This window comes from Schistocerca gregaria, unplaced genomic scaffold, assembly GCF_023897955.1.
Source record: "Schistocerca gregaria isolate iqSchGreg1 unplaced genomic scaffold, iqSchGreg1.2 ptg000556l, whole genome shotgun sequence".
In the NCBI taxonomy this organism is placed as follows: Eukaryota; Metazoa; Arthropoda; class Insecta; order Orthoptera; family Acrididae; genus Schistocerca; species Schistocerca gregaria.
In genome coordinates this window covers 90,356-667,071 of record NW_026061949.1, presented here as the reverse complement: position 1 = coordinate 667,071, position 576,716 = coordinate 90,356, and positions in this window count along the sequence as shown.

The window sequence follows — 576,716 nt, the reverse complement described above, 5'->3', positions numbered from 1 at the left end:
CCAACAGTCTACGCTTTGATCGTTCCCAGGAAGACCAGGTGTAGTTTCCGATGCACATCTGGAGGCATTCGGTAATCTGTGGAGTTTCAGAGTGTTGATGAAACACAGAAAATGCATCAGGAATGAATACAACAGTCACCATGCGCACTTTCCTCCATGGGAGTAGTGTCTCAAGCAGTCTACGCTTTGATCGTTCCCTGGAAGACCAGTAGTAGTTTCCGATGCACATCTGGAAGCATTCTGCAATCTGTGGACTATCAGAGTGTTGATGAAACACCGAAATTGCATCGGGATTGAATACAACAGTCACAATGCGCACTTTCCTCCATGGGAGTAATGTCTCAAACTGTCTACGCATTGATCGTTCCCTGGAAGACAAGTAGTAGTTTCCGATGCACAATTGGAGGCATTCTGAAATATGTGGACTAACTGAGTGTTGATGAAACACAGAAATTGCAATGGGATTGAATACAACAGCCACCATGCGCACTTTCCTCCACGGGAGTAATGTCTCAAACAGTCTACGCTTTGATCGTTCCCTGGAAGACAAGTTGTAGTTTCCGATGCACATCTGGTGGCATTCCGTAATACGTGGACTATCAGAGTGTTATTGAAACACACAAATTGCATCGGGATTGAATACAACAGTCAGCATGCGCAGATTCCTCCACAGGGTAATGTCTCAAACAGTCTACGCTTTGATCGTTCCCTGGAAGACCAGTAGTAGTTTCCGATACACATCTGGAAGCATTCTGCAATCTGTGGACTATCAGAGTGTTGATGAAACACAGAAATTGCATCGGTATTGAATACAACAGTCACCATGCGCACTTTCCTCCATGGGAGTAATGTCTCAAACAGTCTACGCTTTGATCATCCCTGGAAGATCTGTAGTAGTTTCCGATGCACATCTGGAGGCATTCTGATATCTATGGACTAACTGAGTGTTGATGAAACACAGAAATTGCAATGGGATTGAATACAACAGTCACCATGCTCACTTTACTCCATGGGAGTAATGTCTCAAACAGTCTACGCTTTGAGTTCCCTGAAAACAAGTAGTATTTTTCGATGCACATCTGGAGGCATTCTGTAATCTGTGGACTATCGGAGTGTTGATGAAACACAGAAATTGCATTGGGATTGAATACAACAGTCCCCATGCGCACTTTCCTATACGGGAGTAATGTCTCAAACAGTCTACGCTTTGATCGTTCCCTGGAAGACCAGTAGTAGTTTCAGATGCACATCTGGTGGCATTCTGTAATCTGTGGACTATCAGAGTGTTGATGAAACACAGAAATTGCATCGGGATTGAATTTAACAGTCACCATGCGCACTTTCCTCCATGGGAGTAATGTCTCAAATAGTCTACTATTTGATCATTCCCTGGAATACCAGTAGCAGTTTCCGATGCACTTTTCGATGCATTCTGTAATCTGTGGACCTTCAAAGTATTAATGAAACAAAGAAATTGCATTGGGATTGAATACAACAGTCACCAAGCGCACATGCCAACATGTTAGTAATGTCTCAAACAGTCTACGCTTTTATCGTTCCCTGGAAGACCAGTGGTAGCTTCCGATGCACATCTGGAGGCATTCTGTAAACTGTGGGCTATCAGAGTGTTGATGAAAAACAGAAATTGCATTGGGATTGAATACAACAGTCACCATGCGCACTTTCCTCCACAGGAGTAATGTCTCCAACAGTCTATTCTTTGACCGTTCCCTGGAAGACCAGAAGTAGTTTCCGACTCACATTTGGTGGCATTCTCTAATCTGTGGACTATCAGAGTGTTGATGGAACACAGAAATTGCATCGGGATTGAATACAACAGTCACCATGCGCACTTTCCTCCACGGGAGTAATGTCTCAAACAGTATACGCTTTGATCGTTCCCTGAAAGACCAGTAGTAGTTTCCGATGCACATCTGGTGGCATTCTGTAATCCGTAAACTATCAGAGTGTTAAAGAAAAACACAGAAATTGCATCGGGATTGAATACAACAGTCACCATCGCACATTCCTCCACAGGAGTAATGTCTCAAACAGTCTAAGCTTTGATCGTTCCCTGGAAGACCAGTAGTAGTTTCCGATGCACATCTGGAAGCATTCTGCAATCTGTGGAGTATCAGAGTGTTGATGAAACACAGAAATTGCATCGGGATTGAATACAACAGTAAGCATGCGCACTTTCGTCCATGGGAGTAATGTCTCAAACAGTCTATGCTTTGATCTTCCCTGGATGATCAGTAGTAGTTTCCGATGCACATCTGGAGGCACTCTGAAATCTATGGAGTAACTGAGTGTTGATGAAACACAGAAATTGCAATGGGGTTGAATACAACAGTCACCATGCTCACTTTCCTCCATGGGAGTAATGTCTCAAACAGTCTACGCTTTGAGTTCCCTGAAAACAAGTAGTAGTTTCCGATGCACATCTGGAGGCATTGTGTAATCTGTCTACTATCAGAGTGTTGATGAAACACAGAAATTGCATTACGATTGAATACAACAGTCACCATGCGCACTTTCCCCCACGGGTGGAATGTCTCAAACAGTCAACGCTTTGAGTTCCCCGGAAGACCAGTAGTAGTTTCCGATGCACATCTGGTGGCATTCTGTAATCTGTGGACTATCAGAGTGTTGATCAAACACAGAAATTGCATCGGGATAGAATACAACAGTCACCATGCGCACTTTCCTCCATGGGAGTAATGTCTCATACAGTCTACGCTTTGATCTTCCCTGGAAGATCAGTAGTAGTTTCCGATGCACATCTGGAGGCATTCTGAAATCTATGGACTAACTGAGTGTTGATGAAACACAGAAATTGCAATGGGATTGAATACAACAGTCACCATGCTCACTTTCCTCCATGGGAGTAATGTCTCAAACAGTCTACGCTTTGAGTTCCCTGAAAACAAGTAGTAGTTTCCGATGCACATCTGGAGGCATTCTGTAATCTGTGGACTATCAGAGTGTTGATGAAACACAGAAATTGCATCGGGATTGAATACAACAGTCACCATGCGCACTTTCCTCCATGGGAGTCATGTCACAAACAGTCTACGCTTTGATCGTTCCCTGGAAGATCATTTGTAGTTTCCGATGCACGTCTGGTGGCATTCTGTAATCTGTGGACTACCAGAGTGTTGATGAAACACAGAAATTGCATCGGGATTGAATACAACAGTCACCATGCGCACTTTCCTCCATGAGAGTAATGTCTCTAACAGTCTACGCTTTGATCGTTCCCAGGAAGACCAGGTGTAGTTTCCGATGCACATCTGGAGGCATTCGGTAATCTGTGGAGTATCAGAGTGTTGATGAAACACAGAAAATGCATCAGGAATGAATACAACAGTCACCATGCGCACTTTTCTCCATGGGAGTAGTGTCTCAAGCAGTCTACGCTTTGATCGTTCCCTGGAAGACCAGTAGTAGTTTCCGATGCACATCTGGAAGCATTCTGCAATCTGTGGACTATCAGAGTGCTCATGAAACACAGAAATTGCATCGGTATTTAATACAACAGTCACCATGCGCACTTTCCTCCATGGGAGTAATGTCTCAAATAGTCGACGCTTTGATCGTTCCCTGAAAGACCGGTAGTAGTTTCCGATGCACATTTGCATGCATTCTGTAATCTGTGGACCTTCAAAGTGTTGATGAAACACGGAAATTGCATCAGGATTGAATACAACAGTCACAATGAGCAATTGCCTCCATGGGAGTAATGTCTCAAACAGTCTACGCTTTGATCGTTAACTGGAAGACCAGTGGTAGTTTCCGATTCACATCTGGAGGCATTCTGTAATCTGTTGACTGTCAGAGTGTTGATGAAACACAGAAATTGCATCGGGATTGAATACAACAGTCACCATGCCCACTTTCCTCCACGGGAGTAATGTCTCAAACAGTCTACCCTTTGATCGTTCCCTGGAAGACCAGTAGTAGTTTCCGATGCACATCTGGTGGCATTCTGCAATCTTTGGACTATCAGAGTGTTGATGAAACACAGAAATTGCATCGGGATTGAATACAACAGTGACCATGCGCTCTTTCCTCCATGGGAGTAATGTCTCAAACAGTCTACGCTTTGATCTTCCCTGGAAGATCAGTAGTAGTTTGCGATGCACATCTGGAGGCATTCTGAAATCTATGGACTAACTGAGTGTTGATGCAACACAGAAATTGCAATGGGATTGAATACAACAGTCACCATGCTCACTTTCCTCCATGGGAGTAATGTCTCTAACAGTCTCCGCTTTGAGTTCCCTGAAAACAAGTAGTAGTTTCCGATGCACATCTGGAGGCATTCTGTAATCTGTGGACTATCAGAGTGTTGATGAAACACAGAAATTGCATCGGGATTGAATACAACAGTCACCATGCGCACTTTAGTCCACGGGAGTAATGTCTCAAACAGTCTACGCTTTGATCGTTCCCTGGAAGACCAGTAGTAGTTTCCGATGCACGTCTGGTGGAATTCTGTAATCTGTGGACTATCGGAGTGTTGATGAAACACAGAAATTGCATCGGGATTGAATACAACAGTCACCATGCGCACTTTCCTCCACGGGAGTAATGTCTCAAACAGTCTACGCTTTGATCGTTCCCTGGAAGACCAGTAGTAGTTTCCGATGCACGTCTGGTGGCATTCTGTAATCTGTGGACTATCAGAGTGTTGATGAAACACAGAAATTGCATCGGGATTGAATTTAACAGTCACCATGCGCACTTTCCTCCATGGGAGTTATGTCTCAAATAGTCTACTATTTGATCGTTCCCTGGAAGACCAGTAGTAGTTTCCGATGCACATTTCGATGCATTCTGTAATCTGTGGACCTTCAATGTATTAATGAAACAGAGAAATTGCATTGGGATTGAATACAACAGTCACCAACGCACTTGCCAACATGTTAGTAATGTCTCAAACAGTCTACGCTTTTATCGTTCCCTGGAAGACCAGTGGTAGCTTCCGATGCACATCTGGAGGCATTCTGTAATCTGTGGGCTATCAGGGTGTTGATGAAAAACAGAAATTGCATTGGGATTGAATACAACAGTCACCATGCGAACTTTCCTCCACGGGAGTAATGTCACAAAGAGTCTACGCTTTGATCGTTTCCTGGAAGACCAGTAGTAGTTTCCGATGCACATCTGGTGGCATTCTGTAATCTGTGGACTATCAGAGTGTTTATGAAACACAGAAATTGCATCGGGATTGAATACAACAGTCACCATGCGCACTTTCCTCCAAAGGTGTAATGTCTTAAACAGTCTACGTTTTGATCGTTCCCTGGAAGACCAGTAGTAGTTTTCGATGCACATCTGGTGGCATTCCTTAATCTGTGGACTATCCGAGTGCTCATGAAACACAGAAATTGCATCGGGATTGAATACAACAGTCACCATGCGCACTTTCCTCCATGGGAGTAATGTCTCAAATAGTATACGATTTGATCGTTCCCTGGAAGACCAGTATTAGTTTCCGATGCACATCTGGTGGCATTCTGTAATCTTTGGACTATCGGAGTATTGATGAAACACAGAAATTGCATCGGGATTGAATACAACAGTCACCATGCGCGGTTTCCTCCACGGGAATAATGTCTCAAACAGTCTACGTTTTAATCGTTCCCTGGAAGGCCAGTAGTAGTTTCTGATGCACATCTGGTGGCATTTCTTAATCTGTGGACTATCAGAGTGTTAATGAAAAACAGAAATTGCATCGGGATTGAATACAACAGTCACCATGTGCACTTTAATACATGGGAGTAATGTCTCAAATATTCGACGCATTGATCGTTCCACGGAAGACCAGTAGTAGTTTCCGATGCACATTTGCATGCATTCTGTAATCTGTGGACCTTCAAAGTGTTGATGAAACACAGAAATTGCATCGGGATTGAATACAACAGTCACCATGAGCACTTGCCTCCATGGGAGTAATGTCTCAAACAGTCTACGCTTTGATCGTTAAATGGAAGACCAGTGGTAGTTTCCGATTCACATCTGGAGGCATTCTGTAATCTGTTGACTATCAGAGTGTTCATGAAACACAGAAATTGCATCGGGATTGAATACAACAGTCACCATGCGCACTTTCCTCCACGGGAGTAATGTCTCAAACAGTCTACGCTTTGATCGTTCTCTGGAAGACCAGTAGTAGTTTCCGATGCACATTGGTGGCATTCTGTAATCTGTGGACTATCAGGGTGTTGATGTAACATAGAAATTGCATCGGGATTGAATACAACAGTCACCATGCGCACTTTCCTCCATGGGAGTCATGTCACAAACAGTCTACGCTTTGAGTTCCCTGGAAGACCGGTAGTAGTTTCCTATGCACATCTGGAGGCATTCTGTAATCTGTCTACTATCAGAATATTGATGGAACACAGAAATTGCATCGGGATTGAATACAACAGCACTATGCTCACTTTCCTCCGGGGGTGCAATGTCTCAAACAGTCTACGCTTTGATCGTTCCCTGGAAGATCAGTAGTAGTTTCCGATGCACGTCTGGTGGCATTCTGTAATCTGTGCACTACCAGAGTGTTGATGAAACACAGAAATTCCATCGGGATTGAATACAACAGAGACCATGCGCACTTTCGCCATGGGAGTAATGTCTCAAACAGTCTACGCTTTGATCTTCCCTGGAAGATCAGTAGTAGTTTCCGATGCACATCTGGAGGCATTCTGAAATCTATGGACTAACTGAGTGTTGATGAAACACAGAAATTGCAATGGGATTGAATACAACTGTCACCATGCTCACTTTCCTCCATGGGAGTAATGTCTCTAACAGTCTACGCTTAGAGTTCCCTGAAAACAAGTAGTAGTTTCCGATGCACATATGGGGGCATTCTGTAATCTGTGGACTATCAGAGTGTTGATGAAACACAGAAATTGCATCGGGATTGAATACAACAGACACCATGCGCACTTTCCTCCACGTGAGTAATGTCTCAAACAGTCTACGCTTTGATCGTTCCCTGGAAGACCAGTAGTAGTTTCCGATGCACGTCTGGTGGCATTCTGTAATCTGTGGACTATCAGAGTGTTGATGAAACACAGAAATTGCATCGGGATTGAATACAACAGTCACCATGCGCACTTTCCTCCACGGGAGTAATGTCTCAAACAGTCTACGCTTTGATCGTTCCCTGGAAGACCAGTAGTAGTTTACGATGCACATCTGGTGGCATTCTGCAATCTGTGGACTATCAGAGTGTTGATGAAACACAGAAATTGCATCGGGATTGAATACAACAGTCACCATGCTCACTTTCCTCCATGGGAGTAATGTTTCAAACAGTCTACGCTTTGAGTTCCCTGAAAACAAGTAGTAGTTTCCGATGCACATCTGGAGGCATTCTGTAATCTGTGGACTATCAGAGTGTTGATGAAACACAGAAATTGCATCGGGATTGAATACAACAGTCACCATGCGCTCTTCCCTCCACGGGAGTAATGTCTCAAACAGTCTACGCTTTGATCGTTCCCTGGAACACCAGTACTAGTTTCCGATGCACGTCTGGTGGCATTCTGTAATCTGTGGATTATCGGAGTGTTGATGAAACAAAGAAATTGCATTGGGATTGAATACAACAGTCCCCATGCTCACTTTCCTCCATGGGTGTCATGTCACAAACAGTCTACGCATTGACTTCCCTGGAAGACCGGTAGTAGTTTCCGATGCACATCTGGAGGCATTCTGTAATCTGTCTACTATCAGAGTATTGATGGAACACAGAAATTGCATCGGGATTGAATACAACAGCACTATGCGCACTTTCCTCCACGGGTGCAATGTCTCAAACAGTCTACGCTTTGATCGTTCCCTGGAAGATCAGTAGTAGCTTTGGATGCACGTCTGGAGGCATTCTGTAATCTGTGGACTATCGGAGTGTTGATGCAACACAGAAATTGCATTGGGATTGAATACAACAGTCCCCATGCGCACTTTCCTCCACGGGAGTAATGTCTCAAACAGTCTACGCTTTGATCGTTCCTGGAAGACGAGTAGTAGTTTCAGATGCACATCTGGTGGCATTCTGTAATCTGTGGACTATCAGAGTGTTGATGAAACACAGAAATTGCATCGGGATTGAATTTAACAGTCACCATGCGCACTTTCCTCCATGGGAGTAATGTCTCAAATAGTCTACTATTTGATCGTTCCCTGGAAGACCAGTAGTAGTTTCCGATGCACATTTCGATGCATTCTGTAACCTGTGGACCTTCAATGTATTAATGAAACAGAGAAATTGCATTGGGATTGAATACAACAGTCACCATGCGCACTTTCTTCCACAGGAGTAATGTCTTAAACTGTCTACGTTTTGATCGTTCCCTGGAAGACCAGTAGTAGTTTTCGATGCACATCTGGTGGCATTCCTTAATCTGTGGACTATCAGAGTGCTCATTAAACACAGAAATTGCATCGGGATTGACTACAACAGTCACCATGCGCACTTTCCTGCATGGGAGTAATGTCTCAAATAGTCTACGATTTGATCGTTCCCTGAATGACCAGTGGTAGCTTCCGATGCACATCTGGAGGCATTCTGTAATCTGTGGGCTATCAGAGTGTTGATGAAAAACAGAAATAGCATTGGGATTGAATACAACAGTCACCATGCGCACTTTCCTCCACAGGAGTAATGTCTCAAACAGTCTACTCTTTGATCGTTCCCTGGAAGACCAGAAGTAGTTTCCGATGCACATCTGGTGGCATTCTGTAATCTGTGGACTATCAGAGTGTTGATGGAACACAGAAATTGCATCGGGATTGAATACAACAGTCACCATGCGCACTTTCCTCCACGGGAGTAATGTCTCAACCAGTCTACGCTTTGATCGTTCCCTGGAAGACCAGTAGTAGTTTCCGATGCACATCTGGTGGCATTCTGTAATCTGTGGAATGTCAGAGTGTTGATGAAACACAGAAATTGCATCGGGATTGAATACAACAGTCACCATGCGCACTTTCCTCCACAGGAGTAATGTCTTAAAAAGTCTACGTTTTGATCGTTCCCTCGAAGACCAGTAGTAGTTTTCGATGCACATCTGGTGGCATTCCTTAATCTGTGGACTATCAGAGTGCTCATGAAACTCAGAAATTGCATCGGGATTGACTACAACAGTCACCATGCGCACTTTCCTCCATGGGAGTAATGTCTCAAATAGTCTACGATTTGATCGTTCCCTGCAAGACCAGTATTAGCTTCCGATGCACATCTGGTGGCATTCTGTAATCTTTGGACTATCGGAGTGTTGATGAAACACAGAAATTGCATCGTGATTGAATACAACAGTCACCATGCGCAGTTTCCTCCACGGGAATAATGTCTCAAACAGTCTACGTTTTAATCGTTCCCTGGAAGAACATTAGTAGTTTCCGATGCACGTCTGGTGGCATTCTGTAATCTGTGGACTACCAGAGTGTTGATGAAACACAGAAAGTGCATCGGGATTGAATACAACAGTCACCATGCGATCTTTCCTCCATGGGAGTAATGTCTCAAAGAGTCTACGCTTTGATCTTCCCTGGAAGATCAGTAGTAGTTTCCGATGCACATCTGGAGGCATTCTGAAATCTATGGACTAACTGAGTGTTGATGAAACACAGAAATTGCAATGGGATTGAACACAACAGTCACCATGCTCACTTTCCTCCATGGGAGTAATGTCTCTAACAATCTACGCTTTGAGTTCCCTGAAAACAAGTAGTAGTTTCCGATGCACATCTGGAGGCATTCTGTAATCTGTGGACTATCAGAGTGTTGATGAAACACAGAAATTGCATTGGGATTGAATACAACAGTCAACATGCGCACTTTAGTCCACGGCAGTAATGTCTCAAACAGTGTACGCTTTGATCGTTCCCTGGAAGACCAGTAGTAGTTTCCGATGCACATCTGGTGGCATTCTGTAATCTGTGGACTATCAGAGTGTTGATGAAACACAGAAATTGCATCGGGATTGACTTTAACAGTCACCATGCGCCCTTTCCTCCATGGGAGTAATGTCTCAAATAGTCTACTATTTGATCGTTCCCTGGAAGACCAGTAGTAGTTTCCGATGCACATTTCGATGCATTCTGTTATCTGTGGACCTTCAAGGTATTAATTACACAGAGAAATTGCATTGGGATTGAATACAACAGTCACCAAGCGCACTTGCCAACATGTTAGTAATGTCTCAAACAGTCTACGCTTTGAGTTCCCTGAAAACAAGTAGTAGTTTCCGATGCACATCTGGAGGCATTCTGTAATCTGCGGACTATCAGAGTGTTGATGAAACACAGAAATTGCATCGGGATTGAATACAACAGTCACCATGCGCACTTTCCTCCACGGGAGTAATGTCTCAAACAGTCTACGCTTTAATCGTTCCCTGGAAGACCAGTAGTAGTATCAGATGCACATCTGGTGGCATTCTGTAATCTGTGGACTATCAGAGTGTTGATGAAACACAGAAATTGCATCGGGATTGAATACAACAGTCACCATGCGCACTTTCCTCCTCGGGAGTAATGTCTCAAAGAGTCTACGCTTTGATCGTTCCCCGGAAGACCAGTAGTAGTTTCCGATGCACGTCTTGTGGCATTCTGTAATCTGTGGACTATCAGAGTATTGATGGAAACCAGAAATTGCATCGGGATTGAATACAACAGCACTATGCGCACTTTCCTCCACAGGTGCAATGTCTCAAACAGTCTATGCTTTGATCGTTCCTTGCAAGATCAGTAGTAGTTTCCGATGCACGTCTGTAGGCATTGTGTAAACTGTCTACTATCAGAGTGTTGATGGAACATAGAAATTGCATCGGGATTGAATACAACAGTCACCATGCGCACTTTCCTCCATGGGAGTAGTGTCTCAAGCAGTCTACGCTTTGATCGTTCCCTGGAAGACCAGTAGTAGTTTCCGTTGCACGTATGGTGGCATTCTGTAATCTGTGGACTATCAGAGTGTTGATGAAACACAGAAATTGCATTGGGATTGAATACAACAGTCACCATGCTCACTTTCCTCCATGGGAATAATGTCTCAAACAGTCTACGCTTTGAGTTCCCTGAAAACAAGTAGTAGTTTCTGATAAACATCTGGAGGCATTCTGTAATCTGTGGACTATCAGAGTGTTGATGAAACACAGAAATTGCATCGGGATTGAATACAACAGTCACCATGTGCACTTTCCTCCACAGGAGTAATGTCTTAAAAAGTCTACGTTTTGATCGTTCCCTGGAAGACCAGTAGTAGTTTTCGATGCACATCTGGTGGCATTCCTTAATCTGTGGACCATCAGAGTGCTCATGAAACACAGAAATTGCATCGGGATTGACTACAACAGTCACCATGCGCACTTTCCTCCATGGGAGTAATGTCTCAAATAGTCTACGATTTGATCGTTCCTGGAAGACCAGTATTAGTTTACGATGCACATCTGGTGGCATTCTGTAATCTTTGGACTATCGGAGTGTTGATGAAACACAGAAATTGCATCGTGATTGAATACAACAGTCACCAAGCGCAGTTTCCTCCACGGGAATAATGTCTCAAACAGTCTACGTTTTAATCGTTCCCTGGAAGAACATTAGTAGCTTCCGATGCACGTCTGGTGGCATTCTGTAATCTGTGGACTACCAGAGTGTTGATGAAACACAGAAAGTGCATCGGGATTGAATACAACAGCCACCATGCGCTCTTTCCTCAATGGGAGTAATGTCTCAGAGAGTCTACGCTTTGATCTTCCCTGGAAGATCAGTAGTAGTTTCCGATGCACATCTGGAGGCATTCTGAAATCTATGGACTAACTGAGTGTTGATGAAACACAGAAATTGCAATGGGATTGAATACAACAGTCACCATGCTCACTTTCCTCCATGGGAGTAATGTCTCTAACAGTCTACGCTTTGAGTTCCCTGAAAGCAAGTAGTAGTTTCCGATGCACATCTGGAGGCATTCTGTAATCTGTGGACTATCAGAGTGTTGATGAAACACAGAAATTGCATCGGGATTGAATACAACAGTCAACATGCGCACTTTAGTCCACGGGAGTAATGTCTCAAATAGTCGAGCTTTGATCGTTCCCTGGAAGACCAGTAGTATTTTCCGATGCACATCTGGTGGCATTCTGTAATCTGTGGACTATCAGAGTGTTGATGAAACACAGAAATTGCATCGGGATTAAATTTAACAGTCACCATGTGCACTTTCCTCCATCGGAGTAATGTCTCAAATAGTCTACTATTTGATCGTTCCCTGGAAGACCAGTAGTAGTTTCCGATGAACATTTCGATGCATTCTGTAATCTGTGGACCTTCAAAGTATTAATGAAACAGAGAAATTGCATTGGGATTGAATACAACAGTCACCAAGCGCACTTGCCAACATGTTAGTAATGTCTCAAACAGTCTACGCTTTGATCGTTCCCTGGAAGACCAGTAGTAGATTCCGATGCACGTCTGGAGGCATTCTGTAATCTGTGGACTATCGGAGTGTTGATGAAACACACAAATTGCATCGGGATTGAATACAACAGTCACCATGCGCACTTTCCTCCACGGGAGTAATGTCTCAAACAGTCTACGCTTTGATCGTTCCCTGCAAGACCAGTAGTAGTATCAGATGCACATCTGGTAGCATTCTGTTATCTGTGGACTATCAGAGTGTTGATGAAACACAGAAATTGCATCGGGATTGAATACAACAGTCACAATGCGCACTTTCCTACACGGGAGTAATGTCTCAAACAGTCTACGCTTTAATCGTTCCCTGGAAGACCAGTAGTAGTATCAGATGCACATCTGGTAGCATTCTGTTATCTGTGGACTATCAGAGTGTTGATGAAACACAGAAATTGCATCGGGATTGAATACAACACTCACCTTGCGCACTTTCCTCCCCAAGAGTAATGTCTCAAAGAGTCTACGCTTTGATCGTTCCCTGGAAGACCAGTAGTAGTTTCCGATGTACGTCTTGTGGCATTCTGTAATCTGTAGACTATCGGAGTGTTGATGAAACACAGAAATTGCATTGGGATTGAATACAACAGTCCCCATGCTCACTTTCCTCCATGGGTGTCATGTCACAAACAGTCTACGCTTTGAGTTCCCTGGAAGACCGGTAGTAGTTTCCGATGCACATCTGGAGGCATTCTGTAATCTGTGGACTATCAGAGTGTTGATGAAACACAGAAATTGCATTGGGATTGAATACAACAGTCACCATGCTCACTTTCCTCCATGGGAGTAATGTCTCAAACAGTCTACGCTTTGAGTTCCCTGAAAACAAGTAGTAGCTTCCGATGCACATCTGGAGGCATTCTGTAATCTGTGGACTATCAGAGTGTTGATGAAACACAGAAATTGCATCGGGATTGAATACAACAGTCACCATGCGCACTTTCCTCCACGGGAGTAATGTCTCAAACAGTCTACGCTTTAACCGTTCCCTGGAAGACCAGTAGTAGTATCAGATGCACATCTGGAGGCATTCTGTAATCTGTCTACTATCAGAGTATTGATGGAAACCAGAAATTGCATCGGGATTGAATACAACAGCACTATGCGCACTTTCCTCCACAGGTGCAATGTCTCAAACAGTCTACGCTTTGATCGTTCCTTGGAAGATCAGTAGTAGTTTCCGATGCACGTCTGGCGGCATTAAGTAATCTGTGGACTACCAGAGTGTTGATGAAACACAGAAATTGCATCGGGATTGAATACAACAGTCACCATACGCACTTTCCTCCATGGGAGTAATGTCTCTAACAGTCTACGATTTGATCGTTCAGTGTAAGACCAGTAGGAGTTTCCGATGCACACCTGGTGGCATTCTGTAATCTGTGGACTATCAGAGTGTTGATGAAACACAGAAATTGCATCGGGATTGAATACAACAGTCACCATGCGCACTTTCCTCCATGGGAGTAATGTCTCAAATAGTCGAGCTTTGATCGTTCCCTGGAAGACCAGTAGTAGTTTCCGATGCACATCTGGAAGCATTCTGCAATCTGTGGACTATCAGAGTGTTGATGAAACACCGAAATTGCATCGGGATTGAATACAAAAGTCACCATGCGCACTTTCCTCCATGGGAGCAAAGTCTCAAACAGTCTACGCTTTGATCTACCCTGGAAGATCAGTAGTAGTTTCCGATGCACATCTGGAGGCATTCTGAAATCTATGGACTAACAATGTGTTGATGAAACACAGAAATTGCTATGAAATTGAATACAACAGTCACCATGCTCACTTTCCTCCGTGGGAGTAATGTCTCAAACAGTCAACGCTTTGAGTTCCATGGAAGACCAGTAGTAGTTTCCGATGCACATCTGTAGGCATTGTGTAAACTGTCTACTATCAGAGTGTTGATGGAACATAGAAATTGCATCGGGATTGAATACATCAGTCACCATGCGCACTTTCCTCCATGGGAGTAGTGTCTCAAGCAGTCTATGCTTTGATCGTTCCCAGGAAGACCAGTAGTAGTTTCCGATGCACGTATGGTGGCATTCTGTAATCTGTGGACTATCAGAGTGTTGATGAAACACAGAAATTGCATTGGGATTGAATACAACAGTCACCATGCTCACTTTCCTCCATGGGAATAATGTCTCAAACAGTCTACGCTTTGAGTTCCCTGAAAAAAAGTAGTAGTTTCCGATAAACATCTGGAGGCATTCTGTAATCTGTGGACTATCAGAGTGTTGATGAAACACAGAAATTGCATCGGGATTGAATACAACAGTCACCATGCGCACTTTCCTTCACGGGAGTAATGTCTCAAACAGTCTACGCTTTGATCGTTCTCTGGAAGACCAGTAAGAGTTTCCGATGCACATCTGGTGGCATTCTGTAATCCGTTTACTATCAGAGTGTTAATAAAACACAGAAATTGCATTGGGATTGAATACAACAGTCCCCATGCGCACTTTCCTCCACGGGAGTAATGTCTCAGACAGTCTACGCTTTGATCGTTCCCTGGAAGACCAGTAGTAGTTTCCGTTGCACGTATGGTGGCATTCTGTAATCTGTGGACTATCAGAGTGTTGATGAAACACAGATATTGCATTGGGATTGAATACAACAGTCACCATGCTCACTTTCCTCCATGGGAATAATGTCTCAAACACTCTACGCTTTGATTTCCCTGAAAACAAGTAGTAGTTTCCGATGCACGTCTGGTGGCATTCTGTAATCTGTGGACTATCAGAATGTTGATGAAACACATAAATTGCATTGGGATTGAATACAACAGTCCCCATGCGCACTTTCCTCCACGGGACTAATGTCTCAAACAGTCTACGCGTTGATCGTTCCCTGGAAGACCAGTAGTAGTTTCCGATGCACATCTGGTGGCATTCTGTAATCCGTGGACTATCAGAGTGTTAATGAAACACAGAAATTGCATCGGGATTGAATACAACAGTCACCATGCGCACATTCCTCCACAGGAGTAATGTCTCAAACAGTCTACAATTTGATCGTTCCCTGGAAGACCAGTAGTAGTTTCCGATGCACATCTGGAAGCATTCTGCAATCTGTGGACTATCAGAGTGTTGATGAAACACAGAAATTGCATCGGGATTGAATACAACAATCACCATGCGCACTTTCCTCCATGGGAGTGTTGTCTCAAACAGTCTACGCTTTGATCTTCCCTGGAAGATCAGTAGTAGTTTCCGATGCACATCTGGAGGCATTCTGAAATCTATGGACTAACTGAGTGTTGATGAAACACAGAAATTGCAATGGGATTGAATACAACAGTCACCATGATCACTTTCCTCAATGGGAGTAATGTCTCAAACAGTCAACGCTTTGAGTTCCCTGGAAGACCAGTAGTAGTTTCCGATGCACATCTGGAGGCATTGTGTAATATGTCTACTATCAGATTGTTGATGGAACACAGATATTGCATCGGGATTGATTACAACAGCACTATGCGCACTTTCCTCCACGGGTGCAATGTCTCAAACAGTCAACGCTTTGAGTTCCATGGAAGACCAGTAGTAGTTTCCGATGCACATCTGTAGGCATTGTGTAAACTGTCTACTATCAGAGTGTTGATGGAACATAGAAATTGCATCGGGATTGAATACAACAGTCAGCATGCGCACTTTCCTCCAAGGGTGCAATGTCTCAAACAGTCTACGTTTTGATCGTTCCCTGGAAGACCAGTAGTAGTTTCCGAAGGACATCTGGTGGCATTCTGTAATATGTGGACTATCAGAGGGTTGATGAAACAGAGAAATTGCATCGGGATTGAATACAACAGTCACCATTTGCACTTTCCTCCACAGGAGTAATGTCTCAAACAGTATACTATTTGATCGTTCCCTGGAAGACCAGTAGTAGTTTCCGATGCACATCTGGTGGCATTCTGTAATCTGTGGACTATCAGTTTATGATGAAACACAGAAATTGCATTATGATAGAATACAACAGTCACCATGCGCACTTTCCTGCACAGGAGTAAAGTCTCCAACAGTCTACGCTTTGATCGTTCCCTGGAAGACCAGTAATAGTTTCCGATGCACATCTTGTGGCATTCCTTAATCTGTGGACTATCAGAGTGTTGATGAAACACAGAAATTGCATCGGGATTGAATACAACAGTCACCAAGCGCACTTTCCTCCACGGCACTAATGTCTCAAACAGTCTACGCTTTGATCGTTCACTGGAAGACCAGTAGTAGTTTCCGATGCACACCTGGTGGCATTCTGTAATCTGTGGCCTATCAAAGTGTTGATGAAACACAGAAATTGCATCGGGATTGAATACAACAGTCACCATGCGCACTTTCCGCCATGGGAGTAATGTCTCAAATAGTCGAGCTTTGATCGTTCCCTGTAAGTCCAGTAGTTGTTTCCGATGCACACCTGGAAGCATTCTGCAATCTGTGGACTATCAGAGTGTTGATGAAACACAGAAATTGCATCGGAATTGAATACAACAGTTACCATGCGCACTTTCCTCCATGGCAGTAATGTCTCAAACGGTCTACGCTTTGATCTTCCCTGGAAGATCAGTAGTAGTTTCCGATGCTCATCTGGAGGCATTCTGAAATCTATGGACTAATAAGTGTTGATGAAACACAGAAATTGCAATGGGAATGAATACAACAGTCACCATGCTCACTTTCCTCCATGGGAGTAATGTCTCAAACAGTCCACGCTTTGAACGTTCCCTGGAAGACCAGTGGTAGTTTCCGATTCACATCTGGAGGCATTCTGTAATCTGTTGACTATCAGAGTGTTGATGAAACACAGAAATAGCATTGGGATTGAATACAACAGTCACCATGCGCACTTTCCTCCACGGGAGTAATGTCTCACACAGTCTACTATTTGATCGTTCCCTGGAACACCAGTAGTAGTTTCCAACTCACATCTGGTAGCATTCTGTAATCTGTGGACTATCAGAGTGTTGATGAAACACAGAAATTGCATCGGGGTTGAATACAACAGTCACCATGCGCACTTTCCTCCACAGGAGTAACGTCTCAAACAGTCTACGCTTTGATCGTTCCCTGGAAGACTAGTAATAGTTTCCGATGCACATCTTGTGGCATTCCTTAATCTGTGGACTATCAGAGTGTTGATGAAACACAGAAATTGCATCGGGATTGAATACAACAGTCACCATGCGCACTTTCCTCCACGGGAGTAATGTCTCAAACAGTCTACGCTTTGATCGTTCCCTGGAAGACCAGTAGTAGTTCCCGATGCACGTCTGGTGGCATTCTGTAATCTATGGACCACCAGAGTGTTGATGAAACACAGAAATTGCATCGGGATTGTATACAACAGTCACCATGCGCACTTTCCTCCACGGGAGTAATGTTTCAAACATTCTACGCTTTGATCGTTCCCAGGAAGACCAGTAGTAGTTTCCGATGCACGCCTGGTGGCATTCTGTAATCTGTGGACTATCAGAGTGTTGATGAAACACAGAAGTTGCACCGGGATTGAATACAACAGTCACCATGCGCACTTTAATCCATGGGAGTAATGTCTCAAATAGTCGACGCCTTGATCGTTCCCTGGATGACCAGTAGTAGTTTCCGATGCACATTTGCATGCATTCTGTGGACCTTCAAATTGTTGATGAAACACAGAAATTGCATTGGGATTGAATACAACAGTCACCATGAGTACTTGCCTCCATGATAGTAATGTCTCAAACAGTCTACGCTTTGATCGTTCCCTGGAAGACCAGTGGTAGTTTCCGATTCACATCTGGAGGCATTCTGTAATCTGTTCACTATCAGAGTGTTGATGAAACACAGAAATTGCATCGGGGTTGAATACAACAGTCACCATGCGCACTTTCCTCCACGGGAGTAATGTCTCAAACAGTCTACGCTTTGATCGTTCCCTGGAAGACCAGTAGTGGTTCCCGATGCACGTCTGGTGGCATTCTGTAAACTATGGACTATCAGAATGTTGATGAAACACAGAAATTGCATTGGGATTGAATACAACAGTCACCATGAGTACATGCCTCCATGATAGTAATGTCTCAAACAGTCTACGCTTTGATCGTTCCCTGGAAGACCAGTGGTAGTTTTCGATTCACATCTGGAGGCATTCTGTAATCTGTTCACTATCAGAGTGTTGATGAAACACAGATATTGCATCGGGATTGAATACAACAGTCACCATGCGCACTTTCCTCCACAGGAGTAAAGTCTCAAACAGTCAACGCTTTGATCGTTCCCTGGAAGACCAGTAATAGTTTCCGATGCACATCTTGTGGCATTCCTTAATCTGTGGACTATCAGAGTGTTGATGAAACACAGAAATTGCATCGGGATTGAATACAACAGTCCCCATGCGCACTTTCCTCCACGGGAGTAATGTCTCAGACAGTCTACGCTTTGATCGTTCCCTGGAAGACCAGTAGAAGTTTCCGTTGCACGTATGGTGGCATTCTGTAATCTGTGGACTATCAGAGTGTTGATGAAACACAGATATTGCATTGGGATTGAATACAACAGTCACCATGCTCACTTTCCTCCATGGGAATAATGTCTCAAACACTCTACGCTTTGAGTTCCCTGAAAACAAGTAGTAGTTTCCGATGCACGTCTGGTGGCATTCTGTAATCTGTGGACTATCAGAATGTTGATGAAACACATAAATTGCATTGGGATTGAATACAACAGTCCCCATGCGCACTTTCCTCCACGGGACTAATGTCTCAAACAGTCTACGCGTTGATCGTTCCCTGGAAGACCAGTAGTAGTTTCCGATGCACATCTGGTGGCATTCTGTAATCCGTGGACTATCAGAGTGTTAATGAAACACAGAAATTGCATCGGGATTGAATACAACAGTCACCATGCGCACATTCCTCCACAGGAGTAATGTCTCAAACAGTCTACGATTTGATCGTTCCCTGGAAGACCAGTAGTAGTTTCCGATGCACATCTGGAAGCATTCTGCAATCTGTGGACTATCAGAGTGTTGATGAAACACAGAAATTGCATCGGGATTGAATACAACAATCACCATGCGCACTTTCCTCCATGGGAGTGTTGTCTCAAACAGTCTACGCTTTGATCTTCCCTGGAAGATCAGTAGTAGTTTCCGATGCACATCTGGAGGCATTCTGAAATCTATGGACTAACTGAGTGTTGATGAAACACAGAAATTGCAATGGGATTGAATACAACAGTCACCATGATCACTTTCCTCAATGGGAATAATGTCTCAAACAGTCAACGCTTTGAGTTCCCTGGAAGACCAGTAGTAGTTTCCGATGCACATCTGGAGGCATTGTGTAATATGTCTACTATCAGATTGTTGATGGAACACAGAAATTGCATCGGGATTGATTACAACAGCACTATGCGCACTTTCCTCCACGGGTGCAATGTCTCAAACAGTCAACGCTTTGAGTTCCATGGAAGACCAGTAGTAGTTTCCGATGCACATCTGTAGGCATTGTGTAAACTGTCTACTATCAGAGTGTTGATGGAACATAGAAATTGCATCGGGATTGAATACAACAGTCACCATGCGCACTTTCCTCCAAGGGTGCAATGTCTCAAACAGTCTACGTTTTGATCGTTCCCTGGAAGACCAGTAGTAGTTTCCGAAGGACATCTGGTGGCATTCTGTAATATGTGGACTATCAGAGGGTTGATGAAACAGAGAAATTGCATCGGGATTGAATACAACAGTCACCATGCGCACGTTAATCCATGGGAGTAATGTCTCAAATAGTCGACGCTTTGATCGTTCCCTGGAATACCAGTAGTAGTTTCCGATTCACATTTGGAGGCATTCTGTAATCTGTGGACTATCAGAGTGTTGATGAAACACAGAAATTGCATTGGGATTGAATACAACAGTCACCATTGGCACTTTCCTCCACAGGAGTAATGTCTCAAACAGTATACTATTTGATCGTTCCCTGGAAGACCAGTAGTAGTTTCCGATGCATATCTGGTGGCATTCTGTAATCTGTGGACTATCAGTTTATGATGAAACACAGATATTGCATTATGATAGAATACAACAGTCACCATGCGCACTTTCCTGCACAGGAGTAAAGTCTCCAACAGTCTACGCTTTGATCGTTCCCTGGAAGACCAGTAATAGTTTCCGATGCACATCTTGTGGCATTCCTTAATCTGTGGACTATCAGAGTGTTGATGAAACACAGAAATTGCATCGGGATTGAATACAACAGTCACCATGCACACTTTCCTCCACGGGAGTAATGTCTCAAACAGTCTACGCTTTGATCGTTCCCTGGAAGACCAGTAGTAGTTTCCGATGCACGTCTGGTGGCATTCTGTAATCTGTGGACTATCAGAGTGTTGATGAAACACAGAAATTGCATCGGGATTGAATACAACAGTCACCAAGCGCACTTTCCTCCACGGCACTAATGTCTCAAACAGTCTACGCTTTGATCGTTCACTGGAAGACCAGTAGTAGTTTCCGATGCACACCTGGTGGCATTCTGTAATCTGTGGCCTATCAAAGTGTTGATGAAACACAGAAATTGCATCGGGATTGAATACAACAGTCACCATGCGCACTTTCCGCCATGGGAGTAATGTCTCAAATAGTCGAGCTTTGATCGTTCCGTGTAAGTCCAGTAGTTGTTTCCGATGCACACCTGGAAGCATTCTGCAATCTGTGGACTATCAGAGTGTTGATGAAACACAGAAATTGCATCGGGATTGAATACAACAGTTACCATGCGCACTTTCCTCCATGGCAGTAATGTCTCAAACGGTCTATGCTTTGATCTTCCCTGGAAGATCAGTAGTAGTTTCCGATGCACATCTGGAGGCATTCTGAAATCTATGGACTAATAAGTGTTGATGAAACACAGAAATTGCAATGGGAATGAATACAACTGTCACTATGCTCACTTTCCTCCATGGGAGTAATGTCTCAAACAGTCAACGCATTGAGTTCCCTGGAAGACCAGTAGTAGTTTCCGATGCACATCTGGAGGCATTGTGTAATCTGTCTACTATCAGAGTGTTGATGGAACATAGAAATTGCATCGGGACTGAATACAACAGTCACCATGCGCAGTTTCCTTCACGGGAGTAATGTCTCAAACATGCTACGATTTAATCGTTCCCTGGAAGACCAGTAGTAGTTTCCGATGCACATCTGGTGGCATTCCTTAATCTGTGGACTATCAGAGTGTTGATGAAGCACAGAAATTGCATCGGGATTGAATACAACAGTCACCATGCGCACTTTAATCCATGGGAGTAATGTCTCAAATAGTCGACGCTTTGATCGTTCCCTGGATGACCAGTAGTAGTTTCCGATGCACATTTCCATGCATTCTGAAATCTGTGGACCTTCAGGTTGTTGATGAAACAAAGACATTGCATCGGAATTGAATACAACAGTCACCATGAGCACTTGCCTCCGTGGGAGTAATGTCTCAAACAGTCCACGCTTTGAACGTTCCCTGGAAGACCAGTGGTAGTTTCCGATTCACATCTGGAGGCATTCTGTAATCTGTTGACTATCAGAGTGTTGATGAAACACAGAAATTGCATTGGGATTGAATACAACAGTCACCATGCGCACTTTCCTCCATGGGAGTAATGTCTCACACAGTCTACTATTTGATCGTTCCCTGGAACACCAGTAGTAGTTTCCAACTCACATCTGGTAGCATTCTGTAATCTGTGGACTATCAGAGTGTTGATGAAACACAGAAATTGCATCGGGGTTGAATACAACAGTCACCATGCGCACTTTCCTCCACAGGAGTAACGTCTCAAACAGTCTACGCTTTGAACGTTCCCTGGAAGACCAGTAATAGTTTCCGATGCACATCTTGTGGCATTCCTTAATCTGTGGACTATCAGAGTGTTGATGAAACACAGAAATTGCATCGGGATTGAATACAACAGCCACCATGCGCACTTTCCTCCACGGGAGTAATGTCTCAAACAGTCTACGCTTTGATCGTTCCCTGGAAGACCAGTAGTAGTTTCCGATGCACGCCTGGTGGCATTCTGTAATCTGTGGACTATCAGAGTGTTGATGAAACACAGAAATTGCATCGGGATTGAATACAACAGTCACCATGCGCACTTTAATCCATGGGAGTAATGTCTCAAATAGTCGACGCCTTGATCGTTCCCTGGATGACCAGTAGTAGTTTCCGATGCACATTTGCATGCATTCTGTAATCTGTGGACCTTCAAATTGTTGATGAAACACAGAAATTGCATTGGGATTGAATACAACAGTCACCATGAGTACTTGCCTCCATGATAGTAATGTCTCAAACAGTCTACGCTTTGATCGTTCCCTGGAAGACCAGTGGTAGTTTCCGATTCACATCTGGAGGCATTCTGTAATCTGTTCACTATCAGAGTGTTGATGAAACACAGAAATTGCATCGGGATTGAATACAACAGTCACCATGCGCACTTTCCTCCACGGGAGTAATGTCTCAAACAGTCTACACTTTGATCGTTCCCTGGAAGACCAGTAGTGGTTCCCGATGCACGTCTGGTGGCATTCTGTAATCTATGGACTATCAGAATGTTGATGAAACACAGAAATTGCATTGGGATTGAATACAACAGTCACCATGAGTACTTGCCTCCATGATAGTAATGTCTCAAACAGTCTACGCTTTGATCGTTCCCTGGAAGACCAGTGGTAGTTTCCGATTCACATCTGGAGGCATTCTGTAATCTGTTCACTATCAGAGTGTTGATGAAACACAGATATTGCATCGGGATTGAATACAACAGTCACCATGCGCACTTTCCTCCACAGGAGTAAAGTCTCAAACAGTCAACGCTTTGATCGTTCCCTGGAAGACCAGTAATAGTTTCCGATGCACATCTTGTGGCATTCCTTAATCTGTGGACTATCAGAGTGTTGATGAAACACAGAAATTGCATCGGGATTGAATACAACAGTCACCATGCCCACTTTCCTCCATGGGAGTAATGTCTCAAACAGTCTACGCTTTGATCGTTCCCTGGAAGACCAGTAGTAGTTTCCGATGCACGTCTGGTGGCATTCTGTAATCTGTGGGTTTCAGAGTGTTGATGAAACACAGAAATTGCATCGGGATTGAATACAACAGTCACCATGCGCACTTTCCTCCACGGGAGTAATGTCTCAAACAGTCTACGGTTTGATCGTTCCCTGGAAGACCACTAGTAGTTTCCGATGCACATCTGGTGGCATTCTGCAATCTGTGGACTATCAGAGTGTTGATGAAACACAGAAATTGCATCGGGATTGAATACAACAGTCACCATGCGCACTTTCCTCAATGGGAGTTATGTCACAAACAGTCTACACTTTGAGTTTCCTGGGAGACCGGTAGTAGTTTCCGATGCACATCTGGAGGCATTCTGTAATCTGTCTACTATCAGAGTATTGATGGAACACAGAAATTGCATCGGGATTGATTACAGCAGCACTATGCGCACTTTCCTCCACGGGTGCAATGTCTCAAACAGTCTACGCTTTGATCGTTCCCTGGAAGACCAGTAGTAGTTTATGATGCACGTCTGGTGGCATTCTGTAATCTGTGGACTACCAGAGTGTTGATGAAACACAGAAATTGCATCGGGATTGAATACAACAGTCACCATGCGCACTTGCCTACATGTTAGTAATGTCTAAATCAGTCTACGCTTTGATCGTTCCCTGGAAAACCAGTAGTAGTTTCCGATGCACGTCTGGTGTCATTCTGTAATCTGTGGACTATCAGAGTGTGGATGAAACACAGAAATTGCAACGGGATTCAATACAACAGTCACCGTGCGCACTTTCCTCCATGGGAGTAATGTCTCTAACAGTCTACGCTTTGATCGTTCCCTGGAAGACCAGTAGTAGTTTCCCATGCACATCTGGTGGCATTCTGTAATCTGTGGAGTATCAGAGTGTTGATGAAACACAGAAATTGCATCGGGATTGAATACAACAGTCTCCATGCGCACTTTCCCCCATGGGAGTAGTGTCACAAACAGACTACGCTTTGATCATTCCCTGGAAGACCAGTAGTAGTTTTCGATGCACATCTATAAGCATTCTGTAATCTGTGGACTATCAGACTGTTGATGAAACACAGAAATTGCATCGGCATTGAATACAACAGTCACCATGCGCACTTTCCTCCATGGGAGTTATGTCTCAAATAGTCTACGCTTTGATCGTTCCCTGGAAGACCAGTAGTAGTTTCCGATGCACATCTGGTGGCATTCTGTAATCTGTGGACTATCAAAGTGTGGATGAAACACAGAAATTGCATCGGGATTTAATACAACAGTCACCATGCGCACTTTCCTCCTTGGGAGTAATGTCTCAAACAGTCTACCCTTTGATAGTTCCCTGGAAGACCAGTAGTAATTTCCGATGCACATCTGCTGGCATTCTATAATCTGTGGACTATCAGAGTGTTGATGAAACACAGAAATTTCATCGGGATTGAATACAACAGTTACCATGCGCACTTTCCTACAGGGGTGAAATGTCTAAAACAGTTTCCGCTTTGAATTCCCTGGAAGACCAGTAGTAGTTTCCGATGCACATCTGGAGGCATTCTGTAATCTGTGGACTATCAGAGTGTTGATGAAAGAAAGAAATGGCGTCGGGATTGAATAGAACAGTCACCATGCGCAATTGCCTACATGTAAGTAATGTCTAAAACAGCCTACGCTTTGATCGTTCCATGGAAGACCAGTGGTAGTGTCCGATGCACATCTGGAGGCATTCTGTAATCTGTGGACTATCAGAGTGTTGATGAAACACAGAAATTGCATTGGGGTTGAATAGAACAGTCACCATGCGCACTTTCCTCCATGGGAGTAATGTCTCTAAGAGTCTACGCTTTGATCGTTCCCAGGAAGACCAGCAGTAGTTTCCGACACACATCTGGAAGCATTCTGTAATCTGTGGAGTATCAGTGTGCTGATGAAACACAGAAATTGCATCGGGATTGAATACAACAGTCACCAAGGGCAGTTCCCTCCATGGGAGTATTGTCTCAAACAGTCTTCGTTTTGATCATTCCCTGGAAGACCAGTAATAGTTTCCGATGCACATCTGGAAGCATTCTGTAATCTGTGGACAATCAGAGTGTTGATGAAACACAGATATTCCTTCGGGATTGAATACAATTGTCACCATGCGCACTTTCCTCCATGTGAGTAATGTCTTAAACAGTCTACGCTTTGAGTTCCCTGGAAGACCAGTAGTAGTTTCCGATGCACATCTGGAGGCATTCTGAAATCTGTGGACTAACTGAGTGTTGATGAAACACAGAAATTGCAATGGGATTGAATACAACAGTCACCATGCGCAGTTTCCTCCTCGGGAGTAACGTCTCAAACAGTCTACGCTTTGATCGTTCCCTGGAAGACCAGTAGTAGTTAACGTTGCACGTCTGGTGGCATTCTGTAACCTGTTGACGATCAGAGTGTTGATGAAACACAGAAATTGCCTTGGGATTGAATACAACAGACACCAAGCGCACTTTCCTCCATGATAGTAATGTCTCTAACAGTCTACGCTTTGATCGTTCCCAGGAAGACCAGTAGTAGTTTCCGATGCACATCAGGAGGCATTCTGTAATCTGTGGAGTATCAGAGTGTTGATGAAACACAGAAATTGCATCGGGATTGAATACAACAGTTACCATGCGCACTTTCCTCCATGGGAGTAATGTCTCAAACAGTCTACGCTTTGAGTTCACTGGAAGACCAGTAGTAGTTTCCGATGCACATCTGGAGGCATTCTGTAATCTGTGGACTATCAGACTATTGATGAAACACAGAAATTGCATCGGAATTGAATACAACAGTCACCATGCGCACTTTCCTCCATGGGAGTAATGTCTCAAATAGTCTACGCTTTGATCGTTCCCTGGAAGAAAAGTAGTAGTTTCGATGCACATCTGGATGCATTGTGTAATCTGTGGACCTTCAAAGTGTTGATGAAACAAAGAAATTGCATCGGGATTGAATAAAACAGCAACATGCGCACTTTCCTCCACGGGTGCAATGTCTCAAACAGTCTACGCTTTGATCGTTCCCTGGAAGACCAGTAGTAATTTCCGATGCACATCTGCTCTCATTCTGTAATCTGTGAACTATCAGAGTGTTGATGAAACACAGAAATTGCATCGGGATTGAATACAACAGTCACCATGCGCACTTTCCTCCACAGGAGTAATATCTCAAATAGTCTACTATTTGAACGTTTCTTGGAAGACCAGTAGTAGTTTCCGATGCACATCGGGTGGCATTCCTTAATCTGTGGACTCTCAGAGTGTTGATGAAACACAGATATTGCATCGTGATTGAATACAACAGTCACCCTGCTCACTTTCCTCCATGGGAGTAATGTCTCTAACAGTCTACGCTTTGATCGTTCCCTGGAAGACCAGTAGTAATTTCCGATGCACATCTGGTGGCATTCTGTAATCTGTGGAGTATCAGAGTGTTGATGAAACACAGAAATTGCATCGGGATTGAATACAACAGTCTCAATGCGCACTTTCAACCATGGGAGTAGTGTCACAAACAGACTACGCTTTAATCGTTCCCTGGAAGAAAAGGTAGTAGTTTCCGATGCACATCTATAAGCATTCTGTAACCTGTGGACTATCAGAGTGTTGATGAAACACAGAAATTGCATCGGGATTGAATACAACAGTTACCATGCGCACTTTCCTCCATGGGAGTTATGTCTCAAACAGACTACGCTTTGAATTCACTGGAGACCGGTAGTAGTTTCCGATGCACATCTGGAGGCATTCTGTAATCTGTGGACTATGAGAGTGTCAATGAAACAAAGAAATTGCATCGGGATTGAATACATCAGTCACCAGGCGCACTTGTCTACATGTTAGTAATGTTTAAAACAGTCTACGCTTTGATCGTTCCCTGGAAGACCAGTGGTAGTGTCCGATGCACATCTGGAGGCATTCTGTAATCTGTGGACTATCAGAGTGTGGATGAAACACAGAAATTGCATCGGGATTGAATACAACAGTCACCATGCGCACTTTCCCCCATGGGAGTAGTGTCACAAACAGTCTACGCTTTGATCGTTCTCTGGAAGACCAGTAGTAGTTTCTGATGCACATCTGGAAGCATTCTGTAATCTGTGGACTATCAGAGTGTTGATGAAACACAGAAATTGCATCGGGATTGAATACAACAGTTACCATGCTCACTTTCCTCCATGGGAGTAATGTCTCAAACTGTCTACGCTTTGAGTCCCTGGAAGACCAGTAGTAGTTTCCGATGCACATCTGGAGGCATTCTGTAATCTGTGGACTATCAGAGTGTTGATGAAACACAGAAATTGCATCGGGATTCAATACAACAGTCACCATGCGCACTTTCCTCCATGGGAGTAATGTCTCAAACAGTCTAGTCTTTGATCGTTCCCTGGAAGACCAGAAGTAGTTTCCGATGCACATCTCGTGGCATTCTTTAATCTGTGGACTATCATACTGTTGATGAAACACAGATATTGCTTCGGAATTGACTACAACAGTCACCATGCGCACTTTCCTACATGGGAGTAATGTCTCAAATAGTCTACGCTTTGGTCGTTCCCTGGAAGACCAGTAGTACTTTCGATGCACATCTGGATGCATTCTGTAATCTGTGGACCTTCAAAGTGTTGATGAAACAAAGAAATTGCATCGGGATTGAATACAACAGCACCATGCGCACTTTCCTCCACGGGTGCAATGTCTCAAGCAGTCTACGCTTTTGATCGTTCCCTGAAAGACCAGTAGTAGTTTCCGATGCACGTCTGGTAGCATTATGTAATCTGTGGACTATCAGAGTGTGGATGAAACAGAGAAATTGCATCGGGATTGAATACAACAGTCACCATGCGCACTTTCCTCCATGGGAGTAATGTCTCAAACAGTCTACGCTTTGATCGTTCCCTGGAAGACCAGTAGTAATTTCCGATGCACATCTGCTGGCATTCTGTAATCTGTGGACTATCAGAGTGTTGATGAAACACAGAACTTGCATCGGGATTGAATACAACATTCACCATGCGCACTTTCCTCCACTGGAGTAATGTCTGAAATAGTCTACTATTTGATCGTTCTCTGGAAGACCAGTAGTAGTTTCCGATGCACATCGGGTGGCTTTCCTTAATCTGTGGACTATCAGAGTGTTGATGAAACACAGAAATTCATCGGGATTGAATACTACAGTCACCCTAAGCACTTTCCTCCATGGGAGTAATGTCTCTAACAGTCTACGCTTTGATCGTTCCCTGGAGGACCAGTAATAGTTTCCGATGCACATCTGGTGGCATTCTGTAACCTGTGGAATATCAGTGTGTCGATGAAACAAAGAAATTGCATCGGGATTGAATACAACAGTCTCCATGCGCACTTTCCCCCATGGGAGTAGTGTCACAAATAGACTACGCTTTAATCGTTCCCTGGAAGACCAGTAGTAGTTTCCGATGCACATAAATAAGCATTCTGTAATCTGTGGACTATCAGAGTGTTGATGAAACACAGAAATTGCATCGGGATTGAATACAACAGTTACCATGCGCACTTTCCTCCATGGGAGTTATGTCTCAAACAGACTAAGCTTTGAATTCCCTGGAAGACCAGTAGTAGTTTCCGATGCACATCTGGAGGCATTCTGTAATCTGTGGACTATCAGTGTGTCGATGAAACAAAGAAATTGCATCGGGATTGAATACAACAGTCACCAGGCGCACTTGTCTACATGTTAGTAATGTCTAAAACACTCTACGCTTTGATCGTTCCCTGGAAGACCAGTGGTAGTGACCGATGCACATCTGGAGGCATTCTGTAATCTGTGGACTATCAGAGTGTGGATGAAACACAGAAATTGCATCGGGATTTAATACTGCAGTCACCATGCGCACTTTCCTCCATGGGAGTAATGTCTGTAAGAGACTACGCTTTGAGTTCCCTGGAAGACCAGTAGTAGTTTCCGATGCACATCTGAAGGCATTCTGTAATCTGTGGACTATCAGAGTGTGGATGAAACACAGATATTGCATCGGGATTTAATACAACAGTCCCCATGCGCACTTTCCTCCATGGGAGTAATGTCTCAAACAGTCTACGCTTTGATAGTTCCCTCTAAGACCAGTAGTAATTTCCGATGCACATCTGCTGGCATTCTGTAATCTGTGGACTATCAGAGTGTTGATGAAACACAGAAATTGCAAAGGGATTGAATACAACAGTCACCAAAGGCAGTTTCCTCCATGGGAGTATTGTCTCAAACAGTCTACGTTTTGATCGTTCCCTGGGAGACCAGTAGTAGTTTCCGATGCACATCTGGAAGCATTCTGTAATCTGTGGACTATCAGAGTCTTGATGAAACACAGAAATTGCATCGGGATTGAATACAATTGTCACCATGCGCACTTTCCTCCATGGGAGTAATGTCTCAAACAGTCTACGCTTTGAGTTCCCTGGAAGACCAGTAGTAGTTTCCGATGAACATCTGGAGGCATTCTGAAATCTGTGGACTAACTGAGTGTTGATGAAACACAGAAATTGCAATGGGATTGAATACAACAGTCACCATGCACACTTTCGTCCACGGGAGTAACGTCTCAAACAGTCTACGCTTTGATCGTTCCCTGGGAGACCAGTAGTAGTTAACGTTGCACGTCTTGTGGCATTCTGTAATCTGTGGACTATCAGACTGTTGATGAAGCACAGAAATTGCATCGGAATTGAATACAACAGTCACCATGCGCACTTTCCTCCATGGGAGTAATGTCTCAAATAGTCTACGCTTTGATCGTTCCCTGGAAGACCAGTAGTAGTTTCGATGCACATCTGGATGCATTCTGTAATCTGTGGACCTTCAAAGTGTTGATGAAACAAAGAAATTGCATCGGGATTGAATAAAACAGCACCATGCGCACTTTCCTCCACGGGTGCAATGTCTCAAACAGTCTACGCTTTTGAGCGTTCCCTGGAAGACCAGTAGTAGTTTCCGATGCACATCGGGTGGCATTCCTTAATCTGTGGACTATCAGGGTGTTGATGAAACACAGAAATTGCATCGGGATTGAAAACTACAGTCACCCTGCGCACTTTCCTCCATGGGAGTAATGTCTCTAACAGTCTACGCTTTGATCGTTCCCTGGAAGACCAGTAGTAATTTCCGATCCACATCTGCTGACATTCTGTAATCTGTGGACTATCAGAGTGTTGATGGAACACAGAAATTGCATCGGGATTGAATACAACAGTCACCTTGCGCACTTTCTTCCATGGGAGTAATGTCTAAAATAGTCTACGCTTTGATCGTTCCCTGGAAGACCAGTAGTAGTTTCCGATGCACGTCTGGTGGCATTCCTTAATCTGTGGACTATCAGAGTGTTGATGAAACACAGAAATTGCATCGGGATTGAATACAACAGTCACCATGCGCACTTTCCTCCATGGGAGTAATGTCTCAAACAGTCTACGCTTTGATCGTTCCCTGGAAGACCAGTAGTAGTTTCCGATGCACGTCTGGTGGCATTCTGTAATCTGTGGGTTTCAGAGTGTTGATGAAACACAGAAATTGCATCGGGATTGAATACAACAGTCACCATGCGCACTTTCCTCCACGGGAGTAATGTCTCAATCAGTCTACGCTTTGATCGTTCCCTGGAAGACCACTAGTAGTTTCCGATGCACATCTGGTGGCATTCTGCAATCTGTGGTCTATCAGAGTGTTGATGAAACACAGAAATTGCATCGGGATTGAATACAACAGTCACCATGCGCACTTTCCTCAATGGGAGTTATGTCACAAACAGTCTACACTTTGAGTTTCCTGGGAGACCGGTAGTAGTTTCCGATGCACATCTGGAGGCATTCTGTAATCTGTCTACTATCAGAGTATTGATGGAACACAGAAATTGCATCGGGATTGATTACAGCAGCACTATGCGCACTTTCCTCCACGGGTGCAATGTCTCAAACAGTCTACGCTTTGATCGTTCCCTGGAAGACCAGTAGTAGTTTATGATGCACGTCTGGTGGCATTCTGTAATCTGTGGACTACCAGAGTGTTGATGAAACACAGAAATTGCATCGGGATTGAATACAACAGTCACCATGCGCACTTGCCTACATGTTAGTAATGTCTAAATCAGTCTACGCTTTGATCGTTCCCTGGAAAACCAGTAGTGGTTTCCGATGCACGTCTGGTGTCATTCTGTAATCTGTGGACTATCAGAGTGTGGATGAAACACAGAAATTGCAACGGGATTCAATACAACAGTCACCGTGCGCACTTTCCTCCATGGGAGTAATGTCTCTAACAGTCTACGCTTTGATCGTTCCCTGGAAGACCAGTAGTAGTTTCCCATGCACATCTGGTGGCATTCTGTAATCTGTGGAGTATCAGAGTGTTGATGAAACACAGAAATTGCATCGGGATTGAATACAACAGTTTCCATGCGCACTTTCCCCCATGGGAGTAGTGTCACAAACAGACTACGCTTTGATCGTTCCCTGGAAGACCAGTAGTAGTTTTCGATGCACATCTATAAGCATTCTGTAATCTGTGGACTATCAGACTGTTGATGAAACACAGAAATTGCATCGGAATTGAATACAACAGTCACGATGCGCACTTTCCTCCATGGGAGTTATGTCTTAAATAGTCTACGCTTTGATCGTTCCCTGGAAGACCAGTAGTAGTTTCCGATGCACATCTGGTGGCATTCTGTAATCTGTGGACTATCAGAGTGTGGATGAAACACAGAAATTGCATCGGGATTTAATACAACAGTCACCATGCGCACTTTCCTCCTTGGGAGTAATGTCTCAAACAGTCTACCCTTTGATAGTTCCCTGGAAGACCAGTAGTAATTTCCGATGCACATCTGCTGGCATTCTATAATCTGTGGACTATCAGAGTGTTGATGAAACACAGAAATTGCATCGGGATTGAATACAACAGTTACCATGCGCACTTTCCTACAGGGGTGAAATGTCTAAAACAGTTTCCGCTTTGAATTCCCTGGAAGACCAGTAGTAGTTTCCGATGCACATCTGGAGGCATTCTGTAATCTGTGGACTATCAGAGTGTTGATGAAAGAAAGAAATGGCGTCGGGATTGAATAGAACAGTCACCATGCGCAATTGCCTACATGTAAGTAATGTCTAAAACAGCCTACGCTTTGATCGTTCCATGGAAGACCAGTGGTAGTGTCCGATGCACATCTGGAGGCATTCTGTAATCTGTGGACTATCAGAGTGTTGATGAAACACAGAAATTGCATTGGGGTTGAATAGAACAGTCACCATGCGCACTTTCCACCATGGGAGTAATGTCTCTAAGAGTCTACGCTTTGATCGTTCCCAGGAAGACCAGCAGTAGTTTCCGACACACATCTGGAAGCATTCTGTAATCTGTGGAGTATCAGTGTGTTGATGAAACACAGAAATTGCATCGGGATTGAATACAACAGTCACCAAGGGCAGTTCCCTCCATGGGAGTATTGTCTCAAACAGTCTTCGTTTTGATCGTTCCCTGGAAGACCAGTGGTAGTTTCCGATTCACATCTGGAGGCATTCTGTAATCTGTTCACTATCAGAGTGTTGATGAAACACAGAAATTGCATCGGGATTGAATACAACAGTCACCATGCGCACTTTCCTCCACGGGAGTAATGTCTCAAACAGTCTACGCTTTGATCGTTCCCTGGAAGACCAGTAGTGGTTCCCGATGCACGTCTGGTGGCATTCTGTAATCTATAGACTATCAGAATGTTGATGAAACACAGAAATTGCATTGGGATTGAATACAACAGTCACCATGAGTACTTGCCTCCATGATAGTAATGTCTCAAACGGTCTACGCTTTGATCGTTCCCTGGAAGACCAGTGGTAGTTTCCGATTCACATCTGGAGGCATTCTGTAATCTGTTCACTATCAGAGTGTTGATGAAACACAGATATTGCATCGGGATTGAATACAACAGTCACCATGCGCACTTTCCACCACAGGAGTAAAGTCTCAAACAGTCAACGCTTTGATCGTTCCCTGGAAGACCAGTAATAGTTTCCGATGCACATCTTGTGGCATTCCTTAATCTGTGGACTATCAGAGTGTTGATGAAACACAGAAATTGCATCGGGATTGAATACAACAGTCACCATGCGCACTTTCCTCCATGGGAGTAATGTCTCAAACAGTCTACGCTTTGATCGTTCCCTGGAAGACCAGTAGTAGTTTCCGATGCACGTCTGGTGGCATTCTGTAATCTGTGGGTTTCAGAGTGTTGATGAAACACAGAAATTGCATCGGGATTGAATACAACAGTCACCATGCGCACTTTCCTCCACGGGAGTAATGTCTCAAACAGTCTACGCTTTGATCGTCCCCTGGAAGACCACTAGTAGTTTCCGATGCACATCTGGTGGCATTCTGCAATCTGTGGACTATCAGAGTGTTGATGAAACACAGAAATTGCATCGGGATTGAATACAACAGTCACCATGCGCACTTTCCTCAATGGGAGTTATGTCACAAACAGTCTACACTTTGAGTTTCCTGGGAGACCGGTAGTAGTTTCCGATGCACATCTGGAGGCATTCTGTAATCTGTCTACTATCAGAGTATTGATGGAACACAGAAATTGCATCGGGATTGATTACAGCAGCACTATGCGCACTTTCCTCCACGGGTGCAATGTCTCAAACAGTCTACGCTTTGATCGTTCCCTGGAAGACCAGTAGTAGTTTATGATGCACGTCTGGTGGCATTCTGTAATCTGTGGACTACCAGAGTGTTAATGAAACACAGAAATTGCATCGGGATTGAATACAACAGTCACCATGCGCACTTGCCTACATGTTAGTAATGTCTAAATCAGTCTACGCTTTGATCGTTCCCTGGAAAACCAGTAGTAGTTTCCGATGCACGTCTGGTGTCATTCTGTAATCTGTGGATTATCAGAGTGTGGATGAAACACAGAAATTGCAACGGGATTCAATACAACAGTCACCGTGCGCACTTTCCTCCATGGGAGTAATGTCTCTAACAGTCTACGCTTTGATCGTTCCCTGGAAGACCAGTAGTAGTTTCCCATGCACATCTGGTGGCATTCTGTAATCTGTGGAGTATCAGAGTGTTGATGAAACACAGAAATTGCATCGGGATTGAATACAACAGTCTCGATGCGCACTTTCCCCCATGGGAGTAGTGTCACAAACAGACTACGCTTTGATCGTTCCCTGGAAGACCAGTAGTAGTTTTCGATGCACATCTATAAGCATTCTGTAATCTGTGGACTATCAGACTGTTGATGAAACACAGAAATTGCATCGGCATTGAATACAACAGTCACCATGCGCACTTTCCTCCAGGGGAGTTATGTCTCAAATAGTCTACGCTTTGATCGTTCCCTGGAAGACCAGTAGTAGTTTCCGATGCACATCTGGTGGCATTCTGTAATCTGTGGACTATCAAAGTGTGGATGAAACACAGAAATTGCATCGGGATTTAATACAACAGTCACCATGCGCACTTTCCTCCTTGGGAGTAATGTCTCAAACAGTCTACCCTTTGATAGTTCCCTGGAAGACCAGTAGTAATTTCCGATGCACATCTGCTGGCATTCTATAATCTGTGGACTATCAGAGTGTTGATGAAACACAGAAATTTCATCGGGATTGAATACAACAGTTACCATGCGCACTTTCCTACAGGGGTGAAATGTCTAAAACAGTTTCCGCTTTGAATTCCCTGGAAGACCAGTAGTAGTTTCCGATGCACATCTGGAGGCATTCTGTAATCTGTGGACTATCAGAGTGTTGATGAAAGAAAGAAATGGCGTCGGGATTGAATAGAACAGTCACCATGCGCAATTGCCTACATGTAAGTAATGTCTAAAACAGCCTACGCTTTGATCGTTCCATGGAAGACCAGTGGTAGTGTCCGATGCACATCTGGAGGCATTCTGTAATCTGTGGACTATCAGAGTGTTGATGAAACACAGAAATTGCATTGGGGTTGAATAGAACAGTCACCATGCGCACTTTCCTCCATGGGAGTAATGTCTCTAAGAGTCTACGCTTTGATCGTTCCCAGGAAGACCAGCAGTAGTTTCCGACACACATCTGGAAGCATTCTGTAATCTGTGGAGTATCAGTGTGCTGATGAAACACAGAAATTGCATCGGGATTGAATACAACAGTCACCAAGGGCAGTTCCCTCCATGGGAGTATTGTCTCAAACAGTCTTCGTTTTGATCATTCCCTGGAAGACCAGTAATAGTTTCCGATGCACATCTGGAAGCATTCTGTAATCTGTGGACAATCAGAGTGTTGATGAAACACAGATATTCCTTCCGGATTGAATACAATTGTCACCATGCGCACTTTCCTCCATGTGAGTAATGTCTCAAACAGTCTACGCTTTGAGTTCCCTGGAAGACCAGTAGTAGTTTCCGATGCACATCTGGAGGCATTCTGAAATCTGTGGACTAACTGAGTGTTGATGAAACACAGAAATTGCAATGGGATTGAATACAACAGTAACCATGCGCAGTTTCCTCCTCGGGAGTAACGTCTCAAACAGTCTACGCTTTGATCGTTCCCTGGAAGACCAGTAGTAGTTAACGTTGCACGTCTGGTGGCATTCTGTAACCTGTTGACGATCAGAGTGTTGATGAAACACAGAAATTGCCTTGGGATTGAATACAACAGACACCAAGCGCACTTTCCTCCATGATAGTAATGTCTCTAACAGTCTACGCTTTGATCGTTCCCAGGAAGACCAGTAGTAGTTTCCGATCCACATCTGCTGACATTCTGTAATCTGTGGAGTATCAGAGTGTTGATGAAACACAGAAATTGCATCGGGATTGAATACAACAGTTACCATGCGCACTTTCCTCCATGGGAGTAATGTCTCAAACAGTCTACGCTTTGAGTTCACTGGAAGACCAGTAGTAGTTTCCGATGCACATCAGGAGGCATTCTGTAATCTGTGGACTATCAGACTATTGATGAAACACAGAAATTGCATCGGAATTGAATACAACAGTCACCATGCGCACTTTCCTCCATGGGAGTAATGTCTCAAATAGTCTACGCTTTGATCGTTCCCTGGAAGAAAAGTAGTAGTTTCGATGCACATCTGGATGCATTGTGTAATCTGTGGACCTTCAAAGTGTTGATGAAACAAAGAAATTGCATCGGGATTGAATACAACAGCAACATGCGCACTTTCCTCCACGGGTGCAATGTCTCAAACAGTCTACGCTTTGATCGTTCCCTGGAAGACCAGTAGTAATTTCCGATGCACATCTGCTCTCATTCTGTAATCTGTGAACTATCAGAGTGTTGATGAAACACAGAAATTGCATCGGGATTGAATACAACAGTCACCATGCGCACTTTCCTCCACAGGAGTAATATCTCAAATAGTCTACTATTTGAACGTTCCTTGGAAGACCAGTAGTAGTTTCCGATGCACATCGGGTGGCATTCCTTAATCTGTGGACTCTCAGAGTGTTGATGAAACACAGATATTGCATCGTGATTGAATACAACAGTCACCCTGCTCACTTTCCTCCATGGGAGTAATGTCTCTAACAGTCTACGCTTTGATCGTTCCCTGGAAGACCAGTAGTAATTTCCGATGCACATCTGGTGGCATTCTGTAATCTGTGGAGTATCAGAGTGTTGATGAAACACAGAAATTGCATCGGGATTGAATACAACAGTCTCAATGCCCACTTTCAACCATGGGAGTAGTGTCACAAACAGACTACGCTTTAATCGTTCCCTGGAAGAAAAGGTAGTAGTTTCCGATGCACATCTATAAGCATTCTGTAACCTGTGGACTATCAGAGTGTTGATGAAACACAGAAATTGCATCGGGATTGAATACAACAGTTACCATGCGCACTTTCCTCCATGGGAGTTATGTCTCAAACAGACTACGCTTTGAATTCACTGGAAGACCGGTAGTAGTTTCCGATGCACATCTGGAGGCATTCTGTAATCTGTGGACTATGAGAGTGTCAATGAAACAAAGAAATTGCATCGGGATTGAATACATCAGTCACCAGGCGCACTTGTCTACATGTTAGTAATGTTCAAAACAGTCTACGCTTTGATCGTTCCCTGGAAGACCAGTGGTAGTGTCCGATGCACATCTGGAGGCATTCTGTAATCTGTGGACTATCAGAGTGTGGATGAAACACAGAAATTGCATCGGGATTGAATACAACAGTCACCATGCGCACTTTCCCCCATGGGAGTAGTGTCACAAACAGTCTACGCTTTGATCGTTCTCTAGAAGACCAGTAGTAGTTTCTGATGCACATCTGGAAGCATTCTGTAATCTGTGGACTATCAGAGTGTTGATGAAACACAGAAATTGCATCGGGATTGAATACAACAGTTACCATGCTCACTTTCCTCCATGGGAGTAATGTCTCAAACTGTCTACGCTTTGAGTTCCCTGGAAGACCAGTAGTAGTTTCCGATGCACATCTGGAGGCATTCTGTAATCTGTGGACTATCAGAGTGTTGATGAAACACAGAAATTGCATCGGGATTCAATACAACAGTCACCATGCGCACTTTCCTCCATGGGAGTAATATCTCAAACAGTCTAGTCTTTGATCGTTCCCTGGAAGACCAGAAGTAGTTTCCGATGCACATCTCGTGGCATTCTTTAATCTGTGGACTATCAGACTGTTGATGAAACACAGAAATTGCTTCGGAATTGACTACAACAGTCACCATGCGCACTTTCCTACATGGGAGTAATGTCTCAAATAGTCTACGCTTTGGTCGTTCCCTGGAAGACCAGTAGTACTTTCGATGCACATCTGGATGCATTCTGTAATCTGTGGACCTTCAAAGTGTTGATGAAACAAAGAAATTGCATCGGGATTGAATACAACAGCACCATGCGCACTTTCCTCCACGGGTGCAATGTCTCAAGCAGTCTACGCTTTTGATCGTTCCCTGAAAGACCAGTAGTAGTTTCCGATGCACGTCTGGTAGCATTATGTAATCTGTGGACTATCAGAGTGTGGATGAAACAGAGAAATTGCATCGGGATTGAATACAACAGTCACCATGCGCACTTTCCTCCATGGGAGTAATGTCTCAAACAGTCTACGCTTTGATCGTTCCCTGGAAGACCAGTAGTAATTTCCGATGCACATCTGCTGGCATTCTGTAATCTGTGGACTATCAGAGTGTTGATGAAACACAGAACTTGCATCGGGATTGAATACAACATTCACCATGCGCACTTTCCTCCACTGGAGTAATGTCTGAAATAGTCTACTATTTGACCGTTCTCTGGAAGACCAGTAGTAGTTTCCGATGCACATCGGGTGGCTTTCCTTAATCTGTGGACTATCAGAGTGTTGATGAAACACAGAAATTCATCGGGATTGAATACTACAGTCACCCTGCGCACTTTCCTCCATGGGAGTAATGTCTCTAACAGTCTACGCCTTGATCGTTCCCTGGAAGACCAGTAATAGTTTCCGATGCACATCTGGTGGCATTCTGTAATCTGTGGAATATCAGAGTGTTGATGAAACACAGAAATTGCAACGGGATTGAATACAACAGTCTCCATGCGCACTTTCCCCCATGGGAGTAGTGTCACAAACAGACTACGCTTTAATCGTTCCCTGGAAGACCAGTAGTAGTTTCCGATGCACATATATAAGCATTCTGTAATCTGTGGACTATCAGAGTGTTGATGAAACACAGAAATTGCATCGGGATTGAATACAACAGTTACCATGCGCACTTTCCTACATGGGAGTTATGTCTCAAACAGACTAAGCTTTGAATTCCTTGGAAGACCAGTAGCAGTTTCCGATGCACATCTGGAGGCATTCTGTAATCTGTGGACTATCAGTGTGTCGATGAAACAAAGAAATTGCATCGGGATTGAATACAACAGTCACCAGGCGCACTTGTCTACATGTTAGTAATGTCTAAAACACTCTACGCTTTGATCGTTCCCTGGAAGACCAGTGGTAGTGACCGATGCACATCTGGAGGCATTCTGTAATCTGTGGACTATCAGAGTGTGGATGAAACACAGAAATTGCATCGGGATTTAATACTGCAGTCACCATGCGCACTTTCCTCCATGGGAGTAATGTCTGTAAGAGTCTACGCTTTGAGTTCCCTGGAAGACCAGTAGTAGTTTCCGATGCACATCTGAAGGCATTCTGTAATCTGTGGACTATCAGAGTGTGGATGAAACACAGATATTGCATCGGGATTTAATACAACAGTCCCCATGCGCACTTTCCTCCATGGGAGTAATGTCTCAAACAGTCTACGCTTTGATAGTTCCCTCTAAGACCAGTAGTAATTTCCGATGCACATCTGCTGGCATTCTGTAATCTGTGGACTATCAGAGTGTTGATGAAACACAGAAATTGCATCGGGATTGAATACAACAGCACCATGCGCACTTTCCTCCACGGGTGCAATGTCTCAAGCAGTCTACGCTTTTGATCGTTCCCTGGGAGACCAGTAGTAGTTTCCGATGCACATCTGGAAGCATTCTGTAATCTGTGGACTATCAGAGTCTTGATGAAACACAGAAATTGCATCGGGATTGAATACAATTGTCACCATGCGCACTTTCCTCCATGGGAGTAATGTCTCAAACAGTCTACGCTTTGAGTTCCCTGGAAGACCAGTAGTAGTTTCCGATGAACATCTGGAGGCATTCTGAAATCTGTGGACTAACTGAGTGTTGATGAAACACAGAAAATGCAATGGGATTGAATACAACAGTCACCATGCACACTTTCGTCCACGGGAGTAACGTCTCAAACAGTCTACGCTTTGATCGTTCCCTGGGAGACCAGTAGTAGTTAACGTTGCACGTCTTGTGGCATTCTGTAATCTGTGGACTATCAGACTGTTGATGAAGCACAGAAATTGCATCGGAATTGAATACAACAGTCACCATGCGCACTTTCCTCCATGGGAGTAATGTCTCAAATAGGCTACGCTTTGATCGTTCCCTGGAAGACCAGTAGTAGTTTCGATGCACATCTGGATGCATTCTGTAATCTGTGGACCTTCAAAGTGTTGATGAAACAAAGAAATTGCATCGGGATTGAATAAAACAGCACCATGCGCACTTTCCTCCACGGGTGCAATGTCTCAAACAGTCTACGCTTTTGAGCGTTCCCTGGAAGACCAGTAGTAGTTTCCGATGCACATCGGGTGGCATTCCTTAATCTGTGGACTATCAGAGTGTTGATGAAACACAGAAATTGCATCGGGATTGAAAACTACAGTCACCCTGCGCACTTTCCTCCATGGGAGTAATGTCTCTAACAGTCTACGCTTTGATCGTTCCCTGGAAGACCAGTAGTAATTTCCGATCCACATCTGCTGACATTCTGTAATCTGTGGACTATCAGAGTGTTGATGGAACACAGAAATTGCATCGGGATTGAATACAACAGTCACCTTGCGCACTTTCTTCCATGGGAGTAATGTCTAAAATAGTCTACGCTTTGATCGTTCCCTGGAAGACCAGTAGTAGTTTCCGATGCACGTCTGGTGGCATTCCTTAATCTGTGGACTATCAGAGTGTTGATGAAACACAGAAATTGCATCGGGATTGAATACAACAGTCACCATGCGCACTTTCCTCCATGGGAGTAATGTCTCAAACAGTCTACGCTTTGATCGTTCCCTGGAAGACCAGTAGAAGTTTCCGATGCACGTCTGGTGGCATTCTGTAATCTGTGGGTTTCAGAGTGTTGATGAAACACAGAAATTGCATCGGGATTGAATACAACAGTCACCATGCGCACTTTCCTCCACGGGAGTAATGTCTCAAACAGTCTACGCTTTGATCGTTCCCTGGAAGACCACTAGTAGTTTCCGATGCACATCTGGTGGCATTCTGCAATCTGTGGACTATCAGAGTGTTGATGAAACACAGAAATTGCATCGGGATTGAATACAACAGTCACCATGCGCACTTTCCTCAATGGGAGTTATGTCACAAACAGTCTACACTTTGAGTTTCCTGGGAGACCGGTAGTAGTTTCCGATGCACATCTGGAGGCATTCTGTAATCTGTCTACTATCAGAGTATTGATGGAACACAGAAATTGCATCGGGATTGATTACAGCAGCACTATGCGCACTTTCCTCCACGGGTGCAATGTCTCAAACAGTCTACGCTTTGATCGTTCCCTGGAAGACCAGTAGTAGTTTATGATGCACGTCTGGTGGCATTCTGTAATCTGTGGACTACCAGAGTGTTGATGAAACACAGAAATTGCATCGGGATTGAATACAACAGTCACCATGCGCACTTGCCTACATGTTAGTAATGTCTAAATCAGTCTACGCTTTGATCGTTCCCTGGAAAACCAGTAGTAGTTTCCGATGCACGTCTGGTGTCATTCTGTAATCTGTGGACTATCAGAGTGTGGATGAAACACAGAAATTGCAACGGGATTCAATACAACAGTCACCGTGCGCACTTTCCTCCATGGGAGTAATGTCTCTAACAGTCTACGCTTTGATCGTTCCCTGGAAGACCAGTAGTAGTTTCCCATGCACATCTGGTGGCATTCTGTAATCTGTGGAGTATCAGAGTGTTGATGAAACACAGAAATTGCATCGGGATTGAATACAACAGTTTCCATGCGCACTTTCCCCCATGGGAGTAGTGTCACAAACAGACTACGCTTTGATCGTTCCCTGGAAGACCAGTAGTAGTTTTCGATGCACATCTATAAGCATTCTGTAATCTGTGGACTATCAGACTGTTGATGAAACACAGAAATTGCATCGGAATTGAATACAACAGTCACCATGCGCACTTTCCTCCATGGGAGTTATGTCTCAAATAGTCTACGCTTTGATCGTTCCCTGGAAGACCAGTAGTAGTTTCCGATGCACATCTGGTGGCATTCTGTAATCTGTGGACTATCAGAGTGTGGATGAAACACAGAAATTGCATCGGGATTTAATACAACAGTCACCATGCGCACTTTCCTCCTTGGGAGTAATGTCTCAAACAGTCTACCCTTTGATAGTTCCCTGGAAGACCAGTAGTAATTTCCGATGCACATCTGCTGGCATTCTATAATCTGTGGACTATCAGAGTGTTGATGAAACACAGAAATTGCATCGGGATTGAATACAACAGTTACTATGCGCACTTTCCTACAGGGGTGAAATGTCTAAAACAGTTTCCGCTTTGAATTCCCTGGAAGACCAGTAGTAGTTTCCGATGCACATCTGGAGGCATTCTGTAATCTGTGGACTATCAGAGTGTTGATGAAAGAAAGAAATGGCGTCGGGATTGAATAGAACAGTCACCATGCGCAATTGCCTACATGTAAGTAATGTCTAAAACAGCCTACGCTTTGATCGTTCCATGGAAGACCAGTGGTAGTGTCCGATGCACATCTCGAGGCATTCTGTAATCTGTGGACTATCAGAGTGTTGATGAAACACAGAAATTGCATTGGGGTTGAATAGAACAGTCACCATGCGCACTTTCCTCCATGGGAGTAATGTCTCTAAGAGTCTACGCTTTGATCGTTCCCAGGAAGACCAGCAGTAGTTTCCGACACACATCTGGAAGCATTCTGTAATCTGTGGAGTATCAGTGTGCTGATGAAACACAGAAATTGCATCGGGATTGAATACAACAGTCACCAAGGGCAGTTCCCTCCATGGGAGTATTGTCTCAAACAGTCTTCGTTTTGATCATTCCCTGGAAGACCAGTAATAGTTTCCGATGCACATCTGGAAGCATTCTGTAATCTGTGGACAATCAGAGTGTTGATGAAACACAGATATTCCTTCGGGATTGAATACAATTGTCACCATGCGCACTTTCCTCCATGTGAGTAATGTCTCAAACAGTCTACGCTTTGAGTTCCCTGGAAGACCAGTAGTAGTTTCCGATGCACATCTGGAGGCATTCTGAAATCTGTGGACTAACTGAGTGTTGATGAAACACAGAAATTGCAATGGGATTGAATACAACAGTCACCATGCGCAGTTTCCTCCTCGGGAGTAACGTCTCAAACAGTCTACGCTTTGATCGTTCCCTGGAAGACCAGTAGTAGTTAACGTTGCACGTCTGGTGGCATTCTGTAACCTGTTGACGATCAGAGTGTTGATGAAACACAGAAATTGCCTTGGGATTGAATACAACAGACACCAAGCGCACTTTCCTCCATGATAGTAATGTCTCTAACAGTCTACGCTTTGATCGTTCCCAGGAAGACCAGTAGTAGTTTCCGATGCACATCAGGAGGCATTCTGTAATCTGTGGAGTATCAGAGTGTTGATGAAACACAGAAATTGCATCGGGATTGAATACAACAGTTACCATGCGCACTTTCCTCCATGGGAGTAATGTCTCAAACAGTCTACGCTTTGAGTTCACTGGAAGACCAGTAGTAGTTTCCGATGCACATCTGGAGGCATTCTGTAATCTGTGGACTATCAGACTATTGATGAAACACAGAAATTGCATCGGAATTGAATACAACAGTCACCATGCGCACTTTCCTCCATGGGAGTAATGTCTCAAATAGTCTACGCTTTGATCGTTCCCTGGAAGAAAAGTAGTAGTTTCGATGCACATCTGGATGCATTGTGTAATCTGTGGACCTTCAAAGTGTTGATGAAACAAAGAAATTGCATCGGGATTGAATACAACAGCAACATGCGCACTTTCCTCCACGGGTGCAATGTCTCAAACAGTCTACGCTTTGATCGTTCCCTGGAAGACCAGTAGTAATTTCCGATGCACATCTGCTCTCATTCTGTAATCTGTGAACTATCAGAGTGTTGATGAAACACAGAAATTGCATCGGGATTGAATACAACAGTCACCATGCGCACTTTTCTCCACAGGAGTAATATCTCAAATAGTCTACTATTTGAACGTTCCTTGGAAGACCAGTAGTAGTTTCCGATGCACATCGGGTGGCATTCCTTAATCTGTGGACTCTCAGAGTGTTGATGAAACACAGATATTGCATCGTGATTGAATACAACAGTCACCCTGCTCACTTTCCTCCATGGGAGTAATGTCTCTAACGTCTACGCTTTGATCGTTCCCTGGAAGACCAGTAGTAATTTCCGATGCACATCTGGTGGCATTCTGTAATCTGTGGACTATCAGAGTGTGGATGAAACACAGAAATTGCAACGGGATTCAATACAACAGTCACCGTGCGCACTTTCCTCCATGGGAGTAATGTCTCTAACAGTCTACGCTTTGATCGTTCCCTGGAAGACCAGTAGTAGTTTCCCATGCACATCTGGTGGCATTCTGTAATCTGTGGAGTATCAGAGTGTTGATGAAACACAGAAATTGCATCGGGATTGAATACAACAGTTTCCATGCGCACTTTCCCCCATGGGAGTAGTGTCACAAACAGACTACGCTTTGATCGTTCCCTGGAAGACCAGTAGTAGTTTTCGATGCACATCTATAAGCATTCTGTAATCTGTGGACTATCAGACTGTTGATGAAACACAGAAATTGCATCGGAATTGAATACAACAGTCACCATGCGCACTTTCCTCCATGGGAGTTATGTCTCAAATAGTCTACGCTTTGATCGTTCCCTGGAAGACCAGTAGTAGTTTCCGATGCACATCTGGTGGCATTCTGTAATCTGTGGACTATCAGAGTGTGGATGAAACACAGAAATTGCATCGGGATTTAATACAACAGTCACCATGCGCACTTTCCTCCTTGGGAGTAATGTCTCAAACAGTCTACCCTTTGATAGTTCCCTGGAAGACCAGTAGTAATTTCCGATGCACATCTGCTGGCATTCTATAATCTGTGGACTATCAGAGTGTTGATGAAACACAGAAATTGCATCGGGATTGAATACAACAGTTACTATGCGCACTTTCCTACAGGGGTGAAATGTCTAAAACAGTTTCCGCTTTGAATTCCCTGGAAGACCAGTAGTAGTTTCCGATGCACATCTGGAGGCATTCTGTAATCTGTGGACTATCAGAGTGTTGATGAAAGAAAGAAATGGCGTCGGGATTGAATAGAACAGTCACCATGCGCAATTGCCTACATGTAAGTAATGTCTAAAACAGCCTACGCTTTGATCGTTCCATGGAAGACCAGTGGTAGTGTCCGATGCACATCTCGAGGCATTCTGTAATCTGTGGACTATCAGAGTGTTGATGAAACACAGAAATTGCATTGGGGTTGAATAGAACAGTCACCATGCGCACTTTCCTCCATGGGAGTAATGTCTCTAAGAGTCTACGCTTTGATCGTTCCCAGGAAGACCAGCAGTAGTTTCCGACACACATCTGGAAGCATTCTGTAATCTGTGGAGTATCAGTGTGCTGATGAAACACAGAAATTGCATCGGGATTGAATACAACAGTCACCAAGGGCAGTTCCCTCCATGGGAGTATTGTCTCAAACAGTCTTCGTTTTGATCATTCCCTGGAAGACCAGTAATAGTTTCCGATGCACATCTGGAAGCATTCTGTAATCTGTGGACAATCAGAGTGTTGATGAAACACAGATATTCCTTCGGGATTGAATACAATTGTCACCATGCGCACTTTCCTCCATGTGAGTAATGTCTCAAACAGTCTACGCTTTGAGTTCCCTGGAAGACCAGTAGTAGTTTCCGATGCACATCTGGAGGCATTCTGAAATCTGTGGACTAACTGAGTGTTGATGAAACACAGAAATTGCAATGGGATTGAATACAACAGTCACCATGCGCAGTTTCCTCCTCGGGAGTAACGTCTCAAACAGTCTACGCTTTGATCGTTCCCTGGAAGACCAGTAGTAGTTAACGTTGCACGTCTGGTGGCATTCTGTAACCTGTTGACGATCAGAGTGTTGATGAAACACAGAAATTGCCTTGGGATTGAATACAACAGACACCAAGCGCACTTTCCTCCATGATAGTAATGTCTCTAACAGTCTACGCTTTGATCGTTCCCAGGAAGACCAGTAGTAGTTTCCGATGCACATCAGGAGGCATTCTGTAATCTGTGGAGTATCAGAGTGTTGATGAAACACAGAAATTGCATCGGGATTGAATACAACAGTTACCATGCGCACTTTCCTCCATGGGAGTAATGTCTCAAACAGTCTACGCTTTGAGTTCACTGGAAGACCAGTAGTAGTTTCCGATGCACATCTGGAGGCATTCTGTAATCTGTGGACTATCAGACTATTGATGAAACACAGAAATTGCATCGGAATTGAATACAACAGTCACCATGCGCACTTTCCTCCATGGGAGTAATGTCTCAAATAGTCTACGCTTTGATCGTTCCCTGGAAGAAAAGTAGTAGTTTCGATGCACATCTGGATGCATTGTGTAATCTGTGGACCTTCAAAGTGTTGATGAAACAAAGAAATTGCATCGGGATTGAATACAACAGCAACATGCGCACTTTCCTCCACGGGTGCAATGTCTCAAACAGTCTACGCTTTGATCGTTCCCTGGAAGACCAGTAGTAATTTCCGATGCACATCTGCTCTCATTCTGTAATCTGTGAACTATCAGAGTGTTGATGAAACACAGAAATTGCATCGGGATTGAATACAACAGTCACCATGCGCACTTTTCTCCACAGGAGTAATATCTCAAATAGTCTACTATTTGAACGTTCCTTGGAAGACCAGTAGTAGTTTCCGATGCACATCGGGTGGCATTCCTTAATCTGTGGACTCTCAGAGTGTTGATGAAACACAGATATTGCATCGTGATTGAATACAACAGTCACCCTGCTCACTTTCCTCCATGGGAGTAATGTCTCTAACGTCTACGCTTTGATCGTTCCCTGGAAGACCAGTAGTAATTTCCGATGCACATCTGGTGGCATTCTGTAATCTGTGGACTATCAGAGTGTGGATGAAACACAGAAATTGCAACGGGATTCAATACAACAGTCACCGTGCGCACTTTCCTCCATGGGAGTAATGTCTCTAACAGTCTACGCTTTGATCGTTCCCTGGAAGACCAGTAGTAGTTTCCCATGCACATCTGGTGGCATTCTGTAATCTGTGGAGTATCAGAGTGTTGATGAAACACAGAAATTGCATCGGGATTGAATACAACAGTTTCCATGCGCACTTTCCCCCATGGGAGTAGTGTCACAAACAGACTACGCTTTGATCGTTCCCTGGAAGACCAGTAGTAGTTTTCGATGCACATCTATAAGCATTCTGTAATCTGTGGACTATCAGACTGTTGATGAAACACAGAAATTGCATCGGAATTGAATACAACAGTCACCATGCGCACTTTCCTCCATGGGAGTTATGTCTCAAATAGTCTACGCTTTGATCGTTCCCTGGAAGACCAGTAGTAGTTTCCGATGCACATCTGGTGGCATTCTGTAATCTGTGGACTATCAGAGTGTGGATGAAACACAGAAATTGCATCGGGATTTAATACAACAGTCACCATGCGCACTTTCCTCCTTGGGAGTAATGTCTCAAACAGTCTACCCTTTGATAGTTCCCTGGAAGACCAGTAGTAATTTCCGATGCACATCTGCTGGCATTCTATAATCTGTGGACTATCAGAGTGTTGATGAAACACAGAAATTGCATCGGGATTGAATACAACAGTTACTATGCGCACTTTCCTACAGGGGTGAAATGTCTAAAACAGTTTCCGCTTTGAATTCCCTGGAAGACCAGTAGTAGTTTCCGATGCACATCTGGAGGCATTCTGTAATCTGTGGACTATCAGAGTGTTGATGAAAGAAAGAAATGGCGTCGGGATTGAATAGAACAGTCACCATGCGCAATTGCCTACATGTAAGTAATGTCTAAAACAGCCTACGCTTTGATCGTTCCATGGAAGACCAGTGGTAGTGTCCGATGCACATCTCGAGGCATTCTGTAATCTGTGGACTATCAGAGTGTTGATGAAACACAGAAATTGCATTGGGGTTGAATAGAACAGTCACCATGCGCACTTTCCTCCATGGGAGTAATGTCTCTAAGAGTCTACGCTTTGATCGTTCCCAGGAAGACCAGCAGTAGTTTCCGACACACATCTGGAAGCATTCTGTAATCTGTGGAGTATCAGTGTGCTGATGAAACACAGAAATTGCATCGGGATTGAATACAACAGTCACCAAGGGCAGTTCCCTCCATGGGAGTATTGTCTCAAACAGTCTTCGTTTTGATCATTCCCTGGAAGACCAGTAATAGTTTCCGATGCACATCTGGAAGCATTCTGTAATCTGTGGACAATCAGAGTGTTGATGAAACACAGATATTCCTTCGGGATTGAATACAATTGTCACCATGCGCACTTTCCTCCATGTGAGTAATGTCTCAAACAGTCTACGCTTTGAGTTCCCTGGAAGACCAGTAGTAGTTTCCGATGCACATCTGGAGGCATTCTGAAATCTGTGGACTAACTGAGTGTTGATGAAACACAGAAATTGCAATGGGATTGAATACAACAGTCACCATGCGCAGTTTCCTCCTCGGGAGTAACGTCTCAAACAGTCTACGCTTTGATCGTTCCCTGGAAGACCAGTAGTAGTTAACGTTGCACGTCTGGTGGCATTCTGTAACCTGTTGACGATCAGAGTGTTGATGAAACACAGAAATTGCCTTGGGATTGAATACAACAGACACCAAGCGCACTTTCCTCCATGATAGTAATGTCTCTAACAGTCTACGCTTTGATCGTTCCCAGGAAGACCAGTAGTAGTTTCCGATGCACATCAGGAGGCATTCTGTAATCTGTGGAGTATCAGAGTGTTGATGAAACACAGAAATTGCATCGGGATTGAATACAACAGTTACCATGCGCACTTTCCTCCATGGGAGTAATGTCTCAAACAGTCTACGCTTTGAGTTCACTGGAAGACCAGTAGTAGTTTCCGATGCACATCTGGAGGCATTCTGTAATCTGTGGACTATCAGACTATTGATGAAACACAGAAATTGCATCGGAATTGAATACAACAGTCACCATGCGCACTTTCCTCCATGGGAGTAATGTCTCAAATAGTCTACGCTTTGATCGTTCCCTGGAAGAAAAGTAGTAGTTTCGATGCACATCTGGATGCATTGTGTAATCTGTGGACCTTCAAAGTGTTGATGAAACAAAGAAATTGCATCGGGATTGAATACAACAGCAACATGCGCACTTTCCTCCACGGGTGCAATGTCTCAAACAGTCTACGCTTTGATCGTTCCCTGGAAGACCAGTAGTAATTTCCGATGCACATCTGCTCTCATTCTGTAATCTGTGAACTATCAGAGTGTTGATGAAACACAGAAATTGCATCGGGATTGAATACAACAGTCACCATGCGCACTTTTCTCCACAGGAGTAATATCTCAAATAGTCTACTATTTGAACGTTCCTTGGAAGACCAGTAGTAGTTTCCGATGCACATCGGGTGGCATTCCTTAATCTGTGGACTCTCAGAGTGTTGATGAAACACAGATATTGCATCGTGATTGAATACAACAGTCACCCTGCTCACTTTCCTCCATGGGAGTAATGTCTCTAACGTCTACGCTTTGATCGTTCCCTGGAAGACCAGTAGTAATTTCCGATGCACATCTGGTGGCATTCTGTAATCTGTGGAGTATCAGAGTGTAGATGAAACACAGAAATTGCATCGGGATTGAATACAACAGTCTCAATGCGCACTTTCAACCATGGGAGTAGTGTCACAAACAGACTACGCTTTAATCGTTCCCTGGAAGAAAAGGTAGTAGTTTCCGATGCACATCTATAAGCATTCTGTAACCTGTGGACTATCAGAGTGTTGATGAAACACAGAAATTGCATCGGGATTGAATACAACAGTTACCATGCGCACTTTCCTCCATGGGAGTTATGTCTCAAACAGACTATGCTTTGAATTCACTGGAAGACCGGTAGTAGTTTCCGATGCACATCTGGAGGCATTCTGTAATCTGTGGACTATGAGAGTGTCGATGAAACAAAGAAATTGCATCGGGATTGAATACATCAGTCACCAGGCGCACTTGTCTACATGTTAGTAATGTCTAAAACAGTCTACGCTTTGATCGTTCCCTGGAAGACCAGTGGTAGTGTCCGATGCACATCTGGAGGCATTCTGTAATCTGTGGACTATCAGAGTGTGGATGAAACACAGAAATTGCATCGGGATTGAATACAACAGTCACCATGCGCACTTTCCCCCATGGGAGTAGTGTCACAAACAGTCTACGCTTTGATCGTTCTCTGGAAGACCAGTAGTAGTTTCTGATGCACATCTGGAAGCATTCTGTAATCTGTGGACTATCAGAGTGTTGATGAAACACAGAAATTGCATCGGGATTGAATACAACAGTTACCATGCTCACTTTCCTCCATGGGAGTAATGTCTCAAACTGTCTACGCTTTGAGTTCCCTGGAAGACCAGTAGTAGTTTCCGATGCACATCTGGAGGCATTCTGTAATCTGTGGACTATCAGAGTGTTGATGAAACACAGAAATTGCATCGGGATTCAATACAACAGTCACCATGCGCACTTTCCTCCATGGGAGTAATGTCTCAAACAGTCTAGTCTTTGATCGTTCCCTGGAAGACCAGAAGTAGTTTCCGATGCACATCTCGTGGCATTCTTTAATCTGTGGACTATCAGACTGTTGATGAAACACAGAAATTGCTTCGGAATTGACTACAACAGTCACCATGCGCACTTTCCTACATGGGAGTAATGTCTCAAATAGTCTACGCTTTGGTCGTTCCCTGGAAGACCAGTAGTACTTTCGATGCACATCTGGATGCATTCTGTAATCTGTGGACCTTCAAAGTGTTGATGAAACAAAGAAATTGCATCGGGATTGAATACAACAGCACCATGCGCACTTTCCTCCACGGGTGCAATGTCTCAAGCAGTCTACGCTTTTGATCGTTCCCTGAAAGACCAGTAGTAGTTTCCGATGCACGTCTGGTGGCATTATGTAATCTGTGGACTATCAGAGTGTGGATGAAACAGAGAAATTGCATCGGGATTGAATACAACAGTCACCATGCGCACTTTCCTCCATGGGAGTAATGTCTCAAACAGTCTACGCTTTGATCGTTCCCTGGAAGACCAGTAGTAATTTCCGATGCACATCTGCTGGCATTCGGTAATCTGTGGACTATCAGAGTGTTGATGAAACACAGAACTTGCATCGGGATTGAATACAACATTCACCATGCGCACTTTCCTCCACTGGAGTAATGTCTGAAATAGTCTACTATTTGATCGTTCTCTGGAAGACCAGTAGTAGTTTCCGATGCACATCGGGTGGCTTTCCTTAATCTGTGGACTATCAGAGTGTTGATGAAACACAGAAATTCATCGGGATTGAATACTACAGTCACCCTGCGCACTTTCCTCCATGGGAGTAATGTCTCTAACAGTCTACGCTTTGATCGTTCCCTGGAAGACCAGTAATAGTTTCCGATGCACATCTGGTGGCATTCTGTAATCTGTGGAATATCAGAGTGTTGATGAAACACAGAAATTGCATCGGGATTGAATACAACAGTCTCCATGCGCACTTTCCCCCATGGGAGTAGTGTCACAAACAGACTACGCTTTAATCGTTCCCTGGAAGACCAGTAGTAGTTTCCGATGCACATATATAAGCATTCTGTAATCTGTGGACTATCAGAGTGTTGATGAAACACAGAAATTGCATCGGGATTGAATACAACAGTTACCATGCGCACTTTCCTCCATGGGAGTTATGTCTCTAAGAGTCTACGCTTTGATCGTTCCCAGGAAGACCAGCAGTAGTTTCCGACACACATCTGGAAGCATTCTGTAATCTGTGGAGTATCAGTGTGCTGATGAAACACAGAAATTGCATCGGGATTGAATACAACAGTCACCAAGGGTAGTTCCCTCCATGGGAGTATTGTCTCAAACAGTCTTCGTTTTGATCATTCCCTGGAAGACCAGTAATAGTTTCCGATGCACATCTGGAAGCATTCTGTAATCTGTGGACAATCAGAGTGTTGATGAAACACAGATATTCCTTCGGGATTGAATACAATTGTCACCATGCGCACTTTCCTCCATGTGAGTAATGTCTCAAACAGTCTACGCTTTGAGTTCCCTGGAAGACCAGTAGTAGTTTCCGATGCACATCTGGAGGCATTCTGAAATCTGTGGACTAACTGAGTGTTGATGAAACACAGAAATTGCAATGGGATTGAATACAACAGTCACCATGCGCAGTTTCCTCCTCGGGAGTAACGTCTCAAACAGTCTACGCTTTGATCGTTCCCTGGAAGACCAGTAGTAGTTAACGTTGCACGTCTGGTGGCATTCTGTAACCTGTTGACGATCAGAGTGTTGATGAAACACAGAAATTGCCTTGGGATTGAATACAACAGACACCAAGCGCACTTTCCTCCATGATAGTAATGTCTCTAACAGTCTACGCTTTGATCGTTCCCAGGAAGACCAGTAGTAGTTTCCGATGCACATCAGGAGGCATTCTGTAATCTGTGGAGTATCAGAGTGTTGATGAAACACAGAAATTGCATCGGGATTGAATACAACAGTTACCATGCGCACTTTCCTCCATGGGAGTAATGTCTCAAACAGTCTACGCTTTGAGTTCACTGGAAGACCAGTAGTAGTTTCCGATGCACATCTGGAGGCATTCTGTAATCTGTGGACTATCAGACTATTGATGAAACACAGAAATTGCATCGGAATTGAATACAACAGTCACCATGCGCACTTTCCTCCATGGGAGTAATGTCTCAAATAGTCTACGCTTTGATCGTTCCCTGGAAGAAAAGTAGTAGTTTCGATGCACATCTGGATGCATTGTGTAATCTGTGGACCTTCAAAGTGTTGATGAAACAAAGAAATTGCATCGGGATTGAATACAACAGCAACATGCGCACTTTCCTCCACGGGTGCAATGTCTCAAACAGTCTACGCTTTGATCGTTCCCTGGAAGACCAGTAGTAATTTCCGATGCTCATCTGCTCTCATTCTGTAATCTGTGAACTATCAGAGTGTTGATGAAACACAGAAATTGCATCGGGATTGAATACAACAGTCACCATGCGCACTTTCCTCCACAGGAGTAATATCTCAAATAGTCTACTATTTGAACGTTCCTTGGAAGACCAGTAGTAGTTTCCGATGCACATCGGGTGGCATTCCTTAATCTGTGGACTCTCAGAGTGTTGATGAAACACAGATATTGCATCGTGATTGAATACAACAGTCACCCTGCTCACTTTCCTCCATGGGAGTAATGTCTCTAACAGTCTACGCTTTGATCGTTCCCTGGAAGACCAGTAGTAATTTCCGATGCACATCTGGTGGCATTCTGTAATCTGTGGAGTATCAGAGTGTTGATGAAACACAGAAATTGCATCGGGATTGAATACAACAGTCTCAATGCGCACTTTCAACCATGGGAGTAGTGTCACAAACAGACTACGCTTTAATCGTTCCCTGGAAGAAAAGGTAGTAGTTTCCGATGCACATCTATAAGCATTCTGTAACCTGTGGACTATCAGAGTGTTGATGAAACACAGAAATTGCATCGGGATTGAATACAACAGTTACCATGCGCACTTTCCTCCATGGGAGTTATGTCTCAAACAGACTACGCTTTGAATTCACTGGAAGACCGGTAGTAGTTTCCGATGCACATCTGGAGGCATTCTGTAATCTGTGGACTATGAGAGTGTCGATGAAACAAAGAAATTGCATCGGGATTGAATACATCAGTCACCAGGCGCACTTGTCTACATGTTAGTAATGTCTAAAACAGTCTACGCTTTGATCGTTCCCTGGAAGACCAGTGGTAGTGTCCGATGCACATCTGGAGGCATTCTGTAATCTGTGGACTATCAGAGAGTGGATGAAACACAGAAATTGCATCGGGATTGAATACAACAGTCACCATGCGCACTTTCCCCCATGGGAGTAGTGTCACATACAGTCTACGCTTTGATCGTTCTCTGGAAGACCAGTAGTAGTTTCTGATGCACATCTGGAAGCATTCTGTAATCTGTGGACTATCAAGGTGTTGATGAAACACAGAAATTGCATCGGGATTGAATACAACAGTTACCATGCTCACTTTCCTCCATGGGAGTAATGTCTCAAACTGTCTACGCTTTGAGTTCCCTGGAAGACCAGTAGTAGTTTCCGATGCACATCTGGAGGCATTCTGTAATCTGTGGACTATCAGAGTGTTGATGAAACACAGAAATTGCATCGGGATTCAATACAACAGTCACCATGCGCACTTTCCTCCATGGGAGTAATGTCTCTAACAGTCTACGCTTTGATCGTTCCCTGGAAGACCAGTAATAGTTTCCGATGCACATCTGGTGGCATTCTGTAATCTGTGGAATATCAGAGTGTTGATGAAACACAGAAATTGCATCGGGATTGAATACAACAGTCTCCATGCGCACTTTCCCCCATGGGAGTAGTGCCACAAACAGACTACGCTTTAATCGTTCCCTGGAAGACCAGTAGTAGTTTCCGATGCACATATATAAGCATTCTGTAATCTGTGGACTATCAGAGTGTTGATGAAACACAGATATTGCATCGGGATTGAATACAACAGTTACCATGCGCACTTTCCTCCATGGGAGTTATGTCTCTAAGAGTCTACGCTTTGATCGTTCCCAGGAAGACCAGCAGTAGTTTCCGACACACATCTGGAAGCATTCTGTAATCTGTGGAGTATCAGTGTGCTGATGAAACACAGAAATTGCATCGGGATTGAATACAACAGTCACCAAGGGCAGTTCCCTCCATGGGAGTATTGTCTCAAACAGTCTTCGTTTTGATCATTCCCTGGAAGACCAGTAATAGTTTCCGATGCACATCTGGAAGCATTCTGTAATCTGTGGACAATCAGAGTGTTGATGAAACACAGATATTCCTTCGGGATTGAATACAATTGTCAACATGCGCACTTTCCTCCATGTGAGTAATGTCTCAAACAGTCTACGCTTTGAGTTCCCTGGAAGACCAGTAGTAGTTTCCGATGCACATCTGGAGGCATTCTGAAATCTGTGGACTAACTGAGTGTTGATGAAACACAGAAATTGCAATGGGATTGAATACAACAGTCACCATGCGCAGTTTCCTCCTCGGGAGTAACGTCTCAAACAGTCTACGCTTTGATCGTTCCCTGGAAGACCAGTAGTAGTTAACGTTGCACGTCTGGTGGCATTCTGTAACCTGTTGACGATCAGAGTGTTGATGAAACACAGAAATTGCCTTGGGAGTGAATACAACAGACACCAAGCGCACTTTCCTCCATGATAGTAATGTCTCTAACAGTCTACGCTTTGATCGTTCCCAGGAAGACCAGTAGTAGTTTCCGATGCACATCAGGCGGCATTCTGTAATCTGTGGAGTATCAGAGTGTTGATGAAACACAGAAATTGCATCGGGATTGAATACAACAGTTACCATGCGCACTTTCCTCCATGGGAGTAATGTCTCAAACAGACTACGCTTTGAGTTCACTGGAAGACCAGTAGTAGTTTCCGATGCACATCTGGAGGCATTCTGTAATCTGTGGACTATCAGACTATTGATGAAACACAGAAATTGCATCGGAATTGAATACAACAGTCACCATGCGCACTTTCCTCCATGGGAGTAATGTCTCAAATAGTCTACGCTTTGATCGTTCCCTGGAAGAAAAGTAGTAGTTTCGATGCACATCTGGATGCATTGTGTAATCTGTGGACCTTCAAAGTGTTGATGAAACAAAGAAATTGCATCGGGATTGAATACAACAGCAACATGCGCACTTTCCTCCACGGGTGCAATGTCTCAAACAGTCTACGCTTTGATCGTTCCCTGGAAGACCAGTAGTAATTTCCGATGCACATCTGCTCTCATTCTGTAATCTGTGAACTATCAGAGTGTTGATGAAACACAGAAATTGCATCGGGATTGAATACAACAGTCACCATGCGCACTTTCCTCCACAGGAGTAATATCTCAAATAGTCTACTATTTGAACGTTCCTTGGAAGACCAGTAGTAGTTTCCGATGCACATCGGGTGGCATTCCTTAATCTGTGGACTCTCAGAGTGTTGATGAAACACAGATATTGCATCGTGATTGAATACAACAGTCACCCTGCTCACTTTCCTCCATGGGAGTAATGTCTCTAACAGTCTACGCTTTGATCGTTCCCTGGAAGACCAGTAGTAATTTCCGATGCACATCTGGTGGCATTCTGTAATCTGTGGAGTATCAGAGTGTTGATGAAACACAGAAATTGCATCGGGATTGAATACAACAGTCTCAATGCGCACTTTCAACCATGGGAGTAGTGTCACAAACAGACTACGCTTTAATCGTTCCCTGGAAGAAAAGGTAGTAGTTTCCGATGCACATCTATAAGCATTCTGTAACCTGTGGACTATCAGAGTGTTGATGAAACACAGAAATTGCATCGGGATTGAATACAACAGTTACCATGCGCACTTTCCTCCATGGGAGTTATGTCTCAAACAGACTACGCTTTGAATTCACTGGAAGACCGGTAGTAGTTTCCGATGCACATCTGGAGGCATTCTGTAATCTGTGGACTATGAGAGTGTCGATGAAACAAAGAAATTGCATCGGGATTGAATACATCAGTCACCAGGCGCACTTGTCTACATGTTAGTAATGTCTAAAACAGTCTACGCTTTGATCGTTCCCTGGAAGACCAGTGGTAGTGTCCGATGCACATCTGGAGGCATTCTGTAATCTGTGGACTATCAGAGTGTGGATGAAACACAGAAATTGCATCGGGATTGAATACAACAGTCACCATGCGCACTTTCCCCCATGGGAGTAGTGTCACATACAGTCTACGTTTTGATCGTTCTCTGGAAGACCAGTAGTAGTTTCTGATGCACATCTGGAAGCATTCTGTAATCTGTGGACTATCAGAGTGTTGATGAAACACAGAAATTGCATCGGGATTGAATACAACAGTTACCATGCTCACTTTCCTCCATGGGAGTAATGTCTCAAACTGTCTACGCTTTGAGTTCCCTGGAAGACCAGTAGTAGTTTCCGATGCACATCTCGAGGCATTCTGTAATCTGTGGACTATCAGAGTGTTGATGAAACACAGAAATTGCATCGGGATTCAATACAACAGTCACCATGCGCACTTTCCTCCATGGGAGTAATGTCTCAAACAGTCTAGTCTTTGATCGTTCCCTGGAAGACCAGAAGTAGTTTCCGATGCACATCTCGTGGCATTCTTTAATCTGTGGACTATCAGACTGTTGATGAAACACAGAAATTGCTTCGGAATTGACTACAACAGTCACCATGCGCACTTTCCTACATGGGAGTAATGTCTCAAATAGTCTACGCTTTGGTCGTTCCCTGGAAGACCAGTAGTACTCTCGATGCACATCTGGATGCATTCTGTAATCTGTGGACCTTCAAAGTGTTGATGAAACAAAGAAATTGCATCGGGATTGAATACAACAGCACCATGCGCACTTTCCTCCACGGGTGCAATGTCTCAAGCAGTCTACGCTTTTGATCGTTCCCTGAAAGACCAGTAGTAGTTTCCGATGCACGTCTGGTGGCATTATGTAATCTGTGGACTATCAGAGTGTGGATGAAACAGAGAAATTGCATCGGGATTGAATACAACAGTCACCATGCGCACTTTCCTCCATGGGAGTAATGTCTCAAACAGTCTACGCTTTGATCGTTCCCTGGAAGACCAGTAGTAATTTCCGATGCACATCTGCTGGCATTCTGTAATCTGTGGACTATCAGAGTGTTGATGAAACACAGAACTTGCATCGGGATTGAATACAACATTCACCATGCGCACTTTCCTCCACTGGAGTAATGTCTGAAATAGTCTACTATTTGATCGTTCTCTGGAAGACCAGTAGTAGTTTCCGATGCACATCGGGTGGCTTTCCTTAATCTGTGGACTATCAGAGTGTTGATGAAACACAGAAATTCATCGGGATTGAATACTACAGTCACCCTGCGCACTTTCCTCCATGGGAGTAATGTCTCTAACAGTCTACGCTTTGATCGTTCCCTGGAAGACCAGTAGTAATTTCCGATGCACATCTGGTGGCATTCTGTAATCTGTGGAGTATCAGAGTGTTGATGAAACACAGAAATTGCATCGGGATTGAATACAACAGTCTCAATGCGCACTTTCAACCATGGGAGTAGTGTCACAAACAGACTACGCTTTAATCGTTCCCTGGAAGAAAAGGTAGTAGTTTCCGATGCACATCTATAAGCATTCTGTAACCTGTGGACTATCAGAGTGTTGATGAAACACAGAAATTGCATCGGGATTGAATACAACAGTTACCATGCGCACTTTCCTCCATGGGAGTTATGTCTCAAACAGACTACGCTTTGAATTCACTGGAAGACCGGTAGTAGTTTCCGATGCACATCTGGAGGCATTCTGTAATCTGTGGACTATGAGAGTGTCGATGAAACAAAGAAATTGCATCGGGATTGAATACATCAGTCACCAGGCGCACTTGTCTACATGTTAGTAATGTCTAAAACAGTCTACGCTTTGATCGTTCCCTGGAAGACCAGTGGTAGTGTCCGATGCACATCTGGAGGCATTCTGTAATCTGTGGACTATCAGAGTGTGGATGAAACACAGAAATTGCATCGGGATTGAATACAACAGTCACCATGCGCACTTTCCCCCATGGGAGTAGTGTCACAAACAGTCTACGCTTTGATCGATCTCTGGAAGACCAGTAGTAGTTTCTGATGCACATCTGGAAGCATTCTGTAATCTGTGGACTATCAGAGTGTTGATGAAACACAGAAATTGCATCGGGATTGAATACAACAGTTACCATGCTCACTTTCCTCCATGGGAGTAATGTCTCAAACTGTCTACGCTTTGAGTTCCCTGGAAGACCAGTAGTAGTTTCCGATGCACATCTGGAGGCATTCTGTAATCTGTGGACTATCAGAGTGTTGATGAAACACAGAAATTGCATCGGGATTCAATACAACAGTCACCATGCGCACTTTCCTCCATGGGAGTAATGTCTCAAACAGTCTAGTCTTTGATCGTTCCCTGGAAGACCAGAAGTAGTTTCCGATGCACATCTCGTGGCATTCTTTAATCTGTGGACTATCAGACTGTTGATGAAACACAGAAATTGCTTCGGAATTGACTACAACAGTCACCATGCGCACTTTCCTACATGGGAGTAATGTCTCAAATAGTCTACGCTTTGGTCGTTCCCTGGAAGACCAGTAGTACTTTCGATGCACATCTGGATGCATTCTGTAATCTGTGGACCTTCAAAGTGTTGATGAAACAAAGAAATTGCATCGGGATTGAATACAACGGCACCATGCGCACTTTCCTCCACGGGTGCAATGTCTCAAGCAGTCTACGCTTTTGATCGTTCCCTGAAAGACCAGTAGTAGTTTCCGATGCACGTCTGGTGGCATTATGTAATCTGTGGACTATCAGAGTGTGGATGAAACAGAGAAATTGCATCGGGATTGAATACAACAGTCACCATGCGCACTTTCCTCCATGGGAGTAATGTCTCAAACAGTCTACGCTTTGATCGTTCCCTGGAAGACCAGTAGTAATTTCCGATGCACATCTGCTGGCATTCTGTAATCTGTGGACTATCAGAGTGTTGATGAAACACAGAACTTGCATCGGGATTGAATACAACATTCACCATGCGCACTTTCCTCCACTGGAGTAATGTCTGAAATAGTCTACTATTTGATCGTTCTCTGGAAGACCAGTAGTAGTTTCCGATGCACATCGGGTGGCTTTCCTTAATCTGTGGACTATCAGAGTGTTGATGAAACACAGAAATTCATCGGGATTGAATACTACAGTCACCCTGCGCACTTTCCTCCATGGGAGCAATGTCTCTAACAGTCTACGCTTTGATCGTTCCCTGGAAGACCAGTAATAGTTTCCGATGCACATCTGGTGGCATTCTGTAATCTGTGGAATATCAGAGTGTTGATGAAACACAGAAATTGCATCGGGATTGAATACAACAGTCTCCATGCGCACTTTCCCCCATGGGAGTAGTGTCACAAACAGACTACGCTTTAATCGTTCCCTGGAAGACCAGTAGTAGTTTCCGATGCACATATATAAGCATTCTGTAATCTGTGGACTATCAGAGTGTTGATGAAACACAGAAATTGCATCGGGATTGAATACAACAGTTACCATGCGCACTTTCCTCCATGGGAGTTATGTCTCAAACAGACTAAGCTTTGAATTCCCTGGAAGACCAGTAGTAGTTTCCGATGCACATCTGGAGGCATTCTGTAATCTGTGGACTATCAGTGTGTCGATGAAACAAAGAAATTGCATCGGGATTGAATACAACAGTCACCAGGCGCACTTGTCTACATGTTAGTAATGTCTAAAACACTCTACGCTTTGATCGTTCCCTGGAAGACCAGTGGTAGTGACCGATGCACATCTGGAGGCATTCTGTAATCTGTGGACTATCAGAGTGTGGATGAAACACAGAAATTGCATCGGGATTTAATACTGCAGTCACCATGCGCACTTTCCTCCATGGGAGTAATGTCTGTAAGAGTCTACGCTTTGAGTTCCCTGGAAGACCAGTAGTAGTTTCCGATGCACATCTGAAGGCATTCTGTAATCTGTGGACTATCAGAGTGTGGATGAAACACAGATATTGCATCGGGATTTAATACAACAGTCCCCATGCGCACTTTCCTCCATGGGAGTAATGTCTCAAACAGTCTACGCTTTGATAGTTCCCTCTAAGACCAGTAGTAATTTCCGATGCACATCTGCTGGCATTCTGTAATCTGTGGACTATCAGAGTGTTGATGAAACACAGAAATTGCAAAGGGATTGAATACAACAGTCACCAAAGGCAGTTTCCTCCATGGGAGTAGTGTCTCAAACAGTCTACGTTTTGATCGTTCCCTGGAAGACCAGTAGTAGTTTCCGATGCACATCTCGTGGCATTCTTTAATCTGTGGACTATCAGACTGTTGATGAAACACAGAAATTGCTTCGGAATTGACTACAACAGTCACCATGCGCACTTTCCTACATGGGAGTAATGTCTCAAATAGTCTACGCTTTGGTCGTTCCCTGGAAGACCAGTAGTACTTTCGATGCACATCTGGATGCATTCTGTAATCTGTGGACCTTCAAAGTGTTGATGAAACAAAGAAATTGCATCGGGATTGAATACAACAGCACCATGCGCACTTTCCTCCACGGGTGCAATGTCTCAAGCAGTCTACGCTTTTGATCGTTCCCTGAAAGACCAGTAGTAGTTTCCGATGCACGTCTGGTGGCATTATGTAATCTGTGGACTATCAGAGTGTGGATGAAACAGAGAAATTGCATCGGGATTGAATACAACAGTCACCATGCGCACTTTCCTCCATGGGAGTAATGTCTCAAACAGTCTACGCTTTGATCGTTCCCTGGAAGACCAGTAGTAATTTCCGATGCACATCTGCTGGCATTCTGTAATCTGTGGACTATCAGAGTGTTGATGAAACACAGAACTTGCATCGGGATTGAATACAACATTCACCATGCGCACTTTCCTCCACTGGAGTAATGTCTGAAATAGTCTACTATTTGATCGTTCTCTGGAAGACCAGTAGTAGTTTCCGATGCACATCGGGTGGCTTTCCTTAATCTGTGGACTATCAGAGTGTTGATGAAACACAGAAATTCATCGGCATTGAATACTACAGTCACCCTGCGCACTTTCCTCCATGGGAGCAATGTCTCTAACAGGCTACGCTTTGATCGTTCCCTGGAAGACCAGTAATAGTTTCCGATGCACATCTGGTGGCATTCTGTAATCTGTGGAATATCAGAGTGTTGATGAAACACAGAAATTGCATCGGGATTGAATACAACAGTCTCCATGCGCACTTTCCCCCATGGGAGTAGTGTCACAAACAGACTACGCTTTAATCGTTCCCTGGAAGACCAGTAGTAGTTTCCGATGCACATATATAAGCATTCTGTAATCTGTGGACTATCAGAGTGTTGATGAAACACAGAAATTGCATCGGGATTGAATACAACAGTTACCATGCGCACTTTCCTCCATGGGAGTTATGTCTCAAACAGACTAAGCTTTGAATTCCCTGGAAGACCAGTAGTAGTTTCCGATGCACATCTGGAGGCATTCTGTAATCTGTGGACTATCAGTGTGTCGATGAAACAAAGAAATTGCATCGGGATTGAATACAACAGTCACCAGGCGCACTTGTCTACATGTTAGTAATGTCTAAAACACTCTACGCTTTGATCGTTCCCTGGAAGACCAGTGGTAGTGACCGATGCACATCTGGAGGCATTCTGTAATCTGTGGACTATCAGAGTGTGGATGAAACACAGAAATTGCATCGGGATTTAATACTGCAGTCACCATGCGCACTTTCCTCCATGGGAGTAATGTCTGTAAGAGTCTACGCTTTGAGTTCCCTGGAAGACCAGTAGTAGTTTCCGATGCACATCTGAAGGCATTCTGTAATCTGTGGACTATCAGAGTGTGGATGAAACACAGATATTGCATCGGGATTTAATACAACAGTCCCCATGCGCACTTTCCTCCATGGGAGTAATGTCTCAAACAGTCTACGCTTTGATAGTTCCCTCTAAGACCAGTAGTAATTTCCGATGCACATCTGCTGGCATTCTGTAATCTGTGGACTATCAGAGTGTTGATGAAACACAGAAATTGCAAAGGGATTGAATACAACAGTCACCAAAGGCAGTTTCCTCCATGGGAGTAGTGTCTCAAACAGTCTAAGTTTTGATCGTTCCCTGGAAGACCAGTAGTAGTTTCCGATGCACATCTGGAAGCATTCTGTAATCTGTGGACTATCAGAGTCTTGATGAAACACAGAAATTGCATCGGGATTGAATACAATTGTCATTATGCGCACTTTCCTCCATGGGAGTAATGTCTCAAACAGTCTACGCTTTGAGTTCCCTGGAAGACCAGTAGTAGTTTCCGATGAACATCTGGAGGCATTCTGAAATCTGTGGACTAACTGAGTGTTGATGAAACACAGAAATTGCAATGGGATTGAATACAACAGTCACCATGCACACTTTCGTCCACGGGAGTAACGTCTCAAACAGTCTACGCTTTGGTCGTTCCCTGGGAGACCAGTAGTAGTTAACGTTGCACGTCTTGTGGCATTCTGTAATCTGTGGACTATCAGACTGTTGATGAAGCACAGAAATTGCATCGGAATTGAATACAACAGTCACCATGCGCACTTTCCTCCATGGGAGTAATGTCTCAAATAGTCTACGCTTTGATCGTTCCCTGGAAGACCAGAAGTAGTTTCCGATGCACATCTCGTGGCATTCTTTAATCTGTGGACTATCAGACTGTTGATGAAACACAGAAATTGCTTCGGAATTGACTACAACAGTCACCATGCGCACTTTCCTACATGGGAGTAATGTCTCAAATAGTCTACGCTTTGGTCGTTCCCTGGAAGACCAGTAGTACTTTCGATGCACATCTGGATTCATTCTGTAATCTGTGGACCTTCAAAGTGTTGATGAAACAAAGAAATTGCATCGGGATTGAATACAACAGCACCATGCGCACTTTCCTCCACGGGTGCAATGTCTCAAGCAGTCTACGCTTTTGATCGTTCCCTGAAAGACCAGTAGTAGTTTCCGATGCACGTCTGGTGGCATTATGTAATCTGTGGACTATCAGAGTGTGGATGAAACAGAGAAATTGCATCGGGATTGAATACAACAGTCACCATGCGCACTTTCCTCCATGGGAGTAATGTCTCAAACAGTCTACGCTTTGATCGTTCCCTGGAAGACCAGTAGTAATTTCCGATGCACATCTGCTGGCATTCTGTAATCTGTGGACTATCAGAGTGTTGATGAAACACAGAACTTGCATCGGGATTGAATACAACATTCACCATGCGCACTTTCCTCCACTGGAGTAATGTCTGAAATAGTCTACTATTTGATCGTTCTCTGGAAGACCAGTAGTAGTTTCCGATGCACATCGGGTGGCTTTCCTTAATCTGTGGACTATCAGAGTGTTGATGAAACACAGAAATTCATCGGGATTGAATACTACAGTCACCCTGCGCACTTTCCTCCATGGGAGCAATGTCTCTAACAGTCTACGCTTTGATCGTTCCCTGGAAGACCAGTAATAGTTTCCGATGCACATCTGGTGGCATTCTGTAATCTGTGGAATATCAGAGTGTTGATGAAACACAGAAATTGCATCGGGATTGAATACAACAGTCTCCATGCGCACTTTCCCCCATGGGAGTAGTGTCACAAACAGACTACGCTTTAATCGTTCCCTGGAAGACCAGTAGTAGTTTCCGATGCACATATATAAGCATTCTGTAATCTGTGGACTATCTGAGTGTTGATGAAACACAGAAATTGCATCGGGATTGAATACAACAGTTACCATGCGCACTTTCCTCCATGGGAGTTATGTCTCAAACAGACTAAGCTTTGAATTCCCTGGAAGACCAGTAGTAGTTTCCGATGCACATCTGGAGGCATTCTGTAATCTGTGGACTATCAGTGTGTCGATGAAACAAAGAAATTGCATCGGGATTGAATACAACAGTCACCAGGCGCACTTGTCTACATGTTAGTAATGTCTAAAACACTCTACGCTTTGATCGTTCCCTGGAAGACCAGTGGTAGTGACCGATGCACATCTGGAGGCATTCTGTAATCTGTGGACTATCAGAGTGTGGATGAAACACAGAAATTGCATCGGGATTTAATACTGCAGTCACCATGCGCACTTTCCTCCATGGGAGTAATGTCTGTAAGAGTCTACGCTTTGAGTTCCCTGGAAGACCAGTAGTAGTTTCCGATGCACATCTGAAGGCATTCTGTAATCTGTGGACTATCAGAGTGTGGATGAAACACAGATATTGCATCGGGATTTAATACAACAGTCCCCATGCGCACTTTCCTCCATGGGAGTAATGTCTCAAACAGTCTACGCTTTGATAGTTCCCTCTAAGACCAGTAGTAATTTCCGATGCACATCTGCTGGCATTCTGTAATCTGTGGACTATCAGAGTGTTGATGAAACACAGAAATTGCAAAGGGATTGAATACAACAGTCACCAAAGGCAGTTTCCTCCATGGGAGTAGTGTCTCAAACAGTCTACGTTTTGATCGTTCCCTGGAAGACCAGTAGTAGTTTCCGATGCACATCTGGAAGCATTCTGTAATCTGTGGACTATCAGAGTCTTGATGAAACACAGAAATTGCATCGGGATTGAATACAATTGTCACCATGCGCACTTTCCTCCATGGGAGTAATGTCTCAAACAGTCTACGCTTTGAGTTCCCTGGAAGACCAGTAGTAGTTTCCGATGAATATCTGGAGGCATTCTGAAATCTGTGGACTAACTGAGTGTTGATGAAACACAGAAATTGCAATGGGATTGAATACAACAGTCACCATGCACACTTTCGTCCACGGGAGTAACGTCTCAAACAGTCTACGCTTTGGTCGTTCCCTGGGAGACCAGTAGTAGTTAACGTTGCACGTCTTGTGGCATTCTGTAATCTGTGGACTATCAGACTGTTGATGAAGCACAGAAATTGCATCGGAATTGAATACAACAGTCACCATGCGCACTTTCCTCCATGGGAGTAATGTCTCAAATAGTCTACGCTTTGATCGTTCCCTGGAAGACCAGTAGTAGTTTCGATGCTCATCTGGATGCATTCTGTAATCTGTGGACCTTCAAAGTGTTGATGAAACAAAGAAATTGCATCGGGATTGAATAAAACAGCACCATGCGCACTTTCCTCCACGGGTGCAATGTCTCAAACAGTCTACGCTTTTGAGCGTTCCCTGGAAGACCAGTAGTAGTTTCCGATGCACATCGGGTGGCATTCCTTAATCTGTGGACTATCAGAGTGTTGATGAAACACAGAAATTGCATCGGGATTGAAAACTACAGTCACCCTGCGCACTTTCCTCCATGGGAGTAATGTCACTAACAGTCTACGCTTTGATCGTTCCCTGGAAGACCAGTAGTAATTTCCGATCCACATCTGCTGACATTCTGTAATCTGTGGACTATCAGAGTGTTGATGGAACACAGAAATTGCATCGGGATAGAATACAACAGTCACCTTGCGCACTTTCTTCCATGGGAGTAATGTCTAAAACAGTCTACGCTTTGATCGTTCCCTGGAAGACCAGTAGTAGTTTCCGATGCACATCTCGTGGCAGTCTGTAATCTGTGGAGTATCAGAGTGTTGATGAAACACAGAAATTGCATCGGGATTGAATACAACAGCACCATGCGCACTTTACTCCACGGGTGCAATGTCTCAAACAGTCTACGCCTATGATCGTTCCCTGGAAGTCCAGTAGTAGTTTCCGATGCACGTTTGGTGGCATTCTGTAATCTGTGGACTATCAGAGTGTGGATGAAACACAGAAATTGCATCAGGATTGAATACAACAGTCACCATGCGCACTTTCCTCCATGGGAGTAATGTCTCAAACAGTCTACGCTTTGATCGTTCCCTGGAAGACCAGTAGTAGTTTCCGATGCACATCTGGTGGCATTCTGTAATCTGTGGAGTATCAGAGTGTTGATGAAACACAGAAATTTGCATCGGGATTGAATACAACAGTCTCCATGCGCACTTTCCCGCATGGGAGTAGTGTCACAAACAGACTACGCTTTAATCGTTCCCTGGAAGACCAGTAGAAGTTTCCGATGCACATCTATAAGCATTCTGTAATCTGTGGACTATCAGAGTGTTGATGAAACACAGAAATTGCATCGGGATTGAATACAACAGTCACCTTGCGCACTTTCCTCCACAGGAGTAATGTCTCAAATAGTCTACTATTTGATCGTTCCCTGGAAGACCAGTAGTAGTTTCCGATGCACATCGAGTGGCATTCCTTAATCTGTGGACTATCAGAGTGTCGATGAAACACAGAAATTGGATCGGGATTGAACACAACAGTCACCCTGCGCACTTTCCTCCATGGGAGTAATGTCTCTAACAGTCTACGCTTTGATCGTTCCCTGGAAGATCAGTAGTAGTTTCCGATGCACATCTGGTGACATTCTGTAATCTGTGGAGAATCAGAGTGTTGATGAAACACTGAAATTGCATCGGGATTGAATACAACAGTCACCATGCGCACTTTCCTCCATGGGAGTAATGTCTCAAACAGTCTACGCTTTGATCGTTCCCTGGAAGGCCGGTAGTAGTTTCCGATGCACATCTGGTGGCTCTCTGTAATCTGAGGGATATCAGAGTGTTGATGAAACACAGAAATTGCATCGGGATTGAATACAACAGTCACCATGCGCACTTTCCTCCATGGGAGTAATGTCTCAAACAGTCTACGCTTTGATCGTTCCCTGGAAGACCAGTAGTAGTTTCCGATGCACATCTGTAAGCATTCTGTAATCTGTGGACTATCAGAGTGTTGATGAAACACAGAAATTACATCGGGATTGAATTCAACAGACACCATGCGCACTTTCCTCCATGGGAGTAATGTCTCTAAGAGTCTATAAGTTGATCCTTCGCAGGGAGAAGAGTAGTACTTTCCGATGCACATCTGGTGGCATTCTGTAATCTGTGAACTATCAGAGTGTTGATGAAACACAGAACTTGCATCGGGATTCAATACAACAGTCACCATGCGCACTTTCCTCCACGGGAGTAATGTCTCTAACAGTCTACGCTTTGATCGTTCCCTGGAAGACCAGTAGTAGTTTCCGATGCACATCTGGTGGCTTTCTGTAATCTGTGGACTATCAGAGTGTTGATTAAACACAGAAATATCATCGGGATTGAATACAACAGTCATCATGCGCACTTTCCTCCTTCTAAGTAATGTCTAAAAGAGTCTACGCTTTGATCGTTCTCTGGAAGACCAGAAGTAGTTTCCGTTGCACATCTGGATGCATTCTGTAATCTGTGGACTATCAGAGTGTTGATGGATCACAGAAATTGCATCGGGATTGAATACAATAGTCACCATGCGTACTTTCCTCCACGGGAGTAATGTCTCAAACAGTCTACGATTTGATCGTTCCCTGGAAGATCAATAGTAGTTTCCGATGCACATCTGGTGGCATTCTGTAATCTGTGGACTATCAGAGTGTTGATGGAACACAGATATTGCATCGGGATTGAATACAACAGACACCTTGCGCACTTTCCCATATGGGAGTAAGGTCCCAAACGGTCTACGCTTTGTTCGTTCCCTGGAAGACCAGTAGTAGATTCCGATGCACGTCTGGTGGCATTCTGTAATCTGTGGACTATCAGAGTGTTAATGAAACACAGAAATTGCATCGGGATTGAATACAACAGTCACCATGCGCACTTCCCTCCACGGGACTAATGTCTCAAACAGTCTACAGTTTTATCGTTCCCTGGAAGACCATTAGTAGTTTCCGATGCACATCTGGTGGCATTCCGTAATCTGTGGACTATCAGAGTGTTGATGAAACACAGAGATTGCATCGGGATTGAATACAACATTCACCGTGCGCACTTTTCTCCACGGGAGTAATGTCTCAAACAGTCTACGCGTTGATCGTTCCCTGGAAGACCAGTAGTAGTTTCCGATGCACATCTGGATGCATTCTGTAATCTGTGGTCCTCTAAAGTGTTGATGAAACACAGAAATTGCATCGGGATTGAATACAACAGTCACGATGCGCACTTGCCACCATGTTAGTAATGTCTCAAACAATCTACGCTTTGATCGTTCCCTGGAAGACCATTGGTAGTTTCCGATGCACATCTGGAGGCATTCTGTAATCTGTGTACAATCAGAGTGATGATGAAACACAAAAATTGCATCGGGATTGAATACAACAGTCACCATGCGCACTTCCCTCCATGGGAGTAATGTCTGAAACCGTCCATCCTTCGATCGTTCCCTGGAAGACCAGTAGTAGTTTCCGATGCACATCTGGTGGCATTCTGTAATCTGTGGACTATCAGAGTGTTGATGAAACACAGATATTTCATCGGGATTGAATACAACAGTCACCATGCGCACTTTCCTCCACGGGAGTTATGTCTCGAAGAGTCTACGCTTTGATCGTTCCCTGGAAGACCAGTAGTGGTTTCCGATGCCCATCTGGAGGCATTCGGTAATCTGTGGGCTGTCAGAGAGTTGATGAAACACAGAAATTGCATCGGGATTGAATACAACAGTAACTATGCGAACTTTCCACCATGGGAGTAATGTCTCAAACAGTCTATGCTTTGATCTTTCCGTTGAAGGCCACTAGTAGTTTCCGATGCACATCTGGAGGTATTCTGTAATCTGTCGACTATCAGAGTGTTGATGAAACACAGAAATTGCATCGGGATTGAATACAACAGTCACTATGCGCACTTTCCTCCATGGGAGTAATGTCTCAAACAGTCTACGCTTTGATCGTTCAGTGGAAGACCGGTAGTAGTTTCCGATGCACATATGGTGGCTTTCTGTAATCTGTGGACTATCAGAGTGTTAATGAAACACAGAAATTGCATCGGGATTGAATACAACAGTCACCATGCGCACTTTCCTCCACGGGAATATTGTCTCAAACAGTCTACGCTTTGATCGTTTCCTGGAAGACCAGTAGTAGTTTCCGATGCACATCTGGAGGTATTCTGTAATCTGTCGGCTATCAGAGTGTTGATGAAACACAGAAATTGCATCGGGATTGAATACAACAGTCACCATGCGCACTTTCCTCCACGTTAGTAATGTCTCAAACAGTCTACGCTTTGATCGTTCCCTGGAAGACCAGTAGTAGTTTCCGATGCACATCTGTAAGCATTCTGTAATCTGTGGACTATCAGAGTGTTGACGAAACACAGAAATTACATCGGGATTGAATTCAACAGTCATCATGCGCACCTTCCTCCATGGGAGTAATGTCTCTAAGAGTCTATAATTTGATCCTTTGCAGGAAGACCAGTAGTACTTTCCGATGCACATCTGGTGGCTTTCTGTAATCTGTGAACTATCAGAGTGTCGATGGAACACAGAAATTGCATCGGGATTGAATACAACAGTCACCATGTGCACTTTCCTCCACGGGAGTAATGTCTCAAACAGTCTAGGCTTTGATCGTTCCCTGGATGACCAGTAGTAGTTCCTGATGTACATCTGGTGGCATTTTGTATTTTGTGGACAATCAGAGTGTTGATGAAACACAGAAATATCATCGGGATTGAATACAACAGTCATCATGCGCACTTTCCTCCTTCTAAGTAATGTCTCAAAGAGTCTACGCTTTGATCGTTCCCTGGAAGACCAGAAGTAGTTTCCGTTGCACATCTGCATGCATTCTGTAATCTGTGGCCTATCAGAGTGTCGATGGAACACAGAAATTGCATCGGGATTGAATACAACAGTCACCATGCGCACTTTCCTCCACGGGAGTAATGTCTCAAACAGTCTAGGCTTTGATCGTTCCGTGGAAGACCAGTAGTAGTTCCTGATGTACATCTGGTGGCATTGTGTAATTTGTGGACAATCAGAGTGTTGATGAAACACAGAAATATCATCGGGATTGAATACAACAGTCATCATGCGCACTTTCCTCCTTCTAAGTAACGTCTCAAAGAGTCTACGCTTTGATCGTTCCCTGGAAGACCAGAAGTAGTTTCCGTTGCAAATCTGCATGCATTCTGTAATCTGTGGACTATCAGAGTGTTAATGGATCACAGAAATTGCATCGGGATTGAATACAACTGTCACCATGCGCACTTTCCTCCACGGGAGTAATGTCTCAAACAGTCTACGATTTGATCGTTCCCTGGAAGATCAATAGTAGTTTCCGATGCATATCTGGTGGCATTCTGTAATCTGTGGACTATCAGAGTGTTGATGGAACACAGAAATTGCATCGGTATTGAATAGAACAGTCACCTTGCGCACTTTCCTATATGGGAGTAAGGTCCCAAACGGTCTACGCTTTGTTCGTTCCCTGGAAGACCAGTAGTAGTTTCCGATGCACGTCTGGTGGCATTCTGTAATCTGTGGACTATCAGAGTGTTAATGAAACACAGAAATTGCATCGGGATTGAATACAACAGTCACCATGCGCACTTCCCTCCACGGGACTAATGTCTCAAACAGTCTACAGTTTTATCGTTCCCTGGAAGACCATTAGTAGTTTCCGATGCACATCTGGTGGCATTCTGTAATCTGTGGACTATCAGAGTGTTGATGAAACACAGAGATTGCATCGGGATTGAATACAACAGTCACCATGCGCACTTTCCTCCACGGGAGTAATGTCTCAAACAGTCTACGCTTTGATCGTTCCCTGGAAGACCAGTAGTAGTTTCCGATGCACATATGGTTGCAATCTGTAATCTGTGGACCTCTAAAGTGTTGATGAAACACAGAAATTGCATCGGGAATGAATACAACAGTCACGATGCGCACTTGCCACCATGTTAGTAATGTCTCAAACGGTCTACGCTTTGATCGTTCCCTGGAAGACCATTGGTAGTTTCCGATGCACATCTAGAGGCATTCAGTAATCTGTGTACTATCAGAGTGATGATGAAACACAAAAATTGCATCGGGATTGAATACAACAGTCACCATCGCACTTCCCTCCATGGGAGTAATGTCTGAAACCGTCCACCCTTCGATCGTTCCCTGGAAGACCAGTAGTAGTTTCCGATGCACATCTGGTGGCATTCTGTAATCTGTGGACTATCAGAGTGTTGATGAAACACAGAAATTTCATCGGGATTGAATACAACAGTCACCATGCGCACTTTCCTCCACGGGAGTTATCTCTCGAAGAGTCTACGCTTTGATCGTTCCCTGGATGACCAGTAGTGGTTTCCGATGCCCATCTGGAAGCATTCTGTAATCTGTGGGCTGTCAGAGAGTTGATGAAACACAGAAATTGCATCGGGATTGAATACAACAGTAACTATGCGAACTTTCCACCATGGGAGTAATGTCTCAAACAGTCTACGCTTTGATCTTTCCGTTGAAGGCCACTAGTAGTTTCCGATGCACATCTGGAGGTATTCTGTAATCTGTCGACTATCAGAGTGTTGATGAAACACAGAAATTGCATCGGGATTGAATACAACAGTCACTATGCGCACTTTCCTCCATGGGAGTAATGTCTCAAACAGTCTACGCTTTGATCGTTCCCTGGAAGACCGGTAGTAGTTTCCGATGCACATCTGGTGGCTTTCTGTAATCTGTGGACTATCAGAGTGTTAATGAAACACAGAAATTGCATCGGGATTGAATACAACAGTCACCATGCGCACTTACCTCCACGGGAGTATTGTCTCAAACAGTCTACGCTTTGATCGTTTCCTGGAAGACCAGTAGTAGTTTCCGATGCACATCTGGAGGTATTCTGTAATCTGTCGGCTATCAGAGTGTTGATGAAACACAGAAATTACATCGGGATTGAATTCAACAGTCATCATGCGCACCTTCCTCCATGGGAGTAATGTCTCTAAGAGTCTATAATTTGATCCTTCGCAGGAAGACCAGTAGTACTTTCCGATGCACATCTGGTGGCATTCTGTAATCTGTGAACTATCAGAGTGTCGATGGAACACAGAAATTGCATCGGGATTGAATACAACAGTCACCATGCGCACTTTCCTCCACGGGAGTAATGTCTCAAACAGTCTACGATTTGATTGTTCCCTGGAAGATCAATAGTAGTTTCCGATGCACATCTGGTGGCATTCTGTAATCTGTGGACTATCAGAGTGTTGATGGAACACAGAAATTGCATCGGTATTGAATAGAACAGTCACCTTGCGCACTTTCCTATATGGGAGTAAGGTCCCAAACGGTCTACGCTTTGTTCGTTCCCTGGAAGACCAGTAGTAGTTTCCGATGCACGTCTGGTGGCATTCTGTAATCTGTGGACTATCAGAGTGTTAATGAAACACAGAAATTGCATCGGGATTGAATACAACAGTCACCATGCGCACTTCCCTCCACGGGACTAATGTCTCAAACAGTCTACAGTTTTATCGTTCCCTGGAAGACCATTAGTAGTTTCCGATGCACATCTGGTGGCATTCTGTAATCTGTGGACTATCAGAGTGTTGATGAAACACAGAGATTGCATCGGGATTGAATACAACAGTCACCATGCGCACTTTCCTCCACGGGAGTAATGTCTCAAACAGTCTACGCTTTGATCGTTCCCTGGAAGACCAGTAGTAGTTCCGATGCACATCTGGTTGCAATCTGTAATCTGTGGACCTCTAAAGTGTTGATGAAACACAGAAATTGCATCGGGAATGAATACAACAGTCACGATGCGCACTTGCCACCATGTTAGTAATGTCTCAAACGGTCTACGCTTTGATCGTTCCCTGGAAGACCATTGGTAGTTTCCGATGCACATCTGGAGGCATTCAGTAATCTGTGTACTATCAGAGTGATGATGAAACACAAAAATTGCATCGGGATTGAATACAACAGTCACCATCGCACTTCCCTCCATGGGAGTAATGTCTGAAACCGTCCACCATTCGATCGTTCCCTGGAAGACCAGTAGTAGTTTCCGATGCACATCTGGTGGCATTCTGTAATCTGTGGACTATCAGAGTGTTGATGAAACACAGAAATTTCATCGGGATTGAATACAACAGTCACCATGCGCACTTTCCTCCACGGGAGTTATCGCTCGAAGAGTCTACGCTTTGATCGTTCCCTGGATGACCATTAGTGGTTTCCGATGCCCATGTGGAAGCATTCTGTAATCTGTGGGCTGTCAGAAAGTTGATGAAACACAGAAATTGCATCGGGATTGAATACAACAGTAACTATGCGAACTTTCCACCATGGGAGTAATGTCTCAAACAGTCTACGCTTTGATCTTTCCGTTGAAGGCCACTAGTAGTTTCCGATGCACATCTGGAGGTATTCTGTAATCTGTCGACTATCAGAGTGTTGATGATACATAGAAATTGCATCGGGATTGAATACAACAGTCACTATGCGCACTTTCCTCCATGGGAGTAATGTCTCAAACAGTCTACGCTTTGATCGTTCCCTGGAAGACCGGTAGTAGTTTCCGATGCACATCTGGAGGTATTCTGTAATCTGTCGGCTATCAGAGTGTTGATGAAACACAGAAATTGCATCGGGATTGAATACAACAGTCACCATGCGCACTTTCCTCCACGTTAGTAATGTCTCAAACAGTCTACGCTTTGATCGTTCCCTGGAAGACCAGTAGTAGTTTCCGATGCACATCTGTAAGCATTCTGTAATCTGTGGACTCTCAGAGTGTTGACGAAACACAGAAATTACATTGGGATTGAATTCAACAGTCATCATGCGCACCTTCCTCCATGGGAGTAATGTCTCTAAGAGTCTATAATTTGATCCTTCGCAGGAAGACCAGTAGTACCTTCCGATGCACATCTGGTGGCATTCTGTAATCTGTGAACTATCAGAGTGTCGATGGAACACAGAAATTGCATCGGGATTGAATACAACAGTCACCCTGCGCACTTTCCTCCACGGGAGTAATGTCTCAAACAGTCTAGGCTTTGATCGTTCCCTGGAAGACCAGTAGTAGTTCCTGATGTACATCTGGTGGCATTTTGTAATTTGTGGACAATCAGAGTGTTGATGAAACACAGAAATATCATCGGGATTGAATACAACAGTCATCATGCGTACTTTCCTCCTTCTAAGTAATGTCTCAAAGAGCCTACGCTTTGATCGATCCCTGGAAGACCAGAAGTAGTTTCCGTTGCACATCTGCATGCATTCTGTAATCTGTGGACTATCAGAGTGTCGATGGAACACAGAAATTGCATCGGGATTGAATACAACAGTCACCATGCGCACTTTCCTCCACGGGAATAATGTCTCAAACAGTCTAGGCTTTGATCGTTCCCTGGAAGACCAGTAGTAGTTCCTGATGTACATCTGGTGGCATTTTGTAATTTGTGGACAATCAGAGTGTTGATGAAACACAGAAATATCATCGGGATTGAATACAACAGTCATCATGCGCACTTTCCTCCTTCTAAGTATTGTCTCAAAGAGTCTACGCTTTGATCGTTCCCTGGAAGACCAGAAGTAGTTTCCGTTGCACATCTGCATGCATTCTGTAATCTGTGGACTATCAGAGTGTTGATGGATCACAGAAATTGCATCGGGATTGAATACAACAGTCACCATGCGCACTTTCCTCCACGGGAATAATGTCTCAAACAGTCTACGATTTGATCGTTCCCTGGAAGATCAATAGTAGTTTCCGATGCACATCTGGTGGCATTCTGTAATCTGTGGACTATCAGAGTGTTGATGGAACACAGAAATTGCATCGGGATTGAATACAACAGACAGCTTGCGCACTTTCCTATATGGGAGTAAGGTCCCAAACGGTCTACGCTTTGTTCGTTCCCTGGAAGACCAGTAGTAGATTCCGATGCACGTCTGGTGGCATTCTGTAATCTGTGGACTATCAGAGTGTTAATGAAACACAGAAATTGCATCGGGATTGAATACAACAGTCACAATGCGCACTTCCCTCCTTGGGACTAATGTCTCAAACAGTCTACAGTTTTATCGTTCCCTGGAAGACCATTAGTAGTTTCCGATGCACATCTGGTGGCATTCCGTAATCTGTGGACTATCAGAGTGTTGATGAAACACAGAGATTGCATCGGGATTGAATACAACATTCACCGTGCGCACTTTCCTCCACGGGAGTAATGTCTAAAAACAGTCTACGCGTTGATCGTTCCCTGGAAGACCAGTAGTAGTTTCCGATGCACATCTGGATGCATTCTGTAATCTGTGGTCCTCTAAAGTGTTGATGAAACACAGAAATTGCATCGGGATTGAATACAACAGTCACGATGCGCACTTGCCACCATGTTAGTAATGTCTCAAACGGTCTACGCTTTGATCGTTCCCTGGAAGACCATTGGTAGTTTCCGATGCACATCTGGAGGCATTCTGTAATCTGTGTACTATCAGAGTGATGATGAATCACAAAAATTGCATCGGGATTGAATACAACAGTCACCATGCGCACTTCCCTCCATGGGAGTAGTGTCTGAAACCGTCCATCCTTCGATTGTTCCCTGGAAGACCAGTAGTAGTTTCCGATGCACATCTGGTGGCATTCTGTAATCTGTGGACTATCAGAGTGTTGATGAAACACAGAAATTTCATCGGGATTGAATACAACAGTCACCATGCGCACTTTCCTCCACGGGAGTTATGTCTCGAAGAGTCTACGCTTTGATCGTTCCCTGGAAGACCAGTAGTGGTTTCCGATGCCCATCTGGAGGCATTCGGTAATCTGTGGGCTGTCAGAGAGTTGATGAAACACAGAAATTGCATCGGGATTGAATACAACAGTAACTATGCGAACTTTCCACCATGGGAGTAATGTCTCAAACAGTCTATGCTTTGATCTTTCCGTTGAAGGCCACTAGTAGTTTCCGATGCACATCTGGAAGTATTCTGTAATCTGTCGACTATCAGAGTGTTGATGAAACACAGAAATTGCATCGGGATTGAATACAACAGTCGCTATGCGCACTTTCCTCCATGGGAGTAATGTCTCAAACAGTCTACGCTTTGATCGTTCAGTGGAAGACCGGTAGTAGTTTCCGATGCACATATGGTGGCTTTCTGTAATCTGTGGACTATCAGAGTGTTAATGAAACACAGAAATTGCATCGGGATTGAATACAACAGTCACCATGCGCACTTTCCTCCACGGCAGTATTGTCTCAAACAGTCTACGCTTTGATCGTTTCCTGGAAGACCAGTAGTAGTTTCCGATGCACATCTGGAGGTATTCTGTAATCTGTCGGCTATCAGAGTGTTGACGAAACACAGAAATTACATCGGGATTGAATTCAACAGTCATCATGCGCACCTTCCTCCATGGGAGTAATGTCTCTAACAGTCTATAATTTGATCCTTCGCAGGAAGACCAGTAGTACTTTCCGATGCACATCTGGTGGCATTCTGTAATCTGTGAACTATCAGAGTGTCGATGGAACACAGAAATTGCATCGGGATTGAATACAACAGTCACCATGTGCACTTTCCTCCACGGGAGTATTGTCTCAAACAGTCTAGGCTTTGATCGTTCCCTGGATGACCAGTAGTAGTTCCTGATGTACATCTGGTTGCATTTTGTATTTTGTGGACAATCAGAGTGTTGATGAAACACAGAAATATCATCGGGATTGAATACAACAGTCATCATGCGCACTTTCCTCCTTCTAAGTAATGTCTCAAAGAGTCTACCCTTTGATCGTTCCCTGGAAGACCAGAAGTAGTTTCCGTTGCACATCTGCATGCATTCTGTAATCTGTGGCCTATCAGAGTGTCGATGGAACACAGAAATTGCATCGGGATTGAATACAACAGTCACCATGCGCACTTTCCTCCACGGGAGTAATGTCTCAAACAGTCTAGGCTTTGATCGTTCCCTGGAAGACCAGTAGTAGTTCCTGATGTACATCTGGTGGCACTGTGTAATTTGTGGACAATCAGAGTGTTGATGAAACACAGAAATATCATCGGGATTGAATACAACAGTCATCATGCGCACTTTCCTCCTTCTAAGTAATGTCTCAAAGAGTCTACGCTTTGATCGTTCCCTGGAAGACCTGAAGTAGTTTCCGTTGCACATCTGCATGCATTCTGTAATCTGTGGACTATCAGAGTGTTGATGGATCACAGAAATTGCATCGGGATTGAATTCAACAGTCACCATGCGCACTTTCCTCCACGGGAGTAATGTCTCAAACAGTCTACGATTTGATCGTTCCCTGGAAGATCAATAGTAGTTTCCGATGCACATCTGGTGGCATTCTGTAATCTGTGGACTATCAGAGTGTTGATGGAACACAGAAATTGCATCGGTATTGAATAGAACAGTCACCTTGCGCACTTTCCTATATGGGAGTAAGGTCCCAAACGGTCTACGCTTTGTTCGTTCCCTGGAAGACCAGTAGTAGTTTCCGATGCACGTCTGGTGGCATTCTGTAATCTGTGGACTATCAGAGTGTTAATGATACACAGAAATTGCATCGGGATTGAATACAACAGTCACCATGCGCACTTCCCTCCACGGGACTAATGTCTCAAACAGTCTATAGTTTTATCGTTCCCTATAAGACCATTAGTAGTTTCCGATGCACATCTGGTGGCATTCTGTAATCTGTGGACTATCAGAGTGTTGATGAAACACAGAGATTGCATCGGGATTGAATACAACAGTCACCATGCGCACTTTCCTCCACGGGAGTAATGTCTCAAACAGTCTACGCTTTGATCGTTCCCTGGAAGACCAGTAGTAGTTTCCGATGCACATCTGGTTGCAATCTGTAATCTGTGGACCTCTAAAGTGTTGATGAAACACAGAAATTGCATCGATAATGAATACAACAGTCACGATGCGCACTTGCCACCATGTTAGTAATGTCTCAAACGGTCTACGCTTTGATCGTTCCCTGGAAGACCATTGGTAGTTTCCGATGCACATCTGGAGGCATTCAGTAATCTGTGTACTATCAGAGTGATGATGAAACACAAAAATTGCATCGGGATTGAATACAACAGTCACCATCGCACTTCCCTCCATGGGAGTAATGTCTGAAACCGTCCACCCTTCGATCGTTCCCTGGAAGACCAGTAGTAGTTTCCGATGCACATCTGGTGGCATTCTGTAATCTGTGGTCTATCAGAGTGTTGATGAAACACAGAAATTTCATCGGGATTGAATACAACAGTCACCATGCGCACTTTCCTCCACGGGGGTTATCTCTCGAAGAGTCTACGCTTTGATCGTTCCCTGGATGACCAGTAGTGGTTTCCGATGACCATCTGGAGGCATTCTGTAATCTGTGGGCTGTCAGAGAGTTGATGAAACACAGAAATTGCATCGGGATTGAATACAACAGTAACTATATGAACTTTCCACCATCTGAGTAATGTCTCAAACAGTCTACGCTTTGATCTTTCCGTTGAAGGCCACTAGTAGTTTCCGATGCACAACTGGAGGTATTCTGTAATCTGTCGACTATCAGAGTGTTGATGAAACACAGAAATTGCATCGGGATTGAATACAACAGTCACTATGCGCACTTTCCTCCATGGGAGTAATGTCTCAAACAGTCTACGCTTTGATCGTTCCCTGGAAGACCGGTAGTAGTTTCCGATGCACATCTGGTGGCTTTCTGTAATCTGTGGACTATCAGAGTGTTAATGAAACACAGAAATTGCATCGGGATTGAATACAACAGTCACCATGCGCACTTTCCTCCACGTTAGTAATGTCTCAAACAGTCTACGCTTTGATCGTTCCCTGGAAGGCCAGTAGTAGTTTCCGATGCACATCTGGAGGTATTCTGTTATCTGTCGGCTATCAGAGTGTTGATGAAACACAGAAATTGCATCGGGATTGAATACAACAGTCACCATGCGCACTTTCCTCCACGTTAGTAATGTCTCAAAGAGTCTACGCTTTGATCGTTCCCTGGAAGACCAGTAGTTGTTTCCGATGCCCATCTGGAGGCCTTCTGTAATCTGTGGGTTGTCAGAGTGTTGATGAAACACAGAAATTGCATCGGGATTGAATACAACAGTAACTATGCGAATTTTCCACCATGGTGGTAATGTCTCAAACTGTCTACGCATTGATCGTTTCGTTGAAGACCGCTAGTAGTTACCGATGCACATCTGGAGGCATTCTGTAATCTGTCGACTATCAGAGTGTTGATGAAACACAGAAATTGCATCGGGATTGAATACAACAGACACCATGCGCACTTACCTCCATGGGAGTAATGTCTCAAACAGTTTACGCTTTGATCGTTCCCTGGAAGACCAGTAGTTGTTTCCGATGCCCATCTGGAGGCCTTCTGTAATCTGTGGGTTGTCAGAGTGTTGATGAAACACAGAAATTGCATCGGGATTGAATACAACAGTAACTATGCGAATTTTCCACCATGGTGGTAATGTCTCAAACTGTCTACGCATTGATCGTTTCGTTGAAGACCGCTAGTAGTTACCGATGCACATCTGGAGGCATTCTGTAATCTGTCGACTATCAGAGTGTTGATGAAACACAGAAATTGCATCGGGATTGAATACAACAGTAACCATGCGCACTTTCCTCCATGGGTGTAATGTCTCAAACATACTACGCTTTGATCGTTCCCTGGAAGACCAGTAGTAGTTTCCGATGCACATCTGTAAACATTCTCTAATCTGTGGACTATCAGAGTCTTGATGGAATACAGAAATTGCATCGGGATTGAATACAACAATCACCATTCGCACTTTCCTCCACGGGACTAATGTCTCAAACAGTCTACGGTTTGATCGTTCCCTGGAAGACCCGATAGTAGTTTCCGATGCACATCTGGTGGTATTCTGTAATCTGTGGACTACCAGAATGTTGATGAAACACAGAGATTGCATCGGGATTGATTACAAGAGTCACCATGCGCACTTTCCACCACGGGAGTAATGTCTCAAACAGTCTACGCTTTGATCGTTCCCTGGAAGACCAGTAGTAGTTTCCGATGCACATCTGATAGCATCCTGTAATCTGAGGACTATCAGAGTTTTGATGAAACACAGAAATTGCATCGGGATTAAATACAACAGTCACCATGCGCACTTTGCTCCACAGGAGTAATGTCTCGAACAGTCTACGCTTTGATCGTTCCCTGGAGGACCAGTAGTAGTTTCCGATGCACATCTGGAGGCATTCTGTAATCTGTGGAGTATCAGAGTGTTGATGAAACACAGAAATTGCATCGGGATGAATACAACAGTCACCATGCGCACTTTCCTCCACGGGAGTAATGTCTCGAACAGTCTACGCTTTGATCGTTCCCTGGAAGACCAGCAGTAGTTTCCAATGCACATCTGGAGGCATTCCGTAGTCTGTGGAGTATCAGAGTGTTGATGAAACACAGAAATTGCATCGGGATTGAATACAACAGTCACCATGCGCACTTTCCCCCATGGTAGTAGTGTCACAAACAGTCTACGCTTTTGACCTTCTCTAGAAGACCAGTAGTAGTTTCCGATGCACATCTCGTGGCATTGTGTAATCTGTGGACTATCAGACTGTTGATGAAACACAGAAATTACATCGGAATTGAATACAACAGTCACCATGAGCACTTTCCTCCATGGGAGTAATGTCTCAAATAGTCTACGCTTTGATCGTTCCCTGGAAGACCAGTAGTAGTTTCCGATGCACATCTGGAGGCATTCTGTAAACTTTGGACTATCAGAGTGTTGATGAAACACAGAGATTGCATCGGGATTAAATACAACAGACACCATGCGCACTTTCCTCCATGGGAGTAATGTCTCAAACAGTTTACGCTTTGATCGTTCCCTGGAAGACCAGTAGTAGTTTCCGATGCCCATCTGGAGGCATTCTGTAATCTGTGGGCTGTCAGAGTGTTGATGAAACACAGAAATTGCATCGGGATTGAATACAACAGTAACTATGCGAACTTTCCACCATGGGAGTAATGTCTCAAACAGTCTACGCTTTGATCGTTCCGTTGACGACCACTAGTAGTTTCCGATGCACATCTGGAGGTATTCTGTAATCTGTCGACTATCAGAGTGTTGATGAAACACAGACATTGCATCGGGATTGAATACAACAGTCACCATGCGCACTTTCCTCCACGGGAGTAATGTCTCAAACAGTCTACGCTTTGATCGTTCCCTGGAAGACCAGTAGTAGTTTCCGATGCACGTCTGGATGCATTCTGTAATCTGTGGACCTCTAAAGTGTTGACGAAACACAGAAATTGCATCGGGATTGAATACAACAGTCACCATGCGCACTTGCCTCCATGTTAGTAATGTCTCAAACAGTCTACGCTTTGATCGTTCCCTCGAAGACCATTGGTAGTTTCCGATGCACATCTGGAGTCATTCTGTAATCTGTGTACTATCAGGGTGTCGATGAAACACAGAAATTGCATCGGAATTGAATACAACAGTCACCATGCGCACTTCCCTCCATGGGAGTAATGTCTGAAACCGTCCACCTTTTGATCGTTCCCTGGAAGACCAGTAGTAGTTTCCGATGCACATCTGGTGGCATCCTGTAATCTGAGGACTATCAGAGTGTTGATGAAACACAGAAATTGCATCGGGATTGAATAAAACATTCACCATGCGCACTTACCTCCACGGGAGATATGTCTCAAACATTCTACGCTTTGATCGTTACCTGGAAGACCAGTAGTAGTTTCCAATGCACATCTGGTGGCATTCTGTAATCTGTGGACTATCAGAGTGTTGATGAAACACAGATATTGCATCGGGATTAAATACAACAGTCACCATGCGCACTTTCCTCCACGGGAGTAATGTCTCGAACAGTCTACGCTTTGATCGTTCCCTGGAAGACCAGTAGTAGTTTCCAATGCACATCTGGAGGCATTCTGTAGTCTGTGGAGTATCAGAGTGTTGATGAAACACAGAAATTGCATCGGGATTGAATACAACAGTCACCATGCGCACTTTCCCCCATGGGAGTAGTGTCACAAACAGTCTACGCTTTTGACCTTCTCTAGAAGACCAGTAGTAGTTTCCGATGCACATCTCGTGGCATTGTGTAATCTGTGGACTATCACACTGTTGATGAAACACAGAAATTACATCGGAATTGAATACAACAGTCACCATGAGCACTTTCCTCCATGGGAGTAATGTCTCAAATAGTCTACGCTTTGATCGTTCCCTGGAAGACCAGTAGTAGTTTCGATGCACATCTGGATGCATTCTGTAATCTGTGGACCTTCAAAGTGTTGATGAAACAAAGATATTACATCGGGATTGAATACAAAAGTCACCATGCGTACTTTCACCATGGGAGTTATGTCTCAAATAGTCTACGCTTTGATCGTTCCCCGGAAGACCACTGGTAGTTTCCGATGCACATCTGGAGGCATTCTGTAATCTGTGGGCTGTCAGAGTGTTGATGAAACACAGAAATTGCATCGGGATTGAATACAACAGTCACCATGCGAACTTTCCACCATGGGAGTAATGTCTCAAACAGTCTACGCTTTGATCGTTCCGTTGACGACCACTAGTAGTTTCCGATGCACATCTGGAGGTATTCTGTAATCTGTCGACTATCAGAGTGTTGATGAAACACAGAAATTGCATCGGGATTGAATACAACAGTCACCATGCGCACTTTCCTCCATGGGTGTAATGTCTCTAACAAACTACGCTTTGATCATTCCCTGGAAGACCAGTTGTAGTTTCCGATGCACATCTGGTGGCTTTCTGTAATCTGTGGACTATCAGAGCGTTAATGAAACACAGAAATTGCATCGGGATTGAATACAACAGTCACCATGCAAACTTTCCTCCACGGGAGTAATGTCTCAAACAGTCTACGCTTTGATCGTTCCCTGGAAGACCAGTAGTAGTTTCCGATGCACATCTGTAAGCATTCTCTAATCTGTGGACTATCAGAGTGTTGATGGAACACAGAAATTGCATCGGGATTGAATACAACAGTCACCATCGCACTTTCCTCCACGGGAGTAATGTCTCAAACAGTCTACGATTTGATCGATTCCTGGAAGACCAATAGTAGTTTCCGATGCATATCTGGTGGCATTCTGTAACCTGTGGACTATCAGAGTGGTGATGGAACACAGAAATTGCATCGGGATTGAATACAACAGTCACCATGCGCACTTTCCTATATGGGAGTAAGGTCCCAAACGGTCTACGATTTGTTCGTTCCCTGGAAGACCAGTAGTAGTTTCCGATGCACGTCTGGTGGCATTCTGTAATCTGTGGACTATCAGAGTGTTGATGATACACAGAAATTGCATCGGGATTTAATACAACAGTCACCATGCGCACTTTCCTCCACGGGACTAATGTCTCAAACAGTCTACGGTTTGATCGTTCCTTGGAAGACCATTAGTAGTTTCCGATGCACATCTGGTGGCATTCTGTAATCTGTGGACTATCAGAGTGTTGATGAAACACAGAGAGTGCATCGGGATTGAATACAACAGTCACCCTGCGCACTTTCCTCCACGGGAGTAATGTCTCAAACAGTCTACGCTTTGATCGTTCCCAGGAAGACCAGTAGTAGTTTCCGATGCACATCTGGATGCATTCTGTAATCTGTGGACCTCTAAAGTGTTGATGAAACACAGAAATTGCATCGGGAATGAATACAACAATCACCATGCGCACTTGCCTCCATGTTAGTAATGTCTCAAACAGTCTACGCTTTGATCGTTCCCTGGAAGACCAGTAGTAGTTTCCGATGCACATCTGGAGGCATTCTTTAATCTGTGTACTATCAGAGTGATGATGAAACACAAAAATTGCATCGGGATTGAATACAATAGTCATTATGCTCCCTCCCTCCATGGGAGTAATGTCTGAAACCGTCCACCCTTTGATCGTTCCCTGGAAGACCAGTAGTAGTTTCCGATGCATATCTTTAAGCATTCTGTAATCTGTGGACTATCAGAGTGTTGATGAAACACAGAAATTTCATCGGGATTGAATACTACAGTCACCATACGCACTTTCCTCAATTGGAGTAATGTCTCAAACAGACTACGCTTTGATCGTTCCGTTGACGACCACTAGTAGTTTCCGATGCACATCTGGAGGTATTCTGTAATCTGTCGACTATCAGAGTGTTGATGAAACACAGATATTGCATCGGGATTGAATACAACAGTCACCATGCGCACTTGCCTCCATGTTAGTAATGTCTCAAACAGCCTACGCTTTGGTCGTTCCCTGGAAGACCATTGGTACTTTCCGATGCACATCTGGAGTCATTCTGTAATCTGTGTACTATCAGAGTGTTGATGAAACACAGAAATTGCATCGGAATTGAATACAACAGTCACCATGCGCACTTCCCTCCATGGGAGTAATGTCTGAAACCGTCCACCTTTTGATCGTTCCCTGGAAGACCAGTAGTAGTTTCCGATGCACATCTGTAAACATTCTCTAATCTGTGGACTATCAGAGTGTTGATGGAATACAGAAATTGCATCGGGATTGAATACAACAATCACCATGCGCACTTTCCTCCACGGGACTAATGTCTCAAACAGTCTACGGTTTGATCGTTCCCTGGAAGACCATTAGTAGTTTCCGATGCACATCTGGTGGTATTCTGTAATCTGTGGACTATCAGAGTGTTGATGAAACACAGAGATTGCATCGGGATTGAATACAACAGTCACCATGCGCACTTTCCTCCACGGGAGTAATGTCTCAAACAGTCTACGCTTTGATCGTTCCCTGGAAGACCAGTAGTAGTTTCCGATGCACGTCTGGATGCATTCTGTAATCTGTGGACCTCTAAAGTGTTGATGAAACATAGAAATTGCATCGGGATTGAATACAACAGTCACCATGCGCACTTGCCTCCATGTTAGTAATGTCTCAAACAGTCTACGCTTTGATCGTTCCCTGGAAGACCATTGGTAGTTTCCGATGCACATCTGGAGTCATTCTGTAATCTGTGTACTATCAGGGTGTTGATGAAACACAAAAATTGCATCGGAATTGAATACAACAGTCACCATGCGCACTTCCCTCCATGGGAGTAATGTCTGAAACCGTCCACCTTTTGATCGTTCCCTGGAAGACCAGTAGTAGTTTCCGATGCACATCTGGTGGCATCCTGTAATCTGAGGACTATCAGAGTGTTGATGAAACACAGAAATTGCATCGGGATTGAATAAAACATTCACCATGCGCACTTACCTCCACGGGAGGTATGTCTCAAACATTCTACGCTTTGATCGTTACCTGGAAGACCAGTAGTAGTTTCCGATGCACATCTGGTGGCATTCTGTAATCTGTTGACTATCAGAGTGTTGATGAAACACAGAAATTGCATCGGGATTAAATACAACAGTCACCATGCGCACTTTCCTCCACGGGAGTAATGTCTCGAACAGTCTACGCTTTGATCGTTCCCTGGAAGACCAGCAGTAGTTTCCAATGCACATCTGGAGGCATTCCGTAGTCTGTGGAGTATCAGAGTGTTGATGAAACACAGAAATTGCATCGGGATTGAATACAACAGTCACCATGCGCACTTTCCCCCATGGTAGTAGTGTCACAAACAGTCTACGCTTTTGACCTTCTCTAGAAGACCAGTAGTAGTTTCCGATGCACATCTCGTGGCATTGTGTAATCTGTGGACTATCAGACTGTTGATGAAACACAGAAATTACATCGGAATTGAATACAACAGTCACCATGAGCACTTTCCTCCATGGGAGTAATGTCTCAAATAGTCTACGCTTTGATCGTTCCCTGGAAGACCAGCAGTAGTTTCGATGCACATCTGGATGCATTCTGTAATCTGCGGACCTTCAAAGTGCTGATGAAACGAAGATATTACATCGGGATTGAATACAAAAGTCACCATGCGCACTTTCCTCCATGGGAGTTATGTCTCAAATAGTCTACGTTTTGATCGTTCCCTGGAAGACCACTGGTAGTTTCCGATGCACATCTGGAGGCATTCTGTAAACTTTGGACTATCAGAGTGTTGATGAAACACAGAGATTGCATCGGGATTAAATACAACAGACACCATGCGCACTTTCCTCCATGGGAGTAATGTCTCAAACAGTTTACGCTTTGATCGTTCCCTGGAAGACCAGTAGTAGTTTCCGATGCCCATCTGGAGGCATTCTGTAATCTGTGGGCTGTCAGAGTGTTGATGAAACACAGAAATTGCATCGGGATTGAATACAACAGTAACTATGCGAACTTTCCACCATGGGAGTAATGTCTCAAACAGTCTACGCTTTGATCGTTCCGTTGACGACCACTAGTAGTTTCCGATGCACATCTGGAGGTATTCTGTAATCTGTCGACTATCAGAGTGTTGATGAAACACAGACATTGCATCGGGATTGAATACAACAGTCACCATGCGCACTTTCCTCCACGGGAGTAATGTCTCAAACAGTCTACGCTTTGATCGTTCCCTGGAAGACCAGTAGTAGTTTCCGATGCACGTCTGGATGCATTCTGTAATCTGTGGACCTCTAAAGTGTTGATGAAACACAGAATTTGTATCGGGATTGAATACAACAGTCACCATGCGCACTTGCCTCCATGTTAGTAATGTCTCAAACAGTCTACGCTTTGATCGTTCCCTCGAAGACCATTGGTAGTTTCCGATGCACATCTGGAGTCATTCTGTAATCTGTGTACTATCAGGGTGTCGATGAAACACAGAAATTGCATCGGAATTGAATACAACAGTCACCATGCGCACTTCCCTCCATGGGAGTAATGTCTGAAACCGTCCACCTTTTGATCGTTCCCTGGAAGACCAGTAGTAGTTTCCGATGCACATCTGGTGGCATCCTGTAATCTGAGGACTATCAGAGTGTTGATGAAACACAGAAATTGCATCGGGATTGAATAAAACATTCACCATGCGCACTTACCTCCACGGGAGATATGTCTCAAACATTCTACGCTTTGATCGTTACCTGGAAGACCAGTAGTAGTTTCCGATGCACATCTGGTGGCATTCTGTAATCTGTGGACTATCAGAGTGTTGATGAAACACAGAAATTGCATCGGGATTAAATACAACAGTCACCATGCGCACTTTCCTCCACGGGAGTAATGTCTCGAACAGTCTACGCTTTGATCGTTCCCTGGAAGACCAGTAGTAGTTTCCAATGCACATCTGGAGGCATTGTGTAGTCTGTGGAGTATCAGAGTGTTGATGAAACACAGAAATTGCATCGGGATTGAATACAACAGTCACCATGCGCACTTTCCCCCATGGGAGTAGTGTCACAAACAGTCTACGCTTTTGACCTTCTCTAGAAGACCAGTAGTAGTTTCCGATGCACATCTCGTGGCATTGTGTAATCTGTGGACTATCACACTGTTGATGAAACACAGAAATTACATCGGAATTGAATACAACAGTCACCATGAGCACTTTCCTCCATGGGAGTAATGTCTCAAATAGTCTACGCTTTGATCGTTCCCTGGAAGACCAGTAGTAGTTTCGATGCACATCTGGATGCATTCTGTAATCTGTGGACCTTCAAAGTGTTGATGAAACAAAGATATTACATCGGGATTGAATACAAAAGTCACCATGCGTACTTTCACCATGGGAGTTATGTCTCAAATAGTCTACGCTTTGATCGTTCCCCGGAAGACCACTGGTAGTTTCCGATGCACATCTGGAGGCATTTTGTAATCTGTGGGCTGTCAGAGTGTTGATGAAACACAGAAATTGCATCGGGATTGAATACAACAGTCACCATGCGAACTTTCCACCATGGGAGTAATGTCTCAAACAGTCTACGCTTTGATCGTTCCGTTGACGACCACTAGTAGTTTCCGATGCACATCTGGAGGTATTCTGTAATCTGTCGACTATCAGAGTGTTGATGAAACACAGAAATTGCATCGGGATTGAATACAAAAGTCACCATGCGCACTTTCCTCCATGGGAGTTATGTCTCAAATAGTCTACGTTTTGATCGTTCCCTGGAAGACCACTGGTAGTTTCCGATGCACATCTGGAGGCATTCTGTAAACTTTGGACTATCAGAGTGTTGATGAAACACAGAGATTGCATCGGGATTAAATACAACAGACACCATGCGCACTTTCCTCCATGGGAGTAATGTCTCAAACAGTTTACGCTTTGATCGTTCCCTGGAAGACCAGTAGTAGTTTCCGATGCCCATCTGGAGGCATTCTGTAATCTGTGGGCTGTCAGAGTGTTGATGAAACACAGAAATTGCATCGGGATTGAATACAACAGTAACTATGCGAACTTTCCACCATGGGAGTAATGTCTCAAACAGTCTACGCTTTGATCGTTCCGTTGACGACCACTAGTAGTTTCCGATGCACATCTGGAGGTATTCTGTAATCTGTCGACTATCAGAGTGTTGATGAAACACAGACATTGCATCGGGATTGAATACAACAGTCACCATGCGCACTTTCCTCCACGGGAGTAATGTCTCAAACAGTCTACGCTTTGATCGTTCCCTGGAAGACCAGTAGTAGTTTCCGATGCACGTCTGGATGCATTCTGTAATCTGTGGACCTCTAAAGTGTTGATGAAACACAGAATTTGTATCGGGATTGAATACAACAGTCACCATGCGCACTTGCCTCCATGTTAGTAATGTCTCAAACAGTCTACGCTTTGATCGTTCCCTCGAAGACCATTGGTAGTTTCCGATGCACATCTGGAGTCATTCTGTAATCTGTGTACTATCAGGGTGTCGATGAAACACAGAAATTGCATCGGAATTGAATACAACAGTCACCATGCGCACTTCCCTCCATGGGAGTAATGTCTGAAACCGTCCACCTTTTGATCGTTCCCTGGAAGACCAGTAGTAGTTTCCGATGCACATCTGGTGGCATCCTGTAATCTGAGGACTATCAGAGTGTTGATGAAACACAGAAATTGCATCGGGATTGAATAAAACATTCACCATGCGCACTTACCTCCACGGGAGATATGTCTCAAACATTCTACGCTTTGATCGTTACCTGGAAGACCAGTAGTAGTTTCCGATGCACATCTGGTGGCATTCTGTAATCTGTGGACTATCAGAGTGTTGATGAAACACAGAAATTGCATCGGGATTAAATACAACAGTCACCATGCGCACTTTCCTCCACGGGAGTAATGTCTCGAACAGTCTACGCTTTGATCGTTCCCTGGAAGACCAGTAGTAGTTTCCAATGCACATCTGGAGGCATTGTGTAGTCTGTGGAGTATCAGAGTGTTGATGAAACACAGAAATTGCATCGGGATTGAATACAACAGTCACCATGCGCACTTTCCCCCATGGGAGTAGTGTCACAAACAGTCTACGCTTTTGACCTTCTCTAGAAGACCAGTAGTAGTTTCCGATGCACATCTCGTGGCATTGTGTAATCTGTGGACTATCACACTGTTGATGAAACACAGTAATTACATCGGAATTGAATACAACAGTCACCATGAGCACTTTCCTCCATGGGAGTAATGTCTCAAATAGTCTACGCTTTGATCGTTCCCTGGAAGACCAGTAGTAGTTTCGATGCACATCTGGATGCATTCTGTAATCTGTGGACCTTCAAAGTGTTGATGAAACAAAGATATTACATCGGGATTGAATACAAAAGTCACCATGCGTACTTTCACCATGGGAGTTATGTCTCAAATAGTCTACGCTTTGATCGTTCCCCGGAAGACCACTGGTAGTTTCCGATGCACATCTGGAGGCATTTTGTAATCTGTGGGCTGTCAGAGTGTTGATGAAACACAGAAATTGCATCGGGATTGAATACAACAGTCACCATGCGAACTTTCCACCATGGGAGTAATGTCTCAAACAGTCTACGCTTTGATCGTTCCGTTGACGACCACTAGTAGTTTCCGATGCACATCTGGAGGTATTCTGTAATCTGTCGACTATCAGAGTGTTGATGAAACACAGAAATTGCATCGGGATTGAATACAACAGTCACCATGCGCACTTTCCTCCATGGGAGTAATGTCTCAAACAAACTACGCTTTGATCATTCCCTGGAAGACCAGTAGTAGTTTCCGATGCACATCTGGTGGCTTTCTGTAATCTGTGGACTATCAGAGCGTTAATGAAACACAGAAATTGCATCGGGATTGAATACAACAGTCACCATGCAAACTTTCCTCCACGGGAGTAATGTCTCAAACAGTCTACGCTTTGATCGTTCCCTGGAAGACCAGTAGTACTTTCCGATGCACATCTGTAAGCATTCTCTAATCTGTGGACTATCAGAGTGTTGATGGAACACAGAAATTGCATCGGGATTGAATACAACAGTCACCATCGCACTTTCCACCACGGGAGTAATGTCTCAAACAGTCTACGATTTGATCGATTCCTGGAAGACCAATAGTAGTTTCCGATGCATATCTGGTGGCATTCTGTAACCTGTGGACTATCAGAGTGGTGATGGAACACAGAAATTGCATCGGGATTGAATACAACAGTCACCATGCGCACTTTCCTATATGGGAGTAAGGTCCCAAACGGTCTACGATTTGTTCTTTCCCTGGAAGACCAGTAGTAGTTTCCGATGCACGTCTGGTGGCATTCTGTAATCTGTGGACTATCAGAGTGTTGATGATACACAGAAATTGCATCGGGATTTAATACAACAGTCACCATGCGCACTTTACTCCACGGGACTAATGTCTCAAACAGTCTACGGTTTGATCGTTCCTTGGAAGACCATTAGTAGTTTCCGATGCACATCTGGTGGCATTCTGTAATCTGTGGACTATCAGAGTGTTGATGAAACACAGAGAGTGCATCGGGATTGAATACAACAGTCACCATGCGCACTTTCCTCCACGGGAGTAATGTCTCAAACAGTCTACGCTTTGATCGTTCCCAGGAAGACCAGTAGTAGTTTCCGATGCACATCTGGATGCATTCTGTAATCTGTGGACCTCTAAAGTGTTGATGAAACACAGAAATTGCATCGGGAATGAATACAACAATCACCATGCGCACTTGCCTCCATGTTAGTAATGTCTCAAACAGTCTACGCTTTGATCGTTCCCTGGGAGACCAGTAGTAGTTTCCGATGCACATCTGGAGGCATTCTTTAATCTGTGTACTATCAGAGTGATGATGAAACACAAAAATTGCATCGGGATTGAATACAATAGTCATTATGCTCCCTCCCTCCATGGGAGTAATGTCTGAAACCGTCCACCCTTTGATCGTTCCCTGGAAGACCAGTAGTAGTTTCCGATGCATATCTTTAAGCATTCTGTAATCTGTGGACTATCAGAGTGTTGATGAAACACAGAAATTTCATCGGGATTGAATACTACAGTCACCATACGCACTTTCCTCAATGGGAGTAATGTCTCAAACAGACTACGCTTCGATCGTTCCGTTGACGACCACTAGTAGTTTCCGATGCACATCTGGAGGTATTCTGTAATCTGTCGACTATCAGAGTGTTGATGAAACACAGATATTGCATCGGGATTGAATACAACAGTCACCATGCGCACTTGCCTCCATGTTAGTAATGTCTCAAACAGCCTACGCTTTGGTCGTTCCCTGGAAGACCATTGGTAGTTTCCGATGCACATCTGGAGTCATTCTGTAATCTGTGTACTATCAGAGTGTTGATGAAACACAGAAATTGCATCGGAATTGAATACAACAGTCACCATGCGCACTTCCCTCCATGGGAGTAATGTCTGAAACCGTCCACCTTTTGATCGTTCCCTGGAAGACCAGTAGTAGTTTCCGATGCACATCTGGTGGCATCCTGTAATCTGAGGACTATCAGAGTGTTGATGAAAAACAGAAATTGCATCCGGATTGAATACAACAGTCACCATGCGCACTTTCCCCCATGGGAGTAGTGTCACAAACAGTCTACGCTTTTGACCTTCTCTAGAAGACCAGTAGTAGTTTCCGATGCACATCTCGTGGCATTGTGTAATCTGTGGACTATCAGAGTGTTAATGAAACACAGAAATTGCATCGGGATTAAATACAACAGTCACCATGCGCACATTCCTCCACGGGAGTAATGTCTCGAACAGTCTACGCTTTGATCGTTCCCTGGAAGACCACTGGTAGTTTCCGATGCACATCTGGAGGCATTCTGTAATCTTTGGACTATCAGAGTGTTGATGAAACACAGAGATTGCATCGGGATTAAATACAACAGTCACCATGCGCACTTTCCTCCATGGGAGTAATGTCTCAAACAGTTTACGCTTTGATCGTTCCCTGGAAGACCAGTAGTAGTTTCCGATGCCCATCTGGAGGCATTCTGTAATCTGTGGGCTGTCAGAGTGTTGACGAAACACAAAAATTGCATCGGGATTGAATACAACAATAACTATGCGAACTTTCCACCATGGGAGTAATGTCTCGAACAGTCTACGCTTTGATCGTTCCCTGGAAGACCACTAGTAGTTTCCGATGCACATATGGAGGTATTCTGTAATCTGTCGACTATCAGAGTGTTGATGAAACACAGAAATTGCATCGGGATTGAATACAACAGTCACCATGCGCACTTTCCTCCATGGGAGTAATGTCTCAAACAAACTACGCTTTGATCGTTCGCTGGATAACCAGTAGTAGTGTCCGATGCACATCTGGTGGCTTTCTGTAATCTGTGGACTATCAGAGCGTTAATGAACCACAGAAAGTGCATCGGGATTGAATACAACAGTCACCATGCGCACTTTCCTATATGGGAGTAAGGTCCCAAACGGTCTACGATTTGTTCGTTCCCTGGAAGACCAGTAGTAGTTTCCGATGCACGTCTGGTGGCATTCTGTAATCTGTGGACTATCAGAGTGTTGATGATACACAGAAATTGCATCGGGATTTAATACAACAGTCACCATGCGCACTTTCCTCCACGGGACTAATGTTTCAAACAGTCTACGGTTTGATCGTTCCGTTGACGACCACTAGTAGTTTCCGATGCACATCTTGAGGTATTCTGTAATCTGTCGACTATCAGAGTGTTGATGAACCAGAGATATTGCATCGGGATTGAATACAACAGTAACCATGCGCACTTCCCTCCATGGGAGTAATGTCTCAAACAGACTACGCTTTGATCGTTCCCTGGATGACCAGTAGTAGTTTCCGATGCACATCTGGAGGCATTCTGTAATTTGTGGACCTTCAAAGTGTTGATGAAACACAGGAATTGCATCGGGAGTGAATACAACAGTCACAATCCGCACTTTCCTAAATGGGAGTAATGTCTGATACAGTCTACGATTTGATCCTTCCCAGGATGACCAGTAGTAGTTTCCGATGCACATCTGGAGTCATTCTGTAATCTGTGGACTATCAGAGTGTTGATGAAACACAGAAATTGCATTGGGATTGAATACAACAGTCACCATGCGCATTTTCCTCCGTAGGAGTAATGTCACAAACAGTCTACGCTTTGATCGTTCCCAGGAAGACCAGTAGTACTTTCCGATGCACATCTGGTGGCATTCTGTAATCTGTGAACTATCAGAGTGTTGATGAAAAACAGAAATTTCATCGGGATTGAATACTACAGTCACCATACGCACTTTCCTCAATGGGAGTAATGTCTCAAACAGACTACGCTTTGATCGTTCCGTTGACGACCACTAGTAGTTTCCGATGCACATCTGGAGGTATTCTGTAATCTGTCGACTATCAGAGTGTTGATGAAACACAGATATTGCATCGGGATTGAATACAACAGTCACCATGCGCACTTGCCTCCATGTTAGTAATGTCTCAAACAGCCTACGCTTTGGTCGTTCCCTGGAAGACCATTGGTAGTTTCCGATGCACATCTGGAGTCATTCTGTAATCTGTGTACTATCAGAGTGTTGATGAAACACAGAAATTGCATCGGAATTGAATACAACAGTCACCATGCGCACTTCCCTCCATGGGAGTAATGTCTGAAACCGTCCACCTTTTGATCGTTCCCTGGAAGACCAGTAGTAGTTTCCGATGCACATCTGGTGGCATCCTGTAATCTGAGGACTATCAGAGTGTTGATGAAAAACAGAAATTGCATCCGGATTGAATACAACAGTCACCATGCGCACTTTCCCCCATGGGAGTAGTGTCACAAACAGTCTACGCTTTTGACCTTCTCTAGAAGACCAGTAGTAGTTTCCGATGCACATCTCGTGGCATTGTGTAATCTGTGGACTATCAGAGTGTTAATGAAACACAGAAATTGCATCCGGATTAAATACAACAGTCACCATGCGCACATTCCTCCACGGGAGTAATGTCTCGAACAGTCTACGCTTTGATCGTTCCCTGGAAGACCACTGGTAGTTTCCGATGCACATCTGGAGGCATTCTGTAATCTTTGGACTATCAGAGTGTTGATGAAACACAGAGATTGCATCGGGATTAAATACAACAGTCACCATGCGCACTTTCCTCCATGGGAGTAATGTCTCAAACAGTTTACGCTTTGATCGTTCCCTGGAAGACCAGTAGTAGTTTCCGATGCCCATCTGGAGGCATTCTGTAATCTGTGGGCTGTCAGAGTGTTGATGAAACACAAAAATTGCATCGGGATTGAATACAACAATAACTATGCGAACTTTCCACCATGGGAGTAATGTCTCGAACAGTCTACGCTTTGATCGTTCCCTGGAAGACCACTAGTAGTTTCCGATGCACATCTGGAGGTATTCTGTAATCTGTCGACTATCAGAGTGTTGATGAAACACAGAAATTGCATCGGGATTGAATACAACAGTCACCATGCGCACTTTCCTCCATGGGAGTAATGTCTCAAACAAACTACGCTTTGATCGTTCGCTGGATAACCAGTAGTAGTGTCCGATGCACATCTGGTGGCTTTCTGTAATCTGTGGACTATCAGAGCGTTAATGAACCACAGAAAGTGCATCGGGATTGAATACAACAGTCACCATGCACACTTTCCTATATGGGAGTAAGGTCCCAAACGGTCTACGATTTGTTCGTTCCCTGGAAGACCAGTAGTAGTTTCCGATGCACGTCTGGTGGCATTCTGTAATCTGTGGACTATCAGAGTGTTGATGATACACAGAAATTGCATCGGGATTTAATACAACAGTCACCATGCGCACTTTCCTCCACGGGACTAATGTTTCAAACAGTCTACGGTTTGATCGTTCCGTTGACGACCACTAGTAGTTTCCGATGCACATCTTGAGGTATTCTGTAATCTGTCGACTATCAGAGTGTTGATGAAACAGAGATATTGCATCGGGATTGAATACAACAGTAACCATGCGCACTTCCCTCCATGGGAGTAATGTCTCAAACAGACTACGCTTTGATCGTTCCCTGGATGACCAGTAGTAGTTTCCGATGCACATCTGGAGGCATTCTGTAATTTGTGGACCTTCAAAGTGTTGATGAAACACAGGAATTGCATCGGGAGTGAATACAACAGTCACAATCCGCACTTTCCTAAATGGGAGTAATGTCTGATACAGTCTACGATTTGATCCTTCCCAGGATGACCAGTAGTAGTTTCCGATGCACATCTGGAGTCATTCTGTAATCTGTGGACTATCAGAGTGTTGATGAAACACAGAAATTGCATTGGGATTGAATACAACAGTCACCATGCGCATTTTCCTCCGTAGGAGTAATGTCACAAACAGTCTACGCTTTGATCGTTCCCAGGAAGACCAGTAGTACTTTCCGATGCACATCTGGTGGCATTCTGTAATCTGTGAACTATCAGAGTGTTGATGAAAAACAGAAATTTCATCGGGATTGAATACTACAGTCACCATACGCACTTTCCTCAATGGGAGTAATGTCTCAAACAGACTACGCTTTGATCGTTCCGTTGACGACCACTAGTAGTTTCCGATGCACATCTGGAGGTATTCTGTAATCTGTCGACTATCAGAGTGTTGATGAAACACAGATATTGCATCGGGATTGAATACAACAGTCACCATGCGCACTTGCCTCCATGTTAGTAATGTCTCAAACAGTCTACGCTTTGGTCGTTCCCTGGAAGACCATTGGTAGTTTCCGATGCACATCTGGAGTCATTCTGTAATCTGTGTACTATCAGAGTGTTGATGAAACACAGAAATTGCATCGGAATTGAATACAACAGTCACCATGCGCACTTCCCTCCATGGGAGTAATGTCTGAAACCGTCCACCTTTTGATCGTTCCCTGGAAGACCAGTAGTAGTTTCCGATGCACATCTGGTGGCATCCTGTATTCTGAGGACTATCAGAGTGTTGATGAAACACAGAAATTGCATCGGGATTGAATAAAACATTCACCATGCGCACTTACCTCCACGGGAGGTATGTCTCAAACAGTCTACGCTTTGATCGTTACCTGGAAGACCAGTAGTAGTTTCCGATGCACATCTGGTGGCATTCTGTAATCTGTGGACTATCAGAGTGTTGATGAAACACAGAAATTGCATCGGGATTAAATACAACAGTCACCATGCGCACTTTCGTCCACGGGAGTAATGTCTCGAACAGTCTACGCTTTGATCGTTCCCTGGAAGACCAGTAGTAGTTTCCGATGCACATCTGGAGGCATTCTGTAATCTGTGGAGTATCAGAGTGTTGATGAAACACAGAAATTGCATCCGGATTGAATAGAACAGTCACCATGCGCACTTTCCCCCATGGGAGTAGTGTCACAAACAGTCTACGCTTTTGACCTTCTCTAGAAGACCAGTAGTAGTTTCCGATGCACATCTCGTGGCATTGTGTAATCTGTGTACTATCAGAGTGTTGATGAAACACAGAAATTGCATCGGAATTGAATACAACAGTCACCATGCGCACTTCCCTCCATGGGAGTAATGTCTGAAACCGTCCACCTTTTGATCGTTCCCTGGAAGACCAGTAGTAGTTTCCGATGCCCATCTGGAGGCATTCTGTAATCTGTGGGCTGTCAGAGTGTTGATGAAACACAAAAATTGCATCGGGATTGAATACAACAATAAGTATGCGAACTTTCCACCATGGGAGTAATGTCTCAAACAGTCTACGCTTTGATCGTTCCGTTGAAGACCACTAGTAGTTTCCGATGCACATCTGGAGGTATTCTGTAATTTGTCGACTATCAGAGTGTTGATGAAACACAGAAATTGCATCGGGATTGAATACAACAGTCACCATGCGCACTTTCCTCCATGGGAGTAATGTCTCAAACAAACTACGCTTTGATCGTTCCCTGGATGACCAGTAGTAGTTTCCGATGCACATCTGGTGGCTTTCTGTAATCTGTGGACTATCAGAGCGTTAATGAAACACAGAAATTGCATCGGGATTGAATACAACAGTCACCATGCGCACTTTCCTATATGGGAGTAAGGTCCCAAACGGTCTACGATTTGTTCGTTCCCTGGAAGACCAGTAGTAGTTTCCGATGCACGTCTGGTGGCATTCTGTAATCTGTGGACTATCAGAGTGCTGATGATACACAGAAATTGCATCGGGATTTAATACAACAGTCACCATGCACACTTTCCTCCACGGGACTAATGTTTCAAACAGTCTACGGTTTGATCGTTCCCTGGAAGACCATTAGTAGTTTCCGATGCACATCTGGTGGCATTCTGTAATCTGTGGACTATCAGAGTGTTGATGAAACACAGAGAGTGCATCGGGATTGAATACAACAGTCACCATGCGCACTTTCCTCCACGGGAGTAGTGTCTCAAACAGTCTACGCTTTGATCGTTCCCTGGAAGACCAGTAGTAGTTTCCGATGCACATTTGGATGCATTCTGTAATCTGTGGACCTCTAAAGTGTTGATGAAACACAGAAATTGCATCCGGAATGAATACAACAATCACCATGCGCACTTGCCTCCATGTTAGTAATGTCTCAAACAGTCTACGCTTTGATCGTTCCCTGGAACACCAGTAGTAGTTTCCGATGCACATCTGGAGGCATTCTGTAATCTGTGTACTATCAGAGTGTTGATGAAACACAAAAATTGCATCGGGATTGAATACAATAGTCATTATGCGCCCTTCCCTCCATGGGAGTAATGTCTGAAACCGTCCACCCTTTGATCGTTCCCTGGAAGACCAGTAGTAGTTTCCGATGCATATCTTTAAGCATTCTGTAATCTGTGGACTATCAGAGTGTTGATGAAACACAGAAATTGCATCGGGATTGAATACAACAGTCACCATGCGCACTTTCCTCCATGGGAGTATTGTCTCAAACAGTTTACGTTTTGATCGTTACCTGGAAGACCAGTAGTTGTTTGCGATGCCCATCTGGAGGCATTCTGATATCTGTGGGCTGTCAGAGTGTTGATGAAACACAGAAATTGCATCGGGATTGAATACAACAGTAACTATGCGAACTTTCCACCATGGGAGTAATGACTCAAACAGTCTACGACTTGATCGTTCCGTTGACGACCACTAGTAGTTTCCGATGCACATCTTGAGGTATTCTGTAATCTGTCGACTATCAGAGAGTTGATGAAACACAGATATTGCATCGGGATTGAATACAACAGTCACCATGCGCACTTTCCTCCATAGGAGTAATGTCTCAAACAGACTACGCTTTGATCGTTCCCTGGATGACCAGTAGTAGTTTCCGATGCACATCTGGAGGCTTTCTGTAATTTGTGGACCTTCAAAGTGTTGATGAAACACAGGAAATTGCATCGGGATTGAATACAACACTCAACATGCGCACTTTCCTCCACGGGAGTAATGTCTCAAAGAGTCTACGCTTTGATCGTTCCTTGGAAGACCAGTAGTAGTTTCCGATGCACATCTGGAGGCATTCTGTAATCTGTTGACCTTCAAAGTGTTGATGAAACACAGAAATTGCATCGGGATTGAATACAACAGTCACCATGCGCAAATTCCTCCATGTTAGTATTGTTTCAAACAGTCTACGCTTTGATCGTTCACTGTAAGACCCGTGATAGTTTCCATTGCACATCTGGATGCATTCTGTAATCTGTGGACTATCAGAGTGTTGATGAAACACAGAAATTGCATCGGGATTGAATACAACAGTCACCATGCGCACTTCCCTCCATGGGAGTAATGTCTCTAACTGTCTACGATTGGATCGTTCCCTGGAAGACCAGTAGTAGATTCCGATGCACATCTGGAGCCATTCTGTAAACTGTGGAGTATCAGAATGTTGATGAAACACAGAAATTGCATCGGGATTGAATACAACAGTCACCATGCACACTTTCCTCCATGGGAGTAATGTGTCAAACAGCCTACGCGTTGATCGTTCCCTGGAAGACCAGTAGTAGTTTCCGATGCACATCGGGAGGCATTCTGAAATCTGTGGACTAACTGAGTGTTGATGAAACAAGAAATTGCATCTAGATTGAATACAACAGTCACCATGCGCACTTTCGTCCATGGGAGTAATGCCTCAAACAGTCTACGCTTTGATCGTTCCCTGGAAGACCAGTGGTAGTTTCCGATGCACATCTGGAGGCATTCTGTAACGTGTGGACTATCAGAGTGTTGATGAAACACAGAAATTGCATAGCGATTGAATACAACAATCACCATGCGCACTTTCCTCCACTGGAGTAATGTCTCAAACAGTCTGCGCTTGGATCGTTCCCAGGAAGACAAGTAGTAGTTTCTGAAACACATCTGGATGCATTCTGTAATCTGTGGACCTTCAAAATGTTGATGAAACACAGAAATTCCATCGGGAGTGAATACAACAGTCACCATGCGCACTTTCCTCCACGGGAGGTATGTCTCAATCAGTCTACGCTTTGATCGTTACCTGGAAGACAAGTAGTAGTTTCCGATGCACTTCTAGTGGCATTCGGTAATCTGTGGACTAACAGAGTGTTGATGAAACACAGAAATTGCATAGCGATTGAATACAACAATCACCATGCGCACTTTCCGCCATGGGAGTAATGTCTCAAACAGTCTACGCTTTGATCGTTCATTGGAAGACCAGTAGTAGTTTCCGATGCACATCTGGATGCATTATGTAATCTGTGGACCTTCAAAGTGTTGATGAAACACAGAAATTGCATCGGGATTGAATACTACAGTCACCATGCGCACTTTCCTCCATGTTAGTAATGTCTCAAACAGTCTACGATTTGATCGTTCCCTGGAAGACCAGTGGTAGTTTCCAATGCACATCTGGAGGCTTTCTGTAATCTGTGGACAATCAGAGTGTTGATGAAACACAGAGATTGCGTCGGGATTGAATACAACAGTCACCATGCACACTTTCCTCCATGGAAGTAATGTGTCAAACAGCCTACACGTTGATCGTTGCCTGGAAGACCAGTAGTAGTTTCCGATGCACATCGGGAGGCATTCTGAAATCTGTGGACTAACTGAGTGTTGATGAAACAAGAAATTGCATCTAGATTGAATACAACAGTCACCATGCGCACTTTCCTCCATGGGTGTAATGTCTCAAACAGTCTACGCTTTGATCGTTCCCTGGAAGACCAGTGGTAGTTTCCGATGCACATCTGGAGGCATTCTGTAACGTGTGGACTATCAGAGTGTTGATGAAACACAGAAATTGCATCGGGATTGAACACAACAGTCACCATGCGCACTTTCCTCCATGTTAGTAATGTCTCAAACAGTCTAGGTCTTGATCGATCCCAGGAAGACCAGTGGTAGTTTCCAATGCACATCTGGAGGCATTCTGTAAACTGTGGACTATCAGAGTGTTGATGAAACACAGATATTGCATAGGGATTGAATACAACAGTCACCATTCGCACTTTCCTCCACTGGAGTAATGTCTCTAACAGTCTGCGCTTGGATCGTTCCCAGGAAGACAAGTAGTAGTTTCTGAAACACATCTGGATGCATTCTGTAATCTGTGGACCTTCAAAATGTTGATGAAACACAGAAATTCCATCGGGAGTGAATACAACAGTCACCTTGCGCACTTTCCTCCACGGGAGGTATGTCTCAATCAGTCTACGCTTTGATCTTTACCTGGAAGACAAGTAGTAGTTTCCGATGCACTTCTGGTGGCATTCTGTAATCTGTGGACTATCAGAGTGTTGATGAAAGACAGAAATTGCATAGCGATTGAATACAACAATCACCATGCGCACTTTCCTCCATGGGAGTAATGTCTCAAACATTCTACGCTTTGATCGTTCCCTGGAAGACCAGTAGTAGTTTCCGATGCACATCTGGAGGCATTCTAAAATCTGTGGACTAACTGAGTGTTGATGGAACACAGAAATTTCATCGGAATTGAATACTACAGTCACCATACGCACTTTCCTCCATGGGAGTAATGTCTCAATCAGACTACGCTTTGATCGTTCCGTTGACGACCACTAGTAGTTTCCGATGCACATCTGGAGGTATTCTGTAATCTGTCGACTATCAGAGTGTTGATGGAACACAGAAATTGCATCGGGATTGAATACAACAGTCACAATTCGCACTTTCCTATATGGGAGTAAGGTCCCAAACGGTCTACGCTTTTTTCTTTCCCTGGAAGACCAGTAGTAGTTTCCGATGCACGTCTTGTGGCATTCTGTAATCTGTGGACTATCAGAGTGTTGATGAAACACAGAAATTGCAACGGGATTGAATACAACACTCACCATGCGCACTTTCCTCCACTGGACTAATGTCGCAAACAGACTACGGTTTGATCGTTCCCTGGAAGACCAGTAGTAGTTTCTGATGCACATCTGCTGGCATTCTGTAATCTGTGGACAATCAGAGTGTTGATGAAACACAGAGATTGCATCGGGATTGAATTCAAGAGTCACCATGCGCACTTGCCTCCATGTTAGTAATGTCTCAAACAGTCTACGCTTTGATCGTTCCCTGGAAGACCATTGGTAGTTTCCGATGCACATCTGGAGGCATTCTGTAATCTGTGGACTATCAGAGTGTTGATGAAACACAGAAATTGCATCGGGATTGAATACAACAGTCACCATGCGCACTTCCCTCCATGGGAGTAATGTCTGAAACCGTCCACGCTTTGATCGTTCCCTGGAAGACCAGTAGTAGTTTCCGATGCGCAGCTGGTGGCATTCTGTAATCTGAGGACTATCAGAGTGTTGATGAAGCACAGAAATTGCATCGGGATTGAATAAAAAATTCACCATGCGCACTTTCCTCCACGGGAGGTATGTCTCAAACAGTCTACGCTTTGATCGTTACCTGGAAGACCAGTAGTAGTTTCCGATGCACATCTGGTGGCATTCTGTAATCTGTGGACTATCAGAGTGTTGATGAAACACAGAAATTGCATCGGGATTGAATACAACAGTCACCATGCGCACTTTCCTCCACGGAAGTAATGTCTCGAACAGTCTACGCTTTGATCGTTCCCTGGAAGACCAGTAGTAGTTTCCGATGCACATCTGGTGGCATTCTGTAATCTGTGGACTATCAGAGTGTTGATGGAACACAGAAATTGCATCGGGATTGAATACAACAGTCACCATGCGCACTTTCCTCCATGGGAGTATTGTCTCAAACAGTTTACGTTTTGATCGTTACCTGGAAGACCAGTAGTTGTTTGCGATGCCCATCTGGAGGCATTCTGAAATCTGTGGGCTGTCAGAGTGTTGATGAAACACAGAAATTGCATCGGGATTGAATACAACAGTAACTATGCGAACTTTCCACCATGGGAGTAATGACTCAAACAGTCTACGACTTGATCGTTCCGTTGACGACCACTAGTAGTTTCCGATGCACATCTTGAGGTATTCTGTAATCTGTCGACTATCAGAGAGTTGATGAAACACAGATATTGCATCGGGATTGAATACAACAGTCACCATGCGCACTTGCCTCCATGGGAGTAATGTCTCAAACAGACTACGCTTTGATCGTTCCCTGGATGATCAGTAGTAGTTTCCGATGCACATCTGGAGGCATTCTGTAATTTGTGGACCTTCAAAGTGTTGATGAAACACAGGAATTGCATCGGGAGTGAATACAACAGTCACAATGCGCACTTTCCTCCATGGGAGTGATGTCTGATACAGTCTACGATTTGATCCTTCCCAGGAAGTCCAGTAGTAGTTTCCGATGCACATCTGGAGTCATTCTGTAATCTGTGGGGTATCAGAGTGTTGATGAAACACAGAAATTGCATCGGGATTGAATACAACAGTCACCAAGCGCACTTTCTTCCATGGGAGTAGTGTCTCAAACAGTCTACGTTTTGATCGTTCCCTGGAAGACCAGTAGTAGTTTCTGATGCACATCTGGAGGCATTCTAAAATCTGTGGACTAACTGAGTGTTGATGGAACACAGAAATTTCATCGGAATTGAATACTAGAGTCACCATACGCACTTTCCTCCATGGGAGTAATGTCTCAATCAGACTACGCTTTGATCGTTCCGTTGACGACCACTAGTAGTTTCCGATGCACATCTGGAGGTATTCTGTAATCTGTCGACTATCAGAGTGTTGATGGAACACAGAAATTGCATCGGGATTGAATACAACAGTCACCATGCGCACTTTCCTCCATGGGAGTATTGTCTCAAACAGTTTACGTTTTGATCGTTCCCTGGATGACCAGTAGTAGTTTCCGATGCACATCTGGAGGCTTTCTGTAATTTGTGGACCTTCAAAGTGTTGATGAAACACAGGAATTGCATCGGGAGTGAATACAACAGTCACAATCAGCACTTTCCTCCATGGGAGTAATGTCTGATACCGTCTACGATTTGATCCTTCCCAGGAAGACCAGTAGTAGTTTCCGATGCACATCTGGAGGCATTCTGTAATCTGTGAACTATCAGAGTGTTGATGAAACACAGAAAGTGCATCGGGATTGAATGCAACAGTCATCATGCGCACTTTCCTCCATCTAAGTAATGTCTCAAACAGTCTACGCTCTGATCGTTCCCTGGAAGACCAGAGGTAGTTTCCGTTGCACATCTGGAGGCATTCTGTAATCTGTGGACTATCAGAGTGTTGATGGAACACAGAAATTGCATAGGGATTGAATACAACAGTCACCATTCGCACTTTCCTATATGGGAGTAAGGTCCCAAACGGTCTACGCTTTGTTCTTTCCCTGGAAGACCAGTAGTAGTTTCCGATGCACGTCTTGTGGCATTCTGTAATCTGTGGACTATCAGAGTGTTGATGAAACACAGAAATTGCAACGGGATTGAATACAACACTCACCATGCGCACTTTCCTCCACTGGACTAATGTCGCAAACAGTCTACGGTTTGATCGTTCCCTGGAAGACCAGTAGTAGTTTCTGATGCACATCTGCTGGCATTCTGTAATCTGTGGACAATCAGAGTGTTGATGAAACACAGAGATTGCATCGGGATTGAATTCAAGAGTCACCATGCGCACTTGCCTCCATGTTAGTAATGTCTCAAACAGTCTACGCTTTGATCGTTCCCTGGAAGACCATTGGTAGTTTCCGATGCACATCTGGAGGCATTCTGTAATCTGTGGACTATCAGAGTGTTGATGAAACACAGAAATTGCATCGGGATTGAATACAACAGTCACCATGCGCACTTCCCTCCATGGGAGTAATGTCTGAAACCGTCCACGCTTTGATCGTTCCCTGGAAGACCAGTAGTAGTTTCCGATGCGCAGCTGGTGGCATTCTGTAATCTGAGGACTATCAGAGTGTTGATGAAGCACAGAAATTGCATCGGGATTGAATAAAAAATTCACCATGCGCACTTTCCTCCACGGGAGGTATGTCTCAAACAGTCTACGCTTTGATCGTTACCTGGAAGACCAGTAGTAGTTTCCGATGCACATCTGGTGGCATTCTGTAATCTGTGGACTATCAGAGTGTTGATGAAACACAGAAATTGCATCGGGATTGAATACAACAGTCACCATGCGCACTTTCCTCCACGGAAGTAATGTCTCGAACAGTCTACGCTTTGATCGTTCCCTGGAAGACCAGTAGTAGTTTCCGATGCACATCTGGTGGCATTCTGTAATCTGTGGACTATCAGAGTGTTGATGGAACACAGAAATTGCATCAGGATTGAATACAACAGTCACCATGCGCACTTTCCTCCATGGGAGTATTGTCTCAAACAGTTTACGTTTTGATCGTTACCTGGAAGACCAGTAGTTGTTTGCGATGCCCATCTGGAGGCATTCTGAAATCTGTGGGCTGTCAGAGTGTTGATGAAACACAGAAATTGCATCGGGATTGAATACAACAGTAACTATGCGAACTTTCCACCATGGGAGTAATGACTCAAACAGTCTACGACTTGATCGTTCCGTTGACGACCACTAGTAGTTTCCGATGCACATCTTGAGGTATTCTGTAATTTGTGGACCTTCAAAGTGTTGATGAAACACAGGAATTGCATCGGGAGTGAATACAACAGTCACAATGCGCACTTTCCTCCATGGGAGTGATGTCTGATACAGTCTACGATTTGATCCTTCCCAGGAAGACCAGTAGTAGTTTCCGATGCACATCTGGAGTCATTCTGTAATCTGTGGGGTATCAGAGTGTTGATGAAACACAGAAATTGCATCGGGATTGAATACAACAGTCACCAAGCGCACTTTCTTCCATGGGAGTAGTGTCTCAAACAGTCTACGTTTTGATCGTTCCCTGGAAGACCAGTAGTAGTTTCTGATGCACATCTGGAGGCATTCTAAAATCTGTGGACTAACTGAGTGTTGATGGAACACAGAAATTTCATCGGAATTGAATACTACAGTCACCATACGCACTTTCCTCCATGGGAGTAATGTCTCAATCAGACTACGCTTTGATCGTTCCGTTGACGACCACTAGTAGTTTCCGATGCACATCTGGAGGTATTCTGTAATCTGTCGACTATCAGAGTGTTGATGGAACACAGAAATTGCATCGGGATTGAATACAACAGTCACCATGCGCACTTTCCTCCATGGGAGTATTGTCTCAAACAGTTTACGTTTTGATCGTTCCCTGGATGACCAGTAGTAGTTTCCGATGCACATCTGGAGGCTTTCTGTAATTTGTGGACCTTCAAAGTGTTGATGAAACACAGGAATTGCATCGGGAGTGAATACAACAGTCACAATCAGCACTTTCCTCCATGGGAGTAATGTCTGATACCGTCTACGATTTGATCCTTCCCAGGAAGACCAGTAGTAGTTTCCGATGCACATCTGGAGGCATTCTGTAATCTGTGAACTATCAGAGTGTTGATGAAACACAGAAAGTGCATCGGGATTGAATGCAACAGTCATCATGCGCACTTTCCTCCATCTAAGTAATGTCTCAAACAGTCTACGCTCTGATCGTTCCCTGGAAGACCAGAGGTAGTTTCCGTTGCACATCTGGAGGCATTCTGTAATCTGTGGACTATCAGAGTGTTGATGGAACACAGAAATTGCATAGGGATTGAATACAACAGTCACCATTCGCACTTTCCTATATGGGAGTAAGGTCCCAAACGGTCTACGCTTTGTTCTTTCCCTGGAAGACCAGTAGTAGTTTCCGATGCACGTCTTGTGGCATTCTGTAATCTGTGGACTATCAGAGTGTTGATGAAACACAGAAATTGCAACGGGATTGAATACAACACTCACCATGCGCACTTTCCTCCACTGGACTAATGTCGCAAACAGTCTACGGTTTGATCGTTCCCTGGAAGACCAGTAGTAGTTTCTGATGCACATCTGCTGGCATTCTGTAATCTGTGGACAATCAGAGTGTTGATGAAACACAGAGATTGCATCGGGATTGAATTCAAGAGTCACCATGCGCACTTGCCTCCATGTTAGTAATGTCTCAAACAGTCTACGCTTTGATCGTTCCCTGGAAGACCATTGGTAGTTTCCGATGCACATCTGGAGGCATTCTGTAATCTGTGGACTATCAGAGTGTTGATGAAACACAGAAATTGCATCGGGATTGAATAAAAAATTCACCATGCGCACTTTCCTCCACGGGAGGTATGTCTCAAACAGTCTACGCTTTGATCGTTACCTGGAAGACCAGTAGTAGTTTCCGATGCACATCTGGTGGCATTCTGTAATCTGTGGACTATCAGAGTGTTGATGGAACACAGAAATTGCATCGGGATTGAATACAACAGTCACCATGCGCACTTTCCACCACGGGAGTAATGTCTCAAACAGTCTACGATTTGATCGTTCCCTGGAAGACCAACAGTAGTTTCCGATGCACATCTGGTGGCATTCTGTAATCTGTGGACAATCAGAGTGTTGATGGAACACAGAAATTGCATCGGCATTGAATAAAACAGTCACCATGCGCACTTTCCTATATGGGAGTAAGGTCCCAAACGGTCTACGCTTTGTTCTTTCCGTGGAAGACCAGTAGTAGTTTCCGATGCACGTCTGGTGGCATTCTGTTATCTGTGGACTATCAGAGTGTTGATGAAACACAGAAATTGCAACGGGATTGAATACAACAGTCACCATGCGCACTTTCCGCCACTGGACTAATGTCTCAAACAGTCTACGGTTTGATCGTTTCCTGGAAGACCAGTAGCAGTTTCTGATGCACATCTGGTGGCATTCTGTAATCTGTGGACTATCAGAGTGTTGATGAAACACAGAGATTGCATCGTGATTGAATTCAAGAGTCACCATGCGCACTTGCCTCCATGTTAGTAATGTCTCAAACAGTCTACGTTTTGATCGTTCCCTGGAAGACCATTGGTAGTTTCCGATGCACATCTGGTGGCATTCTGTACTCTGTGGACTATCAGAGTGTTGATGGAACACAGAAATTGCATCGGGATTGAACACAACAGTCACCATGAGCACTTTCCTATATGGGAGTAAGGTCCCAAAACGGTCTACGCTTTGTTCGTTCCCTGGACGACCAGTAGTAGTTTCCAATGCACGTCTGGTGGCATTCTGTAATCTGTGAACTATCAGAGTGTTGATGAAACACAGAAATTGCAACGGGATTGAATACAACACTCACCATGCGCACTTTCCGCCACTGGACTAATGTCTCAAACAGTCTACGGTTTGATCGTTTCCTGGAAGACCAGTAGTAGTTTCTGATGCACATCTGGTGGCATTCTGTAATCTGTGGACAATCAGAGTGTTGATGAAACACAGAAATTGCATCGGGATTGAATACAACAGTCATGATGCGCACTTTCCTCCATCTAAGTAACATCTCAAACAGTCTACACTTTGATCGGTCCCTGGAAGACCAATAGCAGTTTCCAATGCACATCTGGTGGCATTCTGTAATCTGTGGACTATCAGAGTGTTGATGGAACACAGAAATTGCATCGGGATTGAATACAACAGTCACCATGCGCACTTTCCTATATGGGAGTAAGGTCCCAAAACGGTCTACGCTTTGTTCGTTCCCTGGAAGACCAGTAGTAGTTTCCAATGCACGTCTGGTGGCATTCTGTAATCTGTGGACTATCAGAGTGTTGATGAAACACAGAAATTTCATCGGGATTGAATACAACAGTCACCATGCGCACTTTCCTCCATGTTAGTAAAGTCTCAAACAGTCTACGCTTTGATCGTTCCCTGGAAGACCAGTGGTAGTTTCTGATGCACATCTGGAGGTATTCTGTAATCTGTGGACTATCAGAGTGTTGATGAAACACAGAAATTGCATCGGGATTGAATACAACAGTCACCATGCGCACTTTACTCCAAGGGAGTAATGTCTCAAACAGTCTACGCTTTGATCGTTCCCTGGAAGGCCAGTAGTAGTTTCCGATGCACATCTGGAGGCATTCTGAAATCTGTGGACTAACTGAGTGTTGATGGAACACAGAAATTGCATCGGGATTGAATACAACAGTCACCATGCGCACTTTCCTATATGGCAGTAATGTCTCAAACAGTCTACGCTTTGATCGTTCCCTGGAAGACCAGTAGTAGTTTCCGATGCACATCTGGTGGCATTCTGTAATCTGTGGACTATCAGAGTGTTGTTGAAACACAGAAATTGCATTGGGATTGAATACAACAGTCACCATGCGCATTTTCCTCCGTAGGAGTAACTTCACAAACAGTCTACGCTTTGATCGTTCCCAGGAAGACCAGTAGTACTTTCCGATGCACATCTGGTGGCATTCTGTAATCTGTGAACTATCAGAGTGTTGATGAAACACAGAAATTACATCGGGATTGAATACTACAGTCACCATGCGCACTTTCCCCCATGGGAGTAATGTCTCAAGCAGACTGCGCTTTGATCGTTCCGTTGACGACCACTAGTAGTTTCTGATGCACATCTGGAGGTATTCTGTAATCTGTCGACTATCAGAGTGTTGATGAAACACAGATATTGCATCGGGATTGAATACAACAGTCACCATGCGCACTTTCCTCCATGGGAGTAATGTCTCAAACAGACTACGCTTTGATCGTTCCCTGGATGACCAGTAGTAGTTTCCGATGCGCATCTGGAGGCATTCTGTAATTTGTGGACCTTCAAAGTGTTGATGAAACACAGGAATTGCATCGGGAGTGATTACAACAGTCACAATCCGCAGTTTCCTCCATGGGAGTAATGTCTGATACAGTCTACGATTTGATCCTTCCCAGGAAGACAAGTAGTAGTTTCCGATGCACATCTGGAGGCATTCTGTAATCTGTGGAGTATCAGAGTGTTGATGAAAAACATAAATTGGAATGGGATTGAATACAACAGTCACCAAGCGCACTTTCCTCCATGGGAGTAGTGTCTCAAACAGTCTACGTTTTGATCGTTCCCTGGAAGACCTGTAGTAGTATCTGATGCACATCAGGAGGTATTCTGTAATCTGTCGACCATCAGAGTGTTGATGAAACACAGATATTGCATCGGGATTGAATACAACAGTCACCATGCGCACTTTCCTCCATGGGAGTAATGTCTCAAACAGACTACGCTTTGATCGTTCCCTGGATGACCAGTAGTAGTTTCCGATGCACATCTGGAGGCTTTCTGTAATTTGTGGACCTTCAAAGTGTTGATGAAACACAGGAATTGCATCGGGAGTGAATAAAACAGTCACAATCAGCACTTTCCTCCATGGGAGTAATGTCTGATACCGTCTACGATTTGATCCTTCCCAGGAAGACCATTAGTAGTTTCCGATGCACATCTGGAGGCATTCTGTAATCTTTGAACTATCAGAGTGTTGATGAAACACAGAAAGTGCATCGGGATTGAATGCAACAGTCATCATGCGCACTTTCCTCTATCTAAGTAATGTCTCAAACAGTCTACGCTCTGATCGTTCCCTGGAAGACCATTGGTAGTTTCCGATGCACATCTGGAGGCATTCTGTAATCTGTGGACTATCAGAGTGTTGATGAAACACAGAAATTGCATCGGGATTGAATACAACAGTCACCATGCGCACTTCCCTCCATGGGAGTAATGTCTGAAACCGTCCTCGCTTTGATCGTTCCCTGGAAGACCAGTAGTAGTTTCCGATGCGCAGCTGGTGGCATTCTGTAATCTGAGGACTATCAGAGTGTTGATGAAGCACAGAAATTGCATCGGGATTGAATAAAAAATTTCACCATGCGCACTTTCCTCCACGGGAGGTATGTCTCAAACAGTCTACGCTTTGATCGTTACCTGGAAGACCAGTAGTAGTTTCCGATGCACATCTGGTGGCATTCTGTAATCTGTGGACTATCAGAGTGTTGATGAAACACAGAAATTGCATCGGGATTGAATACAACAGTCACCATGCGCACTTTCCTCCACGGGAGTAATGTCTCGAACAGTCTACGCTTTGATCGTTCCCTGGAAGACCAGTAGTAGTTTCCGATGCACATCTGGTGGCATTCTGTAATCTGTGGACTATCAGAGTGTTGATGGAACACAGAAATTGCATCGGGATTGAATACAACAGTCACCATGCGCACTTTCCACCACGGGAGTAATGTCTCAAACAGTCTACGATTTGATCGTTCCCTGGAAGACCAATAGTAGCTTCCGATGCACATCTGGTGGCATTCTGTAATCTGTGGACTATCAGAGTGTTGATGGAACACAGAAATTGCATCGGGATTGAATACAACAGTCACCATGCGCACTTTCCTATATGGGAGTAAGGTCCCAAACGGTCTACGCTTTGTTCTTTCCCTGGAAGACCAGTAGTAGTTTCCGATGCACGTCTGGTGGCATTCTGTAATCTGTGGACTATCAGAGTGTTGATGAAACACAGAAATTGCAACGGGATTGAATACAACACTTACCATGCGCACTTTCCTCCACTGGACTAATGTCTCAACCAGTCTACGGTTTGATCGTTCCCTGGAAGACCAGTAGTAGTTTCTGATGCACATCTGGTGGCATTCTGTAATCTGTGGACTATCAGAGTGTTGATGAAACACAGAGATTGCATCGGGAATGAATTCAAGAGTCACCATGCGCACTTGCCTCCATGTTAGTAATGTCTCAAACAGTCTACGTTTTGATCGTTCCCTGGAAGACCATTGGTAGTTTCCGATGCACATCTGGAGGAATTCTGTAATCTGTGGACTATCAGAGTGTTGATGAAACACAGAAATTGCATCGTTATTGAATACAACACTCACCATGCGCACTTTCCTCCACGGGAGTAATGTCTCAAACAGTCTACGATTTGATCGTTCCCTGGAAGGCCAATAGTAGTTTCCGATGCACATCTGGTGGCATTCTGTAATCTGTGGACTATCAGAGTGTTGATGGAACACAGAAATTGCATCGGGATTGAATACAACAGTCACCATGCGCACTTTCCTATATGGGAGTAAGGTCCCAAACGGTCTACGCTTTGTTCTTTCCCTGGAAGACTAGTAGTAGTTTCCGATGCACGTCTGGTGGCATTCTGTAATCTGTGGACTATCAGAGTGTTGATGAAACACAGAAATGGCAACGGGATTGAATACAACACTCACCATGCGCACTTTCCTCCAATGGACTAATGTCTCAAACAGTCTACGGTTTGATCGTTCCCTGGAAGACCAGTAGTAGTTTCCGATGCATGTCTGGTGGCATTCTATAATCAGTGGACTATCAGAGTGTTGATGAAACACAGAAATTGCAACGGGATTGAATACAACACTCACCGTGCGCACTTTCCTCCAATGGACTAATGTCTCAAACAGTCTACGGTTTGATCGTTCCCTGGAAGACCAGTAGTAGTTTCCGATGCACATCTGGTGGCATTCTGTAATCTGTGGACTATCAGAGTGTTGATGAAACACAGAGATATCATCGGGATTGAATACAAGAGTCACCATGCGCACTTGCCTCCATGTTAGTAATGTCTCAAAGAGTCTACGCTTTGATCGTTCCCTGGAAGACCATTTGTAGTTTCCGATGCACATCTGGATGCATTCTGTAATCTGTGGACTATCAGAGTGTTGAAGAAACACAGAAATTGCATCGGGATTGAATACAACAATCACCATGCGCACTTCCCTCCATGGGAGTAATGTCTGAAACCGTCCACGCTTTGATCGTTCTCTGGAAGACCAGTAGTAGTTTCCGATGCACAGCTGGTGGCATTCTGTAATCTGAGGACTATCAGAGTGTTGAAGAAACACAGAAATTGCATCGGGATTGAATAAAAAATTCACCATGCGCACTTTCCTCCACGGCAGGTATGTCTCAAACAGTCTACGCTTTGATCGTTACCTGGAAGACCAGTAGTAGTTTGCGATGCACATCTGGTGGCATTCTGTAATCTGTGGACTATCAGAGTGTTGATGAAACTCAGAAATTGCATCGGGATTGAATACAACTGTCACCATGCGCACTTTCCTCCACGGGAGTAATGTCTCGAACAGTCTACGCTTTGATCGTTCCCTGGAAGACCAGTAGTAGTTTCCGATGCACATCTGGTGGCATTCTGTAATCTGTGGACTATCAGAGTGTTGATGGAACACAGAAACTGCATCGGGATTGAATACAACAGTCACCATGCGCACATTCCTCCACTGGAGTAATGTCTCAAACAATCTACGATTTGATCGTTCCCTGGAAGACCAATAGTAGTTTCCGATGCACATCTTGTGGCATTCTGTAATATGTGTACTATCAGAGTGTTGATGAAACACAGAAATTGCATCGGGATTGAATATAACAGTCACCATGCGCTCTTTCCTCCATGGGAGTAATGTCTCAAACAGTCTAGGCTTTGATCGTTCCCTGGAAGACCAGTAGTAGTTCCCGATGTACATCTGGTGGCATTCTGTAATTTGTGGACAATCAGAGTGTTGATGAAACACAGAAATTGCATCGGGATTGAATACGACGGTCATGATGCGCACTTTCCTCCATCTAAGTAACATCTCAAACTGTCTACACTTTGATCGTTCCCTGCAAGACCAGAAGTAGTTTCCGATGCACATCTTGTGGCATTCTGTAATCTGTGTACTATCAGAGTGTTGATGAAACACAGAAATTGCATCGGGATTGAATACAACAGTCACCATGCGCACTTTCCTACACGGGAGTAATGTCAGGAACAGTCTACGTTTTGATCGTTCCCTGGAAGACCAGTAGTAGTTTCCGATGCACATCTGATGGCATTCTGTAATCTGTGGACTATCAGCGTGTTGATGGAACACAGAAACTGCATCGGGATTGAATACAACAGTCACCATGCGCACTTTCCTCCACTGGAGTAATGTCTCAAACAGTCTACGATTTGATCGTTCCCCGCAAGACCAATAGTAGTTTCCGATGCACATCTGGTGGCATTTTGTAATCTGTGGACTATCAGAGTGTTGATGAAACACAGAAATTGCATTGGGATTGAATACAACAGTCACCATGCGCTTTTTCCTCCGTAGGAGTAATGTCACAAACAGTCTACGCTTTGATCGTTCCCAGGAAGACCAGTAGTACTTTCCGATGCACATCTGGTGGCATTCTGTAATCTGTGAACTATCAGAGTGTTGATGAAACACAGAAATTACATCGGGATTGAATACTACAGTCACCATGCGCACTTTCCTCCACGGGAGTAATGTCTCAAACAGTCTAGGCTTTGATCGTTCCTTGGAAGACCAGTAGTAGTTCCCGATGTACATCTGCTGGCATTCTGTAGTTTGTGGACAATCAGAGTGTTGATGAAACACAGAAAGTGCATCGGGATTGAATACAACAGTCATCATGCGCACTTTCCTCCATCTAAGTAATGTCTCAAGCAGTCTACGCTTTGATCGTTCCCTGGAAGACCAGAAGTAGTTTCCGTTGCACATCTGGAGGCATTCTGTAATCTGTGGACTATCAGAGTGTTGATGGAACACAGAAATTGCATCGGGATTGAATACAACAGTCACCATGCGCACTTTCCTCCACGGGAGTAATGTCACAAACAGTCTACGATTTGATCGTTCCCTGGAAGGCCAATAGTAGTTTCCGATGCACATCTGGTGGCATTCTGTAATCTGTGGACAATCAGAGTGTTGATGAAACACAGAAATTGCATCGGGATTGAATACAACAGTCATGATGCGCACTTTCCTCCATCTAAGTAACATCTCAAACAGTCTACACTTTGATCGGTCCCTGGAAGACCAATAGCAGTTTCCAATGCACATCTGGTGGCATTCTGTAATCTGTGGACTATCAGAGTGTTGATGGAACACAGAAATTGCATCGGGATTGAATACAACAGTCACCATGCGCACTTTCCTATATGGGAGTAAGGTCCCAAAACGGTCTACGCTTTGTTCGTTCCCTGGAAGACCAGTAGTAGTTTCCAATGCACGTCTGGTGGCATTCTGTAATCTGTGGACTATCAGAGTGTTGATGAAACACAGAAATTTCATCGGGATTGAATACAACAGTCACCATGCGCACTTTCCTCCATGTTAGTAATGTCCCAAACAGTCTACGCTTTGATCGTTCCCTGGAAGACCAGTGGTAGTTTCTGATGCACATCTGGAGGTATTCTGTAATCTGTGGACCATCAGAGTGTTGATGAAACACAGAAATTGCATCGGGATTGAATACAACAGTCACCATGCGCACTTTACTCCAAGGGAGTAATGTCTCAAACAGTCTACGCTTTGATCGTTCCCTGGAAGGCCAGTAGTAGTTTCCGATGCACATCTGGAGGCATTCTGAAATCTGTGGACTAACTGAGTGTTGATGGAACACAGAAATTGCATCGGGATTGAATACAACAGTCACCATGCGCACTTTCCTATATGGCAGTAATGTCTCAAACAGTCTACGCTTTGATCGTTCCCTGGAAGACCAGTAGTAGTTTCCGATGCACATCTGGTGGCATTCTGTAATCTGTGGACTATCAGAGTGTTGTTGAAACACAGAAATTGCATTGGGATTGAATACAACAGTCACCATGCGCATTTTCCTCCATGGGAGTAATGTCTCAAATAGACTACGCTTTGATCGTTCCCTGGATGACCAGTAGTAGTTTCCGATGCGCATCTGGAGGCATTCTGTAATTTGTGGACCTTCAAAGTGTTGATGAAACACAGGAATTGCATCGGGAGTGATTACAACAGTCACAATCCGCAGTTTCCTCCATGGGAGTAATGTCTGATACAGTCTACGATTTGATCCTTCCCAGGAAGACAAGTAGTAGTTTCCGATGCACATCTGGAGGCATTCTGTAATCTGTGGAGTATCAGAGTGTTGATGAAAAACAGAAATTGGATCGGGATTGAATACAACAGTCACCAAGCGCACTTTCCTCCATGGGAGTAGTGTCTCAAACAGTCTACGTTTTGATCGTTCCCTGGAAGACCTGTAGTAGTATCTGATGCACATCAGGAGGTATTCTGTAATCTGTCGACCATCAGAGGGTTGATGAAACACAGATATTGCATCGGGATTGAATACAACAGTCACCATGCGCACTTTCCTCCATGGGAGTAATGTCTCAAACAGACTACGCTTTGATCGTTCCCTGGATGACCAGTAGTAGTTTCCGATGCACATCTGGAGGCTTTCTGTAATTTGTGGACCTTCAAAGTGTTGATGAAACACAGGAATTGCATCGGGAGTGAATAAAACAGTCACAATCAGCACTTTCCTCCATGGGAGTAATGTCTGATACCGTCTACGATTTGATCCTTCCCAGGAAGACCATTAGTAGTTTCCGATGCACATCTGGAGGCATTCTGTAATCTGTGAACTATCAGAGTGTTGATGAAACACAGAAAGTGCATCGGGATTGAATGCAACAGTCATCATGCGCACTTTCCTCCATCTAAGTAATGTCTCAAACAGTCTACGCTCTGATCGTTCCCTGGAAGACCAGAAGTAGTTTCCGTTGCACATCTGGAGGCATTCTGTAATCTGTTGACTATCAGAGTGTTGATGGAACACAGAAATTGCATCGGGATTGAATACAACAGTCACCATGCGCACTTTCCTATATGGGAGTAAGGTCCCAAACGGTCTACGCTTTGTTCTTTCCCTGAAAGACCAGTAGTAGTTTCTGATGCACATCTGCTGGCATTCTGTAATCTGTGGACAATCAGAGTGTTGATGAAACACAGAGCTTGCATCGGGATTGAATTCAAGAGTCACCATGCGCACTTGCCTCCATGTTAGTAATGTCTCAAACAGTCTACGCTTTGATCGTTCCCTGGAAGACCATTGGTAGTTTCCGATGCACATCTGGAGGCATTCTGTAATCTGTGGACTATCAGAGTGTTGATGAAACACAGAAATTGCATCGGGATTGAATACAACAGTCACCATGCGCACTTCCCTCCATGGGAGTAATGTCTGAAACCGTCCACGCTTTGATCGTTCCCTGGAAGACCAGTAGTAGTTTCCGATGCGCAGCTGGTGGAATTCTGTAATCTGAGGACTATCAGAGTGTTGATGAAGCACAGAAATTGCATCGGGATTGAATAAAAAATTCACCATGCGCACTTTCCTCCACGGGAGGTATGTCTCAAACAGTCTACGATTTGATCGTTCCCTGGAAGACCAATAGTAGCTTCCGATGCACATCTGGTGGCATTCTGTAATCTGTGGACTATCAGAGTGTTAATGGAACACAGAAATTGCATCGGGATTGAATACAACAGTCACCATGCGCACTTTCCTATATGGGAGTGAGGTCCCAAACGGTCTACGCTTTGTTCTTTCCCTGGAAGACCAGTAGTAGTTTCCGATGCACGTCTGGTGGCATTCTGTAATCTGTGGACTATCAGAGTGTTGATGAAACACAGAAATTGCAACGGGATTGAATACAACACTTACCATGCGCACTTTCCTCCACTGGACTAATGTCTCAACCAGTCTACGGTTTGATCGTTCCCTGGAAGACCAGTAGTAGTTTCTGATGCACATGTGGTGGCATTCTGTAATCTGTGGACTATCAGAGTGTTGATGAAACACAGAGATTGCATCGGGATTGAATTCAAGAGTCACCATGCGCACTTGCCTCCATGTTAGTAATGTCTCAAACAGTCTACGTTTTCATCGTTCCCTGGAAGACCATTGGTAGTTTCCGATGCACATCTGGAGGAATTCTGTAATCTGTGGACTATCAGAGTGTTGATGAAACACAGAAATTGCATCGTTATTGAATACAACACTCACCATGCGCACTTTCCTCCACGGGAGTAATGTCTCAAACAGTCTACGATTTGATCGTTCCCTGGAAGGCCAATAGTAGTTTCCGATGCACATCTGGTGGCATTCTGTAATCTGTGGACTATCAGAGTGTTGATGGAACACAGAAATTGCATCGGGATTGAATACAACAGTCACCATGCGCACTTTCCTATATGGGAGTAAGGTCCCAAACGGTCTACACTTTGTTCTTTCCCTGGAAGACCAGTAGTAGTTTCCGATGCACGTCTGGTGGCATTCTGTAATCTGTGGACTATCAGAGTGTTGATGAAACACAGAAATTGCAACGGGATTGAATACAACACTCACCATGCGCACTTTCCTCCAATGGACTAATGTCTCAAACAGTCTACGGTTTGATCGTTCCCTGGAAGACCAGTAGTAGTTTCCGATGCATGTCTGGTGGCATTCTGTAATCTGTGGACTATCAGAGTGTTGATGAAACACAGAAATTGCAACGGGATTGAATACAACACTCACCGTGCGCACTTTCCTCCAATGGACTAATGTCTCAAACAGTCTACGGTTTGATCGTTCCCTGGAAGACCAGTAGTAGTTTCCGATGCACATCTGGTGGCATTCTGTAATCTGTGGACTATCAGAGTGTTGATGAAACACAGAGATATCATCGGGATTGAATACAAGAGTCACCATGCGCACTTGCCTCCATGTTAGTAATGTCTCAAACAGTCTACGCTTTGATCGTTCCCTGGAAGACCATTTGTAGTTTCCGATGCACATCTGGATGCATTCTGTAATCTGTGGACTATCAGAGTGTTGAAGAAACACAGAAATTGCATCGGGATTGAATACAACAATCACCATGCGCACTTCCCTCCATGGGAGTAATGTCTGAAACTGTCCACGCTTTGATCGTTCTCTGGAAGAGCAGTAGTAGTTTCCGATGCACTGCTGGTGGCATTCTGTAATCTGAGGACTATCAGAGTGTTGAAGAAACACAGAAATTGCATCGGGATTGAATAAAAAATTCACCATGCGCACTTTCCTCCACGGGAGGTATGTCTCAAACAGTCTACGCTTTGATCGTTACCTGGAAGACCAGTAGTAGTTTCCGATGCACATCTGGTGGCATTCTGTAATCTGTGGACTATCAGAGTGTTGATGAAACTCAGATATTGCATCGGGATTGAATACAACTGTCACCATGCCCACTTTCCTCCACGGGAGTAATGTCTCGAACAGTCTACGATTTGATCGTTCCCTGGAAGACCAGTAGTAGTTTCCGATGCACATCTGGTGGCATTCTGTAATCTGTGGACTATCAGAGTGTTGATGGAACACAGAAACTGCATCGGGATTGAATACAACAGTCACCATGCGCACATTCCTCCACTGGAGTAATGTCTCAAACAATCTACGATTTGATCGTTCCCTGGAAGACCAATAGTAGTTTCCGATGCACATCTTGTGGCATTCTGTAATATGTGTACTATCAGAGTGTTGATGAAACACAGAAATTGCATCGGGATTGAATACAACAGTCACCATGCGCTCTTTCCTCCATGGGAGTAATGTCTCAAACAGTCTAGGCTTTGATCGTTCCCTGGAAGACCAGTAGTAGTTCCCGATGTACATCTGGTGGCATTCTGTAATTTGTGGACAATCAGAGTGTTGATGAAACACAGAAATTGCATCGGGATTGAATACGACGGTCATGATGCGCACTTTCCTCCATCTAAGTAACATCTCAAACTGTCTACACTTTGATCGTTCCCTGCAGGACCAGAAGTAGTTTCCGATGCACATCTTGTGGCATTCTGTAATCTGTGTGCTATCAGAGTGTTGATGAAACACAGAAATTGTATCGGGATTGAATACAACAGTCACCATGCGCACTTTCCTACACCGGAGTAATGTCAGGAACAGTCTACGTTTTGATCGTTCCCTGGAAGACCAGTAGTAGTTTCCGATGCACATCTGATGGCATTCTGTAATCTGTGGACTATCAGAGTGTTGATGGAACACAGAAACTGCATCGGGATTGAATACAACAGTCACCATGCGCACTTTCCTCCACTGGAGTAATGTCTCAAACAGTCTACGATTTGATCGTTCCCCGGAAGACCAATAGTAGTTTCCGATGCACATCTGGTGGCATTCTGTAATCTGTGGACTATCAGAGTGTTGATGAAACACAGAAATTGCATTGGGATTGAATACAACAGTCACCATGCGCTTTTTCCTCCGTAGGAGTAATGTCACAAACAGTCTACGCTTTGATCGTTCCCAGGAAGACCAGTAGTACTTTCCGATGCACATCTGGTGGCATTCTGTAATCTGTGAACTATCAGAGTGTTGATGAAACACAGAAATTACATCGGGATTGAATACTACAGTCACCATGCGCACTTTCCTCCACGGGAGTAATGTCTCAAACAGTCTAGGCTTTGATCGTTCCTTGGAAGACCAGTAGTAGTTCCCGATGTACATCTGCTGGCATTCTGTAGTTTGTGGACAATCAGAGTGTTGATGAAACACAGAAAGTGCATCGGGATTGAATACAACAGTCATCATGCGCACTTTCCTCCATCTAAGTAATGTCTCAAGCAGTCTACGCTTTGATCGTTCCCTGGAAGACCAGAAGTAGTTTCCGTTGCACATCTGGAGGCATTCTGTAATCTGTGGACTATCAGAGTGTTGATGGAACACAGAAATTGCATCGGGATTGAATACAACAGTCACCATGCGCACTTCCATCCACGGGAGTAATGTCACAAACAGTCTACGATTTGATCGTTCCCTGGAAGGCCAATAGTAGTTTCCGATGCACATCTGGTGGCATTCTGTAATCTGTGGACTATCAGAGTGTTGATGGAACACAGAAATTGCATCGGGATTGAATACAACAGTCACCATGCGCACTTTCCTATATGGGAGTAAGGTCCCAAACGGTCTACGCTTTGTACTTTCCCTGGAAGACCAGTAGTAGTTTCCGATGCACGTCTGGTGGCATTCTGTAATCTGTGGACTATCAGAGTGTTGATGAAACACAGAAACTGCAACGGGATTGAATTCAACACTCACCATGCGCACTTTCCTCCAATGGACTAATGTCTCAAACAGTCTACGGTTTGATCGTTCCCTGGAAGACCAGTAGTAGTTTCCGATGCACGTCTGGTGGAATTCTGTAATCTTTGGACTATCAGAGTGTTGATGAAACACAGAAATTGCAACGGGATTGAATACAACACTCACCATGCGCACTTTCCTCCAATGGACTAATGTCTCAAACAGTCTACGATTTGATCGTTCCCTGGAAGACCAGTAGTAGTTTCGATGCACATCTGGTGGCATTCTGTAATCTGTGGACTATCAGAGTGTTGATGAAACACAGAGATATCATCGGGATTGAATACAAGAGTCACCATGCGCACTTGCCTCCTTGTTAGTAATGTCTCAAACAGTCTACGCTTTGATCGTTCCCTGGAAGACCATTGGTAGTTTCCGATGCACATCTGGAGGCATTCTGTAATCTGTGGACTATCAGAGTGTTGATGAAACACAGAAATTGCATCGGGATTGAATACAACAATCACCATGCGCACTTCCCTCCTTGGGAGTAATGTCTGAAACCGTCCACGCTTTGATCGTTCTCTGGAAGACCAGTAGTAGTTTCCGAAGCACAGCTGGTGGCATTCTGTAATCTGAGGACTATCAGAGTGTTGAAGAAACACAGAAAATGCATCGGGATTGAATAAAAAATTCACCATGCGCACTTTCCTCCACGGGAGGTATGTCTCAAACAGTCTACGCTTTGATCGTTACCTGGAAGACCAGTAGTAGTTTCCGATGCACATCTGGTGGCATTCTGTAATCTGTGGACTATCAGAGTGTTTATGAAACACAGAAATTGCATCGGGATTGAATACAACAGTCACCATGCGCACTTTCCTCCACGGGAGTAATGTCTCGAACAGTCTACGCTTTGATCGTTCCCTGGAAGACCAGTAGTAGTTTCCGATGCACATCTGGTGGCATTCTGTAATCTGTGGACTATCAGAGTGTTGATGGAACACAGAAACTGCATCGGGATTGAATACAACAGTCACCATGCGCACTTTCCTCCACTGGAGTAATGTCTCAAACAGTCTACGATTTGATCGTTCCCTGGAAGACCAATAGTAGTTTCCGATGCACATCTTGTGGCATTCTGTAATCTGTGTACTATCAGAGTGTTGATGAAACACAGAAATTGCATCGGGTTTGAATACAACAGTCACCATGCGCTCTTTCCTCCATGGGAGTAATGTCTCAAACAGTCTAGGCTTTGATCGATCCCTGGAAGACCAGTAGTAGTTCCCGATGTAAATCTGGTGGCATTCTGTAATTTCTGGACAATCAGAGTGTTGATGAAACACAGAAATTGCATCGGGATTGAATACAACAGTCATGATGCGCACTTTCCTCCATCTAAGTAACATCTCACACTGTCTACACTTTGATCGTTCCCTGCAAGACCAGAAGTAGTTTCCGTTGCACATCTGGAGGCATTCTGTAATCTGTGGACTATCAGAGTGTTGATGGAACACAGAAATTGCATCGGTATTGAATACAACAGTCACCATGCGTACTTTCCCCCACGGGAGTAATGTCTCAAACAGTCTACGATTTGATCGTTCCCTGGAAGACCAATAGTAGTTTCCGATGCACATCTGGTGGCATTCTATAATCTGTGGACTATCAGAGTGTTGATGGAACACAGAAATTGCATCGGGATTGAATACAACAGTCACCATGCGCACTTTCCTATATGGGAGTAAGGTCCCAAAACGGTCTACGCTTTGTTCGTTTCCTGGAAGACCAGTAGTAGTTTCCAATGCACGTCTGGTGGCATTCTGTAATCTGTGGACTATCAGAGTGTTGATGAAACACAGAAATTGCATCGGGATTGAATACAACAGTCACCATGCGCACTTTCCTCCACGGGACTAATGTCTAAAACAGTCTACGGTTTGATCATTCCCTGGAAGACCAGTAGTAGTTTCCGATGCACATGTGGTGGCTTTCTGTAATCTGTGGACTATCAGAGTGTTGATGAAACACAGAGATTGCATCGGAATTGAATACAACAGTCACCATGCGCACTTTCCTCCACGGGAGAAATATCTCAAACAGTCTACGCTTTGATCGTTCCCTGGAAGACCAGTAATAGTTTCCGATGCACATCTGGTGGCATTCTGTAATCTGTGGACTATCAGAGTGTTGATGAAACACAGAGATATCATCGGGATTGAATACAAGAGTCACCATGCGCACTTGCATCCATGTTAGTAATGTCTCAAACAGTCTACGCTTTGATCGTTCCCTGGAAGACCATTGGTAGTTTCCGATGCACATCTGGAGGCATTCTGTAATCTGTGGACTATCAGAGTTTTGATGAAACACAGAAATTGCATCGGGATTGAATACAACAATCACCATGCGCACTTCCCTCCATGGGAGTAATGTCTGAAACCGTCCTGCCTTTGATCGTTCTCTTTAAGAACAGTAGTAGTTTCCGATGCACAGCTGGTGGCATTCTGTAATCTGAGGACTATCAGAGTGTTGATGAAACACAGAAATTGCATCGGGATTGAATAAAAAATTCACCATGCGCACTTTCCTCCACGGGAGGTATGTCTCAAACAGTCTACGCTTTGATCGTTACCTGGAAGACCAGTAGTGGTTTCCGATGCACATCTGGTGGCATTCTGTAATCTGTGGACTATCAGAGTGTTGATGAAACACAGAGATATCATCGGGATTGAATACAAGAGTCACCATGCGCACTTGCCTCCATGTTAGTAATGTCTCAAACAGTCTACGCTTTGATCGTTCCCTGGAAGACCATTTGTAGTTTCCGATGCACATCTGGATGCATTCTGTAATCTGTGGACTATCAGAGTGTTGAAGAAACACAGAAATTGCATCGGGATTGAATACAACAATCACCATGCGCACTTCCCTCCATGGGAGTAATGTCTGAAACCGTCCACGCTTTGATCGTTCTCTGGAAGACCAGTAGTAGTTTCCGATGCACTGCTGGTGGCATTCTGTAATCTGAGGACTATCAGAGTGTTGAAGAAACACAGAAATTGCATCGGGATTGAATAAAAAATTCACCATGCGCACTTTCCTCCACGGGAGGTATGTCTCAAACAGTCTACGCTTTGATCGTTACCTGGAAGACCAGTAGTAGTTTCCGATGCACATCTGGTGGCATTCTGTAATCTGTGGACTATCAGAGTGTTGATGAAACTCAGAAATTGCATCGGGATTGAATACAACTGTCACCATGCCCACTTTCCTCCACGGGAGTAATGTCTCGAACAGTCTACGATTTGATCGTTCCCTGGAAGACCAGTAGTAGTTTCCGATGCACATCTGGTGGCATTCTGTAATCTGTGGACTATCAGAGTGTTGATGGAACACAGAAACTGCATCGGGATTGAATACAACAGTCACCATGCGCACATTCCTCCACTGGAGTAATGTCTCAAACAATCTACGATTTGATCGTTCCCTGGAAGACCAATACTAGTTTCCGATGCACATCTTGTGGCATTCTGTAATATGTGTACTATCAGAGTGTTGATGAAACACAGAAATTGCATCGGGATTGAATACAACAGTCACCATGCGCTCTTTCCTCCATGGGAGTAATGTCTCAAACAGTCTAGGCTTTGATCGTTCCCTGGAAGACCAGTAGTAGTTCCCGATGTACATCTGGTGGCATTCTGTAATTTGTGGACAATCAGAGTGTTGATGAAACACAGAAATTGCATCGGGATTGAATACGACGGTCATGATGCGCACTTTCCTCCATCTAAGTAACATCTCAAACTGTCTACACTTTGATCGTTCCCTGCAAGACCAGAAGTAGTTTCCGATGCACATCTTGTGGCATTCTGTAATCTGTGTGCTATCAGAGTGTTGATGAAACACAGAAATTGCATCGGGATTGAATACAACAGTCACCATGCGCACTTTCCTACACGGGAGTAATGTCAGGAACAGTCTACGTTTTGATCGTTCCCTGGAAGACCAGTAGTAGTTTCCGATGCACATCTGATGGCATTCTGTAATCTGTGGACTATCAGAGTGTTGATGGAACACAGAAACTGCATCGGGATTGAATACAACAGTCACCATGCGCACTTTCCTCCACTGGAGTAATGTCTCAAACAGTCTACGATTTGATCGTTCCCCGGAAGACCAATAGTAGTTTCCGATGCACATCTGGTGGCATTCTGTAATCTGTGGACTATCAGAGTGTTGATGAAACACAGAAATTGCATTGGGATTGAATACAACAGTCACCATGCGCTTTTTCCTCCGTAGGAGTAATGTCACAAACAGTCTACGCTTTGATCGTTCCCAGGAAGACCAGTAGTACTTTCCGATGCACATCTGGTGGCATTCTGTAATCTGTGAACTATCAGAGTGTTGATGAAACACAGAAATTACATCGGGATTGAATACTACAGTCACCATGCGCACTTTCCTCCACGGGAGTAATGTCTCAAACAGTCTAGGCTTTGATCGTTCCTTGGAAGACCAGTAGTAGTTCCCGATGTACATCTGCTGACATTCTGTAGTTTGTGGACAATCAGAGTGTTGATGAAACACAGAAAGTGCATCGGGATTGAATACAACAGTCATCATGCGCACTTTCCTCCATCTAAGTAATGTCTCAAGCAGTCTACGCTTTGATCGTTCCCTGGAAGACCAGAAGTAGTTTCCGTTGCACATCTGGAGGCATTCTGTAATCTGTGGACTATCAGAGTGTTGATGGAACACAGAAATTGCATCGGGATTGAATACAACAGTCACCATGCGCACTTCCATCCACGGGAGTAATGTCACAAACAGTCTACGATTTGATCGTTCCCTGGAAGGCCAATAGTAGTTTCCGATGCACATCTGGTGGCATTCTGTAATCTGTGGACTATCAGAGTGTTGATGGAACACAGAAATTGCATCGGGATTGAATACAACAGTCACCATGCGCACTTTCCTATATGGGAGTAAGGTCCCAAACGGTCTACGCTTTGTACTTTCCCTGGAAGACCAGTAGTAGTTTCCGATGCACGTCTGGTGGCATTCTGTAATCTGTGGACTATCAGAGTGTTGATGAAACACAGAAATTGCAACGGGATTGAATTCAACACTCACCATGCGCACTTTCCTCCAACGGACTAATGTCTCAAACAGTCTACGGTTTGATCGTTCCCTGGAAGACCAGTAGTAGTTTCCGATGCACGTCTGGTGGCATTCTGTAATCTTTGGACTATCAGAGTGTTGATGAAACACAGAAATTGCAACGGGATTGAATACAACACTCACCATGCGCACTTTCCTCCAATGGACTAATGTCTCAAACAGTCTACGGTTTGATCGTTCCCTGGAAGACCAGTAGTAGTTTCCGATGCACATCTGGTGGCATTCTGTAATCTGTGGACTATCAGAGTGTTGATGAAACACAGAGATATCATCGGGATTGAATACAAGAGTCACCATGCGCACTTGCCTCCATGTTAGTAATGTCTCAAACAGTCTACGCTTTGATCGTTCCCTGGAAGACCATTGGTAGTTTCCGATGCACATCTGGAGGCATTCTGTAATCTGTGGACTATCAGAGTGTTGATGAAACACAGAAATTGCATCGGGATTGAATACAACAATCACCATGCGCACTTCCCTCCTTGGGAGTAATGTCTGAAACCGTCCACGCTTTGATCGTTCTCTGGAAGACCAGTAGTAGTTTCCGAAGCACAGCTGGTGGCATTCTGTAATCTGAGGACTATCAGAGTGTTGAAGAAACACAGAAAATGCATCGGGATTGAATAAAAAATTCACCATGCGCACTTTCCTCCACGGGAGGTATGTCTCAAACAGTCTACGCTTTGATCGTTACCTGGAAGACCAGTAGTAGTTTCCGATGCACATCTGGTGGCATTCTGTAATCTGTGGACTATCAGAGTGTTTATGAAACACAGAAATTGCATCGGGATTGAATACAACAGTCACCATGCGCACTTTCCTCCACGGGAGTAATGTCTCGAACAGTCTACGCTTTGATCGTTCCCTGGAAGACCAGTAGTAGTTTCCGATGCACATGTGGTGGCATTCTGTAATCTGTGGACTATCAGAGTGTTGATGGAACACAGAAACTGCATCGGGATTGAATACAACAGTCACCATGCGCACTTTCCTCCACTGGAGTAATGTCTCAAACAGTCTACGATTTGATCGTTCCCTGGAAGACCAATAGTAGTTTCCGATGCACATCTTGTGGCATTCTGTAATCTGTGTACTATCAGAGTGTTGATGAAACACAGAAATTGCATCGGGTTTGAATACAACAGTCACCATGCGCTCTTTCCTCCATGGGAGTAATGTCTCAAACAGTCTAGGCTTTGATCGATCCCTGGAAGACCAGTAGTAGTTCCCGATGTAAATCTGGTGGCATTCTGTAATTTCTGGACAATCAGAGTGTTGATGAAACACAGAAATTGCATCGGGACTGAATACAACGGTCATGATGCGCACTTTCCTCCATCTAAGTAACATCTCAAACTGTCTACACTTTGATCGTTCCCTGCAAGACCAGAAGTAGTTTCCGTTGCACATCTGGAGGCATTCTGTAATCTGTGGACTATCAGAGTGTTGATGGAACACAGAAATTGCATCGGTATTGAATACAACAGTCACCATGCGCACTTTCCCCCATGGGAGTAATGTCTCAAACAGTCTACGATTTGATCGTTCCCTGGAAGACCATTAGTAGTTTCCGATGCACATCTGGTGGCATTCTATAATCTGTGGACTATCAGAGTGTTGATGGAACACAGAAATTGCATCGGGATTGAATACAACAGTCACCATGCGCACTTTCCTATATGGGAGTAAGGTTCCAAAACGGTCTACGCTTTGTTCGTTTCCTGGAAGACCAGTAGTAGTTTCCAATGCACGTCTGGTGGCATTCTGTAATCTGTGGACTATCAGAGTGTTGATGAAACACAGAAATTGCATCGGGATTGAATACAACAGTCACCATGCGCACTTTCCTCCACGGGACTAATGTCTAAAACAGTCTACGGTTTGATCATTCCCTGGAACACCAGTAGTAGTTTCCGATGCACATGTGGTGGCTTTCTGTAATCTGTGGACTATCAGAGTGTTGATGAAACACAGAGATTGCATCGGAATTGAATACAACAGTCACCATGCGCACTTTCCTCCACGGGAGAAATGTCTCAAACAGTCTACGCTTTGATCGTTCCCTGGAAGACCAGTAATAGTTTCCGATGCACATCTGGTGGCATTCTGTAATCTGTGGACTATCAGAGTGTTGATGAAACACAGAGATTGCATCGGGATTGAATAAAAAATTCACCATGCGCACTTTCCTCCACGGGAGGTATGTCTCAAACAGTCTACGCTTTGATCGTTACCTGGAAGACCAGTAGTAGTTTCCGATGCACATCTGGTGGCATTCTGTAATCTGTGGACTATCAGAGTGTTGATGAAACACAGAAATTGCATCGGGATTGAATACAACAGTCACCATGCGCACTTTCCTCCACGGGAGTAATGTCTCGAACAGTCTACGCTTTGATCGTTCCCTGGAAGACCAGTATTAGTTTCCGATGCACATCTGGTGGCATTCTGTAATCTGTGGACTATCAGAGTGTTGATGGAACACAGAAACTGCATCGGGATTGAATACAACAGTCACCATGGTCACTTTCCTCCACTGGAGTAATGTCTCAAACAGTCTACGATTTGATCGTTCCCTGGAAGACCAATAGTAGTTTCCGATGCACATCTTGTAGCATTCTGTAATCTGTGTACTATCAGTGTGTTGATGAAACACAGAAATTGCATCGGGATTGAATACAACAGTCACCATGCGCTCTTTCCTCCATGGGAGTAATGTCTCAAACAGTCTAGGTTTTGATCGTTCCCTGGAAGACCAGTAGTAGTTCCCGATGTACATCTGGTGGCATTCTGTAATTCGTGGACAATCAGAGTGTTGATGAAACGCAGAAATTGCATCGGAATTGAATACAACGGTCATGATGCGCACTTTCCTCCATCTAAGTAACATCTCAAACTGTCTACACTTTGATCGTTCCCTGCAAGACCAGAAGTAGATTCCGTTGCACATCTGGAGGCATTCTGTAATCTGTGGACTATCAGAGTGTTGATGGAACACAGAAATTGCATCGGGATTGAATACAACAGTCACCATGCGCACTTTCCCCCACGGGAGTAATGTCTCAAACAGTCTACGATTTGATCGTTCCCTGGAAGACCAATAGTAGTTTCCGATGCACATCTGGTGGCATTCTGTAATCTGTGGACTATCAGAGTGTTGATGGAACACAGAAATTGCATCGGGATTGAATACAACAGTCACCATGTGCACAGTTTCCAATGCACGTCTGGTGGCATTCTGTAATCTGTGGACTATCAGAGTGTTGATGAAACACAGAAATTGCATCGGGATTGAATACAACAGTCACCATGCGCACTTTCCTCCACGGGACTAATGTCTAAAACAGTCTACGGTTTGATCATTCCCTGGAAGACCAGTAGTAGTTTCCGATGCACATGTGGTGGCTTTCTGTAATCTGTGGACTATCAGGGTGTTGATGAAACACAGAGATTGCATCGGAATTGAATACAACAGTCACCATTCGCACTTTCCTCCACGGGAGAAATGTCTCAAACCGTCTACGCTTTGATCGTTCCCTGGAAGACCAGTAGTAGTTTCCTATGCACATCTGGTGACATTCCTTAATCTGTGGACTATCTGAATGTTGATGAAACACAGAAATTGCATCGGGATGGAATACAACAGTCACCATGCGCACTTTCCTCCATGGGAGTAATGTCTCAAATAGTCTACGATTTGATCGTTCCCTGGAAGACCAGTAGCAGTTTCCGATGCACATCTGGATGCATTCTGTAATCTGTAGACCTCTAAAGTGTTGATGAAACACAGAAATTGCATCGGGATTGAATAAAACAGTCACCATGCGCACTTGCGTCCATGTTAGTAATGTCTCAAACAGTCTACGCTTTGATCGTTCCCTGGAAGACCATTGGTAGTTTCCGATGCACATCTGGAGGCGTTCTGGAATCTGGGATTGAATAGAACAGTCACCATGCGCACTTTCTTCCATGGGAGTAATGTCTCTAAGAGTCTACGCTTTGATCGTTCCCAGGAAAACCAGTAGTGTTTTCCGATGCACATCTGGTGGCATTCTGAAATCTGTGTAATTTCAGAGTGTAGATGAAACAAAAAATTGCTTCGGGATTGAATACAACAGTCACCATACGCACTTTCCTCCATGGGAGTAATGTCTGAAACAGTCTACGCTTTGATCGTTCCCTGGAAGACCAGTAGTAGTTTCCAATGCACAATTGGAGGCATTCTGTAATCTGTGGACCTTCAAAATGTTGATTAAACACAGAAATTGCATCGGGATTGAATACAACAGTAACCATGCGCACTTTCCTCCATGGAGGTAATGTCTGAAACAGTCCACGCTTTGATCGTTCCCTGGAAGACCAGTAGTAGTTCCCGATGTACATCTGGTGGCATTCTGTAATTTGTGGACAATCAGAGTGTAGATGAAACACAGAAATTAGATCGGGATTGAATACAACAGTCACCATGCGCACTTTCCCAAACGGGAGTAATGTCTCAAACAGTCTACGATTTGATCGTTCCCTGGAAGACCAATAGTAGTTTCCGATGCACATCTGGTGGCATTCTGTAATCTGTGGACTATCAGAGTGTTGATGGAACACAGAAATTGCATCGGGATTGAATACAACAGTCACCATGCGCACTTTCCTATATGGGAGTAAGGTGCCAAAATGGTCTACGCTTTGTTCGTTTCCTGGAAGACCAGTAGTAGTTTCCAATGCACGTCTGGTGGCATTCTGTAATCTGTGGACTATCAGAGTGTTGATGAAACACAGAAATTGCATCGGGATTGAATACAACAGTCACCATGCGCACTTTCCTCCACGGGACTAATGTCTCAAACAGTCTACGGTTTGATCATTCCCTGGAAGACCAGTAGTAGTTTCCGATGCACATGTGGTGGCTTTCTGTAATCTGTGGACTATCAGAGTGTTGATGAAACACTGAGATTGCATCGGAATTGAATACAACAGTCACCATGCGCACTTTCCTCCACGGGAGAAATGTCTCAAACCGTCTACGCTTTGATCGTTCCCTGGAAGACCAGTGGTAGTTTCCTATGCACATCTGGTGACATTCCTTAATCTGTGGACTATCTGAATGTTGATGAAACACAGAAATTGCATCGGGATGGAATACAACAGTCACCATGCGCACTTTCCTCCATGGGAGTAATGTCTCAAATAGTCTACGATTTGATCGTTCCCTGGAAGACCAGTAGTAGTTTCCGTTGCACATCTGGATGCATTCTGTAATCTGTAGACCTCTAAAGTGTTGATGAAACACAGAAATTGCATCGGGATTGAATAAAACAGTCACCATGCGCACTTGCCTCCATGTTAGTAATGTCTCAAACAGTCTACGCTTTGATCGTTCCCTGGAAGACCATTGGTAGTTTCCGATGCACATCTGGAGGCATTCTGCAATCTGGGATTGAATAGAACAGTCACCATGCGCACTTTCTTCCATGGGAGTAATGTCTCTAAGAGTCTACGCTTTGATCGTTCCCAGGAAGACCAGTAGTGTTTTCCGATGCACATCTGGTGGCATTCTGAAATCTGTGCAATATCAGAGTGTAGATGAAACAAAAAATTGCTTCGGGATTGAATACAACAGTCACCATACGCACTTTCCTCCATGGGAGTAATGTCTGAAACAGTCCACGCTTTGATCGTTCCCTGGAAGACCAGTAGTAGTTTCCGATGCACAATTGGAGGCATTCTGTAATCTGTGGACCTTCAAAATATTGATGAACACAGAAATTGCCTCGGGATTGAATACAACATTTACCATGCGCACTTTCCTCCATGGAGGTAATGTCTGAAACTGTCCACGCTTTGATCGTTCCCTGGAAGACCAGTAGTAGTTACCGATGCACATCTTGAGGCTTTCTGTAATCTGTTGGCTATCAGAGTGTTGATGAAACACAGAAATTGCATCGGGATTGAATACAACAGTCACCATGCGCACTTCCCTCCACCGGAGTAAGGTCTCAAACAGTCTACGCTTTGACCGTTCCCAGGAAGACCAGTAGTACTTTCCGATGCACATCTGGTGGCATTCTGTATTCTGTGGACTATCAGAGTGTTGATGAAACACTGAAATTGCATCGGGATTGAATACAACAGTCACCAAGCGCACTTTCTTTCACGGGAGTAATGTCTCAAACAGTCTACGCTTTGACCGTTCCCTTGAATACCAGTAGTAGTTTCCGGTGCACGTCTGGAGGCATTCTGTAATCTGTGGACCTTCAAAGTGTTGATGAAACACAGATATTGCATTGGGATTGAATACAACAGTCACCATGCGCAATTTCCTCCATGTTAGTAATGTTGAAAACAGTCTACGCTTTGATCATTCCCTGGAGAACCAGTGGTAGTTTCCGATGTACATCTGGTAGCATTCTGTAATCTGTGGACTATCAGAGTGTTGATGAAACACATAAATCGCATCGGGATTGAATACAAAAGTCATCATGTCCACTTTCCTCCATGGGAGGTATGTCTCAAAGAGTTTACGCTTTGATCGTTCCCTGGAAGGCCAGTATTAGTTTCCGATGCTCATCTGGTGGCATTCTGTAATCTGTGGAGTATCATAGTGTTGATGAAACTCAGTAATTGCGTCGGGATTGAATACAACAATCACCATGCGCACTTTCCTCCACAGGAGTAATGTCTCAAACAGTCTACGTTTGATCGTTCCCTGGAAGACCAGTAGTAGTTTCCGATGCACATCTGGTGGCATTCTGTAATCTGTGGACTATCAGAGTGTTGATGAAACACAGAAATTGCATCGGGATTGAATACAACAGTCACCATGCGCACTCTCCTCCATGGGAGTAATGTCTCAAAGAGTCTACGCTTTGATCGTTACCTGGAAGACCAGTAGTAGTTTCCGATGCACATCTGGAGCCATTCTGAAATCTGTGGACAAACTGAGTGTTGATGAAACACAGAAATTGAAGCGGGGTTGAATACAACAGTCACCATGCGCACTTTCCTCCATGGGAGTATGTCTCAAACAGTCTAGGATTTGATCGTCCCTGGAAGACCAGTAGTAGTTTCCGATGCACATCTGGAGGCATTCTGTAATCTGTGGACCTTCAAAATGTTGATGAAACACAGAAATTGCATCGGGAGTGAATACAACAGTCACCATCCGCACTTTCCTCCATGGGAGTAATGTCTGAAACAGTCTACGCTTTGATCGTTCCCTGGAAGAGCAGTAGTAGTTTCCGATGCAGATCTGGATTCAATCTGTAATCTGTGGACTACCAGAGTGTTGATGAAAAACGGAAATTGAATCGGGATTGAATACAACGGTCACCATCCGCACTTTCCTCCATGGGAGTAATGTCTGAAACAGTCTACGCTTTGATCGTTCCCTGGAAGACCAGTAGTAGTTTCCGATGCACAATTGGAGGCATTCTGTAATCTGTGGACCTTCAAAATGTTGATGAAACACAGAAATTGCATCGGGAGTGAATACAACAGTCACCATCCGCACTTTACTCCATGGGAGAATTGTCTCAAACAGTCTACGCTTTGGTCGTTCCCAGGAAGACCAGTACTAGTTTCCGATGCAGATCTGGATTCAATCTGTAATCTGTGGACTATCAGAGTGTTGATGAAAAACAGAAATTGAATCGGGATTAAATACAGCAGTCACCATCCGCACTTTCCTACATGGGAGTATGTCTCAAACAGTCTACGCTTTGATCGTTCCCTGGAAGACCAGTGGTAGTTTCCGATGCACATCTGGTGGCATTCTGTAATCTGAGGACTATCAGAGTGTTGATGAAACACAGAAATTGCATCGGGATTGAATAAAACATTCACCATGCACACTTTCCTCCACGGGAGGTATATGTCAAACAGTCTACGCTTTGATCGTTACCTGGAAGACCAGTAGTAGTTTCCGATGCACATCTGGTGGCATTCTGTAATCTGTGGACTATCAGAGTGTTGATGAATCACAGAAATTGCATCACGATTGAAAACATCAGTCACCATGCGCACTTTCCTCAACAGGAGTAATGTCTCAAACAGTCTACGCTTTGATCGTTCCCTGGAAGACCACTAGTAGTTTCCGATGCACATCTGTTGGCATTCTGTAATCTCTGAACTATCAGAATGTTGATGAAACACAGTAATTGCTTCGGGATTAAATACAACAGTCACCATCCGCACTTTCCTCCATGGGAGTAATGTCACATTCAAACAGTCTACGTTTGATCGTTCCATGTAAACCAGTAGCAGTTTCCGATGCACATCTGGAGGCATTCCGTAACCTGTCGACCTTCAAAGTGTTGATGAAACACAGATATTGCATCGGGATCGAATACAACAGTCACCATGCGCACTCTCCTCCATGGGAGTAATGTCTCAAAGAGTCTACGCTTTGATCGTTCCCTGGAAGACCAGTAGTAGTTTCCGATGCACATCTGGAGCCATTCTGAAATCTGTGGAAAAACTGAGTGTTGATGAAACACAGAAATTGAAGCGGGGTTGAATACAACAGTCACCATGCGCACTTTCCTCCATGGGAGTATGTCTCAAACAGTCTACGCTTTGATCGTCCCTGGAAGACCAGTACTAGTTTCCGATGCACATCTGGTATCATTCTCTAATCTGTGGACTATCAGAGTGTTGATGAAACACAGAAATTGCATCGGGATTGAATACAACAGTCACCATGCGCACTTCCCTCCACCGGAGTAAGGTCTCAAACAGTCTACGTTTTGACCGTTCCCAGGAAGACCAGTAGTACTTTCCGATGCACATCTGGTGGCATTCTGTATTCTGTGGACTATCAGAGTGTTGATGAAACACTGAAATTGCATCGGGATTGAATACAACAGTCACCAAGCGCACTTTCTTTCACGGGAGTAATGTCTCAAACAGTCTACGCTTTGACCGTTCCCTTGAATACCAGTAGTAGTTTCCGGTGCACATCTGGATTCATTCTGTAATCTGTGGACTATCAGAGTGTTGATGAAACACAGAAATAGCTTCGGGATTGAATACAAGAGTCACCATGCGCACTTTCCTCCATGGGAGTAATGTCTCAAACAGTCTACGTTTTGATCGTCCCCTGGAAGCCCAGTAGTAGTTTCCGATGCACATCTGGTGGCATTCTGTAATCTGTGGACTATCAGAGAGTTGATGAATTACAGAAATTGCATCGGATTGAATACAACAGTCACCATCCGCACTTTCCTCCATGGGAGTAATGTCTCACTCAAGCAGTCTATGTTTGATCGTTCCATGGAAGAGCAGTAGCAGTTTCCGATGCACATCTGGAGGCATTCAGTAATCTGTGTACCTTTAAAGTGTTGATGAAACACAGAAATTTCATCGGGAGTGAATACAACAATCACAATGCACTTTCCGCCATGGGAGTAATGTCTGAAACAGTCTACGCTTTGATCGTTCCCTGGAAGACCAGTAGCAGTTTCCAATTCAAATCTGGAGGAATTCTGTAATCTGTGGACCTTTAAAGTGTTGATGAAACACAGAAATTTCATCGGTAGTGAATACAACTATCACAATGCACTTTCCGCCATGGGAGTAATGTCTGAAACAGTCTACGCTTTGATCGTTCCCTGGAAGACCAGTAGTAGTTTCCGATGCACATCTGGAGGCATTCTGTAATCTGTGGACTATCAGAGTGTTGATGGAACACAGAAATTGCATCGGGATTGAATACAACAGTCACCATGCGCACTTTCCTATATGGGAGTAAGGTCCCAAACGGTCTACGATTTGTTCTTTCCCTGGAAGACCAGTAGCAGTTTCCAATTCACATCTGGAGGAATTCTGTAATCTGTGGACCTTTAAAGTGTTGATGAAACACAGAAATTTCATCGGGAGTGAATACAACAATCACAATGCACTTTCCGCCATGGGAGTAATGTCTGAAACAGTCTACGCTTTGATCGTTCCCTGGAAGACCAGTAGTAGTTTCCGATGCACATCTGGAGGCATTCTGTAATCTGTGGACTATCAGAGTGTTGATGGAACACAGATATTGCATCGGGATTGAATACAACAGTCACCATGCGCACATCCCTATATGGGAGTAAGGTCCCAAACGGTCTACGATTTGTTCTTTGCCTGGAAGACCAGTAGTAGTTTCCGATGTACGTCTGGTAGCATTCTGTAATCTGTGGACTATCAGAGTGTTGATGGAACACAGATATTGCATCGGGATTGAATACAACAGTCACCATGCGCACTTTCCTCCACGGGACTAATGTCTCAAACAGTCTACGGTTAGATCCTTCCCTGGAAGACCAGTAATAGTTTCCGATGCACATCTGGTGGCATTCTGTAATCTGTGGACTATCAGAGTGTTGATGAAACACAGAGATTGCATCGGGATTGAATACAACAGTCACCATGCGCACTTTCCTCCACGGGAGTAATGTCTCAAACAGTCTTCGCTTTGATCGTTCCCTGGATGACCAGTAGTAGTTTCCTATGCACATCTGGTGGCATTCCTTAATCTGTGGACTATCAGAGTGTTGATGAAACTCAGAAATTGCATCGGGATTGAATACAACAGACACCATGCGCACTTTCCTCCATGGGAGTAATGTCTCAAATAGTCTACGATTTGATCGTTCCCTGGAAGACCAGTAGTAGTTTCCGATGCACATCCTGATGCATTCTGTAATCTGTGGACCACTAAAGTGTTGATGAAACACATATATTGCATCGGGATAGAATATAACAGTCACCATGCGCACTTGCCTCCATGTTAGTAATGTCTCAAACAGTCTACGCTTTGATCGTTCCCTGGAAGACCATTGGTATTTTCCGATGCACATCTGGAGGCATTCTGTAATCTGTGGTCTATCAGAGTGTTGATGAAACACAGAAATTGCATCGGGATTGAATACAACAGTCACCATGCGCACTTCCCTCCATGGGAGTAATGGCTGAAACCGTCCACCCTTTGATCGTTCGCTGGAAGACCAGTAGTAGTTTCGGATGCACATCTGGTGGCATTCTGTAATCTGAGGACTATCAGGGTGTTGATGAAACACAGAAATTGCATCGGGAATGAATAAAACATTCACCATGCGCACTTCCTCCACGGGACGTATATGTCAAACAGTCTACGCTTTGATCGTTACCTGGAAGACCAGTAGTAGTTTCCGATGCACATCTGGTGGCATTCTGTAATCTGTGGACTATCAGAGTGTTGATGAAACACAGAAATTGCTTCGGGATTAAATACAACAGCCACCATCCGCACTTTCCTCCATGGGAGTAATGTCTCATTTAAACAGTCTACGTTTGATCGTTCCATGTAAACCAGTAGCAGATTCCGATGCACGTCTGGAGGCATTCTGTAATCTGTGGACCTTCAAAGTGTTGATGAAACACAGATATTGCATTGGGATTGAATACAACAGTCACCATGCGCAATTTCCTCCATGTTAGTAATGTTGAAAACAGTCTACGCTTTGATCATTCCGTGGAGAACCAGTGGTAGTTTCCGATGTACATCTGGTAGCATTCTGTAATCTGTGGACTATCAGAGTGTTGATGAAACACATAAATCGCATCGGGATTGAATACAAAAGTCATCATGTCCACTTTCCTCCATGGGAGGTATGTCTCAAAGAGTTTACGCTTTGATCGTTCCCTGGAAGGCCAGTATTAGTTTCCGATGCTCATCTGGTGGCATTCTGTAATCTGTGGAGTATCATAGTGTTGATGAAACTCAGTAATTGCGTCGGGATTGAATACAACAATCACCATGCGCACTTTCCTCCACAGGAGTAATGTCTCAAACAGTCTACGTTTGATCGTTCCCTGGAAGACCAGTAGTAGTTTCCGATGCACATCTGGTGGCATTCTGTAATCTGTGGACTATCAGAGTGTTGATGAAACACAGAAACTGCATCGGGATTGAATACAACAGTCACCATGCGCACTCTCCTCCATGGGAGTAATGTCTCAAAGAGTCTACGCTTTGATCGTTACCGGGAAGACCAGTAGTAGTTTCCGATGCACATCTGGAGCCATTCTGAAATCTGTGGACAAACTGAGTGTTGATGAAACACAGAAATTGGAGCGGGGTTGAATACAAAAGTCACCATGCGCACTTTCCTCCATGGGAGTATGTCTCAAACAGTCTACGATTTGATCGTCCCTGGAAGACCAGTAGTAGTTTCCGATGCACATCTGGAGGCATTCTGTAATCTGTGGACCTTCAAAATGTTGATGAAACACAGAAATTGCATCGGGAGTGAATACAACAGTCACCATCCGCACTTTCCTCCATGGGAGTAATGTCTGAAACAGTCTACGCTTTGATCGTTCCCTGGAAGAGCAGTAGTAGTTTCCGATGCAGATCTGGATTCAATCTGTAATCTGTGGACTACCAGAGTGTTGATGAAAAACGGAAATTGAATCGGGATTGAATACAACGGTCACCATCCGCACTTTCCTCCATGGGAGTAATGTCTGAAACAGTCTACGCTTTGATCGTTCCCTGGAAGACCAGTAGTAGTTTCCGATGCACAATTGGAGGCATTCTGTAATCTGTGGACCTTCAAAATGTTGATGAAACACAGAAATTGCATCGGGAGTGAATACAACAGTCACCATCCGCACTTTACTCCATGGGAGAATTGTCTCAAACAGTCTACGCTTTGGTCGTTCCCAGGAAGACCAGTACTAGTTTCCGATGCAGATCTGGATTCAATCTGTAATCTGTGGACTATCAGAGTGTTGATGAAAAACAGAAATTGAATCGGGATTAAATACAGCAGTCACCATCCGCACTTTCCTACATGGGAGTATGTCTCAAACAGTCTACGCTTTGATCGTTCCCTGGAAGACCAGTGGTAGTTTCCGATGCACATCTGGTGGCATTCTGTAATCTGAGGACTATCAGAGTGTTGATGAAACACAGAAATTGCATCGGGATTGAATAAAACATTCACCATGCACACTTTCCTCCACGGGAGGTATATGTCAAACAGTCTACGCTTTGATCGTTACCTGGAAGACCAGTAGTAGTTTCCGATGCACATCTGGTGGCATTCTGTAATCTGTGGACTATCAGAGTGTTGATGAATCACAGAAATTGCATCACGATTGAAAACATCAGTCACCATGCGCACTTTCCTCAACAGGAGTAATGACTCAAACAGTCTACGCTTTGATCGTTCCCTGGAAGACCACTAGTAGTTTCCGATGCACATCTGTTGGCATTCTGTAATCTCTGAACTATCAGAGTGTTGATGAAACACAGTAATTGCTTCGGGATTAAATACAACAGTCACCATCCGCACTTTCCTCCATGGGAGTAATGTCACATTCAAACAGTCTACGTTTGATCGTTCCATGTAAACCAGTAGCAGTTTCCGATGCACATCTGGAGGCATTCCGTAACCTGTCGACCTTCAAAGTGTTGATGAAACACAGATATTGCATCGGGATCGAATACAACAGTCACCATGCGCACTCTCCTCCATGGGAGTAATGTCTCAAAGAGTCTACGCTTTGATCGTTCCCTGGAAGACCAGTAGTAGTTTCCGATGCACATCTGGAGCCATTCTGAAATCTGTGGAAAAACTGAGTGTTGATGAAACACAGAAATTGAAGCGGGGTTGAATACAACAGTCACCATGCGCACTTTCCTCCATGGGAGTATGTCTCAAACAGTCTACGCTTTGATCGTCCCTGGAAGACCAGTACTAGTTTCCGATGCACATCTGGAGGCATTGTGTAATCTGTGGACTATCAGAGTGTTGATGAAACACAGAAATTGCATCGGGATTGGATACAGCAGTTACCATACGCACTTTCCTCCATGGGAGTAATTCTCAAACAGTCTACGCTTTGATCGTTCCCTGGAAGGCCAGTAGTAGTTTCCGATGCACATCTGGAGGCATTCTGAAATCTGTGGACTAACTGAGTGTTGATGGAACACAGAAATTGCATCGGGATTGAATACAACAGTCACCATGCGCACTTTCCTATATGGCAGTAATGTCTCAAACAGTCTACGCTTTGATCGTTCCCTGGAAGACCAGTGGTAGTTTCTGATGCACATCTGGAGGTATTCTGTAATCTGTGGACTATCAGAGTGTTGATGAAACACAGAAATTGCACCGGGATTGAATACAACAGTCACCATGTGCACTATCCTCCACGGGAGTAATGTCTCAAACAGTCTACGCCTTGATCGTTCCCTGGAAGACCAGTGGTAGTTTCCGATGCGCATCTGGAGGCATTCTGTAATCTGTGGACCTTCAAAGTGTTGATGAAACACAGGAATTGCATCGGGAGTGAATACAACAGTCACCATCCGCACTTTCCTCCATGGGAGTAATGTCTGAAACAGTCTACGCTTTGATCGTTCCCTGGAAGAGCAGTAGTAGTTTCCGATGCGCATCTGGAGGCATTCTGTAATCTGTGGACCTTCAAAGTGTTGATGAAACACAGGAATTGCATCGGGATTGAATACAACAGTCACCATGCGTACTTACCTTTATGGGAGTAATGTCTCAAACAGTCTACGATTTGATCGTTCCCAGGAAGACCAGTAGTAGTTTCCGATGCAGATCTGGATTCAATCTGTAATCTGTGGACTACCAGAGTGTTGATGAAAAACGGAAATTGAATCGGGATTGAATACAACGGTCACCATCCGCACTTTCCTCCATGGGAGTAATGTCTCACACAAACAGTCTACGTTTGATCGTTCCATGTAAGCCAGTAGCAGTTTCCGATGCACATCTGGAGGCATTCCGTAACCTGTGGACCTTCAAAGTGTTGATGAAACACAGATATTGCATCGGAATTGAATACAACAGTCACCATGCGCACTCTCCTCCATGGGAGTAATGTCTCAAAGGGTCTACGCTTTGATCGTTCCCTGGAAGACCAGTAGTAGTTTCCGATGCACATCTGGAGCCATTCTGAAATCTGTGGACAATCTGAGTGTTGATGAAACACAGAAATTGAAGCGGGGTTGAATACAACAGTCACCATGCGCACTTTCCTCCATGGGAGTATGTCTCAAAAAGTCTACGCTTTGATCGTCCCTGGAAGACCTGTAGTAGTTTCCGATGCACATCTGGAGGCATTGTGTAATCTGTGGACTATCAGAGTGTTGATGAAACACAGAAATTGCATCGGGATTGGAATACAGCAGTTACCATACGCACTTTCCTCCATGGGAGTAATTCTCAAACAGTCTACGCTTTGATCGTTTTTTGGATGACCAGAAGTAGTTTCCGACGCACATCTGGTATCATTCTCTAATCTGTGGACTATCAGAGTGCTGATGAAACACAGAAATTGCACCGGGATTGAATACAACAGTCACCATGTGCACTATCCTCCACGGGAGTAATGTCTCAAACAGTCTACGCTTTGATCGGTCCCTGGAAGACCAGTAGTAGTTTCCGATGCGCATCTGGAGGTATTCTGTAATCTGTGGACCTTCAAGGTGTTGATGAAACACATGAATTGCATCGGGAGTGTATACAACAGTCACCATCCGTACTTTCCTCCATGGGAGTAATGTCTGAAACAGTCTACGCTTTGATCGTTCCCTGGAAGAGCAGTAGTAGTTTCCGATGCGCATCTGGAGGCATTCTGTAATCTGTGGACCTTCAAGGTGTTGATGAAACACAGGAATTGCATCGGGATTGAATACAACAGTCACCATGCGCACTTACCTTTATGGTGAGTAATGTCTCAAACAGTCTACGATTTGATCGTTCCCAGGAAGACCAGTAGTAGTTTCGGATGCAGATCTGGATTCAATCTGTAATCTGTGGACTACCAGAGTGTTGATGAAAAACGGAAATTGAATCGGGATTGAATACAACGGTCACCATCCGCACTTTCCTCCATGGGAGTAATGTCTGATACAGTCTACGCTTTGATCGTTCCCTGGAAGACCAGTAGTAGTTTCCGATGCACAATTGGAGGCATTCTGTAATCTGTGGACCTTCAAAATGTTGATGAAACACAGAAATTGCATCGGGAGTGAATACAACAGTCACCATCCGCACTTTACCCCATGGAAGAATTGTCTCAAACAGTCTACGCTTTGGTCGTTCCCAGGAAGACCAGTACTAGTTTCCGATGCAGATCTGGATTCAATCTGTAATCTGTGGACTATCAGAGTGTTGATGAAAAACGGAAATTGAATCGGGATTGAATACAGCAGTCACCATCCGCACTTTCCTTCATGGGAGTAATGTCTCAAACAGTCTACGCTTTGATCGTTCCCTGGAAGACCAGTGGTAGTTTCCGATGCACATCTGGTGGCATTCTGTAATCTGAGGACTATCAGAGTGTTGATGAAACACAGAAATTGCATCGGGATTGAATAAAACATTCACCATGCACACTTTCCTCCACGGGAGGTATATGTCAAACAGTCTACGCTTTGATCGTTACCTGGAAGACCAGTAGTAGTTTCCGATGCAGATCTGGATTCAATCTGTAATCTGTGGACTATCAGAGTGTTGATGAAAAACGGAAATTGAATCGGGATTGAATACAGCAGTCACCATCCGCACTTTCCTTCATGGGAGTAATGTCTCAAACAGTCTACGCTTTGATCGTTCCCTGGAAGACCACAAGTAGTTTCCGATGCACATCTGTTGGCATTCTGTAATCTCTGAACTATCAGAGTGTTGATGAAACACAGTAATTGCTTCGGGATTAAATACAACAGTCACCATCCGCACTTTCCTCCATGGGAGTAATGTCTCACTCAAACAGTCTAAGTTTGATCGTTCCATGTAAACCAGTAGCAGTTTCCGATGCACATCTGGAGGCATTCCGTAACCTGTCGACCTTCAAAGTGTTGATGAAACACAGATATTGCATCGGGATTGAATACAACAGTCACCATGCGCACTCTCCTCCATGGGAGTAATGTCTCAAAGAGTCTACGCTTTGATCGTTCCCTGGAAGACCAGTAGTAGTTTCCGATGCTCATCTGGAGCCATTCTGAAATCTGTGGACAAACTGAGTGTTGATGAAACACAGAAGCTGAAGCGGGGTTGAATACAACAGTCACCATGCGCACTTTCCTCCATGGGAGTATGTCTCAAACAGTCTACGCTTTGATCGTCCCTGGAAGACCAGTACTAGTTTCCGATGCACATCTGGAGGCATTGTGTAATCTGTGGACTATCAGAGTGTTGATGAAACACAGAAATTGCATCGGGATTGGATACAGCAGTTACCATACGCACTTTCCTCCATGGGAGTAATTCTCAAACAGTCTACGCTTTGATCGTTTTTTGGATGACCAGAAGTAGTTTCCGACGCACATCTGGTATCATTCTCTAATCTGTAGACTATCAGAGTGTTGATGAAACACAGAAATTGCACCGGGATTGAATACAACAGTCACCATGTGCACTATCCTCCACGGGAGTAATGTCTCAAACAGTCTACGCTTTGATCGGTACCTGGAAGACCAGTAGTAGTTTCCGATGCGCATCTGGAGGCATTCTGTAATCTGTGGACCTTCAAAGTGTTGAAGAAACACAGGAATTGCATCGGGAGTGAATACAACAGTCACCATCCGCACTTTCCTCCATGGGAGTAATGTCTGAAACAGTCTACGCTTTGATCGTTCCCTGGAAGAGCAGCAGTAGTTTCCGATGCGCATCTGGAGGCATTCTGTAATCTGTGGACCTTCAAAGTGTTGATGAAACACAGGAATTGCATCGGGATTGAATACAACAGTCACCATGCGCACTTACCTTTATGGGAGTAATGTCTCAAACAGTCTACGATTTGATCGTTCCCAGGAAGACCAGTAGTAGTTTCCGATGCAGATCTGGATTCAATCTGTAATCTGTGGACTACCAGAGTGTTGATGAAAAACGGAAATTGAATCGGGATTGAATACAACGGTCACCATCCGCACTTTCCTCCATGGGAGTAATGTCTCACACAAACAGTCTACGTTTGATCGTTCCATGTAAACCAGTAGCAGTTTCCGATGCACATCTGGAGGCATTCCGTAACCTGTGGACCTTCAAAGTGTTGATGAAACACAGATATTGCATCGGGATTGAATACAACAGTCACCATGCGCACTCTCCTCCATGGGAGTAATGTCTCAAAGAGTCTACGCTTTGATCGATCCCTGGATGACCAGTAGTAGTTTCCGATGCACATCTGGAGCCATTCTGAAATCTGTGGACAAACTGAGTGTTGATGAAACACAGAAATTGAAGCGGGGTTGAATACAACAGTCACCATGCGCACTTTCCTCCATGGGAGTATGTCTCAAACAGTCTACGCTTTGATCGTCCCTGGAAGACCTGTAGTAGTTTCCGATGCACATCTGGAGGCATTGTGTAATCTGTGGACTATCAGAGTGTTGATGAAACACAGAAATTGCATCGGGATTGGATACAGCAGTTACCATACGCACTTTCCTCCATGGGAGTAATTCTCAAACAGTCTACGCTTTGATCGTTTTTTGGATGACCAGAAGTAGTTTCCGACGCACATCTGGTATCATTCTCTAATCTGTGGACTATCAGAGTGTTGATGAAACACAGAAATTGCACCGGGATTGAATACAACAGTCACCATGTGCACTATCCTCCACGGGAGTAATGTCTCAAACAGTCTACGCTTTGATCGGTCCCTGGAAGACCAGTAGTAGTTTCCGATGCGCATCTGGAGGCATTCTGTAATCTGTGGACTATCAGAGTGTTGATGGAACACAGATATTGCATCGGGAGTGAATACAACAGTCACCATCCGCACTTTCCTCCATGGGAGTAATGTCTGAAACAGTCTACGCTTTGATCGTTCCCTGGAAGAGCAGTAGTAGTTTCCGATGCGCATCTGGAGGCATTCTGTAATCTGTGGACCTTCAAGGTGTTGATGAAACACAGGAATTGCATCGGGATTGAATACAACAGTCACCATGCGCACTTACCTTTATGGGAGTAATGTCTCAAACAGTCTACGATTTGATCGTTCCCAGGAAGACCAGTAGTAGTTTCGGATGCAGATCTGGATTCAATCTGTAATCTGTGGACTACCAGAGTGTTGATGAAAAATGGAAATTGAATCGGGACTGAATACAACGGTCACCATCCGCACTTTCCTCCATGGGAGTAATGTCTGAAACAGTCTACGCTTTGATCGTTCCCTGGAAGACCATTAGTAGTTTCCGATGCACAATTGGAGGCATTCTGTAATCTGTGGACCTTCAAAATGTTGATGAAACACAGAAATTGCATCGGGAGTGAATACAACAGTCACCATCCGCACTTTACCCCATGGAAGAATTGTCTCAAACAGTCTACGCTTTGGTCGTCCCCAGGAAGACCAGTACTAGTTTCCGATGCAGATCTGGATTCAATCTGTAATCTGTGGACTATCAGAGTGTTGATGAAAAACGGAAATTGAATCGGGATTGAATACAGCAGTCACCATCCGCACTTTCCTTCATGGGAGTAATGTCTCAAACAGTCTACGCTTTGATCGTTCCCTGGAAGACCAGTGGTAGTTTCCGATGCACATCTGGTGGCATTCAGTAATCTGAGGACTATCAGAGTGTTGATGAAACACAGAAATTGCATCTTGATTGAATAAAACATTCACCATGCGCACTTTCCTCCACGGGAGGTATATGTCAAACAGTCTACGCTTTGATCGTTACCTGGAAGACCAGTAGTAGTTTCCGATGCACATCTGGTGGCATTCTGTAATGTGTGGACTATCAGAGTGTTGATGAATCACAGAAATTGCATCACGATTGAACACATCAGTCACCATGCGCACTTTCCTCAACAGGAGTAATGTCTCAAACAGTCTACGCTTTGATCGTTCCCTGGAAGACCACTAGTAGTTTCCGAAGCACATCTGTTGGCATTCTGTAATCTCTGAACTATCAGAGTGTTGATGAAACACAGAAATTGCTTCGGGATTAAATACAACAGCCACCATGCGCACTCTCCTCCATGGGAGTAATGTCTCACTCAAACAGTCTACGTTTGATCGTTCCATGTAAACCAGTAGCAGTTTCCGATGCACATCTGGAGGCATTCCGTAACCTGTGGACCTTCAAAGTGTTGATGAAACACAGATATTGCATCGGGATTGAATACAACAGTCACCATGCGCACTCTCCTCCATGGGAGTAATGTCTCAAAGAGTCTACGCTTTGATCGTTCCCTGGAAGACCAGTAGTAGTTTCCGATGCACATCTGGAGCCATTCTGAAATCTGTGGACAAACTGAGTGTTGATGAAACACAGAAATTGAAGCGGGGTTGAATACAACAGTCACCATGCGCACTTTCCTCCATGGGAGTATGTCTCAAACAGTCTACGCTTTGATCGTCCCTGGAAGACCTGTAGTAGTTTCCGATGCACATCTGGAGGCATTGTGTAATCTGTGGACTATCAGAGTGTTGATGAAACACAGAAATTGCATCGGGATTGGATACAGCAGTTACCATACGCACTTTCCTCCATGGGAGTAATTCTCAAACAGTCTACGCTTTGATCGTTTTTTGGATGACCAGAAGTAGTTTCCGACGCACATCTGGTATCATTCTCTAATCTGTGGACTATCAGAGTGTTGATGAAACACAGAAATTGCACCGAAATTGAATACAACAGTCACCATGTGCACTATCCTCCACGGGAGTAATGTCTCAAACAGTCTACGCTTTGATCGGACCCTGGAAGACCAGTAGTAGTTTCCGATGCGCATCTGGAGGCATTCTGTAATCTGTGGACCTTCAAAGTGTTGATGAAACACAGGAATTGCATCGGGAGTGAATACAACAGTCACCATCCGCACTTTCCTCCATGGGAGTAATGTCTCACTCAAACAGTCTACGTTTGATCGTTCCATGTAAACCAGTAGCAGTTTCCGATGCACATCTGGAGGCATTCCGTAACCTGTGGACCTTCAAAGTGTTGATGAAACACAGATATTGCATCGGGAGTGAATACAACAGTCACCATCCGCACTTTCCTCCATGGGAGTAATGTCTGAAACAGTCTACGCTTTGATCGTTCCCTGGAAGAGCAGTAGTAGTTTCCGATGCGCATCTGTAGGCATTCTGTAATCTGTGGACCTTCAAAGTGTTGATGAAACACAGGAATTGCATCGGGATTGAATACAACAATCACCATGCGCACTTACCTTTATGGGAGTAATGTCTCAAACAGTCTACGATTTGATCGTTCCCAGGAAGACCAGTAGTAGTTTCCGATGCAGATCTGGATTCAATCTGTAATCTGTGGACTACCAGAGTGTTGATGAAAAACGGAAATTGAATCGGGATTGAATACAACGGTCACCATCCGCACTTTCCTCCATGGGAGTAATGTCTGAAACAGTCTACGCTTTGATCGTTCCCTGGAAGACCAGTAGTAGTTTCCGATGCACAATTGGAGGCATTCTGTAATCTGTGGACCTTCAAAACGTTGATGAAACACAGAAATTGCATCGGGAGTGAATACAACAGTCACGATCCGCACTTTACCCCATGGAAGAATTGTCTCAAACAGTCTACGCTTTGGTCGTTCCCAGGAAGACCAGTACTAGTTTCCGATGCAGATCTGGATTCAATCTGTAATCTGTGGACTATCAGAGTGTTGATGAAAAACGGAAATTGAATCGGGATTGAATACAGCAGTCACCATCCGCACTTTCCTTCATGGGAGTAATGTCTCAAACAGTCTACGCTTTGATCGTTCCCTGGAAGACCAGTGGTAGTTTCCGATGCACATCTGGTGGCATTCTGCAATCTGAGGACTATCAGAGTGTTGATGAAACACAGAAATTGCATCGGGATTGAATAAAACATTCACCATGCGCACTTTCCTCCACGGAAGGAATATGTCAAACAGTCTACGCTTTGATCGTTACCTGGAAGACCAGTAGTAGTTTCCGATGCACATCTGGTGGCATTCTGTAATCTGTGGACTATCAGAGTGTTGATGAATCACAGAAATTGCATGACGATTGAACACATCAGTCACCATGCGCACTTTCCTCAACAGGAGTAATGTCTCAAACAGTCTACGCTTTGATCGTCCCTGGAAGACCAGTAGTAGTCTCCGATGCACATCTGGAGGCATTGTGTAATCTGTGGACTATCAGAGTGTTGATGAAACACAGAAATTGCTTCGGGATTGAAAACAACAGTCACCATCCGCACTTTCCTCCACAGGAGTAATGTCTCAAACAGTCTACGCTTTGATCGGTCCCTGGAAGACCAGTAGTAGTTTCCGATGCACAATTGGAGGCATTCTGTAATCTGTGGACCTTCAAAATGTTGATGAAACACAGAAATTGCATCGGGAGTGAATTCAACAGTCACCATCCGCACTTTACTCCATGGGAGAATTGTCTCAAACAGTCTACGCTTTGGTCGTTCCCAGGTAGACCAGTACTAGTTTCCGATGCAGATCTGGATTCAATCTGTAATCTGTGGACTATCAGAGTGTTGATGAAAAACGGAAATTGAATCGGGATTGAATACAGCAGTCACCATCCGCACTTTCCTCCATGGGAGTAATGTCTCAAACAGTCTACGCTTTGATCGTTCCCTGGAGGACCACTAGTAGTTTCCGATGCACATCTGTTGGCATTCTGTAATCTCTGAACTATCAGAGTGTTGATGAAACACAGTAATTGCTTCGGGATTAAATACAACAGTCACCATCGCACTTTCCTCCATGGGAGTAATGTCTCACTCAAACAGTCTACGTTTGATCGTTCTATGTAAACCAGTAGCAGTTTCCGGAGCACATCTGGAGCCATTCTGAAATCTGTGGGCTATCAGAGTGTTGATGAAACACAGAAATTGCATCGGGATTGGGTACAGCAGTTACCATACGCACTTTCCTCCATGGGAGTAATTCTCAAACAGTCTACGCTTTGATCGTTTTTTGGATGACCAGAAGTAGTTTCCGACGCACATCTGGCATCATTCTCTAATCTGTGGACAATCAGAGTGTTGATGAAACACAGAAATTGCACCGGGGTTAAATACAACAGTCACCATGTGCACTATCCTCCACGGGAGTAATGTCTAAAACAGTCTACGCTTTGATCGTTCCCTGGAAGACCACTAGTAGTTTCCGAAGCACATCTGTTGGCATTCTGTAATCTCTGAACTATCAGAGTGATGATGAAACACAGAAATTGCTTCGGGATTAAATACAACAGTCACCATCCGCACTTTCCTCCATGGGAGTAATGTCTCACTCAAACAGTCTACGTTTGATCGTTCCATGTAAACCAGTAGCAGTTTCCGATGCACATCTGGAGGCATTCCGTAACCTGTGGATCTTCAAAGTGTTGATGAAACACAGATATTGCATCGGGATTGAATACAACAGTCACCATGCGCACTCTCCTCCATGGGAGTAATGTCTCAAAGAGTCTACGCTTTGATCGTTCCCTGGAAGACCAGTAGTAGTTTCCGATGCACATCTGGAGCCATTCTGAAATCTGTGGACAAATTGAGTGTTGATGAAACACAGAAATTGAAGTGGGGTTGAATACAACAGTCACCATGCGCACTTTCCTCCATGGGAGTATGTCTTAAACAGTCTACGCTTTGATCGTCCCTGGAAGACCTGTAGTAGTTTCCGATGCACATCTGGAGGCATTGTGTAATCTGTGGACTATCAGAGTGTTGATGACACACAGAAATTGCATCGGGATTGGATAGAGCAGTTACCATACGCACTTTCCTCCATGGGAGTAATTCTCAAACAGTCTACGCTTTGATCGTTTTTTGGATGACCAGAAGTAGTTTCCGACGCACATCTGGTATCATTCTCTAATCTGTGGACTATCAGAGTGTTGATGAAACACAGAAATTGCACCGAAATTGAATACAACAGTCACCATGTGCACTATCCTCCACAGGAGTAATGTCTCAAACAGTCTACGCTTTGATCGGACCCTGGAAGACCAGTAGTAGTTTCCGATGCGCATCTGGAGGCATTCTGTAATCTGTGGACCTTCAAAGTGTTGATGAAACACAGGAATTGCATCGGGAGTGAATACAACAGTCACCATCCGCACTTTCCTCCATGGGAGTAATGTCTCACTCAAACAGTCTACGTTTGATCGTTCCATGTAAACCAGTAGCAGTTTCCGATGCACATCTGGAGGCATTCCGTAACCTGTGGACCTTCAAAGTGTTGATGAAACACAGATATTGCATCGGGAGTGAATACAACAGTCACCATCCGCACTTTCCTCCATGGGAGTAATGTCTGAAACAGTCTACGCTTTGATCGTTCCCTGGAAGAGCAGTAGTAGTTTCCGATGCGCATCTGGAGGCATTCTGTAATCTGTGGACGTTCAAAGTGTTGATGAAACACAGGAATTGCATCGGGATTGAATACAACAGTCATCATGCGCACTTACCTTTATGGGAGTAATGTCTCAAACAGTCTACGATTTGATCGTTCCCAGGAAGACCAGTAGTAGTTTCCGATGCAGATCTGGATTCAATCTGTAATCTGTGGACTACCAGAGTGTTGATGAAAAACGGAAATTGAATCGGGATTGAATACAACGGTCACCATCCGCACTTTCCTCCATGGGAGTAATGTCTGAAACAGTCTACGCTTTGATCGTTCCCTGGAAGACCAGTAGTAGTTTCCGATGCACAATTGGAGGCATTCTGTAATCTGTGGACCTTCAAAACGTTGATGAAACACAGAAATTGCATCGGGAGTGAATACAACAGTCACCATCCGCACTTTACTCCATGGGAGAATTGTCTCAAACAGTCTACGCTTTGGTCGTTCCCAGGAAGACCAGTAGTAGTTTCCGATGCAGATCTGGATTCAATCTGTAATCTGTGGACTATCGGAGTGTTGATGAAAAACGGAAATTGAATCGGGATTGAATACAGCAGTCACCATCCGCACTTTCCTCCATGGGAGTAATGTCTCAAACAGTCTACGCTTTGATCGTTCCCTGGAAGACCACTAGTAGTTTCCGATGCACATCTGGTGGCATTCTGTAATCTGAGGACTATCAGAGTGTTGATGAAACACTGAAATTGCATCGGGATTGAATAAAACATTCACCATGCGCACTTTCCTCCACGGGAGGTATATGTCAAACAGTCTACGCTATGATCGTTACCTGGAAGACCAGTAGTAGTTTCCGATGCACATCTGGTGGCATTCTGTAATCTGTGGACTATCAGAGTGTTGATGAATGACAGAAATTGCATGACGATTGAACACATCAGTCACCATGCGCACTTTCCTCAACAGGAGTAATGTCTCAAACAGTCTACGCTTTGATCGACCCTGGAAGACCAGTAGTAGTTTCCGATGCACATCTGGAGGCATTGTGTAATCTGTGGACTATCAGAGTGTTGATGAAACACAGAAATTGCTTCGGGATTGAAAACAACAGTCACCATCCGCACTTTCCTCCACAGGAGTAATGTCTCAAACAGTCTACGCTTTGATCGGTCCCTGGAAGACCAGTAGTAGTTTCCGATGCGCATCTGGAGGCATTCTGTAATCTGTGGACCTTCAAAGTGTTGATGAAACACAGGAATTGCATCGGGATTGAATACAACAGTCACCATGCGCATTTACCTTTATGGGAGTAATGTCTCAAACAGTCTACGATTTGAACGTTCCCAGGAAGACCAGTAGTAGTTTCCGATGCAGATCTGGATTCAATCTGTAGTCTGTGGACTACCAGAGTGTTGATGGAAAACGGAAATTGAATCGGGATTGAATACAACGGTCACCATCCGCACTTTCCTCCATGGGAGTAATGTCTGAAACAGTCTACGCTTTGATCGTTCCCTGGAAGACCAGTAGTAGTTTCCGATGCACAATTGGAGGCATTCTGTAATCTATGGACCTTCAAAATGTTGATGAAACACAGAAATTGCATCGGGAGTGAATTCAACAGTCACCATCCGCACTTTACTCCATGGGAGAATTGTCTCAAACAGTCTACGCTTTGGTCGTTCCCAGGTTGACCAGTACTAGTTTCCGATGCAGATCTGGATTCAATCTGTAATCTGTGGACTATCAGAGTGTTGATGAAAAACGGAAATTGAATCGGGATTGAATACAGCAGTCACCATCCGCACTTTCCTACATGGGAGTAATGTCTCAAACAGTCTACGCTTTGATCGTTCCCTGGAAGACCACTAGTAGTTTCCGATGCACATCTGTTGGCATTCTGTAATCTCTGAACTATCAGAGTGTTGATGAAACACAGTAATTGCTTCGGGATTAAATACAACAGTCACCATCGCACTTTCCTCCATGGGAGTAATGTCTCACTCAAACAGTCTACGTTTGATCGTTCCATGTAAACCAGTAGCAGTTTCCGGTGCACATCTGGAGCCATTCTGAAATCTGTGGACTATCAGAGTGTTGATGAAACACAGAAATTGCATCGGGATTGGATACAGCAGTTACCATACGCACTTTCCTCCATGGGAGTATTTCTCAAACAGTCTACGCTTTGATCGTTTTTTGGATGACCAGAAGTAGTTTCCGACGCACATCTGGTATCATTCTCTAATCTGTGGACAATCAGAGTGTTGATGAAACACAGAAATTGCACCGGGGTTAAATACAACAGTCACCATGTGCACTATCCTCCACGGGAGTAATGTCTCAAACAGTCTACGCTTTGATCGTTCCCTGGAGGAGCAGTAGTAGTTTCCGATGCGCATCTGGAGGCATTCTGTAATCTGTGGACCTTCAAAGTGTTGATGAAACACAGGAATTGCATCGGGATTGAATACAACAGTCACCATGCGCACTTACCTTTATGGGAGTAATGTCTCAAGCAGTCTACGATTTGATCGTTCCCAGGAAGACCAGTAGTAGTTTCCGAAGCAGATCTGGATTCAATCTGTAATCTGTGGACTACCAGAGTGTTGATGAAAAACGGAAATTGAATCGGGATTGAATACAACGGTCACCATCCGCACTTTCCTCCATGGGAGTTGTGTCTGAAACAGTCTACGCTTTGATCGTCCCCTGGAAGACCAGTAGTAGTTTCCGATGCACAATTGGAGGCATTCTGTAATCTGTGGACCTTCAAAATGTTGATGAAACACAGAAATTGCATCGGGAGTGAATACAACAGTCACCATCCGCACTTTACTCCATGGGAGAATTGTCTCAAACAGTCTACGCTTTGGTCGTTCCCACGAAGACCAGTACTAGTTTCCGATGCAGATCTGGATTTAATCTGTAATCTGTGGACTATCAGAGTGTTGATGAAAAACGGGAATTGAATCGGGATTGAATACAACAGTCACCATGCGCACTTCCTCCCGCCGGTGTAATGTCTCAAACAGTCTACGCTTTGACCGTTCCCAGGAAAACCAGCAGTACTTTCCGATGCACATCAGGTGGCATTCTGTTTTCTGTGGACTATCAGAGTGTTGATGAAACACAGAAATTGCATCGGGATTGAATACAACAGTCACCATGCGCACTTTCCTCCAAGGGATTAATGTCTCAAACAGTCTACGTTTTGATCGTTCCCTGGAAGACCTGTAGCAGTTTTCGATGCACATCTGGTGGCATTCTGTAATGTGTGTACTATCAGAGTGTTGATGAATTACAGAAATTGCATCGGGATTTAATACAACAGCCACCATCCGCACTTTCCTCCATGCGAGTAATGTCTCACTCAAACAGTCTACGTTTGATCGTTCCATGGAAGACCAGTAGCAGTTTCCGATGCACATCCTTAGGGATTCTGTAATCTGTGGACCTTCAAAGTGTTGATGAAACATAGAAATTGCATCGGGTTTGAATACAACAGTCACCATGCGCACTTTCCTCAACGGAAGTAATGTCACAAACAATCTAGGTTTTGATTGTTCCCTGGTAGACCTGCAGTAGTTCCCGATGTACATCTGGTGGCATTCTGTAATTTGTGGATTATCAGAGTGTTGATGAAGCACAGAAATTGCATCGGGATTGAATACAACAGTCACCATGCGCACTTTCCTCCATGGGAGTAATGTCTCAAACAGTCTACGATTTGATCTTTCCCTGGAAGACCAGTAGTGGTTTCTGATGCACAACTGGTGGAAATCTGTAATCTGTGGAGTACCAGAGTGTTCATGAAACACAAAAAATGCATCGGGATTGAATACAACAGTCACCATGCGCACTTTCCTCCATGGGAGAACTGTCTCAAACAGTCTACGCTTTGATCGTTCCCTGGAATAACAGCAGTAGTTTCCGATGCACATCTGGTGGCATTCTGAAATCTGTGGACTATCAGAGTGTTTATGAAACACAGAAATTGCATCGGGATTGAATACAACAGTCACCATCCGCACTTTCCTCCATGGGATTAATGTCTCAAACAGTCTACGTTTTGATGGTTCCCTGGAAGACCTGTAGCAGTTTCCGATGCACATCTGGTGGCATTCTGTAATCTGTGGGCTATCAGAGTGCAGATGAAACACAGAAATTGCCACGGGATTTAATACAACAGTCACCATGCGCACTTTCTTCTTTGGGTGTAATGTCTCAAACAGTCTACGCTTTGATCGTTCCTGAAAGACCAGTAGAAGTTCCCGATGCACATCTGGAAGCATTCTGTAAACTGTGGACTCCCTGAGTGTTGATGAAACACAGAAATTGCATCGGGATTGAATACAACAGTTATCATGCGCACTTTCCTCCATGGGAGTAATGTCTCACACAGTCTACGCTTTGGTCGTTCCCTGGAAGACCAGTAGTAGTGTCCGTGGCACATCTGGAGGCATTCTGTATTCTGTGGACTTTCAAAGTGTTGATGAAACACAGAAATTGCATCGGGATTGAATACAACAGTCATCATGCGCACTTTCCTCCATGGGATTAATGTCTCAAACAGTCTACGCTTTGATCGTTTCCTGGAAGACCAGTAGTAGTTTCCGATGAACATCTGGAGGCATTCTGCAATCTGTGGACTATCAGAGTGTTGTAGAAACACAGAAATTGCATCGGGATTGAATACAACAGTCATCTTGCGCACTTTCCTCAATGGGAGTAATGTCTCAAACAGTTTACGCTTTGATCGTTCTCTGGAAGACCAGTAGTAGTTTCCGATGCACATCTGGAGGCATTCTGTAACCTGTGGACTATCAGAGTGTTGATGAAACACAGAAATTGCATCGGGATTGGATACAACAGTCACTATGTGCAATTTCCTCCATGGGAGTAATGTCTCAAACTGTCTACGCTTTGATCGTTTCATGGAAAACCAGTAGTAGTTTCCGTTTCACATCTGGAGGCATTCTGTAATCTGTTTACCTTCAAAGTGTTGATCAAAAACAGAAATTGCATCGGGATTAATACAACGGCCACCATGCGAACTTTCCTCCATGGGAGTAATTCTCAAACTGTCTACGATCTGATCGTTCCCTGGAAGACCAGTAGTAGTTTCCGATGCACATCCGGAGTCATTCAGTAATCTGTGGACTATCAGAGTGTTGATTAAACACAGAAATTGCGTCGGGATTGAATACAACAGTCACCATGCGCACTTTCCTCCATGGGATTAACGTCTCAAACAGTCTACGCATTGATCGTTCCCTGGAAGACCACTATATTTCCGATGCACATCTGGAGGCATTCTGTAATCTGTGGACAATCAGAGTGTTCATGAAACACAGAAATTGCATCGGGATTGAATACAAAAGTCACTATGCGCACGTTCCTCCATGGGAGTAATGTCTCAAACAGTCTACGCTTTGATCGTTCACTGAAAGACCTGTTACAGTTTCCGATGCACATCTGGAGGCGTTCTGTAATCTGTGGACCTTCAAAGTGTTGATGAAACACAGAAATTGCATCGGGATTGAATACAACAGTCACCATGCGCACTTTCCTCCATGGGAGTAATGTCTCAAGCAGTCAACGCATTGATCGTTCCACGGACGACCAGTAGTAGTTTCCGATGCACATCTGGAGGCATTCTGTAACCTTTGGGCGTTCAAAGTGTTGATGAAACACAGAAATTGCATCGGGATTGAATACAACAGTCACCATGCTCACTTCCCTCCATGGGAATAACGTCTCAAACTGTCTACGCTTTTATCGTTCCCTGGAAGACCAGTAGTAGTTTCCGATGCACATCTGGAGGCATTCTGTAATCTGTGGACTATCAGAGTGTTGGTGAAACACAGAAACTGCATCGGGATTGAATACAACAGTCACCATGCGCACCTTCCTCCATGGGAGTAACGTCTCAAACAGTCTACGCTTTGATCGTTCCCAGGAAGACCAGTAGAGGTTTCCGATGCAGATCTGGATTCAATCTGTAATCTGTGGACTTTCAGAGTGTTGATGAAAAACGGAAATTGAATCGGGATTGAATACAACAGTCACCATGCGTACTTTCCTCCATGGGAGTAATGTCTCAAACAGTCTACGCTTTGATCGTTCCCTGGAAGACCAGTAGTAGTATCCGATGCACAGCTGGATGCATTATGTAATCTGTGGACTATCAGAGTGTTGTTGAAACACAGAAATTGCATCGGGATTGAAACAACGGTCACCATGCGCACTTTCCTCCTTGGAAGTAATGTCTCAAACAGTCTACGCTTTGATCGTTGACTGGAGGACCAGTAGTAGTTCCCGTTCACATCTTGAGGCATTCTGTAATCCGTGGACGTTCAAAGTGTTGACGAAACACACAAATTTCATCGGGATTGAGTACAACAGTCACCATGCGCACTTCCCTCCATGGGAGTAATGTCTCAAACAGTCTACGATTACATCGTTCCCTGGAAGACCAGTAGTAGTTTCCGATGTACATCTGGAGGCTCTCTGTAATCTGTGGAACTTCAAAATGTTGATGAAACACAGAAATTGCATCGGGATTGAATACAACAGTCACCATGCGCTATTTTCCTCCATAAGAGTAATATCTCAAACAGCCTACGATTTGATCGTCCCCTGGAAGACCAGTAGTAGTTTTCGATGCACATCTGGAGGCATTCTGTGATCTGTGGACTATCAGAGTGTTGATGAAACACAGAAATTGCATCGGGATTGAATACAACAGTCACCATGCGCACTTATCTTTATGGGAGTAACGTCTCAAACAGTCTACGATTTGATCGTTCCCAGGAAGACCAGTAGTAGTTTCCCATTCAAATCTGGATTCAATCTGTAATCTGTGGACTATCAGAGTGTTGATGAAAAACGGAAATTGAATCGGGATTGAATACAACAGTCACCATGCGAACTTTCCTCCATGGGAGTAATGTCTCAAACAGTCTACGCTTTGATCGTTCCCTGGAAGACCAGTAGTAGTTTCAGATGCACTGCTGGATGCAATATGTAATCTGTGGACTATCAGAGTGTTGTTGAAACACAGAAATTGCATCGGGATTGAAACAACAGTCACCATGCGCACTTTCCTCCATGGGAGTAATGTTTTATACAGTCTACGCTTTGATCGTTCCCTGGAAGACAAGTAGTAGTTTCTGATACACATCTGGAGGCATTCTGTAATTTGTGGACTATCAGAGTGTTGATGAAACACAGAAATTGCATCGGGATTGAATACAACGGTCACCATGAGCACTTTCCCCCATGGGAGGAATGTCTTAAACAGTCTACGCTTTGATCGATCCTGGAAGGCCAGTAGTAGTTTCCGATGCACATCTGGAGGCATTCTGTAATCTGTGGAGTATCAGAGTGTTGATGATACACAGAAATTGCATCGGGATTGAATACAACAGTCACCATGAGCACTTTCTCCCATGGGAGTATTGTCTCAAAGAGTCTACGCTTTGATCGTTCCCTGCAAGGCCAGTAGTTGATTCCGATGCACATCTGGGGGCATTCTATAATCTGTGGACTATCAGAGTGTTGATGAAACACAGAAATTGCATCGGGATTGAATACAACAGTCACCATGCGCACTTTCCTCCACGGGGGTAATGTCTCAAACAGTCTACGCTTTGATCGTTCCCTGGAAAACCAGTAGTGTTTTCCGATGCACATCTGGTGGCATTCTGTAATCTGTGCAATATCAGAGTGTAGATGAAACAAAGAAATTGATTCCGGATTGAATACAACAGTCTGCATGCCCACTTTCCTAAAAGGTAGTAATGTCCCAAACAGTCTACGCTTCGATCGTTCCCTGGAGGTCCAGTAGTTGTTTCCGATGCACATCTGATGGCATTCTGTAATCTGTGGACTATCAGAGTGTTGATGAAACACAGAAATTGCATCGGGATTGAATACAACAGTCACCATGCGCACTTCCTCCCACCGGTGTAATGTCTCAAACAGTCTACGCTTTGACCGTTCCCAGGAAGACCAGCAGTACTTTCCGATGCACATCTCGTGGCATTCTGTTTTCTGTGGACTATCAGAGTGTTGATTAAACACAGAAATTGCATCGGGATTGAATACAACAGTCACCATGCGCACTTTCCTCCAGGGGAGTAATGTCTCAAAGAGGCTAGGCTTTGATCGTTCTCTGGAAGAAGTGTAGTAGTTCCCGATGTACATCTGATGGCATTCTGTCATTTGTAGACTGTGTGAGTGTTGATGAAACACAGAAATTGCATCGGGATTGAATACAACAGTCACCATCCGCAGTTTCCTCCATGGGAGTAATGTCTCAAACAGTCTTCGCTTTGATCGTTCCCTGGAAGACCAGTAGTGGATTCCGGTGCACATCTGGATTCATTCTGTAATCTGTGGACTATCAGAGTGTTGATGAAACACAGAAATAGCATCGGGATTGAATACAACAGTCACCATGCGCACCTTCCTGAAATGGGAGTAATGTCTCAAACAGTCTACGTTTTGATTGTTCCCTGGAAGACCTGTAGCAGTTTCCGATGCACATCTGGTGGCATTCTGTATTGTGTGTACTATCAGAGTGTTGATGAATTACGGAAATTGCATCGGGATTTAATACAACAGCCACCATCCGCACTTTCCTCCATGCGAGTAATGTCTCACTCAAACAGTCTACGTTTGATCGTTCCGTGGAAGACCAGTAGCAGTTTCCGATGCACATCCTTAGGTATTCTGTAATCTGTGGACCTTCAAAGTGTTGATGAAACATAGAAATTGCATCGGGTTTGAATACAACAGTCACCATGCGCACTTTCCTCAACGGAAGTAATGTCACAAACAGTCTAGGTTTTTGATCGTTCCCTGGTAGACCAGTAGTAGTTCCCGATGTACATCTGGTGGCATTCTGTAATTTGTGGACTATCAGAGTGTTGATGAAACACAGAAATCTCATCGGCATTGAATACAACAGTCACCATTCGCACTTTCCTCCATGGGAGTAATGTCTCAAACAGTCTACGATTTGATCTTTCCCTGGAAGACCAGTAGTGGTTTCTGATGCACAACTGGTGGAATTCTGTAATCTGTGGAGTACCAGAGTGTTGATGAAACACAAAAAATGCATCGGGATTGAATACAACAGTCACCATGCGCACTTTCCTCCATGGGAAAAGTGTCTCAAACAGTCTACGCTTTGATTGTTCCCTGGAATAACAGCAGTAGTTTCCGATGCACATCTGGTGGCATTCTGTAATCTGAGGACTATCAGAGTGTTGATGAAACATAGAAATAGCATCGGGATTGAATACAACAGTCACCATGCGCTTTTTGCTCCATGGGAGTAATGTCTCAAACAGTCTACGCTTTGATCGTTCCCTGAAAGACCAGTAGTGTTTTCCGATGCACATCTGGTGGCATTCTGAAATCTGTGCAATATCAGAGTGTAGATGAAACAAAGAAATTGCTTCGGAATTGAATACAACAGTCACCATGCCCACTTCCTAAACGGGGGTAATGTCTCAAACAGTCTACGCTTTGATCGTTCCCTGGAAGACCAGTAGTAGTTTCCGATGCACATCTGATGGCATTCTGTAATCTGTGGACTATCAGAGTGTTTATGAAACACAGAAATTGCATCGGGATTGAATACAACAGTCACCATGCGGACATTCCTCCATGGGAGAAATGTCTCAAACAGTCTTCCTTTTTGATCGTTCCCTGGAAGACCAGCAGTAGTTTCCGATGCACATCTGGTGGCATTCTGTAATCTGTGGACAATGAGAGTGTTGATGAAACACAGAAATTGCATCGGGATTGAATACAACAGTCACCATGCGCACTTTCCTCCATGGCAGTAATGTCTCAAACAGTCTACGCTTTGATCGTTGCCTGGAAGACCAGTAGTAGTTTCCGATGCACATCAGGAGGCATTCTGTAATCTGTGGACCTTCAATGTGTTCATGAAACACAGATATTGCATCGTGATTGAATACAACAGTCACCATGCGCAATTTTCCTCCATGGGAGAAATGTCTCAAACAGTCTACGATTTGATCGTCCCCAGGAAAACCAGTAGTAGTTTCCGATGCACATCTGGAGGCATTCTGTAATCTGTGGACTATCTGAATGTTATGAAACGCAGAAATTGCATCGGGATTGAATACAACAGTCACCATGCGCACTTTCCTCCTTTGGAGTATTGTCTCAAACAGTCTACACTTTGATCGTTCCCTGGAAGACGAGTTGTAGTTTCCGATGCACATCTGGAGGCATTCTGTAATCGGTGGACGTTCAAAGAGATGAAGAAACACATAAAATGCATCGGGATTAAATACAACAGTCACCATGCGCACTTTCCTGCTTGGGTGTAATGTCTCAAACAGTCTACGCTTTGATCGTTCCTAGAAGACCAGTAGAAGTTCCCGATGCACATCTGGAAGCATTCTGTAAACTGTGGACTATCAGAGTGTTGTTGAAATACAGAAATTGCTTCGGGATTGAATACAACAGTCACCATGCGCACTTTCCGCTATGGGAGTAATGTCTCAAACAGTCTACGCTTTGAGCGTTCCCTGGAAGACCATTAGTAGTTTCCGATGCACATCTGGAGGTATTCTGTAATCTGTGGACTATCAGAGTGTTGTTGAAACACAGAAATTGCATCGGGATTGACTACAACAGTCACCATGCGCACTTTCTCCCATGGGAGTAATGTCTCAAACAGTCTACGCTTTGATCGTTCCCTAGAAGACCAGTAGTAGTTTCCGATGCACATCTGGAGGCATTCTGTAATCTGTGGACTATCAGAGTGCAGATGAAACACAGAAATTGCCTCGGGATTTAATACAACAGTCACCATGCGCACTTTCTTCTTTGGGTGTAATGTCTCAAACAGTCTACGCTTTGATCGTTCCTGGAAGACCAGTAGAAGTTCCCGATGCACATCTGGAAGCATTCCGTAAACTGTGGACTCTCTGAGTGTTGATGAAACACAGAAATTGCATCGGGATTGAATACAACAGTTATCATGCGCACTTTCCTCCATTTGAGTAATGTCTCACACAGTCTACGCTTTGGTCGTTCCCTGGAAGACCAGTAGTAGTTTCCGTTGCACATCTGGAGGCATTCTGTATTCTGTGGACTTTCAAAGTGTTGATGAAACACAGAAATTGCATCGGGATTGAATACAACACTCATCATGCGCACTTTCCTCCATGGGATTAATGTCTCAAACAGTCTACGCTTTGATCGTTCCCTGGAAGACCAGTAGTAGTTTCCGATGAACATCTGGAGGCATTCTGCAATCTGTGGACTATCAGAGTGTTGTAGAAACACAGAAATTGCATCGGGATTGAATAAAACAGTCATCATGCGCACTTTCCTCAATGGGAGTAATGTCTCAAACAGTTTACGCTTTGATCGTTCTCTGGAAGGCCAGTAGTAGTTTCCGATGCACATCTGGAGGCATTCTGTAACCTGTGGACTATCAGAGTGTTGATGAAACACAGAAATTGCATCGGGATTGGATACAACAGTCACTATGTGCAATTTCCTCCATGGGAGTAATGTCTCAAACTGTCTACGCTTTGATCGTTTCCTGGAAAACCAGTAGTAGTTTCCGTTTCACATCTGGAGGCATTCTGTAATCTGTTTACCTTCAAAGTGTTGATCAAAAACAGAAATTGCATAGGGATTAATACAACGGCCACCATGCGAACTTTCCTCCATGGGAGTAATTCTCGAACTGTCTACGATCTGATCGTTCCCTGGAAGACCAGTAGTAGTTTGCGATGCACATCTTGAGGCATTCTGTAATCTGTGGACTATCAGAGTGTTGGTGAAACACAGAAACTGCCTCGGGATTGAATACAACAGTCACCATGCGCACCTTCCTCCATGGGAGTAACGTCTCAAACAGTCTACGCTTTGATCGTTCCCAGGAAGACCAGTAGTTGTTTCCGATGCAGATCTGGATTCAATCTGTAATCTGTTGACTATCAGAGTGTTGATGAAAAACGGAAATTGAATCGGGATTGAATACAACAGTCACCATGCGAACTTTCCTCCATGGGAGTAATGTCTCAAACAGTCTACGCTTTGATCGTTCCCTGGAAGACCAGTAGTAGTTTCCGATGCACAGCTGGATGCATTATGTAATCTGTGGACTATCAGAGTGTTGTTGAAACACAGAAATTGCATCGGGATTGAAACAACGGTCACCATGCGCACTTTTCTCCATGGAAGTAATGTCTCAAACAGTCTACGCTTTGATCGTTGACTGGAGGACCAGTAGTAGTTCCCGTTCACATCTGGAGGCATTCTGTAATCCGTGGACGTTCAAAGTGTTGACGAAACACACAAATTTCATCGGGATTGAGTACAACAGTCACCATGCGCATTTCCCTCCATGGGAGTAATGTCTCAAACAGTCTACGATTACATCGTTCCCTGGAAGACCAGTAGTAGTTTCCGATGTACATCTGGAGGCTCTCTGTAATCTGTGGAACTTCAAAGTGTTGATGAAACACAGAAATTGCATCGGGATTGAATACAACAGTCACCATGCGCTATTTTCCTCCATAAGAGTAATATCTCAAACAGCCTACGATTTGATCGTCCCCTGGAAGACCAGTAGTAGTTTTCGATGCACATCTGGAGGCATTCTGTGATCTGTGGACTATCAGAGTGTTGATGAAACACAGAAATTGCATCTGGATTGAATACAACAGTCACCATGCGCACTTACCTTTATAGGAGTAACGTCTCAAACAGTCTACGATTTGATCGTTCCCAGGAAGACCAGTAGTAGTTTCCCATTCAAATCTGGATTCAATCTGTAATCTGTGGACTATCAGAGTGTTGATGAAAAACGGAAATTGAATCGGGATTGAATACAACAGTCACCATGCGAACTTTCCTCCATCTGAGTAATGTCTCAAACAGTCTACGCTTTGATCGTTCCCTGGAAGACCAGTAGTAGTTTCCGATGCACTGCTGGATGCAATATGTAATCTGTGGACTATCAGAGTGTTGTTGAAACACAGAAATTGCATCGGGATTGAAACAACAGTCACCATGCGCACTTTCCTCCATGGGAGTAATGTTTTATACAGTCTACGCTTTGATCGTTCCCTGGAAGACAAGTAGTAGTTTCAGATACACATCTGGAGGCATTCTGTAATTTGTGGACTATCAGAGTGTTGATGAAACACAGAAATTGCATCGGGATTGAATACAACGGTCACCATGAGCACTTTCCCCCATGGGAGGAATGTCTTAAACAGTCTACGCTTTGATCGATCCCTGGAAGGCCAGTAGTAGTTTCCGATGCACATCTGGAGGCATTCTGTAATCTGTGGAGTATCAGAGTGTTGATGAAACACAGAAATTGCATCGGGATTGAATACAACAGTCACCATGAGCACTTTCTCCCATGGGAGTATTGTCTCAAAGAGTCTACGCTTTGATCGTTCCCTGCAAGGCCAGTAGTTGATTCCGATGCACATCTGGGGGCATTCTATAATCTGTGGACAATCAGAGTGTTGATGAAACGCAGATATTGCTACGGGATTGAATACAACAGTCACCATAAGCACTTTCCTCCATGGGAGTAATGTCATAAACAGTCTACGCTTTAATCGTTCCCTGGAGGACCAGTAGTAGTTTCCGATGCACATCTGGAGGCATACTGTAATCTGTGGAACATTAGAGTTGTGTGAAACACAGAAATTGCATCGGGATTGAATACAACAGTCACCATGCGCACTTTCCTCCATGGGATTTATATCTCAAACTGTTTACGATTTGATCGTTCCCTGGAAGACCAGTAGTAGTTTCCGAAGCACATCCGGAGATATTCTGTAATCTGTGGAGCTTCAAAGTGTTGATGAAACACAGAAATTGCATCGGGATTGAATACAACAGTCACCATGCGCACTTTCCTCCATGGAAGTAATGTCTCAAACAGTCTACGCTTTGATCGTTCCCAGGAAGACCAGTAGTAGTTTACGATGCACATCTGGAGGCATTCTGTAATCTGTGGACTATCAGAGTGTTGTTGAAACACAGAAATTGCATCGGGATTGAATACAACAGTCACCATGCGCACTTTCCTCCTTGGGTGTAATGTCTCAAACAGTCTACGCTTTGATCGTTCCTGGAAGACCAGTAGAAGTTCCCGATGCACATCTGGAAGCATTCAGTAAACTGTGGACTCTCTGAGTGTTGATGAAACACAGAAATTGCATCGGGATTGAATACAACAGTTATCATGCGCACTTTCCTCCATGGGAGTGATGTCTCACACTGTGTACGCTTTGGTCGTTCCCTGGAAGACCAGTAGTAGTTTCCGTTGCACATCTGGAGGCATTCTGTATTCTGTGGACTTTCAAAGTGTTGATGAAACACAGAAATTGCATCGGGATTGAATACAACAGTCATCATGCGCACTTTCCTCCATGGGATTAATGTCTCAAACAGTCTACGATTTGATCGTTCCCTGGAAGACCAGTAGTAGTTTCCGATGAACATCTGGAGGCATTCTGCAATCTGTGGACTATCAGAGTGTTGTAGAAACACAGAAATTGCGTCGGGATTGAATACAACAATCATCATGCGCACTTTCCTCAATGGGAGTAAAGTCTCTAACAGTTTACGCTTTGATCGTTCTCTGGAAGACCAGTAGTAGTTTCCGATGCACATCTTGAGGCATTCTGTAACCTGTGGACTATCAGAGTGTTGATGAAACACAGAAATTGCATCGGGATTGGATACAACAGTCACTATGTGCATTTTCCTCCATGGGAGTAATGTCTCAAACTGTCTACGCTTTGATCGTTTCCTGGAAAACCAGTAGTAGTTTCCGTTTCACATCTGGAGGCATTCTGTAATCTGTTTACCTTCAAAGTGTTGATCAAAAACAGAAATTGCATCGGGATTAATACAACGGCCACCATGCGAACTTTCCTCCATGGGAGTAATTCTCAAACTGTCTACGATCTGATCGTTCCCTGGAAGACCAGTAGTAGTTTCCGATGCACATCTGGAGGCATTCTGTAATCTGTGGACTATCAGAGTGTTGATTAAACACAGAAATTGCGTCGGGATTGAATACAACAGTCACCATGCGCACTTTCCTCCATGGGATTAATGTCTCAAACAGTCTACGCTTTGATCGTTCATTGGAAGACCACTTGTATTTCCGATGCACATCTGGAGGCATTCTGTAATCTGTGGACTATCAGAGTGTTCATGAAACACAGAAATTGCATCGGGATTGAATACAAAAGTCACTATGCGCACGTTCCTCCATGGGAGTAATGTCTAAAGCAGTCTACGCTTTGATCGTTCACTGAAAGACCTGTTTCAGTTTCCGATGCACATCTGGAGGCGTTCTGTAATCTGTGGACCTTCAAAGTGTTGATGAAACACAGAAATTGCATCGGGATTGAATACAACAGTCACCATGCGCACTTTCCTCCATGGGAGTAATGTCTCAAACAGTCTACGCTTTGATCGTTCCCAGGAAGACCAGTAGTAGTTTACGATGCACATCTGGAGGCATTCTGTAATCTGTGGACTATCAGAGTGTTGTTGAAACACAGAAATTGCATCGGGATTGAATACAACAGTCACCATGCGCACTTACCTTTGTGGGAGTAATGTCTCAAACAGTCTACGATTTGATAGTTCCCAGGAAGACCAGTAGTAGTTTCCGATGCAGATCTGGATTCAATCTGTAATCTGTGGACTATCAGAGTGTTGATGAAAAACGGAAATTGATTCGGGATTGAATACAACAGTCACCATGCGAACTTTCCTCCATGGGAGTAATGTCTCAAACAGCCTACGCTTTGATCGTTCCCTGGAAGACCAGTAGTAGTTTCCGATGCACAGCTGGATGCATTATGTAATCTGTGGACTATCTGAGTGTTGTTGAAACACAGAAATTGCATCGGGATTGAAACAACAGTCACCATGCGCACTTTCCTCCATGGGAGTAATGTCTTATACAGTCTACGCTTTGATCGTTCCCTGGAAGACAAGTAGTAGTTTCCGATACACATCTGGAGGCATTCTGTAATTTGTGGACTATCAGAGTGTTGATGAAACACAGAAATTGCATCGGGATTGAATACAACGGTCACCATGAGCACTTTAACCCATGGGAGGAATGTCTTAAACAGTCTACGCTTTGATCATTCCCTGGAAGGCCAGTAGTAGTTTCCGATGCACATCTGGAGGCATTCTGTAATCTGTGGAGTATCAGAGTGTTGATGATACACAGAAATTGCATCGGGATTGAATACAACAGTCACCATGAGCACTTTCTCCCATGGGAGTATTGTCTCAAAGAGTCTACGCTTTGATCGTTCCCTGCAAGGCCAGTAGTTGATTCCGATGCACATCTGGGGGAATTCTATAGTCTGTGGACAATCAGAGTGTTGATGAAACGCAGATATTGCTACGGGATTGAATACAACAGTCACCATCCGCACTTTCCTCCATGGGAGTAATGTCTGAAACAGTCTACACTTTGATCGTTCCCTGGAAGACCAGTAGTAGTTTCCGATGCACAATTGGAGGCATTCTGTTATCTGTGGACCTTCAAAATGTTGATGAAACACAGACATTGCATCGGGAGTGAATACAACAGTCACCATCCGCACTTTACTCCATGGGAGCATTGTCTCAAACAGTCTACGCTTTGGTCGTTCCCAGGAAGACCAGTACTAGTTTCCGATGCACATCTGGAGGCATTATGTAATCTGTGGACTATCTGAGTGTTGTTGAAACACAGAAATTGCATCGGGATTGAATACAACAGTCACCATGCGCACTTTCCTCCATGGGAGTAATGTCTCAAACAGTCTACGCTTTGATCGTTCCCTGGAAGTCAGTGGTAGTTTCAGATGCACATCTGGAGGCATTCTGAGGTCTGTGGACTATCAGAGTGTTGATGAAATACAGAAATAGCATCGGGATTGAATACAACAGTCACCATCCGCACTTTCCTCCATGGGAGTAATGTCTCAAACAGTCTACGATTTGATCTTTCCCTGGAAGTCCAGTAGTGGTTTCCGATGCACAACTGGTGGAATTCTGTAATCTGTGGAGTACCAGAGTGTTGATGAAACACAGAAAATGCATCGGGATTGAATACAAAAGTCACCATGCGCACTTTCCTCCATGGGAGTAATGTCTCAAACAGTCTACGCTTTGATCGTTCCCTGGAATAACAGGAGTAGTTTCCGATGCACATCTGGTGGCATTCTGTAATCTGTGGACTATCAGAGTGATGATGAAACATAGAAATAGCATCGGGATTGAATACAACAGTCACCATGCGCTTTTTCCTCCATGGGAGTAATGTCTCAAACAGTCTACGCTATGATCGTTCCCTGAAAGACCAATAGTGTTTTCCGATGCACATCTGGTGGCATTCTGAAATCTGTGCAATATCAGAGTGTAGATGAAACAAAGAAAATGCTTCGGAATTGAATACAACAGTCACAATGGCCACTTCCTAAACGGGAGTAGTGTCTCAAACAGTCTACGCTTTGATCGTCCAATGTGAGACCAGCAGTAGTTTCCGATGCACATCTGGTGGCATTCTGTAATCTGTGGACTATGAGAGTGTTGATGAAACACAGAAACTGCATCGGGATTGAATACAACAGTCACCATGCGCACTTCCCTCCATGGCTGTAATGTCTCAAACAGTCTACGCTTTGAGCGTTGCCTGGAAGACCAGTAGTAGTTTCCGATGCACATCTGGAGGCATTCTGTAATCTGTGGACCTTCAAAGTGTTCATGAAACACAGATGTTGCATCGTGATTGAATACAACAGTCACCATGCGCAATTTTCCTCCATGGGAGTAATGTCTCAAACAGTCTACGATTTGATAGTCCCCAGGAAAACCAGTAGTAGTTTCCGATGCACATCTGGAGGCATTCTGTAATCTGTGGACTATCAGAATGTTATGAAACGCAGAAATTGCATCGGGATTGAATACAACAGTCACCATGCGCACGTTCCTCCGTTGGAGTATTGTCTCAAACAGTCTACACTTTGATCGTTCCCTGGAAGACCAGTTATTTTCCGATGCACATCAGGAGGCATTCTGTAATCTGTGCACTATCAGAGTGTTGATGAAACACAGAAATTGCATCACAATTGAATACAAGAGTCACCATGCCTCAAACAGTCTACGCTTTGATCGTTCCCTGGAAGACCATTAGTAGTTTACGATGCACATCTGGAGGCATTTTGTAATATGTGGACTATCAGAGTGTTGTTGAAATACATAAATTGCTTACGGATTGAATACAACAGTCACCATGCGCACTTTCCGCTATGGGAGTAATGTCTCAAACAGTCTACGCTTTGAGCGTTCCCTGGAAGACCATTAGTAGTTTCCGATTCACATCTGGAGGTATTCTGTAATCTGTGGACTATCAGAGTGTTGTTGAAACACAGAAATTGCTTTGGGATTGAATACAACAGTCACCATGCGGACTTTCTCCCATGGGAGTAATGTCTCAAACAGTCTACGCTTTGATCGTTCCCTGGAAGACAAGTAGTAGTTTCCGATGCACATCTGGATTCATTCTGTAATCTGTAAACTGTCAGAGTGTTGTTCAAACACAGATATTGCATCTGGATTGAATACAACAGTCACCAAGCGCACTTTGCTCCTTGGGTGTAATGTCTCAAACAGTCTACGCTTTGATCGTTCCTGGAAGACCAGTAGAAGTTCCCGATGCACATCTGGAGGCATTCTGTATTCTGTGGACTTTCAAAGTGTTGATGAAACACAGAAATTGCATCGAGATTGAATACAACAGTCATCATTCGCACTTTCCTCCATGGGATTAATGTCTCAAACAGTCTACGCTTTGATCGTTCCCAGGAAGACCAGTAGTAGTTTCCGATGCACATCTGGAGGCATTCTGTAATCTGTGGACAATCAGAGTGTTGTTGAAACAGACAAATTGCATCGGGATTGAATACAACAGTCACCATTCGCACTTTCCTCCATGGAAGTAATGTCTCAAACAGTCTACGCTTTGATCGATGACTGGAGGACCAGTAGTAGTTTCCGTTCACATCTGGAGGCATTCTGTAATCTGTGGACGTTCAAAGTGTTGACGAAACACACAAATTTCTTCGGGATTGAGTACAAAAGTCACTATGCGCACTTCCCTCCATGGGAGTAATGTCTCAAACAGTCTACGATTACATCGTTCCCTGGGAGACCAGTAGTAGTTTCCGATGTACATCTGGAGGCTTTCTGTAATCTGTGGAACTTCAAAGTGTTGATGAAACACAGAAATTGCATCGGGATTGAATACAACAGTCACCATGCGCTATTTTCCTCCATAAGAGTAATGTCTCAAACAGCCTACGATTTGATCGTCCCCTGGAAGACCAGTAGTAGTTTTCAATGCACATCTGTAAGCTGTGGACTATCAGAGTGTTGATGAAACACAGAAATTACATCGGGATTGAATACAACAGTCACCATGCGCACTTTCCTCCATGGGAGTAATGTCTCAAACAATCTACGCTTTGATCGTTCCCTGAAAGACAAGTTGTAGTTTCCGATGCACATCTGGAGGCATTCTGTAACCTGTGGATTTTCAAAGCGTTGATGAAATACAGAAATAGTATCGGGATTGAATACAACAGTCACCATGCGAACTTTCCTCCATGGGAGTAATGTCTCAAACAGTCTACGCTTTGATCGTTCCCTGGAAGACCAGCACAGCTGGATGCATTATGTAATCTGTGGACTATCAGAGTGTTGTTGAAACACAGAAATTGCATCGGGATTGAAACAACAGTCACCATACGCACTATCCTCCATAGGAGTAATGTCTTATACAGTCTACGCTTTGATCGTTCCCTGGAAGACAAGTAGTAGTTTCCGATACACATCTGGAGGCATTCTGTAATCTGTGGACTATCAGAGTGTTGATGAAACACAGAAATTGCATCGGGATTGAATACAACGGTCACCATGAGCACTTTCCGCCATGGGAGGAATGTCTTAAACAGTCTACGCTTTGATCGTTCCCTGGAAGGCCAGTAGTAGTTTCCGATGCACATCTGGAGGCATTCTGTAATCTGTGGAGTATCAGAGTGTTGATGATACACAGAAATTGCATCGCGATAGAATACAACAGTCACCATGAGCACTTTCTCCCATGGGAGTATTGTCTCAAAGAGTCTACACTTTGGTCGTTCCCTGCAAGGCCAGTAGTTGATTCCGATGCACATCTGGGGGCATTCTATAATCTGTGGACAATCAGAGTGTTGATGAAACGCAGATATTGCATCGGGATTGAATACAACAGTCACCATGAGCACTTTCCTCCATGGGAGTAATGTCATAAACAGACTACGCTTTGATCGTTCCCTGGAGGATCAGTAGTAGTTTCCGATGCACATCTGGAGGCATACTGTAATCTGCGGAACATTAGAGTATTGATGAAACACAGAAATTGCATCGGGATTGAATACAACAGTCAACATGCGCAATTTCCTACATGGGATTTATATCTCAAACTGTTTACGATTTGATCGTTCCCTGGAAGACCAGTAGTAGTTTCCGAAGCACATCCGGAGATATTCTGTAATCTGTGGACCTTCAAAGTGTTGATGAAACACAGAAATTGCATCGGGATTGATTACAACAGTCAACATGCGCACTCTCCTACATGGGATTTATATCTCAAACTGTTTACGATTTGATCGTTCCCAGGAAGACCAGTAGTAGTTTCCGATGCAGATCTGGATTCAATCTGTAATCTGTGGACTATCGAAGTGTTGATGAAAATTGGAAACTGAATCGGGATTGAATACAACAGTCACCATGCGAACTTTCCTCCATGGGAGTAATGTCTCAAACAGTCTACGCTTTGATCGTTCCCTGGAAGACCAGTAGTGTTTTCCGATGCACATCTGGTGGCATTCGGTAATCTGTGCAATATCAGAGTGTAGATGAAACAAAGAAATTGATTCGGGATTGAATACAACAGTCACCATGCCCACTTTCCTAAACGGTAGTAATGTCCCAAACAGTCTACACTTCGGTCGTTCCCTGGTGGTCCAGTAGTAGTTTCCGATGCACATCTGATGGCATTCTGTAATCTGTGTACTATCAGAGTGTTTATGAAACACAGAAATTCTATCGGGATTGATTACAACAGTCACCATGCGGACTTTCCTCCATGGGAGAAATGTCTCAAACAGTCTAGGCTTTGATCGTTCCCTGGAAGACCAGTAGTAGTTTCCGATGCACATCTGGAGGCATTCTGTAATCTGTTGGCTATCAGAGTGTTGATGAAACACAGAAACTGCATCGGGATTGAATACAACAGTCATCATGCGCACTTCCTCCCACCAGAGTAATGTCTCAAACAGTCTACGCTTTGACCGTTCCTTTGAATACCAGTAGTAGATTCCGGTGCACATCTGGATTGATTCTGTAATCTGTGTACTATCAGAGTGTTGATGATACACAGAAAAAGGATCGGGATTGAATACAACAGTCACCATGCGCACCTTCCTAAAATGGGAGTAATGTCTCAAACAGTCTACGTTTTGATCGTTCCCTGGAAGACCTGTAGCAGATTCCGATGCACATCTGGTGGCATTCTGTAATGTGTGTACTATCAGAGTGTTGATGAATTACAGAAATTGCATCGGGATTGAATAATACAGACACCATCCGCACTTTCCTCCATGCGAGTAATGTCTCACTCAAACAGTCTACGTTTGATCGTTCCATGGAAGACCAGTAGCAGTTTCCGAAGCACATCTTTAGGGATTCTGTAATTTGTGGACCTTCAAAGTGTTGATGAAACATAGAAATTGCAATGGGTTGGAATACAACAGTCACCATGCGCACTTTCCTCAACGGAAGTAATGTCACAAACAGTCTAGGTTTTGATCGTTCCCTGGTAGACCAGTAGTAGTTCCCGATGTACATCTGGTGGCATTCTGTAATTTGTGGACTATCAGAGTGTTGATGAAACACAGAAATAGCATCGGGATTGAATACAACAGTCACCATGCGCTTTTTCCTCCATGGGAGTAATGTCTCAAACAGTCTACGCTTTGATCGTTCCCTGAAAGACCAGTAGTGTTTTCCGATGCACATCTGGTGGCATTCTGAAATCTGTGCAATATCAGGGTGTAGATGAAACAAAGAAATTGCTTCGGAATTGAATACAACAGTCACCATGCCCACTTCCTAAACGGGAGTAATGTCTCAAATAGTCTACGCTTTGATCGTTCCCTGGAAGACCAGTAGTAGTTTCCGATGCACATCTGATGGCATTCTGTAATCTGTGGACTATCAGAGTGTTGATGAAACACAGAAATTGCATCGGGATTGAATACAACAGTCACCATGCGCACTTCCCTCCATGGCAGTAATGTCTCAAACAGTCTACGCTTTGATCGTTGCCTGGAAGACCAGTAGTAGTTTCCGATGCACATCTGGAGGCATTCTGTAATCTGTCGACCTTCAAAGTGTTCACGAAACACGGATATTGCATCGTGATTGAATACAACAGTCACCATGCGCAATTTTCCTCCATGGGAGTAATGTCTCAAACAGTCTACGATTTGATCGTCCCCAGGAGAACCAGTAGTAGTTTCCGATGCACATCTGGAGGCATTCTGTAATCTGTGGACTATCAGAATGTTACGAAACGCAGAAATTGCATCGGGATTGAATACAACAGTCACCATGCGCACGTTCCTCCGTTGCAGTATTATCTCAAACAGTCTACAATTTGATCGTTCCCTGGAAGACCAGTTGTAGCTTCCGATGCACATCTGCAGGCATTCTGTAATCGGTGGACGTTCAAAGTGTTGAAGAAACACAGAAAATGCATCGGGATTAAATACAACAGTCACAATGCGCAATTTTCCTCCATGGGAGTAATGTCTCAAACAGTCGACGTTCTGATCGTTCATTGGAATACCAGTAGTAGTTTCCGATGCACATCTGGAGGCATTCTGTAATCTGTGCACTATCAGAGTGCAGATGAAACACAGAAATTGCCTCGGGATTTAATACAACAGTCACCATGCGCACTTTTCTCCTTGGGTGTAATGTCTCAAACAGTCTACGCTTTGATCGTTCCTGGAAGACCAGTAGAAGTTCCCGATGCACATCTGGAAGCATTCTGTAAACTGTGGACTCTCTGAGTGTTGATGAAACACTGAAATTGCATCGGGATTGAATACAACAGTTATCATGCACACTTTCCTCCATGGGAGTAATGTCTCACACAGTCTACGCATTGATCGTTCCCAGGAAGACCAGTAGTAGTTTCCGATGCACATCTGGAGGCATTCTGTAACCTGTGGACTATCAGAGTGTTGATGAAACACAGAAATTGCATCGGGATTGGATACAACAGTCACTATGTGCAATTTCCTCCATGGGAGTAACGTCTCAAACAGTCTACGCTTTGATCGTTCATTGGAAGGCCAGTAGTGGTTTCCGATGCACATCTGGAGGCATTCTGTAATCTGTGGAGTATCAGAGTGTTGATGATACACAGAAATTGCATCGGGATTGAATACAACAGTCACCATGAGCACTTTCTCCCATGGGAGTATTGTCTCAAAGAGTCTACGCTTTGATCGTCCCCTGGAAGGCCAGTAGTTGATTCCGATGCACATCTGGGGGCAATCTATAATCTGTGGACAATCAGAGTTTTGATGAAACACAGAAATTGCATCGGGATTGAATACTACAGTCACCATGCACACTTTCCTCCATGGGAGTAATGTCTCAAACTGTTTACGATTTGATCGTTCCCTGGAAGACCAGTAGTAGTTTCCGATGCACATCCGGAGGCATTCTGTAATCTGTGGACCTTCAAAGTGTTGATGAAACACAGAAATTGCATCGGGATTGAATACAAAAGTCACCATGCGACTTTCCTCCATGGGAGTAATGTCTCAAACAGTCTACGCTTTGATCGTTCCCAGGAAGTCCAGTAGTAGTTTACGATGCACATCTGGAGGCATTCTGTAATCTGTGGCCTATCAGAGTGTTGATGAAACACAGAAATTGCATCGGGATTGAATACAACAGTCACATTGCGCACATTCCTCCATGGGAGTAATGTCTCAAACAGTCTGAGATTTGATCGTTCCCTGGAAGACCAGTAGTAGTTTCCGATGCACATCTGGAGGCATTCTGTAATCTGTGGACCTTCAAAGTGTTGATGAAACACAGAAATTGATTCAGGATTGAATACAACAGTCACCATGCGCAATTTTCCTCCACGGGAGTAATGTCTCAAACAGCCAACGCTTTGATGGTTCATTGGAAGACCAGTAGTACTTTCCGATGCACATCTGGAGGCATTCTGTATTCTGTGGACTATCAGAGTGTTGTTGAAACACAGAATTGCATCGGGATTGAATACAACAGTCGCCATGCGCACTTTCCTCCATGGCAGTAATGTCTCAAACAGTCTACGCCTTGATCGTTGCCTGGAAGACCTGTAGTAGTTTCCGATGCACATCTGGAGGCATTGTGTAATCTGTGGACCTTCAAAGTGTTCATGAAACACAGATATTGCATCGTGATTGAATACAACAGTCACTATGCGCACTTTCCTCCATGGGAGTAATGTCTCAAACAGTCTACGCTTTGATCTTTTCCTGGAAGACCAGTAGTAGTTTCCGATGCACATCTGGGGGCATTCTGTAATCTGTGGACCTTCAAAGTGTTGATGAAACACAGAAATTGCCTCGGGATTGAACACAACAGCCATTAGGCGCACTTTCCTCCATGGGAGTAATGTCTCAAACAGTCTACGCTTTGATCGTTCCCTGGAAGACATGTAGTAGTTCCCGATGTACATCTGGAGGCATTCTGTTATCTGTGGAACTTCAAAGTGTTGATGAAATACAGTAATTGCATCGGGATTGAATACAACAGTTACCAAGCGCACTTTCCTCCACAGGAGTAACGTCTCAAACAGTCTACGCTTTGATCGTTCCCTGGAAGACCATTAGTAGTTTCCGATGCATATCTGGAGGCATTCTGTAATCTGTAAACTGTCAGAGTGTTGTTCAAACACAGATATTGCATCGGGATTGAATACAACAGTCACCATGTGCACTTTCCTCCATGGGAGTAATGTTTCAATCAGTCTACGCTTTGATCGTTTCCTGGAAAACCAGTAGTAGTTTCCGTTTCACATCTGGAGGCATTCTGTAATCTGCTTACCTTCAAAGTGTTGATGAAAAACAGAAATTGCATCGTGATTAATACAACAGCCACCATGCGCACTTTCCTCCATGGGAGTAAGGTCTCAAACAGTCTACGATCTGATCGTTCCCTGGAAGACCAGTAGTAGTTTCCGATGCACATCTGGAGGCATTCTGTAATCTTTGGACCTTCAAAGTGATGATGAAACACAGAAATTGCATCGGGATTGAATACAACAGTCACCATGCTCACTTCCCTCCATGGGAGTAACGTCTCAAACGGTCCACGCTTTGTTCGTTCCCTGGAAGACCAGTAGTAGTTTCCGATGCACATCTGGAGGCATTCTGTAATCGGTGGACTATCAGAGTGTTGATGAAACACAGAAATTGCATCGGGATTGAATACAACGGTCACCATGAGCACTTTCCCCCGTGGGAGGAATGTCTCAAACAGTCTACGCTTTGATCGTTCATTGGAAGGCCAGTAGTAGTTTCCGATGCACATCTGGAGGCATTCTGTAATCTGTGGAGTATCAGAGTGTTGATGATACACAGAAATTGCATCGGGATTGAATACAACAGTCACCATGAGCACTTTCTCCCATGGGAGTATTGTCTCAAAGAGTCTACGCTTTGATCGTCCCCTGGAAGGCCAGTAGTTGATTCCGATGCACATCTGGGGGTAATCTATAATCTGTGGACAATCAGAGTGTTGATGAAACACAGAAATTGCATCGGAATTGAATACAACAGTCACCATGAACACTTACCTCCATGGGAGTAATGTCTCAAACTGTTTACGATTTGATAGTTCCCTGGAAGACCAGTAGTAGTTTCCGATGCACATCCGGAGGCATTCTGTAATCTGTGGACCTTCAAAGTGTTGATGAAACACAGAAATTGCATCGGGATTGAATACAAAAGTCACCATGCGACTTTCCTCCATGGGAGTAATGTCTCAAACAGTCTACGTTTTGATCGTTCCCAGGAAGACCAGTAGTAGTTTACGATGCACATCTGGAGGCATTCTGTAATCTGTGGACTATCAGAGTGTTGATGAAACACAGAAATTGCATCGGGATTGAATACAACAGTCACATTGCGCACATTCCTCCATGGGAGTAATGTCTCAAACAGTCTGAGATTTGATCGTTCCCTGGAAGACCAGTAGTAGTTTCCGATGCGCATCTGGAGGCATTCTGTAATCTGTGGACCTTCAAAGTGTTGATGAAACACAGAAATTGATTCAGGATTGAATACAACAGTCACCATGCGCAATTTTCCTCCACGGGAGTAATGTCTCAAACAGTCAACGCTTTGATCGTTCATTGGAAGACCAGTAGTACTTTCCGATGCACATCTGGAGGCATTCTGTAATCTGTGGACTATCAGAGTGTTGTTGAAACACAGAATTGCATCGGGATTGAATACAACAGTCGCCATGCGCACTTTCCTCCATGGGAGTAATGTCTCAAACAGTCTACGCTTTGATCTTTTCCTGGAAGACATGTAGTAGTTCCCGATGTACATCTGGAGGCATTCTGTTATCTGTGGAACTTCAAAGTATTGATGAAATACAGTAATTGCATCGGGATTGAATACAACAGTCACCATGCGCTATTTTCCTCCATAAGAGTAATGTCTCAAACAGCCTACGATTTTATCGTCCCCTGGAAGACCATTAGAAGTTTTCGATGCACATCTGGAGGCATTCTGTAAGCTGTGGACTATCAGAGTGTTGATGAAACACAGAAATTGCGTCAGGATTGAATACAACAGTCACCATGCGAACTTTCCTCCATGGAAGTAATGTCTCAAACAATCTACGCTTTGATCGTTCCCTGGAAGACAAGTTGTAGTTTCCGATGCACATCTGGAGGCATTCTGTAACCTGCGGGCCTTCAAAGTGTTGATGAAACACAGAAATAGCATCAGGATTGAATACAACAGTCACCATGCGAACTTTCCTCCATGGGAGTAATGTCTCAAACAGTCTACGCTTTGATCGTTCCCTGGAAGACCAGTAGTAGTTTCCGATGCACAGCTGGAGGCATTCTGTAATCTGGGGACTATCTGAATGTTGATGATACAGAGAAATTGCGTCGGGATTGAATACAACAGTCACCATGCTCACTTTCCTCCTTGGGAGTAATGTCTCAAACAGTCTACGATTACATCGTTCCCAGGAAGTCCAGTAGTAGCTTCCGATGCACATCTGGAGGCATTCTGTAATCTGTGGACCTTCAAAGTGTTGATGAAACACTGAAATTGCATCGGGATTGAATACAACTGTCACCATGCGCGATATTCTCCATGGGAGTAATGTTTCAAACAGTCTAGGCTTTGGTCGTTCCATGGAAGACCAGTAGTAGTTTCCGATGCACATCTGGATTCATTCTGTAATCTGGGGACTATCTGAGTGTTGATGAAACACAGAAATTGCGTCGGGATTGAGTACAACAGTCACCATGCACGCGTTTTGATCGTTCCCTAGAAGACCAGTAGTAGTTTCCGATGCACATCTGGAGACATTCTGTAATCTGTGGACTATCAGAGTGTTGTTGAAACACAGAAATTGCATCGGGATTGAAACAACAGTCACTATGCGCACTTTCCTCCATGGGAGTAATGTCTCATACAGTCTACGCTTTGATCGTTCAATGGAAGGCCAGTAGTAGTTTCCGATACACATCTGGAGGCATTCTGTAATCTGTTGACTATCAGAGTGTTGATGATACACAGAAATTGCATCGGGATTGAATACAACGGTCACCATGAGCACTTTCCCCCGTGGGAGGAATGTCTCAAACAGTCTACGTTTTGATCGTTCATTGGAAGGCCAGTAGTAGTTTCCGATGCACATCTGGAGGCATTCTGTAATCTGTGGAGTATCAGAGTGTTGATGATACACAGAAATTGCATCGGGATTGAATACAACAATCACCATCAGCACTTTCTCCCATGGGAGTATTTACTCAAACAGTCTACGCTTTGATCTTCCCCTGGAAGGCCAGTAGTTGATTCCGATGCACATCTGGGGGCAATCTATAATCTTTGGACAATCAGAATGTTGATGAAACACAGAAATTGCATCGGGATTGAATACAACAGTCACCATGCACACTTTCCTCCATGGGAGTAATGTCTCAAACTGATTACGATTTGATCGTTCCCTGGAAGACCAGTAGTAGTTTCCGATGCACATCCGGAGGCATTCTGTAATCTGTGGACCTTCAAAGTGTTGATGAAACACAGAAATTGCATCGGGATTGAATACAACGGTCACCATGCGACTTTCCTCCATGGGAGTAATGTCTCAAACAGTCTACGCTTTGATCTTTCCCTGGAAGACCAGTAGTAGTTTACGATGCACATGTGGAGGCATTCTATAATCTGTGGTCTATCAGAGTGTTGATGAAACACAGAAATTGCATCGGGATTAAATACAACGGTCACCATGAGCACTTTCCTGCATGGGAGTAATGTCTCAAACAGTTTGCGATTTGATCGTTCCCTGGAAGACCAGTAGTAGTTTCCGATGCACATCTCGAGGCATTCTGTAATCTGTGGACCTTCAAAGTGTTGATGAAACACAGAAATTGCATCGGGACTGAATACAACAGTCACCATGCGCAATTTTCCTCCACGGGAGTAATGACTCAAACAGTCAACGCTTTGATCGTTCCCTGGAAGACCAGTAGTAGTTTCCGATGCACATCTGGAGGCATTCTGTAATCTGTGGACTATCAGAGTGTTGTTGAAACACAGAAATTGCATCGGGATTGAATACAGCAGTCACCATGCGCACTTTCCCCCATGGGATTGATGTCTCAAACTGTGTACGTTTTGATCGTTCCCTGGAAGACCAGTAGTAGTTTCCGAAGCACATCTGGGGGCATTCTGTAGTGTGTGGACTATCAGAGCGTTGATGAAACACAGAAATTGCTTCGGGATTGAATACAACAGTCACCATGCGCAATTTCCTCCATAGGAGTAATGTCTCAAACAGTCTACGACTACATAGTTCCGTGGAAGACCAGTAGTTGTTTCCGATGTACATCTGGAGGCATTCTGTAATCTGTGGAACTTCAAAGTGTTGATGAAACACAGAAAAGGCATCGGGATTGAATACAACAGTAACCATGCGCTATTTTCCTCCATAAGAGTAATGTCTCTAACCGCCTACGATTTGATCGCCCCCTGGAAGACCAGTAGAAGTTTTCGATGCACATCTGGAGGCATTCTGTAAGCTGTGGACTATCAGAGTGTTGATGAAACACAGAAATTACATCGGCATTGAATAGAACAGTCACCATGCGCACTTTCCTCCATGGGAGTAACGTCTCAAACAATCTACGCTTTGATCGTTCCCTGGAAGACAAGTTGTAGTTTCCGATGCACATCTGGAGGCATTCTGTAACCTGCGGACCTTCAAAGTGTTGATGAAACACAGAAATAGCATCGGGATTGAATACAACAGTCACCATGCGAAATTTCCTCCATGGGAGTAATGTCTCAAATAGTCTACGCTTTGATCGTTCCCTGGAAGACCAGTAATAGTTTCCGATGCACAGCTGGAGGCATTCTGTAATCTGGGGACTATCTGAATGTTGATGATACAGAGAAATTGCGTCGGGATTGAATACAACAGTCACCATGCTCACTTTCCTCCATGGGAGTAATGTCTCAAACAGTCCACGATTACTTCGTTCCCAGGAAGACAAGTAGTAGCTTCCGATGCACATCTGGAGGCATTCTGTAATCTGTGGACCTTCAAAGTGTTGATGAAACACAGAAATTGCATCGGGATTGAATAAAACTGTCACCATGAGCACTTTCTCTCATGGGAGTATTGTCTCAAACAGTCTACGCTTTGATCGTTCCTGGAAGGCCAGTAGTTGATTCCGATGCACATCTGGGGGCAATCTATAATCTGTGGACAATCAGAGTGTTGATGAAAGACAGAAATTGTATCGGGATTGAATACAACAGTCACCATGCACACTTTCCTCTATGGGAGTAATGTCTCAAACTGTTTACGATTTGATCGTTCCCTGGAAGACCAGTAGTAGTTTCCGATGCACATCCGGAGGCATTCTGTAATCTGTGGACCTTCAAAGTGTTGATGAAACACAGAAATTGCATCGGGATTGAATACAACAGTCACCATGCGACTTTCCTCCATGGGAGTAATGTCTCAAACAGTCTGCGATTTGATCGTTCCCTGGAAGACCAGTAGTAGTTTCCGATGCACATCTGGAGGCATTCTGTAATCTGTGGACCTTCAAAGTGTTGATGAAACACAGAAATTGCATCGGGATTGAATACAACAGTCACCATGAGCAATTTTCCTCCACGGGATTGATGTCTCAAACTGTCTACGTTTTGATCGTTCCCTGGAAGACCAGTAGTAGTTTCCGAAGCACATCTGGGGGCATTCTGTAGTGTGTGGACTATCAGAGCGTTGATGAAACACAGAAATTGCTTCGGGATTGAATACAACAGTCACCATGCGCAATTTCCTCCATAGGAGTAATGTCTCAAACAGTCTACGATTACATAGTTCCCTGGCAGACCAGTATTAGTTTCCGATGTGCATCTGGAGGCATTCTGTAATTTGTGGTACTTCAAAGTGTTGATGAAACACAGAAATTGCATCGGGATTGAATACAACAATAACCATGCGCTATTTTCCTCCATAAGAGTAATGTCTCAAACAGTCTGCGATTTGATCGTTCCCTGGAAGACCAGTAGTAGTTACCGATGCACATCTGGAGGCATTCTGTAATCTGTGGACCTTCAAAGTGTTGATGAAACACAGAAATTGCATCGCGATTGAATACAACAGTCACCATGCGCAATTTTCCTCCACGGAAGTAATGTCTCAAACAGTCAACGCTTTGATCGTTCCCTGGAAGACCAGTAATAGTTTCCGATGCACAGCTGGAGGCATTCTGTAATCTGGGGACTATCTGAATGTTGATGATACAGAGAAATTGCGTCGGGATTGAATACAACAGTCACCATGCTCGCTTTCCTCCATGGGAGTAATGTCTCTAACAGTCTACGATTACATCGTTCCCAGGAAGACAAGTAGTAGCTCACGATGCACATCTGGAGGCTTTCTGTAATCTGTGGACCTTCAAAGTGTTGATGAAACACAGAAATTGCATCGGGATTGAATAAAACTGTCACCATGCGCGCTATTCTCCATGGGAGTAATGTATCAAACATGCTACGCATTGGTCGTTCCATGGAAGACCAGTAGTAGTTTCCGATGCACATCTGGATTCATTCTGTAATCTGGGGACTATCTGAGTGTTGATGAAACACAGAAATTGCGTCGGGATTGAGTACAAAAGTCACCATGCGCACGATTTGATCGTTCCCTACAAGACCAGTAGTAGTTTGCGATGCACATCTGGAGGCATTCTGTAATCTGTGGACTATCAGAGTGTTGTTGAAACACAGAAATTGCATCGGGATTGAAACAACAGTCACCATGCGCACTTTCCTCCATGGGAGTAATGTCTCATACAGTCTACGCTTTGATCGTTCCCTGGAAGACCAGTAGTAGTTTCCGATACACATCTGGAGGCATTCTGTAATCTGTGGACTATCAGAGTGTTGATGATACACAGAAATTGCATCGGGATTGAATACAACGGTCAGCATGAGCACTTTCCCCCGTGGGAGGAATGTCTCAAACAGTCTACGCTTTGATCGTTCATTGGAAGGCCAGTAGTAGTTTCCGATGCACATCTGGAGGCATTCTGTAATCTGTGGAGTATCAGAGTGTTGATGATACACAGAAATTGCATCGGGATTGAATACAACAGTCACCATGAGCACTTTCTCCCATGGGAGTATTGTCTCAAACAGTCTACGCTTTGATCGTCCTCTGCAAGGCCAGTAGTTGATTCCGATGCACATCTGGGGGCAATCTATAATCTGTGGACAATCAGAGTGTTGAAGAAACACAGAAATTGCATCGGGATTGAATACAACAGTCACCATGCGCACTTTCCTCCATGGGAGTAATGTCATAAACAGTCTACAATTTGATCGTTCCCTGGAGGACCAGTAGTAGTTTCCGATGTACGGCTGGAGGCATACTCTAATCTGTGGAACATTAGAGTATTGATGAAACACAGAAATTGCATCGGGATTGAATACAACAGTCACCATGCACACATTCCTCCATGGGATTAATGTCTCAAACTGTTTACGATTTGATCGTTCCCTGGAAGACCAGTAGTAGTTTCGGATGCACATCCGGAGGCATTCTGTAATCTGTGGACCTTCAAAGTGTTGATGAAACATAGTAATTGCATCGGGATTGAATACAACAGTCACCAAGCGACTTTCCTCCATGGGAGTAATGTCTCAAACAGTCTACGCTTTGATCTTTCCCTGGAAGACCAGTAGTAGTTTACGATGCACATCTGGAGGCATTCTGTAATGTGTGGACTATCAGAGTGTTGATGAAACACAGAAATTGCATCGGGATTGAATACAAAGGTCACCATGAGCACCTTCCTCCATGGGAGTAATGTCTCAAACAGTCTGCGATTTGATCGTTCCCTGGAAGACCAGTAGTAGTTTCCGATGCACATCTGGAGGCATTCTGTAATCTGTGGACCTTCAAAGTGTTGATGAAACATAGTAATTGCATCGGGATTGAATACAACAGTCACCAAGCGACTTTCCTCCATGGGATTGATGTCTCAAACTGTCTACGTTTTGATCGTTCCCTGGAAGACCAGTAGTAGTTTCCGAAGCACATCTGGGGGCATTCTGTAGTGTGTGGACTATCAGAGCGTTGATGAAACACAGAAATTGCTTCGGGATTGAATACAACAGTCACCATGCGTAATTTCCTCCATAGGAGTAATGTCTCAAACAGTCTACGATTACATCGTTCCCTGGAAGACCAGTAGTAGTTTCCGATGTACATCTGGAGGCATTCTGTAATCTGTGGAACTTCAAAGTGTTGATGAAACACAGAAATTGCATCGGGATTGAATACAACAGTCACCATGCGCTATTTTCCTCCATAAGAGTAATGTCTCAAACAGCCTACGATTTGATCGTCCCCTGGAAGACCAGTAGAAGTTTTCGATGCACATCTGGAGGCATTCTGTAAGCTGTGGACTATCAGAGTGTTGATGAAACACAGAAATTACATCGGCATTGAATAGAACAGTCACCATGCGCACTTTCCTCCATGGAGTAACGTCTCAAACAATCTACGCTTTGATCGTTCCCTGGAAGACAAGTTGTAGTTTCCGATGCACATCTGGAGGCATTCTGCAATCTGTGGACCTTCAAAGTGTTGATGAAACACAGAAATTGCATCGGGATTGAATACAGCAGTCACCATGCGCACTTTCCTCCATGGGATTGATGTCTCAAACTGTCTACGTTTTGATCGTTCCCTGGAAGACCAGTAGTAGTTTCCGAAGCACATCTGGGGGCATTCTGTAGTGTGTGGACTATCAGAGCGTTGATGAAACACAGAAATTGCATCGGGATTGAATACAACAGTCACCATGCGAACTTTCCTCCATGGGAGTAATGTCTCAAACTGTCTACGCTTTGATCGTTCCCTGGAAGACCAGTAGTAGTTTCCGATGCACAGCTGGAGGCATTCTGTAATCTGGGGACTATCTGAATGTTGATGATACAGAGAAATTGCGTCGGGATTGAATACAACAGTCACCATGCACACTTTCCTCCATGGGAGTAATGTCTCAAACAATCTATGATTACATCGTTCCCAGGAAGACCAGTAGTAGCTTCCGATGCACATCTGGAGGCATTCTGTAATCCGTGGACCTTCAAAGTGTTGATGAAACACAGAAATTGCATCGGGATTGAATACAACTGCCACCATGCGCGCTATTCTCCATGGGAGTAATGTCTCAAACAGTCTACGCTTTGGTCGTTCCATGGAAGACCAGTAGTAGTTTCCGATGTACATCTGGATTCATTCTGTAATCTGGGGACTATCTGAGTGTTGATGAAACACAGAAATTGCGTCGGGATTGAGTACAACAGTCAAAATGCGCACGATTTGATCGTTCCCTGGAAGACCAGTAGTAGTTTTCGATGCACATCTGGAGGCATTCTGTAATCTGTGGACTATCATAGTGTTGTTGAAACACAGATATTGCATCGGGATTGAAACAATAGTCACCATGCGCACTTTCCTCCATGGGAGTAGTGTCTCATACAGTCTACGCTTTGATCGTTCCCTGGAAGACCAGTAGTAGTTTCCGATACACATCTGGAGGCATTCTGTAATCTGTGGACTATCAGAGTGTTGATGAAACACAGAAATTGCATCGGTATTGAATACAACGGTCACCATGAGCACTTTCCCCGATGGGAGGAATGTCTTAATCATCCTACGCTTTGATCGTTCCCTGGATGGCCAGTAGTAGTTTCCGATGCACATCTGGAGGCATTCTGTAATCTGTGGAGTATCAGAGTGTTGATGATACACAGAAATTGCATCGGGATAGAATACAACAGTCACCATGCGCACTTTCCTCCATGGGATTAATGTCTCAAACTGTTTACGATTTGATCGTTCCCTGGAAGACCAGTAGTAGTTTCCGATGCACATCTGGAGGCATTCTGTAATTTGTGGATTTTCAAAGTGTTGATGAAACACTGATATTGCTTCGTGATTGAATAAACAGTATCATGCGCACTTTCCTTCATGAGAGTAATGCCTCAAACAGTCTACGCTTTCATCATTCCCTGGAAGACCAGTAGTAGTGTCCGATGCACATCCGGAGGCATTCTGCAATCTGTGGACCTTCAAAGTGTTGATGAAACACAGAAATTGCATCGGGATTGAATACAACAGTCACCATGCGACCTTCCTCTATGGGAGTAATGTCTCAAACAGTCTACGCTTTGATCGTTCCCTGGAAGACCAGTAGTAGTTTACGATGCACATCTTGAGGAATTCTGTAATCTGTGGACTGTCAGAGTGTTGATGAAACACAGAAATTGCATCGGGTTTGAATACAACGGTCACCATGAGCACTTTCCTCCATGGGAGTAATGTCTCAAACAGTCTGCGATTTGATCGTTCCCTGGAAGACCAGTAGTAGTTTCCGATGCACACCTGGAGGCATTCTGTAATCTGTGGACCTTCAAAGTGTTGATGAAACACAGAAATTGCATCGGGATTGAATACAAAAGTCACCATGCGCAATCTTCCTGCACGGGAGTAATGTCTCAAACAGTCAACGCTTTGATCGTTCCCTGGAAGACCAGTAGTAGTTTCCGATGCACATCTGGAGGCACTCTGTAATCTGTGGACTATCAGAGTATTGTTGAAACACAGAAATTGCATCGGGATTGAATACAGCAGTCATCATGCGCACTTTCCTCCATGGGATTGATGTCTCAAACTGTCTAAGTTTTGATCGTTCATTGGAAGACCAGTAGTAGTTTCCGAAGCACATCTGGGGGCATTCTGTAATTTGTGGACTATCAGAGCTTTGATGAAACACAGAAATTGCTTCGGGATTGAATACAACAGTCACAATGCGCAATTTCCTCCATGGCAGTAATGTCTCAAACAGTCTACGCTTTGATCGTTGGCTGGTATCCTAGTAGTAGTTTCCGATGCACATCTGAAGGCATTCTGTAATCTGTGGACCTTCAAAGTGTTCATGAAACACATATATTGCATCGTGATTGAATACAACAGTCACCATGCGCACTTTCCGCTATGGGAGTAATGTGTCAAACAGTCTACGCTTTGAGCGTTCCCTGGAAGACCATTAGCAGTTTCGGATGCACATCTGGAGGCATTCTGTAATCTGGGGCTATCAGAGTGTTGGTGAAACACAGAAACTGTATCGGGATTGAATACAACACTCACCATGCACACTTTCCTCCTTGGGTGTAATGTCTCAAACTGTCTACGCTTTGATCGTTTCCTGGAAACCAGTAGTAGTTTCCGATGCACATCTCTAGGCATTCTGTAACCTTTGGGCCTTCAAAGTGTTGATGAAACACAGAAATTGCATCGGGATTGAATACAACAGTCACCATGCTCACTTCCTCCATGGGAGTAACGTCTCAAACTGTCTACGCTTTGATCGTTCCCTGGAAGACCAGTAGTAGTTTCCGATGCACATCTGGAGGCATTCTGTAATCTGTGGACTATCAGATTGTTGATGAAACACAGAAATTGCATCGGTATTGAATACAACGGTCACCATGAGCACTTTCCCCGATTGGAGGAATGTCTTAAACATTCTACGCTTTGATCGTTCCCTGGATGGCCAGTAGTAGTTTCCGATGCACATCTGGAGGCATTCTGTAATCTGTGGAGTATCAGAGTGTTGATGATACACAGTAATTGCATCGGGATTGAATACAACAGTCACCATCCGCACTTTCCTCCATGGAGTAACGTCTCAAACAATCTACGCTTTGATCGTTCCCTGGAAGACAAGTTGTAGTTTCCGATGCACATCTGGAGGCATTCTGCAATCTGTGGACCTTCAAAGTGTTGATGAAACACAGAAATTGCATCGGGATTGAATGCAGCAGTCACCATGCGCACTTTCCTCCATGGGATTGATGTCTCAAACTGTCTACGTTTTGATCGTTCCCTGGAAGACCAGTAGTAGTTTCCGAAGCACATCTGGGGGCATTCTGTAGTGTGTGGACTATCAGAGCGTTGATGAAACACAGAAATTGCATCGGGATTGAATACAACAGTCACCATGCGAACTTTCCTCCATGGGAGTAATGTCTCAAACTGTCTACGCTTTGATCGTTCCCTGGAAGACCAGTAGTAGTTTCCGATGCACAGCTGGAGGCATTCTGTAATCTGGGGACTATCTGAATGTTGATGATACAGTGAAATTGCGTCGGGATTGAATACAACAGTCACCATGCTCACTTTCCTCCATGGGAGTAATGTCTCAAACAATCTATGATTACACCGTTCCCAGGAAGACCAGTAGTAGCTTCCGATGCACATCTGGAGGCATTCTGTAATCTGTGGACCTTCAAAGTGTTGATGAAACACAGAAATTGCATCGGGATTGAATACAACTGTCACCATGCGCGCTATTCTCCATGGGAGTAATGTCTCAAACAGTCTACGCTTTGGTCGTTCCATGGAAGACCAGTAGTAGTTTCCGATGCACATCTGGATTCATTCTGTAATCTGGGGACTATCTGAGTGTTGATGAAACACAGAAATTGCGTCGGGATTGAGTACAACAGTCAAAATGCGCACGATTTGATCGTTCCCTGGAAGACCAGTAGTAGTTTTCGATGCACATCTGGAGGCATTCTGTAATCTGTGGACTATCATAGTGTTGTTGAAACACAGAAATTGCATCGGGATTGAAACAATAGTCACCATGCGCAGTTTCCTCCATGGGAGTAGTGTCTCATACAGTCTACGCTTTGATCGTTCCCTGGAAGACCAGTAGTAGTTTCCGATACACATCTGGAGGCATTCTGTAATCTGTGGACTATCAGAGTGTTGATGAAACACAGAAATTGCATCGGTATTGAATACAACGGTCACCATGAGCACTTTCCCCGATGGGAGGAATGTCTTAATCATCCTACGCTTTGATCGTTCCCTGGATGGCCAGTAGTAGTTTCCGATGCACATCTGGAGGAATTCTGTAATCTGTGGAGTATCAGAGTGTTGATGATACACAGAAATTGCATCGGGATTGAATACAACAGTCACCATGCGCACTTTCCTCCATGGGATTAATGTCTCAAACTGTTTACGATTTGATCGTTCTCTGGAAGACCAGTAGTAGTTTCCGATGCACATCTGGAGGCATTCTGTAATTTGTGGATTTTCAAGTGTTGATGAAACACTGAAATTGCTTCGTGATTGAATACAACAGTATCATGCGCACTTTCCTTCATGAGAGTAATGCCTCTAACAGTCTACGCCTTCATCATTCCCTGGAAGACCAGTAGTAGTTTCCGATGCACATCCGGAGGCATTCTGCAATCTGTGGACCTTCAAAGTGTTGATGAAACACAGAAATTGCATCGGGATTGAATACAACAGTCACCATGCGACCTTCCTCTATAAGAGTAATGTCTCAAACAGTCTACGCTTTGATCGTTCCCTGGAAGACCAGTAGTAGTTTACGATGCACATCTTGAGGAATTCAGTAATCTGTGGACTGTCGGAGTGTTGATGAAACACAGAAATTGCATCGGGATTGAATACAACGGTCGCCATGAGCACTTTCCTCCATGGGAGTAATGTCTCAAACAGTCTGCGATTTGATCGTTCCCTGGAAGACCAGTAGTAGTTTCCGATGCACACCTGGAGGCATTCTGTAATCTGTGACCCTTCAAAGTGTTGATGAAACACAGAAATTGCATCGGGATTGAATACAACAGTCACCATGCGCAATCTTCCTCCACGGGAGTAATGTCTCAAACAGTTAACGCTTTGATCGTTCCCTGGATGACCGGTAGTAGTTTCCGATGCACATCTGGAGGCATTCTGTAATCTGTGGACTATCAGAGTATTGTTGAAACACAGAAATTGCATCGGGATTGAATACAGCAGTCACCATGCGCACTTTCCTCCATGGGATTGATGTCTCAAACTGTCTAAGTTTTGATCGTTCATTGGAAGACCAGTAGTAGTTTCCGAAGCACATCTGGGGGCATTCTGTAATGTGTGGACTATCAGAGCTTTGATGAAACACAGAAATTGCTTCGGGATTGAATACAACAGTCACCATGCGCAATTTCCTCCATGGCAGTAATGTCTCAAACAGTCTACGCTTTGATCGTTGGCTGGTATCCCAGTAGTAGTTTCCGATGCACATCTGAAGGCATTCTGTAATCTGTGGACCTTCAAAGTGTTCATGAAACACAGATATTGCATCGTGATTGAATACAACAGTCACCATGCGCACTTTCCGCTATGGGAGTAATGTGTCAAACAGTCTACGCTTTGAGCGTTCCCTGGAAGACCATTAGCAGTTTCCGATGCACATCTGGAGGCATTCTGTAATCTGGGGCTATCAGAGTGTTGGTGAAACACAGAAACTGTATCGGGATTGAATACAACACTCACCATGCACACTTTCCTCCTTGGGTGTAATGTCTCAAACTGTCTACGCTTTGATCGTTTCCTGGAAACCAGTAGTAGTTTCCGATGCACATCTCTAGGCATTCTGTAACCTTTGGGCCTTCAAAGTGTTGATGAAACACAGATATTGCATGGGGATTGAATACAACAGTCACCATGCTCACTTCCTCCATGGGAGTAACGTCTCAAACTGTCTACGCTTTGATCGTTCCCTGGAAGACCAGTAGTAGTTCCCGATGCACATCTGGAGGCATTCTGTAATCTGTGGACTATCAGATTGTTGATGAAACACAGAAATTGCATCGGTATTGAATATAACGGTCACCATGAGCACTTTCCCCGATTGGAGGAATGTCTTAAACATTCTACGCTTTGATCGTTCCCTGGATGGCCAGTAGTAGTTTCCGATGCACATCTGAAGGCATTCTGTAATCTGTGGACCTTCAAAGTGTTCATGAAACACAGATATTGCATCGGGATTGAATACAACTGTCACCATGCGCGCTATTCTCCATGGGAGTAATGTCTCAAACAGTCTACGCTTTGGTCGTTCCATGGAAGACCAGTAGTAGTTTCCGATGCACATCTGGATTCATTCTGTAATGTGGGGACTATCTGAGTGTTGAAGAAACACAGAAATTGCGTCGGGATTGAGTACAACAGTCACCATGCGCACGATTTGATCGTTCCCTGGAAGACCAGTGGTATTTTTCGATGCACATCTGGAGGCATTCTGTAATCTGTGGACAATCATAGTGTTGTTGAAACACAGAAATTGCATCGGGATTGAAACAACAGTCACCATGCGCACTTTCCTCCATGGGAGTAGTGTCTCATACCGTCTACGCTTTGATCGTTCCCTGGAAGACCAGTAGTAGTTTCCGATACACATCTGGAGGCAATCTGTAATCTGTGGACTATCAGAGTGTTGATGAAACACAGAAATTGCATCGGTATTGAATACAACGGTCACCATGAGCACTTTCCCCGATGGGAGGAATGTCTTAAATATTCTACGCTTTGATCGTTCCCTGGATGGCCAGTAGTAGTTTCCGATGCACATCTGGAGGCATTCTGTAATCTGTGGAGTATCAGAGTGTTGATGATACACAGAAATTGCATCGGGATTGAATACAACAGTCACTATAAGCAATTTCTCCCATGGGAGTATTGTCTCAAACAGTCGACGCTTTGATCGTTCCCTGGAAGGCCAGAAGTTGATTCCGATGCACATCTGGGGGCATTCTATAATCTGTGGACAATCAGAGTGTTGTAGAAACACAGAAATTGCATCGGGATTGAATACAACAGTCACCATGCGCACTTTCCTCCATGGGAGTAATGTCATAAACAGTCTACGCTTTGATCGTTCCCTGGAGGACCAGTAGTAGTTTCCGATGTACATCTGGAGGCATACTGTAATCTGTGGAACATTAGAGTATTGATGAAACACAGAAATTGCATCGGGATTGAATACAACAGTCACCATGCACTCTTTCCTCCATGGGATTAATGTCTCAAACTGTTTACGATTTGATCGTTCCCTGGTAGACCAGTAGTAGCTTCCGATGCACAGCCGGAGGCATTCTGTAATCTGTGGACCCTCGAAGTGTTGATGAAACATAGAAATTGCATCGGGATTGAATACAACAGTCACCATGCGACTCTCCTCCATGGGAGTAATGTCTCAAACAGTCTACGCTTTGATCTTTCCCTGGAAGACCAGTAGTAGTTTACGATGCACATCTGGAGGCATTCTGTAATCTGTGGACTATAAGAGTGTTGATGAAACACAGAAATTGCATCGGGATTGAATACAACGGTCACCATGAGCACTTTCCTCCATGGGAGTAATGTCTCAAACAGTCTGCGATTTGATCGTTCACTGGAAGACCAGTAGTAGTTCCCGATGCACATCTGGAGGCATTCTGCAATCTGTGGACCTTCAAAGTGTTGATTAAATACAGAAATTGCATCGGGATTGAATACAACAGTCACCATGCGCAATTTTCCTCCACGGGAGTAATGTCTCAAACAGTCAACGCTTTGATCGTTCCCTGGAAGACCAGTAGTAGTTTCCGATGCACATCTGGAGGCATTCTGTAATCTGTGAAGTATCAGAGTGTTGATGATACACAGTAATTGCGTCGGGATTGAATACAACAGTCACCATGCTCACTTTCCTCCATGGGAGTAATGTCTCAAACAATCTATGATTACATCGTTCCCAGGAAGACCAGTAGTAGCTTCCGATGCACATCTGGAGGCATTCTGTAATCTGTGGACCTTCAAAGTGTTGATGAAACACAGAAATTGCATCGGGATTGAATACAACTGTCACCATGCGCGCTATTCTCCATGGGAGTAATGTCTCAAACAGTCTACGCTTTGGTCGTTCCATGGAAGACCAGTAGTAGTTTCCGATGCATATCTGGATTCATTCTGTAATCTGTGGACTATCTGAGTGTTGATGAAACACAGAAATTGCGTCGGGATTGAGTACAACAGTCACCATGCGCACGATTTGATCGTTCCCTGGAAGACCAGTAGTAGTTTTCGATGCACATCTGGAGGCATTCTGTAATCTGTGGACTATCATAGTGTTGTTGAAACTCAGAAATTGCATCGGGATTGAAACAACAGTCACCATGCGCACTTTCCTCCATGCGAGTAGTGTCTCATACAGTCTACGCTTTGATCGTTCCCTGGAAGACCAGTAGTAGTTTCCGATACACATCTGGAGGCATTCTGTAATCTGTGGACTATCAGAGTGTTGATGAAACACAGAAATTGCATCGGTATTGAATACAACGGTCACCATGAGCACTTTCCCCGATGGGAGGAATGTCTTAAACATCCTACGCTTTGATCGTTCCCTGGATGGCCAGTAGTAGTTTGCGATGCACATCTGGAGGCATTCTGTAATCTTAGGAGTATCAGAGTGTTGATGATACACAGAAATTGCATCGGGATTGAATACAACAGTCACCATAAGCACTTTCTCCCATGGGAGTATTGTCTCAAACAGTCGACGCTTTGATCGTTTGCTGGAAGGCCAGAAGTTGATTCCGATGCACATCTGGGGGCATTCTATAATCTGTGGACAATCAGAGTGTTGATGAAACACAGAAATTGCATCGGGATTGAATACAACAGTCACCATGCGCACTTTCCTCCATGGGAGTAATGTCATAAACAGTCTACGCTTTGATCGTTCCCTGGAGGACCAGTAGTAGTTTCCAATTTACATCTGGAGGCATACTGTAATCTGTGGAACATTAGAGTATTGATGAAACACAGAAATTGCATCGGGATTGAATACAACAGTCACCATGCGCACTTTCCTCCATGGGATTAATGTCTCAAACTGTTTACGATTTGATCGTTCCCTGGAAGACCAGTAGTAGTTTCCGATGCACATCTGGAGGCATTCTGTAATTTGTGGATTTTCAAAGTGTTGATGAAACACTGAAATTGCTTCGTGATTGAATACAACAGTATCATGCGCACTTTCCTACATGAGAGTAATGCCTCAAACAGTCTACGCTTTCATCATTCCCTGGAAGACCAGTAGTAGTTTCCGATGCACATCCGGAGGCATTCTGCATTCTGTGGACCTTCAAAGTGTTGATGAAACACAGAAATTGCATCGGGATTGAATACAACAGTCACCATGCGACCTTCCTCTATGGGAGTAATGTCTCAAACAGTCTACGCTTTGATCGCTCCCTGGAAGACCAGTAGTAGTTTACGATGCACATCTGGAGGAATTCTAATCTGTGACTATCAGAGTGTTGATGAAACACAGATATTGCATCGGGATTGAATACAACAGTTACAATGCCCACATTCCTCCATGGGAGTAATGTCTCAAACAGTCTGCGATTTGATCGTTCCCTGGAAGACCAGTAGTAGTTTCCGATGCACACCTGGAGGCATTCTGTAATCTGTGGACCTTCAAAGTGTTGATGAAACACAGAAATTGCATCGGGATTGAATACAACAGTCACCATGCGCAATCTTCCTCCACGGGAGTAATGTCTCAAACAGTCAACGCTTTGATCGTTCCCTGGAAGACCAGTAGTAGTTTCCGATGCACATCTGGAGGCATTCTGTAATCTGTGGACTATCAGAGTATTGTTGAAACACAGAAATTGCATCGGGATTGAATACAGCAGTCACCATGCGCACTTTCCTCCATGGGATTGATGTCTCAAACTGTCTAAGTTTTGATCGTTCATTGGAAGACCAGTAGTAGTTTCCGAAGCACATCTGGGGGCATTCTGTAATGTGTGGACTAAAAGAGCTTTGATGAAACACAGAAATTGCTTCGGGATTGAATACAACAGTCACCATGCGCAATTTCCTCCATGGCAGTAATGTCTCAAACAGTCTACGCTTTGATCGTTGGCTGGTATCCCAGTAGTAGTTTCCGATGCACATCTGAAGGCATTCTGTAATCTGTGGACCTTCAAAGTGTTCATGAAACACAGATATTGCATCGTGATTGAATACAACAGTCACCATGCGCACTTTCCGCTATGGGAGTAATGTGTCAAACAGTCTACGCTTAGAGCGTTCCCTGGAAGACCATTAGCAGTTTCCGATGCACATCTGGAGGCATTCTGTAATCTGGGGGCTATCAGAGTGTTGGTGAAACACAGAAACTGCATCGGGATTGAATACAACAGTCACCATGCACACTTTCCTCCTTGGGTGTAATGTCTCAAACAGTCTACACTTTGATCGTTCCTGGAAGACCAGTAGAAGTTTCCGATGCACATCTGGAAGCATTCTGTAACCTGTGTACTCTCTGAGTGTTGATGAAACACAGAAATTGCATCGGGATTGAATACAACAATTATCATGCGCACTTTCCGCTATGGGAGTAATGTGTCAAACAGTCTACGCTTTGAGCGTTCCCTGGAAGACCAGTAGTAGTTTCCGATGCACATCTGGAGGCATTCTGTAATCTGTGGACTATCAGAGTGTTGATGAAACACAGAAATTGCATCGGTATTGAATACAACGGTCACCATGAGCACTTTCCCCGATGGGAGGAATGTCTGAAACATTCTACGCTTTGATCGTTCCCTGGATGGCCAGTAGTAGTTTCCGATGCACATCTGGAATCATTCTGTAATCTGTGGAGTATCAGAGTGTTGATGATACACAGAAATTGCATCGGGATTGAATACAACAGTCACCATAAGCACTTTCTCCCATGGGAGTATTGTCTCAAACAGTCTACGCTTTGGTCGTTCCATGGAAGACCAGTAGTAGTTTCCGATGCACATCTGGAGGCATACTGTTATCTGTGGAACATTAGAGTATTGATGAAACACAGAAATTGCATCGGGATTGAATACAACAGTCACCATGCGCACTTTCCTCCATGGGATTAATGTCTCAAACTGTTTACGATTTGATCGTTCCCTGGAAGACCAGTAGTAGTTTCCGATGCACATCTGGAGGCATACTGTAATCTGTGGAACATTAGAGTATTGATGAATCACAGAAATTGCATCGGGATTGAATACAACAGTCACCATGCACACTTTCCTCCATGGGATTAATTTCTCAAACTGTTTACGATTTGATCGTTCCCTGGAAGACCAGTAGTAGTTTCCGATGCACATCCGGAGGCATTCTGTAATCTGTGGACCGTCAAAGTGTTGATGAAACATAGAAATTGCATCGGGATTGAATACAACAGTCACCATGCGACTTTCCTCCATGGGAGTAATGTCTCAAACAGTCTACGCTTTGATCTTTCCCTGGAAGACCAGTAGTAGTTTACGATGCACATCTGGAGGCATTCTGTAATCTGTGGACTATCAGAGAGTTGATGAAACACAGAAATTGCATCGGGATTGAATACAACGGTCACCATGAGCACTTTCCTCCATGGGAGTAATGTCTCAAACAGTCTGCGATTTGATCGTTCCCTGGAAGTCCAGTAGTAGTTTCCGATGCACATCTGGAAGCATTCTGCAATCTGTGGACCTTCAAAGTGTTGATGAAACACAGAAAATGCATCGGGATTGAATACAGCAGTCACCATGCGCACTTTCCTCCATGGGATTGCTGTCTCAAACTGTCTACGTTTTGATCGTTCCCTGGAAGACCAGTAGTAGTTTCCGAAGCACATCTGGGGGCATTCTGTAGTGTGTGGACTATCAGAGCGTTAATGAAACACAGAAATTGCTTCGGGATTGAATACAACAGTCACCATGCGTAATTTCCTCCATAGGAGTAATGTCTCAAACAGTCTACGATTACATCGTTCCCTGGAAGACCAGTAGTAGTTTCCGATGTACATCTGGAGGCATTATGTAATCTGTGGAACTTCAAAGTGTTGATGAAACACAGAAATTGCATCGGGATTGAATACAACAGTCACCATGCGCTATTTTCCTCCATAAGAGTAATGTCTCAAACAGCCTACGATTTGATCGTCCCCTGGAAGACCAGTAGAAGTTTTCGAAGCACATCTGGAGGCATTCTGTAAGCTGTGGACTATCAGAGTGTTGATGAAACACAGAAATTACATCGGCATTGAATAGAACAGTCACCATGCGCACTTTCCTCCATGGAGTAACGTCTCAAACAATCTACGCTTGGATCGTTCCCTGGAAGACAAGTTGTAGTTTCCGATGCACATCTGGAGGCCTTCTGTAACCTGCGGACCTTCAAAGTGTTGATGAAACACAGAAATAGCATCGGGATTGTATACAACAGTCACCATGCGAACTTTCCTCCATGGGAGTAATGTCTCAAACAGTCTACGCTTTGATCGTTCCCTGGAAGACCAGTAGTAGTTTCTGATGCACAGCTGGAGGCATTCTGTAATCTGTGGACTATCTGAATGTTGATGATACAGAGAAATTGCGTCGGGATTGAATACAACAGTCACCATGCTCACTTTCCTCCATGGGAGTAATGTCTCAAACAATCTATGATTACATCGTTCCCAGGAAGACCAGTAGTAGCTTCCGATGCACATCTGGAGGCATTCTGTAATCTGTGGACCTTCAAAGTGTTGATGAAACACAGAAATTGCATCGGGATTGAATACAACTGTCACCATGCGCGCTATTCTCCATGGGAGTAATGTCTCAAACAGTCTACGCTTTGGTCGTTCCATGGAAGACCAGTAGTAGTTTCCGATGCACATCTGGATTCATTCTGTAATCTGGGGACTATCTGAGTGTTGATGAAACACAGAAATTGCGTCGGGATTGAGTACAACAGTCACCATGCGCACGATTTGATCGTTCCCTGGAAGACCAGTAGTAGTTTTCGATGCACATCTGGAGGCATTCTGTAATCTGTGGACTATCATAGTGTTGTTGAAACACAGAAATTGCATCGGGATTGAAACAACAGTCACCATGCGCACTTTCCCCCATGGGAGTAGTGTCTCATACAGTCTACGCTTTGATCGTTCCCTGGAAGACCAGTAGTAGTTTCCGATACACATCTGGAGGCATTCTGTAATCTGTGGACTATCAGAGTGTTGATGAAACACAGAAATTGCATCGGTATTGCGATACAACGGTCCCCATGAGCACTTTCCCCGATGGGAGGAATGTCATAAACATTCTACGCTTTGATCGTTCCCTGGATGGCCAGTAGTAGTTTCCGATGCACATCTGGAGGCATTCTGTAATCTGTGGAGTATCAGAGTGTTGATGATACACAGAAATTGCATCGGGATTGAATACAACAGTCACCATAAGCACTTTCTCCCATGGGAGTATTGTCTCAAACAGTCGACGCTTTGATCGTTCCCTGGAAGGCCAGAAGTTTATTCCAATGCACATCTGCGGGCATTCTATAATCTGTGGACAATCAGAGTGCTGATGAAACACAGAATTTGCATCGGCAATGAATACAACAGTCACCATGCACACTTTCCTCCATGGGATTAATGTCTCAAACTGTTTACGATTTGATCGTTCCCTGGAAGACCAGTAGTAGTTTCGGATGCACATCTGGAGGCATTCTGTAATTTGTGGATTTTCAAAGTGTTGATGAAACACTGAAATTGCTTCGTGATTGAATACAACAGTATCATGCGCACTTTCCTTCATGAGAGTAATGCCTCAAACAGTCTACGCTTTCATCATTCCCTGGAAGACCAGTAGTAGTTTCCGATGCACATCCGGAGGCATTCTGCATTCTGTGGACCTTCAAAGTGTTGATGAAACACAGAAATTGCATCGGGATTGAATACAACAGTCACCATGCGACCTTCCTCTATGGGAGTAATGTCTCAAACAGTCTACGCTTTGATCGCTCCCTGGAAGACCAGTAGTAGTTTACGATGCACATCTGGAGGAATTCTGTAATCTGTGACTATCAGAGTGTTGATGAAACACAGATATTGCATCGGGATTGAATACAACAGTTACAATGCCCACATTCCTCCATGGGAGTAATGTCTCAAACAGTCTGCGATTTGATCGTTCCCTGGAAGACCAGTAGTAGTTTCCGATGCACACCTGGAGGCATTCTGTAATCTGTGGACCTTCAAAGTGTTGATGAAACACAGAAATTGCATCGGGATTGAATACAACAGTCACCATGCGCAATCTTCCTCCACGGGAGTAATGTCTCAAACAGTCAACGCTTTGATCGTTCCCTGGAAGACCAGTAGTAGTTTCCGATGCACATCTGGAGGCATTCTGTAATCTGTGGACTATCAGAGTATTGTTGAAACACAGAAATTGCATCGGGATTGAATACAGCAGTCACCATGGGCACTTTCCTCCATGGGATTGATGTCTCAAACTGTCTAAGTTTTGATCGTTCATTGGAAGACCAGTATTAGTTTCCGAAGCACATCTGGGGGCATTCTGTAATGAGTGGACTAAAAGAGCTTTGATGAAATACAGAAATTGCTTCGGGATTGAATACAACAGTCACCATGCGCAATTTCCTCCATGGCAGTAATGTCTCAAACAGTCTACGCTTTGATCGTTGGCTGGTATCCCAGTAGTAGTTTCCGATGCACATCTGAAGGCATTCTGTAATCTGTGGACCTTCAAAGTGTTCATGAAACACAGATATTGCATCGTGATTGAATACAACAGTCACCATGCGCACTTTCCGCTATGGGAGTAATGTGTCAAACAGTCTACGCTTTGAGCGTTCCCTGGAAGACCATTAGCAGTTTCCGATGCACATCTGGAGGCATTCTGTAATCTGGGGGCTATCAGAGTGTTGGTGAAACACAGAAACTGCATCGGGATTGAATACAACAGTCACCATGCACACTTTCCTCCTTGGGTGTAATGTCTCAAACAGTCTACACTTTGATCGTTCCTGGAAGACCAGTAGAAGTTTCCGATGCACATCTGGAAGCATTCTGTAACCTGTGTACTCTCTGAGTGTTGATGAAACACAGAAATTGCATCGGGATTGAATACAACAGTTATCATGCGCACTTTCCTCCATGGGAGTAATGTGTCAAACAGTCTACGCTTTGAGCGTTCCCTGGAAGACCATTAGCAGTTTCCGATACACATCTGGAGGCATTCTGTAATCTGGGGACTATCAGAGTGTTGGTGAAACACAGAAACTGTATCGGGATTGAATACAACACTCACCATGCACACTTTCCTCCTTGGGTGTAATGTCTCAAACTGTCTACGCTTTGATCGTTTCCTGGAAACCAGTAGTAGTTTCCGATGCACATCTGGAGGCATTCTGTAACCTTTGGGCCTTCAAAGTGTTGATGAAACACAGAAATTGCATCGGGATTGAATACAACAGTCACCATGCTCACTTCCTCCATGGGAGTAACGTCTCAAACTGTCTACGCTTTGATCGTTCCCTGGAAGACCAGTAGTAGTTTCCGATGCACATCTGGAGGCATTCTGTAATCTGTGGACTATCAGAGTGTTGATGAAACACAGAAATTGCATCGGTATTGAATACAACGGTCACCATGAGCACTTTCCTTGATGGGAGGAATGTCTTAAACATTCTACGCTTTGATCGTTCCCTGGATGGCCAGTAGTAGTTTCCGATGCACATCTGGAGGCATTCTGTAATCTGTGGAGTATCAGAGTGTTGATGATACACAGAAATTGCATCGGGATTGAATACAACAGTCACCATAAGCACTTTCTCCCATGGGAGTATTGTCTCAAACAGTCTACGCTTTGGTCGTTCCATGGAAGACCAGTAGTAGTTTCCGATGCACATCTGGAGGCATGCTGTAATCTGTGGAACATTAGAGTATTGATGAAACACAGAAATTGCATCGGGATTGAATACAACGGTCACCATGAGCACTTTCCCCGATGGGAGGAATGTCTTAAACATTCTACGCTTTGATCGTTACCTGGATGGCCAGTAATAGTTTCCGATGCACATCTGGAGGCATTCTGTAATCTGTGGAGTATCAGAGTGTTGATGATACACAGAAATTGCAGCGGGATTGAATACAACAGTCACCATAAGCACTTTCTCCCATGGGAGTATTCTCTCAAACAGTCGACGCTTTGATCGTTCCCTGGAAGGCCAGAAGTTGATTCCGATGCACATCAGGGGGCATTCTATAATCTGTGGACAATCAGAGTGTTGTAGAAACACAGAAATTGCATCGGGATTGAAAACAACAGTCAACATGCGCACTTTCCTCCATGGGAGTAATGTCATAAACAGTCTACGCTTTGATCGTTCCCTGGAGGACCAGTAGTAGTTTCCGATGTACATCTGGAGGCATACTGTAATCTGTGGAACATTAGAGTATTGATGAAACACAGAAATTGCATCGGGATTGAATACAACAGTCACCATGCGCACTTTCCTCCATGGGATTAATGTCTCAAACTGTTTACGATTTGATCGTTCCCTGGAAGACCAGTAGTAGTTTCCGATGCACATCTGGAGGCATACTGTAATCTGTGGAACATTAGAGTATTGATGAATCACAGAAATTGCATCGGGATTGAATACAACAGTCACCATGCACACTTTCCTCCATGGGATTAATGTCTCAAACTGTTTACGATTTGATCGTTCCCTGGAAGACCAGTAGTAGTTTCCGATGCACATCCGGAGGCATTCTGTAATCTGTGGACCGTCAAAGTGTTGATGAAACATAGAAATTGCATCGGGATTGAATACAACAGTCACCATGCGACTTTCCTCCATGGGAGTAATGTCTCAAACAGTCTACGCTTTGATCTTTCCCTGGAAGACCAGTAGTAGTTTACGATGCACATCTGGAGGCATTCTGTAATCTGTGGACTATCAGAGAGTTGATGAAACACAGAAATTGCATCGGGATTGAATACAACGGTCACCATGAGCACTTTCCTCCATGGGAGTAATGTCTCAAACAGTCTGCGATTTGATCGTTCTATGGAAGTCCAGTAGTAGTTTCCGATGCACATCTGGAAGCATTCTGCTATCTGTGGACCTTCAAAGTGTTGATGAAACACAGAAAATGCATCGGGATTGAATACAGCAGTCACCATGCGCACTTTCCTCCACGGGATTGCTGTCTCAAACTGTCTACGTTTTGATCGTTCCCTGGAAGACCAGTAGTAGTTTCCGAAGCACATCTGGGGGCATTCTGTAGTGTGTGGACTATCAGAGCGTTAATGAAACACAGAAATTGCTTCGGGATTGAATACAACAGTCACCATGCGTAATTTCCTCCATAGGAGTAATGTCTCAAACAGTCTACGATTACATCGTTCCCTGGAAGACCAGTAGTAGTTTCCGATGTACATCTGGAGGCATTATGTAATCTGTGGAACTTCAAAGTGTTGATGAAACACAGAAATTGCATCGGGATTGAATACAACAGTCACCATGCGCTATTTTCCTCCATAAGAGTAATGTCTCAAACAGCCTACGATTTGATCGTCCCCTGGAAGACCAGTAGAAGTTTTCGATGCACATCTGGAGGCATTCTGTAAGCTGTGGACTATCAGAGTGTTGATGAAACACAGAAATTACATCGGCATTGAATAGAACAGTCACCATGCGCACTTTCCTCCATGGAGTAACGTCTCAAACAATCTACGCTTGGATCGTTCCCTGGAAGACAAGTTGTAGTTTCCGATGCACATCTCTAGGCCTTCTGTAACCTGCGGACCTTCAAAGTGTTGATGAAACACAGAAATAGCATCGGGATTGAATACAACAGTCACCATGCGAACTTTCCTCCATGGGAGTAATGTCTCAAACAGTCTACGCTTTGATCGTTCCCTGGAAGACCAGTAGTAGTTTCTGATGCACAGCTGGAGGCATTCTGTAAACTGTGGACTATCTGAATGTTGATGATACAGAGAAATTGCGTCGGGATTGAATACAACAGTCACCATGCTCACTTTCCTCCATGGGAGTAATGTCTCAAACAATCTATGATTACATCGTTCCCAGGAAGACCAGTAGTAGCTTCCGATGCACATCTGGAGGCATTCTGTAATCTGTGGACCTTCAAAGTGTTGATGAAACACAGAAATTGCATCGGGATTGAATACAACTGTCACCATGCGCGCTATTCTCCATGGGAGTAATGTCTCAAACAGTCTACGCTTAGATCGTTCCCTGGAAGACCAGTAGTAGTTTACGATGCACATCTGGAGGAATTCTGTAATCTGTGGACTATCAGAGTGTTGATGAAACACAGATATTGCATCGGGATTGAATACAACAGTTACAATGCCCACATTCCTCCATGGGAGTAATGTCTCAAACAGTCAACGCTTTGATCGTTCCGTGGAAGACCAGTAGTAGTTTCCGATGCACACCTGGAGGCATTCTGTAATCTGTGGACCTTCAAAGTGTTGATGAAACACAGAAATTGCATCGGGATTGAATACAACAGTCACCATGCGCAATCTTCCTCCACGGGAGTAATGTCTCAAACAGTCAACGCTTTGATCGTTCCCTGGAAGACCAGTAGTAGTTTCCGATGCACATCTGGAGGCATTCTGTAATCTGTGGACTATCAGAGTATTGTTGAAACACAGAAATTGCATCGGGATTGAATACAGCAGTCACCATGCGCAATTTCCTCCATGGCAGTAATGTCTCAAACAGTCTACGCTTTGATCGTTGGCTGGTATCCGAGTAGTAGTTTCCGATGCACATCTGAAGGCATTCTGTAATCTGTGGACCTTCAAAGTGTTCATGAAACACAGATATTGCATCGTGATTGAATACAACAGTCACCATGCGCACTTTCCGATATGGGAGAAATGTGTCAAACAGTCTAGGCTTTGATCGTTCCTGGAAGACCAGTAGAAGTTTCCGATGCACATCTGGAAGCATTCTGTAACCTGTGTACTCTCTGAGTGTTGATGAAACACAGAAATTGCATCGGGATTGAATACAACAGTTATCATGCGCACTTTCCTCCATGGGAGTAATGTGTCAAACAGTCTACGCTTTGAGCGTTCCCTGGAAGACCATTAGCAGTTTCCGATGCACATCTGGAGGCATTCTGTAATCTGGGGACTATCAGAGTGTTGGTGAAACACAGAAACTGCATCGTGATTGAATACAACACTCACCATGCACACTTTCCTCCTTGGGTGTAATGTCTCAAACTGTCTACGCTTTGATCGTTTCCTGGAATCCAGTAGTAGTTTCCGATGCACATCTGGAGGCATTCTGTAACCTTTGGGCCTTCAAAGTGTTGATGAAACATAGAAATTGCATCGGGATTGAATACAACAGTCACCATGCTCACTTCCTCCATGGGAGTAACGTCTCAAACTGTCTACGCTTTGATCGTTCCCTGGAAGACCAGTAGTAGTTTCCGATGCACATCTGGAGGCATTCTGTAATCTGTGGACTATCAGAGTGTTGATGAAACACAGAAATTGCATCGGTATTGAATACAACGGTCACCATGAGCACTTTCCCCGATGGGAGGAATGTCTTAAACATTCTACGCTTTGATCGTTCCCTGGATGGCCAGTAGTAGTTTCCGATGCACATCTGGAGGCATTCTGTAATCTGTGGAGTATCAGAGTGTTGATGATACACAGAAATTGCATCGGGATTGAATACAACAGTCACCATAAGCACTTTCTCCCATGGGAGTATTGTCTCACACAGTCGACGCTTTGATCGTTCCCTGGAAGGCCAGAAGTTGATTCCGATGCACATCTGAAGGCATTCTGTAATTTGTGGACCTTCAAAGTGTTGATGAAACACAGAAATTGCATCGGGATTGAATACAACTGTCACCATGCGCGCTATTCTCCATGGGAGTAATGTCTCAAACAGTCCACCTTTTGGTCGTTCCATGGAAGACCAGTAGTAGTTTCCGATGCACAACTGGATTCATTCTGTAATCTGGGGACTATCTGAGTGTTGATGAAACACAGAAATTGCGTCGGGATTGAGTACAACAGTCACCATGCGCACGATTTGATCGTTCCCTGGAAGACCAGTAGTAGTTTTCGATGCACATCTCGAGGCATTCTGTAATCTGTGGACTATCATAGTGTTGTTGAAACACAGAAATTTCATCGGGATTGAAACAACAGTCACCATGCCCACTTTCCTCCATGGGAGTAGTGTCTCATACATTCTACGGTTTGATCGTTCCCTGGAAGACCAGTAGTAGTTTCCGATACACATCTGGAGGCCTTCTGTAATCAGTGGACTATCAGAGTGTTGATGAAACACAGAAATTGCATCGGTATTGAATACAACGGTCACCATAGCACTTTCCCCGATCGGAGGAATGTCTTAAACATTCTACGCTTTGATCGTTCCCTGGATGGCCAGTAGTATTTTCCGATGCACATCTGGAGGCATTCTGTAATCTGTGGAGTATCAGAGTGTTGATGATACACAGAAATTGCATCGGGATTGAATACAAAAGTTACCATAAGTACTTTCTCCCAAGGGAGTATTGTCTCAAACAGTCGACGCTTTGATCGTTCCCTGGAAGGCCAGAAATTGATTCCGATGCACATCTGGGGGCATTCTATAATCTGTGGACAATCAGAGTGTTGATGAAACACAGAAATTGCATCGGGATTGAATACAACAGTCACCATGCGCAATCTTCCTCCACGGGAGTAATGTCTCAAACAGTCAACGCTTTGATCGTTCCCTGGAAGACCAGTAGTAGTTTCCGATGCACATCTGGAGGCATTCTGTAATCTGTGGACTATCAGAGTATTGTTGAAACACAGAAATTGCATCGGGATTGAATACAGCAGTCACCATGCGCAATCTTCCTCCACGGGAGTAATGTCTCAAACAGTCAACGCTTTGATCGTTCCCTGGAAGACCAGTAGTAGTTTTCGATGCACATCTGGAAGCATTCTGTAATGTGTGGACTAAAAGAGCTTTGATGAAATACAGAAATTGCTTCGGGATTGAATACAACAGTCACCATGCGCAATTTCCTCCATGGCAGTAATGTCTCAAACAGTCTACGCTTTGATCGTTGGCTGGTATCCCAGTAGTAGTTTCCGATGCACATCTGAAGGCATTCTGTAATCTGTGGACCTTCAAAGTGTTCATGAAACACAGATATTGCATCGTGATTGAATACAACAGTCACCATGCGCACTTTCCGCTATGGGAGTAATGTGTCAAACAGTCTACGCTTTGAGCGTTCCCTGGAAGACCATTAGCAGTTTCCGATGCACATCTGGAGGCATTCTGTAATCTGGGGGCTATCAGAGTGTTGGTGAAACACAGAAACTGCATCGGGATTGAATACAACAGTCACCATGCACACTTTCCTCCTTGGGTGTAATGTCTCAAACAGTCTACACTTTGATCGTTCCTGGAAGACCAGTAGAAGTTTCCGATGCACATCTGGAAGCATTCTGTAACCTGTGTACTCTCTGAGTGTTGATGAAACACAGAAATTGCATCGGGATTGAATACAACAGTTATCATGCGCACTTTCCTCCATGGGAGTAATGTGTCAAACAGTCTACGCTTTGAGCGTTCCCTGGAAGACCATTAGCAGTTTCCGATGCACATCTGGAGGCATTCTGTAATATGGGGACTATCAGAGTGTTGGTGAAACACAGAAACTGTATCGGGATTGAATACAACACTCACCATGCACACTTTCCTCCTTGGGTGTAATGTCTCAAACTGTCTACGCTTTGATCGTTTCCTGGAAACCAGTAGTAGTTTCCGATGCACATCTGGAGGCATTCTGTAACCTTTGGGCCTTCAAAGTGTTGATGAAACACAGAAATTGCATCGGGATTGAATACAACAGTCACCATGCTCACTTCCTCCATGGGAGTAACGTCTCAAACTGTCTACGCTTTGATCGTTCCCTGGAAGACCAGTAGTAGTTTCCGATGCACATCTGGAGGCATTCTGTAATCTGTGGACTATCAGAGTGTTGATGAAACACAGAAATTGCATCGGTATTGAATACAACGGTCACCATGAGCACTTTCCTTGATGGGAGGAATGTCTTAAACATTCTACGCTTTGATCGTTCCCTGGATGGCCAGTAGTAGTTTCCGATGCACATCCGGAGGCATTCTGTAATCTGTGGAGTATCAGAGTGTTGATGATACACAGAAATTGCATCGGGATTGAATACAACAGTCACCATAAGCACTTTCTCCCATGGGAGTATTGTCTCAAACAGTCTACGCTTTGGTCGTTCCATGGAAGACCAGTAGTAGTTTCCGATGCACATCTGGAGGCATACTGTAATCTGTGGAACATTAGAGTATTGATGAAACACAGAAATTGCATCGGGATTGAATACAACGGTCACCATGAGCACTTTCCCCGATGGGAGGAATGTCTTAAACATTCTACGCTTTGATCGTTACCTGGATGGCCAGTAATAGTTTCCGATGCACATCTGGAGGCATTCTGTAATCTGTGGAGTATCAGAGTGTTGATGATACACAGAAATTGCAGCGGGATTGAATACAACAGTCACCATAAGCACTTTCTCCCATGGGAGTATTCTCTCAAACAGTCGACGCTTTGATCGTTCCCTGGAAGGCCAGAAGTTGATTCCGATGCACATCAGGGGGCATTCTATAATCTGTGGACAATCAGAGTGTTGTAGAAACACAGAAATTGCATCGGGATTGAAAACAACAGTCACCATGCGCACTTTCCTCCATGGGAGTAATGTCATAAACAGTCTACGCTTTGATCGTTCCCTGGAGGACCAGTAGTAGTTTCCGATGTACATCTGGAGGCATACTGTAATCTGTGGAACATTAGAGTATTGATGAAACACAGAAATTGCATCGGGATTGAATACAACAGTCACCATGCGCACTTTCCTCCATGGGATTAATGTCTCAAACTGTTTACGATTTGATCGTTCCCTGGAAGACCAGTAGTAGTTTCCGATGCACATCTGGAGGCATACTGTAATCTGTGGAACATTAGAGTATTGATGAATCACAGAAATTGCATCGGGATTGAATACAACAGTCACCATGCACACTTTCCTCCATGGGATTAATGTCTCAAACTGTTTACGATTTGATCGTTCCCTGGAAGACCAGTAGTAGTTTCCGATGCACATCCGGAGGCATTCTGTAATCTGTGGACCGTCAAAGTGTTGATGAAACATAGAAATTGCATCGGGATTGAATACAACAGTCACCATGCGACTTTCCTCCATGGGAGTAATGTCTCAAACAGTCTACGCTTTGATCTTTCCCTGGAAGACCAGTAGTAGTTTACGATGCACATCTGGAGGCATTCTGTAATCTGTGGACTATCAGAGAGTTGATGAAACACAGAAATTGCATCGGGATTGAATACAACGGTCACCATGAGCACTTTCCTCCATGGGAGTAATGTCTCAAACAGTCTGCGATTTGATCGTTCCCTGGAAGTCCAGTAGTAGTTTCCGATGCACATCTGGAAGCATTCTGCTATCTGTGGACCTTCAAAGTGTTGATGAAACACAGAAAATGCATCGGGATTGAATACAGCAGTCACCATGCGCACTTTCCTCCATGGGATTGCTGTCTCAAACTGTCTACGTTTTGATCGTTCCCTGGAAGACCAGTAGTAGTTTCCGAAGCACATCTGGGGGCATTCTGTAGTGTGTGGACTATCAGAGCGTTAATGAAACACAGAAATTGCTTCGGGATTGAATACAACAGTCACCATGCGCTATTTTCCTCCATAAGAGTAATGTCTCAAACAGCCTACGATTTGATCGTCCCCTGGAAGACCAGTAGAAGTTTTCGATGCACATCTGGAGGCATTCTGTAAGCTGTGGACTATCAGAGTGTTGATGAAACACAGAAATTACATCGGCATTGAATAGAACAGTCACCATGCGCACTTTCCTCCATGGAGTAACGTCTCAAACAATCTACGCTTGGATCGTTCCCTGGAAGACAAGTTGTAGTTTCCGATGCACATCTCTAGGCCTTCTGTAACCTGCGGAGCTTCAAAGTGTTGATGAAACACAGACATAGCATCGGGATTGAATACAACAGTCACCATGCGAACTTTCCTCCATGGGAGTAATGTCTCAAACAGTCTACGCTTTGATCGTTCCCTGGAAGACCAGTAGTAGTTTCTGATGCACAGCTGGAGGCATTCTGTAATCTGTGGACTATCTGAATGTTGATGATACAGAGAAATTGCGTCGGGATTGAATACAACAGTCACCATGCTCACTTTCCTCCATGGGAGTAATGTCTCAAACAATCTATGATTACATCGTTCCCAGGAAGACCAGTAGTAGCTTCCGATGCACATCTGGAGGCATTCTGTAATCTGTGGACCTTCAAAGTGTTGATGAAACACAGAAATCCGAGTAGTAGTTTCCGATGCACATCTGAAGGCATTCTGTAATCTGTGGACCTTCAAAGTGTTCATGAAACACAGATATTGCATCGTGATTGAATACAACAGTCACCATGCGCAATCTTCCTCCACGCTTTGATCGTTGGCTGGTATCCGAGTAGTAGTTTCCGATGCACATCTGAAGGCATTCTGTAATCTGTGGACCTTCAAAGTGTTCATGAAACACAGATATTGCATCGTGATTGAATACAACAGTCACCATGCGCACTTTCCGATATGGGAGAAATGTGTCAAACAGTCTACGCTTTGAGCGTTCCCTGGAAGTCCATTAGCAGTTTCCGATGCACATCTGGAGGCATTCTGTAATCTGGTTGCTATCAGAGTGTTGGTGAAACACAGAAACTGCATCGGGATTGAATACAACAGTCACCATGCACACTTTCCTCCTTGGGTGAAATGTCTCAAACAGTCTAGGCTTTGATCGTTCCTGGAAGACCAGTAGAAGTTTCCGATGCACATCTGGAAGCATTCTGTAACCTGTGTACTCTCTGAGTGTTGATGAAACACAGAAATTGCATCGGGATTGAATACAACAGTTATCATGCGCACTTTCCTCCATGGGAGTAATGTGTCAAACAGTCTACGCTTTGAGCGTTCCCTGGAAGACCATTAGCAGTTTCCGATGCACATCTGGAGGCATTCTGTAATCTGGGGACTATCACAGTGTTGGTGAAACACAGAAACTGCATCGTGATTGAATACAACACTCACCATGCACACTTTCCTCCTTGGGTGTAATGTCTCAAACTGTCTACGCTTTGATCGTTTCCTGGAATCCAGTAGTAGTTTCCGATGCACATCTGGAGGCATTCTGTAACCTTTGGGCCTTCAAAGTGTTGATGAAACATAGAAATTGCATCGGGATTGAATACAACAGTCACCATGCTCACTTCCTCCATGGGAGTAACGTCTCAAACTGTCTACGCTTTGATCGTTCCCTGGAAGACCAGTAGTAGTTTCCGATGCACATCTGGAGGCATTCTGTAATCTGTGGACTATCAGAGTGTTGATGAAACACAGAAATTGCATCGGTATTGAATACAACGGTCACCATGAGCACTTTCCCCGATGGGAGGAATGTCTTAAACATTCTACGCTTTGATCGTTCCCTGGATGGCCAGTAGTAGTTTCCGATGCACATCTGGAGGCATTCTGTAATCTGTGGAGTATCAGAGTGTTGATGATACACAGAAATTGCATCGGGATTGAATACAACAGTCACCATAAGCACTTTCTCCCATGGGAGTATTGTCTCACACAGTCGACGCTTTGATCGTTCCCTGGAAGGCCAGAAGTTGATTCCGATGCACATCTGAAGGCATTCTGTAATTTGTGGACCTTCAAAGTGTTGATGAAACACAGAAATTGCATCGGGATTGAATACAACTGTCACCATGCGCGCTATTCTCCATGGGAGTAATGTCTCAAACAGTCCACCTTTTGGTCGTTCCATGGAAGACCAGTAGTAGTTTCCGATGCACAACTGGATTCATTCTGTAATCTGGGGACTATCTGAGTGTTGATGAAACACAGAAATTGCGTCGGGATTGAGTACAACAGTCACCATGCGCACGATTTGATCGTTCCCTGGAAGACCAGTAGTAGTTCTCGATGCACATCTCGAGGCATTCTGTAATCTGTGGACTATCATAGTGTTGTTGAAACACAGAAATTGCATCGGGATTGAAACAACAGTCACCATGCCCACTTTCCTCCATGGGAGTAGTGTCTCATACATTCTACGCTTTGATCGTTCCCTGGAAGACCAGTAGTAGTTTCCGATACACATCTGGAGGCATTCTGTAATCAGTGGACTATCAGAGTGTTGATGAAACACAGAAATTGCATCGGTATTGAATACAACGGTCACCATAGCACTTTCCCCGATCGGAGGAATGTCTTAAACATTCTACGCTTTGATCGTTCCCTGGATGGCCAGTAGTATTTTCCGATGCACATCTGGAGGCATTCTGTAATCTGTGGAGTATCAGAGTGTTGATGATACACAGAAATTGCATCGGGATTGAATACAACAGTCACCATAAGTACTTTCTCCCAAGGGAGTATTGTCTCAAACAGTCGACGCTTTGATCGTTCCCTGGAAGGCCAGAAATTGATTCCGATGCACATCTGGGGGCATTCTATAATCTGTGGACAATCAGAGTGTTGATGAAACACAGAAATTGCATCGGGATTGAATACAACAGTCACCATGCGCACTTTCCTCCATGCGAGTAATGTCATAAACAGTCTACGCTTTGATCGTTCCCTGGAGGACCAGTAGTAGTTTCCGTTGTACATCTGGAGGCATACTGTAATCTGTGGAACATTAGGGTATTGATGAAACACAGAAATTGCATCGGGATTGAATACAACAGTCACCATGCGCACTTCCCTCCATGGGATTAATGTCTCAAACTGTTTACGATTTGATCGTTCCCTGGAAGACCAGTAGTAGTTTCCGATGCACATCTGGAGGCATTCTGTAATTTGTGGATCTTCAAAGTGTTGATGAAACTCTGAAATTGCTTCGTGATTGAATACAACAGTATCATGCGCACTTTCCTTCATGAGAGTAATGCCTCAAACAGTCTACGCTTTCATCATTCCCTGGAAGACCAGTAGTAGTTTCCGATGCACATCCGGAGGCATTCTGCAATCTGTGGACCTTCAAAGTGTTGATGAAACACAGAAATTGCATCGGGATTGAATACAACAGTCACCATGCGCACTTTCCGCTATGGGAGTAATGTCTCAAACAGTCTACGCTTTGAGCGTTCCCTGGGAGACCATTAGCAGTTTCCGATGCACATCTGGAGGCATTCTGTAATCTGGGGGCTATCAGAGTGTTGGTGAAACACAGAAACTGCATCGGGATTGAATACAACAGTCACCATGCACACTTTCCTCCATGGGTGTAATGTCTCAAACAGTCTACGCTTTGATCGTTCCTGGAAGACCAGTAGAAGTTTCCGATGCACATCTGGAAGCATTCTGTAACCTGTGTACTCTCTGAGTGTTGATGAAACACAGAAATTGCATCGGGATTGAATACAACAGTTATCATGCGCATTTTCCTCCATGGGAGTAATGTGTCAAACAGTCTACGCTTTGAGCGTTCCCTGGAAGACCATTAGCAGTTTCCGATGCACATCTGGAGGCATTCTGTAATCTGGGGACTATCAGAGTGTTGGTGAAACACAGAAACTGCATCGTGATTGAATACAAGACTCACCATGCACAATTTCCTCCTTGGGTGTAATGTCTCAAACTGTCTACGCTTTGATCGTTTCCTGGAAACCAGTAGTAGTTTCCGATGCACATCTGGAGGCATTCTGTAACCTTTGGGCCTTCAAAGTGTTGATGAAACACAGAAATTGCATCGGGATTGAATACAACAGTCACCATGCTCACTTCCTCCATGGGAGTAACGTCTCAAACTGTCTACGCTTTGATCGTTCCCTGGAAGACCAGTAGTAGTTTCCGATGCACATCTGGAGGCATTCTGTAATCTGTGGACAATCAGAGTGTTGATGAAACACAGAAATTGCATCGGTATTGAATACAACGGTCACCATGAGCACTTTCCCCGATGGGAGGAATGTCTTAAACATTCTACGCTTTGATCGTTCCCTGGATGGCCAGTAGTAGTTTCCGATGCACATCTGGAGGCATTCTGTAATCTGTGGAGTATCAGAGTGTTGATGATACACAGAAATTGCATCGGGATTGAATACAACAGTCACCATAAGCACTTTCTCCCATGGGAGTATTGTCTCACACAGTCGACGCTTTGATCGTTCCCTGGAAGGCCAGAAGTTGATTCCGATGCACGTCTGAAGGCATTCTGTAATCTGTGGACCTTCAAAGTGTTGATGAAACAAAGAAATTGCATCGGGATTGAATACAACTGTCACTATGCGCGCTATTCTCCATGTGAGTAATGTCTCAAACAGTCTACGCTTTGGTCGTTCCATGGAAGACCAGTAGTAGTTTCCGATGCACATCTGGATTCATTCTGTAATCTGGGGACTATCTGAGTGTTGATGAAACACAGAAATTGCGTCGGGATTGAGTACAACAGTCACCATGCGCACGATTTGATCGTTCCCTGGAAGACCAGTAGTAGTTTTCGATGCACATCTGGAGGCATTCTGTAATCTGTGGACTATCATAGTGTTGTTGAAACACAGAAATTGCATCGGGATTGAAACAACAGTCACCATGCCCACTTTCCTCCATGGGAGTAGTGTCTCATACAGTCTACGCTTTGATCGTTCCCAGGAAGACCAGTAGTAGTTTCCGATACACATCTGGAGGCATTCTGTAATCTGTGGACTATCAGAGTGTTGATGAAACACAGAAATTGCATCGGTATTGAATACAACGGTCACCATGAGCACTTTCCCCGATGGGAGGAATGTCTTAAACTTTCTACGCTTTGATCGTTCCCTGGATGGCCAGTAGTAGTTTCCGATGCACATCTGGAGGCATTCTGTAATCTGTGGAGTACCAGAGTGTTGATGATACACAGAAATTGCATCGGGATTGAATACAACAGTCACCATAAACACTTTCTCCCATGGGTGTATTGTCTCAAACAGTCGACGCTTTGATCGTTCCCTGGAAGGCCAGAAGTTGATTCCGATGCACATCTGGGGGCATTCTATAATCTGTGGACAATCAGAGTGTTGATGAAACACAGAAATTGCATCGGGATTGAATACAACAGTCACCATGCGCACTTTCCTCCATGGGAGTAATGTCATAAACAGTCTACGCTTTGATCGTTCCCTGGAGGACCAGTAGTAGTTTCCGATGTACATCTGGAGGCATACTGTAATCTGTGGAACATTAGAGTATTGATGAAACACAGAAATTACATCGGGATTGAATACAACAGTCACCATGCGCACTTTCCTCCATGGGATTAATGTCTCAAACTGTTTACGATTTGATCGTTCCCTGGAAGACCAGTAGTAGTTTCCGATGCAAATCTGGAGGCATTCTGTAATCTGTGGACTATCAGAGTGTTGATGAAACACAGATGTTGCATCGGGATTGAATACAACAGTTACAATGCGCACATTCCTCCATGGGAGTAATGTCTCAAACAGTCTGCGATTTGATCGTTCCCTGGAAGACCAGTAGTAGTTTCCGATGCACACCTGGAGGCATTCTGTAATCTGTGGACCTTCGAAGTGTTGATGAAACACTGAAATTGCATCGGGATTGAATACAACTGTCACCATGCGCAATCTTCCTCCACGGGAGTAATGTCTCAAACAGTCAACACTTTGATCGTTCCCTGGAAGACCAGTAGTAGTTTCCGATGCACATCTGGAGGCATTCTGTAATCTGTGGACTATCAGAGTATTGTTGAAACACAGAAATTGCATCGGAATTGAATACAGCAGTCACCATGCGCACTTTCCTCCATGGGATTGATGTCTCAAACTGTCTACGTTTTGATCGTTCATTGGAAGACCAGTAGTAGTTTCCGAAGCACATCTGGGGGCATTCTGTAATGTGTGGACTATCAGAGCTTTGATGAAACACAGAAATTGCTTCGGGATTGAATACAACAGTCACCATGCGCAATTACCTCCATGGCAGTAATGTCTCAAACAGTCTACGCTTTGATCGTTATCTGGTATCCCAGTAGTAGTTTCCGATGCACATCTGAAGGCATTCAGTAATCTGTGGACCTTCAAAGTGTTCATGAAACACAGATATTGCATCGTGATTGAATGCAACAGTCACCATGCGCACTTTCCGCTATGGGAGTAATGTGTCAAACAGTCTACGCTTTGAGCGTTCCCTGGAAGACCATTAGCAGTTTCCGATGCACATCTGGAGGCATTCTGTAATCTGGGGGCTATCAGACTGTTGGTGAAACACAGAAACTGCATCGGGATTGAATACAACAGTCACCATGCACACTTTCCTCCTTTGGTGTAATGTCTCAAACAGTCTACGCTTTGATCGTTCCTGGAAGACCAGTACAAGTTTCCGATGCACATCTGGAAGCATTCTGTAACCTGTGTACTCTCTGAGTGTTGATGAAACACAGAAATTGCATCGGGATTGAATACAACAGTTATCATGCGCACTTTTCTCCATGGGAGTAATGTGTCAAACAGTCTACGCTTTGAGCGTTCCCTGGATACCATTAGCAGTTTCCGATGCACATCTGCAGGCATTCTGTAATCTGGGGACTATCAGAGTGTTGGTGAAACACAGAAACTGCATCGGGATTGAATACAACACTCACCATGCACACTTTCCTCCTTGGGTGTAATGTCTCAAACTGTCTACGCTTTGATCGTTTCCTGGAAACCAGTAGTAGTTTCCGATGCACATCTGGAGGCATTCTGTAACCTTTGGGCCTTCAAAGTGTTGATGAAACACAGAAATTGCATCGGGATTGAATACAACAGTCACCATGCTCACTTCCCTCCATGGGAATAACGTCTCAAACTGTCTACGCTTTGTTCGTTCCTTGGAAGACCAGTAGTAGTTTCCGATGCACATCTGGAGGCATTCTGTAATCTGTGGACTATCAGAGTGTTGGTGAAACACAGAAACTGCATCGGGATTGAATACAACAGTCACCATGCGCACCTTCCTCCATGGGAGTAACGTCTCAAACAGTCTACGCTTTGATGGTTCCCTGGAAGACCATTAGTAGTTTCCGATGCACATCTGGAGGCATTCTGTTATCTGTAAACTGTCAGAGCTGTGTTCAAACACAGAAATTGCATCGGGATTGAATACAACAGTCACCATGTGCATTTTCCTCCATGGGAGTAATGTTTCAAACAGTCTACGCTTTGATCGTTTCCTGGAAAACCAGTAGTAGTTTCCGATTCACATCTGGAGGCATTCTGTAATCTGTTTACCTTAAAAGTGTTGATCAAACACAGAAATTGCATCGGGATTAATACAACAGCCACCATGCGCACTTTCCTCCATGGGAATAAGGTCTCAAACAGTCTACGATTTGATCGTTCCCTGGAAGACCAGTAGTAGTTTCCAATGCACATCTGGGGGCATTCTGTAATCTGTGGACTATCAGAGTGTTGATTAAAAACAGAAATTGCGTCGGGATTGAATAGAACAGTCACCATGCGCACTTTCCTCCATGGGATTAATGTCTCAAAGAGTCTACGCTTTGATCGTTCCCTGGAAGACCACTTGTAGTTTCCGATGCACATCTGGAGGCATTCTGTAATCTGTGGACAATCAGAGTGTTGATCATACACAGAAATTGCATCGGGATTGAATACAGAAGTCACCATGCGCACGTTCCCTTATGGGAGTAATGTCTCAGTCTACGCTTTGATCGTTCACTGAAAGACCTGTTTTAGTTTCCGATGCACATCTGGAGGCATTCTGTAATATGTGGACCCTCAAAGTGTTGATGAAACGCAGAAATTGCATCTGGATTGAATACGACAGTCAACATGCGCAATTTTCCTCCATGGGTGTAATGTCTCTAACAGTCTATGCTTTGTTCGTTCCCTGGAAGACCAGTAGTAGTTTCCGATGCACATCTGGGGGCATTCTGTAATCTGTGGACTATCAGAGTGTTGTTGAAAAACAGAAATTGCATCGCGAATGAATACAACAGTCAGCATGCGCACTTTCCTCCATGGGAGTAATGTCTCAAACAGTCTACGATTACATCGTTCCAGGACGACCAGTAGTAGCTTCCGATGCACATCTGGAGGCATTCTGTAATCTGTTTACCTTCAAAGTGTTGATGAAACACAGAAACTGCATCGGGATTGAATACAACACTAACCATGCACACTTTCCTCCTTGGGTGTAATGTCTCAAACTGTCTACGCTTTGATCGTTTCATGGAAACCAGTAGTAGTTTCCGATGCACATCTGGAGGCATTCTGTAACCTTTGGGCCTACAAAGTGTTGATGAAACACAGAAATTGCATCGGGATTGAATACAACAGTCACCATGCTCACTTCCCTCCATGGGAGTAACGTCTCAAACTGTCTACGCTTTGATCGTTCCCTGGAAGACCAGTAGTAGTTTCCGATGCACATCTGGAGGCATTCTGTAATCTGTGGACTATCAGGGTGTTGGTGAAACACAGAAACTGCATCGGGATTGAATACAACAGTCACCATGCGCACCTTCCTCCATGGGAGTAACGTCTCAAACAGTCTACGCTTTGATGGTTCCCTGGAAGACCATTAGTAGTTTCCGATGCACATCTGGAGGCATTCTGTAATCTGTAAAGTGTCAGAGCTGTGTTCAAACAGAGAAATTGCACCGGGATTGAATACAACAGTCACTATGTGCATTTTCCTCCATGGGAGTAATGTTTCAAACAGTCTACGCTTTGATCGTTTCCTGGAAAACCTGTAGTAGTTTCCGATTCACATCTGGAGTCATTCTGTAATCTGTTTACCTTCAAAGTGTTGATCAAACACAGAAACTGCATCGGGATTAATACAACAGCCACCATGCGCACTTTCCTCCATTTGAATAAGGTCTCAAACAGTCTACGATTTGATCGTTCCCTGGAAGACCAGGAGTAGATTCCAATGCACATCTGGGGGCATTCTGTAATCTGTGGACTATCAGAGTGTTGATTAATAACAGAAATTGCGTCGGGATTGAATACAACAGTCACCATGCGCACTTTCCTCCATGGGATTAATGTCTCAAACAGTCTACGCTTTGATCGTTCCCTGGAAGACGTAGTTTCCGATGCACATCTGGAGGCATTCTGTAATCTGTGGACAATCAGAGTGTTGATGAAACACAGAAATTGCATCGGGATTGAATACAAAGTCACCATGCGCACGTTCCTCCATGGGAGTAATGTCTCAAACAGTCTACGCTTTGATCGTTCACTGAAAGACATGTTTTAGTTTCCGATGCACATCTGGAGTCATTCTGTAATCTGTGGACCTTCAAAGTGTTGATGAAACGCAGAAATTGCATCGGGATTGAATACGACAGTCAACATGCGCAATTTTCCTCCATGGGTGTAATGTCTGAAACGGTCTATGCTTTGTTCGTTCCCTGGAAGACCAGTAGTAGTTTCCGATGCACATCTGGGGGCATTCTGTAATCTGTGGACTATCAGAGTGTTGTTGAAAAACAGAAATTGCATCGGGATTGAATACAACAGTCACCATGCGCACTTTCCTCCATGGGAGTAATGTCTGAAAGAGTCTACGTTTTGATCATTCCTGGAAGACCAGTAGTAGTTTCCGATGCACATCTGGAGGCATTCTGTATTCTGTGGACTATCAGCGTGTTGTTGAAACACAGAAATTGCATCGCGAATGAACACAACAGTCAGCATGCGCACTTTCCTCCATGGGAGTAATGTCTCAAACAGTTTACGCTTTGATCGTTTCCTGGAAGTCTAGTAGTAGTTTCCGATGCACATCTGGGAGCATTCTGTAATCTGTGGACCTTCAAAGTGTTGATGAAACACAGAAATTGCCTCGGGATTGAACACAACAGCCATTAGGCGCACTTTCCTCCAAGGGAGTAATGTCTCAAACAGTCTACGATTACATCGTTCCCAGGAAGACCAGTAGTAGCTTCCGATGCACATCTGGAGGCATTCTGTAATCTGTGGACCTTCAAAGTGTTGATAAAACACAGAAATTGCATCGGGATTGAATACAACAGTCACCATGCCCACTTTCCTACATGGGAATAATGTCTCAAACAGTCTACGCTTTGATCGTTGACTGGAAGACCAGTAATAGTTTCCGATGCACATCTGGAGGCATTCCGTAATCCGTAGACCTTCAAAGTGTTGATGAAACAAAGAAATTGCATCTGGATTGAATACGACAGTCACCATGCGCACTTTCCTTCTTGGGTGTAATGTCTCAAACAGTCTACGCTTTGATCGTTTCTGGAAGACCATTAGAAGTTTCCGATACACATCTGGAGGCATTTTGTAACCATTGTACCTTCAAAGTGTTGATGAAACACAGAAATTGCATCGGGAGTGAATACGAAAAGTCACCATGCTCACTTCCCTCCATGGGAGTAACGTCTCAAACAGTCTACGCTTTGATCGTTCACTGAAAGACTTGTTTTAGTTTCCGATGCACATCTGGAGGCATTCTGTAATCTGTGGACCTTCAAAGTGTTGATGAAACGCAGAAAATGCATCGGGATTGAATACGACAGTCAACATGCGCAATTTTCCTCCATGGGAGTAATGTCTGAAGAGTCTACGTTTTGATCATTCCTGGAAGACCAGTAGTAGTTTCCGATGCACATCTGGAGGCATTCTGTATTCTGTGGACTATCAGCGTGTTGTAAAAACACAGAAATTGCATCGCGAATGAACACAACAGTCAGCATGCGCACTTTCCTCCATGGGAGTAATGTCTCAAACAGCTTACGCTTTGATCGTTTCCTGGAAGTCTAGTAGTAGTTTCCGATGCACATCTGGGAGCATTCTGTAATCTGTGGACCTTCAAAGTGTTGATGAAACACAGAAATTGCCTCGGGATGAACACAACAGCCATTAGGCGCACTTTCCTCCAAGGGAGTAATGTCTCAAACAGTCTACGATTACATCGTTCCCAGGAAGACCAGTAGTAGCTTCCGATGCACATCTGGAGGCATTCTGTAATCTGTGGACCTTCAAAGTGTTGATGAAACACAGAAATTGCATCGGGATTGAATACAACAGTCACCATGCTCACTTCCCTCCATGGGACTAACGTCTCAAACTGTCTACGCTTTGATCGTTCCCTGGAAGACCAGTAGTAGTATCAGATGCACATCTGGAGGCATTCTGTAATCTGTGGACTATCAGAGTGTTGGTGAAACACAGAAACTGCATCGGGATTGAATACAACAGTCACCATGCGCACTTTCCTCCATGGGAGCAATGTCTCAAACAGTCTACGCTTTGATCGTTCCCTGGAAGACCATTAGTAGTTTCCGATGCACATCTGGAGGCATTCTGTAATTTGTAAACTGTCAGAGTGTTGTTGAAACACAGAAATTGCATCGGGATTGAATACAACAGTCACCATGTGCACTTTCCTCCATGGGAGTAATGTTTCAAACAGTCTACGCTTTGATCGTTTCCTGGAAAACCAGTAGTAGTTTCCGATTTACATCTGGAGGCATTCTGTAATCTGTTTACCTTCAAAGTGTTGATCAAACACAGAAATTGCATCGGGATTAATACAACAGCCACCATGCGCACTTTCCTCCATGGGAATAAGGTCTCAAACAGTCTACGATTTGATCGTTCCCTGGAAGACCAGTAGTAGTTTCCAATGCACATCTGGGGGCATTCTGTAATCTGTGGACTATCAGAGTGTTGATTAAAAACAGAAATTGCGTCGGGATTAAATACAACAGTCACCATGCGCACTTTCCTCCATGGGATTAATGTCTCAAACAGTCTACGCTTTGATCGTTCCCTGGAAGACCACTTGTAGTTTCCGATGCACATCTGGAGGCATTCTGAAATCTGTGGACAATCAGAGTGTTGATGAAACACAGAAGTTGCATCGGGATTCAATACAAATGTCACCATGCGCACGTTCCTCCATGGGAGTAATGTCTCAAACAGTCTACGCTTTGATCGTTCACTGAAAGACCTGTTTTAGTTTCCGATGCACATCTCGAGGCATTCTGTAATCTGTGGACCTTCAAAGTGTTGATGAAACGCAGAAATTGCATCGGGATTGAATACGACAGTCAACATGCGCAATTTTCCTCCATGGGTGTAATGTCTCAAACAGTCTATGCTTTGTTCGTTCCCTGGAAGACCAGTAGTAGTTTCCGATGCACATCTGGGGCCATTCTGTAATCTGTGGACTATCAGAGTGTTGTTGAAAAACAGGAATTGCATCGGGATTGAATACAACAGTCACCATGCGCACTTTAATCCATGGGAGCAATGTCTGAAAGAGTCTACGTCTTGATCATTCCTGGAAGACCAGTAGTAGTTTCCGATGCACATCTGGAGGCATTCTGTATTCTGTGGACTATCAGCGTGTTGTTGAAACACAGAAATTGCATCGCGAATGAATACAACAGTCAGCATGCGCACTTTCCTCCATGGGAGTAATGTCTCAAACAGTTTACGCTTTGATCGTTTCCTGGAAGTCTAGTAGTAGTTTCCGATGCACATCTGGGGGCATTCTGTAATCTGTGGACCTTCAAAGTGTTGATGAAACACAGAAATTGCCTCGGGATTGAACACAACAGCCATTAGGCGCACTTTCCTCCAAGGGAGTAATGTCTCAAACAGTCTACGATTACATCGTTTCCAGGAAGACCAGTAGTAGCTTCCGATGCACATCTGGAGGCATTCTGTAATCTGTGGACCTTCAAAGTGTTGATGAAACACAGAAATTGCATCGGGATTGAATACAAAAGTCACCATGCCCACTTTCCTCCATGGGAGTAATGTCTCAAACAGTCTACGCTTTGATCGTTGACTGGAAGACCAGTAATAGTTTCCGATGCACATCTGGAGGCATTCCGTAATCCGTAGACCTTCAAAGTGTTGATGAAACAAAGAAATTGCATCGGGATTGAATACGACAGTCACCATGCGCACTTTCCTTCTTGGGTGTAATGTCTCAAACAGTCTACGCTTTGATCGTTTCTGGAAGACCATTAGAAGTTTCCGATACACATCTGGAGGCATTTTGTAACCATTGTACCTTCAAAGTGTTGATGAAACACAGAAATTGCATCGGGAGTGAATACAACAGTCACCATGCTCACTTCCCTCCATGGGAGTAACGTCTCAAACTGTCTACGCTTTGATCATTCCCTGGAAGACCAGTAGTAGTTTCCGATGCACATCTGGAGGCATTCTGTAATCTGTGGACTATCAGAGTGGTGAAACACAGAAACTTCATCGGGATTGAATACAACAGTCACCATGCGCACTTTCCTCCATGGGAGTAACGTCTCAAACAGTCTACGCTTTGATCGTTCCCTGGAAGACCATTAGTAGTTTCCGATGCACATCTGGAGGCATTCTGTAATTTGTAAACTGTCAGAGTGTTGTTGAAACACAGAAATTGCATCGGGATTGAATACAACAGTCACCATGTGCACTTTCCTCCATAGGAGTAATGTTTCAAACAGTCTACGCTTTGATCGTTTCCTGGAAAACCAGTAGTAGTTTCCGATTCACATCTGGAGGCATTCTGTAATCTGTTTACCTTCAAAGTGTTGATCAAACACAGAAATTTCATCGGGATTAATACAACAGCCACCCAGCGCACTTTCCTCCATGGGAGTAAGGTCTCAAACACTCTACGATTTGATCGTTCCCTGGAAGACCAGTAGTAGTTTCCAATGCACATCTGGGGGCATTCTGTAATCTGTGGACTATCAGAGTGTTGATAAAAAACAGAAATTGCGTCGCGATTGAATACAACAGTCACCATGCGCACTTTCCTCCATGGGATTAATGTATCAAACAGTCTACGCTTTGATCGTTCCCTGGAAGACCACTTGTAGTTTCCGATGCACATCTGGAGGCATTCTGTAATCTGTGGACAATCAGAGTGTTGATGAAACACAGAAATTGCATCGGGATTGAATACAAAAGTCACCATGCGCACGTTCCTCCATGGGAGTAATGTCTCAAACAGTCTACGCTTTGATCGTTCACTGAAAGACTTGTTTTAGTTTCCGATGCACATCTGGAGGCATTCTGTAATCTGTGGACCTTCAAAGTGTTGATGAAACGCAGAAATTGCATCGGGATTGAATACGACAGTCAACATGCGCAATTTTCCTCCATGGGTGTAATGTTTCTAACAGTCTATGCTTTGTTCGTTCCCTGGAAGACCAGTAGTAGTTTCCGATGCACATCTGGAGGCATTCTGTAATCTGTGGACTATCATGGTGTTGTTGAAAACCAGAAATTGAATCGGGATTGGATACAACAGTCACCATGCGCACTCTCCTCCATGGGAGTAATGTCTGTAAAAGTCTACGCTTTGATCAATCCCTGGAAGACCAGTAGTAGTTTCCGATGCACATCTGGAGGCATTCTGTAATCTGTGGACTATCAGAGTGTTGTTGAAACACAGAAATTGCATCGGGAATGAATACAACAGTCAGCATGCGCACTTTCCTCCATGGGAGTAATGTCTCAAACAGTTTACGCTTTGATCGCTTCCTGGAAGTCCAGTAGTAGTTTCCGATGCACATCTGGGGGCATTCTGTAATCTGTATACCTTCAAAGTGTTGATGAAACACAGAAATTGCATCGGGATTGAATACAACAGTCACCATGCTCACTTCCCTCCATGGGACTAACGTCTCAAAGTGTCTACGCTTTGATCGTTCCCTGGAAGACCAGTAGTAGTTTCCGATGCACATCTGGAGGCATTCTGTAATCTGTGGACTGTCAGAGTGTTGGTGAAACACAGAAACTGCATCGGGATTGAATACAACAGTCACCATGCGCACTTTCCTCCATGGGTGTAATGTCTCAAACAGTCTACGATTACATCGTTCCCAGGAAGACCAGTAGTAGCTTCCGATACACATCTGGAGGCATTCTGTAATCTGTGGACCTTCAAAGTGTTGATGAAACACAGAAATTGCATCGGGATTGAATACAACAGTCACCATGCTCACTTCCCTCCATGGGACTAACGTCTCAAAGTGCCTACGCTTTGATCGTTCCCTGGAAGACCAGTAGTAGTTTCCGATGCACATCTGGAGGCATTCTGTAATCTGTGGACTATCAGAGTGTTGGTGAAACACAGAAACTGCATCGGGATTGAATACAACAGTCACCATGCGCTCTTTCCTCCATGGGAGTAATGTCTCAAACAGTCTACGCTTTGATCGTTCCCTGGAAGACCATTAGTAGTTTCCGATGCACATCTGGAGGCATTCTGTAATTTGTAAACTGTCAGAGTGTTGTTGAAACACAGAAATTGCATCGGGATTGAATACAACAGTCACCATGTGCACTCTCCTCCATGGGAGTATTGTTTCAAACAGTCTACGCTTTGATCGTTTCCTGGAAATCCAGTAGTAGTTTCCGATTCACATCTGGAGGCATTGTGTAATCTGTTTACCTTCAAAGTGTTGATCAAACACAGAAATTTCATCGGGATTAATACAACAGCCACCCAGCGCACTTTCCTCCATGGGAGTAAGGTCTCAAACAGTCTACGATTTGATCGTTCCCTGGAACACCAGTAGTAGTTTCCAATGCACATCTGGGGGCGTTCTGTAATCTGTGGACTATCAGAGTGTTGATAAAAAACAGAAATTGCGTCGGGATTGAATACAACAGTCACCATGCGCACATTCTTCCATGGGATTAATGTATCAAACACTCTACGCTTTGATCGTTCCCTGGAAGACCACTTGTAGTTTCGGATGCACATCTGGAGGCATTCTGTAATCTGTGGACAATCAGAGTGTTGATGAAACACAGAAATTGCATCGGGATTGAATACAAAAGTCACCATGCGCACGTTCCTCCATGGGAGTAATGTCTCAAACAGTCTACGCTTTGATCGTTCACTGAAAGACTTGTTTTAGTTTCCGATGCACATCTGGAGGCATTCTGTACTCTGTGGACCTTCAAAGTGTTGATGAAACGCAGAAATTGCATCGGGATTGAATACGACAGTCAACATGCGCAATTTTCCTCCATAGGTGTAATGTTTCTAACAGTCTATGCTTTGTTCGTTCCCTGGAAGACCAGTAGTAGTTTCCGATGCACATCTGGAGGCATTCTGTAATCTGTGGACTATCAGAGTGTTGTTGAAAAACAGAAATTGCATCGGGATTGAATACAACAGTCACCATGCGCACTTTCCTCCATGGGAGTAATGTCTGCAAGAGTCTACGCTTTGATCATTCCCTGGAAGTCCAGTAGTAGTTTCCGATGCACATCTGGGGGCATTCTGTAATCTGTGGACCTTCAAAGTGTTGATGAAACACAGAAATTGCCTCGGGATCGAACACAACAGCCATTAGGCGCACTTTAATCCATGGGAGTAATGTCTCAAACAGTCTACGACTACATCGTTCCCAGGAAGACCAGTTGTTGCTTCCGATGCACATCTGGATGCATTCTGTAATCTGTGGACCTTCAAAGTGTTGATGAAACACAGAAATTGCATCGGGATTGAATACAACAGTCACCATGCGCTATTTTCCTCCGTAAGAGTAATGTCTCAAACAGCCTACGATTTGATCGTCCCCTGGAAGACCAGTAGTAGTTTCCGATGCACAGCTGGAGGCAATCTGTAATCTTGGAACTATCTGAATGTTGATGATACAGAGAAATTTTGTCGGGATTGAATACGACAGTCACCATGCTCACTTTCCTCCATGGGAGTACTGTCTCATACAGTCTACGCTTTGATCGTTCCCTGGAACACCAGTAGTAGTTTCCGATGCACAGCTGGAGGCATTCTGTAATCTGGGAACTATCTGAATGTTGATGATACAGAGAAATTGCTTCGGGATTGAATACAACAGTCACCATGCGCAATTTCCTCCATGATTGCTGTGTTCGGATGAGGGCTGACTTGGCATCCCTTCGCTCACAGCTGCTATCGGCGCTGACTTCGGTCGCGCAGCTTGAGGCTGTTGCCAATGGGCACCACTGTGGGTAGCCGGACTCGGGTATCACGGGGATGTCAACCTCATCCCGTCTGTCCCCAGATCGGTCTGCCGCTGTGGTTGCCCCGGTTGCTGCCCGCAGTGGGGCTGAGCCCTCGCCTGTGGTTGATTGGGAGGTCGTTCCAAGGCGTGGCAGGCAGCGGAAGGCGTCCCCGGTGGCTGATCAGAAAGCCTCCCCGGTGCGTCTGACAACCCGGTTTCAGGCACTGTCTCTGGCTGAGCCAGATGCAGCCGCCTGCCCTGTTTCAGAGGATCATCCTCAGCCTTCAAGGTCCGGGCAATCGCAGAGGGTAGGCTTACTGGTAGTTGGGAGCTCCAATGTTAGGCGCGTAATGGGGCCCCTTAGGGATATGGCGGCTAAGGAGGGGAAGAAATCCAGTGTGCACTCCGTGTGCATTCCGGGAGGAGTCATTCCTGATGTGGAAAGGGTCCTTCCGGATGCCATGAAGAGCACAGGGTGCAGCCAGCTGCAGGTGGTGGCACATGTTGGCACTAATGACGTGTGTCGCTTTGGATCTGAGGAAATTCTCTCTGGATTCCAGCGGCTATCTGATTTGGTGAAGGCTGCCGGTCTTGCTTACGAGATGAAGGCAGAGCTCACCATCTGCAGCATCGTTGACAGAACCGACTGCGGACCTTTGTTGCAGAGCCGGGTGGAGGGTCTGAATCAGAGGCTCAGACGGTTTTGCGACCGTATTGGCTGCAGATTCCTTGACTTGCGCCATAGGGTGGTGGGGTTTCGGGTTCCGCTGAATAGGTCAGGAGTTCACTACACTCAGCTGGCGGCTACACGGGTAGCGGAGGCTGTGTGGCATGGACTGGGCGGTTTTTTAGGTTAGAAGGCCTCGGGAAAGTGCGGGATGGGCTGCAATGTCAAAGGGTGCTTGGCAATTACAGGACGTGCTTGGATCAAGGAACAGTCGGAATTATAGTTGTAAACTGTTGTAGTTGCGCTAGAAAAGTCCCTGAGCTTCAAGCGCTAATAGAAAGCACAGAAGCTGATATCGTTATAGGTACAGAAAGCTGGCTAAAGCCTGAAATAAGTTCTGCAGAAATTTTTACGAAGTCTCAGACGGTGTTCTGGAAAGATAGATTAGGCAGAATTGGTGGTGGAGTGTTGGTGTCTGTCAGTAGTGGTTTATCTTGTAGTGAAGTCGAAGTAGATACTCCGTGCGAATTGGTGTGGGTGGAGGTTATACTTAACAGCCGAATTAAGTTAATAATTGGCTCCTTCTACCGACCCCCAGACTCCGATGATACAGTTGCGGAACAGTTCAGAGAAAGTTGGAGTCTCCTAACAAATAAATACCCCACTCATACGGTTATAGTTGGTGGGGACTTCAACCTACCCTCGGTATGTTGGCAAAAATACTTGTTCAAAACCGGTGGTAGGCAGAAAACGTCTTCCGAGATTGTCCTAAATGCATTCTCCGAAAATTATTTCGAGCAGTTAGTCCACGAACACACGCGAATTGTAAATGGTTGTGAAAACACACTTGACCTCTTGGCCACAAACAATCCAGAGCTGATAGAGAGCATCATGACTGATACAGGGATTAGTGATCACAAGGTCATTGTAGCTAGGCTCAATACCATTTCTTCCAAATCCATCAGAAACAAACGCAAAATAATTTTATTTAAAAAAGCGGATAAAGTGCCACTAGAAGCCTTCCTAAAAGACAATTTCCATTCCTTCCGAACTGACTATGCGAATGTAGACGAGATGTGGCTCAAATTCAAAGATATAGTAGCAACAGCAATTGAGATATTCATACCTCATAAATTGGTAAGAGATGGAACGGAACCCCCGTGGTACACAAAAAAGGTCCGAACGCTGTTGCAGAGGCAACGGAAAAAGCATGCGAAGTTCAGAAGAATGCGAAATCCTGAAGATGGGCTAAAATTTACAGACGCGCGAAATTTGGCACTTACTTCGATGCGAGATGCCTTTAATAGGTTCCACAACGAAACATTGTCTCGAAATTTGGTAGAAAATCGGAAGAAATTCTGGTCGTATGTAAAGTACACAAGCGGCAAGACGCAGTCAATACCTACGCTGCGCAGTGCCGATGGTACTGTTATCGACGACTGTGCCGCTAAAGCGGAGTTATTGAACGCAGTTTTCCGAAATTCCTTCACCAGGGAAGACGAATGGAATATTCCAGAATTTGAAACACGAACATCTGCTAGCATGAGTTTCTTAGAAGTAGATACCTTAGGGGTTGTGAAGCAACTCAAATCGCTTGATACGGGCAAGTCTTCAGGTCCAGATTGTATACTGATTAGATTCCTTTCAGATTACGCTGATACTACAGCTCCCTACTTAGCACTCATATACAACCTCTCGCTCACCGATAGATCTGTACCTACAGATTGGAAAATTGCGCAGGTCGCACCAGTGTTCAAGAAGGGTAGTAGGAGTAATCCATTTAACTACAGACCTATATCATTGACGTCGGTTTGCAGTAGGGTTTTGGAGCATATACTGTATTCAAACATTATGAATCACCTCGAAGAGAACGATCTATTGACACGTAATCAGCATGGCTTCAGAAAACATCGCTCTTGTGCAACGCAGCTAGCTCTTTATTCGCACGAAGTAATGGCCGCTATCGACAGGGGATCTCAAGTTGATTCCGTATTTCTAGATTTCCGGAAAGCTTTTGACACCGTTCCTCACAAGCGACTTCTAATCAAGCTGCGGAGCTATGGGGTATCGTCTCAGTTGTGCGACTGGATTCGTGATTTCCTGTCAGGAAGGTCGCAGTTCGTAGTAATAGACGGCAAATCATCGAGTAAAACTGAAGTGATATCAGGTGTTCCCCAGGGAAGCGTCCTGGGACCTCTACTGTTCCTGATCTATATAAATGACCTGGGTGACAATCTGAGCAGTTCTCTTAGACTGTTCGCAGATGATGCTGTAATTTACCGTCTAGTAAGGTCATCCGAAGACCAGTATCAGCTGCAAAGCGATTTAGAAAAGATTGCTGTATGGTGTGTCAGGTGGCAGTTGACGCTAAATAACGAAAAGTGTGAGATGATCCACATGAGTTCGAAAAGAAATCCGTTGGAATTCGATTACTCGATAAATAGTACAATTCTCAAGGCTGTCAATTCAACTAAGTACCTGGGTGTTAAAATTACGAGCAACTTCAATGGAAGGACCACATAGATAATATTGTCGGGAAGGCGAGCCAAAGGTTGCGTTTCATTGGCAGGACACTTAGAAGATGCAACAAGTCCACTAAAGAGACAGCTTACACTACACTCGTTCGTCCTCTGTTAGAATATTGCTGCGCGGTCTGGGATCCTTACCAGGTGGGATTGACGGAGGACATCGAAAGGGTGCAAAGAAGGGCAGATCGTTTTGTATTATCGCGTTATAGGGGAGAGAGTGTGGCAGATATGATACACGAGTTGGGATGGAAGTCATTACAGCATAGTCGTTTTTCGTCGCGGCGAGAGCTTTTTACGAAAATTTCAGTCACCAACTTTCTCTTCCGAATGCGAAAATATTTTGTTGAGCCCAACCTACATAGGTAGGAATGATCATCAAAATAAAATAAGAGATATCAGAGCTCGAACATAAAGGTTTGGGTGTTCGTTTTTCCCGCTCGCTGTTCGGGAGTGGAATAGTAGAGAGATAGTATGATTGTGGTTCGATGAACCCTCTGCCAAGCACTTAAATGTGAATTGCAGAGTAGTCATGTAGATGTAGATGTAGATGTAGATGGCAGTAATGTCTCTACGCTTTGATCGTTGGCTGGTATCCCAGTAGTAGTTTCCGATGCACATCTGAAGGCATTCTGTAATCTGTGGACCTTCAAAGTGTTCATGAAACACAGATATTGCATCGTGATTGAATACAACAGTCACCATGCGCACTTTCCGCTATGGGAGTAATGTCTCAAACAGTCTACGCTTTGAGCGTTCCCTGGAAGACCAGTAGTAGTTTCCGATGCACATCTTGAGGCATTCTGTAATCTGTGGACCTTCAAAGTGTTGATGAAACACAGAAATTCCCTCGGGATTTAATACAACAGCCACCATGCGCACTTTCCTTCTTGGGAGTAATGTCTCATGCAGTATACGCTTTGATCGTTCCCTAGAAGACCAGTAGTAGTTTCCAATGCACATCTGGTGTCATTCAGTAATCTGTGGACTATCAGAGTGCTGATGAAACACAGAAATTCCCTCGGGATTTAATACAACAGTCACCATGCGCACTTTCCTCCTTAGGTTTAATGTCTCAAACAGTCTACGCTTTGATCGTTCCTGGAAGACCAGTAGAAGTTTCCGATGCACATCTGGAAGCATTCTGTAACCTATGGACTCTCTGAGTGTTGATGAAACACAGAAATTGCATCGGGATTGAATACAACAGTTATCATGCGCACTTTCCTCCATGGGAGTAATGTCTCACACAGTCTACGCTTTGATCGTTCCCTGGAAGACCAGTAGTAGTTTCCGTTGCACATCTGGAGGCATTCTGTATTCTGTGGACTTTCAATGTGTAGATGAAACACAGAAATTGCATCGGGATTGAAGACAACAGTCATCATGCGCACTTTCCTCCATGGGATTAATGTCTCAAACAGTCTACGCTTTGATCGTTTAGTGGAAGACCAGTAGTAGTTTCCGATGCACATCTGGAGGCATTCTGTAACCTTTGGGCCTTCAAAGTGTTGATGAAGCACAGAAATAGCATCGGGATTGAATACAACAGTCACCATGCGAACTTCCCTTCATGGGAGTAATGTCTCAAACAGTCTACTCTTTGATCGTTCCCTGGAAGACCAGTAGTAGTTTCCGATGCACATCTGGAGGCATTCTGTAATCTGGGGACTATCTGAATGTTGATGATACAGAGAAATTGCGTCGGGATTGAATACAACAGTCACCATGCTCACTTTCCTCCATGGGAGTAATGTCTCAAACAGTCTACGATTACATCGCTCCCTGGAAGACCAGTAGTAGCTTCCGATGCACATCTGGAGGCATTCTGTAATCTGTGGACATTCAAAGTTTTGATGAAACACAGAAATTGCATCGGGTTTGAATAGAACTGTCACCATGCGCGCTATCCTCCATGGGAGTAATGTCTCAAACAGTCTACGCTTTGGTCGTTCCCTGGAAGACCAGTAGTAGTTTCCGATGCACATCTGGATTCATTCTGTAATGTGGGGACTATCTGAGTGTGGATGAAACACAGAAATTGCGTCGGGATTGAGTACAACAGTCACCATGCGCACGATTTGATCGTTCCCTGGAAGACAAGTAGTAGTTTCCGATGCACATCTGGAGGCATTCTGTAATCTGTGGACTATCTGAGTGTTGTTGAAACACAGAAATTACATCGGGATTGAAACAACAGTCACCATGCGCTCTTTCCTCCATGGGAGTAATGTCTCAAACAGTCTACGCTTTGATCGTTCCCTGGAAGACCATTAGTAGTTTCCGATGCACATCTGGAGGCATTCTGTAATTTGTAAACTGTCAGAGTGTTGTTGAAACACAGAAATTGCATCGGGATTGAATACAACAGTCACCATGTGCACTCTCCTCCATGGGAGTATTGTTTCAAACAGTCTACGCTTTGATCGTTTCCTGGAAATCCAGTAGTAGTTTCCGATTCACATCTGGAGGCATTGTGTAATCTGTTTACCTTCAAAGTGTTGATCAAACACAGAAATTTCATCGGGATTAATACAACAGCCACCCAGCGCACTTTCCTCCATGGGAGTAAGGTCTCAAACAGTCTACGATTTGATCGTTCCCTGGAACACCAGTAGTAGTTTCCAATGCACATCTGGGGGCGTTCTGTAATCTGTGGACTATCAGAGTGTTGATAAAAAACAGAAATTGCGTCGGGATTGAATACAACAGTCACCATGCGCACATTCTTCCATGGGATTAATGTATCAAACACTCTACGCTTTGATCGTTCCCTGGAAGACCACTTGTAGTTTCGGATGCACATCTGGAGGCATTCTGTAATCTGTGGACAATCAGAGTGTTGATGAAACACAGAAATTGCATCGGGATTGAATACAAAAGTCACCATGCGCACGTTCCTCCATGGGAGTAATGTCTCAAACAGTCTACGCTTTGATCGTTCACTGAAAGACTTGTTTTAGTTTCCGATGCACATCTGGAGGCATTCTGTACTCTGTGGACCTTCAAAGTGTTGATGAAACGCAGAAATTGCATCGGGATTGAATACGACAGTCAACATGCGCAATTTTCCTCCATAGGTGTAATGTTTCTAACAGTCTATGCTTTGTTCGTTCCCTGGAAGACCAGTAGTAGTTTCCGATGCACATCTGGAGGCATTCTGTAATCTGTGGACTATCAGAGTGTTGTTGAAAAACAGAAATTGCATCGGGATTGAATACAACAGTCACCATGCGCACTTTCCTCCATGGGAGTAATGTCTGCAAGAGTCTACGCTTTGATCATTCCCTGGAAGTCCAGTAGTAGTTTCCGATGCACATCTGGGGGCATTCTGTAATCTGTGGACCTTCAAAGTGTTGATGAAACACAGAAATTGCCTCGGGATCGAACACAACAGCCATTAGGCGCACTTTAATCCATGGGAGTAATGTCTCAAACAGTCTACGACTACATCGTTCCCAGGAAGACCAGTTGTTGCTTCCGATGCACATCTGGATGCATTCTGTAATCTGTGGACCTTCAAAGTGTTGATGAAACACAGAAATTGCATCGGGATTGAATACAACAGTCACCATGCGCTATTTTCCTCCGTAAGAGTAATGTCTCAAACAGCCTACGATTTGATCGTCCCCTGGAAGACCAGTAGTAGTTTCCGATGCACAGCTGGAGGCAATCTGTAATCTTGGAACTATCTGAATGTTGATGATACAGAGAAATTTTGTCGGGATTGAATACGACAGTCACCATGCTCACTTTCCTCCATGGGAGTACTGTCTCATACAGTCTACGCTTTGATCGTTCCCTGGAACACCAGTAGTAGTTTCCGATGCACAGCTGGAGGCATTCTGTAATCTGGGAACTATCTGAATGTTGATGATACAGAGAAATTGCTTCGGGATTGAATACAACAGTCACCATGCGCAATTTCCTCCATGATTGCTGTGTTCGGATGAGGGCTGACTTGGCATCCCTTCGCTCACAGCTGCTATCGGCGCTGACTTCGGTCGCGCAGCTTGAGGCTGTTGCCAATGGGCACCACTGTGGGTAGCCGGACTCGGGTATCACGGGGATGTCAACCTCATCCCGTCTGTCCCCAGATCGGTCTGCCGCTGTGGTTGCCCCGGTTGCTGCCCGCAGTGGGGCTGAGCCCTCGCCTGTGGTTGATTGGGAGGTCGTTCCAAGGCGTGGCAGGCAGCGGAAGGCGTCCCCGGTGGCTGATCAGAAAGCCTCCCCGGTGCGTCTGACAACCCGGTTTCAGGCACTGTCTCTGGCTGAGCCAGATGCAGCCGCCTGCCCTGTTTCAGAGGATCATCCTCAGCCTTCAAGGTCCGGGCAATCGCAGAGGGTAGGCTTACTGGTAGTTGGGAGCTCCAATGTTAGGCGCGTAATGGGGCCCCTTAGGGATATGGCGGCTAAGGAGGGGAAGAAATCCAGTGTGCACTCCGTGTGCATTCCGGGAGGAGTCATTCCTGATGTGGAAAGGGTCCTTCCGGATGCCATGAAGAGCACAGGGTGCAGCCAGCTGCAGGTGGTGGCACATGTTGGCACTAATGACGTGTGTCGCTTTGGATCTGAGGAAATTCTCTCTGGATTCCAGCGGCTATCTGATTTGGTGAAGGCTGCCGGTCTTGCTTACGAGATGAAGGCAGAGCTCACCATCTGCAGCATCGTTGACAGAACCGACTGCGGACCTTTGTTGCAGAGCCGGGTGGAGGGTCTGAATCAGAGGCTCAGACGGTTTTGCGACCGTATTGGCTGCAGATTCCTTGACTTGCGCCATAGGGTGGTGGGGTTTCGGGTTCCGCTGAATAGGTCAGGAGTTCACTACACTCAGCTGGCGGCTACACGGGTAGCGGAGGCTGTGTGGCATGGACTGGGCGGTTTTTTAGGTTAGAAGGCCTCGGGAAAGTGCGGGATGGGCTGCAATGTCAAAGGGTGCTTGGCAATTACAGGACGTGCTTGGATCAAGGAACAGTCGGAATTATAGTTGTAAACTGTTGTAGTTGCGCTAGAAAAGTCCCTGAGCTTCAAGCGCTAATAGAAAGCACAGAAGCTGATATCGTTATAGGTACAGAAAGCTGGCTAAAGCCTGAAATAAGTTCTGCAGAAATTTTTACGAAGTCTCAGACGGTGTTCTGGAAAGATAGATTAGGCAGAATTGGTGGTGGAGTGTTGGTGTCTGTCAGTAGTGGTTTATCTTGTAGTGAAGTCGAAGTAGATACTCCGTGCGAATTGGTGTGGGTGGAGGTTATACTTAACAGCCGAATTAAGTTAATAATTGGCTCCTTCTACCGACCCCCAGACTCCGATGATACAGTTGCGGAACAGTTCAGAGAAAGTTGGAGTCTCCTAACAAATAAATACCCCACTCATACGGTTATAGTTGGTGGGGACTTCAACCTACCCTCGGTATGTTGGCAAAAATACTTGTTCAAAACCGGTGGTAGGCAGAAAACGTCTTCCGAGATTGTCCTAAATGCATTCTCCGAAAATTATTTCGAGCAGTTAGTCCACGAACACACGCGAATTGTAAATGGTTGTGAAAACACACTTGACCTCTTGGCCACAAACAATCCAGAGCTGATAGAGAGCATCATGACTGATACAGGGATTAGTGATCACAAGGTCATTGTAGCTAGGCTCAATACCATTTCTTCCAAATCCATCAGAAACAAACGCAAAATAATTTTATTTAAAAAAGCGGATAAAGTGCCACTAGAAGCCTTCCTAAAAGACAATTTCCATTCCTTCCGAACTGACTATGCGAATGTAGACGAGATGTGGCTCAAATTCAAAGATATAGTAGCAACAGCAATTGAGATATTCATACCTCATAAATTGGTAAGAGATGGAACGGAACCCCCGTGGTACACAAAAAAGGTCCGAACGCTGTTGCAGAGGCAACGGAAAAAGCATGCGAAGTTCAGAAGAATGCGAAATCCTGAAGATGGGCTAAAATTTACAGACGCGCGAAATTTGGCACTTACTTCGATGCGAGATGCCTTTAATAGGTTCCACAACGAAACATTGTCTCGAAATTTGGTAGAAAATCGGAAGAAATTCTGGTCGTATGTAAAGTACACAAGCGGCAAGACGCAGTCAATACCTACGCTGCGCAGTGCCGATGGTACTGTTATCGACGACTGTGCCGCTAAAGCGGAGTTATTGAACGCAGTTTTCCGAAATTCCTTCACCAGGGAAGACGAATGGAATATTCCAGAATTTGAAACACGAACATCTGCTAGCATGAGTTTCTTAGAAGTAGATACCTTAGGGGTTGTGAAGCAACTCAAATCGCTTGATACGGGCAAGTCTTCAGGTCCAGATTGTATACTGATTAGATTCCTTTCAGATTACGCTGATACTACAGCTCCCTACTTAGCACTCATATACAACCTCTCGCTCACCGATAGATCTGTACCTACAGATTGGAAAATTGCGCAGGTCGCACCAGTGTTCAAGAAGGGTAGTAGGAGTAATCCATTTAACTACAGACCTATATCATTGACGTCGGTTTGCAGTAGGGTTTTGGAGCATATACTGTATTCAAACATTATGAATCACCTCGAAGAGAACGATCTATTGACACGTAATCAGCATGGCTTCAGAAAACATCGCTCTTGTGCAACGCAGCTAGCTCTTTATTCGCACGAAGTAATGGCCGCTATCGACAGGGGATCTCAAGTTGATTCCGTATTTCTAGATTTCCGGAAAGCTTTTGACACCGTTCCTCACAAGCGACTTCTAATCAAGCTGCGGAGCTATGGGGTATCGTCTCAGTTGTGCGACTGGATTCGTGATTTCCTGTCAGGAAGGTCGCAGTTCGTAGTAATAGACGGCAAATCATCGAGTAAAACTGAAGTGATATCAGGTGTTCCCCAGGGAAGCGTCCTGGGACCTCTACTGTTCCTGATCTATATAAATGACCTGGGTGACAATCTGAGCAGTTCTCTTAGACTGTTCGCAGATGATGCTGTAATTTACCGTCTAGTAAGGTCATCCGAAGACCAGTATCAGCTGCAAAGCGATTTAGAAAAGATTGCTGTATGGTGTGTCAGGTGGCAGTTGACGCTAAATAACGAAAAGTGTGAGATGATCCACATGAGTTCGAAAAGAAATCCGTTGGAATTCGATTACTCGATAAATAGTACAATTCTCAAGGCTGTCAATTCAACTAAGTACCTGGGTGTTAAAATTACGAGCAACTTCAATGGAAGGACCACATAGATAATATTGTCGGGAAGGCGAGCCAAAGGTTGCGTTTCATTGGCAGGACACTTAGAAGATGCAACAAGTCCACTAAAGAGACAGCTTACACTACACTCGTTCGTCCTCTGTTAGAATATTGCTGCGCGGTCTGGGATCCTTACCAGGTGGGATTGACGGAGGACATCGAAAGGGTGCAAAGAAGGGCAGATCGTTTTGTATTATCGCGTTATAGGGGAGAGAGTGTGGCAGATATGATACACGAGTTGGGATGGAAGTCATTACAGCATAGACGTTTTTCGTCGCGGCGAGAGCTTTTTACGAAAATTTCAGTCACCAACTTTCTCTTCCGAATGCGAAAATATTTTGTTGAGCCCAACCTACATAGGTAGGAATGATCATCAAAATAAAATAAGAGATATCAGAGCTCGAACATAAAGGTTTGGGTGTTCGTTTTTCCCGCTCGCTGTTCGGGAGTGGAATAGTAGAGAGATAGTATGATTGTGGTTCGATGAACCCTCTGCCAAGCACTTAAATGTGAATTGCAGAGTAGTCATGTAGATGTAGATGTAGATGTAGATGGCAGTAATGTCTCTACGCTTTGATCGTTGGCTGGTATCCCAGTAGTAGTTTCCGATGCACATCTGAAGGCATTCTGTAATCTGTGGACCTTCAAAGTGTTCATGAAACACAGATATTGCATCGTGATTGAATACAACAGTCACCATGCGCACTTTCCGCTATGGGAGTAATGTCTCAAACAGTCTACGCTTTGAGCGTTCCCTGGAAGACCAGTAGTAGTTTCCGATGCACATCTTGAGGCATTCTGTAATCTGTGGACCTTCAAAGTGTTGATGAAACACAGAAATTCCCTCGGGATTTAATACAACAGCCACCATTCGCACTTTCCTTCTTGGGAGTAATGTCTCATGCAGTATACGCTTTGATCGTTCCCTAGAAGACCAGTAGTAGTTTCCAATGCACATCTGGTGTCATTCAGTAATCTGTGGACTATCAGAGTGCTGATGAAACACAGAAATTCCCTCGGGATTTAATACAACAGTCACCATGCGCACTTTCCTCCTTAGGTTTAATGTCTCAAACAGTCTACGCTTTGATCGTTCCTGGAAGACCAGTAGAAGTTTCCGATGCACATCTGGAAGCATTCTGTAACCTATGGACTCTCTGAGTGTTGATGAAACACAGAAATTGCATCGGGATTGAATACAACAGTTATCATGCGCACTTTCCTCCATGGGAGTAATGTCTCACACAGTCTACGCTTTGATCGTTCCCTGGAAGACCAGTAGTAGTTTCCGTTGCACATCTGGAGGCATTCTGTATTCTGTGGACTTTCAATGTGTAGATGAAACACAGAAATTGCATCGGGATTGAAGACAACAGTCATCATGCGCACTTTCCTCCATGGGATTAATGTCTCAAACAGTCTACGCTTTGATCGTTTAGTGGAAGACCAGTAGTAGTTTCCGATGCACATCTGGAGGCATTCTGTAACCTTTGGGCCTTCAAAGTGTTGATGAAGCACAGAAATAGCATCGGGATTGAATACAACAGTCACCATGCGAACTTCCCTTCATGGGAGTAATGTCTCAAACAGTCTACTCTTTGATCGTTCCCTGGAAGACCAGTAGTAGTTTCCGATGCACATCTGGAGGCATTCTGTAATCTGGGGACTATCTGAATGTTGATGATACAGAGAAATTGCGTCGGGATTGAATACAACAGTCACCATGCTCACTTTCCTCCATGGGAGTAATGTCTCAAACAGTCTACGATTACATCGCTCCCTGGAAGACCAGTAGTAGCTTCCGATGCACATCTGGAGGCATTCTGTAATCTGTGGACATTCAAAGTTTTGATGAAACACAGAAATTGCATCGGGTTTGAATAGAACTGTCACCATGCGCGCTATCCTCCATGGGAGTAATGTCTCAAACAGTCTACGCTTTGGTCGTTCCCTGGAAGACCAGTAGTAGTTTCCGATGCACATCTGGATTCATTCTGTAATGTGGGGACTATCTGAGTGTGGATGAAACACAGAAATTGCGTCGGGATTGAGTACAACAGTCACCATGCGCACGATTTGATCGTTCCCTGGAAGACAAGTAGTAGTTTCCGATGCACATCTGGAGGCATTCTGTAATCTGTGGACTATCTGAGTGTTGTTGAAACACAGAAATTACATCGGGATTGAAACAACAGTCACCATGCGCATTTTCCTCCATGGGAGTAATGTCTCATACAGTCTACGCTTTGGTCGTTCCCTGGAAGACCAGTAGTAGTTTCCGATACACATCTGGAGGCATTCTGTAATCTGTAGACTATCAGAGTGTTGATGAAACACAGAAATTGCATCGGGATTTAACAACGGTCACCATGAGCCCTTTCCCCCATGGGAGTAATGTCTTAAACAGTCTACGCTTTGATCGTTCCCTGGAAGGCCAGTAGTAGTTTCCGATGCACATCTGGAGGCATTCTGTAATCTGTGGACTATCAGAGTGTTGATGAAACACAGAAATTGCATCGGGATTGGATACAACAGTCACCATGCGCACTTTCCTCCATGGGAGTAATGTCATAAACAGTCTACACTTTGATCGTTCCCTGGAGGACCAGTAGTAGTTTCCGATGTACATCTGGAGGCATTCTGTAGTCTGTGGAACATTAGAGTATTGATGAAACACAGAAATTGCATCGGGATTGAATACAACAGTCACCATGCGCACTTTCCTCCATGGGATTAATGTCTCAAACTGTTTACGATTTGATCGTTCCCTGGAAGACCAGTAGTAGTTTCCGATGCACATCTGGTGGCATTCTGTAATCTGTGGATCTTCAAAGTGTTGATGAAACACTGAAATTGCTTTATGATTGAATACAACAGTATCATGCGCACTTTCCTTCATGAGAGTAATGTCTCAAACAGTCTACGCATTTGATCATTCCCTGGAAGACCAGTAGTAGTTTCCGATGCACATCCGGAGGCACTCTGTAATCTGTGGACCTTCAAAGTGTTGATGAAACACAGAAATTGCCTCGGGATTTAATACAACAGTTATCATGCGCACTTTCCTCTATAGGAGTAATGTCTCATACAGTCTACGCTTTGATCGTTCCCTGGAAGACCAGTAGCAGTTTCCGATACACATCTGGAGGCATTCTGTAATCTGTGGACTATCAGAGTGTTGATGAAACACAGAAATTGCATCGGGATTGGATACAACAGTCACCATGTGCAATTTCCTCCATGGGAGTAATGTCTCAAACTGTCTACGTTTTGATCGTTTAGTGGAAGACCAGTAGTAGTTTCCGATGCACATCTGGAGGCATTCTGTAACCTTTGGGCCTTCAAAGTGTTGATGAAACACATAAATAGCATCGGGTTGAATACAACAGTCACCATGCGAACTTCCCTCCATGGGAGTAATGTCTAAAACAGTCTACTCTTTGATCGTTCCCTGGAAGACCAGTAGTAGTTTCCGATGCACATCCGGAGGCATTCTGTAATCTGGGGACTATCTGAATGTTGATGATACAGAGAAATTGCAACGGGATTGAATACAACAGTCACCATGCTCACTTTCCTCCACGGGAGTAATGTCTCAAGCAGTCTACGATTACATCGCTCCCTGGAAGACCAGTAGTAGCTTCCGATGCACATCTGGAGGCATTCTGTAATCTGTGGACATTCAAAGTTTTGATGAAACACAGAAATTGCATCGGGTTTGAATACAACTGTCACCATGCGCGCTATCCTCCATGGGAGTAATGTCTCAAACAGTCTACGCTTTGGTCGTTCCCTGGAAGACCAGTAGTAGTTTCCGATGCACATCTGGATTCATTCTGTAATGTGGGGACTATCTGAGTGTGGATGAAACACAGAAATTGCGTCGGGATTGAATACAACAGTCACCATGCGCACTTTCCTCCATGGGATTAATGTCTCAAACTGTTTACGATTTGATAGTTCCCTGGAAGACCAGTAGTAGTTTCCGATGCACATCTGGAGGCATTCTGTAATCTGTGGATCTTCAAAGTGTTGATGAAACACTGAAATTGCTTCGTGATTGAATACAACAGTATCATGCGAACTTTCCTTCATGAGAGTAATGTCTCAAACAGTCTACGCTTTTGATCATTCCCTGGAAGACCAGTAGTAGTTTCCGATGCACATCTGGAGGCTTTCTGTAGTCTGTGGACTATCAGCGTGTTGTTGAAACACAGAAATTGCATCGCGAATGAATACAACAGTCAGCATGCGCACTTTCCTCCATGGGAGTAATGTCTCAAACAGTTTACGCTTTGATCGTTTCCTGGAAGTCCAGTAGTGGTTTCCGATGCACATCTGGGGGCATTCTGTAATCTGTGGACCTTCAAAGTGTTGATGAAACACAGAAATTGCCTCGGGATTTAATACAACAGCCACCATGCGCACTTTCCTCCTTGGGAGTAATGTCTCATGCAGTCTACGCTTTGATCGTTCCCTAGAAGACCAGTAGTAGTTTCCGATGCACATCTGGTGTCATTCTGTAATCTGTGGACTATCAGTGTGCTGATGAAACACAGAAATTGTCTCGGGATTTAATACAACAGCCACCATGCGCACTTTCCTTCTTGGGAGTAATGTCTCATGCAGTATACGCTTTGATCGTTCCCTAGAAGACCAGTAGTAGTTTCCAATGCACATCTGGTGTCATTCAGTAATCTGTGGACTATCAGAGTGCTGATGAAACACAGAAATTCCCTCGGGATTTTATACAACAGTCACCATGCGCACTTTCCTCCTTAGGTTTAATGTCTCAAACAGTCTACGCTTTGATCGTTCCTGGAAGACCAGTAGAAGTTTCCGATGCACATCTGGAAGCATTCTGTAACCTATGGACTCTCTGAGTGTTGATGAAACACAGAAATTGCATCGGGATTGAATACAACAGTTATCATGCGCACTTTCCTCCATGGGAGTAATGTCTCACACAGTCTACGCTTTGATCGTTCCCTGGAAGACCAGTAGTAGTTTCCGTTGCACATCTGGAGGCATTCTGTATTCTGTGGACTTTCAATGTGTAGATGAAACACAGAAATTGCATCGGGATTGAAGACAACAGTCATCATGCGCACTTTCCTCCATGGGATTAATGTCTCAAACAGTCTACGCTTTGATCGTTCCCTGGAAGACCAGTAGTAGTTTCCGATGCACATCTGGAGGCATTCAGTAACTTGTGGACTATCAGAGTGTTGATGAAACACAGAAATGGCATCGGGATTGGATACAACAGTCACCATGTGCAATTTCCTCCATGGGAGTAATGTCTCAAACTGTCTAAGTATTGATCGTTTAGTGGAAGACCAGTAGTAGTTTCCGATGCACATCTGGAGGCATTCTGTAACCTTTGGGCCTTCAAAGTGTTGATGAAGCACAGAAATAGCATCGGGATTGAATACAACAGTCACCATGCGAACTTCCCTTCATGGGAGTAATGTCTCAAACAGTCTACTCTTTGATCGTTCCCTGGAAGACCAGTAGTAGTTTCCGATGCACATCTGGAGGCATTCTGTAATCTGGGGACTATCTGAATGTTGATGATACAGAGAAATTGCGTCGGGATTGAATACAACAGTCACCATGCTCACTTTCCTCCATGGGAGTAATGTCTCAAACAGTCTACGATTACATCGCTCCCTGGAAGACCAGTAGTAGCTTCCGATGCACATCTGGAGGCATTCTGTAATCTGTGGACATTCAAAGTTTTGATGAAACACAGAAATTGCATCGGGTTTGAATAGAACTGTCACCATGCGCGCTATCCTCCATGGGAGTAATGTCTCAAACAGTCTACGCTTTGGTCGTTCCCTGGAAGACCAGTAGTAGTTTCCGATGCACATCTGGATTCATTCTGTAATGTGGGGACTATCTGAGTGTGGATGAAACACAGAAATTGCGTCGGGATTGAGTACAACTGTCACCATGCGCACGATTTGATCGTTCCCTGGAAGACAAGTAGTAGTTTCCGATGCACATCTGGAGGCATTCTGTAATCTGTGGACTATCTGAGTGTTGTTGAAACACAGAAATTACATCGGGATTGAAACAACAGTCACCATGCGCATTTTCCTCCATGGGAGTAATGTCTCATACAGTCTACGCTTTGATCGTTCCCTGGAAGACCAGTAGTAGTTTCCGATACACATCTGGAGGCATTCTGTAATCTGTAGACTATCAGAGTGTTGATGAAACACAGAAATTGCATCGGGATTTAATACAACGGTCACCATGAGCACTTTCCCCCATGGGAGTAATGTCTTAAACAGTCTACGCTTTGATCGTTCCCTGGAAGGCCAGTAGTAGTTTCCGATGCACATCTGGAGGCATTCTGTAATCTGTGGACTATCAGAGTGTTGATGAAACACAGAAATTGCATCGGGATTGGATACAACAGTCACCATGCGCACTTTCCTCCATGGGAGTAATGTCATAAACAGTCTACACTTTGATCGTTCCCTGGAGGACCAGTAGTAGTTTCCGATGTACATCTGGAGGCATTCTGTAGTCTGTGGAACATTAGAGTATTGATGAAACACAGAAATTGCATCGGGATTGAATACAACAGTCACCATGCGCACTTTCCTCCATGGGATTAATGTCTCAAACTGTTTACGATTTGATCGTTCCCTGGAAGACCAGTAGTAGTTTCCGATGCACATCTGGTGGCATTCTGTAATCTGTGGATCTTCAAAGTGTTGATGAAACACTGAAATTGCTTTATGATTGAATACAACAGTATCATGCGCACTTTCCTTCATGAGAGTAATGTCTCAAACAGTCTACGCTTTTGATCATTCCCTGGAAGACCAGTAGTAGTTTCCGATGCACATCCGGAGGCACTCTGTAATCTGTGGACCTTCAAAGTGTTGATGAAACACAGAAATTGCCTCGGGATTTAATACAACAGTTATCATGCGCACTTTCCTCTATAGGAGTAATGTCTCATACAGTCTACGCTTTGATCGTTCCCTGGAAGACCAGTAGCAGTTTCCGATACACATCTGGAGGCATTCTGTAATCTGTGGACTATCAGAGTGTTGATGAAACACAGAAATTGCATCGGGATTGGATACAACAGTCACCATGTGCAATTTCCTCCATGGGAGTAATGTCTCAAACTGTCTACGTTTTGATCGTTTAGTGGAAGACCAGTAGTAGTTTCCGATGCACATCTGGAGGCATTCTGTAACCTTTGGGCCTTCAAAGTGTTGATGAAACACATAAATAGCATCGGGTTGAATACAACAGTCACCATGCGAACTTCCCTCCATGGGAGTAATGTCTAAAACAGTCTACTCTTTGATCGTTCCCTGGAAGACCAGTAGTAGTTTCCGATGCACATCCGGAGGCATTCTGTAATCTGGGGACTATCTGAATGTTGATGATACAGAGAAATTGCAACGGGATTGAATACAACAGTCACCATGCTCACTTTCCTCCACGGGAGTAATGTCTCAAGCAGTCTACGATTACATCGCTCCCTGGAAGACCAGTAGTAGCTTCCGATGCACATCTGGAGGCATTCTGTAATCTGTGGACATTCAAAGTTTTGATGAAACACAGAAATTGCATCGGGTTTGAATACAACTGTCACCATGCGCGCTATCCTCCATGGGAGTAATGTCTCAAACAGTCTACGCTTTGGTCGTTCCCTGGAAGACCAGTAGTAGTTTCCGATGCACATCTGGATTCATTCTGTAATGTGGGGACTATCTGAGTGTGGATGAAACACAGAAATTGCGTCGGGATTGAATACAACAGTCACCATGCGCACTTTCCTCCATGGGATTAATGTCTCAAACTGTTTACGATTTGATAGTTCCCTGGAAGACCAGTAGTAGTTTCCGATGCACATCTGGAGGCATTCTGTAATCTGTGGATCTTCAAAGTGTTGATGAAACACTGAAATTGCTTCGTGATTGAATACAACAGTATCATGCGAACTTTCCTTCATGAGAGTAATGTCTCAAACAGTCTACGCTTTTGATCATTCCCTGGAAGACCAGTAGTAGTTTCCGATGCACATCTGGAGGCTTTCTGTAGTCTGTGGACTATCAGCGTGTTGTTGAAACACAGAAATTGCATCGCGAATGAATACAACAGTCAGCATGCGCACTTTCCTCCATGGGAGTAATGTCTCAAACAGTTTACGCTTTGATCGTTTCCTGGAAGTCCAGTAGTGGTTTCCGATGCACATCTGGGGGCATTCTGTAATCTGTGGACCTTCAAAGTGTTGATGAAACACAGAAATTGCCTCGGGATTTAATACAACAGCCACCATGCGCACTTTCCTCCTTGGGAGTAATGTCTCATGCAGTCTACGCTTTGATCGTTCCCTAGAAGACCAGTAGTAGTTTCCGATGCACATCTGGTGTCATTCTGTAATCTGTGGACTATCAGTGTGCTGATGAAACACAGAAATTGTCTCGGGATTTAATACAAGAGTCACCATGCCACTTTCCTCCTTGGGTGTAATGTCTCAAACAGTCTACGCTTTGATCGTTCCTGGAACACCAGTAGGAGTTTCCGATGCACATCTGGAAGCATTCTGTAACCTATGGACTCTCTGATTGTTGATGAAACACAGAAATTGCATCGGGATTGAATACAACAGTTATCATGCGCAGTTTCCTCCAAGGGAGTAATGACTCACACAGTCTACGCATTGATCGTTCCCTGGAAGACCAGTAGTAGTTTCCGTTGCACATCTGGAGGCATTCTGTATTCTGTGGACTTTCAATGTGTAGATTAAACACAGAAATTGCATCGGGATTGAATACACAGTCATCATGCGCACTTTCCTCAATGGGATTAACGTCTCAAAGAGTCTACTCTTTGATCGTTCCCTGGAAGACCAGTAGTAGTTTCCGATGCGCATCTGGAATTATTCTGTAACTTGTGGACTATCAGAGTGTCGATGAAACACAGAAATAGCATCGGGATTGAATACAACAGTCACCATGTGCAATTTCCTCCATGGGAGTAATGTCTCAAACTGTCTACGTTTTGATCGTTTCCTGAAAGACCAGTAGTAGTTTCCGATGCACATCTGGAGACATTCTGTAACCTTTGGGCCTTCAAAGTGTTGATGAAACACAGAAATTGCATCGGGATTGAATACAACAGTCACCATGCTTACTTCCCTCCATGGGAGTAACGTCTCAAACTGTCTACGCTTTGATCGTTCCCTGGAAGACCAGTAGTAGTTTCCGATGCGCATCTGAAGACATTCTGTAACCTTTGGGCCTTCTAAGTGTTGATGAAACACAGAAATTGCATCGGGATTGAATACAACAGTCACCATGCTCACTTCCCTCCATGGGAGTAACGTCTCAAACTGTCTACGCTTTGATCTTTCCCTGGAAGACCAGTAGTAGTTTCCGATGCACATCTGGAGGCATTCTGTAAGCTGTGGACTATCAGAGTGTTGATGAAACACAGAAATTACATCGGCATTGAAGAGGACAGTCACCATGCGCACTTTCCTCCATGGAGTAACGTCTCTAACAATCTACGCTTTGATCGTTTCCTGGAAGACAAGTTGTAGTTTCCGATGCACATCTGGAGGCATTCTGTAACCTGCGGACCTTCAAAGTGTTGATGAAACACAGAAATAGCATCGGAATTGAATACAACAGTCACCATGCGAACTTCCCTCCATGGGAGTAATCTCTCAAACAGTCTACGCTTTGATCGTTCCCTGGAAGACCAGTAGTAGTTTCCGATGCACAGCTGGAGGCATTCTGTAATCTGGGGACTATCTGAATGTTGATGATACAGAGAAATTGCGTCGGGATTGAATACAACAGTCACCATGCTCACTTTCCTCCATGGGAGTAATGTCTCAAACAATCTATGATTACATCGTTCCCAGGAAGACAAGTAGTAGCTTCTGATGCACATCTGGAGGCATTCTGTAATCTGTGGACCTTCAAAGTGTTGATGAAACACAGAAATTGCATCGGGATTGAATACAACTGTCACCATGCGCGCTATTCTCCATGGGAGTAATGTCTCAAACAGTCTACGCTTTGATCGTTCCCTGGAAGACCAGTAGTATTTTTCGATTCACATCTGGAGGCATTCTGTAATCTGTGGACTACCATAGTGTTGTTGAAACACAGAAATTGCATCGGGATTGAAACAACAGTCACCATGCGCACTTTCCTCCATGGGAGTAGTGTCTCATACAGTCTACGCTTTGATCGTTCCCTGGAAGACCAGTAGTAGTTTCCGATACACATCTGGAGGCATTCTGTAATCTGTGGACTATCAGAGTGTTGATGAAACACAGAAATTGCATCGGTATTGAATACAACGGTCACCATGAGCACTTTCCCCGAAGGGAGGAATGTCTTAAACATTCTACGCTTTGATCGTTCCCTTGATGGCCAGTAGTAGTTTCCGATGCACATCTGGAGGCATTCTGTAATCTGTGGAGTATCAGAGTGTTGATGATACACAGAAATTGCATCGGGATTGAATACAACAGTCTCCATAAGCACTTTCTCCCATGGGAGTATTGTCTCAAACAGTCGACGCTTTGATCGTTCCCTGGAAGGCCAGAAGTTGATTCCGATGCACATCTGGGGGCATTCTATAATCTGTGGACAATCAGAGTGTTGATGAAACACAGAAATTGCATCGGGATTGAATACAACAGTCACCATGCGCTCTTTCCTCCATGGGAGTAATGTCATAAACAGTCTACGCTTTGATCGTTCCCTGGAGGACCGGTAGTAGTTTCCGATGTACATCTGGAGGCATACTGTAATCTGTGGAACATTAGAGTATTGATGAAACACAGAAATTGCATCGGAATTTAATACAACAGTCACCATGCGCACTTTCCTCCATGCGATTAATGTCTCAAACTGTTTACGATTTGATCGTTCCCTGGAAGACCAGTAGTAGTTTCCGATGCACATCCTGAGGCATTCTGTAATTTGTGGATTTTCAAAGTGTTGATGAAACACTGAAATAGCTTCGTGATTGAATACAACAGTATCATGAGCACTTTCCTTCATGAGAGTAATGCCTCAAACAGTCTACGCTTTCATCATTCCCTGGAAGACCAGTAGTAGTTTCCGATGCACATCCGGAGGCATTCTGCAATCTGTGGACCTTCAAAGTGTTGATGAAACACAGAAAATGCATCGGGATTGGATACAACAGTCACCATGCGACCTTCCTCTATGGGAGTAATGTCTCAAACAGTCTACGCTTTGATCGTTCCCTGGAAGACCAGTAGTAGTTTCCGAAGCACATCTGGAAGCATTCTGTAACCTGTGTACTCTCTGAGTGTTGATGAAACACAGAAATTGCATCGGGATTGAATACAACAGTTATCATGCGCACTTTCCTCCATGGGAGTAATGTGTCAAACAGTCTACGCTTTGCGCGTTCCCTGGAAGACCATTAGAAGTTTCCGATGCAGATCTGGAGGCATTCTGTAATCTGTGGACTATCAGAGTGTTGGTGAAACACAGAAACTGCATCGGGATTGAATACAACAGTCACCATGCGCACCTTCCTCCATGGGAGTAACGTCTCAAACAGTCTACGCTTTGATGGTTCCCTGGAAGACCATTAGTAGTTTCCGATGCACATCTGGAGGCATTCTGTAATCTGTAAACTGTCAGAGCTGTGTTCAAACACAGAAATTGCATCGGGATTGAATACAACAGTCACCATGTGCATTTTCCTCCATGGGAGTAATGTTTCAAACAGTCTACGCTTTGATCGTTTCCTGGAAAACCAGTAGTAGTTTCCGATTCACATCTGGAGGCATTCTGTAATCTGTTTACCTTCAAAGTGTTGATCAAACACAGAAATTGCATCGGAATTAATACAACAGCCACCATGCGCACTTTCCTCCATGGGAATAAGGTCTCAAACAGTCTACGATTTGATCGTTCCCTGGAAGACCAGTAGTAGTTTCCAATGCACATCTGGGGGCATTCTGTAATCTGTGGACTATCAGAGTGTTGATGAAACACAGAAATTGCATCGGTATTGAATACAACGGTCACCATGAGCACTTTCCCCGAAGGGAGGAATGTCTTAAACATTCTACGCTTTGATCGTTCCCTTGATGGCCAGTAGTAGTTTCCGATGCACATCTGGAGGCATTCTGTAATCTGTGGAGTATCAGAGTGTTGATGATACACAGAAATTGCATCGGGATTGAATACAACAGTCTCCATAAGCACTTTCTCCCATGGGAGTATTGTCTCAAACAGTCGACGCTTTGATCGTTCCCTGGAAGGCCAGAAGTTGATTCCGATGCACATCTGGGGGCATTCTATAATCTGTGGACAATCAGAGTGTTGATGAAACACAGAAATTGCATCGGGATTGAATACAACAGTCACCATGCGCTCTTTCCTCCATGGGAGTAATGTCATAAACAGTCTACGCTTTGATCGTTCCCTGGAGGACCAGTAGTAGTTTCCGATGTACATCTGGAGGCATACTGTAATCTGTGGAACATTAGAGTATTGATGAAACACAGAAATTGCATCGGAATTTAATACAACAGTCACCATGCGCACTTTCCTCCATGCGATTAATGTCTCAAACTGTTTACGATTTGATCGTTCCCTGGAAGACCAGTAGTAGTTTCCGATGCACATCCTGAGGCATTCTGTAATTTGTGGATTTTCAAAGTGTTGATGAAACACTGAAATAGCTTCGTGATTGAATACAACAGTATCATGAGCACTTTCCTTCATGAGAGTAATGCCTCAAACAGTCTACGCTTTCATCATTCCCTGGAAGACCAGTAGTAGTTTCCGATGCACATCCGGAGGCATTCTGCAATCTGTGGACCTTCAAAGTGTTGATGAAACACAGAAAATGCATCGGGATTGGATACAACAGTCACCATGCGACCTTCCTCTATGGGAGTAATGTCTCAAACAGTCTACGCTTTGATCGTTCCCTGGAAGACCAGTAGTAGTTTCCGAAGCACATCTGGAAGCATTCTGTAACCTGTGTACTCTCTGAGTGTTGATGAAACACAGAAATTGCATCGGGATTGAATACAACAGTTATCATGCGCACTTTCCTCCATGGGAGTAATGTGTCAAACAGTCTACGCTTTGCGCGTTCCCTGGAAGACCATTAGAAGTTTCCGATGCAGATCTGGAGGCATTCTGTAATCTGTGGACTATCAGAGTGTTGGTGAAACACAGAAACTGCATCGGGATTGAATACAACAGTCACCATGCGCACCTTCCTCCATGGGAGTAACGTCTCAAACAGTCTACGCTTTGATGGTTCCCTGGAAGACCATTAGTAGTTTCCGATGCACATCTGGAGGCATTCTGTAATCTGTAAACTGTCAGAGCTGTGTTCAAACACAGAAATTGCATCGGGATTGAATACAACAGTCACCATGTGCATTTTCCTCCATGGGAGTAATGTTTCAAACAGTCTACGCTTTGATCGTTTCCTGGAAAACCAGTAGTAGTTTCCGATTCACATCTGGAGGCATTCTGTAATCTGTTTACCTTCAAAGTGTTGATCAAACACAGAAATTGCATCGGAATTAATACAACAGCCACCATGCGCACTTTCCTCCATGGGAATAAGGTCTCAAACAGTCTACGATTTGATCGTTCCCTGGAAGACCAGTAGTAGTTTCCAATGCACATCTGGGGGCATTCTGTAATCTGTGGACTATCAGAGTGTTGATTAAAAACAGAAATTGCGTCGGGATTGAATACAACAGTCACCATGCGCACTTTCCTCCATGGGATTAATGTCAAAAAGGTCCACGCTTTGATCGTTCCCTGGAAGACCACTTGTAGTTTCCGATGCACATCTGGAGGCATTCTGTAATCTGTGGACAATCAGAGTGTTTATGAAACACAGAAATTGCATCGTGATTGAATACAAAAGTCACCATGCGCACGTTCCTCCATGGGAGTAATGTCTCAAACAGTCTACGCTTTGATCGTTCACTGAAAGACCTGTTTTAGTTTCCGATGCACATCTGGAGGCATTCTGTAATCTGTGGACTATCAGAGTGTTGGTGAAACACAGAAACTGCATCGGGATTGAATACAACAGTCACCATGCGCACTTTCCTCCATGGGAGTAATGTCTGAAAGAATCTACGCTTTGATCATTCCTGGAAGACCAGTAGTAGTTTCCGATGCACATCTGGAGGCATTCTGTAATCTGTGGACTATCAGCGTGTTGTTGAAACACAGAAATTGCATGGCGAATAAATACAACAGTCAGCATGCGCACTTTCCTCCATGGGAGTAATGTCTCAAACAGTTTACGCTTTGATCGTTTCCTGGAAGTCCAGTAGTAGCTTCCGATGCACATCTGGGGGCATTCTGTAATCTGTGGACCTTCAAAGTGTTGATGAAACACAGAAATTGCCTCGGGATTGAACACAACAGCCATTAGGCGCACTTTCCTCCATGGGAGTAATGTCTCAAACAGTCTACGATTACATCGTTCCCAGGAAGACCAGTAGTAGCTTCCGATGCACATCTGGAGGCATTCTATAATCTGTGGACCTTCAAAGTGTTGATGAAACACAGAAACTGCATCGGGATTGAATACAATACTCACCATGCGCACTTTCCTCCTTGGGTGTAATGTCTCAAACTGTCTACGCTTTGATCGTTTCCTGGAAACCAGTAGTAGTTTCCGATGCACATCTGGAGGCTTTCTGTAACCTTTGGGCCTTCAAAGTGTTGATGAAACACAGAAAATGCATCGGGATTGAATACAACAGTCACCATGCTCACTTCCCTCCATGGGAGTAACGTCTCAAACTGTCTACGCTTTGATCGTTCCCTGGAAGACCAGTAGTAGTTTCCGATGCACATCTGGAGGCATTCTGTAATCTGTGGACTATCAGAGTGTTGGTGAAACACAGAAACTGCATCGGGATTGAATACAACAGTCACCATGCGCACCTTCCTCCATGGGAGTAACGTCTCAAACAGTCTACGCTTTGATGGTTCCCTGGAAGACCATTAGTAGTTTCCGATGCACATCTGGAGGCATTCTGTAATCTGTAAAGTGTCAGAGATGTGTTCAAACACAGAAATTGCATCGGGATTGAATACAACAGTCACCATGTGCATTTTCCTCCATGGGAGTAATGTTTCAAACAGTCTACGCTTTGATCGTTTCCTGGAAAACCTGTAGTAGTTTCCGATTCACATCTGGAGGCATTCTGTAATCTGTTCACCTTCAAAGTGTTGATCAAACACAGAAATTGCATCGGGATTAATACAACAGCCACCATGCGCACTTTCCTCCAAGGGAATAAGGTCTCAAACAGTCTACGATTTGATCGTTCCCTGGAAGACCAGTAGTAGTTTCCAATGCACATCTGGGGGCATTCTGTAATCTGTGGACTATCAGAGTGTTGATTAAAAACAGAAATTGCGTCGGGATTGAATACAACAGTCACCATGCGCACTTTCCTCCATGGGATTAATGTCTCAAACAGTCTATGCTTTGATCGTTCCCTGGAAGACCACTTGTAGTTTCCGATGCACATCTGGAGGCATTCTGTAATCTGTGGACAATCAGAGTGTTGATGAAACACAGAAATTGCATCGGGATTGAATACAAAAGTCACCATGCGAACCTTCCTCCATGGGAGTAATGTCTCAAACAGTCTACGCTTTGATCGTTCACTGAAAGACCTGTTTTAGTTTCCGATGCACATCTGGAGGCATTCTGTAACCTGTGGACCTTCAAAGTGTTGATGAAACGCAGAAATTGCATCGGGATTGAATACGACAGTCAACATGCGCAATTTTCCTCCATGGGTGTAATGTCTCAAACAGTCTATGCTTTGTTCGTTCCCTGGAAGACCAGTAGTAGTTTCCGATGCACATCTGGGGGCATTATGTAATCTGTGGACTATCAGAGTGTTGTTGAAACACAGAAATTGCGTCGGGATTGAATACAACAGTCACCATGCGCACTTTCCTCCATGGGAGTAATGTCATAAACAGGCTACGCTTTGATCGCTCCCTGCAAGACCAGTAGTAGTTTCCGATGCACATCTTGAGGCATTCTGTAATCTGTGGACCTTCAAAGTGTTGATGAAACACAGAAATTGCCTCGGGATTTAATACAACAGCCACCATGCGCACTTTCCTCCTTGGGAGTAATGTGTCAAACAGTCTACGCTTTGATCGTTCCCTAGAAGACCAGTAGTAGTTTCCGATGCACATCTGGTGTCATTCTGTAATCTGTGGACTATCAGAGTGCTGATGAAACACAGAAATTGCCTCGGGATTTAATACAACAGTCACCATGCCACTTTCCTCCTTGGGTGTAATGTCTCAAACAGTCTACGCTTTGATCGTTCCTGGAAGACCAGTAGAAGTTTCCGATGCACATCTGGAAGCATTCTGTAACCTATGGACTCTGTGATTGTTGATGAAACACAGAAATTGCTATGGGATTGAATACAACAGTTATCATGCGCACTTTCCTCCATGGGAGTAATGTCTCACACAGTCTACGCTTTGATCGTTCCCTGGAAGACAAGTAGTAGTTTCCGTTGCACATCTGGAGGCATTCTGTATTCTGTGGACTTTCAATGTGTAGATGAAACACAGAAATTGCAACGGGATTGAATACAACAGTCATCATGCGCACTTTGCTCAATGGGATTAATGTCTCAAACAGTCTACTCTTTGATCGTTCCCAGGAAGACCAGTAGTAGTTTCCGATGCACATCTGGAGGCATTCTGTAACATGTGGACTATCAGGGTGTTGATGAAACACAGAAATAGCATCGGGATTGGATACAACAGTCACCATGTGCAATTTCCTCCATGGGAGCAATGTCTCAAACTGTCTACGTTTTGATCGTTTCCTGGAAGACCAGTAGTAGTTTCCGATGCACATCTGGAGGCATTCTGTAACCTTTGGGCCTTCAAAGTGTTGATGAAACACAGAAATAGCATCGGGATTGAATACAACAGTCACCATGCGAACCTTCCTCCATGGGAGTAATGTCTCAAACAGTCTACGCTTTGATCGTTCCCTGGAAGACCAGTAGTAGTTTCCGATGCACAGCTGGAGGCATTCTGTAATCTGTGGACTATATTAGTGTTGTTGAAACACAAAAATTGCATCGGGATTGAAACAACAGTCACCATGCGCACTTTCCTCCATGGGAGTAATGTCTCAAACAGTAAACGATTTGATCGTTCCCTGGAAGACCAGTAGTAGTTTCCGATGCACATCTGGAGGCATTCTGTAATCTGTGGACTATCAGAGTATTGTTGAAACACAGAAATTGCATAGGGATTGAATACAGCAGTCAACATGCGCACTTTCCTTCATGGGATTGAAGTCTCAAACTGTCTAAGATTTGATCGTTCATTGGAAGACCAGTAGTAGTTTCCGAAGCACATCTGGGGGCATTCTGTAATGTGTGGACTATCGGAGCTTTGATGAAACACAGAAATTGCTTCGGGATTGAATACAACAGTCACCATGCGCAATTTCATCCATGGCAGTAATGTCTCAAACATTCTACGCTTTGATCGTTGGCTGGTATCCCTGTAGTAGTTTCCGATGCACATCTGAAGGCATTCTGTAATCTGTGGACCTTCAAAGTGTTCATGAAACACTGATATTGCATCGTGATTGAATACAACAGTCACCATGCGCACTTTCCGCTATGGGAGTAATGTGTCAAACAGTCAACGCTTTGAGCGTTCCCTGGAAGACCATTAGCAGTTTCCGATGCACATCTGGAGGCATTCTGTAATCTAGGGGCTATCAGAGTGTTGGTGAAACACAGAAGCTGCATCGGGATTGAATACAACAGTCACCATGCACACTTTCCTCCTTGGGTGTAATGTCTCAAACAGTCTACGCTTTGATCGTTCCCTGGAAGACCAGTGGTAGTTTCCGATGCACAGCTGGAGGCATTCTGTAATCTGTGGACTATATTAGTGTTGTTGAAACACAAAAATTGCATCGGGATTGAAACAACAGTCACCATGCGCACTTTCCTCCATGGGAGTAATGTCTCAAACAGTAAACGATTTGATCGTTCCCTGGAAGACCAGTAGAAGTTTCCGATGCACATCTGGAAGCATTCTGTAACCTGTGTACTCTCTGAGTGTTGATGAAACACAGAAATTGCATCGGGATTGAATACAACAGTTATCATGCGCACTTTCCGCCATGGGAGTAATGTGTCAAACAGTCTACGCTTTGAGCGTTCCCTGGAAGACCATTAGCAGTTTCCGATGCACATCTGGAGGCATTCTGTAATCAGGGAACTATCAGAGTGTTGGTGAAACACAGAAACTGCATCGGGATTGAATACAACACTCACCATGCACACTTTCCTCCTTGGGTGTAATGTCTCAAACTGTCTACGCTTTGATCGTTTCCTGGACACCAGTAGTAGTTTCCGATGCACATCTGGAGGCATTCTGTAACCTTTGGGCCTTCAAAGTGTTGATGAAACACAGAAATTGCATCGGGATTGAATACAACAGTCACCATGCTCACTTCCCTCCATGGGAGTAACGACTCAAACTGTCTACGCTTTGATCGTTCCCTGGAAGACCAGTAGTAGTTTCCGATGCACATCTGGAGGCATTCTGTAATCTGTGGACTATCAGAGTGTTGGTGAAACACAGAAACTGCATCGGGATTGAATACAACAGTCACCATGCGCACCTTCCTCCATGGGAGTAACGTCTCAAACAGTCTACGCTTTGATGGTTCCCTGGAAGACCATTAGTAGTTTCCGATGCACATCTGGATGCATTCTGTAATCTGTAAAGTGTCAGAGCTGTGTTCAAACACAGAAATTGCATCGGGATTGAATACAACAGTCACCATGTGCATTTTCCTCCATGGGAGTAATGTTTCAAACAGTCTACGCTTTGATCGTTTCCTGGAAAACCAGTAGTAGTTTCCGATTCACATCTGGAGGCATTCTGTAATCTGTTTACCTTCAAGGTGTTGATCAAACACAGAAATTGCATAGGGATTAATACAACAGCCACCATGCGCACTTTCCTCCATGGGAATAAGGTCTCAAACAGTCTACGATTTGATCGTTCCCTGGAAGACCAGTAGTAGTTTCCAATGCACATCTGGGGGCATTCTGTAATCTGTGGACTATTAGAGTGTTGATTAAAAACAGAAATTGCGTCGGGATTGAATACAACAGTCACCATGCGCACTTTCCTCCATGGGATTAAGGTCTCAAACAGTCTACGCTTTGATCGTTCCCTGGAAGACCACTTGTAGTTTCCGATGCACATCTGGAGGCATTCTGTAATCAGTGGACAATCAGAGTGTTGATGAAACACAGAAATTGCATCGGGATTGAATACAAAAGTCACCATGCGCACGTTCCTCTATGGGAGTAATGTCTCAAACTGTCTACGCTTTGATCGTTCATTGAAAGACCTGTTTTAGTTTCCGATTCACATCTGGAGGCATTCTGTAATCTGTGGACCTTCAAAATGTTGATGAAACGCAGAAATTGCATCGGGATTGAATACGACAGTCAACATGCGCAATTTTCCTCCATGCGTGTAATGTCTCTAACAGTCTATGCTTTGTTCGTTCCCTGGAAGACCAGTAGTAGTTTCCGATGCACATCTGGGGGCATTCTGTAATCTGTGGACTATCAGAGTGTTGTTGAAAAACAGAAATTGCATCGGGATTGAATACAACAGTCACCATGCGCACTTTCCTCCATGGGAGTAATGTCTGAAAGAGTCTACGCTTTGATCGTTCCCTGGAAGACCAGTAGTAGTTTCCGATGCACATCTGGAGGCATTCTGTAATCTGTGGACTATCTGAGTGTTGGTGAAACACAGAAACTGCATCGGGATTGAATACAACAGTCACCATGCGCACCTTCCTCCATGGGAGTATCGTCTCCAACGGTCTACGCTTTTATGGTTCCCTGGAAGACCATTAGTAGTTTCCGATGCACATCTGGAGGCATTCTGTAATCTGTAAAGTGTCAGAGCTGTGTTCAAACACAGAAATTGCATCGGGAATGAATACAACAGTCAGCATGCACACTTTCCTCCATGGGAGTAATGTCTGAAAGAGTCTACGTTTTGATCATTCCTGGAAGACCAGTAGTAGTTTCCGATGCACATCTGGAGGCATTCTGTTATCTGTGGACTATCAGCGTGTTGTTGAAACACAGAAATTGCATCGCGAATGAATACAACAGTCAGCATGCGCACTTTCCTCCATGGGAGTAATGTCTCAAACAGTTTACGCTTTGATCGTTTCCTGGAAGTCCAGTAGTAGTTTCCGATGCACATCTGGGGGCATTCTGTAATCAGCGGACCTTCAAAGTGTTGAAGAAACACAGAAATTGCCTCGGGATTGAACACAACAGCCATCAGGCGCACTTTCCTCCATGGGAGTAATGTCTCAAACAGTCTAAAATTACATCGTTCCCAGGAAGACCAGTAGTAGCTTCCGATGCACATCTGGAGGCATTCTGTAATCCGTGGACCTTTAAAGTGTTGATGAAACACAGAAATTGCATCGGAATTGAATACAACAGTCACCATGCCCACTTTCCTCCATGGGAGTAGTGTCTCAAACAGTCTACGCTTTGATCGTTGACTGGAAGACCAGTAATAGTTTCCGATGCACATCTGGAGGCATTCCGTAATCTGTAGACCTTCAAAGTGTTGATGAAACAAATAAATTGCATCGGGATTGAATACGACAGTCACCATGCGCACTTTCCTCCTTGGGTGTAATGTCTCAAACAGTATACGCTTTGATCGTTTCTGGAAGACCATTAGAAGTTTGCGATACACATCTGGAGGCATTTTGTAACCATTGTACCTTCAAAGTGTTGATGAAACACAGAAATTGCCTCGGGATTTAATACAACAGTTATCATGCGCACTTTCCTCCATGGGAGTAATGTCTCAAATAGTCTACGCTTTGATCGTTCCCTAGAAGACCAGTAGTAGTTTCCGATTCACATCTGGAGGCATTCTGTAATCTGTGGACTATCAGAGTGTTGTTGAAACACAGAAATTCCATCGGGATTGAATACAACAGTCACCATGCGCACTTTCCTCCATGGGAGTAATGTCATAAACAGGCTACGCTTTGATCGCTCCCTGCAAGACCAGTAGTAGTTTCCGATGCACATCTTGAGGCATTCTGTAATCTGTGGACCTTCAAAGTGTTGATGAAACACAGAAATTGCCTCGGGATTTAATACAACAGCCACCATGCGCACTTTCCTCCTTGGGAGTAATGTCTCAAACAGTCTACGCTTTGATCGTTCCCTGGAAGACCAGTAGTAGTTTCCGATGCACAGCTGGAGGCATTCTGTAATCTGTGGACTATATTAGTTTGTTGAAACACAGAAATTGCATCGGGATTGAAACAACAGTCACCATGCGCACTTTCCTCCATGGGAGTAGTGTCTCATACAGTCTACGCTTTGATCGTTCCCTGGAAGAACAGTATTGTTTCCGATACACATCTGGAGGCATTCTGTAATCTGTGGACTATCAGAGTGTTGATGAAACACAGAAATTGCATCGGTATTGAATACAACGGTCACCATGAGCACTTTCCCCGATGGGAGGAATGTCTTAAACATTCTACGCTTTGATCGTTTCCTGGATGGCCAGTAGTAGTTTCCGATGCACATCTGGAGGCATTCTGTAATCTGTGGAGTATCAGAGTGTTGATGATACACAGAAATTGCATCGGGATTGAATACAACAGTCACCATAAGCTCTTTCTCCCATGGGAGTATTGTCTCAAACAGTCCACGCTTTGATCGTTCCCTGGAAGGCCAGAAGTTGATTCCGATGCACATCTAGAGGCATTCTATAATCTGTGGACAATCAGAGTGTTGATGAAACACTGAAATTGCTTCGTGATTGAATACAACAGTATCATGCGCACTTTCCTTCATGAGAGTAAAGCCTCAAACAGTCTACGATTTCATCATTCCCTGGAAGACCAGTAGTAGTTTCCGATGCATATCCGGAGGCATTCTGCAATCTGTGGACCTTCAAAGTGTTGATGAAACACAGAAATTGCATCGGGATTGAATACAACAGTCACCATGCGACCTTCCTCTATGGGAGTAATGTCTCAAACAGTCTACGCTTTGATCGTTCCCTGGAAGACCAGTAGTAGTTTACGATGCACATCTGGAGGAATTCTGTAATCTGTGGACTATCAGAGTGTTGATGAAACACAGATATTGCATCGGGATTGAATACAACTGTTACAATGCCCACATTCCTCCATGGGCGTAATGTCTCAAACAGTGTGCGATTTGATCGTTGGCTGGTATCCCAGTAGTAGTTTCCGATGCACATCTGAAGGCATTCTGTAATCTGTGGACCTTCAAAGTGTTCATGAAACACAGATATCGCATCGTGATTGAATACAACAGTCACCATGCGCACTTTCCGCTATGGGAGTAATGTGTCAAACAGTCTACGCTTTGAGCGTTCCCTGGAAGACCATTAGCAGTTTCCGATGCACATCTGGAGGCATTCTGTAATCTGGGGGCTATCAGAGTGTTGGTGAAACACAGAAGCTGCATCGGGATTGAATACAACAGTCACCATGCACACTATCCTCCTTGGGTGTAATGTCTCAATCAGTCTACGCTTTGATCGTTCCTGGAAGACCAGTAGAAGTTTCCGATGCACATCTGGAAGCATTCTGTAACCTGTGTACTCTCTGAGTGTTGATGAAACACAGAAATTGCATCGGGATTGAATACAACAGTTATCATGCGCACTTTCCGCCATGGGAGTAATGTGTCAAACAGTCTACGCTTTGAGCGTTCCCTGGAAGACCATTAGCAGTTTCCGATGCACATCTGGAGGCATTCTGTAATCTGGGAACTATCAGAGTGTTGGTGAAACACAGAAACTGCATCGGGATTGAATACAACACTCACCATGCACACTTTCCTCCTTGGGTGTAATGTCTCAACCTGTCTACGCTTTGATCGTTTCCTGGAAACCAGTAGTAGTTTCCGATGCACATCTGGAGGCATTCTGTACCCTTTGGGCCTTCAAAGTTTTGATGAAACACAGAAATTGCATCGGGATTGAATACAACAGTCACCATGCTCACTTCCCTCCATGGGAGTAACGACTCAAACTGTCAACGCTTTGATCGTTCCCTGGAAGACCAGTAGTAGTTTCCGATGCACATCTGGAGGCATTCTGTAATCTGTGGACTATCAGAGTGTTGGTGAAACACAGAAACTGCATCGGGATTGAATACAACAGTCACCATGCGCACCTTCCTCCATGGGAGTAACGTCTCAAACAGTCTACGCTTTGATGGTTCCCTGGAAGACCATTAGTAGTTTCCGATGCACATCTGGAGGCATTCTGTAATCTGTAAACTGTCAGAGCTGTGTTCAAACACAGAAATTGCATCGGGATTGAATACAACAGTCACCATGTGCATTTTCCTCCATGGGAGTAATGTTTCAAACAGTCTACGCTTTGTTCGTTTCCTGGAAAACCAGTAGTAGTTTCCGATTCACATCTGGAGGCATTCTGTAATCTGTTTACCTTCAAAGTGTTGATCAAACACAGAAATTGCATCGGGATTAATACAACAGCCACCATGCGCACTTTCCTCCATTGGAATAAGGTCTCAAACAGTCTACGATTTCATCGTTCCCTGGAAGACCAGTAGTAGTTTCCAATGCACATCTGGGGGCATTCTGTAATCTGTGGACTATCAGAGTGTTGATTAAAAACAGAAATTGCGTCGGGATTGAATACAACAGTCACCATGCGCACTTTCCTCCATGGGATTAATGTCTCATACAGTCTACGCTTTGATCGTTCCCTGGAAGACCACTTGTAGTTTCTGATGCACATCTGGAGGCATTCTGTAATCTGTGGACAATGAGAGTGTTGATGAAACACAGAAATTGCATCGCGAATGAATACAACAGTCAGTATGCGCACTTTCCTCCATGGGAGTAATGTCTCAAACAGTTTACGCTTTGATCGTTTCCTGGAAGTCCAGTAGTAGTTTCCGATGCACATCTGGGGGCATTCTGTAATCTGTGGACTATCAGAGTGTTGTTGAAAAACAGAAATTGCATCGGGATTGAATACAACAGTCACCATGCGCACTTTCCTCCATGGGAGTAATGTCTGAAAGAGTCTACGCTTTGATCATTCCTGGAAGACCAGTAGTAGTTTCCGATGCACATCTGGAGGCTTTCTGTAGTCTGTGGACTATCAGCGTGTTGTTGAAACACAGAAATTGCATCGCGAATGAATACAACAGTCAGCATGCGCACTTTCCTCCATGGGAGTAATGTCTCAAACAGTTTACGCTTTGATCGTTTCCTGGAAGTCCAGTAGTGGTTTCCGATGCACATCTGGGGGCATTCTGTAATCTGTGGACCTTCAAAGTGTTGATGAAACACCGAAATTGCCTCGGGATTGAACACAACAGCCATTAGGCGCACATTCCTCCATGGGAGTAATGTCTCAAACAGTCTACGATTACATCGTTCCCAGGGAGACCAGTAGTAGCTTCCGATGCACATCCGGAGGCATTCTGTAATCTGTGGACCTTCAACGTGTTGATGAAACACAGAAACTGCATCGGGATTGAATACAACACTCACCATGCACACTTTCCTCCAAGGGTGTAATGTCTCAAACTGTCTACGCTTTGATCGTTTCCTGGAAACCAGTAGTAGTTTCCGATGCACATCTGGAGGCATTCTGTAACCTTTGAGCCTTCAAAGTGTTGATGAAACACAGAAATTGCATCGGGATTAATACAACAGCCACCATGCGCACTTTCCTCCATGGGAATAAGGTCTCAAACAGTCTACGATTTGATCGTTCCCTGGAAGACCAGTAGTAGTTTCCAATGCACATCTGGGTGCATTCTGTAATCTGTGGACTATCAGAGTGTTGATTAAAAACTGAAATTGCGTCGGGATTGAATACAACAGTCACCGTGCGCACTTTCCTCCATGGGATTAAGGTCTCAAACAGTCTACGCTTTGATCGTTCCCTGGAAGACCACTTGTAGTTTCCGATGCACATCTGGAGGCATTCTGTAATCTGTGGACCTTCAAAGTGTTGATGAAACGAAGAAATTGCATCGGGATTGAATACAACAGTTATCATGCGCACTTTCCGCCATGGGAGTAATGTGTCAAACAGTCTACGCTTTGAGCGTTCCCTGGAAGACCATTAGCAGTTTCCGATGCACATCTGGAGGCATTCTGTAATCTGGGAACTATCAGAGTGTTGGTGAAACACAGAAACTGCATCGGGATTGAATACAACAGTCACCATGCGCATCTTCCTCCATGGGAGTAACGTCTCAAACAGTCTACGCTTTGATGGTTCCCTGGAAGACCATTAGTAGTTTCCGATGCACATCTGGAGGCATTATGTAATCTGTAAACTGTCAGAGCTGTGTTCAAACACAGAAATTGCATCGGGAATGAATACAACAGTCAGCATGCACACTTTCCTCCATGGGAGTAATGTCTGAAAGAGTCTACGTATTGATCATTCCTGGAAGACCAGTAGTAGTTTCCGATGCACATCTGGAGGCATTCTGTTATCTGTGGACTATCAGCGTGTTGTTGAAACACAGAAATTGCATCGCGAATGAATACAACAGTCAGCATGCGCACTTTCCTCCATGGGAGTAATGTCTCAAACAGTTTACGCTTTGATCGTTTCCTGGAAGTCCAGTAGTAGTTTCCGATGCACATCTGGGGGCATTCTGTAATCAGCGGACCTTCAAAGTGTTGAAGAAACACAGAAATTGCCTCGGGATTGAACACAACAGCCATCAGGCGCACTTTCCTCCATGGGAGTAATGTCTCAAACAGTCTAAAATTACATCGTTCCCAGGAAGACCAGTAGTAGCTTCCGATGCACATCTGGAGGCATTCTGTAATCCGTGGACCTTTAAAGTGTTGATGAAACACAGAAATTGCATCGGAATTGAATACAACAGTCACCATGCCCACTTTCCTCCATGGGAGTAGTGTCTCAAACAGTCTACGCTTTGATCGTTGACTGGAAGACCAGTAATAGTTTCCGATGCACATCTGGAGGCATTCCGTAATCTGTAGACCTTCAAAGTGTTGATGAAACAAATAAATTGCATCGGGATTGAATACGACAGTCACCATGCGCACTTTCCTCCTTGGGTGTAATGTCTCAAACAGTATACGCTTTGATCGTTTCTGGAAGACCATTAGAAGTTTGCGATACACATCTGGAGGCATTTTGTAACCATTGTACCTTCAAAGTGTTGATGAAACACAGAAATTGCCTCGGGATTTAATACAACAGTTATCATGCGCACTTTCCTCCATGGGAGTAATGTCTCAAATAGTCTACGCTTTGATCGTTCCCTAGAAGACCAGTAGTAGTTTCCGATTCACATCTGGAGGCATTCTGTAATCTGTGGACTATCAGAGTGTTGTTGAAACACAGAAATTCCATCGGGATTGAATACAACAGTCACCATGCGCACTTTCCTCCATGGGAGTAATGTCATAAACAGGCTACGCTTTGATCGCTCCCTGCAAGACCAGTAGTAGTTTCCGATGCACAGCTTGAGGCATTCTGTAATCTGTGGACCTTCAAAGTGTTGATGAAACACAGAAATTGCCTCGGGATTTAATACAACAGCCACCATGCGCACTTTCCTCCTTGGGAGTAATGTCTCAAACAGTCTACGCTTTGATCGTTCCCTGGAAGACCAGTAGTAGTTTCCGATGCACAGCTGGAGGCATTCTGTAATCTGTGGACTATATTAGTGTTGTTGAAACACAGAAATTGCATCGGGATTGAAACAACAGTCACCATGCGCACTTTCCTCCATGGGAGTAGTGTCTCATACAGTCTACGCTTTGATCGTTCCCTGGAAGAACAGTATTGTTTCCGATACACATCTGGAGGCATTCTGTAATCTGTGGACTATCAGAGTGTTGATGAAACACAGAAATTGCATCGGTATTGAATACAACGGTCACCATGAGCACTTTCCCCGATGGGAGGAATGTCTTAAACATTCTACGCTTTGATCGTTTCCTGGATGGCCAGTAGTAGTTTCCGATGCACATCTGGAGGCATTCTGTAATCTGTGGAGTATCAGAGTGTTGATGATACACAGAAATTGCATCGGGATTGAATACAACAGTCACCATAAGCTCTTTCTCCCATGGGAGTATTGTCTCAAACAGTCCACGCTTTGATCGTTCCCTGGAAGGCCAGAAGTTGATTCCGATGCACATCTAGAGGCATTCTATAATCTGTGGACAATCAGAGTGTTGATGAAACACTGAAATTGCTTCGAGATTGAATACAACAGTATCATGCGCACTTTCCTTCATGAGAGTAAAGCCTCAAACAGTCTACGATTTCATCATTCCCTGGAAGACCAGTAGTAGTTTCCGATGCATATCCGGAGGCATTCTGCAATCTGTGGACCTTCAAAGTGTTGATGAAACACAGAAATTGCATCGGGATTGAATACAACAGTCACCATGCGACCTTAATCTATGGGAGGAATGTCTCAAACAGTCTACGCTTTGATCGTTCCCTGGAAGACCAGTAGTAGTTTACGATGCACATCTGGAGGAATTCTGTAATCTGTGGACTATCAGAGTGTTGATGAAACACAGATATTGCATCGGGATTGAATACAACTGTTACAATGCCCACATTCCTCCATGGGCGTAATGTCTCAAACAGTGTGCGATTTGATCGTTGGCTGGTATCCCAGTAGTAGTTTCCGATGCACATCTGAAGGCATTCTGTAATCTGTGGACCTTCAAAGTGTTCATGAAACACAGATATCGCATCGTGATTGAATACAACAGTCACCATGCGCACTTTCCGCTATGGGAGTAATGTGTCAAACAGTCTACGCTTTGAGCGTTCCCTGGAAGACCATTAGCAGTTTCCGATGCACATCTGGAGGCATTCTGTAATCTGGGGGCTATCAGAGTGTTGGTGAAACACAGAAGCTGCATCGGGATTGAATACAACAGTCACCATGCACACTTTCCTCCTTGGGTGTAATGTCTCAATCAGTCTACGCTTTGATCGTTCCTGGAAGACCAGTAGAAGTTTCCGATGCACATCTGGAAGCATTCTGTAACCTGTGTACTCTCTGAGTGTTGATGAAACTCAGAAATTGCATCGGGACTTGAATACAACAGTTATCATGCGCACTTTCCGCCATGGGAGTAATGTGTCAAACAGTCTACGCTTTGAGCGTTCCCTGGAAGACCATTAGCAGTTTCCGATGCACATCTGGAGGCATTCTGTAATCTGGGAACTATCAGAGTGTTGGTGAAACACAGAAACTGCATCGGGATTGAATACAACACTCACCATGCACACTTTCCTCCTTGGGTGTAATGTCTCAACCTGTCTACGCTTTGATCGTTTCCTGGAAACCAGTAGTAGTTTCCGATGCACATCTGGAGGCATTCTGTACCCTTTGGGCCTTCAAAGTTTTGATGAAACACAGAAATTGCATCGGGATTGAATACAACAGTCACCATGCTCACTTCCCTCCATGGGAGTAACGACTCAAACTGTCAACGCTTTGATCGTTCCCTGGAAGACCAGTAGTAGTTTCCGATGCACATCTGGAGGCATTCTGTAATCTGTGGACTATCAGAGTGTTGGTGAAACACAGAAACTGCATCGGGATTGAATACAACAGTCACCATGCGCACCTTCCTCCATGGGAGTAACGTCTCAAACAGTCTACGCTTTGATGGTTCCCTGGAAGACCATTAGTAGTTTCCGATGCACATCTGGAGGCATTCTGTAATCTGTAAACTGTCAGAGCTGTGTTCAAACACAGAAATTGCATCGGGATTGAATACAACAGTCACCATGTGCATTTTCCTCCATGGGAGTAATGTTTCAAACAGTCTACGCTTTGTTCGTTTCCTGGAAAACCAGTAGTAGTTTCCGATTCACATCTGGAGGCATTCTGTAATCTGTTTACCTTCAAAGTGTTGATCAAACACAGAAATTGCATCGGGATTAATACAACAGCCACCATGCGCACTTTCCTCCATTGGAATAAGGTCTCAAACAGTCTACGATTTCATCGTTCCCTGGAAGACCAGTAGTAGTTTCCAATGCACATCTGGGGGCATTCTGTAATCTGTGGACTATCAGAGTGTTGATTAAAAACAGAAATTGCGTCGGGATTGAATACAACAGTCACCATGCGCACTTTCCTCCATGGGATTAATGTCTCATACAGTCTACGCTTTGATCGTTCCCTGGAAGACCACTTGTAGTTTCTGATGCACATCTGGAGGCATTCTGTAATCTGTGGACAATCAGAGTGTTGATGAAACACAGAAATTGCATCGCGAATGAATACAACAGTCAGCATGCGCACTTTCCTCCATGGGAGTAATGTCTCAAACAGTTTACGCTTTGATCGTTTCCTGGAAGTCCAGTAGTAGTTTCCGATGCACATCTGGGGGCATTCTGTAATCTGTGGACTATCAGAGTGTTGTTGAAAAACAGAAATTGCATCGGGATTGAATACAACAGTCACCATGCGCACTTTCCTCCATGGGAGTAATGTCTGAAAGAGTCTACGCTTTGATCATTCCTGGAAGACCAGTAGTAGTTTCCGATGCACATCTGGAGGCTTTCTGTAGTCTGTGGACTATCAGCGTGTTGTTGAAACACAGAAATTGCATCGCGAATGAATACAACACTCAGCATGCGCACTTTCCTCCATGGGAGTAATGTCTCAAACAGTTTACGCTTTGATCGTTTCCTGGAAGTCCAGTAGTGGTTTCCGATGCACATCTGGGGGCATTCTGTAATCTGTGGACCTTCAAAGTGTTGATGAAACACAGAAATTGCCTCGGGATTGAACACAACAGCCATTAGGCGCACATTCCTCCATGGGAGTAATGTCTCAAACAGTCTACGATTACATCGTTCCCAGGGAGACCAGTAGTAGCTTCCGATGCACATCCGGAGGCATTCTGTAATCTGTGGACCTTCAACGTGTTGATGAAACACAGAAACTGCATCGGGATTGAATACAACACTCACCATGCACACTTTCCTCCTAGGGTGTAATGTCTCAAACTGTCTACGCTTTGATCGTTTCCTGGAAACCAGTAGTAGTTTCCGATGCACATCTGGAGGCATTCTGTAACCTTTGAGCCTTCAAAGTGTTGATGAAACACAGAAATTGCATCGGGATTAATACAACAGCCACCATGCGCACTTTCCTCCATGGGAATAAGGTCTCAAACAGTCTACGATTTGATCGTTCCCTGGAAGACCAGTAGTAGTTTCCAATGCACATCTGGGGGCATTCTGTAATCTGTGGACTATCAGAGTGTTGATTAAAAACTGAAATTGCGTCGGGATTGAATACAACAGTCACTGTGCGCACTTTCCTCCATGGGATTAAGGTCTCAAACAGTCTACGCTTTGATCGTTCCCTGGAAGACCACTTGTAGTTTCCGATGCACATCTGGAGGCATTCTGTAATCTGTGGACCTTCAAAGTGTTGATGAAACGAAGAAATTGCATCGGGATTGAATACAACAGTTATCATGCGCACTTTCCGCCATGGGAGTAATGTGTCAAACAGTCTACGCTTTGAGCGTTCCCTGGAAGACCATTAGCAGTTTCCGATGCACATCTGGAGGCATTCTGTAATCTGGGAACTATCAGAGTGTTGGTGAAACACAGAAACTGCATCGGGATTGAATACAACAGTCACCATGCGCATCTTCCTCCATGGGAGTAACGTCTCAAACAGTCTACGCTTTGATGGTTCCCTGGAAGACCATTAGTAGTTTCCGATGCACATCTGGAGGCATTATGTAATCTGTAAACTGTCAGAGCTGTGTTCAAACACAGAAATTGCATCGGGATTGAATACAACAGTCACCATGTGCATTTTCCTCCATGGGAGTAATGTTTCAAACAGTCTACGCTTTGATCGTTTCCTGGAAAACCAGTAGTAGCTTCCGATTCACATCTGGAGGCATTCTGTAATCTGTTTACCTTCAAAGTGTTGATCAAACACAGAAATTGCATCGGGATTAATACAACAGCCACCATGCGCACTTTCCTCCATGGGAATAAGGTCTCAAACAGTCTACGATTTGATCGTTCCCTGGAAGACCAGTAGTAGTTTCCAATGCACATCTGGGGGCATTCTGTAATCTGTGGACTATCAGAGTGTTGATTAAAAACAGAAATTGCGTCGGGATTGAATACAACAGTCACCATGCGCACTTTCCTCCATGGGATTAATGTCTCATACAGTCTACGCTTTGATCGTTCCCTGGAAGACCACTTGTAGTTTCTGATGCACATCTGGAGGCATTCTGTAATCTGTGGACAATCAGAGTGTTGATGAAACACAGAAATTGCATCGGGATTGAATACAAAAGTCACCATGCGCACGTTCCTCTATGGGAGTAATGTCTCAAACAGTCTACGCTTTGATCGTTCACTGAAAGACCTGTTTTAGTTTCCGATTCACATCTGGAGGCATTCTGTAATCTGTGGACCTTCAAAATGTTGATGAAACGCAGAAATTGCATCGGGATTGAATACGTCAGTCAACATGCGCAATTTTCCTCCATGCGTGTAATGTCTCTAACAGTCTATGCTTTGTTCGTTCCCTGGTAGACCAGTAGTAGTTTCCGATGCACATCTGGGGGCATTCTGTAATCTGTGGACTATCAGAGTGTTGTTGAAAAACAGAAATTGCATCGGGATTGAATACAACAGTCACCATGCGCACTTTCCTCCATGGGAGTAATGTCTGAAAGAGTCTACGCTTTGATCATTCCTGGAAGACCAGTAGTAGTTTCCGATGCACATCTGGAGGCTTTCTGTAGTCTGTGGACTATCAGCGTGTTGTTGAAACACAGAAATTGCATCGCGAATGAATACAACAGTCAGCATGCGCACTTTCCTCCATGGGAGTAATGTCTCAAACAGTTTACGCTTTGATCGATTCCTGGAAGTCCAGTAGTGGTTTCCGATGCACATCTGGGGGCATTCTGTAATCTGTGGACCTTCAAAGTGTTGATGAAACACAGAAATTGCCTTGGGATTGAACACAACAGCCATTAGGCGCACATTCCTCCATGGGAGTAATGTCTCAAACAGTCTACGATTACATCGTTCCCAGGGAGACCAGTAGTAGCTTCCGATGCACATCCGGAGGCATTCTGTAATCTGTGGACCTTCAACGTGTTGATGAAACACAGAAACTGCATCGGGATTGAATACAACACTCACCATGCACACTTTCCTCCTAGGGTGTAATGTCTCAAACTGTCTACGCTTTGATCGTTTCCTGGAAACCAGTAGTAGTTTCCGATGCACATCTGGAGGCATTCTGTAACCTTTGAGCCTTCAAAGTGTTGATGAAACACAGAAATTGCATCGGGATTAATACAACAGCCACCATGCGCACTTTCCTCCATGGGAATAAGGTCTCAAACAGTCTACGATTTGATCGTTCCCTGGAAGACCAGTAGTAGTTTCCAATGCACATCTGGGGGCATTCTGTAATCTGTGGACTATCAGAGTGTTGATTAAAAACTGAAATTGCGTCGGGATTGAATACAACAGTCACCGTGCGCACTTTCCTCCATGGGATTAAGGTCTCAAACAGTCTACGCTTTGATCGTTCCCTGGAAGACCACTTGTAGTTTCCGATGCACATCTGGAGGCATTCTGTAATCTGTGGACCTTCAAAGTGTTGATGAAACGAAGAAATTGCATCGGGATTGAATACGACAGTCAACATGCGCAATTTTCCTCCATGGGTGTAATGTCTCAAACAGTCTATGCTTTGTTCGTTCCCTGGAAGACCAGTAGTAGTTTCCGATGCACATCTGGGGGCATTCTGTAATCTGTGGACTATCAGAGTGTTGATTAAAAACTGAAATTGCGTCGGGATTGAATACAACAGTCACCGTGCGCACTTTCCTCCATGGGAGTAATGTCTCAAACAGTTTATGCTTTGATCGTTTCCTGGAAGTCCAGTAGTAGTTTCCGATGCACATCTGGGGGCATTCTGTAATCTGTGGACTTTCAAAGTGTTGATGAAACACAGGAATTGCCTCGGGATTGAACACAACAGCCATTAGGCGCACTTTCCTCCATGGGAGTAATGTCTCAAACAGTCTAAAATTACATCGTTCCCAGGAAGACCAGTACTAGCTTCCGATGCACATCTGGAGGCATTCTGTAATCTGTGGACCTTCAAAGTGTTGATGAAACACAGATATTGCATCGGGATTGAATACAACAGTCACCATGCCCACTTTCCTCCATGGGAGTAGTGTCTCAAACAGTCTACGCTTTGATCGTTGACTGGAAGACCAGTAATAGTTTCCGATGCACATCTGGAGGCATTCCGTAATCTGTAGACCTTCAAAGTGTTGAGAAACAATTAAATTGCATCGGGATTGAATCCGACAGTCACCATGCGCACTTTCCTCCTTGGGTGTAATGTCTCAAACAGTATACGCTTTGATCGTTTCTGGAAGACCATTAGAAGTCTGCGATACACATCTGGAGGCATTTTGTAACCATTGTACCTTCAAAGTGTTGATGAAACACAGAAATTGCATCGGGAGTGAATACAACAGTCACCATGCTCACTTCCCTCCATGGGAGTAACGTCTCAATCTGTCTACGCTTTGATCGTTCCCTGGAAGACCAGTAGTAGTTTCCGATGCACATCTGGAGGCATTCTGTTATCTGTGGACTATCAGAGTGTTGGTGAAACACAGAAACTGCATCGGGATTGAATACAACAGTCACCATGCGCACTTTCCTCCATGGGAGTAACGTCTCAAACAGTCTACGCTTTGATCGTTCCCTTTAAGAACATTAGTAGTTTCCGATGCATATCTGGAGGCATTCTGTATTTTGTAAACTGTCAGAGTGTTGTTGAAACACAGAAATTGCATCGGGATTGAATACAACAGTCACCATGTGCACTTTCCTCCATGGGAGTAATGTTTCAAACAGTCTACGCTTTGATCGTTTCCTGGAAAACCAGTAGTAGTTTCCGATTCACATCTGGAGGCATTCTGTAATCTGTTTACCTTCAAAGTGTTGATCAAAAACAGAAAATTCATCGGGATTAATACAACAGCCACCCAGCGCACTTTCCTCCATGGGAGTAAGGTCTCAAACAGTCTACGCTTTGATCGTTCACTGAAAGACTTGCTTTAGTTTCCGATGCACATCTGGAGGCATTCTGTAATCTGTGGATCTTCAAAGTGTTGATGAAACGCAGAAATTGCATCGAGATTGAAAACGACAGTCAACATGCGCAATTTTCCTCCATGGGTGTAATGTTTCTAACAGTCTATGCTTTGTTCGTTCCCTGGAAGACCAGTAGTAGTTTCCGATGCACATCTGGAGGCATTCTAGAATCTGTGGACTATCAGAGTGTTGTTGAAAAACAGAAATTGCATCGGGATTGAATACAACAGTCACCATGCGCACTTTCCTCCATGGGAGTAATGTCTGTAAGAGTCTACGCTTTGTTCATTCCCTGGAAGACCAGTAGTAGTTTCCGATGCACATCTGGAGGCATTCTGTAATCTGTGGACTATCAGAGTGTTGTTGAAACACAGAAATTGCATCGGGAATGAATACAACAGTCAGCATGCGCACTTTCCTCCATGGGAGTAATGTCTCAAACAGTTTACGCTTTGATCGCTTCCTGGAAGTCCAGTAGTAGTTTCCGATGCACATCTGGGGGCATTCTGTAATCTGTATACCTTCAAAGTGTTGATGAAACACAGAAATCGCCTTGGGATTGAACACAACAGAAATTAGGCGCACTTTACTCCATGGGAGTAATGTCTCAAACAGTCTACGATTACATCGTTCCCAGGAAGACCAGTAGTAGCTTCCGATGCACATCTGGAGGCATTCCGTAATCTGTAGACCTTCAAAGTGTTGATGAAACAAATAAATTGCATCGGGATTGAATACGACAGTCACAATGCGCACTTTCCTCCATGGGTGTAATGTTTCTAACAGTCTATGCTTTGTTCGTTCCCTGGAAGACCAGTAGTAGTTTCCGATGCACATCTGGAGGCATTCTGTAATCTGTGGACTATCAGAGTGTTGTTGAAAAACAGAAATTGCATCGGGATTGAATACAACAGTCACCATGCGCACTTTCCTCCATGGGAGTAATGTCTGTAAGAGTCTACGCTTTGATCATTCCCTGGAAGACCAGTAGTAGTTTCCGATGCACATCCGGAGGCATTCTGTAATCTGTGGACTATCAGAGTGTTGTTGAAACACAGAAATTGCATCGGGAATGAATACAACAGTCAGCATTCGCACTTTCCTCCATGGGAGTAATGTCTCAAACAGTTTACGCTTTGATCGCTTCCTGGAAGTCCAGTAGTAGTTTCCGATGCACATCTGGGGGCATTCTGTAATCTGTATACCTTCAAAGTGTTGATGAAACACAGAAATTGCCGTGGGATTGAACACAACAGCCATTAGGCGCACTTTACTCCATGGGAGTAATGTCTCAAACAGTCTACGATTACATCGTTCCCAGGAAGACCAGTAGTAGCTTCCGATGCACATCAGGAGGCATTCCGTAATCTGTAGACCTTCAAAGTGTTGATGAAACAAATAAATTGCATCGGGATTGAATACGACAATCACCATGCGCACTTTCCTCCTTGGGTGTAATGTCTCAAACAGTATACGCTTTGATCGTTTCTGGAAGACCATTAGAAGTTTGCGATACACATCTGGAGGCATTTTGTAACCATTGTACCTTCAAAGTGTTGATGAAACACATAAATTGCCTTGGGATTGAACACAACAGCCATTAGGCGTACTATACTCCATGGGAGTAATGTTTCAAACAGTCTGCGATTACATCGTTCCCAGGAAGACCAGTAGTAGCTTCCGATGCACATCTGGAGGCATTCTGTAATCTGTGGACCTTCAAAGTGTTGATGAAACACAGAAATTGCATCGGGATTGAATACAACAGTCACCATGCTCACTTCCCTCCATGGGACTAACGTTCTCAAACTGTCTACGCTTTGATCGTTCCCTGGAAGACCAGTAGTAGTTTCCGATGCACATCTGGAGGCATTCTGTAATCTGTGGACTATCAGAGTGTTGGTGAAACACAGAAACTGCATCGGGATTGAATACAACAGTCATCATGCGCACTTTCCTCCATGGGAGTAACGTCTCAAACAGTCTACGCTTTGATCGTTCCCTGGAAGACCATTAGTAGTTTCCGATGCACATCTGAAGGCATTCTGTAATTTGTAAACTGTCAGAGTGTTGTTGAAACACAGAAATTGCATCGGGATTGAATACAAGAGTCACCATGTGCACTTTCCTCCATGGGAGTAATGTTTCAAACAGTCTACGCTTTGATCGTTTCCTGGAAAACCAGTAGTAGTTTCCGATTCACATCTGGAGGCATTCTGTAATCTGTTTACCTTCAAAGTGTTGATCAAACACAGAAATTTCATTGGGATTAATACAACAGCCACCCAGCGCACTTTCCTCCATGGGAGTAAGGTCTCAAACAGTCTACGATTTGATCGTTCCCTGGAAGACCAGTAGTAGTTTCCAATGCACATCTGGGGACGTTCTGTAATCTGTGGACTATGAGAGTGTTGAAAAAAACAGAAATTGCGTCGGGATTGAATACAACAGTCACCATGCGCACTTTCCTCCATGGGATTAATGTATCAAACAGTCTACGCTTTGATCGTTCCCTGGAAGACCACTTGTAGTTTCCGATGCACATCTGGAGGCATTCTGTAATCTGTGGAGAATCAGAGTGTTGATGAAACACAGAAATTGCATCGGGATTGAATACAAAAGTCACCATGCGCACGTTCCTCCATGGGAGTAATGTCTCAAACAGTCTACGCTTTGATCGTTCACTGAAAGACTTGTTTTAGTTTCCGATGCACATCTGGAGGCATTCTTAATCTGTGGACCTTCAAAGTGTTGATGAAACGCAGAAATTGCATCGGGATTAATTACGACAGTCAACATGCGCAATTTTCCTCCATGGGTGTAATGTTTCTATCAGTCTATGCTTTGTTCGTTCCCTGGAAGACCAGCAGTAGTTTCCGATGCACATCTGGAGGCATTCTGTAACCTGTGGATATCAGAGTGTTGTTGAAAAACAGAAATTGCATCGGGATTGAAAACAACAGTCACCATGTGCACTTTCCTCCATGGGAGTAATGTCTGTAAGAGTCTACGCTTTGATCATTCCCTGGAAGACCAGTAGTAGTTTCCGATGCACATCTGGAGGCATTCTGTAACCTGTGGACTATCAGAGTGTTGTTGAAACACAGAAATTGCATCGGGAATGAATACAACAGTCAGCATGCGCACTTTCCTCCATGGGAGTAATGTCTCAAACAGTTTACGCTTTGATCGCTTCCTGGAAGCCCAGTAGTAGTTTCCGATGCACATCTGGGGGCATTCTGTAATATGTATACCTTCAAAGTGTTGATGAATCACAGAAATTGCCTCGGGATTGAACACAACAGCCATTAGGCGCACTTTCCTCTGTGGGAGTAGTGTCTCAAACAGTCTACGATTACATCGTTCCCAGGAAGACCAGTAGTAGCTTCCGATGCACATCTGGAGGCATTCTGTAATCTGTGGACCTTCAAAGTGTTGATGAAACACAGAAATTGCATCGGGATTGAATACAACAGTCACCATGCTCACTTCCCTCCATGGGACTAACGTCTCAAACTGTCTACGCTTTGATCGTTCCCTGGAAGACCAGTAGTAGTTTCCGATGCACATCTGGAGGCAATCTGTAATCTGTGGACTATCAGAGTGTTGGTGAAACACAGAAACTGCATCGGGATTAAATACAACAGTCACCATGCGCACTTTCCTCCATGGGAGGAACGTCTCAAACAGTCTACGCTTTGATCGTTCCCTGGGGGACCATTAGTAGTTTCCGATGCACATCTGGAGGCATTCTGTAATCTGTAAACTGTCAGAGTGTTGTTCAAACACAGAAATTGCATCGGGACTGAATACAATAGTCACCATGTGCACTTTCCTCCATTGGAGTAATGTTTCAAACAGTCTACGCTTTGATCGTTTCCTGGAAAACCAGTAGTAGTTTCCGATTCACATCTGGAGGCATTCTGTAATCTGTTTACCTTGAAAGTGTTGATCAAACACAGAAATTTCATCGGGATTAATACAACAGCCACCATGCGCACTTTCCTCCATGGGAGTAATATCTCAAACAGTCTACGACTTGATCGTTCCCTGGAAGACCGGTAGTAGTTACCAATGCACATCTGGGGGCATTCTGTAATCTGTGGACTATCAGAGTGTTGATTAAAAACAGAAATTGCGTCGGGATTGAATACAACAGTCACCATGCGCACTTTCCTCCATGGGATTAATGTCTCAAACAGTCTACGCTTTGGTCGTTCCCTGGAAGACCACTTGTAGTTTCCGATGCACATCTGGAGGCATTCTGTAATCTGTAGATAATCAGAGTGTTGATGAAACACAGAAATTGCATCGGGATTGAATACAAAAGTCACCATGCGCACGTTCCTCCATGGGAGTAATGTCTCAAACAGTCTACGCTTTGATCGTTCACTGAAAGACCTGTTTTAGTTTCCGATGCACATCTGGAGGCATTCTGTAATCTGTGGACCTTCAACGTGTTGATGAAACACAGAAACTGCATCGGGATTGAATACAACACTCACCATGCACACTTTCCTCCTAGGGTGTAATGTCTCAAACTGTCTACGCTTTGATCGTTTCCTGGAAACCAGTAGTAGTTTCCGTTGCACATCTGGAGGCATTCTGTAACCTTTGGGCCTTCAAAGTGTTGATGAAACACAGAAATTGCATCGGGATTGAATACAACATTCACCATGCTCACTTCCCTCCATGGGAGTAACGTCTCAAACTGTCTACGCTTTGATCGTTCCCTGGAAGACCAGTAGTAGTTTCCGATGCACATCTGGAGGCATTCTGTAATCTGTGGACTATCAGAGTGTTGGTGAAACACAGAAACTGCATCGGGATTGAATACAACTGTCACCATGCGCACCTTCCTCCATGGGAGTAACGTCTCAAACAGTCTACGCATTTATGGTTCCCTGGAAGACCATTAGTAGTTTCCGATGCACATCTGGAGGCATTCTGTAATCTGTAAAGTGTCAGAGCTGTGTTCAAACACAGAAATTGCATCGGGATTGAATACAACAGTCACCATGTGCATTTTCCTCCATGGGAGTAATGTTTCAAACAGTCTACGCTTTGATCGTTTCCTGGAAAACCAGTAGTAGTTTCCGATTCACATCTGGAGGCATTCTGTAATCTTTTTACCTTCAAAGTGTTGATCAAACACAGAAATTGCATCGGGATTAATACAACAGCCACCATGCGCACTTTCCTCCATGGGAATAAGGTCTCAAACAGTCTACGATTTGATCGTTCCCTGGAAGACCAGTAGTAGTTTCCAATGCACATCTGGGGGCATTCTGTAATCTGTGGACTATCAGAGTGTTGATTAAAAACAGAAATTGCGTCGGGATTGAATACGACAGTCAACATGCGCAATTTTCCTCCATGGGTGTAATGTCTCAAACAGTCTATGCTTTGTTCGTTCCCTGGAAGACCAGTAGTAGTTTCCGATGCACATCTGGTGGCATTCTGAAATCTGTGGACTATCAGAGTGTTGTTGAAAAACAGAAATTGCATCGGGATTGAATACAACAGTCACCATGCACACTTTCCTCCATGGGAGTAATGTCTGAAAGAGTCTACGTTTTGATCATTCCTGGAAGTCCAGTAGTAGTTTCCGATGCACATCTGGGGGCATTCTGTAATCTGTGGACCTTCAAAGTGTTGATGAAACACAGGAATTGCCTCGGGATTGAACACAACAGCCATTAGGCGCACTTTCCTCCATGGGAGTAATGTCTCAAACAGTCTAAAATTACATCGTTCCCAGGAAGACCAGTAGTAGCTTCCGATGCACATCTGGAGGCATTCAGTAATCTGTGGACCTTCAAAGTGTTGATGAAACACAGAAATTGCATCGGGATTGAATACAACAGTCACCATGCCCACTTTCCTCCATGGGAGTAGTGTCTCAAACAGTCTACGCTTTGATCGTTGACTGGAAGACCAGTAATAGTTTCCGATGCACATCTGGAGGCATTACGTAATCTGTAGACCTTCAAAGTGTTGATGAAACAAATAAATTGCATCGGGATTGAATCCGACAGTCACCATGCGCACTTTCCTCCTTGGGTGTAATGTCTCAAACAGTATACTCTTTTATCGTTTCTGGAAGACCATTAGAAGTTTGCGATACACATCTGGAGGCATTTTGTAACCATTGTACCTTCAAAGTGTTGATGAAACACAGAAATTGCATCGGGAGTGAATACAACAGTCACCATGCTCACTTCCCTCCATGGGAGTAACGTCTCAATCTGTCTACGCTTTGATCGTTCCCTGGAAGACCAGTAGTAGTTTCCGATGCACATCTGGAGGCATTCTGTAATCTGTGGACTATCAGAGTGTTGGTGAAACACAGAAACTGCATCGGGATTGAATACAACAGTCACCATGCGCACTTTCCTCCATGGGAGTAACGTCTCAAACAGTCTACGCTTTGATCGTTCCCTGGAAGAACATTAGTAGTTTCCGATGCACATCTGGAGGCATTCTGTATTTTGTAAACTGTCAGAGTGTTGTTGAAACACAGAAATTGCATCGGGATTGAATACAACAGACACCATGTGCACTTTCCTCCATGGGAGTAATGTTTCAAACAGTCTACGCTTTGATCGTTTCCTGGAAAACCAGTAGTAGTTTCCGATTCACATCTGGAGGCATTCTGTAATCTGTTTACCTTCAAAGTGTTGATCAAACACAGAAAATTCATCGGGATTAATACAACAGCCACCCAGCGCACTTTCCTCCATGGGAGTAAGGTCTTAAACAGTCTACGATTTCATCGTTTTCTGGAAGACCAGTAGTAGTTTCCAATGCACATCTGGGGGCATTCTGTAATCTGTGGACTATCAGAGTGTTGATAAAAATCAGAAATTGCGTCGGGATTGAATACAACAGTCACCATGCGCACTTTCCTCCATGGGATTAATGTATCAAACAGTCTACGCTTTGATCGGTCCCTGGAAGACCACTTGTAGTTTCCGATGCACATCTGGAGGCATTCTGTAATCTGTGGACAATCAGAGTGTTGATGAAACACAGAAATTGCATCGGGATTGAAAACAAAAGTCACCATGCGCACGTTCATCCATGGGAGTAATGTCTCAAACAGTCTACGCTTTGATCGTTCACTGAAAGACTTGTTTTAGTTTCCGATGCACATCTGGAGGCATTCTGTAATCTGTGGATCTTCAAAGTGTTGATGAAACGCAGAAATTGCATCGGGATTGAATACGACAGTCAACATGCGCAATTTTCCTCCATGGGTGTAATGTTTCTAACAGTCTATGCTTTGTTCGTTCCCTGGAAGACCAGTAGTAGTTTCCGATGCACATCTGGAGGCATTCTGTAATCTGTGGACTATCAGAGTGTTGTTGAAAAACAGAAATTGCATCGGGATTGAATACAACAGTCACCATGCGCACTTTCCTCCATGGGAGTAATGTCTGTAAGAGTCTACGCTTTGATCATTCCCTGGAAGACAAGTAGTAGTTTCCGATGCACATCTGGAGGCATTCTGTAATCTGTGGACTTTCAGAGTGTTGTTGAAACACAGAAATTGCATCGGGAATGAATACAACAGTCAGCATGCGCACTTTCCTCCATGGGAGTAATGTCTCAAACAGTTTACGCTTTGATCGCTTCCTGGAAGTCCAGTAGTAGTTTCCGATGCACATCTGGGGGCATTCTGTAATCTGTATACCTTCAAAGTGTTGATGAAACACAGAAATTGCCTTGGGATTGAACACAACAGCCATTAGGCGCACTTTACTCCATGGGAGTAATGTCTCAAACAGTCTACGATTACATCGTTCCCAGGAAGACCAGTAGTAGCTTCCGATGCACATCTGGAGGCATTCCGTAATCTGTAGACCTTCAAAGTGTTGATGAAACAAATAAATTGCATCGGGATTGAATACGACAGTCACCATGCGCACTTTCCTCCATGGGTGTAATGTTTCTAACAGTCTATGCTTTGTTCGTTCCCTGGAAGACCAGTAGTAGTTTCCGATGCACATCTGGAGGCATTCTGTAATCTGTGGACTATCAGAGTGTTGTTGAAAAACAGAAATTGCATCGGGATTGAATACAACAGTCACCATGCGCACTTTCCTCCATGGGAGTAATGTCTGTAAGAGTCTACGCTTTGATCATTCCCTGGAACACCAGTAGAAGTTTCCGATGCACATCTGGAGGCATTCTGTAATCTGTGGACTATCAGAGTGTTGTTGAAACACAGAAATTGCATCGGGAATGAATACAACAGTCAGCATGCGCACTTTCCTCCATGGGAGTAATGTCTCAAACAGTTTACGGTTTGATCGCTTCCTGGAAGTCCAGTAGTAGTTTCCGACGCACATCTGGGGGCATTCTGTAATCTGTATACCTTCAAAGTGTTGATGAAACACAGAAATTGCCTTGGGATTGAACACAACAGCCATTAGGCGCACTTTACTCCATGGGAGTAATGTCTCAAACAGTCTACGATTACATCGTTCCCAGGAAGACCAGTAGTACCTTCCGATGCACATCAGGAGGCATTCCGTAATCTGTAGACCTTCAAAGTGTTGATGAAACAAATAAATTGCATCGGGATTGAATACGACAATCACCATGCGCACTTTCCTCCTTGGGTGTAATGTCTCAAACAGTATACGCTTTGATCGTTTCTGGAAGACCATTAGAAGTTTGCGATACACATCTGGAGGCATTTTGTAACCATTGTACCTTCAAAGTGTTGATGAAACACAGAAATTGCATCGGGAGTGAATACAACAGTCACCATGCTCACTTCCCTCCATGGGAGTAACGTCTCAATCTGTCTACGCTTTGATCGTTTCCTGGAAGACCAGTAGTAGTTTCCGATGCACATCTGGAGGCATTCTGTAATCTGTGGACTATCAGAGTGTTGGTGAAACACAGAAACTGCATCGGGATTGAATACAACAGTCACCATGCTCACTTTCCTCCATGGGAGTAACGTCTCAAACAGTCTACGCATTGATCGTTCCCTGGAAGAACATTAGTAGTTTCCGATGCACATCTGGAGGCATTCTGTATTTTGTAAACTGTCAGAGTGTTGCTGAAACACAGAAATTGCATCGGGATTGAATACAACAGTCTCCATGTGCACTTTCCTCCATGGGAGTAATGTTTCAAACAGTCTACGCTTTGATCGTTTCCTGGAAAACCAGTAGTAGTTTCCGATTCACATCTGGAGGCATTCTGTAATCTGTTTGCCTTCAAAGTGTAGATCAAACACTGATATTTCATCGGGATTAATACAACAGCCTCCCAGCGCACTTTCTTCCATGGGAGTAAGGTCTCAAACAGTCTACGATTTCATCGTTTTCTGGAAGACCAGTAGTAGTTTCCAATGCACATCTGGGGGCATTCTGTAATCTGTGGACTATCAGAGTGTTGATAAAAAACAGAAATTGCGTCGGGATTGAATACAACAGTCACCATGCGCACTTTTCTCCATGGGATTAATGTATCAAACAGTCTACGCTTTGATCGTTCCCTGGAAGACCACTTGTAGTTTCCGATGCACATCTGGAGGCATTCTGTAATCTGTGGACAATCAGAGTGTTGATGAAACACAGAAATTGCATCGGGATTGAATACAAAAGTCACCATGCGCACGTTCATCCATGGGAGTAATGTCTCAAACAGTCTACGCTTTGATCGTTCACTGAAAGACTTGTTTTAGTTTCCGATGCACATCTGGAGGCATTCTGTAATCTGTGGATCTTCAAAGTGTTGATGAAACGCAGAAATTGCATCGGGATTGAATACGACAGTCAACATGCGCAATTTTCCTCCATGGGTGTAATGTTTCTAACAGTCTATGCTTTTTTCGTTCCCTGGAAGACCAGTAGTAGTTTCCGATGCACATCTGGAGGCATTCTGTAATCTGTGGACTATCAGAGTGTTGTTGAAAAACAGAAATTGCATCGTGATTGAATACAACAGTCACCATGCGCACTTTCCTCCATGGGAGTAATGTCTGTAAGAGTCTACGCTTTGATCATTCCCTGGAAGACCAGTAGTAGTTTCCGATGCACATCTGGAGGCATTCTGTAATCTGTGGACTATCAGAGTGTTGTTGAAACACAGAAATTGCATCGGGAATGAATACAACAGTCAGCATGCGCACTTTCCTCCATGGGAGTAATGTCTCAAACAGTTTACGCTTTGATCGCTTCCTGGAAGTCCAGTAGTAGTTTCCGATGCACATCTGGGGGCATTCTGTAATCTGTATACCTTCAAAGTGTTGATGAAACACAGAAATTGCCTTGGGATTGAACACAACAGCCATTAGGCGCACTTTACTCCATGGGAGTAATGTTTCAAACAGTCTACGATTACATCGTTCCCAGGAAGACCAGTAGTAGCTTCCGATGCACATCTGGAGGCATTCTGTAATCTGTGGACCTTCAAAGTGTTGATGAAACACAGAAATTGCATCGGGATTGAATACAACAGTCACCATGCTCACTTCCCTCCATGGGACTAACGTTCTCAAACTGTCTACGCTTTGATCGTTCCCTGGAAGACCAGTAGTAGTTTCCGATGCACATCTGGAGGCATTCTGTAATCTGTGGACTATCAGAGTGTTGGTGAAACACAGAAACTGCATCGGGATTGAATACAACAGTCATCATGCGCACTTTCCTCCATGGGAGTAACGTCTCAAACAGTCTACGCTTTGATCGTTCCCTGGAAGACCATTAGTAGTTTCCGATGCACATCTAAAGGCATTCTGTAATTTGTAAACTGTCAGAGTGTTGTTGAAACACAGAAATTGCATCGGGATTGAATACAAGAGTCACCATGTGCACTTTCCTCCATGGGAGTAATGTTTCATACAGTCTACGCTTTGATCGTTTCCTGGAAAACCAGTAGTAGTTTCCGATTCACATCTGGAGGCATTCTGTAATCTGTTTACCTTCAAAGTGTTGATCAAACACAGAAATTTCATCGGGATTAATACAACAGCCACGCAGCGCACTTTCCTCCATGGGAGTAAGGTCTCAAACGGTCTACGATTTGATCGTTCCCTGGAAGACCAGTAGTAGTTTCCAATGCACATCTGGGGGCGTTCTGTAATCTGTGGACTATCAGAGTGTTGATAAAAAACAGAAATTGCGTCGGGATTGAATACAACAGTCACCATGCGCACTTTCCTCCATGGGATTAATGTATCAAACAGTCTACGCTTTGATCGTTCCCTGGAAGACCACTTGTAGTTTCCGATGCACATCTGGAGGCATTCTGTAATCTGTGGAGGATCAGAGTGTTGATGAAACACAGAAATTGCTTCGGGATTGAATACAAAAGTCACCATGCGCACGTTCCTCCATGGGAGTAATGTCTCAAACAGTCTACGCTTTGATCGTTCACTGAAAGACCTGTTTTAGTTTCCGATGCACATCTGGAGGCATTCTGTAATTTTTGGACCTTCAAAGTGTTGATGAAACGCAGAAATTGCATCGGGATTGAATACGACAGTCAACATGCACAATTTTCCTCCATGGGTGTAATGTCTCTAACAGTCTATGCTTTGTTCGTTCCCTGGAAGAACAGCAGTAGTTTCCGATGCACATCTGGAGGCATTCTGTAATCTGTGGACTATCAGAGTGTTGTTGAAGAACAGAAATTGCATCGGGATTGAATACAACAGTCACCATGCGCACTTTTCTCCATGGGAGTAATGTCTGAAAGTGTCTACGCTGTGATCATTCCCTGGAAGTCCAGTAGTAGTTTCCAATGCACATCTGGGGGCATTCTGTAATCTGTGGACCTTCAAAGTGTTGATGAAACACAGAAATTGCCTCGGGATCGAACACAACAGCCATTAGGCGCACTTTAATCCATGGGAGTAATGTCTCAAACAGTCTACGACTACATCGTTCCCAGGAACACCAGTTGTAGCTTCCGATGCACATCTGGATGCATTCTGTAATCTGTGGACCTTCAATGTGTTGATGAAACACAGAAATTGCATCGGGATTGAATACAACAGTCACCATGCGCACTTTCCTCCATGGGAGTAATGTCTCAAACAGTCTACGCTTTGATCGTTGACTGAAGGACCTCTAGTAGTTTCCGATGCACATCTGGAGGCATTCTGTAATCTGTGGACGTTCAAAGTGTTGACGAAACACAGAAATTTCATCGGGATTGAGTAGAACAGTCACCATGCGCACTTTCCTCCATGGGAGTAATGTCTCAAACAGTCAACGATTACATCGTTCCCTGGAAGACCAGTAGTAGTTTCCGATGCACAGCTGGAGGCAATCTGTAATCTGGGAACTATCTGAATGTTGATGATACAGAGAAATTGCGTCGGGATTGAATACAACAGTCACCATGCTCACTTTCCTCCATGGGAGTAATGTCTCAAACAGTCTACGATTACATCATTCCCTTGAAGACCAGTAGTAGTTTCCGATGCACATCTGGATTCATTCTGTAATCTGGGGCCTATATGAGTGTTGATGAAACACAGAATTTGCGTCGGGATTGAGTACAACAGTCACCATGCGCACGATTTGATCGTTCCCTGGAAGACAAGTAGTAGTTTCCGATGCACATCTGGAGGCATTCTGTAATCTGTGGAATATCAGATTGTTGTTGAAACACAGAAATTGCATCGGGATTGAAACAACAGTCACCATGCGCACTTTCCTCCATGGGAGTAATGTCTCATACAGTCTACGCTTTGATCGTTCCCTGGAAGACCAGTAGTAGTATCCGATGCACAGCTGGAGGCATTCTGTAATCTGGGAACTATCTGAATGTTGATGATACAGAGAAATTGCGTCGGGATTGAATACAACAGTCACCATGCTCACTTTCCTCCATGGGAGTAATGTCTCAAACAGTCTACGATTACATCGCTCCCAGGAAGACCAGTAGTAGCTTCCGATGCACATCTGGAGGCATTCTGTAATCTGTGGACATTCAAAGTGTTGATGAAACACAGAAATTGCATCGGGATTGAATACAACTGTCACCATGCGCGCTATCCTCCATGGGAGTAATGTCTCAAACAGTCTACGCTTTGGTCGTTCCCTGGAAGACCAGTAGTAGTTTCCATGCACATCTGGATTCATTCTGTAATCTGTGGAATATCAGAGTGTTGTTGAAACACAGAAATTGCATCGGGATTGAAACAACAGTCACCATGCGCACTTTCCTCCATGGGAGTAATGTCTGAAAGAGTCTACGCTTTGATCATTCCCTGGAAGACCAGTAGTAGTTTCCGATGCACATCTGGAGGCATTCTGTAATCTGTGGACTATCAGAGTGTTGTTGAAACACAGAAATTGCATCGGGAATGAATACAACAGTCAGCATGCGCACTTTCCTCCATGGGAGTAATGTCTCAAACAGTTTACGCTTTGATCGTTTCCTGGAAGTCCAGTAGTAGTTTCCGATGCACATCTGGGGGCATTCTGTAATCTGTGGACCTTCAAAGTGTTGATGAAACACAGAAATTGCCTCGGGATCGAACACAACAGCCATTATTCGCACTTTAATCCATTGGAGTAATGTTTCAAACAGTCTACGATTACATTGTTCCCAGGAAGACCAGTAGTTGCTTCCGATGCACATCTGGATGCATTCTGTAATCTGTGGACTATCAGAGTGTTGATGAAACACAGAAATTGCATCGGGATTGAATACAACAGTCACAATGCGCACATTCCTCCATGGGAGTAATGTCTCAAACAGTCTGCGATTTGATCGTTCCCTGGAAGACCAGTAGTAGTTTCCGATGCACATCTGGGGGCATTCTGTAATGTGTGGACTATCAGAGCGTTGATGAAACACAGAAATTGCTTCGGGATTGAATACAACAGTCACCATGCGCAATTTCCTCCATGATTGCTGTGTTCGGATGAGGGCTGACTTGGCATCCCTTCGCTCACAGCTGCTATCGGCGCTGACTTCGGTCGCGCAGCTTGAGGCTGTTGCCAATGGGCACCACTGTGGGGAGCCGGACTCGGGTATCACGGGGTTGTCAACCTCATCCCGTCTGTCCACAGATCGGTCTGCCGCTGTGGTTGCCCCGGTTGCTGCCCGCAGTGGGGCTGAGCCCTCGCCTGTGGTTGATTGGGAGGTCGTTCCAAGGCGTGGCAGGCAGCGGAAGGCGTCCCCGGTGGCTGATCAGAAAGCCTCCCCGGTGCGTCTGACAAACCGGTTTCAGGCACTGTCTCTGGCTGAGCCAGATGCAGCCGCCTGCCCTGTTTCAGAGGATCATCCTCAGCCTTCAAGGTCCGGGCAATCGCAGAGGGTAGGCTTACTGGTAGTTGGGAGCTCCAATGTTACGCGCGTAATGGGGCCCCTTAGGGATATGGCGGCTAAGGAGGGGAAGAAATCCAGTGTGCACTCCGTGTGCATTCCGGGAGGAGACATTCCTGATGTGGAAAGGGTCCTTCCGGATGCCATGAAGAGCACAGGGTGCAGCCAGCTGCAGGTGGTGGCACATGTCGGCACTAATGACGTGTGTCGCTTTGGATCTGAGGAAATTCTCTCTGGATTCCAGCGGCTATCTGATTTGGTGAAGGCTGCCGGTCTTGCTTACGAGATGAAGGCAGAGCTCACCATCTGCAGCATCGTTGACAGAACCGACTGCGGACCTTTGGTGCAGAGCCAGGTGGAGGGTCTGAATCAGAGGCTCAGACGGTTTTGCGACCGTATTGGCTGCAGATTCCTTGACTTGCGCCATAGGGTGGTGGGGTTTCGGGTTCCGCTGAATAGGTCAGGAGTTCACTACACTCAGCTGGCGGCTACACGGGTAGCGGAGGCTGTGTGGCATGGACTGGGCGGTTTTTTAGGTTAGAAGGCCTCGGGAAAGTGCAGGATGGGCTGCAATGTCAAAGGGTGCTTGGCAATTACAGGACGTGCTTGGATCAAGGAACAGTCGGAATTATAGTTGTAAACTGTTGTAGTTGCGCTAGAAAAGTCCCTGAGCTTCAAGCGCTAATAGAAAGCACAGAAGCTGAAATCGTTATAGGTACAGAAAGCTGGCTAAAGCCTGAAATAAGTTCTGCAGAAATTTTTACGAAGTCTCAGACGGTGTTCAGGAAAGATAGATTAGGCAGAATTGGTGGTGGAGTGTTGGTGTCTGTCAGTAGTGGTTTATCTTGTAGTGAAGTCGAAGTAGATACTCCGTGCGAATTGGTGTGGGTGGAGGTTATACTTAACAGCCGAATTAAGTTAATAATTGGCTCCTTCTACCGACCCCCAGACTCCGATGATACAGTTGCGGAACAGTTCAGAGAAAGTTGGAGTCTCCTAACAAATAAATACCCCACTCATACGGTTATAGTTGGTGGGGACTTCAACCTACCCTCGGTATGTTGGCAAAAATACTTGTTCAAAACCGGTGGTAGGCAGAAAACGTCTTCCGAGATTGTCCTAAATGCATTCTCCGAAAATTATTTCGAGCAGTTAGTCCACGAACCCACGCGAATTGTAAATGGTTGTGAAAACACACTTGACCTCTTGGCCACAAACAATCCAGAGCTGATAGAGAGCATCATGACTGATACAGGGATTAGTGATCACAAGGTCATTGTAGCTAGGCTCAATACCATTTCTTCCAAATCCATCAGAAACAAACGCAAAATAATTTTATTTAAAAAAGCGGATAAAGTGCCACTAGAAGCCTTCCTAAAAGACAATTTTCATTCCTTCCGAACTGACTATGCGAATGTAGACGAGATGTGGCTCAAATTCAAAGATATAGTAGCAACAGCAATTGAGATATTCATACCTCATAAATTGGTAAGAGATGGAACGGAACCCCCGTGGTACACAAAAAAGGTCCGAACGCTGTTGCAGAGGCAACGGAAAAAGCATGCGAAGTTCAGAAGAATGCGAAATCCTGAAGATGGGCTAAAATTTACAGACGCGCGAAATTTGGCACTTACTTCGATGCGAGATGCCTTTAATAGGTTCCACAACGAAACATTGTCTCGAAATTTGGTAGAAAATCGGAAGAAATTCTGGTCGTATGTAAAGTACACAAGCGGCAAGACGCAGTCAATACCTACGCTGCGCAGTGCCGATGGTACTGTTATCGACGACTGTGCCGCTAAAGCGGAGTTATTGAACGCAGTTTTCCGAAATTCCTTCACCAGGGAAGACGAATGGAATATTCCAGAATTTGAAACACGAACATCTGCTAGCATGAGTTTCTTAGAAGTAGATACCTTAGGGGTTGCGAAGCAACTCAAATCGCTTGATACGGGCAAGTCTTCAGGTCCAGATTGTATACCGATTAGGTTCCTTTCAGATTACGCTGATACTATAGCTCCCTACTTAGCACTCATATACAACCTCTCGCTCACCGATAGATCTGTACCTACAGATTGGAAAATTGCGCAGGTCGCACCAGTGTTCAAGAAGGGTAGTAGGAGTAATCCATTTAACTACAGACCTATATCATTGACGTCGGTTAGCAGTAAGGTTTTGGAGCATATACTGTATTCAAACATTATGAATCACCTCGAAGAGAACGATCTATTGACACGTAATCAGCATGGCTTCAGAAAACATCGCTCTTGTGCAACGCAGCTAGCTCTTTATTCGCACGAAGTAATGGCCGCTATCGACAGGGGATCTCAAGTTGATTCCGTATTTCTAGATTTCCGGAAAGCTTTTGACACCGTTCCTCACAAGCGACTTCTAATGAAGCTGCGGAGCTATGGGGTATCGTCTCAGTTGTGCGACTGGATTCGTGATTTCCTGTCAGGAAGGTCGCAGTTCGTAGTAATAGACGGCAAATCTTCGAGTAAAACTGAAGTGATATCAGGTGTTCCCCAGGGAAGCGTCCTGGGACCTCTACTGTTCCTGATCTATATAAATGACCTGGGTGACAATCTGAGCAGTTCTCTTAGACTGTTCGCAGATGATGCTGTAATTTACCGTCTAGTAAGGTCATCCGAAGACCAGTATCAGCTGCAAAGCGATTTAGAAAAGATTGCTGTATGGTGTGTCAGGTGGCAGTTGACGCTAAATAACGAAAAGTGTGAGATAATCCACATGAGTTCGAAAAGAAATCCGTTGGAATTCGATTACTCGATAAATAGTACAATTCTCAAGGCTGTCAATTCAACTAAGTACCTGGGTGTTAAAATTACAAGCAACTTCAATGGAAGGACCACATAGATAAAATTGTCGGCAAGGCGAGCCAAAGGTTGCGTTTCATTGGCAGGACACTTAGAAGATGCAACAAGTCCACTAAAGAGACAGCTTACACTACACTCGTTCGTCCTCTGTTAGAATATTGCTGCGCGGTCTGGGATCCTTACCAGGTGGGATTGACAGAGGACATCGAGAGGGTGCAAAGAAGGGCAGATCGTTTTGTATTATCGCGTTATAGGGGAGAGAGTGTGGCAGATATGATACACGAGTTGGGATGGAAGTCATTACAGCATAGACGTTTTTCGTCGCGGCGAGAGCTTTTTAGGAAAATTTCAGTCACCAACTTTCTCTTCCGAATGCGAAAATATTTTGTTGAGCCCAACCTACATAGGTAGGAATGATCATCAAAATAAAATAAGAGAAATCAGAGCTCGAACAGAAAGGTTTAGGTGTTCGTTTTTCCCGCTCGCTGTTCGGGAGTGGAATAGTAGAGAGATAGTATGATTGTGGCTCGATGAACCCTCTGCCAAGCACTTAAATGTGAATTGCAGAGTAGTCATGTAGATGTAGATGTAGATGTAGATGGCAGTAATGTCTCAAACAGTCTACGCTTTGATCGTTGGCTGGTATCATAGTAGTAGTTTCCGATGCACATCTGAAGGCATTCTGTAATCTGTGGACCTTCAAAGTGTTCATGAAACACAGATATTGCATCGTGATTGAATACAACACTCACCATGCGCACTTTCCGCTATGGGAGTAATGTCTCAAACAGTCTACGCTTTGAGCGTTCCCTGGAAGACCATTAGTAGTTTCCGATGCACATCTGGAGGCATTCTGTAATCTGTGGACTATCAGAGTGTTGTTGAAACACAGAAATTGCATCGGGATTGAATACAACAGTCACCATGCGCACTTTCCTCCATGGGAGTAATGTCTCAAACAGTTTACGCTTTGATCGTTCCCTGGAAGACCAGTAGTAATTTCCGGTGCTTATCTGCGGGCATTCTGTAATCTGTGGACTATCAGAGTGTTAATAAAACTCAGAAATTGAATCGGTATTGAATACAACATTCACTATGTGGAGTTTTCTCCATGGGAGTAATGTCTCAAACAGTCTACGCTTGATCGTTCCCTAGAAGACCAGTAGTAGTTTCCGATGCACATCTGGAGGCATTCTGTAATCTGTGGACTATCAGAGTGTTGTTGAAACACAGAAATTGCATCGGGATTGAATACAAAAGTCACCATGCGCACTTTCCTCAATGGGAGTAATGTCATAAACAGTCTACGCTTTGATCGTTCCCTGCAAGACCAGTAGTAGTTTCCGATGCACATCTTGAGGCATTCTGTAATCTGTGGACCTTCAAAGTGTTGATGAAACACAGAAATTGCCTCGGGATTTTATACAACAGCCACCATGCGCACTTTCCTCCTTGGGAGTAATGTCTCATGCAGTCTACGCTTTGATCGTTCCCTAGAAGAGCAGTAGTAGTTTCCAATGCACATCTGGTGTCATTCAGTAATCTGTGGACTATCAGAGTGCTGATGAAACACAGAAATTGCCTCGGGATTGAATACAAAAGTCACCATGCGCACTTTCCTCAATGGGAGTAATGTCATAAACAGTCTACGCTTTGATCGTTCCCTGCAAGACCAGTAGTAGTTTCCGATGCACATCTTGAGGCATTCTGTAATCTGTGGACCTTCAAAGTGTTGATGAAACACAGAAATTGCCTCGGGATTTTATACAACAGCCACCATGCGCACTTTCCTCCATGGGAGTAATGTCTCACACAGTCTACGCTTTGATCGTTCCCTGGAAGACCTGTAGTAGTTTCCGATGCACATCTGGAGGCATTCTGTAATCTGTGGATCTTCAAAGTGTTGATGAAACACTGAAATTGCTTCGTGATTGAATACAACAGTATCATGCGCACTTTCCTTCATGAGAGTAATGTCTCAAACAGTCTACGCTTTGATCATTCCCTGGAAGACCAGTAGTAGTTTCCGATGCACATCCGGAGGCACTCTGTAATCTGTGGACCTTCAAAGTGTTGATGAAACACAGAAATTGCCTCGGGATTTAATACAACAGTTATCATGCGCACTTTCCTCCATGGGAGTAATGTCTCAAACAGTCTACGCTTTGATCGTTCCCTAGAAGACCAGTAGTAGTTTCCGATGCACATCTGGAGGCATTCTGTAATCTGTGGACTATCAGAGTGTTGCTGAAACACAGAAATTGCATCGGGATTGAATACAACAGTCACCATGCGCACTTTCCTCCATGGGAGTAATGTCATAAACAGGCTACGCTTTGATCGCTCCCTGCAAGACCAGTAGTAGTTTCCGATGCACATCTTGAGGCATTCTGTAATCTGTGGACCTTCAAAGTGTTAATGAAACACAGAAATTGCCTCGGGATTTAATACAACAGCCACCATGCGCACTTTCCTCCTTGGGAGTAATGTGTCATGCAGTCTACGCTTTGATCGTTCCCTAGAAGACCAGTAGCAGTTTCCGATGCACATCTGGTGTCATTCTGCAGTCTGTGGACTATCAGAGTGCTGATGAAACACAGAAATTGCCTCGGGATTTAATACAACAGTCACCATGCCACTTTCCTCCTTGGGTGTAATGTCTCAAACAGTCTACGCTTTGATCGTTCCTGGAAGACCAGTAGAAGTTTCCGATGCACATCTGGAAGCATTCTGTAACCTATGGACTCTCTGATTGTTGATGAAACACAGAAATTGCATCGGGATTGAATACAACAGTTATCATGCGCACTTTCCTCCATGGAAGTAATGTCTCACACAGTCTACGCTTTGATCTTTCCCTGGAAGACCAGTAGTAGTTTCCGTTGCACATCTGGAGGCATTCTGTATTCTGTGGACTTTCAATGTGTAGATGAAACACAGAAATTGCATCGGGATTGAATACAACAGTCATCATGCGCACTTTCCGCTATGGGAGTAATGTCTCAAACAGTCTACGCTTTGAGCGTTCCCTGGAAGACCATTAGTAGTTTCCGATGCACATCTGGAGGCATTCTGTAATCTGTGGACTATCAGAGTGTTGTTGAAACACAGAAATTGCATCGGGATTGAATACAACAGTCACCATGCGCACTTTCCTCCATGGGAGTAATGTCTCAAACAGTTTACGCTTTGATCGTTCCCTGGAAGACCAGTAGTAATTTCCGGTGCTTATCTGGGGGCATTCTGTAATCTGTGGACTATCAGAGTGTTAATATAACTCAGAAATTGAATCGGTATTGAATACAACATTCACTATGTGGAGTTTTCTCCATGGGAGTAATGTCTCAAACAGTCTACCCTTGATCGTTCAGTAGAAGACCAGTAGTAGTTTCCGATGCACATCTGTTTGCATTCTGTAATCTGTTGACCATCAGTGTGCTGATGAAACGCAGAAATTGCTTCGAGATTGAATACAACAGTCACCATGCGCACCTTCCCCCATGGGAGTAATGTCACAAAGAGTTTACGCTTTCATTGTTCCCTGGAAGACCAGTAGTAGTTTAAGATGCACGTCTGGAGGCATTCTGTAATCTGTGGACCTTCAAAGTGTTGATGAAACACAGAAATTGCCTCGGGATTGAATACAACAGTCACGATGCGCACTTTCCTCCATGGGAGTAATGTCTCAAACAGTCTACGCCTTGATCGTTCCCTGGAAGCCCAAAAGTAGTTTCCGATGCACATCTGGATGCTTTCTGCAATCTGTGGACTATCAGAGTGTTGATGAAACACAGAAATTGCATCAGGATTGAATACAACAGTCACCATGCTCACTTTCCTCAGTGGGAGTGTTATCTCTAACAGTCTACGATTTGATCATTCCATGGAAGTCCAGTAGTAGTTTCCGATGCACATCTGGAGGCATTCTGTAATCTGTGAACTAACTGAGTGTTGATGAAACACAGAAATTGCAACGCTATTGAATCGAACAGTCAACATGCGCACTTTCCTCCATGTGAGTAATATCTCTAACAGTCTACGTTTTGATCATTCCCTGGAAGACCAGTAGTAGTTTCCGATGCACATCTGGAGGCATTCTGTAATCTGTGGACTGTCAGGGTGTTTATGAAACACAGAAAATGCATTGGGATTGAATACAACAGTCATTATGCGCACTTTCCACCATGGGAGTAATGTCTCAAAGAGTTTCCTCTTTGATCGTTCCCTGGGAGACCAGTAGTAGTTTCCGATGCACATCTAGAGGCATTCTTTAATCTGTGGACTATCAGTGTGATGATGAAACACAGTAATTGTATCGAGATGAATACAACAGTCACCATCCACACTTTCCTCCATGGGAGTAATGTCTCAAACAGTCTACGCATTGATCGATCCCTGGAAGACCAGTAGTAGTTTCCGATGCATATCTGTAGGCAATCTGTAATCTGTTGACCTTCAAAGTGTTGATGAAGCACAGAAATACCATCGCGATTGTATACAACAGTCACGATGCTTACCTTCCTCCATGGGAGTAATGTCTCAAACAGCCTACACTTTGATCGTTGCCAGGAAGACCAGTAATAGTTTCCGATGCACATCTGGAGGCATTCTGTAATCTGTGGACTATCAGAATGTTGATGAAACACAGAAATTGCATCGGGATTGAATACAACAATCCCTATGCGCACTTTCCTCAACGGGAGGTATGTCTCAAACAGTCTACGCTTTGTTCGTTCCCTGGAACACCAGTAGTAGTTTCCGATGCACATCTGGAGGCATTCTGTAATCTGTGTACTATCAGAGTGTTGATGAAACACAGTCATTGCATCAGGATTGAATACAACAGTCACCATGCTCACTTTCCTGCATGGGAGTAATGTCTGAAACAGTCTACGCATTGATCGATCCCTGGAAGACCAGTAGTAGTTTCCGATGCATATCTGGAGGCAATCTGTAATCTGTTGACCTTCAAAGTGTTGATGAAACACAGAAATTGCATCGCGATTGTATACAACAGTCACGATGCTTACATTCCTCCATGGGAGTAATGTGTCAAACAGTCTATGGTTTGATGGTTGCCTGAAAGACCAGTAGTAGCTTCCGATGCAGATCTGGTGGGATTCTGTAATCTGTGGACTATCAGAGTGTTGATGAAACACAGAAATTGCATCAGGATTGAATACAACAGTCACCATGCTCACTTTCCTCAGTGGGAGTAATGTCTCAAACAGTCTACGCATTGATCGATCCCTGGAAGACCAGAAGTAGCTTCCGATGCACATCTGGTGGCATTCTGTAATCTGTGGACTATCAGACTGTTGATAAAACACAGAAATTGCATCGCGATTGAATACAACAGTCACCATGCTCACTTTCCTCCATGGGAGTAATGTCTCAAACAGTCTACGCTTTGATGGTTGCCTGGAAGACCAGTAGTAGCTTCCGATGCAGATCTGGTGGCATTCTGTAATCTGTGGACTATCAGAGTGTTGATGAAACACAGAAATTGCATCGGGATTGAATACAACAGTCACCATGCTCACTTTCCTCAGTGGGAGTAATGTCTCAAACAGTCTACGCATTGATCGATCCCTGGAAGACCAGTAATAATTTCCGATGCACATCTGGAGGCAATCTGTAATCTGTTGACCTTTAAAGTGTTGATGAAACACAGAAATTGCATTGGGATTGAATACAACAGTCAACATGCTCTCTTTCCTCCATGGGAGTAATGTCTCATGCAGTCTACGAATTGATCGATCCCTGGAAGACCAGTAGTAGTTTCCGATGCACATCTGGAGGCATTCTGTAATCTGTGGACTATCAGAGTGTTGATGAAACACAGAAATTGCATCGGGATTGTATACAACAGTCACGATGCTTACCTTCCTCCATGGGAGTAATGTCTCAAAGAGTTTACGCTTTGATCGTTCCCTGGAAGACCAGTGGTAGTATCCGATGCACATCTGGAGACATTCTGTTATGTGTGGACTATCAGAGTGTTGATGAAACTCAGAAATTGCATCTGGATTGAATACAACAGTCACTAGGCGCACTTTCCTCCATGGGAGTAGTGTCTCATACAGTCTACGCTTTGATTGTTCCCTGGAAGGCCAGAAGTATTTTCCGATGCACATCTGGAGGCATTCTGAAATCTGTGGAGTAACTGAGTGTTGATGAAACACAGAAATTGCATCGGGATTCAATTCAACAGTCACCATGCGCACTTTCCTCCATGGGAGTAATGTCTCAAACAGTCTACGCTTTGATCGTTCCCTAGAAGACCAGTAGTAGTTTCCGATGCACATCTGGAGGCATTCTGTAATCTGTGGACTATCAGAGTGTTGTTGAAACACAGAAATTGCATCAGGATTGAATACAACAGTCACCATGCGCACTTTCCTCCATGGGAGTAATGTCATAAACAGGCTACGCTTTGATCGCTCCCTGCAAGACCAGTAGTAGTTCCGATGCACATCTGGTGTCATTCTGCAATCTGTGGACTATCAGAGTGCTGATGAAACACAGAAATTGCCTCGGGATTTAATACAACAGTCACCATGCCACTTTCCTCCTTGGGTGTAATGTCTCAAACAGTCTACGCTTTGATCGTTCCTGGAAGACCAGTAGAAGTTTCCGATGCACATCTGGAAGCATTCTGTAACCTATGGACTCTCTGATTGTTGATGAAACACAGAAATTGCATCGGGATTGAATACAACATTTATCATGCGCACTTTCCTCCATGGGAGTAATGTCTCACACAGTCTACGCTTTGATCTTTCCCTGGAAGACCAGTAGTAGTTTCCGTTGCGCATCTGGAGGCATTCTGTATTCTGTGGACTTTCAATGTGTAGATGAAACACAGAAATTGCATCGGGATTGAATACAACAGTCATCATGCGCACTTTCCGCTATGGGAGTACTGTCTCAAGCAGTCTACGCTTTGAGCGTTCCCTGGAAGACCATTAGTAGTTTCCGATGCACATCTGGAGGCATTCTGTAATCTGTGGACTATCAGAGTGTTGTTGAAACACAGAAATTGCATCGGGATTGAATACAACAGTCACCATGCGCACTTTCCTCCATGGGAGTAATGTCTCAAACAGTTTACGCTTTGATCGTTCCCTGGAAGACCAGTAGTAATTTCCGGTGCTTATCTGGGGGCATTCTGTAATCTGTGGACTATCAGAGTGTTAATAAAACTCAGAAATTGAATCGGTATTGAATACAACATTCACTATGTGGAGTTTTCTCCATGGGAGTAATGTCTCAAACAGTCTACGTGTTGATCGTTCCCTGGAAGACTAGTAGTAGATTCCGATGCACATCTGTTTGCATTCTGTAATCTGTTGACCATCAGTGTGCTGATGAAACGCAGAAATTGCTTCGAGATTGAATACAACAGTCACCATGCGCACCCTTCCCCATGGGAGTAATGTCACAAAGAGTTTACGCTTTCATCGTTCCCTGGAAGACCAGTAGTAGTTTCCGATGCACACCTGGAGGCATTCTGTAATCTGTGGACTATCAGAGTGTTTATGAAACACAGAAAATGCATTGGGATTGAATACAACAGTCATTATGCGCACTTTCCACCATGGGAGTAATGTCTCAAAGAGTTTCCTCTTTGATCGTTCCCTGGGAGACCAGTAGTAGTTTCCGATGCACATCTAGAGGCATTCTTTAATCTGTGGACTATCAGTGTGATGATGAAACACAGTAATTGTATCGAGATGAATACAACAGTCACCATCCACACTTTCCTCCATGGGAGTAATGTCTCAAACAGTCTACGCATTGATCGATCCCTGGAAGACCAGTAGTAGCCTCCGATGCATATCTGTAGGCAATCTGTAATCTGTTGACCTTCAAAGTGTTGATGAAGCACAGAAATACCATCGCGATTGTATACAACAGTCACGATGCTTACCTTCCTCCATGGGAGTAATGTCTCAAACAGCCTACACTTTGATCGTTGCCGGGAAGACCAGTAATAGTTTCCGATGCACATCTGGAGGCATTCTGTAATCTGTGGACTATCAGAATGCTGATGAAACACAGAAATTGCATCGGGATTGAATACCACAATCCCTATGCGCACTTTCCTCAACGGGAGGTATGTCTCAAACAGTCTACGCTCTGTTCGTTCCCTGGAACACCAGTAGTAGTTTCCGATGCACATCTGGAGGCATTCTGTAATCTGTGTACTATCAGAGTGTTGATGTAACACATTCATTGCATCAGGATTGAATACAACAGTCACCATGCTCACTTTCCTGCATGGGAGTAATGTCTGAAACAGTCTACGCATTGATCGATCCCTGGAAGACCAGTAGTAGTTTCCGATGCACATCTGGAGGCAATCTGTAATCTGTTGACCTTCAAAGTGTTGATGAAACACAGAAATTGCATCGCGATTGTATACAACAGTCACGATGCTTACATTCCTCCATGGGAGTAATGTGTCAAACAGTCTATGGTTTGATGGTTGCCTGGAAGACCAGTAGTAGCTTCCGATGCAGATCTGGTGGGATTCTGTAATCTGTGGACTATCAGAGTGTTGATGAAACACAGAAATTGCATCGGGATTGAATACAACAGTCACCATGCTCACTTTCCTCAGTGGGAGTAATGTCTCAAACAGTCTACGCATTGATCGATCCCTGGAAGACCAGAAGTAGCTTCCGATGCACATCTGGTGGCATTCTGTAATCTGTGGACTATCAGACTGATGATAAAACACAGAAATTGCATCGCGATTGAATACAACAGTCACCATTCTCACTTTCCTCCATGGGAGTAATGTCTCAAACAGTCTACGCTTTGATGGTTGCCTGGAAGACCAGTAGTAGCTTCCGATGCAGATCTGGTGGCATTCTGTAATCTGTGGACTATCAGAGTGTTGATGAAACACAGAAATTGCATCGGGATTGAATACAACAGTCACCATGCTCACTTTCCTCAGTGGGAGTAATGTCTCAAACAGTCTACGCATTGATCGATCCCTGGAAGACCAGTAATAATTTCCGATGCACATCTGGAGGCAATCTGTAATCTGTTGACCTTTAAAGTGTTGATGAAACACAGAAATTGCATTGGGATTGAATACAACAGTCAACATGCTCTCTTTCCTCCATGGGAGTAATGTCTCAAGCAGTCTACGCATTGATCGATCCCTGGAAGACCAGCAGTAGTTTCCGATGCACATCTGGAGGCATTCTGTAATCTGTGGACTATCAGAGTGTTGATGAAACACAGAAATTGCATCGGGATTGTATACAACAGTCACGATGCTTACTTTCCTCCAAGGGAGTAATGTATCAAAGAGTTTACGCTTTGATCGTTCCCTGGAAGACCAGTGGTAGTTTCCGATGCACATCTGGAGACATTCTGTTATGTGTGGACTATCAGAGTGTTGATGAAACTCAGAAATTGCATCTGGATTGAATACAACAGTCACTAGGCGCACTTTCCTCCATGGGAGTAGTGTCTCATACAGTCTACGCTTTGATCGTTCCCTGGAAGGCCAGAAGTGGTTTCCGATGCACATCTGGGGGAATTCTGAAATCTGTGGAGTAACTGAGTGTTGATGAGACACAGAAATTGCATCGGGATTCAATTCAACAGTCACCATGCGCACTTTCCTCCATGGGAGTAATGTCTCAAACAGTCTAAGCTTTGATCGTTCCCTCGAAGACCAGTAGTAGTTTCCGATGCACATCTAGAGGCATTCTGTAATCTGTCTACTATCAGAGTGTTGATGAAACACAGAAAATGCATCGGGACTGAATACAACAGTCACCATGTGCACTTTACTCCATGGGAGTAATGTCTCAAAGAGTCTACGCTTTGATCGTTCCCTGGAAGACCAGTAGTAGTTTCCGATGCACATCTGGAGGCACTCTGTAATCTGTGGACTGTCAGACTGTTGATGAAACACAGAAATTGCATCGGGATTGAATACAACAGTCACCATGCACACTTTCCTCCATGCGAGTAAGGTCTCAAACAGTCTACGCATTGATCGTTCCCTGGGAGACCAGTAGTAGTTTCCGATGCACATCTGGAGGCATTCTGTAATCGGTGGACTATCAGAGTGTTAATGAAACACCGAAATTGCATCGGGATTGAATAATACAGTCACCATGCGCACATTCCTCCATGGGAGTAATGTCTCAAACAGTCTATGCTATGATTGTTCCTGAAAGACCAGTAGTAGTTTCCGATGCACATCTGGAGGCATTCTGTATTCTGTGGACTATCTGAGTGTTGATGAAACACAGAAATTGCATCGGGATTGAATACAACAGTCACCATGCGCACTTTCCTCCATGGGAGTAATGTCTCAAACAGTCTACGTTTTGATCGTTCCCTGGAAGACCAGTAGTAGTTTCCGATGCACATCTGTTTGCATTCTGTAATCTGTTGAATATCAGTGTGTTGATGAAGCGCAGAAATTGCTTCGAGATTGAATACAACAGCCACCATGTTCACCTTCCTCCATGGGAGTAATGTCACAAAGAGTTTACGCTTTCATCGTTCCCTGGAAGACCAGTAGTAGTTTAAGATGCACGTCTGGAGGCATTCTGTAATCTGTGGACCTTCAAAGTGTTGATGAAACACAGAAATTACCTCGGGATTGAATACAACAGTCACGATGCCCACTTTCCTCCATGGGAGTAATGTTTCAAACAGTCTACGCTTTGATCGTTCCCTGGAAGCCCAAAAGTAGTTTCCGATGCACATCTGGATGGTCTCTGCAATCTGTGGACTATCAGAGTGTTGATGAAACACAGAAATTGCATCGCTATTGAATACAATTGTCACCATGCGCACTTTCCTCCATGGGAGTAATATCTCTAACAGTCTACGTTTTGATCATTCCCTGCAAGACCAGTAGTAGTTTCCGATGCACATCTGGAGGCATTCTGTAATCTGTGGACTATAAGAGTGTTGATGAAACACAGAAAATGCATTGGCATTGAATACAACAGTCATTATGCGCACTTTCCCCCATGGGAGTAATGTCTCAAAGAGTTTCCTCTTTGATCGTTCCCTGGGAGACCAGTAGTAGTTTCCGATGCACATCATTAGGCATTCTTTAATCTGTGGACCTACAGAGTGATGATGAAACACAGTAATTGTATCGGGATGAATACAACAGTCACCATCCACACTTTCCTCCATGGGAGTAATGTCTCAAACAGTCTACGCATTGATCGATCCCTGGAAGACCAGTAGTAGTTTCCGATGCATATCTGTAGGCAATCTGTAATCTGTTGACCTTCAAAGTGTTGATGAAACACAGAAATTGCATCGCGATTGTATACAACAGTCTCCATGCTTACCTTCCACCATGGGAGTAATGTCTCAAACAGCCTACGCTTTGATCGTTGCCTGGAAGACCAGTAATAGTTTCCGATGCACATCTGGAGGCATTCTGTAATCTGTGGACTATCAGAATGTTGATGAAACACAGAAATTGCATCGGGATTGAATACAACAATCCCTATGCGCACTTTCCTCCAAGGGAGGTATGTCTCAAACAGTCTACGCTTTGATCGTTCCCTGGAACACCAGTAGTAGTTTCCGATGCACATCTGGAGGCATTCTGTAATCTGTGTACTATCAGAGTGTTGATGAAACACAGTCATTGGATCAGGATTGAATACAACAGTCACCATGCGCACTTTCCTGCATGGGAGTAATGTCTGAAACAGTCTACGCAATGATCGATCCCTGGAAGACCAGTAGTAGTTTCCGATGCACATCTGGAGGCAATCTGTAATCTGTTGACCTTCAAAGTGTTGGTGAAACACAGAAATTGCATCGCGATTATATACAACAGTCACGATGCTTACATTCCTCCATGGGAGTAATGTGTCAAACAGCCTACGCTTTGATCGTTGCCTGGAAGACCAATAGTAGTATCCGATGCACATCTGGAGACATTCTGTAATCTGTGGACTGTCAGACTGTTGATGAAACACAGAAATTGCATCGCGATTGAATACAACAGTCACCATGCTCACTTTCCTCCATGGGAGTAATGTCTCAAACGGTCTACGCTTTGATCATCCCCTGGAAGACCAGTAGTAGCTTCTGATGCACATCTGGTGGCATACTGTAATCTGTGGACTATCAGAGTGTTGATGAAACACAGAAATTGCATCGTGATAGAATGCAACAGTCACGTTGCTTACCTTCCTCAATGGGAGTAATGTCTCAAACAGCCTAAGCTTTGATCGTTGCCTGGAAGACCAGTATTAGTTTCCGATGCACATCTGGAGGCATTCTGTAATCTGTGGACTATCAGACTGTTGATGAAACACAGAAATTGCATCGCGATTGAATACAACAGTCACCATGCTCACTTTCCTCCATGGGAGTAATGTCTCAAACAGTCTACGCTTAGATGGATGCCTGGAAGACCAGTAGTAGCTTCCGATGCAGATCTGGTGGCATTCTGTAATCTGTGGACTATCAGAGTGTTGATGAAACACAGAAATTGCATCGGGATTGAATACAACAGTCACCATGCTCACTTTCCTCAGTGGGAGTAATGTCACAAACAGTCTACGCATTGATCGATCCCTGGAAGACCAGTAGTAATTTCCGATGCACATCTGGACACATTCTGTAATCTGTGGAGTATCAGAGTGTTGATGAAACACAGAAATTGCATCGGGATTGTATACAACAGTCACGATGCTTACCTTCCTCCATGGGAGTAATGTCTCAAAGAGTTTACGCTTTGATCGTTCCCTGGAAGACCAGTGGTAGTTTCCGATGCACATCTGGAGACATTCTGTTATGTGTGGACTATCAGACTGATGATAAAACACAGAAATTGCATCGCGATTGAATACAACAGTCACCATGCTCACTTTCCTCCATGGGAGTAATGTCTCAAACAGTCTACGCTTTGATGGTTGCCTGGAAGACCAGTAGTAGCTTCCGATGCAGATCTGGTGGCATTCTGTAATCTGTGGACTATCAGAGTGTTGATGAAACACAGAAATTGCATCGGGATTGAATACAACAGTCACCATGCTCACATTCCTCAGTGGGAGTAATGTCTCAAACAGTCTACGCATTGATCGATCCCTGGAAGACCAGTAATAATTTCCGATGCACATCTGGAGGCAATCTGTAATCTGTTGACCTTTAAAGTGTTGATGAAACACAGAAATTGCATTGGGATTGAATACAACAGTCAACATGCTCCCTTTCCTCCATGGGAGTAATGTCTCAAGCAGTCTACGCATTGATCGAAACCTGGAAGACGAGTAGTAGTTTCCGATGCACATCTGGAGGCATTCTGTAATCTGTGGACTATCAGAGTGTTGATGAAACACAGAAATCGCATCGGGATTGTATACAACAGTCACGATGCTTAGCTTCCTCCATGGGAGTAATGTCTCAAAGAGTTTACGCTTTGATCGTTCCCTGGAAGACCAGTGGTAGTTTCCGATGCACATCTGGAGACATTCTGTTATGTGTGGACTATCAGAGTGTTGATGAAACACAGAAATTGCATCTGGATTGAATACAACAGTCACTAGGCGCACTTTCCTCCTTGGGAGTAGTGTCTCATTCAGTCTACGCTTGGATCGTTCCCTGGAAGGCCAGAAGTGGTTTCCGATGCACATCTGGGGGAATTCTGAAATCTGTGGAGTAACTGAGTGTTGATGAGACACTGAAATTGCATCGGGATTCAATTCAACAGTCACCATGCGCACTTTCCTCCATGGGAGTAATGTCTCAAACAGTCTAAGCTTTGATCGTTCCCTCGAAGACCAGTAGTAGTTTCCGATGCACATCTAGAGGCATTCTGTAATCTGTCTACTATCAGAGTGTTGATGAAACACAGAAAATGCATCGGGACTGAATACAACAGTCACCATGTGCACTTTACTCCATGGGAGTAATGTCTCAAAGAGTCTACGCTTTGATCGTTCCTGGAAGACCAGTAGTAGTTTCCGATGCACATCTGGAGGCACTCTGTAATCTGTGGACTGTCAGACTGTTGATGAAACACAGAAATTGCATCGGGATTGAATACAACAGTCACCATGCACACTTTCCTCCATGCGAGTAAGGTCTCAAACAGTCTACGCATTGATCGTTCCCTGGGAGACCAGTAGTAGTTTCCGATGCACATCTGGAGGCATTCTGTAATCTGTGGACTATCAGAGTGTTGATGAAACACAGTCATTGGATCAGGATTGAATACAACAGTCACCATGCGCACTTTCCTGCATGGGAGTAATGTCTGAAACAGTCTACGCAATGATCGATCCCTGGAAGACCAGTAGTAGTTTCCGATGCACATCTGGAGGCAATCTGTAATCTGTTGACCTTCAAAGTGTTGGTGAAACACAGAAATTGCATCGCGATTGTATACAACAGTCTCCATGCTTACCTTCCTCCATGGGAGTAATGTCTCAAACAGCCTACGCTTTTATCGTTGCCTGGAAGACCAGTAATAGTTTCCGATGCACATCTGGAGGCATTCTGTAATCTGTGGACTATCAGAATGTTGATGAAACACAGAAATTGCATCAGGATTGAATACAACAATCCCTATGCGCACTTTCCTCCAAGGGAGGTATGTCTCAAACAGTCTACGTTTTGATCGTTCCCTTGGAACACCAGTAGTAGTTTCCGATGCACATCTGGAGGCATTCTGTAATCTGTGTACTATCAGAGTGTTGATGAAACACAGTCATTGGATCAGGATTGAATACAACAGTCACCATGCGCACTTTCCTGCATGGGAGTAATGTCTGAAACAGTCTACGCAATGATCGATCTGTGGAAGACCAGTAGTAGTTTCCGATGCACATCTGGAGGCAATCTGTAATCTGTTGACCTCCAAAGTGTTGGTGAAACACAGAAATTGCATCGCGATTATATACAACAGTCACGATGCTTACATTCCTCCATGGGAGTAATGTGTCAAACAGCCTACGCTTTGATCGTTGCCTGGAAGACCAATAGTAGTATCCGATGCACATCTGGAGGCATTCTGTAATCTGTGGACTATCAGAGTGTTGATGAAACATAGAAATTGCATCGTGATAGAATGCAACAGTCACGTTGCTTACCTTCCTCAATGGGAGTAATGTCTCAAACAGCCTAAGCTTTGATCGTTGCCTGGAAGACCAGTAGTAATTTCCGATGCACATCTGGACACATTCTGTAATCTGTGGAGTATCAGAGTGTTGATGAAACACAGAAATTGCATCGGGATTGTATACAACAGTCACGATGCTTACCTTCCTCCATGGGAGTAATGTCTCAAAGAGTTTACGCTTTGATCGTTCCCTGGAAGACCAGTGGTAGTTTCCGATGCACATCTGGAGGCATTCTGTTATGTGTGGACTATCAGAGTGTTGATGAAACTCAGAAATTGCATCGGGATTGAATACAACAGTCACTAGGCGCACTTTCCTCCATGGGAGTAGTGTCTCATACAGTCTACGCTTTGATCGTTCCCTGGATGGCCAGAAGTAGTTTCCGATGCACATCTGGAGGCATTCTGAAATCTGTGGACTAACTGAGTGTTGATGAAACACAGAAATTGCATCGGGATTGAATACAACAGTCACCATACGCACTTTCCTCCACGGTAGTAATGTCTCAAACAGTCTACGCTTTGATCGTTCCCTGGAAGACCAGTAGTAGCTTCCGTTGCACATCTGGAGGCATTCTGTAACCTGTGGACTATCAGAGTGTTGATGAAACACATAAATTACATCGGGATTGAATACAACGGTCACCATGCGCACATTCCTCCACGGGAGTAATGTCTCAAACAGTCTACTCTTTGATCGTTACCAGGAGGACCAGTAGTAGTTTCCGATGCACATCTGGAGGCATTCTGTAATCTGTTGACTATCAGAGTGTTGATGAAACACAGAAAATGCATCGGGACTGAATACAACAGTCACCATGTGCACTTTCCTCCATGGGAGTAATGTCTCAAAGAGTCTACGCTTTGGTCGTTCCCTGGAAGACCAGTAGTAGTTTCCGATGCACATCTGGAGGCACTCTGTAATCTGTGGACTGTCAGACTGTTGATGAAACACAGAAATTGCATCGGGATTGAATACAACAGTCACCATGCACACTTTCCTCCATGCGAGTAATGTCTCAAACAGTCTACGCATTGATCGTTCCCTGGGAGACCAGTAGTAGTTTCCGATGCACATCTGGAGGCATTCTGTAATCGGTGGACTATCAGAGTGTTAATGAAACACCGAAATTGCATCGGGATTGAATAATACAGTCACCATGCGCACATTCCTCCATGGGAGTAATGTCTCAAATAGTCTATGCCTTGATCGTTCCTGGAAGACCAGTAGTAGTTTCCGATGCACATCTGGAGGCATTCTGTAATCTGTGGACTATCAGAGTGTTGATGAAACACAGAAATTGCATCGGGATTGAATACAACAGTCTCCATGCGCACTTTCCTCCATGGGAGTAATGTCTGAAACAGTCAGCGCTTTAATTGTTCCCTGGAAGACCAGTAGTAGTTTCCGATGCACATCTGGAAGCATTCTTTAATCTGTGGACTATCAGACTGTTGATGAAACACAGAATATGCACCGCGATTGAATACAACAGTCACCATGCTCACTTTCCTCCATGTGAGTAATGTCTCAAACATTCTACGCTTTTAAGGTTGCCTGGAAGACCAGTAGTAGCTTCCGATGCACATCTGATGGCATTCTGTAATCTGTGGACAATCAGAGTGTAGATGAAACACAGAAATTGCATCGGGATTGAATACAACAGTCACCATTTGCACTTTCCTACATGGTAGTAATGTCTCAAACAGTCTACTCTTTGATCGATACCAGGAGGACCAGTAGTAGTTTCCGATGCACATCTAGCGGCATTCTGTAATCTGTGGACCATCAGAGTGTTGATGAAACACAGAAATTGCATCGGGATTGTATACAACAGTCACGATGCTTACCTTCCTCCATGGGAGTAATGTCTCAAATAGTTTACGCTTTGATCGTTCCCTGGACGAACAGTGGTAGTTTCCGATGCACATCTGGAGGCATTCTGTTATGTGTGGACTATCTGAGTGTTGATGAAACTCAGAAATTGCATCGGGATTGAATACAACAGTCACTACGCGCACTTTCCTCCATGGGAGTAGTGTCTCAAACTGTCTACGATTTGATCGTTCCCTGGAAGGCCAGAAGTTGTTTCCGATGCACATCAGGAGGCATTCTGTAATCGGTGGACTATCAGAGTGTTAATGAAACACCGAAATTGCATCGGGATTGAATAATACAGTCACCATGCGCACATTCCTCCATGGGAGTAATGTCTCAAACCGTCTACGCTTTGATCGTTCCTGGAAGACCAGTAGTAGTTTCCGATGCACATCTGGAGGAATTCTGTAATCTGTGGACTATCAAAGTGTTGATGAAACACAGAAATTGCATCGGAATTGGATACAACAGTCTCCATTTGCACTTTCCTCCATGGGAGTAATGTCTGAAATAGTCTACGATTTGATCGTTCCCTGGACGACCAGTAGTAGTTTCCGATGCACATCTGGTGGCATTCTGTAATCTGTTGACTATCAGAGTGTTGATGAAACACAGAAATTGCATCGGGATTGAATACAACAGTCACCATGCGCACTTTCCTCCACGAGAGTAATGTCTCAAACAGTCTACGCTTTGATCGTTCCCTGGAATACCAGTAGTAGTTTCCGATGCTCATCTTGTGGAATTCTGTAATCTGTGGACTATCAGAGTGTTGATGAAACACAGAAATTGCATCGGGATTGAATACAACAGTCACCATGCTCACTTTCCTCAGTGGGAGTAATGTCACAAACAGTCTACGCATTGATCGATCCCTGGAAGACCAGTAGTAATTTCCGATGCACATCTGGACACATTCTGTAATCTGTGGAGTATCAGAGTGTTGATGAAACACAGAAATTGCATCGGGATTGTATACAACAGTCACGATGCTTACCTTCCTCCATGGGAGTAATGTCTCAAAGATTCTACGCTTTGATCGTTCCCTGGAAGCCCAAAAGTAGTTTCCGATGCACATCTGGATGCTCTCTGCAATCTGTGGACTATCAGAGTGTTGATGAAACACAGAAATTGCATCGCTATTGAATACAATTGTCACCATGCGCACTTTCCTCCATGGGAGTAATATCTCTAACAGTCTACGTTTTGATCATTCCCTGGAAGACCAGTAGTAGTTTCCGATGCACATCTGGAGGCATTCTGTAATCTGTGGACTATAAGAGTGTTGAAGAAACACAGAAAATGCATTGGCATTGAATACAACAGTCATTATGCGCACTTTCCCCCATGGGAGTAATGTCTCAAAGAGTTTCCTCTTTGATCGTTCCCTGGGAGACCAGTAGTAGTTTCCGATGCACATCATTAGGCATTCTTTAATCTGTGGACTATCAGAGTGATGATGAAACACAGTAATTGTATCGGGATGAATACAACAGTCACCATCCACACTTTCCTCCATGGGAGTATTGTCTCAAACAGTCTACGCATTGATCGATCCCTGGAAGACCAGTAGAAGTTTCCGATGCATATCTGTAGGCAATCTGTAATCTGTTGACCTTCAAAGTGTTGGTGAAACACAGAAATTGCATCGCGATTATATACAACAGTCACGATGCTTACATTCCTCCACGGGAGTAATGTGTCAAACAGCCTACGCTTTGATCGTTGCCTGGAAGACCAATAGTAGTATCCGATGCACATCTGGAGGCAATATGTAATCTGTGGACTATCAGAGTGTTGATGAAACACAGTCATTGGATCAGGATTGAATACAACTGTCACCATGCGCACTTTCCTGCATGGGAGTAATGTCTGAAACAGTCTACGCAATGATCGATCCCTGGAAGACCAGTAGTAGTTTCCGATGCACATCTGGAGGCAATCTGTAATCTGTTGACCTTCAAAGTGTTGGTGAAACACAGAAATTGCATCGCGATTGTATACAACAGTCTCCATGCTTACCTTCCTCCATGGGAGTAATGTCTCAAACAGCCTACGCTTTGATCGTTGCCTGGAAGACCAGTAATAGTTTCCGATGCACATCTGGAGGCATTCTGTAATCTGTGGACTATCAGAATGTTGATGAAACACAGAAATTGCATCGGGATTGAATACAACAATCCCTATGCGCACTTTCCTCCAAGGGAGGTATGTCTCAAATAGTCTATGCCTTGATCGTTCCTGGAAGACCAGTAGTAGTTTCCGATGCACATCTGGAGGCATTCTGTAATCTGTGGACTATCAGAGTGTTGATGAAACACAGAAATTGCATCGGGATTGAATACAACAGTCTCCATGCGCACTTTCCTCCATGGGAGTAATGTCTGAAACAGTCAGCGCTTTAATCGTTCCCTGGAAGACCAGTAGTAGTTTCCGATGCACATCTGGAAGCATTCTTTAATCTGTGGACTATCAGACTGTTGATGAAACACAGAATATGCACCGCGATTGAATACAACAGTCACCATGCTCACTTTCCTCCATGTGAGTAATATCTCAAACATTCTACGCTTTTAAGGTTGCCTGGAAGACCAGTAGTAGCTTCCGATGCACATCTGATGGCATTCTGTAATCTGTGGACAATCAGAGTGTAGATGAAACACAGAAATTGCATCGGGATTGAATACAACAGTCACCATTTGCACTTTCCTACATGGTAGTAATGTCTCAAACTGTCTACTCTTTGGTCGATACCAGGAGGACCAGTAGTAGTTTCCGATGCACATCTAGCGGCATTCTGTAATCTGTGGACCATCAGAGTGTTGATGAAACACAGAAATTGCATCGGGATTGTATACAACAGTCACGATGCTTACCTTCCTCCATGGGAGTAATGTCTCAAATAGTTTACGCTTTGATCGTTCCCAGGACGAACAGTGGTAGTTTCCGATGCACATCTGGAGGCATTCTGTTATGTGTGGACTATCTGAGTGTTGATGAAACTCAGAAATTGCATCGGGATTGAATACAACAGTCACTAGGCGCACTTTCCTCCATGGGAGTAGTGTCTCAAATTGTCTACGATTTGATCGTTCCCTGGAAGGCCAGAAGTTGTTTCCGATGCACATCTGGAGGCATTCTGAAATCTGTGGACTAACTGAGTGTTGATGAAACACAGAAATTGCATCGGGATTCAATACAACAGTCACCATGCGCACATTCCTCCACGGGAGTAATGTCTCAAACAGACTACGCTTTGATCGTTCCCTGGAAGAACAGTAGTAGTTTCCGATGCACATCTGGTGGCATTCTGTAACCTGTGGACTGTCAGACTGTTGATGAAACACAGAAATTGCATCGGGATTGAATACAACAGTCACCATGCACACTTTCCTCCATGCGAATAATGTCTCAAACAGTCTACGCTTTGATCGTTCCCTGGGAGACCAGTAGTAGTTTCCGATGCACATCAGGAGGCATTCTGTAATCGGTGGACTATCAGAGTGTTAATGAAACACCGAAATTGCATCGGGATTGAATAATACAGTCACCATGCGCACATTCCTCCATGGGAGTAATGTCTCAAACCGTCTACGCTTTGATCGTTCCTGGAAGACCAGTAGTAGTTTCCGATGCACATCTGGAGGAATTCTGTAATCTGTGGACTATCAAAGTGTTGATGAAACACAGAAATTGCATCGGAATTGGATACAACAGTCTCCATTTGCACTTTCCTCCATGGGAGTAATGTCTGAAATAGTCTACGATTTGATCGTTCCCTGGACGACCAGTAGTATTTTCCGATGCACATCTGGTGGCATTCTGTAATCTGTTGACTATCAGAGTGTTGATGAAACACAGAAATTGCATCGGGATTGAATACAACAGTCACCATGCGCACTTTCCTCCACGAGAGTAATGTCTCAAACAGTCTACGCTTTGATCGTTCCCTGGAATACCAGTAGTAGTTTCCGATGCTCATCTTGTGGAATTCTGTAATCTGTGGACCATCAGAGTGTTGATGGAACACAGAAATTGCATCGGGATTTAATACAACAGTCATCATGCCCACTTTCCTCCATGGGAGTAATATCTCTAACAGTCTACGCTTTGATCATTCCCTGGAAGACCAGTAGTAGTTTGCGATGCACATCTGGAGGCATTCTGTAATATGTGGACTATCAGAGTGTTGATGAATCACAGAAAATGCATCGGGATTGTATACAACAGTCACCATGCGCACTTTCCTCCATGGGAGTAATGTCTCAAAGAGTTTACGCTTTGATCGTTCCCTGGAAGACCAGTAGTAGTTTGCGATGCACATCTGGAGGCATTCTGTAATCTGTGGACTATCACTCTGTTGATGAAACACAGAAATTGCACCGCGATTGAATACAACAGTCACCATGCTCACTTTCCTCCATGGGAGTAATGTCTCAAACATTCTACGCTTTTAAGGTTGCCTGGAAGACCAGTAGTAGCTTCCGATGCACTTCTGGTGGCATTCTGTAATCTGTGGACAATCAGTGTGTTGATGAAACACAGAAATAGAATTGGGATTGAACACAACAGTCAACATGCTCTCTTCCCTGCATCGGAGTAATGTCTCAAACAGTATACGCATTGATCGATCCCTGGAAGACCAGTAGTAGTTTCCGATGCACATCTGGAGGCATTCTGTAATCTGTGGAGTATCAGAGTGTTGATGAAACACAGAAATTGCATCGGGATTGTACACAACAGTCACGATGCTTACCTTCCTCCATGGGAGTAATGTCTCAAACATTCTACGCTTTTAAGGTTGCCTGGAAGACCAGTAGTAGCTTCCGATGCACATCTGGAGGCATTCTGTTATGTGTGGACTATCAAAGTGTTGATGAAACTCAGAAATTGCATCGGGATTGAATACAACAGTCACTAGGCGCACTTTCCTCCATGGGAGTAGTGTCTCATACAGTCTACGCTTTGATCGTTCCCTGGAAGGCCAGAAGTAGTTTCCGATGCACATCTGGAGTCATTCTGAAATCTGTGGACTAACTGAGTGTTGATGAAACACAGAAATTGCATCCGGATTCAATACAACAGTCACCATGCACACTCTCCTCCACGGGAGTAATGTCTCAAACAGACTACGATTTGATCGTTCCCTGGAAGAACAGTAGTAGTTTCCGATGCACATCTGGTGGCATTCTGTAACCTCTGGACTGTCAGACTGTTGATAAAACACAGAAATTGCATCGGGATTGAAAACAACAGTCACCATGCACACTTTCCTCCATGCGAGTAATGTCTCAAACAGTCTACGCTTTGATCGTTCCCTGGGAGACCAGTAGTAGTTTCCGATGCACATCTGGAGGCATTCTGTAATCGGTGGACTATCAGAGTGTTAATGAAACACCGAAATTGCATCGGGATTGAATAATACAGTCACCATGCGCACATTCCTCCATGGGAGTAATGTCTCAAACAGTCTACGCTTTGATAGTTCCTGGAAGACCAGTAGTAGTTTCCGATGCACATCTGGAGGCATTCTGTAATCTGTGGACTATCAAAGTGTTGATGAAACACAGAAATTGCATCGGAATTGGATACAACAGTCTCCATGCGCACTTTCCTCCATGGGAGTAATGTCTGAAATAGTCTACGCTTTGATCGTTCCCTGGACGACCAGTAGTAGTTTCCGATGCACATCTGGTGGCATTCTGTAATCTGTGGACTATCAGAGTGTTGATGAAACACAGAAATTGCATCGGGATTGAATACAACAGTCACCATGCGCACATTCCTCCACGGGAGGTATGTCTCAATTAGTCTACGCTTTGATCGTTCCCTGGAAGACCAGTATTAGCTTCCGATGCACATCTGGTGGCATTCTGTAATCTGTGGACTATCAGAGTGTTATTGAAACATCGAAATTGCATCGGGATTGAATAATACAGTCACCATGCGCACATTCCTCCATGGGAGTAATGTCTCAAACAGTCTACGCTTTTATCGTTCCCTGGAAGATCAGTAGTAGTTTCCGATGCACATCTGGAGGTACTCTGTAATCTGTGGACTGTCAGACTGTTGATGAAACACAGAAATTGCATCGGGATTGAATACAACAGTCTATATGCGCACTTTCCACCATGGGGGTAATGTCTAAAATAATGTACCCTTTGATCGTTCCCTGGACGACCAGTAGTAGTTTCCGATGCACATCTGGTGGCATTCTGTAATCTGTTGACTGTCAGAGTGTTGATGAAACACAGAAATTGCATCGGTATTGAATACAACAGTCACCATGCGCACTTTCCTCCACGAGAGAAACGTCTCAAACAGTCTACGCTTTGATCGTTCCCTGGAATACCATTAGTAGTTTCCGATGCTCATCTGGTGGCATTCTGTAATCTGCGGACTATCAGAGTGTTGATGGAACACAGAAATTGCCCCTGGATTGAATACAACAGTCACCATGCTCACTTTCCTCCATGGGAGTAATGTCTCAATGAGTTTACGCTATGATCGTTCCCTGGAAGACAAGTAGTAGTTTGCGATGCACATCTGGAGGCATTCTTCAATCTGAGGACTATCAGAGTGTTGATGAAACACAGAAAATGTATCGGGATTGAATACAACAGTCACCATCCACACTTTCCTCCATGGGAGTAATGTCTGAAACAGTCTACGCTTTGATCGTTCCCTGGAAGACCAGTAGTAGTTTCCGATGCACATCTGGAAGCGTTCTGTAATCTGTGGAATATCAGACTGTTGATGAAACACAGAAATTGCACCGCGATTGAATACAACAGTCACCATGCTCACTTTCCTCCATGGGAGTAATATCTCATCATTCTACGCTTTTAAGGTTGCCTGGAAGACCAGTAGTAGCTTCCGATGCACATCTGGTGGCATTCTGTAATCTGTGGACTATCAGAGTGTTGATGAAACACGGAAATTGCATCGGCACTGTATACAACAGTCACGATGCTTACCTTTCTCCATGGGAGTAATGTCTCAAAGAATTTACGCTTTGATCGTCCCCTGGAAGACCAGTGGTAGTTTCCGATGCACATCTGGAGGCATTCTGTTATGTATGGACTATCAGAGTGTTGATGAAACTCCGAAATTGCATCGGGAGTGAATACAACAGTCACCATGCACACTTTCTTCCACGGGAGTAATGTCTCAAACAGTCTACGCTTTCATCGTTCCCTGGAAGACCAGTAGTAGTTTCCGATGCACATCTGGTGGCATTCTGTAACCTGTGGACTATCAGAGTGTTGATGAAACACATAAATTACATCGGGATTGAATACAACGGTCATCATGCGCACTTTCCTCCATGCGAATAATGTCTCAAACAGTCTACGCTTTGATCGTTCCCTGGGAGACCAGTAGTAGTTTCCGATGCACATCAGGAGGCATTCTGTAATCGGTGGACTATCAGAGTGTTAATGAAACACCGAAATTGCATCGGGATTGAATAATACAGTCACCATGCGCACATTCCTCCATGGGAGTAATGTCTCAAACCGTCTACGCTTTGATCGTTCCTGGAAGACCAGTAGTAGTTTCCGATGCACATCTGGAGGAATTCTGTAATCTGTGGACTATCAAAGTGTTGATGAAACACAGAAATTGCATCGGAATTGGATACAACAGTCTCCATTTGCACTTTCCTCCATGGGAGTAATGTCTGAAATAGTCTACGATTTGATCGTTCCCTGGACGACCAGTAGTAGTTTCCGATGCACATCTGGTGGCATTCTGTAATCTGTTGACTATCAGAGTGTTGATGAAACACAGAAATTGCATCGGGATTGAATACAACAGTCACCATGCGCACTTTCCTCCACGAGAGTAATGTCTCAAACAGTCTACGCTTTGATCGTTCCCTGGAATACCAGTAGTAGTTTCCGATGCTCATCTTGTGGAATTCTGTAATCTGTGGACCATCAGAGTGTTGATGGAACACAGAAATTGCATCGGGATTTAATACAACAGTCATCATGCCCACTTTCCTCCATGGGAGTAATATCTCTAACAGTCTACGCTTTGATCATTCCCTGGAAGACCAGTAGTAGTTTGCGATGCACATCTGGAGGCATTCTGTAATATGTGGACTATCAGAGTGTTGATGAATCACAGAAAATGCATCGGGATTGTATACAACAGTCACCATGCGCACTTTCCTCCATGGGAGTAATGTCTCAAAGAGTTTACGCTTTGATCGTTCCCTGGAAGACCAGTAGTAGTTTGCGATGCACATCTGGAGGCATTCTGTAATCTGTGGACTATCACTCTGTTGATGAAACACAGAAATTGCACCGCGATTGAATACAACAGTCACCATGCTCACTTTCCTCCATGGGAGTAATGTCTCAAACATTCTACGCTTTTAAGGTTGCCTGGAAGACCAGTAGTAGCTTCCGATGCACTTCTGGTGGCATTCTGTAATCTGTGGACAATCAGTGTGTTGATGAAACACAGAAATAGAATTGGGATTGAACACAACAGTCAACATGCTCTCTTCCCTGCATCGGAGTAATGTCTCAAACAGTATACGCATTGATCGATCCCTGGAAGACCAGTAGTAGTTTCCGATGCACATCTGGAGGCATTCTGTAATCTGTGGAGTATCAGAGTGTTGATGAAACACAGAAATTGCATCGGGATTGTACACAACAGTCACGATGCTTACCTTCCTCCATGGGAGTAATGTCTCAAACATTCTACGCTTTTAAGGTTGCCTGGAAGAGCAGTAGTAGCTTCCGATGCACATCTGGAGGCATTCTGTTATGTGTGGACTATCAAAGTGTTGATGAAACTCAGAAATTGCATCGGGATTGAATACAACAGTCACTAGGCGCACTTTCCTCCATGGGAGTAGTGTCTCATACAGTCTACGCTTTGATCGTTCCCTGGAAGGCCAGAAGTAGTTTCCGATGCACATCTGGAGGCATTCTGAAATCTGTGGACTAACTGAGTGTTGATGAAACAGAGAAATTGCATCCGGATTCAATACAACAGTCACCATGCGCACTTTCCTCCACGGGAGTAATGTCTCAAACAGACTACGATTTGATCGTTCCCTGGAAGAACAGTAGTAGTTTCCGATGCACATCTGGTGGCATTCTGTAACCTCTGGACTGTCAGACTGTTGATAAAACACAGAAATTGCATCGGGATTGAAAACAACAGTCACCATGCACACTTTCCTCCATGCGAGTAATGTCTCAAACAGTCTACGCTTTGATCGTTCCCTGGGAGACCAGTAGTAGTTTCCGATGCACATCTGGAGGCATTCTGTAATCGGTGGACTATCAGAGTGTTAATGAAACACCGAAATTGCATCGGGATTGAATAATACAGTCACCATGCGCACATTCCTCCATGGGAGTAATGTCTCAAACAGTCTACGCTTTGATCGTTCCTGGAAGACCAGTAGTAGTTTCCGATGCACATCTGGAGGCATTCTGTAATCTGTGGACTATCAAAGTGTTGATGAAACACAGAAATTGCATCGGAATTGGATACAACAGTCTCCATGCGCACTTTCCTCCATGGGAGTAATGTCTGAAATAGTCTACGCTTTGATCGTTCCCTGGACGACCATTAGTAGTTTCCGATGCACATCTGGTGGCATTCTGTAATCTGTGGACTATCAGAGTGTTGATGAAACACAGAAATTGCATCGGGATTGAATACAACAGTCACCATGCGCACATTCCTCCACGGGAGGTATGTCTCAATTAGTCTACGCTTTGATCGTTCCCTGGAAGACCAGTATTAGCTTCCGATGCACATCTGGTGGCATTCTGTAATCTGTGGACTATCAGAGTGTTATTGAAACATCGAAATTGCATCGGGATTGAATAATACAGTCACCATGCGCACATTCCTCCATGGGAGTAATGTCTCAAACAGTCTACGCTTTTATCGTTCCCTGGAAGACCAGTAGTAGTTTCCGATGCACATCTGGAGGTACTCTGTAATCTGTGGACTGTCAGACTGTTGATGAAACACAGAAATTGCATCGGGATTGAATACAACAGTCTATATGCGCACTTTCCACCATGGGAGTAATGTCTAAAATAATGTACCCTTTGATCGTTCCCTGGACGACCAGTAGTAGTTTCCGATGCACATCTGGTGGCATTCTGTAATCTGTTGACTGTCAGAGTGTTGATGAAACACAGAAATTGCATCGGTATTGAATACAACAGTCACCATGCGCACTTTCCTCCACGAGAGAAACGTCTCAAACAGTCTACGCTTTGATCGTTCCCTGGAATACCATTAGTAGTTTCCGATGCTCATCTGGTGGCATTCTGTAATCTGCGGACTATCAGAGTGTTGATGGAACACAGAAATTGCCCCTGGATTGAATACAACAGTCACCATGCTCACTTTCCTCCATGGGAGTAATGTCTCAATGAGTTTACGCTATGATCGTTCCCTGGAAGACAAGTAGTAGTTTGCGATGCACATCTGGAGGCATTCTTCAATCTGAGGACTATCAGAGTGTTGATGAAACACAGAAAATGTATCGGGATTGAATACAACAGTCACCATCCACACTTTCCTCCATGGGAGTAATGTCTGAAACAGTCTACGCTTTGATCGTTCCCTGGAAGACCAGTAGTAGTTTCCGATGCACATCTGGAAGCGTTCTGTAATCTGTGGAATATCAGACTGTTGATGAAACACAGAAATTGCACCGCGATTGAATACAACAGTCACCATGCTCACTTTCCTCCATGGGAGTAATATCTCAATCATTCTACGCTTTTAAGGTTGCCTGGAAGACCAGTAGTAGCTTCCGATGCACATCTGGTGGCATTCTGTAATCTGTGGACTATCAGAGTGTTGATGAAACACGGAAATTGCATCGGCACTGTATACAACAGTCACGATGCTTACCTTTCTCCATGGGAGTAATGTCTCAAAGAATTTACGCTTTGATCGTCCCCTGGAAGACCAGTGGTAGTTTCCGATGCACATCTGGAGGCATTCTGTTATGTATGGACTATCAGAGTGTTGATGAAACTCCGAAATTGCATCGGGAGTGAATACAACAGTCACCATGCACACTTTCTTCCACGGGAGTAATGTCTCAAACAGTCTACGCTTTCATCGTTCCCTGGAAGACCAGTAGTAGTTTCCGATGCACATCTGGTGGCATTCTGTAACCTGTGGACTATCAGAGTGTTGATGAAACACATAAATTACATCGGGATTGAATACAACGGTCATCATGCGCACTTTCCTCCACAGGAGAAACGTCTCAAAAAGTTTACGCTTTGATCGTTCCCTGGAAGACCAGTGGAAGATTCCGATGCACGTCAGGTGGCACTCTGTAATCTGTGGACTGTCAGACTGTTGATGAAACACCGAAATTGCATCGGGATTGAATGCAAGAGTCATCATGCCCACTTTCCTCCATGGGAGTAATATCTCTAACAGTCTACGCTTTGATCATTCCCTGGAAGACCAGTAGTAGTTTGCGATGCACATCTGGAGGCATTCTGTAATCTGTGGACTATCAGAGTGTTGATGAAACACAGTAAATGCATCGGGATTGAATACAACAGTCACCATGCGCACTTTCCTTCATGCGAGTAATGTCTCAAAGAGTTTACGCTTTGATCGTTCCCTGGAAGACCAGTAGTAGTTTGCGATGCACATCTGGAGGCATTCTGCAATCTGTGGACTATCAGAGTGTTGACGAAACACAGAAATTGTATCGGGATTGAATACAACAGTTACCATCCACACTTTCCTCCATGGGAGTAGTGTCTGAAACAGTCTACGCTTTGATCGTTCCCTGGAAGACCAGTAGTAGTTTCCGATGCACATCTGGAGGCATTCTGTAATCTGTGGACTATCAGAGTGTTGATGAAACACAGAAATTGCATCGGGATTCAATACAACAGTCACCAAGCGAACTTTCCTCCATGGGAGTAATGTCTCAAACAGTCTACGCTCTGATCGTTGCCTGGAAGACCAGTAGTAGCTTCCGATGCACATCTGTAGGCATTCTGTAATCTGTGGATCTTCAAAGTGTTGATGAAACACCGAAAATTCATCGGGATTGAATACAACAGTCACCATGCGCACTTTACTCGACGGGAGGTATATCTAAAACAGTCTACGCTTTGATCGTTCCCTGGAAGACCAGTAGTAGTGTCCGATGCACATCTGGTGGCATTCTGTAATCTGCGGACTATCAGAGTGTTGATGAAACACAGAAATTGCATCAGGAATGAATACAACAGTCACCATGCGCACTTTCCTCCACGGGAGTAATGTCTCAAACAGTCTACGCTTTGATCGTTCCCTGGACGACCAGTAGTAGTTTCCGATCCACATTTGCAGGCATTCTGTAATCTGTTGACTATCAGAGTGTTGATGAAACACAGAAATTGCATCGGGATTGAATACAACAGTCACCATGTGCACTTTCCTACATGGTAGTAACGTCTCAAACTGTCTACTCTTTGAACGTTCCCTGGAGGACCAGTAGTAGTTTCCGATGCACATCTAGAGGCATTCTGTAATCTGTGGACTATCAGAGTGTTGATGAAACACAGAAAATGCATCGGGACTGAATACAACAGTCACCAAGTGCACTTTCCTCCATGGGAGTAATGTCTCAAACAGTCTACGCCTTGATCGTTCCCTGGAAGACCAGTAGTAGTTTCCGATGCACATCTAAAGTTACTCTGTAATCTGTGGACTGTCAGACTGTTGATGAAACCCCGAAATTGCATCGGGATTGAATACAACAGTCACTATGCACACTCTCCTCCATGCGAGTAAAGTCTCAAACAGTCTACGCTTTGATCGTTCCTGGGAAACCAGTAATAGTTTCCGATGCACATCTGGAGGCAATCTGCAATCTGTGGACTATCAGAGTGTTGACGAAACACAGAAATTGTATCGGGATTGAATACAACAGTCACCATCCACACTTTCCTCCATGGGAGTAGTGTCTGAAACAGTTTACGCTTTGATCGTTCCCTGGAAGACCAGTAGTAGTTTCCGATGCACATCTGGAGGCATTCTGTAATCTGTGGACTATCAGAGTGTTGATGAAACACAGAAATTGCATCGTGATTCAATACAACAGTCACCAAGCGAACTTTCCTCCATGGGAGTAATGTCTCAAACAGTCTACGCTTTGATCGTTGCCTGGAAGACCAGTAGTAGCTTCCGATGCACATCTGTAGGCATTCTGTAATCTGTGGACCTTTAAAGTGTTGATGAGACACCGAAAATTCATCGGGATTGAGTACAACAGTCACCATGCGCACTTTACTCGACGGGAGGTATGTCTAAAACAGGCTACGCTTTGATCGTTCCCTGGAAGACCAGTAGTAGTGTCCGATGCACATCTGGTGGCATTCTGTAATCTGCGGACTATCAGAGTGTTGATGAAACACATAAATTACATCGGGATTGAATACAACGGTCATCATGCGCACTTTCCTCCACAGGAGAAACGTCTCAAAAAGTTTACGCTTTGATCGTTCCCTGGAAGACCAGTGGAAGATTCCGATGCACGTCAGGTGGCACTCTGTAATCTGTGGACTGTCAGACTGTTGATGAAACACCGAAATTGCATCGGGATTGAATGCAACAGTCATCATGCCCACTTTCCTCCATGGGAGTAATATCTCTAACAGTCTACGCTTTGATCATTCCCTGGAAGACCAGTAGTAGTTTGCGATGCACATCTGGAGACATTCTGTAATCTGTGGACTATCAGAGTGTTGATGAAACACAGTAAATGCATCGGGATTGAATACAACAGTCACCATGCGCACTTTCCTCCATGGGAGTAATGTCTCAAAGAGTTTACGCTTTGATCGTTCCCTGGAAGACCAGTAGTAGTTAGCGATGCACATCTGGAGGCATTCTGCAATCTGTGGACTATCTGAGTGTTGACGAAACACAGAAATTGTATCGGGATTGAATACAACAGTCACCATCCACACTTTCCTCCATGGGAGTAGTGTCTGAAACAGTCTACGCTTTGATCGTTCCCTGGAAGACCAGTAGTAGTTTCCGATGCACATCTGGAGGCATTCTGTAATCTGTGGACTATCAGAGTGTTGATGAAACACAGAAATTGCATCGGGATTCAATACAACAGTCACCAAGCGAACTTTCCTCCATGGGAGTAATGTCTCAAACAGTCTACGCTCTGATCGTTGCCTGGAAGACCAGTAGTAGCTTCCGATGCACATCTGTAGGCATTCTGTAATCTGTGGACCTTCAAAGTGTTGATGAAACACCGAAAATTCATCGGGATTGAATACAACAGTGACCATGCGCACTTTACTCGACGGGAGGTATGTCTAAAACAGGCTACGCTTTGATCGTTCCCTGGAAGACCAGTAGTAGTGTCCGATGCACATCTGGTGGCATTCTGTAATCTGCGGACTATCAGAGTGTTGATGAAACACAGAAATAGCATCAGGATTGAATACAACAGTCACCATGCGCACTTTCTTCCACGGGAGTAATGTCTCAAACAGTCTACGCTTTGATCGTTCCCTGGACGACCAGTAGTAGTTTCCGATCCACATTTGGAGGCATTCTGTAATCTGTTGACTATCAGAGTGTTGATGAAACACAGAAATTGCATCGGGATTGAATACAACAGTCACCTTGTGCACTTTCCTACATGGTAGTAATGTCTCAAACTGTCTACTCTTTGAACGTTCCCTGGAGGACCAGTAGTAGTTTCCGATGCACATCTAGAGGCATTCTGTAATCTGTGGACTATCAGAGTGTTGATGAAACACAGAAAATGCATCGGGACTGAATACAACAGTCACAAAGTGCACTTTCCTCCATGGGAGTAATGTCTCAAACAGTCTACGCTTTGATCGTTCCCTGGAAGACCAGTAGTAGTTTCCGATGCACATCTAGAGGCACTCTGTAATCTGTGGACTGTCAGACTGTTGATGAAACCCCGAAATTGCATCGGGATTGAATACAACAGTCACTATGCACACTCTCCTCCATGCGAGTAATGTCTCAAACAGTCTACGCTTTGATCGTTCCTGGGAGACCAGTAATAGTTTCCGATGCACATCTGGAGGCATTCTGCAATCTGTGGACTATCAGAGTGTTGACGAAACACAGAAATTGTATCGGGATTGAATACAACAGTCACCATCCACACTTTCCTCCATGGGAGTAGTGTCTGAAACAGTCTACGCTTTGATCGTTCCCTGGAAGACCAGTAGTAGTCTCCGATGCACATCTGGAGGCATTCTGTAATCTGTGGACTATCAGAGTGTTGATGAAACACAGAAATTGCATCGTGATTCAATACAACAGTCACCAAGCGAACTTTCCTCCATGGGAGTAATGTCTCAAACAGTCTACGCTTTGATCGTTGCCTGGAAGACCAGTAGTAGCTTCCGATGCACATCTGTAGGCATTCTGTAATCGGTGGACCTTCAAAGTGTTGATGAAACACCGAAAATTCATCGGGATTGAATACAACAGTCACCATGCGCACTTTACTCGACGGGAGGTATGTCTAAAACAGGCTACGCTTTGATCGTTCCCTGGAAGACCAGTAGTAGTGTCCGATGCACATCTGGTGGCATTCTGTAATCTGCGGACTATCAGAGTGTTGATGAAACACAGAAATTGCATCAGGATTGAATACAACAGTCACCATGCGCACTTTCCTCCACGGGAGTAATGTCTCAAACAGTCTACGCTTTGATCGTTCCCTGGACGACCAGTAGTAGTTTCCGATGCACATTTGGAGGCATTCTGTAATCTGTTGACTATCAGAGTGTTGATGAAACACAGAAATTGCATCGGGATTGAATACAACAGTCACCATGTGCACTTTCCTACATGGTAGTAATGTCTCAAACTGTCTACTCTTTGATCGTTCCCAGGAGGACCAGTAGTAGTTTCCGATGCACATCTAGAGGCATTCTGTAATCTGTGGACTATCAGAGTGTTGATGAAACACAGAAAATGCATCGGGACTGAATACAACAGTCAACAAGTGCACTTTCCTCCATGGGAGTAATGTCTCAAACTGTCTACGCTTTGATCGTTCCCTGGAAGACCAGTAGTAGTTTCCGATGCACATCTAGAGGCACTCTGTAATCTGTGGACTGTCAGACTGTTGATGAAACCCCGAAATTGCATCGGGATTGAATACAACAGTCACTATGCACACTCTCCTCCATGCGAGTAATGTCTCAAACAGTCTACGCTTTGATCGTTCCTGGGAGACCAGTAATAGTTTCCGATGCACATCTGGAGGCATTCTGCAATCTGTGGACAATCAGAGTGTTGACGAAACACAGAAATTGTATCGGGATTGAATACAACAGTCACCATCCACACTTTCCTCCATGGGAGTAGTGTCTGAAACAGTCTACGCTTTGATCGTTCCCTGGAAGACCAGTAGTAGTTTCCGATGCATATCTGGAGGCAATCTGTAATCTGTTGACCTTCAAAGTGTTGATGAAACACAGAAATTGCATCGGGATAGTATACAACAGTCACGATGCTTACCTTCCTCCATGGGAGTAATGTCTCAAACAGTCTACGCTTTCATCGTTGCCTGGAAGACCAGTAGAAGTTTCCGATGCACATCTGCAGGCATTCTGTAATCTGTTGACTATCAGACTGTTGATGAAACACAGAAATTGCATCGGGATTGAATACAACAGTCACCATGCGCACTTTCCTCCACGGAAGGTATGTCTCAATTAGTCTACGCTTTGATCGTTTCTTGGAAGACCAGTAGTAGCTTCCGATGCACATCTGGTGGCATTCTGTAATCTGTGGACTGTCAGAGTGTTGATGAAACACAGAAATTGCGTCGGGATTGAATACAACAGTCACCATCCGCACTTACCTCCATGGGAGTAATGTCTGAAACAGTCTACGCTTTGATCGTCCCCTGGAAGACCAGTAGTAGTTTCCGATGCACATCTGGTGGCATTCTGTAAACTGTGGACTATCAGAGTGCTGATGAAACACAGAAATTGCATCGGCATTGAATACAACAGCCACCATGCGCACTTTCCTCCATGGGAGTAATGTCTCACAGCGTTTACGCTTTGATCGTTCCCTGGAAGACCACTAGTAGTTTCCGATGCACATCTGGTGGCATTCTGTAATCTGTGGACTATCAGAGTGTTGATAAAACACCGAAAATGCAACAGGATTGAATACAACAGTCACCATGCGCACTTTCCTCCATGGGAGTAATGTCTCAAACAGTCTACGCTTTGATCGTTCCCTGGAAGACCAGTAGTAGTTTCCGATGCACATCTGGAGGCATTCTGTAATCTGTGGACTATCAGAGTGTTGATGAAACACAGAAATTGCATCGGGATTGAATACAACAGTCACCATGCGCACTTTCCTCCACGGGAGTAATATCTCTAACAGCCTACGCTTTGATCATTCCCTGGAAGACCAGTAGTAGTTTCCGATGCACATCTGGAGACATTCTGTAATATGTGGACTATCAGAGTGTTGATGAAACACAGAAAATGCATCGGGATTGAATACAACAGTCACCATGTGCACTTTCCTCCATGGGAGTAATGTCTCAAAGAGTTTACGCTATGATCGTTCCCTGGAAGACAAGTAGTAGTTTGCGATGCACATCTGGAGGCATTCTTCAATCTGTGGACCATCAGAGTGTTGATGAAACACAGAAAATGTATCGGGATTGAATACAACAGTCACCATCCACACTTTCCTCCATGGGAGTAATGTCAGAAACAGTCTACGCTTTGATCGTTCCCTGGAAGACCAGTAGTAGTTTCCGATGCACATCTGGAGGCATTCTGTTATCTGTGGAATATCAGACTGTTGATGAAACACAGAAATTGCACCGCGATTGAATACAACAGTCACCATGCTCACTTTCCTCCCTGGGAGTAATGTCTCAATCATTCTACGCTTTTAAGGTTGCCTGGAAGACCAGTAGTAGCTTCCGATGCACATCTGGTGGCATTCTGTAATCTGTGGACTATCAGAGTGTTGATGAAACACAGAAATTGCATTGGGATTGTATACAACTGTCAACATGATCTCTTTCCTCCATGGGAGTAATGTCTCAAACAGTCTACGCATTGATCGATTCCTGGAAGACCAGTAGTAGTTTCCGATGCACATCTGGAGGCATTCTGTAATCTGTGGAGTATCACAGTGTTGATGAAACACAGAAATTGCATCGGGATTGAATACAACAGTCACCATGTGCACTTTCCCACATGGTAGTAATGTCTCAAACAGTCCACTCTTTGATCGTTCCCAGGAGGACCAGTAGTAGTTTCCGATGCACATCTAGAGGCATTCTGTAATCTGTGGACTATCAGAGTGTTGATGAAACACATAAATTACATCGGGATTGAATACAACGGTCATCATGCGCACTTTCCTCCACAGGAGAAACGTCTCAAAAAGTTTACGCTTTGATCGTTCCCCGGAAGACCAGTAGAAGTTTCCGATGCACGTCAGGTGGCACTCTGTAATCTGTGGACTGTCAGACCGTTGATGAAACACCGAAATTGCATTGGGATTGAATGCAACAGTCATCATGCCCACTTTCCTCCATGGGAGTAATATCTCTAACAGTCTACGCTTTGATCATTCCCTGGAAGACCAGTAGTAGTTTGCGAAGCACATCTGGAGGCATTCTGTAATCTGTGGACTATCAGAGTGTTGATGAAACACAGTTAATGCATCGGGATTGAATACAACAGTCACCATGCGCACTTTCCTCCATGGGAGTAATGTCTCAAAGAGTTTACGCTTTGATCGTTCCCTGGAAGACCAGTAGTAGTTTGCGATGCACATCTGGAGGCATTCTGCAATCTGTGGACTATCAGAGTGTTGACGAAACACAGAAATTGTATCGGGATTGAATACAACAGTCACCATCCACACTTTCCTCCATGGGAGTAATGTCTGAAACAGTCTACGCTTTGATCGTTCCCTGGAAGACCAGTAGAAGTTTCCGATGCACGTCAGGTGGCACTCTGTAATCTGTGGACTGTCAGACTGTTGATGAAACACCGAAATTGCATCGGGATTGAATGCAACAGTCATCAAGCCCACTTTCCTCCATGGGAGTAATATCTCTAACAGTCTACGCTTTGATCATTCCCTGGAAGACCAGTAGTAGCTTCCGATGCACATCTGTAGGCATTCTGTAATCTGTGGACCTTCAAAGTGTTGATGAAACACCGAAAATTCATCGGGATTGAATACAACAGTCACCATGCACACTTTACTCGACGGGCGGTATGTCTAAAACGGGCTACGCTTTGATCGTTCCCTGGAAGACCAGTAGTAGTGTCCGATGCACATTTGGTGGCATTCTGTAATCTGCGGACTATCAGAGTGTTGATGAAACACAGAAATTGCATCAGGATTGAATACAACAGTCACCATGCGCACTTACCTCCACAGGAGTAATGTCTCAAACAGTCTACGCTTTGATCGTTACCTGGACGACCAGTAGTAGTTTCCGATGCACATTTGGAGGCATTCTGCAATCTGTTGACTATCAGAGTGTTGATGAAACACAGAAATTGCATCGGGATTGAATACAACAGTCACCATGTGCACTTTCCCACATGGTAGTAATGTCTCAAACAGTCTACTCTTTGACCGTTCCCAGGAGGACCAGTAGTAGTTTTGATGCACATCTAGAGGCATTCTGTAATCTGTGGACTATCAGAGTGTTGATGAAACACAGAAAATACATCGGGACTGAATACAACAGTCACCAAGTGCACTTTCCCCCATGGGAGTAATGTCTCAAACAGTCTACGCTTTGATCGTTCCCTGGAAGACCAGTAGTAGTTTTCGATGCACATCTAGAGGCACTCTGTAATCTGTGGACTGTCAGACTGTTGATGAAACACCGAAATTGCATCGGGATTGAATACAACAGTCACCATGCACACTCTCCTCCATGCGAGTAATGTCTCAAACAGTCTACGCTTTGATCGTTCCCTGGGAGACCAGTAATAGTTTCCGATGCACATCTGGTGGCATTCTGTAATCGGTGGACTATCAGAGTGTTAATGAAACACCGAAATTGCATCGGGATTGAATAATACAGTCACCATGCGCACACTCCTTCATGGGAGTAATGTCTGAAACAGTCTACGCTATGATCGTTCCCTGGACGACCAGAAGTAGTTTCCGATGCACATCTGGAGGCATTCTGTAATCTGTGGACTATCAGAGTGTTGATGAAACACCGAAATTGCATCGGGATTGAATACAACAGTCACCATGCGCACTTTCCTTGACGGGAGGTATGTCTCAATTAGTCTACGCTTTGATCGTTCCCTGGAAGAATAGTAGTAGCTTCCGATGCACATCTGGTGGCATTCTGTAATCTGTGGACTGTCAGAGTGTTGATGAAACACAGAAATAGCGTCGGGATTGAATACAACAGTCACCATCCGCACTTTCCTCCATGGGAGTAATGTCTGAAACAGTCTACGCTTTGATCGTCCCCTGGAAGACCAGTAGTAGTTTCCGATGCACATCTGGTCTCATTCTGTAATCTGTGGACTATCAGAGTGTTGATGAAACACAGAAATTGCATCGGGATTGAATACAACAGTCACCATGCGCACTTTCCTCCATGGGAGTAATCTCTCAAACAGTCTACGCTTTGATCGTTCCCTGGAAGACTTGTAGTAGTGTCCGATGCACATCGAGAGGCACTCTGTAGTCTGTGGACTATCAGACTGTTGATGAAACACAATAATTGCATCGGGATTGAATACAACAGTCACCATGCGCACTTTCCTCCACGGGAGTAATATCTCTAACAGTCTATGCTTTGATCATTCCCTGGAAGACCAGTAGTAGTTTCCGATGCACATCTGGAGGCAATCTGTAATCTGTTGACCTTCAAAGTGTTGATGAAACACAGAAATTGCATCGGGATAGTATACAACAGTCACGATGCTTACCCTCCTCCATGGGAGTAATGTCTCAAACAGTCTACGCTTTCATCGTTGCCTGGAAGACCAGTAGAAGTTTCCGATGCACATCTGCAGGCATTCTGTAATCTGTTGACTATCAGACTGTTGATGAAACACAGAAATTGAACCGGCATTGAATACAACAGTCACCATGCGCACTTTCCCTTCATGGGAGTAATGTCTCAAACAGTCTACGTTTTGATCGTTGCCTGGAAGACCAGTAGCAGCTTCCGATACACATCTGGTGGCATTCTGTAATCTGTGGACTATCAGAGTGTTGATGAAACACAGAAATTGCATCGGGATTGAATACAACAGTCACCATGCGCACTTTCCTCCACGGAAGGTATGTCTCAATTAGTCTACGCTTTGATCGTTTCTTGGAAGACCAGTAGTAGCTTCCGATGCACATCTGGTGGCATTCTGTAATCTGTGGACTGTCAGAGTGTTGTTGAAACACAGAAATTGCGTCGGGATTGAATACAACAGTCACCATCCGCACTTACCTCCATGGGAGTAATGTCTGAAACAGTCTACGCTTTGATCGTCGCCTGGAAGACCAGTAGTAGTTTCCGATGCACATCTGGTGGCATTCAGTAAACTGTGGACAGTCAGAGTGTTGATGAAACACAGAAATTGCATTTGCATTGAATACAACAGCCACCATGCGCACTTTCCTCCATGGGAGTAATGTCTCAAACAGTCTACGCTTTGATCGTTGCCTGGAAGACCAGTAGTAGCTTCCGATGCACATCTGTAGGCATTCTGTAATCTGTGGACCTTCAAAGTGTTGATGAAACACCGTAAATTCATCGGGATTGAATACAACAGTCACCATGCGCACTTTACTCGACGGGAGGTATGTCTAAAACAGGCTACGCTTTGATCGTTCCCTGGAAGACCAGTAGTAGTGTCCGATGCACATCTGGTGGTATTCTGTAATCTGCGGACTATCAGAGTGTTGATGAAACACAGAAATTGCATCTGGATTGAATACAACAGTCACCATGCGCACTTTCCTCCACGGGAGTAATGTCTCAAACAGTCTACGCTTTGATCGTTCCCTGGAGGACCAGTAGTAGTTTCCGATGCACATCTAGAGGCATTCTGTAATCTGTGGACTATCAGAGTGTTGATGAAACACAGAAAATGCATCGGGACTGAATACAACAGTCACCAAGTGCACTTTCCTCCATGGGAGTAATGTCTCAAACAGTCTACGCTTTGATCGTTCCCTGGAAGACCAGTAGTAGTTTCCGATCCACATTTGGAGGCATTCTGTAATCTGTGGACTATCAGAGTGTTGATGAAACACAGAAATTGCATCGGGATTGAATACAACAGTCACCATGTGCACTTTCCTACATGGTAGTAATGTCTCAAACTGTCTACTCTTTGATCGTTCCCAGGAGGACCAGTAGTAGTTTCCGATGCACATCTAGAGGCATTCTGTAATCTGTGGACTATCAGAGTGTTGATGAAACACAGAAAATGCATCGGGACTGAATACAACAGTCACCAAGTGCACTTTCCTCCATGGGAGTAATGTCTCAAACAGTCTACGCTTTGATCGTTGCCTGGAAGACCAGTAGTAGCTTCCGATACACATCTGGTGGCATTCTGTAATCTGTGGACTATCAGAGTGTTGATGAAACACAGAAATTGCATCGGCATTGAATACAACAGTCACCATGCGCACTTTCCTCCACGGAAGGTATGTCTCAAATAGTCTACGCTTTGATCGTTTCTTGGAAGACCAGTAGTAGCTTCCGATGCACATCTGGTGGCATTCTGTAATCTGTGGACTGTCAGAGTGTTCGTGAGACACAGAAATTGCGTCGGGATTGAATACAACAGTCACCATCCACACTTACCTCCATGGGAGTAATGTCTGAAACAGTCTACGCTTTGATCGTCCCCTGGAAGACCAGTAGTAGTTTCCGATGCACATCTGGTGGCATTCTGTAAACTGTGGACTATCAGAATGTTGATGAAACACAGAAATTGCATCGGCATTGAATACAACAGCCACCATGCGCACTTTCCTCCATGGGAGTAATGTCTCACAGAGTTTACGCTTTGATCGTTCCCTGGAAGACCACTAGTAGTTTCCGATGCACATCTGGTGGCATTCTGTAATCTGTGGACTATCAGAGTGTTGATGAAACACAGAAATTGCATCGGGATTGAATACAACAGTCACCATGCGAACTTTCCTCCACGGGAGTAATGTCTCAAACAGTCTACGCATTGATAGATTCCTGGAAGACCAGTAGTAGTTTCCGATGCACATCTGGAGGCATTCTGTAATCTGTGGAGTATCACAGTGTTGATGAAACACAGAAATTGCATCGGGATTGTATACAACAGTCACGAAGCTTACCTTTCTCCATGGGAGTAATGTCTTAAAGAGTTTACGCTTTGATCGTCCCCTGGAAGACCAGTGGTAGTTTCCGATGCACATCTGGAGGCATTCTGTTATGTGTGGACTATCAGAGTGTTGATGAAACTCAAAAATTGCATCGGGAGTGAATACAACAGTCACCATGCGCACTTTCCTCCACGGGAGTAATGTCTCTAACAGTCTAAGCTTTGATCGTTCCCTCGAAGACCAGTAGTAGTTTCCGATGCACATCTGGAGACATTCTGTAATCTGCGGAACATCAGAGTGTTGATGAAACATAGAAATTGCATCGGGATTGAATACATCCGTCACCATGTTCACTTTCCTCCAAAGGAGTAATGTCTCAAACAGTCTACGCTTTCATCGTTCCCTGGAAGACCAGTAGTAGTTTCCGATGCACATCTGGTGGCATTCTGTAACCTGTGGACTATCAGAGTGTTGATGAAACACATAAATTACATCGGGATTGAATACAACGGTCATCATGCGCACTTTCCTCCGCAGGAGAAACGTCTCAAAAAGTTTACGCTTTGATCGTTCCCCGGAAGACCAGTAGAAGTTTCCGATGCACGTCAGGTGGCACTCTGTAATCTGTGGACTGTCAGACTGTTGATGAAACACCGAAATTGCATCGGGATTGAATGCAACAGTCATCATGCCCACTTTCCTCCATGGGAGTAATATCTCTAACAGTCTACGCTTTGATCATTCCCTGGAAGACCAGTAGTAGTTTGCGATGCACATCTGGAGGCATTCTGTAATCTGTGGACTATCAGAGTGTTGATGAAACACAGTAAATGAATCGGGATTGAATACAACAGTCAACATGCGCACTTTCCTCCATGGGAGTAATGTCTCAAAGAGTTTACGCTTTGATCGTTCCCTGGAAGACCAGTAGTAGTTTGCGATGCACATCTGGAGGCATTCTGCAATCTGTGGACTATCAGAGTGTTGACGAAACACAGAAATTGTATCGGGATTGAATACAACAGTCACCATCCACACTTTCCTCCATGGGAGTAATGTCTGAAACAGTCTACGCTTTGATCGTTCCCTGGAAGACCAGTAGAAGTTTCCGATGCACGTCAGGTGGCACTCTGTAATCTGTGGACTGTCAGACTGTTGATGAAACATCGAAATTGCATCGGGATTGAATGCAACAGTCATCATGCCCACTTTCCTCCATGGGAGTACTATCTCTAACAGTCTACGCTTTGATCATTCCCTGGAAGACCAGTAGTAGCTTCCGATGCACATCTGTAGGCATTCTGTAATCTGTGGACCTTCAAAGTGTTGATGAAATACCGAAAATTCATCGGGATTGAATACAACAGTCACCATGCGCACTGACCTCCATGGTAGTAATGTCTCAAACAGTCTACGTTTTGATCGTTGCCTGGACGACCAGTAGCAGCTTCCGATACACATCTGGTGGCATTCTGTAATCTGTGGACTATCAGAGTGTTGATGAAACACAGAAATTGCATCAGGATTGAATACAACAGCCACCATGCGCACTTACCTCCACGGGAGTAATGTCTCAAGCAGTCTACGCTTTGATCGTTACCTGTACGACCAGTAGTAGTTTCCGATGCACATTTGGAGGCATTCTGTAATCTGTTGACTATCAGAGTGTTGATGAAACACAGAAATTGCATCGGGATTGAATACAACAGTCAGCATGTGCACTTTCCCACATGGTAGTAATGTCTCAAACAGTCTACTCTTTGATCGTTCCCAGGAGGACCAGTAGTAGTTTCCGATGCACATCTAGAGGCATTCTGTAATCTGTGGACTATCAGAGTGTTGATGAAACACAGAAAATGCATCGGGACTGAATACAACAGTCACCAAGTGCACTTTCCCCCATGGGAGTAATGTCTCAAACAGTCTACGCATTGATCGTTCCCTGGAAGACCAGTAGTAGTTTCCGATGCACATCTAGAGGCACTCTGTAATCTGTGGACTGTCAGACTGTTGATGAAACACCGAAATTGCATCGAAATTGAATACAACAGTCACCATGCACACTCTCCTCCATGCGAGTAATGTCTCAAACAGTCTACGCTTTGATCGTTCCCTGGGAGACCAGTAATAGTTTCCGATGCACATCTGGTGGCATTCTGTAATCGGTGGACTATCAGAGTGTTAATGAAACACCGAAATTGCATCGGGATTAAATAATACAGTCACCATGCGCACACTCCTTCATGGGAGTAATGTCTGAAACAGTCTACGCTTTGATCGTTCCCTGGACGACCAGAAGTAGTTTCCGATGCACATCTGGAGGCATTCTGTAATCTGTGGACTATCAGAGTGTTGATGAAACACCGAAATTGCATCGGGATTGAATACAACAGTCACCATGCGCACTTTCCTTGACGGGAGGTATGTCTCAATTAGTCTACGCTTTGATCGCTCCCTGGAAGACCAGTAGTAGCTTCCGATGCACATCTGGTGGCATTCTGTAATCTGTGGACTGTCAGAGTGTTGATGAAACACAGAAATAGCGTCGGGATTGAATACAACAGTCACCATCCGCACTTTCCTCCATGGGAGTAATGTCTGAAACAGTCTACGCTTTGATCGTCCCCTGGAAGACCAGTAGTAGTTTCCGATGCACATCTGGTCTCATTCTGTAATCTGTGGACTATCAGAGTGTTGATGAAACACAGAAATTGCATCGGGATTGAATACAACAGTCACCATGCGCACTTTCCTCCATGGGAGTAATGTCTCAAACAGTCTACGCTTTGATCGTTCCCTGGAAGAGTTGTAGTAGTGTCCGATGCACATCGCGAGGCACTCTGTAGTCTGTGGACTATCAGACTGTTGATGAAACACAATAATTGCATCGGGATTGAATACAACAGTCACCATGCGCACTTTCCTCCACATGAGTAATATCTCTAACAGTCTATGCTTTGATCATTCCCTGGAAGACCAGTAGTAGTTTCCGATGCACATCTGGAGGCAATCTGTAATCTGTTGACCTTCAAAGTGTTGATGAAACACAGAAATTGCATCGGGATAGTATACAACAGTCACGATGCTTACCTTCCTCCATGGGAGTAATGTCTCAAACAGTCTACGCTTTCATCGTTGCCTGGAAGACCAGTAGAAGTTTCCGATGCACATCTGCAGGCATTCTGTAATCTGTTGACTATCAGACTGTTAATGAAACACCGAAATTGAACCGGCATTGAATACAACAGTCACCATGCGCACTTTCCTCCATGGTAGTAATGTCTCAAACAGTCTACGTTTTGATCGTTGCCTGGAAGACCAGTAGCAGCTTCCGATACACATCTGGTGGCATTCTGTAATCTGTGGACTATCAGAGTGTTGATGAAACACAGAAATTGCATCGGGATTGAATACAACAGTCACCATGCGCACTTTCCTCCACGGAAGGTATGTCTCAATTAGTCTACGCTTTGATCGTTACTTGGAAGACCAGTAGTAGCTTCCGATGCACATCTGGTGGCATTCTGTAATCTGTGGACTGTCAGAGTGTTGATGAAACACAGAAATTACGTCGGGATTGAATACAACAGTCACCATCCGCACTTACCTCCATGGGAGTAATGTCTGAAACAGTCTACGCTTTGATCGTCCCCTGGAAGACCAGTAGTAGTTTCCGATGCACATCTGGTGGCATTCAGTAAACTGTGGACTGTCAGATTGTTGATGAAACACAGAAATTGCATTTGCATTGAATACAACAGTCATCATGCCCACTTTCCTCCATGGGAGTAATATCTCTAACAGTCTACGCTTTGATAATTCCCTGGAAGACCAGTAGTAGTTTGCGATGCACATCTGGAGGCATTCTGTAATCTGTGGACTATCAGAGTGTTGATGAAACACAGTAAATGCATCGGGATTGAATACAACAGTCACCATGCGCACTTTCCTCCATGGGAGTAATGTCTCAAAGAGTTTACGCTTTGATCGTTCCCTGGAAGACCAGTAGTAGTTTGCGATGCACATCTGGAGGCATTCTGCAATCTGTGGACTATCAGAGTGTTGACGAAACACAGAAATTGTATCGGGATTGAATACAACAGTCACCATCCACACTTTCCTCCATGGGAGTAATGTCTGAAACAGTCTACGCTTTGATCGTTCCCTGGAAGACCAGTAGAAGTTTCCGATGCACGTCAGGTGGCACTCTGTAATCTGTGGACTGTCAGACTGTTGATGAAACATCGAAATTGCATCGGGATTGAATGCAACAGTCATCATGCCCACTTTCCTCCATGGGAGTACTATCTCTAACAGTCTACGCTTTGATCATTCCCTGGAAGACCAGTAGTAGCTTCCGATGCACATCTGTAGGCATTCTGTAATCTGTGGACCTTCAAAGTGTTGATGAAATACCGAAAATTCATCGGGATTGAATACAACAGTCACTATGCGCACTTTACTCGACGGGCGGTATGTCTAAAACAGGCTACGCTTTGATCGTTCCCTGGAAGACCAGTAGTAGTGTCCGATGCACATTTGGTGGCATTCTGTAATCTGCGGACTATCAGAGTGTTGATGAAACACAGAAATTGCATCAGGATTGAATACAACTGTCACCATGCGCACTTACCTCCACGGGAGTAATGTCTCAAGCAGTCTACGCTTTGATCGTTACCTGTACGACCAGTAGTAGTTTCCGATGCACATTTGGAGGCATTCTGTAATCTGTTGACTATCAGAGTGTTGATGAAACACAGAAATTGCATCGGGATTGAATACAACAGTCACCATGGGCACTTTCCCACATGGTAGTAATGTCTCAAACAGTCTACTCTTTGATCGTTCCCAGGAGGACCAGTAGTAGTTTCCGATGCACATCTAGAGGCATTCTGTAATCTGTGGACTATCAGAGTGTTGATGAAACACAGAAAATGCATCGGGACTGAATACAACAGTCACCAAGTGCACTTTCCCCCATGGGAGTAATGTCTCAAACAGTCTACGCATTGATCGTTCCCTGGAAGACCAGTAGTAGTTTCCGATGCACATCTAGAGGCACTCTGTAATCTGTGGACTGTCAGACTGTTGATGAAACACCGAAATTGCATCGAAATTGAATACAACAGTCACCATGCACACTCTCCTCCATGCGAGTAATGTCTCAAACAGTCTACGCTTTGATCGTTCCCTGGGAGACCAGTAATAGTTTCCGATGCACATCTGGTGGCATTCTGTAATCGGTGGACTATCAGAGTGTTAATGAAACACCGAAATTGCATCGGGATTGAATAATACAGTCACCATGCGCACACTCCTTCATGGGAGTAATGTCTGAAACAGTCTACGCTTTGATCGTTCCCTGGACGACCAGAAGTAGTTTCCGATGCACATCTGGAGGCATTCTGTAATCTGTGGACTATCAGAGTGTTGATGAAACACCGAAATTGCATCGGGATTGAATACAACAGTCACCATGCGCACTTTCCTTGACGGGAGGTATGTCTCAATTAGTCTACGCTTTGATCGCTCCCTGGAAGACCAGTAGTAGCTTCCGATGCACATCTGGTGGCATTCTGTAATCTGTGGACTGTCAGAGTGTTGATGAAACACAGAAATAGCGTCGGGATTGAATACAACAGTCACCATCCGCACTTTCCTCCATGGGAGTAATGTCTGAAACAGTCTACGCTTTGATCGTCCCCTGGAAGACCAGTAGTAGTTTCCGATGCACATCTGGTCTCATTCTGTAATCTGTGGACTATCAGAGTGTTGATGAAACACAGAAATTGCATCGGGATTGAATACAACAGTCACCATGCGCACTTTCCTTCATGGGAGTAATGTCTCAAACAGTCTACGCTTTGATCGTTCCCTGGAAGACTTGTAGTAGTGTCCGATGCACATCGCGAGGCACTCTGTAGTCTGTGGACTATCAGACTGTTGATGAAACACAATAATTGCATCGGGATTGAATACAACAGTCACCATGCGCACTTTCCTCCACGGGAGTAATACCTCTAACAGTCTATGCTTTGATCATTCCCTGGAAGACCAGTAGTAGTTTCCGATGCACATCTGGAGGCAATCTGTAATCTGTTGACCTTCAAGGTGTTGATGAAACACAGAAATTGCATCGGGATAGTATACAACAGTCACGATGCTTACCTTCCTCCATGGGAGTAATGTCTCAAACAGTCTACGCTTTCATCGTTGCCTGGAAGACCAGTAGAAGTTTCCGATGCACATCCGCAGGCATTCTGTAATCTGTTGACTATCAGACTGTTAATGAAACACAGAAATTGAACCGGCATTGAATACAACAGTCACCATGCGCACTTTCCTCCATGGTAGTAATGTCTCAAACAGTCTACGTTTTGATCGTTGCCTGGAAGACCAGTAGCAGCTTCCGATACACATCTGGTGGCATTCTGTAATCTGTGGACTATCAGAGTGTTGATGAAACACAGAAATTGCATCGGGATTGAATACAACAGTCACCATGCGCACTTTCCTCCACGGAAGGTATGTCTCAATTAGTCTACGCTTTGATCGTTTCTTGGAAGACCAGTAGTAGCTTCCGATGCACATCTGGTGGCATTCTGTAATCTGTGGACTGTCAGAGTGTTGATGAAACACAGAAATTGCGTCGGGATTGAATACAACAGTCACCATCCGCACTTACCTCCATGGGAGTAATGTCTGAAACAGTCTACGCTTTGATCGTCCCCTGGAAGACCAGTAGTAGTTTCCGATGCACATCTGGTGGCATTCAGTAAACTGTGGACTGTCAGAGTGTTGATGAAACACAGAAATTGCATTTGCATTGAATACAACAGCCACCATGCGCACTTTCCTCCATGGGAGTAATGTCTCAAACAGTCTACGCTTTGATCGTTGCCTGGCAGACCAGTAGTAGCTTCCGATGCACATCTGTAGGCATTCTGTAATCTGTGGACCTTCAAAGCGTTGATGAAACACCGAAAATTCATCGGGATTGAATACAACAGTCACCATGCGCACTTTACTCGACGGGAGGTATGTCTAAAACAGGCTACGCTTTGATCGTTCCCTGGAAGACCAGTAGTAGTGTCCGATGCACATCTGGTGGCATTCTGTAATCTGCGGACTATCAGAGTGTTGATGAAACACAGAAATTGCATCAGGATTGAATACAACAGTCACCATGCGCACTTTCCTCCACGGGAGTAATGTCTCAAACGGTCTACGCTTTGATCGTTCCCTGGACGACCAGTAGTAGTTTCCGATCCACATTTGGAGGCATTCTGTAATCTGTGGACTATCAGAGTGTTGATGAAACACAGAAATTGCAGCGGGATTGAATACAACAGTCACAATGTGCACTTTCCTACATGGTAGTAATGTCTCAAACTGTCTACTCTTTGATCGTTCCCAGGAGGACCAGTAGTAGTTTCCGATACACATCTAGAGGCATTCTGTAATCTGTGGACTATCAGAGTGTTGATGAAACACAGAAAATGCATCGGGACTGAATACAACAGTCACCAAGTGCACTTTCCTCCATGGGAGTAATGTCTCAAACAGTCTACGCTTTGATCGTTCCCTGGAAGACCAGTAGTAGTTTCGGATGCACATCTAGAGGCACTCTGTAATCTGTGGACTGTCAGACTGTTGATGAAACCCCGAAATTGCATCGGGATTGAATACAACAGTCACTATGCACACTCTCCTCCATGCGAGTAATGTTTCAAACAGTCTACGCTTTGATCGTTCCCTGGGAGACCAGTAATAGTTTCCGATGCACATCTGGTGGCATTCTGTAATCGGTGGACTATCAGAGTGTTAATGAAACACCGAAATTGCATCGGGATTGAATAATACAGTCACCATGCGCACACTCCTTCATGGGAGTAATGTCTGAAACAGTCTACGCTTTGATCGTTCCCTGGACGACCAGAAGTAGTTTCCGATGCACATCTGGAGGCATTCTGTAATCTGTGGACTATCAGAGTGTTGATGAAACACAGAAATTGCTTTGGGATTGAATACAACAGTCACCATGCGCACTTTCCTCCACGGGAGTAATATTTCTAACAGTCTATGCTTTGATCATTCCCTGGAAGACCAGTAGTAGTTTCCGATGCACATCTGGAGGCAATCTGTAATCTGTTGACCTTCAAAGTGTTGATGAAACACAGAAATTGCATCGGGATAGTATACAACAGTCTCAATGCTTACCTTCCTCCATGGGAGTAATGTCTCAAACAGTCTACGCTTTCATCGTTGCCTGGAAGACCAGTAGAAGTTTCCGATGCACATCTGCAGGCATTCTGTAATCTGTTGACTATCAGACTGTTGATGAAACACAGAAATTGAACCGGGATTGAATACAACAGTCACCATGCGCACTTTCCTCCATGGGAGTAATGTCTCAAACAGTCTACGCTTTGATCGTTGCCTGGAAGACCAGTAGTAGCTTCCGATACACATCTGGTGGCATTCTGTAATCTGTGGACTATCAGAGTGTTGATGAAACACAGAAATTGCATCGGGATTGAATACAACAGTCACCATGCGCACTTTCCTCCACGGAAGGTATGTCTCAATTAGTCTACGCTTTGATCGTTTCTTGGAAGATCAGTAGTAGCTTCCGATGCACATCTGGTGGCATTCTGTAATCTGTGGACTGTCAGAGTGTTCATGAAACACAGAAATTGCGTCGGGATTGAATACAACAGTCACCATCCGCACTTACCTCCATGGGAGTAATGTCTGAAACAGTCTACGCTTTGATCGTCCCCTGGAAGACCAGTAGTAGTTTCCGATGCACATCTGGTGGCATTCTGTAAACTGTGGACTATCAGAGTGTTGATGAAACATAGAAATTGCATCGGCATTGAATACAACAGCCAACATGCGCACTTTCCTCCATGGGAGTAATGTCTCACAGAGTTTACGCTTTGATCGTTCCCTGGAAGACCACTAGTAGTTTCCGATGCACATCTGGTGGCATTCTGTAATCTGTGGACTATCAGAGTGTTGATGAAACACAGAAATTGCATCGGGATTGAATACAACAGTCACCATGCGAACTTTCCTCCACGGGAGTAATGTCTCAAATAGTCTACGCTTTGATCATTCCCTGGAAGACCAGTAGTAGTTTCCGATGCACATCTGGAGACAGTCTGTAATATGTGGACTATCAGAGTGTTGATGAAACACAGAAAATGCATCGGGATTGAATACAACAGTTACCATGCGCACTTTCCTCCATGGGAGTAATGTCTCAAAGAATTTATGCTATGATCGTTCCCTGGAAGACAAGTAGTAGTTTGCGATGCACATCTGGAGGCATTCTTCAATCTGTGGACCATCAGAGTGTTGATGAAACACAGAAAATGTATCGGGATTGAATACAACAGTCACCATCCACACTTTCCTCCATGGGAGTAATGTCTGAAACAGTCTACGCTTTGATCGTTCCCTGGAAGACCAGTAGTAGTTTCCGATGCACATCTGGAGGCATTCTGTAATCTGTGGAATATCAGACTGTTGATGAAACACAGAAATTGCACCGCGATTGAATACAACTGTCACCATGCTCACTTTCCTCCATGGGAGTAATGTCTCAATCATTCTACGCTTTTAAAGTTGAATGGAAGACCAGTAGTAGCTTCCGAAGCACATCTGGTGGCATTCTGTAATCTGTGGACTATCAGAGTGTTGATGAACCACAGAAATTGCATTGGGATTGTATACAACTGTCAACATGATCGCTTTCCTCCATGGGAGTAATGTCTCAAACAGTCTACGCATTGATCGATTCCTGGAAGACCAGTAGTAGTTTCCGATGCACATCTGGAGGCATTCTGTAATCTGTGGAGTATCACAGTGTTGATGAAACACAGAAATTGCATCGGGATTGTATACAACAGTCACGATGCTTACCTTTCTCCATGGGAGTAATGTCTCAAAGAGTTTACGCTTTTATCGTCCCCTGGAAGACCAGTGGTAGTTTCCGATGCACATCTGGAGGCATTCTGTTATGTGTCGACTATCAGAGTGTTGATGAAACTCAGAAATTGCATCGGGAGTGAATACAACAGTCACCATGCGCACTTTCCTCCACGGGAGTAATGTCTCTAACAGTCTAAGCTTTGATCGTTCCCTGGAAGACCAGTAGTAGTTTCCGATCCACATTTGGAGGCATTCTGTAATCTGTGGACTATCAGAGTGTTGATGAAACACAGAAATTGCATCGGGATTGAATACAACAGTCACCATGTGCACTTTCCTACATGGTAGTAATGTCTCAAACTGTCTACTCTTTGATCGTTCCCAGGAGGACCAGTAGTAGTTTCCGATGCACATCTAGAGGCATTCTGTAATCTGTGGACTATCAGAGTGTTGATGAAACACAGAAAATGCATCGGGACTGAATACAACAGTCACCAAGTGCACTTTCCTCCATGGGAGTAATGTCTCAAACAGTCTACGCTTTGATCGTTGCCTGGAAGACCAGTAGTAGCTTCCGATGCACATCTGGTGGCATTCTGTAATCTGTGGACTGTCAGAGTGTTCGTGAGACACAGAAATTGCGTCGGGATTGAATACAACAGTCACCATCCACACTTACCTCCATGGGAGTAATGTCTGAAACAGTCTACGCTTTGATCGTCCCCTGGAAGACCAGTAGTAGTTTCCGATGCACATCTGGTGGCATTCTGTAAACTGTGGACTATCAGAATGTTGATGAAACACAGAAATTGCATCGGCATTGAATACAACAGCCACCATGCGCACTTTCCTCCATGGGAGTAATGTCTCACAGAGTTTACGCTTTGATCGTTCCCTGGAAGACCACTAGTAGTTTCCGATGCACATCTGGTGGCATTCTGTAATCTGTGGACTATCAGAGTGTTGATGAAACACAGAAATTGCATCGGGATTGAATACAACAGTCACCATGCGAACTTTCCTCCACGGGAGTAATGTCTCAAACAGTCTACGCATTGATCGATTCCTGGAAGACCAGTAGTAGTTTCCGATGCACATCTGGAGGCATTCTGTAATCTGTGGAGTATCACAGTGTTGATGAAACACAGAAATTGCATCGGGATTGTATACAACAGTCACGATGCTTACCTTTCTCCATGGGAGTAATGTCTTAAAGAGTTTACGCTTTGATCGTCCCCTGGAAGACCAGTGGTAGTTTCCGATGCACATCTGGAGGCATTCTGTTATGTGTGGACTATCAGAGTGTTGATGAAACTCAAAAATTGCATCGGGAGTGAATACAACAGTCACCATGCGCACTTTCCTCCACGGGAGTAATGTCTCTAACAGTCTAAGCTTTGATCGTTCCCTCGAAGACCAGTAGTAGTTTCCGATGCACATCTGGAGACATTCTGTAATCTGCGGAACATCAGAGTGTTGATGAAACATAGAAATTGCATCGGGATTGAATACATCCGTCACCATGTTCACTTTCCTCCAAAGGAGTAATGTCTCAAACAGTCTACGCTTTCATCGTTCCCTGGAAGACCAGTAGTAGTTTCCGATGCACATCTGGTGGCATTCTGTAACCTGTGGACTATCAGAGTGTTGATGAAACACATAAATTACATCGGGATTGAATACAACGGTCATCATGCGCACTTTCCTCCGCAGGAGAAACGTCTCAAAAAGTTTACGCTTTGATCGTACCCCGGAAGACCAGTAGAAGTTTCCGATGCACGTCAGGTGGCACTCTGTAATCTGTGGACTGTCAGACTGTTGATGAAACACCGAAATTGCATCGGGATTGAATGCAACAGTCATCATGCCCACTTTCCTCCATGGGAGTAATATCTCTAACAGTCTACGCTTTGATCATTCCCTGGAAGACCAGTAGTAGTTTGCGATGCACATCTGGAGGCATTCTGTAATCTGTGGACTATCAGAGTGTTGATGAAACACAGTAAATGAATCGGGATTGAATACAACAGTCAACATGCGCACTTTCCTCCATGGGAGTAATGTCTCAAAGAGTTTACGCTTTGATCGTTCCCTGGAAGACCAGTAGTAGTTTGCGATGCACATCTGGAGGCATTCTGCAATCTGTGGACTATCAGAGTGTTGACGAAACACAGAAATTGTATCGGGATTGAATACAACAGTCACCATCCACACTTTCCTCCATGGGAGTAATGTCTGAAACAGTCTACGCTTTGATCGTTCCCTGGAAGACCAGTAGAAGTTTCCGATGCACGTCAGGTGGCACTCTGTAATCTGTGGACTGTCAGACTGTTGATGAAACATCGAAATTGCATCGGGATTGAATGCAACAGTCATCATGCCCACTTTCCTCCATGGGAGTACTATCTCTAACAGTCTACGCTTTGATCATTCCCTGGAAGACCAGTAGTAGCTTCCGATGCACATCTGTAGGCATTCTGTAATCTGTGGACCTTCAAAGTGTTGATGAAATACCGAAAATTCATCGGGATTGAATACAACAGTCACCATGCGCACTTACCTCCATGGTAGTAATGTCTCAAACAGTCTACGTTTTGATCGTTGCCTGGACGACCAGTAGCAGCTTCCGATACACATCTGGTGGCATTCTGTAATCTGTGGACTATCAGAGTGTTGATGAAACACAGAAATTGCATCAGGATTGAATACAACAGCCACCATGCGCACTTACCTCCACGGGAGTAATGTCTCAAGCAGTCTACGCTTTGATCGTTACCTGTACGACCAGTAGTAGTTTCCGATGCACATTTGGAGGCATTCTGTAATCTGTTGACTATCAGAGTGTTGATGAAACACAGAAATTGCATCGGGATTGAATACAACAGTCAGCATGTGCACTTTCCCACATGGTAGTAATGTCTCAAACAGTCTACTCTTTGATCGTTCCCAGGAGGACCAGTAGTAGTTTCCGATGCACATCTAGAGGCATTCTGTAATCTGTGGACTAACAGAGTGTTGATGAAACACAGAAAATGCATCGGGACTGAATACAACAGTCACCAAGTGCACTTTCCCCCATGGGAGTAATGTCTCAAACAGTCTACGCATTGATCGTTCCCTGGAAGACCAGTAGTAGTTTCCGATGCACATCTAGAGGCACTCTGTAATCTGTGGACTGTCAGACTGTTGATGAAACACCGAAATTGCATCGAAATTGAATACAACAGTCACCATGCACACTCTCCTCCATGCGAGTAATGTCTCAAACAGTCTACGCTTTGATCGTTCCCTGGGAGACCAGTAATAGTTTCCGATGCACATCTGGTGGCATTCTGTAATCGGTGGACTATCAGAGTGTTAATGAAACACCGAAATTGCATCGGGATTAAATAATACAGTCACCATGCGCACACTCCTTCATGGGAGTAATGTCTGAAACAGTCTACGCTTTGATCGTTCCCTGGACGACCAGAAGTAGTTTCCGATGCACATCTGGAGGCATTCTGTAATCTGTGGACTATCAGAGTGTTGATGAAACACCGAAATTGCATCGGGATTGAATACAACAGTCACCATGCGCACTTTCCTTGACGGGAGGTATGTCTCAATTAGTCTACGCTTTGATCGCTCCCTGGAAGACCAGTAGTAGCTTCCGATGCACATCTGGTGGCATTCTGTAATCTGTGGACTGTCAGAGTGTTGATGAAACACAGAAATAGCGTCGGGATTGAATACAACAGTCACCATCCGCACTTTCCTCCATGGGAGTAATGTCTGAAACAGTCTACGCTTTGATCGTCCCCTGGAAGACCAGTAGTAGTTTCCGATGCACATCTGGTCTCATTCTGTAATCTGTGGACTATCAGAGTGTTGATGAAACACAGAAATTGCATCGGGATTGAATACAACAGTCACCATGCGCACTTTCCTCCATGGGAGTAATGTCTCAAACAGTCTACGCTTTGATCGTTCCCTGGAAGAGTTGTAGTAGTGTCCGATGCACATCGCGAGGCACTCTGTAGTCTGTGGACTATCAGACTGTTGATGAAACACAATAATTGCATCGGGATTGAATACAACAGTCACCATGCGCACTTTCCTCCACATGAGTAATATCTCTAACAGTCTATGCTTTGATCATTCCCTGGAAGACCAGTAGTAGTTTCCGATGCACATCTGGAGGCAATCTGTAATCTGTTGACCTTCAAAGTGTTGATGAAACACAGAAATTGCATCGGGATAGTATACAACAGTCACGATGCTTACCTTCCTCCATGGGAGTAATGTCTCAAACAGTCTACGCTTTCATCGTTGCCTGGAAGACCAGTAGAAGTTTCCGATGCACATCTGCAGGCATTCTGTAATCTGTTGACTATCAGACTGTTAATGAAACACCGAAATTGAACCGGCATTGAATACAACAGTCACCATGCGCACTTTCCTCCATGGTAGTAATGTCTCAAACAGTCTACGTTTTGATCGTTGCCTGGAAGACCAGTAGCAGCTTCCGATACACATCTGGTGGCATTCTGTAATCTGTGGACTATCAGAGTGTTGATGAAACACAGAAATTGCATCGGGATTGAATACAACAGTCACCATGCGCACTTTCCTCCACGGAAGGTATGTCTCAATTAGTCTACGCTTTGATCGTTTCTTGGAAGACCAGTAGTAGCTTCCGATGCACATCTGGTGGCATTCTGTAATCTGTGGACTGTCAGAGTGTTGATGAAACACAGAAATTACGTCGGGATTGAATACAACAGTCACCATCCGCACTTACCTCCATGGGAGTAATGTCTGAAACAGTCTACGCTTTGATCGTCCCCTGGAAGACCAGTAGTAGTTTCCGATGCACATCTGGTGGCATTCAGTAAACTGTGGACTGTCAGATTGTTGATGAAACACAGAAATTGCATTTGCATTGAATACAACAGTCATCATGCCCACTTTCCTCCATGGGAGTAATATCTCTAACAGTCTACGCTTTGATAATTCCCTGGAAGACCAGTAGTAGTTTGCGATGCACATCTGGAGGCATTCTGTAATCTGTGGACTATCAGAGTGTTGATGAAACACAGTAAATGCATCGGGATTGAATACAACAGTCACCATGCGCACTTTCCTCCATGGGAGTAATGTCTCAAAGAGTTTACGCTTTGATCGTTCCCTGGAAGACCAGTAGTAGTTTGCGATGCACATCTGGAGGCATTCTGCAATCTGTGGACTATCAGAGTGTTGACGAAACACAGAAATTGTATCGGGATTGAATACAACAGTCACCATCCACACTTTCCTCCATGGGAGTAATGTCTGAAACAGTCTACGCTTTGATCGTTCCCTGGAAGACCAGTAGAAGTTTCCGATGCACGTCAGGTGGCACTCTGTAATCTGTGGACTGTCAGACTGTTGATGAAACATCGAAATTGCATCGGGATTGAATGCAACAGTCATCATGAACACTTTCCTCCATGGGAGTACTATCTCTAACAGTCTACGCTTTGATCATTCCCTGGAAGACCAGTAGTAGCTTCCGATGCACATCTGTAGGCATTCTGTAATCTGTGGACCTTCAAAGTGTTGATGAAATACCGAAAATTCATCGGGATTGAATACAACAGTCACTATGCGCACTTTACTCGACGGGCGGTATGTCTAAAACAGGCTACGCTTTGATCGTTCCCTGGAAGACCAGTAGTAGTGTCCGATGCACATTTGGTGGCATTCTGTAATCTGCGGACTATCAGAGTGTTGATGAAACACAGAAATTGCATCAGGATTGAATACAACTGTCACCATGCGCACTTACCTCCACGGGAGTAATGTCTCAAGCAGTCTACGCTTTGATCGTTACCTGTACGACCAGTAGTAGTTTCCGATGCACATTTGGAGGCATTCTGTAATCTGTTGACTATCAGAGTGTTGATGAAACACAGAAATTGCATCGGGATTGAATACAACAGTCACCATGGGCACTTTCCCACATGGTAGTAATGTCTCAAACAGTCTACTCTTTGATCGTTCCCAGGAGGACCAGTAGTAGTTTCCGATGCACATCTAGAGGCATTCTGTAATCTGTGGACTATCAGAGTGTTGATGAAACACAGAAAATGCATCGGGACTGAATACAACAGTCACCAAGTGCACTTTCCCCCATGGGAGTAATGTCTCAAACAGTCTACGCATTGATCGTTCCCTGGAAGACCAGTAGTAGTTTCCGATGCACATCTAGAGGCACTCTGTAATCTGTGGACTGTCAGACTGTTGATGAAACACCGAAATTGCATCGAAATTGAATACAACAGTCACCATGCACACTCTCCTCCATGCGAGTAATGTCTCAAACAGTCTACGCTTTGATCGTTCCCTGGGAGACCAGTAATAGTTTCCGATGCACATCTGGTGGCATTCTGTAATCGGTGGACTATCAGAGTGTTAATGAAACACCGAAATTGCATCGGGATTGAATAATACAGTCACCATGCGCACACTCCTTCATGGGAGTAATGTCTGAAACAGTCTACGCTTTGATCGTTCCCTGGACGACCAGAAGTAGTTTCCGATGCACATCTGGAGGCATTCTGTAATCTGTGGACTATCAGAGTGTTGATGAAACACCGAAATTGCATCGGGATTGAATACAACAGTCACCATGCGCACTTTCCTTGACGGGAGGTATGTCTCAATTAGTCTACGCTTTGATCGCTCCCTGGAAGACCAGTAGTAGCTTCCGATGCACATCTGGTGGCATTCTGTAATCTGTGGACTGTCAGAGTGTTGATGAAACACAGAAATAGCGTCGGGATTGAATACAACAGTCACCATCCGCACTTTCCTCCATGGGAGTAATGTCTGAAACAGTCTACGCTTTGATCGTCCCCTGGAAGACCAGTAGTAGTTTCCGATGCACATCTGGTCTCATTCTGTAATCTGTGGACTATCAGAGTGTTGATGAAACACAGAAATTGCATCGGGATTGAATACAACAGTCACCATGCGCACTTTCCTTCATGGGAGTAATGTCTCAAACAGTCTACGCTTTGATCGTTCCCTGGAAGACTTGTAGTAGTGTCCGATGCACATCGCGAGGCACTCTGTAGTCTGTGGACTATCAGACTGTTGATGAAACACAATAATTGCATCGGGATTGAATACAACAGTCACCATGCGCACTTTCCTCCACGGGAGTAATATCTCTAACAGTCTATGCTTTGATCATTCCCTGGAAGACCAGTAGTAGTTTCCGATGCACATCTGGAGGCAATCTGTAATCTGTTGACCTTCAAGGTGTTGATGAAACACAGAAATTGCATCGGGATAGTATACAACAGTCACGATGCTTACCTTCCTCCATGGGAGTAATGTCTCAAACAGTCTACGCTTTCATCGTTGCCTGGAAGACCAGTAGAAGTTTCCGATGCACATCCGCAGGCATTCTGTAATCTGTTGACTATCAGACTGTTAATGAAACACAGAAATTGAACCGGCATTGAATACAACAGTCACCATGCGCACTTTCCTCCATGGTAGTAATGTCTCAAACAGTCTACGTTTTGATCGTTGCCTGGAAGACCAGTAGCAGCTTCCGATACACATCTGGTGGCATTCTGTAATCTGTGGACTATCAGAGTGTTGATGAAACACAGAAATTGCATCGGGATTGAATACAACAGTCACCATGCGCACTTTCCTCCACGGAAGGTATGTCTCAATTAGTCTACGCTTTGATCGTTTCTTGGAAGACCAGTAGTAGCTTCCGATGCACATCTGGTGGCATTCTGTAATCTGTGGACTGTCAGAGTGTTGATGAAACACAGAAATTGCGTCGGGATTGAATACAACAGTCACCTTCCGCACTTACCTCCATGGGAGTAATGTCTGAAACAGTCTACGCTTTGATCGTCCCCTGGAAGACCAGTAGTAGTTTCCGATGCACATCTGGTGGCATTCAGTAAACTGTGGACTGTCAGAGTGTTGATGAAACACAGAAATTGCATTTGCATTGAATACAACAGCCACCATGCGCACTTTCCTCCATGGGAGTAATGTCTCAAACAGTCTACGCTTTGATCGTTGCCTGGCAGACCAGTAGTAGCTTCCGATGCACATCTGTAGGCATTCTGTAATCTGTGGACCTTCAAAGCGTTGATGAAACACCGAAAATTCATCGGGATTGAATACAACAGTCACCATGCGCACTTTACTCGACGGGAGGTATGTCTAAAACAGGCTACGCTTTGATCGTTCCCTGGAAGACCAGTAGTAGTGTCCGATGCACATCTGGTGGCATTCTGTAATCTGCGGACTATCAGAGTGTTGATGAAACACAGAAATTGCATCAGGATTGAATACAACAGTCACCATGCGCACTTTCCTCCACGGGAGTAATGTCTCAAACGGTCTACGCTTTGATCGTTCCCTGGACGACCAGTAGTAGTTTCCGATCCACATTTGGAGGCATTCTGTAATCTGTGGACTATCAGAGTGTTGATGAAACACAGAAATTGCAGCGGGATTGAATACAACAGTCACAATGTGCACTTTCCTACATGGTAGTAATGTCTCAAACTGTCTACTCTTTGATCGTTCCCAGGAGGACCAGTAGTAGTTTCCGATACACATCTAGAGGCATTCTGTAATCTGTGGAATATCAGAGTGTTGATGAAACACAGAAAATGCATCGGGACTGAATACAACAGTCACCAAGTGCACTTTCCTCCATGGGAGTAATGTCTCAAACAGTCTACGCTTTGATCGTTCCCTGGAAGACCAGTAGTAGTTTCGGATGCACATCTAGAGGCACTCTGTAATCTGTGGACTGTCAGACTGTTGATGAAACCCCGAAATTGCATCGGGATTGAATACAACAGTCACTATGCACACTCTCCTCCATGCGAGTAATGTTTCAAACAGTCTACGCTTTGATCGTTCCCTGGGAGACCAGTAATAGTTTCCGATGCACATCTGGTGGCATTCTGTAATCGGTGGACTATCAGAGTGTTAATGAAACACCGAAATTGCATCGGGATTGAATAATACAGTCACCATGCGCACACTCCTTCATGGGAGTAATGTCTGAAACAGTCTACGCTTTGATCGTTCCCTGGACGACCAGAAGTAGTTTCCGATGCACATCTGGAGGCATTCTGTAATCTGTGGACTATCAGAGTGTTGATGAAACACAGAAATTGCTTTGGGATTGAATACAACAGTCACCATGCGCACTTTCCTCCACGGGAGTAATATTTCTAACAGTCTATGCTTTGATCATTCCCTGGAAGACCAGTAGTAGTTTCCGATGCACATCTGGAGGCAATCTGTAATCTGTTGACCTTCAAAGTGTTGATGAAACACAGAAATTGCATCGGGATAGTATACAACAGTCTCAATGCTTACCTTCCTCCATGGGAGTAATGTCTCAAACAGTCTACGCTTTCATCGTTGCCTGGAAGACCAGTAGAAGTTTCCGATGCACATCTGCAGGCATTCTGTAATCTGTTGACTATCAGACTGTTGATGAAACACAGAAATTGAACCGGGATTGAATACAACAGTCACCATGCGCACTTTCCTCCATGGGAGTAATGTCTCAAACAGTCTACGCTTTGATCGTTGCCTGGAAGACCAGTAGTAGCTTCCGATACACATCTGGTGGCATTCTGTAATCTGTGGACTATCAGAGTGTTGATGAAACACAGAAATTGCATCGGGATTGAATACAACAGTCACCATGCGCACTTTCCTCCACGGAAGGTATGTCTCAATTAGTCTACGCTTTGATCGTTTCTTGGAAGATCAGTAGTAGCTTCCGATGCACATCTGGTGGCATTCTGTAATCTGTGGACTGTCAGAGTGTTCATGAAACACAGAAATTGCGTCGGGATTGAATACAACAGTCACCATCCGCACTTACCTCCATGGGAGTAATGTCTGAAACAGTCTACGCTTTGATCGTCCCCTGGAAGACCAGTAGTAGTTTCCGATGCACATCTGGTGGCATTCTGTAAACTGTGGACTATCAGAGTGTTGATGAAACATAGAAATTGCATCGGCATTGAATACAACAGCCAACATGCGCACTTTCCTCCATGGGAGTAATGTCTCACAGAGTTTACGCTTTGATCGTTCCCTGGAAGACCACTAGTAGTTTCCGATGCACATCTGGTGGCATTCTGTAATCTGTGGACTATCAGAGTGTTGATGAAACACAGAAATTGCATCGGGATTGAATACAACAGTCACCATGCGAACTTTCCTCCACGGGAGTAATGTCTCAAATAGTCTACGCTTTGATCATTCCCTGGAAGACCAGTAGTAGTTTCCGATGCACATCTGGAGACAGTCTGTAATATGTGGACTATCAGAGTGTTGATGAAACACAGAAAATGCATCGGGATTGAATACTACAGTTACCATGCGCACTTTCCTCCATGGGAGTAATGTCTCAAAGAATTTATGCTATGATCGTTCCCTGGAAGACAAGTAGTAGTTTGCGATGCACATCTGGAGGCATTCTTCAATCTGTGGACCATCAGAGTGTTGATGAAACACAGAAAATGTATCGGGATTGAATACAACAGTCACCATCCACACTTTCCTCCATGGGAGTAATGTCTGAAACAGTCCAAGCTTTGATCGTTCCCTGGAAGACCAGTAGTAGTTTCCGATGCACATCTGGAGGCATTCTGTAATCTGTGGAATATCAGACTGTTGATGAAACACAGAAATTGCACCGCGATTGAATACAACTGTCACCATGCTCACTTTCCTCCATGGGAGTAATGTCTCAATCATTCTACGCTTTTAAAGTTGAATGGAAGACCAGTAGTAGCTTCCGAAGCACATCTGGTGGCATTCTGTAATCTGTGGACTATCAGAGTGTTGATGAACCACAGAAATTGCATTGGGATTGTATACAACTGTCAACATGATCGCTTTCCTCCATGGGAGTAATGTCTCAAACAGTCTACGCATTGATCGATTCCTGGAAGACCAGTAGTAGTTTCCGATGCACATCTGGAGGCATTCTGTAATCTGTGGAGTATCACAGTGTTGATGAAACACAGAAATTGCATCGGGATTGTATACAACAGTCACGATGCTTACCTTTCTCCATGGGAGTAATGTCTCAAAGAGTTTACGCTTTTATCGTCCCCTGGAAGACCAGTGGTAGTTTCCGATGCACATCTGGAGGCATTCTGTTATGTGTCGACTATCAGAGTGTTGATGAAACTCAGAAATTGCATCGGGAGTGAATACAACAGTCACCATGCGCACTTTCCTCCACGGGAGTAATGTCTCTAACAGTCTAAGCTTTGATCGTTCCCTCGAAGACCAGTAGTAGTTTCCGATGCACATCTGGAGACATTCTGTAATCTGTGGAACATCAGAGTGTTGATGAAACATAGAAATTGCATCGGGATTGAATACAACCGTCACCATCCGCACTTTCCTCCAAAGGAGTAATGTCTAAAACAGTCTACGCTTTCATCGTTCCCTGGAAGACCAGTAGTAGTTTCCGATGCACATCTGGTGGCATTCTGTAACCTGTGGACTATCAGAGTGTTGATGAAACACATAAATTACATCGGGATTGAATACAACGGTCATCATGCGCACTTTCCTCCACAGGAGAAACGTCTCAAAAAGTTTACGCTTTGATCGTTCCCCGGAAGACCAGTAGAAGTTTCCGATGCACGTCACGTGGCACTCTGTAATCTGTGGACTGTCAGACTGTTGATGAAACACCGTAATTGCATCGGGATTGAATGCAACAGTCATCATGCCCATTTTCCTCCATGGGAGTAATATCTCTAACAGTCTACGCTTTGATCATTCCCTGGAAGACCAGTAGTAGTTTGCGATGCACATCTGGAGGCATTCTGTAATCTGTGGACTATCAGAGTGTTGATGAAACATAGTAAATGCATCGGGATTGAATACAACAGTCACCATGCGCACTTTCCTCCATGGCAGTAATGTCTCAAAGAGTTTACGCTTTGATCGTTCCCTGGAAGACCAGTAGCAGTTTGCGATGCACATCCTGAGGCATTCTGCAATCTGTGGACTATCAGAGTGTTGACGAAACACAGAAATTGTATCGGGATTGAATACAACAGTCACCATCCACACTTTCCTCCATGGGAGTAATGTCTGAAACAGTCTACGCTTTGATCGTTCCCTGGAAGACAAGTAGAAGTTTCCGATGCACGTCAGGTGGCACTCTGTAATCTGTGGACTGTCAGACTGTTGATGAAACACCGAAATTGCATCGGGATTGAATGCAACAGTCATCATGCCCACTTTCCTCCATGGGAGTAATATCTCTAACAGTCTACGCTTTGATCATTCCCTGGAAGACCAGTAGTAGCTTCCGATGCACATCTGTAGGCATTCTGTAATCTGTGGACCTTCAAAGTGTTGATGAAACACCGAAAATTCATCGGGATTGAATACAACAGTCACCATGCGCACTTTACTCGACGGGCGGTATGTCTAAAACAGGCTACGCTTTGATCGTTCCCTGGAAGACCAGTAGTAGTGTCCGATGCACATTTGGTGGCATTCTGTAATCTGCGGACTATCAGAGTGTTGATGAAACACAGAAATTGCATCAGGATTGAATACAACAGTCACCATGTGCACTTTCCTCCACGGGAGTAATGTCTCAAACAGTCTACGCTTTGATCGTTACCTGGACGACCAGTAGTAGTTTCCGATGCACATTTGGAGGCATTCTGTAATCTGTTGACTATCAGAGTGTTGATGAAACACAGAAATTGCATCGGGATTGAATACAACAGTCACCATGTGCACTTTCCCACATGGTAGTAATGTCTCAAACAGTCTACTCTTTGATCGTTCCCAGGAGGCCCAGTAGTAGTTTCCGATGCACATCAAGAGGCATTCTGTAATCTGTGGACTATCAGAGTGTTGATGAAACACAGAAAATGCATCGGGACTGAATACAACATTCACCAAGTGCACTTTCCCCCATGGGAGTAATGTCTCAAACAGTCTACGCTTTGATCGTTCCCTGGAAGACCAGTAGTAGTTTCCGATGCACATCTAGAGGCACTCTGTAATCTGTGGACTGTCAGACTGTTGATGAAACACCGAAATTGCATCGGGATTGAATACAACAGTCACTATGCACACTCTCCACCATGCGAGTAATGTCTCAAACAGTCTACGCTTTGATCGTTCACTGGGAGACCAGTAATAGTTTCCGATGCACATCTGGTGGCATTCTGTAATCGGTGGACTATCAGAGTGTTAATGAAACACCGAAATTGCATCGGGATTGAATAATACAGTCACCATGCGCACACTCCTTCATGGGAGTAATGTCTGAAACAGTCTACGCTTTGATCGTTCCCTGGACGACCAGAAGTAGTTTCCGATGCACATCTGGAGGCATTCTGTAATCTGTGGACTATCAGAGTGTTGATGAAACACAGAAATTGCATCGGGATTGAATACAACAGTCACCATGCGCACTTTCCTTGACGGGAGGTATGTCTCAATTAGTCTACGCTTTGATCGTTCCCTGGAAGACCAGTAGTAGCTTCCGATGCACATCTGGTGGCATTCTGTAATCTGTGGACTGTCTGAGTGTTGATGAAACACAGAAATAGCGTCGGGATTGAATACAACAGTCACCATCCGCAATTTCCTCAATGGGAGTAATACCTGAAACAGTCTACGCTTCGATCGTCCCCTGGAAAACCAGTAGTAGTTTCCGATGCACATCTGGTCTCATTCTGTAATCTGTGGACTATCAGAGTGTTGATGAAACACAGAAATTGCATCGGGATTGAATACAACAGTCACCATGCGCACTTTCCTCCACGGAAGGTATGTCTCAATTAGTCTACGCTTTGATCGTTTCTTGGAAGACCAGTAGTAGTTTCCGATGCACATCTGGTGGCATTCAGTAAACTGTGGACTGTCAGAGTGTTGATGAAACACAGAAATTGCATCAGGATTGAATACAACAGTCACCAAGCGAACTTTACTCATCGTGAGTAATGTCTCAAACAGTCTACGCTTTGATCGTTACCTGGACGACCAGTAGTAGTTTCCGATGCACATTTGGAGGCATTCTGTAACCTGTTGACTATCAGAGTGTTGATGAAACACAGAAATTGCATCGGGATTGAATACAACAGTCACCATGTGCACTTTCCCACATGGTAGTAATGTCTCAAACAGTCTACTCTTTGATCGTTCCCAGGAGGACCAGTAGTAGTTTCCGATGCACATCTAGAGGCATTCTGTAATCTGTGGACTATCAGAGTGTTGATGAAACACAGAAAATGCATCGGGACTGAATACAACAGTCACCAAGTGCACTTTCCCCCATGGGAGTAATGTCTCAAACAGTCTACGCTTTGATCGTTCCCTGGAAGACCAGTAGTAGTTTCCGATGCACATCTAGAGGCACTCTGTAATCTGTGGACTGTCAGACTGTTGATGAAACACCGAAATTGCATCGGGATTGAATACAACAGTCACCATGCACACTCTCCTCCATGCGAGTAATGTCTCAAACAGTCTACGCTTTGATCGTTCCCTGGGAGACCAGTAATAGTTTCCGATGCACATCTGGTGGCATTCTGTAATCGGTGGACTATCAGAGTGTTAATGAAACACCGAAATTGCATCGGGATTGAATAATACAGTCACCATGCGCACACTCCTTCATGGGAGTAATGTCTGAAACAGTCTACGCTTTGATCGTTCCCTGGACGACCAGAAGTAGTTTCCGATGCACATCTGGAGGCATTCTGTAATCTGTGGACTATCAGAGTGTTGATGAAACACCGAAATTGCATCGGGATTGAATACAACAGTCACCATGCGCACTTTCCTTGACGGGAGGTATGTCTCAATTAGTCTACGCTTTGATCGCTCCCTGGAAGACCAGTAGTAGCTTCCGATGCACATCTGGTGGCATTCTGTAATCTGTGGACTGTCAGAGTGTTGATGAAACACAGAAATTGCATCGGGATTGAATACAACAGTCACCATCCGCACTTTCCTCCATGGGAGTAATGTCTGAAACAGTCTACGCTTTGATCGTCCCCTGGAAGACCAGTAGTAGTTTCCGATGCACATCTGGTCTCATTCTGTAATCTGTGGACTATCAGAGTGTTGATGAAACACAGAAATTGCATCGGGATTGAATACAACAGTCACCATGCGCACTTTCCTCCATGGGAGTAATGTCTGAAACGGTCTACGCTTTGATCGTTCCCTGGAAGACTTGTAGTAGTGTCCGATGCACATCGCGAGGCACTCTGTAGTTTGTGGACTATCAGACTGTTGATGAAACACAATAATTGCATCGGGATTGAATACAACAGTCACCATGCGCACTTTCCTCCACGGGAGTAATATCTCTAACAGTCTATGCTTTGATCATTCCCTGGAAGACCAGTAGTGGTTTCCGATGCACATCTGGAGGCAATCTGTAATCTGTTGACCTTCAAAGTGTTGATGAAATACCGAAAATTCATCGGGATTGAATACAACAGACACCATGCGCACTTTACTCGACGGACGGTATGTCTAAAACAGGCTACGCTTTGATCGTTCCCTGGAAGACCAGTAGTAGTGTCCGATGCACATTTGGTGGCATTCTGTAATCTGCGGACTATCAGAGTGTTGATGAAACACAGAAATTGCATCAGGATTGAATACAACAGTCACCATGCGCACTTTCCTCCACGGGAGTAATGTCTCAAACAGTCTACGCTTTAATCGTTACCTGGACGACCAGTAGTAGTTTCCGATGCACATTTGTAGGCATTCTGTAATCTGTTGACTATCAGAGTGTTGATGAAACACAGAAATTGCATCGGGATTGAATACAACAGTCACCATGTGCACTTTCCCACATGGTAGTAATGTCTCAAACAGTCTACTCTTTGATCGTTCCCAGGAGGACCAGTAGTAGTTTCCGATGCACATCTAGAGGCATTCTGTAATCTGTGGACTATCAGAGTGTTGATGAAACACAGAAAATGCATCGGGACTGAATACAACAGTCACCAAGTGCACTTTCCCCCATGGGAGTAATGTCTCAAACAGTCTACGCTTTGATCGTTCCCTGGAAGACCAGTAGTAGTTTCCGATGCACATCTAGAGGCACTCTGTAATCTGTGGACTGTCAGACTGTTGATGAAACACCGAAATTGAATCGTTATTGAATACAACAGTCACCATGCACACTCTCCTCCATGCGAGTAATGTCTCAAACAGTCTACGCTTTGATCGTTCCCTGGGAGACCAGTAGTAGTTTCCGATGCACATCTGGTGGCATTCTGTAATCGGTGGACTATCAGAGTGTTAATGAAACACCGAAATTGCATCGGGATTGAATAATACAGTCACCATGCGCACACTCCTTCATGGGAGTAATGTCTGAAACAGTCTACGCTTTGATCGTTCCCTGGACGACCAGAAGTAGTTTCCGATGCACATCTGGAGGCATTCTGTAATCTGTGGACTATCAGAGTGTTGATGAAACACAGAAATTGCATCGGGATTGAATACAACAGTCACCATGCGCACTTTCCTTGACGGGAGGTATGTCTCAATTAGTCTACGCTTTGATCGTTCCCTGGAAGACCAGTAGTAGCTTCCGATGCACATCTGGTGGCATTCTGTAATCTGTGGACTGTCAGAGTGTTGATGAAACACAGAAATAGCGTCGGGATTGAATACAACAGTCACCATCCGCACTTTCCTCCATGGGAGTAATGTCTGAAACAGTCTACGCTTTGATCGTCCCCTGGAAGACCAGTAGTAGTTTCCGATGCACATCTGGTCTCATTCTGTAATCTGTGGACTATCAGAGTGTTGATGAAACACAGAAATTGCATCGGGATTGAATACAACAGTCACCATGCGCACTTTCCTCCATGGGAGTAATGTCTCAAACAGTCTACGCTTTGATCGTTCCCTGGAAGACTTGTAGTAGTGTCCGATGCACATCGCGAGGCACTCTGTAGTCTGTGGACTATCAGACTGTTGATGAAACACAATAATTGCATCGGGATTGAATACAACAGTCACCATGCGCACTTTCCTCCACGGGAGTAATATCTCTAACAGTCTATGCTTTGATCATTCCCTGGAAGACCAGTAGTAGTTTCCGATGCACATCTGGAGGCAATCTGTAATCTGTTGACCTTCAAAGTGTTGATGAAACACAGAAATTGCATCGGGATAGTATACAACAGTCACGATGCTTACCTTCCTCCATGGGAGTAATGTCTCAAACAGTCTACGCTTTCATCGTTGCCTGGAAGACCAGTAGAAATTTCCGATGCACATCAGCAGGCATTCTGTAATCTGTTGACTATCAGACTGTTGATGAAACACAGAAATTGAACCGGGATTGAATACAACAGTCACCATGCGCACTTTCCTCCATGGTAGTAATGTCTCAAACAGTCTACGTTTTGATCGTTGCCTGGAAGACCAGTAGTAGCTTCCGATACACATCTTGTGGCATTCTGTAATCTTTGGACTATCAGAGTGTTGATGAAACACAGAAATTGCATCGGAATTGAATACAACAATCACCATGCGCACTTTCCTCCACGGAAGGTATGTCTCAATTAGTTTACGCTTTGATCGTTTCTTGGAAGACCAGTAGTAGCTTCCGATGCACATCTGGTGGCATTCTGTAACCTGTGGACTGTCAGAGTGTTGATGAAATACAGAAATTGCGTCGGGATTGAATACAACAGTCACCATCCGCACTTACCTCCATGGGAGTAATGTCTGAAACAGTCTACGCTTTGATCGTCCCCTGGAAGACCACTAGTAGTTTCCGATGCACATCTGGTGGCATTTAGTAAACTGTGGACTGTCAGAGTGTTGATGAAACACAGAAATTGCATTTGCATTGAATACAACAGCCACCATGCGCACTTTCCTCCATGGGAGTAATGTCTCACAGAGTTTACGCTTTGATCGTTCCCTGGAAGACCACTAGTAGTTTCCGATGCACATCTGGTGGCATTCTGTAATCTGTGGACTATCAGAGTGTTGATGAAACACAGAAATTGCATCGGGATTGAATATACAGTCACCATGCGAACTTTCCTCCACGGGAGTAATGTCTCAAACAGTCTACGATTTGATCGTTCCCTGGAAGACCAGTAGTAGTTTCCGATGCACATCTGTAGGCATTCTGTTATCTGTTTAATATCAGAGTGTTGATAAATCACCGAAAATGCAACAGGATTGTATACAACAGTCACCATGCGCACTTTCCTCCATGGGAGTAATGTCTCAAACAGTCTACGCTTTGATCGTTCCCTGGAAGACCTATAGTAGTTTCCGATGCACATCGGGAGGCACTCTGTAATCTGTGGACTATCAGACTGTTGATGAAACACAAGCAATTGCATTGGGATTGAATACAACAGTCACCATGCGCACTTTCCTCCACGGGAGTAATATCTCTAACAGTCTACGCTTTGATCATTCCCTGTTAGACCAGTAGTAGTTTCCGATGCACATCTGGTGACATTCTGTAATATGTGGACTATCAGAGTGTTAATGAAACACAGAAAATGCATCGGGATTGAATACAACAGTCACCATGCGCACTTTCCTCCATGGGAGTAATGTCTCACAGAGTTTACGCTTTGATCGTTCCCTGGAAGACCACTAGTAGTTTCCGTTGCACATCTGGAGGCATTCTGTAATCTGTGTACTATCAGAGTGTTGATGAAACCCTGACATTGCATCGGCATTGAATACAACAGCCACCATGCGCACTTTCCTCCACGGGAGGTATGTCTCACACAGTCTATGCTTTGATCGTTACCTGGAAAACCAGTAGTAGCTTCCGATACACATCTGGTGGCATTCTGTAATCTGTGGACTATCAGAGTGTTGATGAAACACAGAAATTGCATCGGGATTGAATACAACAGTCACCATGCCCACTTTCTTCCACAGGAGTTTTGTCTCAAACTGTCTACGCTTTGATCGTTCCCTGGAAGACCAGTAGTAGTTTCCGATGCACATCTGGTGGCATTCTGTAATCTGTTGACTATCAGAGTGTTGATGAAACAACGATATTGCATCGGGATTCATTACAACAGTCACCATGCGCACCTTCCTCCATGGGAGTAATGTCACAAAGAGTTTACGCTTTGATCGTTCGCTGGAAGACCAGTAGTAGCTCCCGATGCACATCTGGAGACATTGTGTAATCTGTGGACTATCAGAGTGTTGATGAATCACAGAAATTGCATCAGGATTGAATACAACAGTCACCATGCGCACTTTCCTCCATGGGAGTAATGTCTGAAACAGTCTACGCTTTGATCATTCCCTGGACGACCAGTAGTAGTTTGCGAAGCACAGCTGGTGGCATTCTGTAATCTGCGGACTATCAGAGAGTTGATGAAACACAGAGTTTGCATCGGGAAAGGAAACACCACTCATCATGCGCACTTTTCTCCACGGGAGTAATGTCTCAAACAGTCTACTCTTTGATCGTTCCCTGGACGACCAGTAGTAGTTTTCGATGCACATCTGGTGGCATTCTGTAATCTGTTGAATGTCAGATTGTTGATGAAACACAGAAATTGCATCGGGATTGAATACAACAGTCACCACGTGCACTTTCCTCCACTTGAGTAATGTCTCAAACAGTCTACGGTATGATCGTTCCCTGGAAGGTCAGTAGTAGTTTCCGATGCACATGTGGTGGCATTCTGTAATCTGTGGACTATCAGAGTGTTGATGAAACACAGAGATTGCATCGGGAAAGGAAACAATACTCATCATGCACACTTTCCTCCACGGGAGTAATGTCTTAAACAGTCTACGCTTTGATCGTTCCCTGGAAGACCAGTAGTAGTTTCCGATGCACATCGGGAGGCACTCTGTAATCTGTGGACTATCAGAGTGTTGATGAAACACAGAGATTGCATCGGGAAAGGAAACAACACTCATCATGCGCACTTTCCTCCAGGGGAGTAATGTCTCAAACAGTCTACGCTTTGATCGTTCCCTGGACGACCAGTTGTAGTTTCCGATGCACATCTGGTGAAATTCTGTAATCTGTTGACTATCAGAGTGTTGATGAAACACAGAAATTGCATCGGGATGGAATACAATAGTCACCATGCGCACATTCCTCCATGGGAGTAATGTCTCAAACAGTCTACATTTTTATCGTTCCCTGGAAGTTCAGTAGTAGATTTCGATGCACATCTGGTTTCATTCTGTAATCTGTGGACTATCAGAGTGTTGATGAAACACAGAGATTGCATCGGGAAAGGAAATAACACTCATCATGCGCACTTTCCTCCACGGGAGTAATGTCTCAAACAGTCTACTCTTTGATCGTTCCCTGGACGACCAGTAGTAGTTTTCGATGCACATCTGGTGGCATTCTGTAATCTGTGGACTATCAGAGTGTTGATGAAACGCAGAAATTGCATCAGGATTCAATACAGCAGTCCCCTTGCGAACTTTCCTCCATGGGAGTAATGTCTCAAACAGTCTACGCATTGATCGATCACTGGAAGACCAGTAGTGGTTTCCGATGCACATCTGGTGGCATTCTGTAATCCGTGGACTATCAGAGTGTTGATGAAACACAGAAATTGCATCTGGATTGAATACAACAGTCACCATGCGCACTTACCTCCATGGGAGTAATGTCTGAAACAGTCTACGCTTTGATCGTTCCCTGGACGACCAGTAGTAGTTTGCGAAGCACAGCTGGTTGCATTCTGTAATCTGTGGACTATCAGAGAGTTGATGAAACACAGAGTTTGCATCGGGAAAGGAAACAACACTCATCATGCGCACTTTCCTCCACTTGAGTAATGTCTCAAACAGTCTATGCTATGATCGTTCCCTGGAAGATCAGTAGTAGTTTCCGATGCACATCTGGTGGCATTCTGTAATCTGTATACTATCAGAGTGTTGATGAAACACAGAGATTGCATCGGGAAAGGAAACAACACTCATCATGCACACTTTCCTCCATGGGAGTAATGTCTCAAACAGTCTACGCTTTGATCGTTCCCTGGAAGACCAGTAGTAGTTTCCGATGCACAGCTGTGGCATTCAGTAATCTGTGGACTATCAGAGTGTTGATGAAACACAGAAATTGCATCGGGATGGAATACAATAGTCACCATGCGCACATTCCTCCACGGGAGTAATGTCTCAAACAGTCTACATTTTTATCGTCCCCTGGAAGATCAGTAGCAGTTTTCGATGCACATTTGGTTTCATTCTGTAATCTGTGGACTATCAGAGTGTTGATGAAACACAGAAATTGCATCAGGATTGAATACAACAGTCACCATGCGCACTTTCCTCCATGGGAGTAATGTCTGAAACAGTCTACGCTTTGATCGTTCCCTGGACGACCAGTAGTAGTTTGCGAAGCACAGCTGGTGGCATTCTGTAATCTGTGGACTATCAGAGAGTTGATGAAACACAGAGTTTGCATCGGGAAAAGAAACAACACTCATCATGCGCACTTTCCTCCACGGGAGTAATGTCTCAAACAGTCTACTCTTTGATCGTTCCCTGGACGACCAGTAGTAGTTTTCGATGCACATCTGGTGGCATTCTGTAATCTGTTGAATGTCAGAGTGTTGATGAAACACAGAATTTGCATCGGGATTGAATACAACAGTCACCACGTGCACTTTCCTCCACTTGAGTAATGTCTCAAACAGTCCATGCTATGATCGTTCCCTGGAAGATCAGTAGTAGTTTCCGATGGACATCTGGTGCAATCTGTAATCTGTATACTATCAGAGTGTTGATGAAACACAAAGATTGCATCGGGAAAGGAAACAACACTCATCATGCACACTTTCCTCCACGGGAGTAACGTCTTAAACAGTCTACGCTTTGATCGTTCCCTGGAAGACCAGTAGTAGTTTCCGATGCACAGCTGGTGGCATTCCGTAATATGTGGACTATCAGAGTGTTGATGAAACACAGAAATTGCATCGGGATGGAATACAATAGTCACCATAAGCACATTCCTCCACGGGAGTAATGTCTCAAACAGTCTACACTTTTATCGTTCACTGGAAGATCAGTAGTAGTTTTCGATGCACATTTGGTTTCATTCTGTAATCTGTGTACTATCAGAGTGTTGATGAAACACAGAGATTGCATTGGGAAAGGAAATGACACTCATCATGCTCACTTTCCTCCACGGGAGTAATGTCTGAAACAGTCTACGCTTTGATCGTTACCTGGAAGATCAGTAGTAGTTTGCTATGCACATCTGGTGGCATTCTGAAATCTGTGGACTATCACAGTGTTGATGAAACACAGAAATATCATCGGGACTGAATACAACAGTCACCACGGGCACTTTCCTTCATGGGAGTAATATCTCTAACAGTCTACGCTTTGATCATTCAATGGACGACCAGTAGTAGTTTCCGATGCACATCTGGAGGCATTCTGTAATGTGTGGACTATCAGAGTGTTGATGAAACACAGAAAATGCATCGGGATTGAATACAATAGTCACCATGCGCACTTTCCTTCATGGGAGTAATGTCTCAAAGAGTTCACCGTTTGATCGTTCCCTGGAAGACCAGTAGTAGTCTCCGTTGCAAATCTGGAGGCATTCTGTAATCTGTGGACTATCAGAGTGTTGATGAAACGCAGAAATTGCATCAGGATTCAATACAGCAGTCACCATGCGAACTTTCCTCCATGGGAGTAATGTCTCAAACAGTCTACGCATTGATCGATCACTGGAAGACCAGTAGTAGTTTCCGATGCACATCTGGAGGCAATCTGTAATCTGTGGACTATGAGAGTGTTGATGAAACACAGAAATTGCTTCGGGATTGAATACAACAGTCACCATCTACACTTTCCTCCATGGGTGTAATGTCTGCAACAGACTACGCATTGATCGTTCCCTGGAAGACCAGTAGTAGTTTCCGATGCACATCTGGAGGCATTCTGTAATCTGTGGACTTTCAAAGTGTTGATGAAACACAGAAATTGCATCGGGATTGAATACAACAGTCACCATGCTCAGTTTCCTCCATGGGAGTAATGTCTGAAACAGTCTACGCTTTGATCGTTCCCTGGAAGACCAGTAGTAGTTTCCGATGCAAATCTGGTGGCATTCTGTAATCTTTGGACTATCAGAGTGTTGATGAAACACAGAAATTGCATCGGGATTGAATACAACAGTCACCATGCGCACTTTCCTCCATGCGAGTAATGTCTCTAACAGTCTACGCTTTGATCGTTCCCTGGAAGACCAGCAGAAGTTTCCGATGCACATCTGGAGGCAATCTGTAATCTGTTGACCATCAAAGTGTTGATGAAACACAGAAATTGCATCGGGATTGAATACAACAGTCACCATGCGCACTTTCCTCTATGGGAGTAACGTCTCAAAGAGTTTACGCTTTGATCGTTCCCTGGAAGACCACTAGTAGTTTCCGATGCACATCTGGAGACATTCTGTAATCAGTACACTATCAGAGTGTTAATGAAACACAGACATTGCATCGGCATTGAATACAACAGTCACCATGTGCACATTCCTCCACGGGAGGTATGTCTCACACAGTCTACGCTTTGATCGTTCCCTGGAAAACCAGTAGTAGTTTCCTATGCACATCCGGAGGCATTCTGTAATCTGTTTACTATCAGAGTGCTGATAAAACACCGAAATTTCATCGGGATTGAATACAACAGTCACCATGCGCACTTTCCTCCATGGGAGTAATGTCTCAAACAGTCTACGCTTTGATCATTCCCTGGAACTCCAGTAGTAGTTTCCGATGCTCATCTGGAGAAATTCTGTATTCTGTGGACTATCAGAGTGTTGATGAAACACAGAAATTGCATCGGGATTGAATACAACAATCACTATGCGCACTTCCCTCCACGTTAGGTATGTCTCAAACAGTCTACGCTTTGATCGTTCCATGGAAGACCAGTAGTAGTTTCCGATGCACATCTGGTGGCATTTTGTAATCTGTTGACTATCAGAGTGTTGATGAAACATAGAAATTCATCAGGATTGAATACAACAGTCACCATGCGCAATTTCCTCCATGGGGGTAATGTCTGAAACAGTCTACGCTTTGATCGTTCCCTGGACGACCAGTAGTAGTTTCCGAAGCACAGCTGGTGGCATTCTGTAATCTGTGGACTATCAGAGAGTTGATGAAACACAGAGTTTGCATCGGAAAAGGAAACAACAGTCATCATGCGCACTTTCCTCCACGGGAGTAATGTCTCAAACAATTCTACGTTTTGATCGTTCCCTGGACGACCAGTAGTAGTTTTCGATGCACATCTGGTGGCATTCTGTAATCTGTTGACTATCAGAGTGTTGATGAAACACAGAAATTGCATCGGGATTGAATACAACAGTCACCTTGTGCACTTTCTTCCACGGAGTAATGTCTCAAACAGTCTACGCTATGATCGTTCAATGGAAGATCAGTAGTAGTTTCCGATGCACATCTGGTGGCATTCTGTAATTTGTTGACTATCAGAATGTTGATGAAACACAGAAATTGCATCGGGATTGAATACAATAGTCACCATGCGCACTTTCCTCCACGGGAGTAATGTCTCAAACAGTCCACACTTATATCGTTCCCTGGAAAATCAGTAGTAGTTTTCGATGCACATCTGGTGGCATTCTGTAATCTGTGGACTATCAGAGTGTTGATGAAACACAGAGATTGCATCGGGAAAGGAAACAACACTCATCATGCGCACTTTCCTCCACGGGAGTAATGTCTCAAACAGTCTACGCTTTGATCGTTCCCTGGAAGACCAGTAGTAGTTTCCGATGCACATCTGGTGGCATTCTGTAATCTGTGGACTGTCAGAGTGTTGATGAAACACAGAAATTGCTTCAGGATTGAATACAACAGTCACCATCCGCACTTACCTCCATGGGAGTAATGTCTCAAACAGTCTACGCTATGATCGTTCCCTGGAAGACCAGCAGTAGTTTCCGATGCACATCTGAAGGCAATCTGTAATCTGTTGACCTTCAAAGTGTTGATGAAACACAGAAATTGCATCGGGATTGAATACAACAGTCACCATGCGCACTTTCCTCTATGGGAGTAACGTCTCAAAGAGTTTACGCTTTGATCGTTCCCTGGAAGACCAGTAGTAGTTTCCGATGCACATCTGGAGACATTCTGTAATCTGTACACTATCAGAGTGTTAATGAAACACAGACATTCCATCGGCATTGAATACAACAGTCACCTTGTGCACTTTCTTCCACGGAGTAATGTCTCAAACAGTCTACGCTATGATCGTTCAATGGAAGATCAGTAGTAGTTTCCGATGCACATCTGGTGGCATTCTGTAATTTGTTGATTATCAGAATGTTGATGAAACACAGAAATTGCATCGGGATTGAATACAATAGTCACCATGCGCACTTTCCTCCACGGGAGTAATGTCTCAAACAGTCCACACTTTATCGTTCCCTGGAAAATCAGTAGTAGTTTTCGATGCACATTTGGTTTCATTCTGTAATCTGTGTACTATCAGAGTGTTGATGAAACACAGAGATTGCATCGGGAAAGGAAATGACACTCATCATGCTCACTTTCCTCCACGGGAGTAATGTCCGAAACAGTCTACGCTTTGATCGTTACCTGGAAGATCAGTAGTAGTTTGCTATGCACATCTGGTGGCATTCTGAAATCTGTGGACAATCAGAGTGTTGATGAAACACAGAAATATCATCGGGACTGAATACAACAGTCACCATGCGCACTTCCCTCCATGGGAGTAATATCTCTAACAGTCTACGCTTTGATCATTCAATGGACGACCAGTAGTAGTTTCCGATGCACATCTGGAGGCATTCTGTAATGTGTGGACTATCAGAGTGTTGATGAAACACAGAAAATGCATCGGGATTGAATACAATAGTCACCATGCGCACTTTCCTTCATGGGAGTAATGTCTCAAAGAGTTCACCGTTTGATCGTTCCCTGGAAGACCAGTAGTAGTATCCGATGCAAATCTGGAGGCATTCTGTAATCTGTGGACTATCAGAGTGTTGATGAAACGCAGAAATTGCATCAGGATTCAATACAGCAGTCACCATGCGAACTTTCCTCCATGGGAGTAATGTCTCAAACAGTCTACGCATTGATCGTTCCCTGGAAGACCAGTAGTAGTTTCCGATGCACATCTGGAGGCATTCTGTAATCTGTGGACTTTCAAAGTGTTGATGAAACACAGAAATTGCATCGGGATTGAATACAACAGTCACCATGCTCAGTTTCCTCCATGGGAGAAATGTCTAAACAGTCTACGCTTTGATCGTTGCCTGGAATACCAGTAGTAGCTTCCGATGCACATCTGGTGGCATTCCGTTATCTGTGGACTATCACAGTGTTGATGAACCACAGAAATTGCATCCGGATTGAATACAACAGTCACCATGCGCACTTTCCCCAACGGGAGGGATGTCTCAAACAGTCTACGTTTTGATCGTTCCCTGGAAGACCAGTAGTAGCTTCGGATGCACATCTGGTTGCATTCTGTAATCTGTGGACTATCAGAGTGTTGATGAAACACAGAAATTGCATCGGGATTGAATACAACAGTCACCATGCGCACTTTCCTCCATGCGAGTAATGTCTCTAACAGTCTACGCTTTGATCGTTCCCTGGAAGACCAGCAGTAGTTTCCGATGCACATCTGGAGGCAATCTGTAATCTGTTGACCTTCAAAGTGTTGATGATACACAGAAATTGCATCGGGATTGAATACAACAGTCACCATGCGCACTTTCCTCTATGGGAGTAACATCTCAAAGAGTTTACGCTTTGATCGTTCCCTGGAAGACCAGTAGTAGTTTCCGATGCACATCTGGAGACATTCTGTAATCTGTACACTATCAGAGTGTTAATGAAACACAGACATTGCATCGGCATTGAATACAACAGTCACCATGTGCACATTCCTCCATGGGAGGTATGTCTCACACAGTCTACGCTTTGATCGTTCCCTGGAAAACCAGTAGTAGTTTCCTATGCACATCCGGAGGCATTCTGTAATCTGTTTACTATCAGAGTGCTGATAAAACACCGAAAATTCATCGGGATTGAATACAACAGTCACCATGCGCACTTTCCTCCATGGGAGTAATGTCTCAAACAGTCTACGCTTTGATCATTCCCTGGAACACAAGTAGTAGTTTCCGATGCACATCTGGAGGCATTCTGTAATCTGTGGACTATCAGAGTGTTGATGAAACACTTAAATTGTATCGGGATTGAATACAACAGTCACCATGCACACTTTCCTCCATGAGAGTAATGACTCACAGAGTTTACGCTTTGATCGTTCCCTGGAAGACCACTAGTAGTTTCCGATGCACATCTGGAGGCATTCTGTAATCTGTATACTATCAGAGTGTTAATGAAACACAGACATTGCATCGGCATTGAATACAACAGTCACCATGTGCATTTTCCTCCACGGGAGGTATGTCTCACACAGTCTACGCTTTGATCGTTCCCTGGAAAACCAGTAGTAGTTTCCGATGCACATAAGGAGGCATTCTGTAATCTGTGGACCTTCAAAGTGTTGATGAAACACAGAAAATGCATCGGGATTGAATACAACAGTCACCATGCGCACTTTCCTCTATGGGAGTAATGTCTCAAAGAGTTTACGCTTTGACGGTTCCCTGGAAGACCACTAGTAGTTTCCGATGCACATCTGGAGGAATTCTGTATTCTGTGGACTATCAGAGTGTTGATGAAACACAGAAATTGCATCGGGATTGAATGCAACAATCACTATGCGCACTTCCCTCCACGTTAGGTATGTCTCAAACAGTCTACGATTTGATCGTTCCATGGAAGACCAGTAGTAGTTTCCGATGCACATCTGGAGGCAATCTGCAATCTGTGGACTATCAGAGTGTTGATGAAACACAGAAATTGCTTCGGGATTGAATACAACAGTCACCATCCGCACTTACCTCCATGGGAGTAATGTCTCAAACAGTCTACGCTTTGATCGTTCCCTGGAAGACCTGTAGTAGTTTCCGATGCAAATCGGGAGGCACTCTGTAATCTGTGGACTATCAGAGTGTTGATGAAACACAGAAATTGCATTGGGATTGAATACAACAGTCACGATGGTTACCTTATTCCGTTTGAGTAATGTCTCAAACAGTCTACGCTTTGATCGTTCCCTGGACGACCAGTAGTAGTTTCCGATGCACATCTGCTGGCATTCTGTAATCTGTGGACTGTCAGAGTGTTGATGAAACACAGAAATTGCTTCGGGATTGAATACAACAGTCACCATCCGCACTTACCTCCATGGGAGTAATGTCTCAAACAGTCTACGCTTTGATCGTTCCCTGGAGGACCTGTAGTAGTTTCCGATGCAAATCGGGAGGCACTCTGCAATCTGTGGACTATCAGAGTGTTGATGAAACACAGAAATTGCTTCGGGATTGAATACAATAGTCACCATCTACACTTTCCTCCATGGGTGTAATGTCTGCAACAGACTACGCACTGATCATTCCCTGGAAGACCAGTAGTAGTTTCCGATGCACATCTGGAGGCACTCTGTAATCCGTGGACTATAGAGTGTTGATGAAACACAGAAATTGCTTTGGGATTGTATACAACAGTCACGATGCTTACCTTCCTCCATGGGAGTAATGTCTCAAACAGTCTACGCTTTGATCGTTCCCTGGAAGACCAGTTGTAGTTTCCGATGCACATCTGGAGGCATTCTGTAATTTGTGGATTTTCAAAGTGTTGATGAAACACTGAAATTGCTTCGTGATTGAATACAACAGTATCATGCGCACTTTCCTTCATGAGAGTAATGCGTCAAACAGTCTACGCTTTCATCATTCCCTGGATGACCAGTAGTAGTTTACGATGCACATCTGGTTGCAATCTGTAATCTGTGGACTATCTGACTGTTGATGAAACACAGAAATTGCATCGGGATTGAATACAACAGTCACCATGCTCAGTTTCCTCCATGGGAGTAATGTCTAAACAGTCTATGCTTTGATCGTTGCCTGGAATACCAGTAGTAGCTTCCGATGCACATCTGGTGGCATTCCGTTATCTGTGGACTATCACAGTGTTGATGAAACACAGAAATTGCATCCGGATTGAATACAACAGTCACCATGCGCACTTTCCCCAACGGGAGGTATCTCGCAAACAGTCTACGTTTTGATCGTTCCCTGGAAGACCAGTAGTAGCTTCAGATGCACATCTGGTGGCATTCTGTAATCTGTGGACTATCAGAGTGTTGATGAAACACAGAAATTGCATCGGGATTGAATACAACAGTCACCATGCGCACTTTCCTCCATTGGAGTAATGTCTCAAACACTCTACGCTTTGATCGTTCCCTGGAAGACCAGTAGTAGTTTCCGATGCACATCTGGAGAAATTCTGTATTCTGTGGACTATCAGAGTGTTGATGAAACACAGAAATTGCATCGGGATTGAATACAACAATCACTATGCGCACTTCCCTCCACGTTAGGTATGTCTCAAACAGTCTACGCTTTGATCGTTCCATGGAAGACCAGTAGTAGTTTCCGATGCACATCTGGTGGCATTCTGTAATCTGTTGACTATCAGAGTGTTGATGAAACATAGAAATTCATCAGGATTGAATACAACAGTCACCATGCGCAATTTCCTCCATGGGGGTAATGTCTGAAACAGTCTACGCTTTGATCGTTCCCTGGACGACCAGTAGTAGTTTCCGTAGCACAGCTGGTGGCATTCTGTAATCTGTGGACTATCAGAGAGTTGATGAAACACAGAGTTTGCATCGGGAAAGGAAACAACACTCATCATGCGCACTTTCCTCCACGGGAGTAATGTCTCAAACAATTATACGCTTTGATCGTTCCCTGTACGACCAGTAGTAGTTTTCGATGCACATCTGGTGGCATTCTGTAATCTGTTGACTATCAGAGTGTTGATGAAACACAGAAATTGCATCGTGATCGAATACAACAGTCACCTTGTGCACTTTCTTCCACGGAGTAATGTCTCAAACAGTCTACGCTATGATCGTTCAATGGAAGATCAGTAGTAGTTTCCGATGCACATCTGGTGGCATTCTGTAATTTGTTGACTATCAGAATGTTGATGAAACACAGAAATTGCATCGGGATTGAATACAATAGTCACCATGCGCACTTTCCTCCACGGGAGTAATGTCTCAAACAGTCCACACTTTTATCGTTCCCTGGAATATTAGTAGTAGTTTTCGATGCACATCTGGTGGCATTCTGTAATCTGTGGACTATCAGAGTGTTGATGAAACACAGAGATTGCATCGGGAAAGGAAACAACACTCATCATGCGCACTTTCCTCCACGGGAGTAATGTCTCAAACAGTCTACGCTTTGATCGTTCCCTGGAAGACCAGTAGTAGTTTCCGATGCACATCTGGTGGCATTCTGTAATCTGTGGACTGTCAGAGTGTTGATGAAACACAGAAATTGCTTCGGGATTGAATACAACAGTCACCATCCGCACTTACCTCCATGGGAGTAATGTCTCAAACAGTCTACGCTATGATCGTTCCCTGGAAGTCCTGTAGTAGTTTCCGATGCAAATCGGGAGGCACTCTGTAATCTGTGGACTATCAGACTGTTAGTGAAACACAGAAATTGCATCGGGATTGAATACTACAGTCACCATGCGCACTTTCCTCCACGGGAGTAATATCTCTAATAGTCTACGCTTTGATCATTCCCTGGAAGTCCTGTAGTAGTTTCCGATGCAAATCGGGAGGCACTCTGTAATCTGTGGACTATCAGACTGTTAGTGAAACACAGAAATTGCATCGGGATTGAATACTACAGTCACCATGCGCACTTTCCTCCACGGGAGTAATATCTCTAATAGTCTACGCTTTGATCATTCCCTGGAAGACCAGTAGTAGTTTCCGATGCACATCTGGAGGCACTCTGTAATCTGTGGACTATCAGAGTGTTGATGAAACACAGAAATTGCATTGGGATTGAATACAACAGTCACGATGGTTACCTTCCTCCATGGGAGTAATGTCTAAACAGTCTACGCTTTGATCGTTGCCTGGAATACCAGTAGTAGATTCCGATGCACATCTGGTGGCATTCCGTTATCTGTGGACTATCACATTGTTGATGAAACTCAGAAATTGCATCGGGATTGAATACAACAGTCACCATGCGCACTTTCCCCCACAGGAGGTATGTCTCACAGAGTCTACTCTTTGATCGTTCCCTGGACGACCAGTAGTAGTTTTCGATGCACATCTGGTGGCATTCTGTAAACTGTTGAATATCAGAGTGTTGATGAAACACAGAAATTGCATCGGGATTGAATACAACTGTCACCACGTGCACGTTCCTCCACGGGAGTAATGTCTCAAACAGTCTACGCTATGATTGTTCATGGAAGATCAGTAGTAGCTTCCGATGCACATCTGTTGGCATTCTGTAATCTGTGGACTATCAGAGTGTTGATAAAACACAGAAATTGCATCGGGACGTAATACAACAGCCACCATGCGCACTTTCCTCCATGGGAGTAATATCTCTAACAGTCAACGCTTTGATCATTCAATGGACGACCAGTAGCAGTTTCCGATGCACATCTGGATTCATTCTGTAATCTGTGGACTATCAGAGTGTTGATGAAACACAGAAAATGCATCGGGATTGAATACAACAGTCACCATGCGCACTTTCCTACATGGGAGTAATGTCTCAAAGAGTTCACGGATTGATCATTCCCTGTAAGACCAGTAGTAGTCTCCGATGCAAATCTGGAGGCAATCTGTAATGTGTGGACTATCAGAGTGTTGATGAAACGCAGAAATTGCATCGGGATTCGATACAGCAGTCACCATGCGAACTTTCCTACATCTGAGTAATGTCTCAAACAGTCTACGCATTGATCGATCCCTGGAAGGCCAGTACTAGTTTCCGATGAACATCTGGAGGCAATCTGTAATCTGTGGACTATCAGAGTGTTGATGAATTACAGAAATTGCATCGGGATTGAATACAACAGTCACCATCTACACTTTCCTCCATGGGAGTAATGTCTGAAACAGACTACGCATTGATCGTTCCCTGGAGGACCAGTAGTAGTTTCCGATGCACATCTGGAGACATTCTGTAATCTGTACACTATCAGAGTGTTAATGAAACACAGACATTCCATCGGCATTGAATACAACAGTCACCTTGTGCACTTTCTTCCACGGAGTAATGTCTCAAACAGTCTACGCTATGATCGTTCAATGGAAGATCAGTAGTAGTTTCCGATGCACATCTGGTGGCATTCTGTAATTTGTTGATTATCAGAATGTTGATGAAACACAGAAATTGCATCGGGATTGAATACAATAGTCACCATGCGCACTTTCCTCCACGGGAGTAATGTCTCAAACAGTCCACACTTTATCGTTCCCTGGAAAATCAGTAGTAGTTTTCGATGCACATTTGGTTTCATTCTGTAATCTGTGTACTATCAGAGTGTTGATGAAACACAGAGATTGCATCGGGAAAGGAAATGACACTCATCATGCTCACTTTCCTCCACGGGAGTAATGTCCGAAACAGTCTACGCTTTGATCGTTACCTGGAAGATCAGTAGTAGTTTGCTATGCACATCTGGTGGCATTCTGAAATCTGTGGACAATCAGAGTGTTGATGAAACACAGAAATATCATCGGGACTGAATACAACAGTCACCATGCGCACTTCCCTCCATGGGAGTAATATCTCTAACAGTCTACGCTTTGATCATTCAATGGACGACCAGTAGTAGTTTCCGATGCACATCTGGAGGCATTCTGTAATGTGTGGACTATCAGAGTGTTGATGAAACACAGAAAATGCATCGGGATTGAATACAATAGTCACCATGCGCACTTTCCTTCATGGGAGTAATGTCTCAAAGAGTTCACCGTTTGATCGTTCCCTGGAAGACCAGTAGTAGTATCCGATGCAAATCTGGAGGCATTCTGTAATCTGTGGACTATCAGAGTGTTGATGAAACGCAGAAATTGCATCAGGATTCAATACAGCAGTCACCATGCGAACTTTCCTCCATGGGAGTAATGTCTCAAACAGTCTACGCATTGATCGTTCCCTGGAAGACCAGTAGTAGTTTCCGATGCACATCTGGAGGCATTCTGTAATCTGTGGACTTTCAAAGTGTTGATGAAACACAGAAATTGCATCGGGATTGAATACAACAGTCACCATGCTCAGTTTCCTCCATGGGAGAAATGTCTAAACAGTCTACGCTTTGATCGTTGCCTGGAATACCAGTAGTAGCTTCCGATGCACATCTGGTGGCATTCCGTTATCTGTGGACTATCACAGTGTTGATGAACCACAGAAATTGCATCCGGATTGAATACAACAGTCACCATGCGCACTTTCCCCAACGGGAGGGATGTCTCAAACAGTCTACGTTTTGATCGTTCCCTGGAAGACCAGTAGTAGCTTCGGATGCACATCTGGTTGCATTCTGTAATCTGTGGACTATCAGAGTGTTGATGAAACACAGAAATTGCATCGGGATTGAATACAACAGTCACCATGCGCACTTTCCTCCATGCGAGTAATGTCTCTAACAGTCTACGCTTTGATCGTTCCCTGGAAGACCAGCAGTAGTTTCCGATGCACATCTGGAGGCAATCTGTAATCTGTTGACCTTCAAAGTGTTGATGATACACAGAAATTGCATCGGGATTGAATACAACAGTCACCATGCGCACTTTCCTCTATGGGAGTAACATCTCAAAGAGTTTACGCTTTGATCGTTCCCTGGAAGACCAGTAGTAGTTTCCGATGCACATCTGGAGACATTCTGTAATCTGTACACTATCAGAGTGTTAATGAAACACAGACATTGCATCGGCATTGAATACAACAGTCACCATGTGCACATTCCTCCATGGGAGGTATGTCTCACACAGTCTACGCTTTGATCGTTCCCTGGAAAACCAGTAGTAGTTTCCTATGCACATCCGGAGGCATTCTGTAATCTGTTTACTATCAGAGTGCTGATAAAACACCGAAAATTCATCGGGATTGAATACAACAGTCACCATGCGCACTTTCCTCCATGGGAGTAATGTCTCAAACAGTCTACGCTTTGATCATTCCCTGGAACACAAGTAGTAGTTTCCGATGCACATCTGGAGGCATTCTGTAATCTGTGGACTATCAGAGTGTTGATGAAACACTTAAATTGTATCGGGATTGAATACAACAGTCACCATGCACACTTTCCTCCATGAGAGTAATGACTCACAGAGTTTACGCTTTGATCGTTCCCTGGAAGACCACTAGTAGTTTCCGATGCACATCTGGAGGCATTCTGTAATCTGTATACTATCAGAGTGTTAATGAAACACAGACATTGCATCGGCATTGAATACAACAGTCACCATGTGCATTTTCCTCCACGGGAGGTATGTCTCACACAGTCTACGCTTTGATCGTTCCCTGGAAAACCAGTAGTAGTTTCCGATGCACATAAGGAGGCATTCTGTAATCTGTGGACCTTCAAAGTGTTGATGAAACACAGAAAATGCATCGGGATTGAATACAACAGTCACCATGCGCACTTTCCTCTATGGGAGTAATGTCTCAAAGAGTTTACGCTTTGACGGTTCCCTGGAAGACCACTAGTAGTTTCCGATGCACATCTGGAGGAATTCTGTATTCTGTGGACTATCAGAGTGTTGATGAAACACAGAAATTGCATCGGGATTGAATGCAACAATCACTATGCGCACTTCCCTCCACGTTAGGTATGTCTCAAACAGTCTACGATTTGATCGTTCCATGGAAGACCAGTAGTAGTTTCCGATGCACATCTGGAGGCAATCTGCAATCTGTGGACTATCAGAGTGTTGATGAAACACAGAAATTGCTTCGGGATTGAATACAACAGTCACCATCCGCACTTACCTCCATGGGAGTAATGTCTCAAACAGTCTACGCTTTGATCGTTCCCTGGAAGACCTGTAGTAGTTTCCGATGCAAATCGGGAGGCACTCTGTAATCTGTGGACTATCAGAGTGTTGATGAAACACAGAAATTGCATTGGGATTGAATACAACAGTCACGATGGTTACCTTATTCCGTTTGAGTAATGTCTCAAACAGTCTACGCTTTGATCGTTCCCTGGACGACCAGTAGTAGTTTCCGATGCACATCTGCTGGCATTCTGTAATCTGTGGACTGTCAGAGTGTTGATGAAACACAGAAATTGCTTCGGGATTGAATACAACAGTCACCATCCGCACTTACCTCCATGGGAGTAATGTCTCAAACAGTCTACGCTTTGATCGTTCCCTGGAGGACCTGTAGTAGTTTCCGATGCAAATCGGGAGGCACTCTGCAATCTGTGGACTATCAGAGTGTTGATGAAACACAGAAATTGCTTCGGGATTGAATACAATAGTCACCATCTACACTTTCCTCCATGGGTGTAATGTCTGCAACAGACTACGCACTGATCATTCCCTGGAAGACCAGTAGTAGTTTCCGATGCACATCTGGAGGCACTCTGTAATCCGTGGACTATAGAGTGTTGATGAAACACAGAAATTGCTTTGGGATTGTATACAACAGTCACGATGCTTACCTTCCTCCATGGGAGTAATGTCTCAAACAGTCTACGCTTTGATCGTTCCCTGGAAGACCAGTTGTAGTTTCCGATGCACATCTGGAGGCATTCTGTAATTTGTGGATTTTCAAAGTGTTGATGAAACACTGAAATTGCTTCGTGATTGAATACAACAGTATCATGCGCACTTTCCTTCATGAGAGTAATGCGTCAAACAGTCTACGCTTTCATCATTCCCTGGATGACCAGTAGTAGTTTACGATGCACATCTGGTTGCAATCTGTAATCTGTGGACTATCTGACTGTTGATGAAACACAGAAATTGCATCGGGATTGAATACAACAGTCACCATGCTCAGTTTCCTCCATGGGAGTAATGTCTAAACAGTCTATGCTTTGATCGTTGCCTGGAATACCAGTAGTAGCTTCCGATGCACATCTGGTGGCATTCCGTTATCTGTGGACTATCACAGTGTTGATGAAACACAGAAATTGCATCCGGATTGAATACAACAGTCACCATGCGCACTTTCCCCAACGGGAGGTATCTCGCAAACAGTCTACGTTTTGATCGTTCCCTGGAAGACCAGTAGTAGCTTCAGATGCACATCTGGTGGCATTCTGTAATCTGTGGACTATCAGAGTGTTGATGAAACACAGAAATTGCATCGGGATTGAATACAACAGTCACCATGCGCACTTTCCTCCATTGGAGTAATGTCTCAAACACTCTACGCTTTGATCGTTCCCTGGAAGACCAGTAGTAGTTTCCGATGCACATCTGGAGAAATTCTGTATTCTGTGGACTATCAGAGTGTTGATGAAACACAGAAATTGCATCGGGATTGAATACAACAATCACTATGCGCACTTCCCTCCACGTTAGGTATGTCTCAAACAGTCTACGCTTTGATCGTTCCATGGAAGACCAGTAGTAGTTTCCGATGCACATCTGGTGGCATTCTGTAATCTGTTGACTATCAGAGTGTTGATGAAACATAGAAATTCATCAGGATTGAATACAACAGTCACCATGCGCAATTTCCTCCATGGGGGTAATGTCTGAAACAGTCTACGCTTTGATCGTTCCCTGGACGACCAGTAGTAGTTTCCGTAGCACAGCTGGTGGCATTCTGTAATCTGTGGACTATCAGAGAGTTGATGAAACACAGAGTTTGCATCGGGAAAGGAAACAACACTCATCATGCGCACTTTCCTCCACGGGAGTAATGTCTCAAACAATTATACGCTTTGATCGTTCCCTGTACGACCAGTAGTAGTTTTCGATGCACATCTGGTGGCATTCTGTAATCTGTTGACTATCAGAGTGTTGATGAAACACAGAAATTGCATCGTGATCGAATACAACAGTCACCTTGTGCACTTTCTTCCACGGAGTAATGTCTCAAACAGTCTACGCTATGATCGTTCAATGGAAGATCAGTAGTAGTTTCCGATGCACATCTGGTGGCATTCTGTAATTTGTTGACTATCAGAATGTTGATGAAACACAGAAATTGCATCGGGATTGAATACAATAGTCACCATGCGCACTTTCCTCCACGGGAGTAATGTCTCAAACAGTCCACACTTTTATCGTTCCCTGGAATATTAGTAGTAGTTTTCGATGCACATCTGGTGGCATTCTGTAATCTGTGGACTATCAGAGTGTTGATGAAACACAGAGATTGCATCGGGAAAGGAAACAACACTCATCATGCGCACTTTCCTCCACGGGAGTAATGTCTCAAACAGTCTACGCTTTGATCGTTCCCTGGAAGACCAGTAGTAGTTTCCGATGCACATCTGGTGGCATTCTGTAATCTGTGGACTGTCAGAGTGTTGATGAAACACAGAAATTGCTTCGGGATTGAATACAACAGTCACCATCCGCACTTACCTCCATGGGAGTAATGTCTCAAACAGTCTACGCTATGATCGTTCCCTGGAAGTCCTGTAGTAGTTTCCGATGCAAATCGGGAGGCACTCTGTAATCTGTGGACTATCAGACTGTTAGTGAAACACAGAAATTGCATCGGGATTGAATACTACAGTCACCATGCGCACTTTCCTCCACGGGAGTAATATCTCTAATAGTCTACGCTTTGATCATTCCCTGGAAGTCCTGTAGTAGTTTCCGATGCAAATCGGGAGGCACTCTGTAATCTGTGGACTATCAGACTGTTAGTGAAACACAGAAATTGCATCGGGATTGAATACTACAGTCACCATGCGCACTTTCCTCCACGGGAGTAATATCTCTAATAGTCTACGCTTTGATCATTCCCTGGAAGACCAGTAGTAGTTTCCGATGCACATCTGGAGGCACTCTGTAATCTGTGGACTATCAGAGTGTTGATGAAACACAGAAATTGCATTGGGATTGAATACAACAGTCACGATGGTTACCTTCCTCCATGGGAGTAATGTCTAAACAGTCTACGCTTTGATCGTTGCCTGGAATACCAGTAGTAGATTCCGATGCACATCTGGTGGCATTCCGTTATCTGTGGACTATCACATTGTTGATGAAACTCAGAAATTGCATCGGGATTGAATACAACAGTCACCATGCGCACTTTCCCCCACAGGAGGTATGTCTCACAGAGTCTACTCTTTGATCGTTCCCTGGACGACCAGTAGTAGTTTTCGATGCACATCTGGTGGCATTCTGTAAACTGTTGAATATCAGAGTGTTGATGAAACACAGAAATTGCATCGGGATTGAATACAACTGTCACCACGTGCACGTTCCTCCACGGGAGTAATGTCTCAAACAGTCTACGCTATGATTGTTCATGGAAGATCAGTAGTAGCTTCCGATGCACATCTGTTGGCATTCTGTAATCTGTGGACTATCAGAGTGTTGATAAAACACAGAAATTGCATCGGGACGTAATACAACAGCCACCATGCGCACTTTCCTCCATGGGAGTAATATCTCTAACAGTCAACGCTTTGATCATTCAATGGACGACCAGTAGCAGTTTCCGATGCACATCTGGATTCATTCTGTAATCTGTGGACTATCAGAGTGTTGATGAAACACAGAAAATGCATCGGGATTGAATACAACAGTCACCATGCGCACTTTCCTACATGGGAGTAATGTCTCAAAGAGTTCACGGATTGATCATTCCCTGTAAGACCAGTAGTAGTCTCCGATGCAAATCTGGAGGCAATCTGTAATGTGTGGACTATCAGAGTGTTGATGAAACGCAGAAATTGCATCGGGATTCGATACAGCAGTCACCATGCGAACTTTCCTACATCTGAGTAATGTCTCAAACAGTCTACGCATTGATCGATCCCTGGAAGGCCAGTACTAGTTTCCGATGAACATCTGGAGGCAATCTGTAATCTGTGGACTATCAGAGTGTTGATGAATTACAGAAATTGCATCGGGATTGAATACAACAGTCACCATCTACACTTTCCTCCATGGGAGTAATGTCTGAAACAGACTACGCATTGATCGTTCCCTGGAGGACCAGTAGTAGTTACCGATGCACATCTGGAGGCACTCTGTAATCTGTGGACTATCAGAGTGTTGCTGAAACACAGAAATTGCATTGGGATTGTATACAACAGTCACGAAGCTTACCTTCCTCCATGGGATTAATGTCTCAAACAGTCTACGCTTTGATCGTTGCCTGAAGACCAGTAGTAGCTTCCGATGCACATCTGGTGGCATTCCGTTATCTGTGGACTATCACAGTGTTGATGAAACACAGAAATTGCATCGGGATTGAATACAACAGTCACCATGCGTACATTCCTCCACGGGAGGTATGTCTCACACAGTCTACGCTTTGATCGTTCCCTGGAAAACCAGTAGTAGCTTCCGATGCACATCTTGTGGCATCCTGTAATCTGTGGACTATCAGAGTGTTGATTGAAACACAGAAATTGCATCGGGATTGAATACAACAGTCACCATGCCCACTTACCTCCACGGGAGTAATGTCTCAAACAGTCTACGCTTTGATCGTTCCCTGGAAGACCAGTAGTAGCTTCCGATGCACATCTGGTGGCATTCTGTAATCTGTGGACTATCAGAGTGTTGATGAAACACAGAAATAGCATCGGGATTGAATACAACATTCACCATGCGCACTTTCCTCCATGGGAATAATGTCTGAAACAGTCTACGCTTTGACCGTTCCCTGGAAGACCAGTAGTAGCCTCCGATGGACATCTGGTGGCATTCTGTAATCTGTGGACTAACAGAGTGATGATGAAGCACCGAAATTGCATCGGGATTGAGTACATCAGTCACCATGCGCACTTTCTTCCACGGGAGTAATGTCTCAAACAAGCTACGCTTTGATCATTCATTGGAAGAGCAGTATTAGTTCCGATGCACATCTGGTGGCATTCAGTAATCTGTTGACTATCAGAGTATTGATTAAACACAGAAATTGCATCGGGATTGAATACAACAGTTACCATGAGCACCTTCCTCCATGGGAGTAATGTCACAAAGTGTTTACGCTTTGATCGTTCCCTGGAAGACCATTAGTAGTGTCCAATGCACATCTGGTGACATTCTGTAATCTGTGGACTATCAGAGTGTTGATGAAACACAGAAATTGCATCAGGATTGAATACAACAGTCACCATGCGCACTTTGCTCCACGGGAGTAATGTCTCAAACAGTCTACGCTTTGATCGTTCCCTGGAAGACCAGTAGTAGTTTCCTATGCACATCTGGAGGCATTCTGTAATCTGTTTACTATCAGAGCGTTGATAAAACACCGAAAATGCATCAGGATTGAATACAACAGTCACCATGCGCACTTTCCTCCATGGGAGTAATGTCTCAAACAGTCTTCGCTTTGATCGTTCCCTGGAAGACCAGTAGTAGTTTCCGATGCACATCTGGAGGCTATCTGTAATCTGTTGACCTTCAAAGTGTTGATGAAACATAGAAATTGCATCGGGATTGTATACAACAGTCACGTTGCTTACCTTCCTCCATGGGAGTAATGTCTCATACAGTCTACGCTTTCATCGTTGCCTTGAAGACCAGTAGTAGTTTCCGATGCACATCTGCAGGCATTCTGTAATCTGTTGACTATCAGACTGTTGATGATACACAGATATTGCATCGGGACTGATTACAACAGTCACCATGCGCACTTTCCTCCATGGGAGTAATGTCTCAAACAGTCTACGCTTTGATCATTCAATGGACGACCAGTAGCAGTTTCCGATGCACATCTGGTGGCATTCTGTAATCTGTGGACTGTCAGGGTGTTGATAAAACACAGAAATTGCGTCGGGATTGAATACAACAGTCACCATCCACACTTACCTCCATGGGAGTAATGTCTGAAATTGTCAACGCTTTGATCGTCCCCTGGATGACTAGTAGTAGTTTCCGATGATCATCTGGTGGCATTCTGTAAACTGTGGACTATCAGTGTGTTGATGAAACACAGAAATTGCATTGGGATTGTATACAACAGTCACGATGCTTACCTTCCTCCATGGGAGTAATGTCTCAAACAGTCTACGCTTTGATCGTTGCCTGAAGACCAGTAGTAGCTTCCGATGCACATCTGGTGGCATTCCGATATCTGTGGACTATCAGAGTGTTGATGAAACACAGAAAATGCATCGGGATTGAATACAACAGTCACCATGCGTACTTTCCTCCACGGGAGGTATGTCTCACACAGTCTACGCTTTGATCGTTCCCTGGAAAACCAGTAGTGTCTTCCGATGCACATCTTGTGGCATCCTGTAATCTGTGGACTATCAGAGTGTTGATTGAAACACAGAAATTGCATCGGGATTGAATACAACAGTCACCATGCCCACTTACCTCCACGGGAGTAATGTCTCAAACAGTCTACGCTTTGATCGTTCCCTTGAAGACCAGTAGTAGTTTCCGATGCACATATGGTGGCATTCTGTAATCTGTTGACTATCTGACTGTTGATGAAACACAGAAATTGCATCGGGATTGAATACATCAGTCGCCATGCTCAGTTTCCTACATGGGAGTAACGTCTAAACAGTGTACGCTTTGATCGTTGCCTGGAATACCAGTAGTAGCTTCCGATGCACATCTGGTGGCATTCCGTTATCTGTGGACTATCACTTTATTGATGAAACACAGAAATTGCATCGGGATTAAATACAACAGTCACCATGCGCACTTTCCCCCACGGGAGGTATGTCTCAAACAGTCTACGCTTTGATCGTTCCCTGGAAGACCAGTTGTAGCTTCCGATGCACATCTGGTGGCATTCTGTAATCTGTGGACTATCAGAGTGTTGATGAAACACAGAAATTGCATCTAGATTGAATACAACAGTTACCATGCGCACCTTCCTCCATGGGAGTAATGTCACAAAGAGTTTACGCTTTGATCGTTCCCTGGAAGACCATTAGTAGTGTCAAATGCACATCTGGTGGCATTCTGTAATCTGTGGACTATCAGAGTGTTAATGAAACACAGAAACTGCATCGGGATTGTATACAACAGTCACGATGCTTACCTTCCTCCATGGGAGTAATGTCTCAAACAGTCTACGCTATAATCGTTCAATGGAAGATCAGTAGTAGTTTCCGATGCACATCTGGTGGCATTCTGTAATCTGTTGACTATCAGAGTGTTGATGAAACACAGAAATTGCATCGGGATTGAATACAATAGTCACCATGCGCACTTTCCTCCACGGGAGGATTGTCTCAAACAGTCTACACTTTTATCGTTCCCTGGAAGATCAGTAGTAGTTTTCGATGCACATCTGGTGGCATTCTGTAATCTGTGGACTATCAGAGTGGTGATGAAACTCAGAGATTGCATTGGGAAAGGAAACAACACTCATCATGCGCACTTTCCTTCACGGGAGTAATGTCTCAAACAGTCCACGCTTTGATCGTTCCCTGGACGACCAGTAGTAGTTTCCGATGCACATCTGGTGGCATTCTGTAATCTGTGGACTGTCAGAGTGTTGATGAAACACAGAAATTGCATCGGGATTGAATACAACAGTCACCATCCGCACTTACCTCCATGGGAGTAATGTCTCAAACAGTCTACGCTTTGATCGTTCCCTGGAAGACCTGTAGTAGGTTCCGATGCAAATCGGGAGGCACTCTGTAATCTGTGGACTATCAGAGTGTTGATGAAACACCGAAATTGCATTGGGATTGTATACAACAGTCACGATGCTTACCTTCCTCCATGGGAGTAATGTCTCAAACAGTGTACGCTTTGATCGTTCCCTGGAAGACCAGTAGTAGTTTCCGATGCACATCTGGAGGCAATCTGTAATCTGTTGACCTTCAAAGTGTTGATGAAACACAGAAATTGCATCGGGATTGTATACAACAGTCACGTTGCTTACCTTCCTCCATGGGAGTAGAGTCTAATACAGTCTACGTTTTCATCATTGCCTTGAAGACCAGTAGTAGTTTCCGATGCACATCTGCAGGCATTCTGTAATCTGTTGACTATCAGACTGTTGATGATACACAGAAATTGCATCGGGATTGATTACAACAGTCACCATGCGCACTTTCCTCCATGCGAGTAATGTCTCAAACAGTCTACGATTAGATCGTTGCCTGGAAGACCAGTAGTAGCTTCCGATACACATCTGGTGGCATTCTGTAATCTGTGGACTAACAGAGTGTTGATGAAACACAGAAATTGCGTCGGGATTGAATACAACAGTCACCATGCGCACTTTCCTCCACGGAGGGTATGTCTCAATTAGTCTACGCTTTGATCGTTTCTTGGAAGACCAGTAGTAACTTCCGATGAACATCTGGTGGCATTCTGTAATCTGTGGACTGTCAGGGTGTTGATGAAACACAGAAATTGCGTCGGGATTGAATACAACAGTCACCATCCGCACTTACCTCCATGGGAGTAATGTCTGAAACTGTCAACGCTTTGATCGTGCCTGGATGAGTAGTAGTAGTTTCCGATGATCATCTGGTGGCATTCTGTAAACTGTGGACTATCAGAGTGTTGATGAAACACAGAAATTGCATCGGGATTGAGTACAACAGTCACCATGCGAACTTTCCTCCACGGGAGTAATGTCTCAAACAGTCTACGCTTTGATCGTTCTCTGGAAGATCTGTAGTAGTTTCCGATGCACATCGGGAGGCACTCTGTATTCTGTGGACTATCAGACTGTTGATGAAACACAGAAATTGCATCGGGATTGAATACAACAGTCACCGTGAGCACTTTCCTCCACGGGAGTAATATCCCTATCAGTCTACGGTTTGATCATTCCCTGGAAGACCAGTAGTAGTTTCCGATGCACATCTGGAGGCATTCTGTAATCTGTGGACTATCAGAGTGTTGATGAAACACAGAAAATCCATTGGGATTGAATACAACAGTCACCATGCGCACTTTCCTCCATGGGAGTAATGTCTCACAGAGTTTACGCTTTGATCGTTCCCTGGAAGATCACTAGTAGTTTCAGATGTACATCTGGAGGCATTCTGTAATCTGTATACTATCAGAGTGTTCATGAAACACAGACATTGCATCGGCATTGAATACAACAGTCACAATGTGCACATTCCTCCACGGGAGGTATGTCTCACACAGTCTACGCACTGATCGTTCCCTGGAAAACCAGTGGTAGCTTCCGATGCACATCTGGTGGCATTCTGTAATCTGTGGACCTTCAAAGTGTTGATGAAACACAGAAAATGCTTCGGGATTGAATGCAACAGTCACCATGCGCACTTTCCTCTGTGGGAGTAATGTCTCAAAGAGTTTACGCTTTGATCGTTCCCTGGAAGACCAGTAGTAGTTTCCGATGCACATCTGGAGACATTCTGTATTCTGTGGACTATCAGAGTGTTGATGAAACACAGAAATTGCATCGGGATTGAATACAACAATCACTATGTGCACTTCCCTCCACGTTAGGTATGTCTCAAACAGTCTACGCTTTGATCGATCCATGGAAGACCAGTAGTAGTTTCCGATGCACATCTGGTGGCATTCTGTAATCTGTGGACTATCATAGTGTTGATGAAACACAGAAATTCATCAGGATTGAATGCAACAGTCACCATGCGCACTTTCCTCCATGGGAGAAATGTCTGAAACAGTCTACGCTTTCATCATTCCCTGGAAGACCAGTAGTAGTTTCCGATGCACATCTGCAGACGTTCTGTAATCTGTGGACTATCAGAGTGTTAATGAAACACAGAAATTGCATCGGGATTGAATACAACAGTCACCATGCCCACTTACCTCCACGGGAGTAATGTCTCAAACAGTCTACGCTTTGATCGTTCCCTTGAAGACCAGTAGTAGTTTCCGATGCACATCTGGTGGCATTCTGTAATCTGTTGACTATCAGAGTGTTGACGAAACACAGATATTGCATCGGGATTGATTACAACAGTCACCATGCGCACCTTCCTCCATGGGAGTAATGTCACGAAGAGTTTACGCTTTGATCATTCCCTGGAAGACCAGTAGTAGTTTCCGATGCACATCTGGTGGCATTCTGTAATCTGTTGAATATCAGAGTGTTGATGAAACACAGAAATTGCATCGAGATTGGATACAATAGTCACCATGCGCACTTACCTCCACAGGAGTAATGTCTCAAACAGTCTACACTTTTATCGTTCCCTGGAAGATCAGTAGTAGTTTTCGATGCACATCTGGTGGCATTCTGTAATCTGTGGACTATCAGAGTGTTGATGAAGCACAGAGATTGCATCGGGAAAGGAAACAACACTCTTCATGCGCACTTTCCTCCACGGGAGTAATGTCTCAAACAGTCTACGCTTTGATCGTTCCCTGGATGACCAGTAGTAGTTTCCGATGCACATCTGGTGGCATTCTGTAATCTGTGGACTGTCAGTGTGTTGATGAAACACAGAAATTGCGTCGCGATTGAATACAACAGTCACCATCCGCACTTACCTCCATGAGAGTAATGTCTCAAACAGTCTACGCTTTGATCGTTCCTGGAAGACCTGTAGTAGTTTCCGATGCAAATCGGGAGGCACTCTGTAATCTGTGGACTATCAGACTGTTGATGAAACACAGAAATTGCATCGAGATTGAATACAACAGTCACCATGCGCACTTTCCTCCATGGGAGTAATATCTCTAACAGTCTACGCTTTGATCATTCCCTGGAAGACCAGTAGTAGTTTCCGATGCACATCAGCAGACGTTCTGTAATCTGTGGACTATCAGAGTGTTGATGAAACACAGAAAATGTATCGGGATTGAATACAACAGTCACCATGCGTACTTTCCTCCACGGGAGGTATGTCTCACACAGTCTACGCTTTGATCGTTCCCTGGAGAACCAGTAGTAGCTTCCTTTGCACATCTGGTGACATTCTCTAATCTGTGGACCACCAGAGTGTTGATGAAACACAGAAATAGCATCGGGATTGAATACAACAGTCACCATGCCCACTTACCTCCACGGGAGTAATGTCTCAAAGAGTCTACGTTTTGATCGTTCCCTTGAAGACCAGTAGTAGTTTCCGATGCACATCTGGTGGCATTCTGTAATCTGTTGACTATCAGAGTGTTGATGAAACACAGATATTGCATCGGGATTAATTACAACAGTCATCATGCGCACCTTCCTCCATGGGAGTAATGTCACGAAGAGTTTACGCTTTGATCATTCCCTGGAAGAGCAGTAGTAGTTTCCGATGCACATCTGGAGGCATTCTGGAATCTGTGGACCTTCAAAGTGTTCATGAAACACAGAAAATGCATCGGGATTGAATACAACCGTCACCATGCGCACTTTCCTCAATGGGAGTAATGTCTGAAACAGTCTACGCTTTGATCGTTCCCTGGAAGACCGGTAGTAGCCTCCGATGGACATCTGGTGGCATTCTGTAATCTGTGGACTAACAGAGTGATGATAAAACACCGAAATTGCATCGGGATTGAGTACATCAGTCACCATGCGCACTTTCTTCCACGGGAGAAATGTCTCAAACAAGCTACGCTTTGATCATTCATTGGAAGACCAGTATTAGTTCCGATGCACATCTGGTGGCCTTCTGTAATCTGTTGACTATCAGAGTATTGATTAAACACAGAAATTGCATCGGGATTGAATACAACAGTTACCAAGCGCACCTTCCTCCATGGGAGTAATGTCACAAAGTGTTTACGCTTTGGTCGTTCCCTGGAAGACCATTAGTAGTGTCCGATGCACATCTGGTGGCATTCTGTAATCTGTGGACTATCAGAGTGTTGATGAAACACAGAAATTGCATCAGGATTGAATACAACAGTCACCATGCGCACTTTCCTCCCCGGGAGTAATGTCTCAAACAGTCTACGCTTTGATCGTTCCCTGGAAGACCAGTAGTAGTTTAATATGCACATCTGGAGGCATTCTGTAATCTGTTTACTATCAGAGTGTTGATAAAACACCGAAAATGCATCAGGATTGAATACAACAGTCACCATGCGCACTTTCCTCCATGGGAGTAATGTCTCAAACAGTCTACGCTTTGATCGTTCCCTGGAAGACCAGTAGTAGTTTCCGATGCACATCTGGAGGCAATTTGTAATCTGTTGACCTTCAAAGTGTTGATGAAACACAGAAATTGCATCGGAAGTGTATACAACAGTCACGATGCTTACCTTCCTCCATGGGAGTAATGTCTCATACAGTCTACGCTTTCATCGTTGCCTGGAACCCAGTAGTAGTTTCCGATGCACATCTGCAGGCATTCTGTAATCTGTTGACTATCAGACTGTTGATGATACACAGAAATTGCATCGGGATTGATTACAACAGTCACCATGCGCACTTTCCTCCATGGGAGTAATGTCTCAAACAGTCTACGCTTAGATCGTTGCCTGGAAGACCAGTAGTAGCTTCCGATACACATCTGGTGGCATTCTGTAACCTGTGGACTATCAGAGTGTTGATGAAACACAGAAATTGCGTCGGGATTGAATACAACAGTCACCATGCGCACTTTCCTCCACGGAGGGTATGTCTCAATTAGTCTACGCTTTGATCGTTTCTTGGAAGACCAGTAGTAACTTCCGATGAACATCTGGTAGCATTCTGTAATCTGTGGACTGTCAGGGTGTTGATGAAACACAGAAATTGCGTCGGGATTGAATACAACAGTCACCATCCGCACTTACCTCCATGGGAGTAATGTCTGAAACTGTCAACGCTTTGATCGTCCCCTGGATGACTAGTAGTAGTTTCCGATGATCATCTGGTGGCATTCTGTAAACTGTGGACTATCAGAGTGTTGATGAAACCCAGAAATTGCATCGGGATTGAGTACAACAGTCACCATGCGAACTTTCCTCCACGGGAGTAATGTCTCAAACAGTCTACGCTTTGATCGTTCTCTGGAAGACCTGTAGTAGTTTCCGATGCACATCGGGAGGCACTCTGTAATCTGTGGACTATCAGACTGTTGATGAAACACAGAAATTGCATCGGGATTGAATACAACAGTCACTGTGAGCACTTTCCTCCACGGGAGTAATATCTCTAACAGTCTACGGTTTGATCATTCCCTGGAAGACCAGTAGTAGTTTCCGATGCACATCTGGAGGCATTCTGTAATCTGTGGACTATCAGAGTGTTGATGAAACACAGAAAATGCATTAGGATTGAATACAACAGTCACCATGCGCACTTTCCTCCATGGGAGTAATGTCTCACAGAGTTTACGCTTTGATCGTTCCCTGGAAGATCACTAGTAGTTTCAGATGCACATCTGGAGGCATTCTGTAATCTGTATACTATCAGAGTGTTCATGAAACACAGACATTGCATCGGCATTGAATACAACAGTCACCATGTGCACATTCCTCCACGGGAGGTATGTCTCACACAGTCTACGCTTTGATTGTTCTCTGGAAAACCAGTAGTAGCTTCCGATGCACATCTGGAGGCATTCTGTAATCTGTGGACCTTCAAAGTGTTGATGAAACACAGAAAATGCATCGGGATTGAATACAACAGTCACCATGCGCACTTTCCTCTATGGGAGTAATGTCTCAAAGAGTTTACGCTTTGATCGTTCCCTGGAAGACCAGTAGTTGTTTCCGATGCACATCTGGAGACATTCTGTATTCTGTGGACTATCAGAGTGTTGATGAAACACAGAAATTGCATCGGGATTGAATACAACATTCACTATGCGCACTTCCCTCCACGTTAGGTATGTCTCAAACAGTCTACGCTTTGATCGACCCATGGAAGACCAGCAGTAGTTTCCGATGCACATCTGGTGGCATTCTGTAATATGTGGACTATCAGAGTGTTGATGAAACACAGAAATTCATCAGGATTGAATACAACAGTCACCATGCGCACTTTCCTCCATGGGAGTAATGTCTGAAACATTCTACGCTTTCATCGTTCCCTGGACGACCAGTAGTAGTTTCCGAAGCACAGCTGGTGGCATTCTGTAATCTGTGGACTATCAGAGAGTTGATGAAACACAGAGTTTGCATCGGGAAAGGAAAGAACACTCATCATGCGCAATTTCCTCCACGGGATTAATGTCTCAAACAGTCTACGCTTTGATCGTTCCCTGGAAGACCCGTAGTAGTTTCCGATGCAAATCGGGAGGCACTCTGTAATCTGTGGACTATCAGACTGTTGATGAAACACAGAAATTGCATCGGGATTGAATACAACAGTCACCATGCGCACTTTCCTCCACGGGAGTAATATCTCTAACAGTCTACGCTTTGATCATTCCCTGGAAGACCAGTAGTAGTTTCCGATGCACATATGCAGACGTTCTGTAATCTGTGGACTATCAGAGCATTGATGAAACACAGAAATTGCATCGGGATTGAATACAACAGTCACCATGCCCACTTACCTCCACGGGAGTAATGTCTCAAACAGTCTACGCTTTGATCGTTCCCTTGAAGACCAGCAGTAGTTTCCGATGCACATCTGGTGGCATTCTGTAATCTGTTGACTATCAGAGTGTTGATGAAACACAGATATTGCATCGGGATTGATTACAACAGTCACCATGCGCACCTACCTCCATGGGAGTAATGTCACGAAGAGTTTACGCTTTGATCATTCCCTGGAAGACCAGTAGTAGTTTCCGGTGCACATCTGGAGGCATTCTGTAATCTGTGGACCTTCAAAGTGTTGATGAAACACAGAAAATGCATCGGGATTGAATACAACAGTCACCATGTGCACTTTACTCCATGGGAGTAATGTCTCAAACAGTCTACGCTTTGATCGTTCCCTGGACGAAGAGTAGTAGTTTTCGATGCACATCTGGTGGCATTCTGTAATCTGTTGACTATCAGAGTGTTGATGAAACACAGAAATTGCATCGGGATTGAATACAACAGTCACCTTGTGCACTTTCCTCCACAGGAGTAATGTCTCAAACAGTCTACGCTATGATCGATCAATGGAAGATCAGTAGTAGTTTCCGATGCACATCTGGTGGCATTCTGTAATCTGTGGTCTATCAGAGTGTTGATGAAACACAGAGATTGCATCGGGAAAGGAAACAACACTCATCATGCACACTTTCCTCCACGGGAGTAATGTCTCAAACAGTTTACGCTTTGATCGTTCCCTGGAAGACCAGTAGTAGTTTTCGATGCACAGCTGGTGGCATTCTGTAATCTGTGGTCTATCAGAGTGTTAATGAAACACAGAGATTGCATCGGGAAAGGAAACAACACTCATCATGCGCACTTTCCTCCACGGGAGTAATGTCTGAAACAGTCTACGCTTTGATCGTTCCCTGGATGACCAGTAGTAGTTTCCGATGCACATCTGGTGGCATTCTGTAATCTGTGGACTATCAGAGTGTTGATGAAACACAGATATTGCATCGTGATTGAATACAACAGTCACCATGCGCACTTTCCTTCATGGGAGTAATGTCTCGAAGAGTTCACGGTTTGATCGTTCCCTGGAAAACCAGTAGTAGTCTCCGATGCAAATCTGGAGGCAATCTGTAATGTGTGGACTATCAGAGTGTTGATGAAACGCAGAAATTGCATCGGGATTCAATACAGCAGTCACCATGCGCACTTTCCTCCATGGGAGTAATATCTCTAACAGTCTACGCTTTGATCATTCCCTGGAAGACCAGTAGTAGTTTCCGATGCACATCAGCAGACGTTCTGTAATCTGTGGACTATCAGAGTGTTGATGAAACACAGAAAATGTATCGGGATTGAATACAACAGTCACCATGCGTACTTTCCTCCACGGGAGGTATGTCTCACACAGTCTACGCTTTGATCGTTCCCTGGAGAACCAGTAGTAGCTTCCTTTGCACATCTGGTGACATTCTCTAATCTGTGGACCACCAGAGTGTTGATGAAACACAGAAATAGCATCGGGATTGAATACAACAGTCACCATGCCCACTTACCTCCACGGGAGTAATGTCTCAAAGAGTCTACGCTTTGATCGTTCCCTTGAAGACCAGTAGTAGTTTCCGATGCACATCTGGTGGCATTCTGTAATCTGTTGACTATCAGAGTGTTGATCAAACACAGATATTGCATCGGGATTGATTACAACAGTCATCATGCGCACCTTCCTCCATGGGAGTAATGTCACGAAGAGTTTACGCTTTGATCATTCCCTGGAAGACCAGTAGTAGTATCCGATGCACATCTGGAGGCATTCTGGAATCTGTGGACCTTCAAAGTGTTCATGAAACACAGAAAATGCATCGAGATTGAATACAACAGTAACCATGCGCACTTTCCTCCATGGGAGTAATGTCTGAAACAGTCTACGCTTTTATCGTTCCCTGGAAGACCAGTAGTAGCCTCCGATGGACATCTGGTGGCATTCTGTAATCTGTGGACTAACAGAGTGATGATGAAACACCGAAATTGCATCGGGTTTGAGTACATCAGTCACCATGCGCACTTTCTTCCACGGGAGTAATGTCTCAAACAAGCTACGCTTTGATCATTCATTGGAAGACCAGTATTAGTTCCGATGCACATCTGGTGGCATTCTGTAATCTGTTGACTATCAGAGTATTGATTAAACACAGAAATTGCATCGGGATTGAATACAACAGTTACCATGCGCACCTTCCTCCATGGGAGTAATGTCACAAAGTGGTTACGCTTTGGTCGTTCCCTGGAAGACCATTAGTAGTGTCCGATGCACATCTGGTGGCATTCTGTAATCTGTGGACTATCAGAGTGTTGATGAAACACAGAAATTGCATCAGGATTGAATACAACAGTCACCATGCGCACTTTCCTACCCGGGAGTAATGTCTCAAACAGTCTACGCTTTGATCGTTCCCTGGAAGACCAGTAGTAGTTTATTATGCACATCTGGAGGCATTCTGTAATCTGTTTACTATCAGAGCGTTGATAAAACACCGAAAATGCATCAGGATTGAATACAACAGTCACCATGCGCACTTTCCTCCATGGGAGTAATGTCTCAAACAGTCTACGCTTTGATCGTTCCCTGGAAGACCAGTAGTAGTTTCCGATGCACATCTGGAGGCAATCTGTAATCTGTTGACCTTCAAAGTGTTGATGAAACACAGAAATTGCATCGGAATTGTATACAACAGTCACGATGCTTACCATCCTCCATGGGAGTAATGTCTCATACAGTCTACGCTTTCATCGTTGCCTGGAAGACCAGTAGTAGTTTCCGATGCACATCTGCAGGCATTCTGTAATCTGTTGACTATCAGACTGTTGATGATACACAGAAATTGCATCGGGATTGATTACAACAGTCACCATGCGCACTTTCCTCCATGGGAGTAATGTCTCAAACAGTCTACGCTTAGATCGTTGCCTGGAAGACCAGTAGTAGCTTCCGATACACATCTGGTGGCATTCTGTAACCTGTGGACCATCAGAGTGTTGATGAAACACAGAAATTGCGTCGGGATTGAATACAACAGTCACCATGCGCACTTTCCTCCACGGAGGGTATGTCTCAATTAGTCTACGCTTTGATCGTTTCTTGGAAGACCAGTAGTAACTTCCGATGAACATCTGGTGGCATTCTGTAATCTGAGGACTGTCAGGGTGTTGATGAAACACAGAAATTGCGTCGGGATTGAATACAACAGTCACCATCCGCACTTACCTCCATGGGAGTAATGTCTGAAACTGTCAACGCTTTGATCGTCCCCTGGATGACTAGTAGTAGTTTCCGATGATCATCTGGTGGCATTCTGTAAACTGTGGACTATCAGAGTGTTGATGAAACCCAGAAATTGCATCGGGATTGAGTACAACAGTCACCTTGCGAACTTTCCTCCACGGGAGTAATGTCTCAAACAGTCTACGCTTTGATCGTTCTCTGGAAGACCTGTAGTAGTTTCCGATGCACATCGGGAGGCACTCTGTAATCTGTGGACTATCAGACTGTTGATGAAACACAGAAATTGCATCGGGATTGAATACAACAGTCACTGTGAGCACTTTCCTCCACGGGAGTAATATCTCTAACAGTCTACGGTTTGATCATTCCCTGGAAGACCAGTAGTAGTTTCCGATGCACATCTGGAGGCATTCTGTAATCTGTGGACTATCAGAGTGTTGATGAAACACAGAAAATGCATTAGGATTGAATACAACAGTCACCATGCGCACTTTCCTCCATGGGAGTAATGTCTCACAGGGTTTACGCTTTGATTGTTCCCTGGAAGATCACTAGTAGTTTCAGATGCACATCTGGAGGCATTCTGTAATCTGTATACTATCAGAGTGTTCATGAAACACAGACACTGCATCGGCATTGAATACAACAGTCACCATGTGCACATTCCTCCACGGGAGGTATGTCTCACACAGTCTACGCTTTGATCGTTCTCTGGAAAACCAGTAGTAGCTTCCGATGCACATCTGGAGGCATTCTGTAATCTGTGGACTATCAAAGTGTTGATGAAACACAGAGATTGCATCGGGAAAGGAAACAACACTCATCATGCACACTTTCCTCCACGGGAGTAATGTCTCAAACAGTTTACGCTTTGATCGTTCCCTGGAAGACCAGTAGTAGTTTTCGATGCACAGCTGGTGGCATTCTGTAATCTGTGGTCTATCAGAGTGTTAATGAAACACAGAGATTGGATCGGGAAAGGAAACAACACTCATCATGCGCACTTTCCTCCACGGGAGTAATGTCTGAAACAGTCTACGCTTTGATCGTTCCCTGGATGACCAGTAGTAGTTTCCGATGCACATCTGGTGGCATTCTGTAATCTGTGGACTATCAGAGTGTTGATGAAACACAGAAATTGCATCGTGATTGAATACAACAGTCACCATGCGCACTTTCCTTCATGGGAGTAATGTCTCGAAGAGTTCACGGTTTGATCGTTCCCTGGAAGACCAGTAGTAGTCTCCGATGCAAATCTGGAGGCAATCTGTAATGTGTGGACTATCAGAGTGTTGATGAAACGCAGAAATTGCATCGGGATTCAATACAGCAGTCACCATGCGCACTTTCCTCCATGGGAGTAATATCTCTAACAGTCTACGCTTTGATCATTCCCTGGAAGACCAGTAGTAGTTTCCGATGCACATCAGCAGACGTTCTGTAATCTGTGGACTATCAGAGTGTTGATGAAACACAGAAAATGTATCGGGATTGAATACAACAGTCACCATGCGTACTTTCCTCCACGGGAGTAATGTCTCAAAGAGTCTACGCTTTGATCGTTCCCTTGAAGACCAGTAGTAGTTTCCGATGCACATCTGGTGGCATTCTGTAATCTGTTGACTATCAGAGTGTTGATGAAACACAGATATTGCATCGGGATTGATTACAACAGTCATCATGCGCACCTTCCTCCATGGGAGTAATGTCACGAAGAGTTTACGCTTTGATCATTCCCTGGAAGACCAGTAGTAGTTTCCGATGCACATCTGGAGGCATTCTGGAATCTGTGGACCTTCAAAGTGTTCATGAAACACAGAAAATGCATCGAGATTGAATACAACAGTCACCATGAGCACTTTCCTCCATGGGAGTAATGTCTGAAACAGTCTACGCTTTTATCGTTCCCTGGAAGACCAGTAGTAGCCTCCGATGGACATCTGGTGGCATTCTGTAATCTGTGGACTAACAGAGTGATGATGAAACACCGAAATTGCATCGGGATTGAGTACATCAGTCACCATGCGCACTTTCTTCCACGGGAGTAATGTCTCAAACAAGCTACGCTTTGATCATTCATTGGAAGACCAGTATTAGTTCCGATGCACATCTGGTGGCATTCTGTAATCTGTTGACTATCAGAGTATTGATTAAACACAGAAATTGCATCGGGATTGAATACAACAGTTACCATGCGCACCTTCCTCCATGGGAGTAATGTCACAAAGTGGTTACGCTTTGGTCGTTCCCTGGAAGACCATTAGTAGTGTCCGATGCACATCTGGTGGCATTCTGTAATCTGTGGACTATCAGAGTGTTGATGAAACACAGAAATTGCATCAGGATTGAATACAACAGTCACCATGCGCACTTTCCTCCCCGGGAGTAATGTCTCAAACAGTCTACGCTTTGATCGTTCCCTGGAAGACCAGTAGTAGTTTATTATGCACATCTGGAGGCATTCTGTAATCTGTTTACTATCAGAGCGTTGATAAAACACCGAAAATGCATCAGGATTGAATACAACAGTCACCATGCGCACTTTCCTCCATGGGAGTAATGTCTCAAACAGTCTACGCTTTGATCGTTCCCTGGAAGACCAGTAGTAGTTTCCGATGCACATCTGGAGGCAATCTGTAATCTGTTGACCTTCAAAGTGTTGATGAAACACAGAAATTGCATCGGAATTGTATACAACAGTCACGATGCTTACCATCCTCCATGGGAGTAATGTCTCATACAGTCTACGCTTTCATCGTTGCCTGGAAGACCAGTAGTAGTTTCCGATGCACATCTGCAGGCATTCTGTAATCTGTTGACTATCAGACTGTTGATGATACACAGAAATTGCATCGGGATTGATTACAACAGTCACCATGCGCACTTTCCTCCATGGGAGTAATGTCTCAAACAGTCTACGCTTAGATCGTTGCCTGGAAGACCAGTAGTAGCTTCCGATACACATCTGGTGGCATTCTGTAACCTGTGGACTATCAGAGTGTTGATGAAACACAGAAATTGCGTCGGGATTGAATACAACAGTCACCATGCGCACTTTCCTCCACGGAGGGTATGTCTCAATTAGTCTACGCTTTGATCGTTTCTTGGAAGACCAGTAGTAACTTCCGATGAACATCTGGTAGCATTCTGTAATCTGTGGACTGTCAGGGTGTTGATGAAACACAGAAATTGCGTCGGGATTGAATACAACAGTCACCATCCGCACTTACCTCCATGGGAGTAATGTCTGAAACTGTCAACGCTTTGATCGTCCCCTGGATGACTAGTAGTAGTTTCCGATGATCATCTGGTGGCATTCTGTAAACTGTGGACTATCAGAGTGTTGATGAAACCCAGAAATTGCATCGGGATTGAGTACAACAGTCACCATGCGAACTTTCCTCCACGGGAGTAATGTCTCAAACAGTCTACGCTTTGATCGTTCTCTGGAAGACCTGTAGTAGTTTCCGATGCACATCGGGAGGCACTCTGTAATCTGTGGACTATCAGACTGTTGATGAAACACAGAAATTGCATCGGGATTGAATACAACAGTCACTGTGAGCACTTTCCTCCACGGGAGTAATATCTCTAACAGTCTACGGTTTGATCATTCCCTGGAAGACCAGTAGTAGTTTCCGATGCACATCTGGAGGCATTCTGTAATCTGTGGACTATCAGAGTGTTGATGAAACACAGAAAATGCATTAGGATTGAATACAACAGTCACCATGCGCACTTTCCTCCATGGGAGTAATGTCTCACAGAGTTTACGCTTTGATCGTTCCCTGGAAGATCACTAGTAGTTTCAGATGCACATCTGGAGGCATTCTGTAATCTGTATACTATCAGAGTGTTCATGAAACACAGACATTGCATCGGCATTGAATACAACAGTCACCATGTGCACATTCCTCCACGGGAGGTATGTCTCACACAGTCTACGCTTTGATTGTTCTCTGGAAAACCAGTAGTAGCTTCCGATGCACATCTGGAGGCATTCTGTAATCTGTGGACCTTCAAAGTGTTGATGAAACACAGAAAATGCATCGGGATTGAATACAACTGTCACCATGCGCACTTTCCTCTATGGGAGTAATGTCTCAAAGAGTTTACGCTTTGATCGTTCCCTGGAAGACCAGTAGTTGTTTCCGATGCACATCTGGAGACATTCTGTATTCTGTGGACTATCAGAGTGTTGATGAAACACAGAAATTGCATCGGGATTGAATACAACATTCACTATGCGCACTTCCCTCCACGTTAGGTATGTCTCAAACAGTCTACGCTTTGATCGACCCATGGAAGACCAGCAGTAGTTTCCGATGCACATCTGGTGGCATTCTGTAATATGTGGACTATCAGAGTGTTGATGAAACACAGAAATTCATCAGGATTGAATACAACAGTCACCATGCGCACTTTCCTCCATGGGAGTAATGTCTGAAACAGTCTACGCTTTCATCGTTCCCTGGACGACCAGTAGTAGTTTCCGAAGCACAGCTGGTGGCATTCTGTAATCTGTGGACTATCAGAGAGTTGACGAAACACAGAGTTTGCATCGGGAAAGGAAAGAACACTCATCATGCGCAATTTCCTCCACGGGATTAATGTCTCAAACAGTCTACGCTTTGATCGTTCCCTGGAAGACCCGTAGTAGTTTCCGATGCAAATCGGGAGGCACTCTGTAATCTGTGGACTATCAGACTGTTGATGAAACACAGAAATTGCATCGGGATTGAATACAACAGTCACCATGCGCACTTTCCTCCACGGGAGTAATATCTCTAACAGTCTACGCTTTGATCATTCCCTGGAAGACCAGTAGTAGTTTCCGATGCACATATGCAGACGTTCTGTAATCTGTGGACTATCAGAGCATTGATGAAACACAGAAATTGCATCGGGATTGAATACAACAGTCACCATGCCCACTTACCTCCACGGGAGTAATGTCTCAAACAGTCTACGCTTTGATCGTTCCCTTGAAGACCAGCAGTAGTTTCCGATGCACATCTGGTGGCATTCTGTAATCTGTTGACTATCAGAGTGTTGATGAAACACAGATATTGCATCGGGATTGATTACAACAGTCACCATGCGCACCTACCTCCATGGGAGTAATGTCACGAAGAGTTTACGCTTTGATCATTCCCTGGAAGACCAGTAGTAGTTTCCGGTGCACATCTGGAGGCATTCTGTAATCTGTGGACCTTCAAAGTGTTGATGAAACACAGAAAATGCATCGGGATTGAATACAACAGTCACCATGCGCACTTTACTCCATGGGAGTAATGTCTCAAACAGTCTACGCTATGATCGATCAATGGAAGATCAGTAGTAGTTTCCGATGCACATCTGGTGGCATTCTGTAATCTGTGGACTATCAGAGTGTTGATGAAACACAGAGATTGCATCGGGAAAGGAAACAACACTCATCATGCACACTTTCCTCCACGGGAGTAATGTCTCAAACAGTTTACGCTTTGATCGTTCCCTGGAAGACCAGTAGTAGTTTTCGATGCACAGCAGGTGGCATTCTGTAATCTGTGGTCTATCAGAGTGTTAATGAAACACAGAGATTGCATCGGGAAAGGAAACAACACTCATCATGCGCACTTTCCTCCACGGGAGTAATGTCTGAAACAGTCTACGCTTTGATCGTTCCCTGGATGACCAGTAGTAGTTTCCGATGCACATCTGGTGGCATTCTGTAATCTGTGGACTATCAGAGTGTTGATGAAACACAGATATTGCATCGTGATTGAATACAACAGTCACCATGCGCACTTTCCTTCATGGGAGTAATGTCTCGAAGAGTTCACGGTTTGATCGTTCCCTGGAAGACCAGTAGTAGTCTCCGATGCAAATCTGGAGGCAATCTGTAATGTGTGGACTATCAGAGTGTTGATGAAACGCAGAAATTGCATCGGGATTCAATACAGCAGTCACCATGCGCACTTTCCTCCATGGGAGTAATATCTCTAACAGTCTACGCTTTGATCATTCCCTGGAAGACCAGTAGTAGTTTCCGATGCACATCAGCAGACGTTCTGTAATCTGTGGACCATCAGAGTGTTGATGAAACACAGAAAATGTATCGGGATTGAATACAACAGTCACCATGCGTACTTTCCTCCACGGGAGGTATGTCTCACACAGTCTACGCTTTGATCGTTCCCTGGAGAACCAGTAGTAGCTTCCTTTGCACATCTGGTGACATTCTCTAATCTGTGGACCACCAGAGTGTTGATGAAACACAGAAATAGCATCGGGATTGAATACAACAGTCACCATGCCCACTTACCTCCACGGGAGTAATGTCTCAAAGAGTCTACGCTTTGATCGTTCCCTTGAAGACCAGTAGTAGTTTCCGATGCACATCTGGTGGCATTCTGTAATCTGTTGACTATCAGAGTGTTGATGAAACACAGATATTGCATCGGGTTTGAGTACATCAGTCACCATGCGCACTTTCTTCCACGGGAGTAATGTCTCAAACAAGCTACGCTTTGATCATTCATTGGAAGACCAGTATTAGTTCCGATGCACATCTGGTGGCATTCTGTAATCTGTTGACTATCAGAGTATTGATTAAACACAGAAATTGCATCGGGATTGAATACAACAGTTACCATGCGCACCTTCCTCCATGGGAGTAATGTCACAAAGTGGTTACGCTTTGGTCGTTCCCTGGAAGACCATTAGTAGTGTCCGATGCACATCTGGTGGCATTCTGTAATCTGTGGACTATCAGAGTGTTGATGAAACACAGAAATTGCATCAGGATTGAATACAACAGTCACCATGCGCACTTTCCTACCCGGGAGTAATGTCTCAAACAGTCTACGCTTTGATCGTTCCCTGGAAGACCAGTAGTAGTTTATTATGCACATCTGGAGGCATTCTGTAATCTGTTTACTATCAGAGCGTTGATAAAACACCGAAAATGCATCAGGATTGAATACAACAGTCACCATGCGCACTTTCCTCCATGGGAGTAATGTCTCAAACAGTCTACGCTTTGATCGTTCCCTGGAAGACCAGTAGTAGTTTCCGATGCACATCTGGAGGCAATCTGTAATCTGTTGACCTTCAAAGTGTTGATGAAACACAGAAATTGCATCGGAATTGTATACAACAGTCACGATGCTTACCATCCTCCATGGGAGTAATGTCTCATACAGTCTACGCTTTCATCGTTGCCTGGAAGACCAGTAGTAGTTTCCGATGCACATCTGCAGGCATTCTGTAATCTGTTGACTATCAGACTGTTGATGATACACAGAAATTGCATCGGGATTGATTACAACAGTCACCATGCGCACTTTCCTCCATGGGAGTAATGTCTCAAACAGTCTACGCTTAGATCGTTGCCTGGAAGACCAGTAGTAGCTTCCGATACACATCTGGTGGCATTCTGTAACCTGTGGACCATCAGAGTGTTGATGAAACCCAGAAATTGCATCGGGATTGAGTACAACAGTCACCTTGCGAACTTTCCTCCACGGGAGTAATGTCTCAAACAGTCTACGCTTTGGTCGTTCTCTGGAAGACCTGTAGTAGTTTCCGATGCACATCGGGAGGCACTCTGTAATCTGTGGACTATCAGACTGTTGATGAAACACAGAAATTGCATCGGGATTGAATACAACAGTCACTGTGAGCACTTTCCTCCACGGGAGTAATATCTCTAACAGTCTACGGTTTGATCATTCCCTGGAAGACCAGTAGTAGTTTCCGATGCACATCTGGAGGCATTCTGTAATCTGTGGACTATCAGAGTGTTGATGAAACACAGAAAATGCATTAGGATTGAATACAACAGTCACCATGCGCATTTTCCTCCATGGGAGTAATGTCTCACAGGGTTTACGCTTTGATTGTTCCCTGGAAGATCACTAGTAGTTTCAGATGCACATCTGGAGGCATTCTGTAATCTGTATACTATCAGAGTGTTCATGAAACACAGACACTGCATCGGCATTGAATACAACAGTCACCATGTGCACATTCCTCCACGGGAGGTATGTCTCACACAGTCTACGCTTTGATCGTTCTCTGGAAAACCAGTAGTAGCTTCCGATGCACACCTGGAGGCATTCTGTAATCTGTGGACTATCAGAGTGTTGATGAAACACAGAGATTGCATCGGGAAAGGAAACAACACTCATCATGCACACTTTCCTCCACGGGAGTAATGTCTCAAACAGTTTACGCTTTGATCGTTCCCTGGAAGACCAGTAGTAGTTTTCGATGCACAGCTGGTGGCATTCTGTAATCTGTGGTCTATCAGAGTGTTAATGAAACACAGAGATTGCATCGGGAAAGGAAAAAACACTCATCATGCGCACTTTCCTCCACGGGAGTAATGTCTGAAACAGTCTACGCTTTGATCGTTCCCTGGATGACCAGTAGTAGTTTCCGATGCACATCTGGTGGCATTCTGTAATCTGTGGACTATCAGAGTGTTGATGAAACACAGAAATTGCATCGTGATTGAATACAACAGTCACCATGCGCACTTTCCTTCATGGGAGTAATGTCTCGAAGAGTTCACGGTTTGATCGTTCCCTGGAAGACCAGTAGTAGTCTCCGATGCAAATCTGGAGGCAATCTGTAATGTGTGGACTATCAGAGTGTTGATGAAACGCAGAAATTGCATCGGGATTCAATACAGCAGTCACCATGCGCACTTTCCTCCATGGGAGTAATATCTCTAACAGTCTACGCTTTGATCATTCCCTGGAAGACCAGTAGTAGTTTCCGATGCACATCAGCAGACGTTCTGTAATCTGTGGACTATCAGAGTGTTGATGAAACAAAGAAAATGTATCGGGATTGAATACAACAGTCACCATGCGTACTTTCCTCCACGGGAGGTATGTCTCACACAGTCTACGCTTTGATCGTTCCCTGGAGAACCAGTAGTAGCTTCCTTTGCACATCTGGTGACATTCTCTAATCTGTGGACCACCAGAGTGTTGATGAAACACAGAAATAGCATCGGGATTGAATACAACAGTCACCATGCCCACTTACCTCCACGGGAGTAATGTCTCAAAGAGTCTACGCTTTGATCGTTCCCTTGAAGACCAGTAGTAGTTTCCGATGCACATCTGGTGGCATTCTGTAATCTGTTGACTATCAGAGTGTTGATGAAACACAGATATTGCACCGGGATTGATTACAACAGTCATCATGCGCACCTTCCTCCATGGGAGTAATGTCACGAAGAGTTTACGCTTTGATCATTCCCTGGAAGACCAGTAGTAGTTTCCGATGCACATCTGGAGGCATTCTGGAATCTGTGGACCTTCAAAGTGTTCATGAAACACAGAAAATGCATCGAGATTGAATACAACAGTCACCATGCGCACTTTCCTCCATGGGAGTAATGTCTGAAACAGTCTACGCTTTTATCGTTCCCTGGAAGACCAGTAGTAGCCTCCGATGGACATCTGGTGGCATTCTGTAATCTGTGGACTAACAGAGTGATGATGAAACACCGAAATTGCATCGGGATTGAGTACATCAGTCACCATGCGCACTTTCTTCCACGGGAGTAATGTCTCAAACAAGCTACGCTTTGATCATTCATTGGAAGACCAGTATTAGTTCCGATGCACATCTGGTGGCATTCTGTAATCTGTTGACTATCAGAGTATTGATTAAACACAGAAATTGCATCGGGATTGAATACAACAGTTACCATGCGCACCTTCCTCCATGGGAGTAATGTCACAAAGTGGTTACGCTTTGGTCGTTCCCTGGAAGACCATTAGTAGTGTCCGATGCACATCTGGTGGCATTCTGTAATCTGTGGACAATCAGAGTGTTGATGAAACACAGAAATTGCATCAGGATTGAATACAACAGTCACCATGCGCACTTTCCTCCCCGGGAGTAATGTCTCAAACAGTCTACGCTTTGATCGTTCCCTGGAAGACCAGTAGTAGTTTATTATGCACATCTGGAGGCATTCTGTAATCTGTTTACTATCAGAGCGTTGATAAAACCCCGAAAATGCATCAGGATTGAATACAACAGTCACCATGCGCACTTTCCTCCATGGGAGTAATGTCTCAAACAGTCTACGCTTTGATCGTTCCCTGGAAGACCAGTAGTAGTTTCCGATGCACATCTGGAGGCAATCTGTAATCTGTTGACCTTCAAAGTGTTGATGAAACACAGAAATTGCATCGGAATTGTATACAACAGTCACGATGCTTACCATCCTCCATGGGAGTAATGTCTCATACAGTCTACGCTTTCATCGTTGCCTGGAAGACCAGTAGTAGTTTCCGATGCACATCTGCAGGCATTCTGTAATCTGTTGACTATCAGACTGTTGATGATACACAGAAATTGCATCGGGATTGATTACAACAGTCACCATGCGCACTTTCCTCCATGGGAGTAATGTCTCAAACAGTCTACGCTTAGATCGTTGCCTGGAAGACCAGTAGTAGCTTCCGATACACATCTGGTGGCATTCTGTAACCTGTGGACCATCAGAGTGTTGATGAAACACAGAAATTGCGTCGGGATTGAATACAACAGTCACCATGCGCACTTTCCTCCACGGAGGGTATGTCTCAATTAGTCTACGCTTTGATCGTTTCTTGGAAGACCAGTAGTAACTTCCGATGAACATCTGGTGGCATTCTGTAATCTGAGGACTGTCAGGGTGTTGATGAAACACAGAAATTGCGTCGGGATTGAATACAACAGTCACCATCCGCACTTACCTCCATGGGAGTAATGTCTGAAACTGTCAACGCTTTGATCGTCCCCTGGATGACTAGTAGTAGTTTCCGATGATCATCTGGTGGCATTCTGTAAACTGAGGACTATCAGAGTGTTGATGAAACCCAGAAATTGCATCGGGATTGAGTACAACAGTCACCTTGCGAACTTTCCTCCACGGGAGTAATGTCTCAAACAGTCTACGCTTTGATCGTTCTCTGGAAGACCTGTAGTAGTTTCCGATGCACATCGGGAGGCACTCTGTAATCTGTGGACTATCAGACTGTTGATGAAACACAGAAATTGCATCGGGATTGAATACAACAGTCACTGTGAGCACTTTCCTCCACGGGAGTAATATCTTTAACAGTCTACGGTTTAATCATTCCCTGGAAGACCAGTAGTAGTTTCCGATGCACATCTGGAGGCATTCTGTAATCTGTTGACTATCAGAGTGTTGATGAAACACAGATATTGCATCGGGATTGATTACAACAGTCATCATGCACACTTTCCTCCATGGGAGTAATGTCTGAAACTGTCAACGCTTTGATCGTCCCCTGGATGACTAGTAGTAGTTTCCGATGATCATCTGGTTGCATTCTGTAAACTGAGGACTATCAGAGTGTTGATGAAACCCAGAAATTGCATCGGGATTGAGTACAACAGTCACCTTGCGAACTTTCCTCCACGGGAGTAATGTCTCAAACAGTCTACGCTTTGATCGTTCTCTGGAAGACCTGTAGTAGTTTCCGATGCACATCGGGAGGCACTCTGTAATCTGTGGACTATCAGACTGTTAATGAAACACAGAGATTGGATCGGGAAAGGAAACAACACTCATCATGCGCACTTTCCTCCACGGGAGTAATGTCTGAAACAGTCTACGCTTTGATCGTTCCCTGGAAGACCAGTAGTAGTCTCCGATGCAAATCTGGAGGCAATCTGTAATGTGTGGACTATCAGAGTGTTGATGAAACGCAGAAATTGCATCGGGATTCAATACAGCAGTCACCATGCGCACTTTCCTCCATGGGAGTAATATCTCTAACAGTCTACGCTTTGATCATTCCCTGGAAGACCAGTAGTAGTTTCCGATGCACATCAGCAGACGTTCTGTAATCTGTGGACTATCAGAGTGTTGATGAAACACAGAAAATGTATCGGGATTGAATACAACAGTCACCATGCGTACTTTCCTCCACGGGAGTAATGTCTCAAAGAGTCTACGCTTTGATCGTTCCCTTGAAGACCAGTAGTAGTTTCCGATGCACATCTGGTGGCATTCTGTAATCTGTTGACTATCAGAGTGTTGATGAAACACAGATATTGCATCGGGATTGATTACAACAGTCATCATGCGCACCTTCCTCCATGGGAGTAATGTCACGTAGAGTTTACGCTTTGATCATTCCCTGGAAGACCAGTAGTAGTTTCCGATGCACATCTGGAGGCATTCTGGAATCTGTGGACCTTCAAAGTGTTCATGAAACACAGAAAATGCATCGAGATTGAATACAACAGTCACCATGCGCACTTTCCTCCATGGGAGTAATGTCTGAAACAGTCTACGCTTTTATCGTTCCCTGGAAGACCAGTAGTAGCCTCCGATGGACATCTGGTGGCATTCTGTAATCTGTGGACTAACAGAGTGATGATGAAACACCGAAATTGCATCGGGATTGAGTACATCAGTCACCATGCGCACTTTCTTCCACGGGAGTAATGTCTCAAACAAGCTACGCTTTGATCATTCATTGGAAGACCAGTATTAGTTCCGATGCACATCTGGTGGCATTCTGTAATCTGTTGACTATCAGAGTATTGATTAAACACAGAAATTGCATCGGGATTGAATACAACAGTTACCATGCGCACCTTCCTCCATGGGAGTAATGTCACAAAGTGGTTACGCTTTGGTCGTTCCCTGGAAGACCATTAGTAGTGTCCGATGCACATCTGGTGGCATTCTGTAATCTGTGGACTATCAGAGTGTTGATGAAACACAGAAATTGCATCAGGATTGAATACAACAGTCACCATGCGCACTTTCCTCCCCGGGAGTAATGTCTCAAACAGTCTACGCTTTGATCGTTCCCTGGAAGACCAGTAGTAGTTTATTATGCACATCTGGAGGCATTCTGTAATCTGTTTACTATCAGAGCGTTGATAAAACACCGAAAATGCATCAGGATTGAATACAACAGTCACCATGCGCACTTTCCTCCATGGGAGTAATGTCTCAAACAGTCTACGCTTTGATCGTTCCCTGGAAGACCAGTAGTAGTTTCCGATGCACATCTGGAGGCAATCTGTAATCTGTTGACCTTCAAAGTGTTGATGAAACACAGAAATTGCATCGGAATTGTATACAACAGTCACGATGCTTACCATCCTCCATGGGAGTAATGTCTCATACAGTCTACGCTTTCATCGTTGCCTGGAAGACCAGTAGTAGTTTCCGATGCACATCTGCAGGCATTCTGTAATCTGTTGACTATCAGACTGTTGATGATACACAGAAATTGCATCGGGATTGATTACAACAGTCACCATGCGCACTTTCCTCCATGGGAGTAATGTCTCAAACAGTCTACGCTTAGATCGTTGCCTGGAAGACCAGTAGTAGCTTCCGATACACATCTGGTGGCATTCTGTAACCTGTGGACTATCAGAGTGTTGATGAAACACAGAAATTGCGTCGGGATTGAATACAACAGTCACCATGCGCACTTTCCTCCACGGAGGGTATGTCTCAATTAGTCTACGCTTTGATCGTTTCTTGGAAGACCAGTAGTAACTTCCGATGAACATCTGGTAGCATTCTGTAATCTGTGGACTGTCAGGGTGTTGATGAAACACAGAAATTGCGTCGGGATTGAATACAACAGTCACCATCCGCACTTACCTCCATGGGAGTAATGTCTGAAACTGTCAACGCTTTGATCGTCCCCTGGATGACTAGTAGTAGTTTCCGATGATCATCTGGTGGCATTCTGTAAACTGTGGACTATCAGAGTGTTGATGAAACCCAGAAATTGCATCGGGATTGAGTACAACAGTCACCATGCGAACTTTCCTCCACGGGAGTAATGTCTCAAACAGTCTACGCTTTGATCGTTCTCTGGAAGACCTGTAGTAGTTTCCGATGCACATCGGGAGGCACTCTGTAATCTGTGGACTATCAGACTGTTGATGAAACACAGAAATTGCATCGGGATTGAATACAACAGTCACTGTGAGCACTTTCCTCCACGGGAGTAATATCTCTAACAGTCTACGGTTTGATCATTCCCTGGAAGACCAGTAGTAGTTTCCGATGCACATCTGGAGGCATTCTGTAATCTGTGGACTATCAGAGTGTTGATGAAACACAGAAAATGCATTAGGATTGAATACAACAGTCACCATGCGCACTTTCCTCCATGGGAGTAATGTCTCACAGAGTTTACGCTTTGATCGTTCCCTGGAAGATCACTAGTAGTTTCAGATGCACATCTGGAGGCATTCTGTAATCTGTATACTATCAGAGTGTTCATGAAACACAGACATTGCATCGGCATTGAATACAACAGTCACCATGTGCACATTCCTCCACGGGAGGTATGTCTCACACAGTCTACGCTTTGATTGTTCTCTGGAAAACCAGTAGTAGCTTCCGATGCACATCTGGAGGCATTCTGTAATCTGTGGACCTTCAAAGTGTTGATGAAACACAGAAAATGCATCGGGATTGAATACAACTGTCACCATGCGCACTTTCCTCTATGGGAGTAATGTCTCAAAGAGTTTACGCTTTGATCGTTCCCTGGAAGACCAGTAGTTGTTTCCGATGCACATCTGGAGACATTCTGTATTCTGTGGACTATCAGAGTGTTGATGAAACACAGAAATTGCATCGGGATTGAATACAACATTCACTATGCGCACTTCCCTCCACGTTAGGTATGTCTCAAACAGTCTACGCTTTGATCGACCCATGGAAGACCAGCAGTAGTTTCCGATGCACATCTGGTGGCATTCTGTAATATGTGGACTATCAGAGTGTTGATGAAACACAGAAATTCATCAGGATTGAATACAACAGTCACCATGCGCACTTTCCTCCATGGGAGTAATGTCTGAAACAGTCTACGCTTTCATCGTTCCCTGGACGACCAGTAGTAGTTTCCGAAGCACAGCTGGTGGCATTCTGTAATCTGTGGACTATCAGAGAGTTGATGAAACACAGAGTTTGCATCGGGAAAGGAAAGAACACTCATCATGCGCAATTTCCTCCACGGGATTAATGTCTCAAACAGTCTACGCTTTGATCGTTCCCTGGAAGACCCGTAGTAGTTTCCGATGCAAATCGGGAGGCACTCTGTAATCTGTGGACTATCAGACTGTTGATGAAACACAGAAATTGCATCGGGATTGAATACAACAGTCACCATGCGCACTTTCCTCCACGGGAGTAATATCTCTAACAGTCTACGCTTTGATCATTCCCTGGAAGACCAGTAGTAGTTTCCGATGCACATATGCAGACGTTCTGTAATCTGTGGACTATCAGAGCATTGATGAAACACAGAAATTGCATCGGGATTGAATACAACAGTCACCATGCCCACTTACCTCCACGGGAGTAATGTCTCAAACAGTCTACGCTTTGATCGTTCCCTTGAAGACCAGCAGTAGTTTCCGATGCACATCTGGTGGCATTCTGTAATCTGTTGACTATCAGAGTGTTGATGAAACACAGATATTGCATCGGGATTGATTACAACAGTCACCATGCGCACCTACCTCCATGGGAGTAATGTCACGAAGAGTTTACGCTTTGATCATTCCCTGGAAGACCAGTAGTAGTTTCCGGTGCACATCTGGAGGCATTCTGTAATCTGTGGACCTTCAAAGTGTTGATGAAACACAGAAAATGCATCGGGATTGAATACAACAGTCACCATGCGCACTTTACTCCATGGGAGTAATGTCTCAAACAGTCTACGCTTTGATCGTTCCCTGGACGAAGAGTAGTAGTTTTCGATGCACATCTGGTGGCATTCTGTAATCTGTTGACTATCAGAGTGTTGATGAAACACAGAAATTGCATCGGGATTGAATACAACAGTCACCTTGTGCACTTTCCTCCACAGGATCAATGTCTCAAACAGTCTACGCTATGATCGATCAATGGAAGATCAGTAGTAGTTTCCGATGCACATCTGGTGGCATTCTGTAATCTGTGGACTATCAGAGTGTTGATGAAACACAGAGATTGCATCGGGAAAGGAAACAACACTCATCATGCACACTTTCCTCCACGGGAGTAATGTCTCAAACAGTTTACGCTTTGATCGTTCCCTGGAAGACCAGTAGTAGTTTTCGATGCACAGCAGGTGGCATTCTGTAATCTGTGGTCTATCAGAGTGTTAATGAAACACAGAGATTGCATCGGGAAAGGAAACAAAACTCATCATGCGCACTTTCCTCCACGGGAGTAATGTCTGAAACAGTCTACGCTTTGATCGTTCCCTGGATGACCAGTAGTAGTTTCCGATGCACATCTGGTGGCATTCTGTAATCTGTGGACTATCAGAGTGTTGATGAAACACAGATATTGCATCGTGATTGAATACAACAGTCACCATGCGCACTTTCCTTCATGGGAGTAATGTCTCGAAGAGTTCACGGTTTGATCGTTCCCTGGAAGACCAGTAGTAGTCTCCGATGCAAATCTGGAGGCAATCTGTAATGTGTGGACTATCAGAGTGTTGATGAAACGCAGAAATTGCATCGGGATTCAATACAGCAGTCACCATGCGCACTTTCCTCCATGGGAGTAATATCTCTAACAGTCTACGCTTTGATCATTCCCTGGAAGACCAGTAGTAGTTTCCGATGCACATCAGCAGACGTTCTGTAATCTGTGGACTATCAGAGTGTTGATGAAACACAGAAAATGTATCGGGATTGAATACAACAGTCACCATGCGTACTTTCCTCCACGGGAGGTATGTCTCACACAGTCTACGCTTTGATCGTTCCCTGGAGAACCAGTAGTAGCTTCCTTTGCACATCTGGTGACATTCTCTAATCTGTGGACCACCAGAGTGTTGATGAAACACAGAAATAGCATCGGGATTGAATACAACAGTCACCATGCCCACTTACCTCCACGGGAGTAATGTCTCAAAGAGTCTACGCTTTGATCGTTCCCTTGAAGACCAGTAGTAGTTTCCGATGCACATCTGGTGGCATTCTGTAATCTGTTGACTATCAGAGTGTTGTTGAAACACAGATATTGCATCGGGATTGATTACAACAGTCATCATGCGCACCTTCCTCCATGGGAGTAATGTCACGAAGAGTTTACGCTTTGATCATTCCCTGGAAGACCAGTAGTAGTTTCCGATGCACATCTGGAGGCATTCTGGAATCTGTGGACCTTCAAAGTGTTCATGAAATACAGAAAATGCATCGAGATTGAATACAACAGTCACCATGCGCACTTTCCTCCATGGGAGTAATGTCTGAAACAGTCTACGCTTTTATCGTTCCCTGGAAGACCAGTAGTAGCCTCCGATGGACATCTGGTGGCATTCTGTAATCTGTGGACTAACAGAGTGATGATGAAACACCGAAATTGCATCGGGTTTGAGTACATCAGTCACCATGCGCACTTTCTTCCACGGGAGTAATGTCTCAAACAAGCTACGCTTTGATCATTCATTGGAAGACCAGTATTAGTTCCGATGCACATCTGGTGGCATTCTGTAATCTGTTGACTATCAGAGTATTGATTAAACACAGAAATTGCATCGGGATTGAATACAACAGTTACCATGCGCACCTTCCTCCATGGGAGTAATGTCACAAAGTGGTTACGCTTTGGTCGTTCCCTGGAAGACCATTAGTAGTGTCCGATGCACATCTGGTGGCATTCTGTAATCTGTGGACTATCAGAGTGTTGATGAAACACAGAAATTGCATCAGGATTGAATACAACAGTCACCATGCGCACTTTCCTACCCGGGAGTAATGTCTCAAACAGTCTACGCTTTGATCGTTCCCTGGAAGACCAGTAGTAGTTTATTATGCACATCTGGAGGCATTCTGTAATCTGTTTACTATCAGAGCGTTGATAAAACACCGAAAATGCATCAGGATTGAATACAACAGTCACGATGCTTACCATCCTCCATGGGAGTAATGTCTCATACAGTCTACGCTTTCATCGTTGCCTGGAAGACCAGTAGTAGTTTCCGATGCACATCTGCAGGCATTCTGTAATCTGTTGACTATCAGACTGTTGATGAAACACAGAAATTGCATCGGGATTGAGTACAACAGTCACCTTGCGAACTTTCCTCCACGGGAGTAATGTCTCAAACAGTCTACGCTTTGATCGTTCTCTGGAAGACCTGTAGTAGTTTCCGATGCACATCGGGAGGCACTCTGTAATCTGTGGACTATCAGACTGTTGATGAAACACAGAAATTGCATCGTTATTGAATACAACAGTCACTGTGAGCACTTTCCTCCACGGGAGTAATATCTTTAACAGTCTACGGTTTAATCATTCCCTGGAAGACCAGTAGTAGTTTCAGATGCACATCTGGAGGCATTCTGTAATCTGTATACTATCAGAGTGTTCATGAAACACAGACATTGCATCGGCATTGAATACAACAGTCACCATGTGCACATTCCTCCACGGGAGGTATGTCTCACACAGTCTACGCTTTGATCGTTCTCTGGAAAACCAGTAGTAGCTTCCGATGCACATCTGGAGGCATTCTGTAATCTGTGGACCTTCAAAGTGTTGATGAAACACAGAAAATGCATTAGGATTGAATACAACAGTCACCATGCGCACTTTCCTCCATGGGAGTAATGTCTCACAGAGTTTACGCTTTGATCGTTCCCTGGAAGATCACTAGTAGTTTCAGATGCACATCTGGAGGCATTCTGTAATCTGTATACTATCAGAGTGTTGATGAAACACAGAAATTGCATCGGGATTGAATACAACAATCACTATGCGCACTTCCCTCCACGTTAGGTATGTCTCAAACAGTCTACGCTTTGATCGACCCATGGAAGACCAGCAGTAGTTTCCGATGCACATCTGGTGGCATTCTGTAATCTGTGGACTATCAGAGTGTTGATGAAACACAGAAATTCATCAGGATTGAATACAACAGTCACCATGCACACTTTCCTCCATGGGAGTAATGTCTGAAACAGTCTACGCTTTCATCGTTCCCTGGACGACCAGTAGTAGTTTCCGAAGCACAGCTGGTGGCATTCTGTAATCTGTGGACTATCAGAGAGTTGATGAAACACAGAGTTTGCATCGGGAAAGGAAACAACACTCATCATGCGCAATTTCCTCCACGGGATTAATGTCTCAAAGAGTCTACGCTTTGATCGTTCCCTGGAAGACCCGTAGTAGTTTCCGATGCAAATCGGGAGGCACTCTGTAATCTGTGGACTATCAGACTGTTGATGAAACACAGAAATTGCATCGGGATTGAATACAACAGTCACCATGCGCACTTTCCTCCACGGGAGTAATATCTCTAACAGTCCACGCTTTGATCATTCCCTGGAAGACCAGTAGTAGTTTCCGATGCACAAATGCAGACGTTCTGTAATCTGAGGACTATCAGAGTATTGATGAAACACAGTAATTGCATCGGGATTGAATACAACAGTCACCATGCCCACTTACCTCCACGGGAGTAATGTCTCAAACAGTCTACGCTTTGATCGTTCCCTTGAAGACCAGCAGTAGTTTCCGATGCACATCTGGTGGCATTCTGTAATCTGTGGACTATCAGAGTGTTGATGAAACACAGAGATTGCATCGGGAAAGGAAACAACACTCATCATGCACACTTTCCTCCACGGGAGTAATGTCTCAAACAGTCTACGCTTTGATCGTTCCCTGGAAGACCAGTTGTAGTTTCCGATGCACAGCTGGTGGCATTCTGTAATCTGTGGTCTATCAGAGTGTTAATGAAACACAGAGATTGCATCGGGAAAGGAAACAACAATCATCATGCGCACTTTCCTCCACAGGAGTAATGTCTGAAACAGTCTACGCTTTGATCGTTCCCTGGATGACCAGTAGTAGTTTCCGATGCACATCTGGTGGCATTCTGTAATCTGTGGACTATCAGAGTCTTGATGAAACACAGAAATTGCATCGTGATTGAATACAACAGTCACCATGCGCATTTTCCTTCATGGGAGTAATGTCTCGAAGAGTTCACGGTTTGATCGTTCCCTGGAAGACCAGTAGTTGTCTCCGATGCAAATCTGGAGGCAATCTGTAATGTGTGGACTATCAGAGTGTTGATGAAACGCAGAAATTGCATCGGGATTCAATACAGCAATCACCATGCGAACTTTCCTACAAGGGAGTAATGTCTCAAACAGTCTACGCTTTGATCGTTCCCTGGAAGACCAGTAGTAGTTTCCGATGCACATCTGGAGGCAATCTGTAATCTGTTGTCCTTCAAAGTGTTGATGAAACACAGAAATTGCATCGTGATTGTATACAACAGACACGATGCTTACCTTCCTCCATGGGAGTAATGTCTCATACAGTCTACGCTTTCATCGTTGCCTGGAAGACCAGTAGTAGTTTCCGATGCACATCTGCAGGCATTCTGTAATCTGTTGACTAACAGACTGTTGATGATACACAGAAATTGCATCGGGATTGATTACAACAGTCACCATGCGCACTTTCCTCCATGCGAGTAATGTCTCAAACAGTCTACGCTTTGATCGTTCTCTGGAAGACCTGTAGTGGTTTCCGATGCACGTCGGGAGGCACTCTGTAATCTGTGGACTATCAGACTGTTGATGAAACACAGAAATTGCGTCATGATTGAGTACAACAGTCACCGTGAGCACTTTCCTCCACGGGAGTAATATCTCTAACAGTCTACGGTTTGATCATTCCCTGGAAGACCAGTAGTAGTTTCCGAAGCACATCTGGAGGCATTCTGTAATCTGTGGACCATCAGAGTGTTGATGAAACACAGAAAATGCATTGGGATTGAATACAACAGTCACCATGCGCACTTTCCTCCATGGGAGTAATGTCTCACAGAGTTTACGCATTGATCGTTCCCTGGAAGATCACTAGTAGTTTCAGATGCACATCTGGAGGCATGCTGTAATCTGTATACTATCAGAGTGTTCATAAAACACAGACATTGCATCGGCATTGAATACAACAGTCACCATGTGCACATTCCTCCACGGGAGGTATGTCTCACACAGTCTACGCTTTGATCGTTCCCTGGAAAACCAGTAGTAGCTTCCGATGCACATCTGGAGGCATACTGTAATCTGTGGACCTTCAAAGTGTTGATGAAACACAGAAAATGCATCGGGATTGAATACAACAGTCACCATGCGCACTTTCCTCTATGAGAGTAATGTCTCAAAGAGTTTACGATTTGATCGTTCCCTGGAAGACCAGTAGTAGTTTCCGATGCACATCTGGAGACATTCTGTATTCTGTGGACTATCAGAGTGTTGATGAAACACAGAAATTGCATCGGGATTGAATACAACAATCACTATGCGCACTTCCCTCCACGTTAGGTATGTCTCAAACAGTCTACGCTTTGATCGATCCATGGAAGACCAGTAGTAGTTTCCGATGCACATCTGGTGGCATTCTGTATTCTGTGGACTATTAGAGTGTTGATGAAACACAGAAATTCATCAGGATTGAATACAACAGTCACCATGCTCACTTTCCTCCAAGGGAGTAATGTCTGAAACAGTCTACGCTTTCATCGTTCCCTGGACGACCAGTAGTAGTTTCCGAAGCACAGCTGGTGGCATTCTGTAATTTGTGGACTATCAGAGTGTTGATGAAACACAGAAATTGCATCGGGATTGAATACAACAGTCACCATGCGCACTTTCCTCCATGGGAGTAATGTCTCAAACAGTCTACGCTTAGATCGTTGCCTGGAAGACCAGTAGTGGCTTCCGATACACATCTGGTGGCATTCTGTAACCTGTGGACTATCAGAGTGTTGATGAAACACAGAAATTGCGTCGGGATTGAATACAACAGTCACCATGCGCACTTTCCTCCACGGGAGTAATATCTCTAACAGTCTACGCTTTGATCATTCCCTGGAAGACCAGTAGTAGTTTCCGATGCACATCTGGAGGCATTCTGTAAACTGTGGACCTTCAAAGTGTTGATGAAACACAGATACTGCATCGGGATTGAATACAACAGTCACCTTGTACACTTTCCTCCACGGGAGTAATGTCTCAAACAGTCTACGCTATGATCGTTCAATGGAAGATCAGTAGTAGTTTCCGATGCACATCTGGTTTCATTCTGTAATCTGTTGACTATCAGGGTGTTGATGAAACACAGAAATTGCATCGGGATTGAATACAATAGTCACCATGCGCACTTACCTCCACGGGAGTAATGTCTCAAACAGTCTACAATTTTATCGTTCCCTGGAAGATCAGTAGTAGTTTTCGATGCACATCTGTTGGCATTCTGTAATCTGTGGACTATCAGAGTGTTGATGAAATACAGAGATTGCATCGGGAAAGGAAACAACACTCTTCATGCGCACTTTCCTCCACGGGAGTAATGTCTCAAACAGTCTACGCTTTGATCGTTCCCTGGACGACCAGTAGTAGTTTCCGATGCACATCTGATGGCATTCTGTAATCTGTGGACTGTCAGAGTGTTGATGAAACACAGAAATTGCGTCGCGATTGAATACAACAGTCACCATCCGCACTTACCTCCATGGGAGTAATGTCTCAAACAGTCTACGCTTTGATCGTTGCCAGGGAGACCTGTAGTAGTTTCCGATGCAAATCGGGAGGCACTCTGTAATCTGTGGACTATCAGACTGTTGATGAATCACAGAAATTGCATCGGGATTGAATACAACAGTCAGCATGCGCACTTTCCTCCACGGGAGTAATATCTCTAACAGTCTACGCTTTGATCATTCCCTGGAAGACCAGTAGTAGTTTCCGATGCACATCTGCAGACGTTCTGTAATCTGTGGACTATCAGAGTGTTGATGAAACAGAGAAAATGTATCGGGATTGAATACAACAGTCACCATGCGTACTTTCCTCCACGGGAGGTATGTCTCACACAGTCTACGCTTTGATCGTTCCCTGGAGAACCAGTAGTAGCTTCCTTTGCACATCTGGTGACATTCTGTAATCTGTGGACCACCAGAGTGTTGATGAAACACAGAAATAGCATCGGGATTGAATACAACAGTCACCATGCCTACTTACCTCCACAGGAGTAATGTCTCAAACAGTCTACGCTTTGATCGTTCCCTTGAAGACCAGTAGTAGTTTCCGATGTACATCTGGTGGCATTCTGTAATCTGTTGACTATCAGAGTGTTGATGAAACACAGATATTGCATCGGGATTGATTACAACAGTCACCATGCGCACCTTCCTCCATGGGAGTAATGTCACGAAGAGTTTAAGCTTTGATCATTCCCTGGAAGACCAGTAGTAGTTTCCGATGCACATCTGGAGACATTCTGTAATCTGTGGACTATCAGAGTGTTGATGAAACACAGAAATTGCATCGGGATTGAATACAACAATCACTATGCGCACTTCCCTCCACGTTAGGTATGTCTCAAACAGTCTACGCTTTGATCGTTCCCTGGAACACCAGTAGTAGTTTCCGATGCACATCTGGTGGCATTCTGTAATCTGTGGACTATCAGAGTGTTGATGAAACAGAGAAATTGCATCAGGATTGAATACAACAGTCACCATGCGCACTTTCCTCCATGGGAGTAATGTCTGAAACAGTCTACGCTTTGATCGTTCCCTGGACGACCAGTAGTAGTTTCCGAAGCACAGCTGGTGGCATTCTGTAATCTGTGGACTATCAGAGAGTTGATGAAACACAGAGTTTGCATCGGGAAAGGAAACAACACTCATCATGCGCACTTTCCTCCACGGAGTAATGTCTCAAACAGTCTACGCTTTGATCGTTCCCTGAACGACCAGTAGTAGTTTTCGATGCACATCTGGTGGCATTCTGTAATCTGTTGAATATCAGAGTGTTGATGAAACACAGAAATTGTATCGGGATTGAATACAACAGTCACCTCGTGCACTTTCCTCCACAGGAGTAATGTCTCAAACAGTCTACGCTATGATTGTTCCCTGGAAGATCAGTAGTAGTTTCCGATGCACATCTGGTGGCATTCTGTAATCTGTGGACTATCAGAGTGTTGATGAAACACAGAGATTGCATCGGGAAAGGAAACAACACTCATCATGCACACTTTCCTCCACGGGAGTAATGTCTCAAACAGACTACGCTTTGATCGTTCCCTGGACGACCAGTAGTAGTTTCCGATGCACATCTGGTGGCATTCTGTAATCTGTGGACTATCAGAGTGTTGATGAAACACAGAGATTGCATCGGGAAAGGAAACAACACTCATCATGCACACTTTCCTCCACGGGAGTAATGTCTCACACAGTCTACGCTTTGATCGTTCCCTGGACGACCAGTAGTAGTTTCCGATGCACATCTGGTGGTATTCTGTAATCTGTTGACTATCAGAGTGTTGATGAAACACAGATATTGCATCGGGATTGATTACAACAGTCACCATGCGCACCTTCCTCCATGGGAGTAATGTCACGAAGAGTTTAAGCTTTGATCATTCCCTGGAAGACCAGTAGTAGTTTCCGATGCACATCTGGAGGCATTCTGCAATCTGTGGACCTTCAAAGTGTTGATGAAACACAGAAAATGCATTGGGATTGAATACAACAGTCACCATGCGCACTTTACTCCATGGGAGTAATGTCTCAAAGAGTTTACGCTTTGATCGTTCCCTGGAAGACCAGGAGTAGCTTCCGATGCACATCTGGAGACATTCTGTAATCTGTGGACTATCAGAGTGTTGATGAAACACAGAAATTGCATCGGGATTGAATACAACAATCACTATGCGCACTTCCCTCCACGTTAGGTATGTCTCAAACAGTCTACGCTTTGATCGTTCCCTGGAACACCAGTAGTAGTTTCCGATGCACATCTGGTGGCATTCTGTAATCTGTGGACTATCAGAGTGTTGATGAAACAGAGAAATTGCATCAGGATTGAATACAACAGTCACCATGCGCACTTTCCTCCATGGGAGTAATGTCTGAAACAGTCTACGCTTTGATCGTTCCCTGGACGACCAGTAGTAGTTTCCGAAGCACAGCTGGTGGCATTCTGTAATCTGTGGACTATCAGAGAGTTGATGAAACACAGAGTTTGCATCGGGAAAGGAAACAACACTCATCATGCGCACTTTCCTCCACGGAGTAATGTCTCAAACAGTCTACGCTTTGATCGTTCCCTGAACGACCAGTAGTAGTTTTCGATGCACATCTGGTGGCATTCTGTAATCTGTTGAATATCAGAGTGTTGATGAAACACAGAAATTGTATCGGGATTGAATACAACAGTCACCTCGTGCACTTTCCTCCACAGGAGTAATGTCTCAAACAGTCTACGCTATGATTGTTCCCTGGAAGATCAGTAGTAGTTTCCGATGCACATCTGGTGGCATTCTGTAATCTGTGGACTATCAGAGTGTTGATGAAACACAGAGATTGCATCGGGAAAGGAAACAACACTCATCATGCACACTTTCCTCCACGGGAGTAATGTCTCAAATAGTCTACGCTTTGATCGTTCCCTGGACGACCAGTAGTAGTTTCCGATGCACATCTGGTGGTATTCTGTAATCTGTTGACTATCAGAGTGTTGATGAAACACAGAGATTGCGTCGGGAAAGGAAACAACACTCATCATGCGCACTTTCCTCCACGGGAGTAATGTCTGAAACAGTCTACGCTTTGATCGTTCCCTGGAAGACCAGTAGTAGTTTCCGATGCACATCTGGTGGCATTCTGTAATCTGTGGACTATCAGAGTGTTGATGAAACACAGAAATTGCATCGTTAATGAATACAACAGTCACCATGCGCACTTTCCTTCATGGGAGTAATGTCTCGAAGAGTTCACGGTTTGATCGTTCTCTGGAAGACCAGTATTAGTCTCCGATGCAAATCTGGAGGCAATCTGTAATGTGTGGACTATCAGAGTGTTGATGAAACGCAGAAATTGCTTCGGGATTCAATACAGCAGTCACCATGCGAACTTTCCTACATGGGAGTAATGTCTCAAACAGTCTACGCATTGATCGATCCCTGGAAGACCAGTAGTAGTTTCCGATGCACATCTGGAGGCAATCTGTAATTTGTGGACTATCAGAGTGTTGATGAAACACAGAAATTGCATCGGGAATGAATACAACAGTCACCATCTACACTTTCCTATATGGGAGTAATGTCTGAAACAGACTACGCATTGATCGTTCCCTGGAAGACCAGTAGTAGTTTCCGATGCACATCTGGTGGCATTCTGTAATCTGTGGACTATCAGAGTGTTGATGAAACACAGAAATTGCATCGTTAATGAATACAACAGTCACCATGCGCACTTTCCTTCATGGGAGTAATGTCTCGAAGAGTTCACGGTTTGATCGTTCCCTGGAAGACCAGTATTAGTCTCCGATGCAAATCTGGAGGCAATCTGTAATGTGTGGACTATCAGAGTGTTGATGAAACGCAGAAATTGCATCGGGATTCAATACAGCAGTCACCATGCGAACTTTCCTACATGGGAGTAATGTCTCAAACAGTCTACGCATTGATCGATCCCTGGAAGACCAGTAGTAGTTTCCGATGCACATCTGGAGGCAATCTGAAATTTGTGGACTATCAGAGTGTTGATGAAACACAGAAATTGCATCGAGAATGAATACAACAGTCACCATCTACACTTTCCTATATGGGAGTAATGTCTGAAACAGACTACGCATTGATCGTTCCCTGGAAGACCAGTAGTAGTTTCCGATGCACATCTTTAGGCATTCTGTAATCTGTGGACTATCTGACTGTGGATGAAACACAGAAATTGCATTGGGATTGAATACAACAGTCACCATGCTCAGTTTCCTCCATTGGAGTAATGTCTAAACAGTCTACGCTTTGATCGTTGCCTGGAATAAGAGTAGTAGCTTCCGATGCACATCTGGTGGCATTCCGTTATCTGTGGACTATCAGAGTGTTGATGAAACACAGAAATTGCATTGGGATTGAATACAACAGTCACCATGCGCAGTTTCCTCCATGGGAAGTATGTCTCAAACAGTCTACGCTTTGATCGTTCCCTGGAAGACCTGTAGTAGCTTCCGATGCACATCTGGTGGCATTCTGTAATCTGTGGACTATCAGAGTGTTGATGAAACAACAGAAATTGCATCGGGATTGAATACAACAGTCACCATCCGCACTTTCCTCCATGGGAGTAATGTCTGTAACAGTCTACGCTGTCATCGTTCCCTGGAAGACCAGTAGTAGCTTCCTATACACATGTGGTGGCATTCTGTAATCTGTGGGCTAAAAGAGTGTTGATGAAACACCGAAATTGCATCGGGATTGAGTACAACAGTCACCATGCGCACTTTCTTCCACGGGAGTAATGTCTCAAACAAGCTACGTTTTGATCATTCCCTGGAAGACCAGTATTAGTTTCCGATGCACATCTGGTGGCATTCTGTAATCTGCTGACTATCTGAGTCTTGATTACATACAGAAATTGCATCGGGATTGAATACAACAGTTACCATGCGCACCTTCCTCCATGAGAGTAATGTCACGAAGAGTTTACGATTTGATCGTTCCCTGGATGACCATTAGTAGTGTCCGATGCACATCTGGTGGCATTTTGTAATCTGTGGACTATCAGAGTGTTGATGAAACACAGAAATTGCATCAGGATTGAATACAACAGTCACCATGCGCACTTTCCTCCATGGGAGTAATGTCTGAAACAGTCTACGCTTTGATCGTTCCCTGGACGACCAGAAGTAGTTTCCTATGTACATCTGGTGGCATTCTCTAATCTTTTGACTATCAGAGTGTTGATGAAACACAGAAATTGCATCAGGATTGAATACAACCGTCACCATGCGCGCTTTCCTCCACGGAGGGTATGTCTCAATTTGTCTACGCTTTGATCGTTTCTTGGAAGACCAGTAGTAACTTCCGATGAACATCTGGTGTCATTCTGTAATCTGTGGACTGTCAGGGTGTTGATGAAACACAGAAATTGCTTCGGGATTGAATACAACAGTCACCATCCGCACTTACCTCCATGGGAGTAATGTCTGAAACTGTCAACGCTTTGATCGTCCCCTGGACGACTAGTAGTAGTTTCCGATGATCATCTGGTGGCATTCTGTAAACTGTGGACTATCAGAGCGTTGATGAAACACAGAAATTGCATCGGGATTGAGTACAACAGTCACCATGCGAACTTTCCTCCACGGGAGTAATGTCTCAAACAGTCTACGCTTTGATCTTTCTCTGGAAGACCTGTAGTAGTTTCCGATGCACATCGGGAGGCACTCTGTAATCTGTGGACTATCAGACTGTTGATGAAACACAGAAATTGCATCGGGATTGAATACAACAGTCACCGTGAGCACTTTCCTCCACGGGAGTAATAACTCTAACAGTCTACGGTTTGATCATTCCCTGGAAGACCAGTAGTAGTTTCCGATGCACATCTGGAGGCATTCTGTAATCTGTGGACTATCAGAGTGTTGATGAAACACAGAAAATGCATTGGGATTGAATACAACAGTCACCATGCGCACTTTCCTCCATGGGAGTAATGTCTCACAGGGTTTACGCTTTGATCGTTCCCTGGAAGATCACTAGTAGTTTCTGATGCACATCTGGAGGCATACTGTAATCTGTATACTATCAGAGTGTTCATGAAACACAGACATTGCATCGGCATTGAATACAACAGTCACCATGCGCACTTTCCTTCATGGGAGTAATGTCTGAAACAGTCTACGCTTTCATCGTTCCCTGGACGACCAGTAGTAGTTTCCGAAGCACAGCTGGTGGCATTCTGTAATCTGTGGACTATCAGACTGTTGATGAAACACAGAAATTGCATCGGGATTGAATACAACAGTCACCATGCCCACTTACCTCCACGGGAGTAATGTCTCAAACAGTCTACGCTTTGATCGTTCCCTTGAAGACCAGTAGTAGTTTCCGATGCACATATGGTGGCATTCTGTAATCTGTTGACTATCAGAGTGTTGATGAAGCCCAGATATTGCATCGGGATTGATTACAACAGTCACCATGCGCACCTTCCTTAATGGGAGTAATGTCACGAAGAGTTTACGCTTTGATCATTACCTGGAAGACCAGTAGTAGTTTCCGATGCACATCTGGAGGCATTCTGTAATCTGTTGACTATCAGAGTGTTGATGACACACAGAAATTGCATCGGGATTGAATACAACAGTCAACTTGTGCACTTTCCTCCACGGGAGTAATGTCTCAAACAGTCTACGCTATGATCGTTCAATGGAAGATCAGTAGTAGTTTCCGATGCACATCTGATGGCATTCTGTAATCTGTTGACTATCAGAGTGTTGATGACACACAGAAATTGCATCGGGATTGAATACAATAGTCACCATGCGCACTTACCTCCATGGGAGTAATGTCTCAAACAGTCTACACTTTTATCGTTTCCTGGAAGTTCAGTAGTAGTTTCCGATGCACATCTGGAGGCATTCTGCAATCTGTGGACCTTCAAAGTGTTGATGAAACACAGAAAATGCATCGGGATTGAATACAACAGTCACCATGCGCACTTTACTCCATGGGACTAATGTCTCAAAGAGTTTACGCTTTGATCGTTCCCTGGAAGACCAGTAGTAGCTTCCGATGCACATCTGGAGACATTCTGTAATCTGTGGACTATCAGAGTGTTGATGAAACACAGAAATTGCATCGGGATTGAATACAACAATCATTATGCGCACTTCCCTCCACGTTAGGTATGTCTCAAACAGTCTACGCTTTGATCGTTCCTAGAACACCAGTAGTAGTTTACGATGCACATCTGGTGGCATTCTGTAATCTGCGGACTATCAGAGTGTTGATGAAACAGAGAAATTTCATCAGGATTGAAAACAACAGTCAGCATGCGCACTTTCCTCCATGGGAGTAATGTCTGAAACAGTCTACGCTTTGATCGTTCCCTGGACGACCAGTATTAGTTTCCGAAGCACAGCTGGTGGCATTCTGAATTCTGTGGACTATCAGAGAGTTGATGAAACACAGAGTTTGCATCGGGAAAGGAAACAACACTCATCATGCGCACTTTCCTCCAGGGAGTAATGTCTCAAACAGTCTACGCTTTGATCGTTCCCTGGACGACCAGTAGTAGTTTTCGATGCACATCTGGTGGCATTCTGTAATCTGTTGAATATCAGAGTGTTGATGAAACACAGAAATTGCATCGGGATTGAATACAACAGTCACCACGTGCACTTTCCTCCACGGGAGTAATGTCTCAAACAGTCTACGCTATGATTGTTCCCTGGAAGATCAGTAGTAGTTTCCGATGCACATCTGGTGGCATTCTGTAATCTGTGGAGTATCAGCGTGTTGATGAAACACAGAGATTGCATCGGGAAAGGAAACAACACTCATCATGCACACTTTCCTCCACGGGAGTAATGTCTCAAACAGTCTACGCTTTTATCGTTCCCTGGACGACCAGTAGTAGTTTCCGATGCACATCTGGTGGTATTCCGTAATCTGTTGACTATCAGAGTGTTGATGAAACACAGAGATTGCATCGGGAAAGGAAACAACACTCATCATGCGCACTTTCCTCCACGGGAGTAATGTCTGAAACCGTCTACGCTTTGATCGTTCCCTGGAAGACCAGTAGTAGTTTCCGATGCACATCTGGTAGCATTCTGTAATCTGCGGACTATCAGAGTGTTGATGAAACACAGAAATTGCATCGTTAATGAATACAACAGTCACCATGCGCAGTTTCCTTCATGGGAGTAATGTCTCGAAGAGTTCACGGTTTGATCGTTCCCTGGAAGACCAGTAGTAGTCTCCGATGCAAATCTGGACGCAATCTGTAATGTTTGGACTATCAGAGTGTTGATGAAACGCAGAAATTGCATCGGGATTCAATACAGCAGTCACCATGCGAACTTTCCTACATGGGAGTAATGTCTCAAACAGTCTACGCAATGATCGATCCCTGGAAGACCAGTAGTAGTTTCCGATGCAAATCTGGAGGCAATCTGTAATTTGTGGACTATCAGAGTGTTGATGAAACACAGAAATTGCATCGGGAATGAATACAACAGTCACCATCTACACTTTCCTCCATGGGAGTAATGTCTGAAACAGACTACGCATTGATCGTTCCCTGGAAGACCAGTAGTAGTTTCCGATGCACATCTTTAGGCATTCTGTAATCTGTGGACTATCTGACTGTGGATGAAACACAGAAATTGCATTGGGATTGAATACAACAGTCACCATGCTCAGTTTCCTCCATTGGAGTAATGTCTAAACAGTCTACGCTTTGATCGTTGCCTGGAATTCCAGTAGTAGCTTCCGATGCACATCTGGTGGCATTCCGTTATCTGTGGACTATCAGAGTGTTGATGAAACACAGAAATTGCATCGGGATTGAATACAACAGTCACCATGCGCACTTTCCTCCACGGGAGGTATGTCTCACACAGTCTACGCTTTGATCGTTCCCTGGAAGACCTGTAGTAGCTTCCGATGCACATCTGGCGGCATTCTGTAATCTGTGGACTATCAGAGTGTTGATGAAACACAGAAATTGCATCGGGATTGAATACAACAGTCACCATCCGCACTTTCCTCCATGGGAGTAATGTCTGTAACAGTCTACGCTGTCATCGTTCCCTGGAAGACCAGTAGTAGCTTCCAATGGACATCTGGTGGCATTCTGTAATCTGCTGACTATCTGAGTATTGATTACATACAGAAATTGCATCGGGATTGAATACAACAGTTACCATGCGCACCTTCCTCCATGAGAGTAATCTCACGAAGAGTTTACGATTTGATCGTTCCCTGGAAGACCATTAGTAGTGTCCGATGCACATCTGGTGGCATTTTGTAATCTGTGGACTATCAGAGTGTTGATGAAACACAGAAATTGCATCAGGATTGAATACAACAGTCACCATGCGCACTTTCCTCCATGGGAGTAATGTCTGAAACAGTCTACGCTTTGATCGTTCCCTGGACGACCAGAAGTAGTTTCCGATGTACATCTGGTGGCATTCTGTAATCTGTTGAATATCCGAGTGTTGATGAAACACAGAAATTGCATCAGGATTGAATACAACAGTCACCATGCGCACTTTCCTCCACGGAGGGTATGTCTCAATTTGTCTACGCTTTGATCGTTTCTTGGAAGACCAGTAGTAACTTCCGATGAACATCTGGTGGCATTCTGTAATCTGTGGACTGTCAGGGTGTTGATGAAACACAGAAATTGCGTCGGGATTGAATACAACAGTCACCATCCGCACTTACCTCCATGGGAGTAATGTCTGAAACTGTCAACGCTTTGATCGTCCCCTGGACGACTAGTAGTAGTTTCCGATGATCATCTGGTGGCATTCTGTAAACTGTGGACTATCAGAGCGTTGATGAAACACAGAAATTGCATCGGGATTGAGTTCAACAGTCACCATGCGAACTTTCCTCCACGGGAGTAATGTCTGAAACAGTCTACGCTTTGATCTTTCTCTGGAAGACCTGTAGTAGTTTCCGATGCACATCGGGAGGCATTCTGTAATCTGTTGACTATCAGAGTGTTGATGACACACAGAAATTGCATCGGGATTGAATACAACAGTCAACTTGTGCACTTTCCTCCACGGGAGTAATGTCTCAAACAGTCTACGCTATGATCGTTCAATGGAAGATCAGTAGTAGTTTCCGATGCACATCTGATGGCATTCTGTAATCTGTTGACTATCAGAGTGTTGATGACACACAGAAATTGCATCGGGATTGAATACAATAGTCACCATGCGCACTTACCTCCACGGGAGTAATGTCTCAAACAGTCTACACTTTTATCGTTCCCTGGAAGATCAGTAGTAGTTTCCGATGCACATCTGGAGGCATTCTGCAATCTGTGGACCTTCAAAGTGTTGATGAAACACAGAAAATGCATCGGGATTGAATACAACAGTCACCATGCGCACTTTACTCCATGGGACTAATGTCTCAAAGAGTTTACGCTTTGATCGTTCCCTGGAAGACCAGTAGTAGCTTCCGATGCACATCTGGAGACATTCTGTAATCTGTGGACTATCAGAGTGTTGATGAAACACAGAAATTGCATCGGGATTGAATACAACAATCACTATGCGCACTTCCCTCCACGTTAGGTATGTCTCAAACAGTCTACGCTTTGATCGTTCCTAGAACACCAGTAGTAGTTTACGATGCACATCTGGTGGCATTCTGTAATCTGCGGACTATCAGAGTGTTGATGAAACAGAGAAATTTCATCAGGATTGAAAACAACAGTCAGCATGCGCACTTTCCTCCATAGGAGTAATGTCTAAAACAGTCTACGCTTTGATCGTTCCCTGGACGACCAGTATTAGTTTCCGAAGCACAGCTGGTGGCATGCTGAATTCTGTGGACTATCAGAGAGTTGTTGAAACACAGAGTTTGCATCGGGAAAGGAAACAACACTCATCATGCGCACTTTCCTCCAGGGAGTAATGTCTCAAACAGTCTACGCTTTGATCGTTCCCTGGACGACCAGTAGTAGTTTTCGATGCACATCTGGTGGCATTCTGTAATCTGTTGAATATCAGAGTGTTGATGAAACACAGAAATTGCATCGGGATTGAATACAACAGTCACCACGTGCACTTTCCTCCACGGGAGTAATGTCTCAAACAGTCTACGCTATGATTGTTCCCTGGAAGATCAGTAGTAGTTTCCGATGCACATCTGGTGGCATTCTGTAATCTGTGGAGTATCAGCGTGTTGATGAAACACAGAGATTGCATCGGGAAAGGAAACAACACTCATCATGCACACTTTCCTCCACGGGAGTAATGTCTCAAACAGTCTACGCTTTTATCGTTCCCTGGACGACCAGTAGTAGTTTCCGATGCACATCTGGTGGTATTCTGTAATCTGTTGACTATCAGAGTGTTGATGAAACACAGAGATTGCATCGGGAAAGGAAACAACACTCATCATGCGCACTTTCCTCCACGGGAGTAATGTCTGAAACCGTCTACGCTTTGATCGTTCCCTGGAAGACCAGTAGTAGTTTCCGATGCACATCTGGTAGCATTCTGTAATCTGCGGACTATCAGAGTGTTGATGAAACACAGAAATTGCATCGTTAATGAATACAACAGTCACCATGCGCAGTTTCCTTAATGGGAGTAATGTCTCGAAGAGTTCACGGTTTGATCGTTCCCTGGAAGACCAGTAGTAGTCTCCGATGCAAATCTGGACGCAATCTGTAATGTTTGGACTATCAGAGTGTTGATAAAACGCAGAAATTGCATCGGGATTCAATACAGCAGTCACCATGCGAACTTTCCTACATGGGAGTAATGTCTCAAACAGTCTACGCATTGATCGATCCCTGGAAGACCAGTAGTAGTTTCCGATGCAAATCTGGAGGCAATCTGTAATTTGTGGACTATCAGAGTGTTGATGAAACACAGAAATTGCATCGGGAATGAATACAACAGTCACCATCTACACTTTCCTCCATGGGAGTAATGTCTGAAACAGACTACGCATTGATCGTTCCCTGGAAGACCAGTAGTAGTTTCCGATGCACATCTTTAGGCATTCTGTAATCTGTGGACTATCTGACTGTGGATGAAACACAGAAATTGCATTGGGATTGAATACAACAGTCACCATGCTCAGTTTCCTCCATTGGAGTAATGTCTAAACAGTCTACGCTTTGATCGTTGCCTGGAATTCCAGTAGTAGCTTCCGATGCACATCTGGTGGCATTCCGTTATCTGTGGACTATCAGAGTGTTGATGAAACACAGAAATTGCATCGGGATTGAATACAACAGTCACCATGCGCACTTTCCTCCACGCGAGGTATGTCTCACACAGTCTACGCTTTGATCGTTCCCTGGAAGACCTGTAGTAGCTTCCGATGCACATCTGGCGGCATTCTGTAATCTGTGGACTATCAGAGTGTTGATGAAACACAGAAATTGCATCGGGATTGAATACAACAGTCACCATCCGCACTTTCCTCCATGGGAGTAATGTCTGTAACAGTCTACGCTGTCATCGTTCCCTGGAAGACCAGTAGTAGCTTCCAATGGACATCTGGTGGCATTCTGTAATCTGCTGACTATCTGAGTATTGATTACATACAGAAATTGCATCGGGATTGAATACAACAGTTACCATGCGCACCTTCCTCCATGAGAGTAATCTCACGAAGAGTTTACGATTTGATCGTTCCCTGGATGACCATTAGTAGTGTCCGATGCACATCTGGTGGCATTTTGTAATCTGTGGACTATCAGAGTGTTGATGAAACACAGAAATTGCATCAGGATTGAATACAACAGTCACCATGCGCACTTTCCTCCATGGGAGTAATGTCTGAAACAGTCTACGCTTTGATCGTTCCCTGGACGACCAGAAGTAGTTTCCGATGTACATCTGGTGGCATTCTGTAATCTGTTGAATATCCGAGTGTTGATGAAACACAGAAATTGCATCAGGATTGAATACAACAGTCACCATGCGCACTTTCCTCCACGGAGGGTATGTCTCAATTTGTCTACGCTTTGATCGTTTCTTGGAAGACCAGTAGTAACTTCCGATGAACATCTGGTGGCATTCTGTAATCTGTGGACTGTCAGGGTGTTGATGAAACACAGAAATTGCGTCGGGATTGAATACAACAGTCACCATCCGCACTTACCTCCATGGGAGTAATGTCTGAAACTGTCAACGCTTTGATCGTCCTCTGGACGACTAGTAGTAGTTTCCGATGATCATCTGGTGGCATTCTGTAAACTGTGGACTATCAGAGCGTTGATGAAACACAGAAATTGCATCGGGATTGAGTTCAACAGTCACCATGCGAACTTTCCTCCACGGGAGTAATGTCTCAAACAGTCTACGCTTTGATCTTTCTCTGGAAGACCTGTAGTAGTTTCCGATGCACATCGGGAGGCACTCTGTAATCTGTGGACTATCAGACTGTTGATGAAACACAGAAATTGCATCGGGATTGAATACAACAGTCACCATGCCCACTTACCTCCACGGGAGTAATGTCTCAAACAGTCTACGCTTTGATCGTTCCCTTGAAGACCAGTAGTAGTTCCCGATGCACATCTGGTGGCATTCTGTAATCTGTGGACTATCAGAGTGTTGATGAAGCACAGATATTGCATCGGGACTGATTACAACAGTCACCATGCGCACCTTCCTTAATGGGAGTAATGTCACGAAGAGTTTACACTTTGATCATTCCCTGGAAGACCAGTAGTAGTTTCCGATGCAAATCGGGAGGCACTCTGTAATCTGTGGACTATCAGACTGTTGATGAAACACAGAAATTGCATCGGGATTGAATACAACAGTCACCATGCGCACTTTCCTCCACGGGAGTAATATCTCTAACAGTCTACGCTTTTATCATTCCCTGGAAGACTAGTAGTAGTTTCCGATGCACATCTGCAGACGTTCTGTAATCTGTGGACTATCAGAGTGTTGATGAAACACAGAATATGTATCGGGATTGAATACAACAGTCACCATGCGTACTTTCCTCCACGGGAGGTATGTCTCACACAGTCTACGCTTTGATCGTTCCCTGGAGAACCAGTAGTAGCTTCCTTTGCACATCTGGAGACATTCTGTAATCTGTGGACTATCAGAGTGTTGATGAAACACAGAAATTGCATCGGGATTCAATACAACAATCACTATGCGCAATTCCCTCCACGTTAGGTATGTCTCAAACAGTCTACGCTTTGATCGTTCCCTGGAACACCAGTAGTAGTTTCCGATGCACATCTGGTGGCATTCTGTAATCTGTGGATTATCAGAGTGTTGATGAAACAGAGAAATTTCATCAGGATTGAATACAACAGTCACCATGCGCGCTTTCCTCCATGGGAGTAATGTCTGAAACAGTCTACGCTTTGATCGTTCCCTGGACGACCAGTAGTAGTTTTCGATGCACATCTGGTGGCATTCTGTAATCTGTTGAATATCCGAGTGTTGATGAAACACAGAAATTGCATCGGGATTGAATACAACAGTCACCACGTGCACTTTCCTCCACGGGAGTAATGTCTCAAACAGTCTACGCTATGATTGTTCCCTGGAAGATCAGTAGTAGTTTCCGATGCACATCTGGTGGCATTCTGTAATCTGTGGATTATCAGAGTGTTGATGAAACACAGAGATTGCATCGGGAAAGGAAGCAACACTCATCATGCACACTTTCCTCAACGGGAGTAATGTCTCAAACAGTCTACGCTTTTATCGTTCCCCGGACGACCAGTAGTAGTTTCCGATGCACATCTGGTGGTATTCTGTAATCTGGTGACTATCAGAGTGTTGATGAAACACAGAGATTGCATCGGGAAAGGAAACAACACTCATCATGCGCACTTTCCTCATCGGGAGTAATGTCTGAAACAGTCTACGCTTTGATCGTTCCCTGGAAGACCAGTAGTAGCTTCCGATGCACATCTGGTGGCATTCTGTAATCTGCTGACTATCTGAGTATTGATTACATACAGAAATTGCATCGGGATTGAATACAACAGTTACCATGCGCACCTTCCTCCATGAGAGTAATGTCACGAAGAGTTTACGATTTGATCGTTCCCTGGAAGACCATTAGTAGTGTCCGATGCACATCTGGTGGCATTTTGTAATCTGTGGACTATCAGAGTGTTGATGAAACACAGAAATTGCATCAGGATTGAATACAACAGTCACCATGCGCACTTTCCTCCATGGGAGTAATGTCTGAAACAGTCTACGCATTGATCGTTCCCTGGACGACCAGAAGTAGTTTCCGATGTACATCTGGTGGCATTCTCTAATCTTTTGACTATCAGAGTGTTGATGAAACACAGAAATTGCATCAGGATTGAATACAACAGTCACCATGCGCACTTTCCTCCACGGAGGGTATGTCTCAATTTGTCTACGCTTTGATCGTTTCTTGGAAGACCAGTAGTAACTTCCGATGAACATCTGGTGGCATTCTGTAATCTGTGGACTGTCAGGGTGTTGATGAAACACAGAAATTGCGTCGGGATTGAATACAACAGTCACCATCCGCACTTACCTCCATGCGAGTAATGTCTGAAACTGTCAACGCTTTGATCGTCCCCTGGACGACTAGTAGTAGTTTCCGATGATCATCTGGTGGCATTCTGTAAACTGTGGACTATCAGAGTGTTGATGAAACACAGAAATTGCATCGGGATTGAGTACAACAGTCACCATGCGAACTTTCCTCCACGGGAGTAATGTCTCAAACAGTCTACGCTTTGATCTTTCTCTGGAAGACCTGTAGTAGTTTCCGATGCACATCGGGAGGCACTCTGTAATCTGTGGACTATCAGACTGTTGATGAAACACAGAAATTGCATCGGGATTGAATACAACAGTCACCGTGAGCACTTTCCTCCACGGGAGTAATATCTCTAACAGTCTACGGTTTGATCATTCCCTGGAAGACCAGTAGTAGTTTCCGATGCACATCTGGAGGCATTCTGTAATCTGTGGACTATCAGACTATTGATGAAACACAGAAATTGCATCGGGATTGAATACAACAGTCACCATGCGCACTTTCCTCCACGGGAGTAATATCTCTAACGGTCTACGCTTTGATTATTCCCTAGAGGACCAGTAGTAGTTTCCGATGCACATCTGCAGACGTTCTGTAATCTGTGGACTATCAGAGTGTTGATGAAACACAGAAATTGCATCGGGATTGAATACAACAGTCACCATGCCCGCTTACCTCCACGGGAGTAATGTCTCAAACAGTCTACGCTTTGATCGTTCCCTTGAAGACCAGTAGTAGTTCCCGATGCACATCTGGTGGCATTCTGTAATCTGTGGACTATCAGAGTGTTGATGAAGCACAGATATTGCATCGGGACTGATTACAACAGTCACCATGCGCACCTTCCTTAATGGGAGTAATGTCACGAAGAGTTTACGCTTTGATCATTCCCTGGAAGACCAGTAGTAGTTTCCGATGCAAATCGGGAGGCACTCTGTAATATGTGGACTATCAGACTGTTGATGAAACACAGAAATTGCATCGGGATTGAATACAACAGTCACCATGCGCACTTTCCTCCACGGGAGTAATACCTCTAACAGTCTACGCTTTTATCATTCCCTGGAAGACTAGTAGTAGTTTCCGATGCACATCTGCAGACGTTCTGTAATCTTTGGACTATCAGAGTGCTGATGAAACACAGAAAATGTATCGGGATTGAATACAACAGTCACCATGCGTACTTTCCTCCACGGGAGGTATGTCTCACACAGTCTACGCTTTGATCGTTCCCTGGAGAACCAGTAGTAGCTTCCTTTGCACATCTGGTGACATTCTGTAATCTGTGGACCACCAGAGTGTTGATGAAACACAGAAAATGTATCGGGATTGAATACAACAGTCACCATGCCCACTTACCTCCACAGGAGTAATGTCTCAAACAGTCTACGCTTTGATCGTTCTCTTGAAGACCAGTAGTAGTTTCCGATGCACATCTGGTGGCATTCTGTAATCTGTTGACTATCAGAGTGTTGATGAAACACAGATATTGCATCGGGATTGATTACAACAGTCACCATGCGCACCTTCCTCCATGGGAGTAATGTGACGAAGAGTTTACGCTTTGATCATTCCCTGGAAGACCAGTAGTAGTTTCCGATGCACATCTGGAGGCATTCTGCAATCTGTGGACCTTCAAAGTGTTGATGAAACACAGAAAATGCATCGGGATTGAATACAACAGTCACCATGCGCACTTTACTCCATGGGAGTAATGTCTCAAAGAGTTTACGCTTTGATCGTTCCCTGGAAGACCAGTAGTAGCTTCCGATGCACATCTGGAGACATTCTGTAATCTGTGGACTATCAGAGTGTTGATGAAACACAGAAATTGCATCGGGATTGAATACAACAATCACTATGCGCAATTCCCTCCACGTTAGGTATGTCTCAAACAGTCTACGTTTTGATCGTTCCCTGGAACACCAGTAGTAGTTTCCGATGCACATCTGGTGGCATTCTGTAATCTGTGGACTATCAGAGTGTTGATGAAACAGAGAAATTTCATCAGGATTGAATACAACAGTCACCATGCGCGCATTCCTCCATGGGAGTAATGTCTGAAACAGTCTACGCTTTGATCGTTCCCTGGACGACCAGTAGTAGTTTTCGATGCACATCTGGTGGCATTCTGTAATCTGTTGAATATCCGAGTGTTGATGAAACACAGAAATTGCATCGGGATTGAATACAACAGTCACCACGTGCACTTTCCTCCACGGGAGTAATGTCTCAAACAGTCTACGCTATGATTGTTCCCTGGAAGATCAGTAGTAGTTTCCGATGCACATCTGGTGGCATTCTGTAATCTGTGGATTATCAGAGTGTTGATGAAACACAGAGATTGCATCGGGAAAGGAAGCAACACTCATCATGCACACTTTCCTCAACGGGAGTAATGTCTCAAACAGTCTACGCTTTTATCGTTCCCTGGAAGACCAGTAGTAGTTTCCGATGCACATCTGGAGGCAATCTGTAATTGGTGGACTATCAGAGTGTTGATGAAACACAGAAATTGCATCGGGAATGAATACAACAGTCACCATCTACACTTTCCTCCATGGGAGTAATGTCTGAAACAGACTACGCATTGATCGTTCCCTGGAAGACCAGTAGTAGTTTCCGATGCACATCTTTAGGCATTCTGTAATCTGTGGACTATCTGACTGTGGATGAAACACAGAAAATGCATTGGGATTGAATACAACAGTCACCATGCTCAGTTTCCTTCATTGGAGTAATGTCTAAAGAGACTACGCTTTGATCGTTGCCTGGAATACCAGTAGTAGCTTCCGATGCACATCTGGTGGCATTCCGTTATCTGTGGACTATCAGAGTGTTGATGAAACACAGAGATTGTATCGGGATTGAATACAACAGTCACCATGCGCACTTTCCTGAACGGGAGGTATGTCTCAAACAGTCTACGCTTTGATCGTTCCCTGGAAGACCTGTAGTAGCTTCCGATGCACATCTGGTGGCATTCTGTAATCTGTGGACTATCAGAGTGTTGATGAAACACAGAAATTGCATCGGGATTGAATACAACAGTCACCATCCGCACTTTCCTCCATGGGAGTAATGTCTGTAACAGTCTACGCTGTCATTGTTCCCTGGAAGACCAGTAGTAGCTTCCGATTTACATCTGGTGGCATTCTGTAATCTGTGGGCTAACAGAGTGTTGATGAAACACCGAAATTGCATCGGGATTGAGTACAACAGTCACCATGCGCACTTTCGTCCACGGGAGTAATGTCTCAAACAAGCTACGTTTTGATCATTCCCTGGAAGACCAGTATTAGTTTCCGATGCACATCTGGTGGCATTCTGTAATCTGCTGCCTATCTGAGTATTGATTACATACAGAAATTGCATCGGGATTAAATACAACAGTTACCATGCGCACCTTCCTCCATGAGAGTAATGTCACGAAGAGTTTACGATTTGATCGTTCCCTGGAAGATCATTAGTAGTGTCCGATGCAAATCTGGTGGCATTTTGTAATCTGTGGACTATCAGAGAGTTGATGAAACACAGAAATTGCATCAGGATTGAATACAACAGTCACCATGAGCACTTTCCTCCATGGGAGTAATATCTGAAACAGTCTACGCTTTGATCGTTCCCTGGACGACCAGAAGTAGATTCCGATGTACATCTGGTGGCATTCTCTAATCTTTTGACTATCAGAGTGTTGATGAAACACAGAAATTGCAGCAGGATTGAATACAACAGTCACCATGCGCACTTTCCTCCACGGAGGGTATGTCTCAATTTGTCTACGCTTTGATCGTTTCTTGGAAGACCAGTAGTAACTTCCGATTAACATCTGGTGGCATTCTGTAATCTGTGGACTGTCAGGGTGTTGATGAAACACAGAAATTGCGTCGGGATTGAATACAACAGTCACCATCCGCACTTACCTCCATGGGAGTAATGTCTGAAACTGTCAACGCTTTGATCGTCCCCTGGACGACTAGTAGTAGTTTCCGATGATCATCTGGTGGCATTCTGTAAATTGTGGACTATCAGAGTGTTGATGAAACACAGAAATTGCATCGGGATTGAGTACAACAGTCACCATGCGAACTTTCCTCCACGGGAGTAATGTCTCAAACAGTCTACGCTTTGATCTTTCTCTGGAAGACCTGTAGTAGTTTCCGATGCACATCGGGAGGCACTCTGTAATCTGTGGACTATCAGACTGTTGATGAAACACAGAAATTGCATCGGGATTGAATACAACAGTCACCGTGAGCACTTTCCTCCACGGGAGTAATATCTATAACAGTCTACGGTTTAATCATTCCCTGGAAGACCAGTAGTAGTTTCCGATGCACATCTGGAGGCATTCTGTAATCTGTGGACTATCAGAGTGTTGGTGAAACACAGAAAATGCATTGGGATTGAATACAACAGTCACCATGCGCACTTTCCTCCATGGGAGTAATGTCTCACAGAGTTTACGCTTTGATCGTTCCCTGGAAGATCACTAGTAGTTTCTGATGCACATCTGGAGGCATTCTGTAATCTGTATACTATCAGAGTGTTCATGAAACACAGACATTGCATCGGCATTGAATACAACAGTCACCATGTGCACATTCCTCCACGGGAGGTATGTCTCACACAGTCTACGCTTTGATCGTTCCCTGGAAAACCAGTAGTAGTTTCCGATGCACATCTGGAGGCATTCTGTAATCTGTGGACTATCAGAGTGTTGGTGAAACACAGAAAATGCATTGGGATTGAATACAACAGTCACCATGCGCACTTTCCTCTATGGGAGTAATGTCTCAAAGAGTTTACGCTTTGATCGTTCCCTGGAAGACCAGTAGTAGTTTCCGATGCACATCTGGAGACATTCTGTATTCTGTGGACTATCAGAGTGTTGATGAAACACAGAAATTCATCAGGATTGAATACAACATTCACCATGCGCACTATCCTTCATGGGAGTAATGTCTGATACAGTCTACGCTTTCATCGTTCCCTGGACGACCAGTAGTAGTTTCCGAAGCACAGCTGGTGGCATTCTGTAATCTGTGGACTATCAGAGAGTTGATGAAACACAGAGTTTGCATCGGGAAAGGAAACTACACTCATCATGCGCAATTTCCTACACGGGAGTAATGTCTCAAACAGTCTACACTTTGATCGTTCCCTGGAAGACCCGTAGTAGTTTCCGATGCAAATCGGGAGGCACTCTGTAATCTGTGGACTATCAGACTGTTGATGAAACACAGAAATTGCATCGGGATTGAATACAACAGTCCCCATGCGCACTTTCCTCCACGGGAGTAATATCTCTAACAGTCTACGCTTTGATCATTCCCTGGAATACCAGTAGTAGTTTCCGATGCACATCTGCAGACGTTCTGTAATCTGTGGACTATCAGAGTGTTGATGAAACACAGAAAATGTATCGGGATTGAATACAACAGTCACCATGCGTACTTTCCTCCACGGGAGGTATGTCTCACACAGTCTACGCTTTGATCGTTCCCTGGAGAACCAGTAGTAGCTTCCTTTGCACATCTGGTGACATTCTGTAATCTGTGGACCACCAGAGTGTTGATGAAACACAGAAATAGCATCGGGATTGAATACAACAGTCACCATGCCCACTTACCTCCACAGGAGTAATGTCTCAAACAGTCTACGCTTTGATCGTTCCCTTGAAGACCAGTAGTAGTTTCCGATGCACATCTGGTGGCATTCTGTAATCTGTTGACTATCAGAGTGTTGATGAAACACAGATACTGCATCGGGATTGATTACAACAGTCACCATGCGCACCTTCCTCCATGGGAGTAATGTGACGAAGGGTTTACGCTTTGATCATTCCCTGGAAGACCAGTAGTAGTTTCCGATGCACATCTGGAGGCATTCTGCAATCTGTGGACCTTCAAAGTGTTGATGAAACACAGAAAATGCATCGGGATTGAATACAACAGTCACCATGAGCACTTTACTCCATGGGAGTAATGTCTCAAAGAGTTTACGCTTTGATCGTTCCCTGGAAGACCAGTAGTAGCTTCCGATGCACATCTGGAGACATTCTGTAATCTGTGGACTATCAGAGTGTTGATGAAACACAGAAATTGCATCGGGATTGAATACAACAATCACTATGCGCACTTCCCTCCACGTTAGGTATGTCTCAAACAGTCTACGCTTTGATCGTTCCCTGGAACACCAGTAGTAGTTTCCGATGCACATCTGGTGGCATTCTGTAATCTGTGGACTATCAGAGTGTTGATGAAACAGAGAAATTTCATCAGGATTGAATACAACAGTCACCATGCGCACTTTCCTCCATGGGAGTAATGTCTGAAACAGTCTACGCTTTGATCGTTCCCTGGACGACCAGTAGTAGTTTCCGAAGCACAGCTGGTGGCATTCTGTAATCTGTTGACTATCAGAGGGTTGATGAAACACAGAGTTTGCATCGGGAAAGGAAACAACACTCATCATGCGCACTTTCCTCCACGGAGTAATGTCTCAAACAGTCTACGCTTTGATCGTTCCCTGGACGACCAGTAGTAGTTTTCGATGCACATCTGGTGGCATTCTGTAATCTGTTGAATATCAGAGTGTTGATGAAACACAGAGATTGCATCGGGATTGAATACAACAGTCACCACGTGCACTTTCCTCCACGGGAGTAATGTCTCAAACAGTCTATGCTATGATTGTTCCCTGGAAGATCAGTAGTAGTTTCCGATGCACATCTGGTGGCATTCTGTAATCTGTGGACTATCAGAGTGTTGATGAAACACAGAGATAGCATCGGGAAAGGAAACAACACTCATCATGCACACTTTCCTCCACGGGAGTAATGTCTCAAACAGTCTACGCTTTGATCGTTCCCTGGAAGACCAGTAGTAGTTTCTGATGCACAGCTGGTGGCATTCTGTAATCTGTGGACTATCAGAGTGTTAATGAAACACAGAGATTGCATAGGGAAAGGAAACAACACTCATCATGCGCAATTTCCTCCACGGGAGTAATGTCTCAAACAGTCTAAGCTTTGATCGTTCCCTGGACGACCAGTAGTAGTTTTCGATGCACATCTGGTGGCATTCTGTAATCTGTTGACTATCAGAATGTTGATGAAACACAGAAATTGCATCGGGATTGAATACAACAGTCACCTTGTGCACTTTCCTCCACTGGAGTAATGTCTCAAACAGTCTACGCTATGATCGTTCAATGGAAGATCAGTAGTAGCTTCCGATGCACATCTGGTGGCATTCTGTAATCTGTTGACTATCAGAGTGTTGATGAAACACAGAAATTGCATCGGGATTGAATACAATAGTCACCATGCGCACTTACCTCCACGGGAGTAATGTCTCAAACAGTCTACGCTTTGATCGTTCCCTGGAAGACCAGTAGTAGTTTCTGATGCACAGCTGGTGGCATTCTGTAATCTGTGGACTATCAGAGTGTTAATGAAACACAGAGATAGCATCGGGAAAGGAAACAACACTCATCATGCACACTTTCCTCCACGGGAGTAATGTCTCAAACAGTCTACGCTTTGATCGTTCCCTGGAACACCTGTAGTAGTTTCCGATGCAAATCGGGAGGCACTCTGTAATCTGTGGACTATCAGACTGTTGATGAAACACAGAAATTGCATCGGGATTGAATACAACAGTCACCATGCTCTCTTTCCTAAACGGGAGTAATATCTCTAACAGTCTACGCTTTGATCATTCCCTGGAAGACCAGTAGTAGTTTCCGATGCACATCTGCAGACGTTCTGTAATCTGTGGACTATCAGAGTGTTGATGAAACACAGAAAATGTATCGGGATTGAATACAACAGTCACCATGCGCACTTTACTCCATGGGAGTAATGTCTCAAAGAGTTTACGCTTTCATCGTTCCCTGGAAGACCAGTAGTAGCTTCCGATGCACATCTGGAGACATTCTGTAATCTGTGGACTATCAGAGTGTTGATGAAACACAGAAATTGCATCGGGACGGAATACAACAATCACTATGCGCACTTCCCTCCACGTTAGGTATGTCTCAAACAGTGTACGCTTTGATCGTTCCCTGGAACACCAGTAGTAGTTTCCGATGCACATCTGGTGGCATTCTGTAATCTGTGGACTATCAGAGTGTTGATGAAACAGAGAAATTGCATCAGGATTGAATACAACAGTCACCATGCGCACTTTCCTGCATGGGAGTAATGTCTGAAAAGGTCTACGCTTTGATCGTTCCCTGGACGACCTGTAGTAGTTTCCGAAGCACAGCTGGTGTCATTCTGTAATATGTGGACTGTCAGAGAGTTGATGAAACACAGAGTTTGCATCGGGAAAGGAAACAACACTCATCATGCGCACTTTCCTCCACGGAGTAATGTGTCAAACAGTCTACGCTTTGATCGTTCCCTGGACGACCAGTAGTAGTTACCGATGCACATTTGGTGGCATTCTGTAATCTGTTGAATATCAGAGTGTTGATGAAACACAGAAATTGCATCGGGATTGAATACAACAGTCACCACGTGCACTTTCCTCCACGGGAGTAATGTCTCAAACAGTCTACGCTATGATTGTTCCCTGGAAGATCAGTAGTAGTTTCCGATGCACATCTGGTGGCATTCTGTAATCTGTGGACTATCAGAGTGTTGATGAAACACAGAGATTGCATCGGGAAAGGAAACAACACTCATCATGCACACTTTCCTCCACGGGAGTAATGTCTCAAACAGTCTACGCTTTGATCGTTCCCTGGAAGACTAGTAGTAGTTTCCGATGCACGGCTGGTGGCATTCTGTAATCTGTGGACTATCAGAGTGTTAATGAAACACAGAGGTTGCATCGGGAAAGGAAACAACACTCATTATGCGCAATTTCCTCCACGGGACTAATGTCTCAAACAGTCTACGCTTTGATCGTTCCCTGGACGACCAGTAGTAGTTTCCGATGCACATCTGGTGGTATTCTGTAATCTGTTGACTATCAGAGTGTTGATGAGACACAGAGATTCCATCGGGAAAGGAAACAACACTCATCATGCGCACTTTCCTCCACGGGAGTAATGTCTGAAACAGTCTACGCTTTGATCGTTCCCTTGAAGACCAGTAGTAGTTTCCGATGCACATCTGGTGGCATTCTGTAATCTGTGGACTATCAGAGTGTTGATGAAACACAGAAATTGCATCGGGATTGAATACAACAGTCACCATCTACACTTTCCTCCATGGGAGTAATGTCTCAAACAGACTACGCATTGATCGTTCCCTGGAAGACCAGTAGTAGTTTCCGATGCACATCTTTAGGCATTCTGTAATCTGTGGACTATCTGACTGTGGATGAAACACAGAAATTGCATTGGGATTGGATACAACAGTCACCATGCTCAGTTTCCTCCATTGGAGTAATGTCTAAACAGTCTACGCTTTGATCGTTGCCTGGAAGACCTGTACTAGCTTCCGATGGACATCTGGTGGCATTCTGTAATCTGTGGACTATCAGAGTGTTGATGAAACACAGAAATTGCATCGGGATTGAATACAACAGTCACCATGCGCACTTTCCTTCATGGGAGTTATGTCTCAAAGAGTTCACGGTTTGATCGTTAACTGGAAGACCAGTAGTAGTCTCCGATGCAAATCTGGAGGCATTCTGTAATCTGTGGACTATCAGAGTGTTGATGAAACGCAGAAATTGCATCGGGATTGAATACAACAGTCACCATCTACACTTTCCTCCATGGGAGTAATGTCTCAAACAGTCTACGCATTGAACGATACCTGGAAGACCCGTAGTAGTTTCCGATGCACATCTGGAGGCAGTCAGTAATCTGTGGACTATCAGAGTGTTGATGAAACACAGAAATTGCATTGGGATTGTATACAACAGTCACGATGCTTACCTTCCTCAATGGGAGTAATGTCTCAAACAGTCTATGCTTTGATCGTTCCCTGGAAGACCAGTACTAGTTTCCGATGCACATGTGGTTGCATTCAGTTATCTGTGGACTAACAGGGTGTTGATGAAACACAGAAATTGCATCGGGATTGAATACAACAATCACCATGCGCACTTTCCTCCACGGGAGGTGTGTCTCAAACAGTCTACGCTTTGATCGTTCCCTGGAAGACCAGTAGTAGCTTCCGATGCATATCTGGTGGCATTCTGTAATCTGTGGACTATCAGAGTGTTGATGAAACACAGAAATTGCATCGGGATTGAATACAACAGTCACCATCCGCACATTCCTCCATGGGAGTAATGTCTGAAACTGTCTACGCTTTGATCGTTCCCTGTAAGACCAGTGGTAGCTTCCGATGGACATCTGGTGGCATTCTGTAATCTGTGGACTAACAGAGTGTTGATGAAACACCGAAATTGCATCGGGATTGAGTACAACAGTCACCATGCGCACTTTCTTCCACGGGAGTAATAACTCAAACAAGCTACGCTTTGATCATTCCCTGGAACACCAGTATTAGTTTCCGATGCACATCTGGTGGCATTCTGTAATCTGTTGACTATCAGAGTGTTGATTAAACACAGAAATTGCATCGGGATTGAATACAACAGTAACCATGCGCACCTTCCTCCATGGGAGTAATGTCACAAGGAGTTTACGCTTTGATCGTTCCCTGGAAGACCATTAGTAGTGTCCGATGCACATCTGGTGGCATTCTGTAATCTGTGGACTATCAGAGTGCTGATGAAACATAGGAATTGCATCAGGATTGAATACAACGGACACCATGCGCACTTTCCTCCATAGTAGTAATGTCTGAAGCAGTCTACGCTTTGATCGTTCCCTGACGACCAGAAGTAGTTTCCTATGTACATCTGTTGGCATTCTGTAATCTTTTGAGTATCAGAGTGTTGATGAAACACAGAAATTGCATCGGGATTGAATACAACAGCCACCATGCGCACTTTCCTCCACGGGAGGTATGTCTCAATTAGTCTACGCTTTGATCGTTCATTGGAAGACCTGTAGTAGCTTCCGATGCACATCTGGTGGCATTCTGTAATCTGTGGACTGTCAGAGTGTTGATGAAAGACAGAATTACCGTCGAAATTGGATACAACAGCCAACATCCCCACTTTCCTCCATGGGAGTAATGTCTGAAACAGACTACGCTTTAATCGTTCCCTGTAAGACCAGTGGTAGCTTCCGATGGAAATCTGGTGGCATTCTGTAATCTGTGGACTAACAGAGTGTTGATGAAACACCGAAATTGCATCGGGATTGAGTACAACAGTCACCATGCGCACTTTCTTCCACGGGAGTAATGTCTCAAACAAGCTACGCTTTGATCATTCCCTGGAAGACCAGTATTAGTTTCCGATGCACATCTGGTGGCATTCTGTAATCTGTTGACTATCAGAGTGTTGATTAAACACAGAAATTGCATCGGGATTGAATACAACAGTTACCATGCGCACCTTCCTCCATGGGAGTAATGTCACAAGGAGTTTACGCTTTGATCTTTCCCTGGAAGACCATTAGTAGTGTCCGATGCACATCTGGTGGCATTCTGTAATCTGTGGACTATCAGAGTGTTGATGAAACATAGAAATTGCATCAGGATTGAATACAACGGACACCATGCGCACTTTCCTCCATGGTAGTAATGTCTGAAGCAGTCTACGCTTTGATCGTTCCCTGACGACCAGAAGTAGTTTCCTATGTACATCTGGTGGCATTCTGTAATCTGTGGACTATCAGAGTGTTGATGAAACACAGAAATTGCATCGGGATTGAATACAACAGCCACTATGCGCACTTTCCTCCACGGGAGGTATGTCTCAATTAGTCTACGCTTTGATCGTTCATTGGAAGACCTGTAGTAGCTTCCGATGCACATCTGGTGGCATTCTGTAATCTGTGGACTGTCAGAGTGTTGATGAAACACAGAATTACCGTCGAAATTGGATACAACAGCCACCATCCCCACTTTCCTCCATGGGAGTAATGTCTGAAACAGACTACGCTTTAATCGTCCCCTGGCAGACCAGTAATAGTTTTCGATGCACATCTGGTGGCATTCTCTAATCTGTGGATTATCAGAGTGTCGATGAAACACAGAAATTACATCGGGATTGAATACAACAGTCACCATGCGCACTTTCCTCCACGGGAGTAATGTCTCAAACAGTCTACGCTTTGATCGTTCCCTGGAAGACCAGTAGTAGTTTCCTATGCACATCTGGAGGCATTCTGTAATCTGTTTACTATCAGAGTGTTGATAAAACACCGAAAATGCATCGGGATTGAATACAACAGTCACCATGCGCACTTTCCTCCACGGGAGTAATATCTCTAACAGTCTACGCTTTGATCATTCCCTGGAAGACCAGTAGTAGTTTCCGATGCACATCTGGCGACATTCTGCAATCTGTGGACTATCAGAGTGTTGATGAAACACAGAAAATGCATCGGGATTGAATACAACAGTCACCATGCGCACTTTCCTCCATGGGAGTAATGTCTCACAGAGTTTACACTTTGATCGTTCCCTGGAAGACCACTAGTAGTTTCCGATGCACATCTGGAGGCATTCTGTAATCTGTATACTATCAAAGTGTTGATGAAACACAGACATTGCATCTGCATTGAATACAACAGTCACAATGTGCACTTTCCTCCACGGGAGGTATTTCTCACACAGTCTGAACCTCGATCGTGGCCTGGAAAACCAGTAGTAGCTTCCGATGCACATCCGGAGGCATTCTGTAATCTGTGGACCTTCACAGTGTTGATGAAACACAGAAAATGCATCGGGATTCAATACAACAGTCACCATGCGCACTTTCCTCCATGGGAGTAATGTCTCAAAGAGTTTACGCTTTGATCGTTACCTGGAAGACCAGTAGTAGTTTCCGATGCACATCTGGAGACATTCTGTATTCTGTGGACTATCAGAGTGTTGATGAAACACAGAAATTGCATCAGGATTGAATACAACAGTCACCACGTGCACTTTCCCCCACGGGAGTAATGTCTCAAACAGTCTACGCTATGATCGTTCCCTGGAAGATCAGTAGTAGTTTCCGATGCACATCTGGTGGCATTCTGTAATCTGTGGACTATCAGAGTGTTGATGAAACACAGAGATTGCATCGGGAAAGGAAACGACACTCATCATGCACATTTTCCTCCACGGGAGTAATGTCTTAAAGAGTCTACGCTTTGATCGTTCCCTAGTAGACCAGTATTAGTTTCCGATGCACAGCTGGTGGAATTCTGTAATCTGTGTACTATCAGAGTGTTGATGAAACACAGAGATTGCATCGGGAAAGGATACAACACTCATCATGCGCACTTTCCTCCACCGGTGTAATGTCTCAAACAGTCTACGATTTGATCGTTCCCTGGACGACCAGTAGTAGTTTCCGATGCACATCTGGTGGCATTCTGTAATCTGTGGACTATCAAAGTGCTGATGAAACACAGAGATTGCATCGGGAAAGGAAACAACAGTCATCATGCGCACTTTCCTCCACGGGATTAATGTCTGAAACAGGCTACGCTTTGATCGTTCCCTGGAAGACCTGTAGTAGTTTCCGATGCACATCTGGTGGCATTCTGTAATCTGTGGACTATCAGAGTGTTGATGAAACACAGAAAATGCATCGGGATTGAATACAACAGTCACCATGAGCACTTTCCTTTATGGGAGTAATGTCTCAAAGAGTTCACGGTTTGATCGTTAACTGGAAGACCAGTAGTAGTCTCCGATGCAAATCTGGATTCATTCTGTAATCTGTGGACTATCAGAGTGTTGATGAAACGCAGAAATTGCATCGGGGTTGAATACAACAGTCACCATCTACACTTTCCTCCATGGGAGTAATGTCTCAAACAGTCTACGCATTGAACGATAACTGGAAGACCAGTAGTAGTTTCCGATGCACATCTGGAGGCAGTCTGTAATCTGTGGACTATCAGAGTGTTGATGAAACACAGAAATTGCATCGGGATTGAATACAACAGTCACCATCTACACTTTCCTCCATGGGAGTAATGTCTCAAACAGACTACGCATTGATCGTTCCCTGGAAGACCAGTAGTAGTTTCCGATGCACATCTTTAGGCATTCTGTAATCTGTGGACTATCTGACTGTGGATGAAACACAGAAATTGCATTGGGATTGGATACAACAGTCACCATGCTCAGTTTCCTCCATTGGAGTAATGTCTAAACAGTCTACGCTTTGATCGTTGCCTGGAAGACCAGTAGTAGTTTCCGAGGCACATCTGGAGGCATTCTGTAATCTGTTTACTATCAGAGTGCTGATGAAACCCCGAAATTGCATCGGTATTGAATACAACAGTCACCATGCGCACTTTCCTCCATGGGAGTAATGTCTCAAACAGTCTACGCTTTGATCGTTCCCTGGAAGACGTGTAGTAGTTTCCGATGCACATCTGGAGACATTCTGTAATCTGTGGACTATCAGAGTGTTGATGAAACACAGATATTGCATCGGGATTGAATACAACAATCACTATGCGCACTTCCCTCCACGTTAGGTATATCTCAAACAGTCTACGCTTTGATCGTTAACTGGAAGACCAATAGTAGTTTCCGATGCACATCTGGTGGCATTCAGTAATCTGTGGACTATCAGAGTGTTGATGAAACACAGATATAGCATCGGGATTGAATACAACAGGCACCATGCGAACTTTCCTCCACGGGAGTAATGTCTCAAAGAGTCTACGGTTTGATCGTTCCCTGGAAGACCAGTAGTAGCTTCCGAGGCACATCTGGAGGCATTCTGTAATCTGTTTACTATCAGAGTGTTGATAAAACACCGAAAATGCATCGGTATTGAATACAACAGTCACCATGCCCACTTTCCTCCACGGAGTAATGTCTCAAACAGTCTACGTTTTGATCGTTCCCTGGAAGACCAGTAGTAGTTTCCGATGCACATCTGGTGGCATTGTGTAATCATTTGACTATCAGAGTGTTGATGAAACACAGATATTTCATCGGGATTGATTACAACAGTCACCATGCGCACCTTCCTCCATGGGAGTAATGTCACAAAGAGTTTACGCTCTGATCGTTCCCTGGAAGGCCAGTAGTAGTTTTCGATGCCCATCTGGAGGCATTCTGTAATCTGTGGCCCTTCAAAGTGTTGATGAAACACAGAAAATGCATCGGGATTGAATACAACAGTCACCATGCGCACTTTACTCCATGGGAGTAATGTCTCAAAGGGTTTACGCTTTCATCGTTCCCTGGAAGACCAGTAGTAGTTTCCGATGCACATCTGGTGGCATTCTGTAATCATTTGACTGTCTCAAAGGGTTTACGGTTTGATCGTTCCCTGGAAGACCAGTAGTAGTTTCCGATGCACATCTGGCGGCATTCTGTAATCATTTGACTATCAGAGTGTTGATGAAACACAGAAATTGCGTCGGGATTAAATACAACAGTCACCATCCGCACTTACCTCCATGGGAGTAATGTCTGAAACAGTCTACGCTTTGATCGTCCCCTGGAAGACCAGTAGTAGTTTCCGATGCACATCTGGTGGCATTCTGTAAACTGTGGACTATCAGAGTTTTGATGAAACACAGAAATTGCATCGGGATTGAATACAACAGTCTCCATGCGAAATTTCCTCCACGGGAGTAATGTCTCAAACCGTCTAAACTATGATCGTTCCCTGGAAGACCAGTAGTAGTTTCCGAGGCACATCTGGAGGCATTCCGTAATCTGTTTACTATCAGAGTGTTGATAAAACACCGAAAATGCATCGGTATTGAATACAACAGTCACCATGCGCACTTTCCTCCATGGGAGTAATGTCTCAAACAGTCTACGCTTTGATCGTTCCCTGGAAGACCTGTAGTAGTTTCCGATGCACATCGGGAGGCACTCTGTAATCTGTGGACTATCAGACTGTTGATGAAACACAGAAATTGCATCGTAATTGAATACAACAGTCACCATGCGCACTTTCCTCCATGAGAGTAATATCTCTAACAGTCTACGCTTTGATCATTCCCTGGAAGACCAGTAGTAGTTTCCGATGCACATCTGGAGACATTCTGTAATCTGTGGACTATCAGAGTGTTGATGAAACTCAGAAAATGCATCGGGATTGAATACAACAGTCACCATGCGCACTTTACTCCATGGGAGTAATGTCTCAAAGGGTTTACGCTTTCATCGTTCCCTGGAAGACCAGTAGTAGTTTCCGATGCACATCTGGTGGCATTCTGTAATCATTTGACTGTCTCAAAGGGTTTACGGTTTGATCGTTCCCTGGAAGACCAGTAGTAGTTTCCGATGCACATCTGGCGGCATTCTGTAATCATTTGACTATCAGAGTGTTGATGAAACACAGTAATTGCGTCGGGATTAAATACAACAGTCACCATCCGCACTTACCTGAATGGGAGTAATGTCTGAAACAGTCTACGCTTTGATCGTCCCCTGGAAGACCAGTAGTAGTTTCCGATGCACATCCGGTGGCATTCTGTAATCTGTGGACTATCAGAGTGTTGATGAAACACAGAAATTGCATCGGGATTGAATACAACAGTCACCATGCGAAATTTCCTCCACGGGAGTAATGTCTCAAACCGTCTAAACTATGATCGTTCCCTGGAAGACCAGTAGTAGTTTCCGAGGCACATCTGGAGGCATTCTGTAATCTGTTTACTATCAGAGTGTTGATAAAACACCGAAAATGCATCGGTATTGAATACAACAGTCACCATGCGCACTTTCCTCCATGGGAGTAATGTCTCAAACAGTCTACGCTTTGATCGTTCCCTGGAAGACCTGTAGTAGTTTCCGATGCACATCGGGAGGCACTCTGTAATCTGTGGACTATCAGACTGTTGATGAAACACAGAAATTGCATCGTAATTGAATACAACAGTCACCATGCGCACTTTCCTCCATGGGAGTAATATCTCTAACAGTCTACGCTTTGATCATTCCCTGGAAGACCAGTAGTAGTTTCCGATGCACATCTGGAGACATTCTGTAATCTGTGGACTATCAGAGTGTTGATGAGACACAGAAATTGCATCGGGATTGAATACAACAGTCACCATGCGCACTTCCCTACATGCGAGTAATGTCTGAAACAGTCTACACTTTGATCGTTCCCTGGACGACAAGTTGTAGTTTTCAATGCACATCTGGTGGCATTCTGTAATCTGTTGACTATCAGAGTGTTGATGAAACACAGAAAGTGCATCGGGATTGAATACAACAGTCACCACATGTACTTTATTCCACGGGAGTAATGTCTCAAACAGTCTACGCTATGATCGTTCCCTGGTAGATAAGTAGTAGTTTCCGATACACATCTGGTGGTATTCTGTAATCTGTGGACTATCAGAGTGTTGATGAAACACAGAAATTGCATCGGGATTGAATACAACAGTCACCATGCGCACTTTCCTCCATGGGAGTAATGTCTCAAACAGTCAACGCTTTGATCGTTCCCTGGAAGACCAGTAGTAGTTTCCGAGGCACATCTGGAGGTATTCTGTAATCTGTTTACTATCAGAGTGTTGATAAAACATCGAAAATGCTTCGGGATTCAATACAACAGTCACCATGCGCACTTTCCTCCATGGGAGTAATGTCTCAAACAGTCTACGCTTTGATCGTTCCCAGGAAGACCTGTAGTAGTTTCCGATGCACATCGGGAGGCACTCTGTAATCTGTGGACTATCAGACTGTCGATGAAACACAGAAATTGCATCGGGATTGAATACAACAGTCACCATGCGCACTTTCCTCCATGGGAGTAATGTCTCAAACAGTCTAAGCTTTGATCGTTCCCTGGAAGACCTGAAGTAGTTTCCGATGCACATCGGGAGGCACTCTGTAATATGTGGACTATCAGACTGTTGATGAAACACAGAAATTGCATCGGGATTGAATACAACAGTCACCATGCACACTTTCCTATACGGGAGTAATATCTCTAAGAGGCTACGCTTTAATCATTCCCTGGAAGACCAGTAGTAGTTTCCGATGCACATCGGGAGGCACTCTGTAATCTGTGGACTATCAGAGTGATGATGAAACACAGAAATTGCATCGGGATTGAATACAACAATCACTATGCGCACTTCGATCCACGTTAGGTATGTTTCAAACAGTCTACGCTTTGATCGTTAACTGGAAGACCAATAGTAGTTTCCGATACACATCTGGTGGCATTCTGTAATCTGTGGACTATAAAAGTGTTGATGAAACACAGAAATTGCATAAGGATTGAATACAACAGTCACCATGCGCACTTTCCTCCATGGGAGTAATGTCTGAAACAGTCTACGCTTTGATCGTTCCCTGTACGACCAGTAGTAGTTTCTGAAGCACAGCTGGTGGCATTCTGTAATCTGTGGACTATCAGAGAGTTGATGAAACACAGAGTTTGCATCGGGAAAGGAAACAACACTCATCATGCGCACATTCCTCCACGGGAGCAATGTCTCAAACAGTCTAAGCTTTGATCGCTCCCTGGAAGACCTGTAGTAGTTTCCGACGCACATCGGGAGGCACTCTGTAATCTGTGGACTATCAGACTGTCGATGAAACACAGAAATTGCATCGGGATTGAATACAACAGTCACCATGCGCACTTTCCTCCATGGGAGTAATGTCTCAAACAGTCTAAGCTTTGATCGTTCCCCAGAAGACCTGTAGTAGTTTCCGATGCACATCGGGAGGCACTCTGTAATCTGTGGACTATCAGACTGTCGATGAGACACAGAAATTGCATCGGGATTGAATACAACAGTCACCATGCGCACTTTCCTCCATGGGAGTAATGTCTCAAACAGTCTAAGCTTTGATCGTTCCCTGGAAGACCACTAGTAGTTTCCGATGCACATCTGCAGGCATTCTGTAATCTGTATACTATCAGAGTGTTGATGAAACACAGACATTGCATCGGCATTGAATACAACAGTCACCATGTGCACTTTCCTCCACGTGAGGTATGTCTCACACAGTCTACGTTTTGACCGTTCCCTGGAAGACCAGTAGTAGTTTCCGATGCACATCTGGTGTCATTCTGTAATCATTTGACTATCAGAGTGTTGATGAAACACAGATATTTCATCGGGATTGATTACAACAGTCACCATGCGCACCTTCCTCCATGGGAGTAATGTCACAAAGAGTTTACGCTTTGATCGTTCCCTGGAAGGCCAGTAGTAGTTTCCGATGCACATCTGGAGGCATTCTGTAATCTGTGGACCTTCAAAGTGTTGATGAAACACAGAAAATGCATCGGGATTGAATACAACAGTCACCATGCGCACTTTCCTCCATGGGAGTAATGTCTCAAAGAGTTTACGCTTTGATCGTTCCCTGGAAGACCAGTAGTAGTTTCCGATGCACATCTGGTGGCATTCTGTAATCATTTGACTATCAGAGTGTTGATGAAACACAGAAATTGCGTCGGGATTAAATACAACAGTCACCATCCACACTTACCTCCATGGGAGTAATGTCTGAAACAGTCTACGGTTTGATCGTCCCCTGGAAGACCAGTAGTAGTTTCCGATGCACATCTGGTGGCATTCTGTAAACTGTGGACTATCAGAGTGTTGATGAAACACAGAAATTGCATCGGGATTGAATACAACAGTCACCATGCGAACTTTCCTCCACGGGAGTAATGTCTCAAACAGTCTACGCTTTGATCGTTCCCTGGAAGACCAGTAGTAGTTTCCGAGGCACATCTGGAGGCATTCTCTAATCTGTTTACTATCAGAGTGCTGATGAAACCCCGAAATTGCATCGGTATTGAATACAACAGTCACCATGCGCACTTTCCTCCATGGGAGTAATGTCTCAAACAGTCTACGCTTTGATCGTTCCCTGGAAGACGTGTAGTAGTTTCCGATGCACATCGGGAGGCACTCTGTAATCTGTGGACTATCAGACTGTTGATGAAACACAGAAATTGCATCGGGACTGAATACAACAGTCACCATGCGCACTTTCCTCCATGGGAGTAATATCTCTAACAGTCTAAGCTTTGATCATTCCCTGTAAGACCAGTAGTAGTTTCCGATGCACATCTGGAGACATTCTGTAATCTGTGGACTATCAGAGTGTTGATGAAACACAGAAATTGCATCGGGATTGAATACAACAATCACTATGCGCACTTCCCTCCACGTTAGGTATATCTCAAACAGTCTACGCTTTGATCGTTAACTGGAAGACCAATAGTAGTTTCCGATGCACATCTGGTGGCATTCTGTAATCTGTGGACTATCAGAGTGTTGATGAAACACAGAAATAGCATCGGGATTGAATACAACAGTCACCATGCGAACTTTCCTCCACGGGAGTAATGTCTCAAAGAGTCTACGGTTTGATCGTTCCCTGGAAGACCAGTAGTGGTTTCCGAGGCACATCTGGAGGCATTCTGTAATCTGTTTACTATCAGAGTGTTGATAAAACACCGAAAATGCATCGGTATTGAATACAACAGTCACCATGCCCACTTTCCTCCACGGAGTAATGTCTCAAACAGTCTACGTTTTGATCGTTCCCTGGAAGACCAGTAGTAGTTTCCGATGCACATCTGGTGGCATTGTGTAATCATTTGACTATCAGAGTGTTGATGAAACACAGATATTTCATCGGGATTGATTACAACAGTCACCATGCGCACCTTCCTCCATGGGAGTAATGTCACAAAGAGTTTACGCTCTGATCGTTCCCTGGAAGGCCAGTAGTAGTTTTCGATGCCCATCTGGAGGCATTCTGTAATCTGTGGCCCTTCAAAGTGTTGATGAAACACAGAAAATGCATCGGGATTGAATACAACAGTCACCATGCGCACTTTACTCCATGGGAGTAATGTCTCAAAGGGTTTACGCTTTCATCGTTCCCTGGAAGACCAGTAGTAGTTTCCGATGCACATCTGGTGGCATTCTGTAATCATTTGACTGTCTCAAAGGGTTTACGGTTTGATCGTTCCCTGGAAGACCAGTAGTAGTTTCCGATGCACATCTGGCGGCATTCTGTAATCATTTGACTATCAGAGTGTTGATGAAACACAGAAATTGCGTCGGGATTAAATACAACAGTCACCATCCGCACTTACCTCCATGGGAGTAATGTCTGAAACAGTCTACGCTTTGATCGTCCCCTGGAAGACCAGTAGTAGTTTCCGATGCACATCTGGTGGCATTCTGTAAACTGTGGACTATCAGAGTTTTGATGAAACACAGAAATTGCATCGGGATTGAATACAACAGTCTCCATGCGAAATTTCCTCCACGGGAGTAATGTCTCAAACCGTCTAAACTATGATCGTTCCCTGGAAGACCAGTAGTAGTTTCCGAGGCACATCTGGAGGCATTCTGTAATCTGTTTACTATCAGAGTGTTGATAAAACACCGAAAATGCATCGGTATTGAATACAACAGTCACCATGCGCACTTTCCTCCATGGGAGTAATGTCTCAAACAGTCTACGCTTTGATCGTTCCCTGGAAGACCTGTAGTAGTTTCCGATGCACATCGGGAGGCACTCTGTAATCTGTGGACTATCAGACTGTTGATGAAACACAGAAATTGCATCGTAATTGAATACAACAGTCACCATGCGCACTTTCCTCCATGGGAGTAATATCTCTAACAGTCTACGCTTTGATCATTCCCTGGAAGACCAGTAGTAGTTTCCGATGCACATCTGGAGACATTCTGTAATCTGTGGACTATCAGAGTGTTGATGAGACACAGAAATTGCATCGGGATTGAATACAACAATCACTATGCGCATTTCCCTCCAGGTTAGGTATGTCTCAAACAGTCTACGCTTTGATCGTTAACTGGAAGACCAATAGTAGTTTCCGATGCACATCTGGTGGCATTCTGTAATCTGTGGACTATCAGAGTGTTGATGAAACACAGAAATTGCATCAGGATTGAATACAACAGTCACCATGCGCACTTCCCTCCATGGGAGTAATGTCTGAAACAGTCTACACTTTGATCGTTCCCTGGACGACAAGTTGTAGTTTTCAATGCACATCTGGTGGCATTCTGTAATCTGTTGACTATCAGAGTGTTGATGAAACACAGAAAGTGCATCGGGATTGAATACAACAGTCACCACATGTACTTTATTCCACGGGAGTAATGTCTCAAACAGTCTACGCTATGATCGTTCCCTGGTAGATAAGTAGTAGTTTCCGATGCACATCTGGTGGTATTCTGTAATCTGTGGACTATCAGAGTGTTGATGAAACACAGAAATTGCATCGGGATTGAATACAACAGTCACCATGCGCACTTTCCTCCATGGGAGTAATGTCTCAAACAGTCCACGCTTTGATCGTTGCCTGGAAGACCAGTAGTAGCATCCGATACACATCTGGTGGCATTCTGTAATCTGTGGACTATCAGAGTGTTGACGAAACACAGAAATTGCATCGGGATTGAATACAACAGTCACCATGCGCACTTTCCTCCATGGGAGTAATATCTCTAACAGTCTACGCTTTGATCATTCCCTGGAAGACCAGTAGTAGTTTCCGATGCACATCTGGAGACATTCTGTAATCTGTGGACTATCAGAGTGTTGATGAAAAACAGAAATTGAATCGGGATTGAATACAACAGTCACCATGTTCACTTCCCTCCATGGAAGTAATTCTCAGACAGTATACGCTTTGATCGTTCCCTGGAAGACCAGTAGTAGTTTCCGAGGCACATCTGGAGGCATTCTGTAATCTGTTTACTATCAGAGTGTTGATAAAACACCGAAAATGCAACGGTATTGAATACAACAGTCACCATGCGCACTTTACTCCATGGGAGTAATGTCTCAAACAGTCTACGCTTCGATCGTTCCCTGGAAGATCTGTAGTAGTTTACGATGCACATCGGGAGGCACTCTGTAATCTGTGGACTATCAGACTGTTGATGAAACACAGATATTGCATCGTAATTGAATACAACAGTCACCATGCGCACTTTCCTCCATGGGAGTAATGTCTCAAACAGTCCACGATTTGATCGTGGCCTGGAAGACCAGTAGTAGCATCCGATACACATCTGGTGGCATTCTGTAATCTGTGGACTATCAGAGTGTTGACGAAACACAGAAATTGCATCGGGATTGAATACAACAGTCACCATGCGCACTTTCCTCCATGGGAGTAATATCTCTAACAGTCTACGCTTTGATCATTCCCTGGAAGACCAGTAGTAGTTTCCGATGCACATCTGGAGACATTCTGTAATCTGTGGACTATCAGAGTGTTGATGAAACACAGAATTTGCATCAGGATTGAATACAACAGTCACCATGCGCACTTCCCTCCATGGGAGTAATGTCTGAAACAGTCTACACTTTGATCGTTCCCTGGACGACAAGTAGTAGTTTTCAATGCACATCTGGTGGCATTCTGTAATCTGTGGACTATCAGAGTGTTGATGAAACACAGAAATTGCATCGGGATTGAATACAACAGTCACCATGCGCACTTTCCTCCATGGGAGTAATGTCTCAAACAGTCCACGCTTTGATCGTGGCCTGGAAGACCAGTAGTAGCATCCGATACACATCTGGTGGCATTCTGTAATCTGTGGACTATCAGAGTGTTGCCGAAACACAGAAATTGCATCGGGATTGAATACAACAGTCACCATGCGCACTTTCCTCCATGGGAGTAATATCTCTAACAGTCTACGCTTTGATCATTCCCTGGAAGACCAGTAGTAGTTTCCGATGCACATCTGGAGACATTCTGTAATCTGTGGACCATCAGAGTGTTGATGAAATACAGAAATTGAATCGGGATTTAATACAACAGTCACCATGTTCACTTCCCTCCATGGAAGTAATTCTCAGACAGTATACGCTTTGATCGTTCCCTGGAAGACCAGTAGTAGTTTCCGAGGCACATCTGGAGGCATTCTGTAATCTGTTTACTATCAGAGTGTTGATAAAACACCGAAAATGCATCGGTATTGAATACAACAGTCACCATGCGCACTTTCCTCCATGGGAGTAATGTCTCAAACAGTCTACGCTTTGATCGTTCCCTGGAAGACCTGTAGTAGTTTCCGATGCACATCGGGAGGCACTCTGTAATCTGTGGACTATCAGACTGTTGATGAAACACAGAAATTGCATCGTAATTGAATACAACAGTCACCATGCGCACTTTCCTCCATGGGAGTAATATCTCTAACAGTCTACGCTTTGATCATTCCTTGAAGACCAGTAGTAGTTTCCGATGCACATCTGGAGACATTCTGTAATCTGTGGACTATCAGAGTGTTGATGAAACACAGAAAATGCATCGGGATTGAATACAACAGTCACCATGCGCACTTTACTCCATGGGAGTAAAGTCTCAAAGGGTTTACGCTTTCATCGTTCCCTGGAAGACCAGTAGTAGTTTCCGATGCACATCTGGTGGCATTCTGTAATCATTTGACTGTCTCAAAGGGTTTACGGTTTGATCGTTCCCTGGAAGACCAGTAGTAGTTTCCGATGCACATCTGGAGACATTCTGTAATCTGTGGACTATCAGAGTGTTGATGAAACACAGAAAATGCATCGGGATTGAATACAACAGTCACCATGCGCACTTTACTCCATGGGAGTAAAGTCTCAAAGGGTTTACGCTTTCATCGTTCCCTGGAAGACCAGTAGTAGTTTCCGATGCACATCTGGTGGCATTCTGTAATCTGTGGACTATCAGAGTGTTGATGAAACACAGAAATTGCATCGGGATTGAATACAACAGTCACCATGCGAAATTTCCTCCACAGGAGTAATGTCTCAAACCGTCTAAACTATGATCGTTCCCCGGAAGACCAGTAGTAGTTTCCGATGCACATCTGGAGACATTCTGTAATCTGTGGACTATCAGAGTGTTGATGAGACACAGAAATTGCACCGGGATTGAATACAACAATCACTATGCGCACTTCCCTCCAGGTTAGGTATGTCTTAAACAGTCTACGCTTTGATCGTTAACTGGAAGACCAATAGTAGTTTCCGATGCACATCTGGTGGCATTCTGTAATCTGTGGACTATCAGAGTGTTGATGAAACACAGAAATTGCATCAGGATTGAATACAACAGTCACCATGCGCACTTCCCTCCATGGGAGTAATGTCTGAAACAGTCTACACTTTGATCGTTCCCTGGACGACAAGTAGTAGTTTTCAATGCACATCTGGTGGCATTCTGTAATCTGTTGACTATCAGAGTGTTGATGAAACACAGAAAGTGCATCGGGATTGAATACAACAGTCACCACATGTCCTTTATTCCACGGGAGTAATGTCTCAAACAGTCTACGCTATGATCGTTCCCTGGTAGATAAGTAGTAGTTTCCGATGCACATCTGGTGGCATTCTGTAATCTGTGGACTATCAGAGTGTTGATGAAACACAGAAATTGCATCGGGATTGACTACAACAGTCACCCTGCGCACTTTCCTCCATGGGAGTAATGTCTCAAACAGTCCACGCTTTGATCGTTGCCTGGAAGACCAGTAGTAGCATCCGATACACATCTGGTGGCATTCTGTAATCTGTGGACTATCAGAGTGTTGACGAAACACAGAAATTGCATCGGGATTGAATACAACAGTCACCATGCGCACTTTCCTATACAGAAGGTATGTCTCAATTAGTCTACGCTTTGATCGTTTCTTGGAAGACCAGTAGTAGCCTCCGATGCACATCTGGTGGCATTATGTAATCTGTGGACTGTCAGAGTGTTGATGAAACACAGAAATTGCGTCGGGATTGAATACAACAGTCACCATCCGCACTTACCTCCATGGGAGTAATGTCTGAAACAGTCTATGCTTATGATCGTCCCCTGGAAGACCAATAGTAGTTTCCGATGCACATCTGGTGGCATTCTGTAATCTGTGGACTATCAGAGTGTTGATGAAACACAGAAATTGCATCAGGATTGAATACAACAGTCACCATGCGCACTTTCCTCCATGGGAGTAATGTCTCACAAAGTTTACGCTTTGATCGTTCCCTGGAAGACCACTAGTAGTTTCCGATGCACATCTGCAGGCATTCTGTAATCTGTATACTATCAGAGTGTTGATGAAACACAGACATTGCATCGGCATTGAATACAACAGTCACCATGTGCACTTTCCTCCACGTGAGGTATGTCTCACACAGTCTACGCTTTGACCGTTCCCTGGAAGACCAGTAGTAGTTTCCGATGCACATCTGGTGTCATTCTGTAATCATTTGACTATCAGAGTGTTGATGAAACACAGATATTTCATCGGGATTGATTACAACAGTCACCATGCGCACCTTCCTCCATGGGAGTAATGTCACAAAGAGTTTACGCTCTGATCGTTCCCTGGAAGGCCAGTAGTAGTTTTCGATGCCCATCTGGAGGCATTCTGTAATCTGTGGCCCTTCAAAGTGTTGATGAAACACAGAAAATGCATCGGGATTGAATACAACAGTCACCATGCGCACTTTACTCCATGGGAGTAATGTCTCAAAGGGTTTACGCTTTCATCGTTCCCTGGAAGACCAGTAGTAGTTTCCGATGCACATCTGGTGGCATTCTGTAAACTGTGGACTATCAGAGTTTTGATGAAACACAGAAATTGCATCGGGATTGAATACAACAGTCTCCATGCGAAATTTCCTCCACGGGAGTAATGTCTCAAACCGTCTAAACTATGATCGTTCCCTGGAAGACCAGTAGTAGTTTTCGAGGCACATCTGGAGGCATTCTGTAATCTGTTTACTATCAGAGTGTTGATAAAACACCGAAAATGCATCGGTATTGAATACAACAGTCACCATGCGCACTTTCCTCCATGGGAGTAATGTCTCAAACAGTCTACGCTTTGATCGTTCCCTGGAAGACCTGTAGTAGTTTCCGATGCACATCGGGAGGCACTCTGTAATCTGTGGACTATCAGACTGTTGATGAAACACAGAAATTGCATCGTAATTGAATACAACAGTCACCATGCGCACTTTCCTCCATGGGAGTAATATCTCTAACAGTCTACGCTTTGATCATTCCCTGGAAGACCAGTAGTAGTTTCCGATGCACATCTGGAGACATTCTGTAATCTGTGGACTATCAGAGTGTTGATGAGACACAGAAATTGCATCGGGATTGAATACAACAATCACTATGCGCACTTCCCTCCAGGTTAGGTATGTCTCAAACAGTCTACGCTTTGATCGTTAACTGGAAGACCAATAGTAGTTTCCGATGCACATCTGGTGGCATTCTGTAATCTGTGGACTATCAGAGTGTTGATGAAACACAGAAATTGCATCAGGATTGAATACAACAGTCACCATGCGCACTTCCCTCCATGGGAGTAATGTCTGAAACAGTCTACACTTTGATCGTTCCCTGGACGACAAGTTGTAGTTTTCAATGCACATCTGGTGGCATTCTGTAATCTGTTGACTATCAGAGTGTTGATGAAACACAGAAAGTGCATCGGGATTGAATACAACAGTCACCACATGTACTTTATTCCACGGGAGTAATGTCTCAAACAGTCTACGCTATGATCGTTCCCTGGTAGATAAGTAGTAGTTTCCGATGCACATCTGGTGGTATTCTGTAATCTGTGGACTATCAGAGTGTTGATGAAACACAGAAATTGCATCGGGATTGAATACAACAGTCACCATGCGCACTTTCCTCCATGGGAGTAATGTCTCAAACAGTCCACGCTTTGATCGTTGCCTGGAAGACCAGTAGTAGCATCCGATACACATCTGGTGGCATTCTGTAATCTGTGGACTATCAGAGTGTTGACGAAACACAGAAATTGCATCGGGATTGAATACAACAGTCACCATGCGCACTTTCCTCCATGGGAGTAATATCTCTAACAGTCTACGCTTTGATCATTCCCTGGAAGACCAGTAGTAGTTTCCGATGCACATCTGGAGACATTCTGTAATCTGTGGACTATCAGAGTGTTGATGAAAAACAGAAATTGAATCGGGATTGAATACAACAGTCACCATGTTCACTTCCCTCCATGGAAGTAATTCTCAGACAGTATACGCTTTGATCGTTCCCTGGAAGACCAGTAGTAGTTTCCGAGGCACATCTGGAGGCATTCTGTAATCTGTTTACTATCAGAGTGTTGATAAAACACCGAAAATGCAACGGTATTGAATACAACAGTCACCATGCGCACTTTACTCCATGGGAGTAATGTCTCAAACAGTCTACGCTTCGATCGTTCCCTGGAAGATCTGTAGTAGTTTACGATGCACATCGGGAGGCACTCTGTAATCTGTGGACTATCAGACTGTTGATGAAACACAGATATTGCATCGTAATTGAATACAACAGTCACCATGCGCACTTTCCTCCATGGGAGTAATGTCTCAAACAGTCCACGCTTTGATCGTGGCCTGGAAGACCAGTAGTAGCATCCGATACACATCTGGTGGCATTCTGTAATCTGTGGACTATCAGAGTGTTGACGAAACACAGAAATTGCATCGGGATTGAATACAACAGTCACCATGCGCACTTTCCTCCATGGGAGTAATATCTCTAACAGTCTACGCTTTGATCATTCCCTGGAAGACCAGTAGTAGTTTCCGATGCACATCTGGAGACATTCTGTAATCTGTGGACTATCAGAGTGTTGATGAAACACAGAATTTGCATCAGGATTGAATACAACAGTCACCATGCGCACTTCCCTCCATGGGAGTAATGTCTGAAACAGTCTACACTTTGATCGTTCCCTGGACGACAAGTAGTAGTTTTCAATGCACATCTGGTGGCATTCTGTAATCTGTGGACTATCAGAGTGTTGATGAAACACAGAAATTGCATCGGGATTGAATACAACAGTCACCATGCGCACTTTCCTCCATGGGAGTAATGTCTCAAACAGTCTACGCTTTGATCGTTCCCTGGAAGACCTGTAGTAGTTTCCGATGCACATCGGGAGGCACTCTGTAATCTGTGGACTATCAGACTGTTGATGAAACACAGAAATTGCATCGTAATTGAATACAACAGTCACCATGCGCACTTTCCTCCATGGGAGTAATATCTCTAACAGTCTACGCTTTGATCATTCCCTGGAAGACCAGTAGTAGTTTCCGATGCACATCTGGAGACATTCTGTAATCTGTGGACTATCAGAGTGTTGATGAAACACAGAAAATGCATCGGGATTGAATACAACAGTCACCATGCGCACTTTACTCCATGGGAGTAAAGTCTCAAAGGGTTTACGCTTTCATCGTTCCCTGGAAGACCAGTAGTAGTTTCCGATGCACATCTGGTGGCATTCTGTAATCATTTGACTGTCTCAAAGGGTTTACGGTTTGATCGTTCCCTGGAAGACCAGTAGTAGTTTCCGATGCACATCTGGAGACATTCTGTAATCTGTGGACTATCAGAGTGTTGATGAAACACAGAAAATGCATCGGGATTGAATACAACAGTCACCATGCGCACTTTACTCCATGGGAGTAAAGTCTCAAAGGGTTTACGCTTTCATCGTTCCCTGGAAGACCAGTAGTAGTTTCCGATGCACATCTGGTGGCATTCTGTAATCTGTGGACTATCAGAGTGTTGATGAAACACAGAAATTGCATCGGGATTGAATACAACAGTCACCATGCGAATTCCTCCACAGGAGTAATGTCTCAAACCGTCTAAACTATGATCGTTCCCCGGAAGACCAGTAGTAGTTTCCGATGCACATCTGGAGACATTCTGTAATCTGTGGACTATCAGAGTGTTGATGAGACACAGAAATTGCACCGGGATTGAATACAACAATCACTATGCGCACTTCCCTCCAGGTTAGGTATGTCTTAAACAGTCTACGCTTTGATCGTTAACTGGAAGACCAATAGTAGTTTCCGATGCACATCTGGTGGCATTCTGTAATCTGTGGACTATCAGAGTGTTGATGAAACACAGAAATTGCATCAGGATTGAATACAACAGTCACCATGCGCACTTCCCTCCATGGGAGTAATGTCTGAAACAGTCTACACTTTGATCGTTCCCTGGACGACAAGTAGTAGTTTTCAATGCACATCTGGTGGCATTCTGTAATCTGTTGACTATCAGAGTGCTGATGAAACACAGAAAGTGCATCGGGATTGAATACAACAGTCACCACATGTCCTTTATTCCACGGGAGTAATGTCTCAAACAGTCTACGCTATGATCGTTCCCTGGTAGATAAGTAGTAGTTTCCGATGCACATCTGGTGGCATTCTGTAATCTGTGGACTATCAGAGTGTTGACGAAACACAGAAATTGCATCGGGATTGAATACAACAGTCACCATGCGCACTTTCCTATACAGAAGGTATGTCTCAATTAGTCTACGCTTTGATCGTTTCTTGGAAGACCAGTAGTAGCCTCCGATGCACATCTGGTGGCATTATGTAATCTGTGGACTGTCAGAGTGTTGATGAAACACAGAAATTGCGTCGGGATTGAATACAACAGTCACCATCCGCACTTACCTCCATGGGAGTAATGTCTGAAACAGTCTATGCTTATGATCGTCCCCTGGAAGACCAATAGTAGTTTCCGATGCACATCTGGTGGCATTCTGTAATCTGTGGACTATCAGAGTGTTGATGAAACACAGAAATTGCATCAGGATTGAATACAACAGTCACCATGCGCACTTTCCTCCATGGGAGTAATGTCTCACAAAGTTTACGCTTTGATCGTTCCCTGGAAGACCACTAGTAGTTTCCGATGCACATCTGCAGGCATTCTGTAATCTGTATACTATCAGAGTGTTGATGAAACACAGACATTGCATCGGCATTGAATACAACAGTCACCATGTGCACTTTCCTCCACGTGAGGTATGTCTCACACAGTCTACGCTTTGACCGTTCCCTGGAAGACCAGTAGTAGTTTCCGATGCACATATGGTGTCATTCTGTAATCATTTGACTATCAGAGTGTTGATGAAACACAGATATTTCATCGGGATTGATTACAACAGTCACCATGCGCACCTTCCTCCATGGGAGTAATGTCACAAAGAGTTTACGCTTTGATCGTTCCCTGGAAGGCCAGTAGTAGTTTCCGATGCACATCTGGAGGCATTCTGTAATCTGTGGACCTTCAAAGTGTTGATGAAACACAGAAAATGCATCGGGATTGAATACAACAGTCACCATGCGCACATTCCTCCATGGGAGTAATATCTCTAACAGTCTAAGCTTTGATCATTCCTTGTAAGACCAGTAGTAGTTTCCGATGCACATCTGGAGACATTCTGTAATCTGTGGACTATCAGAGTGTTGATGAAACACAGAAATTGCATCGGGATTGAATACAACAATCACTATGCGCACTTCCCTCCACGTTAGGTATATCTCAAACAGTCTACGCTTTGATCGTTAACTGGAAGACCAATAGTAGTTTCCGATGCACATCTGGTGGCATTCTGTAATCTGTGGACTATCAGAGTGTTGATGAAACACAGAAATAGCATCGGGATTGAATACAACAGTCACCATGCGAACTTTACTCCACGGGAGTAATGTCTCAAAGAGTCTACGGTTTGATCGTTCCCTGGAAGACCAGTAGTAGTTTCCGAGGCACATCTGGAGGCATTCTGTAATCTGTTTACTATCAGAGTGTTGATAAAACACCGAAAATGCATCGGTATTGAATACAACAGTCACCATGCCCACTTTCCTCCACGGAGTAATGTCTCAAACAGTCTACGTTTTGATCGTTCCCTGGAAGACCAGTAGTAGTTTCCGATGCACATCTGGTGGCATTGTGTAATCATTTGACTATCAGAGTGTTGATGAAACACAGATATTTCATCGGGATTGATTACAACAGTCACCATGCGCACCTTCCTCCATGAGAGTAATGTCACAAAGAGTTTACGCTCTGATCGTTCCCTGGAAGGGCAGTAGTAGTTTTCGATGCCCATCTGGAGGTATTCTGTAATCTGTGGCCCTTCAAAGTGTTGATGAAACACAGAAAATGCATCGGGATTGAATACAACAGTCACCATGCGCACTTTACTCCATGGGAGTAATGTCTCAAAGGGTTTACGCTTGCATCGTTCCCTGGAAGACCAGTAGTAGTTTCCGATGCACATCTGGTGGCATTCTGTAATCATTTGACTGTCTCAAAGGGTTTACGGTTTGATCGTTCCCTGGAAGACCAGTAGTAGTTTCCGATGCACATCTGGCGGCATTCTGTAATCATTTGACTATCAGAGTGTTGATGAAACACAGTAATTGCGTCGGGATTAAATACAACAGTCACCATCCGCACTTACCTCCATGGGAGTAATGTCTGAAACAGTCTACGCTTTGATCGTCCCCTGGAAGACCAGTAGTAGTTTCCGATGCACATCTGCTGGCATTCTGTAATCTGTGGACTATCAGAGTGTTGATGAAACACAGAAATTGCATCGGAATTGAATACAACAGTCACCATGCGAAATTTCCTCCACGGGAGTAATGTCTCAAACCGTCTAAACTATGATCGTTCCCTGGAAGACCAGTAGTAGTTTCCGAGGCACATCTGGAGGCATTCTGTAATCTGTTTACTATCACAGTGTTGATAAAACACCGAAAATGCATCGGTATTGAATACAACAGTCACCATGCGCACTTTCCTCCATGGGAGTAATGTCTCAAACAGTCTACGCTTTGATCGTTCCCTGGAAGACCTGTAGTAGTTTCCGATGCACATCGGGAGGCACTCTGTAATCTGTGGACTATCAGACTGTTGATGAAACACAGAAATTCCATCGTAATTGAATACAACAGTCACCATGCGCACTTTCCTCCATGGGAGTAATATCTCTAACAGTCTACGCTTTGATCATTCCCTGGAAGACCAGTAGTAGTTTCCGATGCACATCTGGAGACATTCTGTAATCTGTGGACTATCTGAGTGTTGATGAGACACAGAAATTGCATCGGGATTGAATACAACAATCACTATGCGCACTTCCCTCCAGGTTAGGTATGTCTCAAACAGTCTACGCTTTGATCGTTAACTGGAAGACCAATAGTAGTTTCCGATGCACATCTGGTGGCATTCTGTAATCTGTGGACTATCAGAGTGTTGATGAAACACAGAAATTGCATCAGGATTGAATACAACAGTCACCATGCGCACTTCCCTCCATGGGAGTAATGTCTGAAACAGTCTACACTTTGATCGTTCCCTGGACGACAAGTAGTAGTTTTCAATGCACATCTGGTGGCATTCTGTAATCTGTTGACTATCAGAGTGTTGATGAAACACAGAAAGTGCATCGGGATTGAATACAACAGTCACCACATGTACTTTATTCCACGGGAGTAATGTCTCAAACAGTCTACGCTATGATCGTTCCCTGGTAGATAAGTAGTAGTTTCCGATGCACATGTGGTGGCCTTCTGTAATCTGTGGACTATCAGAGTGTTGATAAAACACAGAAATTGCATCGGGATTGAATACAACAGTCACCATGCGCACTTCCCTCCATGGGAGTAATGTCTCAAACAGTCCACGCTTTGATAGTTGCCTGGAAGACCAGTAGTAGCATCCGATACACATCTGGTGGCATTCTGTAATCTGTGGACTATCAGAGTGTTGACGAAACACAGAAATTGCATCGGGATTGAATACAACAGTCACCATGCGCACTTTCCTCCACGGAAGGTATGTCTCAATTAGTCTACGCTTTGATCGTTTCTTGGAAGACCAGTAGTAGCCTCCGATGCACATCTGGTTGCATTATGTAATCTGTGGACTGTCAGAGTGTTGATGAAACACAGAAATTGCGTCGGGATTGAATACAACAGTCACCATCCGCACTTACCTCCATGGGAGTAATGTCTGAAACAGTCTATGCTTATGATCGTCCCCTGGAAGACCAATAGTAGTTTCCGATGCACATCTGGTGGCATTCTGTAATCTGTGGACTATCAGAGTGTTGATGAAACACAGAAATTGCATAAGGATTGAATACAACAGTCACCATGCGCACTTTCCTCCATGGGAGTAATGTCTCACAATGTTTACGCTTTGATCGTTCCCTGGAAGACCACTAGTAGTTTCCGATGCACATCTGCAGGCATTCTGTAATCTGTATACTATCAGAGTGTTGATGAAACACAGACATTGCATCGGCATTGAATACAACAGTCACCATGTGCACTTTCCTCCACGTGAGGTATGTCTCACACAGTCTACACTTTGATCGTTCCCTGGAAAACCAGTAGTAGCTTCCGATGCACATCTGGTGGCATTCTGTAGTCTGTGGACTATCAGAGTGATGATGAAACACAGAAATTGCATCAGGATTGAATACAACAGTCACCATGCGCACTTTCTTCCATGGGAGTAATGTCTGAAACAGTCTACGCTTTGATCGTTCCCTGGACGACCAGTAGTAGTTTCCGAAGCACAGCTGGTGGAATTCTGTAATCTGTGGACTATCAGAGAGTTGATGAAACACAGAGTTTGCATCGGGAAAGGAAACAACACGCATCATGCGCACTTTCCTCCACGGGAGTAATGTCTCAAACAGGCTACGCTTTGATCGTTCCCTGGACGACCAGTAGTAGTTTTCGATGCACATCTGGTGGCATTCTGGAATCTGTTGACAATCAGAGTGTTGATGAAACACAGAAATTGCATCGGGATTGATTACAACAGTCACCACGTGCACTTTCCTCCACGGGAGTAATGTCTCAAACAGTCTACGCAATGATCGTTCCCTGGAACATAAGTAGTAGTTTCCGATGCACATCTGGCGGCATTCTGTAATCTGTGGACTATCAGAGTGTTGATGAAACACAGAGATTGCATCGGGAAAGGAAACAACACTCATCATGCACACTTTCCTCCAAGGGAGTAATTTCTCTAACAGTCTACGTTTGATCGTTCCCTGGAAGACACGTAGTAGTTTCCGATGCACAGCTGGTGGCATTCTGTAATCTGTGGACTATCAGAGTGTTGATGAAACACAGAAATTGCATCGGGATTCAATACAACAGTCACCATGCGAACTTTCCTCCATGGGAGTAATGTCTCAAACTGTCTACGCATTGATCGATCCCTGGAAGACCAGTAGTAGTTTCGATCCACATCTGGAGAAAATCTGTAATGTCTTGACCTTCAAAGTGTTGATGAAGCACAGAAATTGCATCGGGATTGTATACCACAGTCACGATGCTTACCTTCCTCCATGGGAGTAATGTCTCAAACAGTCTACGCTTTGACCGTTGCCTGGAAGACCAGTAGTAGTTTCCGATGCACATCTGGTGGCATTCTGTAATCTGTGGACCATCAGAATGTGGATTAAACACAGAGATTGCATCGGGAAAGGAAACAACACTCATCATGCGCACTTTCCTCCATGGGAGTAATGTCTCAAACAGTCTACGCTTTGATCGTTCCCTGGAAGACCTGTAGTAGTTTCCGATGCACATCGGGAGGCACTCTGTAATCTGTGGACTATCAGACTGTTGATGAAACACAGAAATTGCATCGGGATTGAATACAACAGTCACCATGCGCACTTTCCTCCACGGGAGTAATATTTCTAACAGTCTACGCTTTGATCATTCCCTGGAAGACCAGTAGTAGTTTCCGATGCACATCTGGAGACACTCTGTAATCTTTGGACTATCAGAGTGTTGATGAAACACAGAAAATGCATCGGGATTGAATACAACAGTCACCAAGCGCACTTTCCACCATGGGAGTAATGTCTCACGAAGATTACGCTTTTATCGTTCCCTGGAAGACCACTAGTAGTTTCCGATTCAAATCTGGAGGCATTCTGTAATCTGTATACTCTCAGAGTGTTAATGAAACACAGACATTGCATCGGCATTGAATACAACAGTCATAATGTGCTATTTCCTCCACGTGACGTATGTCTCACACAGTCTACGCTTTGATCGTTCCCTTTAAAACAAGTAGTAGCTTCCGATGCACATCTGGTGGCATTCGGTAATCTGTGGACTATCAGAGTGTTGATGAAACACAGAAATTGCATTGGGATTGAATACAACAGTCACCATGCCCACTTTCCTCCACGGGAGTAATGTCTCAAACAGTCTACGTTTCGATTGTTCCCTGGAAGACCAGTTGTAGTTTCCGATGCACATCTGGTGGCATTCTGTAATCTGTTGACTATCAGAGTGTTGATGAAACACAGATATTGCATCGGGATTAATTGCAACAGTCACCATTCGCACCTTCCTCCATGGGAGTAATGTCACAAATAGTTTACGCTTTGATCGTTCCCTGGAAGACCAGTAGTAGTTTCCGATGCACATCTGGAGGCATTCTGTATTCTGTGTACCTTCAAAGTGTTGATGAAACACAGAAAATGCATCGGGATTGAATACAACAGTCACCATGCGCACTTTCCTCCATGACAGTAATGTCTCAAAGAGTTTACGCTTTGATCGTTCCCTGGAAGACCAGTAGTAGTTTCCGATGCACATCTGGTGGCATTCTGTAATCTGTGGACTATCAGAGTGTTGATGAAACACAGAAATTGCATCGGGATTGATTACAATAGTCACCATGCGCACTTTCCTCCACGGGAGTAATGTCTCAAACAGTCTACGCTTTGATCGTTCCCTGGAAGACCAGTAGTAGTTTCCGATGCACAGTTGGTGGCATTCCGTAATCTGTGGACTATCAGAGTGTTGATGAAACACAGAGATTGCATCGGGAAAGGAAACAACACTCATCATGCGCACTTTCCTCCACGGGAGTAATGTCTCAAACAGTCTACGCTTTGATCGTTCCCTGGACGACCAGTAGTAGTTTCCGATGCACATCTGGTGGCATTCTGTAATCTGTTGACTATCAGAGTGTTGATGAAACACAGAAATTGCATCGGGATTGATTACAATAGTCACCATGCGCACTTTCCTCCACGGGAGTAATGTCTCAAACAGTCTACACTTTTATCGTTCCCTGGAAGATCAGTAGTAGTTTTCGGTGCACATCTGGTGGCATTCTGTAATCTGTGGACTATCAGAGTGTGATGAAAGACAGAGATTGCATCGGCAAAGGAAACAACACTCATTATGCGCACTTTTATCCACGGGAGTAATGTCTGAAACAGTCTACGCTTTGATCGTTCCCTGGAAGACCAGTATTAGTTTCCGATGCACATGTGGTGGCATTCTGTAATCTGTGGACTATCAGAGTGTTGATGAAACACAGAAATTGCATCGGGATTGAATAAAACAGTCACCATGCGCACTTTCCTCCATGGGAGTAATCTCAAAGAGTTCACGGTTTGATCGTTCCCTGGAACACCAGTAGTAGTCTCCGATGCAAATCTGGTGGCATTCTGTAATCTGTTGACTATCAGAGTGTTGATGAAACGCAGAAATTGCATCGGGATTCAATACAGCAGCCACCATGCGAACATTCCTCCATGGGAGTAATATCTCAAACAGTCTACGCATTGATCGATCCCTGGACGACCAGCAGTAGTTTCCGATGCACATCTGGAAGCAATCCGTAATCTGTGAACTATTAGAGTGTTGATGAAACACAGAAATTGCATTGGGATTGTATACAACAGTCACGATGCTTACCATCCTCCATGGGAGTAATGTCTCAAACAGTCTACGCTTTGATCGTTGCCTGGAAGACGAGTAGTAGTTTCCGATGCACATCTGGTTGCAATCTGTAATCTGTTTACTATCTGACTGTTGATGAAACACAGAAATTGCATCGGGATTGAATACAACAGTCACAATGCTCAGTTTCCACCATGGGAGTAATGTCTAAACAGTCTACGCTTTGATCGTTGCCTGGAAGACCAGTAGTAGCTTCCGAAGCACATCTGGTGGCATTCCGTTATCTGTGGACTATCAGAGTGTTGATGAAACACAGAAATTGCATCGGGATTGAATACAACAGTCACCATGCGCACTTTCCTCCACGGGAGGTATGTCTCAAACAGTCTACGCTTTGATCGTTCCCTGGAAGACCAGTAGTAGCATCCGATGCACACTGGTATCATTCTGTAATCTGTGGACTATCAGAGTGTTGATGAAACACAGAAATTGCATCGGGATTGAATACAACAGTCACCACCCGCACTTTCCTCCATGGGAGTAATGTCTGAAATAGTCTACGCTTTGATCGTTCCTTGGAAGACCAGTAGTAGCTTCCAATGGACATCTGGTGGCATTCTGTAATCTGTGGACTAACAGAATGTAGATGAATAACCGTAATTGCATCGGGATTGAGTACAACAGTCACCATGCGCACTTTCTTCCACGGGAGTAATGTCTCAAATAAGCTACGCTTTGATCATTACCTGGAAGACCAGTAACAGTTTCCGATGCACATCTGGTGGCATTCTGTAATCTGTTGACTATCAGAGTATTGATTAAACACAGAAGTTGCATCGGGGTTGAATACAACAGTCACCATGGGCACCTTCCCCCATGGGAGTAATGTCACAAAGGGTTTAACCTTTGATCGTTCCCTGGAAGACCAGTTGTAGTTTTCGATGCACATCTGGAGGCATTCTGTAATCTGTGGACCTTCAAAGTGTTGACGAAACACAGAAAGTGCATCGGGATTGAATACAACAGTCACCAAACGCACTTTCCTCCATGGGAGTAATGTCTCAAAGAGTTCACGCTTTGATCGTTCCCTGGAAGACCAGTAGTAGTTTCCGATGCACATCCTTAGACATTCTGTAATCTGTGGACTATCAGAGTGTTGATGAAACACAGAAATTGCATCGGGATTGAATACAACAATCACTATGCGAACTTACCTCCACAGGAGGTACGTCTCAAACAGTCTACGTTTTGATCGTTCCCTGGAAGACCAGTAGTAGTTTCCGATGCACATCTGGAGGCATTCTGTAATATATGGACTATCAGAGTGTTGATGAAACACAGAAATTGCATCGGGACTCAATACAACAGTCACCATGCGAACTTTCCTCCATGGGAGTAATGTCTCAAACAGTCTACGCATTGATCGATCCCAGGAAGACCTGTAGTAGTTTCCGATCCACATCTGGAGGCAATCTGTAATGTCTTACCTTCAAAGTGTTGATGAAACACAGAAATTGCATCGGGGTTGTATACAACAGTCACGATGCTTACCTTCCTCCATGGGAGTAATGCCCCAAACAGTCTACGCTTTGATCGTTGCCTGGAAGACCTGTAGTAGTTTCCGATGAACATCTGGTGGCATTCTGTAATCTGAGAACTATCAGGGTGTTGGTGAAACACAGAGATTGCATCGGGAAAGGAAAGAACACTCAACATGCTCACTTTCCTCCACGGGAGTAATGTCTCAAACAGTCTATGTTTTGATCGTTCCCTGGAAGACCAGTAGTAGTTTCCGATGCACATCTGGTGGCATTCTGTAATCTGTGGACTATCAGAGTTTTGATGAAACACAGAGATTGCATCGGGAAAGGAAACAACACTCATCATGCGCACTTTCCTTAACGGGAGTAATGTCTCAAACAGTCTACGCTTTGATCGTTCCCTGGACAACCAGTAGTAACTTCCGATGCTCATCTGGTGGCATTCTGTAATCTGTGGACTATCAGATTGTTGATGAAATACAGAAATTGCATCGGGATTGAATACAACAGTCACCATGCGCACTTTCGTCCATGGGAGTACTATCTCTAACAGTCTACGCTTTGATCGATACCTGGAAGCCGAGTAGTAGTTTCCGTTGCACATCTGGAGGCAATCTGTAATCTGTGGACTATCAGAGTGTTGATGAAACACAGAAATTGCATCGGGATTGAATACAACAGTCACCATGCGCACTTTCCTCCATGGGACTAATATTTCTAACAGTCTACGCTTTGATGATTCAATGGACGACCAGTAGTAGTTTCCGATGCACATCTTGAGGCATTCTGTAATCTGTGGACTATCAGAGTGTTGATGAAACACAGAAATTGCATCGGGATTGAGTACAACAGTCACCATGCGCACTTTCTTTCACGGGAGTAATGTCTCAAACAAGTTACGCTTTGATCATTACCTGGAAGACCAGTAACGGTTTCCGATGCACATCTGGTGGCATTCTGTAATCTGTTGACCATCAGAGTATTGATTAAACACAGAACTTGCATCGGGATTTAATACAACAGTCACCATGCGCACCTTCCCCCATGGGAGTAATGTCACAAAGAGTTTACCCTTTGATCGTTCCCTGGAAGACCAGTAGTAGTTTCCGATGCACATCTGGAGGCATTCTGTAATCTGTGGACCTTCAAAGTGTTGACGAAACACAGAAAATGCATCGGGATTGAAAACAACAGTCACCAAACGCACTTTCCTCCATGGGAGTAATGTCTCAAAAAGTTCACGGTTTGATCGTTCCCTGGAAGACCAGTAGTAGTCTCCGATGCAAATCTGGAGGCATTCTGTAATCTGTGGACTATCAGAGTGTTGATGAAACGCAGAAATTGCATCGGGATTCAATACAACAGTCACCAAACGCACTTTCCTCCATGGGAGTAATGTCTCAAAGAGTTTACGCTTTGATCGTTCCCTGGAAGACCAGTAGTAGTTTCCGATGCACATCCGAAGACATTCTGTAATCTGTGGACTATCAGAGTGTTGATGAAACACAGAAATTGCATTCGGGATTGAATACAACAATCACTATTCGAACTTACCTCCACGGGAGATATGTCTCAAACAGTCTACGTTTTGGTCGTTCCCTGGAAGACCAGTAGTAGTTTCCGATGCACATCTAAAGGCATTCTGTAATCTGAGGACATTCAGAGTGTTGATGAAACACAGAAATTGCATCGGGATTCAATACAACAGTCACCATGCAAAATTTCCTCCATGGGAGTAATGTCTCAAACAGTCTACGCAATGATCGATCTCTGGAAGACCAGTAGTAGTTTCCGATCCACATCTGGAGGCAATCTGTAATGTCTTGACCTTCAAAGTTTTGATGAAACACAGAAATTGCATCGGGATTGTATACAACAGTCACGATGCTTACCTTCCTCCATGGGAGTAGTGTCTCAAACAGTCTACGCTTCGATCGTTGCCTGGAAGACCTGTAGTAGTTTCCAATGCACATCTGGTGGCATTCTGTAATCTGTGGACTATCAGGGTGTTGGTGAAACACAGAGATTGCATCGGCAAAGGAAACAACACTCATCATGCGCACTTTCTCCACGGGAGTAATATCTGAAACAGTCTACGCTTTGATCGTTATCTCGAAGACCAGTAGTAGTTTCCGATGCACATCTGGTGGCATTCTGTAATCTGTGGACTATCAGAGTGTTGATGAAATACAGAAATTGCATCGGGATTGAATACAACAGTCACCATCCACACTTTTATCCATGAGAGTAATGTCTGAAACTGTCTACGCTTTGATCGTTCCCTGGAAGACCAGTAGTAGTTTCCGATGCTCATCTGGTGGCATTCTGTAATCTGTGGACTATTGGAATGTTGATTAAACACAGAGACTGCAACGGGAAAGGAAACAACACTCATCATGCGTACTTTCCTCCACGGGAGTAATGTATGAAACAGTCTACGATTTGATCGTTCCCTGGAAGACCAGTAGTAGTTTCCGATGCACATCTGGTGGCATTCTGTAATCTGTGGACTATCAGAGTGTTGATGAAATACAGAAAATGCATCGGGATTGAATACAACAGTCACCATCCACACTTTTATCCATGAGAGTAATGTCTGAAACTGTCTACGCTTTGATCGTTCCCTGGAAGACCAGTAGTAGTTTCCGATGCTCATCTGGTGGCATTCTGTAATCTGTGGACTATTGGAATGTTGATTAAACACAGAGATTGCATCGGGAAAGGAAACAACACTCATCATGCGTACTTTCCTCCACGGGAGTAATGTATGAAACAGTCTACGATTTGATCGTTCCCTGGAAGACCAGTAGTAGTTTCCGATGCACATCTGGTGGCATTCAGTAATCTATGGACTAACAGAGTGTTGATGAAACACCGAAATTGCATCGGGATTGAGTACAACAGTCACCATGCGCACCTTCCCCCATGGGAGTAATGTCACGAAGAGTTTACCCTTTGATCGTTCCCTGGAAGACCAGTAGTAGTTTCCGAAGCACATCTGGAGTCATTCTGTAATCTGTGGACCTTCAAAATGTTGACGAAACACAGAAAATGCATCGGGATTGAATACAACAGTCACCATGCGAACTTTCCTCCATGGGAGTAATGTCTCAAACAGTCTACGCATTGATCGATCCCTGGAAGACCAGTAGTAGTTTCCGATCCACATCTGGAGGCAATCTGTAATGTCTTGACCTTCATAGTGTTGATGAAACACACAAATTGCATCGGGATTTTATACAACAGTCACGCTGCTTACCTTCCTCCATGGGAGTAATGTCTCAAACATCTCTACGCTTTGATCGTTGCCTGGAAGACCTGTAGTAGTTTCCGATGCACATCTGGTGACATTCTGTAATCTGTGGACTATCAGAGTTTTGATGAAACACAGAGATTGCATCGGGAAAGGAAACAACACTCATCATGCGCACTTTCCTCCACGGGAGTAATATCTCAAACAGTCTACGCTTTGATCGTTCCCTGGAAGACCAGTAGTAGTTTACGATGCTCATCTGGTGGCATTCAGTAATCTGTGGACTATCAGGGTGTTGATGAAACACAGAAATTGCATCGGGATTCCATACAACAGTCACCATGCGAACATTCCTCCATGGGAGTAATGTCTCAAACAGTCTACCCGTTGGTCGATCCCTGGAAGACCAGTAGTAGTTTCCGATGCACATCTGGAGGCAATTTGTAATCTGTGGACTATCAGAGTGTTGATGAAACACAGAAATTGCATCGGGATTGAATACAACAGTCACCATCCACAATTTTATCCATGGGAGTAATGTCTGAAACTGTCTACGCTCTGATCATTCCCAGGAAGACCAGTAGTAGTTTCCGATGCACATCTGGTGGCATTCTGTAATCTGTGAACTATCAAAATGTTGATTAAACACAGAGATTGCATCCGGAAAGGAAACAACACTCATCATGCGCACTTTCCTCCACGGGAGTAATGTCTCAAGCAGTCTACGCTTTGGTCGTTCCCTGGAAGACCAGTAGTAGTTTCCGATGCACATCTGGTGGCATTCTGTAATCTGTGGACTATCAGAGTGTTGATGAAACACAGAAATTGCATCGGGATTGAATACAACAGTCACCATGCGCACTTTCCTCCATGGGAGTAATATCTCTAACAGTCTACGCTGTGATCATTCCCTGGAAGACCAGTAGTAGTTTCCGATGCACATCTGGAGGCATTCTGTAATCAGTGGACTATCAGAGTGTTGACGAAACACAGAAAATGCATCGGGATTGAATACAACAGTCAGCATGAGCACTTTCCTCCACGGGAGAAGTCTGAAACAGACTACGCTTTGATCGTTCCCTGGAAGACCAGTAGTAGTTTCCGATGCACATCTGGAGGCATTCTGTAATCTGTGGACGATCAGAGTGTTGATAAAACACAGAAATTAAATCGGGATTCAATGCAAGAGTCACGATGCGAACTTTCCTCCATGGGAGTTATGTCTCAAAGAGTCTACGCATTGATCGGTCCCTGGAAGACCAGTAGTAATTTCCGATGCACATCTGGAGAAAATCTGTAATCTATGGACTATCAGAGTGTTGATGAAACACAGAAATTGCATCGGGATTGAATACAACAGTCACCATCCACACTTTCCTCCATGGGAGTAATGTCTGAAACAGACTACGATTTGATCGTTCCCTGGAAGACCAGTAGTAGTTTCCGATGCACATGTGGAGGCATTCTGTAATCTGTGGACTATCACAGTGTTGATGAAATACAGAAATTGCATCGGCTTGCATACAACAGTCATGATTCTTACCTTCCTCCATTGGGAGTATTGTCTCAAAGAGTCTACGCTTTGATCGTTGCCTGGAAAACCAGTAGTAGTTTCCGATGCACATCTGGAGGCATCCTGTAATCTGTGGACTATCAGACTGCTGATGAAACACAGAAATTGCATAGGGATTGAATACAACAGTCACCATGCGCACCTTCCTCCATGGGAGTAATGGCACAAAGAGTTTACGCTTTGATCGTTTCCTGGAATACCAGTAGTAGTTTCCGATGCACATCTGGAGGCATTCTGTAATCTGTGGACCTTCAAAGTGTTGATGAAACACAGAAAATGCATCGGGATTGAATACAACAGTCACCATGCGCACTTTCGTCCATGGGAGTAATGTCTCAAATAGTTTACGCTTTGATCGTTCCCTGGAAGACCAGTAGTAGTTTCCGATGCACATCTGGAGACATTCTGTAATCTTTGGACTATCAGACTGTTGATGAAACACAGAAATTGCATAGGGATTGAATACAACAGTCACCATGCTCACTTTCCTCCATGGGAGTAATGTCTGAAACAGTCTACGCTTTGATCGTTCCCTGGAAGACCAATAGTAGTTTCCGACGGACATCTGGAGGCATTCTGTAATCTGTGGACTATCAGAGTTTTCTTGAAACACAGACATGGAATCGGGATTAAATACAACAGTCACCAGGCGCACATTCCTCCACTGGAGTAATGTCTCAAAGAGTCTACGCTTTGATCGTTCCCTGGATGACCAGTAGTAGTTTCCGATGGACATCTGGTGGCATTCTGTAATCTGTGGACTATCAGAGTGTTGATGAAACACAGAAATTACATCGGGATTGAATACAACAGTCAGCATGTGCACTTTCCTCCATGGGAGTAATGTCTCTAACAGTCTACGCTTTGATCGTTCCCTGCTAGACCAGTAGTAGTTGCCGATGTACATCTGGAGGCTATCTGAAATCTGTGGACTATCAGAGTGTTGATGGAACACAGAAATTGCATCGGGATTGAATACAACAGTCACCATCCGCACTTTCCTACATGGGAGTCATGTCTCAAAGAGTTTACGCTTTGATCGTTCCCTGGAATACCAGTAGTAGTTTCCGATGCACATCTGTAGGCATTCTGTAATCTGTGGACTATCAGAGTGTTGACGAAACACAGAAATTGCATCGGGATTGAATACAACAATCACAAGGCGCACATTCCTCAATAAAAGTATTGTCTCAAACAGTCTACGCTTTGTTCGTTCCCTAGAAGACCAGTAGTAGTTTCCGATGAACATGTGGAGGCATTATGTAATCTGTGGACTATCAGAGTGTTGACGAAGCACAGAAATTGAATTGCGATTGAATACAACAGTCACCATGAGCATTTTCCTCCATCTGAGTTATGTCTCAAACAGTCTACGCTTTGATCGTCCACCGGAATACCAGTAATAGTTTCCGATGCACATCTGGAGATATTCTGTAATCTGTGGACTATCAGACTGTTGATGAAACACAGAAATTGCACCGGGATTGAATACAACAGTCACCAAAAGCACTTTCCTTAATGGGAGTAATTCTCAAACAGTCTACGCTTTGATCGTGCCCTGGAAGACCAGTAGTAGTTTCCGATGCACTTCTGGAGGCATTCTGTAATCTGTGGACTATCAGAGTGTTGATGAAAGACAGAAATTGCGTCGGGATTGAACACAACAGTCACCATGCGCACTTTCCTCCACGGGAGGTATGTCTCAAACAGTCTACGCTTTGATCGTTCCCTGGAAGACCAGTAGTAGTTTCCGATGCACATCTGGAGGCATTCTGTAACCTCTGGACTTTCAGAGTGTTGATGAAACACAGAAATTGAATCGGGATTAAATACAACAGTCACCATGCGCATTTTCCTCCATGGGAGTAATATCTCAAACAGTCTACGCTTTGATCGTTCCCAGGAAGACCAGTAGTAGTTTCCGATGCACATCTGGAGGCATTCTGTAATCTGTGGAGTATCAGAGTGTTGATGAAACACAGAAATTGCATCGGGATTGAATACAACAGTCACCATGCGCACTTTCCTCCATGGGAGCGATGTCTCAAGGAGTTTACGCTTTGATCGTTCCCTGAAATACCAGTAGTAGTTTCTGATGCACATCTGGAGGCATTCTGTAATGCTTGGACTATCAGACTGTTGATGAAACACAGAAATTGCATCGGGATTGAATACAACAGTCACCATGCGCACTTTCCTCCATCGGAGTAATGTCTCAAAGAGTCTACGCTTTGACCGTTCCCTGGAAGACCAGTAGTAGTTTCCGATGCAGATCTGGTGGCATTCTGTAATCTGTGGAGTATCAGAGTGTTGATGAAACACAGAAATTGCATTGGGATTGAATACAACAGTCATAACGCGCACTTTCCTCCACGGGAGTAATGTCTCAAACTGTCTACCCTTTGACCGTTCCCTGGAAAACCAGTAGTAGTTTCCGATGCACATATGGTGGCATTCTGTAATCTGTGGTCTATCAGAGTGTTGATGAAACACAGAAATTGCATCGGGATTGAATACAACAGTCACCATGCGCACTTCCCTCCATGCGAGTAATGTCTCTAACAGTCTACGCTTTGATCGTTCCCTGGAAGACCAGTAGTAGTTTCCGATGCACATCTGGAGGCATTCTGTAATCTGTGGACTATCAGAGTGTAGATGAAACACATAAATTGCATCGGGATTGAATACAACAGTCATCATGCGCACTTTCCTCCATTGGAGTTATGTCTCATACAGTCTACGCTTTGATCGTTCCCAGGAAGACCAGTAGTAGTTACCGATGTACATCTGGAGGTATTCTGTAATCGGTGGAGTATCAGAGTGTTGATGAAACACAGAAATTGCATCGGGATTGAATACAACAGTCACCATGCACACTTTCCTCCATGGGAGTGATGTCTCAAAGAGTTTACGCTTTGATCGTTCCCTGGAATACCAGTAGTAATTTCTGATGCACATCTGGAGGCATTCTGTAATGTGTGGACTATCAGAGTGTTGATGGAACACAGAAATTGCATTGGGATTGAATACAAAAGTCATCATGCGCACTTTCCTCCATAAGAGTAATGTCTCAAACAGCCTACGACTTGATCGTTCCCTGGAAGACCAGTAGTAGTTTCCGATGCACATCTGGTGGCATTCTGTAATCTGCGGAGTATCAGAGTGTTGATGAAACACAGAAATTGCATCGGGATTGAATACAACAGTCACCATGCGCACATTCCTACATGGGAGTAATGTCTCAAACAGTCTACGATTTGATCGTTCCCTGGAAGACCAGTAGTTGTTTCCGATGGACATCTGGTGGCATTCTGTAATCTGTGGACTATCAGAGTGTTGATGAAACACAGAAATTACATCGGGATTGAATACAACAGTCAGCATGTGCACTTTCCTCCATAGGAGTAATGTCTCTAACAGTCTACGCTTTGATCGTTCCCTGCTAGACCAGTAGTAGTTTCCGATGCAGATCTGGTGGCATTCTGTAATCTGTGGAGTATCAGAGTGTTGATGAAATACAGAAATTGCATCGGGATTGATTACAACAGTCACCATCCACACTTTTATCCATGAGAGTAACGTCTGAAACTGTCTACGCTTTGATCGTTCCCTGGAAGACCAGTAGTAGTTTCCGATGCTCATCTGGTGGCATTCTGTAATCTGTGGACTATTGGAATGTTGATTAAACACAGAGATTGCATCGGGAAAGGAAACAACACTCATCATGCGTACTTTCCTCCACGGGAGTAATGTATGAAACAGTCTACGATTTGATCGTTCCCTGGAAGACCAGTAGTAGTTTCCGATGCACATCTGGTGGCATTCTGTAATCTGTGGACTATCAGAGTGTTGATGAAATACAGAAAATGCATCGGGATTGAATACAACAGTCACCATCCACACTTTTATCCATGAGAGTAATGTCTGAAACTGTCTACGCTTTGATCGTTCCCTGGAAGACCAGTAGTAGTTTCCGATGCTCATCTGGTGGCATTCTGTAATCTGTGGACTATTGGAATGTTGATTAAACACAGAGATTGCATCGGGAAAGGAAACAACACTCATCATGCGTACTTTCCTCCACGGGAGTAATGTATGAAACAGTCTACGATTTGATCGTTCCCTGGAAGACCAGTAGTAGTTTCCGATGCACATCTGGTGGCATTCAGTAATCTATGGACTAACAGAGTGTTGATGAAACACCGAAATTGCATCGGGATTGAGTACAACAGTCACCATGCGCACCTTCCCCCATGGGAGTAATGTCACGAAGAGTTTACTCTTTGATCGTTCCCTGGAACACCAGTAGTAGTTTCCGAAGCACATCTGGAGTCATTCTGTAATCTGTGGACCTTCAAAATGTTGACGAAACACAGAAAATGCATCGGGATTGAATACAACAGTCACCATGCGAACTTTCCTCCATGGGAGTAATGTCTCAAACAGTCTACGCATTGATCGATCCCTGGAAGACCAGTAGTAGTTTCCGATCCACATCTGGAGGCAATCTGTAATGTCTTGACCTTCATAGTGTTGATGAAACACACAAATTGCATCGGGATTTTATACAACAGTCACGCTGCTTACCTTCCTCCATGGGAGTAATGTCTCAAACATCTCTACGCTTTGATCGTTGCCTGGAAGACCTGTAGTAGTTTCCGATGCACATCTGGTGACATTCTGTAATCTGTGGACTATCAGAGTTTTGATGAAACACAGAGATTGCATCGGGAAAGGAAACAACACTCATCATGCGCACTTTCCTCCACGGGAGTAATATCTCAAACAGTCTACGCTTTGATCGTTCCCTGGAAGACCAATAGTAGTTTACGATGCTCATCTGGTGGCATTCAGTAATCTGTGGACTATCAGGGTGTTGATGAAACACAGAAATTGCATCGGGATTCCATACAACAGTCACCATGCGAACATTCCTCCATGGGAGTAATGTCTCAAACAGTCTACCCATTGGTCGATCCCTGGAAGACCAGTAGTAGTTTCCGATGCACATCTGGAGGCAATCTGTAATCTGTGGACTATCAGAGTGTTGATGAAACACAGAAATTGCATCGGGATTGAATACAACAGTCACCATCCACAATTTTATCCATGGGAGTAATGTCTGAAACTGTCTACGCTCTGATCATTCCCAGGAAGACCAGTAGTAGTTTCCGATGCACATCTGGTGGCATTCTGTAATCTGTGAACTATCAAAATGTTGATTAAACACAGAGATTGCATCCGGAAAGGAAACAACACTCATCATGCGCACTTTCCTCCACGGGAGTAATGTCTCAAGCAGTCTACGCTTTGATCGTTCCCTGGAAGACCAGTAGTAGTTTCCGATGCACATCTGGTGGCATTCTGTAATCTGTGGACTATCAGAGTGTTGATGAAACACAGAAATTGCATCGGGATTGAATACAACAGTCACCATGCGCACTTTCCTCCATGGGAGTAATATCTCTAACAGTCTACGCTGTGATCATTCCCTGGAAGACCAGTAGTAGTTTCCGATGCACATCTGGAGGCATTCTGTAATCAGTGGACTATCAGAGTGTTGACGAAACACAGAAAATGCATCGGGATTGAATACAACAGTCAGCATGAGCACTTTGCTCCACGGGAGTAATGTCACAAACAGTCTACACTTTGATCGTTGCCTGGAAGACCAGTGGTAGTTTCCGATGCACATCTGGAGGCATTCTGTAATCAGTGGACTATCAGAGTGTTGACGAAACACAGAAATTGCATCAGGATTGAATACAACAGTCACCATCCGCACTTTCTTCCATGGGAGAATTCTGAAACAGACTACGCTTTGATCGTTCCCTGGAAGACCAGTAGTAGTTTCCGATGCACATCTGGAGGCATTCTGTAATCTGTGGACGATCAGAGTGTTGATAAAACACAGAAATTAAATCGGGATTCAATGCAAGAGTCACGATGCGAACTTTCCTCCATGGGAGTTATGTCTCAAAGAGTCTACGCATTGATCGATCCCTGGAAGACCAGTAGTAATTTCCGATGCACATCTGGAGAAAATCTGTAATCTATGGACTATCAGAGTGTTGATGAAACACAGAAATTGCATCGGGATTGAATACAACAGTCACCATCCACACTTTCCTCCATGGGAGTAATGTCTGAAACAGACTACGATTTGATCGTTCCCTGGAAGACCAGTAGTAGTTTCCGATGCACATGTGGAGGTATTCTGTAATCTGTGGACTATCACAGTGTTGATAAAATACAGAAATTGCATCGGCTTGCATACAACAGTCATGATTCTTACCTTCCTCCAATGGGAGTATTGTCTCAAAGAGTCTACGCTTTGATCGTTGCCTGGAAGACCAGTAGTAGTTTCCGATGCACATCTGGAGGCATTCTGTAATCTGTGGACTATCAGACTGTTGATGAAACACAGAAATTGCATAGGGATTGAATACAACAGTCACCATGCGCACCTTCCTCCATGGGAGTAATGGCACAAAGAGTTTACGCTTTGATCGTTTCCTGGAATACCAGTAGTAGTTTCCGATGCACATCTGGAGGCATTCTGTAATCTGTGGACCTTCAAAGTGTTGATGAAACACAGAAAATGCATCGGGATTGAATACAACAGTCACCATGCGCACTTTCGTCCATGGGAGTAATGTCTCAAATAGTTTACGCTTTGATCGTTCCCTGGAAGACCAGTAGTAGTTTCCGATGCACATCTGGAGACATTCTGTAATCTTTGGACTATCAGACTGTTGATGAAACACAGAAATTGCATAGGGATTGAATACAACAGTCACCATGCTCACTTTCCTCCATGGGAGTAATGTCTGAAACAGTCTACGCTTTGATCGTTCCCTGGAAGACCAATAGTAGTTTCCGATGGACATCTGGAGGCATTCTGTAATCTGTGGACTATCAGAGTTTTCTTGAAACACAGACATGGAATCGGGATTAGATACAACAGTCACCAGGCGCACATTCCTCCACTGGAGTAATGTCTCAAAGAGTCTACGCTTTGATCGTTCCCTGGATGACCAGTAGTAGTTTCCGATGGACATCTGGTGGCATTCTGTAATCTGTGGACTATCAGAGTGTTGATGAAACACAGAAATTACATCGGGATTGAATACAACAGTCAGCATGTGCACTTTCCTCCATGGGAGTAATGTCTCTAACAGTCTACGCTTTGATCGTTCCCTGCTAGACCAGTAGTAGTTGCCGATGTACATCTGGAGGCTATCTGAAATCTGTGGACTATCAGAGTGTTGATGGAACACAGAAATTGCATCGGGATTGAATACAACAGTCACCATCCGCACTTTCCTACATGGGAGTCATGTCTCAAAGAGTTTACGCTTTGATCGTTTCCTGGAATACCAGTAGTAGTTTCCGATGCACATCTGTAGGCATTCTGTAATCTGTGGACTATCAGAGTGTTGACGAAACACAGAAATTGCATCGGGATTGAATACAACAATCACAAGGCGCACATTCCTCAATAAAATTATTGTCTCAAACAGTCTACGCTTTGTTCGTTCCCTAGAAGACCAGTAGTAGTTTCCGATGAACATGTGGAGGCATTATGTAATCTGTGGACTATCAGAGTGTTGACGAAGCACAGAAATTGAATTGCGATTGAATACAACAGTCACCATGAGCATTTTCCTCCATCTGAGTTATGTCTCAAACAGTCTACGCTTTGATCGTCCACCGGAAAACCAGTAATAGTTTCCGATGCACATCTGGAGATATTCTGTAATCTGTGGACTATCAGACTGTTGATGAAACACAGAAATTGCACCGGGATTGAATACAACAGTCACCAAAAGCACTTTCCTTAATGGGAGTAATTCTCAAACAGTCTACGCTTTGATCGTGCCCTGGAAGACCAGTAGTAGTTTCCGATGCACTTCTGGAGGCATTCTGTAATCTGTGGACTATCAGAGTGTTGATGAAAGACAGAAATTGCGTCGGGATTGAACACAACAGTCACCATGCGCACTTTCCTCCACGGGAGGTATGTCTCAAACAGTCTACGCTTTGATCGTTCCCTGGAAGACCAGTAGTAGTTTCCGATGCACATCTGGAGGCATTCTGTAACCTCTGGACTATCAGAGTGTTGATGAAACACAGAAATTGAATCGGGATTAAATACAACAGTCACCATGCGCATTTTCCTCCATGGGAGTAATATCTCAAACAGTCTACGCTTTGATCGTTCCCAGGAAGACCAGTAGTAGTTTCCGATGCACATCTGGAGGCATTCTGTAATCTGTGGAGTATCAGAGTGTTGATGAAACACAGAAATTGCATCGGGATTGAATACAACAGTCACCATGCGCACTTTCCTCCATGGGAGCGATGTCTCAAGGAGTTTACGCTTTGATCGTTCCCTGAAATACCAGTACTAGTTTCTGATGCACATCTGGAGGCATTCTGTAATGCTTGGACCTCCAGACTGTTGATGAAACACAGAAATTGCATCGGGATTGAATACAACAGTCACCATGCGCACTTTCCTCCATCGGAGTAATGTCTCAAAGAGTCTACGCTTTGACCGTTCCCTGGAAGACCAGTAGTAGTTTCCGATGCAGATCTGGTGGCATTCTGTAATCTGTGGAGTATCAGAGTGTTGATGAAACACAGAAATTGCATTGGGATTGAATACAACAGTCATAACGCGCACTTTCCTCCACGGGAGTAATGTCTCAAACTGTCTACCCTTTGACCGTTCCCTGGAAAACCAGTAGTAGTTTCCGATGCACATATGGTGGCATTCTGTAATCTGTCGTCTATCAGAGTGTTGATGAAACACAGAAATTGCATCGGGATTGAATACAACAGTCACCATGCGCACTTCCCTCCATGCGAGTAATGTCTCTAACAGTCTACGCTTTGATCGTTCCCTGGAAGACCAGTAGTAGTTTCCGATGGACATCTGGTGGCATTCTGTAATCTGTGGACTATCAGAGTGTTGATGAAACACAGAAATTACATCGGGATTGAATACAACAGTCAGCATGTGCACTTTCCTCCATGGGAGTAATGTCTCTAACAGTCTACGCTTTGATCGTTCCCTGCTAGACCAGTAGTAGTTTCCGATGCAGATCTGGTGGCATTCTGTAATCTGTGGAGTATCAGAGTGTTGATGAAACACAGAAATTGCATTGGGATTGAATACAACAGTCATAACGCGCACTTTCCTCCACGGGAGTAATGTCTCAAACTGTCTACCCTTTGAACGTTCCCTGGAAAACCAGTAGTAGTTTCCGATGCACATATGGTGGCATTCTGTAATCTGTGGTCCATCAGAGTGTTGATGAAACACAGAAATTGCATCGGGATTGAACACAACAGTCACCATGCGCACTTCCCTCCATGCGAGTAATGTCTCTAACAGTTTACGCCTCGATCGTTCCCTGGAAGACCAGTAGTAGTTTCCGATGCACATCTGGAGGCATTCTGTAATCTGTGGACTATCAGAGTGTAGATGAAACACATAAATTGCATCGGGATTGAATACAAAAGTCATCATGCGCACTTTCCTCCATAAGAGTAATGTCTCAAACAGCCTACGACTTGATCGTTCCCTGGAAGACCAGTAGTAGTTTTCGATGCACATCTGGTGGCATTCTGTAATCTGTGGAATATCAGAGTGTTGATGAAACACAGAAATTGCATCGGGATTGAATACAACAGTCACCATGCGCATTTTCCTCCACAGGTGGTACGTCTCAAACAGTCTACGCTTTGATCGTTCCCTGGAGGACCAGTAGTAGCTTCCGATGCACATCAGGTGGCATTGTGTAATCTGTGGACTATAAAAGTGTTCACGAAACACAGAAATTGCATCGGGATTGAATACAACAGTCACCAGGCGCACATTCCTCAATAAAAGTATTGTCTCAAACATTCTACGCTTTGATCGTTCCCTGGAAGACCAATAGTAGTTTCCGATGTACATCTGGAGGCATTCTGTAATCTGTGGACTATCAGAGTGTTCTTGAAACACAGACATGGAATCGGGATTAAATACAAAAGTCACCATGCGCACATTCCTCCACTGGAGTAATGTCTCAAAGAGTCTACGCTTTGATCGTTCCCTGGATGACCAGTAGTAGTTTCCGATGGACATCTGGTGGCATTCTGTAATCTGTGGACTATCAGAGTGTTGATGAAACACAGAAATTACATCGGGATTGAATACAACAGTCAGCATGTGCACATTCCTCCATGGGAGTAATGTCTCTAACAGTCTACGCTTTGATCGTTCCCTGCTAGACCAGTAGTAGTTGCCGATGTACATCTGGAGGTATTCTGTAATCGGTGGAGTATCAGAGTGTTGATGAAACACAGAAATTGTATCGGGATTGAATACAACAGTCACCATGCGCACCTTCCTCCATGGGAGTGATGTCTCAAAGAGTTTACGCTTTGATCGTTCCCTGGAATACCAGTAGTAGTTTCCGATGAACATGTGGAGGCATTATGTAATCTGTGGACTATCAGAGTGTTGACGAAGCACATAAATTGAATCGCGATTGAATACAACAGTCACCATGCGCATTTTCCTCCATCTGAGTTATGTCTCAAACAGTCTACGCTTTGATCGTCCACCGGAAAACCAATAATAGTTTCCGGTGCACATCTGGAGATATTCTGTAATCTGTGGACTATCAGACTGTTGATGAAACACAGAAATTGCACCGGGATTGAATACAACAGTCACCAAAAGCACTTTCCTTAATGGGAGTAATTCTCATACAGTCTACGCTTTGATCGTGCCCTGGAAGACCAGTAGTAGTTTCCGATGCACTTCTGGAGGCATTCTGTAATCTGTGGACTATCAGAGTGTTGATGAAACACAGAAATTGCGTCGGGATTGAACACAACAGTCACCATGCGCACTTTCCTCCACGGGAGGTATGTCTCAAACAGTCTACGCTCTTATCGTTCCCTGGAAGACCAGTAGTAGTTTCCGATGCACATCTGGAGGCTTTCTGTAACCTCTGGACTATCAGAGTGTTGATGAAACACAGAAATTGAATCGGGATTAAATACAACAGCCACCATGCGCATTTTCCTCCATGGGAGTAATATCTCAAACAGTCTACGCTTTGATCGTTCCCTGGAAGACCAGTAGTAGTTTCCGATGCACATCTGGAGGCATTCTGTAATCTGTGGAGTATCAGAGTGTTGATGAAACACAGAAATTGCATCGGGATTGAATACAACAGTCACCATGCGCACTTTCCTCCATGGGAGCGATGTCTCAAGGAGTTTACGCTTTGATCGTTCCCTGAAATACCAGTAGTAGTTTCTGATGCACATCTGGAGTCATTCTGTAATGTTTGGACTATCAGACTGTTGATGAAACACAGAAATTGCATCGGGATTGAATACAACAGTCACCATGCGCACTTTCCTCCATCGGAGTAATGTCTCAAAGAGTCTACGCTTTGACCGTTCCCTGGAAGACCAGTAGTAGTTTCCGATGCAGATCTGGTGGCATTCTGTAATCTGTGGAGTATCAGAGTGTTGATGAAACACAGAAATTGCATTGGGATTGAATACAACAGTCATAACGCGCACTTTCCTCCACGGGAGTAATGTCTCAAACTGTCTACCCTTTGACCGTTCCCTGGAAAACCAGTAGTAGTTTCCGATGCACATATGGTGGCATTCTGTAATCTGTGGTCTATCAGAGTGTTGATGAAACACAGAAATTGCATCGGGATTGAATACAACAGTCAGCATGTGCACTTTCCTCCATGGGAGTAATGTCTCTAACAGTCTACGATTTGATCGTTCCCTGCTAGTCCAGTAGTAGTTTCCGATGCAGATCTGGTGGCATTCTGTAATCTGTGGAGTATCAGAGTGTTGATGAAACACAGAAATTGCATCGGGATTGAATACAACAGTCACCATGCGCACTTTCCTCCATGGGAGTGATGTCTCAAAGAGTTTATGCTTTGATCGTTCCCTGGAATACCAGTAGTAGTTTCTGATGCACATCTGGATTCATTCTGTAATGTGTGGACTATCTGAGTGTTGATGGAACACAGAAATTGCATTGGGATTGAATACAAAAGTCATCATGCGCACTTTCCTCCATAAGAGTAATGTCTCAAACAGCCTACGACTTGATCGTTCCCTGGAAGACCAGTAGTAGTTTCCGATGCACATCTGGTGGCATTCTGTAATCTGCGGAGTATCAGAGTGTTGATGAAACACAGAAATTGCATCGGGATTCAATACAACAGTCACCATGCGCACATTCCTACATGGGAGTAATGTCTCAAACAGTCCACGCTTTGATCGTTCCCTGGAAGACCAGTAGTAGTTTCCGATGGACATCTGGTGGCATTCTGTAATCTGTGGACTATCAGAGTGTTGATGAAACACAGAAATTACATCGGGATTGAATACAACAGTCAGCATGTGCACTTTCCTCCATGGGAGTAATGTCTCTAACAGTCTACGATTTGATCGTTCCCTGCTAGTCCAGTAGTAGTTTCCGATGCAGATCTGGTGGCATTCTGTAATCTGTGGAGTATCAGAGTGTTGATGAAACACAGAAATTGCATTGGTATTGAATACAACAGTCATAACGCGCACTTTCCTCCACGGGAGTAATGTCTCAAACTGTCTACCCTTTGACCGTTCCCTGGAAAACCAGTAGTAGTTTCCGATGCACATATGGTGGCATTCTGTAATCTGTGGTCTATCAGAGTGTTGATGAAACACAGAAATTGCATCGGGATTGAATACAACAGTCACCATGCGCACTTCCCTCCATGCGAGTAATGTCTCTAACAGTCTACGCTTTGATCGTTCCCTGGAAGACCAGTAGTAGTTTCCGATGCACATCTGGAGGCATTCTGTAATCTGTGGACTATCAGAGTGTAGATGAAACACATATATTGCATCGGGATTGAATACAAAAGTCATCATGCGCACTTTCCTCCATAAGAGTAATGTCTCAAACAGCCTACGACTTGATCGTTCCCTGGAAGACCAGTAGTAGTTTCCGATGCACATCTGGTGGCATTCTGTAATCTGTGGAATATCAGAGTGTTGATGAAACACAGAAATTGCATCTGGATTGAATACAACAGTCACCATGCGCATTTTCCTCCACAGGTGGTACGTCTCAAACAGTCTACGCTTTGCTCGTTCCCTGGAAGACCAGTAGTAGCTTCCGATGCACATCAGGTGGCATTGTGTAATCTGTGGACTATAAAAGTGTTCACGAAACACAGAAATTGCATCGGGATTGAATACAACAGTCACCAGGCGCACATTCCTCAATAAAAGTATTGTCTCAAACAGTCTACGCTTTGATCGTTCCCTGGAAGACCAATAGTAGTTTCCGATGGACATGTGGAGGCATTCTGTAATCTGTGGACTATCAGAGTGTTCTTGAAACACAGACATGGAATCGGGATTAAATACAACAGTCACCATGCGCACATTCCTCCACTGGAGTAATGTCTCAAAGAGTCCACGCTTTGATCGTTCCCTGGATGACCAGTAGTAGTTTCCGATGGACATCTGGTGGCATTCTGTAATCTGTGGACTATCAGAGTGTTGATGAAACATAGAAATTGCATCGGGATTGAATACAACAGTCACCATCCGCACTTTCCTCCATGGGAGTCATGTCTCAAAGAGTTTACGCTTTGATCGTACCCTGGAATACCAGTAGTAGTTTCCGATGCACATCTGTAGGCATTCTGTAATCTGTGGACTATCAGAGTGTTGATGAAACACAGAAATTACATCGGGATTGAATACAACAGTCAGCATGTGCACTTTCCTCCATGGGAGTAATGTCTCTAACAGTCTACGCTTTGATCGTTCCCCGCTAGACCAGTAGTAGTTGCCGATGTACATCTGGAGGCTATCTGTAATCTGTGGACTATCAGAGTGTTGATGAAACATAGAAATTGCATCGGGATTGAATACAACAGTCACCATCCGCACTTTCCTCTATGGGAGTCATGTCTCAAAGAGTTTACGCTTTGATCGTTCCCTGGAATACCAGTAGTAGTTTCCGATGCACATCTGTAGGCATTCTGTAATCTGTGGACTATCATAGTGTTGACGAAACACAGAAATTGCATCGGGATTGAATACAACAGTCACAAGGCGCACATTCCTCAATAAAAGTATTGTCTCAAACAGTCTACGCTTTGTTCGTTTCCTAGAAGACCAGTAGTAGTTTCCGATGAACATGTGGAGGCATTATGTAATCTGTGGACTATCAGAGTGTTGACGAAGCACATAAATTGAATCGCGATTGAATACAACAGTCACCATGCGCATTTTCCTCCATCTGAGTTATGTCTCAAACAGTCTACGCTTTGATCGTCCACCGGAAAACCAGTAATAGTTTCCGATGCACATCTGGAGATATTCTGTAATCTGTGGACTATCAGACTGTTGATGAAACACAGAAATTGCACCGGGATTGAATACAACAGTCACCAAAAGCACTTTCCTTAATGGGAGTAATTCTCATACAGTCTACGCTTTGATCGTGCCCTGGAAGACCAGTAGTAGTTTCCGATGCACTTCTGGAGGCATTCTGTAATCTGTGGACTATCAGAGTGTTGATGAAACACAGAAATTGCGTCGGGATTGAACACAACAGTCACCATGCGCACTTTCCTCCACGGGAGGTATGTCTCAAACAGTCTACGCTTTGATCGTTCCCTGGAAGACCAGTAGTAGTTTCCGATGCACATCTGGAGGCATTCTGTAACCTCTGGACTATCAGAGTGTTGATGAAACACAGAAATTGAATCGGGATTAAATACAACAGCCACCATGCGCATTTTCCTCCATGGGAGTAATATCTCAAACAGTCTACGCTTTGATCGTTCCCTGGAAGACCAGTAGTAGTTTCCGATGCACATCTGGAGGCATTCTGTAATCTGTGGTGTATCAGAGTGTTGATGAAACACAGAAATTGCATCGGGATTGAATACAACAGTCACCATGCGCACTTTCCTCCATGGGAGCGATGTCTCAAGGAGTTTACGCTTTGATCGTTCCCTGAAATACCAGTAGTAGTTTCTGATGCACATCTGGAGGCATTCTGTAATGTTTGGACTATCAGACTGTTGATGAAACACAGAAATTGCATCGGGATTGAATACAACAGTCACCATGCGCACTTTCCTCCATCGGAGTAATGTCTCAAAGAGTCTACGCTTTGACCGTTCCCTGGAAGACCAGTAGTAGTTTCCGATGCAGATCTGGTGGCATTCTGTAATCTGTGGAGTATCAGAGTGTTGATGAAACACAGAAATTGCATTGGGATTGAATACAACAGTCATAACGCGCACTTTCCTCCATGGGAGTAATGTCTCAAACTGTCTACCCTTTGACCGTTCCCTGGAAAACCAGTAGTAGTTTCCGATGCACATATGGTGGCGTTCTGTAATCTGTGGTCTATCAGAGTGTTGATGAAACACAGAAATTGCATCGGGATTGAATACAACAGTCACCATGCGCACTTCCCTCCATGCGAGTAATGTCTCTAACAGTCTACGCTTTGATCGTTCCCTGGAAGACCAGTAGTAGTTTCCGATGCACATCTGGAGGCATTCTGTAATCTGTGGACTATCAGAGTGTAGATGAAACACATAAATTGCATCGGGATTGAATACAACAATCATCATGCGCACTTTCCTCCATGGGAGTTATGTCTCATACAGTCTACGCTTTGATCGTTCCCAGGAAGACCAGTAGTAGTTACCTATGTACATCTGGAGGTATTCTGTAATCGGTGGAGTATCAGAGTGTTGATGAAACACAGAAATTGCATCGGGATTGAATACAACAGTCACCATGCGCACTTTCCTCCATGGGAGTGATGTCTCAAAGAGTTTACGCTTTGATCGTTCCCTGGAATACCAGTAGTAGTTTCTGATGCACATCTGGAGGCATTCTGTAATGTGTGGACTATCAGAGTGTTGATGGAACACAGAAATTGCATTGGGATTGAATACAAAAGTCATCATGCGCACTTTCCTCCATAAGAGTAATGTCTCAAACAGCCTACGACTTGATCGTTCCCTGGAAGACCAGTAGTAGTTTCCGATGCACATCTGGTGGCATTCTGTAATCTGCGGAGTATCAGAGTGTTGATGAAACACAGAAATTGCATCGGGATTGAATACAACAGTCACCATGCGCACATTCCTACATGGGAGTAATGTCTCAAACAGTCTACGCCTTGATCGTTGCCTGGAAGACCAGTAGTAGTTTCCGATGGACATCTGGTGGCATTCTGTAATCTGTGGACTATCAGAGTGTTGATGAAACACAGAAATTACATCGGGATTGAATACAACAGTCAGCATGTGCACTTTCCTCCATGGGAGTAATGTCCCTAACAGTCTACGCTTTGATCGTTCCCTGCTAGACCAGTAGTAGTTGCCGATGCACATCTAGAGGCTATCTGTAATCTGTGGACTATCAGAGTGTTGATGAATCACAGAAATTGCATCGGGAATGAATACAACAGTAACAACGCACACTTTCCTCCACGGGAGTAATGTCTCAAACAGTCTACACTTTGATCGTTTCCTGGAAGACCAGTAGTAGTTTCCGATGCACATCTCGTGGCATTCTGTAATCTGTGGTCTACCAGAGCATTGATGAAACACAGAATTTGCATCGGGATTTAATACAACAGTCCCCATGCCTACTTTCCTCCATGTGAGTAATGTCTCTAACAGTCTACGCTTTGATCGTTCCCTGGAAGACCAGCAGTAGTTTCAGAAGCACATCTGGAGGCATTCTGTAATCTGTGGACTATCAGAGTGTTGATGAAACACAGAAATTCCATCGGGATTGAATACAACAGTCACCATGCGCACCTTCCTCCAAGGGAGTAATTTCTCAAAGAGTTTACGCTTTGATCGTTCCCTGGAAGACCTTTAGTAATTTCCGATGGACATCTGGAGGCATTCTGTAATCTGTGGAATATCAGAGTGTTGATGAAACACAGAAATTGCATCGGGATTGTATACAACAGTCACCATGCGCACTTTCCTCCTTTGGAGTAATGTCTCAAACCGTCTACGCTTTGATCGTTCCCAGGAGGACCAGTAGTAGTTTCCGATGAACATATGGAGGCATTCTATAATCTGTGGACTATCAGAGTGTTGATGAAATACAGAAATTGAATCGCGATTGAATACAACACTCACCATGCGCACTTTCTTCCATGGGAGTAATGTCTCAAACAGTCTACGCTTTGATCGTTCCCTGGAAGACCAGTAGTAGTTTCCGATGCACATCTGGTGGCATTCTGTAATCTGTGGACTATCAGAGTGTTGATAAATCACAGAAACTGCATCGGGATTGAATACAACAGTCACCATGCGCACCTTCCTCCAAGGGAGTAATTTCTCAAAGAGTTTACGCTTTGATCGTTCCCTGGAAGACCTTTAGTAATTTCCGATGGACATCTGGTGGCATTCTGTAATCTGTGGACCATCAGAGTGTTGACGAAACACAGAAAATGCATCGGGATTGAATACAACAGTCAGCATGCGCACTTTCCTCCACGGGAGTAATGTCACAAACAGTCTACACTTTGATCGTTGCCTGGCAGACCAGTAGTAGCTTCCGATGCACATCTGGTGGCATTCTGTAATCTGTGGACTATCAGAGTGTTGATGAAACACAGAAATTGCATCGGGATTGAATACAACAGTCACCATCCACACTTTCCTCGATGGGAGTAATGTCTGAAACAGACTACGATTTGATCGTTCCGTGGAAGATCAGTAGTAGTTTCCGATGCACATCTGGAGGCATTCTGTAATCTGTGGACTATCACAGTGTTGATGAAATACAGAAATTGCATCGGGTTGCATACAACAGTCACGATGCTTACCTTCCTCCATTGGGAGTAATGTCTCAAAGAGTCTACGCTTTGATCGTTGCCTGGAACACCAGTAGTAGTTTCCGATACACATCTGGAGGCATTCTGTAATCTGTGGACTATCAGACTGTTGATGAAACACAGAAATTGCATATTGATTGAATACAACAGTCACCATGCGCACCTTCCTCCGTGGGAGTAATGGCACAAAGAGTTTACGCTTTGATCGTTCCCTGGAAGACCAGTAGTAGTTTCCGATGCACATCTGGTGGCATTCTGTAATCTGTGGACTATCAGAGTGTTGATAAATCACAGAAACTTCATCGGGATTGAATACAACAGTCACCATGCGTACTTTCCTCCACGGGAGGTATGTCTCAAAGAGTCTACGTTTTGATCGTTGCCTGGAAGACCAGTAGTAGCTTCCGATGCACGTCTGGTGGCATTCTGTAATCTGTGGACTATCAGAGTGTTGATGAAACACAGAAATTGCATCGGGATTGAATACAACAGTCACCATCCGCACTTTCCTCCATGGGAGTAATGTCTGAAACAGACTACGCTTTGATCGTTCCCTGGAAGACCAGTAGTAGTGTCCGATGCACATCTGGAGGCATTCTGTAATCTGTGGACTATCAGAGTGTTGATAAACCACAGAAATTAATTCGGGATTCAATGCGACAGTCACGATGCGAACTTTCCTCCATGGGAGTAATGTCTCAGAGAGTCTACGCATTGATCGATCCCTGGAAGACCAGTACTAATTTCCGATGCACATCTGGAGGCAATCTGTAATCTATGGACTATCAGAGTGTTGATGAAACACAGAAATTGCATCGGGATTGAATACAACAGTCACCATCCACACTTCCCTCCATGGGAGTAATGTCTGAAACTCTCTACGCTTTGATCGTTCCCGGGAAGACCAGTAGTAGTTTCCGATGCACATCTGGAGGTATTCTGTAATCTGTGGACTGTCAGATTGTTCATGAAACACCGAAATTGCAACGGGATTGAGTACAACAGTCACCATGCGCACTTTCTTCCACGGGAGTAATGTCTCAAACAGTCTACGCATTGATCGATCCCTGGAAGACCTGTAGTAGTTTCCGATCCACATCTGAAGGCAATCTGTAATGTCTTGACCGTCAAAGTGTTGATGAAACACAGAAATTGCATCGGGATTGTATACAACAGTCACGATGCTTACCTTTCTCCAAGGAAGCAATGTCTCAAACATTCTACGCTTTGATCGTTGCCTGGAAGACCAGTAGTAGTTTCCGATGCACGTCTGGAGGCATTCTGTAATCTGTGGACTATCAGAGTGTAGATAAAACACAGAAATTAAATCGGGATTCAATGCAACAGTCACGATGCGAACTTTCCTCCATGGGAGTAATGTCTCAAAGAGTCTACGCATTGATCGATCCCTGGAAGACCAGTAGTAATTTCCGATGCACATCTGGAGGCAATCTGTCATCTATGGACTAACAGAGTGTTGATGAAACACAGAAATTGCATCGGGATTGAATACAACAGTCACCATCCACACTTTCCTCCATGGGAGTAATGTCTGACACAGACTACGATTTGATCGCTCCCTGGAAGACCAGTAGTAGTTGCCGATGCACATCTGGAGGCATTCTGTAATCTGTGGACTATCACAGTGTTGATGAAATACAGAAATTGCATCGGGATTGAATACAACAGTCACCATCCACACTTTCCTCCTTGGGAGTAATGTCTGAAACTGTGTACGCTTTGATCGTTCCCTGGAAGACCAGTAGTAGTTTCCGATGCACATCTGGAGGTATTCTGTAATCTGTGGACTGTCAGATTGTTAATGAAACACAGCAATTGCATCGGGATTCAATACAACAGTCACCATGCGAACTTTCCTCCATGGGAGTAATGTCTCAAACAGTCTACGCATTGATCGATCCCTGGAACACCAGTAGTAGTTTCCAATCCACATCTGGAGGCAATCTGTAATGTCTTGACCGTCAAAGTGTTGATGAAACACAGAAATTGCATCGGGATTGTATACAACAGTCACGATGCTAACCTTCCTCCAAGGAAGCAATGTCTCAAACAGTCTACGCTTTGATCGTTGCCTGGAAGACCAGTAGTAGTTTCCGATGCACATCTGGTGGCATTCTGTAATCCGTGGACTATCTGAGTGTTGATAAAAGACAGAAATTGCATCGGGATTGAATACAACAGACACCATCCTCACTTTCCTAGATGGGAGTAATGACTAAAACTGTCTACGATTTGATCGTTCCCTGGAAGACCAGTAGTAGTTTCCGATGCACATCTGGTGGCATTCTGTAATCTGTGGACCTTCAAACTGTTGAAGAAACACATAAAGTGCATCGGGATTGAATACAACAGTCACTATGCGCACTTTCCTCCACGGGAGTAATGTCTCAAACAGTCAACGCTTTGATCGTTTCCTGGATGACCAGTAGTAGTTTCCGATGCACATCTGGTGGCATTCTGTAATCCGTGGACTATCAGAGTGTTGATAAAAGACAGAAATTGCATCGGGATTGAATACAAAAGTCTACATGCGCACTTTCCTCCATGAGAGTAATATCTCTAACAGTCTACGCTTTGATCATTCCCTGGAAGACCAGTAGTAGTTTCCGATGCACATCTGGAGGCATTCTGTAAACTGTGGACTATCAGAGTGTTGATGAAACACGTTAATGCATCGGGATTGATTACAACAGTCACCATGCGCACTTTCCTCCATGGGAGTAACGTCTCAAAGAGTTTACGCTTTGATAGTTCCCTGAAAGATTAGTAGTAGTTTTCGATGCACATCTGGAAGAACTCTGTAATCTGTGGACTATTAGATTGTTGATGAAACACAGAAATTGTATTGGGATTGAATACAACAGTCACCATCCACGCTTTCCTCCATGGGAGGAATGTCTGAAACAGACTACGCTTTGATCGTTCCCTGGAAGACCAGTAGTAGTTTCCGATGCACATCTGGAGGCATTCTGTAATCTGTGGACTATCAGACTGTTGATGAAACATAGAAATTGCATCGGGATTGAATACAACAGTCACCATGCGCACCTTCCTCCATGGGAGTAATGGCACAAAGAGTTTACGCTTTGGTTGTTCCCTGGAAGACCAGTAGTAGTTTCCGATGCACATCTGGAGGCATTCTGTAATCTGTGGACCTTCAAAGTGCTGATGAAACACATAAAGTGCATCGGGATTGAATACAACAGTCACCATGCGCATTTTCCTAGATGGGAGTAATGTCTCAAAGAGTTTACGCTTTGATCGTTCCCTGGAAGACCAGTAGTAGTTTCCGATGCACATCTGGAGACACTCTGTAATCTGTGGACTATCAGAGTGTTGATGAAACACAGAAATTGCATCGGGATTTAATACAACAATCGCTATGCGCACTTACCTCCACGCGAGGTATGTCTCAAACAGTCTACGCTTTGATCGTTCCCTGGAAGCCAGTAGTGGTCTCCGATGCACATCTGGTGGCATTCTGTAATCTGTTGACTATCAGAGTGTTGATGAAACACAGTAAGTGCATCGGGATTGAATACAACAGTCACCATGCGCACTTTCCTCCATGAGAGTAATGTCTCAAAGAGTTTACGCTTTGATCGTTCCCTGGAAGACCAGTAGTAGTTTCCGATGCACATCTGGAGACATTCTGTAATCTGTGGACTATCAGATTGTTGATGAAACACAGAAGTTGCATCGGGATTCAATACAACAGTCACCATGCGTACTTTCCTCCATGGGAGTAATGTCTCAAACAGTCGACGCATTGATCGATCAGTGGAAGACCAGTAGTAGTTTCCGATCAACATCTGGAGGCAATCTGTAATGTCTTGACCGTCAAAGTGTTGATGAAAAACAGAAATTGCATCGGGATTGTATACAACAGTCACGATGCTTACCTTCCTCCATGGGAGTAATGTCTCAAACAGTCCACGCTTTGATCGTTGCCTGGAAGACCAGTAGTAGTTTCCGATGCACATCTTGTGGCATTCTGTAAACTGTGGACTATCAGAGTGTTGATAAAACACAGAAATTGCATCGGGATTGAATACAAAAGGCACCATGCGAACTTTCTTCCATGGGAGTAATGTCTCAAACAGTCTACGCATTGATCGATCACTGGAAGAGCAGTAGTAGTTTCCGATGCACATCTGGAGGCCATCTGTAATCTGTGGGCTATCAGAGTGTTGATGAAACACAGAAATTGCATCGGGATTGAATACAACAGTCACCATCCACACTTTCCTCCATGGGAGTAATGTCTGAAACAGACTACGCTTTGATCGTTCCCTGGAAGACCGGTAGTTGTTTCCGATGCACATCTGGAGGCATTCTGTAATCTCTCTACTATCAGAGTGTCGATGAAACACAGAAATTGCATCGGGATTCAATACAACAGTCACCACGCGAACTTTCCTCCATGGGCGTAATGTCTCAAACAGTCTACGCATTGATCGATCCCTGGAAGACTAGTAGTAGTTTCCGATGCACATCTGGAGGCAATCTGTAATCTGTGGACTATCAGAGTGTTGATGAAACACAGAAATTGCATCGGGATTGTATACAACGGTCACGATGCTTACCTTCCTCCATGGGAGTAATGTCTCAAAGAGTCTACGCTTTGATCGTTGAATGGAAGACCAGTAGTAGTTTCCGATGCACATCTGTAGGCTATCTGTAATCTTTGGACTATCAGAGTGGTGATGAAACACAGAAATAGCATCGGGATTCAATACAACAGTCACCATGCGCACTTTCCTCCATTACAGTAATGTCTCAAACAGTATACGCTTTGATCGTTCCCTGGAAGCCAGTAGTGGTTTCCGATGCACATCTGGTGGCATTCTGTAATCTGTGGCCTATCAGTGTGTTGATGAAAAACAGAAATTGCATCGGTATTCGATACAACAGTCACCATGCGAACTTTCCTCCATGGGAGTAATGTTCAAACAGTCTACGCATTGATCGATCCCTGGAAGACCAGTAGTAGTTTCCGATCCACATCTGGAGGCAATCTGTAATCTCTTGACCTTCAAAGAGTTGATAAAACACAGAAATTGCATCGGGATTGTATACAACAGTCACGATGCTGACCTTCCTCCATGGGAGTAATGTCTCTAACAGTCTACGGTTTGATCGTTGCCTGGAAGACCAGTAGTAGTTTCCGATGCACATCTGGACTCATTCTGTATTCTGTGGACTTTCAGACTGTTGATGAAACACAGAAATTGCATCGGGATCTAATACAACATTCACCATGCTCACTTTCCTCCATGGGAGTAATGTCTCAAACAGTCTACGCTTTGATCGTTCCCTGGAAGACCAGTAGTAGCTTCCGATGCACATCTGGTGGCATTCTGTAATCTGTGGAGTATCAGAGTGTTGATGAAACACAGAAATTGCATCGGGATTGAATACAACAGTCACCATGCGCACTTTCCTAAATGGGAGTAATTTCTCAAAGAGTTTACGCTTTGATCGTTCCCTGGAAGACCAGTAGTAGTTTCCGAAGCACATCTGGTGGCATTCTGTAATCTGTGGACTATCAGAGTGTTGATAAAACACAGAAATGGCATTGGGGATTGAATACAACAGTCACCATCCACACTTCCCTCCATGGGAGTAATGTCTGAAACTGTCTACGCTTTGATCGTTCCCTGGAAGACCAGTAGTAGTTTCCGATGCACATCTGGAGGCATTCTGTGATCTGTGGACTATCAGAGTGGTGATGAAACACAGAAATAGCATCGGGATCCAATACAACAGTCACCATGCGCACTTTCCTCCACTACAGTTATGTCTCAAACAGTCTACGAATTGATCGATCCCTGGAAGAGCAGTAGTAGTTTCCGATCCACATCTGGAGGCAATCTGTAATCTCTTGACCTTCAAAGAGTTGATAAAACACAGAAATTGCATCGGGATTGTATACAACAGTCACGATGCTGACCTTCCTCCATGGGAGTAATGTCTCAAACAGTCTACGGTTTGATCGTTGCCTGGAAGACCAGTAATATTTTCGATGCACATCTGGACTCATTCTGTATTCTGTGGACTATCAGACTGTTGATGAAACACAGAAATTGCATCGGGATCTAATACAACATTCACCATGCTCACTTTCCTCCATGGGAGTAATGTCTCAAACAGTCTACGCTTTGATCGTTCTCTGGAAGACCAGTAGTAGCTTCCGATGCACATCTGGTGGCATTCTGTAATCTGTGGACTATCAGAGTGTTGATGAAACACAGAAATTGCATCGGGATTGAATAAAACAGTCACCATGCGCACTTTCCTCCGCAGGAGGTATGTATCAAACAGTCTACGCTTTGATCGTTCCCTGGAAGAATAGTGGTAGCTTCCGATGCACATCTGGTGGCATTCTGTAATCTGTGGACTATCAGAGTGTTGATGAAACACAGAAATTGCATCGGGATTGAATACAAATGTCACCATGCGAACTTTCTTCCATGGGAGTAATGTCTCAAACAGTCTACGCATTTATCGATCACTGGAAGACCAGTAGTAGTTTCCGATGCACATCTGGAGGCAATCTGTAATCTGTGGGCTATCAGAGTGTTGATGAAACACAGAAATTGCATCGGGATTGAATACAACAGTCACCATCCACACTTTCCTCCATGGGAGTAATGTCTGAAACAGACTACGCTTTGATCGTTCTCTGGAAGACCGGTAGTTGTTTCCGATGCACATCTGGAGGCATTCTGTAATCTCTCTACTATCAGAGTGTCGATGAAACACAGAAATTGCACCGGGATTCAATACAACAGTCACCATGCGAACTTTCCTCCATGGGCGTAATGTCTCAAACAGTCTACGCATTGATCGATCCCTGGAAGACTAGTAGTAGTTTCCGATGCACATCTGGAGGCAATCTGTAATCTGTGGACTATCAGAGTGTTGATGAAACAAAGAAATTGCATCGGGATTGTATACAACAGTCACGATGCTTACCTTCCTCCATGGGAGTAATGTCTCAAAGAGTCTACGCTTTGATCGTTGCCTGGAAGGCCAGTAGTAGTTTCCGATGCACATCTGTAGGCAATCTGTAATCTTTGGACTATCAGAGTGTTGATGAAACACAGAAATTGCATCGGGGATTGAATACAACAGTTACCATGCGCACTTTCCTCCATGTTAGTAATTCTCAAAAAGTCTACGCTTTGATCGTTCCCTGGAAGACCAGTAGTAGCTTCCGATGCACATCTGGTGGCATTCTGTAATCTGTGGACTATCAGAGTGTTGATGAAACACAGGAATTGCATCGGGATTGAATACAACAGTCACCATCCGCACTTTCCTCCATGGGAGTAATGTCTGAAACAGTCTACGTTCTGATCGTTCCCTGAAAGACCAGTAGTAGCTTCCGATGCACATCTGGTGGCATTCTGTAATCTGTGGACTATCAGAGTGTTGATGAAACACAGAAATTGCATCGGGATTGAATACAACAGTCACCATGCGCACCTTCCTCCATGGGAGTAATGTCACAAAGAGTTTACGCTTTGATCGTTCCCTGGAAAACCAGTAGTACTTTCCGATGCACATCTGGAGTCAGTCTGTAATCTGTGGACATTCAAAGTGTTGATGAAACACAGAAAATGCATAGGGATTGAATACAACAGTCACCATGCGCACTTTCCTCCATGGGAGTAATGTCTCAAAGAGTTTACGCTTTGATCGTTCCCTGGAAGACCAGTAGTAGTTTCCGATGCACATCTGGATACATTCTGTAGTCTGTAGACTATCAGAGTGTTGATGAAACACAGAAATTGCATCGGGATTGAATACAACAATCACTATGCGCACTTACCTCCACTTGAGGTATGTCTCAAACAGTCTACGCTTTGATCGTTCCCTGGAAGACCAGTAGTAGTTTCCGATGCACATCTGGTGGCATTATGTAATCTTTTGACTATCAGAGTGTTGATGAAACACAGATATTGCATCGGGATTGAATACAACAGTCACCATGCGCACTTTCCTCCATGGGAGTAATGTCTCAAAGAGTCTACGCTTTGATCGTTCCCTGGAAGACCAGTAGTAGCTTCCGATGCACATCTGGTGGCATTCTGTAATCTGTGGACTATCAGAGTGTTGATGAAACACAGAAATTGCATCGGGATTGAATAAAACAGTCACCATGCGCACTTTCCTATACGGGAGGTATGTCTCAAACAGTCTACGCTTTGATCGTTACCTGGAAGACCAGTAGTAGTTTCCGATGCACATCTGGTAGCATTATGTAATCTGTTGACTATCAGAGTGTTGATGAAGCACAGAAATTGCATCGGGATTGAATACAACAGTCACCATGCGCACTTTCCTCCACGGGAGTAACGTCTCAAAGAGTCTACGCTTTGATCGTTCCATATAAGACCAGTAGTAGTTTCAGATGCACATCTGGTTTCATTCTGTAATCTGTGGACTATCAGAGTGTTGATGAAACACAGAGATTGCATCAGGAAAGGAAACAATAATCATCATGCGCACTTTCCTCCACAGGAGTAATGTCTAAAACAGCCTTCGCTTTGATTTGTTCCCTGGAAGACCAGTAGTAGTTTCCGATGCACATCTGGTGGCATTCTGTAATCTGTGGACTATCAGAGTGTTGATAAAACACAGAAATTGCATTGGGGATTGAATACAACAGTCACCATCCACACTTTCCTTCATGGGAGTAATGTTGAAACTGTCTACGCTTTGATCGTTCCCTGGAAGACCAGTAGTAGTTTCCGATGCACATCTGGAGGCATTCTGTGATCTGTGGAAAATCAGAGGGGTGATGAAACACAGAAATTGTATCGGGATTCAATACAACAGTCACCATGCGGACATCCCTCCATGGGAGTAATGTCTCAAACAGTCTACGCATTGATCGTTTCCTGCAAGACCAGTAGTAGTTTCCGATGCACATCTGGTGGCATTCTGTAATCTGTGGACTAGCAGAGTGTTGATGAAACACAGAAATTGCATCGGGATTGAATACAACAGTCACCTGGCGCACTTTCCTCCATGGGAGTAATGTCACAAAGAGTTTACGCTTTGATCGTTCCCTGGAAAACCAGTAGTAGTTTCCGATGCATATCTGGAGTCAGTCTGTAATCTGTGGACATTCAAAGTGTTGATGAAACACAGAAAATGCACAGGGATTGAATACAATAGTCACCATGCGCACTTTCCTCCATGGGAGTAATGTCTGAAACTGTCTACGCTTTGACGTTCCCTGGAAGACCAGTAGTAGTTCCCGATCCACATCTGGAGGCAATCTGTAATCTCTTGACCTTCAAAGTGTTGATAAAACACAGAAATTGCATCGGGATTGTATACAACAGTCACGATGCTGACCTTCCTCCATGGGAGTAATGTCTCAAACAGTCTACGCTTTGATCGTTTCGTGGAAGACCAGTAGTAGTTTCCGATGCACATCTGGAGGCATTCTGTAATCTGTAGACTATAAGAGTGTTGATGAAACACAGGAATTGCATCGGGATTGAATACAACAGTCACCATCCGCACTTTCCTCCATGGGAGTAATGTCTGAAACAGTCTACGTTCTGATCGTTCCCTGAAAGACCAGTAGTAGCTTCCGATGCACATCTGATGGCATTCCGTAATCTGTGGACTATCAGAGTGTTGATGATACACAGAAATTGCATCGGGATTGAATACAACAGTCACCATGCGCACCTTCCTCCATGGGAGTAATGTCACAAAGAGTTTACGCTTTGATCGTTCCCTGGAAAACCAGTAGTAGTTTCCGATGCACATCTGGAGTCAGTCTGTAATCTGTGGACATTCAAAGTGTTGATGAAACACAGAAAATGCATAGGGATTGAATACAACAGTCACCATGCGCACTTTCCTAACTGGGAGTAATGTCTCAATGAGTTTACGCTCTGATCGTTCCCTGGAAGACCAGTAGTAGTTTCCGATGCACCTCTGGATACATTCTGTAATCTGTGGACTATCAGAGTGTTGATGAAACACAGAAATTGCATCGGGATTGAATACAACAATCACTATGCGCACATACCTACCCTTGAGGTATGTCTCAAACAGTCTACGCTTTGATCGTTCCCTGGAAGACCAGTAGTAGTTTCCGATGCACATCTGGAGGCATTCTGTGATCTGTGGAAAATCAGAGGGGTGATGAAACACAGAAATTGCATCGGGATTCAATACAACAGCCACCATGCGGACATCCCTCCATGTGAGTAATGTCTCAAACAGTCTACGCATTGATCGTTTCCTGGAAGACCAGTAGTAGTTTCCGATGCACATCTGGTGGCATTCTGTAATCTGTGGACTAGCAGAGTGTTGATGAAACACAGAAATTGCATCGGGATTGAATACAACAGTCACCTTGCGCATTTTCCTCCATGGGAGTAATGTCACAAAGAGTTAAAGCTTTGATCGTTCCCTGGAAAACCAGTAGTAGTTTCCGATGCACATCTGGAGTCAGTCTGTAATCTGTGGACATTCAAAGTGTTGATGAAACACAGAAAATGCATAGGGATTGAATACAACAGTCACCATGCGCACTTTCCTAACTGGGAGTAATGTCTCAAAGAGTTTACGCTTTGATCGTTCCCTGGAAGACCAGTAGTAGTTTCCGATGCACATCTGGATACATTCTGTAATCTGTGGACTATCAGAGTGTTGATGAAACACAGAAATTGCATCGGGATTGAATACAACAATCACTATGCGCACTTACCTACCCTTGAGGTATGTCTCAAACAGTCTACGCTTTGATCGTTCCCTGGAAGACCAGTAGTAGTTTCCGATGCACATCTGGAGGCATTCTGTGATCTGTGGAAAATCAGAGGGGTGATGAAACACAGAAATTGCATCGGGATTCAATACAACAGTCACCATGCGGACATCCCTCCATGGGAGTAATGTCTCAAACAGTCTACGCCTTGATCGTTTCCTGGAAGACCAGTAGTAGTTTCCGATGCACATCTAGTGGCATTCTGTAATCTGTGGACTAGCAGAGTGTTGATGAAACACAGAAATTGCATCGGGATTGAATACAACAGTCACCTTGCGCACTTTCCTCCATGGGAGTAATGTCACAAAGAGTTAAAGCTTTGATCGTTCCCTGGAAAACCAGTAGTAGTTTCCGATGCACATCTGGAGTCAGTCTGTAATCTGTGGACATTCAAAGTGTTGATGAAACACAGAAAATGCATAGGGATTGAATACAACAGTCACCATGCGCACTTTCCAAAATGGGAGTAATGTCTCAAAGAGTTTACGCTTTGATCGTTCCCTGGAAGACCAGTAGTAGCTTCTGATGCACATCTGGTGGCATTGTGTAATCTGTGGACTAACAGAGTGTTCATGAAACACAGAAATTGCATCGGGATTGAATACAACAGTCACCATGCGCACTTACCTCCATGGGAGTAATGTCTCAAACAGTCTACGATTTGATCGTTTCCTGGAAGACCAGTAGTAGTTTCCGATGCACATCTGTTGGCATTCTGTAATCTGTGGACTATCAGAGTGTCGATGAAACACAGGAATTGCATCGGGATTGAATACAACAGTCACCATCCGCACTTTCCTCCATGGGAGTAATGTCTGAATCAGTCTACGTTTTGATTTTTCCCTGGAAGACCAGTTTAGCTTCCGATGCACATCTGGTGGCATTGTGTAATCTGTGGACTAACAGAGTGTTGAAGAAACACAGAAATTGCATCGGGATTGAATACAACAGTCACCATTCGCACTTTCTTCCACAGGAGTAATGCCTCAAACAAGCTACGCTTTGATCTTTCCCTGGCAGGACAGTATTAGTTTCCGATGCACATCTAGTGGCATTCTGTAATCTGTTGATTATCAGAATGTTGATGAAACACAAAAATTGCATCGGGATTGAATACAACAGTCACCATGCACACCTTCCTCCATGGGAGTAATGTCACAAAGAGTGTACGCTTTGATCGTTCCCTGGAAGACCAGTAGTGGTTTCCGATGCACATCTGGAGTCATTCTAAAATCTGTGGACATTCAAAGTGTTGATGAAGCACAGAAATTGCTTCGGGATTGAATACAACAGTCACCATGCGCACTTTCCTCCACGGGAGTAATGTCTCAAAGAGTCTACGCTTTGATCGTTACCTGGAAGACCAGTAGTAGTTTCCGATGCACATCTGGTGGCATTCTGTAATCTGTGGACTATCAGAGTGTTGATGAAACACAGAAATTGCATCGGGATTGAATACAACAGTCACCTTGCGCATTTTCCTCCATGGGAGTAATGTCACAAAGAGTTAAAGCTTTGATCGTTGCCTGGAAAACCAGTAGTAGTTTCCGATGCACATCTGGAGTCAGTCTGTAATCTGTGGACATTCAAAGTGTTGATGAAACACAGAAAATGCATAGGGATTGAATACAACAGTCACCATGCGCACTTTCCTAACTGGGAGTAATGTCTCAAAGAGTTTTCGCTTTGATCGTTCCCTGGAAGACCAGTAGTAGTTTCCGATGCACATCTGGATACATTCTGTAATCTGTGGACTATCAGAGTGTTGATGAAACACAGAAATTGCATCGGGATTGAATACAACAATCACTATGCGCACTTACCTACCCTTGAGGTATGTCTCAAACAGTCTACGCTTTGATCGTTCCCTGGAAGACCAGTAGTAGTTTCCGATGCACATCTGGAGGCATTCTGTGATCTGTGGAAAATCAGAGGGGTGATGAAACACAGAAATTGCATCGGGATTCAATACAACAGTCACCATGCGGACATCCCTCCATGGGAGTAATGTCTCAAACAGTCTACGCGTTGATCGTTTCCTGGAAGACCAGTAGTAGTTTCCGATGCACATCTGGTGGCATTCTGTAATCTGTGGACTAGCAGAGTGTTGATGAAACACAGAAATTGCATCGGGATTGAATACAACAGTCACCTTGCGCACTTTCCTCCATGGGAGTAATGTCACAAAGAGTTAAAGCTTTGATCGTTCCCTGGAAATCCAGTAGTATTTTCCGATGCACATCTGGAGTCAGTCTGTAATCTGTGGACATTCAAAGTGTTGATGAAACACAGAAAATGCATAGGGATTGAATACAACAGTCACCATGCGCACTTTCCAAAATGGGAGTAATGTCTCAAAGAGTTTACGCTTTGATCGTTCCCTGGAAGACCAGTAGTAGCTTCCGATGCACATCTGGTGGCATTGTGTAATCTGTGGACTAACAGAGTGTTCATGAAACACAGAAATTGCATCGGGATTGAATACAACAGTCACCATGTGCACTTACCTCCATGGGAGTAATGTCTCAAACAGTCTACGATTTGATCGTTTCCTGGAATACCAGTAGTAGTTTCCGATGCACATCTGTTGGCATTCTGTAATCTGTGGACTATCAGAGTGTTGATGAAACACAGGAATTGCATCGGGATTGAATACAACAGTCACCATCCGCACTTTCCTCCATGGGAGTAATGTCTGAAACAGTCTACGTTTTGATCGTTCCCAGGAAGACCAGTTTAGCTTCCGATGCACATCTGGTGGCATTGTGTAATCTGTGGACTAACAGAGTGTTGAAGAAACATAGAAATTGCATCGGGATTGAATACAACAGTCACCATTCGCACTTTCTTCCACAGGAGTAATGCCTCAAACAAGCTACGCTTTGATCGTTCCCTGGCAGGACAGTATTAGTTTCCGATGCACATCTAGTGGCATTCTGTAATCTGTTGATTATCAGAATGTTGATGAAACACAAAAATTGCATCGGGATTGAATACAACAGTCACCATGCACACCTTCCTCCATGGGAGTAATGTCACAAAGAGTGTACGCTTTGATCGATCCCTGGAAGACCAGTAGTGGTTTCCGATGCACATCTGGAGTCATTCTAAAATCTGTGGACATTCAAAGTGTTGATGAAGCACAGAAATTGCATCGGGATTGAATACAACAGTCACCATGCGCACTTTCCTCCACGGGAGTAATGTCTCAAAGAGTCTACGCTTTGATCGTTACCTGGAAGACCAGTAGTAGCTTCCGATGCACATCTGGAGGCATTCTGTAATCCGTGGACCATTAGAGTGTTGATGAAACACAGAAATTGCATCGGGATTGAATACAACAATCACTATGCGCACTTACCTACCCTTGAGGTATGTCTCAAACAGTCTACGCTTTGATCGTTCCCTGGAAGACCAGTAGTAGTTTCCGATGCACATCTGGTGGCATTATGTAATCTTTTGACTATCAGAGTGTTGATGAAACACAGATATTGCATCGGGATTGAATGCAACAGTCAGCATGCGCACTTTCCTCCACGGGAGTAATGTCTCAAAGAGTCTACGCTTTGATCTTTCCCTGGAAGACCAGTAGTAGTTTCCGATGCACATCTGGTGGCATTATATAATCTGTTGACTATCAGGGTGTTGATGAAGCACAGAAATTGCATCGGGATTGAATACAACAGTCACCATGCGGACTTTCCTCCTTGGGAGTAATGTCTCAAACAGTCTACGCATTGATCGATCCCTGGAAGACCGGTAGTAGTTTCCGATGCACATCTGGAGGCATTTTGTAATCTGTAGACAATCAGACTGTTGATGAAACACAGAAATTGCATCGGGATTGAATACAACAGTCACCATGCGCACTTTCCTCCATGGGAATAATGTCTCAAACAGTCTACGCTTTGATCGTTCCCTGGAAAACCAGTAGTAGTTTCCGATGCACATCTGGTGGCATTCTGTAATCTGTGGACTATCAGAGTGTTGATGAAACACAGGAATTGCATCGGGATTGAATAGAACAGTCACCATCCGCACTTTCCTCCATGGGAGTAATGTCTGAAACAGTCTACGTTTTGATCGTTCCCTGGAAGACCAGTAGTAGCTTCCGATGCACATCTGGTGGCATTGTGTAATCTGTGGACTAACAGAGTGTTGAAGAAACACAGAAATTGCATCGGGATTGAATACAACAGTCACCATTCGCACTTTCTTCCACAGGAGTAATGTCTCAAACAAGCTACGCTTTGATCGTTCCCTGGCAGGACAGTATTAGTTTCCGATGCACATCTAGTGGCATTCTGTAATCTGTTGATTATCAGAATGTTGATGAAACACAAAAATTGCATCGGGATTGAATACAACAGTCACCATGCACACCTTCCTCCATGGGAGTAATGTCACAAAGAGTGTACGCTTTGATCGTTCCCTGCAAGACCAGTAGTGGTTTCCGATGCACATCTGGAGTCATTCTAAAATCTGTGGATATTCAAAGTGTTGATGAAGCACAGAAATTGCATCGGGATTGAATACAACAGTCACCATGCGCACTTTCCTCCACAGGAGTAATGTCTCAAAGAGTCTACGCTTTGATCGTTACCTGGAAGTCCAGTAGTAGCTTCCGATGCACATCTGGTGGCATTCTGTAATCCGTGGACTATCAGAGTGTTGATGAAACACAGTAATTGCATCGGGATTGAATAAAACAGTCACCATGCGCACTTTCTTCCACGGGAGGTATGTCTCAAACAGTCTACGCTTTGATCGTTCCCTGGAAGACCAGTAGTAGTTTCCGATGCACATCTGGTGGCATTCTGTAATCTGTGGAGTATCGGAGTGTTGATAAAACACAGAAATTGCATTGGGGATTGAATACAACAGTCACCATCCGCACTTTACTCCATGGGAGTAATGTCTGAAACTGTCTACGCTTTGACGTTCCCTGGAAGACCAGTAGTAGTTCCCGATCCACATCTGGAGGCAATCTGTAATCTCTTGACCTTCAAAGTGTTGATAAAACACAGAAATTGCATCGGGATTGTATACAACAGTCACGATGCTGACCTTCCTCCATTGGAGTAATGTCTCAAACAGTCTACGCATTGATCGATCCCTGGAAGACCAGTAGTAGTTTCCGATGCACATTGGGAGGCATTCTGTAATCTGTAGACAATCAGACTGTTGATGAAACACAGAAATTGCATCGGGATTGAATACAACAGTCACCATTCGCACTTTCTTCCACGGGAGTAATGTCTCAAACAAGCTACGCTTTGATCGTTCCCTGGCAGGACAGTATTAGTTTCCGATGCACATCTAGTGGCATTCTGTAATCTGTTGATTATCAGAATGTTGATGAAACACAAAAATTGCATCGGGATTGAATACAACAGTCACCATGCACACCTTCCTCCATGGGAGTAATGTCACAAAGAGTGTACGCTTTGATCGTTCCCTGGAAGACCAGTAGTGGTTTCCGATGCACATCTGGAGTCATTCTAAAATCTGTGGACATTCAAAGTGTTGATGAAGCACAGAAATTGCATCGGGATTGAATACAACAGTCACCATGCGCACTTTCCTCCACGGGAGTAATGTCTCAATGAGTCTACGATTTGATCGTTACCTGGAAGACCAGTAGTAGCTTCCGATGCACATCTGGTGGCATTCTGTAATCCGTGGACTATCAGAGTGTTGATGAAACACAGAAATTGCATCGGGATTGAATAAAACAGTCACCATGCGCACTTTCCTCCACGGGAGGTATGTCTCAAACAGTCTACGCTTTGATCGTTCCCTGGAAGACCAGTAGTAGTTTCCGATGCACATCTGGTGGCATTCTGTAATCTGTGGAGTATCAGAGTGTTGATAAAACACAGAAATTGCATTGGGGATTGAATACAACAGTCACCATCCACACTTTCCTCCATGGGAGTAATGTCTGAAACTGTCTACGCTTTGATCGTTCCCTGGAGGACCAGTAGTAGTTACCGATCCTCAACTGGTGGCAATCTGTAATCTCTTGACCTTCAAAGTGTTGATAAAACACAGAAATTGCATTGGGGTTTGTATACAACAGTCACGATGCTGACCTTCCTCCATGGGAGTAATGTCTCAAACAGTCTACGCATTGATCGTTTCCTGGAAGACCAGTAGTAGTTTCCGATGCACATCTGGAGGCATTCTGTAATCTGTAGACTATCAGAGTGTTGATGAAACACAGGAATTGCATCGGGATTGAATACACCAGTCACCATCCGCACTTTCCTCCATGGGAGTAATGTCTGAAACAGTCTACGTTCTGATCGTTCCCTGAAAGTCCAGTAGTAGCTTCCGATGCACATCTGGTGGCATTCTGTAATCTGTGGACTATCAGAGTGTTGATGAAACACAGAAATTGCATCGGGATTGAATACAACAGTCACCATGCGCACCTTCCTCCATGGGAGTAATGTCACAAAGAGTTTACGCTTTGATCGTTCCCTGGAAAACCAGTAGTAGTTTCCGATGCACATCTGGAGTCAGTCCGTAATCTGTGGACATTCAAAGCGTTGATGAAACACAGAAAATGCATAGGGATTGAATACAACAGTCACCATGCGCACTTTCCTAAATGGGAGTAATGTCTCAAAGAGTTTACGCTTTGATCGTTCCCTGGAAGACCAGTAGTAGTTTCCGATGCACATCTGGATACATTCTGTAATCTGTGGACTATCAGAGTGTTGATGAAACACAGAAATTGCATCGGGATTGAATACAACAATCACTATGCGCACTTACCTACCCTTGAGATATGTCTCAAACAGTCTACGCTTTGATCGTTCCCTGGAAGACCAGTAGTAGTTTCCGATGCACATCTGGTGGCATTATGTAATCTTTTGACTATCAGAGTGTTGATGAAACACAGATATTGCATCGGGATTGAATGCAACAGTCAGCATGCGCACTTTCCTCCACGGGAGTAATGTCTCAAAGAGTCTACGCTTTGATCGTTCCCTGGAACACCAGTAGTAGCTTCCGATGCACATCTGGTGGCATTCTGTAATCTGTGGACTATCAGAGTGTTGATGAAACACCGAAATTGCATCGGGATTGAATAAAACAGTCACCATGCGCACTTTCCTTGTCTCAAACAGTCTACGCTTTGATCTTTCCCTGGAAGACCAGTAGTAGTTTCCGATGCACATCTGAAGGCATTCTGTGATCTGTGGAAAATCAGAGTGGTGATGAAACACAGAAATAGCATCGGGATTCAATACAACAGTCACCATGCGCACTTTCCTCCACTACAGTAATGTCTCAAACAGTCTACGCATTGATCGATCCCTGGAAGACCAGTAGTAGTTTCCGATCCACATCTGGAGGCAATCTGTAATCTCTTGACCTTCAAAGAGTTGATAAAACACAGAAATTGCATCGGGATTGTATACAACAGTCACGATGCTGACCTTCCTCCATGGGAGTAATGTCTCAAACTGTCTACGGTTTGATCGTTGCCTGGAAGACCAGTAGTAGTCTCCGATGCACATCTGGACTCATTCTGTATTCTGTGGACTATCAGACTGTTGATGAAACACAGAAATTGCATCGGGATCTAATACAACATTCACCATGCTCACTTTCCTCCATGGGAGTAATGTCTCAAACAGTCTACGATTTGATCGTTCCCTGGAAGACCAGTAGTAGCTTCCGATGCACATCTGGTGGCATTCTGTAATCTGTGGACTATCAGAGTGTTGATGAAACACAGAAATTGCATCGGGATTGAATAAAACAGTCACCATGCGCACTTTCCTCCGCGGGAGGTATGTATCAAACAGTCTACGCTTTGATCGTTCCCTGGAAGAATAGTAGTAGCTTCCGATGCACATCTGGTGGCATTCTGTAATCTGTGGACTATCAGAGTGTTGATGAAACACAGGAATTGCATGGGATTGAATACAACAGTCACCATCCGCACTTTCCTCCATGGGAGTAATGTCTGAAACAGTCTACGTTCTGATCGTTCCCTGAAAGACCAGTAGTAGCTTCCGATGCACATCTGGTGGCATTCTGTAATCTGTGGACTATCAGAGTGTTGATGAAACACAGAAATTGCATCGGGATTGAATACAACAGTCACCATGCGCACCTTCCTCCATGGGAGTAATGTCACAAAGAGTTTACGCTTTGATCGTTCCCTGGAAAACCAGTAGTAGTTTCCGATGCACATCTGGAGTCAGTCTGTAATCTGTGGACATTCAAAGTGTTGATGAAACACAGAAAATGCATAGGGATTGAATACAACAGTCACCATGCGCACTTTCCTCCATGGGAGTAATGTCTCAAAGAGTTTACGCTTTGATCGTTCCCTGGAAGACCAGTAGTAGTTTCGATGCACATCTGGATGCATTCTGTAATCTGTGGACTATCAGAGTGTTGATGAAACACAGAAATTGCATCGGGATTGAATACAACAATCACTATGCGCTCTTACCTCCACTTGAGGTATGTCTCAAACAGTCTACGCTTTGATCGTTCCCTGGAAGGCCAGTAGTAGTTTCCGATGCACATCTGGTGGCATTATGTAATCATTTGACTATCAGAGTGTTGATGAAACACAGATATTTCATCGGGATTGAATACAACAGTCACCATGCGCACTTTCTTCCACGGGAGTAATGTCTCAAAGAGTCTACGCTTTGATCGTTCCCTGGAAGACCAGTAGTAGCTTCCGATGCACATCTGGTGGCAATCTGTAATCTGTGGACTATCAGAGTGTTGATAAAACACAGAGATTGCATCAGGAAAGGAAACAACACTCATCGTGCGCACTTTCCTCCACAGGAGTAATGTCTCAAACAGCCTACGCTTTGATTTGTTCCCTGGAAGACCAGTAGTAGTTTCCGATGCACATCTGGTGGCATTCTGTAATCTGTGGACTATCAGAGTGTTGATAAAACACAGAAATTGCATTGGGGATTGAATACAACAGTCACCATTCACACTTTCCTCCATGGAAGTAATGTTGAAACTTTCTACGCTTTGATCGTTCCCTGGAAGACCAGTAGTAGTTCCCGATGCACATCTGGAGGCATTCTGTGATCTGAGGAAAATCAGAGGGCTGATGAAACACAGAAATTGCGTCGGGATTCAATACAACAGTCACCATGCGGACTTTCCTCCATGGGAGTAATGTCTCAAACAGTCTACGCATTGATCGTTTCCTGGAAGACCAGTAGTAGTTTCCGATGCACATCTGGTGGCATTCTGTAATCTGTGGACTAGCAGAGGGTTGATGAAACACAGAAATTGCATCGGGATTGAATACAACAGTCACCATGCGCACTTACCCCCATGGGAGTAATGTCTCAAACAGTCTACGTTTTGATCGTTCTCTGGAAGACCAGTAGTAGCTTCCGATGCACATCTGATGGCATTCTGTAATCTGTGGACTATCAGAGTGTTGATGAAATACAGGAATTGCATCGGGATTGAATACAACAGTCACCATCCGCACTTTCCTCCATGGGAGTAATGTCTGAAACAGTCTACGTTTTGATCGTTCCCTGGAAGACCAGTAGTAGCTTCCGATGCACATCTGGTGGCATTGTGTAATCTGTGGACTAACAGAGTGTTGATGTAACACAGAAATTGCATCGGGATTGAATACAACAGTCACCATTCGCACTTTCTTCCACGGGAGTAATGTCTCAAACAAGCTACGCTTAGATCGTTCCCTGGCAGGACAGTATTAGTTTCCGATGCACATCTAGTGGCATTCTGTAACCTGTTGATTATCAGAATGTTGATGAAACACAAAAATTGCATCGGGATTGAATACAACAGTCACCATGCACACCTTCCTCCATGGGAGTAATGTCACAAAGAGTGTACGCTTTGATCGTTCCCTGGAAGACCAGTAGTGGTTTCCGATGCACATCTGGAGTCAATCTAAAATCTGTGGACATTCAATGTGTTGATGAAGCACAGAAATTGCATCGGGATTGAATACAACAGTCACCATGCTCACTTTCCTCCACGGGAGTAATGTCTCAAAGAGTCTACGCTTTGATCGTTACCTGGAAGACCAGTAGTAGCTTCCGATGCACATCTGGTGGCATTCTGTAATCCGTGGACTATCAGAGTGTTGATGAAACACAGAAATTGCATCGGGATTGAATAAAACAGCCACCATGCGCACTTTCCTCCACGGGAGGTATGTCTCAAACAGTCTACGCTTTGATCGTTCCCTGGAAGACCAGTTGTAGTTTCCGATGCACATCTGGTGGCATTCTGTAATCTGTGGAGTATCAGAGTGTTGATGAAACACAGGAATTGCATCGGGATTGAATACAACAGTCACCATCCACACTTTCCTTCATGGGAGTAATGTCTGAAATAGTCTACGTTTTGATCGTTCCCTGGAAGACCAGTAGTAGCTTCCGATGCACATCTGGTGGCATTGTGTAATCTGTGGACTAACAGAGTGTTGATAAAACACAGAAATTGCATCGGGATTGTATACAACAGTCACGATGCTGACCTTCCTCCATGGGAGTAATGTCTCAAACAGTTTACGCTTTGATCGTTTCCTGGAAGACCAGTAGTAGTTTCCGATGCACATCTGGAGGCATTCTGTAATCTGTAGACTATCAGACTGATGATGAAACACAGAACTTGCATCGGGATTGAATACAACAGTAACCATGCGCACTTTCCTCCACAGGAGGTATGTCTCAAAGAGTCTACGCTTTGATCGTTCCCTGGAAGACCAGTAGTAGCTTTCGATGCACATCTGGTGGCATTCTGTAATCTGTGGACTATCAGAGTGTTGATGAAACACAGAAATTGCATCGGGATTGAATACAACAGTCACCATGCGCACTTACCTCCATGGGAGTAATGTCTCAAACAGTCTACGCTTTGATCGATTCCTGGAAGACCAGTAGTAGTTTCCGATGCACATCTGATGGCATTCTGTAATCTGTGGACTATCAGAGTGTTGATGAAACACAGGAATTGCATCGGGATTGAATGCAACAGTCACCATGCGCAACTTTCCTCCATGGGAGTAATGTCTGAAACTGTCTACGCTTTGATCGTCCCCTGGAAGACCAGTAGTAGTTTCCGATGCACATCTGGAGGCATTCTGTGATCTGTGGACTAGCAGAGTGTTGATGAAACACAGAAATTACATCGGGATTGAATACAACAGTCACCATGCGCACTTACCTCCATGGGAGTAATGTCTCAAACAGTCTACGCTTTGATCGTTTCCTGGAAGACCAGTAGTAGTTTCCGATGCACATCTAATGGCATTCTGTAATCTGTGGACTATTAGAGTGTTGATGAAACACGGAAATTGCATCGGGATTGAATACAACAGTCACCATGCGCACTTTCCTATACGGGAGTAATGCCTCAAACAGTTTAGGCTTTGATCGTTCCCTGGACGACCTGTAGTAGTTTCCGATGCACATCTGGAGGCATTCTGTAATCTGTTTACTATCAGAGTGTTGATAAAACCCCGAAAATGCATCGGGATTGGATACAACAGTCACCATGCGAACTTTCCTCCATGGGAGTAATGTCTCAAACAGTCTACGCTTTGATCGTTCCCTGGAAGACCAGTAGTAGTTTCCGATGCACATCGGGAGGCACTCTGTAATCTGTGGACTATCAGACTGTTGACGAAACACAGAAATTGCATCGTAATTGAATACAACAGTCACCATGCGCACTTTCCTCCATGGGAGTAATGTCTCAAACAGTCTACGCTTTGATCGTTCCCTGGAAGACCTGTAGTAGTTTCCGATGCACATCTGGAGGCATTCGGTAATCTGTGGACTATCAGAGTCTTGATGAAACACAGAAATTGCATCGGGATTGAATACAACTGTCACAATGCGCACTTTCCTCCACGGGAGGTGTGTCTCAAACAGTCTACGCTTTGATCGTTCGATGGAAGACCAGTAGTGGCTTCCGATGCACATCTGGTGGCATTCTGTAATCTGTGGACTATCTGAGTATTGATGAAACACAGAAATGGCATCGGGATTGAATACAACTGTCACCACGCGCACCTTCCTCTATGGGAGTAATGTCTCAAACAGTCTACGCTTTGATCGTTTCCTGGAAGACCAGTAGTAGTTTCCGATGCACATCTGATGGCATTCTGTAATCTGTGGACTATCAGAGTGTTGATGAAACACAGGAATTGCATCGGGATTGAATACAACAGTCACCATGCGCAACTTTCCTCCATGGGAGTAATGTCTGAAACTGTCTACGCTTTGATCATTCCCTGGACGACCAGTAGTAGTTACCGATGCACATCTGGAGTCATTCTGTAATCTGTTTACTATCAGAGTGTTGATAAAACACCGAAAATGCATCGCGATTGAATACAACAGTCACCATGCGCACTTTCCTCCATGGGAGTAATGTCTCAAACAGTCTACGCTTTGATCGTTCCCTGGAAGACCAGTAGTAGTTTCCGATGCACATCGGGAGGCACTCTGTAATCTGTGGACTATAAGACTGTTGATGAAACAAAGAAATTGCTTCGGGATTGAATACAACAGTCACCATGCGCACTTTCCTCCATGTGAGTAATGTCTCAAACAGTCTACGCTTTGATCGTTCCCTGGATGACCAGTAGTAGTTTCCGATGCACATCTGGAGGCATTCGGTAATCTGTGGACTATCAGACTGTTGATGAAACACAGAAATTGCATCGGGATTGAATACAAAAGTCACCATGCGCACTTTCCTCCATAGGAGTAATGTCTCAAACAGTCTACGTTTTGATAGTTGCCTGGAAGACCAGTAGTAGTTTCCGATGCACATCTGGAGGCATTCTGTAATCTGTGGACTATCAGAGTGTTGATGAACCACAGAAATTGCATCGGGATTGAATACAACAGTCACCATGCGCACTTTCCTCCATGGGAGTAATGTCTCAAAGAGTCTACGATTTGATCGTTCCCTGGAAGACCAGTAGTAGTTTCCGATGCACATCTGGAGGCATTCTGTAATCAGTGGACTATCAGAGTGTTGATGAACCACAGAAATGGCATCGGGATTGTATACAACAGTCACCATGCGCACCTTCCTCCATGGGATTAATGTCTCGAACAGTCTACGCTTTGATCGTTCCCTGGAAGACCAGTAGTAGTTTCCGATGCACATCTGGATGCATTCTGTAATCTGTGGACTATCAGAGTGTTGATGAAACACAGAAATTGCATCGGGATTGAATACAACAGTCACCATGCCCACTTTCCTCCATGGGAGTAATGTCTCACAGAGTTTACGCTTTGATCAATACCTGGAAGACCAGTAGTAGTTTCCGATGCACATCTGGAGGCATTCTGTAATCTGTATACTATCAGAGTGTTGATGAAACAAAGAAATAGCATCGGGATTGAATACAACAGTCACCATTCGCACTTTACTCCACGGGAGGTATCTCTCAAACAGTCTACGCATTGATCGTTCCCTGGAAGACCAGTAATAGTTTCCGATGCACATCTGGAGGCATTCTGTAAACTGTGGACTATCAGAGTGTTGATAAAACACAGAAAATGCATCGGGATTGAATACAACAGTCACCATGCGCACTTTCGTCCATGGGAGTAATGCCTCAAACAGTTTACGTTTTGATCGTTCCCTGGAAGACCAGTAGTAGTTACCCATGCACATCTGGAGGCACTCGGTAATCTGTGGACTATCAGACTGTTGATGAAACACAGAAATTGCATCGGGATTGAATACAACAGTCACCATGCGCACTTTCTTCCATGCGAGTAATGTCTCAAATATTCTACGATTTGATCATTCCCTGGAAGAACAGTAGTAGTTTCCGTTGCACATCTGGAGGGATTCTGTAATCTGTGGACTATCAAAGTGTTGATGAAACACAGAAAATGCATCGGGATTGAATACAACAGTACCATGCGCACTTTCCTCCATGGGAGTAATGTCTAAAGCAGTTTACACTTTGATCGTTCCCTGGAAGACCAGCAGTAGGTTCCGATGCACATCTGGAAGCCTTCTGTAATCTGTGGACTATGAGAGTGTTGATGAAACACAGAAATTGTATCGGGCTTGAATACAACAGTCACCATCCACACTTTCCTCCATGGGAGGAATGTCTGAAACAGTCTACACTTTCATCGCTCCCTGGAAGACCAGTAGTAGTCTCCGATGCACATCTGGAGGTATTTTGTAATCTGTGGACTATCAGAGTGTTGATGAAAAACAGAAATTGCATCGGGTTTCTATACAACAGTCACTATGTGAACTTTCCTCCATGGGAGTAATGTCTCAAACAGTCTACGTTTTGATCGATCTCTGGAAGACCTGTAGTAGTTTCCGATGCACACCTGGAGGCAATCTGTAATCTGTTGACCTTCAAAGTGTTGATGAAACACAGGTATTGCATCGGGATTGTATACAACATTCACGATGCTTACCTTCCTCCAAGGGAGTAATGTCTCAAACAGTCTACGCTTTGATCGTGGCCTGGAAGACCTGTAGTAGCTTCCGATGCACATCTGGTGGCATTCTGTAATCTGTGGACTATCAGAGTGTTGATGAAACACAGAAATAGCATCGGGATTGGATACAACAGTCACCATGGGCACTTTCCTCAACGGGAGGAATGTCTCAAACAGTCTACGTTTTGATCGTTCCCTGGAAGACCAGTAGTAGCTTCCGATGCACAACTGGAGGCATTCTGTAATCTGTGGACTATCAGAGTGTTGATAATACACCGAAAATGCATCGGGATTGAATACAACAGTCACCATGCGCACTTACCTCCATGTGAGTAATGTCTCAAACAGTTTACGCTTTGATCGTTCCCTGGACGACCAGTAGTAGTTTCCGATGCACATCTGGAGGCATTCTGTAATCTGTGGACTATCAGAGTGTGGATGAAACACACAAATTACTTCTGGATTGAATACAACAGTTACCATGCGCACTTTCCTCCATGGGAGTAATGTCTCAAAGAGTCTACGATTTGATCGTTCCCTAGAAGACCAGTAGTAGTTTCCGATGCAGATCTGGGAGCATTCTGTAATCTGTGGCCTATCAGACTGTTGATGAAACACAGAAATTTCTTCGGGATTGAATACAACATTCACCATGCGCACTTTCCACCAGGGGAGTATTATCTCTAACAGTCTACGCTTTGATCATTCCCTGGAAGACCAGTAGTAGTTTCCGATGCACATCTGGAGGCATTCTGTAATCTGTGGACTATCAGATAGTTGATGAAACACAGAAAATGCATCGGGATTGAATACAACAGTCACCATGCGCACTTTCCTCCATGGGAGTAATGTCTCACAGAGTTTACGCTTTGAACGTTCCCTGGAAGACCACTACTAGTTTCCGATGCACATCTGGAGGCATTCTCTAATCTGTGGACTATCAGAGTGTTGATGAAACACAGAAATTGCGTCGGGATTGAATACAACAGTCACCATGCGCACTTTCCTCCATGTGAGTAACGTCTCAAACAGTCTACGCTTTGATCGTTCCCTGGACGACCAGTAGTAGTTTCCGATGCACATCTGGAGGCATTCTGTAATCTGTGGTCTATCAGAGTGTTGATGAAACTCAGAAATTGCATCGGGATTGAATACAACAGTCACCATGCGCACTTTCTTCCATGTGAGTAATGTCACAAACAGTCTACGCTTTGATCGTTCCCTGGACGAACAGTAGTAGTTTCCGATGCACATCTGGAGGCATTCAGTAATCTGTGGACTATCAGAGTGTTGATGAAGCACACAAATTACATCGGGATTGAATACAACAGTTACCATGATCACTTTCCTCCATGCGAGTAATGTCTCAAAGAGTCTACGATTTGATCGTTACCTAGAAGACCAGTAGTAGTTTCCGATGCAGATCTGGGAGCATTCTGTAATCTGTGGCCTATCAGAATGTTGATGAAACACAGAAATTGCATCGGGATTCAATACAACAGTCACCATTTGAACTTTCCTCCATGGGAGTAATGTTTCAAACAGTCTACGCATTGTTCGATCCCTGGAAGACCAGTAGATGTTTCCGATGAACATCTAGAGGCATTCTGTAATCTGTGGACTACCAGAATGTTGATAAAACACAGAAAATGCATTGGGATTGAATACAACAGTCACCATGCGCACTTTCCTCCATGGGAGTAATATCTCAAAGAGTTTACTCTTTGATCGTTCCCTGGAAGACCAGTAGTAGTTTCCGATGCACATCTGGAGGCATTAGGTAATCTGTGGACTATCAGACTGTTGATGAAACACAGAAATCGCATCAGGATTGAATACAAAAGTCACCATGCGCACTTTTCTCCATAGGAGTAATGTCTCAAAGAGTCTACGCTTTGAACGTTGCCTAGAAGACCAGTAGTAGTTTCCAATGCACATCTGGAGGCATTCTGTAATCTGTGGACTATCAGAGTGTTTATGAACCACAGAAATTGCATCGGGATTGAATACAACAGTCACCATGCGCACTTTCCTCCATGGAAGTAATGTCTTAAAGAGTCTACGGTTTGATCGTTCCCTGGAAGACCAGTAGTAGTTTCCGATGCACATCTGGAGGCATTTTGTAATCTGTGGACTTTCAGAGTTTTGATGAAACACAGAAATTGCATCGGGATTCAATACAACAGTCACCATGCGCACTTTCCTCCACAGGAGGTATGTCTCAAACAGTCTACGCTTTGATCGTTCCCTGGAAGACCAGTAGTAGCTTCCGATGCACATCTGGTGGCATTCTGTAATCTGTGGACTATCAGAGTGTTGATGAAACACATACATTTCATCGGGATTGAATACAACATTCACCATGCGCACTTTCCTCCACGGTCGTAACGTCTAATACAGTCTACGCTTTGATCGTTCCCTGGAAGACTAGTAGTAGTCTCCGATGCACATCTGGTGGCATTCTGTAATCTGTGGACTATCAGAGTATTGATGAAACACAGAAATTGCATCGGGATTGAATACAACAGTCAACATGCGCACATTCCTCCATGGGAGTAATGTCTCAAACAGTCTACGCTTTGATCGTTCCCTGGAAGACCAGTAGTAGTTTCCGATGCACATCGGGAGGCACTCTGTAATCTGTGGACTATCAGACTGTTGACGAAACACAGAAATTGCATCGTAATTGAATACAACAGTCACCATGCGCACTTTCCTCCATGGGAGTAATGTCTCAAACAGTCTACGCTTTGATCGTTTACTGGAAGACCAGTAGTAGTTTCCGATGCACATCTAATGGCATTCTGGAATCTGTGGACTATTAGAGTGTTGATGAAACACGGAAATTGCATCGGGATTGAATACAACAGTCACCATGCGCACTTTCCTATACGGGAGTAATGCCTCAAACAGTTTAGGCTTTGATCGTTCCCTGGACGACCTGTAGTAGTTTCCGATGCACATCTGGAGGCATTCTGTAATCTGTTTACTATCAGAGTGTTGATAAAACCCCGAAAATGCATCGGGATTGGATACAACAGTCACCATGCGAACTTTCCTCCATGGGAGTAATGTCTCAAACAGTCTACGCTTTGATCGTTCCCTGGAAGACCAGTAGTAGTTTCCGATGCACATCGGGAGGCACTCTGTAATCTGTGGACTATCAGACTGTTGACGAAACACAGAAATTGCATCGTAATTGAATACAACAGTCACCATGCGCACTTTCCTCCATGGGAGTAATGTCTCAAACAGTCTACGCTTTGATCGTTCCCTGGAAGACCTGTAGTAGTTTCCGATGCACATCTGGAGGCATTCGGTAATCTGTGGACTATCAGAGTCTTGATGAAACACAGAAATTGCATCGGGATTGAATACAACTGTCACAATGCGCACTTTCCTCCACGGGAGGTGTGTCTCAAACAGTCTACGCTTTGATCGTTCGATGGAAGACCAGTAGTGGCTTCCGATGCACATCTGGTGGCATTCTGTAATCTGTGGACTATCTGAGTATTGATGAAACACAGAAATGGCATCGGGATTGAATACAACTGTCACCACGCGCACCTTCCTCTATGGGAGTAATGTCTCAAACAGTCTACGCTTTGATCGTTTCCTGGAAGACCAGTAGTAGTTTCCGATGCACATCTGATGGCATTCTGAAATCTGTGGACTATCAGAGTGTTGATGAAACACAGGAATTGCATCGGGATTGAATACAACAGTCACCATGCGCAACTTTCCTCCATGGGAGTAATGTCTGAAACTGTCTACGCTTTGATCATTCCCTGGACGACCAGTAGTAGTTACCGATGCACATCTGGAGTCATTCTGTAATCTGTTTACTATCAGAGTGTTGATAAAACACCGAAAATGCATCGCGATTGAATACAACAGTCACCATGCGCACTTTCCTCCATGGGAGTAATGTCTCAAACAGTCTACGCTTTGATCGTTCCCTGGAAGACCAGTAGTAGTTTCCGATGCACATCGGGAGGCACTCTGTAATCTGTGGACTATAAGACTGTTGATGAAACAAAGAAATTGCTTCGGGATTGAATACAACAGTCACCATGCGCACTTTCCTCCATGTGAGTAATGTCTCAAACAGTCTACGCTTTGATCGTTCCCTGGATGACCAGTAGTAGTTTCCGATGCACATCTGGAGGCATTCGGTAATCTGTGGACTATCAGACTGTTGATGAAACACAGAAATTGCATCGGGATTGAATACAAAAGTCACCATGCGCACTTTCCTCCATAGGAGTAATGTCTCAAACAGTCTACGTTTTGATAGTTGCCTGGAAGACCAGTAGTAGTTTCCGATGCACATCTGGAGGCATTCTGTAATCTGTGGACTATCAGAGTGTTGATGAACCACAGAAATTGCATCGGGATTGAATACAACAGTCACCATGCGCACTTTCCTCCATGGGAGTAATGTCTCAAAGAGTCTACGATTTGATCGTTCCCTGGAAGACCAGTAGTAGTTTCCGATGCACATCTGGAGGCATTCTGTAATCAGTGGACTATCAGAGTGTTGATGAACCACAGAAATGGCATCGGGATTGTATACAACAGTCACCATGCGCACCTTCCTCCATGGGATTAATGTCTCGAACAGTCTACGCTTTGATCGTTCCCTGGAAGACCAGTAGTAGTTTCCGATGCACATCTGGATGCATTCTGTAATCTGTGGACTATCAGAGTGTTGATGAAACACAGAAATTGCATCGGGATTGAATACAACAGTCACCATGCCCACTTTCCTCCATGGGAGTAATGTCTCACAGAGTTTACGCTTTGATCAATCCCTGGAAGACCAGTAGTAGTTTCCGATGCACATCTGGAGGCATTCTGTAATCTGTATACTATCAGAGTGTTGATGAAACAAAGAAATAGCATCGGGATTGAATACAACAGTCACCATTCGCACTTTACTCCACGGGAGGTATGTCTCAAACAGTCTACGCATTGATCGTTCCCTGGAAGACCAGTAATAGTTTCCGATGCACATCTGGAGGCATTCTGTAAACTGTGGACTATCAGAGTGTTGATAAAACACAGAAAATGCATCGGGATTGAATACAACAGTCACCATGCGCACTTTCGTCCATGGGAGTAATGCCTCAAACAGTTTACGTTTTGATCGTTCCCTGGAAGACCAGTAGTAGTTACCCATGCACATCTGGAGGCACTCGGTAATCTGTGGACTATCAGACTGTTGATGAAACACAGAAATTGCATCGGGATTGAATACAACAGTCACCATGCGCACTTTCTTCCATGCGAGTAATGTCTCAAATATTCTACGATTTGATCATTCCCTGGAAGAACAGTAGTAGTTTCCGTTGCACATCTGGAGGGATTCTGTAATCTGTGGACTATCAAAGTGTTGATGAAACACAGAAAATGCATCGGGATTGAATACAACAGTACCATGCGCACTTTCCTCCATGGGAGTAATGTCTAAAGCAGTTTACACTTTGATCGTTCCCTGGAAGACCAGCAGTAGGTTCCGATGCACATCTGGAAGCCTTCTGTAATCTGTGGACTATGAGAGTGTTGATGAAACACAGAAATTGTATCGGGCTTGAATACAACAGTCACCATCCACACTTTCCTCCATGGGAGGAATGTCTGAAACAGTCTACACTTTCATCGCTCCCTGGAAGACCAGTAGTAGTCTCCGATGCACATCTGGAGGTATTTTGTAATCTGTGGACTATCAGAGTGTTGATGAAAAACAGAAATTGCATCGGGTTTCTATACAACAGTCACTATGTGAACTTTCCTCCATGGGAGTAATGTCTCAAACAGTCTACGTTTTGATCGATCTCTGGAAGACCTGTAGTAGTTTCCGATGCACACCTGGAGGCAATCTGTAATCTGTTGACCTTCAAAGTGTTGATGAAACACAGATATTGCATCGGGATTGTATACAACATTCACGATGCTTACCTTCCTCCAAGGGAGTAATGTCTCAAACAGTCTACGCATTGATCGTTGCCTGGAAAACCTTTAGTAGTTACCGATGCACATCTGGAGGCATTCTGTAATCTGTGGCCTATCAGATTGTTGATGAAACACAGAAATTGGATCGGGATGGAATACAACAGTCACCATGCGCACTTACCTCCATGGGAGTAATGTCTTAAACAATCTACGCTTTGATCGTGGCCTGGAAGACCTGTAGTAGCTTCCGATGCACATCTGGTGGCATTCTGTAATCTGTGGACTATCAGAGTGTTGATGAAACACAGAAATAGCATCGGGATTGGATACAACAGTCACCATGGGCACTTTCCTCAACGGGAGGAATGTCTCAAACAGTCTACGTTTTGATCGTTCCCTGGAAGACCAGTAGTAGCTTCCGATGCACAACTGGAGGCATTCTGTAATCTGTGGACTATCAGAGTGTTGATAATACACCGAAAATGCATCGGGATTGAATACAACAGTCACCATGCGCACTTACCTCCATGTGAGTAATGTCTCAAACAGTTTACGCTTTGATCGTTCCCTGGACGACCAGTAGTAGTTTCCGATGCACATCTGGAGGCATTCTGTAATCTGTGGACTATCAGAGTGTGGATGAAACACACAAATTACTTCTGGATTGAATACAACAGTTACCATGCGCACTTTCCTCCATGGGAGTAATGTCTCAAAGAGTCTACGATTTGATCGTTCCCTAGAAGACCAGTAGTAGTTTCCGATGCAGATCTGGGAGCATTCTGTAATCTGTGGCCTATCAGACTGTTGATGAAACACAGAAATTTCTTCGGGATTGAATACAACATTCACCATGCGCACTTTCCACCAGGGGAGTATTATCTCTAACAGTCTACGCTTTGATCATTCCCTGGAAGACCAGTAGTAGTTTCCGATGCACATCTGGAGGCATTCTGTAATCTGTGGACTATCAGATAGTTGATGAAACACAGAAAATGCATCGGGATTGAATACAACAGTCACCATGCGCACTTTCCTCCATGGGAGTAATGTCTCACAGAGTTTACGCTTTGAACGTTCCCTGGAAGACCACTACTAGTTTCCGATGCACATCTGGAGGCATTCTCTAATCTGTGGACTATCAGAGTGTTGATGAAACACAGAAATTGCGTCGGGATTGAATACAACAGTCACCATGCGCACTTTCCTCCATGTGAGTAACGTCTCAAACAGTCTACGCTTTGATCGTTCCCTGGACGACCAGTAGTAGTTTCCGATGCACATCTGGAGGCATTCTGTAATCTGTGGTCTATCAGAGTGTTGATGAAACTCAGAAATTGCATCGGGATTGAATACAACAGTCACCATGCGCACTTTCCTCCATGTGAGTAATGTCACAAACAGTCTACGCTTTGATCGTTCCCTGGACGAACAGTAGTAGTTTCCGATGCACATCTGGAGGCATTCAGTAATCTGTGGACTATCAGAGTGTTGATGAAGCACACAAATTACATCGGGATTGAATACAACAGTTACCATGATCACTTTCCTCCTTGCGAGTAATGTCTCAAAGAGTCTACGATTTGATCGTTACCTAGAAGACCAGTAGTAGTTTCCGATGCAGATCTGGGAGCATTCTGTAATCTGTGGCCTATCAGAATGTTGATGAAACACAGAAATTGCATCGGGATTCAATACAACAGTCACCATTTGAACTTTCCTCCATGGGAGTAATGTTTCAAACAGTCTACGAATTGTTCGATCCCTGGAAGACCAGTAGATGTTTCCGATGCACATCTGGAGGCATTAGGTAATCTGTGGACTATCAGACTGTTGATGAAACACAGAAATCGCATCAGGATTGAATACAAAAGTCACCATGCGCACTTTTCTCCATAGGAGTAATGTCTCAAAGAGTCTACGCTTTGAACGTTGCCTAGAAGACCAGTAGTAGTTTCCAATGCACATCTGGAGGCATTCTGTAATCTGTGGACTATCAGAGTGTTTATGAACCACAGAAATTGCATCGGGATTGAATACAACAGTCACCATGCGCACTTTCCTCCATGGAAGTAATGTCTTAAAGAGTCTACGGTTTGATCGTTCCCTGGAAGACCAGTAGTAGTTTCCGATGCACATCTGGAGGCATTTTGTAATCTGTGGACTTTCAGAGTTTTGATGAAACACAGAAATTGCATCGGGATTCAATACAACAGTCACCATGCGCACTTTCCTCCACAGGAGGTATGTCTCAAACAGTCTACGCTTTGATCGTTCCCTGGAAGACCAGTAGTAGCTTCCGATGCACATCTGGTGGCATTCTGTAATCTGTGGACTATCAGAGTGTTGATGAAACACATACATTTCATCGGGATTGAATACAACATTCACCATGCGCACTTTCCTCCACGGTCGTAACGTCTAATACAGTCTACGCTTTGATCGTTCCCTGGAAGACTAGTAGTAGTCTCCGATGCACATCTGGTGGCATTCTGTAATCTGTGGACTATCAGAGTATTGATGAAACACAGAAATTGCATCGGGATTGAATACAACAGTCAACATGCGCACATTCCTCCATGGGAGTAATGTCTCAAACAGTCTACGCTTTGATCGTTCCCTGGAAGACCAGTAGTAGTTTCCGATGCACATCTGGAGGCATTCTGCAAGCTTTGGGCTATCAGAGTGTTGATGAAACACAGAAATTGCATCGGGATTAAATGGAACAGTCACCATGCGCACTTTCCTCCATGGGAGTAATGTCTCAAACAGTCTACGTTTTGATCGATCCCTGGAAGACCAGTAGTAGTTTCCGATGCACACCTGGAGGCAATCTGTAATCTGTTGACCTTCAAAGTGTTGATGAAACACAGAAATTGCATCGGGATTGTATACAACATTCACGATGCTTACCTTCCTCCATGGGAGTAATGTCTCAAACAGTCTACGCATTGATCGTTGCCTGGAAGACCAGTAGTAGTTTCCGATGCGCATCTGGAGGCATTCTGTAATCTGTGGACTATCAGACTGTTGATGAAACACATAAATTGCTTCGGGATTGAATACAACAGTCACCATGCGCACTTTCCTCCATGGGAGTAATGTCTTAAACAGTCTACGCTTTGATCGTTGCCTGAAAGACCTGTAGTAGCTTCCGATGCACATCTGCTGGCATTCTGTAATCTGTGGACTATCAGAGTGTTGATGAAACACAGAAATAGCATCGGGATTGAATACAACAGTCACCATGCGCACATTCCTCCACGGGAGGTATGTCTCAAACAGTCTACGTTTTGATCGTTCCTTGGAAGACCAGTAGTAGCTTCCGATGCACAACTGGAGGCATTCTGTAATCTGTGGACTATCAGAGTGTTGATAAAACACCGACAATGCATCGGAATTGAATACAACAGTCACCATGCGCACTTTCCTGCATGGGAGTAATATCTCAAACTGTCTACGCTTTGATCGTTCCCTGGAAGACCAGAAGTAGTTTCCGATGCACATTTGGGGGCATACTGTAATCTGTGGACATTCAGAGTGTTGATAAAACAAGGAAAATGCATCGGGATTGAATACAACAGTCACCATGCGCACTTTCCTCCATGGGAGTAATGTCTCAAACAGTCTACGCTTTGATCGTTCCCTGGAAGACCAGTAGTAGTTTCCGATGCACATTGGGAGGCACTCTGTAATCTGTGGACTATCAGACTGTTGATGAAACGCAGAAATTGCATCGGGATTGAATACAACATTCACCATGCGCACTTTCCTCCAGGGGAGTATTATCTCTAACAGTCCACGCTCTGATCATTACCTGTAAGACCAGTAGAAGTTTCCGATGCACATCTTGAGGCATTCTGTAATCTGTGGACTATCAGATAGTTGATGAAACACAGAAAATGCATCGGGATTGAATACAACAGTCACCATGCGCACTTTCCTCCATGGGAGTAATGTCTCACAGAGTTTACGCTTTGATCGTTCCCTGGAAGACCACTACTAGTTTCCGATGCACATCTGGAGGCATTCTCTAATCTGTGGACTATCAGAGTGTTGATGAAACACAGAAATTGCATCGCGATTGAATACAACAGTCACCATGTGCACTTTCCTCCATGTGAGTAACGTCTCAAACAGTCTACGCTTTGATCGTTCCCTGGACGACCAGTAGTAGTTTCCGATGCTCATCTGGAGGCATTCTGTAATCTGTGGACTATGAGAGTGTTGACGAAACTCAGAAATTGCATCGGGATTGAATACAACAGTCACCATGCGCACTTTGCTCCACGGGAGTAATGTCTCAAATGGTCTAAACTTTGATCGTTCCCTCGAAGACCAGTAGTAGTTTCCGATGCACATCTAGAGGCTTTCTGTAATCCGTGGACCATCAGAGTGTTGATGAAACACAGAAATTGCATCGGGATTGAATACAACAGTCACCAAACGCACTTTCCTCCATGTGAGTAATGTCTGTAACAGTTTACGCTTTGATCGTTCCATGGATGACCAGTAGTTGTTTCCGATGCACATCTGGAGGCATTCTGTAATCTGTGGACTATCAGAGTGTTGATGAAACACACAAATTACATCGGGATTGAATACAACAGTTACCATACGCACTTTCCTCCATGGGAGTAATGTCTCAAACTGTCTACGATTTGATCGTTCCCTGGAAAACCAGTAGTAGTTTCCGATGCACATCTGGAGGCATTCGGTAATCTGTGGACTATCAGACTGTTGATGAAACACAGAAATTTCATCAGGATTGAATACAAAAGTCACCATGCGCACTTTCCTCCATAGGAGTAATGTCTCAAACAGTCTATGCTTTGATCGTTGCCTAGAAGACCAGTAGTAGTTTCCGATGCACATCTGGATGCATTCTGTAATCTGTGGACTATCAGGGTGTTGATGAACCACAGAAATTGCATCGGGATTGAATACAACAGTCACCATGCGCACTTTGCTCCACGGGAGGTATGTCTCAAACAGTCTACGCTTTGATCGTTCCCTGGAAGACCAGTAGTAGCTTCCGATGCACATAAGGTGTCATTCTGTAATCTGTGGACTATCAGAGTGTTGATGAAACACAGATATTTCATCGGGATTGAATACAACATTCACCATGCGCACTTTCCTCCACGGGAGTAATGTCTGAAACAGCCTACGCTTTGATCGTTCCTGGAAGACCAGTAGTAGGTTCCGATGCACATCTGGTGGCATTCTGTAATCTGTGGACTATCAGAGTGTTGATGAAACTCAGAAATTGTATCGGGATTGAATACAACAGTCACCATGTGCATTTTCCTCCATGGGAGTAATGTCTCTAACAGTCTACGCTTTGATCGTTCCCTGGAAGACCAGTAGTAGTTTCCGATGCACATCTGGAGGCTATCTGTAATCTGTGGACCATCAGAGTGTTGATGAAACACAGAAATTGCATCGGGAATATAACAGTCACCACGCGCACTTTCCTCCATGTGAGAAATGTCTTAAAGGGTCTACGCTTTGATCGTTCCCTGGAAGACCAGTAGTAGTTTCCGATGCACATCTGTAGGCATTCTGTAATCCGTGGACTATCAGACTGTTGATGAAACACAGAAATTGCATCGGGATTGAATACAACAGTCACCATGCGCACTTTCCTCCATGGGAGTAATGTCTTAAACAGTCTACGCTTTGATCGTTGCCTGAAAGACCTGTAGTAGCTTCCGATGCACATCTGCTGGCATTCTGTAATCTGTGGACTATCAGAGTGTTGATGAAACACAGAAATAGCATCGGGATTGAATACAACAGTCACCATGCGCACATTCCTCCACGGGAGGTATGTCTCAAACAGTCTACGTTTTGATCGTTCCTTGGAAGACCAGTAGTAGCTTCCGATGCACAACTGGAGGCATTCTGTAATCTGTGGACTATCAGAGTGTTGATAAAACACCGACAATGCATCGGAATTGAATACAACAGTCACCATGCGCACTTTCCTGCATGGGAGTAATATCTCAAACTGTCTACGCTTTGATCGTTCCCTGGAAGACCAGAAGTAGTTTCCGATGCACATTTGGGGGCATACTGTAATCTGTGGACATTCAGAGTGTTGATAAAACAAGGAAAATGCATCGGGATTGAATACAACAGTCACCATGCGCACTTTCCTCCATGGGAGTAATGTCTCAAACAGTCTACGCTTTGATCGTTCCCTGGAAGACCAGTAGTAGTTTCCGATGCACATTGGGAGGCACTCTGTAATCTGTGGACTATCAGACTGTTGCTGAAACGCAGAAATTGCATCGGGATTGAATACAACATTCACCATGCGCACTTTCCTCCAGGGGAGTATTATCTCTAACAGTCCACGCTCTGATCATTACCTGTAAGACCAGTAGAAGTTTCCGATGCACATCTTGAGGCATTCTGTAATCTGTGGACTATCAGATAGTTGATGAAACACAGAAAATGCATCGGGATTGAATACAACAGTCACCATGCGCACTTTCCTCCATGGGAGTAATGTCTCACAGAGTTTACGCTTTGATCGTTCCCTGGAAGACCACTACTAGTTTCCGATGCACATCTGGAGGCATTCTCTAATCTGTGGACTATCAGAGTGTTGATGAAACACAGAAATTGCATCGCGATTGAATACAACAGTCACCATGTGCACTTTCCTCCATGTGAGTAACGTCTCAAACAGTCTACGCTTTGATCGTTCCCTGGACGACCAGTAGTAGTTTCCGATGCTCATCTGGAGGCATTCTGTAATCTGTGGACTATGAGAGTGTTGACGAAACTCAGAAATTGCATCGGGATTGAATACAACAGTCACCATGCGCACTTTGCTCCACGGGAGTAATGTCTCAAATGGTCTAAACTTTGATCGTTCCCTCGAAGACCAGTAGTAGTTTCCGATGCACATCTAGAGGCTTTCTGTAATCCGTGGACCATCAGAGTGTTGATGAAACACAGAAATTGCATCGGGATTGAATACAACAGTCACCAAACGCACTTTCCTCCATGTGAGTAATGTCTGTAACAGTTTACGCTTTGATCGTTCCATGGACGACCAGTAGTAGTTTCCGATGCACATCTGGAGGCATTCTGTAATCTGTGGACTATCAGAGTGTTGATGAAACACACAAATTACATCGGGATTGAATACAACAGTTACCATGCGCACTTTCCTCCATGGGAGTAATGTCTCAAACTGTCTACGATTTGATCGTTCCCTGGAAAACCAGTAGTAGTTTCCGATGCACATCTGGAGGCATTCGGTAATCTGTGGACTATCAGACTGTTGATGAAACACAGAAATTTCATCAGGATTGAATACAAAAGTCACCATGCGCACTTTCCTCCATAGGAGTAATGTCTCAAACAGTCTATGCTTTGATCGTTGCCTAGAAGACCAGTAGTAGTTTCCGATGCACATCTGGATGCATTCTGTAATCTGTGGACTATCAGGGTGTTGATGAACCACAGAAATTGCATCGGGATTGAATACAACAGTCACCATGCGCACTTTGCTCCACGGGAGGTATGTCTCAAACAGTCTACGCTTTGATCGTTCCCTGGAAGACCAGTAGTAGCTTCCGATGCACATATGGTGTCATTCTGTAATCTGTGGACTATCAGAGTGTTGATGAAACACAGATATTTCATCGGGATTGAATACAACATTCACCATGCGCACTTTCCTCCACGGGAGTAATGTCTGTAACAGTCTACGCTTTGATCGTTCCCTGGAAGACCAGTAGTAGTCTCAGATGCACATCTGGTGGCATTCTGTAATCTGTGGACTATCAGAGTGTTGATGGAACACAGAAATTGCATCGGGATTGAATACAACAGTCACCATCGGCACTCTCCTCCATGGGAGTAGTGTCTGAAACAGCCTACGCTTTGATCGTTCCTGGAAGACCAGTAGTAGGTTCCGATGCACATCTGGTGGCATTCTGTAATCTGTGGACTATTAGAGTGTTGATGAAACTCAGAAATTGTATCGGGATTGAATACAACAGTCACCATGCGCATTTTCCTCCATGGGAGTAATGTCTCTAACAGTCTACGCTTTGATCGTTCCCTGGAAGACCAGTAGTAGTTTCCGATGCACATCTGGAGGCTATCTGTAATCTGTGGACCATCAGAGTGTTGATGAAACACAGAAATTGCATCGGGAATATAACAGTCACCACGCGCACTTTCCTCCATGTGAGAAATGTCTTAAAGGGTCTACGCTTTGATCGTTCCCTGGAAGACCAGTAGTAGTTTCCGATGCACATCTGGAGGCATTCTGTAATCCGTGGACTATCAGACTGTTGATGAAACACAGAAATTGCATCGGGATTGAATACAACAGTCAACATGCGCACTTTCCTCCATGGGAGTAATGTCTCAAACAGTCTACGCTTTGATCGTTCCCTGGAAGACCAGTAGTAGTTTCCGATGCACATCTGGAGGCATTCTGTAAGCTTTGGACTATCAGAGTGTTGATGAAACACAGAAATTGCATCGGGATTGAATGCAACAGTCACCATGCGCACTTTCCTCCATGGGAGTAATGTCTCAAACAGTCTACGTTTATATCGATCCCTGGAAGACCAGTAGTAGTTTCCGATGCAAACCCGAAGGCAATCTGTAATCTATTGACATTCGAAGTGTTGATGAAACACAGAAATTGCATCGGGACTGTACACAACATTCACGATGCTTAGCTTCCCCATGGGAGTAAAGTCTCAAACAGTCTACGTTTTGATCGTTGCCTGGGAGACCAGTAGTAGTTTCCGATGCACATCTGGAGGTATTCTGTAATCTGTGGACTATCAGACTGTTGATAAAACATAGAAATTGCATCGGGATTGAGTACAACAGTCACCATGCGCACTTTCCTCCACGGGAGGTATGTCTCAAACAGTCTACGTTTTGATCGTTCCCTGGAAGACCAGTAGTAGCTTCCGATGCACAACTGGAGGCATTCTGTAATCTGTGGACTATCAGAGTGTTGATAAAACACCGAAAATGCATCGCGATTGTATACAACAGTCACCATGCGCACTTTCCTCCATGGGAGTAATATCTCAAACTGTCTACGCTTTGATCGTTCCCTGGAAGACCAGAAGTAGTTTCCGATGCACAACTGGAGGCATACTGTAATCTGTGGACATTCAGTGTTGATAAAACACCGAAAATGCATCGGGATTGGATACGACAGTCACCATGCGCACTTTCCTCCATGGGAGTAATGTCTCAAAGAGTCTACGATTTGATCGTTCCCTAGAAGACCAGTAGTAGTTTCCGATTCAGATCTGGGAGCATTCGGTAATCTGTGGACTATCAGACTGTTGATGAAACACAGAATTTGCATCAGGATTGAATACAAATGTCACCATGCGCACTTTCCTATATAGGAGTAATGACTCAAACTGTCTACGATTTGATCGTTGCCTAGAAGACCAGTAGTAGTTTCCGATGCACATCTGGAGGCATTATGTAATCTGTGGACTATCAGAGTGTTGATGAACCACAGAAATAGCATCGGGATTGAATACAACAGTCACCAGGCGCACTTTCCTCCACGGGAGGTATGTCTCTAACAGTCTACGCTTTGATCGTTCCCTAGAAGACCAGTAGTAGCTTCCGATGCACATATGGTGGCACTCTTTAATCTGTCGATTACCAGAGTGTTGATGAAACACAGAAATTTCATCGGGATTGAATAAAACATTCACCATGCGCACTTTCCTCCACGGGAGTAATGTCTGAAACAGTCTACGCTTTGATCGTTCCCTGGCAGACCAGTAGTAGTCTCCGATGCACATCTGGTGGCATTCTGTAATCTGTGGACTATCAGAGTGTTGATGAAACACAGAAATTGCATCGGGATTGAATACAACAGTCACCATCGGAACTCTCCTCCCTGGGAGTAATGTCTGCAACAGCCTACGCTTTGATCGTTCCCTGGAAGACCAGTAGTAGGTTCCGATGCACATCTGGTGGCATTCTGTAATCTGTGGACTATCAGAGTGTTGATGAAACACATTAATTGCATCGGGATTGAATACAACAGTCACCATGCGCACTTTCCTCCACGGGAGTAATGTCTCAAACAGTCTACGCTTTGATGTTCCCTGGAAGATCAGTAGTAGTTTCCGATGCACGTCTGTTGGCATTCTGTAATCTGTGGACTATCAGAGTGTTGATGAAACACAGATATTGCATCGGGATTGAATGCAACAGTCACCATGTGCACTTTCCTCCATGGGAGTAATGTCTCAAACAGTCTACGCTTTGATCGTTCCCAGGAAGACCAGTAGCAGTTTCCGATGCACATCTGGACGCATTCTGTTATCTGTCGACTATCAGACTGTTGATGAAACACAGAAATTGCATCGGGATAGAATGCAACAGTCACCATACGCACTTTCCTAAATGGAAGTAATGTCTCAAACAGTCTACGCTTTGATCGTTCCCTGGAAGACCAGTAGTCCTTTTCGATGCACATCTGGAGGCATTCTGTAATCTGTGGACTATCAGAGTGTTGATGTACACAGAAATTGCATCGGGATTCAATAAAACAGTCACCATGCGAACTTTCCTCCATGGGAGTAATGTCTCAAACAGTCTACGCATTGATCGATCCCTGGAAGACCAGTAGTAGTTTCTGATGCACATCTGGAGGCATTCTGTAATCTGTCGAGTATCAGAGTGTTGATGAAACACAGAAATTGCATCGGGATTGAATACAACAGTCACTATGCGCACTTTCCTCCATGGGAGTAGTGTCTCATACAGTCTACGTTTTGATCGTTCCCCGGAAGACCAGAAGTAGTTTCCGATGCACATCTGGAGGCATTCAGAACTCTGTGGGCTAACAGAGTGTTGATGAAACACAGAAATTGCATCGGGACTGAATACAACAGTCACCATGCGCACTTTCCTCCACGGGAGGAATGTCTCAAACAGTCCACGCTTTGATCGTTCTCTGGAAGACCAGTAGTAGTTTCCGATGCACAACTGGTGGCATTCTGTAATCTGTGGACTATCAGAGTGTTGATGAAACACAGAAATTGCATCGGGACTGAATACAACAGTCACCAGGCGCACTTGTCTCCATGGGAGTAATGTCTCAAACTGTCTACGCTTTGATCGTTTCCTAGAAGACCAGTAGTAGTTACCGATGCACATCTGGTGTTATTCTGTAATCTGTGGACTATCAGAGTGTTGATAAAACACAGAAATTGCATCGGGATTGAATACAACAGTCACCATGCGCACTTTCCTCCACGGGAGTAATGTCTCAAACAGTCTACGCTTTGATCGTTCCCTGGAAGACCAGTAGTAGTTTCCGATGCACATATGGTGGCATTCTGTAACCTGTGGACTATCAGAGTGTTGATGAAACACATTAATTGCATCGGGATTGAATACAACATTCACCGTGCGCACTTTCCTCCACGGGAGTAATGTCTAAAACAGTCTACGCTTTGAGCGTTCCCTGGAAGACCAGTAGTAGTTTCCGATGCACATCTGGAGGCTATCTGTAATCTGTGGACTATCAGAGTGTTGATGAAACACAGAAATTGCATCGGGATTGAATATAACAGTCACCAAGCGCACTTTCCTCCATGTGAGAAATGTCTCAAAGAGTCTACGATTTTGATCGATCCCTGGAAGACCAGTAGTAGTTTCCGATGCACATCTGGAGGCATTCTGTAATCTGTGGACTATCAGAGTGTTGATGTACACAGAAATTGTATCGGGATTCAATACAACAGGCACCATGCGAACTTTCCTCCATGGGAGTAATGTCTCAAACAGTCTACGCATTGATCGATCCCTGGAAGACCAGTAGTAGTTTCCGATGCACATCTGGTGTCATTCTGTAATCTGTGGACAATCAGAGAGTTGATGAAACACAGAAATTGCATCGGGATTGAATACAACTGTCACCATGCGCACTTTCCTCCACGGGAGTAATGTCTCAAACAGTCTACGCTTTGATCGTTCCCTGGAAGACCAGTAGTAGTTTCCGATGCACATATGGTGGCATTCTGTAACCTGTGGACTATCAGAGTGTTGATGAAACACATTAATTGCATCGGGATTGAATACAACAGTCACCATGCGCACTTTCCTCCACGGGAGTAATGTCTCAAACAGTCTACGCTTTGATGTTCCCTGGAAGATCAGTAGTAGTTTCCGATGCACGTCTGTTGGCATTCTGTAATCTGTGGACTATCAGAGTGTTGATGAAACACAGATATTGCATAGGGATTGAATGCAACAGTCACCATGTGCACTTTCCTCCATGGGAGTAATGTCTCAAACAGTCTACGCTTTGATCGCTCCCAGGAAGACCAGTAGTAGTTTCCGATGCACATCGTGAGGCATTCTTTAATCTGTGGACTATCAGATAGTTGATGAAACACAGAAAATGCATCGGGATTGAATACAACAGTCACCATGCGCACTTTCCTCCATGGGAGTAATGTTCCCAGGAAGACCACTAGTAGTTTCCGATGCACATCTGGTGGCATTCTCTAATCTGTGGACTATCAGTTAGTTGATGAAACACAGAAAATGAATCGGGATTGAATACAACAGTCACCAAGCGCACTTTCCTCCATGTGAGTAATGTCTCAAACAGTCTACGCATTGATCGATCCCTGGAAGACCAGTAGATGTTTCCGATGAACATCTGGAGGCATTCTGTAATCTGTTAACCTTCAAAGTGTTGATGTAACACAGAATTTGCATCGGGATTGTATACAACAGTCACTATGCTTACCTTCCTCCATGGGAGTAATGTCTCAAACAGTCTACGCATTGATCGATCCCTGGAAGACCAGTAGTAGTTTCCGATGCAGATCTGGAGGCATTCTGTAATATGTGGACTATCAGAGTGTTGATCAAACACACAAATTACATCGGGATTGAATACAACAGTTACTATGCGCACTTTCCTCCATGGGAGTAATGTCTCAAAGAGTCTACGATTTGATCGTTCCCTAGAAGACCAGTAGTAGTTTCCGATTCAGATCTGGGAGCATTCGGTAATCTGTGGACTATCAGACTGTTGATGAAACACAGAATTTGCATCAGGATTGAATACAAAAGTCACCATGCGCACTTTCCTATATAGGAGTCATGACTCAAACTGTCTACGATTTGATCGTTGCCTAGAAGACCAGTAGTAGTTTCCGATGCACATCTGGAGGCATTATGTAATCTGTGGACTATCAGAGTGTTGATGAACCACAGAAATTGCATCGGGATTGAATACAACAGTCACCATGCGCACTTTCCTCCACGGGAGTAATGTCTCAAACAGTCTACGCTTTGATCGTTCCCTGGAAGACCAGTAGTAGTTTCCGATGCACATATGGTGGCATTCTGTAACCTGTGGACTATCAGAGTGTTGATGAAACACATTAATTGCATCGGGATTGAATACAACATTCACCGTGCGCACTTTCCTCCACGGGAGTAATGTCTAAAACAGTCTACGCTTTGAGCGTTCCCTGGAAGACCAGTAGTAGTTTCCGATGCACATCTGGAGGCTATCTGTAATCTGTGGACTATCAGAGTGTTGATGAAACACAGAAATTGCATCGGGATTGAATATAACAGTCACCAAGCGCACTTTCCTCCATGTGAGAAATGTCTCAAAGAGTCTACGATTTTGATCGATCCCTGGAAGACCAGTAGTAGTTTCCGATGCACATCTGGAGGCATTCTGTAATCTGTGGACTATCAGAGTGTTGATGTACACAGAAATTGTATCGGGATTCAATACAACAGGCACCATGCGAACTTTCCTCCATGGGAGTAATGTCTCAAACAGTCTACGCATTGATCGATCCCTGGAAGACCAGTAGTAGTTTCCGATGCACATCTGGTGTCATTCTGTAATCTGTGGACAATCAGAGAGTTGATGAAACACAGATATTGCATCGGGATTGAATACAACTGTCACCATGCGCACTTTCCTCCACGGGAGTAATGTCTCAAACAGTCTACGCTTTGATCGTTCCCTGGAAGACCAGTAGTAGTTTCCGATGCACATATGGTGGCATTCTGTAACCTGTGGACTATCAGAGTGTTGATGAAACACATTAATTGCATCGGGATTGAATACAACAGTCACCATGCGCACTTTCCTCCACGGGAGTAATGTCTCAAACAGTCTACGCTTTGATGTTCCCTGGAAGATCAGTAGTAGTTTCCGATGCACGTCTGTTGGCATTCTGTAATCTGTGGACTATCAGAGTGTTGATGAAACACAGATATTGCATAGGGATTGAATGCAACAGTCACCATGTGCACTTTCCTCCATGGGAGTAATGTCTCAAACAGTCTACGCTTTGATCGCTCCCAGGAAGACCAGTAGTAGTTTCCGATGCACATCGTGAGGCATTCTTTAATCTGTGGACTATCAGATAGTTGATGAAACACAGAAAATGCATCGGGATTGAATACAACAGTCACCATGCGCACTTTCCTCCATGGGAGTAATGTTCCCAGGAAGACCACTAGTAGTTTCCGATGCACATCTGGTGGCATTCTCTAATCTGTGGACTATCAGTTAGTTGATGAAACACAGAAAATGAATCGGGATTGAATACAACAGTCACCAAGCGCACTTTCCTCCATGTGAGTAATGTCTCAAACAGTCTACGCATTGATCGATCCCTGGAAGACCAGTAGATGTTTCCGATGAACATCTGGAGGCATTCTGTAATCTGTTGACCTTCAAAGTGTTGATGTAACACAGAATTTGCATCGGGATTGTATACAACAGTCACTATGCTTACCTTCCTCCATGGGAGTAATGTCTCAAACAGTCTACGCATTGATCGATCCCTGGAAGACCAGTAGTAGTTTCCGATGCAGATCTGGAGGCATTCTGTAATATGTGGACTATCAGAGTGTTGATCAAACACACAAATTGCATCGGGATTGAATACAACAGTTACTATGCGCACTTTCCTCCATGGGAGTAATGTCTCAAAGAGTCTACGATTTGATCGTTCCCTAGAAGACCAGTAGTAGTTTCCGATTCAGATCTGGGAGCATTCGGTAATCTGTGGACTATCAGACTGTTGATGAAACACAGAATTTGCATCAGGATTGAATACAAAAGTCACCATGCGCACTTTCCTATATAGGAGTCATGACTCAAACTGTCTACGATTTGATCGTTGCCTAGAAGACCAGTAGTAGTTTCCGATGCACATCTGGAGGCATTATGTAATCTGTGGACTATCAGAGTGTTGATGAACCACAGAAATTGCATCGGGATTGAATACAATAGTCATAATGCGCACTTTCCTCCATGGGAGTAATGTCTCAAAGAGTCTACGATTTGATCGTTCCCTGGAAGACCAGTAGTAGTTTCCGATGCACATCTGGAGGCATTCTGTAATCTGTGGACTATCAGAGGGTTGATGAAACACAGAAATTGCATCGAGATTAAATACAAAAGTCACCATGCGAACTTTCCTCCATGGGAGTAATGTCTCAAACAGTCTACGCATTGATCGATCCCTGGAAGACCAGTAGTAGTTTCCGATGCACATCTATAGGCATTCTGTAATCTGTTGACCTTCAAAGTGTTGATGAAACACAGATATTGCCTCGGGATTGAATACAACACTCAACATATGCCCTTTCCTCCATGGGAGTAATGTCTCAAAGACTCGACGCTTTGATCGTTCCCTGGAAGACCAAAAGTAGTTTCCGATGCACATCTGGAGGCATTCTGTAATCTGTGGACTATCAGAGAGTTGATGAAACACAGAAATTGCATCGGGATTGAATACAACAGTCACCATGCGCACTTTCCTCCACGGGAGGTATGTCTCTAACAGTCTACGCTTTGATCGTTCCCTGGAAGACCAGTAGTAGCTTCCGATGCACATATGGTGGCATTCTTTAATCTGTCGATTACCAGAGTGTTGATGAAACACAGAAATTTCATCGGGATTGAATAAAACATAAACCAAGCGCACTTTCCTCCACGGGAGTAATGTCTGAAACAGTCTACGCTTTGATCCTTCCTTGGAAGACCAGTAGTAGTCTCCGATGCACATCTGGTGGCATTCTGTAATCTGTGGACTATCAGAGTGTTGATGAAACTCAGAAATTGCATCGGGATTGAATACAACAGTCACCATCGGAACTCTCCTCCATGGGAGTAATGTCTGCAACAGCCTACGCTTTGATCGTTCCCTGGAAGACCAGTAGTAGGTTCCGATGCACATCTGGTGGCATTCTGTTCTCTGTGGACTATCAGAGTGTTGATGAAACTCAGAAATTGCATCGGGATTGATTACAACAGTCACCAAGCGCACTTTCCTCCATGTGAGTAATGTCTCAAACAGTCTACGCATTGATCGATCCCTGGAAGACCAGTAGATGTTTCCGATGAACATCTGGAGGCATTCTGTAATCTGTTGACCTTCAAAGTGTTGATGTAACACAGAATTTGCATCGGGATTGTATACAACAGTCACTATGCTTTCCTTCCTCCATGGGAGTAATGTCTCAAACAGTCTACGCATTGATCGATCCCTGGAAGACCAGTAGTAGTTTCCGATGCAGATCTGGAGGCATTCTGTAATATGTGGACTATCAGAGTGTTGATCAAACACACAAATTACATCGGGATTGAATACAACAGTTACTATGCGCACTTTCCTCCATGGGAGTAATGTCTCAAAGAGTCTACGATTTGATCGTTCCCTAGAAGACCAGTAGTAGTTTCCGATTCAGATCTGGGAGCATTCGGTAATCTGTGGACTATCAGACTGTTGATGAAACACAGAATTTGCATCAGGATTGAATACAAAAGTCACCATGCGCACTTTCCTATATAGGAGTCATGACTCAAACTGTCTACGATTTGATCGTTGCCTAGAAGACCAGTAGTAGTTTCCGATGCACATCTGGAGGCATTATGTAATCTGTGGACAATCAGAGTGTTGATGAACCACAGAAATTGCATCGGGATTGAATACAATAGTCATAATGCGCACTTTCCTCCATGGGAGTAATGTCTCAAAGAGTCTACGATTTGATCGTTCCCTGGAAGACCAGTAGTAGTTTCCGATGCACATCTGGAGGCATTCTGTAATCTGTGGACTATCAGAGGGTTGATGAAACACAGAAATTGCATCGAGATTAAATACAACAGTCACCATGCGAACTTTCCTCCATGGGAGTAATGTCTCAAACAGTCTACGCATTGATCGATCCCTGGAAGACCAGTAGTAGTTTCCGATGCACATCTATAGGCATTCTGTAATCTGTTGACCTTCAAAGTGTTGATGAAACACAGATATTGCCTCGGGATTGAATACAACACTCAACATATGCCCTTTCCTCCATGGGAGTAATGTCTCAAAGACTCGACGCTTTGATCGTTCCCTGGAAGACCAAAAGTAGTTTCCGATGCACATCTGGAGGCATTCTGTAATCTGTGGACTATCAGAGAGTTGATGAAACACAGAAATTGCATCGGGATTGAATACAACAGTCACCATGCGCACTTTCCTCCACGGGAGGTATGTCTCTAACAGTCTACGCTTTGATCGTTCCCTGGAAGACCAGTAGTAGCTTCCGATGCACATATGGTGGCATTCTTTAATCTGTCGATTGCCAGAGTGTTGATGAAACACAGAAATTTCATCGGGATTGAATAAAACATAAACCAAGCGCACTTTCCTCCACGGGAGAAATGTCTGAAACAATCTACGCTTTGATCATTCCCTGGAAGACCAGTAGTAGTCTCCGATGCACATCTGGTGGCATTCTGTAATCTGTGGACTATCAGAGTGTTGATGAAACTCAGAAATTGCATCGGGATTGAATACAACAGTCACAATCGGAACTCTCCTCCATGGGAGTAATGTCTGCAACAGCCTACGCTTTGATCGTTCCCTGGAAGACCAGTAGTAGGTTCCGATGCACATCTGGTGGCATTCTGTTCTCTGTGGACTATCAGAGTGTTGATGAAACTCAGAAATTGCATCGGGATTGATTACAACAGTCACCATGCGCATTTTCCTCCATAGGAGTAATGTCTCTAACAGTCTACGCTTTGATCGTTCCCTAGAAGACCAGTAGTAGTTTCCGATGCACATCTGGATGCTTTCTGTAATCTGTGGACTATCAGAGTGTTGATGAAACACATTAATTGCATCGGGATTGAATACAACAGTCACCATGCGCACTTTCCTCCACGGGAGTAATGTCTCAAAAAGTCTACGCTTTGATGTTCCCTGGAAGATCAGTAGTAGTTTCCGATGCGCGTCTGTTGGCATTCTGTAGTCTGTGGACTATCAGAGTGTTGATGAAACACAGATATTGCATCGGGATTGAATGCAACAGTCACCATGTGCACTTTCCTCCATGGGAGTAATGTCTCAAACAGTCTACGCTTTGATCGTTCCCAGGAAGACCAGTATTAGTTTCCGATGCACATCTGGAGGCATTCTGTTATCTGTGGACTATCAGACTGTTGATGAAACACAGAAATTGCATCCGGATAGAATGCAACAGTCACCATACGCACTTTCCTAAATGGAAGTAATGTCTCAAACAGTCTACGCTTTGATCGTTCCGTGGAAGACTAGTAGTCGTTTCCGATGCACATCTGGAGGCATTCTGTAATCTGTGGACTATCAGAGTGTTGATGTACACAGAAATTGCATCGGGATTCAATAAAACAGTCACCATGCGAACTTTCCTCCATGGGAGTAATGTCTCAAACAGTCTACGCATTGATCGATCCCTGGAAGACCAGTAGTAGTTTCTGATGCACATCTGGAGGCATTCTGTAATCTGTCGAGTATCAGAGTGTTGATGAAACACAGATATAGCATAGGGATTGAATACAACAGTCACTATGCGCACTTTCCTCCATGGGAGTAGTGTCTCATACAGTCTACGTTTTGATCGTTCCCTGGAAGACCAGAAGTAGTTTCCGATGCACATCTGGAGGCATTCAGAACTCTGTGGACTAACAGAGTGTTGATGAAACACAGAAATTGCATCGGGACTGAATACAACAGTCACCATGCGCACTTTCCTCCACGGGAGTAATGTCTCAAACAGTCCACGCTTTGATCGTTCTCTGGAAGACCAGTAGTAGTTTCCGATGCACAACTGGTGGCATTCTATAATCTGTGGACTATCAGAGTGTTGATGAAACACAGAAATTGCATCGGGACTGAATACAACAGTCACCAGGCGCACTTGTCTCCATGGGAGTAATGTCTCAATCAGTCTACGCTTTGATCGTTCCCTAGAAGACCAGTAGTAGTTACCGATGCACATCTGGTGTTATTCTGTAATCTGTGGACTATCAGAGTGTTGATAAAACACAGAAATTGCATCGGGATTGAATACAACAGTCACCATGCGCACTTTCCTCCACGGGAGTAATGTCTCAAACAGTCTACGCTTTGATCGTTCCCTGGAAGACCAGTAGTAGTTTCCGATGCACATATGGTGGCATTCTGTAACCTGTGGACTATCAGAGTGTTGATGAAACACATTAATTGCATCAGGATTGAATACAACAGTCACCATGCGCATTTTCCTCCACAGGAGTAATGTCTCAAACAGTCTACGCTTTGACGTTCCCTGGAAGATCAGTAGTAGTTTCCGATGCACATCTGGTGTCATTCTGTAATCTGTGGACTATCAGAGTGTTGATGAAACACAGAAATTGCATCGGGATTGAATACAACTGTCACCATGCGACCTTTCCTCCACGGGAGTAATGTCTCAAACAGTCTACGCTTTGATCGTTCCCTGGAAGACCAGTAGTAGTTTCCGATGCACATATGGTGGCATTCTGTAATCTGTGGACTATCAGAGTGTTGATGAAACACAGATATAGCATAGGGATTGAATGCAACAGTCACCATGTGCACTTTCCTCCATGGGAGTAATGTCTCAAACAGTCTTCGCTTTGATCGTTCCCAGGAAGACCAGTAGTAGTTTCCGATGCACATCTGGAGGCATTCTGTAATCTGTGGACTATCAGAGTGTTGATGTACACAGAAATTGCATCGGGATTCAATAAAACAGTCACCATGCGAATTTTCCTCCATGGGAGTAGTGTCTCAAAGAGTCTACGCATTGATCGATCCCTGGAAGACCAGTAGTAGTTTCCGATGCACATCTGCAGGCATTCTGTAATCTGTGGAGTATCAGAGTGTTGATGAAACACAGAAATTGCATCGGGATAGAATACAACAGTCACTATGCGCACTTTCCTCCATGGGAGTAGTGTCTCATACAGTCTACGTTTTGATCGTTCCCTGGAAGACCAGAAGTAGTTTCCGATGCACATCTGGAGGCATTCAGATCTCTGTGGACTAACAGAGTGTTGATGAAACACAGAAATTGCATCGGGATTGAATACAACAGGCACCATGCGCACTTACTCCATAGGAGTAATGTCTCAAACAGTCTACGCTTTGATCGTTCATTCGAAGACCAGTAGTAGTTTCCGATGCACATCTGGAGGCATTCTGTAAACTGGGGACCATCAGAGTGTTGGTGAAACACAGAAAATCCATCGGGATTGAAAATAACAGTCACCATGCGCACTTTCCTCCACGTGAGTAATTCTCAAAGAGTCTACGCTTTGATCGTTCCCTGGAAGACCAATAGTAGTTTCCAATGCACATCTGGTGTCATTCTGTAATCTGTGGACTATGAGAGTGTTGATGAAACACAGAAATTGCATCGGGATTGAATACAACTGTCACCATGCGCAGTTTCCTCCACGGGAGTAATGTCACAAACAGTCTACGCTTTGATCGTTCCCTCGAAGACCAGTAGTAATTTCCGATGCACATATGGTGGCATTCTGTAACCTGTGGAATATCAGAGTGTTGATGAAACACATTAATTGCATCGGGATTGAATACAACATTCACCATGCGCACTTTCCTCCACGGGAGTAATGTCTCAAACAGTCTACGCTTTGAACGTTCGTAGGAAGACCAGTAGTAGTTTCCGATGCACATCTGGAGGCATTCTGCAATCAGTGGACTATCAGAGTGTTGATGAAACACAGAAATTGCATCGGGATTGATTACAACAGTCACCATGCGCTCTTTCCTCCATGTTAGTAATATCGCTAACAGTCTACGCTTTTATCATTCCCTCGAAGACCAGTAGTAGTTTCCGATGCAAATCTGGATTCATTCTGTAATCTGTGGACTATCAGAGTATTGATGAAACACAGAAATTCCATCGGGATTGAATACAAAAGTCACCATGCGCACTTTCCTCCATGGGAGTAATATCTCTAACAGTCTACGCTTTGATCAATCCCTGGAAGACCAGTAGTAGTTTTAGATGCAAATCTCGAGGCATTCTGTAATCTGTGGACTATCAGAGTGTTGATGAAACACAGAAATAGCATCGGGATTGAATACAACAGTCACTATGCGCACTTTCCTCCATGGGAGTAGTGTCTCATACAGTCTACGTTTTGATCGTTCCCTGGAAGACCAGAAGTAGTTTCCGATGCACATCTGGAGGCATTCAGATCTCTGTGAACTAACAGAGTGTTGATGAAACACAGAAATTGCATCGGGATTGAATACAAGAGTCACCATGCGCACTTACTCCATGGGAGTAATGTCTCACACAGTCTACGCTTTGATCGTTCATTCGAAGACCAGTAGTAGTTTCCGATGCACATCTGGAGGCATTCTGTAATCTGTATACCATCAGAGTGTTGGTGAAACACAGAAAATCCATCGGGATTGAATATAACAGTCACCATGCGCACTTTCCTCCACGTGAATAATTCTCAAACAGTCTACGCTTTGATCGTTCCCTGGAAGACCAGTAGTAGTTTCCAATGCACATCTGGTGTCATTCTGTAATCTGTGGACTATCAGAGTGTTGATGAAACACAGAAATTGCATCGGGATTGAATACAACTGTCACCATGCGAACTTTCCTCCACGGGAGTAATGTCACAAACAGTCTACGCTTTGATCGTTCCCTGGAAGACCAGTAGTAATTTCCGATGCACATATGGTGGCATTCTGTAACCTGTGGACTATCAGAGTGTTGATGAAACACATTAATTGCATCGGGATTGAATACAACATTCACAATGCGCACTTTCCTCCACGGGAGTAATGTCTAAAACAGTCTACGCTTTGATGTTCCCTGGAAGATCAGTAGTAGTTTCCGATGCACGTCTGTTGGCATTCTGTAATCTGTGGACTATCAGAGTGTTGATGAAACACAGATATTGCAACGGGATTGAATGCAACAGTCACCATGTGCACTTTCCTCCATGGGAGTAATGTCTCAAACAGTCTACGCTTTGAACGTTCCCAGGAAGACCAGTAGTAGTTTCCGATGCACATCTGGAGGCATTCTGCAATCAGTGGACTATCAGAGTGTTGATGAAACACAGAAATTCCATCGGGATTGAATACAAAAGTCACCATGCGCACTTTCCTCCATGGGAGTAATACCTCTAACAGTCTACGCTTTGATCAATCCCTGGAGGACCAGTAGTAGTTTTCAATGCAAATCGTGAGGCATTCTGTTATATGTGGACTAGCAGAGTGTTGATGAAACACAGAAATTGCATTGGGATTGAATACAACAGTCACCATGCGCACTTTCCTCCACGGGTGTAATGTCTCAAACAGTCCACGATTTGATCGTTCTCTGGAAGAACAGTAGTAGTTTCCGATGCACAACTGGTGGCATTCTGCAATCAGTGGACTATCAGAGTGTTGATGAAACACAGAAAATGCATCGGTATTGAATACAACAGTCACCAGGCGCACTTTCCTCCATGGGAGTAATGTCTCAAAGAGTTAACGCTTTGATCGTTCCCTGGAAGGCCAGTAGTAGTGTCCGATGCACATCTGGAGGCATTCTGTAATCTGTGGACTATCAGAGACTTGATGGAACACAGAAAATGCATCGGGATAGAATATAACAGTCACAATGCGCACTTTCCTCCACGGGAGTAATGTCTCAAACAGTCTTCGCTTTGATCGTTCCCTGGAAGACCAGTAGTAGTTTCCGATGCACATCTGGTGGCATTCTGTAACCTGTGGACTATCAGAGTATTGATGAAACACAGAAATTGCATCGGGATTGAATACAACAGTCACTATGCGCACTTTCCTCCATGGGAGTAGTGTCTCATACAGTCTACGTTTTGATCGTTCCCTGGAAGACCAGAAGTAGTTTCCGATGCACATCTGGAGGCATTCAGATCTCTGTGGACTAACAGAGTGTTGATGAAACACAGAAATTGCATCGGGATTGAATACAACAGTCACCATGCGCACTTACTCCATGGGAGTAATGTCTCAAACAGTCTACGCTTTGATCGTTCATTCGAAGACCAGTAGTAGTTTCCGATGCACATCTGGAGGCATTCTGTAATCTGTGGACCATCAGAGTGTTGGTGAAACACAGAAAATCCATCGGGATTGAATATAACAGTCACCATGCGCACTTTCCTCCACGTGAGTAATTCTCAAACAGTCTACGCTTTGATCGTTCCCTGGAAGACCAGTAGTAGTTTCCAATGCACATCTGGTGTCATTCTGTAATCTGTGGACTATCAGAGTGTTGATGAAACACAGAAATTGCATCGGGATTGAATACAAAAGTCACCTTGCGCACTTTCCTCCATGGGAGTAATACCTCTAACAGTCTACGCTTTGATCAATCCCTGGAAGACCAGTAGTAGTTTTCGATGCAAATCGTGAGGCATTCTGTTATCTGTGGACTAGCAGAGTGTTGATGAAACACAGAAATTGCATTGGGATTGAATACAACAGTCACCATGCGCACTTCCCTCCACGGGAGTAATGTCTCAAACAGTCCACGCTTTGATCGTTCTCTGGAAGTCCAGTAGTAGTTTCCGATGCACAACTGGTGGCATTATGCAATCAGTGGACTATCAGAGTGTTGATGAAACACAGAAAATGCATCGGTATTGAGTACAACAGTCACCAGTCGCACTTTCCTCCATGGGAGTAATTTCGCAAAGAGTTAACGCTTTGATCGTTCCCTGGAAGGCCAGTAGTAGTGTCCGATGCGCATCTGGAGGCATTCTGTAATCTGTGGACTATCAGAGTCTTGATGGAACACAGAAAATGCATCGGGATAGAATTTAACAGTCACCATGCGCACTTTCCTCCACGGGAGTAATGTCTTAAACAGTCTACGGTTTGATCGTTCCCTGGAAGACCAGTAGTAGTTTCCGATGCACATCTGGTGGCATTCTGTAACCTGTGGACTATCAGAGTATTGATGAAACACAGAAATTGCATCGTGATTGAATCCAACAGTCACCATGCACACTTTCCTCCATCGGAGTAATATCTCTAACAGTCTACGCTTTGATCAATCCCTGGAAGACCAGTAGTAGTTTTAGATGCAAATCTGGAGGCAGTCTGTAATCTGTGGACTCTCAGAGTGTTGATGAAACACAGAAAATGCATCGGGATTGAATACAACAGTCACCATGCGCACTTACCTACACGGGAGTAATGTCTCAAACAGTCTACGCTTTGATCGTTCCCAGGAAGACCAGTAAAAGTTTCCGATGCACATCTGGAAGCATTCTGTAATCTGCGGACTATCAGAGTGTTGATGAAACACAGAAAATGCATCGGGATTGAATACAACAGTCACCATGCGCACTTTCCTCCATCGGAGTAATATCTCTAACAGTCTACACTGTGATCAATCCCTGGAAGACCAGTAGTAGTTTTAGATGCAAATCTCGAGGCATTCTGTAATCTGTGGACTATCAGAGTGTTGATGAAACACAGAAATTGCATCGGGATTGAATACAACAGTCACTATGCGCACTTTCCTCCATGGGAGTAGTGTCTCATACAGTCTACGTTTTGATCGTTCCCTGGAAGACCAGAAGTAGTTTCCGATGCACATCTGGAGGCATTCAGATGTCTGTGGACTAACAGAGTGTTGATGAAACACAGAAATTGCATCGGGATTGAATACAACAATCACCACGCGCACTTACTCCATGGGAGTAATGTTTCAAACAGTCTACGCTTTGATCGTTCATTCGAAGACCAGTGGTAGTTTCCGATGCACATCTGGAGGCATTCTGTAATCTGTGGACCATCAGAGTGTTGGTGAAACACAGAAAATCCATCGGGATTGAATATAACAGTCACCATGCGCACTTTCCTCCACGTGAGTAATTCTCAAACAGTCTACGCTTTGATCGTTCCCTGGAAGAACAGTAGTAGTTTCCAATGCACATCTGGTGTCATTCTGTAATCTGTGGACTATCAGAGTGTTGATGAAACACAGAAATTGCATCGGGATTGAATACAACTGTCACCATGCGCACTTTCCTCCACGGGAGTAATGTCTAAAACATTCTACGCTTTGATGTTCCCTGGCAGATCAGTAGTAGTTTCCGATGCACGTCTGTTGGCATTCTGTAATCTGTGGACTATCAGAGTGTTGATGAAACACAGATATTGCAACGGGATAGAATGCAACAGTCACCATGTGCACTTTCCTCCATGGGAGTAATGTCTCAAACAGTCTACGCTTTGAACGTTCCCAGGAAGACCAGTAGCAGTTTCCGATGCACATCTGGAGGCATTCTGCAATCAGTGGACTATCAGAGTGTTGATGAAACACAGAAATTGCATCGGGATTGAATACAACAGTCACCATGCGCACTTTCCTCCATGTTAGTAATATCGCTAACAGTCTACGCTTTTATCATTCCCTCGAAGACCAGTAGTAGTTTCCGATGCACATTTGGAGGCATTCTGTAATCTGTGGACTATCAGAGTCTTGATGGAACACAGAAAATGCATCGGGATAGAATATAACAGTCACCATGCGCACTTTCCTCCACGGGAGTAATGTCTCAAACAGTCTACGCTTTGATGTTCCCTGGAAGATCAGTAGTAGCTTCCGATGCACGTCTGTTGGCATTCTGTAATCTGTGGACTATCAGAGTGTTGATGAAACACAGATATTGCAACGGGATTGAATGCAACAGTCACCATGTGCACTTTCCTCCATGGGAGTAATGTTTCAAACAGTCTACGATTTTATCATTACCTCGAAGACCAGTAGTAGTTTCCGATGCACATCTGGAGGCATTCTGTAATCTGTGGACTATCAGAGTATTGATGAAACACAGAAATTGCATCGGGATTGAATACAAAAGTCACCATGCGCACTTTCCTCCATGGGAGTAATACCTCTAACAGTCTACGCTTTGATCAATCCCTGGAGGACCAGTAGTAGTTTTCGATGCAAATCGTGAGGCATTCTGTTATCTGTGGACTAGCAGAGTGTTGATGAAACACAGAAATTGCATTGGGATTAAATACAACAGTCACCATGCGCACTTTCCTCCACGGGAGTAATGTCTCAAACAGTCCACGCTTTGATCGTTCTCTGGAAGAACAGTAGTAGTTTCCGATGCACAACTGGTGGCATTCTGCAATCAGTGGACTATCAGAGTGTTGATGAAACACAGAAAATGCATCGGGATTGAATACAAAAGTCACCATGCGCACTTTCCTCCATGGGAGTAATACCTCTAACAGTCTACGCTTTGATCAATCCCTGGAGGACCAGTAGTAGTTTTCGATGCAAATCGTGAGGCATTCTGTTATCTGTGGACTAGCAGAGTGTTGATGAAACACAAAAATTGCATTGGGATTGAATACAGCAGTCACCATGCGCACTTTCCTCCATGGGAGTAATACCTCTAACTGTCTACGCTTTGATCAATCCCTGGAGGACCAGTAGTAGTTTTCGATGCACATCTGGAGGCATTCTGCAATCAGTGGACTATCAGAGTCTTGATGGAACACAGAAAATGCATCGGGATAGAATATAACAGTCACCATGCGCACTTTCCTCCACGGGAGTAATGTCTCAAACAGTCTACGCTTTGATGTTCCCTGGAAGATCAGTAGTAGTTTCCGATGCACGTCTGTTGGCATTCTGTAATCTGTGGACTATCAGAGTGTTGATGAAACACAGATATTGCAACGGGATTGAATGCAACAGTCACCATGTGCACTTTCCTCCATGGGAGTAATGACTCAAACCGTCTACGCTTTTAGCATTACCTCGAAGACCAGTAGTAGTTTCCGATGCACATCTGGAGGCATTCTGTAATCTGTGGACTATCAGAGTATTGATGAAACACAGAAATTCCATCGGGATTGAATACAAAAGTCACCATGCGCACTTTCCTCCATGGGAGTAATACCTCTAACAGTCTACGCTTTGATCAATCCCTGGAGGACCAGTAGTAGTTTTCGATGCAAATCGTGAGGCATTCTGTTATCTGTGGACTAGCAGAGTGTTGATGAAACACAGAAATTGCATTGGGATTGAATACAACAGTCACCATGCGCACTTTCCTCCACGGGAGTAATTCTCAAACAGTCTACGCTTTGATCGTTCCCTGGAAGACCAGTAGTAGTTTCCGATGCACATCTGGTGGCATTCTGTAATCTGTGGACTATCAGAATCATGATGGAACACAGAAAATGCATCGGGATAGAATATAACAGACACCATGCGCACTTTCCTCCACGGGAGTAATGTCTCAAACAGTCTACGCTTTGATCGTTCCCTGGAAGACCAGTAGTAGTTTCCGATTCACATCTGGTGGCATTCTGTAACCTGTGGACTATCAGAGTATTGATGAAACACAGAAATTGCATCGTGATTGAATACAACAGTCACCATGCGCACTTTCCTCCATCGGAGTAATATCTCTAACAGTCTACGCTTTGATCAATCCCTGGTAGACCAGTAGTAGTTTTAGATGCAAATCTGGAGGCATTCTGTAATCTGTTGACTATCAGAGTGTTGATGAAACACAGAAAATGCATCGGGATTGAATACAACAGTCACCATGCGCACTTACCTACACGGGAGTAATGTCTCAAACAGTCTACGCTTTGATCGTTCCCAGGAAGACCAGTAAAAGTTTCCGATGCACATCTCAAGGCATTCTGTAATCTGCGGACTATCAGAGTGTTGATGAAACACAGAAAATGCATCGGGATTGAATACAACAGTCACCATGCGCACTTTCCTCCACGTGAGTAATTCTCAAACAGTCTACGCTTTGATCGTTCCCTGGAAGACCAGTAGTAGTTTCCGATGCACATCTGGTGGCATTCTGTAACCTGTGGACTATCAGAGTATTGATGAAACACAGAAATTGCATCGTGATTGAATACAACAGTCACCATGTGCACTTTCCTCCATCGGAGTAATATCTCTAACAGTCTACGCTTTGATCAATCCCTGGAAGACCAGTAGTAGTTTTAGATGCAAATCTGGAGGCATTCTGTAATCTGTGGACTATCAGAGTGTTGATGAAACACAGAAATTGCATCGGGATTGAATACAACAGTCACTATGCGCACTTTCCTCCATGGGAGTAGTGTCTCAAACAGTCTACGTTTTGATCGTTCCCTGGAAGACCAGAAGTAGTTTCCGATGCACATCTGGAGGCTTTCAGATCTCTGTGGACTAACAGAGTGTTGATGAAACACAGAAATTGCATCGGGATTGAATACAACAGTCACCAAGCGCACTTACTCCATGGGAGTAATGTCTCAAACAGTCTACGCTTTGATCGTTCATTCGAAGACCAGTAGTAGTTTCCGATGCACATCTGGAGGCATTCTGTAATCTGTGGACCATCAGAGTGTTGGTGAAACACAGAAAATCCATCGGGATTCAATATAACAGTCACCATGCGCACTTTCCTCCACGTGAGTAATTCTCAAACTGTCTACGATTTGATCGTTCCCTGGAAGACCAGTAGTAGTTTCCAATGCACATCTGGTGTCATTCTGTAATCTGTGGACTATCAGAGTGTTGATGAAACACAGAAATTGCATCGGGATTGAATACAACTGTCACCATGCGCGCTTTCCTCCACGGGAGTAATGTCACAAACAGTCTACGCTTTGATCGTTCCCTGGAAGACCAGTAGTAATTTCCGATGTACATATGGTGGCATTCTGTAACCTGTGGACTATCAGAGTGTAGATGAAACACATTAATTGCATCGGGATTGAATACAACATTCACCATGCGCACTTTCCTCCACGGGAGTAATGTCTAAAACAGTCTAAGCTTTGATGTTCCCTGGAAGATCAGTAGTAGTTTCCGATGCACGTCTGTTGGCATTCTGTAATCTGTGGACTGTCAGAGTGTTGATGAAACACAGATATTGCAACGGGATTGAATGCAACAGTCACCATGTGCACTTTCCTCCATGGGAGTAATGTCTCAAACAGTCTACGATTTGAACGTTCCCAGGAAGACCAGTAGTAGTTTCCGATGCACATCTGGAGGCATTCTGCAATCAGTGGACTATCAGAGTATTGATGAAACACAGAAATTGCATCGGGATTGAATACAAAAGTCACCATGCGCACTTCCCTCCATGGGAGTAATACCTCTAACAGTCTACGATTTGATCAATCCCTGGAGGACCAGTAGTAGTTTTCGATGCAAATCGTGAGGCATTCTGTTATCTGTGGACTAGCAGAGTGTTGATGAAACACAGAAATTGCATTGGGATTGAATACAACAGTCACCATGCGCACTTTCCTCCATGGCAGTAATACCTCTAACAGTCTACGCTTTGATCAATCCCTGGAGGACCAGTAGTAGCTTTCGATGCACATCTGGAGGCATTCTGCAATCAGTGGACTATCAAAGTGTTGATGAAACACAGAAAATGCATCGGTATTGAATACAACAGTCACCAGGAGCACTTTCCTCCATGGGAGTAATGTCTCAAAGAGTTAACGCTTTGATCGTTCCCTGGAAGGCCAGTAGTAGTGTCCGATGAACATCTGGAGGCATTCTGTAATCTGTGGACTATCAGAGTCTTGATGGAACACAGAAAATGCATCGGGATAGAATATAACAGTAACCATGCGCACTTTCCTCCACGGGAGTAATGTCTCAAACAGTCTACGCTTTGATCGTTCCCTGAAGACCAGTAGTAGTTTCCGATTCACATCTGGTGGCATTCTGTAACCTGTGGACTATCAGAGTATTGATGAAACACAGAAATTGCATCGTGATTGAATACAACAGTCACCATGCGCACTTTCCTCCATCGGAGTAATATCTCTAACAGTCTACGCTTTGATCAATCCCTGGAAGAACAGTAGTAGTTTTAGATGGAAATCTGGAGGCATTCTGTAATCTGTGGACTATCAGAGTGTTGATGAAACACAGAAAATGCATCGGGATTGAATACAACAGTCACCATGCGCACTTACCTACACGGGAGTAATGTCTCAAACAGTCTACGCTTTGATCGTTCCCAGGAAGACCAGTAAAAGTTTCCGATGCACATCTCAAGGCATTCTGTAATCTGCAGACTATCAGAGAGTTGATGAAACACAGAAAATGCATCTGGATTGAATACAACAGTCACCATGCGCACTTTCCTCCACGTGAGTAATTCTCAAACAGTCTACGCTTTGATCGTTCCCTGGAAGACCAGTAGTAGTTTCCGATGCACATCTGGTGGCATTCTGTAACCTGTGGACTATCAGAGTATTGATGAAACACAGAAATTACATCGTGATTGATTACAACAGTCACCATGCGCACTTTCCTCCATCGGAGTAATATCTGTAACAGTCTACGCTTTGATCAATCCCTGGAAGACCAGTAGTAGTTTTAGATGCAAATCTGGAGGCATTCTGTAATCTGTGGACTATCAGAGTGTTGATGAAATACAGAAATTGCATCGGGATTGAATACAACAGTCACTATGCGCACTTTCCTCCATGGGAGTAGTGTCTCATACAGTCTACGTTTTGATCGTTCCCTGGAAGACCAGAAGTAGTTTCCGATGCACATCTGGAGGCTTTCAGATCTCTGTGGACTAACAGAGTGTTGATGAAACACAGAAATTGCATCGGGATTGAATACAACAGTCACCATGCACACTTACTCCATGGGAGTAATGTCTCAAACAGTCTACGCTTTGATCGTTCATTCGAAGACCAGTGGTAGTTTCCGATGCACATCTGGAGGCATTCTGTAATCTGTGGACTATCAGAGTGTTGATGAAACACAGAAATTGCATCGGGATTGAATACAACTGTCACCATGCGCGCTTTCCTCCACGGGAGTAATGTCACAAACTGTCTACGCTTTGATCGTTCCCTGGAAAACCAGTAGTAATTTCCGATGCACATATGGTGGCATTCTGTAACCTGAGGACTATCAGAGTGTAGATGAAACACATTAATTGCATCGGGATTGAATACAACATTCACCATGCGCACTTTCCTCCACGGGAGTAATGTCTAAAACAGTCTACGCTTTGATGTTCCCTGGAAGATCAGTAGTAGTTTCCGATGCACGTCTGTTGGCATTCTGTAATCTGTGGACTATCAGAGTGTTAATGAAACACAGATATTGCAACGGGATTGAATGCAAAAGTCACAATGTGCACTTTCCTCCATGGGAGTAATGTCTCAAACAGTCTACGCTTTGAACGTTCCCAGGAAGACCAGTAGTAGTTTCCGATGCACATCTGGAGGCATTCTGCAATCAGTGGACTATCAGAGTGTTGATGAAACACAGAAATTGCATCGGGATTGAATACAACAGTCACCATGCGTACTTTCCTCCATGTTAGTAATATCGCTAACAGTCTACGCTTTTATCATTCCCTCGAAGACCAGTAGTAGTTTCCGATGCACATCTGGAGGCATTCTGTAATCTGTGGACTATCAGAGTGTTGATGAAACACAGAAAATGCATCGGGTATGAATACAACAGTCACCATGCGCACTTTCCTCCATGGGAGTAGTACCTCTAACAGTCTACGCTTTGATCAATCCCTGGAGGACCAGTAGTAGTTTTCGATGCACATCTGGAGGCATTCTGTAATCTGTGGACTATCAGAGTGTTGATGAAACACAGAAAATGCATCGGTATTGAATACAACAGTCACCAGGCGCTCTTTCCTCCGTGGGAGTAATGTCTCAAAGAGTTAACGCTTTGATCGTTCAATGGAAGGCCAGTAGTAGTGTCCGATGAACATCTGGAGGCATTCTGTAATCTGTGGACTATCAGAGTCTTGATGGAACACAGAAAACGCATCGGGATAGAATATAACAGTCACCATGCGCACTTTCCTCCACGGGAATAATGTCTCAAACAGTCTACGCTTTGATCGTTCCCTGGAAGACCAGTAGTAGTTTCCGATGCACATCTGGTGGCATTCTGTAACCTGTGGACTATCAGAGTATTGATGAAACACAGAAATTGCATCGTGATTGAATACAACAGTCACCATGCGCACTTTCCTCCATCGGAGTAATATCTCTAACAGTCTACGCTTTGATCAATCCCTGGAAGACCAGTAGTAGTTTTAGATGCAAATCTGGTGGCATTCTGTAATCTGTGGACTATCAGAGTGTTGATGAAACACAGAAAATGCATCGGGATTGAATACAACAGTCACCATGCGCACTTACCTACACGGGAGTAATGTCTCAAACAGTCTACGCTTTGATCGTTCCCAGGAAGACCAGTAAAAGTTTCCGATGCACATCTGGAGGCATTCTGTAATCTGCGGACTATCAGAGTGTTGATGAAACACAGAAAATGCATCGAGATTGAATACAACAGTCACCATGTGCACTTTCCTCCATGGGAGTAATGTCTCAAAGAGTTTACGCTTTGGTCGTTCCCTGGAAGACCAGTAGTAGTTTCCGATGGACATCTGGAGGCATTCTGCAATCTGTGGACTATCAGAGTGTTGATGGAATACAGAAATTGCATCGGGATTGATGACAACTGTCACCATGCGCACTTTCCTCCATAAAAGTTATGCCTCAAACAGTCTACGCTTTGATCGTTCCCTGGAAGACCAGTAGTAGTTTCCGATGCACATCTGGAGGCATTCTGTAATCTGTGGACTATCAGAGTGTTGATGAAACACAGAAATTGCATCGGGATTAAATACAACAGTCACCATGCGCACTTTCCTCCATGGGAGAAATTCTCAAACACTCTACGCTTTGATCGTTCCCTGGAAGTCCAGTAGTAGTTTCCGATGCACATCTGGAGGCATTATGTAATCTGTGGACTAACAGAGTGTTGATGAAACACAGAATTTGCATCGGGATTGAATACAACAGTCGCCATGCGCACTTTCCTCCATGGGAGTAATGTCTCAAACAGTCTACGCTTTGATCATTCATCTGGAAAACCAGTAGTAGTTATCGATGCACATCTGGAGGCATTCTGAAATCTGTGGACTATCAGACTGTTGAAGAAACACAGAAATTGCATCGGGATTGAATACAACAGTCACCATGCGCACTATCCTCCATGGGAGTAATGTCTCAAACAGTCTACGCTTTGATCATTCATCTGGAAGACCAGTAGTAGTTATCGATGCACATCTGGAGGCATTCTGAAATCTGTGGACTATCAGACTGTTGAAGAAACACAGAAAATGCATCGGGATTGAATACAACAATCACCATGCGCACTTTCCTCCATGGGAGTAATGTCTCAAAGAGATTACGCATTGATCGTTCCCTGGAGGACCAGTAGTAGTGTCCGATGCACATCTGGATGCATTCTGTAATCTGTGGACTATCAGAGTGTTGATGAAACACAGAAAATGCATCGGGATTGAATACAACAGTCACCATGCGCACTTTAACCCACGGGAGTAATGTCTCAAACAGTCTACGCTTCGATCGTTCCCTGGAAGACCATTGGTAGTTTACGATGCACGTTTGGTGGCTTTCTGTAATCTGTGGACTATCAGAGTGTTGATGAAACACAGAAAATGCATCTGGATTCAATACAACAGTCACCAGGCGCACTTTCCTCGATGGGAGTAATGTCTCAAAGAGTTAACGCTTTGATAGTTCAATGGAAGGCCAGTAGTAGTTTCCGATGCACATCTGGTGGCATTCTATAATCTGTTTACTATCTGAGAGTTGATGAAACACAGAAATTGTATTGGGATTTAATACAACAGTCACCATGCGCACTTTCCTCCACGGAAGTAATGTCTCAAACAGTCTACGATTTGATCGTTCCCTATAAGTCCAATAGTAGTTTCCGATGCACATCTGGAGGCATTATGTAATCTGTGGACTAACAGAGTGTTGATGAAACACAGAAATTGCATCGGGATTGAATACAACAGTCACCATGCGCACTTTCCTCCATGGGAGTGATGTCTCAAACAGTCTACAGTTTGATCGTTCCCTTCAAGACCAGTAGTAGTTTCCGATGGACATCTGGAGGCATTCTGTAATCTGTGGACTATCAGAGTGTTGATGAAACACAGAAATTGGATCGGGAAAGGGAACAACACTCATCATGCGCACTTTCATCCACGGGGGTAATGTCCCACACAGTCTACGCTTTGATCATTCCCTGGAAGACCAGTAGTAGTTTACGATGCACATCTGGTGGCATACTGTAATCTGTGGACTACCAGAGTGTTGATGAAACACAGAAATTGCATCGGGATTAAATACAACAGTCACCATGCGCACTTATCTCCATGGGAGTAATTTCTCAAACAGTCTACGCTTTGATCAATCCCTGGAAGACCAGTAGTAGTTTTCGATGCAAATCGTGAGGCATTTTGTAATCTGTGGACTATCAGAGTGTTGATGAAACACAGAAATTGCATCGGGATTGAATACAACAGTCACCATCCACACTTTCCTCCATGGGAGTAATGTCTGAAACAGTCTACGCTTTGATCGTTCCCTGGACGACCAGTAGTAGTTTCCGATGCACATCTGGTGGCATTCTGTAATCTGTTGTTTATCAGAGTGTTGATGAAACACAGAAATTGCATCGGGATTGAATACAACAGTCACCAGGCGCACTTGTCTCCATGGGAGTAATGTCTCAAACAGTCTACGCTTTGATCGTTCCCTGCAAGACCAGTAGTAGTTTCCAATGCACATCTGGAGGCATTCTGCAATCAGTGGACTATCAGAGTGTTGATGAAACACAGAAATTGCATCGGGATTGAACACAAAAGTCACCATGCGCTTTTTCCTTCATGTTAGTAATATCACTAACAGTCTACGCTTTGATCATTCCCTCGAAGACCAGTAGTAGTTTCCGATGAACATCTGGAGGCATTCTGTAATCTGTGAACTATCAGAGTGATGCTGAAACACAGAAAATGCATCGGTATTGAATACAACAGTCACCATGCGCACTTTCCTCCATGGGTGTAATGTCTCAAAGAGTTTACGCTTTGATCGTTCCCTGGAAGACCAGTAGTAGTGTCCGATGCACATCTGGAGGTATTCTGTAATCTGTGGACTATCAGAGTATTGATGGAACACAGAAAATGCATCGGGCTAGAATATAACAGTCACCATGCGCACTTTCCTCCACGGGAGTAATGTCTCAAACAGTCTACGCTTTGATCGTTCCCTGGAAGACCAGTAGTAGTTTCGGATGCACACCTGGTGGCATTCTGTAACCTTTGGACTATAAGAGTATTGATGAAACACAGAAATTGCATCGTGATTGAATACAACAGTCACCATGCGCACTTTCCTCCATGGGAGTAATGTCTCAAAGAGTTTACGCTTTGATCGTTCCCTGGAAGACCAGTAGTAGTTTCCGATGCATATCTGGAGGCATTATGTAATCTGTGGACTAACAGAGTGTTGATGAAACACAGAATTTGCATCGGGATTGAATACAACAGTCACCATGCGCACTTTCCTCCATGGGAGTAATGTCTCAAACAGTCTACGCTTTGATCATTCATCTGGAAAACCAGTAGTAGTTATCGATGCACATCTGGAGGCATTCTGAAATCTGTGGACTATCAGACTGTTGAAGAAACACAGAAATTGCATCGGGATTGAATACAACAGTCACCATGCGCACTTTCCTCCATGGGAGTAATGTCTCAAACAGTCTACGCTTTGATCATTCATCTGGAAGACCAGTACTAGTTATCGATGCACATCTGGAGGCATTCTGAAATCTGTGGACTATCAGACTGTTGAAGAAACACAGAAAATGCATCGGGATTGAATACAACAATCACGATGCGCACTTTCCTCCATGGGAGTAATGTCTCAAAGAGATTACGCTTTGATCGTTCCCTGGAAGACCAGTAGTAGTGTCCGATGCACATCTGGAGGCATTCTGTAATCTGTGGACTATCAGAGTGTTGATGAAACACAGAAAATGCATCGGGATTGAATACAACAGTCACCATGCGCACTTTAACCCACGGGAGTAATGTCTCAAACAGTCTACGCTTCGATCGTTCCCTGGAAGACCATTGGTAGTTTCCGATGCACGTTTGGTGGCTTTCTGTAATCTGTGGACTATCAGAGTGTTGGTGAAACACAGAAAATGCATCTGGATTCAATACAACAGTCACCATGCGCACTTTCCTCCATGGGAGTAATGTCTCAAACAGTGTACGCTTTGATCGTTCCCTGGAAGACCAGTAGTAGTTTCGGATGCACATCTGGTGGCATTCTGTAATCTGTGGACCTTCAAAGTGTTGATGAAACACAGAAATTGAATCTGGATTGAATACAACAGTCACCATGCGCACTTTCCTCCTTGGGAGTAATTCTCAAACAGTCTACGCTTTGATCGTTCCCTGGAAGACCATTAGTAGTTTCCGATGCACATCTGGTGGCATGCTATAATCTGTTTACTATCTGAGAGTTGATGAAACACAGAAATTGTATCGGGATTTAATACAACAGTCACCATGCGCACTTTCCTCCACGGAAGTAATGTCTCAAACAGTCTACGATTTGATCGTTCCCTGGAAGTCCAGTAGTAGTTTCCGATGCACATCTGGAGGCATTATGTAATCTGTGGACTAACAGAGTGTTGATGAAACACAGAAATTGCATCGGGATTGAATACAACAGTCACCATCCGAACTTTCCTCCATGGGAGTAATGTCTGAAACAGTCTACGCTTCGATCGTTCCCTGGAAGACCAGAAGTAGTTTCCGATGCACATCTGGAGGCATTCTATAATCTGTTTACTATCTGAGAGTTGATGAAACACAGAAATTGCATCGGGATTGAATACAACAGTCACCATGCGCACTTTCCTCCATGGGAGTAATGTCTCAAACAGTCTACGCTTTGATCGTTCATCTGGAAGACCAGTAGTATTTACCGATGCACATCTGGAGGCATTCTGAAATCTGTGGACTATCAGAGTGTTGACGAAACACAGAAAATGCATCGGGATTGAATACAACAGTCTCCATGCGCACTTTCCTCCATGGGAGTAATGTCTCAAAGAGATTACGCTTTGATCGTTCCCTGGAAGACCAGTAGTAGTGTCCGATGCACATCTGGAGGCATTCTGTAATCTGTGGACTATCAGAGTAATGATGAAATGCATCGGGATTGAATACAACAGTCACCATGCGCACTTTCCTCCACGGGAGTAATGTCTCAAACAGTCTACGCTTTGATCGTTCCCTGGAAGACCAGTAGTAGTTTCCGATGCAGGTCTGGTGGCATTCTGTAATCTGTGGACTATCAGAGTGTTGATGAAACACAGAAAATGCATCGGGATTGAATACAACAGCCACCATGCGCACTTTCCTCCATGGGAGTAATGTCTCAAACTGTGTACGCTTTGATCGTTCCCAGGAAGACCAGTAGTACTTTCCGATGCACATCTGGAGGCATTCTGTAATGTGTGGACCTTCAAAGTGTTGATGAAACACAGAAATTGAATCGGGATTGAATACAACAGTCACCATGCGCACTTTCCTCCATGGGAGTAATGTCTCAAGGAGTTTACGCTTTGATCATTCCCTGGAAGACCAGTAGTAGTGTCCGATGCACATCGTGAGGCTTTCTGTAATCTGTGGACTATCAGAGTGTTGATGAAACACAGAAATTGCATCGGGATTGAATACAACAGTCACCATACGCATATTCCTCCAATGGGAGTAATGTCTCAAACAGTTTACGGTTTGATCGTTCCCTGGAAGACCAGTAGTTGTTTCCGATGGACATCTGGAGGCATTCTGTAATCTGTGGACTATCAGAGTATTGATGAAACACAGAAAATGCATCGGGATTGAATACAACAGTCACCATGCGCACTTTCCTCCATGGGAGTGATGTCTCAAACAGTCTACAGTTTGATCGTTCCCTTCAAGACCAGTAGTAGTTTCCGATTGACATCTGGAGCCATTCTGTAAACTGTGGACTATCAGAGTGTTGATGAAACACAGAAATTGCATCGGGATTGAATACAAAAATCACCATGCGCACTTTCCTCCATAAGAGTAATGTCTCAAACAGTCTACGCTTTGATCGTACCCTGGAAGCCCAGTAGTAGTTTCCGATGCACATCTGGAGGCATTCTGTAATCTGTGGACTATCACAGTGTTGATGAAATACAGAAATTGCATCGGGACTGAATACAACTGTCACCATGCGCACTTTCCTCCATAAAAGTTATGTCTCAAACAGTCTACGCTTTGATCGTTCCCTGGAATTCCAGTAGTAGTTTCCGATGCACATCTGGAGGCATTCTGTAATCTGTGGGCTATCAGAGTGTTGATGAAACACAGAAATTGGATCGGGAAAGGAAACAACACTCATCATGCGCACTTTCATCCACGGGAGTTATGTCCCACACAGTCTACGCTTTGATCATTCCCTGGAAGACCAGTAGTAGTTTACGATGCACATCTGGTGGCATACTGTAATCTGTGGACTATCAGAGTGTTGATGAAACACAGAAATTGCATCGGGATTAAATACAACAGTCACCATGCGCACTTATCTCCATGGGAGTAATTTCTCAAACAGTCTACGCTTTGACAATCCCTGGAAGACCAGTAGTAGTTTTCGATGCAAATCGTGAGGCATTCTGTAATCTGTGGACTATCAGAGTGTTGATGAAACACATAAATTGCATCGGGATTGAATACAACAGTCACCATCCACACTTTCCTCCATGGGAGTAATGTCTGAAACAGTCTACGCTTTGATCGTTCCCTGGACGACCAGTAGTAGTTTCCGATGCACATCTGGTGGCATTCTGTAATCTGTTGTTTATCAGAGTGTTGATGAAACACAGAAATTGCATCGGGATTGAATACAACAGTCACCATGCGCACTTTCCTCCACGGGAGTAATGTCTCAAACAGTCCACGCTTTGATCGTTCTCTGGAAGACCAGTAGTAGTTTCCGATGCACAACTGGTGGCATTCTGTAATCTGTGGACTATCAGAGTATTGATGAAACACAGAAATTGCATCGGGACTTAATACAATAGTCACCAGGAGCACTTGTCTCCATGTGAGTAATGTCTCAAACAGTCTACGCTTTGATCGTTCCCTGGAAGACCAGTAGTAGTTTCGGATGCACACCAGGTGGCATTCTGTAACCTTTGGACTATAAGAGTATTGATGAAACACAGAAATTGCATCGTGATTGAATACAACAGTCACCATGCGCACTTTCCTCCATGGGAGTAATGTCTGAAAGAGTTTACGCTTTGATCGTTCCCTGGAAGACCAGTAGTAGTTTCCGATGCACATCTGGAGGCACTCTGTAATCTGTGTACTGTCAGATTATTGATGAAACACAGAAATTGCATCGGGTTTGAATACAAAAGTCACCATGCCCACTTTCCTCAATGGGAGTAATGTCTCAAACATTCTACGCTTAGATCGTTCCCTGGAAGACCAGTAGTAGTTTCCGATGCACATCTGGAGGCATCCTGTAATCGGTGGACTATCAGAGTGTTGATGTAACACAGAAATTGCCTCGGGATTGAATACAACAGTCACCATGCGCACTTTCCTCCATGGGAGTAATTCTCAAACAGACTCCGCTTGATCGTTCCCTGGAAGACCAGTAGTAGTTTCCGATGGACATCTGGAGGAATTCTGTAATCTGTGGACTATAAGAGTGTTGATGAAATACAGATATTGCGTCGGGATTGAATACAACTGTCACCATGCGCACTTTCCTCCATAAAAGTTATGTCTCAAACAGTCTACGCTTTGATCGTTCCCTGGAAGACCAGTAGTAGTTTCCGATGCACATCTGGAGGCATTCTGTAATCTGTGGACTATCAGAGTGTTGATGAAACACAGAAATTGCATCGGGATTGAATACAACAGTCACCATGCGCACTTTCCTCCATGGGAGAAATTCTCAAACACTCTACGCCCTAGATCGTTACCTGGAAGACCAGTGGTAGTTACCGATTCACATCTGGAGGCACTCTGTAATCTGTGGACTATCAGATTGTTGATGAAACACAGAAATTGCATCGGGATTGAAAACAACAGTCACCATGCGCACTTTCCTCCATGGGAGTAATGTCTCAAACAGTCTACGCTTTGATCGTTCCCTGGAAGACCAGTAGTAGTTACCGATGCACATCTGGAGGTATTCTGAAATCTGTGGACTATCAGAGTGTTCATGAAACACAGATATTGCATCGGGATAGTATACAACACTCACCATGGGCACTTTCCTCCATGGGAGTAATATCCCTAACATTCTACGCTTTGATCATTCCCTGGAAGACCAGAAGTAGTTTCCGATGCACATCTGGTGGCATTCTGTAACCTGTGGACTATCAGAGTGTTGATGAAACACAGAAATTGCATCGGGGTTAAATACAACAATCACCATCCGCACTTTCCTCCATGGGAGTAATGTCTGAAACAGTCTACGCTTCGATCGTTATCTGGAAGACCAGAAGTAGTTTCCGATGCACATCTGGAGGCATTCTATAATCTGTTTACTATCTGAGAGTTGATGAAACACAGAAATTGCATCGGGATTGAATACAACAGTCACCATGCGCACTTTCCTCCATGGGAGTAATGTCTCAAACAGTCTACGCTTTGATCGTTCACCTGGAAGACCAGTAGTAGTTATCGATGCACATCTGGAGGCATTCTGAAATCTGTGGACTATCAGACTGTTGAAGAAACACAGAGAATGCATCTCGATTGAATACAACAATCACCATGCGCACTTTCCTCCATGGGAGTAATGTCTCAAAGAGTTTACGCTTTCATCGTTCCCTGGAAGACCAGTAGTAGGTGTCCGATGCACATCTGGATGCATTCTGTAATCTGTGGACTATCAGAGTGTTGATGAAACACAGAAAATGCATCGGGATTGAGTACAACAGTCACCATGCGCACTTTAACCCACGGGAGTAATGTCTCAAACAGTCTACGCTTCGATCGTTCCCTGGAAGACCATTGGTAGTTTCCGATGCACGTTTGTTGGCTTTCTGTAATCTGTGGACTATCAGAGTGTTGATGAAACACAGAAAATGCATCTGGATTTCTATACAACAGTCACCATGCGCACTTTCCTCCATGGGAGTAATGTCTCAAACAGTGTACGCTTTGATCGTTCCCAGGAAGACCAGTAGTAGTTTCCGATGCACATCTGGTGGCATTCTGTAATCTGTGGACCTTCAAAGTGTTGATGAAACACAGAAATTGAATCGGGATTGAATACAACAGTCACCATGCGCACTTTCCTCCTTGGGAGTAATTCTCAAACAGTCTACTCTTTGATCGTTCCCTGGAAGACCAGTAGTAGTTTCCGATGCACATCTGGTGGCATTCTATAATCTGTTTACTATCAGAGTGTTGATGAAACACAGAAATTCCATCGGGACTGAATACAACTGTCACCATGCGCACTTTCCTCCATAAAAGTTATGTCTCAAACAGTCTACGCTTTGATCGTTAGCTGGAAGACCAGTAGTAGTTTACGATGCACATCTGGTGGCATACTGTAATCTCTGGACTATCAGAGTGTTGATGAAACACAGAAATTGCATCGGGATTAAATACAACAGTCACCATGCGCACTTATCTCCATGGGAGTAGTTTCTCAAACAGTCTACGCTTTGATCAATCCCTGGAAGACCAGTAGTAGTTTTCGAAGCAAATCGTGAGGCATTCTGTAATCTGTGGACTATCAGAGTGTTGATGAAACACAGAAATTGCATCGGGAATGAATACAACAGTGACCATCCACACTTTCCTCCATGGGAGTAATGTCTGAAACAGTCTACGCTTTGATCGTTCTCTGCAAGACCAGTAGTAGTTTCCGATGCACATCTGGAGGCATTCGGCAATCGGTGGACTATCAGAGTGTTGATGAAACACAGAAATTGCATCGGGATTGAACACAACAGTCACCATGCGCTTTTCCTCCATGTTAGTAATATCACTAACAGTCTACGATTTGATCATTCCCTCGAAGACCAGTAGTAGTTTCCGATGAACATCTGGAGGCATTCTGTAAACTGTGAACTATCAGAGTGATGATGAAACACAGAAAATGCATCGGTATTGAATACAACAGTCACCATGCGCACTTTCCTCCATGGGTGTAATGTCTCAAACAGTCTACGCTTCGATCGTTCCCTGGAAGACCATTGGTAGTTTCCGATGCACGTTTGGTGGCTTTCTGTAATCTGTGGACTATCAGAGTGTTGATGAAACACAGAAAATGCATCTGGATTCAATACAACAGTCACCATGCGCACTTTCCTCCATGGGAGTAATGTCTCAAACAGTGTACGCTTTGATCGTTCCCAGGAAGACCAGTAGTAGTTTCCGATGCACATCTGGTGGCATTCTGTAATCTGTGGACCTTCAAAGTGTTGATGAAACACAGAAATTGAATCGGGATTGAATACAACAGTCACCATGCGCACTTTCCTCCACGGGAGTAATGTCTCAAACAGTCCACGCTTTGATCGTTCTCTGGAAGACCAGTAGTAGTTTCCGATGCACAACTGGTGGCATTCTGTAATCTGTGAACTATCAGAGTGATGATGAAACACAGAAAATGCATCAGTATTGAATACAACAGTCACCATGCGCACTTTCCTCCATGGGTGTAATGTCTCAAAGAGTTTACGCTTGATCGTTCCCTGGAAGACCAGTAGTAGTGTCCGATGCACATCTGGAGGCATTCTGTAATCTGTGGACTATCAGAGTGTTGATGGAACACAGAAAATGCATCGGGCTACAATATAACAGTCACCATGCGCTCTTTCCTCCACGGGAGTAATGTCTCAAACAGTCTACAATTTGATCGTTCCCTGGAAGACCAGTAGTAGTTTCGGATGCACACCAGGTGGCATTCTGTAACCTTTGGACTATAAGAGTATTGATGAAACACAGAAATTGCATCGTGATTGAATACAACAGTCACCATGCGCACTTTCCTCCATGGGAGTAATGTCTCAAAGAGTTTACGCTTTGATCGTTCCCTGGAAGACCAGTAGTAGTTTCCGATGCACATCTGGAGGCACTCTGTATTCTGTGTACTGTCAGATTATTGATGTAACACAGAAATTGCATCGGGTTTGAATACAACAGTCACCATGCCCACTTTCCTCAATGGGAGTAATGTCTCAAATAGTCTACGCTTTGATCGTTCCCTGGAAGACCAGTAGTAGTTTCCGATGCACATCTGGAGGCATCCTGTAATCGGTGGACTATCAGAGTGTTGATGTAACACAGAAAATGCCTCGGGATTGAATACAACAGTCACCATGCGCACTTTCCTCCATGGTAGTAATGTCTAAAACAGTCTACGCATTGATCGTTCCCTGGAAGACCAAAAGTAGTTTCCGATGAACATCTGGAGGCATTCTGCAATCTGTGGACTATCAGAGTGTTGACGAAACACAGAAATTGCATCAGGATTGAATACAACAGTCACCATGCGCACTTTCCTCCATTGGAGTAATATCTCTGACAGTCTACGCTTTGATCGTTCCCAGGAAGACCAGTAGTAGTTTCCGATGCACATCTGGAGGCATTCTGTAATCTGTGGACTATCAGAGTGTTGATGAAACACAGAAAATGCATCGGGATTGAATACAACAGTAACCATGCGCACTTTCCTCCATGGGAGTAATGCCTCAAAGAATTTACGCTTTGATCGTTCCCTGGAAGACCAGTAGTAGTTTCCGATGGACATCTGGAGGAATTCTGTAATCTGTGGACTATCAAGGTGTTGATGAAAAACAGAAATTGCATCGGGATTGAATACAACAGTCACCATGCGCACTTTCCCCCATGGGAGAAATTCTCAAACACTCTACGCTTTGATCGTTCCCTGGAAGACCAGTGGTAGTTACCGATTCACATCTTGAGGCACTCTGTAATCTGTGGACTATCAGATTGTTGATGAAACACAGAAATTGCATCGGGATTGAAAACGACAGTCACCATGCGCACTTTCCTCCATGGGAGTAATGTCTCAAACTGTCTACGCTTTGATCGTTCCCTGGAAGACCAGTAGTAGTTACCGATGCACATCTGGAGGTATTCTGAAATCTGTGGACTATCAGAGTATTGATGGAACACAGAAAATGCATCGGGCTAGAATATAACAGTCACCATGCGCACTTTCCTCCACGGGAGTAATGTCTCAAACAGTCTACGCTTTGATCGTTCCCTGGAAGACCAGTAGTAGTTTCGGATGCACACCAGGTGGCATTCTGTAACCTTTGGACTATAAGAGTATTGATGAAACACAGAAATTGCATCGTGATTGAATACAACAGTCACCATGCGCACTTTCCTCCATGGGAGTAATGTCTCAAAGAGTTTACGCTTTGATCGTTCCCTGGAAGACCAGTAGTAGTTTCCGATGCATATCTGGAGGCATTATGTAATCTGTGGACTAACAGAGTGTTGATGAAACACAGAATTTGCATCGGGATTGAATACAACAGTCACCATGCGCACTTTCCTCAATGGGAGTAATGTCTCAAACAGTCTACGTTTTGATCGTTCCCTGGAAGACCAGTAGTAGTTTCCAATGCACATCTGGTGTCATTCTGTAATCTGTGGACTATCAGAGTGTTGATGAAACACAGAAATTGCATCGGGATTGAATACAACTGTCACCATGCGCGCTTTCCTCCACGGGAGTAATGTCACAAACTGTCTACGCTTTGATCGTTCCCTGGAAAACCAGTAGTAATTTCCGATGCACATATGGTGGCATTCTGTAACCTGTGGACTATCAGAGTGTAGATGAAACACATTAATTGCATCGGGATTGAATACAACATTCACCATGCGCACTTTCCTCCACGGGAGTAATGTCTAAAACAGTCTACGCTTTGATGTTCCCTGGAAGATCAGTAGTAGTTTCCGATGCACGTCTGTTGGCATTCTGTAATCTGTGGACTATCAGAGTGTTAATGAAACACAGATATTGCAACGGGATTGAATGCAAAAGTCACCATGTGCACTTTCCTCCATGGGAGTAATGTCTCAAACAGTCTACGCTTTGAACGTTCCCAGGAAGACCAGTAGTAGTTTCCGATGCACATCTGGAGGCATTCTGCAATCAGTGGACTATCAGAGTGTTGATGAGACACAGAAATTGCATCGGGATTGAATACAACAGTCACCATGCGTACTTTCCTCCATGTTAGTAATATCGCTAACAGTCTACGCTTTTATCATTCCCTCGAAGACCAGTAGTAGTTTCCGATGCACATCTGGAGGCATTCTGTAATCTGTGGACTATCAGAGTGTTGATGAAACACAGAAAATGCATCGGGTATGAATACAACAGTCACCATGCGCACTTTCCTCCATGGGAGTAGTACCTCTAACAGTCTACGCTTTGATCAATCCCTGGAGGACCAGTAGTAGTTTTCGATGCACATCTGGAGGCATTCTGTAATCTGTGGACTATCAGAGTGTTGATGAAACACAGAAAATGCATCGGTATTGAATACAACAGTCACCAGGCGCTCTTTCCTCCGTGGGAGTAATGTCTCAAAGAGTTAACGCTTTGATCGTTCAATGGAAGGCCAGTAGTAGTGTCCGATGAACATCTGGAGGCATTCTGTAATCTGTGGACTATCAGAGTCTTGATGGAACACAGAAAACGCATCGGGATAGAATATAACAGTCACCATGCGCACTTTCCTCCACGGGAATAATGTCTCAAACAGTCTACGCTTTGATCGTTCCCTGGAAGACCAGTAGTAGTTTCCGATGCACATCTGGTGGCATTCTGTAACCTGTGGACTATCAGAGTATTGATGAAACACAGAAATTGCATCGTGATTGAATACAACAGTCACCATGCGCACTTTCCTCCATCGGAGTAATATCTCTAACAGTCTACGCTTTGATCAATCCCTGGAAGACCAGTAGTAGTTTTAGATGCAAATCTGGTGGCATTCTGTAATCTGTGGACTATCAGAGTGTTGATGAAACACAGAAAATGCATCGGGATTGAATACAACAGTCACCATGCGCACTTACCTACACGGGAGTAATGTCTCAAACAGTCTACGCTTTGATCGTTCCCAGGAAGACCAGTAAAAGTTTCCGATGCACATCTGGAGGCATTCTGTAATCTGCGGACTATCAGAGTGTTGATGAAACACAGAAAATGCATCGAGATTGAATACAACAGTCACCATGTGCACTTTCCTCCATGGGAGTAATGTCTCAAAGAGTTTACGCTTTGGTCGTTCCCTGGAAGACCAGTAGTAGTTTCCGATGGACATCTGGAGGCATTCTGCAATCTGTGGACTATCAGAGTGTTGATGGAATACAGAAATTGCATCGGGATTGATGACAACTGTCACCATGCGCACTTTCCTCCATAAAAGTTATGCCTCAAACAGTCTACGCTTTGATCGTTCCCTGGAAGACCAGTAGTAGTTTCCGATGCACATCTGGAGGCATTCTGTAATCTGTGGACTATCAGAGTGTTGATGAAACACAGAAATTGCATCGGGATTAAATACAACAGTCACCATGCGCACTTTCCTCCATGGGAGAAATTCTCAAACACTCTACGCTTTGATCGTTCCCTGGAAGTCCAGTAGTAGTTTCCGATGCACATCTGGAGGCATTATGTAATCTGTGGACTAACAGAGTGTTGATGAAACACAGAATTTGCATCGGGATTGAATACAACAGTCGCCATGCGCACTTTCCTCCATGGGAGTAATGTCTCAAACAGTCTACGCATTGATCATTCATCTGGAAAACCAGTAGTAGTTATCGATGCACATCTGGAGGCATTCTGAAATCTGTGGACTATCAGACTGTTGAAGAAACACAGAAATTGCATCGGGATTGAATACAACAGTCACCATGCGCACTATCCTCCATGGGAGTAATGTCTCAAACAGTCTACGCTTTGATCATTCATCTGGAAGACCAGTAGTAGTTATCGACGCACATCTGGAGGCATTCTGAAATCTGTGGACTATCAGACTGTTGAAGAAACACAGAAAATGCATCGGGATTGAATACAACAATCACCATGCGCACTTTCCTCCATGGGAGTAATGTCTCAAAGAGATTACGCATTGATCGTTCCCTGGAAGACCAGTAGTAGTGTCCGATGCACATCTGGATGCATTCTGTAATCTGTGGACTATCAGAGTGTTGATGAAACACAGAAAATGCATCGGGATTGAATACAACAGTCACCATGCGCACTTTAACCCACGGGAGTAATGTCTCAAACAGTCTACGCTTCGATCGTTCCCTGGAAGACCATTGGTAGTTTCCGATGCACGTTTGGTGGCTTTCTGTAATCTGTGGACTATCAGAGTGTTGATGAAACACAGAAAATGCATCTGGATTCAATACAACAGTCACCAGGCGCACTTTCCTCCATGGGAGTAATGTCTCAAAGAGTTAACGCTTTGATCGTTCAATGGAAGGCCAGTAGTAGTTTCCGATGCACATCTGGTGGCATTCTATAATCTGTTTACTATCTGAGAGTTGATGAAACACAGAAATTGTATTGGGATTTAATACAACAGTCACCATGCGCACTTTCCTCCACGGAAGTAATGTCTCAAACAGTCTACGATTTGATCGTTCCCTATAAGTCCAATAGTAGTTTCCGATGCACATCTGGAGGCATTATGTAATCTGTGGACTAACAGAGTGTTGATGAAACACAGAAATTGCATCGGGATTGAATACAACAGTCACCATGCGCACTTTCCTCCATGGGAGTGATGTCTCAAACAGTCTACAGTTTGATCGTTCCCTTCAAGACCAGTAGTAGTTTCCGATGGACATCTGGAGGCATTCTGTAATCTGTGGACTATCAGAGTGTTGATGAAACACAGAAATTGGATCGGGAAAGGGAACAACACTCATCATGCGCACTTTCATCCACGGGGGTAATGTCCCACACAGTCTACGCTTTGATCATTCCCTGGAAGACCAGTAGTAGTTTACGATGCACATCTGGTGGCATACTGTAATCTGTGGACTATCAGAGTGTTGATGAAACACAGAAATTGCATCGGGATTAAATACAACAGTCACCATGCGCACTTATCTCCATGGGAGTAATTTCTCAAACAGTCTACGCTTTGATCAATCCCTGGAAGACCAGTAGTAGTTTTCGATGCAAATCGTGAGGCATTTTGTAATCTGTGGACTATCAGAGTGTTGATGAAACACAGAAATTGCATCGGGATTGAATACAACAGTCACCATCCACACTTTCCTCCATGGGAGTAATGTCTGAAACAGTCTACGCTTTGATCGTTCCCTGGACGACCAGTAGTAGTTTCCGATGCACATCTGGTGGCATTCTGTAATCTGTTTTTTATCAGAGTGTTGATGAAACACAGAAATTGCATCGGGATTGAATACAACAGTCACCAGGCGCACTTGTCTCCATGGGAGTAATGTCTCAACAGTCTACGCTTTGATCGTTCCCTGCAAGACCAGTAGTAGTTTCCAATGCACATCTGGAGGCATTCTGCAATCAGTGGACTATCAGAGTGTTGATGAAACACAGAAATTGCATCGGGATTGAACACAACAGTCACCATGCGCTTTTTCCTTCATGTTAGTAATATCACTAACAGTCTACGCTTTGATCATTCCCTCGAAGACCAGTAGTAGTTTCCGATGAACATCTGGAGGCATTCTGTAATCTGTGAACTATCAGAGTGATGATGAAACACAGAAAATGCATCGGTATTGAATACAACAGTCACCATGCGCACTTTCCTCCATGGGTGTAATGTCTCAAAGAGTTTACGCTTTGATCGTTCCCTGGAAGACCAGTAGTAGTGTCCGATGCACATCTGGAGGTATTCTGTAATCTGTGGACTATCAGAGTATTGATGGAACACAGAAAATGCATCGGGCTAGAATATAACAGTCACCATGCGCACTTTCCTCCACGGGAGTAATGTCTCAAACAGTCTACGCTTTGATCGTTCCCTGGAAGACCAGTAGTAGTTTCGGATGCACACCAGGTGGCATTCTGTAACCTTTGGACTATAAGAGTATTGATGAAACACAGAAATTGCATCGTGATTGAATACAACAGTCACCATGCGCACTTTCCTCCATGGGAGTAATGTCTCAAAGAGATTACGCTTTGATCGTTCCCTGGAAGACCAGTAGTAGTTTCCGATGCATATCTGGAGGCATTATGTAATCTGTGGACTAACAGAGTGTTGATGAAACACAGAATTTGCATCGGGATTGAATACAACAGTCACCATGCGCACTTTCCTCCATGGGAGTAATGTCTCAAACAGTCTACGCTTTGATCATTCATCTGGAAGACCAGTACTAGTTATCGATGCACATCTGGAGGCATTCTGAAATCTGTGGACTATCAGACTGTTGAAGAAACACAGAAATTGCATCGGGATTGAATACAACAGTCACCATGCGCACTTTCCTCCATGGGAGTAATGTCTCAAACAGTCTACGCTTTGATCATTCATCTGGAAGACCAGTACTAGTTATCGATGCACATCTGGAGGCATTCTGAAATCTGTGGACTATCAGACTGTTGAAGAAACACAGAAAATGCATCGGGATTGAATACAACAATCACCATGCGCACTTTCCTCCATGGGAGTAATGTCTCAAAGAGATTACGCTTTGATCGTTCCCTGGAAGACCAGTAGTAGTGTCCGATGCACATCTGGAGGCATTCTGTAATCTGTGGACTATCAGAGTGTTGATGAAAGACAGAAAATGCATCGGGATTGAATACAACAGTCACCATGCGCACTTTAACCCACGGGAGTAATGTCTCAAACAGTCTACGCTTCGATCGTTCCCTGGAAGACCATTGGTAGTTTCCGATGCACGTTTGGTGGCTTTCTGTAATCTGTGGACTATCAGAGTGTTGGTGAAACACAGAAAATGCATCTGGATTCAATACAACAGTCACCATGCGCACTTTCCTCCATGGGAGTAATGTCTCAAACAATGTACGCTTTGATCGTTCCCAGGAAGACCAGTAGTAGTTTCGGATGCACATCTGGTGGCATTCTGTAATCTGTGGACCTTCAAAGTGTTGATGAAACACAGAAATTGAATCGGGATTGAATACAACAGTCACCATGCGGACTTTCCTCCTTGGGAGTAATTCTCAAACAGTCTACGCTTTGATCGTTCCCTGGAAGACCATTAGTAGTTTCCGATGCACATCTGGTGGCATGCTATAATCTGTTTACTATCTGAGAGTTGATGAAACACATAAATTGTATCGGGATTTAATACAACAGTCACCATGCGCACTTTCCTCCACGGAAGTAATGTCTCAAACAGTCTACGATTTGATCGTTCCCTGGAAGTCCAGTAGTAGTTTCCGATGCACATCTGGAGGCATTATGTAATCTGTGGACTAACAGAGTGTTGATGAAACACAGAAATTGCATCGGGATTGAATACAACAGTCACCATCCGCACTTTCCTCCATGGGAGTAATGTCTGAAACAGTCTACGCTTCGATCGTTCCCTGGAAGACCAGAAGTAGTTTCCGATGCACATCTGGAGGCATTCTATAATCTGTTTACTATCTGAGAGTTGATGAAACACAGAAATTGCATCGGGATTGAATACAACAGTCACCATGCGCACTTTCCTCCATGGGAGTAATGTCTCAAACAGTCTACGCTTTGATCGTTCATCTGGAAGACCAGTAGTATTTACCGATGCACATCTGGAGGCATTCTGAAATCTGTGGACTATCAGAGTGTTGACGAAACACAGAAAATGCATCGGGATTGAATACAACAGTCTCCATGCGCACTTTCCTCCATGGGAGTAATGTCTCAAAGAGATTACGCTTTGATCGTTCCATGGAAGACCAGTAGTAGTGTCCGATGCACATCTGGAGGCATTCTGTAATCTGTGGACTATCAGAGTAATGATGAAATGCATCGGGATTGAATACAACAGTCACCATGCGCACTTTCCTCCACGGGAGTAATGTCTCAAACAGTCTACGCTTTGATCGTTCCCTGGAAGACCAGTAGTAGTTTCCGATGCAGGTCTGGTGGCATTCTGTAATCTGTGGACTATCAGAGTGTTGATGAAACACAGAAAATGCATCGGGATTGAATACAACAGTCACCATGCGCACTTTCCTCCATGGGAGTAATGTCTCAAACTGTGTACGCTTTGATCGTTCCCAGGAAGACCAGTAGTACTTTCCGATGCACATCTGGAGGCATTCTGTAATGTGTGGACCTTCAAAGTGTTGATGAAACACAGAAATTGAATCGGGATTGAATACAACAGTCACCATGCGCACTTTCCTCCATGGGAGTAATGTCTCAAGGAGTTTACGCTTTGATCATTCCCTGGAAGACCAGTAGTAGTGTCCGATGCACATCGTGAGGCTTTCTGTAATCTGTGGACTATCAGAGTGTTGATGAAACACAGAAATTGCATCGGGATTGAATACAACAGTCACCATACGCATATTCCTCCAATGGGAGTAATGTCTCAAACAGTTTACGGTTTGATCGTTCCCTGGAAGACCAGTAGTTGTTTCCGATGGACATCTGGAGGCATTCTGTAATCTGTGGACTATCAGAGTATTGATGAAACACAGAAAATGCATCGGGATTGAATACAACAGTCACCATGCGCACTTTCCTCCATGGGAGTGATGTCTCAAACAGTCTACAGTTTGATCGTTCCCTTCAAGACCAGTAGTAGTTTCCGATTGACATCTGGAGCCATTCTGTAAACTGTGGACTATCAGAGTGTTGATGAAACACAGAAATTGCATCGGGATTGAATACAAAAATCACCATGCGCACTTTCCTCCATAAGAGTAATGTCTCAAACAGTCTACGCTTTGATCGTACCCTGGAAGCCCAGTAGTAGTTTCCGATGCACATCTGGAGGCATTCTGTAATCTGTGGACTATCACAGTGTTGATGAAATACAGAAATTGCATCGGGACTGAATACAACTGTCACCATGCGCACTTTCCTCCATAAAAGTTATGTCTCAAACAGTCTACGCTTTGATCGTTCCCCGGAATTCCAGTAGTAGTTTCCGATGCACATCTGGAGGCATTCTGTAATCTGTGGGCTATCAGAGTGTTGATGAAACACAGAAATTGGATCGGGAAAGGAAACAACACTCATCATGCGCACTTTCATCCACGGGAGTAATGTCCCACACAGTCTACGCTTTGATCATTCCCTGGAAGACCAGTAGTAGTTTACGATGCACATCTGGTGGCATACTGTAATCTGTGGACTATCAGAGTGTTGATGAAACACAGAAATTGCATCGGCATTAAATACAACAGTCACCATGCGCACTTATCTCCATGGGAGTAATTTCTCAAACAGTCTACGCTTTGATCAATCCCTGGAAGACCAGTAGTAGTTTTCGATGCAAATCGTGAGGCATTCTGTAATCTGTGGACTATCAGAGTGTTGATGAAACACAGAAATTGCATCGGGATTGAATACAACAGTCACCATCCACACTTTCCTCCATGGGAGTAATGTCTGAAACAGTCTACGCTTTGATCGTTCCCTGGACGACCAGTAGTAGTTTCCGATGCACATCTGGTGGCATTCTGTAATCTGTTGTTTATCAGAGTGTTGATGAAACACAGAAATTGCATCGGGGTTGAATACAACAGTCACCATGCGCACTTTCCTCCACGGGAGTAATGTCTCAAACAGTCCACGCTTTGATCGTTCTCTGGAAGACCAGTAGTAGTTTCCGATGCACAACTGGTGGCATTCTGTAATCTGTGGACTATCAGAGTATTGATGAAACACAGAAATTGCATCGGGACTTAATACAATAGTCACCAGGAGCACTTGTCTCCATGTGAGTAATGTCTCAAACAGTCTACGCTTTGATCGTTCCCTGGAAGACCAGTAGTAGTTTCGGATGCACACCAGGTGGCATTCTGTAACCTTTGGACTATAAGAGTATTGATGAAACACAGAAATTGCATCGTGATTGAATACAACAGTCACCATGCGCACTTTCCTCCATGGGAGTAATGTCTGAAAGAGTTTACGCTTTGATCGTTCCCTGGAAGACCAGTAGTAGTTTCCGATGCACATCTGGAGGCACTCTGTAATCTGTGTACTGTCAGATTATTGATGAAACACAGAAATTGCATCGGGTTTGAATACAAAAGTCACCATGCCCACTTTCCTCAATGGGAGTAATGTCTCAAACATTCTACGCTTAGATCGTTCCCTGGAAGACCAGTAGTAGTTTCCGATGCACATCTGGAGGCATCCTGTAATCGGTGGACTATCAGAGTGTTGATGTAACACAGAAATTGCCTCGGGATTGAATACAACAGTCACCATGCGCACTTTCCTCCATGGGAGTAATGTCTCAAAGAATTTACGCTTTGATCGTTCCCTGGAAGACCAGTGGTAGTTACCGATTCACATCTGGAGGCACTCTGTAATCTGTGGACTATCAGATTGTTGATGAAACACAGAAATTGCATCGGGATTGAATACAACTGTCACCATGCGCACTTTCCTCCATAAAAGTTATGTCTCAAACAGTCTACGCTTTGATCGTTCCCTGGAAGACCAGTAGTAGTTTCCGATGCACATCTGGAGGCATTCTGTAATCTGTGGACTATCAGAGTGTTGATGAAACACAGAAATTGCATCGGGATTGAATACAACAGTCACCATGCGCACTTTCCTCCATGGGAGAAATTCTCAAACACTCTACGCTTTGATCGTTCCCTGGAAGACCAGTGGTAGTTACCGATTCACATCTGGAGGC